Raw genomic sequence first — 484,235 nt, 5'->3', positions numbered from 1 at the left:
TTATATGTATCAATGTTTTTTTCTTCATATTTCTAAATTGAATGTTATTTCAGTATTAAAATAAATATTTTGTTTATTCTTAATGGTATTTCAACTGTCCCTGGTATGTGTTTAAACTGTCCCCGTCTGCGGGATAATTGAAACAATATACAAGGCTATATGTTTCCTTTAGTTAAGTAAAATAACCTGATTTAAAATATACAAGGAATTAATAAATGTCCTTGTTAAAAATTTTTTAGCTGTAAATATGATTTTCTCTAAGAGAAAAAAATAAATATTTGGAAATTGTTTCAATTGTCCCCGGTCTCCCCTAAAGATTTCCAATGGTTCTGTTAGATATTTTTAACAATAGCCTTTTTAGACTGTTATTTGGCATTTATTTACATTTTAATGTGAGTTTCAGAAGAAGAATGGTGCGCAGGACAGGTATACTTCGTATTTGAATTGGCATATGGTGATATTTCTATTTACCTTGCAGTAATGGTTTTCTTTAATTTTAAAGTGTAGTCAAGGAACTGATCTACACTTTTGATTTCCATCTTTTCACAACAGTTATAATAGTTATGAGTATTGTTAACCTTCTTGATTTTTTTAGAGTCATATATATTCTAAAAAATGGTCTTATGTCTAATGTAAAAATTGTCTACGCAGGAAGACTTTGAATATTAAGTCTTCCTGCGTGTAATATTTAGAGATAACCGTTTGATACCATATCTTGGAGGATGCCGATAATATGGTTCCCTGTGGGAATCCTCGCATTACCGAGGCTATTAGGCTTTTATATTCACTGACCATCATGTTGTAAACCTACCGTATATCTTCCAGTCCTTGTAAAAAAATCGAATAAATCCTCAATATTAGAATTTTTTAAATTTGACCAAAGAACCCGAAATATTGCACTATTTTCTGGATTTTTTACTTCCTTTTTTACGACGTCTTTAGATGCTCTTTTTTTAGAATGAATCTTATCTGTTAATCTCACTGCTCCCATATCTTCTTGAAATAAATGAGAGTTATTGAAACTACGAAAATTCGGATTCTTCATTTTCGTGGACTTGGAGGACTATAGCGTGTTTCATTTGTTGAATCAAGGTAAGGAAAATGTTAATAAATACTTATCTGTATTACCGTAATTTTCTGCAGGTATCGAATCTGCGTTTAATGCAAGTGCAACTTTCCTCCCTAAGTCCAGAGACCACAATTAGCCCCTCTTAACATTTATTCGCTTGAAAGCTCCAACTGTCTCAATTTGCCTAATTGGTAATAGAAAGTGATCATAATCGGTAATGCATAATTAGACTTATAGTTTATAGGTAGTGTATCGTACTTTTAAATATTTTCCAATGTGAGAAGGCCATGTGCCCTGAAAACTGATTGGTTCGATCAAACCAAGATCCAAGATTTTATTCACAGTCGCCTCTTTAATCAAAATATTAGTATCATCATAATACTTTACAAGTGCCACATTCTATTTACCTTAGTGGTGATCCTCTAACCCCATAATGTTCAAGTTTCAGGTAGACAAATATTTTGAGATTTCTCAAGGTAATTTACAATCCTGACAGATGTAAGTCCTGAAAAAAATCGAATTGTAAACGAGCACAGGTCGTATTCCCAAATATTTTTGAAACGAAAAAAGAAGGTAAAAGACCTGTAAGAGTCTAGAATAGTAGAATTTCCTTTTTTGACTAAAACCAACTAAAGGTTTGTTGGAAACATACTCTGCTTAAAAGAATTATTGAAGAACTGCAATTTGTCAGGCACATAAAAAATAATATTATTAAAAAAGGAAGGAAAAGTGGTCAGTTAAAAAAAGACCCTATACATAAAACTAGATAAGAGATCAAAAACTAGGTAAGAGATATTGTGCTAGATCTCAATGTGAATACTGTTAATTGTCTTTTATGTTAAGTTACTGAAAAATAAGCCTACATATTTTAAAATACTTCTATTATATTTCAAAAGAGAACATGTTCTGTAATTATTATCCAATATAATTTTTTAGACATGATAAGTAATAATTACAAGCACCACTTGAGAGTGAAAATGAATATATTATAATAATGTTTAAGAAAACACATTACAGATATCAAATTGCCGCTGCTGATAATGTGATATCTATGACGAAAACGCTAAAATGTTTATAAATAGAAGTACCACAAATTAACGATTCCCAGTTAAGTAGGATTTGTGCACGAGTTCTTATATCCATCATGTCAAGCACCGAGGAAAAGTTGAAGATTGTGTCCTTGGACGTTAAGGACATAAGGTTTCCTACGTCTTTGCAAGCTGATGGATCAGATGCTATGGTAAGATTGAAAGACTTATTGTTACCAAAAGTTAAAATTTACTTGATTAAGTTTTAAATAAATGACATTAAATTATAATGTTAATATATTAATTTTGAAACTATCTCAATTCTTTATCAAAATAAAAAATGAAATATAAGTAATTATAAAGCGCATATTTGTGTCAAGCAATTAACAATTCTAGTCCAGACAGGTATTTTTAGATAAAATCCGAGTAGAATAAAAATCTAGTTGTTTACTTATAAATTCAAATAATCAAGCCTATCTTTAAGACAAGTGATCGTGTTTTCTGTTATCTAATATGACGACCGAAAGTAACTTCTACTTGCTGCATCTTGTAAACAATGGCAAATTAAGATGACAATGTTAGAAATAAGTATTTTAAGATCATATCTAATTTGGCATTCTGTTTATAAAATCAATCAACCTTTACAAGGACTTTTTCCAAATAAAGGTGCTTGGTTTCTAAGAAAATTTCATTGGCTAGGCAGTTTATATTGAAGTTGCTTATCAATCACTTGAGAATTAGTAATTTAAAAAAAAATTAACACTCAGAAAATCAGAATCATGCCAAGCTTAATGGGATTTATTGTATAAACGTCTCTTAATTTTTAATAACTTAACTTTACCCTTCTTTTAAAAGTATAGCTTTCTTAGGTAAAAATGATGGATAAATCCATTTTCTTACTAAAAAATATTAGAAAATAGTAAAATAGCTATTTGTGCGTACCCTATAAGTAAAAGTCGTACTAAGATAAAAATTATAATGCTAATATAAAAAGTACGTTAATTTGGCAAAAAGAACATAGTCAGAAGATACACATTAATTAATATGGAAGATGCAAAATAAAAACATATTTTCCGTTAGTTAAAAGTTCCTCTAACTTTTATTTATTTGCTTTTATGTAACTTTTGGTAGTACTTTGTAGTGTACGTCTTGGAGGTGATTGATTTAATCAACCGAGAACTTTTTTGCTGACTTCCGTTATTTTATTATACATTATACATTGAGATCTAAAAAATATCAATAAGACTAAGTTAGAACTAAATCAAAGATAGAAGTTAAAAAATTATTTAAAATAAAATAAACTGTAAGGTATAAACACCTTAGAAATAGCAGCCTTTAAAAACACTTTAAGATTCAAATTCAAATTCAAATATATTACTTAAAATTGTACAGTATTGTTACAAAGTTAGTGTTTGTGCCCTAAGTCACAAGTGACTTGTCGGTACATAGTATTTCAGAATACAATAATAATTTAACAATAAATTTGAGAGCTTGTTATAAAAACCAAATTAAATTAACTTAAATTAAATTTGTAAAAGTAATATTTAAATTAATTCATTCTTTTATTCTATCATTAAATAATATTTGCAAATATACCTGTAATTATAACATTTGTTTACATTAGAAAAGGTAGCTTTAATAAAATATTTTCATAGTTACACCTGATCCATTCGGTTATGCGTATATTAAACAGTTTTTTTCTTATAGCCTTAAAAGCGTGTGGTATAAAATTAAAGATTCTTGGCCCCACATAAGATATATGACGTTGACAAATTGTAAAATCTACCTTAGTCAAAAAAACATGTTCTCTCGTGACAGATCTAGTAATATTAAGGCGTTGGGGTAGAATCTTATAAATATTTTTATTCTCCATAAAGTTAAGGGTGCTCTTCAGGTAAAGTTCTCTTACAGTGAGAGCACCACTTTCCAAAAACAAATTAACTGTTGGGTATCTTTTTGGTTTTTTATTTATTATTTTTAGTATATATTTTTGAGTGATAACCAGGTTTGTTAACAATGTGCTACACGCACTACCCCAAATTCTTATACCATAATTTAGAATGGATTCAACCAGAGCCTGATAGACCATCTCCAATAACTCACGAGGCATAAATTCGCGTTGTTAATAAAACTTATAAATTGTTTTCCTTATCTTTTTAGTTATGTAATCAATGTGCATATTGTATCTTAAATTTCTATCAATATAGACGCCGAGGTATTTTGTGTACGAAACTGAAGAAATCTTCGCAAGTACAATTTTCCATCTGATTTGCAAAACAAGGATAAGTATGTATAGTTAGTTCCACAGGTTCTTCTTGTTGATTAGTGTTATAAATCGAGAAATTTATAAAGTGGGTTTTATTACTATTTAGAGTTAGAAGATGCTGATCCGTCCAAAGTTTAATTAATGTGATATATTTTTCAGCTAGCTTTTGCACTTCTGAACATGATTTTGCTTTTACTAGAATTACTGTATCATCAGCGTAACAAATAATAGAACAATTTATTTCAGGTAAAATTCTTGTAAGGTTGTTTATATAGATCAAAAATAAGAGTGGCCCCAGGACTGTACCCTGTGGCACACCACATTTAACTGTACCCATCTCTCCAACAAGATTATTAATTTTTACTTGTTGTGTTCGATCACTAAGATATGATTCAAAGAGTGCTAACTCAGTACCTCTTAAACCTACGTCACCCAGTATTTGCAAGAGAATGTGATGTGCCACAGTATCAAAGGCGAGATCAATAAAAATGCCTAAGGTCTTATAACTGAATCTGACAATAATTTATTATTTTCTAAATGTTTTTCCAATTTAATTTTAATGCATATTTCAAGTAATTTATTCAGGGTACTCGTTATTGCAATAGGCCGATAGTTTTCAATGCACTGGCTGTCACCAGACTTAAATATGGGAGTTATTATGGAGTTTTTCAGAATATTTGGGTAAATGCCTGTTTTTAGTACTAGATTTATCATGTGTAGTAAGGGCTTCATTAACGCTATATGATTGTCTTTAATTATCAATGCAGAAATACCATCGTTTGTACATGAAACCTTGCTTTTAAGAGAATTTATTTCCATTATCAATTAGATAACACTATAAAAATTCTTTCAGTAGATAAAGGTAATCAGGGTCGTATTAAATAATAACACACATCAAAATTAATTAAACTTATTTATTGTAGTGTTTCGTGTGAATTAAAACACAAGAATAGTCAACTGGTTTATTAAATACTTATTTTTTACATACATACACATGATTATTTAAGATTACTAGAAGCATTTATTTATGCTGTATTTATTTTTTACTATTTATTTGGATTAAAAAGGCGCGCCATTACTTCCTAGGATTATTTTCTAGTGGCGGGAGCTCTTATTAAGTAGACCAATGTTCCCGAAACATTCGGCCAATTTTCTACGTGTGTCTCAAGATGTCGCGAGGGGTGCCAGTTGCTCGCTCCATCCTTGTAGTACCTTAGGGTCTAAGTGAAGAAGGAGATGATTGCGGAATACCGGAGAACAGCTGGTATATTCGTGGCTGTTAATATCACTACATTATAAATGGTTGTATTTATTCTATTCGACTATCAAGTTTGGTTAAAATTAGTGGTTTTGATAGAATGTTCTATTTTATTATACCCAGACCAATTCAATTTATCTAGAGTTAAACTTAAAAAGTTTTTTTAAGTATTTGTCCTTGTTAGGATAACCAAAAAAAATAGTCAATACTATTTTAAATGCGATATTTATCCTTCTGAATTCAACATCAAAAATATTCCATTTAATAAAATAACCTTGACTTTTAGGAGTTCTTGTAAATGAACCTCAAGGTTACATTTTCCCCAACATCGATTGTACTTTGCAGAGGTAATTGATTTCACTCGTTTTTACACAGTTATTCGCGTAGGGTGATATAAAATCAAATAAAACACTCTATTCATCTTTGGGATAAATAAAAAGCATTAAATCTAAGGCAGATTATATTATTAGATGTACAGACAACAAATCAATAAACTATAAGCACAAATAACTAAAGCACGCAGTCAGTATTAAAAAAGCTTGCTGGAAAGAGAGAAGAAAAGCTTCTATAAATACATCAACTAAACTTTATCAAGTCGCTTGTCTGATATTCATCTAAAAGACATAGACACTGGACATCTTGTCACAGATCCAAGGATGATAGCTGAACTCCTGACAAACAAGGTTCAAACAGTATACACTGATGAAACACGTTAAACTTTCCAATGAAATTAAAATCATTCCAGAATTAAACTCCATGCATATTATAGAAGAATTAGTAGAGAGGAGTAAATGATATGAAAGTTGATCACCGCTTAACAATTACAAACTTACTTATCTGCCTGAATGACTGGACACAAGCAATAGAAAATGGCAACCAATACATGTGCTTTATCTAGACTACGAAAAAGCAAGGTACCTCATGACCGCCTCTTTTACAACTTGAACCTTTTTACTGGAATAAGAGGGCAAATAGTGACATTCATGAAGAACACACCAGAACATAAATCTAGAACCTTCAGAGTGAGTGTCAATGTATAGCTTTCAGAGCCAAAGGCTCTTCTGACACGCCTTTCTCAGTGGCGTTGTTCAGGGTTCAGTCCTTGGACCCGTGCTATTCACATGTTATATTGCGGATATAGATAAAACTTGCAAACTAATAGCCAAGTCTTTGCAGATGACAGGAAGACTTACGGCAATTCATTGACTGATTTTGACAAATTCTTAGACATGACGAACCGTAGAATCCTAGGCGAGTGGCTTATAAAACTCGGCAAATGCACTATTATGCATATAGGAAAAAGCAACCCACAAATTATTTGTGATATTTACAATAGAGACATATCAGCTGTAAATGAGCAAAGAGACTGGTGAAAAAAGCTACTTCTAGAATCGACCTTAAAGAAAGAGCATTTTCCAATAAATCTCTAGCTTTCGTAAGAAAAATGTATGTTATATCAGTCCAAAACTTGAGTATTGTATCTGGAATCCTTACTTTATAAAAGGTCAATCTTCTTGGAAAGAATCCAAAGAAGAGCGACCAGTATTCCTATTAAGACTAGACATGCCATATGAGGAGGATAGATAAAAGCTATTCAATTTAATAACTCTGAAAGAAGACACAGAGAGGAAACCTCACAGAAACTTACAAAATGATCCGTGGCAACTATGATGAAGCTCTAAAAGTGACATTTAACTTACCAAGCACAAAGGACGAGAAAGTATACTCAAAGTCAATATCTCATAAATCAAGCGTCTATTAAAAGGTTACGCGTTTCGCCGCATTAAGGCATCATCAGACCTCTAAATAATATACAGTGCGAACGTAAAGGTTGGAATAAATTCATTTAAAATTCAGGGGTATGTTAAAAAAAAAAACGCTCGGACATGTCGATTTTTATTTTTAACTGCGGGTTTTCTTACTATAATTTTATGTATACAGGGTGGCCCAAAAATAAGTTACGGTCATCAACCTAATTTTTTTAAATGTAAACACCTATTTTTTATTTTAGATTTAGGTTCTACATCAAATTCTAAGTACATTTCATGTACCATGTCCTATACCTAAACTCGACCGTTGACGATTGAACACAATAAAAGGCTATTTTTGGAAGAGTTATTTATATCAAGCAAGAATACATAAAAATATTTTAATTAATTTATTAAGTGTTGAAAATGGCTGCCACGAACCTCTTGGCAATATCCCAGTCGATGCTGAAATTCTTGTAAAACGTTATCAATAACAGAAGGTTCTATCAATCTTATTTCTTCCGTTATTCTAATTTTTAAGTCTTCAATGTTGTTTGGCCGATTAACATAAACTTTGGACTTAAGATACCCCCACAAAAAAAAATCTAAAGGAGTCAGATCCGGCGATCTGGCCGGCCATTCAATTGCACCCTTCTTCTTCTGGATCGGGGTATAAAGTGGCAAGGCATGGAACCAAGTCATTTTCTAAAAACTCTAAATACCTCTCACCATTCAAGTATCCTTCAAAGAAAAAGGGCCCTATAACCCTGTTTTCAATCACCCCCGCCCAAACATTTACTTTTTGAGGGACTTGGCTGTGGCACTCCATCATCCAGTGCGGATTTTCAGTAACCCAATATCGGCAGTTTTGCCGGTTTACACTACCATGAAGACAAAACGTTGCCTCATCAGAAAATACAATTTTTTTTGAAAATTGTGGATTAGCATGGCACAAGTCCATAAGTCTCTCACAAAATTCTAAACGCCTATCTGGGTCATCTTCATTTAGTTCATGAACCAATTGAACTTTGTAAGGGTGCCATTTATTTATACCTAAATACTTAACGACGGATGTCTGAGATATCTGATTTTCTAACGCAATATTGCGAGTCGTTTTATGACAATCTTCTTCAACTGCCAGCAAAACATTTAGTTGCTTCTCTTCTGATATACTTGACCGACCTTTCGTATAATTATCCCTGACATGACCCAAATCCCGATATTTCTGTTCTATTTTACTGACAGTACTTTGAGATATACGTGGCCTATCAGGATACTTGGCATGATAAATTTCACAAACTTCCATCTGAGTGCGCATCCTGTTTCCATAACGAATCATCATCAAAATCTCTATTCGCTCTCGCTCACTAAGACGTACCATTTTTTGAAATGTTAATTTTATCTTTTGATAAACTTAACACAAGCAAAACTTTGCTTAGGCATCTAAATCAAACTAGATTCACTCAAAATTATTTGATGTCAACAAATTGTGACAAGTTAACAATCAAAAACACCAACCACAAATGTAAATAACCAAACAATAACTGATAGGTTGCTTGATATAAATAACTCTTCCAAAAATAGCCTTTTATTGTGTTCAATCGTCAACGGTCGAGTTTAGGTATAGGATATGGTACATGAAATGTACTTAGAATTTGATGTAGAATCTAAATCTAAAATAAAAAATAGGTGTTTACATTTAAAAAAATTACGTTGATGACCGTAACTTATTTTTGGGCCACCCTGTATACATAAAATTATAGTAAGAAAACCCGCAGTTAAAAATAAAAATCGACATGTCCGAGCGTTTTTTTTTTGAACATACCCCTGAATTTTAAATGAATTTATTCCAACCTTTACGTTCGCACTGTATAATCTAATACAAAAACTAAACATTGACTCTCACTTAAATAAATAAAAATATAAAATATAATATGTCTACAACATTGTTTACCGTTATTGACTCGATAGTTTTTGTATTTAGATGAGGTCTGATGATGCCCTAATGCGGCGAAACGCGTAACCTTTAAATAGACGCTTATTTTGTGAGACTTTGACTTTGAGTATGCTTTCTCTTCCTTTGGTCATATATCTTAGTCTCTTTGAGAATAATGGATGATTATTTTGAATTACCTAGCACAGACAGGACTAGAGGGCGGTCCAAAAAACTCCAAACAGAAAAATTTGCATTACTATAAAGAAGTTAGTTCCTTACTAACAGAGTGCAGGGAACTCTGTTCTAGAACTGGTCGTTAGTGCAGAAAATAAAAATATATTCAAAAACAAACTAGACAAATTCCTTAAAGAAAAATCCGACATAGTGACCTGCCTCTAACAAACACAAACACTAGTTCTACTGTGATGCAAAAGTAATAGGAAGAGGTATACAGGGTGCCTCCGATTAAGTCGGCATCATTGGTATCTTTGATAATATTTAAGAATCGGGGTCGATTAAATTAGCAAACTGGTAGTTTTTTTTTGATTAAAATGGTGAAAACAGAAAAAAAATTAACATTGCGTTTTCGAGAAAATGTAAAAAGTGTACTATTGTTAAATGGAATCCCCTGTATATTTTTACATTAGGACTTTCTTCGTTTTCTACAACAGTCTTATCAAAACTATTCATACTTCGTGTCTTTTGTTTTAATTTGTACTGATTTTTTACCGAAATAATATTTTCTTATCCAATTTTAGTATTTCGTTTGCTTTTTTAATTTAAAAAATCATTACGAATACAATATTTTTGGCGAAACGTTTGCCAATTTATTTACTTAATGATCAATTTCTAAATACGAAAAATCAACCACTTCGGCTGTTATCAATCAACTGCTTTCAAAATTATTGGATCGTTAATAGCAAACTAAAAAAAAACAGTATTACATTTTTTACCATTAAATCCAAAACTATTTTCAGCACAACGACTCTGACTGGTCTTCAGGTGACAATTAATCATGATTTGTCTTAATCCTATTTTCTATTCTTCATATGGATTTGTAAAGCCAAAGTGACCTACACTGTAACGATATATCCATTAATTAAAAAAGATCTTTACCGACATACCGAATTTAATAAATAATTCAACGTTCTTAAACAAAATTGCTTTCAGCACACCGATCCCGACTACTCATGTGCTTACGTAACAATAAAGCTACACTCAGGTCTAGAAGGTGATGGTCTCACCTTCACTTGCGGAAGAGGTACCGAAATTGTTGTTCAGGCAGCCAAGTCCATGGCTCCCCTGGTAGTAGGACAAATTGTCACTGACATTTACAAAGATTTTGCTACTTTTTGGAGATCTTTAACCAGTGAAAGTCAAATGAGATGGGTAAGACTAAATTTAAGTTTCAAGCGTTTGGGTTTCAATTATTTCTGGTGTATATAGATCGGTCCGGAGAAAGGAGCAGTACATCTTGCCACAGCAGCCATTATTAACGCCCTGTGGGATTTGTGGGGTAAACTAATCAAGAAACCAGTTTGGCGTCTACTGGCTGACTTAGATCCAGAAGTGTTGCTCTCTGTGATTGACTTTAGATATGTAACTAATTGCATTACTAAAGCGGAAGCCTTGGAACTGCTTAAGCAAGGACAAGTTGGAAAGGAGGAAAGGATTAAGCAGCTTATGGAAACAGGATATCCATGTTATACCACCCAAGCAGGTAATTAAAAGAACGTCAAGAAGAAAAATATATCATTTGGATGTATTTGTAGGTTGGTTGGGTTATTCTGATGAGAAAATCAGAGAACTAGCGCAGAAATACCTTGATATGGGTTATACTGTATTTAAAGTGAAAGTAGGAAAAAACCTGCAAGATGACATTAAGAGGTGCGAGTTGCTTAGAAGTATCATTGGCTATGATAGAACATTGGTAAGTTTTGTTATCAGACATTTTTCTTTTATTAATTTTTGTTTGTCTAATCTATATTATATAAATAATAATGCCTATGGAGTGTCAGCATCACGTGTATACTGCGCTACGAAATAATACAAAAATTAGCACACGTATGTTTTTTTTGGTTTCAATTACCGATTCGTCGTTGATTTTGCAACAACATTACGTGAATGTTGAACAATAAAGTCATATGATTATCGCGCAGCGTCCTTTGCTTTGCGGCGTCATTTGGTACCACTTAGACAAGGTCGATAATTCATTCTACATCCACGCGAGCGAAGCCGCGGATTTAGGCTAGCTAGTATTTTAGATAAATATATAAACACGTGAACCACCAATTTAAAAATAGAATAGTATATCTACCGCTAACTTTCCTGAAATTCGAACATTTTTATTAAAAAAACACATTTTATTTATTTCGGCAAAAACAAATACATTTTTTATTATTGTCGCTTTTATTTACGTGCTGTAATCAGTTATGAATATATGGTGGTTCAATAAAAATGCCAAGGATTTATGCTGTCAAGTAAATATGAAATTAAGCGGCCACTATGTTGAGTTGTTTTGTATGATCAGAGTACACTTTTATACATAACAAACAATGTGTAAAGAATGGGAATTTGATTCATGATAAAGATTAGGAAAAATTCATTGGTCCAAAAATTCGGTTTATATTCTTAACAGTGATATTTCTAAAAGTTGCCTTTCAATGTTCTAAGACTTAATCGTTCTTATTTGGAACAAACTTGAAATGCTGGGCAGAAATTTGGACCAATCCTGAAATAGCACACATAACCTTGAATATTGTAAGAAAAAATTACTTCCCTTATTTACGATATTATTACTTAAGAGTTAATTAAATCTCAATTCACGTGATCATAATTTTTCAAGGTCAGTTACGCCAACGTCAATTTATATTTATAATCAAGTTATAACATGGTCAAAAAACGATGAAACGTAATTTCAATCATTATACGTTTCATCAGGATGGTTCTATGCCCGATTATTCTAGAAATGTTAGAGAACATTTTGATAGAACTGAATTCAAATCAGGCGGATTGCGCACAAAAACGACGCACGAGAAAAGGCCAGTTCGTTCACCGGACCTGATACCCACCATAAATTTTTATGTTTAAAAAATTGTTCCGATTTTTCAAATGAAGTTCGACACCAAATTATCAATGTGTACATCAGAATTTCCCTTGCAATCCTCCATAAGATCATCCTCTTGGAGAAACAAGTTCGTTTTTCCAAAAGGTCCCAGTTCTTTTAAGTCGATAGTTTATCGTTTTTACTGACACATATATTTTTTACATAGTTTATTTTTTATTTTGTGTAATTAATTTTGCATTAGTCCAAGACATCGTGAAATTGAAAGCAAAATTTAAAATAAAAATGACTATTTTTTGCAGATGGTAGATGCAAACCAAGTGTGGGAAGTGCAAGAAGCCATCGATTGGATGAAAGAGTTGGCTCCTTTCAAGCCCCTCTGGATCGAAGAGCCTACCAGTCCGGACGATGTGCTTGGACACGCCGAAATTGCCAAAGCACTTAAACCCTATGGAATTGGTGTAGCTACTGGCGAGCAGTGCTGCAATAGAGTTCTGTTCAAACAGTTTTTGCAGGCACAAGCTTTGGAGTTCTGTCAAGTTGATTCCGCCCGTATTGGCGGTGTTAATGAGATTTTGAGTGTGTATTTGATGGCTAAGAAGATGGGAGGTAAGGACCAGCATATTTTATAAGCTATAACTTTTTTATTTCCGACAGAACATTTATTCATTTATGTCAATAACTTATCTGAACCACACAAACTAATATTTATATTTAATTTTTAGTTAAGGTCTGTCCACATGCCGGTGGAGTTGGTCTCTGTGAAATGGTCCAACATCTCCAAATGTGGGACTTTGTGGCTTTATCTGGTACCAGCGAAGGCAGAGTTGTAGAATTCGTTGATCAGCAACACGAGCATTTTGTGAACCCTTGTGTTATTAAGAATGCGCATTATATGGCTCCTACTGTAAGTACTCATGGTTGGTAAAAATTTACAGCCAAATTAATTTAAATTACTCATAAATCAAGAGTCTATATAATGAAATGATATGAGCTATAACATAAACTTCCTAAGATATAAACTATTTACTAGAGAATTATTTCACTTGAATTTCAAGTCTCATCTCATTAGGTTGAATATCTTTTAAAATTCTAAAAATTAATCATCTCAAAGAGCATCTGCTTCGTACAATGACTGGGAAATATGAATTTGGTTGAAGGTCAAGTTCTCCAGGCTTTAATATGGCAAAGTTTGTATATAATAGAATTTACTGCAATAAGTTTCTTAATTAAGATTAATAAAACAATATTTTTTTTTACTGACTGATGTGAAGACCTCAATCCCACTGTCAGTCTTATCTCACGCCTTACACGGCTTTTGAATTATCTATAATTAGTATGATGATAAAGCACAATAAAACCTCTTAAATTTTTATCGGAGTTTAAGAAGCACAGAAGTTCAGAAGACTCAGTATCTAAATGATAAAACCTGTCCGTTTGCAAATGTATGTAAAAATAATATCTGACTACAATATCTTCTAAACTTTAATACTTCCAAACTCAGTAACTTACATCTAATGACAAAATCTAATTCAGAAACACCCAATCCTACACTGCACGTGTAGGATAGATCTCATTTATTATAAAGTTCTCACTAAATAATAAATGAGAATCAAAACCCTTCAGATCCTTGACACTATTCGCTCTTAACATTCTAACGTTAATAATAATATGCAAATCTGAAAAAAACTCTTAGTTCTTTAAAAAGATCTGACATAGCATTTTGATACATTTCAGTTAAGAGCATTTGTTAAAGGCCTTTTTGATAATCGATGCAAATAAGGCTAAAGCTTATGAAAATAAATAAATGATGTAATGGTTCTAAAAAGTTCAGAAACTCCAGATTCCATTGATTGAATTAATAAATTTAAAGTTTCTAAAAGGTTATTAGATTTTGACTCACTTAAGCAAAAACCATGCTGCAGCTAATTGGTAACTGATAAAAATATCTTGGATGTAAACACTGCTTCTTCTTCTTCTTTTTCTTCTTCTTCGAGATCTGTCGATCTGTTAATACTAAAGCTGCCTCTGCATATTTTCCTAAGAGGTAGATTGCCAACTATCTCTCCATCTTTCAGATGGCCTCCCAGGAGTATTTTGGAAAGTTATTTTAATCCATATCTGTCTTACATGGTTATACCACTGCCTCTTACGTTGTTTTCCCCATCTCACAAAATCTTGCATTTCGCATATTTCTCTGATATCTCTGTTTTATCTTATTTTTCCCACTCTCAAAACTTACTGTTCTCGGTGTTTAAATTTCGGCCACCCTTAGTATGTGTTTCGTCTTATGGGTTTCCTCGCGGACTTCTATACCGTACGTCAAGATCGGTCTGATATAAGTCTTGTAGATTCTAAGTTTGTAATATTTGCGCACGTACACCTTTATCGTAACCATCCTAAAGCGGATGCTTTGTTAATCTGGTTTCTCAGGTTTTGGGTGTTTGATACGTCTATGTATATGTCTGAATTGCATAACCTCTTTTATGGGATTGTCCACCACTACCTTATATCTGAGGGAATCTCTCGCTTTGGTCTATATACTTTGGGTTTTCTTGATAGAGCTGTTCTTATTGAGTTGGCGGCTTACCTGGAAGAACTGGAAGAGTTGTCCCTGTAGGTCGTTTTCGGATTCGGCAATAATTGCTGGTCACCGTAACATACCATACCAATTCTTTTGTTACCTAGTGTGAGAATCGTATCCGAGGTTAAGATCTGTTACTTTATTTATAATTTTACCTACGAGAAGATTAAATAAAAAAAGACTTAGGCTGTCACCCTGTCTAATTCCTCTCGGTGTTCGGATCATTTTGTAAATTGATCTGCTGTTTTAACCTTTGTTTCTCTATTGTTATTTATAATTTGTCCTTGAGAATAGTCGTGAATAGTTTTATGGCTGTATTTAAGAGGGTTATTTCTCTATAGTTTTGTAGGCAAGTTTTTTGTCCTTTCCTAAATATGGTGATTCTATTATGCCACGCATCCGGTGTTTCCCTTTCGATTGAGTTTTTTTAAATAGTTGTTTCCTTGCAAGTTTCGAGCCCTCATATTTTAAAAGCTGGTTGGGGTGCCGTCTGGCCGGGGTGTTTTTCTGTTTTTCAATTGCTTGAGTTTTGCTTTTACCTCTTCGTCAGCGACTGTACAACTTATATCTGTTTCATATACGTTTATGAATTTATATTCAGCGTTTCTTCAGCATCGTAAAGCTCTTTAAAATGCTGTTACCATGTCTCCATTGCACTCCTTTGCTCTGCACAAACTCGCTAACTTTTTTTGTCCTCTTTCAAAGTTTTTTCCATATTGCCCTTTGAGCGCCATACAAGTCCATGTCCTAGGTCCATGTCGCTAGGAAATTTAGCCCAATGGTCTCTTTTGATTGATCTTATTCTTACGTTTTACTCTATTATTTATTTGGACATATTCTGCGTGAGTTTGTTCTGGCGGTACGCTTTTAATTTGTTAGTAATCCTGTTCTTAAAGAGAAATTTTAAACTAACGGAGAGCCTTGTTAGTGACTTCATATTGTAATTATTGATGATCTGTGGGGATCTCTTTTGTTGAGGACGTTTTAGTAGTTTCTTGCATAAAACAAGGCCTGACGCCTCAGGTTAGCGGATGTTACCGGTCTGACGTCGAGTACTTGTCAGGGTGTTATCGCTCGATTTGTGATTTTCTAAGTCCATTATCGATTGCGACACTTCTTAAATTTTCTATATTATCTCTTACTCCGGATTTATGTGTTAGCTGAATCTAACTCCTTTTTCAATATGTAGAAAATTCCCTTTGTTGTCAATGATATTATTATTATGACTTAGTCCACGAATAGGATAACCAGGAAGTGTTAAATTTATATTAGAAATTACAGTTTTAAAAATGATTTTAAAGAGATTGCTGATTTCTTGCCCATTTAAAGTTTAATGAAATTAACGTACAATGGCGTTTCACATTTCGTTGGCACATTTTGGGAAAACCCTTTTATTTATGAACGTTGTTTAAGTGCTACCAGAACATTCCGGGTGTTTAGAGGTGATTCTCTATTTAACTTATATGGATTTCATAACACATAAGAAGAAAATATTTTTTTTTAATATATTAAATATATAATTTCAAAACCTACGAAAAATTATATTCATATTAATTATACAAAAGGATCAGAGAGTAACTTACGGAAATTGAGAGTATGATATATTGTTGAAACGTTAATGAAATACGAAAATAAATTAAAACAATAATTTAATAAAGTTTATAAGAAAGAAAACTTCATGGTGATACCCAAAAGACGAAACGTCTAATTGGAAAAGCATCATCCGATAGTCAAGGAAAAGTGATGATAAAGATTTGAAATGATTTTAAAAACATATTAAACATAAAAACCAGGAAAAAATAAAATACATTTTTCGAATTTTCGAACGAAAACTTGCCAAACTTTTGATGTTTTTTTAATGCTATAGTAATATAGCTTATAAAACTGGACAACTTTTCCCCAACGTAAGCATACATATTTGCATCTGAACAGATCCCAATAGTGAGCTCTAATTTGTAATAGCCTGTATAATAGTAAAAATTATAAAACATAATTTGGTATAATATAATAATTAGCACTACTCTCTATAGCCTTTGACATAAAAATCTATTTAATGTATAAATCTCTTACAATTTTCTTCATAAATTGGTGAATAAAATGATTTTAAATCCACATAAATTTATTTTTAGGCTCCAGGATACAACACAACCATGAAACCTGAATCCATAGCTGCCTACGTATATCCCGATGGATCAGAATGGGAATCCATGTTTGCCAAGGGTCTGTTCCATGATCCTAGAAAAGATACAGGATTTTAGTTCTATATCAATTAATTATTATAAGTAATCCACCATAATGTTTTGTCGTAAAAGATCCATTAGTGCCTCGCCATATTATATTGTTGTAAATATTTATGGAAATCTTAAAACAGTTTAGTACATACATAAAAAAATAAATTTTTTAATGTATGTAATATATATGGGATTCGTGTGTCATATGAGTTAATATAAAATGTTCATAAGCTCAAAAGTTTTATTATTTCTATAAATTAACTAAATGGTGAATATCATGTTTTACAAATACAGTGCATCCGTAAACTAGTGGATAAATTTAATGAAAATAAAATGGACTGTTTCTGAAAAGAAATGCCCGAAGCCGACGATTTTAAAATTTAGAGGTTTTCTAGGTGGTATTTGGACTTTCCTCAAAATGATCTTATCCCCGCTCTGATAGCTTTGTATCCGGATTTGGAAGAACCCGACCAACGTGATCTTTTTTTTCAGCAAGATGGAGCCCTGCCACACTATGCTTTAAAAAATTTCTACCCGTTCGCAATTATCTAGATGAAGTTTTTCCCTTTCCGGTTAATTGGCCACCCAGATCGCCAGATTTAAATCCCCTCGATTACTTTTTATGGGGATACTTAAAAAGTAAAGTGTATGTCATTAAACCAGCGAGTTTAGAAGGTTTAAAAGAACAAATATGCCAAGAAATTATAAACATTACTCCAGATGTTATTGGCAACGTTCAAAAAGAATTTTTAAAACGCCTTGGCGTAATTCAAGTTTTGCTTTGCTCTTTAAGTTCGCACTCTGGATGCTTCTACAAGGGTCCTCCCATCTATAAATAATCTTGCAGTTAGAAATATATTATCATATTATATGAAACTATAATGACAACTTTAAAAAGATATACCTTACGCCAGAAATTGCAATAGAAACCCTCCTAGAAGTAGAAAACAGGATGTCCAGTCAAGTTAAAAGAACTTATTTTAAGGGGGATTCTTTTTGGAACTGTTACGAGAACTTTTTTACTCTTAGTTTGTTCATAATGCCAGTCAGCCCTCATTTAACAAAGAAATAACTGCACCGCGATCTGCCTACTGCTATTATTAAATTAATAATTTCTTATTTATGAGTGGCAACTATAACAAATATGTCAATGCTATGGAAATGAACAAAACTTTAGGAAATATAAAAAAGCAAAAAATAACAAGAACTTAAAACGACACCTTACAAACAATTTCAGTTGTTTTAGTTCTGTTATAAATTAACAGGATTATCTACGAAGGGATCAAGATTAAGTTCATTCATTAAATCTTTTCATCATTTTGGTGATTGGAGAAGAGAAACCGTAATTAGCATGATGAAAAACCAAATGAAACATCACAGGATTCTGATATCTATTGTGATATTGACTTAAAATGGTACTTTTTTCAAAATACCTATAAAGCGATCCATTTAAAATTTTATAAAATATCGAGTTCTCCTCACTCTAAGACTATCGGTATTTAATATATAATTTTTTATCTCATAATTAATATGAAAATTCTGGTAAATTTCAATGACACATTCTTTTTAAACGGATTTAAATCTTTTCACAAACAATTCAAAGCGTATTTTACAAAAAACACATATGTCCAAAATCCAAAATTTTCAGGAAATGAAAAAAAACATTTTGTTTTAAAACAAATTTATTTCTTCATATTTTTTTATTAATTACAGCGTATATTAAGCTAGTATATTTAATTCTTGTTAAAAAAAATTCTATTATATTTGTCAAAAATTTGAAAAAACTGTTGGACATAAGTTGTTTTTGCAAGAAAAAAAAGTTAAATAAGAAAAAACATACGTTTTATTTAACAAATTTAAACATACAATAAATTCTAAACAAGGATTAGTTTAATAGTTTGTAGTAAATTAATCTTCACATCCACTACTATTTTCATCTTCTTCATTAATGTCCATGTTATCAGGGTAAGTATTATCCAGAACATATTCATAGTAGTTTTTATTAGCTACAAGACGTAGTAAAGGTAACAGTGATCTTATCTTCTCAGCTTTATTTGAAGCAAACGGAAGAGGTTCCTTGTAAAGCCTTTCCAGTTGGATGTTGCATGATAAATTTGCTTTGGCCACAATACTGCTTCTGAATGGGCCACTGTATGAATCCTTTAAAAAAAGTAAAGATGTTTGGTTAGTTATTTTCATAATCCTATTTTTTTTAATGTTGATAGCTGGCTTTGGAGTTTTTAGGAAAAAGTTGCAGGTTGCAGTTTTTATATCAAAAAAATCGTATTGCTTCATTTTTATCAAATTAAATTGGTTAGGTTTCATTCTGGCATTTAAAATGATATTATCCCAATCCTCTGGTCTCTCGGCTCTCTCCAGGCGTCTTTTCTTTTTCTCTATCAGGGCAAAATCCGAATCGTTTGGCAAAAAGGAATGACCCCTCATTGGAAATATGTATTCTACTGAATCAACGATTTTTAGAATATTGACCAAGGTGTACAAAAAATGAACCATTGCGTAATTTTTATTTTGCCCTGGGCAACCGTCACTAAAAATAACCAAACTGCGGTTATGGATATGGTTTTTAAGGAAATGCAGTAATATCGAAGTGACTTCATTGGCATCCTTTTTGGCTTCATTTTCAAGATAAGTGTACATCCAAACATTATCAGTTCCAAGGTCATGTATACCAAAAACATTATACCAAAGTTGACGGCTATAAAAAACAGGGTTTGATGGTATGTAAGGAAGAGGCAAATTTTGCATAAAATCAAAACTAATACCACAGATATAACTAGCTAACGCAATAGCTTGCGTTAGCTAGTTATATCTGTGCTAATACACATTACTTCTCCAGCTTTTGCTTTGATTTTAAATTTTCGTTTTAGGTCAAAAAAAGCTTCAGCTTTACGAAGGTGTATCTCCTTTTCTAATTCTAATCTATTTCGTTCTCCTATGATAAGATCTGTACGGTTTAGTTGCTGAGCAAGTTTGTCACATTCTGAACAAGTGTCAGATCTTGGAAATCCAAATTTAATGTTAAAATATGTCTTAAATACTTTCCAGTAACTTTTATATGATATGTTTATATTATAACTTTGTAGGAGCATTCTATGCATATCCCTTAACGTAAGAGATTCTGGTAAATAGGAACAGTTTGGATTTTTACGACGTGAATAATGCGAGCGTCTAGCGGAAAATGATTTTATATGGATTTTCAGTTCTGTAATATGATCTGGAGTTTTTGTTGACCTATTTCCATGTATTCCTCTTTTGTCGTTGGGAGAAGCTCCAGTAGTCATAAGGGAATCTCGACTTCGCCTTAAACGAGCATCTTTAATGCCATATAGGCTGAGAAAAGCTTTCTTATACACTTTTATTTCAGATTCATCCACCCTTATTTTGTAAGTAAAACTAGCACCGTGAGTTTTTTATTTATTTCAGATCGGTGACGTCTTCTTATAATATGGTTTATTGATATGAGACCAGTTAAATGAGAATCTTGATATTTTTGTCTGTCATATTATTAAACTGGGTAAGAATGGCAATTCTTTTTTCTTCAGCAACTTTGGAAAAACAGGAATTTTTGCAACTATAAAAAAATATTTTTTTATTGGAAAACCCACACTTAAAAAATATACCCTCTAACATACCTGCATGCTTTGCCAGTTTTACGCGCTAAAACACGTTTGCCCTTGTGATTTATGTGCTCTTCACCACGAACTTTTAACTCTTTGATCACTGTCTCCTTCTTTATTTTCTTTGGCTTTTTTGTAGGCCAATTAGTTAACACTTCTTCACGATCTTGCATTTTTTTAAGTATAATTTTTGAGTAAGAAAACGCAAATTCTAACCTCCAGTCAAAAATCACAAGAACACGTCTGGTTTATAGACAAAACAATAACAAAGTGACTAATAATTCGAGCGCTTCAGCGAGATTTTACGACAAAAAGCACACATGTCCTATCCTGTCGCGCGGACTAATGCTGTATTTGGTGGAAAAACAATGGACATGTGTGTTTTTTGCAGAATTATCGAATTTTCAATTAGCTCTATCTTAGTACTTGGGCCCTTTTTGTAGAATCCTATTTTAGGATATTAAAAACATCATATTTTTAAACTAGATGGTGCCACTAGCTCAATTTCGTTGATTTTGGACATGTGCGGTTTTTGTAAAACACGCCTTAATTGAAAACTAGAGCATCTTGAAGCAAAAGACAGACAATTTACGAGAGTTACGTAAAACAAAGTCAAGATTATGCATACTTTTATTGACAACCTCATTATAATGAGGTACAAATATCAATTTACTGTCCAGTAACATACTCAAGTCTCTAACAGTAGTAACAGATTCGAGAACTTTATGATATAAGGCATTTATTGTGTAATGGTTTATAGGTAATCGCAGAAAACGACCAAATGAAATGTTAAAGCATTTTTTAATATTAAGCTCTAAACCATTATTTACTGAAACTCGAAAAAAACACTATCAACATCAGCTATAAAAGTTGAGAATCAATTGCCGATTTTATCACGTACAATTTTAGATCGTCCGCAAATAATAAAAATTCCGGGTGACGAATATTAACAAAGGTTATTATTAAATAGAATGAATATAATAGGCCCTTTGTGGGACTCCCGAAGTATATCGGAAAAGACATGAATTTCTTCAAAATTAATGTTATTTATACGCACCAATTGAATATAACTCCACAAATATCCTATAAATCTACTTAAATGATGGTCATCCAGACGTCTGTGGCGTATTCTGTCAAACGCGTTCGAAAAATGAGTGTAAATACTGTCCACCTGACTACGATTCTCAAAGATGCCCAACAAGTACTGCTGATATGTAAGCAAACTAGTTAAGTTAAATTTACGCTCAGAAAACGCCATGAGAGCTGGGCAAAAAGACTATTAATAATTTTAAAAATTTGAAATTGTATGCTTACACCTTTGTAGTTTATCACATTTATATATTGGTCTCAAGAAACTAGTTTTTTCCAGAAGTCTGGAGAATATCCGGAACCAAAAGAGAGGCTTAATAAATAATTGAAGATTTTGGTTAGGGAAACACAATTATTTAATAAAACTGATGGTGCGCCTCAGGTCCATAACAATATTTAGTTCTGAGACAATAAGTCGCTTTGAAAACACAGATATTTTAATAGATTCAAAATCAAGATAGTAATCAAAATAATAATTGGAAACTATATCTTCATGTTTTTTGTAAGTTGCTGAAAAATGACGGGAAAACAAATCCGTTAAGTTTCAAATGTTCAATGAATTCTCAACTCGTCAGTGTTACCAGTTTTTAGGATTAACAATTGATTGCAGACTCAAATTCCTAAAAATGCATAATTAAAGTGGCGCAATCAGGTTGCTATGCCCTTAAGACATTTACATGGAAAAAAATGCTTATCATGTGGAGTCACATCTTTACAATGGAATTTGTTTCTGGGGATCATTGGCCTATTACCTCTTTAATACAGCATTTGTTCGGCAAGAAAGAGCAATTAGAGTCCTTTGTAGAGTGACGTGTCGTTAATCTTGTCATGATCTTTTTGTGCAAAACAGAATCTTGACCTTTTGTTGCTTATATATGCTTAAAACAATAACTATAGTCTTCAAAAAGCACAAGCAGAAAATTGTAGAAAGCAGTTCGTTTGACATAAGAAAATCTGACTCTTATGATAGATTTAAAATGCATTTAAAAAGATTATTAGTTACTAAGGCATACTACAACACTCTAGACGAGTTTTTTAATGATCTGTCCTGATTACCAAATATTTATGTGTGATTTGAAAAAAAATTGTAACTTCTGATACCTACCAGTTCTGTTATGTTTTACTGACTTGGATTAAATAAGGCTTTGACAATAACTCTGTTTAGGACAATAAAGCTATTTTTCAATGTTAAATAACCACAACAGCAGATCGGAGATTAAATCGATGATTTAGCTGCATGCTATCAGTCAAATCAAATCATAATACTTCATAATCCTAAGATTTTGATGAAGTGTAACAATTTAATAAGCTGTGACGGTTTCAGAGATAGTATGCTCCTTTCTGAAATTGATAGTCTCTAACATGATTGTATGGAACAACTTTCAGTGACAACGACACACGTTCTTTTTTTTTGCGGAAAAAACTTTCTTCCTCCTTTCCATAGAAACCGCATTTAAGTCAGATTGTTGTTTTTCAATGGCCTCTACTGTTCTCAAACATAAGAACGCCCTGTTAGGAACTATGTAAGAATTTGTCGTTTTAGTCCTACGAACTGAGTGCATCGAGATATTGGCGTCATGGTTACTTTACTTTACTTTACTTTATTTCTCTAAATAGCTCCTGATGCACTCGAGGATTAATTGATTAATTTTAATTGTGTAGCTTTGCGACGAGACTGGTGTATTTACTTAGAGACTCCGAGTACTTGTGCTGTGGTTCAATTCTTGACTCGTGGTCGACTGATCCTTACTAACTTTTCGGATATGTTAATTCTTGCGAGGAAGTTTTTCACAAAGTGATACTTTTTGTTATGTCAATCTTTAGAAACGTTATCAGTATGACCTCTAGTACAACTATTTAATCTGTTTTCATTCCTCGCCTGTGATAATACACATTTATCATTAAGTCTTCGTCTTGTAGTGCTCAGCTTAGTAATAGCATGACAAACCACTGACCTATAAATAATTATGGATTTGACCATCATGGTATGCATTTATCGTAGTATTTTGAGTGACCATCTCCCTTTTATAACTGCTAGCTTCTTTTCTGCAAGCCATGAGGGCGTGTGTGTCTTTGTTGCCGTAGTTTCTAGAATGCCTTTGCATCATTATTAGCCTCGTAATAGGCTTAAATACTGTGAGGTTTTTTAGCATGAAGTTATATTATCCTTCGTTTACCCTTTATAAGACCACTTTATTGGAATAAATAGTCACCAGTTTTATTATACTAGTAGGTTACTAATATAACTACTACATTGTCAACATATTTTTGGAGACAAATTAGCATTTATAATGGTTAATTTAAGAGTATTAAGAATAATTACTATTACTAACGGACATGTCTTGTGTATCATCTTGTGCTTCAAAAGTCGGTGACTGTTGTCATTACAAAGTAAATTTTAAAGCTGACGATTTATCACCAAGTACTGACCAGATTTATTAGGAAAAATTTTTTTTCACAAATGTGTCAGAAATTTATTGGAAATAGCTTTCGTTCACCGGGGTAAGAGTAAAAGGTTTTATTTTTGTAATAGTTCTTTATGTAATAAGTGCGTAAAATGACGATGAACTTTTTTTAACAATGGGAAATTGTCGCGAATGCATTAATTTGTAACATACAAGATTTTTTCTACTACCAAACAAAACGTAAAAAAAATCAAAAATACCAAATCTTTTGACAAATTATAAATTATATGTTAAATAAACGTCAAATTACTTTTTACACACTAGTGCGTAAGAAGACTTTTTTAGGTACTAGTGCCTAAAAAAGTGAAACTTACACACCCCGGGAAGTGTGTAAAGTGATTACTTTACGCACGGTAGTAGAAAATAGTTATTTATGTAACAACAGTGTAAAATGATCCTTTTTTGATGAATGGGAAAATTCCAATATATAAAAAAGGGGATTTACACACGTGTAACATAAAAAAAATCTACTATCAAAGAAAATATCAAAAATATGAGATCTCGAGTAATTTCCATTAAAAAAAATTCAAGGTCAGATCTAGCTGAAACATCAATAATTCTTGGTTATATAACGAATTAGAAGCAATGGAGGAACAACTAATTTTTCCATAATCATAATCTTCACAATCCTCAGACTCGAAGTGTAAAAATTTAATATGCTATGGCCGTTTCAGAGAAAGTATGCCATCCAACATGTATGGTATACGCAGTAAGTATATATCCTATTCTTTCGTTTTTTTTTGAAAAGAAGTTTTTTCCTTAATATAAAATATTACCGGAAAAAAATTGACATAAAAAATTCCTCAACTAATACAAAAACGCTACACGATGGTAAAAATATCAGCTAACGTGATTATTGAGAGCTTTAAAACCCAGTAAAAAGTATATTACTTAGAAATACTCGCAAAGGTCTTTATTAAAGTCAATTAAAAGCTGACATTACTTAAGTCAGACAAAACTCAATTCTACTGGAAAGTTTTCGCAACAATATAATATGTCATCAGCTAATCATATAATCATCAGCTCACTTGAGATTTTATGATAGAATCTCTGGATGGTTTAAGAGATGATGGTTGATAGAAAGATGATAGATGACTGTATGATTGTAAGGATTTTAAAAAAGCAAGGTAACAAAAATATGGGCTTATTCGAGGCCGTTGCCATATATTGCGTTGCATATAACTTTCTTATATAATATAGGACAGGGACAGTAACCCTTTACGGGTGGTGTTAAAGGACAGCGATACTCCAGACGGTCGCTTATCCCGGAGATTGCGGTTCGAATTTAGCGTCGTGAGGCCGACTGGCGTCGGGACAGGCGCCCGTCTCGTGACCTGACGCAGGTGGTTGACCCGTCGCCTTACCGGAAGATTAGTTCGAACTTTAATGAAAGAAAAAAATTGTTTTTTAAATGGAGATAGTTGATCTTCAGATCAGTATAAAGTGCGGAGGTCAACATACATTTCTAGTCCAAGTTTGAACTTTTAATGAAATTATTCTTAAGATTTTAAATGGTGGTTAAAACAAATATGGTTTATATTAATGATTGATCACTTCTCTAGACCATTAAGGACCAGCAGACCACTATAAGCTGAAAACTAGACAACATTTGAAGCAAGATATATCCCATATACTTATCAGGAGTTTTGAAAATCAGACTATCCAATAGCTAATATAAGTATTATGCTTTTGAACATCTAGGAAGAATACGAAGAAATCGTGCTATATGACGCTATTCGGATCTGTTAGATTTAAATCAAGTGTGGATGTGGGTATGTAAAAATATAGTACTTGGCTTCAAGCAACTAACTCACTTCCAATAATCAAATGGAGCCAACCAAGCTTTGCTCAACGAAGCGTTCTTCAAACTCGCAGATCCTTGGCAATACCACCCACATATTATCGTTCGTGCAACAAACAAAATGGATGCGTTATCCAATAATCTGCTAATAGAAATTAGCTGGATCAAGGTAGGATTGGACTGCTAATCTCCTAGTGAAAAAGGCCAAGCTTCGTATCTTGCTGTATCTGCCAAAGTCGTTGCTGAGTCTGACCTATACGACAGCAAAAAATATGATCAACGAATGATTTCACAGATTTTGTAAAAGCTCAAGTACAATTCTATTGAAAGCTATTAAAATACCTCAAATGTTCTCATAACGGGCATCCTAACTGGGCACTATCAATTAAATCAATCGATTTTGACTAGCACTAGTAAGTCCATGATCCAAGTCTCCCTGGAAGGTCGAGTTTGTTGTAACTGCATTAAAAGCAAAGGGTCAACATGCAATCCCTGAGAAACACCAAAAGTGACGCACCATACCAGAGATCGCTTCCGCAATAGAAACAAACTGAGTATATTTACACAAGTATAATAAAATTGTATCCATTCAAAGAGGGAACGATCAACGCTAGAGAGATTATGGCTTATATAATCAAAGGCATTTGACAGGTGGACCTACTATCAACCTTGCTCCAGTAAATCAATTAAAGACTTTTGATATACAGCCAGATTTTTAGTAGTTGATCGTTCTCTGCAAAACTAAGTTAATTTAGCATAATGTAGTGTTTATAGGCACGTATTGAACAAAGCTTCGGTGAAGATTGGTTCAATTACCTTTGGTATAATAAAAACAAGAGAGATTTCTCTATAGTTTGCTGCCTCGGACATGATATCCGACTTAAAAACTAGGAAAACCGATGGTAGGAAGAAAGTTAATCTCCGTTTCTTCCTACCATCACAGGGAACCCATTCATAGGCACATTAAAAATATTGGAAATTCATCACGTCCAGCATTACTATTCATATTCAAATTTCCAAGGAGTTGTTTAATATATGGAATGTTGGAGATGTCATTCATCGTGGTTAAAGAATAGCCCGAGTAGCATGCTTCGAAATAGACTGTGAAAAGACGCGATAGTGCACTGAGGATCACATAGTTGAGTGTCTTATCAGAATACCTACCTTTCTAAGTAAGCTTATGTATATCTAAAATTTCTTCATGTTAGTTGGGATTGTACGTTTGAGATGAATTCGGCATATGAGAGGTTAATATGGTATTTAGGAACACTATGCAGATTTGAGAATATGAGGTAATCCTCAGTGGAACCAGATCTTTTTAGCTGCATTTTTCAGCGCGAGAAGCTTTCATGCTTAAGGATTGTACCATCTTGGAGGTCTGTTATGTTTTCTGACCTTTTTAGGCAAATATCTTATACTCACTGTCATAGAAAGTCTATATGTCCGCAAGACCGATAGCTCTTCGCTGCTTAATAATGACCAATCAGTGCTTAAGAGAATTGAGAAAAAAGATGATATTTTTAGATTGTCGTTTGGTTACCGTTCTTGGCTGTTATGATTGACCTTGTTTGTTTAATTAAAAGCTAGTAGAAGCCAAGGATTATGTAGATCAGATTTGATAAAAGATGCATCACACTATTTGCGGCAATAAGAGTCCAAGTAATCTATAAATATACAGGGTGTTTCTTAACCTGTACGCATAAACTTGGGAAATTATTGCTAATGATAAATAATGACTAATAGTGGAAAAAAATTTAAGTAAAATATTTTTAGTTTCTGAGATAATTCTTTTTTTTTCACAAAAATGTAATAACTTTATCAGGTGGAATTTTGTTTTCAAATTAAGAAGTAAACAAGTCCGGATGATGTTTATTATGTTTAGTAGTACCTACTTTGCTATCAGTTGATACAGTTGTGGTCGTATTTCGTTTTTTATTAAAATTAGGCCGCATAATTTTTCAAATGAGGAACTAATGGACATGTTACTGGCATACGGGGAATCAAGACAAAACAGTGTGGCTGCAGCTAATCTTTATGCACAAAGGTTCCCTCATAGGTATTATCCGTCGCGTGAAGCTTTTTTGCGTGTGGTTCAGCGGGGTAGAGAAACTGGTAATTTGCGGCCGAGGCCAGGGTAACATGGTGGAGCCATTAGACCTAGGCGCATTTTAAATTTGGAGAATTTGATTTTAGATGTCATCGAAGAGCATCCTGACATAAGCACTAGAACAATTGCAACGCAATTTGGATTATCACCAGTCACAGTTTGGCGAATTTTAAGGCATGAATTACTGTATCCATTTCACGTCCAAAGGGTACAAGCTTTACTTCCAAGGGATCATGCGCCTTGAGTAAACTTTTGCGAGTGGTTGTTATACCAGCAGCAGTTAAACCCAAACTTTACCAGGAACATTTTAGCTACGGATGAAGCAATTTTCACAGGCAATGGTATTCACAATTTCCGCAACACGCATTTTTGGGCAGTTGAAAATCCGCATGCCATTCGGCGAACAAACTTTCAACAACGATTTTCAGTAAATGTGTGGGCTGGAATTGTAAACGGAATACTTAATGGCCCTTTCATTTTGGATAATCGTCTAACTGGTGCTCTTTATTTACAATTCTTGCGACAAAATTTGCCGGTACTCCTTGAAGAAGTCCCTCTTCACATTAGGCAGAATTTGTGGTTTCTTCACGATGGTGCTCCACCACATTTTGCGACCAGTGCGACGGAATTTGGATCGAATGTGCCCCGAACGATGGATAGGCCGAGGTGGTCCAAGTGGATGGCCTCCTCGATCACCCGACCTTAATACGCTTGACTTTTATTTTTGGGGCCACCTAAAATCTCTGGTGTATGTAACCGAAGTTGACAATGAACAAGAATTAAGAAATTGGATATTTGCTGCCGCCGAGGAAATTCGACTACAACCTGGATTAGCTGCTGTCTGCAACTCTTGAATTAGGCGTGCTCTATAATATTCGCTCTATAAATTCGCTATAACTTCGAACAGTTACTATAATAGTTAAATAAACATTTATTTTGGAGAATTTACGTTTTTTTTAAATTTTAATTAATAAGTCGTTTATCTCCGTAACTAAAACTATTTTACTAAATTTTTTTTTCACTATTAGTCATTATTTGCCGTCAGCAATAATTTCCCAAGTTTATGCGTATAGCTTAAGAAACACCCTGTATTGTCTAAGATTCTATCAGAGGAATGAGTTAAAGTTAATTTGGTGAAATCCTAAAAAAATTAAGTATCACGAAGGTCTTACACTTCACCTGAGACTTCACCTGAGTTGGTATAAGTAGATCACACTCCTCACTTTAGTTTACATAAGTCAGTGAAATCACCTAGTAACACAAAGCATGCAGCTGGATTGTTCTTCTCTAGAAGTCCAATTTCGTTTGTATGTTTGAGACGAATTGGCATGTGAGAGTTCAATATGGTATTTGGAATCTCTATGAGAATATGAGGTAATTCTCAGCTCAACCAGATCTTTGGTCTCTATAATAAGCTGCATTTTTTAGCCTGAGAAGTGTGTCGAAGTACTGTACCATTTTGGAAGTCTGTCATATTTTATGATCTTTTTAGACACATATAATTCAATCCCTTTATGTCATCAGAAAACTGAATTCGCAAGAGAATTCTTCGTTGCTCAGCAACGATCAATCAGTACTTTAGAGAATTAAGAATAAACAATTCAGAATCTGATACAGTTTTCAGTCATTTGATTACTTTTCTTGGCTGTCATGGCTGGAATTATTGGTTTAATTAAAATTTAGTGAAAATAGATGATAATGTGAATTGGATTTGGTAAGAGGTGCATTACACTATTTGACGCAATAAGTGTCCACGTAGTCTTACAACTGGAGACTTCACCTGAGTCGGTATATGCAGATCACACTCTACACTCCATTTGACATGAGACAGATTGAAATAACTCAGTAAAACAAACATGCATTTGGATTGTTGTTCTTTAGAAGTTCAATTTCCTTCATAAATAATTGATATGATTGCATATTTGACTGGAAGGGTAATGCTTAAACTCTTCATATAAAAAAAATTGACATTCACATAACAACGATTCTCTCATGTACAGTAATCAATATAATAATAAATTATATTATATTGTCATATAATGGTTGTAGTAATTAAGTGAATAAGGGAAACAATAAAATTAAATGTTTATAATGACTTCTTGATGAAGGATGTCAATTCTTAGGCTGCGTTAAAGCTTTTAGCGTCCACCAAAAATACAAGTGAACTTAAATATTCAGTCACTTTTACACTTTCAGTTCATTCAATATTAAAATATTTAAAAAGCATATAAGGTCCACTTTAAATTCCAATATTTAGTATTTTTAAAGTAGAATTTTGTGGGTCGCAGCGTTGAACTCATAACTAACTAACGTTGCTATCGTTTCTAGGGTTACTAATTTAACAAATCGCTTGGTTCCCATCAGATGATATCATAATTATTGGCAATTGCCTGCTCAATAATAGAAAGAAAAATTACTATTTCAAATTTACATTTTTTATATACTTTTTTTAAGACTGTCCCACTTCTATTAATTTTGCAAGTTTTCTCGATAACCTCTAATAGATAAATAAAATACAAATAAAAAATTTCCTTTTATACGTAACATCTTCACGAAAATGAAAGTATAACACGACAAAAACATTAAATTATCTTGGACCAATCTGATCACATACAAAACATTCCTAGGGGCTCTGCTATTATAAGCTATTGCCAGGCCGATCTTCGGTCAAGGACAGTTTGAAAGGACGATACTCTCCCGTCTGATAGTCCAACGAACTATTAGAACTTAGAAACGGCTCTGCTAGGCTCATAGATCTGCTTTCGCACACTTTTTGCTCGTCTTTTTTGCATTCTAGAGCCTGTGTAGCGGGGCTATTTACGCCTGGCATCGGCATCTTTGGCATTAATCTTGCTGGCAGTGGTGTACGTATACGATGACAAACCGACGATTGTTATGTATTTAATGACGTATTTAATTTAAATTCGTTTAATTTGTTATAGATTAAATAGCTTATTATAAGATTCATAAAACTGCAAATCTCATTTAATAGTTGCAATAAAAATGAATGAAAGATAACACAGAATAATAATTACAGGATTCACGTTCATAGGTCACTGCAGTTCAACATTAAGGAACAACGTAAAATGATTGCTAATAATAGAGCATAAATTTATTATGGTACTGCTTTTCGATAGGACTATTACTTCCATTACTTCCCATTTTTGTTTCCCAATTGAACAAATTTGTTTCCAATTTTGTTTCATCGTCTTATTATTGTGACATAGGCTGGACGCACACAGAAAGAGCAAAACAGTTTTAGTCAAAAATGTTTTTGCTTCAGACGAAAATGTTTTAGTTTCTACATGAAACATTTTGTTTAAAACAGAAACAAAATGTTTCTACAACCAGTTTAAGTCAGGATGTCGACTGAGAACGACGAATCAGTTGAGATTGCACTTATTTTCTGGCACTGTTTGTTACTCCAAGATGACAGTGCCTTACAGACAATCGTGGGTGCATCCAATAAATGAGAAAAGAAATGCCGAAAAAACTCTTCAATCTTTCCTGAAAGAACTAAGGGCAGATGAAAAAAAAATTAAGAATTTCACTAGAATGCGCTCCGCTTCTTATGACTACCTATTGGAACTGATATCTAATAAAATTAGGAAAAAAAGTACAAATTGGAGGCCAAGCATAACACCAGAAGAAAGGCTATTGATTACACTCAGGTGAGCTTTTATTTACAACATAATATTAGTTCTTCTTCTTCTTCTTTCAGCAACCCTTCACAGTCCACTCTTGGACATAGGTCTCCCCTATATTCTTCCATGTTTCTTTGTTCTGTGCCAGTTGGTGCTATCTGTTGCCCACTTTGTTTTTGACATCATCGAGCCAGTGTAATTGTGGTCTGCCAATGCTGCGTTTATGTATGCGAGGTCTCCATTGAACGATGTGTCTTGACCATCTCAAGTCGTCCTGTCGGGCGACGTGTCCTACCTAGCTCCATTTCAGGTGGGCTATGCGTGTTATGACGTCTTCAACTTTAGTTCTTTGTCTAATACTCTCATTTGTGATATGGTCTCTCAGGCTTATTCCTAGCATCATCCGCTCTATGGATTTTTGGGTGGTCCTAAGCTTGTTGGCTGATTTAAGAGTGAGTATCATAGTTTCCATTCCGTAAGTCATCACGGGCAGTAAGCAGGCATTGAAGACCTTTCTTTTCAAATTAATTGGAATAGTTTCATTTTTCAAGACGTGTGACAGTTTACCCGTGGCTGCCCATGTCAAACGAACACGTCTGTTTATTTCGGTAGTTTGATTTTCTTTGCCCAATTTGATGCAATGTCCCAAATATACATATTCTTTGACGTTGTCAATAATTTGGTCTTCTATATGTACTTGAATATTGTCAGGTGACATGACTTTTGTTTTATTTAAATTCATGGTTAAACTTATTCTTTTCGATTCTCTTTGAAGTTCTGCCAACATCTCCTGTAATTCTATTATATTCTGGCTAAAGAGTACTATATCATCCACAAGCGTAAATGGCTCAGATGTTTGCCGTCGATTTTGATGCCTCTCTCTTTCCAGTCCAGAGTTTTAAAAACGTGTTCCAGTGCCAGTGTAAACAACTTTGGGGAGATGGTGTCCCCTTGTCTTACTCCTCTTTTTATTTGAATTTTGTTTGTTTCTTTCTCTTTCGAGATTTTAATGGTGATTGTCGCATTTTGTTATATGTGTTTTGAGAAGCTGCTTATATCGAGAGTCGATTCTTGCATTGTTCATGGCCTTAAAAATAGCTCACAACTCTACGGAGTCAAAAGCTTTGTTATAGTCAACAAATGCGAGGTGTAGTGGTTCGTTGTACTCGTTGCATTTTTCTATTATAGTGCGAACCGATTGTATGTGTTCTATTGTGCTATGACCTTTTCGGAAGCCAGCTTGTTCCGGGAGCTGATAGGCATCTAGTTTAGCTGTAAGCCTATTTGTTACTCTCTTTGTCAGAAGTTTGTATGGGTGGGGGAGTAAGCTAATAGGTCGATAGTTGTCGATTCTCAACCTATCTCCTTTTTTGTACTGTAAAATCACCTGGGCCTTTTGCCATGCTTGGGGTATCAAGCCTTCTGTCATACATTTATTAAGAAGAATTGTCATTGCTTCTACAGTAGTTCTTCCCCCAAGTTTTATCATTTCAGCTGAAATTCCATCTTCCCCTGGTGCTTTACCGTTTTTCATTTGAGACAATGCTAATTCTACTTCTTCTCTGGTGATGTCAGGAAGATCTTCGGAGCCTACATTGAGAATCGTTTCATCAACTCCGATTGCTTGTTCTGGGCTGTCTCCTGTGTACAGTGTGCTGTAGAAATTATCCACGATATCTATTAAATCTTTACTGTCCCTTAGTTGATGTATTTGGAGGCGTCCATCATTGTTACGTGTTTTAAGTACTTTCATGTTTTTGTTGTTTTCGATGGTCGTTGTTATCATTTCTGTGTTGTATTGCCTTAAATCTTCCCTTGTTTTCTTTTTTATTAATCTGTTAATTTCGTTGTATTCATGAGTCCCTTTCTCCAAGTTTCTTCTCTTCGCCATGAGTTCTCTAGTTTCCTTTTTTATTTTTGAATTATTTTTCTTGGTAGTGGCACATATCTTTTTGGCTGTCGTTCTAATGTCAGTACTTATTCTGTTTTCTAGGTTGTTTATATTCAAGCTGTTCAGTGCTTCTTTATTAGACAATTTCTTGTTGAGTTCAGCTTGGAATTTTTGGCGGTTTTCCTGGATTGTTTTTGATGTGGGAAATGGTTGTATTTTGATTAGCTTATTTCGTTCACTCTTTACATTTATTTCTATTTTAGCTCTTATCAACCTGTGATCGCTATCAGTATCAAAGCGATTTAGGGCCGAAACATCTTTTATAGTAAGCTTTTTATTGGTTAGTACGTAGTCGATCTCGTTTTTCGTATTTGAGTTCGGGCTTCTCCATGTCCAACGTCTCTTTTCTGATTTTTTGAAGAAGGATTTCATACAGTAGATACTTTCTTTTTGGAGATAATTGATCAGTCTTTCTCCTCGTTCGTTGGTACAACCCAGTCCGAATTTACCCACATATTGATTTCCGTTTCCCGCTGGTACTCCTAGTTTAGCATTGAAATCGCCAATAATGTATTTGTAGTGTGCTGTTTCTATTGTCAGCGCTTGTGAAATGTCATCGTAGAATCTCTCCATCTCATCATCGGGTGCAGAGTTTGTAGGGGCATATACTTGAATTATTTGGACGTTATATCTTTTCGATATCTTCAATACTAAGTAAATGACTCTACTCGATATGGATTTCATCTTAGTAACTAGCCGCTTTATACTCTTATGAATCATTATTGCTGTTCCGCCAATGTGTATATTTTCCTCTCTGTTGTTCCGATACAAAAGGTGGCCTGATTTCAGTGTGATGCATTTTTCGTCCGGTAATCTGGTTTCGCATAGAACCAAGATGTTCCATTTGATATGGGATAGTTCCACCTCTGATTCTTCCAGATGTTCGGTTGATCTCATTGTTCGAATATTATAGGTGGCTAGGTGAAGTTTAAATTTGTTCTGTATTAAGAGTGGAGGGGATGAATTTGCCTACCCCAGAATTCTTGAGGCTGATCTTGTTATTGGTGTGGGATTTGTCATGCGATGATCTAGCCACCTGGGGTACTATTTCATTTGTTTTAAAATCCATCATGGTTTACGGGGGTTTTTAGCCATAATCTTCCACGTTGGCTAAACGGGTAGGAAGATGTGAATATCAGCCGCTCCTGGCATGGAGAACAGACTCTGTTTGCAGCCGTCCACTCTGGATCAGACGCAACTTTCTTAGCTTCACCTTCAGCACTTCGAGACCTTACCGGCATGGGTGGCCCTACCGGTAGCTATGCTACCGCCGGCATTGCTCCCTGGCTGTAGGTTACTGAGTATACTGAATATTAGTTAGTTAGTTAGTTACTGAATATTAGTTACATTACATTAATTTAATTATGTTTATAAGTATTCATAATTATTAACTTCTCTAGGGAAAATAGAAAACTTTCTCTTTTAATCTGGCATTGGTTGTATATTTCTTTCAGTACTAAACATATAGCTTTCCGTGGAAGCAGGAGATATTAGTGGTGTTGGTATAACAGACGAACTTCTGCCACGTTCATCATCTTCTTCATCTATGAACCTATTTAGTGAGAGCATAACTTGTGCCTTGAATTGCCGACGTTTTTTGCTTGATAATTTTTGCATGTCGGGTATTAAACTTTTGAAAACATTTAAATCACTATTACTAATGTCTTTGTCTTTTTATCCCATTTTGTATTTCAAAAACGCATTAATTGGTTCAGCCACTAACTCTGCCGCACTTTCTTTTCTTAACTTCTTGGGTGGATTTTGATTAGGTGTGGTGGAAGGCGTGGGTCTCGGCGTGGATATGACAGAAAGCTGGGAGTTACTACTGTCTTCAAGATCATCAACACTTACAGTGAGATTGTCATTCGTATAATCTTCTGTAAGAATTGACGTTTTAGGATAATTACTCTTCGTTTTTTTGTGTTGACCCATGAGATCTTTTAAAAATGACATACCATCAAAAAGGTTTTTTCTTCTTTTTAAGACAAGCTGCACCACAAGGTGTATTTTTCATTTCCCGTATCTGTCGTGCATATGAATTTCGCAATGAATTTAGTAGAAATAATTTGACTATTGATAAACGTATATACAATTATCGTCATTCAAGAGCTCGTCGAATAGTCGAATGTGCCTTCGGATTGTTGATAAAAAAGTTTCGCGTTTTTGAAACTACTATGTTACTTTCTCCAGAAAAAGTAGAATTGGTTACATTAGCTGGCTGTGTACTTCATAACATGATTCGAGAAAGGAAAGGTAGTATTAATGATATTCATGAAGAATTGTTATCACTTGAACAAGACGAAAGAAACCAGCTGCCGGAACAACCTAACTGGAGAAGAGCTTCAAACGCCGCTCTGAGAACACTTAATGCATTTATGCAATACTTTAATTCGCCAAAAAGGTCTGTACCATGGCAAAACAAATTTGCTTTTATAAATGAATAAAATATTGAATTAAACGCATACGTTTTGCGTTATGAGTGTATATATTATAGTGTGCCCACTTAAGTTATCACCTTCATGGTAATAATAAACCGTTAAAATTTACTTTATTATAACATTTTTTAACCTGTTGCTTTCATATCCACTGAAGTGTCCTCCCATAATTTATCTATCAAGTCCCGATTATGGTGATATTTTAGTTGGTAGTTGTATAAAGGTGGTCTAGCCTCTACTAAGACAATTAGTTTTTCTGCGTCCACTTCCATAATTAAAAGTTAAATAACACGTACTAATTCACATTGCTCGTGCAGCCATCCAATAATAAACTGAAAGCAAACAATTCTGTGCACAATGTTTTAACCCAAAACGAGGATCCAGCGATCGACGTCGATCAGCCTAACTATGACGGAGCGAGCCTAAACATGCCTTAAGGCACGCGACTAACCAGTGTGCGTCGACTCATTTAATTTGCATGGGAACTGGGAACAACAGCATGGAACACTTTTAGTCAAAAATGGCGAAGGTGAGCTTTACCTAACCATTTACTAAGTCTAACAGAGAAACATATGATAAAAAAAGCGAAAAATTAAAAGTAACATGCAATAACACTTAAAAGACTGTTTTATCCATCTAGTGTATGGTTTGTCTCTCTTTAATCCTAGAGGTATTCTCTGATCGTTCAATCAATCTCAATGATTGTTTTCTTTTGTTGTTCTAAAAGTCTATCAAAATTTGTAATGATACTTATTGGGGATCGACGAAGCCCATAAATTATAACTTCTTGCTTTATTAAATGTGCAAAGACAATTTTGCAATCATTAAATTGCGGCTATGTGGTGTAATTTAATACGTAATTAAAATTGTCATTTACGTCCACGGTTGCTCCTGAACCTTCTTCCTTCATTTGGATAAATCCAGGTTTGAGTTAAGACAACTATATGTAGCAACTTTTTGTTCGATTTTATTATATTATTTAAATAATTTAATTTGTTCCATAAGCTTCTGATGCTTACATAAAAGACGTTCAGAGTTTCCCAATTGATTATTTTAGGCAAAATATATCTGATATTATTAACATAATTTTTTGCTTTTGCATAAACAAAAATGAATTTTGTCGTTTTGAATATAGGCCGATTTATATCCTTTGTCTTTTCGTATTTCTCTGGCCTTTTTGAAAAGGATTTGGTTTGATTTTGTCAAATCATCGTATATGTAAATATTTCGATTTAGCCCACAAAATCCACACCCTTTGATTTTTATTCCCTTCATCGGACTTAACTTATTTGAATACATTTACTTCAGCGGCTCGATTTTTTTATATTTTATACGCATCATCTATATCAGGATCATTTATATTCACTTTTAATGATTTAAATACTTTTTTTACAATTATTTTGTCTTTTTGATTTTGGTTTGGGATACCAACTAACACAATATCATTTTCTTTTTGCTCACTTTCATTGATTTTCTCCTCAAGCAAATATATAACCTTCTTCTCTTAGGAACTGATCTATTATTTGTTTTGGTTTAACGAAACCATCAGACAGGAAGTTGGTGGACTTCTTGATTTCAGAAGTATCAGAGTATATAGTTTCCTTAAACAGGGTCAAATCTTCTACAAATAGATCTTTCATCAAGCTTTTTATCCATAAAGTCATTGTTCACTTTGTCGTAGTTAGCAACATCCCTTTTATGTTCAAGCGGTTTACAACAAATTATTTTAATTTCACAATTGACAACTTTTACTTATTTTTTACAACTTGAACGATAACATTATATATCATAAATACCAAATATCAAATTTTAACCATCAATCAATTCATATCCTAAATTTACCCAAAATAATAAATTTCAACCAAATCGGACCATAGCAAAAAAGTTATGATTATCATATGACCTTAAAAGTCCATAGTTTTTAAAATTTATTAATTATACGATAAAAAAATCCCAAATATTAATTATACAAATTACAAACATTCATTATCAATATTTTCAAAAGCATAAAACTAGCCAAAATAGCCAAATCCATATTTTCCAGCGTAAATAAATTTTAAAATGAGTTTTGACCCACTGGCGTTTAAAAAAAGAGAATTTTTTTTACACGGCCAATTATAAATCATTGTTTCCACCTGTAATTTCTTCATGTAAGGGTTGACCCGAAAAAAATTGACTCTTTTTGATAAAAATCCATCTTCTGGGTACTTGTACTATATTTGGGATATTATATATGAGTTTTCATTTGCTCATAAAGTACAGGCACGCTAAAAATTAATAAAAAGTAGAAATTACTACCTTAAACTGCAATAATTTTTTAAATATTGTAGTATGTCTTCCGTTTGTTAAGGTGTAAATTAAATACTTGATTGCTACAAAATAGACGACTAATTTATTTACAAACTTACACTACTAAACACGATCGCTTTCGAAAACTAAAAATCTTTATTTTCACCGTATTTATGTCTAATATAAATCTCGCATCAATATTCTAAACCAAACTTCGACTGAACTGTCAAGTGCTTTCCAGAAGAGACGCGGCTTCCTATATACTCGGCTGACCATAATTCCTGAAGATTCGCTGACCTTCCACGCGTCTCCCGAGACATCGTGTGGGGTGCCACTTATGTCATTCTGGAATGACGAAGAATCAGCTGGTTATTCTCGGCGTTCAAAATATCATTACAGTTTTAATCGTCATACATGTGCGTTGGGCGGGCTTCAATGAATTAAAGAGATATGGTTACTGGAGATGAATTCGTTATTTTGTGGTTACGGAAACTTTGCTAAATGGCAATATTCCGACTGAAATCGTTTCTTTACCTAATTATAACTTTTATAGGCTGCATCGTAAGGGAAAATGGTGCTGTGGATGTAAATGTTCGCACAGGTTACATGTCATCTGGTTTTTCTAGGTGATCATCCCCAATCAAAGAGGTCGAATTAATCTTTCTGGAACTAAAGCTAAAACTTTTTTGTGGTTGTTTTTATAGGGTATCTTTAGGAATCTTGCACATATCTATAGAATACTGGGATAGTCTGTGGTCATATGTAACTACAACCCTATATGGGCTATTTCTTGGGGATAGCAGTAATATTGACTACAATTTAAAAAATATTTTTACTGATTGTTTTGTATCTAGAATTTTAAACAGAGCATCGACAAGAACAACTGCTAGTACAGAAAACATTATAGACATGATCTACACAAATAACTTCGATCATGTAACTTCTTCATAAAGTACAGCCCATAGCTGAAATAGCTTGACAGGGCCGTTTTTAATCAGTTACATGGGCATTCCCCCTATCCTAGACCGTTCCCATTTTTCAAATGGTTGGCATTCATTTATTCTGATGTTTACCAATATCTTAAAATTCTGCTCGATCTTCTTTCAGCCTCTTTTTTATTTTTTCTGGCGAAATAAAATTTAACCTACTACATTTTCTACCATTTTATTATCTTTAATAGTTTATCAAGCTTCTTTACTTAGCTAGCGTTATCCAAAATATTATTATATACTTTGCATTATGGCAGGCTTTATTCATTATCTTATTTCTTGCTTTATTTACTGTTTTTCCTATTTATTGTTGCAGCTATTGTACTGTTGCCAATCGTTAATGTCCTTTGTTGCTAGCCATTTATTGTACAAATCTTCCTTTTTTCCACAAGGGCTTCATTATTCCACCATTCATTCTATTCTTAATAACTTTCACTTCTCCAATAGCCTCCATTACTGCTTCGTCAAACAGCTTTAATGATTTCGTTGTATGTGTTAATTGGTGAGGAGTAACAGACGCTGTTCAAATTTAAGTTCTGCCTCATTGGGTATAGAAACTAGGTAGAATTTTTTTCAAAGCTTTGTAGATTATAACTCCTTAGTGAGATATCTTGCAGTGTCATACTGAACTTTCATCTTCATTTCTTCGTTGACTTTCTTTAATTATAAATAGTAGTGACGCTGTAAGTAAATGGTGATCTGATCCACACTTTGATTTTCGATATACTCTAACGTTATTAACATTTATTTTAGAGTTTTCCCTGCATATACAGTAATCGATTAATAATTTCAACTTTCTCGTTGGTTGGGTCCACCTAAATTTATGGTTGATATTTATGTTGATACTATCCATTCAGTATCTTTATATTCACATGATAGCAAAAACTAATTAATCTTGCACCGTTTTTATTTAGTCTTTCTACTCCAAATTAAACGACTACTATCATATTTACTTCCCTTTCGGTTATAGCATTTGGGTCACTTAGTAAAATTACTTCCTTTCTAGTTCTAATACTCTCTACCTTCTCTACCTCTCTAAGTTCATTAACTTCTACATCATCTTTATATCTTCAGAAGGTGCATATGCGCTCACTACCACTAAGCTATGTTCTTTTAGCTGCATCTCAACTTTGATTAACCTTTCATTGATCTGTTTCTAGTTCTTGCTGACTTGAATTTCTGCATTGGATGCAAATATCGACAATAAAATATGTTCAACGCAGCGTCATAGGGAAACATTTTGCCTTTTGAAGTTATCCTCAAATAACTTCTCGTTCTGTGATTTGTATTTGTATGTAAGATAGAGTTAAATAATCTTAAGCTCCTATAATTTCAATATCAGCGTTATCTTCCAAATGCCACACGAAACCCACAGTTTCAGCCCCCAGACACACAAATCTTGAACGGTCCACCGACAGTTCGTCCCTTTATTTTTCGCATTCAGGATCGGAAAGAGGTCAACCCTCCCACCGCCGACGCGCCGTTTCTCCCTCTATTTTCGTAGGGAGCAGTGACGGGATACGCGGTAATGCCGATGACCTTGATGGGGAATGCTGGAGAGAGACTCCGAGAGGAACTTTGCTACCCTTTCCCCAGTTTTCGATAAGTCCTACGTGCGATTTTCTTGCCGGTATTATGGCTTGAAGACAGAAAAATAATATGTTTTGTATTTAATTATTTGAAGCTGTGAATTTTACAAAATTTTATATATAGGGAGAAAAACGATTTTTTGTTTAAATGTTTAACCCCACAACTTCAACCCCCTAGCGGAGGCGACATTCACCCTTATTTTTTAAATGGGAAAGGGCGTTCAGTTTTCTTTGCAATAGCGCTTTGTTTTTTAAATTTGAGCTACGCATCGCCAAGCAATGGCATTCTAAACATTTTATTGAATATTTTAGGTGTATGAGTAAAAAATAGTTTTTAAACTATCAAAAATCGGACTTTATCTTCAGTAAACAAGTTGATGTGAATTAGTTATTTCTGTGCTTTTCTTTCGATTCGATAAAAATGGTATATTTTATTGCGGAAAGAGTGGAAATTATTAAATTATAATTTATAAACAATCAATGTGCAAGACTAACGACAACTTTATTAAATGAGAGACATGCAGATAAACACGTTCATCCTAGTTACATCCTAGAGGTAGTAGCAAAATTTCGGAAAACTGGTTCGGTGGCAAATAAAAATGGAATATTGAAAATCCAGTGAGAAATGAGGCAATAGAAGTCGATGTTCTCGGTAAAGCTAGTATGAACCCTACATTGAGTACCAGAAAACTTTCTCATGTAACGGGAGTCTCGCCGACCACTGTACAGTGAATTCTAAAACATAATAAATGGCACTCATATAAAATTCAACTTCTTCAAGAATTAAATGAAGATAATAACGACCACCGTTTACAGTTTTGTGAATTAGTGTCCGAACTAATTTCAAATAATCCCAACTATGTTTTAAATGTTTGCTTCTCAGACGAATGTTCATTTTTTCTTAATGGCACTGTCAATCGTCATAATTGTCAGTACTGGTCTGACACGAACTCAAGGATTTACTATGAGGTTCATACTTAACACCCTCAAAAATTAAACGTTTGGGTTGGTATTTTCGGTGATCACATAATTGAGCCATTTTTCTTACCGGGAAATTTAAATAGAGATACCTATTTAAACCTTTTGAAGGATGCTGTTTACCCAGCATTGACTGAAATTATGGAAAAAGATCAATGCTATCATGAAGAAAATGCGATATTTCAGCAACCCGGGGCTCGTCCCCATTATGCATTACCAGTACGGCAGTTTCTGGATAAAACGTTTCCTAGTAGATGGATTGGGAGAAGGGGTGCTATTGAATGGCCCGCGAGATCACCCGATTTATCTCTTCTTGATTTTTTTTTGTGGGGACAAATTTATGCAACCCAACCTGAATCGTCAGAAGATTTACGGAACCGCAATATTCATGAATGCCAACAAATAGCACCCGATATTCGTCACAACGTCCGGGAACACTTTGAACAGTTACTGTACTATTGTATGGAGGTAAACAGCGGATATTTTCAACATTCAATAAGATAATACGTAAGTACTAATCAATAAAATTAAATTATTAATTTCTCTGGAACCCGCAGCTCAAATTTAAAAAAGAAAGTGCTATTGTAAAGAAAATTGATTACCCTTTCAAAAGATGTATCACAACACGCCCCTTCCCATTTAAAAAATAAGGGTGAATGTCGACTCTGCTAAAGAGTTGAAGTTGTGGGGTTAAAAATTTAAACAAAAAATCGTTTTTCTAAAATCAAAAATCAACGGGTGCGAGCGTTTTTGCTTTTTAAATCAAGAACTTCTAAAAACTGGCGCTAAAAGTATTAAACAATGGTATATTGTTTCAAAATTTTTGACAAGCTGTCATACTGCAAAAACTGAAGTTAGCAATTTCAAACTTGGCAGTTGTAACTAGAATAAAAAGACCTTTAAAATAATCACTTGACCTTTGCTTGACCACTCCTATTTAAGATTTTGAAGGTGGTTGCAACCCCTGCCAAGGAGTTGATGTTAAGGGGTTGAAAGTATTAAAAAAAATTGTCCCCCTAAAATCAAAAATCGACGGATCCGAGCATTTTCTTAAATTTTTTAAAAGAGGGCTCCAAACCTTGCACGACTATTTTCGATGGGCTACCCTGTATATTTAATTTCATTGGTCCTCCAAAAAACACACCGATCATAAGAGTTTTCATGAAATCTGTGATGTATTTGAAAAAGTTTGAACATTACAATATGTATCGTTATTTTCAACAATAACAATGTATCTTTTTGTTTTCAGGAATTATTTGAGCCTCATGTGCTTTGACGATTCTAAAAGGAAAAATACTTTCCTCTTTCGTCGGAATGTATGCAAATGCGCAGTCGCGCCATGTCGGTGTTGGGAATTCATATGGAAATGTGGTTGGGAAGAATTCTCTTCCAGTTTCCACATTAAGCTGCTTCACTTTCCTAAAAAATATTATTGTTTACTCCAAATCAATTACAATATTAAAACGTACCTATAGAATGCTTCATATCGATCCGCAGCTTGCTTTCGAACAGTATTTGCATCTTTCCAAGTTACTTTTCTGGCTTGCTTAGGTGTGTAAGGCATAGTAGGAACATTCGGGTTCTTATAGCATATGGATGTATGCTTCCATAAGTACTTACTGGCACTTTGATAGCGTATTCTATCTTGATAGGTCCAATAAGTTCCTATACGACGTTCTATCCACAATTTAAATATTGGAAGTTTGTGAACTTCTGGTAGTTTTGCTAAAGAAAATCCGTCTTCTGCCATACCCTTCAAAATATGCGTTAAAAGTTTCATCATCTTTTTCTTACATTTTGGCAGATTTCGATATATGGCATATCTCTTAGAAAGGAAGAAAGGTGGTAAAACTTTATCACTAGGGATGGTGATCGGTGTTACTGATTCAGGCTTATCTACATGACAGCTAACACTAGTTGATGTGGTTTGTGATGACTCGTTTGAATCGACTGATTCTACGCTGGATTCAAATTCACATTCAGGTAAATGATCGGAAAGAGTTTGCATAGCTTGTTCACTCGTTTTTGATGATCTGTTTGTAGGTTCATCAAGTTCTTCAGGAATCGAGGGCTAAAAAACCGTTTATGAATTTTAAGAGCTAAAATCGTGCAATAGTGTCTTACATTATCAATATTAGAGGTCTGTTCTGCGGTTTTAGTATTTTCAATAGCTTCCTAGAATTCAAAGCTTATACTCATATATTAAAAAAATAAAAAATAAATGTCAACAACCTCATTAATGACAGGCATTATTTTCTGAATATCCTCCTCAAACAACAAAGTTTCCCTTTTTCCTTCAGTCTCTTGCAAGTCTAGGTCTGAAGGAAGTTTCAGTTTTTCTAAAAACCTATTATACTCATCCAGGCAACTTTGGTGTGCTGCTTCAAATTTCTCCAAAAATTTTTCACACTCGCAGGGGTTAACATTTAGTGCCCTTGCCATGATGTATACATTTTCCTTAGACATTGCCCTTACACCTGAGAAAGAATAAAGTGATATGAAGTTACGATATACCAGAAATTGAAATCCACAATTTTATTTGTAGCTTAATTTGCGCTTATTTATCAAAGAAATTTAAACAACGACATTAAAAAAAAGCAAAAAGATTAAAAGTTATAATTTTTGTATATCATACAATCCTTAGTTTAGACGATATAAGTTACGCAGACCCAATATTTGATTCTGCTTAAAGATTTTTTAGTCCTTTTACATACATGCTCCTTTTTATTATATTATATGATTGTGGTAGTCACTACTCCTATTTAAGGTTATCTCAGGTTTAATTTTTTTAAAGTAATTTACATCATTCTAACATAACTATTTTATTCAACTTTTAGAAACTTGAATTATTTTATGACTGTAAGAAAAGAATTATACAGGGTGTTACAGAATAGGTTAAGTGATTTTAAGAAGAAAAGCTCGAATAAGGCTATGTCTTAAACTAAAAATAAATTTAAGTTTTTTTTACTAATAAACTGACGATGCATAAGAATGTCCTTTTTTTTTCACGGTAATCGCATGTCGGACGAAAAAAACTCAAGAAATCAAATTTGTCCTAAAATGAATGAGGATTATACAAATAGTTTTTAATTTACGGAAAACTAGTGGTAAACGTAATATTGTTGAAAAATATTTAGTCTACGTTCCTGTACGGACGCCACTGGTTAAACTTTTAAAAAATCTACATAAAAAAAATGGCAAAACATGGGTTCTTGGTACTCAAAGTGTGTTTGATCATTTTCATAAACATATTTTTTCATAAAAAGTTATGACGAAGAAACGATTTGTTTCTTAAGATATTAGATGTGATTTCAATAAAGCATTTTACCATGCAAGTACTTTTTTACGCAAGTACTTTACCTTTTTTTTTGCCCAGACATATAATCGCACAATTTTTTATAGCACTACAAGCATTTGATAGTTTTTTTGTACAAAGTTTTTTTAAATATTTAAATATAGCCAAGCTTAGTTATTATACGGAGTGGAAAAAAACTTAAATATAAAAGTTGTAGAGATTACCTTAAATCGCCAGGAAATGTTCGTAAATATAATATAGGGGTATGACAAAGTTAATAAAAATTAAAAAGTTTGTATTTTTTAAATAGAACGCCTTGTATATTTGGATATAAAATGAACAATCTTTTTTTTCTGATTTAAAAAATATATATGTTAATATATATCCTTTTGTGAAATATTTACATTTAAAAAAAAACACAATTGCTGTGAAACGTTTTTTTCCTTTAAAAATTCACAAATGTTGTATGAGGTATTGTATGTTTCTATAGTCTTTGTATAATTTCAACAGATCATTGAAAATAATCCCAGAATGTTCTTTATTTAAGTAGTTTATACTTCCTTGGATTCTTTCCCTTAAATCCTTCAATTTTTCTTCAAAAAACGTCATTCTTTATAAACTTAATTTTTTAGATATTCTTAAAAAACTATCTAATGAAGTCAGATTAGGGCTATTTGGTGGCCAGTTAATGGAACCATCCACTTATTAAAACGATTATTTAAAAAAAAATTACTGGCATTAAGTTATAAGGCGGTGCGCCATCTTGATCCTATATAATAATAGTATATTTATTTTCTAAAAACTGGAGGTGTCTATTTCTAGTCAAGGATTTTTGAAACTCAATGGGTTCAATTATTCGGTTTCTAAGGATACCACACCACACATTTAATGACATCCTGCCGTGGTTTTTTATTTCGACATAAGTATTAGGATTTTCTGGTGACATCATTAAACATATCGTTATCTCAGTTTTTCTTATCTAACATATCACTGCAATAAGCTAGTCTTCTTATTTAATGGTTATCTATTAAATTTTGAACAGGCACCATTTTGTAAGGATGATGTCCATATTTATGTAGCACTCTTTGAATCCTTTTTCTAGAACTTTCAAAATATCTACTAGCATCTACGGTTGATAAATTAGGTTCTTAAAAAATCAAAGCATATATTATAAACGTGATAAGATTCTTAAATATAAATTTACCTTTTCTCTTTAAAATATAATAAAATTTGTAGTTTTTCATCCATGTTATGTAAAATTGTGCGTTTTTTTCTCTATAGATTTTTGCGGTTTCTCATACTCCTTTCAGTGTAATAAAAGTTGGACTTAGCAGGAATTCTTATTTCAGGATGAATGTGGTAACATCTTTTCTTTTTCCATATAACCCATATTCAAAATATAGAGAAAAAATATTAACAGTGACAGCCTGACAAATAACTTTCTTTACTTTATCATTAACTATTAACGTAATAGTTACGGGGATTTAGTAATAAAACCAATATTTTTAATTTCTTTTTCTTAAATGTAAATAATTGGAGAAGAGCTAAACCAAACGTTATTTATTTATTTATTTATTTATTCATTCAAAGCCTTAAGATATAGATAACACGCATATAGGTTACGTAACACAATTAAGAAATAAAGTCTTAACACTAAAGATAATACAATAAAATAGTAATAAAATACGCCTATCCTAAATTACAAGACACAATATGTTCAACAAAACTTAAAACCGTTGATTGAAAACGGAAGCCTCTCGCCTCTTCAATCAACGTTAAAACGTAACACGGGAAAACTTTAAGCAAACAGATTGGGTAAGACTGAGGGCCTGTATATTTGGCTTAAACAGAAGAATAGAGTAAGTCACAGTAAGAAGACTATGTGAATACAGAACATTCTTAAATAAGACTGACTTCCTTTTTGTATGAATTGAAATTGTTAAGATTTTTGATGTTAGGTGCATTATAGGTTTTAATTGCCCGCCTATACATTGCTGAGTTCGAATATGGCACTTACATGTTGAGGAACACTAAGGGATGAAGCATATATGGTCGGAACCCCCCTGTTGTAAAATGCATTATCACTGAGTAGTGTTCATGCTTTTTAGCGAATAGAAGTAGTTTAAAATACTATAGTGAGTACATTGACATGATATTGTACCTCAGATATATTGGAGCAGCATGAGCTCTCCACTCTGCATGATTTATTATGCGTAGCATTCGCTTCTGAAGCCAAAGTAGTCTGCCAATCTCAGAGGATTCATCACATGTGCATAAATATCGATGAGAATTGAACTGAGAGGGACTTCCTTTATCAGTTTAGTCAATACAAAACACGATGAAGCTATTTTTTCCTTTAAGTAACTGTTACACCAACTTAAGCCTGAATGTATATTGATTCCCAAGAATCTTGTAGACCGGATATTTATTATGCGATTCATTTGTTCTTATAAGGTGGGATTTAGGATTACGATCGGCCACACGAGGATTAGAGAAATTAATGAGTGCTGATTTTTGAGGGTTAAGAAATAGGCCATTGTCAATACACCATTCTAAAATATTATTAGAGTGGGCATTTATGTCTATAATAAGGTTTTCCTCTCTCACATTGGAAACTGTAAGGGAAGTGTCATCAGCAAATTGGTTAATTTTGGGTTGGCTTGACTAATTTCAGTATTCAGGTAAGTTATTGCAAAATAATCAAAAAAGTAGCGGTGACAGTATCCCACCTTACGGGACACCCTACCTTATAACTTGAGTGGTCGACCTGAATTTTTTATTGACAATCGTCCCCAGACTAGATACAACCTGAACAAATTGCCACCTATCTGTTACATAATAGATAATCCAATCCAAGGCCGTCCCGCGAATACCAAAATATTCAATTTTTAAACGTCCTTGTTAACAAGATCAAAGGCCTTAGTCAAGTCATAATAAACCTCAGCAACAAAACGATTCTTATCAAGTTTATCAAATATATATATGCTTTCAAACAGAGCAGTCTCTGTGGGGTTCTCTTTCAAAAAACCATGCTGACATGTTGAAAATAAATGATGTTTTAAAAGGTAATGTGTTAAGGGAAAAAACATAAGTTTTTCCAACATTTTTGAAAAGACCGACATATTTGAGACAGGACGAATTATTTGGATCTTTTTTATTTCCTTTTTTGTAAATTGGAATAACTTTGGCACATTTTAAGAGATATGGAAATCTTTCTTGCTCAAACGATTTATTTATTTTATTTTGCAATGGAGTAGAAATCATATCCGCCACATGCCTCAAAATAAAACAGAAAATCTCATCTGGCCCACATGAGGTTTTCTATGAAACCTGTAGAAGAATTTCATAGACTTCATATTCAGATACAGGACTCAGGAAAAAGTTATTAATAGAATTTAAAGTACAAGGATACCGAATCTTAGGTTGTAAATTATCTTCCTTTTCATTAACCTCATTTAAAAAAGGGAGTGTTAAAAATATTGGAAATGATCTGAGGACCTGGTATCTATCACCGTCAACACATAAGGGATGTAAATGGTCCTTGGTGGTCGATCCATGAATGTTAAGATTTTTTAATTTCCAAACGTCTCTTGTAATATTTTTTGAATTTTCAAGGCAATTGGTAAAATCGCGCTTTGATGTTTTTATTGAAATTTTATAATTTTTTTTAGATCGTTATACTTATTTTTTATGTTGTAGCGTTTTATTTTTCTACTCCTTATGTTCACTAACGCTCCATTGATATTTCATTAATTTCAATAATTACATTAATAATTTCAGTCAACTTCTTTTATTCATATTTCTTTAAATTCACACTGTCAATGACACCTTACTATTGTAACGCATCACTCTCCTGGTTTAATTATCCATGCTTTCTGTTGACGGTCCGTCACTTTTCTGATTGGTCTTAATTAATGTTTTCTCTGATTGGCTGACATTGACAGCTCAGGCGAGAGGTGGGGTCGTTACTGATTTAGTCGGTACTGCGTCCATTTTTCGAGGACTTGTTCCCGTGTTGCAGGTAGGAGCGCACGTAAAGGCCAATTTTTTATTTCCGAAGTTTGTGAAGCAGGAAGTGGCCAATATAGTTTGTAATTTATAGTCCTTAATCTTGTTCCTTTAGGGAACCGTTTAATTCATAATTCTGGTGCAGGATGCCCAAGATTTTGATGGCTAGAAAATGAAACTTAGCAAGGGTTTTACTTTTCCGTTTTCCTCTTTATTCTTCTTCAATTATTGATGGCTGCAGGCTTTTGATTTTCCCGGGAAATTGCTGAAAGCGGTGGAGCTGGAGCCAGAGTTAGAGCTAGTATCAGAGATTCGCAGTCCGGATAGCTGAGCTACAAATGGCATACATTCACAGCCTCGGTTTTGAAGGCTAGCCGTTCATTTCTTGGAGGAATATACAGGCCAGTTTATTGCATTTATTTAAATATTACTAACCATAGATTTGTCTCACTTATTTAAATTTTTATTAATATACCTTTTATTTCAATTTAACGTTACAAATATTTAATCAATGTCATAATTTAATACGTCAATTTCTTACCTATAATATTAGTTATTTTTTGTTCAGTCTTTTTCAGTACCCTTTTTGGTAGTTAAGTAGATATAACACGGTTAAGGCTAATATACCTTAAATAAAAAGGTTCATGAACTTTCCCCTGCGTAATACAAATATATACTAAAAACTTAATAATTGCCTCTTTAAATTTACCTTATCTAGGGTCATTTAATTGTTAATTGAAACCTATACACCAAATCTTTTTTCTTAGTTTTCTTTCTCTATAAAAAAAAACTAAGTGGCGCCCTCTTATTTAATAGTTATGATCAAGCTTAGATTCTTTAATAGCCAGTCATAAGTGAACCTTCGAACAATCCCAAGCCTCTAATAATTCTGAGCTCACGTCTGCAAACTCTTGGCAAAATAGTAATACTGTAAAGCCACAATGTTAGGGTCTTTACTAAGTTGATACAGCCAATAGAGGTTTTTTAATTTTTTAGACATGCTAATTATCTCAGGTGTAATCCAACTTTTTGTGCTTTTTCCTTCTAGCTTTATTTTTTCAGGAAAAGAATGATAAAGGACATTCTGGATAATGTTAAAAAATGTTGAAAATTATTCATCTACATCAGTGGCATAGTACACACTGTTAAAAGTTTCTGAAGATAGATAATTATGAAATGTTGCCTTGTTTTTATCTGAAAACGATGATTTATCAACCGATTTAAAAAATTATCATATCAAATTATTGGGAGAAAGAAACCGCATTTCAAAAGTGGATGTTCCCAATAATATGCTATTTAAAGAAATAATGTAAATGCGCAAATTATTGATTTGAACATTTTAAATAGAAGTGTAAATGATTTAAGTCATAAAATGCAATGAAACCTATTTTTCCGTGATTAGTTGATTAAAAATTAAAACTTTTAACGCATTCATAGTACCCTATTTAAAAATTAAAAAAAAAACGATTTTTTCTATGAGTATAAAACAAAACATAGCAAATAGAGTACCATTATTTTCAGAATATTATTTTCTATCCAAATACGTAATAATATACCAAGTCCACCATCCAATATCCTATTTAAAATAAGAAAGTTAGTGTCATTTCCTGGTAAACCAGAAGTAATGGAAAACAATAGAATATGTCAAAAGATGCTTTTATAACTATTCTATGGACATATCAAATTTCATTTGTTTCATATATATATTCTATATCTTGAAAAGTAAAAAAGTTTTTAAGTGTTCCCTCTTTTTGTGTCACCCGGTATTTTTGAAATCAGACGAAAAAGTTCTTTCATTTAATACACAAATATAGAAAATGTTTAATTTAAAAAATACAAGCTTTGTATTTTTTATTAACTTTATATTTTAGCACATTTCGTGGCCAATTAATGTAAATTCTACAACTTTTATATTTAAACTTTCTTATCCATTCTGTGTAATAACCGAGCTAGGCTCTGTCTTAATATAAAGAACATGCCCGACATAATTTTTGTAACTTAGCTTTATCAATATACAGTCCATGATATTTGTAGCAGTTAACCTTTTTTAACAGTTTGTTGTTAATTTTAATATTTGTTTCACAATTTTTCTTAATTTTTAAATTATTTTTCAGTAACCAATTCGACTAATGTCTTGAAACACTGTCTACAAACAGCAAAATAGTATCATTAGCAAAAGTTATGGATTTATATCTAAAAGCAACCTTGGACATTATACATATAAATAAGGTAGAGCAGAGCGGGACGGATTCCTGTGGTATACCCATGATAGTCAATATCGTTCATAGGGATAATTGTTCACACTCGTATATTGTTTACGTTCATGAGATAACATTTTATTAAATTATAAACTATACCTGAATCCCATTGCCAATAGTTTCTTCAGCAATATTTTTTATATTAACTGTCTCGAAAGCTTTTTGGAGATCAATGAACACAGCAAACATAATATACTCATCAAGAGCCTTTATTATATATTGCTGCAAATCAAATTTAAAAGTTAGTTCTATCCATTTTTTACCTATACTTTTCTTCATTAACTTTCCTGCAATTTTAGATAGTCATGAAAAAAAGGCTATGGGACTTTTATTTGTAGGTTCCTAATACACTCTGGATAACATCCATTACTTAACTTAATCTTATTTAAGACTTGAACCCGTAAGTATTGTAATTTTTGACTCATTTCTTCATATGTAAAAAATGTCACAAATATAGTTGATAGTATTGAGTCTTCTCTTTAAACAAAGTATCCAATTCTAATAGTTATTCTTTCTTATCAACTTCTTTTATTATTTCATTTCCACTGTTTATTGTCTGATTCTATTTTTCTGAATAATTAGTCGTAGAAACTATTCATTTATCCAAAATTTATTTCTATCTTTTGTTGTATTTTCTGACAGTCAATTAAAATTTACAGTTTTGTTACAGTTTGTTATAGTATGATCAATTACAGATACCGTGTTTACAGTTTCTCTTATACGATTGATAAACTCTGCCAATTACCATTGCCCCATGATACTTTGTACTGTCACTGAAAAGGTTTGTGTTCATATAGTAGGTAATTTTTTTTTAACATCATATAGCACAGAAGCAGTATTTTGATTTTCATCTGATTTATTTGAATGATTTTATATGGGTTTTTAAAACTGGAAAATAATTAGCTATAGTGTCTTAATATAATATATTGTGAACTTTGCTAAAGACCTGAGAATAAACCCCCTCTTTTTTTAAACCGTTCACTCTTGCGTTTATGATATTTTAATAATTATCCAGGCGTGGCTTACTGATAATATTACTGATGCTGAATTGGGATTTTAAGACTTTAACGTCTTAAAATCCCAAGTCAGCATCGTAATCCGAGATCGTAATCCGACCATAACAAGGAGGTGGTGGTACAATAGTGGTGTTGAGAAAGTGTATTAAGGCTAATGAAATTAAAGTAAATCATTTTTCAGTTGAACACCTATTTGTGCCAATAACCTATGGTGGTCAAATGATTGTTTTATTCTGTGAGGGTTTTGCACATAGTCTGAGTTCGAGGTAGCCTGTACTTATCAAAAATGTAAAATGTTAATTTGTGGTGATTTTAATTTAGCGGATGGTACGTGGTTCAGTGATGAGGGCAAGTTATGTGTAGACAGTTTGCAATGAACAACCGCAGCTAAGTGTCTGTGCTTATTCTGCAATCATGCTAACATGTCACAAATAAATAATATTCCTAATTCATACGGGAACTTTTTAGATGTTGTTTTTACAAACATTGTGAGGGGTAGAGTTTCAATTGAGTTCGAAGCACTTACGAATGTTACACAGCGTCACCTAGCTTATGAATAATCACTTCCTGTTAACAACATCAGTAATCACAAATATGATTATTGTTATTTACATTTTAAAAACTGTGATTACAATTTTATGAATAACTTTTTTGTTTCTATTCCTTGGGAACAGGACCTTGAGTAAGTGTTTCAACTATTTTTACAGTGTTCTTTACTATTCTCTCGAAAGGTTTGTTCTAGTTAAGCATCATAAATCATCTAAATTTTCTCCGTGGTTCAGTTGTGAATTACAAATAAAAAGACTTGACAAACTTGAAGATTACATAGTATTTTCCACTTTAAGAAGTAGTTGCAAGGTTATAAGCGATAATTGCTATAAATCCTACATTACTAAAGTGAATCATGATGTAGCCCAAAATTCAAATAACTTTTTAAACTCCCAACCCAATAGTATGTAGCTGAATCGTAGATTTGCTGATTATTTGCTCGTATTTTTTTAGCAACTTCCAAAAAACATGAAAGTCCCCAATTATAATTTTAGTTTTGTAGTTTTGTAATTTTAGTTTTGTAATCTTAATTTTGATTTTATTAACATCTCCGTTGCTGATGTTTTCAAAGCGATTGACGGTCTCAAAACTAAATATTCTCAGGCATGCCACCAGTCTTATTAAAAATTATATATGTTCCCTAACCAAACCTACATTATCTGTTTTGCTTTTCGTTTGATTCAGGATGTTTTCGAGATCACTGGAAAACATTGAGAATGAAAACGAAACATGAAAACATAGAAATGGCATTGCCAACTACAGGGGTGTAAGCATTGAATATGCCTTACTCAAAACTATTGATAGCATTTTTGCTAGAGAACTCTCATGGCGTAGTCGAAACATAATTATACATCAGTAATACGGTTTTTCTGAGGGTAAATGTACCGTAACTAATTTGCTTATATATCAGCAGTACTTGTTGGACTTTGAGAACTATAGTCAAGTGGACAGTATTTACACTGAGTTCTCGAAGGCCTTTGACAGAGTGAGCCATAAATATCTCATTTAGAAGTTGCATGCGATGTGTCTGGGCGATGGTTTTTTAAAGTGGATGGATTTTTGTTGAATCGTGTTCAATTGTTGTGTATAAATAACATCATTTGTAAAGAAATTTCGTTTTTTCCAGTGTATCTCAGAATTCCGACATAGAGCCTATTTCATTCTTTCTATTTATGAATGACCTTTCTTGTGTTATACGTCACTCGGATTTTTTTTATTTGCAGATGACGTTGATAGTGTTTTATAAGCTGATGTTGATAGTGTTTTCTTTTGGTCGGTAAACAATGGTTTGGAGCTTAATATTAAAAAAATGCTTAAGCATTTCTTTTTGTCGTTCTCTACGATTAGCTGTGCATCATTACACAATAAATAGCTTAGTTCTCAACTCTGTTACTACTCTTAGGGTGTGTTACTGGACAGTAAACTGATATTTGTGTCTTATTATGATGAGATGTCAATAAAACTCTAATAAATTGTCTATGTTTTGTTTCAAGATGCTCTGCTTTTCAATAATTATTTCTGGGATTGAATAGGCCTCACCTGTATGGGCGCCTTTCTATTCTAACCATGTAGAAGCAATTGAAGCTGTTCAAAAAGAATTTTTTTGTTCCCTAGCTTTTAAGACTGACATTAAAAATTTAACAGAATTTTCATGTTAATTATCAGATAATTGAGAATTAATTGAGAATATATATAAAATCGATAGTTAACGCAAGGAGGACTTGATCAGATTTACTCACATTTCATAAAATATAAATATAATGTTTTTTTGCCCTGATATTTTAAAAACTGTACCAATTTTATTATGAATAATAAATGTCAGAATCCTGCTATGTTTCGTTTGCCTTTCCATTATGCTAATTACGCGTTCTTTTCTCCAATCACCAGAATGATGAGAGCATTTAATGAGCTTAATCTTGACCCCTTGGCAGATAGGTCTGTTACTTCATTTAAATTAAGACTTAAAAAACCAAAGTGCTGAAATTGTCTATAGGGTTATGTCTTACGTTTCTATATTTTTTGCTTTTGCCATAATAATGTTAATTTTCATATTATTGATTATTGTTATATTCTTTGCCACTTATTGTTATTATTGTAAGTATTTTATTACATTCCTGTAAATTGGCTATGCCATTGAAATAAATAAAATAAATATTACCCACTCTTAGAATCTCTCTTTTATATCATTCATACCATTGCTTATTTCATCATTAATAAGTAGTATAACATCAGAGTTTTGAATTCCGCTATTCCTTTTTGATCAAATTTTGATAATAAAATCCGTGCTAATGCTTGGTAACAAATATGCAAAAAGGCAAAAAATAAAAGGTTATATAATATTTTCAAGAATTTAATGCAATGTATTTTAGCTTCTGCTGATATTAACATTTTTATCAGCTGGTCATAAGAATATAAATCTTTTCGATGCAATTTTAGATAGCAACTAAATATCTTATAATTACAAACATATCTCATATTACCTTCACAAAGTACTTAGTCAACTTGTGTGGTAAAGCAATTTAACAACAAATCACTGGATGACAAGTCTAGGAGATTACTTGGAAAGTCGAGATTATCGACATATATAATTTGATTTTATATTGACTAAAATTAGTGCAGCATCTAGACCGTACTAGATGTTCTTAATTCAGTAATATCCATTATTATGTTCCATATGCAATAGATTTTAATTCATAAACTAGGCAAAGTAGTATTCAGAATTAAAAAAAAATTGGATTCTCTTTTATGACAATAGTTGGAAAAAGTTAGTAAAAAACACATAAAGCGAAGGAAGATCCAATAAAAATTCTTGTTAATCTGTAAATTCTTTGTTGATGATTTTGGCATTAGCTAAATCTTAAACAAGCTTAGATGAAAGTAATTTCATAAGATGTGCTAAAAAGAGATATAAGACACATGTCTAAAAACTACCAAAGCCCGTGAATCAGCAACTTTCGGAAATGCACATGCATATGTCATAATCTGTCTACCATGATTTTCAATTTATTTCACAACGTTTCCAATAGTTTGCTCAGTAAGAAGACTAAATGGAACATAATCTTCTCTTAAATGTCTGTTCAGTTACAGTGTTACTAATATATGAACTTGGCTGACCCAAAAAGCATAACGTATGATCTGATGCAAATGCGAAATTCAGATCTAACAATTAGGATCTTAAATTATGATCAGCAGTTTATGATGAAATCAACAGCACCTGATCCCAGAACTTACTGAAGTTTACTGTAAGTAAGGTCGATACAGAAATAGGACCAACGATGTGACCTTTTCAAATATCACTTAACCTCGTAACAACAAGTTATTTTATTACCTGCAATTTCATATTTTACTCTTCCTGTGTTAGGCATTTTAGCTCTTTGCTGTTCATATGCCTCTAATTCTTCTTTTTCTCGTTGGGCCTTTGCGCATTCACAGTCTACGGGTGGCCGCATGCCGGATATAATGTAAACTGGGCCTAAAAGCGGAAATAATTTATTTAAAATTTATTTAATTTATAAATTGAATACTCGTCGAACCTTTTGTTGTATACTTGACCCCGCTAATACAAAATTTTTTTTGCTGTTTCTTTAAATGGTATCTAGCTTGTGCCCTACTTTTATATTCGTCAATTTTTTTTATGTTTTCAAGGTGTTCTTTAAGGCAGCCACATTGTGGCTGTCTTATACCCTGGACTAAATTTATCTGCAAAATCATTCGTGAGATTAAAGGCTATTTACAGCAAACATAAAATTCTACCTGGTTCCCACTGGCAGTGTCTTTAGTACCACCCATTATATAGGTAGCATATTCTTGTCTTAGTTTTTGATTACATTCCTCACACTCACATTTGGCCTTCATAAACCTATCTAACTCATCTTTACAACAACAAGATTTTGGTTTAAAATAATATCTTTCAGAGGAGAGGTTTCGATCTGTTGTGCTTTGGCTAGGAGTTGTGGAAGATTCAGAGCCTTCAGAGAATTCTTCGGTACTATTTTGAATTGGGCAACTTCTCAAGCAACCCTTAGCACGTGATGCGGTTTTATCGCAAGATCTTAAATTAAAAAATGTTTTTAACTCACCGAAAAGTAACCTCTAGGATATTACCTATTAACTTCATATTTTTGAGCCGATCTTTGCTTTATACTTTTATTTAAACAGGCTGGACATATAACTTTATTTCTATCACCAAGGTCTTCACAACTATCTTCCTCTACCTCAGAGGAACTCTCAGAAGAAGTACTGGTTTCTAGACTACTATATTCTTCTGCATCAGAGGAAACATGATCATGATTATCGATTTTATAGTTTAAAAAATCCATACACCTTTCGAAGCATTTAGCTTTTCTGATTTCACAGCTGCAACTCTCATGCAATTCTAAGTCTTTCCTTCGTTCTTGCTTACCGGGAACATTTGAAAGATGAAATAGAGGCCCCATTTGTGTTATAACAAGACCATTGTTAACAAACAGTACTGAGTTTGAGCGTAATTTGTTTTGAATGAGGAGCACTTTGAGCTTGTCGCGATATGAAATAACACATTTACAAGGTTTTCTACCCACCACACATGCCATATTATAAATAGCTCCAGATTTAGTTAAAGTAACTCCATTAATGACAAATTTTGTCTCATTGCGGTAAAGTTTTTGCTGCAAATTCTGTAAATGACTCTTGCGTTGCAATATATCATTACAAAGGCAGATCTTTGTACCTCTTGTACCATTTATAGTATATATCGGGCCATATTTTGTCATTGTAACTCCTGCAAATATAATAAATTAGCAAAAATTCTCGAATATAGAAATATTTTACCTCCTAAGAGAAACTTAAGCTTCATATCAGTCATGCGTTGCCTAGCAGCGCAAGCAACTATTGTATTCCGATATTGTCTATAGCAATCGCAGATAGGTGACGAAGCAGTGCCTTGTATAATTGGAATATTCTCGTCGCATGCACACATGGTTTTTTGAAATCCCCCATGGATTCGGATTAGGTTCTTGTATCGGACATTCTCGATACAGTCGTCGCACATGCAAAGAGATCCCAGAAGTTGTTGTGCCGATTTCTCACAAGAAGTTCGCTTTGCCTTAAATTGAGCCAAGATATAATTTTCAATTGAATTGACATTTTCAAATGAATTGGTGTTACCTGTGGAGAGCAATTTTCTCCTTTTTCTTGATTTTCCTTACAGAAGCAAATCAATGTTTCCGATGGTGATACCTTGCAAAGATGAGGAGGTATTAGTCTTGCTGGGATTGGCGGCTTTTGGACGATATTTCGCAAATTAGGACATATATCCATTGTATTTGGTGGTATCAATTGCAGCATGGCTTGACGAATACCTGGTAGACTTTCATAAAATTCTTGAGCGTCATGGTATTCTTTGAGGAGTTTTCTAAGCATTTCTTCGTCCTCTTGAAACATACCCATCTGTAGAGAGAACTTGTAGGATCTGAAATCACTACTTTTTTTAATACGTAAAAAATCTAAAAATGATGTTACCTTCTTTCAGCTTCTAATTTCTCCATATAACTAAAATAAGGGCTTTCAGGATATTGCTTATGCTTATTATAATACATCCCTGTAAACCTAGGAGGAGCGGGCTCAAAAGTCTGAGGCTCTAGGTAAGGAGATTTATATTTAATCTTCTTTGCTTTTTGCTTAGGTGGTTTGGCAGGCGTTGGCACTCTAGGAGGAGATGGTATCCTAATGTGTAGTTCTCTAAGAGTATCTGTGATTGCCAGATGTACTACTGATGACAGAATAAGCCGATCATTTAGAGAGTAACTAGTTCGATGAGGTTCAAGAATTTGATAAAGGACTAATAGGAACTCTACTGGAGAACCACACGAGTGCTTTAATGCTATTTTTATGTGCTTTTTATTAGGGCGCAATACAAGGCCTATGGTTGCAAGGACTTCTTGGCAGTTTATCGTCGTGTCTTGCCTAAAATTATAAAACGTCAGAGTCATAGACACAATGCTGTTTTATCACATTTGTGAACCAATCAGTTTTCACATGTATTATTTACAACTTAAACAAGAAGTTATATGTATAGGTGATTTAACTATAATGACGTATGGACGGTGTGTTGTAGGAGGTAATGTAAGAATTAACCTTGTTTCTGAACGGGAAACTTTTTCAAAGAATTGTTCACGACATATCTTTTAACATCTCTTTCACTCCTGCGCTTAATCATTAAATCCCAAATTCCCAAAATATTTCCATTGAAATTTGAAATCACTCTTCATATTTACAGCGCTCTTCAAGCAATTATTTAAAATTCCTAAGTCTTGGTTTGTTACGATTATATACTAATATCAAAACAACAATTGCAAATAAGCCTTGGCTATAGAATGGATCTCGAACTCTGGATTAAAAAGATCTCCTGGAGTATAAAGTCAATGATCTAACATAAATTGGTGCCCCTCTCCAATGTCATACTATCTAGGTAAAAACGTTGAATTCTTGGTTAGAATATCGTTGAAATCAATCAACTGTTCGACATCAGTCATAGACACAGACTTTCCTGAGGTTAGCTACATGTAGTAATACTGTTACACAAGTCTCTCACTTTTTTTACCTTGCTAAGTCAATAAACCGAACTTTATCTTCTTTCTATTTCCCCTATTCGGTGGTCAGCTAAACCTATTCACACGGCCAGACTGGATAACGGTGGATGCATCATCGGAGAAGTAAATATCGTATCCCGAAACTAAGAACTTATTTCATTACACAGTAAGATGTGTGTATAAATTTAGAAAATAAAGTCCTCACTTCAGTATACTAGACATGAGGGCACAGAAGAACAGAGCCCTGCCATCTTACATCATAGCCGTTTTTCTGAGGGAACTCCGAGAACACTTATTTCTTCTAACAAGGATATACAGGGTGTTCATTTGAAAACTTCCCACCACGGATTTATCGAAAACCACTGTTTAAAAAAAAACGCCGAAATACGTCAAAAGGTTTGTCAAGAGGGACAACTTCCGCTTATCACTGAATCCATTGAAAACTAAATTGATGATGATGGAAACCCTATACTTGATGAGGCTGAAATATATTTCCAACAAGACGGCGCTCCTCCTCACTATGTTCTTCCCCTTCGGCAATAGCTAGACGACGAGTTTGCAGATAAATGGATAGGGTGAAGGGGGCCTATAGAATGGCCTGCTAGATCTCCTGATATAACGCCGTTAGACTATGGAGTCATTTGAAATCTATTGTGTTTACTCCCCAACCTGAAAGTTTGGATGAGCATCATCGACAGCTGCCATGATATCCCACAACATGTTTTTGAAAATGTCCGTCAGGAATTTGAACATCGCCTATATCATTGTTTGGCCAAAAACGGGCAACATTTTGAATACTTATTGAAATAAAAACTGATATTTTCATGTTTTTGTTTTCTATCTGAACAATTTAAGATAAACAAAGATTTTTCTAATTTTCTCGAAAACGAATCGACCGATTTACAAAAATCAAACGTCAAAATAAAAGACTTCGAAAGACCGAAAGACCTTTTAAACAAGCTATTATTCAATACCCCTTACCTTTCAAAATTTTTAAGGGGCTGACCCTGGGGGCAGAGGGTGAAAGGCGGTGAAGTAATTTTAGGTTAGAAAGTTGTCCCCTTGACAAACCTTTTGACGTATTTCGGCGTTTTTTTTTAAAACAGTGGTTTTCGATAAATCCGTGGTGGGGAGTTTTCAAATGAACACACTGTATATTGAGTCTTATCATTTCTATTTTTCCATTCTTAAGAAACCTAAGAAACTAACCAACCTTTTCTAGAAAAAATTTGATTAGCTTCAGACGCTACTTCCACTCATGGCTCTTTTACAGGAGCAAATATGTCTGTTTACTATTTAGGCAATGGACAACAATAAATACTCCAACAAATGGCTATATATATAGCAACATTCTATAGGAGTAAAATCACTATCCGTAGGAACTTTTAGGCAATTGCTGGCAGATCAACTTCTTAAGATTAGATGTAAGACCTCGCTACCGCCATCTGTGACTATTTATCTCTGATTTTTTCCCTCTGACTTACCAGTACCTAGTACCAAAATAAGTTATAAGCTTAAACCAATCCTCATAAGGTTTCAGTTAAGTATTAATGTTGGGTCATATATACTCACGAATAATTGATGTTGTGTGTTTCAGAATTTAACTAATGCTATAAGATATCGTGCTGATCGAGATTGGTTAGAATAGGGGTCATTCGAACCTTAGATTGATGAACTACTTTAATAATCAATATTTCTTACCAGATATCTAAGTTCACAGCTCTCCCAAGCTTATCGGCCGCACACAACTGATTTGGATTGAGTTCCATGAACCAGTCGGGTCCAACCATGCTCTGAGCAATGACATGATCATTTCTTAGTTTCTTACTTCTTTCATCTGACACAGACTTTATAACTTCTTTGTGAATCTGAACCACTTTCGTTTGGTGTTCAATTACGATATCTCGCCATATTTCCTCAATAAATTTGTATTGAGGCGGCCCACCACTGAAGTGTTTTACCTATAGTGATAAAAGTTATTAATTTGGTATCCTCGCTTACTATTTTCAAATATGTACTTTTTTCTTCTTTTTTGGCTTGCAAAGTTCAGGAGGAATGTCTGCGTAAGTGCCTTCAGTTTGTCTTACGTTGACTTTCAAGTCTCCTTTTTGAAATTTAATCCAAGTTTGTGATATATTGTAGTCCACACACTGTCGTTCAGGTCGAAAGGAATTAAACACATCTACCGTTGGATTGATGTTTGTTGGTATAATTTTTCCTACAGAATACCACGGACTGAATTCGGATTTTTCCATCATATCTTTATCGGGAGCCTTGGTAATGCCTGTACAAGAACGTTTATGCATTTTGATCAAGGATTTAGAAAAAAACTTTAAATAATTTTTAGGAAGGAACAAATATTTTCAAAACTAACAGTAATTTTTTGACAAGTCGGATAATTATCAAATAATGGACATGTTCCAATGTAAAATAATTTGTTGTCATTAGGGCCAAATTACGGACCAGCTGGTAAAGTTCCTGTGTGTTATCAGGCAGATAAATTCTATACACTCGGTAAATCTACCAGTAGCTGTCGGAGGAATTAAGAACCAAATTTTAACCTGTTGTTGAGTAACAGAAGGCTTACAGTTTGGCAACAATGTAATTGTTGTGGCTGGTACAATAATCTTAAGAAAAAAAGAAAGATTAGGGTTATGAATCTGCGGTCCTGAGAAAATAAATAAAATAAACAAAAATAATGCTAGTGTTTGGTTTTTAATTTGTAATAATAGTTATGGATATTTGTATACTTGTTTTGTGCCAAATCCAAAATTCTTTCTGTTAGTACTAGTATTAATAGGTATTTGCATTTTAATTTATGACATTGTTTACTTGTAAAAATGTTTACTAAATTTGACTGCTTTTTGTGGAATATGTATATATGTTTTATTATTGTGCAATAGAAAACAAAACAACATAATTTATATATTGAAATTAATAGCAATATATTAAAATAATTATTAATAAAATATCTTCGGTGTTGATCATTTTGTTTTTCATGAGACTGATTAACATCATCAGGTATTTGTAAATCATTAATAAGGGCCTATATCTCTTTATTATTTTCTGGTGGCCACTTCTCATTTTCTAATATTGCCAGGTTGTGTAAAATAGTTGTTACAACAATAACATCTTGTGTTAGGTCAATTTTAGTTCGAAGTCCTATAGCTAAAGAAGGAAAATGCCTTTTCCTAACTCTTATAGTTCTCTCAATAATATTTCGAGTTCTTATTATCGACTCTTGAAATAAGCTTTCAGCTTTATTGGTTGGATTTTCTAAGGGAATAATTAAATATTTTTTAATTGCATAACCACTATCTCCTATTAATAAAAAATTTAGTTTATTATTTTCCAAGTTGGCCTTTAAAGCTGAATTATTAAAAATTGTTACAAATCTGGAACAGAACCAGGCCATCTGGAAACAACATTTCTTATTTTCATATTGTGATCACAAGCAACCATGGCATTTATTGAGAAGAACCCTTTTCGATTTCTGAACCAGGTAGTATAAAACCGCAAGCATATTAATAATTGCTGCAGTGGAGAGCATCATTCCTAAAATAAAATAATAATACATAATAAGTACTTACTAGCATTGATTAAATAAAAATTGCTTTGCAAAATTTAACAAGTGGGTATATAACAGAGATAAATATTATATAACAGAGAACTTTACTAAAAATTTGGGTGAGGATCATTTCAAAAACTTGGTAAAATAATAAATAAAATTAAAATCTTGTAATAAAAATTGGACTTATTGAACCACTTTGCAAACATAGTTTAATAAGAGCAATATTTTCAAAATAATTATTCAGGGTGTCCATTTGAAACTTATAAACCTATAGAGATTGTAAGAAGATTTTGGGAGTAAACTCAGGACTGTTAAATTTGTTAATAGGCAAATTATCATTATGGAGTATCAATACTTATATTTCAGTTTGATTTTTAATTATAAGTTCCTCAACTTCATGCGACAAGCGGTAAACCATTCTTTTGGATAATTTAAATCGGTTTCGAAAATCTACATCATCCCAGTAATTAAAATGGTCTATTTTCTCCTGTATAAAACTCGGTCGATAAATAATGTTTATAAAATCTTCTAATTCTCCTCATCCGACTCATCTGACAGCACATCGAAATGAAAAAATTAGTTATTAACAAGATTGTCATTCATTTTCACAAAATACTCATACAGATTAGAACAAAATTTAGAATATTATACACAAACTTCTTGCAAAACTATGCAAGCTCTAACTCTTTTGAGGTTATAAATTTTCTGGTAAACTTTTTATACGCTGCTTTTTCCTGTTGTTAATTTATTCTACTGGTAAGCAAGAATTATTCCGCTGCTAAGACAAACAAGAAGTTCATAATTCAATTTTTAATGTTACCAGCAGGATAACTTTTCCAGACACTTTACCAGCCGGTCCATAATTTGGCCCTTACTGAGCTTTTGCAATTAAACAAACGCATTTTAAACATTATGAAAATATTCTTGATACCTGCTCCACTAGCATCTTGAGGATGAGATGCTATTACACTTTTAATTTAATTCTCAGTTTCTTATCTCTTGTAATATAAAATATATTAGAAATGCTGGAAAAATAATAACTTCTATAAGACTAAAAAAATCACATTTATCATCAGACAAATAATATAGTATTTATCTTCGATGATTCTACCAGGAAAAGAATAACAGAGCTCCAACTTGGATTTCTATATCAAAGTGGTCTAGAAGTTTTGTTGATCCTGATTTTGTTGTACCTATTCCGGAAGTTTCCACTTACTTTACCAATGTGATCAATACCAATAACTAAAAAGGATCATTGCTTAATATCAACTGCTTTCGCTTCAAGAAATCTAAACTACATTGACTCAAATAAGACCAGCAATTTTTTATTAAAAGATTTTCTTTTAATAAAAGATTGATTTAATTTTCTTTAAACTTTAAAAATGTTAAGTTATTCATATTCTAGTTAGCTTCATACGTTTCTTATTACTTCTGTCAATACGGGATAAAAGGAAATGGTAATCTAAGTTCAGTTTCTGAGAAATACCTTGAGCTAAATTTTTGAAATATAAAATATCTAAAATTACGAGACAGTTTTACCACTAACCAAAACTCTTTATTTTACGATGCTAACATCGTTACCGAAACAGGTGGAGAGTAAAATAAAGAGTTTTGGTTAGTGGTAAAACTGTCTCGTAATTTGAGTGTCACACTAAAGGTTCCAACCATAGGACTAATATTATATCTAGTGTGATGTAATTTAATGGTTCAAATAAAAAGAAACAAAAGTAGTAAAGCTTCCAATAGCGTGAGAGTAAGAAAGGACCTGTTTCTGTGCAGTCGATGTTTTATTTCGCCGTTGTAATAACAATATCGATGTTGTATTAGTAATATCGTCGAACTGGAACATATAGTTCGTCCCATTCGTGGGAAGGTCGGACATATAGAAGTTAACCATCAGGAATGGGGAATGGGCAAAGAGGCAAACCTTGTAGAACTAATAGAATCTAGCGAAGTGTGATTTGTGAATAGGAGGTTCAGCGGAAACACAAAAGATTCTGCATTGAGAAGAAAAGAAGGTCTTATCTGGTACTCCTGCAAGTTTGCAAGTTTGAACTTGCATATTATTCCATAATACCATAACTTATCGAATGTCTTAGATACGTCGAGCAAAACTGTACCTGTGAGGTAACGAGGGTTTCTTACCTGTTAACAAATCTCGATGGTGATCTTATTCAGTATGGTTTCTACAATTGGTTTTTAGAGATTTGATTCTTCAGGAATCGGTCGTTTATTTCTCCTCAGATGATAGCGGTTTCCTCTGGCCTCTCTGATCTTGTCAGGAAACATACCTTTTGGATGTGTGAGCGGCTCTTTTCATAGCTTGGAAATCATCAAAAATGTCACCTGTTGGATTTTTCAGACTTGTGTCGAGGGAATAAAGATGTGTACTGATAGAAGCTGGAGAGAGAAGGCTTTTCCAAGAATTCCCTTTAGCTACACCATTCAGTGGATTTTTTGATCCTTCATGCTATTGTTAGTTGCCATGTCAAACTTTAACGTAGAACGACTAAATGAATGAAGTTATGCGTTCTCGACCAAAGATTGTATTTATAAAGGGTGTTTCAATAAAAGCACAACATTTCAGTGTTCAATAAAAGAAGGTTTTCTGTAGCAAAATTTTGAAATATTTATTGATTTAGAAAATACATATTTGGGAATTATGTATAAACATAATATTTTGTAAATAGCCGCCGCGGCTTTGCTGGCATATTCGTACTCTTTTGACTATATTTTTAATAATGTTACTGTCTATATGTGGTAGTATCTCATTGATATAGTGTCTATTTTTAGCTTTCAATAGTTGCGGAGACTTTAGATAACCCACAACCAGAAGTCTAAAGGCGTTAAACTGGAAGAGCGTGGAGGCCAATTCTAGTCACCAAATCGGAAAATGCCACGACCAGGAGCCAACTCGTGCAAGATCGTCAATATTTTACGGGCGGTATGACATGTAGCATCGGCCTGCTGAAACCACATGTCGTCAAGATTAATAGCTTCCAAATGAGGCACACGAAACTGTGTAATCATAGCACGAAAACACCTCTTCACTGAAAATGATTTTGCTTGCTATCAGTAGGTTCCAATTAAGAGTACAAGTATACAATATTTATTATTAGTTACTTAGAAAAGTGTCATTAAATTTTCCTTTGGAAGTTTTGGAAGTTATAGTCGTTTATATTTTTCTCCATCTACCAATTCAATAATTTTTTACCAAAAAACTTTCGTTTGTAGAGATTTGCAACTATCTGAAATCAGTTTAGATATTTATTAGTAATTACATAAAAAATTTTCTCATTTGAATACTTTGGGAGTTTTGGAAGTTATAGTCGTTTATATTTTTCTACATCTAACAATTCAATAATTTGTAAGGAAAAAACTTTCGTTTGTAGAGGTTTGCAACCATGTAAAATCGATTTAGATATTTATTATTAGTTGCATAGAAAAGTTTCATTCGAATCCTTTGGGAGTTTTGAAAGTTATAGCCATTAAGTTTTTTTATACATCTAACAATTCAATAATTTTTTTACCAAAAAAACTCAACGCTTGCATTCTTTGAAATGAAAAACAAACTCAAATGGTATGACAATGACAAATGATGTTCAATCAGTCAATGTCAACAACTGTCTGTTAGCTCCCTATCAATTTCGCCAAGCAAGATGGCCGACATACGATTCCGATTTTTACCATACAAGCTTCATACACGTGCTTACTAACTCCCATTTGGCAACTTCAATCGATCTGTCACGTCATAATCATGTGACATTATAACTGTCGAACATGGCGCGCAATTCAAATCTTGCGTTCTTATTGAAATACTCTTTATACAGGGTGATTCACGAGGAAACACCCAAAATAAACATAAAAGTCTATACAAATATAGGTTCGCAAGGCCTTCGTTTCCGAAATAAAGGGTGTTAACGATTTTATTAAATATTTTTTAAATAGAATCGTAAAAATGTAAATATTGGAGTAAAAATTCAGGGAGTTGTAAAATTACATAATTTAAAAAAATTTGAATTACGATGCATCTAATTTTTAAAAAAAAAATTTTTTTTAATCAAATACACATAAAGTGCCTATGCATGTATTGTAAAGAATAACTGCTGGTTGGCATTGACATCTTTTGTGTTGTTACATAGCAATAGCAACATGAGTTGTAAATAATAAAATTAAATGTTGTTACTGTCAAATTCTGTCCATAAGTTGTTTCATTTTTTCACTTAAGAAACATTAGATCTAAGTACGTTATTATGCCTGCAAAATTCTTACATTCTCACATCGAATATGCAGATGTGATATTCGTCTATGGCTTCTACAATGGAGTTTTAATTCAAGCAGTCGCGAAGTACCAGCGTCGTTTTCCAGATAGAAGAGTATCGGATAGAAGTGTTTTTGCCACTGCTGCAGAATCTGGGATATTTCCAAGTGTGAAATTGTATCTGAAAGAAAAATGAACCTGATATTGAATTAGAAGAGGCTATTCTCAGTGCCGTTGAAAATGATCCAAGCATAAGCACTAGATGGAGACACTTATCTCTAACGCTGTTTAAAGAAATCTTCACATCAATTGTTTATAACCATTTAATTTATAACGGATTCATCATTTGTAGGAGGGTGATTTTGAGTTGAGAATGCAATTATGTAATTGGATTAATGAAAATCGAATATTGTATATAAGTTTATTTTGTTCACTAATGAATCACACTTCACGTGTGATGGTTTAAATAAACTTTATAATGAATACCGGTGGTCTTAAGAAAATCCTCACGCTACGATACCACACAGCAGGAAAAATATTTATACTTTCTCGAAAATCTATTAGAAAATGTGCCACATAATGTAAGACGAAACATTTATTTGCAGCATAATGAGCATACTACAGTTTAGGTGTAAGATATTTTTTAAACCAAAACTTTGAATTATTGCCTTTCGGGTGGTTAAAATTACTGACATATTCCACTAATATAAATACACGAGACGCATTACTGGATCGGATAACAAACGCAGCACAAACTCTAAGAAATTCGCTATAATCTATCCACAGAGCAATTCGCTCTATTCACCACAGAGCTGATATGTGCTTGGAAGTAAATATTGAAATTCTTAATAATTAGAAAACCTAGCTTAGGTTCTCTTCAACATAATTTAAGAACAATAATTTAATTGAACATTAAAATATATATTGTTAAGTTAAACATTTTATTAAATTTTGCTATAATAAAATCAGATGCGTCGTATTTTTTTAAAATTCAAATCTCTCGAAAACGGATGGTCATATCAACTTTTAGGTCGTATACCCTTTAAAAATGACAAAAGTATTATTTCATTTTAGCCGTATAGGTGGCGCCACCTATAAGTATGAGCCATACTAAGATTATATTCGAATTTGTCTCGTATATAGGATCAGCTTTTTTTCTAATTGAAAATAGTCGACGTGTGTTGGATTTCTATCGTTTCATAGGTGCTTTCATTGTTTCAGATAGAAGCACCTTTGAGACAGGTAGCCCCTTGCTCTAAGTCGGATAAATAATTTTTTTCTGATATTTTCTGGATAGAAATTTTTTTTCAGAAAAAGAGACAATTAAAACATTGGACAGAATCAGTAAGTATTATTTTTGCTGTACTCTTACAACTAAATAAATCCGGGATTCATAAAACTACTTTACTTAACACAATAAAAATTTTAAGCATATTCTTCTGGTTCCAACATCTTCTTAATAAACTCTAGTGTAGATAAGCCTATAACGCTTCAAGATTATTTCAGTTTTGCCACATGCTTTCTGGCCAAAATTGGTTCACTCTATAAAATTATGGTAACTTAAGCACAAATGGTAATAACCGAAACGTTGACCGTAAAGCGTCTGACATTGAAAATGTTATCAAGATACCGTGATTATAATGTATAAATATTTACATTTTTATGTGAAACTCCTCCATTTCTTTATGTTACTGGGTAAAAATTGGGGGAACAGATAAGGAAATGAGCCGCTGTGCTGGTTTTATTCATTTATGACAGATTTAAAAAGGCAATATAAAGCAAGTTTAGACAGGATTCGAATTCCTATCAGATTTAAAGATGTTAGAAGATTTCTTGACATGATTTTGTCGTTTATAGCTTTAGCATCACCGAAACGGGTGCTAAAATAGAGTTTATTAGAAGAATAGATTTAACTGGCATTTGGGGGCAGTAGGTTCCAAATTAAATTCGAGTTTTTATCGAAAAGTGGATATATTATATCACCTTGTCAATAATGTGTGTTGCTACTGATGCTACGTTTCTTTTAATTTATGATATAGGTTTTAGAACTTAGAATCTTGAGTGCTCTACAAGACGGTAAAGTCAAGCCGATAAAGCTTAGCATAAGTACTAAACCTAATATTTACGAATGCAAAACTATTGAAAATCAAACAAACACTGATTTTATTGCATTTCAGAATTGAATTAATTTTTTGTGGAAGGTAGTACTGATATTTCCTGCTAGATATTAAAGTACAAATGAGCTAAATCTTTATAACAAAGAGGTAATAGGCATTCATAAAAATCCAATAAACATAATATTCACTGTCGAGGGAAGTACTTGAGGTTATTAGTCAGTACTACTGTTCTTGAAGTTAAGCTGGGAACCATATTTCAATTATGTGTTTTCGTATATTTCAAGTTCCTTTAATATTACTGCTATAAAGAATGTATAAGCAAATATGGGCGTTAACAATGGTATATTTCAATTTACTTAAATTGTATACGATACGATTGCAACTTTGTCGTCGTAATATAAGATCAAAGACCGGTAAAGGTAAAAGAGCGAAACAATTTGGATAAAATCAAGATTCCTACTTTTAATCTTACAACGATATTTGAAAAAGTGGTAAAGTTATTCTTCTTTTACCGAATATTTATAACTCTAATAATTATCTAGAAAGTATATATATCGACTATCTCACTATATATTTTGACAATATCTACCTTTAAGGGTTTTTCTACTCTCAAACTAACTTCCACAAACCTTTTTCTCTGTTTACTCGAATTCTTCAAAAATGGATAAGACAAGTTTTGCTTTAGGTCGCCTCAATTAAGAGTTAGCCCAGGGTAAAGTAAATCTGAAACCATTAATAAAACTACACCTAATGGCCAATTAAAAAAATACAAAAGATGTGGTTTATACATCCGGTGGTCACTTTTCGGTAGACAAAATGTATGTTACACTCTTAGTAAACTCGCTAATAAAATGGCAAAAATATGTTCCTAATTTTTTTCCTTATTAAATTTTATACTCTCTTTATTTAGACGGTAAAAAGTGCTATAATTTTCATCATATCCGGGTACAGTAAAGTGAAAATAGTCAAACGTTTTCAGTCGTCGTCCCGTAGGGCAGTGCACCGGGGTGTGGGGACACAGACAGAAGTAGGAGTTGGAGGCGTCGGACTCCCCCCATACTCCCCGCTTTTCTGCAGTATTAGCCAGCCTGCAGGTCGACGAACGGGGGAAACGGGGAGCATCGCCCTAGACGGCACCAAGTGCACGGTCAGACTAGAAGGGCGGCCCGTTTCGCTCAAACCTTTCCGGAAGCCGTAGTTGAAAGGCCACGATACTCGATTATATACATTTTATTTCTGTTTTGGGGTTTTCATTGACATTTAGTATTACTTTGCTGAAAAATACTTTGTTGTTCCTATGTTTTAATTGGGATCGATGTAACTCGACGATCTATGAGCTTTAAGCGTACTTCGAGATCAAATCGAACTAATACAGCAACAAATGCAGGCCCATAAAATAATAGAAAAAACAAAACATCTTTCTTAAGGTTTTTCTTTACTTTCTTTTTAAATCGCTTATACGATCCAGATGATCTAATAATCGAAAATTAAATGTTTCTTTCTTTAAGGCAAATAAAAGTCTTAGAATCAAAGTGCGTTTCAGAATTAGAAGAGGAATTTTGTCCTCTGACTTATTAGAAGAGGTATTTTCAGCAAACGCCTTGCCAGGCATTCATAAAGCTTAGTTAATTTTTTTTACAGAATACACTGGCGTAAAAAGTCAAACCTTACGATACTCGAGTATCACGAGTAGCACCAGTGTTACGAAGATGTCTGTGGTTATTTTTCTTAAAGTGCTGCAAGTTGTAATGTTTGGGAAAAACGTGCTTTGGGAGTCGATTCCACACATTTTCAAAAAAAACTGTCCCAATAAAGCAACGTTTACGAAGTCTGCAGGTGCACTTCAATATAGCATAATAATATTTTGAGTAATAATATTTTGAGTAGTCTAAAAAATATCTTACTAAAAATATTTGAGACGTCTCTAAGACGCCGAGTATTTCTGGAAAAATAACTTTAAAACATCTTAAAGACGTACGGATGTTACAAAACCGAACATCTTTAGGATACCTTTGTATAGTGCCTTTAAGATGTCTTTTTTATAGCTTTATTAAGGCTATTCATATGTATAAATTAAAAATCACATTAAAATTTAAATACCATGTAAATAAAACAAGAAAAAGGTTATAAATTTTTAATGGTTTTCAACAGTAAAATCTTAAATTCAATTTTTTTATTTTAGTCTAAAAAAGAAACAGGTATACAAAAGTTACGCAAAGTACATATTCTTATACATACAAGTTTTATATTAATATTTATACCAGCAAGTTTTTTCTTTTCTCTCTAACCAGCTATGTTTTAGATCTTACTCATTTGTATTTGGCGACTCCCAATATGGAGTTATAGGGCTTTGAGCCTCCTACTTTAACTAAGTTCAGTTACCTTAAATATAAATCATTTATATCAACTTTACTCGATCAAAATATGGAAACTTGCTACATCATTAAAATTTGTAGCATTTTCCAAATAGTGTTCATGTGTTTCCCCCGGGGAGGGCCTGGGTAGAATAGCCCTCCGGTACGTTCTGCCTATCGTAAAAGGCGACTAAAAGAGCAACCCCTTTGGTGGTAGATGTTGTCCACTTGCATCGCGCGGTTCAATACCACGAAGTGGTTCCATGGAACTCACGTTTCGCCGCCATGTCGATGTGTCCGGTTTCCAAAGGGGAAATGGAGAAGAAAAATAAATGCATGATGGCGTCCTCACAACCAAAACTTTCCGGAGGTAAACTCGCCTCCCATTCGGATCTCCAGGCGGAGGCTGGTCGGGGGGGGGGGGTCTATCAGGCGGATCTAAAAGCCTAAAAATCAATTTCTGCAACATCAGAGGCCTAAACCCCAATATTAATGCAGTACACCAACACCTGCAATCAAATAAGCCTCACATTCTGGCATTGGCAGAAACAAAGGTGAAACCTTCAACAACAAATGTTCACCTCATTTATCCTGAATACGATCTACACAACCGATTTCGACTAAACTTTGGATTGGCAGTATTTGTCAAGAACGATTTGAGTTGCCAGCGGGAGGAAACGTTTGAACCTGCAGACTTCGACGTCATGTGGTTCAAAATAATATCCAGTGGTGCCACGAAATGCATCTGCTGTATCTACAGACCACCAAGCGACACCCAATATAGACGGCTCTTTTTGAACCTGGTTGATTGCATTAATCATCTGCAAATTGACCACCCAAGCGCAGAAATCATCGTCATGGGTGATCTTAACGTTCACAATATCAACTGGCTGCGCTTCTGCAACAAGAACGACGATGAAGGACGAGAAGCTGAGCTATTTGCCACCATATGCGGGATTACGCAGCTTGTGGAGGAACCTACCAGAATCCCCAATCGAGACGGTGAGTTCGCGAGTCTCCTAGATCTGGTCTTGGCTTCAGATCCTGACTCGTACACTGTATCAGTACATGCCTCCCTAGGAACATCGGACCACAAATTGATAACAGTCTCTTGCCAGTTGGAGGTTAAAACGCAGGATCCTCCGATGCCGCGGAAGGTATGGCACTATAAATCAGCAGAGTGGAACCATCTTCGGAAATTTTATCGCTCATTCCCTTGGAAAGAAATCTGCTTCAGAACCAATAACATCTCAGAATGTGCAAACCAAATTACAGAGACGATCTTGGCAGGAATAGAAGCTTATATCCCTTTTTCTACTAAATGTGGATCAAACAACAAGCAATGGTTCAACCTGAATTGCAAAAAGGCAGTAAACACTAAAAACGCAGCAAATGGAGTCAACATCCTTCTATCGAAAATCGGAGGAACTTTTTAGCCTCCAGAAATAGCTGCAAGCGAATTATTGATGAATGCAAAGAGAGTCACAACACCAGGATAAAAACAAACTGCTAAACTACCCAAATGGAACAAGTTCTATCTGGTCGATATCGAAAGCCGTTAGTCAAGGATTTGCTAAGTCGGCCTTGCCACCCCTAACAGCAGATGATGGTTGTATCGCGGTAACAGCAAGGGAAAAAGCCAACTTACTGGGTAAACTCTTCGCGTCCAATTCTACTCTGCCTAGACACCAACAAAGCTTCTGGACCCGATGGAATTCCAGCTCTAATACTAAAACGTTGTGGAGACGAATTGACTCCTCCCTTATGTAGACTGTTCACGGCATCGTATAAGCAGGGCTAATTTCCAACAAGCTGGAAAACTGCTCGAGTGCAAGCTGTACCCAAAAAGGGTAAGAAGACGATGCCCTCCAATTACCGCCCGATTGCACTAGTTCCAGTAATATAGAAGATTATGGAGAAAGCAGTCAACCAACAACTGTTAAGATATCTGGAATCATCTGGACTAATCAGCGATCATCAATACGGCTTCCGAAAGCTTAGATCCACCGGCGATCTTCTGGCTTACGTCACACACTTGTGGACAGAGGCCATGGAGAAGCACGGCGAGTCCCGCTTAGTCGCTCTTGACATTTCCAAGGCATTTGACAGAGTGTGGCATGAGGGACTGCTAACCAAGCTTTCCTCAATCGGCATACAAAACTCATTATTGAATTGGATCAAAAGTTTTCTTGAACAACGAACAATCCAAGTAGCCATCGATGGATACCTTTCCGACAAATTTAACATTAACGCTGGAGTCCCTCAAGGATACATTCTATCCCCCACCCTTTTCTTGATATATATCAACGATTTGCTAGGAACCACTGTCAATCCAATCTACAGATTTGCGGACGATACCACACTTATTTCTTTTCATTTAAGTCCGCCAAACCAACGACAGCCGCAAGTTCTCAGAATCTTAGGCAGCAACAAGTAGCTTCAACCAACAACGATATTAGAGCAATATTGGAGTGGGGTGGTAACAATCTGGTCAATTTTAACGCTAAAAAAATGCAGGCTGCAGTATTTACGATAAAGACTAACCTTAGTGGCCCGAAGCTGGTTATGGCAGGGAAAACATTGCCAATGAAATCATCTTTACATATTCTAAAAGTCGAGGTCACCAACAGTGTGTCCTGGCATGACCACGTTGCCGAGGTCGCCAGGGCGGCTTCCAGAAAACTCGTAGTGCTTTTCAAAACGAAAAAACTGTATACACCAGAACAGCTGCTGACTCTTTATAAGGCTCAAATACGCCCTTCCCTCGAGTATTGCTCGCATGTCTGGAGCTCTGCATCCAAGCATAGTTTAAACCTGCTGGATTCTATACAAAAGAGAGCTAATTGTCTTATCGACAAACCAGAACTGACAAGGAGTCTGGATAGTCTGGAGCACAGGAGAAAGGTGGCTGATTTCTGTTTATTCTACCGTTATTATCACGGTAAGTGCTCCTCTGAGCTGGCAGGCCTGATTCCACCCAGGGCTGTTCCGGCAAGAAGGACGCGTCTAGCAGTTGCGGCTCATCAACATCGAGTCCACCTGCCTACCCCAAGAACGTCGCTGTATTGGGACTCATTCATCTGGAGAGCATCTTCTTTGTGGAACGGGCTTCCACCTCACATATTTCCCGACGCATACAACCTACAGCGATTCAAGATAAATGCCCACAATTATCTTCGCGCAAGCACCACTCCAAGAGTGACATAGGACTTTCCTCTTGTGCTTGTGTTTAGCATAACAAAAAAAAAAACTGTTCTCAATGTTTCAACCTCAAGATTGGACTGAACGACTGCGGACGAGAAGCGAATTAGCTCGAATTAGAATTTAGAGTTCAATCTGGCAAACCCTTGTGCAAAGTTTTAATAAATTTTAATAAGCGAATCTTGAATTATCCAATTAAATGTAATTGCAAAATTAGCAAATTTTCGGTTCAGACAAAACCAAACTGGCACCAGTAAAATGAATATTGTCACTGACGTAAGGAAAAGTGTCAATAAATCAGTAACAGTCGATATTTGAAAACAAGTATGAATTATTCAATCGACGAAAAAATAGCGATAAGTAAGTAAATAATTAACCATAATAAAAGTTTAGATAAAAAAGTAATGTTAACGTGTCTTACTCTGAATGTATGGTTGTGAGATGGATAAAACGAAAAAAAAAAAAATTTCTTGTATTCGGCTGTACGTCAGATTTGACAAAGCCTTATAACAAATTGTTTGCTGGTGGCTGGTGTCTGGTTTTACCTGAACCAAAAATTTGGTAATTTTGCAATTAAATTTAATTGAAAAACATTGAGATTCACTTATTAAAATTTTTTGAAACTTTGCACGAGGGCTTGCCAGATTGGTCTCTTCAAAAAGTTATCTTACATTTTTTCTGTAAAATGTACAGAGAAGCCAATAATTGACCCCCTTAAAATTTACATGGGATTTCCTATGTTTCGCTCGGCGACGCATCACCCGGTACATACGATTTAAAATAATTTACTATTACAATTTTACGTAGTCTTTCTATAGACGAAAGGGTTCAAATCAGGGAATGACGGGGTGAGCGGGCTTATCCTCAAATTTATCAAATCAAATTTCTTTATCAAATTACAACCGTCACGAAACATTGGCTTGGTGTATTATTTTCAACACTGCATCAATCATTAAGCAAATAAGTGCATTGTCAAGTTCTTTACTACCAATTAGACTAGTTAGCGCTACCTTTGACTTTAGTCAATGAAAAAATCATCGCATACAAAACGCAATCATGCATTGTAATTTTAGTTAAGAAAAATACCTAAAACAGTCAAATTCATTAGTTTGATTCAAGCTGCATGCATGACTGAGTAATAATTCTTTGCTCAGGTATATTGAAAATATATTCCATCTCTCGGTCAGCCATCAGTTACATTGGCTTTTTCTGCTATAAAATGCTATTCATTTCAGGACTAACGAGTCAACAAAACCGACTTTTCTCGTCCGTTTTGCTTATTTATTTTCCCTAAATCCCTACTAAACGATGCACATCAAATGTGTCTTAAAATGAGCAACGGTATTTCAGTTAATGCCTCTGTGCGAATTTTTTTGCTCATTTAACTGGGATTTGTTCCTTTTTTAGGATATCACCTCCAAGAATCAAAAGCATAAGTAAAAAGGTCGTGGTAATTGCATAAACGATTACCACGATCTTCACAAAACTAGATGGACTTTTCAATGCCTTGCTCGATGACTGACCTAGAAAATAAAACAACTGGTTCTTTTCAACACAATTTAAATGAAAGTAAATATGCATAAGATACCCCTCGATAAGCATTCCTCTCAGATCGAACAAAATACCAATTCTCTGCAGCAGACTTTAATCTGAATGCTTGCAATATTGCTTGTAAGGTTTCACTTTTAAGAAACAACTTTTAAAAAAATATTTTTTCTACATCAGATAAATTCACATTATTCTGGACATTAGCTTAAAAACCATCCTTAAACATGAGCCACTTTTCATATGAATCAATAAACCAAATGGCAACTTAAGATCAGGCAATCCAATAGATCATTTAAATGGAATATTCTTGATTGATGCTTTATAAACTAACTGGTTCTCTTTATCAAAATATTTAATAATCGACTTTCATTTTCAAAATGTGTCCTTTGTTCGATCAAGGAAGATGTCTGAATCTTTACCTGTAGCTTCTAATGTTGATATTCAATATCTGTCTGAACATATCCAAAATGACATTATCTCTAAACTTCAACATTATCTCATCTAGACAAGCATTAATTTGAATTAATTAACAAAGAATGGACAACTTAGGTACATTAATAGTGTCTAAAACTGACTAAATTTTGTTCTAGTCAAATAACGCTTAATATTACCTCTTTTTCTATAAATCTGTCATGTCGCTAATAATATTAAATAATAAACAAAAGTGATTCTAGTCCAAGCTGACCAGGAACCTAAATACAGTCCAACACAAACACTGAATAGACCAAAATCATGATTGCATGATAATTAAGGCAATTAACTTTTTCACAAATATTTCCGGCTGGAAACTCTCTGGTTTAAGCCTTCCAAATTCGAATAATAATGCATAATATAAAAAAATAGAAAACTCTGATTCAAAATTACATTATAGCAATAACATATAAATTGCAACTATACAAAAGCTGAATTAGCTCATTAATAAAATACAGGTGCATTGGACATAACTCCAATATGTTGGAAATTAAATGTTAATGTTTATTCTGGTATATAGTTCCCAGCTTGTTCATTAAAGGGGTAAAGCATTTAGATTCCAAACTCGAACTTCAATAATGGCTTTTGATAACCAAAAATAAGAGCAATATTTTTTATATCTTCTCTTACCTCTAAACCAGTATTCCAAGTCTTAATATTAATTTAATTTTTTTTAAAGACTAAATACTATTACACAATACTTACTTGGATGCAAATAAAGATGATGCATTAGAATGTAGTTTTAATACTCTCTAAATCATTGTTACTACTTTGTTTAATAAAAATAGTATACCTTTGTATCATCTGCAAAGTACTAAAGATTATTTTTTTTTAGTAAAGCACTTGTTAAGATTTGCCGTATTAATGGTATATAATGAAGGACTGATAATGCATCCTTGGGGAATACTACAAACAATTTGCAATGAAGTAGATAGTATAGTATTAATAATTACATACTGATTTCTTCCCTATATCCAAACTCAAAACCAACATAGTATACAATTGTTAGAAGTAGTTTTCTTTTTATGAATATAAATCTTTTTAGTAACGTATCACCTATTAAAATTATAAATATTTAATGTTACATATAAACGCATACTAATAAAATGTTAACTTTTTAAGTGTTTTTAATGAGTACGTGTGATTTATCGGTAAGAAGGGAATTAAAATAATTAAAATGACTTTATATCTCGCGCGCATAAGGAACAAAGAAGTTGATATTCGCTAAAAGCCGAAACGTCGTATTATAATTTTTTTTAATATTCGTTTTTTGGGATTTCCGAAAATAATTAGATTCTTTTTCATTTTCAAGCGGTATTTTAATATGCATAAAATTACACAACTTTGCTCAAAATATTCAGGACATTTATTTATGAGATATTAAATTGTTTTGAATTTGAGCCTGAGTTTTTTTCTTAAAACGAATAAAAAAATATTGTTCGGTTGTTTCATTGCTTTAAGAAATAGACTTTTGTTCTTACTTACTCTTTGCACCAGTTATTTTTTTTTGTTGGTATTTTTTTGTTCAATATACACCTTATTAGATTGCTTTGAGCATTTCTTTGGGCAATAACTTTTTAATTTAATTTAGGCAAGTAATGACCAATATTGATAGTCATAGATCGTTCTTAAAATTAAATTTGCTCTTTTTTTACTTTCTTCCTGTCATAAATCGTTTTTTAATTCATAATTGTTAGTTAGTTGAGCAAGTTTTTCCTTATCACAGAAAATAATATAATCATAATAAAACAATGAGATCGTTTATATACCATCGAAGAAAATAAAGCATATAGCTTAAAAGGTTAATGGTGTGCGATTAAAACCATTACGTTAAAATAGCTGGCCTTAACCAACAAGCAAGGTCAAGACCAGTCATTTGAAAGCAATGTTGCATGTATGTTTATTTTATATTTTTTTAAACTATATTGGTAAATACTTAACTTTGAATAATTTATTTATACTTTGAAAAATTATTAATTATTTTGTTTAACTAATAACACATGTTGATTATAAATGATGATTGGATTGCCATATTTAAACACAATAAAATTATTAGAGTTATTATACAGTATGGCTTTGATGATCTATGGGTTACTATTTATTACATATGCATTGTTGCTTGGTTATAGGAAAAAATTTAACAGATTTGACGAAATAGTTGGAATACCCATGTCTAACTATATTATTAAAATTAATTACCCATGACTAACTTATATATAATAAATAGCGAGAGAGTAACCCAAAGTAAGTCTTTCCCTCAATCTCTTATGCCAAAAGCCTCCAATTCCCACCTAGAATGGGACCATTAATTTGAAATAAAATGTGAAAAAAGCTTTTCTGGTAGGTTCTTAAAAGAGAATAATATAACTTGTATGGGCAATAAGCTAAAAAAATACAGTAAAAATTAAGTAATTCAGAAAATACAGTAAATATAGAAACAATAATAATCTCCATAAACCTACATATTCTGCATATAACATATAACTTAATTTTTGTCAATAATTGTAAAAACTATATATTTTAATTATATTGTTGCATATCGTTAGAAAAATCATAAAACATTTGTCTATTACTGGTTACATTTTTTTATTCATAAGTAGTACAATGTACAATGCAAATCAATGCTTCACTTAGCTTCATCACTCTCTAAATAGATATTAAGAAAAATGTAACAGACTTGGTAACAGGTATTTACATACGTCAAAGCATTTGTTTCCAAAGCTTGTTTAAAAAATATGCTAAAAAAATAGAAAATTTGCATTTTTCCTTTCAACTAACAAAAAAAATGTGACATGTGATACATCATTGAATTTGTAATAAAAAATGGAATCAGATACAGGGTGTACTTTTCGCGCCATTAAAAAAATAAAGTTGATGGTGGTTTCTCGGAAACGAAACGTCGGATATAAAATTTAAAAGCGCCATCACGTACTACTTCAAAAGTGTCAATAAGAAAGTGTCAATAGTTTTTTGATATCTTTTAAAATAAAGCCAGGAAAAAATAAAATCAATATTGGCAAATTTCCGTTTTTTCCAAATATCTCAGCACGCCATGGAAATTTTTGAAGTTTCTCAACGGCATGTAAATACGCTTCAAAGTGCACAACTTTTTCCTAATTTAACCGAAGCTGTATCTCCAACAGGTTCCGAGATCCCCATGCTTAGGATTCTTATCTTGGACACCCTATATAGCTAGATACCGTTTATACAATATTTTCATATAGAAAAGGTTTAATGTGTCGGTAATTTAGAACAAATTTTTCATCAGTTAACCTTTTTAACGATATTTCTAAGTCTAATACAGAACTACTATCACCCACATTAAGAAGATGGTTAAATTCTTTTTTTCTATTGCCTTAAGTTGGCATGTTGAGTAGTAAATTACATATCCACCCAATATTCTATCAAAAATCGTCTCTATAATCTGGCTCTGACTCCTAATATAAATAGAAATTCCCAAGATTTTCAACTTTCTACTTAGTTGGATCTGTCAAATAAGGACCAGGTAATCGCCAGAAACTCTAAGTTTTAGGGCCCTTTATTCAAATTTCCAATAAATCTGTCTAAATAGTATCAATGTCATTGATTAAAAGGAAAAACTATAAGGAAATCGCTCTGTAGTGCGGGTATCTACGTCATTGATAAATAAAAATATCGCCAACCGGGAAGTTTAAAACTTTAATGCGCTAGTTGACCTTATTAATTAAATTCGTTTTTAATTTGGTGGATCACGGACGCGATAAACCATTATGATTTTTATATTTTTGGTAAATATCATTATTGCGCCTTGCATGGTGAAAGTAAATGTGTGTTGAATATAAAACGTATTTCTAATAGTCAACACTGTGAATTAGGGATATAGGGTGAAGCTATTAAGTATAATCTTAATTAAGTTTTATAAACTTTTTACTTCTACTGTATACTCACATTTTAAGAACCACATATTATCACAATAGTTCAAATAATGGCCAAGAAAAGGATAATTCAACATAGGTAAGAAGCCTGTGAAGTTAATAAAATAATAAAAGGATGTTATCGAGATACTGGAGGAGATGGCGCTTAAAAAAAGGAAGTTAGCACGGAAAGTTTCTTTAAAAAAATCTTACCTTACCCGGAAGAAGCTAATAAGCAGAACATATCGGCAAATACCACCTATATTTCTTCTCCTTTTTGACTCACAGGGTGCCTATAATTTTATTATCCTTTAACATTATGTTAAATAAATAATAATAAGTATATAAGAGAAAAAGCGTATTTTTAGGAAAGAGATAAAAGGAGATGAGCCAATTTATGGAAAATAAGTACTATGGAAATATCAAAGGGTGTAAATCTAAGAGATGATGCTACTTTTAAGGGATTTATTTTAAACGAGAGCCGAGTAATGTTACTGTCAAAGATAATCTATTTTCTTTGATATTTTTTTTATGAAACAAAGCACAACGTATTTATAAAAGCAATTTTGTATAAAAAAAATTTCGTTTCTTAAAAAAAAAAATAAATATAATAATCCACTAATAAAACTTCCTACCGGGCTAATATTTGACTATTATGTGTAGGTGTTCAGCTGTACAGATATATATAATTCAGGTACATACTTCTATTGGGTATTGGCAATGTTAAAAACTCTAATCTAACTCGCGTTGACTGTCGTTTAATTGTTTCCAAAGTAAAAATTGACTAAACAATTAAAATTGGGAAAAATGTCATGAGGCTTCGAAAACGAAACGCGTCGTTTTTAAAGCCTCATGGAACAATTTAGAAATATTTAGAATTTTCTTCATCGTTTTTGCCGAAAGACACCAATAATTTCAAGAGAATATTGACAATCAAAGCAAGCAAGTGTAAAAATTCTAGAAAATGTAAATCACAGGGATTTACAACAATATAACCTAAATTGGGGCCAAAATGGGACCCTCAATCAATATGAACTACCTAAATACTAGACACTATAGAAACAAATATTAAGTTAAACGTAAGTAGAAGTCTAAATACATCCTAACCACTACCAACTTTTAACTACAAAATACGAATAAAATGGTACAAAAACTAGTAGAATAGTTTACGTATTTACATTTTCATAATAATATACATATACAATAAAAACTTAACATATACAACTGGGTACGTATCAGTTACTTAAAAAAACAAACATATACATTTTTCTTATTTTAAGTAGATATATTATTTATTATTGAGATTTTGTTATTATAATTTTTTATTGATAAAATCGACTATCAAATTTTCTAAATTATATAAAACAAATTTGTTAATATTTTTCTTTAATAATTATTTTTAAAATGGATTTTATTAATTCAAATGAAGCAAGCAAAATCAAAATTAAGAAAAGTGTTCAACACTAGACACCTATACACACACAGACACCTATACACACCTAGACACAATATACCTGCGAATGCTACTTAAGTCGAACCTAATTTATGAGAAAGATGTTGTAAAATCAAGTTTCTGAACTTCTTTTATCTTTATTTTAAATTTAGCATGACGTCTCAGGTGGGGAGTAGCTCTAACCGTTATCACGTTTAAACTAAGAACTATACCTATTCTACAGGCTTATGTACTAGAGGTGCGTGTAGAAGTGTATGACGTCCAGTCATGCATGAAGCGAATTAGATCTTGTAGTGTCCTGAGAGTAAGGATCTCCAGATGTTGGAATTATCAATACTGGCCTTGCTCAAGATTTCATGATTTTTCGTGATGTAAGCTTCCAGGAATCTTTTTTCTTTCAATGTTGTGCCTTGTACAAAATCTTTGCTTCTGTCCAATATCGGTAATACCAATATCCAATATCTGTGGTATGGGTCTGAGCCATTGGACTAAGCGTGTTCTGCTAGTCCTGATGGTCGCCTTGTCTTGTTTATATATTACTCTCTACATTCACAGGAGATTTGATATACGCACTTCTTGGTGTCTAATAGGCATTCTGGCTTGTTCTTCGATATTAAAATGGTTATTTTTGAAGTGATGGCAGTCTTGATAATGAATTTTATGGCAATTATTTTGATTTTCTCCACAGTTCTTTTGATATACAGAATCATTAAAAATCTGTAGAGTCCTCTAGTTGCTATAGTTCCTTCCTTGTTATCTCTACTGCTTCTTATTAATTGCCTTTACGTCTTTATGAAGGCAAATGCTAACTTGGTTTCCAACACTATCGTGAACTTGATTCTATGCCTAAGGTATTATTGTGCTTCAGAAAGTTTGCCAGCTCTGTGTTGCTTTTGACCCAAATAATAAGTGTGTCCTCGAGTTTGGATTGAGCTGTCCTTATATCGTGGTCCTACAATCACTCCATTTATATGTTGGTTACCATTAAAAATATCGATGGAGGACTTGCAATGAGCAGTCCTTCGTCGTGAGCGTAACACCTACCTTTGAATGGAAAATAGGAGTGATGAAAACTGGTGAAATTCCGCGAAATGTGGTGCCTAATTTAAAACTAAAATAATAGAAGTTTGAAAATTAAATTAAAATATATCACAACTGTCGACCACCTTCAAAAACAAAGAAAGATATAAAATGGTATCCATGCGAAAGAATACAGAACTTTATGTGTGTGATAAGAACTGTCTCACATATATTTTTTATTTTAGACTTATAAGTTCATTTATAGGTAACAGGATATAAACAAATTACGGAGCCTTTATGTGCATTTCTATGGATCTATTTTAATATATTTGCTGAATTTTTGTAAAAACTCTTGTTTTACATTGATAATAAACGAAATTATGCACTTAGAAAGTAAATATTAATTGGATCATATTTTTGTCAAATAAAACATTTTTTTAAGTATTTTAAACAACTAAACAAAAAATAACTGATCATTTTTCTATTATTCTAAATATTTCGTTAAGCGCCACCTTGAACCATAAAAAAATAAATCACAAAAAGTCGTATCGTTGACACTTAAACCTCTAATTTCGCCTTAAAAAACATATACTTCAATGCTCAAAGCATAAAAGCTTAAGGATTTTTCCTTGACATTATAAAAAGAAGCGATTAGAGGAATAACTTTAAGCATTTTTATCTGGTATGGTTAGTGGTAAAAATAAATCAGTGTTGCCCTTCCCTTCCCCCTAAAAATTTTTTAGGGCTATTTTTGTTTATTGCCTTCAATAATTATATTTCTGAGACAGTTTTGCCGAAACTAAATATTTTACAGATAATTTGATTTTAAAGATATTGTCTAATTTCGACGCATTATTGCCTTACTAGTGCCTTCCTGCTCAATCAATAAATATTATCTAATACACAAAATAAAATATTTGAGTATGATAGACGATTCCCAATGAGATAACTAACATATGGGACCAATATAAAAAATAAAAGTGGGCATAATAAACTTAAAATAGTGAGGGTTTATTTACATCATTTGTTTGCATGATCAGGCAATATGATATTTGGTATCTCTAATACTAAAATATTGAATTTTGGTAAGTTTTCAAATTTTCGTTGAAAGAAGATTAGTATAAGTTTCAAGAACTCAATCTATGTTAAAAGCTTATTTTTCTCTTATTATCTCGACTCCCAGAGGTCAAATATCTTCGGATCAGTTTTAGTAGGGATTTAGACGGATATACTCAGGTGTTATTGGATAAATTAGAATCTTGGCATGTATACATTTTATCATTAAAAAAATCATATTATGTATCATTATTTCAGTTTAAGGCATGAAAATTCCTGATATATAAAATGGAATTAACAATGAATTGTTTATTTAATTAATTTTGGTCCCAAAATAACTAAGAATTGTCTTGTAAAGATTTTGCCTACTTCTTTAAATATTTGGGAGCAAAAAAGGATTCGGAATCTTCAAATTGAGTTAATAATTAAGATTTTATGAATTCATTCAGCAAAAACCCGTGATAACAATGCGAGATCAAATATACGTCTTTTTTTATCATGGTCGTCGAAGCAATAAATATGATTTTCCAGAAAAAAACGAAGAGGTCATAAGGACAATAAAGCATATCGGAATTGGGTAAAAAACTGACAGATTTATTAACTAAAAAAAAAGTATTGTTCTTTTCACCCAAATATTGATATATTTCTCTTCAATATTTCATACTGATTTTTATTTATTGGTACAGAAATTTCGAAGATTTTTTTAGTTGCCATTTTTATACTGCCAAGTTCTTTTTCTTTTTTCTCATAAAACCACGAGTTTATTTGGAAGTGAAAAATTATTCAAATTGTTAGGCCAGACAAGAACTTTGTAATGTAAAACAAAAAATAAGGACTAAAAATTAAAGAGATTCCTTTATTGGAAGATGAAAAATCAAATCGAATTTAAATAAATTTCTATGGTATTTAACAGAACAGATATAAACTCTAAATAATATCGGAATACTGTTTTATTTTAGGAAGTACAATATTTCCTTCTTAACTCTAAAGTTATACAGGTGCAAGCTTTTCCATTAATATGTCATGATCACAATTAAATAGCTCGTGAAACATTGCATACAACATATTTCTCTGATTGACGCCAAAGTAAAGCCGCTTTCACACGGGTCGGTGTAGCAGCGGTCGGGTAGCGGCGCAGCAATTACCGTAACGATGCTCTGCCGCATTATCTATTTACATGAGGCAACATATTCCACAGCAGTGTAGTGAATATGTCGTCGTCTAGTGATGAAGATATTGTGTTATATATGTATTTTAAGAGATTACAACAGAGAAAAAAAAAGAAAATATTGGGTGCATCCATACATTGAAAGAAACATTAACTGTAGGTTATTTGTTGCCGCTCAAGAATTAACTTTAAATGATGGAAAATTTCAGCCAATGTACAGAATGAGAAAAGCTTCATTCCAAGAACTTGAACAACTTATTGGTCCAATTATTCGTAGACAAAATACGAACATGAGAGAATGTGTAAGTGCTGGAGAAAGGATTTTAATAACTTTGCGGTAAGTACTATGATTAAATGTAGGTTGAACATTTTGCGATTTAATTTCATCAACAAGGATCATCAGTTTGATTTTAAATTTCCTTTGTTGTTCTTCTGTCATACTTTCCAGGTCAGGTAGCATGCTTAGTAAGAAGTGATGCATGTGGCTGATTTTTTTCTTTATTTTCAGAGTTCTCCACATCTTGAAACTTTCTTGTTTTTGCTTTTTAGTAGTTGACAAATGTTTGCTCACCTTCTGTATTGTAACGTTTACGACATCGAACGGTACTCATTGAGGTAGATGCTGGCGTCGCTGATAAATGTTGTATTGTTTTCTGTTTTGCTAATGATGTAGATCGATTTGTTTCTTCTGTTAAATTAAAGTCGTCATTCCGAGAATTTTCATTAAAATTTTCATTTGAAGGTGAGTCTTCTGTTGCTAGATTTTCACAACTACAGTCTTCATCAGGAATAGGTTTTGCAACATTGCCATTATTTTCGGAAGTATTTACTGCTTTTACATAAGGCAGTATAAATTGCAAATAATCCTTGAGTTAATACGTTTTTTTTGGTTTAGAACCACTTGGAGGTGTCTTCATACTTCGAAGAAATGAAGATCTGATGTTGCACCATTTTTCCTTACACTCTTGAACTGAAATAAAATAAAAACAAATCAATTTGTAGAAATACAAAAGTTATATGTTTGATTATTTCTTATTAATTCTAGGTATCTTGCCACGGGATGCACTTATTCTGCTCTGGATTTATATTTTGCAAGAGGAGTTACGACAGTATCGTATATAGTAAATGAAACAAAATTAGCTATTTGGAACACTCTTCACAATGTTTATATGAAAATTCCCTCTAACAAAAAGTGGAAGGAAATAGCAAATCGATTTTACGAATATGTGGAGAATGGAACTTACCTAACTGCTTAGGAGCAATTGATGGCAAGCACGTTAGAATACAAAAAAATCCCAACTCTAGATCAACAAATTACAACTACAAACCCTACCATTCAATTGTTTCACTTGCGGTTTGTGATGCAGATGGCTTATTCACAATGATAAAAACCGGCTATGCAGGCAGAAATAATGATGGAGGAATTTTTCGTGCATCAAATTTAGGCCAGTGGTTGGATAGAAATGGTCTGAATCTACCCGCTAGTGCTTGTTTGCCACATGATGAGAGCCAGGAAAAAGTACCATATTTCTTCGTAGGAGATAACGCGTTTCCTTTAAAACGATATTTAATGAGACCATTCCCTATACAAACACTGGATAATAAGAAACGTATATTTAACTATAGGTTGAGCAGGGGACGAAAAACCATATAATGTAGTTTTGGCATGTTAACTCAAAAATTTCAATTGTTGCTAACCCCCATAAGGTGTACAAAAATCTCTTATATTATAAATATAATAAAATGTGTTTGTATTTTACATAATTTTATACGAATTAAAGACGGGACGTGGTATTCGACACCAACATCCGCACATCGACTCAATATCGCAGTTCAAAACTATAATTTGCTAGAAGAGATTATTCCCATAAACCCTGCATCTTATGGAGCTACTGTTCGTAATTATTTAGCAAATTATTTTATCAAGCCAAATGGTAGCATCCCATGGCAGTATAACTATGTTTATAAGACTAATATAAAAGATGTTTATTACCTGAGAGGCTTGTTTTTTTTTGCCACTCTTTCCCATGCTTTATCCGTAATATCTTTCCGCGAATATTCTGCGATTTTGTAGTTATAGAGACAGTCATATTTTTCTATTTCTTGTACTTTTTTAAGTATTTACTTTTTTAGTACTAATTTATCTCGTTTGACATTTTCAACTTCCAAACACAAACGTAAACAATCAAACATACATGCGGTATAAACCATTTACCGCCTAAAAACTTGCAGATAAGCAGCATGTAGAAAGCATGTCGTGCCGAAATCTTGTTGCATCGACTCGTGTGAAGTCAAACATTTGGTTATATAGAAGCGACATTTGCTCTGCATACCGAACGTCTACCGCGCGGCTGTTGTACCGCTGCCATACCGACCCGTCTGAAAGCGGCCTAAGACAAACACTCTCAAGAAAACTGTAAATAATGTCATAGGCGCACTTTCATATTTGAAATCTAAAATATCTAATAGTTATATTATTAAATGCCTTAAGATAATGTCAAAGTATTTAATAATAAGAATAACTTAGTTTTAGCACAGATTTAACTAGCTAACGCAACTTGATTTAACTAGCATTAACAACAAGATTTAACTAGCTAACTTGCCTTAGCTAGGTAAATCTGTGGTTTTAGACATTGGTACAGTAGTAATAACTAAATCTGCGAACTTGCAATGCTTTTGTTTTACAAATTCAACAAGACATTTCGGTTGGTGTGTATCTCCAACTGTTATTAAATGTAAACTAGTTTGCAAAATCACCAGGTTGCTCAAGGATCCACTTGGTGAATTCTCTTTCGCTGTTTATGGTCTGCTAGCAGAAGTTGTTGAGTTAGTTGAATTTGGTAGGCATGCATCTGTAAATCTTTAGTGAGAATTCGCTGAAGAATGTCTGTGAAATGTCCAATTCTTGTGCCCGATGACGAATTGACGTCTCACTTTACTCTGTAGTGAGCAAAGCTGAAAACGCTATAGAGAACATGGAAATGGAACTCTTTTCTTTGAGTTGGAATTCGCCATTTCATAAATACTTCGCAGCCCTAATATGGCAATTACGGCGAAAATTAAGTACATTGGGAATAAGAAGATTAGGTACATTACGATGGAGTCTTAAAACCCATGTTCTCTAGTGGCTATTTATACTGCAGTCATTTGGACGAGGGTCTCATACGGATCTGTAAAATGGTGGCCAGTGGCATTAAAGGTTAGTAACACCCAAAAACTGGCTAGACTGCAAAAAATGGTCTTGGAGAGGTAGGATTTATCTGAATCCCCAACATCTAAGGGAAGTGCAACACTTTATGTTACACCACGTAGAACCGTGTAACTGATTCTACTATTTACTTCGAAGGACCACAACCATAGGTTGAATTTTATCCCAGGAAAAGCAAAAGTTACATTAAAACGCACATGAGCGTTACTCCCTTTAATATTGTAAAAAAAATTCTTACACAGCACTACTTCAAATGCATAATACTTCATATTTATTTATCCAACACGTACATTTAAGAGTAGGGAAAAAGTGTACAAAACGACATAGTGGGGTAAAATGATATACTTATTATATGTAACTTGCTAACGTCGTAAGAATATACGCATGCGCTAAATTAGATCATAAATTATTTACCCAACAGGTTCCAACCACTTCAGTTTTTCTCTGCCCACTAACAGAGGTGTACGTTCGATATTTCTATATTTGTGGTGCAAAAATATTTTTCGCGCCTTTGTTTAATTTGGTTATAATACTAGACAACATTTCTCTAGGTAAGTTGTTTTATTTAAACTGATTATTTAAACTATTTTTTTTTTAACATTTAGTAATAAGAGATTTACAAGAGAAATAAGGCAAATATTAGACATTTTTTTTTTGTTTTCTCTAGTCGTGTAAAATGATATAGTGCATTGTCGGCTAAAATGACATAGTATGTCATTTTGCCCGACTTATAGAAATAATTTTTTTATTTGTTATTGCAGATTGTCATGCCCCGATTGTACGAAAGAAAGACAAATAGGCAGTCATGGAGTACAGATTCGATGTTAAAAGCCATAGAAGCGGTCAATAATGGTGAAATGGGCTGGTTAAAGGCATTTAAGACTTACGGGGTACCACAAGCAACCCTACGAAGACATGCTTTAAAAACAAATAAAACAATAAAGACGGGGGAAAAACGCCTCGGTAGATTTAAGCCTAATTTTCCACCAGAAGTAGAACGGCAGTTAGTTGAACATCTAAAACTTCTAGAGTCAAGATTTTTTGAACTCACAAGGAAGGATGTGTTAAGCTTGGCCTACCAGTTAGCTTTTAAAAATGGCTTTCAACACAACTTTAACCGTGAGAAGAAAACAGCAGGAAAAGATTGGGTGCGAGAATTCCGAAGAAGAAATCCCGATATAGCATTACGCAAGCCAGAGGCGACATCTGCTGCTAGAGCCCAGGCTTTCAACAAACCACAAGTTGCTCGTTTTTTTGAGATTCTAGAAAAAGTGATTAAAAAAGAAAATATCAACCCACTTAACATATATAACGTCGATGAATCAGTACTCTCCACTGTGAAAAGCCTCAAAAAATATTTGCAACAACAGGTCGTAAGCAAGTAGGAGCCATAACCAGTGCCGAAAGGGGATCCCATGTAACCGTTGTTTGCTGCATGAGTTCCAATAGTAATTTTATCCCACCAGCCTTAATATTTCCCAGAAAAAACATGAAGAACGAACTTACTGATAATGCTCCCCCAGGGACTCTTGGCATTGCTCAGGAGTCTAGTTGGATGACTGGACCAGTATTTTTGCAATGGTTAAAACATTTTCAAAAGTTTACGAAGGCCTCATCAGACGAAACGATGCTTTTAATTGTTGATGGCCATTACAGCTATAAGTACCTTGATGGTCTGATTTTCTCCAAAGAACATGGTATTGTTCTGCTCTGCTTGCCTCCTTACTGCACCCACCGACTGCAGCCCCTTGATGTTTCATTCTTCGGTCCCTTAAAAACCTATTTCGATCAAGCTATCACCAAGTGGCTTAAGGCACACCCAGGCAGAGTTGTAACGCAATTTCAAATAGGTGCCTTACTTACTGAAGCATATTGAAAAGTTGCCACTATTCAAAATGCAACCAACGGCTTTTCTAAAACCGGAATATGCTCACTAAATCCTGATGTATTTTCAGAATACATGTTTCAAGCAGCAGAGACAACAAATATTCCAGAATCTGAAGGTAATATAAATATAAAAAACACTCTAGCTGAAGAACCTTCCGCAGCACTATCTCTACAAACTTCAAGCGGGATGGGCAATTTAAAGGACGTAACCAATCTTTAAAAAGTAATCCTCAGTACATCAGATCAACAAAATAAAAGTTTACTTGCCGTTACTGTCTCCGATCTGAGTCCCATTCCAGTAGGACCATTTATCTCAGGCCAGGGAAAGAGGAAGCCGAGAAAGTGTCAGGGAACTACCGTGCTAAATTCTACATTAAATTTGGAGGAAGCAAAATCAAGAACTACACCCACAGTTGAAAATAAAAAAAGAGCTGCAACTAAAAAGGTATTTGTTGACACTGACTCTGAATCGGAAAACAACCCATTCTTAATAGAATACGACGAAGATTGTACTTGCATTTACTGTGTGGAAGAATTTAAAAGGTCAAAGGCAAAGGAAATTTGGCTGCAATGTTGTTCTTGCTCAAAATGGGCACACGCTGAGTGTGCTGGAGTCGACAAAAAAACTAAGATATTTATTTGTGAACTGTGTTGCGATAATTAATTTTCTACAGAAATTTTTGGCAATATTTAATAGGTATGTCATTTTACCCACTTAGGAAGGTAAAATGAACTTTTACCTTTTTAAATTAAATACTTTAAAATGAGAATTTCTTTTTGAGTTTTTTTAGTGATTTTTATTTTGGAAAATAGAGTAGAGATGCCTGTATTTTTTTGTTACTTTTGTAGAATTAAAATATTTTTTGTTCATAGACAATTTTGATTTTTGAAAACCCTATGTCATTTTGTACACCCTTCCCCTGCAGCAAACTTCTAAGACTAAAATTACTTCCACTTTTAACAACACTTGGAGTCCAGAGAAAAACTGCAGTAAAAAAGCCAATATTTAAGCTTTTTACTATTTTTATAAATTCCGGGAAATATTTCTTATACAGAGATCGAGCGCATCGACAGTGTGAGAGATGAGGAATGGAGAGAACACAAATATATAGAGAACTGGTGGTTGCATACAAACTGATTTACTGAAATTCTTCTGACAAATCTGCTAGTGTCCTCTCGCTTGGCAACGAAAACTATTGTAACTAACTTGACCGTTTGACGTAACTGATTTGACCAATCAAAGTGATAAAAAGGCGTGCCAAATTAAGGCGGAAAAATTCAAATTTCATTTAATAAGAAATCTCATGTTATTATTTAATCGCAATATATAAAGCAAACACCTAATCCTAAAGGTTACTTTTTGATTAGGTGTTAGCATCAAATACTGATCAGGATAAAATAAAATTCTTTAGCTTTATTTTACATATCTAAATGCATTAATGTATTCCATTAATCAGTTAAAAATAGTGTACAACGTATCACCAATTTCAAAATAGAAATAAAACAATGTTTTTCTTTAATACATTTATTATTTAATTTTCTTGAAAAATAATTACTTAAAATTATATACATATTATACAATAATTAATTATAACAGATATAATAAATATTAGAATTAATCTAAAAATATTTAAAAGTATTTTGTTAGCACCGAACTGTGAATATTGTGAAGATTTCGTGTTATCTTCTTATCATACATGTAAAGACATTACCATTAGGTTAATAATATCCCTATTTTACTAACACAACCAGATTCTATAGAGGATAATAATATATTAATAATAAATTTTTTTTATTTTCAAAAACACAATACACAAAATCTTTATAAGTGTAGTACAAAACTATACATCTAAATAAAAGGTCGACAAATTTTAATTTCTACAGTGCAGATTCTAGTCTTCAACATTGTGACCTGAAAATAAATTTATAAATTAAAAGAAAATACTTTTTTTAAGAAAAAAAAATTACAATAATAGCCTAAACCTAAAAATAACAAAGGTGTAGCGATATTAATAATTTTACCAAATTTAGGCAAGTGGGCTTTTAAATATAAAAATAACATCAAGTAAACCTACTTAATTTATAATAAATAAGCAAAAACATCGCTATCTTATTCAATACATTTCTGAGCACACTTAAGCATGCGTCTTATAGCTTTTAAGATTGATCTTCTATCTAATGATCCAATTATTCGCCTAATATGTGTTTGAATTTCATCAACGGTTCTGTATTTTTTTGATACACCTTATGTAACCCCAAAAATATAAGTCGAAAGGGGTTAGGTCTGGTGACCTAGATTATCAACAAATCAGGCCACGTATTGCAATCCATTTATCATTAAACAGTTTATTAAGTAATATTCTTACCAAAGTTTAGTTGATAGGGAGGTGCTTCATCCTATTAGAAATAGATTTGTTACCACCTCTCCAAGTTAACATTAACCAAATAATTTTCCAAAGCTCCAGATATTATTGACCTCATAATAGATATTTATAGCAATATCTTCTTTCGGGCAAATGTTCCTTCCTATTATGTTAAGGGTTTCTGGGATCAGTAAGGAAAAGATTTTCTTGGAACCAATAGTATACATTTTTACGGTTAAACATACCTTTGTTTGAAAAATGAGTTTCGCTCCTCCTAATTATACAATTTAAAACATTACCATTTGCTTCATATGCATGACGTAATCAGTTGCAAAAAGCAAGTCTTTTTTTGTTATCACCAGGCTACAATATTTTTACTGGTCGGTACTTATATGGTACAAATTTATGTTTCTCTTAGGGCCGCTATATCGTTACTAAGTTCACACTGTAAGCTCCTGCTAAATCTCTGGTTGAGTTTTCTATATGAGCTTTAAAATATGTCATAGAAATAGAAATTTCAACATTTTTGCTTACTATAAATTGGTTCCTTCTTCCAGTCCTTTACTTCTAAATTTTTTGTAGAGCATTAAAGAGTAATATCGGATTGGCAAGTTACGAGTCTGAAATCTCTGGCGATACTCTTCCAGCGCTCGGTCAATATTTCGTCGGAATACAAGGTAACATTTTAACATATCACATTTTTCATTATGCGTAGAAGGCATTTTACTAATTTAGATTTTACAAAAATCACACGCTTTGCTAACGTCTAACTATCAGTATTTATTTATTTTATTAAATCTCTATGGCATTACTGTCATTTTAATATTCAAACAATAATTTATTTGTTCTGGTCTCAACAAGTTTAAAGTCAACTTGTCTAAGTTTTGCAAAATTATACATATCGCTATAACTTTGGTATTTTTAGGTCTAAGCTATTAGTGTAAATAATTTTTTTTCTTAAAAAAAATATTTTAATTTGTATAAAAATATACAGGAGATTCTATTTAACAATAGTACAATTTCCACGTTTTCTCGAAAACGCAATGGTGATTTTTTTTGTTTTCACCATTTTAATCAGCAGATAAAATCCAACTAGTTCGGTAATTCACCTGATCCTGTATCTTAAATATTAACAAAGATACCAATAATGCCGACGAAATCGGAAGCACTTTTTATTTTTTAAAGCCACATAAAATGTCGATTTAATTAGAAGTAAGCATCAGCACTAACGTATTTGTTTATAACTTCATTTAAAAATAATTGAAAACAAGTCCTTTATACAAGGTGTTATAAAATTCGGTACAAATATTTTAAGAGCGTATTATTGAATTTAAAATAAGACTTTTTTTCCTATAAACATGTGTCCTAAAATGCACCCCCTTAGAGCTACAGCTCATGCAAATTGCTTGAAGAAAATTGAATATTTGAAACACTAACTACAGTTATAAGTCAAATCTTTTGGAAATTTGCAAGTCCTAATTATTTTGGATCCTCTTAAAATTTTCTGTCCCAAAAACGGTGTAAATCCAATTTTATTGGATTAAGATCCGGGCTGCTAGAGGGATGTGACAAAACTTTATATTTAAAAAAACAGATACTTATATATTCCTATATATAAGTATCTGTTTTTTTCTGAATCACACGCTTGCGGTTATCTCCCACACAGACATCAAATTTGCTTTTATTACTATAGATATCTTTGTCCATGTTTGATCCTTAAAAGTTTTGATTTGGCCCAAATGTAACGATCATTTTCTTTATTTGGGCCCACAATGCTTTTTCTTTCGTCTACAAGAATAAATAAAAAGAAAAAGGAAACTATATCGCAATCAAACTTACCTTATAAAAACTAAGAATGCTCTTGTGGATACATTTGGGATAGCATTCTCTAGAAACATTTGTCCCAGTTTCTCTATTCCACCTTGCAGCTACTTCTCGTAGTGTGTTTCTTCTTTTTGACTTGTATATTCGAATTAAATGATTTACACTTTTGAGAATCAACTTTTGGGCGGCTTGAGCTTTTGCCACGAACATCAATACTGACAGTTTTACCATATGTCTTAATTATATTAAGCACAGTAGCTGTTACTACAGTTCATTCAAAAGAAATTTCATGCATTATTTTTCCTTTACTGTACTGATGAATAATAATTTCTCGCACTTTTGGATCAGTAGGTTTTCCGCGTGCCATTATTGTATTGTACTTGTAATAAAACTAGCGGTTGTTAATTATTAATACCATATGTTCCAATATTTAGTTTATTTCAATTGTCAAACTATTAATAAAATAGTAATCAACATAAAATACATAATTATACCGTAAAAATAATTCCATACAAAATGGTGTTAATTTCATATTTACAAATTTCAAAAAAATAGAATAAAAGAATTTCGGTGAATTGGAATTTTATTTGCAAAATAACTGCTATGTTCTACATATAGTGTATCTCTAAAAGGTCTGTACAAAATCCTGGGATATATTCCTGAGGTCAAAATAAGCCAATTTAAAGCAACTTGTCCAAAGCTGCTTAGTTTCTTAGTTATAGGGTATTAAATTAAAAAAAATAAAATCGATTTGAATTAATTTTTTTATAATTTTGCAACATACTCTTTTGAGTCTGTTGGTATGAGAAACTCGAAAATGGGCATCTTTTCACTGTGGCTGATAGAGGGAGCTCCATACTGCACTGTTGATGGTGTAAACTGGCCATAACTTTTTTGCAAGTGTGGTTTTTATTAATTTTTTTGTAAAGGAAACAATTTACCTAACGCGTTTGAGTAAAAAAGGTACTCTTATTAGAACCCGCTAAAATTAACCGTTACCAAAGTATTTCGTGTTTTAATCTTTGACGTCGCACTGGAATAATAAAAAATTGGAATGTATTTTTTTGTGTTGCTATTTTTAATGTAGTTTGCAGAATTTTTTTTTTAATTTTATAGAGAAATTATAATTTATTTAAAGTAATTTTAATAAGGCGTAAAAAGTACTTTTTGCATCAACTCCTCATCGTTCTTCAGTATGTTGGCTACATTTTGAATCCTTGCCTATAACTCTTCTTCTGTATTAATTGCTCTAGAGCACACCATCGTTTTTAAAGACCTTCATAAACAATAATCTAATGGAGTTAAGTCCGATGAACGTGGTGACCAGTTTAGAGGAGCGACATTTCCTCTTTATCTATTTGGATGATGTTGATGCAAATAATTCCGATCATTTAAGGTGAAATGTAGTGGAGCACCATCATGCATAAACCACATGTCTTAGAAAGTTGTAATGGCAATTCTTCTAATAAATCTCTCAGCGTATTTTGTAAATGTTCTAAATAATCACTTCTCGTATTTATTTTTATTTAAATTTTGTTGTCTGTTTTCACTGACAAATTGACAAAAGCCCAAACGTTGTTCAAAATCCGTAGGCAAAAGGATCTTCACGGATTCTTTCCAACATTTGTTCCTCCATCTGAGAAGTCCTTTTCATACGGTGTCATCCATAATTGACAGTTACAGGAGTAACACTACCGGTTCCGCGAAGATGTCTCTCAATGTTTGATGATTTGGTATATGCCGATTTAAAAATGTTTGCCTATATACCCTAACGCTTTCACGACCATTTCCTTTACAATACCCAAAAACTTCGAAACATCATTTCTGCAAAACTGTATATTTCAGCCATTTTAACAAATTAGAAATTTAATTTTTACCAACAACCTTAAAACAATTTATTTATTTTCGCACTAGCAAGTTCTCACTGAAATCCTTATCGTACCAAATGAAACAATCTTTTCCTTTCGAACATATGGGTGATAAAAATATTTGTTTATTATTACTTTTCAACACATACATAGAAGACTTTAAAAAAAATCATTTAGCACTAATTAAAGACTGAATTTCATTACTACACCCAATTAGCAATTTTTCGACGCGACAACATTGCAAATTGCGACAACGTTGCATTGTTACGTTGTCTTAACCATAGAGACAACCCCGTTTTACACCAGTTTGAAAGAGATTTTTTTGGTTTTATCACTGTTACGCAGTGACTACCTTAACTTTCTAAACGCTTTTCAACATTTTAGAGTTGATTTTTGGACGGATGGATGCGAGAATGCCAGAAAAATTAATTACTTTTTTAACAATAACCTAATAGATACCTAACTCCAGTAGGCAGCCACTTCAAAAATAAAACCTTTTTGATCCGTCTTTTGAACAGTCCTTAATTAATATTTGTTTTGTATGTAGTTTAATATAATGAATTATACGGGTAAAACAGCCGTTTTGAAGGAACACTACTTAATTTATAAACGGAAGGTAGTTTACTGTGAAAAGATGGTATTTTAGCCCTAAATAACACAAAATAGATAAGAAACATACATAAATACAAAACCTTTTTATTGCTTTCTTCCGCCACTTCCATTAATTTTACATAATCCATATCAACTTCAGATAAGCTAGTTGCAGGCACTTTTGCTTCCATTGCAACTTTTTTTTTTGCGTCTGTAGTAAGTTGCAGAATATTTACATTAAATCTTTATATCTCTTCATATTTTGAAGCAAAACGAAATAATAAATCCCAATAATTCCAAACAAAAAATGTATTATAAAAATAAAAATCTAGATTAAGTAGGTTATATTGAATTATATATTTTTCTCTTATTCTCTCTACCTTTGATTTTCATCTTCTTCCTAAAATTCTTGATGTGTCAAAAAGCCTCTGCATTGAAAAATGCTCAACACAGACGATCAGGCAATGTAATACCCATTTGCTAACGATGAGGAACGTTGTCCTTACTGGGTTTTTGATTCGAAAAATTGTACACGTCTGCACGTCGTTGTTTTAAGTAGAAATTACTACTGCTACCATCTATAGTAAAAAAATACGTTGTAAAAACAGCAGAGTTCTACAACAGTTGCGACACAGGTGCAGTACATCGAAGCTTGGTAGAAAATAAACGTCGTTGCAAAACCAACTAAATTTTGCACTGAAAACAACGTTACAACTACTAGAAATAAGAGTAATGCGCAATTTTGGTGACTACAAATTTTACTTGGGTAGCAAACTTATTTTTTTTAAATTTTGGTGCGGCATTAAAGACTGAAACATGATATATCTTGGTATCAGTTAATTTAAGCGGGATTCTAACAAGAGTACCTTTTTTACTCAAAAACGTTAGGGAAATTGTTTCCTTTATAAAACAAATAATCATATCAAATTATTGGGAAAAAGAAACCGCATTTAAAAATGGTTCTTTCCAATAATGTGCTATATAAAAAATAAAGTAAATGCCAAAATTAATAGTTTGGACATTTTAAATAGGCGTGTAAACGATTTAAGTCATAAAATGAAATGAAAACTATTTTTCTGTGATTACTTGATTAAAAATTAAAATTTTCAACGCATTCTTGGCACCCTATTTTAAAATTTGAAAAAATGATTTTTTTCTATGAGTATAAAACAAAAAGTAGCGAATAAAATATCATTATTTTCAGAATATCATTTTCTATCGAAATACGTAATAATATACCAAGTCTCTCATTTAAAATAAGTTAGTGTGTCTTCTTGTTAAACCGTAAGTGATGGAAAATAATAGAATATGTGAAAAGATGCTTTTATAACTATTCTATCGATATATATACCAAATTTCATTTGTTTATTTTGAAAAGTTATTAAATGTTCCCTTTTTTCTGCGGCACCTGCGGATACATATAGGTCCCAATTTTCAAAATGGTCGCAAAATGTTAAAAAAATTATTGAATCGATTAACACCCTATAACTAAGAAACGAAGCAACTTTGGACTAAGATAAGTTGTTATAAATCGGCTTATTTTGACCTCAGGGATATGTCCTAGGGTTTTGTACAGACCTTTTAGAGACACCCTGTATAGTTGTTAGGACTCGAATCAAATAGCTCCCATCTCATCTCATCTGATTTCACCCTAGTAGAATATTGATAAAATCAAAATACTTAGTGAACAATATAGGCTATTTGTGTATCTAAGACATTATACCTTATCCTTTAGACATTAAACATAATACAATTTATCCTTTCATTGCAACCCGAAATAGAGACATAAACAAAAAAAACATAAATCCGCGCGACATTGCGTCTTGTTGCACCAGCGGGACAACAACAAACAGCACAACATATAATACAAATTACCTATACTGAACTAAAAACGAAACACACGCACCCCCTACGCATCTCGCTCACACTCTCTTCTCGTGCTTATTCCTATCCTATCCTACGCGACGACCCATCCAACTCAAAATCGATCCAAACGACGGCGTCGAGTTCAAGGTACCCGTTCAAGGACAAGGCCAAACGCTCCCTTTATCCGACACTACGCGCATTTTATTCCGCGCCCGCGACAAGTCCGCACCGCGTTCGCGATTGCTCCAGTTACCCACTGTATGATACCGGAAAAATCGACGGGAAATCCACGGGAACAACCCTCGACGCCGGCATTCGGGAACGTATCCCTGAAAAAGACGCGTGCGCCACCCCCTTTTTGGCCAAAAGGGCACGAGAGTTTCACTTTCCCTGTCATTGCTCGAAGTGCACTCTTTGACGCCGGTCGCGTGCTGGATTTTCCGGGTATTATTACGAAAACAGCATTTTAATTGAGTGTTTATTAGCATGGACATTCCGATTTACCGGCTCATTTGCTTGTGGTTCGTCAATGACTATCAAGTTTTATGGATTAACCGAGATGTCAACGGATCATCTTTGACTAGACAAATGCTTCTGACTCAGTGATATTATGTAAACTTCTTACTGCCAAAAACAGTTTTAACACTAAGCAATACTTGATCTCAAGACTCACAAAGTGCAATAAATAAACTTTTGTAAATATAATTTAGGACGTCACCAAAACACTGCCCATTTCAGCGGTGACTAATAAGCGCAACCATACATTCAAACAACCAGCTAATCACATTGTCAAAACAATCAACAATAAACATGCAGACATCAACAATCATTTTCAAAACCGAGCCGACAGATTTTTTAATTCCGTCGGGAGGATCCATCGTTTCCTCCTCCACCTCCGCGAGCTGTTCTATGCGTCCTCCGCCACCTCCGCCACCTCCAAGAGTTAAAACCCTGGATTGCAAATTGGAGGAGCCTACTAGCTCTATTCCCGATTTAGGTAAGTTATGAAAAGGATTTATTATGTAATCATCTATCATAAATGTCAAAAATGAACCTATTATGTTGTGATATATCACAGAAAGTATACATTTACCATATGATCAGGAATAAATTTAGTATACAGGGTATTAATTTGAAAACTTCCTACCCTTAATAATTTTCTTTCAGTTAATAAATGAAAAAATCAGAAAAATAGGTCAATTATATTTTTAAAGGGGACACTTTAAATAAATATTTTTAGCGGTGTTGTTTCAACCCTCTAGGAGGGGTGAGTGTCATCTTTAGAATTTTAAATAGGTATTGGAGTCAAGTGGAATATCGTCTCAAAGGGCTTAATTATCTTTTCAGTGGTATTTTTGTTGCTTTTTGTCCAGAGGTTTCCGAAAAAATCGCATTTCAAAGATGCAGAAAAAATTAAACTTGCCTGCATCGAGATTTTGGTTTTTAGTTTACACAAAAGCTATTGCATTAGGTCTCCTTTTAGTAAAAATGATTTAAAGAGTAGGTTACTCCGTTAAAATCGTTAAAAACAGGAAGAAAATCTAGTTTAAAGAATTGATTTTCTATTGATTGATTATGATACTTCAACAAAAGTAATTTTTTATTTAAATAAAAATGTCTACAATACAATACATTGATCTACTTACGCACTATCTTGAAAGTTGCGGAAAATCTTGTTCACTTTGTTATAAACAATGATTAATTCTATTTGCGAACTCCTTTTTTTGTAACATTTCGGAAAAATTTCACCAGAAATTGACTTGAATTCTGCTGCATTTCTTTCTTTTAAGATAAGCAATATCAACAGGGTGTGTTTTATAAAAAATGACTTTAGGATGCCCCCAAAGAAGGGAGTTTAAGAGTCTTAAGTCTGTTGGTCTTGGAGGCTATTCAATTGGTCCTCTTTTGCCAATCCATTTATCCCGGAACCTCTCATTTAACCACTATCAGACTGAGAAAAAAAACTTGAGGGGAATGTTAAAAAAATCCTCCTGTAAAACTGAATAACCCTTTGTATATAATTTGAGTTTTTAGCTCATCGATATAGCTCAAGGATCAATATTCTCTTCAGGCACATCAAGATGCAGATCACCTGTTAGGTTTCCTTCAATAAATAAAGGACCGGTAACAACATTTCCAAGAATACCAGCCCAGACATAAACTTGTTGGAGACACAATATGTCTTTCTCGAAAAATATGAGGGTTTTCGTCAGTCCAGTATCGACAATTTTGTTTATTAACATTTCCATTTAGCAAAAATTAAACAGATATTCCGCAGAACATAAGGGATTGCGATTTCTTGACGACTCATGAATTCACAAAATTCTATTCTTTTATCAAAATCATCGTCAAAGTATTCTTGAAGTATGGGCATTTTGTATGTAAGGAGTTTATGCATTTTCAGTACTTTTGTTACTGTCTCTTGTGATATTCCGATCTATTCGGCTACTGTCCGCGAGAAGCTAGTAAGCTGTGCAGCAAATAAACCCAAAATCACAATTTGAGCTCCTTCATTCATTACTCGTGAATTTTTTTTTCTATTTCTCAGCGAACCAGTTTCGAAGAACTTTCCCACCAAGTCCAGCATATATACAGATATGTGCTAGATTTGGTAGTAAAAATCGTGAAGTATGTCATAGGACTTAATTCACTATTTTGATTTCTTTCATTGAAAACCCATGCCGTCCTTCGTGCGACCAACCTCTCCATAAATAAAAATAATTTCAGTTCTTTCTTGAAGAGATTAAACCACTTTCACACTTTATGCACTTTAAAGAAGTTATCACTGAACAGCCCAACAAGCAAAAGTGAATTAATGATAATAATCCTGTTTTGGCTACATCTTTTAAATTTGCTTACCATGTTTGGTTAAAAAACAACGCCAGAGACCTAATTGAGAGTTTTGTGTAAACACTAGCCTGAAAACCAAAATCTCAATGCAGGCAAGTTTAATTGTTGTTGCAACTTTGAAACGCGGTTATTCTGAAATCTTTAGATAAAAAACCACAATCTAGGATACCACTGAAAAGAGAATTGAACGCCATTTAAAATGATGTGTGACTTGATAACCATTCTCATTAAAGATTCTAAGGGTGACATCTACCGGTATATATTGAATCAAGAAGTTTAAAAATGCTCATTTATAGTGTACCCCTTACAATTAAAATTGACATGTCTTCATTGACTGTCTCACATTTTTAACTCACACTGTTAAAGATATGAAAAAAAGGGTAGAATTAAGTCAATCTTTCGTAATTTAAAAAAATATTAAACACTTTACATTACTGTCACAGTACGTTGCAGATAATTCTTATTTTTAAAAGGCTATTTACGTGAATTAGGAAAAAAAGGGATCCAGTATTGTTCCTTGATGAATGTCACAAATAACTAACTATCATTATCGCTTTCTACTCTAAATTCCGTAAAAAAATCCAACTCTTTATTTATAGACCAGCCATTCTTAAATTAATAATAAATTAAATGAGACATTTGTACTATTATAAGAGAAGATCTAAATTTAGCAAAATTAGAATAAGATACAAAAGAACTTAAATGCGTTGTAGATATTTCTTTAAGAAATTTAAAGACAAATTAGATAAATATTCTTTCCTGGGCAATTGAGTTGCATCATCACAAATTCTTGATTTAGGACCAAAATAGCCGTAATTTGTTCTATGTTATAGAATATCAAAGAGTTCTATAGACATTGTTTTTCTTACAGGGACATGAAAGTCTGTTGCATTTTATAGAAGAACAATCAACCAAACTGTTAACAATATTATAGAGGAAACATATGCCAATACTTCTTTTTACGTATTTTCATATTAGAAAGATTCAATAAAATTTGGTCTTAATCTATCTTCTACTGAGATTTTTAGTTTATAAGAAACATGTCTAAAAAACGTTTCTGTAACATGTGCAGTAGAAAGAGCGAACGACAGTTTTAAAGAGCTTAAAGGCTCTGTTGCAAATATGTCAAACATGGAGTATGATCCTTTGTAATACAAAGGTTTGACTCAGCAATAAATACAGAAAAATGATTACATGACTTTGAAAAAATTATATAATGATATAATTAAAGTCTCTTTGTAGTTGTCTAGAGTCTTCTAGGATTACGATTGGTTTAAATAATCCTAAATCATCTGTGCATATTAATATTTCATAGTAATGAAAATTATCACCTATGTCGCAGTCAGTATTCGAGTAGGTGAAATATGTCTTCATTGCAGCACACTAAATAAAACTTTAATCGGGTCTAAAAGAAACTATACTTGTTAAAAAAAATCCCCATTGATGCTTTTATTTCCTTTCAGAATAAGTAGATATATTTTTATTCTGTCAAATCCCTTTCTAAAGTCTGTACTAAGTAAATTCACTTGACTTCTGAATTCCATAGTTTTTACAGCAATTTTGATTTTTCAAAAGATTTGTTACTACGGACCTTTTTTTGCATAATTCCATATTGGGCAACCGATCAATGATACATTTTTTTAAAGGAAATATTCTTTCATTGGTTACTAAGGAATCAAACATTATTTAAATTGATAGGTTTATATCAACTTGATCACTAAACTTAAAGACTGATGTAATATATCCGCTTTTCCTTTATTTCACAGAAAAAGGACCAACTGGCAATGATAAATAGTTTACAAATCACACTTGAAGGAATAAATTTGGTGTTTTTAAAAAACAAACTGATAGGCCGTATCAGATCCACCACGTCCTAAATCTCTATTTAATCTATCCGATTGACTAAATGTGTTCATTACTGTAAAGCTACAAAAAGAAAACTCAATAGTCTTGGAATAATTAAAATTAAGATTATTTTCATCCTGAATAATGCTCAGCAAATACATTAACAATATGAGCAGGATATTATTCACTTTCTCTATTTACCTTAACCATTTGATTTCTAGTAGATAAATAGATCTCAATTATTCCTTTGATTCCATGAAATTAGTACGGTTAGTTTTTGAGCAATATGTCATGATTTACTGTATCGAGAGCTTTTGATAAATCGACAAAAATGTATACAGCGCCAATATATTATTATTGAGAGAATGCATATATAAGACATACATAAAAGACTCCAATGTATAAAAACACAAATTTATTGGATTGGTTTTTTTGGAGGATACGATTTTTCGTGTAGATACTCTTCGTTTTCACTTATATTATCTAAAAGAGTTATTTGAACAGAAAGCCTTGCTCCTATCCTTCAAAAAATTCTTTTTTTATTTTATATTAATTATTTACATTTACAAAAGGTTAGTAATAATATTTGAAATTGTATTTTTAAAAGTGCTTTTTTATCACATATATTAAAAAATGATTTTAAAAAAATAAAAAATTTTAAAATAATAAAAAATAAAAATGTTTAAGGTAGAGTAGAAAAATTACTGGAGCGACTTGTCTACACGTATTTTTGCTTATTATTCTTTTAGGGCAGATCAATCAGGAAACTCAGATCAATCAAAAAAGGAAAAAGAAAAAATGAACTACAATAAGCAAACATAAAATGAACAAATTATATATCCTTAATTTTCTAATTGCTTTTCTCTGACAAGCAGAAATTAGCACCCTTATGCTATCTTACATAGTATTCCGTATTGCTAAGGATTTGATATTTTTTAAATTTATATTTTTCTGGACAACTTCTTCAATTCTTAATTTGACTTCAAAATGTAGTAGTTTAAGATCAATTTCTTTAAGAAATATATAAACTTTTTGAATGTCATGTTAAAAGTATACATGAAAAAAAAAAATTAAATATACTGTCATTTTAAAAGGTCATTTTAGATTGAAAAAAAATATTTTTTTTTAAGTACTGATACAAAAACAATTTTATTTTCCCAAAATTTGACAGCTGTAAATGGATAAACATTGTTAAATGTTAATTTAAAACATTTAGAACAACAATTCTCTATTAATCTATAGATTAAGTATATTATTTTGTTTCATACCTGATAGGATTATTTTTAGAAATGAAAAATAAGTAATTTTCTCGCGACACTTCAATTTAAATAAAAAAAATATAACGTTTTAATTATAAGCTAATATATGATAATAGACTAATATATGATAATTAACGTATTACCTATTACTCATTTCTATTTTATAATTCTTCTTAAAAATTGTGTAAATATTATATAAAATGACGATAATTTGTCTTATCGCAAGGATTAAAAATATTGCTGAAGGGGCCACTCGAAAACCTGAAAAGTATTGTCATTTTATTCATTCGCTGCAAGGGGGGCAATTTATACATTGAAACTAAATATGTATAAGCATTGTTCTAATAATATTTTTGCTTACTTGGTAAAAAATAAGCAAGACTGAGGATTTGTTATTTGGTCTCTTGGAAGAACAAAATGTTAAACATTTAAAAGAAAAATCAATAAAACTCAGTTTTTCTTCAGGTACTTGATTTATACATTTTGTGCAATACACACTTTGTCAAACAAACTTATATCACTTTGAAAATATATTTATTTCATTTGAAATTTTTCTCGAAATTCACATTATTTAATAAAAATTACTTATGTATTTTTATGTGGTCATATGAAGGCTTATATCTAGATTAGATATTAAATTTATGGAATTAATAAAATAGAATTTTATCTGTATTGTGCAAGAGCCACGACAATTATAGAAGATTAGTTTTTGCAATTGGGTCATTAGAAAAATGCTCGAACAGTATGAAATCAATAGGTCTACAGTTACACGACTAAATAGTTCGATGTTCTATGATAATGTATAAAGTACAATGCAAAATCATGGCCCAAAAAATGCAATATTTTCTCACTTGTTTCTTAAATTCGTCGCAAGTTATGGATTGGCCGGCGAGTCCTGATATAAATCTCATCGAACATATAAGTGGCTCCTCTTGATATATACATATAAATTCCAGATAATATGTACGCAAGGACCAATAGGAAAAAATCAAAATTAAAACATGAAAATCATACATAGTTCTAGATGTTTTGTAATCAATATTATTTTTTTAACTAATTGTTAACAAAAATGCGATAAGTAGATTTGTAAAACTGCAGAGGTGGCAATTATACATAACTTGATTTTGCAACGCAACACATTTTCAATGTCAAATTCAAAGCAATAAGATAAGATTATTAATATTTTTTTTTGTTTTTGGGAGGGATATAGTTTTTACACAACTTGATATTTGTTTTGCATTACAACAAAAAAGCTTTACAGTATTTTGAAATACGTCCACGGTATTGGCAGAATAAATAAATGTTGGCAAAACCTTACGTAATTTTTGTATTGCTATTTATATTTTAAATTATAATGATATCTTCGTAGCCAAATATTTTCAAAATAATAGAAAATATATTTTCCTGGAATTTGAATGACGTAATTCCTCACAAAATGAAAGTAAATTGTACAGCATTTTTATTTTCTGCAGTATTAGAGTGATCTTTTAGTATTTAGTTTGTGCCCAAATTCCAATCTTTCTTCATGTATTTATGGAAGGGAAATAGTCATTATATAGTATTAGCATAACAAAGAGCGAAAGAACTTAACTTGTGACAAGTATAACGTTTGTCACATAAATTTATAAAGGATACTTTTGGCTTATAAAAGTTAATAAAATAATACTAACAATTACTTTGAATAAAAGTGCAGAAAAGAGAGACGAAAAGAAAGTTTACGTCATCTGGCAGATGTCATCATTATAAGATATAATATATTGAAATATACAAAGTCTAATCTAATACTATGGCACCACAAAAAAAAAAGCTTATGGTTATATTACCAGTAAATATGTTACTGCTAGTGCTAAAACCAAGGTACAAGTCACTTTACATGTAGAATACAGATAATAAATAAAAAAAAACAACGTACTCAATGTTTATAGTAATGGTCAATCTCATCACTTATACCAGAAACTTAATGAGGAAGAAAAGGATCGAGTGGTTTCTAACAGCAAATAGAAAAATATAGTAGAATAGTTCTTAGGATACTGCCAGAACAGTCCTCAGGCTTCATGGAATGTCATATAAATTACATAACCGATACATACTCGGTCAAAGAACGAATTCATATATATTTTTTTCATTGTTAATTTTTTTTAGTCCTTTTTTTGTATTAATTTATATTAATAGTATCTAGTGTTTAAAATTATATAGTGCTAATTTCCGTAAAGTATTAAATATTCTATAGCCTTTTCTTATACCAATATTTGATCAGCAGTGCTGAATGCATATATCGTTATTTATAGAATCTTGTCAATTCAAGGCTTCAACAGCCCTTTCTTCGTGTAAAGAGTGGAAGCTGAAATTGCTTTTTATTCCATGGAATGTTGTTTTTTTTTTGTATACAATGTATTATTATTATTATTTTTACAGCCAGTTAAGGCTCGCACTCCCTCTAAGGGGGGGGGATCATTTACTTATCCCAGATACCTCCGATATTAAAAGGATTAAGCTCTGTGCTCTGTGGGGGCCTTTTCGATGCCCTTAAGTGACCTGAAATGTAGAGTTTTCTCGGAGGAATTTTCTGGTGCTGCGAGCAGTTGCCAGTAGTACTGCCTTTTGCATGTGCTTATATAGATGTTCGCCAGTTCCTAGTTGTTTAAGGTATTCCAGTAGGCTCTTTGGTATTACACCCGTTGTCGATATAACAATTGGGATGGTCTAAACATTATCTATTCTCCATTGCCTTCCGATTTGAATTTCTAGATCTCTTGTTCGGTATGGCTACGTCAATTAGAGTTGTTTTCCTGGAAATTTTATCTATTAAAATAAGATCTGGTCTATTATGCCTTATATGTTGATCGGTAAGTACACTGCGATCCCATTATAACTTATATCGGTCATTTTCCACTACGGGTTCTAAGGTATATTTATAATATGGAACCTTCACTGTTGTAATAAGTTCCAACTTCATTGCCAGCTCTTGATGTAAAATTTTCCCAGCTGAGTCTTGCCGTTCTTTGTATTCTGTCGCTGCAACGGCCTGACATCCTCCTGTTATGTGTTGGATTATCTCTGATGTTTGGCATCTCATTTGTTGGCATTTGTGGCTCTCATCAATTTTCATTTGTCGTTTTGTACAGACGGATCTCTGACGATGTGCTTGAGATAATTTCTTGTTGGTATAACCTGATCTTGGATGGCGAGTAGAAAGCCATCGGTTTCTGGAAACATCTTGCCTGATACCAACCAATAGTTCGACATGATTTTGGCTGATCTCATTAGGATGCCGCCCATGAAGGGGTTTCTCCATCCAGATGCGGAGTTTTTCCTGGTCCGTATGATGGTAGCTGCGCCCTTCCTCGCTCTTAAGTTGTAGAGGGGTGGAATCGTCTGTTTGATTTATTGCGCGATGCAGCGTGGAATTTTCTCCTTTCCTGTAAAAATAGGATCTTAAGTTAGTGATTTGTTTTTCAAGTTGTTTACCCAGATCTATTAATCCTCTTCCTCCAAGGTGGCGGGGAAGCATTGTTCTTTCAGTGGCACTTCGAGGGTGGTGGTTGTGCGTTTTAATAAGTAGGGTTCTCACTTTTCTTTGTAGCCTTTCTACGTCTATCCTACTCCAATTAATTACCCCAAAAAAATAACTAAGAGCTGAACATGCGTAGGAGTTAGGTGCCTTAAACATATTTTTGCTGTTGAGATTGGTTCTCAAAACTTGTCTTACCCTTTTCACAAACTCGTTAGTCAGTTCGCATTTAATTGTTTATTGTTCAATCGTTTGTAATTGTTTCATCCCCAAGTATTTGTAAATTTCGTGTTCGCCCATGGCCTCGATGGTCTGGAAATTCTGTCTGAAAATTTTTCCTCGGATTATATTGAGAGTACGGCATTTATCTAGTCCAAATTGCATGCCGATATCGTTGGAGAACTCTTCTACTATATGCAGCATTTGGTTTAGCTGGTTTCTAGTTGCAGCCATTATTTTTAAATCATCCATATACAGTAAGTGATTTAACTTTGCAATCTCGGTGTTATTATCTCGGATGCTAAACCCATAGTTGGCAGAGTTAAGACGGTTCGAAAGAGGGTTCATAATAGGCTTAGTGAGTCCCCTTGGAAGATTCCTGTTCGAATTGGAATGTTGTTTGTACTTACTTATTATTATTATTAATATTATTATATTCTTGCTAAAGTGAGGGTGACGTTGACTATTCTTGTTTTATCAAGAATAGAGGATTGACGACTAATGCGTCAAATGTCAGTCTGCTTTTCTCTAAGTTGTCTTTACGGCTGCATATAGATGAAAGCATCTCTGAAGGATCTACTGACTTGAAGGCTTTTTATAAAATTCTTCATTCTTAATTCTTCTTACAAACCACATAGTCTTGTATTTTACTACATATTATGATGTTGCCTATAAAGGAATGACTGTAGAATAATTTGATTTGTTGCTCCAGTTTGTTTAGTTTTTCCACAGAAAAAAATCGAACTCAGGTAACTTAAATAATAATCCCTAGTACAAGGCAACTTTAAAGGAGATAATGTATAACCATTTTCTCTCTCCCACTCTCTCTTTGTAGATCATAAACATCTTCGTATACCCTCATACATTATTATAAATTAAATACTGTCAGACACAGAATACCCGAGTCCAATTAACCGACATCCGCTAAAATGAAATAAAATTTAGCTCTCAATCGACAGAGATTTTTGGCAAGGTCATAACCTAGACCTTCATCTGTTGGTTATTTTTATACGCTGATACTATACCCACTGACTGACTTTTATATATGTATTTTTTAACCAGATGCATTTTATTGGATACGTGTTTATGTGAAACGTGCGCGTGATATGCAGTTTTTTCAAATCAGATTTTTTTTAAATCTTGGTTTCTTGGCACTTTCACAAGGTATTTTTTTATTTTTACAAATAGTGTTTGTGTAAGATGTCATTGAGTTAAATTGACGCAAGCGGAGGCCTTCAGACTGGCAGTTTGTAATTAAAAAAAGTCACAGTAGAGTAAATTTTCCAGTGTAGCTACAAAACAATGTGTTACGGCATTATAATCGTCAATGAACTATTGAATAAATAGCTTTCTGTTTTCTGATAAGATAAGGTTTATATTAAAAAAAGACGGTTAAAGATAGACAAATAGTACCATTATTACAAATGCAGTAATAAATGTAATAATAAATAGAGTGTTCCCTTTAAAAAAAAGCAACATTTATGACAAAGTCTTTTGTTTTTCATGCAATTCTTTTTTATTTCGGTTATCGAGTTCTTCGAGCTTATATATATCGATAGACAATCTTGATTTTTTTTTTAAACACGGGAAAGTAAATAATATACCGTTTTTTCTCCGAACTGGATCTGGTCTCTCTAATCTCGAACGAAATATTTGTTTTCCAAACTACAAGACTAAAATAGTAAAGCCGCATTATTCCAATTTTTCTTAGTTTCTTTTTTTTTCAAACTGTGTATTTTAAATATTTCGTAATGTTCTCAAAACTGTTTGGTGTATCTCCCGATTGCTGGAAATCTGGTGGTAATATATGTCCCTTTAAGTCAGACTTTAAGTAGATTTGATGTAAAGAATTATCGCTTAGTTGGTATTTAAGTAGTATTTTAAACATTTTTAAAAGTATTATAGCTTATTATTTGGTACAATTTTTCAATGGGATTATTATAAATCCATAATTTGGTTCTTTGCTCTTCAAGGCATTTGACAAGATTAACCAGGACATTCTCATTATCGAACTCAGAAGGGTTGAATTGAGTGTGCCTATTATATGAGGAATTATATGAGTGGTAGGTCCCAGATTATACATAAGTCTAATTCAATAAAACCTACACCTGGTTTGCATTTGGGACCCTTACTATTTAATATTTTCATTTATTAAATTCATGAGTGTTTTCAGAATGGCGAGTTCAATTTTTTTTCAAATGACCTAAAATTTTTTAGCTCTATAAAGTCTATTGAAGATTTCATGAGTCTGCAGACTGACTTCAATAGTTGGTTCCCTAGTGAATCAGAAATTGGATGGAGTTTAATTAATTAGTATTATTTAGATCAAAAATTAAAAAAAATTAAAAGTATTTTCATATATGTCAATTAATTGTATTTACCTTGGCAACGGCAGTTATCAGCAATTAGGTAACTAAATATAAGTTGATCAACACATTTTTTATACCTAAGATAGAATGTTTGATGCCCTTTTAGTGATAATTACTGATTTACTGATAATTACTACTACCAATAAATACTTCAATATGATGCAAGACTATCTGAGGTAAACTAAGAAACCCAAATATGTTACAATGGTAAAAAATTAAATTAGACTCTTCTATTCATAATCCTTTTGATAATTTTTTTTTCTGGATGCCTTAACCTAAAAAGGATCTAATAAAAAGAAATGTATGACGATAGGTTAATGCTATATATTACATATTAAACTTAATATATTACATTTTAAACTAAAGGTTGATGAAGTAGTGAGTTAAGTACCTAAAACTCAATTGCCTGGAATAATGAGCGGTTTTCATTTACTAGTACGGAACTGTAAGCAACACCCTATAGATATAATTCAAATAAATAAACTTAACATAAAAATGTGCAAATTATAAAGGAAATTCACACTTTATTGTATTTTGCGTAACCTTTCATTTTACAAAAAAAAATCCAAAACACGTGTACTGTGACATTGATTCTAATAAATTACGAAATTGCTCCTGACCTTTAATTTTCATTGCGAACATTGGCTTCCTACTTTTCTTATTTTTAAGTTTTCAAGTTATTTAGTATTTTCTTCTAGTGCCTATGAAGCATATCAGATACTTATCTCATTCAAAAATTAGTCCTTAGCTCATCTAAAAATATTATTAAATATCAATGGTCATCAGACCCACCAGACCTGGAACCTAGGGACATTTTTTTATTTTCTATATGTATATGGTATACAGATCATTTTACAGAACTCTTTTTTTATCAAAATCCAAATTAATAAGTTTCCCATTAATAAGATTCCCAAATTAATAAGTTTGACGTAAGTAAAGCTTGAATAATATGTCTAAAGATGGTAATTTGGCCAAAAAAATACGAACGTGACGCATAACAAGTAAACCTATTATTAGCCAGGTTGACAACAAAAATATTCATTCGATCGATATTTCAGATTTGTTTTTATTTTATATAAACGCAAGGTCAAGAGCTGATAGCCGAAGCGTGAGACTAATAATATATTGCAAACAGGATGGTTGATAATCTAATCGATTTTATTTAGTGCAACTCTAATAGTTTTTGACAATATAGAAGAATCTTAAGTGATTAATAAAAGTATATCAATTAAAGTCGCATTAATGTTATCTACCGTACATTCCAGCTAAAAAAAGAAAGAAAATAGATAAAATTCTTTTCATTGATTATTTCTCTTTCTATATTAAAGATTTATTCTCTGCGAAGGGATTTATTGTTGGCTCTGACATGCCAGAAGAATTTCGAAGAATAACTAAATTCCAAACGAGATTTAGAAATTGTAAATGTGAATGTTATTTAAGTGCAACTGAAGAGAGTTCAATGACTTGCAACCCTAAGAATCACAGGATCTATGGTAGCGACCCCAGTTGAAGCTTTTGTGACTCTGTTTAACCTTTTTATGGGAATGCGACAGTTGACTGTAAAAGCTTCGAGACTTATATGGCAGGCAAATTTCAGTAGCACCATTTAATACACAGAAGGCTTCAGAATGAACGATTGTTGCAGGCTTTCGTGGTTAGTTTCGCCAAGGGCAAAGCCGCCATTAAAGCAATTAAGGTCAATAAGTTGAGCTCCAAGCTTGTACTGGATTATATAAAAGTTCTAGGGGGACTGGTAAATAAGGTCTGGGTGTTTAGGTTGAAAGTAAAGCAGGCTGCGCATGCGAATCGCAGCCTAGTAAGGTACTAGGCTGCGATGCGCAATCGCTGTCGGTAAGCCACAGACCTATAATCAGCATAGCCAATGTGTAGCTGGCAGCAAGACACTTCTGGCATATGTCATGCTAAGGTATACATAGCTGGGAGTCCTCTGCCTATCTTACCAGTAATTCCAGCACCTTCCAAAGAGACATGAAATTTGGCCAGTAACGCGAGTGATATTTCGCCATCTTCGATGAGATATGACGGCGCACCTATATACAAACATATACGAATACTATATACCAAACAGGCTCTTAGGCTACCTACTGTCTACCCAATTTATTTATTAATATCATCCAACCACTAGAAGATATCGAGTTGATTAGATATAGATAAAAGTAAAGAAATACAATGAGACTAATAGCTTGAAGAAGAGATTTTTAGAAGAATTTAAGAATATCTAATAAATTATTATGTGCTTTAACAGGAGTGGTTTAATTATGTTTACATATGGTTATCAAGAATTGTTATTTGATATGAGCGACAAAGCAAAAAACATAAAATTTCTTCAAGAAATAACAAAACGCACAAAAACGTCTTTATGTCAAACAAAGAAGACACACGTTTTCCCCCGATTATATTTTTAGATTATCCAATTTAAGCATCCGTATTATCATAGTCAAGACAAAGTTTACAGAATAAAGTATATTCTGTATCACATATTTTGTAAACTTATATTCTGTAAATTTTGATCAAGAGCAAATTATGAGTACGTGATTTCGTTATATGCACTTCACTGGCTCTGTTAACGTATGACAATAATGCATGGCTTGGTTAGGTTGAAGCGCCTTTTCTGTTGTCGCGGGCAGTGGTGTCACATATTGGGAGAATTACAGTTGACTTTTTTAGCCAAAGATGAGCCAGATTTATATTTGTTTTTTAGTAGTTTTTCTTCGATGTAATTGACAAAGTAATAAAGATTTTACAGGCCACTATCAAACTATTTAGAAAAAACATAAAAGTACGTTCGTATAGACTGAAGAAAAAACAAATTTTTGCTAGATCGTTTGCTGATCGTGTTTGTAGATAATCTGACTCAAGTCTCTATGTAGTCATTATTAAGAGCAGTCATAAAAATCTTAGATTTTAATACTGCCGACGTTTCGGCCTATATAAGGCCATCCTCAGGGCGCTACAATGGGTGTAATTGGTGCTTATTTAAATTATAAATCAATAATAAACTTATAAATCAACAACAAAATTATAAATCAATCAGAAAATATATCCAACTCAATTAGCAAGAAGCATAAAAGATTTGTGGGTTACAAAAAAAAAACAGTTAGTATTTGACTTCATTGAAGTTGATTGTATAGATTTGCGGGCTGTTTTAACGATTAAAAACCTATCGATCTATTCTATTGAAACAGTTTTTTAAAACAGTTTTAGGATATATTTGTTCATAAACATGTAAATACATATGCTGCGTACCTAAACTACTATTATTTAATAAAATTATGAAGATTAAATCTTAGTAACTCTTGAGGTAGATATTGGATCCTATATCCTAAATCCTGGATCCTATATAGATATTTTACATCCTACAAGTAGAATTTACTGTGAATAATAACACAGGTCTAAAAAATAAAACTTTTTGAGAGATGTTTTTAATTTGGTAAGTGATTTTATATAAATTTGACAAGCTGATTTCAATTTTGTCATCCGTTTTTATGCATCACATAAGATGTTTTTGCAAATCACTAAAAATAAATAGTATAAGCCATAAATACAAATATATTTATTAATTTAAGAAAAATATGAGTTATGCGTAAAATATAACGTAATTTAAATGCTTAACTTAATGAAATCTTTGCCTTTTTGTTAGAAAACTGTGTTTTGTAGAATTTCTACTGTGATTTTTATGCGGATTATCACGTTGTAGCATCCAGCAGTTGTCTGCTATCATTGATACATTTTATCTATCCTGGTAATGCCTTTCCGTCTCTTTAATATCTTGGTGAAAACGTTCTCCTTGTTTCTCGCTAACTAACTAAGCCCCAAGATTTCCCGGAAAGTGGTTTAGATAAGCGAATAGAAAGTGTACCTTCAAACTCATGTTGCAGCCTAACACACGAAAATGTTCCATTATTTTCCTGACTACGTTCTTATAGTCTGGATCCTTGTTATTTCCCAAGAACTTGTCAATAACTTCTTTAAATGAGCACCAGGCTTCCTTTTCGATAGATATCATAGAATTTTGAAAGTCTTGGTATTTACATAAAGCCCTAATATCGGACCTACAAAAACTCCCTCCTTTAATTAGGCACCAGACAACTTGTGAAACTTTGCACAAATATGCTTGAAACAGTTTCCGTTTTTGTCGAGAGCTTTGACAAACAGAGGGGGCAATAAAAAAATTTTGTGGTCAACTAAGGTATTGTACTTTATATTTTTGCTTCCCGGCGTAAGACTTTTTCTTGTAGGCCACTCCTTTTGACTCCAATGTTTATCTCATGCCCGGCTGTTCCATTCACAAATGAAGCACGGATATTAAGTATATCCTGACTACTGTCCAAGAAGCATACAGAGGACTTTCAAGTCTCCACAAAGCATCTAGTTATGTTCTCGGTATTTTATTTTTTCCAAGAGAAGTTTCAAATGTTCATAATTTTCCTTCAGGTGAACAGAATGAGCAACAGGAACAGAGGCTAGCATATTACCATTGTGTAACGAAACACCTTTTAGACTTCTTTTACTGGAGTCAATAAAAAGTCGCCATTCTTCCTTTTCGTAAGTACCTCCTAGCTTTATAACTACTTCAGGTATATTGTTACAATATACTAAGAATCCTTCTTGAACAAAATATGGACTCAAATCTTTTTCTCGATTTCTGTAGAAACTGGTTGATGTTCCTGGAGCCAGCAAATTCTTGTCACGAAGTCTGGATACTAGAAGTTCTAAGGCATCTCTGGGAAGATTAAGGTCTCTTACTAAATCATTTAATTCCTTTTGATTAAATAGTTTTGGCCTGCTTTCGGTTTCAGAAGTAAATTCGACGTCAGTGTCAGTGAGTTGTCGGTGAGTCAACTACAGGCTGCTACAAATCAGGTAATAACACATTTTTAATTTCCCTAGGTGGAACAGATATGGGTACATCTGGACCATGAGGAATAGGCCTAAAAGCGGAATTTAAATTGGGGTATAAAATGTGTTTTTTATTCTTGTGATTAAAACCTTTTAAATCGAAGAAACAAAAGTAGCAACCATCAGTATGGTTTTTGGCTCACCCCACACTTATATTTTCTTATAAAATAAGGAATTTTATTAAGATATCAGTTTGTGAAAAATAAGGATGTGATAGGACAAAACTAAAGTCAGTTTCGGATTTAGGAGTTCAAAATTAGTTAAGAAGAGATGTTAATTCAAAAACATCAATTTTGCTGTAGACCTGTGTAATCAAACCACAATTTGTTCTCTCTCCAAATCTCAATTTTTCACAGAACTCAGACTTTTCAAAAAGATCTTAGGTAGTTTAAAGGGTTTCACGATATTGTAAAGAGGTATACAAAATTTACATAAAAAAGTAAGACGATAAATTCTAAATATTTTTATACCAAAGGGTACTGACGTACCAACTGAATGTAGAGGATACCAAGATATCATATTTTTATATATTTAATAATTTTATCCTTACTAAACATAAGACTTAATCATTTAAAAAGAGTCTTTTGTTGAATTTTTAACAAATGATCCTTAATTACAAAATATTAAATTTCAAGACAAATGTTAAGTTATCTTAAGGTGTTACTGTATTCTATTCGTCTAAAACTTAAAAATTTTAATGAATATCAATGACATTAAAGTAATATACCAGATTTATTTTTTAAGATATTTTTTTTCCGCAGTCGTGTAGTATATTTGTGATTACAAAGTATTCGTGAAAGTTTAAGAAATCCCGTCATAAATTGTAAAATATTATGCAAATATATAAAATATAAGCAAATTATTACTGAAAACCTAGATCTGATAAATGTAATAAAGCAAATAAAGTATTTAAAAGTACAATTACAAAAAAACTGTAGTCTTTAGACATAGTATACCATTTTCAAGCAAACTGAAAAAAAAATTAACTTTTGAGCAAACTATCAGATAATTGTATAATTTATCCCCAGAGCACCAAACAAGGTGTTTTTGTTCACGTTTACGTCCTGAAAGTGATCCATAGTTACTAATTTGATAAAGACGTGGCCCATAAGTTAACAACAACCATCATTCTATAAACGCTATACTTAAGAGGAAACCTTCTTAAGGAAGACACTTCAAAGTTTTTCTCATGACATCAGATTAAAGTAGAATAAACTATGTACTCAAGAAGTTAGGCTGCACAGTATACCAAAAGATATAACTCCACAAATATAATCCACATAGGAAAGCTCGGGAAAAACGCGAATTGATTTGTGCAATCTCAAAAAATAGGTCTGAGATAAAACCCATGGATATTGAGTATAATTTGTTTAAATTAGTACAAAAAGTATAGCCTACATTAATACAATTCGTGTAATCTTACAAGACTATTTAATTAACTATACACTTAAGGACATATAATCTATAAGGTAAATAAGAAATAATATCGTAAATGGTGCGCTGGCGATGTGTACGTACACAATTCCGTCTACGTTGATGATAACTCTCGTACTTTTATCTAATATAAGAGTAATGCAGCTAGCAGTCTAGAAAAGTCATAAATTTAGGGAATTTAGATTTACCCTAAAACAAACTAAAAAACTAACTCTGTCTAATCTCTAAGTACTGAAAACTTTTTGGCTTGTGTACATCTCAGGATTTATTTATTTTCAGATCTAATTGATGTCGTTCTAGACGTATTTTTTACTTCTTTTCCTTCTTGAGTGGAATGACCTAGTAAACGGTTCTTGTTTTAAACTCAGAATATGAAATCAAGTGACGACAAGCTATTGTTAATCTTCTGTAATCATAGTCAACAAAAAACTGAGCAAAAAGCATCACCATTGATAGGTCAGCAAATGTCTTTTTGTATTAATCGTTAACTTTTTTAGTCTTAATGGTTTTTTTTGATCTTTGTTCATCTTTTTTATCGTGCTTCCTTTATCATTTTCAGAGCTCTATTTCGGTAGGTCTAAAATTTTAAAAGTAATTTGGACTTTATTACTTGTTCATAAATTAATAATTTACAAGCGAGTTATAATTTACTTATTACGGCCGGATATACGGTTTATACCTTTTTTATGTGGCAATTAATGGCCCTTTTTATGGAGATCCTTTTTTTAAAATTAATTTTCAAAATTATTGGTATTAAATTAAGTCTTTAATTTTAGAAAGATCTTAGGCAAACTCAGAACAATATACAAAAACAAACTTTAACCTTATAATATCATGAATAAAATAAGTTTAAACTCAATCAGAAGAGATTACAAGATCACAAAAATAACAGAAATCTTTCATTTTTAATTAATTGAAATTCATTCGATAATCAGTTTAAGTCTTGAAAAACTAGTAGAATTATGTAGGATATATGTATCTAGTAGAATTATGTATCTTACATAATTCTACTAGTTTTTCAAGACTTAAACTGATTATCGAATGAATTTCAATTAATTAAAAATGAAAGATTTCTGTTATTTTTGTGATCTTGTAATCTCTTCTGATTGAGTTTAAACTTATTTTATTCATGATATTATAAGGTTAAAGTTTGTTTTTGTATATTGTTCTGAGTTTGCCTAAGATCTTTCTAAAATTAAAGACTTAATTTAATACCAATAATTTTGAAAATTAATTTTAAAAAAAGGTGAAAATAAAGGATCTCCATAAAAAGGGCCATTAATTGCCACATAAAAAAGGTATAAACCGTATATCCGGCCGTAATAAGTAAATTATAACTCGCTTGTAAATTATTAATTTATGAACGAGTAATAAAGTCCAAATTAGTTTTAAAATTTTAGACCTACCGAAATAGAGCTCTGAAAACGGAAGCACGATAAAAAAGATGAACAAAGATCAAAAAAAACCATTAAGACTAAAAAAGTTATGAATAGTATTGAAACATTAAACCTGAGAATGAAGAAAAAGCTTTAAATTTATCTACATACCAAATATTAAAGTAAGGTCCAATAAAAGAGAGATTTCTTCTAAAATTAATCTTTTCACCATCTTATTAGTGCAGGCAATTATTTTAAGCATTAGTCTTATCATGAGTCAGGTCCACTACCTTCCTTCTATACGCCAAATTATCCAAGCTTCTAGTTTTCTCTGGACTTTCTATAAGATGTATGGCCCTCTTCTGGGTGAAATCAAGCAGATTCAAGGTTTTTTTTGGGTGCATATAATCGCTCTATATATCTGGGAACAATGCTCAAGAGTTGGACGAATCTGAGCCTTGTAATATATTGAAAAGGCTATTGCTTTTTTGTAAATAGAGCCAGAGTCTTAGCTGCATTAATCAGATTGTACTCACCCCATTTCAAATGTTAATTCTTAAAAACTTTCCACTTCAAATTTAAATAATGTTGATAGTTGTTAACTGGCGATGCCTATGGTATTGGGTGTAAGCTAAATCCACCTGATTGGACGACTTGAAGGAAGACACCAATGTAGTATGTAGTGTATACAGCAAAGCTGTACATTCAATTAGATATTCTGTCGAAAAGTCATGCACCGTATATAGAGTTTTCAATAACTTTTGTGTTATATAAATACTACTGACAGCCTGTTTGTTGTTTCTCATCTACTTCTCGTAACTGTTCCCTATTTCTTACTTACATCCATTCAAAACGCAAAGACAAATTGCCCTGAAAACAGCCCTAAGCTAAGTTCACAAGTGATACGATCGTGTCCTTGAACGCTTCGTACAAAATAAATTCGGGGGCTACGTCCGGAGCTGGGGCGAAGCAAGAACGAGCAGCGGAGATCCGGGCAGGATCGCGGTGCTATTTCTGGCTGCTGATGCCTGCCAGTCGCGAATGCGAAGGGAAGAGAGGGCCAAGGTTGATGGCACGCGTTCACCCCTTGTTATTCATCGTCCTAACACGCGCCGTATTTTTTTATAGGGTATGCGAATGTGAAATAAGATAATGAAGATCGGTTATGTCACCACCTGATCCCGATTTGGTTTCGTTTGGTTTCCTATGTGTTGAAAATCGATTTAGGGTTAAAAATACTTTACTAAAATTTGATGGCTAAGTTGAGGAAGGTGCCTAATTTTCAATGACAAATTATGAAAGTTTTAAAAGCTTTTTCGAAAAAAAAATCAAGAGAATTAATTGTTTCTGATATTTGAATTTAGGTAATTTAATAGACATATCATGGGCTCCTTTTCAAAAACAATTTAGTATTTCTTTTCTGGTTCAGACAAGATTTATACCAGTAAAGCCATTAAAAAGAACTGTTTATCTGTATGCACTAGAGCACTATTCAACTAAATCCTTATTTAAGAATTGAGTCCATTTTGATCAATTATACTGAGTTTTCGTACGACAACGCCTCTTGGAGATTAAACTTGCGCGATGTAATCACTGCGCCAATGTACTTTTTATTTATACTAAAATGAATTTTTGTTTTGTAAATTAAACTTTCTATTGGAACATTAATTTGGATCTGAAAGAATTGTAACCATCTCTTATCTACACTAACATTATCTGATGCCAATTTGGGAATTGTAAATAAAATAATTCATTGTCAACATGTTACTATTCTGATTTATTTGGCTGTACTGATTACTGATTACTGATTTATTTCATATACATATACAATAGAATAAGACAAGTCAGGAGAAAGAAACTGATAATCCTAATTAACTTATTTAAAAAAGTAAAACTTTTATAAAAAGAAGCCTAATTACACACATCTAAAACTTAGAAACTTTAATAACCACAAAAGTACCAACAAACAAACTACAGGTACTGACTAGACAGGAGTAACTTTCTAGTTTATTTTTAAATATGTTGAACTTATCTGTTTGTTTTAACGAAGTAGGGAGTCGATTAAATAAGCTAATTCCTTCATAAAAGGGAGTCTTAAAAATAAACAAAGTTAAATTTTGGCAAATAAAGAGCATCCTTACATCTAACATTATATTTATTAAAAAATCACTTAATTTGGAGAAATGTTCTTTTTTTAAATATGTATAACAATAATTTAAATATATAAATTCTGGGCATTATTATTACCCCAAAGAGCAACATGTGAGGTCAAGAGAGGGTACACTATACCATAGTATACACTCAGTAGTCCTTTCATTCCTAGATGCCTTTTAAGGGTAAACAATGAAAAATATAGTCTAGATAGTTTGCTGCATTGAATTGAAGCTTACATAAATAAAATAACTTAAAACATATTAAGATGGAATTTATGTTAAAAATAATTGGCTGTGATTTTTCAGTCAGCCTCCACAAAATAGTGTATGTCATAAAAAGATAATATTGCGGTCATAATTGATGCCATCGCAGCTAATTTCACCAAATTTATAAGTAAGGCAGCAAAGATTTTGGATCTACAACCATTAAGTTATTTAAAGGAAAAATCTGGTTTTTGCTATAATAAGACTATTAGTTAATCAAATTTTTACAAGACTTGAAAACTAAAATGTTATAGTAAGTAGGAAGATGTCGTCGAAGATGGAAGTCTGTAAGTCTTCACTCTTCTCAAAATCATATAATCGAATATAATTTTGAGATAAAAAAGGTTTTACTGGAAACACTGTAATTTGTTTTTAGTATGTATAATGAAAATGCATTTTGGATATTTTGGTGTACTAAGAACCTATGTACCTATTCTAAATGTTATTTCTAAATTTAAAATTAAATAAAAAAAATACTTACGAATTTTTTATTACACCACGTTGAGAGGACCGATCGTCTATGTTTTTTTTTTGGTACTAAACACGCATTTTCATAAAAAACTATTGGGATTACAAGGATATAAGACATCTTAAGCATAAGGGTATGTATTTAAGTACATAGCGTACATGATTATGTGAAAATTAGTATCATTATTAAACTTGGAGCAATTCTTAACAAAGTTTTCATGAACAGCTAACTACTCGTTGTTCTCTTTCAAATCTAAAAGTGGTCCAGTGTAGTTTATTTCATCAGTGTTACAAGATCTGTAAAATAGTTTTAAAAGATTGAATGAATATAAAGCAGTGTTGAGGTTATCTTTAGAGTAAGTTACAATAGAAACGAAATCTGCATCATTTAGCAAGTACGAATGTTCGCTTACCATAAACTTTTGGTCAATTATTTCAGTGGAGTGGTTGTCACTCTGAACCAACTTTAAAAGGCCGAGGCAAAGTTCCAGTTCCTATTTTGTTCTCTGCAACTAGAAAACTGTATAAAACAATGTGTTTTGCCTTTCATACATGCAACCCTATCATGCCTTATTACATATGCACTGATTTCTTAAGGACTTCTTGAAGCTGTCGTTAAAAACAGTTCATGGCAGGCCAAGGTATAAATGTTATTACGTTTATTATTATAAAAACACGGTTTTTATATAGTTTATAATGATATACTATATTTTATTTAAAAGTTTTTATTTTATAATGTAGGGATACAAAAGTCAACTTAACTCTCTGAACGAGAACGGTCGAATTAATAATAATATCTAACACGTAAGCGATCTCACACATAAACCTAAATCTGCTTAAATAACACTTATTCTTTACTATGGATCAGCACAATATTGTTTATTATTATTTATACCGGCGGCAATGGAACAGCCGATGATGTCACGCACATCAAACTTAGGCTCCTATTCCTGCTTATAACAATCGGCCATCCTGTTTAGTTCACGTCCTCGGGAACATTACCCTGGAAACCAATAATTCTTTGAGGTATCACAACTAATATTCAGGATTTCTCAGACTTCATCAAACATGGAACAATGCAACACTTTGCATTTATCTTTAGGACTACGCATATTACCACCATAAATTTCAATAAACAGGTCAAAATTCCATCACACCCGCATACATGATTGCACACGCTGGCCGCCTCGTATTTGGCCAGAATACGCACCGCCAACGTAAACAAACATGCAAGCTTAAGTGACCATATCATCGTATTTTCTCAACATAATAAATATGATGACATAACTTTCGGCAGAATGCTGCTCATAATTTCTAAAACCTCTCTTTAAGTATTTTGACCGACCATCAGCAGAAACCTGCCTATTTATACTTTATACATATATACTCGTATATTCCTCCATGCTTGATACTGTCTAAGTCATCACATTTTCCAGTTTAAAATCCAATTTATTATTTTTTTTTACACATTACACAAATACATACTTAAACATAACTTTACTATTATTCTATTCGTCGTTTATACTTATTTCGTCATCAGAACTAGAGTCATTACTAGATGCATCCGGCATACTATAATATTGGCGTAAGCTATCACCTGCTACAACCGTTTCGAACTTTTTATAACCCTTAAGCCCTTTTATACTTCGAACTTTGTATCTATCATTTTCCAAAACTTTGACAATAACATACGGACCAGAATATCGTGAATCAAGTTTCTTGCTTATACCGGTTTGACTACAACAATTTGCATCTTTCCATAACACAAGGTTACCTTTCGCATATTTTCGAGGAGGCTTATGCTTTTTATCATAAACATCCTTCATCTGACGAGCGATCTTTTCCATTGCCACAGCAGCTGCCTGCCTTCTTATTCTAACATCAGTATTTTCTGACATGTCACTTTCTAAATTCTGCAATATTTTCCCCTTGTGATTAAACATTAACTCAAATGCAGTACAATTCGTGCTGGAATTTATCGTATTATTTATACCCCAAACAACTTCAACAATTTTCTCATCCCAGTATTTGTCATTATCAACAGAAGGTTTTAAGGCATTTAAAAATGTCCTATGATATCGCTCTATTTGTCCATTGGCACGAGGTGTACTAACTGCATTTAAAATATGTTCAATCTGCTTATCATTGACAAATTCAGCAAAATGATGACTCGTAAAGGTAACGCCTCTATCGGAAATTATACGTTTTGGGTACCCAAGAAACATCCCAAAAACTTGCTTTAAATGTCTTACAGTTTCCCTAGACCCCAACGTTTTACACGGCATAACTATAAAATATTTTGTAAATGAATCAATAATTGTAAGTATATACATAAAACCGGATGAACTTTTTGGAAAAGGACCAACATGATCTATGTGAACTGTCTCCATAGGAACATTTGACTTATTTATAGGATGTAATTCACCTTCAGGTTTTCCAAAATTTCCCTTATTATATGCACGTTTTATGCAAGCACAAACATATTTTTTAATAAACCTAGTCATTCCTGCATCCGTTTTTCGACTTCCCGGTGCTATCCCAGCAGAATTTATCGTATGGCCAAGATATTCTACCTGTGATTTTAAAAATGAACATTTTCTTATATTAAGTTTAAGTCCAGACTCATCCAAACGCTTTAATACTAATTCTAACAAAGCTAAACCCTCAGATGTTGTGGCAGAAGCAATTAAAATGTCGTCCATGTAAACAAGAATGTTATTAATTTCTAAACTGGTAATAATTTTATTTATGATACGTTGAAAGACAGAAGGCGAGTTTGTTAGACCGAAAGGAGTTCGTAAATACTCATAATGACCCTCGGTAGTTATAAATGCGGTTTTGGGTATCGACTCGGGTGCAATAGGAATTTGATGAAAACCTTGATTGCAGTCTAAGCTCGTAAAATATTTTTTATTAGATAAACAATTTAACTGTTCTTCAATATTCGGCATAGGATAAACATCTTTTAATGTTTGTTTATTTAATGCACGGTAATCAACACACAAGCGGTAATCGCCGTCTTTTTTACGAATTAAAACTACAGGGCTTGCAAATTCTGAACTTGATTCACGAATTATTCCGGCTTCTAATAAATCTTTAATTTTGTCTCGCAAAACTTCTCTTTCTTTAAAAGGCAATCTATATGGCTTATTACATACGGGCTTTGGGTCTTTTAAAATTATAGACATTTCAACATCTTTTACCACTCCCAATTGCTTGGTAGAGTTTGCAAAACAATGTTGTCTCCTCAATAAAATTTCTTGTAACTTATTTACTGTTTCTGACTCTAGCGACTGATTAATATCAATTTCATTCAAATTCAAAGAAAAATTAGTTTTTGAGTGACTCACCGAAAAAGAAATTTTTTCTTGGCCGTCCACTTCTAAACACTCCTCTGCACGTGCCAACAGCTGACCCTTTCTAAAGGCTACCGCCTGGCGACCCATGTTGGAAATAAGTAACTTTGATATTGGTGTTGAATGAATGCCAGCAGGAGTTTGAACAATCGATTCACCTAACACGCCCAAGGGATAACATTGTGCTTCCTGGTAAACACTTTTTCCATCCGGAATGCCCGACACCACAATAGACACCACTTTTGTGCAACCCGCGTTTATTGTTACATCTTCACTCAGTAACAATTTTGGCCGTTGTTTCGTTTCGTCCAAAGTAATGTTTTCCAAAAAGGTACACAAGTCGTTAACGAATTGAGGAGTACCGTTCTTAATCACTAACGATATTCCTTTTTTATTAATCACTGGTTGCCCGATAAGAAAGTCAATGCCATTAAGAAAGATTTCCGAAATTACGGCACATGTCTCAATTGTTAGTCCATCGATAACCACCGAAAAATTTGCAACGGTATCGCAATACACATATCTGCCTCCGAAACCCTTTAGAACATTATTTTCCTTGGTAATGGAAAGATTCAGTTTCGAGGCAATTTCAGCAGTTATGACATTAACTTCACTTCCCGTATCGATGAAACCAATTACGTTAATTGTGCCGATTTTACATTGTTTTTTGTAGACATCGGAAATTTTTGGACATTTTAATACAGTTTTCACATTTTTAGGGGGCTCTTTTTGGTTACCTTGATCTTTGCGAAATCGGCACTCTGAACTTAAATGTCCTTTGCGGTTACAAGTGAAACAACTCGGTCGTCGACAATCACGCGAATAATGCCCACTTTTCCCGCAATTATAGCAACAAATGCTGTTATATGGTGTGAACTGACTTTTTAGCTTGTGTGGATTCTGCAGCTCGAGAGAAAGTCGGGGCACTTTGGCATAGCTAGAGGCAGGAGTTTGATAGTTATCCATGGGTGCTATGAAGCCTGCATACAATTCATCTGGGGTTGTACATTGAAAAGCCCGTGCATTAGCTTGCAATTCTATAGGTAGCCCCCTAATAACACAAGAAATAATGCCATCATTTTCCAAACGACACTGTTGAGCTAAGGAAAATTTTGCGTAATAATAGTGCGTCATCGACTCATCGGACAGTTTTTGACGAGCTACAAGTTCTTCCAAAAGTATGGCATAATCTGTGTGCCGTGGAAAAGCTTGTGTAAGTGCTGTTTTCCATTCACTCCAAGTTTTGTCGTAATCTTCCAGGCGATTGTACCAATCTCTAGCAGAACCAGCTAATTTATTTTGTAAGTAGCAAGACTTTTCGTATTCGGTCCACTTATGCAAAGTTCCCAGCTGTTCAATTTTTTGTAACCAGGAGGCTACTGTAAGTGTTTTCTGGTCTGGGTCAAAACGAGGTAAAATGTCGCCTGTCACGAGCGTTGGAGCTGACCTAGATGTAGATGCGGCAGCCTCAAAACCTTGACCACCAACGGATGAAGTTTCCGTTGAGCGTCGAATTGCCTCATTAATTCGCCGTGAAATCTGCTCTTCCAAAAGACGCTGATACAGCATTTCCGGCGGCTCTTCATGTTCTTGTTCCAAAGACATAATTGTTAATACGTCACACTACCACGAACAAAGAATAACAAAATAACACAACAAAACTACTAAAACGCGGTCTTTAAGGCGCACGAAACGCGGTATCCCACTTCTGATATTATAAAAACACGGTTTTTATATAGTTTATAATGATATACTATATTTTATTTAAAAGTTTTTATTTTATAATGTAGGGATACAAAAGTCAACTTAACTCTCTGAACGAGAACGGTCGAATTAATAATAATATCTAACACGTAAGCGATCTCACACATAAACCTAAATCTGCTTAAATAACACTTATTCTTTACTATGGATCAGCACAATATTGTTTATTATTATTTATAATAATAAACGGCGGCAATGGAACAGCCGATGATGTCACGCACATCAAACTTAGGCTCCTATTCCTGCTTATAACATTATAATAAAGCAGAGGCGGATTCAAATGGCGGAAAGTTCCAGATATGAATGTGTATAATTTATCTACAATTTAGCTAAATAGTTTAAAACAAAAAAAATTGCTTGAAGCGTAAATACTTGAATTTAAAAAGTGGAAAAAAACTTTTCCGCCCAAATATGGCCTCTGGATCCGCCACTGTATAAAGAGAGCTTTTTCTAGGTCAAAAGTCAATGCATAATAAGAAATATTATTTTTGGCTATTTCCGAATTATTTTTCATAGAAGCTCGCGCAAGCTTAGCTTTCCTCAAATGTACATGAAAATCTAGGTTGTACTCATTGTTGAAAGTTTGATGATCCATAATAATAGAATAGAGATAACACATGCCTTTTGTATAAGTTGTACGTCGTAGTATTATTGGGGTTAGAAAAGAGGTACCTTCAGTTAGAAGTCTAAGTCGTTGTGTAATGAGATTATTATGACAAGAAATTTTGAATGTATCTTCAAGCCCTAGTTATTTGTTCTTTAGACATTTTGTTACCTGGTATACTACGTCCTCGAATATCAGAATCAGGCTGTTCTCCTCTTTTAATCTTGCTAATGGCCCTAGACATTCGGTCATGAGATATTTGAAACGTTTCCATAAATTATTTTTTACATACTCGAATACTTTCACCTTGATTTTGAATAAGACATTAACTACCCTTCTAGATGGTGACTGACTTTTTTATAAGACAATCTTAGACACATTTTGTTTTAATTTATAACTATCTGTGGATTGTTTAAAATTTTATTATTCTCTACATGTGGTTTTCTATAAAAAAAAGAATAACCTTAGAGTAACTCCTAAACTACAGATTATATAAGGTTTCTTCAAATACTTAATATTTGACGAACTTCTTTAAGTTAAAATAGCATCTTGTCGTCTTATGAGAGGCTTAGACGCCAAGTACCTATACGAAGAATCTACTTTATATTTCTGAATTACACTTCTTTCGTCTACTAACTTCCTGTACAGCTTAAGTCTTGAACCTCTTTCAAAGCTTTTTAAATGATCCATTTATTAAAATTCATTTAAAAAAAAAAATTTTTCTGGAAAAACTATTCAATGTTTCTTTCTCAATTTCACTTGAAATTGAGAAATTGCTGCAGTAAAACACTTAAAATGTAATGAATATTTTTGAGAACCAATGTGTATCCATAAATCTGATAAATAACTTCATGAATATCTATGTAATTCTAATAAATCATTTTCAGGAAACTAAATTTTTTTTTCCATTTTAATGGCAATTTCCACTAATTGAGGAGATACACAAAAGATAAAAAACCAAATTTTATATTTGTTTTTATAAGGTTTAGGAGTGTTAAAGAAGCAAGAGTTACATAGGAGCTTACTTATAGGTAATGTTTAAATGCTGGATGAATAAACTCACGCGTTAAAAAAATATAACATATCAGTAGGTAGAATAATTGAAAATATACATAATCATACAAATACGTTCTTTAATTTTAGAACTAGACAACCCAAAACTAACAGAACTGAACAAAAAACAAGAATATAAATTTCTGAAGGAATAAATACGACATATGAAGAGTAGTAGAAGAACTCTAGAAAATACTTGAGCAAGTTGCTGATTTTCTTTAACAATAAATGCAAAGCCTTCTGGTAAAATAATCTTAAATGGGAATAAAATTCTTTTAAAACTTGATAAAAGTACCTACGTATATACCTAGATACGTATTTAATATTAATAGAATATAGAATAATTAAGGAGAAAATAGTTGAAATATATTAAAAACTGTATAGTACGTTCTACCTTAAGAAATGCGAAAATACACGAAAAATCACCTTTCAAAATGGCACTCATAGAACATCACCCGAATTACCCTTTAGATGAATAACGAATCATAGATCGGACATCCATGAATCAGCACAACCATTGATTCACAACTTCTAGCATTTTCATAATCTTTTAATGACCATGCCGTACAAACCAAGATAGTAGTCCGTTAATTCAGATATTCCCCATCTTATAATTAAATTCACTTAAATATAATGGGAGTGGATAGTCAGCCTCTTGTGAATCACCTGTTTATTGTAGCTCATACTTATCCAAATTTCCCCCATTAAGTCTGATCTCCTGAGGAGTCTTATCAGTTGATCGAAAGAATGCGTTTTCTAGAATGAAGTGACCAGCATACACTCAAATACTGAATAAGTTATTTCAAATATTAGATGATTAACTAAACTACTAAATGTTATAGCAAACATACAGTGGTGGCCAAAAGTATGAAAACTTTTTTAATTTGTATTTTTTTTTGAAACCAGGAACTATAATAAGGTTACTCATATTGTGATAAAGTATATATAATATATTACCTAACTTAACATATTAATTTGAAATTAAACGTATTATAAACAGAAAATTAAATAAAATTAATATTTTCTTGGCCAAAAGTTTGGAAACTGAAGAAAGTTATTTATATAAATTACATCTAAATCAAAATCTGCTAATATTTTGTGGCATATCCCTCCGAATTTATTATTTCTCTACATCTTCGTGGCATAGAATCAATAAGTCTTGCACAGTCTTCACTGGAAATGGCAGCCCACTCAGTTTGCAGTATTTCCCACAGTTGAGCCTTGTTTGAAATCGAATAGTTTCGAATCTTCATGTCCAAATGATCCCATAAATTCTCTATGGGATTCAGATCTGGGGACTGTGAAGGCCAATCCATTAAAGCAATGCTCTGTTCATTTAACCAGTTTTTCACAAATTGGGACTTGTGTTTAGGGTCGTTGTCTTACTGAAACAACCATCTCAATGGCATTTCCTGCTCAGCATAAGGCAACATGTTGTTTTCCAATATGTCTTTGTATAGAAAACGGTCCATGATTCCATCAATTTTAACCAGGGGGCCAACACCTGATCGGGAGAAACAACCCCACATCATTATGCTTTCACCACCATATTTTACCGTAGGCATTTGGTATTTGTGGCTGTACCTTGTACCTTTTGGTCGCCGGACATAACGTCTCCCGTCACTCCCAAACAATACAGTATTTCAATTTTAGTGAGACCAGGTACGATGATCTCGTGCAAATTTCAAGCGATCCTTTCTATTTTTCTTTTATATTAGTGGTTTCTTTCCAGCAACTCTTCCAAAAAGCCCCACTTCATTTAGCCTTCTTCTCACCGTGCAAGCAGACACAGAAATCCCCATTTCACTCATTTCTCCAGAAATATCTATAGGAGTTTTCTTTGGGTCGTTCATCGATATTCTTTTCATTACCATCATAGCCCTTTTGGACAAATCTCTTGGTCTTCCTTGCTTGTGAACTACCGAAACATTTCCTCTCTCTTCAAATTTTTTAATTATTTTTGAAACAGTGCCTTTTAAAATGTTTAAATTTTTACTTATTTCAATTTGTTTATAACCCTTCTGGTATAGTTCAACTATTTTACTTTTTAAATCACTAGATAAGTATTTACACTTAGGCATGATGCCTGTCTTTACTTAAACAAAATCGTACCATTAAACAGCTTGTAGTAAACAATTATTATGATTTTATTAAAGGTTTCCATACATCCTCTTTCATCAAAATTAATAAACGACATTTTTTTTGCTTTACCTCCATTGGAATTTCTTTATTTGCTGATAAGCTGTTTATTTATATTTTTGAGAGATTTCGCATTGCGATATTTTCTGCATTTTTTGAAAAAGTTTAAAGTTTCCATACTTTTGGCCACCACTGTAGATGTTTATAATATTGCTTAACAAGAAGTGTGGGCAATTTAGATATATTAGATATTTGGGTCAATCCTGAACAAAAAAATGTCGTGTTTAGTGTATAGCGTATATTACTGATTATAAGTAAATCTTTAATAAATTTCATCTTGTAAAACTGGAATTTCTTATAAGATTGATTATTGCTTTTCATTTTTTATTAGATTTTTAAAAAAGCAAAGAGTATTTCTTTTCAACAAATATCTTAAATCAACTTAAACTTAAATTGTTTAAATTTTGTCAATTTAACTTCAACGCTCAATAATTAACCATAATTTTACATGGTAACTTTGATTAACAAAGGCATCTTTATATATAAAATTTAACCTTCTAAGGAATTATATAGCGGACATTACAATGATATTATCAATTATCAAACTTACATCATTTTGACATTGAAACTGTCTCAGCGGCAATATTATCATTTTATAGCGAACATAATTCAAAATTTGCCAAAAATACCCGGAGAAGGTTAATTTAACGTGCCGATATAATAAAATGCGATTAGCGGAAGCCTTGGGGGCAAGGTAATTTTAACGATAACTTTTTTCGCCAATGTCAAGTGGGCTGTATTTTTGTTATTCGACAATCTGAGATAATACCTAATTATTTTAGTTTTTGAGAAACAAATTTATTTTATCTCAAGGTTTTTAATTATCATATGATATTAGCAAAATTTGCTGATAAATGAAAAAGCCTCGATAACATTACTCTTAGAACTATACAGCCTGACCAGTTAAATAAATTAATAACGCACTGGCTAATATAAGCAAATGAGTTTCGAATGTCGAGATAACGATAAACGTGGCCTTGCCCGTGGAATAACAAGTTGTCAGGGTCGGGACAAAAACATTATTAATATTCGGCTATGATGTAAATGACCACAGCCTTAAATTTAGCACCTGATCTTTGTGCTAATGCTAATGATTGCTATGATTTATTCGTTAACAGTAGAGTGCCGTCAGAAGTCACAACTGTCTTATGTTGAGTGTTATAATTTTTAATTTTAATTTTTTATAATTTTTTAATTTTAAATAGAAGCTTCTTTTTTTCAGGAATGATATTTGACAGAATGGATTCCGGTGTTTTGTCTATCGTTCTATAGTTAGGTTGTAGTTTGGAGCCGAAGGTTCTGTGTAGTGTAGCCAGATAGAAATATCAGTTACCAGTGAAAAAAAATAGATTTGCTTCTTTGCACAGTAGATTTATTATTAAAAACATCTGAAACTAAACTCAAACAAAATCTTTTGTGTAATTTTATTTTTTAACTGACATTAGACATCTAAGGATTAAACTCACAGTAACTAAGTAACAAAATGTTTAAAGGAAGAGAATGACTCATAATTTTAATCAAACCTTAGTAGTGAAAAAATTAAGATATTAGCTTAAGTTTAATGTGAATAGATAGCCTTTCACTGCAATTATTGTGGCTGACACTACACACTAGATTTCCTCTATACAGAGTGGTCAACGTCCTCCACAATCAAAAAACAACCTCTAGAAGACTTTAATTAATTGAAGAAAACGTTATATTCAACTTGAGGTGAAGCAGTCCTACTAATGGCCAACTTTATTCTTTCCAGTCCAGGATAGTCACACAAAATATTAATATGTATTTATATCATTGGTTCTTTATTCTCTATGCTATATTCTTATCTCCACGATGATTGTTACTCTACATTCAGCAATATCTGCATTGTGTACATTTTGCATCATAAATTGTCTTCGCTTAGTCTAAGTGACCAGGATATATCCCTATTAGGACTGTAAAGTGTTTGTTATTTCACTTGTTTCTTGTTTCACAACATTAAGACCTGGTAATCTATCTTAGTATTATTTAGTTTTTTTAGCTTGGTATGAATCGTAAGTTTTGCAGTATTATATGCAATGTCTAGTATCGCTATTACTTTTTTTGTTAAAACATTATATGGAGCCTCTATTAATATAGAGAAGGTCTGCACATAAGCTGCTTCCATATAGCAGATAAGTACAGTTTAGTATTTTGAGTAAACAATCAAGATTTTTAACGATGTCAATAAAAGTCTTATATTTTCCTTCGCTAGGAGAATAAATTCCAGGATATAATTTTAGTTTCGTTAAAAAGTTGCTCCTTTAAACTAATTAACCGCAGATGTTCCGTCACTTTTATAGAAATTCTTCTATTAGTCTCTCCGATGTACTTTTTACTGCAGGGAATTTAAGATATGATTTTTATCGACTATGCTCTTTTGAGGTTCACTGGTCCGAGGTAGTCTGATAATTATTTGCATACAACAATCTGGTCCTAAACTTGTCATTTAAAACCTATTTTAATATTGGATTTTAATAGATGGTGATTAAAATATTAGGATCTTTGGTAATAATCAAAAGCAAGCAATTACAACACTTTCCTGTTATAATGTAAGAGGCCAATAACACCTCGAATTGGTATCATTATGGTTATTTGATTAATACACAATTATTAAGGAATATGTAGGGTTTTTAAGCAACTGGTAGTATTGTACTCTAGAACTATTTGTTATATTGTTGATTATTATATACTCTCGTTAAAGAATAAACATGTATATTGGGAATACTATTGTTGTTATTAAGACGCGTAGTGCAATGAACCGAACCCATAACCCGTGCTAAAACCAGACATTACTTAATTATATTAGCTTTATATGATTAAAAAACGTTTGCTCAATCTATACAGCTTTGATGGTGAAAGTGGCAAAATATCTGTGTTAAAGTCAATTGTGAATTTTAGTTCAAACTTTTAATTTGAAAGATTGCTTTTAGGATAAAAAAAAATGCTCTCTGGACCAGTATTGTAATAACGGTTTAAGTGAATATGGGTTTTAATGGTTTTCTGTTAACTGAGTTACTTTTAGAAACGTATCATCCATTTTTCTCTAAGAGACCAAACGAAAACAAAAACAAAGGTAAGGACACAAAGTCACGGTCTCATCCAATCTATATAATTTCTTAAAAAAGCTTAAAAGCTACACGTGTTTCGCTCCTGTCGGAGCATCATCAGGCCTAAAAAATACATTAAGATATTTTTCTAAAAGAACGCTTATAAAACTCATTACCTAGACCTACACAGAGCACATTACAACTAACAACAAAAGAAAAGCTAGGTTAAGTTAACAATTCCCACCATAGATAAAAATGTATATCCATCCATGTATATGTCGCTCCGACAGGAGCGAAACACGTGTAGCTTTTAAGCTTTTTTAAGAAATTATATAGATTGGATGAGACCGTGACTTTGTGTCCTTACCTTTGTTTTTGAGTTACTTTTGTTTATAGAGCAACAACGAAATGACTTATTTCTGCTCTACTCCAATTGTGAATTGTATGCTGACTAAGGTGAGCGTATATTATCGAACGATCTGTTGTCTTAATAAAAAGGTTTGACAAATGCTATTTGTATATGGAATCTAATGAACAAAATTATGAAGTTAATCTCAAATAGCGAAGAAGGTAATTTTTATCAAAAGTCAATGAATATGCTGCCTAGAATTCAAAATCTTGTTTATTGGTTTTGGTAAGATTGATTTGAACACTTGGTCTCTGAAAAAATATCCCCAGAGACACATACGCAATCTCGTAAAATTTTAAAATATATCGCACTACTAAAAAAATATCGATGGTTCTCTGAAATACTGATTCGTAATCCAGGTTAAAACAAAAACTCAAAATCTACAGTATCAGTTAATGACTTTAATGTAGTAGTTATGGTACACTAAAGACATTTATTGATACTGTAGATATAGTAGACATAGTTTTAAATAAAAAATCTCATAAAAAATTGTAAATGTGAACAAAGTGGAAAGTTCAGTAGAGAACAAAAGGCCAACGAATGTATGTTCCAGTAGACGTTAAATACTTTTAAGGATTGTTCACTTCATCAGTCACTTTCATCGATTCCTGTTAATTCGTTTAATCTAAATGTCACTTTAGGTCTGACAGTTAAACGCTTTTTAGTGGGGAGCAGAGAGTATTATCCTATGACAGTCCCTACTTGGTAAATCTTGCAAGTCTAAAATTAGAGCAATAGGTGGGTCTTCTAAAGTCGAAATTAAGACGGGGTTTAAAGTATACATTTTCTTGTGCGAATAAAAAGTAAATTTAAAGAAGTCATTTTCTTTTTAGGGTAGCACCACCATCTTGCCTATCCGAAACTAAGATAAGTGTGCATTTCTACAAATTATTATTTGTTCGTGTTCGAGGGAAATTTGATGTTTGTTTTAAATTCGGATTATATGACTTCACTCTTTAAGGCTATGAAGGCAAACCTGTTACCAACGATGAACATTACTTCGATCATCAGATGGGATTTGTACTGAAGTATTTCAATATCTTAAGATTCTTGTTAAAATAAAAAAGATCTTTATCCAATGTGCCACTTTAGTTTTTATTTCATAAAGGATATTAATATTTCAATAATTTTTTTGATATTGCTCGATCTAGTTTAGACTGTTTAGCTCGACTAGTTTACACTATTCGTTGAAAGATACTAATATGAATAACTGCAACGTTTAAATTATTAAAAAGAAATATTATATGGTATATTGAGTATAAAGCTCAATTTTAAATAAATATTTGTTAGGAGAGTATGAAGAAAAGTGATAATTCTAGAAATGAGTGGAAACCGACCTAGGTATATGACAACACTTTGAGACATTTATTGTAAATAATTTTCTACGATGTTAATGTGAATAGATGCAAACTCTTAAGACCGACATAGATATTTCCTAAAGTAATAAAATCGTAATTAGGAATTTTAATTGTCTTTTGTAGCAGGCTTGTAGTATATTTCTTAAAAGAACAGAAGAAGTTTCCTAGATACGAATATAATGATCAGCCTGTAAAAAATCCAAACGAATTGCAATAAGAGAAGAATGTGCCTAATGCACGTTATAGTAAGAAATAGATATTTTATAATTTTTTAGTCGTGTAATATTAATTCCCTCCCATTCGTATTGATTTCATTCCCCGACAAATTGAGTACACTTTTTGAAAGCTGTTTTAAATACCAACAAAATTACTGGTTTTCACTCATCTTTATTGAAAACCGGCTCTGGTTAAACAATGTTCTCAAAATATTTCATGGAGTAGACTATATCAAGACAAGAGCAGATCTCTTGCTTCTTTTTTGCTGAACTGTTTGGAGAAACATCTTAAATCGCGAGCCGTTGCCTTTTATCGCAAACATTTTTGCAGCCAGGAGCAAAGAAAGAGCAAAAGCGAAAAAGGTATAAAGCAAAAGGAGTTATACAAAGTACATCGCGGGGCAAGAAGAACGTCATTGAACTGGGAATGAACTCGAAAGTGCATCATCGTCTTTTCTGCCTTTTCGACAGCTGCCGAAGCGTGATATTTTTGCCAATTAGACGGTTGCATGTTTTTTTCTGTTCCTTTGTCTTATTGGTTTTTTTTTAATGAATATTTCTGTGACACGCCATTGTTTTGAAAAGTGGCGTTTCGAAATTTTATTGATGCTACTCCACTTGAATATTAACAGCATTTAAATTGTTTATTACTCAGATAACTTTTTGTTTTTGGGCAGTGAACTTCCATTTACCCAAATATGTTCTTAGTGTCAGTGAATATCAATAGGTCACTGCCAATAATATTACTTTCAAAAAAATTAAAGGACATAACATTATTTTAATTCGGATTGTAGTATGTCTACAGATTCTTAACCTGGATAATAATACAAAGACTATAAAGTGAACTACGGGAAAAGGTGCTAAAAACAAATCATTGACACTATTTATAAATCACCCCAAATAAATTCTATTTTGAGAACGAATTAAAAGACACTCTGTGAGTGAAGATGTACTATTTCCGAAATATCTGTGGCCTTCATCTTACATTCAGGAGGGTCTCTATTTCTGGCTTATTCTTTAAATAATCCGGAACCAAAAGGTTTCTTTATACTAAGTGTTTAATATTTTAAGTATTATTATCATATAGCCTAAACTTGAAATAATTATTAACAAGTTCAAGATAGTACTTCTAAGAAACTCAGAAACGATTGTAACAAAATATTTAAAAAGACTTCTTGAAAGAACTACAGTCCCAAGAACGCATGTAGAAAAAAACTAATAAAGAAGATTTTGCACCTTACATTAATACGTTATTTGCTTAATTAAAACTAATATTGTAAGGATGTTACGTGGATTTTGACTAGCTCTTTGCTTGGGAAATGTTATCATCAATGTTTTGTTTGTGTTGTCTTGGATTATTATCTATGATCTCTGGGGCCTATATAGGTGTGCCTTTAATACATTTGCCATTAAAATATCTCTGGTTTCTTTCCTGTATATTCTAATATCTTGCTATAAAAATTCCAGTGAACAATTTGTGGCCTTAAATTTAGACCTATTCATTTTGTTTCCTAAACAGCACAGATACATACTAAAGACGTACTTTGTACGTACTCCACAACAATACATAAATATGTATGTAGGTACTCAACATGTACGTACAGAGTACGTTCCCAAAAAGAGACCTATTCCCCAAAAGACGTCCACTGTGGAATCCTGCGGAAATTCTGGATCTGGAATTGGAAACTGGAATTGGAATCCTGCACCTTAAACTCATTTTAAAATAAGCAAATTATCAAATACGTAATTCATTACTACTAAAGTGTCTAAATTCACAGAAGTGTAAACTTTTATTACAAACGGACAACCCACTCCATGAAGCCAACATTGCCAAGCCGACTGAAAGAGGCGTTCGGTCTCGCATCTATCGCTTGTCTTACATACTGTCAACAGTGTCAACTTCCCCATGTTGCCAATTACTTATTTGACAGTCAGTGGGGGCAACAAAAACACTGGGTTACTTTTGTGACCGATCTTCATAATTTTGATATATTTTTATAACAGATACTCCATTATCTATAGTTTTTAGATGTTTTGAAAATTTTATATCTAACTACTTTTCGATTAAGATCAACATGTCAATTTATAGGGTATATTAGTCCTTTGGAAAGAGGGAATCTCGATTTAAGAGCTGTCTAATTTATACTGAATTCGTTGACTTTTTCTATCAAAGCAAAGAAGCACGCAAATGGGGTTTTCTCTGTTTACCTTACTGAAATTAGAAATATTGAAAATCAAACTATTTAAAAATACATTAAAAATTAATTAAATTAAATACTCAAAGTATTTAAAAATACGTATATTTGAAAAAAAATCTGTCCTGACATATAGTTTTGTGTATTAACAAAAACTTACATGTTTTTTTATTCTTGTATAATTCATAGGATCTAAAACATTTTTTAGTATTTCAAAGTATTTATATGTACATGTATGTACTTCCGCGATAAGTTACTAATGTACGTACGAATTACGTATCCAAAAGTACGTACTAAATACATAATTTTTATAACAATGGACGTATGTACATAAATATGACATAAAAATTACGTATCTAGGACGTATGATGCTGTTTGGGATTATGGTGGAGCAATGTTTCTCATTAACTTGTTAGAACCAAATTATGTAGCCTTTAAATACTAGTCCATATTTATAAAAAAAAGTTTTACCGTTTGCTTTCAAAAATAAAGCAATTCCTTCAAAGTATATGCTTAAAAAAAAGTGAAGGAAAAGGTCTCGCTTCTACAACGTAAAAGGTGTCAACTTTTTCTTATTTATAAAAAGAAGCATTTGCTTAAAAACTAAAGGATTTGCTTCTAAAAAAGGAATCTAGGTTACAGCAACTTTTCTCATTTTATCATTAGTTGTCCCGGCATCTTAGAGCCTGCATCTTAAAATTTGTGCATTTCATTTAATAAAATCTATTTGTAAGGGCTTGTTTAAGTGATCTTTGGTTGATTAGTCGCAGTATTGTGTTAGTTATGGCTAATGTGGTGCATTTACGTACAAGAAAATACCACAAACCAAGACGTACACCTCCTGAGTCAGATTTCAGGACGTTGTTTAGATTTGAGGAGGAAAATATGGTGTGGTTGGCAAATTACTTTCTTGGAATGGATTTCGAATCTCGTGGAGCAGCCCAGTCACCTGTGCAGAAAATGAAAATATTTCTGCGGTATTGTGCGAACCCTGGATTTCAGAGCGGAATAGCTGAAGAATTGGGATGTTCGCAACCCACAGTGTCTAGAATATTTCATGACGTGCTAGAGCAATTTGTACAACAAGCCGACAAATTTATTAGATTCCCAAATACAGAAAATCAAATTATGCAGGCCAAAGAGAAATGGTTGACCAGGTTCCGTTTTCCCACAGCTATTGGAGTTATCGACTGCACTCATATTCGTCTTGATGGAAAACCAGCCCATTTTGGAGACGAATATGTAAATCGAAAAGGTTTTGCCAGTATTAATGTACAGGTTACATGCGACCAGAATTCTATTATAACTAGTATAGATGCAACTTGGTCTGGATCAGTCCATCATGCTCGTATATGGAAAAATTCGGCAGTGAAGGAAAAAGACAAGAAACACTATTCTTCTAGAAGACAGTGGGTATGGTATAATGTCATGTCTTATGACTCCTTACACCGACCCCCACGAGGAATATCAGAGAGTCTTTAACTAGGCTGCTTACATCAGAGCGAGTTGTGATTGAGCATACATTTGGGCAAGTAAAGCAGCGATTTCCTATCCTGCTGTATGGATGCAGATTAAAACTGACCAGTATTCCAAAAGTTATAATTGCGTGTGCTGTGTTGCACAATATAGCTAAGCAATTAAGAGATAAAGATTTTCAAGAAAATGACGAGGAAGAAGAACAGGACTTGCCATTTATAGAGAATGAAAATGTAGATGCTATTCGCGCACAAGGAGAAAGGCGGCGAGAAGAATTAGCTCGTCTTATTACTAATAACAATATAGCTGTATAATTAGGATTAAAACTTTCATGTAATGTTATGTATATGTCGTTTAGTTCAAACGTACAAAGATGTATTTACTTAAACTAAAAATAAACTTACACGTTTGAACTGGAAAAAAACGTTTAATTATTTTTTTTTGTTATAAATGATACATATTACATATACGTCTATTTTTACAAGTTTTGGTAAATATTATCTCCAACAACAGCATACTCTTGCGGAGCTTTTTCGTTTGATGCCTCGTTTAAATTTTTTAGCTTGGCAGAGTAATATTGTTGTTGGAGACGAGCAACTTTCAGTTGTTCAACTTAAACTAATCGTTGAAGCGGGGTTGTCGTTAACTGCCTCGTCTCGTCAGACTCTTGTTTGCCCGAAGCAAAGGTAGGCTTTGGAGGAATTTTTTTGCAGCAATCTCTTCAACCGATGTGTAGGATCGCTTTTTGTTAGCTACTACTTGTGGCATAATCATCTGATAAGCATCGTTTTCCATGTCATCCTTTGAAGTAGGTAAAAAAGGTTGACTGGCCACGCCAATTGCAAGAGCCCCTAATAAAAATATACATGCATGATAAGTACCTACAAGGTAATAATAAAGACCTGAATCTATTTCTCACCTGGTACCCGACTTAGTACAGGATTTATGTCCGCATCTATAGCATTTAACATAACTTTCTCCCAGGACAAAAGACGAATGGGCTTGTTCCCTGTTTTATGTTTGTCAGTTTTATTTTTCAGTCGCGTTTTCATATTGTTCACTTTTTTCATAAAAGCTTTAATATCCATCTCCTTGCCAAATAAAGTAACGTATTCCTTAATGATATCAGTTAATGCAGCAGTTTTCTTTTTTTTTGATCGCTGGAACTTGAGATTTCTTGAGAATCTCCGGAAATGCTTGGACTTTTTCAGCGATAAACATCATCTCGTTAGGGGCATTTTCGGTAACTTCCTGCTCACTATCGGTATCAGAAATTTTAAATATTTTATTCACTTTAAAATAGCTGCACAAATAAGTTAGATGGATCTTCTTTATCAATTTGACGTGCGAACCGCTTTTGATTATGAAACAAATAAGATCAACCTCATCAGTTACAGACCACATATGCGTTGACTCCACGCTGCAAGTCATGTCTTGTCGAAATCGCTAATCTCTGTACCTTTTTCTTTATTTTCCCGAAGCATTTGCTTGCAAATAAGAGGTAGAGATTATGAATACGAATTAGAGCAAAACCTTTTACTTCTACCTTTTACTTCAAAGTAAATTCTTCAGTTTTATAAACACGGGCTACTGACTTGCCTACAGGGTGCTGCAACTCTGATGAATAGCGCCAGCCACCCAAAACGTGCTAAATAGTTTAATTGCCCTGTATCTCTACCTATAGGGTGAAAGCTTGACCACCACATATTGACTATATTGCATATCAAATAGCACTTGGCATCAAAATAGAATCAACAGAGTTGCTGGACAAGATCTCTGGAAAGGCTCTCTGATACTATGCCAAACATACCTGATCATGGTCATTGTTTCGAGCCTGGTCGGGTTATAACTGAATTAATTAATATAAATTAAAAAAAGTTACTGATGCCAGCAAATAGGGACGCTGCTCCAACACAGTGAAATCGAGGGACTATTTCTGATCCAAAGACGCACCCCTAGCGATTACGTAACGTAAAATTATGTATAATAACGTAAAATAATGCAATTAATTAAAAAATTTAAACTTCTAAAGAAGAAAGTACTCGACTTACCTTTAATAGTAGTAGTGACGGGTCACATGCTGTGAAAAGAAGGAAGCACTCCAATTTTGTTGTATCAGCGGATAAACGTGACGTGCCGTATTTATGGGCATTTATATTACAAAATTTACTTAGTGCTTGATTGATTCTGCACTACTGCTTCGATCGGTATTACCCACGGTTCCGTCGTCAAATTTCGGTCCAAATAGCTTACTCGTCTTGCTCCGGGGGTCCACAAGGTGAAGTAGGGCGCAATGTAAGATAGATCGAGTTAAATATCAATAATGTACCAAAGAAACATGTATGTTAATATCAGGCGAGCTATGTGCAAAATAAGTAGAAATAAGGTAACTGGTGTGTACATTATTATAAGAAAATTAAATAAAATTAAATTAATTATTATGTCGCTTATGACTAATTAAATTTAGAAAATTAAATTTAGAAAAGGAAATTTCAAACAAAATAAGAAATCAATAAGAAAGAACGGAAGAGTCATCATTCCTAATCAGAAAATATGAAAAGTCAGCAGGCTTTTGTTAGAAAAGCAACCAAAACACAAACCCTAAATATCTACTCAGATAGTCGGGCAGCGCTAAAAACGCTAGGTTTCCGCACACGCATATTGAGTGTGGTATGGAACTACAGAAAAAGTGTTTAGATATGATTGAGGGTAGTAAGAGTGTTATATGGATACTAAGATATACTGTACTTAAAGGTATGAGTGTATGCAAGATTAATGAGATAAAGTTGATTAGTGAAATAAGATTAGTCGATATAAGGATATGAAGCCATCAACGATCGAATAGTTACCCTTAAGGTGCAAGCAAAACCAGTTAACCTGAACCTCATACAAGCCTACATCGTCATATGTTCCTACATCGACATGCTCTTAAAATGAAATAGACCAATTTTATGCGTTACTTTCAAACACAATAACCAAAATGCCTACCAGGAAGATGTTAATTGTGTTGGGTGATTTTAATGTCATAATTGGGGAAATAAATAATTAAACGTTGACAAATTCTGCGCGGAGAACCAGCTATACATATCTAATCGCCACGTCCAACATCATATTTGAAGATTATACACCTAGAGATCCCCCGAGAGCCATACACGTAACCAAATTGACTACGTTCTCACCAAAAAACCGATGGAAGACCTCTATTAGAGACATAAAAATCTATCTCAGTTTGGACTGAGGAAGTGATCATAATGCTCTGATCGGAGCAATATGAGTAAGACATAACAACAAACGCCATCCTTCAAAAAAAAGGAAATAATAAGACTTTCCAAAATGCAGTCAAAGATAAGTTTGACAAAACATCGGAAGAACAAAGTAGTCAAATGGAGCCCGGAGAACTTTGGGCAGAAATGAAACAGTCCATTAAGCTCGCAGCAGATATCGTAAATCCCGACAAACACCTACCAAGGAAACCGTGGATAACTTAGAACGCGTGAAAAATAATTCTAGAACGAAATTATTTAAAAAGAAAAGGGATACAGGAGATTAAAGACTAAGAGTCATATAGAGAGCTAAGCAAAATCATTAATAGAAAACTTAGAATTGATAAAGATAGCGTAATTGCCTCAATATACGAGGATTTCGAAAAATCAAAGTCTAATTAAAAAAAGATCTATTTAAAAAAGTAAAGATGCTCTCAAAAACCTTTGAACCCCAATATCTTCCTATAAAAGTCTCCACTGGTGTCAGACTAACTACGACACCTGAAATCATAGGAAGATGGCATCAATATTGAGACAATCTTATGGCATCTGAGGAGATTAACCTACAGGAAAACCTTCCGCTTCAGTTTCAGATGCATGAACCATTAATTCAAGCACTCCAAAAACTTAAAAACAGGAAATCGTCCGGCTCAGATAATATCACCACGGAGAGGTTAAAATGTACTCGTCACAATATGTGGTATCATCTTGCTGCACCAGATCTGTCAAAAAGTATGGGAAACGGGAAAATAGCCAGAAGAATGGAAGAAATCCGTATATATTCCACTACACAAAAAACGCCCAAAAAATGAATACAGAACCATCGCCCTAATAAATCACGCAAGCAAAATATTAGTGTATATCATACAAGAAAGACTCGACAGCTATCTTCTTCCTAATATAACCTACGAATAAAAAGGTTTTGTGCCAGATTGAGGAACAAGAGGCCAAATCTTAAATGTGAGACAAATGGTTGAAAAGCTATTTGAATACGTGATTATAGCAAGGCATTCGACACAGTGCACTGAAATAAACTGTGGTACATTTTGAAGCAAATCAGAATAGGAAACGAACCCTCGAGAATTTTAAAGTAGGCAAAGACGTACGGAAGCATTTTCTTCTCTGTACTTTTTGTTATCTGAGAGTTGAGTATCTATTGAAGGAAAAAAAAATCTCTAACCGTCGGTACGCTGATGATGGTATCGTAGTGACAAATAGAACATAGAAATAGAAAAATAGAACAAGTAAGCATATAATTCAGACTGTGGCTTAATAGGTCCAAATGTCATCTGATGTTTATAGATCGGGTATGAACGATTCCTTTACCCTTACAGATAATCTAAGACATAGAAATAAAGAAAGAAGTTATTTATATAGACGCGAAAATAACAAATAAAGGTGACTCAGATCAGGAGATCTAAAAAAGAATTGGGATGAGATAGCAGGCTTTAGGTACACTGGTCAAAATCTGAAAAGACCAACATATCCATAAGGAAACTAAAATGAGACTTTAAATGAGAAATAAAATCCCTAATGTTTCCTATTGGAAAGTATGGGTCAGAATCCTGGACCATAAATGCGGCGTGTCGAAAAAGAACTGAAGCGTTTTAAATGACATGCTACCATAGAATGATGAAAATACCATAAAAAATGTACTGCATCGATATATGCATTTAAAAAAAACTGAAAGTTCGCGACAAGGAAAGATTATTACTAACAATGCAACGACGCAAGCGTAAATTTTTTGGTCATGTGACGGCATGGAAAACCTTATGATTCAGGGAAAAGTTGTCGGTAAGAGATCAAGAGAAAGGTCACCGATGCGATACATAATTCAAATCAAAGATCTCACAGAAATATCGGTTTCACAAGTAAAGCGAGAGGTCGAAGATAGAGAATCATGGCAAAGGATCACTGTGCGGCGTCTATGATTGAGTCAGGACATTCGAAAATGGACAGCGACTGAAGAGAGAGAAGATCAATAGTTAATAATATACCAATCCTTTGTATATTGTAAGCAGAGTGTTTTAGTTTCTTTCCCATCATGTAATTTTCACTGATCTTGTGATATTTAACTCGATTTCTCCATGGTGGAAAAAAGGTAAGAAGATAATGTTTGTCAAATTTGAATGCAAAGATAGTTTAATGAATTAGTAATACAAAAAAAACTTATTATCTTAGCAACTTTTAGCAATCTGTCAGCTTTCAATGAAGTTTCAACATAAGTATTAAAATGAAAACTCAAAAAAATATATAATTAATATAGTTGGGAGCAGAAATAATAATGGTAGTAATTTAAAAAAATGCAATGTTTGATAAACTGTTACGTATAGAAAAAGACCATCAAGCTTAATATCTAATCTAATATCGCAAAAAGAAAACCATAGTTGAGTGGTGCCAAATCTGATTTTTACTGGTAGATTCAATCTGATATATGTCAGAATTTCCTATAGCTATTCACTAAAACTAAAAAAGGGAACAAAGAAGGTTTAGAAGATCATAAAGGGAAAAGAAGGAGAAAGGGAATAACGATATACAAATAATACCTTAAAACATAAAAACTGAAGAGGTACAAGCACTAATTAAGAAAGTCAAGAAGAGAAAATTACTATGAAATTGTAAGATATTATACATCGGAACAAAATAAGAGGTAAGATACCTCTCCATATATTAAAAAAGATCAAAACACAACCCACAAAATTACATAGGAATAACACTACTCTAATTCACGTATTAGCTACTGACGAGAATTTTAACAAAAAAACAAAACTTTGAGTATATTCAGGAAGGAAAATAGGAATTCAGGACCAAGAGAACAACAAGCGATGTAAAGTTTTTCTTACGACGGTTATTTAATTCGACTTATTCAGGCCTTTCATTATCCTATATATTTTTATAATGAATAGATTAGGCTCTATCCCTGACTCGACCAAATGCTTTTCTTAAGTCCACTATTGTTCTCTATTGTCTTCTCCATATCTCTATAAAAAGTAAAATCCTTATCTACAAGTACGCAGCTGACATTTAAGCTGAAACGGCCATATATAAAGAGACAAGGACAAGAGAAATTATTGTGTTGAGAACTATTAGGAAATTTCGCTCAGAGATAGAATAGGAATCAAAAACACTAAGAGTAACAGAAGTTCAAGATGCGGTAAGATGGATGGGAGTATGACGGCAGAATGGATCCAGAGAGGAGATTAGTAATATGGACAAAGATCCAAAAAGACCCTCAAGAAAGTCACTAGCATGAATGTAAAACAATAGAACGAGAACAATAAGAGGAAAAAGAATTACCTATCTGGTGTTGATTGTTCTATAATCAAATAGGTTGCTTTAGTAAAAATTTCGAGTTCAACAATTTACGAGGGCCTATGGAACTAATGACAATAATTTCGGATATCTTAATAGATATTCTTAAAAAAACACTTCTTAAATAAAATACAATAGCCAAAAGACTCGTACCATTCAGCTTATAAGTAATAAAGTTAAGATCTTCCATATTAATATATGCAAGAACAAATGATAAAAAAATTATAGGTATTCTATTTAGTACTATTAGAAATTACAATTGGTATGCATATCAATATTTACTCCAGATAACTAAAAATACCTCAACATTAAGAGCTACAAAGATTTTTTATTTTTCAAAGTAGTACGGTAAAGATATTTATGGTAAACATTTAAAAAGGAAGCAATTGAAGATAATATTAAAATGATAATTAAAACTGTAGGGCTAATCTAGAATATATACATGCGATGTAGCATCCATATTTAAGTAAAATAAATAAAAAAGTTATAACTCTATTATGTCTTGAGATTTGCTGTTATATAAAAAAAGGCCTGATCCAAATATTGGTATTACATATATAAGTACGTAATATTCAACCCCACTTTTTCCAACAAGCCCCAAATCCGCACTTGGCGGTTTTATTGATCACTTCTTCGGCACATAAACTTTTGCTTATCAAAGTGCACCCCCGAATAGCATTTTCTATTTTGAATCCCCCAGTGAAAGAAAAACCGTATTCCCTATATTTACAGCGATTTTCCCCTGACGAGGGGGCATATTGGTTGAGTCACCCTTGGCAAGGCCAAACGATTTTACCAGGATTATCCAATAAGTTTCCTTTGACTCATATCAGTGCCGTATTCCTTGGGGAAATACGAGTTTCTTTAGTTGGGAATACAGAGACAGTTAAGTGCTTTTAAAGTTTAAAAGCGTTGATTTGTTTTCTAAAGTTTTGAAAAGGAATATAAAAGGAATTTCCGGGATCTTGGATTTAACTTTTGTTGTATACTGTCTTAATTTTTTATCATCCTCTCTTAATTTTTTAACCAGAAAAGGTAGTGGGTAGATATACGTTTTTAATTTCTGTGTATTTCTGAAATATATATGTTGAAAGTTAGACATTGCTTGATCCAAATTCGCAACACTTGTTATAAGGGAGTGCAGATTATGCTTGATTTGCAAAATTGTCAAGCTCGATGTTCGAGGTAACCATTTATATTCATATAGGAACCAATCATGCATCCCCATTCAACATCCAGGCTTCATGAAGTTCTTGATACGTTCATATATTATAACATATGCTGTTAATATCTCAGAGATTTAGAAGTAGGTTAGATCAAAGTAAAGTATTTTATAGAAAATGGTACAAATCTTCTTTTTCTTAACTTCATTAATTTTCATCTTAAAAAGTTAAGAAAACTAAAAACCGTTATTTATACTTTAATAAATGCTGTACTTGCTTTTTAATTTTTAATCCCTTGAATCATTGGATTTCTCAAATATTTGCCATGGTGCCGAATTCAATAGCGGAATGCCCTTTAGAGGGATTTCCTTTAGGCCGTTGAGATATTATCAATGATTCGTCGACTTTTTCCAAAAAGTTGAAGCCGCATATCGGGTATTGAGCTTAAAAAAATTATCTCTTAATACTTGGCTATATTGCCTACACTGGCGGCACATTAGAGAAAAGAAAGCTTTAAAATTTTTACAGCAGAGTCACATCTGAGTCCTATATAAAAAGCCCTAATAAATTCTTTTGACAAGTATAGAGCCATAAATAATAGTCAATAACCTAACAGCAGATGCCTTTTAAAAAAAATTTGTTTAAATTTAATTTTTCTAGTCCAGAAATCAAAGGGAGCCAAGATACAGAGCTGTAAAAGAATTTAGCATTTATTCTTGGTTTTTAACAAAATATGGACAATGGTTTTTTTATATGGCAAATTTTAACCTTTTTTTTTAAATTATGTCAAAGAGGGCGCACCATGAATATTTTGTTTTTTCTTTCAAACTCCGTAACTTTTTTAGGCTTTAAGCTTCCGTAACCCTTTAACTTAATAAACATTTCTTAACAGTAGTTTGCAATAATTTGAAAAAGGTTTTTTATTCTTAATATGCAACTTTTATATAGGTGATATTTGGTATAATAACTTCTTTTGACGAGTTCTACAAGATGTTAAAATAAATAACTCAACTTTAAATACACCCTGTATATACGTATATTTTTTTGAAAAAGGTTTTGTTTTTATCTATAATTATAAAACACGTTTTTAGGTTTTTTTTATAGTATTTGTTTATCTATAAATAATTTAGTTGTAGCTAAAGATTTATCTGATTACTTATTTTTACATAAATAAAATTTACAACATATCTCATATCAAAATCGTTTTGACTGATATTCATAAACTTATTGAGGAATTTTAATATTGTTTTATAGAAGTGTCGTGCAGTCCTAAGAGAACTAATTTTAAATGCAAGAAATTTTTATAATAATTTTCTTAGTTAGAGCCATATTATAGTATAGAATTGGAATTTAAGTTTGTTTTTAAATTTTTATTTCTTAGTCTATACAATCAATTATTCAATGCTTTATTGTCAAGAAATTGTTACAATTTGTAGATAAAGCTGTAAAACAAAAAAGACACAAAAATACAAACAAAACACAATTAAAGAAAAGAAAAACAAAACAAAATTTAAAAAAAATTAAATAAATAAATAGAATAGAATAGAATATCTACAATATATACAGATTATTACAATTTAAAAATTGTAAGTAGTCAAAAATATTATTATAAAATATACAATTTAATGTATACAATGTCAAAAAAAAATCATTAAAAAATCTCTCTATGTTAAAAAAAAATGTTTAAAAAAGTAACAAATCCTAAAATAGCTACACAAAGCAGTATACCTAAGCATGTACAGAGAGTAAAAATACATAATCAGCTAGTGCGAAATTTCAAATCAATGATTAAAAAAAAAAAATCGTTAACGATGTAAAAAGCTCGCTCCAGTAAGAATGCTTTTAATGCTTTACGAAATGCAAAAAAGATGTGATGGATTTAATTTCCAATGGCAGATGATTGTGCATTTTTTTGCATTATATAATATGGAACTTTTGACCAACTCTAAATGTGGGGTAGGCAGGTATAGATCATGTTCCGTGTTTCTAAGTGGATAACTATGGGAAGGCCTATCAGATGCTGAACCGTGTTTGCGTATTAGACAAACGGACTCAAATATGAATAAAGATGGAAGAGTTAATATTTGAAATTTTTTGAAGAAATGCTCGCAATGACTTCTGTATTTAAGTCTCAGTGTATAACGTAAAGCGCTCTTTTGTAGTCTAAAAATACGGTCAAATTGAGTTGCACTACATGCACTCCAGAATGGAAGGGCGTAACGAAGGTGCGATTCCAAAAGGGCAAAATAAACTGTTCTAGAAGTAGACAGGCTAAGCTCCTTAGAAATTGATCTTAACGCAAAACAAGCGGCTCTTAATTTTCTTGATAAAGAGTCAATATGTGTGTCCCATTTTAACGAGTTGTCAACAGTTAGCCCTAAAAACTTTACAGAATCAACTTCGTCAATTGTTGCGTTACCAAGTACAAAAAATTGCAAGGTTTTTTTATAGGACAACATTTTAGTTTTGGAAATGTTGAAACAAAGGAGATTAGAGTCGCACCATGGTTTGATAGTAGTTAAATCACTTGATACGGTTCTATGAAGTGTAGAAATATCCGGATTACTCCAGGTAAAACTAGTATCATCAGCAAATAGACAGACTTTACCATTAATATTTAGATTAGCAATGTCATTAATGAAAATAAGAAACAAAATAGGGCCAAGTACGGAACCTTAAGGCACTCCACTTTGTATTGGCTTGCAAGAAGACATAGTCGAATCAATTCTCACAGCTTGACTTCTGTTAGACTCTTTCTTCTTATCAAAGGCTTTAGAAAAATCACAGAAAATTGTTGCTGTAGGGTGTTGGTTGTTTAAGCTAGAGTATAAATTATTAAAAAGAGAAAACATAGTTTTGTGCATTTGTTATTTAAAAATCCAAATTGATGGGCAGCAAGTATTTTATATTTTAGCAAAAATTATCGAAGTCTTTTTTTAACCAATCTTTCAATAATTTTTGAAAGTGTGGGAAGAAGAGCGATAGGGCGATAGTTGGAAGACTGATCTTTGTCTCCTGCTTTATGTAGTGGAATTATTATCGCCATCTTAAGGCAGTTAGGAAAAACACCTTTTTGAAAAGACTGATTAATTAGAGTAATAAAATGACATAATGTACATTCGAGCAGATTTGAAAACATTTTGAGAGTAAGTTCATCAATTCCAGAAGAGCCTTTGTTTTTGATTTCCCTAATTGAACTGCAAAGCTCTGGTAACACTACGGGCGTAAAGAAAAAACTGTGGAAATTCTCATTTGCAATGGGAAGATACGAAAGTGGATCATGGAGGAGTTATGGTACTCATTAAATTATTTGCCACATTTACAACATAATCATTAAGGTTCTCAGATGAAGTGGAGATAGTATTCGACAAAGAAGGCTTATTTCTCAAAGCATTAACAATCGACCATGTTTCCTTAGCCACATTTTTAGATTTAGCCAGTCTCCTATTATAGTAAATATCCTTGGCGGCTTTTAAAGTTCTTTGATAAATCTTTTTGTAAAGTCTTACGTATTCATGAAAAAAAGCGATGTCTGAAAATTTCTTAAGATGAGATAATACGCGCATGTTCTTAGCAGATGTACGCAAGCCTTGGGTAGACCAGGGGTTATGTTGCTTCTTTTTAAGAGATCTCAAAGGAAAGGATTTGTGAGAAAGACTAGATAGCGTTTTTACAAATCTAGAGAATTCTGAATCAACGTCGTCAGAGAGAATATTCCAGTCAGTTGATTGACAAAGGTGCCTAAAATGTAAACAATTATTATCCGAGAAAATACGCCTAATTTGCGTGGAACATTTTTACTTTTAGATTTAGTTATGGAAAACTTTGTTAACACTGCTTCATGGTCTGAGAAACCTGAGCTTAAGACAGTGCAATCGACGAAATCTGGCTCAAAGGAAGATACGACATAATCTATTGTACTAGAGCTGGTTTTAGTTATTCTGGTAGGTGATTTAATGTGCATAATTAAGCCAAAAGAGTCGAAAATGGACTGGAGAGATTCTTGAGCAGCACACACACTGGAAAAATCAATGTTTAGGTCGCCACATAAAATGAGTTTGCTTTTTAACGGCAGAGACTCAAGCAAGCTTAGTAATTTTTGGAAAAAAACATTTACGTCAGCAGCAGGTGTTTTGTAAATACAAACAGCGTAAAGATCAAAATTATTATTGTAGACAATGGAAAATTCAAATATTTTTTCAGAAACTAAATTATCGAACTTGGTTACCATTGAAATGTCGTTGCTAGTAGATAATATCACAGTACCTCCATGAGTTAGATTTGTTCTATCAAATCTGGCAACTGTAGTGTAAATATCCACCACCACAGGCTCACCAACATGCAACCAATGTTCAGTTATGGCAACGACTTCTGGAAAATGAAGCTCTTTTAGTAAAAGAAATAAATCATTAGTTTTATGTCTTAAGGACTGAATATTTAGAGAGAAAATACTAAGCTTGCCATTGTCCAGTATTTCAGAGGGTGATCCTCTGTTCGCGTCAAGTCATTTAAAAATTTTTATTCCTGGCGGGAGATCCACCAGAATAATAATTGCTATGACTCTCTCTGATTTTTTGAAGGCGTAGCAGCTTTTCTGATCAGAAGAAGGACCTGAAGGCTGACAGATCTGCTTCAACTTCAGTTGGACCAACACCATAGGCATCATGGTACCGAAAGTAGAGCCTCCGCAAAGAGTCCACGTCACCAGGAAGTCCCTCTGATGCAAGTGCCAATCGGATGCTGGTGTTGGTATGTCCTTCAAAACACACACTGGAGGGTTGATCATGCAGATAGGCAAGGAATATCCTAAGAGGTTTTAAGATGGAAGGGTCTCTCAGTCTGGCCAATAAATAGCGACCATCAGTCGCATCTGAGTCTCTTGATAGTCGCACTATTGGTGGAGTCAACGGGTCCATATTTGCTGCTTTATTCGCCACTGAATTATTATCGATGACAAAATCAACCTCTAATAATTCTGTTGCAATTTAGAGGCAGCAATGGCCTCCATATCAGAACTAATTTTCAAAGATTGAACCTCTCTGGATATTGTAGCAGATGTTGATGGAACTGAGCGATGTGGCAGATTATGGCTGTCTGGAGAGTGAGGCTTAGACTTAGACTGGGAAGGCTTAGATTTGAGCGAGGGGGTACTATTTATTTGGACTGGCGCTTTGGAGGTTTCCAAATATGAATTTATGAAAATGCTCGGTGGCCACATACTAATATCCTTCAACCGCTTTAAGTGATTTAAGTTCTGCACACCAATTTTGAAGTCGGAATGTGCAATGTCCTTGGTTTTTAGCATTGGGAAACATCGGATAAAGTCCGTCGTTCCCAGTTTTTCTTTGATGAAGTGTGCAAGTTGATTTCCGGTAAACGGAGGTGGGATATTTGATACAACCACGTAATACCATTTATCTTTGTTCATTGTGTTGTCCTTTGGTGACTTCGGAACCTCCGTGTTTGGTTTTTCTGTATGATCAGTCTGGCAGGCTATCGTCCTTTTAGTTACAGGTTGGTAACTTTTAACATTAGATTTTTCTTTAGCTAATTGTTCTATGGTCCGAGTTATTTGTTTAACATCTTTCCTCAGATTCTCTACTTCACTTTTTGACTCTTCATTGGAAGAATCATGGACCTGTACCTTTACCGCCTCACCATGGTGGTCCATAAGAATTGATGACAGGTTGAAAATTTCCTGTTTCATATCTCTGATTGAATGGAAAAGAGATTCTTGTCCATTTTCAGAGATAGTATGGAGGCGATGAATGTCATCAATTTTCTCATAGAGATGCTTCCATTTGGAGTCGTGAGAATTTAAAATGTCGTACATCTCTAAAAACACTAGAAGAAGGTAACTGGTATATCTAAAAATTTGTTGATAAATTTTAATAATTAGTATAAGAATGATGAGGGAAAAGAAATTTTAGATATTTAGATTTTCCTGAATTAATTATGTACTTTTTTCTGATCATTTTCAAGATTCTACAGTTATTTTTTTTAAATTTTTTATACGAACATCGAGGGATTCTTAAGTATAATTTTTATATATGTAAAATTCATATAGATCAAGAACAAGAGTAACTTGAAAATACGATAAAACTAGATAGTTGATATCAAAATTAAAAAAAAACTTTAAAGCTGATATTCAAAATACCTATTACCATAGTTTTTTTTTATATATAATTTTATTTAATTTTCTTTAGCACATTTTTTTTTAGACACTACGACCACCCTGTATACACTCATATACACTAAATACTATAAACTTAATCTGATTTTAAAGCTCAAACCATTGACGTTGTAATGCAGCTAATTTTGAAAATAGTTATCAAGAATTTTGAGATTGATTTTTGAAAAAACTTCATTTAAAATCAACTTATTTAAATCATTGATAAAAGTATTGGTTACAAAAAAATCTCCTCTATTGAGTCTTCTCTACATTTTCATCCCTATATTATTTATATTTACTAAATAAAAAGTAATAAAAAACAGCGCTCCAGGCACACATGCTCAGACAAAACATCATTCCAAAAAAAGGGCTTGATCTTTAAACAGTCGTTAGATAATTTAAATATGTTGCCCTTGGCCTATATCTACAACCGCGCTCGGTTGAATACATTAAAATAAAAACTCGTTTTTTTATTTTGGGTCACACACCCAACCATCGAAGTTCTCAGCCGTAAAGTTTTTTTTTATGGTGACGAGCTTTTTTGTTGGCCGAAGAAAAAAAATCATTAAAAAGTTTGTGTGTATTTTTTTGGGGTTAAATACTTAGCAAGAGCAATTTCAGTACACAAACTCAACGAATGTAACTCCACACATCATTGACCTAGAAAATAGTTTAATACACAATTTAAAAAAAGGTTCTAATCTTAACGGCCCAGACGGACGGGTACACTTCTTTTATTAAAGGGTGTATAAAAGTCCTTGAGACGACAAAAAAACTTGTTTTGATTATGTCTATAAAAGCATTAAGGATAAAAGGTTTGGGTTAGGTCGTTGAATTGTTAAGACTTTTTAATGAAATCTTTTTTTGTGTATCTTAATTAGGTTTATTGAGTGATTAAGTTTTAGTATAATTGAATCACCAGTCCACGTTTTCATACAAGCTGAATTGAGGTCAATTTAGTATATGCTGAAATAAAGCCAAAGCTGTTAAGAAAGATAAAAAACGTTGGGCTCTAGAAAATAGAGGAGGATGAAAAGGTTAAGGCAATGATATGCCATCAGATAAAATAATACTACAAACAACTTTTTAAGACGTTAAGTGAATTGACTGAATTGACTTTATCAGCCAAAGAAAGATAAAGTCACAAAACTCATTTTGTTATATTACAGGAGGACTTTTTAAAGCAACAAAGTCTGGGATACAAATATCTTGTATACCACAGTGGATAACTGGAACAGAATAAAGGCAAATCTGAATTTACCGAAAACCTTCTGAGTCTCATGAAAAGAATTATCAGAAATCTTTAAACATATTTGGTGCAACTGTATTATGAAGGCTTATATTCTGGAGACTAGGTGATCCAAAGGTAGAACTAAGTAGATACTTTGAGGAGTACGTATCATATCTCTTTAATTTAGAGAGACATGTTTAGGCAGTCTTTTTCGAATAATGGCGACAATATATACGTCACTTCATCATCATTTTAATATAAAAAAATTATTCCCTAAATATTTGTTCAGCAGTACTTCATTACAGAAGTATATTTCTGTATAGTATATTTTTATATATATTTGAGTATGCTGTAGGGAAAGCTAAAAAGGGTCTCAATATTATTAAGGTATTTTGCAGAGTGTGGATGGGCTCAGATCCTGTTACACTTAAGATGGTTTTTAGTCTAAAAAAAATCAACCAAAAATAAATTCCTTTTTCTATTAAGGACTAAGAATCATTCTGGGCTGTATGAGGTTGACCCCTATACTAGCCCTGATGACTGACGCAGGAATGATTGATTTGGATTTTAGAAGAAAATGGCTGGCAACAAAGTTTTTGGCTTTTGAACATAAATAAGGGGTGATCATTATAATACCCATAATTAAAAAAATTAAGAATCATAAATTGTATAATGCAAACTATTGGAAAGGTGTAGACGTCCCATATTTAGTTTAAGCTTTTGATTATTTTGCTCCATATCATAACAAATTAAATATGAAAGATAAATTTGCACGTTTTCAAACTGAACAAGAGATTCAACTCAAAAAGATTCCATTAATCAACTTAAATATGAAAAAATGTGGGGTAAATCATCAAATGAAACATAGAGTCATTAGGATATGATAGATACAGTCAAATCTATACTGACGGATCAAAAAAAGGAAAACGAACAGGATTTGTTCACTGTTCACAAAAAGATCATAATTATACAGAAAGACTTTCTGATGATACAGACATGTGCACTTAGGGAGAATATTCCACTGGTTTTATTGTTAAGTAATTCAAAAAGTGCCCTAGTGAAACTTATCAGAGAAAGCATAATTGCAGATATTGATTACTTATTACTGAAAACCAAAGGACTATTAATTGAGGCGAATAAATCTATTGAGGTGAAATTGGGATGGATACCAGGACACTCCAGATTGACAGACACCTAGCTAATATAGATAGACAACTAAATAACCTCAAAAAACTATTATTTGAACTAGAACACCTGCTTAATAATAACTGAAAAAAAAACCTGAATGATAAAGGCAAATTGTACCGACAAATACATACAGTTTTCAAGAAAAGTATGGTTCAGGGATATGAAATTTATAGACAGGCAACATATAACTCCATAATTAGAATGAAAACAGGTCATTGTCTAATATCGGAACATTAAAATTTTCTGGGAATCAAACAAGATCCTTACTGTGAATATGAACAGGAAGAGAGTCTGGAGCACATTTCTCTTGGCTGTCCAATAAATCATATTCGACACATGAACATTTACAAATTCTTTACTAATAAAGGCATGCCAACTTCTATCAATATGGCAATGATCTTATCAAATCTCGATATGGAATCTGTTTTATTGCTCAACAAGTTCAATAAAAAAAAATAATAAAAAAATCAAACTATACCAAAGAATTCATTGAATCCAAGGGAAAATAAAGTAAACTAAATGATCATTTTAATCTTTTAACTTTTTACCAGGTGTATATAATGTTAACCTTTTTTTATTCTTTACTCCTGTATATCACAGGTCCATATTCCTAAAACCTGTGATGTTTATATGTTTATATTGTGTTTTCTAAAACACTAACCGTTGGCATAAAATAGCGCTACCAATTGTAATATTAGTATCTCATAGCACTATAAATTAAGAGAGAGTTACTTATTATACTTCTAGTATAATAGTAAGTCCCAACACGTTAGTCATCCAAAGAGTGTTCGAGATATGGTTTAGAACCAGACATAACCCGAGCACCACTTAATGAGCTGGCAAATTGCCCTTAGGGAGCAGAAGCCAAAACAAGAAGAAGAAGAGGTATATTTCAAAAGTCAAACCAGAAAAAACCGATAAAAACATAAAATCATCTTGATTTTGCTTCAATGACAACTCCCAAGTCATTATCTATCCAAAATAATGCCTGGATTGTCTTTGGTCTAAATTAAATTTATAAAGGATAGCCATTTTATCATGAACGTCAGTTATTTTGAATTTGATTTGTATCCCCCAAAATACCAATCTTTAATAACACAAAATGAGTCTATTAGACGCATATTAGCATTTGGAGGTTATATGAAACATTTGATTCTTTTTAGGCAACGCTGCGACTGTACGCTGTACTGTTATTTCACTTGCCAACAATAACATCTCTTTATCATTTCAATAGACGGCTATTAGGTATATCATAAAGTTTAGTAATTTCGAATTTGACGTTTATGCCCCAAACGCCAATATTCAATGCGACAATACACAGAATGAGTGACTATTGGCTGCTTATTGGCATTTTGGGATTTTATAGAATATATGCATTTTTTAGGAAAGGTTCTAAATTATTGAGAACCCTACTTACTTTCCATCTTACCCTTTGTCGATTAATCAATTTTTTTAGTACTTTTATTTAATTTTTAATTATGAAAATTCTTTATCATTTTCATATAGCAAAAGTAATATCCTTGTAATATTTTGATGCATGTGCTTTTAGATTGGAAAGAGCTCCAGCAAACATTAAAATTGCAACACTTAATGAAGATTAATACTCTCAAATATAATACAACTATCCGTTTTAATATTCTAGGTGCGTCCTTAATGGTTTTACAGGACGTAATTTCTACAGTTTCTATCGAGGTCGTATAAACCTCCAAAGAAAAAAATGCAATCAAATTAAATCTAGCAACTTAGTGAGCCAAGTTTGTGTTCCTTCCCGATCTATCTAAGAATACATTTTGAACTAGATTATTCAATTATTTACGAGTATTTTAACTAAAACATGGAGACCATTAACATGCCTGATATACATTTGCGATGTAGACAAATAAATTTCGGACAATTTATTTTTCAGAAAACAAGAATAAAATTCTTCGATAAATCTCAATAGCGGAAAGAATAAGCCTATTAATAATTTTCCTTTTGGCCTTTTTATGTTCTGAAAAATTTTCTACATCAGTGAATATTTTTATATTTCTCCTAAATCTCCAATTGATTTTCATCAATTCTTTGAAAAGTATGTGAAATGATACATGAAATGAAATCGCTCATAAAAATAAATCAAAGGTTCTGAAAAATATTTGACATATAGAATTGCTTTTAGTTCCTTTCTTGTTTCGAAAAAGTTTTTATGTTGACTTAATAAATTAATTATGTTGAGTTAATAAACCTCATCCCTTCCAGTTTTTAGAATCTGAATTCCACAATATAGAATCAAAGTCGTTTATAATTTATTAAGCCTTACGTAATATATGACCGTTTTTGACTTTCAGCTTTTACAACTTTACTTTCTTCTATTAATCTCTCCGCAGCAAGAAGCATTTTCTACAGCTCTTTATATTTGTACTATCCTTAAACTTTAGTTTTACGAGTTTCTTTTTGATAACAGTCTCTCACTTCATTTTATGATTATGTATAAGTAAAAATGATTTTTTATTGCAAATATTCATCATATTTTGAGTTTATTTAGTTAAATTTAATATCACGTTTAATTTGTTTATAATAATGTCCATATTCGTGTGACTGCATCTAGCCTCTTTTCAATTGCTTAAACTATTAAGTTGTTAATGCTTATATTTATATTCAGAATCTAGAAAAGTATTTAATGTAGAATTTTTTACAGGTAATTTCCAAGAAGATTTAGTTTCTGCTACAGAATTTCTAATATAAAAATACGACTTAATACTGCAATTATTTCTGGTACCGCATTCATATCTTAGTACTATTTTTATTAAAAGGTAAATACTGTAATAGGAAAGTCTTATTGCTTTATCTTAAATTAACTTAAAAGAAATAGAAGTGCAAAATAAGGATTAGCTTGCCGATGCAATTATTCAATTTTCTGAAGTTGCTTTTTTAAAATATGATCCGCCAATGTAATAATTATTTATGCTAATTTACAAATGCTGCACTTGTTTTAAAATTTAGGTTGACATCACTACGTTTATTTTAAGACATATTAAAGATTTGTTTTTCAATATCTGAAAGGTTTGTTCGCTTCCGTTTCAATTCATAAAATATCTAAAATATATACATTTAATATATAAATAAGACCTAATACTGCACTGAATTCCAGTACCGTACTCAATTCTTAGTACTATTTTTTATGCAAAGCTAGATGCAGTAATAGGATGATTTTATTACATTATCTGAAGTACTTTCATTAATTTCGACAAATCATTCATCAAAAATTTTAAATTTATTTTAAGTCTCAAGAAAATAATTTTAAATTACTTTGCTTTCTCTTAAATTAACTTAAAATAAATAAAAGTGCAAGATAAGAATAAGTTTGCAAAAGTCTTCTGCTTCTCCAAAATTTTATATTGTTGCATCTGTAATAAATATTTATGCTAATTTATCAATTATTTTTACATCTCATCCAGTTTAATCTTTGCTTTTGATAATAAAATCTGAAACCAATATTTTATCAGTATCAAACAGAATGAGAAGGAGAAAAAAACTCAAGTCAAGTCAAATTCCAATAAATGCAATGTCTATTTGTGGATTCTTCTTGCTACACACTTCTTGGTTGCATAGGGTTTTGAGAGAGATACAACAGGTAGAATGTCAAAAATATTTTTCCCAGTATACCACCTACTGACTGCAGTGAACTAATGGAATTATTACTTTTAAGTTCTAGTATACCCAGGTTGATCTCTTCAGACTTAATTTGTCTATTAAAAACAGTTTTATACCAAAACTGTTTTGTCTGGCAAAATTTAATGGCAATATGTATAAATAGAAATATGCATATAAGAGATTTGTGAAGGATATTCGGGTTGTTTGGGAAGGCAAACAAACTTTTTTTAAAATAATCATAATCTTACTATACCCGTTAAAACTCTAAATACTTCCGAGTGTTTGGCGGTATATGTTGGTCAGTCCGGGAGAATTTCCACTAGAGGGAAATAAGATGACGTCACTTCTCAATTTTGATTTAATTATTTTAGTTGTTAATTATTTTAATTCTGGATAAGTATTGGTACAACTAACTTCAATATTTCATTGGTTTATATTTCTTACAGTGTAGATCTTAGTTGACTGTAACTTAATTTACTTTGTATTCTATTTCATTTATCGCAGTGTTATATTCCGTCGGTTTAGCCACAGTTTCGAATCATTGTGAATGCGGCTTTACTTTGAATTTTCTGTGGGTAAGACATGACAGGCATCCTTAACATTTCTTCGACCGCGTGGCAGGACTCAGTTTTCTTCTGGTTGCCGTTGGTTGAGTGCCTCGACATTTTCGTCACCCGATTTTGGAAATTTTGGGGCTGACCGCTTACCACATTTCTACAGGACTTTTATTTTGTTGCTTCTTGTGTACCTTTATAGCCCTTTGCTTAACCACCTTGCGGGATTTATTAGGCAACTATATCAGAAATGCTGTTAGGAGTCCCTTCAGAAGGTTCCACTAGCTACCAAACACCGGTGCAAACTACTAGGAAAAACTCTGTTACCAATAGGGTTCTTCTTCTTCTTTCTCTTCTTCTTTTTTTTGTCAAGGTTTTGTGTTTCCCTCGTATTTTATCCAACGTCCAACCGCACCTACAAGCTGCGCTAAGACTCTGCAGCCAACTGTGGTAACTATAGTAACTATAGTATTAGTTTTTTTTTATAAATTGTAACATAACCTAATGTTAACTCTTTTTTTATTATTATTAAATTGTGTTATTGTTGATGAGTGCACAAACAGTGGGTATAAATTGGTCACCACTGGGGCAACTTACCTACCAACAAGCACCTGGTAATCTTTTTTTTTAATATTTTGTTTTTTTTATTAATTACTTTTTTTAAGTAACATGACAAATTCCATGGTGCTGTTAAAATTGGCGCGGTAACAAGACATTCTTTAAATATATTAAATGATTTCTGACATTCGGGGGTCCAAGCAAATTTGACGTTCTTTTTAGTCAAGTTAAGAATAGGTGATAACAAGAGGCAGTTCCAACAAATGTACGGACCTCGTTGATGTTCTTGAGTGGTGGAATGTTCACAATGGCTTCAACCTTTTCGAGATCATGTCAACCAGACAACCAAGATATATTAACCAAGATATTTTAAAGATGGTTTTCAGAAATTACATTTATTTAGAGAAATTATAACACCAGCGTGATGTAACCTATCAAAAACAGTCTCTAAAAGTTTCAAATGTTCAGAAAAAGAGTTTGAAATCAAAACTGTATCGTCCACGACACATCGATATTATCAATGACTCTTTGCCATGTTCCAGGAGCATTTAGTAAGCCAAAGGGCATACGACAGAACTGAAAAAGACCTCTATCTTGAACAGCAAAAGCAGTGTATTATTTAGATGATTCACACATAGTTACTTGCTAAAATGCTGACTTAATGTCAAGAGTATTTCTCAACCGATTAAGCATGGTAGATATGTAAGGAAGTGGATAAGCATGTTTTTTGGTGTGTTTATTAAGTTGCCTAAAATCAATACAGAAACGAAAAGATTCATCCTTCTTGTAAGCAAGCCATAAAGGACTAGAGCAAGGACTCTCTGACCTCTCAATGACACCCAACTTTAACATTTTATCAATTTCACTATCAATAAACTTTTGTTTAAAAGGCGAAATAGGGTAATAACGTTGTAACAGATTCTAAAATAATCTCATGCTTAGCGACCTTGCAGCAACCAAGACCAGTACCTATTTCAGCTACTTTCCTTTTAAGAAGAAGACAAACTATCCAAATCCTGGACACAAGAAATATCAAAAGATTCACCAACAGATTCAGAAAAATGCCAGACGTTCTATCTAGATCTAAGATCTATATTCATGGTTTTTCGACTTACCTAGAATGATTTTATGAGAAAGCTCAGGAAATACAATGATGTCAATAATGTGAGTTTTGTTCATTAAGGTTATTATTGTCTGAATATATCCTACACTAGTACAAGTTTGACCATTCGCCACAGTACAAGATTGATTTTGCTTTACCAATCTAAGAACCAAACTTAAAAATTGTTCATAACCAACAAGAGTGCGACTGGCTCCAGAATCAAGGAGACCTAACTTGGACTTGAGACTTAAGACTCTAAGCCTTTTAACGAGAACACCGATAATAAAGAAACAAAGTCAGGGTTTGCAAATAATCTTTTGTCAACTGGTCATAGTTTTCGCTGTGGGATGATCTAATTATTTGACAGACGTCTGCAAAAGGTAAAAAACTGAATCTTCTGAAAAAGCTAGAAATTACATAGGCTAAAAAAGTCTAATCTTAAAATGTGTCAACGATGTCTTTAATTTTCATCCTAATCTCGTATTTAATAACCTCTAATAAATTTAATTTTTTAAGAATCCTTTTTCATTATTACAATAATACTTGTCCTATACCACCCGGTTTGGCGATAAAGTTAGTGCTTTAGAGTTTGGATCCGAAGGTCCCGGGGTTCGATCACCATTCAGTTTTATATTTATTTTTATAAAGAAATATTAATATGCATAAATTATATCGGATCCTAGTAATATTCAGTGTGGATCATATTTTATTGTTTTAACTATACTTACCATAACTGTTTTTTTCTGTAAATTGGTGCTTAACCATAGCTACCTAGTTATTTATTTTAAGTCTGATGATGCCGTAAGGCGAAACGCGTACCCCAACAAATATAATAAACTTTGACTTTGAGTTCAATTTTCTCCTTCTCATATGTCTCTTGCAAATAATGGATCAATATTTAGAATCAACAACATAATATTTAACACATTTTTTGGTGTTACCCTAAATATCAAAAATACTGAACTGGCTCCTGAAATTCAAGGTCGCGGTCTCTCATCGTCTCCAGTTACAATCCCTACAGCTCTTATTTCATTTATATCCAAGCAGTCAGACAGGAACAAACTATATGTGCTCAGTTACCCTCCAAAGAACAGCGGCACCCTCTTTCCTATGGGGTGAGTGATCCAGACAGGGCGGCTCAGAGCCTCCCCGTCTGCGCCCCATCGTAGCAATCGGGGAAAACCCGGGTGCATCGGGGGAAAGAGAGGCCATGCAGAAGCAAGGTGGGGAAAGAGGGGAAGAACGCGGAAGGGAACGAGGTCAGGGACCTGGGATGTACCCTTGTATGACGGGAATTTTGTATTTTGATGCGGTGTTGTACGTTGTCGTGAAAATGATTGAATTTAGAGAATACTAAAAAAATTATAGATTTAAGTCTAATTGATGATTAAAATTGGTTAGTTCTTATTTTAATAATAATAATAATGTTTATTTATGAAAAATAAAGAAGTAGAAGGTTACAAACATAAAAACATTTTAAACTATTTCTAGTCTAACATATTTAAACATTCCATATACATGTATACATAAATCAATAAATAGTAAACAAAATACAGATCAAAGCAAACAAGCAAATCCAAGTGAAGAAAAAACAATTAACTAATTATTCAAAATGGATCCTAAGTATAATAACTAACATTAGTGATGCATATGTATGTTAAGTCAATTTCAAGGTTTCGTCTATTTTTGGAAACAATCTTATTCAGTCTAAAATCGGAAAGTTTATATCGTAATCGAGGAAAAAAGACACACAGCAGGCAAGCAAATTAATCTTCACAGAATACAAAGTTTCTATTTGTATTTTTTTTACTAGTGCATGAGCTTTTCCCTTACTTTTTTGAAGCTTTAATGTATCTGGTAAATCATAGTAACTGTGTATATTTGGACCTATGTAAAGAAAATATCATTGAGTTAGTGATGTTTCGAACTTTGGAAAAGAGAGCCTGTTGAATTTTTGTGTCTAGTATTATAGTTATGATTTATAATTTTAATTTTATTGTCTTAAAGCAATTTTTTCTCTATAAAGTTGTCCCATATCTAAAAGTTCGGTCTCTTTACAAAGTAAGGTTCTTAGGTACAGCATAAGCTGTTTATAAATTATTTTTCGTTTTAAAAATGCAATCATTTTTAGTATCCTTAAATTTTTTACAAATATCTTTTTTTTTCACTTTTCAGACTTTATACTTTTAATTAAATTTCATTTTCTTGCTTCTTTATGACCTTTGTTGATATCATAGTACGTAGATTTATACTTTTTTTCTAGCTTCAACGGGACCTAAAATATGATATCACGTAATGGTTCTACTATTAATAGTAAGCGAGATACCCTGCAATTACGACCAAAATACGATACAGGGTACCATATTAATTAATATGTATACAAAATTACCTAATGAAAGTATCGTTTTTTATTGTCACCCTATTAACTATTAATAACGCTTTGACCTGAACTACCCTATCGATTTAATATTAGTACACAAAAAAAATATAAAAAATCTTTTAAATATCCGAGTTATTTCGACAAAAATCGTAGACAAAAAGCAGGAGATCAAAGTTACGTCTCCAACAATGCGTAAAAACGACTAAAAACTCCTGTAAGTGCCGTAACGGCCTCGTCTGGACCTTGATGGTCAGGATGGCTCTTCTTTGTTTAACTCGGCCTTATTTTTAAATCACCCTGTTCTGTTTTGTCGTCGCAAGGGACAACCTTGGCTCTGGTGCCTGAATATATTTAGATATATTATACACTGCACATTTAAAAAAACTGATATGAAAGATAATAAGAGACTTCAAAAAATTTTATTAGGTTGTATACCTCGCGTTCATAAGCTATGATACTTAGTGTTCATTTAAACACGTTTCAACAAACGTAAATGGGGTCTGGTTAACATATATATTTTATTCTATTATCCACTTACCCTTGAAGATGTTGTTGTGACCTTCTGGCCTGGGCCTTGCCCTGCCGAGTCGGCGGAGCCCACCAGAGTGAACGCTTTCTTTATTGCTCTGTTTATTCCTCCTCTATCTTTTATTTTTATTTTTTGAAGGGAAGGCAGCGGAATACGTAATAAGATCCGACGAAAAAATTGTTTGTTAACTTAGATGGGAAATTAAAGTTACGTTTTTGTCGATTTGAAAACAATATTTATTTTTTGTATAAAGACTTTAGCAGGATTCACATATCGAATCGTCCCCGAATAAATTTTTATTTACCATCAAATATTTTAATGGGCTTCTAAATAAAGATTTTTTTACAAATTTTCAAGAGCTTTAGCTGTCAAACATGTTTGTTTTCTGTTTATATTTATATTTTTTTATTGAATTAAATAAGAGAGTTAAAGACATATTACAAGAGTCTGTAAATATTGAATATTTTCTAGCATAATGAAAGATTTTTTAATACTGCACAATTTTTTTTTCAAAAAGATCTTCATGCCTTTATCAAGTATACATATAAACAATCTTTTGTTGCAAAAAATCAGCCTCTTTCTTATCTCTTTTAATATCCACTTTGAATCAACCCTTTTTTAAAAGCTTACGAGTTATCCATAAGAACATGAACAGCAGCCTGGAGTATTAATAAATACCAATATTTACCGTAGTTTTCTTAGATTTACCAGTTATTCATATAAGCATAATTTTGTGGCAAGTTTAAGCATCAAAACTCATATTTACTTTAAAATTTAATTTTTTTAAATATTGTATTTTCATCGGTTATACAGGTTGGGGAATCGATCATTACGTATAGAGAGGTGCTCTAACGTTAAATATGGCAACGCGTTGTTTCTTAGTACGACCTTAGTAAGCGTCTGATTTTGATGGGGTAACTGTAATGCTAAACATTTTTCAAAATATTACGCGAACGTTCAAGCATTTCTTAAATAGTTTTTTGATACAGGCCTTACATACATCAGTTTAGAACTTCCAAATGTTCCAAATATTCCAAAAGTATTCTAATAAAAATGAAATATAAACTCTGATAAAAGTAGAAACATTTAAATATCATACAAAAATTGGCCTATTTTCAACAATATGGCAGAACAGCCATACAGCCAATCCCAGGTCTAAATCAGGGAGGATTTAAATTGCAGAAAGAACTTGGTTTTGCAGCAACTATAGGTATTTTTGGGCGTTTAAAATATCATCAATAAAAAATGGTCCTATAATATGGTCGCCCAAAATAACACCCGAAACATTCAATTTTTGAGAATACTTAGTACGAAATTGAAATTTTCTATGCTTATTTTCCCGAGACCAATAATGAGTATCGGAATGGTTGTATTTCCCATGTAATTGAATAAAACATTTATCTAAAAAGAGAGTATTTTGTAAAAAAAATAATTTTCATTTATTTTTTCCTTTATGGTTTCACAAAAATCCATTCTTCTTAATGAATTGAACTCTTTCGAAAAGAGCATAAATAGGTATAAGAAGTTGAGAAAAAAATAATAGCTCCTTAAAATTTAATAGTGCAGCATGTAGTCACACAGCTAAATAATATATGCCGATATTATTTTTATTATTGTGTAAAAAATTAAAACAGCAAATACCCATCAGACTACCGAAGGCGACCACTCATTGACGACAGGAAGCAGTGTTCCCATTATTTTCGACAATACGTATCTTCAATTCCCTAGCCTGTATAGCATAATTCCTTAAAAGCATTGATAAACATGTAATAATACCTACTGTTAAGTGAAATCTGATTCCCTATCGATTATTTTAAAAGACGTTAGACTAAGACTTTAACTAAAAGAAAACATTTCATTAACATTTTTGAATACTGTTTCACATTTTCTTCCAAAAAAAGTTCTTTATAAGAGACCCATTTTTTAGATTTTTCAACAATTTTAAAAAAAAAACAGTTTTGTCTCACATTTATCGATTTTACGTATATTCCATTTATATGATAAATCGAAAAAATTCTTATATATAAATGTAGGTGTAAATTTCTGATTTTGAACTAGTGATTCTTAGCCCTCTTGCCCTTTGAGATTTTTAACTCAATTTTCATCGAAATTTTAAATAATATTTTTTTTCGGAAAATCCATGAAGTTTATTGAAATTTTCATTCTATTATCAATTCTATTTAATCATATTAATTTGATATGTTCTGATTTAATCAAAATGCGAGTGAAATTAATAATATTTTCTAAAATAGTTTACTTTCTTTACTAAGAGGGTTGAGAATCAGTGGTTCAACAAGTATCCAAAAATTTTAATAAAAATTTTGTTATGCTAAAAAAATTTAAGTTTTGTAACAAATTTTGGAAAAATCTTTTTTGTGTATCCTATAGATTAATACTTGTCGATTTTTTTACCTCGACCAATTTGTCCGAAAGAAATTAAAAGCTATACGGGTAAAGGTGAGGATTTTAAATAATTTTTTAACAATAACTTTACGAATTTATACGAATTTTACGAATTACTTATATAAGCACATTTTTTTTTACAAATATTTGCTTTGAGCATTAAAATTCTCATAATGCTTACATTCTTTAAGTTTATAGTTACTCTATTTTCCTTTTCAGTTGTGTATAATTTACTTTTACCATATATGATTTGAATTATCCATTTTGAACCGTGACTAAAGTTCTCAACTGCGATTCACACAGTCCTCTCCATCCGATCAAGCCATATATTTTAAGTGAGTTTGAACAAATGCTTTACGGAGAATTTCTAATTGCTTCATAGTCAACAAATTTGTTAGGTATTTAAATTTAGTTATAAACCCTCTAATTTTAGTTATTTACAGCTTTAATGTGAACATCCCATTTTAAGTAACTATCTATGTGAACACCAAAATAGCTTACAGATTCGAATTTAGGAATTTTGCTTATCACCTAATTTTATAATACATAGTAATGGTACTTTTGACTTGCAGGATTAAAATACAATATATGTAGTTTAAACTAGATTTAAAGATAGCTTATTGTTACATATATTTTGATGAATTTGAGTTCCAGTTTAGTTCTTAAGTCCCGCCAGTTTTTTGTGCGGCAAAAGATTGTCGCTCATTTCGTGAGTGTTTTATTATTAACTTGTGAAACACTATATTGTACCTGTGCCTGCTCACTCAATAAATATTTACCTTGAAAATAGTTATTTTATAATTCGCTTTTGGCTAAATTACCAGTTTCAAATATCATACATTTTGTTTAGGTTTATCAATTATAAGCATGATTTTTTGACCAATAATGGTTTCGAGCATTATAATTCCTATTAATTTCAAACTCAAAATTATCAAAACGCAAAATAATTTTGTGGTAAATATCAGCTTCAAGCATCAAATTTGTTTGGTAAAAAATAAATATATTTAAAGCATTTATAAGTTACCCTTGGGTTGGATCTATAATCTGCCCTGATATAAAACGATACAATTTATATCTCTGTTTGACAATATGTTTACCTCTCTTACCCCAATATGTGATAATATCTGTTGTATGGAGGATTCTAATTTAGATTACAATGATATATGCGCTAAAGATGTTAATGATTTTAACTTGTTGTTAGGTAATGTGGGCCTTATGCAAATAATCTTAAATTCAACACGGTGATTCCACAAACCACATGTTCTCTTACAGACCTAATGTTAAATCTTAAAGAAATAAATGTTATAAATTTAATAGTGGTACGTTACCAGGTCTAAAGGTCTTATCGATTTATCAATACCTTATTATAAAATCAAATTAAGTTTGTTAGGTACAGAGATATTAAAAGCATCGATATTACCCAGTTCCAATATGATTTGACCCATGCTAAATTATCTACGATATTCAAACCATTAGCTATAAAGTAAGCTTTTTTACAGACAATATCCGAGCGCTAATTAACTTACATAGTTTCTAACTGAAAAATATTAACCATGGCTCGATAATGTGCAAGACCTAATATTATTACGCGAGAAAGTTCTTTAAAGATATCAAAAAATAAAACACGTAATAGAGAATACTACAGAAGGTTGAGTAATTTGACAACTATAGCTGTAAATCAAGAAATAAAATAATTTCTGAATAATGAACTTTAAAAATGGAGAAATTATTGGCAGAATTCATAAATAAACACAAAATATTGTTATGGAATAAACAAAAAAGACCGAAATACCTGATCTCTTAAAAGATCCTAATGAAATAAATTTTTTAATGTCCATTGCCCACAAAATCAAATTAATAATAAACGTATTTTTACAAAAATAAATTTAAGTTAGTTATTAATAAAAATGTAGAATCTTTTTTGGAATTTATCCTAGTATCAAAAATAGAAATTCTAAAATTAATCTTAGAGATTAAGTCCAAAGCGATAGGATCTACTGAGTTGGATATAAGGACTATATTATATGTATATGTTGTCCTTTTCTTTTACCTTATATAGCACACCTTACTAATTATTGCTTAATAAATTAATTTTTTCCAAATCAATGCAAATGTGCTATTATAATACCCTTGCCCAAGTGTAGTTACCCGAAAGAATATAAGGATCTGCGAACAATTAGTGTTCTACCTTCCATGGCTAAGTTATTAAAAAAAAATCACCAGCAAATGACTAAACATGTTTAACATAATAAAATAAAATCAGACGTGCAATCTGGATTACGAAAGGGCCATAGCCGTTTATATAACAGGGAACTGACATGGAAAAATTAAATTTTAACACTTTTAGATTACACCAAAGCATTTGGTAGTATAGATCATAATTTATTCATTCACAATTTTATCTTTATAAGTTTGATTTAAAAGAGATACTATTCAATTTTTCAATTTTTTAAACATTATTTGATAGTGTATTAGGATTGTTTATTAATAACTATAGAAAAATTATAATTAATTTTTCCATAATGGCGAGAGACGGATGATGGACTGTCCAGACAATTTTGGATAATGTTTACTTATATGTATTTTAAGTCAAAAAGCGAATGCGTGCATCTTTATCTTTCAAACGACAGAGAGAAGAAAAACCAAAGACACGAGTAAAACAAACATATATGTATATATTAAATCGGTTGTAAATTCATTAAATATTAACTAAGTCATAAAAACATGTAACATTCACTACTACGCGGATGATACGTAACTATATTACTCGTTAACTAAAAATGAAGCTCGTCAGTCGCTTCAAATCATTAATACACATTTAGAAAATTTAAAATCTATTTCCCTACAGCATTTTCTTTATTTAAAGTGTTGCTTGTTAATATTTGGCCCTAAAAATATTGTGGAAATTATAAAAAATCAAATTAATATTAGGGTGGGTAACATGTCTATAGAAATAAATGAAAATGTAAAAAATGTTGACAGTCAAATGCGATTTAACTAGCACATGTGAATGTATATATTCTATCTAGAATGCTTATCTTAGACCTATATTATTACACAGCAATCGACTATCGTTCTGTCTACAGGGTGGTTCAGTTTAAACGTCATTAATTTTAATACGTGATAGAGAATTTAAAAAGAAATAGACTTTCATTATAAAATATTTCTCAGAAATGTTTAATAACAAAGATACAGGGTATTAAAATTAGGAATAATTAGTTGTTTATTTATCATGACTTTTAAATTACCTGCTCAATTTTAATTAAATTTCGCATGCAGGTTATTGTAATAAATTGTCAATTACTGATGAAGCCAATTTTTAAAAACATTGCCCGTGGCGTAACATACGGAGGGACTTGGTCTTTTTTTGTCAAGACTTTTTTTAAGTTTAAGATATTTAAAAATAGTGCCTTAAATCATAATTTTGCAAGAATAACAGTTGACTTCTTGTAAAAAAATATTTTATCACCTCGCAGATTTAAGGTATGTCACGCCTCTGGCAATTTTTAAAAAAAATTGACTTCATCAGTAATTGACAATTCACTACAATAACCTGCATGTGAAATTTAATTAAAATTGAGTGGTAGTTTAAAGGTTATGATAAGTAAAAAAAAGTTATGATAATAATTATTCTTAACTTTAACACCCTGTATCTTTGTTATTAAACATTTCTGAGAAAAATTTTATAATTAAAATCTATTTCTTTTTAAATTCTCTATCATGTATTAAAATTAATGGATTTAAACTGAACCACCCTGTATATTTGACTATGGAAATGTCGTTTATAGAAACTGCTTGACACAAATTCAAAAAATTGTATACAAAGTGCAAAACTCCTCTTTGCGGAATATCTACAGAATTCGTAAATTTTCTGCAATAAATTGACTTAAAATAGAAACCAGGCATACTGTGTACTCTTCCTCTTTTTATAATAGCTTATTAGGTGATGATTTTATAAGACATCTATATACCTTTACAATAAAATTATGTAAAAATCGCATGTACTTAATATAAATATTAGGTTTAAAGGATTGATAACTTCTCCTCTACATCGAACATTTATGGACGGAGTTTTTATTGCTTTATTGAAATCTACATTTGGACTTCGCTTGTTGCCACAATAGTACAATTGTGTCGATTACATAACAATTTGTGAATCTAACTTCTTAAATTGTGAAAGTAAAGCCTTACTAGGTTCGTTTACAACTTCTTATTTTAGTTTCAAGTATATAAAATTTAGTATTATTGAGCGTGAATTTTTTTTAGTTGCTTATTAGCTCGTTTATTAGTCATCCTCATTCTAATCTCACTTTTTTATCGCACCGACTCTGTAAGTCCCCCCTTAATTCCCCCATCCGGCAACGCCGCAGCATCCCGCCTCAAACCCCACCCAGACTGTCTGGACTTCCCTGTACCCTCCTGCCCCGTCTCTGTGCCCTTATAATAACCCTGGTGCCACTGAACTCTACCGACTCACCTATTTACAACTGCACGGCTACACTTCACTTTCAATTAATGCTTGCTTCCTCTCTTTCCGGTCTATCCCTTTTGTGTGAATAAGTAGAAAAGGGACAGGTAGCGTCTGGAAAGGTGCTTAAAAATGAACGAGCTCGGAAAAATCGCGAAGTATCAATTAAACGCGAACTAATTGGTGACTAAGGGTTTTTTCCCTGCTTAAAAGCTCTCGAGTCTAAGTAATGAAATACTTTTTCTTTGCAGGAAGAAAGAATTTAAAAAAATACAGTCTCCCCCTTTTAATTAGCATAATCCGATTTTTTCTTTTTAAATATAATTATTATTTTCTGCTAGGCGTGCCAAATACAACATTACGCCCCCCCTTGATATCTTAATGTATCCCAAATTTACAACACCATGTAATAAAAAGAGCTGTGATGGGGAGGGGTCTTATCGTTTTTTATAAGAAATTTGATTTATTTGAGTGTCACTTTGGGATTTCTTTTATGCAAATGGGTTCAGGATTTTTCTTTAGAGGGTGTAGGCTTTTAGGGGTTTAAACGAGAGGAACGAAGGAAGGGCTCTAGTTAAAATACCTTTTGTGATAAGAAACCTTAAAATGGATCTGTTGGACTGTATGGGTGCAACTAAAGCGTAGGGTGAAAATTAAATTGTCTTTCAGGCCATTAATTAAAGATTAATGGTTTCGTATTTATTATAGACCTTGTCTTAAGATTATTTTAATTATGCAACATATTTATTGGTATATGAATCTTCTTTAGCATATGAGCTGCATACTTTATACACTGAAATTAGCCGAATTAAGTATAATTACCTAAGTACACAGTTCCTGAGGTATTAATAATAATAATTGTTATTATTCAAAAAGCGATAAAAAATAATTCAAAGAGTAGCTTGTTGAGGACAGGATCATCCTGAAACAAATAGAAAATCAAAAAGTAACGCCCACATGGCGTTTATTGACTATAAAAAGGCCTTTGACTCCGTGGCTTTTACATGCTCTGAAGTGTATCAAGTGAACTAATTAAAATCTTTGAATTAATATTACAAAAATAGTCTACGGCGCTTATCTTGAGCACTGGAGAAGAAACTAAACAAACCAAATATATTCCGATTAAAAGTGAAACCTTCCGAGGATACTTACTGAGTGTATTATGCTTTTGCGTAGCGTTAAATCCAATGGCAAACACAATCAACGAAATAAAGATCAAGACTTGTCAGGATAACAGAAAAGTCATTCATCTGTTTTTCGTGAATAAACAATCTACTACTAAAAATCTCAAGCACAAAAGAACAACGAGATACAACATCAAAACTAGTCCACAAGATGAGCACAGGTTTTCACATGAAGTTGGCCTAAGCAAATACAAAACACTGATGGTAGATAATGCAATATTACAAGATGCCGCACTGAAAATCACATCTGAAGTACAGTTGCAGTGCATACATAATAAACCATACAAGGCCATCAACGCGAAAAGACTTTTATTTAAAGGAGAAACTAACTCTCCATGGTATGATCAAACGCGCAGACGATATACAAATAACTATAGCGTCGCCTTAATCAGAAAAGACCGTAAGTTCTTTAAGTGAAATTTTACAGGAGCGTTAAAGTGCTTCACAAATGAAGGCAAATATATCTTTAAAAATTGGTTTTAGATACTCTTATTCCGCTTATACATTAAAAAACGTTTTTGCTTTATTTTTAAGGAACATACATGTTCTTCCCAAATTTTTCTGAAAACAAAATTGGAGATACGTGTTTTACTTTTACTTGGTAAGTCACAAAAGATTAAACTTTTAATCTGCCTATTTTAAGCTTTTTACAAACTTCGTTACATGGAAATACAAATGCATACAAATATAAAAATAAACATACAAATCCTTTTCATCTGTAAAGCAAATTGTTATAAAATGTATGATAATAACTTTCAAGACTCTTTTTAAGAGATTATAAGTGAAATAATTTTTTTTATTGGTATTTGTAAATTATATACATTAGGGAGACTGCTTACCGGGCAAGCTGTATCATTAACTTTCTTTTTAGACCAGCGACTGAAGTTGCTAAATGCAAAATTTCCTGAGTATCGAATTTATACACAACAGTGTCATCGGTGGTATATCGTAGTGCATGAATTTTTTTACCAAAGGATCACCTATCTTTTAACTCGGACGCAAAGAAGTCATAAACTGAATTTTACGAAAATCTTTAAAGAAACTATAGTCTAAGTATTAGACTTTCGGCATTTGTCGTGCCTTCATATAAATGCTAACATAATCTCCAGGCATATTTATTTTACTTTGTGTCTGTTTTTTTCTAGAAACTTTTGCTCAATATTTATATTTAAAGTTATAAGATATAAGCAGAGCATTTGCTAAAATTACATTTCTATTTTGAAATGTACAACCGTCGCTGTAAATTATAAGCTTTTGTTCATGTTTTAAATCAGGCTTAGAGTTGACAGATGATAGAAGCATAGTCATTTGCACTAACATCGCCCGCAGATTCGTGCCAGCTATATGAATAACCGCCGCTGCTTTTTAAATGAAAAAAGACATTTGACTTATTGGTAGATTCTCTCTCTGTAGATTTTTTAGTTTTAGCTTCAATCTTTTTTATCTGATCAAATTAAATTCATCATTGGTTAAATTTTCTGTTTTATGTGCCACACATTTATCACGCTTGTTCTTTTTGTTTCGAAAACATGAGAGATTCATTTCATCAAAAACTTATGTAAGTGAAGCTATTGCCAAAATAATTGATTATTCTGGTTACACCAATTCTTCTTGTAGAAGTCATCAATAAAGTGATAATTTTGAATGCCAATTTGGCTTCAGATATAAGTTGATTGACCGATCAACTTATATTGTTGGCTTTGATCGTTGATCAAGCCCGAAAAACATGGGATTCAATTTTTGATCATTTTTTAAACAAATTTCCTAGCTCCTTTTTTTATATTTTTGTAATGATTAATTTTTATTCTTTCTTTATTATTTTTACTTTTCAATTTCTTTAACTAGGTTAAAATAATATTTTTCTTAACGCGACGAGAGATCTCGTTTTTCTTTTTTTTTTGACCAAAGGGGGAGAAAGTAAACTCAAAGTCAAAGTCTCACAGATCAAGCGTCTATTAAAAGGTTACGCGTTTCGCCGCATTAGAGCATCATCAGACCTATCTAAATACAAAAACTACACACTGACTCACACTAACCGTGTGTGAGTACGATCGTGTATCGTTATTGATTTGTGGGACTTTGAGTTTACTTTCTCCTCCTTTGGTCATATTTTTAAGTATCTTTGAGAATAATGGATGATTATTTTAAATTTTTTTTTATTACCATTCCAATCTTTAGCAGAAACAAACTGTCTTTTCTCTCTTTTTTTAACAGCATTGTTTGAGTTGTCAACACTGCTACCTGTAATTGCAATATTTAACGTAGGATTAAAATCGGGATCATCTATGTTATTCCGATGTTGTTGTAGTGCTTGGAGATTATGATAAGCCGAAGGTTTTTCCTCTTTGTTAGTTTCGCTTCTTATTAGAATTAAACTGTTTTCTCCTTGATTACTTTTATTAATTTACATAATATTAGCTAATTCAAAGTCAGTCTCTGTCGCATCCATTTGATTGACCCTTGTATAACAACTTCGTGTTCCATAACTATAACAAAACTATCAATATCAGCGACCTCTAATATTGATAGTTTTGAGAATTAAGAATTAGCGTTATGGCTTAAGCTACTGATGCTTTATATAATATCCTTGGTAGTTTCAAGCTGATTTGCTTTTGGTTGAAATATTTTATTGGTAATTTCAGGTATATATGTAAGAGGAGTAACCCATCATTGCTGTGAGTGTATGTAGTCCAGCTCTGATCTTGAGCAGGAATTTTGGATAATTTTTGTTTTTTCTCCACCAAGGACATAATTTTTTATCTCTTACTATTAGAAAATAAACGCATTTTTAAATTTCTTTCTGCAAAAAATAGAAAACTAACTTTATTAGCGTGAAATTGCATTAATTTTAGCAGTTATCAAAAAAAAATAATAAAGACATCTCTGTCATATGTAAAAACCATTATTGAACAATCATGGACAAATTATTTAATTATTGCTTTAATTATTTAATTTTTTTTTTACAAATTATTTTTATTTAATAAATATTGTTAAACTACCATTTACCCAAAAAGTGGACTTAAGGGTTTTCCTGATTAAGGCGACCAACTAAATCATATAACATCAGGGGTCCAAAGAAATGAACCACTGCTACAAAAAATCCCGCAAAAATGGAAAACGGATAAGGTTGACACTGTTTAACTGCTATTTCAAACATTAGCGTTGTACCTAAAAACTTAAAACACGAACTTTCTCAAATAAGAAATGCAAAAGGTAATAATCTTCCAGATAACGAGAATTGTGAGGTTCTTTCTCAGTGGTAGCTCCAAAAGTGCTTGGTTCATCGTGACCCGTGACACACCTCAGAAAAAAAATCGTATTAAAAAGATATAAAAAATAAAATAAAAAAAATTATGCTTTGAGTCGCACATTTACAAGTTTTATTAAAATTGGTGAACCAAAGTGATTCTCGAAAATCTAAACTAAAAAATAATAACATTAAAAGAACAAGAACTGTAAAGTAGTATTTCTGGATATTGAAATTGCTTTTTTATTTACTATTTAAGCAGGTAGTAAATTATAGGCTTTGATCGCCATAAATCAAGGTACTCTCTTAAAATAAGTAGAGTTAGGAGGGGCATACTAAAATGTTCACTGTCCCTTGTAGTTAGTTGTTGATGTATTGGAATATAACTGTATATTTTAACTGCGTTTTTGTAAGACGAACATGTTTGATGTATGATGATTTGAATCCCAAAACATCACAATTTACTTTATATTCGACTTATAAGAAAGTTTTACTGTCAGAAACTCTCTGATGCGCGTAAGAGAAGCTTTGAATAAAAGGTTTGAAGTTGAATTCAACACAAAGTTAAATCGATAGTACCAAGAAAGTTGAAATCATCATGCATTCCTATAGATTTACTATTCATACATAAGAAAAGGAGTTGACATTATTTGGTTTTTTAAAGAACAAAATATTCGTTTGTTCCAATGTTAGTTTATTCATCTGGAACAAGATCTGTAAGATTTCCACTGCTGACTTCCTTCCACGCCCGATTCATGTTTACAGATTCTAAGAAGAGGTATTTTGAGCCTTTTGACAGACACGCGCGCCTATATATCTTGCACTTATACATGATTCCAAGAGAGAGGAACACATACCCGTAATCCCATAACCCATCAACTTTTCCAAGAGCATCTTCTAGTCCTTTAAGTCAAACGCCTTCGACAGATTAAAGAAATATTTGGAAGCCAATTTGTTGCTTAGTAAGAATACTTTGTTGGTTAATAAAGTCGTAAACCAGTATCTCCCTTCAATGGCTTCTAGGCAAGTGGATGGGCTAAGTATTTAAGTAAAACACTGGGTAGGTCATCTAAAGCAACTGAAAATTATTATCACAGTCTAACAGTTGAAATCTAGTTGTTGAAGATTGAAGTTGAAATCTATATACTTTGTAGTTTTATTATGACCTTGAATACATCCTGATGTGGAACTGGGTGCAGAAAAATTGTTGGAAAGTTAAGATTTTATACATTGTAATTTGCTTTTGCACTATTTAATTGCTTTGAGAGCGTATTGGCAATAAATGAAGAATTCTGCATTATCACATCCTAATTATAATAATTAAATTATTCGATTTAAATTTCCAGAGAAAAATTTAAAAAACCCAGAAAGGCCTAAAGATTATTTCCATTTTGAGAAATTTATTTTGCCCACTTTTATCGAGTAGTTTTTTTCTTCAAAGCTATTAGTTACGTATTTATTCTTTATACTATTTGAAAGTTATTCATTATATTTAGTTTAATATTATTTTTCTTGTTTCAGGTAAATGGTTTATATCTTACGTACCAAGGCAAATAAAGAATTTAAACTTTTCATGTTTAAATAGGTAAGCATTAATAAGTCTCTTTAATAAGTAAAACAAGAGAAAAAAATCTAAATTTTATTTGTTTGGCCTCTAGCCTCATATGTTGTGACAACAATGTCACCACGATTCATAACGAATCTACAAGATTACGGAGACTTTTTGAAAATACTTTGGAGTCGGCAAATAATCTTAATTTTTATTAACTGTCAATGAAATCATTAACATTTTATCTGATATTTAATAATAAAATTTTCTGGACTAGAGTACATTTAGAATAAGATAGTTTTGAATCTTCTCATGATATTTCTGTCATTATCCTCCCAAGGTATTAACAATTTAATTGAAGGGTGATAAGTTTGTTTTTTAAAGATTTTCTTGTTTAAGTAAGAAGACCACATGTCTTTAAACTATAGGCCAGTTTCATTATTACTTTTCATTTCACCTAAACCTTAGTGATTAACATGAATGTACAGCAGTGTTTTGTAATGTGACAAAGGCATTTGATTACATAAGATACTGCTACGGAAATTTAGAGTTTTATTACATACAACATTTAAAAAAGGGATGAAGCAAAATAAAAAATTAATTAAAAAACTCTTGATGGCCAAATATCTAAAGATTGCTACTATAAACATAAGTTTTGGGTAAATTATTCATGTTATTCAATTGAAAACAAATATTAGTCCAAGTTTTGTGATTGGTAATTTTTATAAATTTTACATTTTTTTTTCTATAATACGCTTATAGTTGACGCGCCGAATAGATGCACCAAGAAAAACGCGTGGTTGGCGCGTGATCAGCGAGTGTTCGTTAGGTCACTGAAAGGGCTTATTTTAAAAATTTCTTATAAAACACCGTGTGAGTTTTGATTTACGCTCACCCCTATACCTTGTAAATAATATGAATTTACTATAATTTGTTAACTATTTACAGTAAATACATAATATTTCAAATGGAATGATATAGGGTAATTCGTTATTGTTGCACAAACATTTAATGGTGGATTCTTTACAAAAATATATGTAAAAAATAAACTAATTATCAACATAGGTTTGAAAATGCTTTCTCTCTAAAATAAAGGGCGTTAATATTTTTAATAAATCAAAATTCCATCATTCAAAAAAAAAACACAGTCAGGTACACAGGCCTTTAAAAAACTAATCTTTCTCAGAATCTGAAGAAGTTGTACCACTTATTATAAATGTCATCTTCGCCAACATTTATAATAAGTGGTTCCACCTGAATTTTCATTAAATCATCCAGAGTCCACATGCGTTCTTCTTTGATAATGTGAGCAACAGCATTTTTCCAATTTTGTGGACTGACATTTTGCACTGCTTGATCAAAAAGTGGTTTAAGGGCAAATTTAAAAGTGACATTTTTCCGAGCTGCTTTACCCTTAATCTGCGCCCATATCAGTTCGATTGGGTTTAACTCGCAATGATATGGTGGCAATCTTAAGACCGTTCGGCCGGTATCTTTAGCCATTTCGTCCACTACAAATGTGTCTGCGTGTCGGTTTTCTTTTATTAATTTCAAAAGTTCTGCCTTTATCATATCTTGTTCATAGTGAATTTGTTTGGTCATTAACCAGTTTTGAATATTCCCTTTCTTTGTGGCATATGTCGGGGTTTTGTCAAGCTTTCGGGTATGGTAGGATGCATTATCCAACACAATAACACAGCCATTTTCTAAGCTAGGTAAAATTTTTTCGAACCACTCTTCAAAAACTTGAGCATTCATCTCCTCGTGATAATCTTTCGTCTGTTTTGATTCAAAAACTAGTTGACCGCCCTGAACAAAGCCATCTTCTGACCCAATATGTAGAACTATCAACCGTTTCCCCTTTCCTGCCGGAGCTTTTAGCCCTGTGGACAATCCATTGATAAAAGCGTTTCTAGCGGTGGTTACGGTTGTATCTGTCCATACTTTGGAAACCTTGGTGTGACCCGCGTTCACCCATGTTTCATCTAAATAATAAATGTTTATATTTTCTTGTCGAGCCTTTCTTATGAATCGTAAATAACGTCGCCTCCAGCATATTATTTCATCCCTTTCTTTAAGCATACTATTTCGACTTTTCGACTATTTCGACTCTTTACAAAGCTGTAACGAACGACTGTGTTTTTTTTACTCAAATTGTTTTAAATCTTTATTATATGGCACTCTGCCACTTACCGAAAACCAATTTCCCTGAGTAACTATCGAAAAGTTGTTTCCTTAAAATTCGGAATTTCTTCATTTTTCTCAAGTTCTGATAAAATCTTTTTGACAGTTGGTGGCTCATTTTTTAGGAAAAACGAATGGATTATTTTACGGATAGCATTTTTTGTTTGCTCATCAATGTTATCCAAAATAGCTCTCGCCCTATGATACTTTGTTGGTGGTTGAAAGGTATGAATATTTTCATAACTTTTGACTATATTATAGATACTCCTTTTGGAAACACCTGATGAAATTACATTACTTTTGTGAGTGTATTTACAATATAAAAAACATTGTAAAAAAACTGCTGGTCAACTGAAACGCATATAGTTTTTTTTTGGAGTATTTTTGACTTTTAATATTTTCTACACCGTGAGCCAAATTAGAATGCTGTTTTCAATGTCCGTTTGCCCAATGTGTGTAGAATATACCTTAGTTTATTTTAGCTTAGTTAAGCTAAAATCAACTTACAGGTTTTTTTTATCGACGCTCGCAAATAAGAACATCGTAACTCGATTCATGACGAAATTGAGTTAAGACTACTTTCTAGTATGAAATTTTATTAAAATAAAAATTTTTTTTTTTTTGAAAAGGTGCCTAAATAACATATTTACACCGTTGTAAAATTTTAATGCCTAATCCGTAGTGGTTGCTTTACAAATCATAAACAAAATCTGAAACTTTAAACCCATTTTGCTCAAAATGGGCTTTTTCGAGATACGATCTTCTTATTTGCGAGCGTCGATATGTAGGTAAGTAAATACTATTTTATTATATCATACCTGCTGCATCAGCTGTAAAAGATACTTTTTGTGTCTTGCTGTAATCTGGATGATTTACTTCACATACTTTATATATATTTATAATTGCCTCCTTTTCAGAAACCGTAAAATGTTTCTTATAGCAGGAGAGCTAGTGAACCCTCCGACTAACGGTCTTCCTATAAGGCTAGAAATTTGTGGAGTGATGAGTGACCTGGCAGGCATCAGCCCTGCATGCCATTAGCCCTTTTATTTTTTAAAATGTAAAATAAATAAGATAAAAAACTTACTTCTGTAAGCTTCAAAATTTAATACAAATGAGTTTGTTTTATGATAATTATGGAAAAAAATTGACAGGCGATTTTAGTAAGCAAAAGTATCTACCAAGTGAATTAAAAGGTGCATAGTTTAGGGGGTGAAATAAACTTTAAGTACCTATGTGTTTGAGTAAGTCTTTTCAAATAAATGTGTACAATGACAGGCGGTTCTGAACAGCATAAGACCTTGACAGGCGAGGGGAAAGATGCTGAGAGCGTGCGAGTAAGAGGCGTAACGTGAATGCATATAGTGTGAATGTCATTAAATAAAATTAAAAATTATAGATGCAATATTTTTTATTAATTGTTTTGTAATCTACATTATTTTTTACATTAATTATCATCATCATCTGACACTTCTTCACTACTACTTCTTCCATCATAATCCGACTCTTCGATATCGTTTTCCTCCTCTGAAAAGAAAAAAATATTTTAATTAATTAATAATGTTATTAAGAATTGAATATCGCGCTCAATTACGTAAGACTGTATATTGAATCTTATTAAATCAAATAACTGTGTGTTACCTGAAATGTAATCTTCAGTTTCAGTTGACTGTGCTTCGGCAGTATCAGCATTATTAGGATCTTGTAAAAGTATGTCGTATACAGACGCAGGAACCGTATCTCCCTCAAACCAATTAAAATCGTAGAGACCATCGATTAAGTTCCAACCATTATTTTCAAGGGTAAGAAACGTTGGTTCCTTTAAATGACTATTCCGCCAGATATTTGAAATATATGCAGCTCTTAATAATTGTTGTTGCAGTTCGCGTTCACGAAGGTAGATTTGATGAATCATAACTTATTATTTTTTGCATAAATATGTTGATATTTTTCGTGTCATATGTGGCAAGGAACTTCTTATAACGTGCGTTATCCAATCTTTGACATTTTGATATTCCGGGTAATTTGGTAATTTGACTTGAAATGTACCTTTGTACGATTAAAATAAAAATGTACCGAATTGCTTACCATTGGATAAACGGTCTTACGCACACTATGTGCATTCACGTTACGCCTCTTACTCGCACGCTCTCAGCATCTTTCCCCTCGCCTGTCAAGGTCTTATGCTGTTCAGAACCGCCTGTCATTGTACACATTTATTTGAAAAGACTTACTCAAACACATAGGTACTTAAAGTTTATTTCACCCCCTAAACTATGCACCTTTCAATTCACCTGGTAGATACTTTTGCTTACTAAAATCGCCTGTCAATTTTTTTCCATAATTATCAATAAACAAACTAAATTGTATTAAATTTTGAAGCTTACAGAAGTAAGTTTTTTTATCTTATTTATTTTACATTTTAAAAAATAAAAGGGCTAATGGCGTGCAGGGCTGATGCCTGCCAGGTCATTGTTGTTGGCCTTGGTGTACTATGACTCATCACTCCACAAATTTCTAGCCTTACAGGAAGACCGTTAGTTGGAGGGTTCACTAGCTCTTGGACTATTACAAGCTCGTTTTTTAGGGGGTGAATTCAAAAGATGGCCCACAGGTACGTCACCCATTTTTCAAAACAAATAAACAAACTAATACACACAAAAGATAAACAGATTATAAACTTACAAAAGAGACGCAAACAAATTAAAAAATAATCAGACCATATACGCGCGCCAAAACCGCTGCTCTAAAATTCTCCAGTATTCACTGGTATTCGAACACGCATTTCGTTTTAACTGTCGCGTGCTATTCACGTGATTACTGCATCTTTTCGGCGCGCCGACTATAGTCTAACTTAACCTACGAAATGACTTCAATACGACAACATTTTATCTGATATTAAAAATAAATATTATTTTTAATGGGGTGGTATTTTAATAAAGACGATTTTTAAATGTTTATAACTTAGTATTGTCACCATTGTCCAACTGTGCTAAGAATTAAACTATAAATGGATTTTACTATTACCTTCTGTAATATAAAAAAAACATAAAATGTCTACAAATGAGCCATTTTTATATTAACGGTCCTACCTAAAAATAAATATTAAAAAGTAATCACGATAGTCATTTGTGATCTGACAGAAGCTTTTAAATATATAATACACAAGATATTGCTTTGGAAGCTTGACTGAAGCATAGTTAGATATTTTTTTTTATAATTTTGTAATGAATAAGTTTCAGCAATTCTATAGGATTTTCTTCTTGTTTTTTTTTATATTAACGATCTGTCATAATCAATGAAGAATGCAAAATATACCTTACTTGCTGGTGATACTAGGTCGCTAAGTTATATTCAAAAGTAAATTTTTTCTTTTGACAATTCATTGCGAAAAGTTGGAATCATTAAAATTTTATACAACAGAACTATTTGTAATTCAATAACGAAGTGATAATAACCACCATTTGCAGTAACAACAAATATCTAAGGATGGAACTAAGAAAATTACAAAGAGAGTTTTGATAAATTGTTTATACAAAAGAACTCATAAGAAAGAGAATAAATCAAAACTTAAGGTAAAGGAAAATTAATATAATATGTATCAATAGAACCTTACTGAAAAATAAACGAATTGCCAGAAAGTATAACCTTAAAATGGAGGAAGATTTGATTGAGCGGTTTTAATAGTAGCGGTTATTCAATATCATACTAAGTTCAATATTAAGAGCAAAGCCAGATTGTAGGACTTAAAAACATTATCTACCAGACACCCTGTGCGGTGATTCTTATATAAGTGAGACCAGTATCCATGGTTCAAAATAAGATGTGCGTAAAGAGCACTGGAAATCGAATCGTTATTTAAAAGGTATAAAGAAAAGTCAAATCTGATGATTTCTTTATACTCCATCATTAACTACTAGATTCAAAAACCTATAAAATACTGCTAAGGAGGCTCTTATTTAAAATAAGTATGATGTTGAAGTAAATCAAGGTGCTTTTCTTAATCTGTTATTCTTTAAGAGGGTCTTTTAACCATCAATGTTAGAGAAAATAAGTAATCAGTGAAAGGAATAATCAAGTTAAGAATTATTCAAAGTTTTTAAAGATTTTGTTTCAGAGAAAGATTTTGTAACTTTTTGACAAATTGCATTTTTCACGTTCCAGCAAGTAGAGGATATTTTATTATACTTCAGACCAATTTTTTAGATTAAAGAAAATGAATTTTTTAAACAAACAATAACTTTCATACTGAAATTTACATTAAAAATATATTTCAATTCAGTCAGAGTTATCATCAATAGGGAATGAACAGTATAGTTTTTTCCTGGTGGTCCTAGTTTTTATCTTTTTTGTATATATCTTCTTAGAAGATTGGTTATCCTAATAACAATCGTGTATTTGGAAATTGCAGAACAAAATAAATCTGCAGGTAAGTGTCTAAATCTCCTTAAGAATCCGAGAACTGCTTCGAGCCTCTTAACGCATGATATATATCGCATTTTTTCTCTTTTTGATGGTATTGAGCATTTTTTTTTCTTTTTTTAGATTATCGAGGCACGTCTTTATTACTTAATCTTTTAATACATGAAATTCTCAATATCTCCTTGTACCGAATATACGTGATTTAAAAGCTCTTACTCTTTTTTTGTATTTAAGAGTCCATTGTCTAACTCTCTAAAGTATAAAGCAAAACAGAGAAAACGTATAATATTGAACTTGAAGTTCTATACTTAGATATGATCGTTTAAAGGAGAGGGTCTGAAAAAAAAATTATGAATAAAGTGTTATCGATGAGAATTTGTAAAACATTAAAAAAAATTTGTCCTGATCTTGAATGGTATATAACACCTACCAGAATATAATATTTTAAGATTAACAATATTGTCAATAGACTTTTAAGCCCATACCAATTTCTCTGATTGTTAAATAATAATTTAATAGACTTGTTAAGCAGTTATCCTATTAAGATTGAATTTTAGAGAAGCTGAAGATCAATTCCACTATTTATAATTAATTTTTGTTGGCTGTATTTACGGTTATGACTTATTGGAAAAGTCATTAAATTATTACATCCCAGGCAAACTCTCTTATCACCTTCATTTCCCGGTCTTATTTCGAACCCCTCTTTTTCCAAACCCAAAAGAGCCCTCATTTCAAAGTTGCCTGGTCCTGTTTTCGACATACATCTTCGGAGGGATTGCCATTTTTCTTTGGAAGCTTCCTCCCCCATAAACCTCGTTTTCGGGATCTCTATTTATATTTGGGAATGTGGACACGATATAATGAAGGGGAGATATTTCCATACAAAGAACGCTTAGCCCCAATCTAAATCACCCTTGGGGAGCATTGTAATGTTTTATAGTTAATACCCTTGATGTTGGTGATGCAACTGACATGAAGAAAATTCAAGCTTTCAAGCAATTTGATTAGGACAGACAAGAAAAGAGTTACCAGAACATGACATAAATCTTTTCTCAATTTTTTCTTTTTAAATGTGTTGTACGGTACTGCTAGATTCCTATCATATATTTAATTTATAATATCTTCTATTCTCTCTATATTTTTGAGCTCATTTATCATCATATTATCCTACTAGTATGCTTGCTTTACCCGTATAAAAATAACTAAAATAACCAAGAGCAAAAAAACACTCTCACTGGCACTGCATAGCGGGGCTAACTCAACCCCAGACTAAAGGGGGTGGTGATGTAGGAAGCGGAGCGAGAGGAGGGCCTACGCCCGTATCTGTCTGGGTCAATGTATCATAGGGTAAAAAGAAAAGCGTTTTTTTCTGTGTTAGTTTTTAACTAAGTGTGATGGATAAGTCTAGAGGCAAATAATGATTTATGGGTACTTATGCTGCATTATTTTTAATTAATAATTAAGGTCCAAATATACTGAAACGATCTTGATTTTTGACTGTTGAGGGCTGGTATTGAATTAGCTGGATTGCCAACAATGCCTTTACCACCTTAATAAAGTTAATTTACTTTTTACACATCTTTTTACGTATTACTTAACATTGTTATAAAAAAGGTCTTTTTAAAATTAGTTATAAATTAAATACGAGCAATTGAAACCTATGAATGATTTCAATATTTTTTTTAAGTACTATTTAAAAAAAATTAGATAATTAAAGCTGAGGTTGCTTGCTTGTTTTAACTGTTATCAACTTTGGGGATTCACTGTGCTAGCTATAGTCTCTTTTATGGAAGGCATCTCGCCGCTAAGGGAGAAAGCATTTTCTTTTCTTAGAAAAGGAATAAAAGAATGAAAGATGTAGGAGAAGTAAAAGAGTTGACTCTCACAAAATCAGTCAAGAGAGATGAGATCAGATTTCTCCAATAGACACTACACCGTTCAGTCCACCGCTGGATCTTTTTTATATAAAAATTTACAGTACTTCTTAGAAATTACGACGGATATTCAAAAAGTAAGTTTCTATGTGTAGGAAAGAGAAATACTAGTTTTAGGACATAAAAATAATAATTTTACTGTTAAACTATTTTTTTCACATAGTCGCCTCGGACTTCAATACAATACAAAAAACCACTAATTTTTTGTAATTTTCCAAGGGCTTTTCGTTTAATGGCGTTTTTAAATTTATCTAGCACTTCAAAATAGCTAGCTGCAATAATCATGGTACCTGGGTCAAAAACAATACATAACTGTCCCAGCAAAGTATCGAGTTTTTGCCTTTTTCAGAGCACTTTCTTCACGTTTCTTCCAAATCATGACTTGACGCATCATTTTGGAATTTATATAAAAACCCACGTTTTATCTTCTGTATCACAATGCGTGAGTAAAGATCATTGCCTTATTTTCTCAAGCATTTCAAATAAATTTTGAACTGTGTGAAGTCGTTGTGGTTATCGGAAAGCAGGCGTGGGATTCATCTTGCACAAACTTTACTATAACTGAGTTTCTCCGACAATATTGTATGGATTTAGTCAAAACATCATCAATAGTTTGTCGTTTGTTCTCTTGAATATTTTTTTAGCCGCTGCAATTGCATTGTCCGTAATAGCGCTTTTTGAGCATTCTGCATGTACTGCTAGAAAACTATTTTTGGCTACGAAAATTAATTCTGCTCTTATTGGTTTAAGCTGAACTGAAGCTAAGTTCAGGTTAATTCTGCTAGGTGGTGTCGGGCAGAAACACTACATTAGATACACTTACTTTTTAAATACCCTTCGTAATTCAGCTTTTTTCTCATACTTGTTAATAAATTCTTTTCAGTTTTTTACTGCATAATTTGATTGAGTCTGTGAACAAACTAATTACATTTATTATTATTAATACTATAACATAACAAAAAGCTTTGTAGCAATTAACAATATTATCAAAAATTGATTAATTTTTGTGCTAAGTAAAATAATGAAATAATATTTTAATACATGTGGTTAAAGAAAATTTGTCGACTGAATCATCTGAGACTACAATTACACTTTATTATTGCATAATTTTACTGAACACGATGAACGTTTTTATGTAGTATATAGGGTGTCCGAGACAAAACAGTCCACCATGAAAATTTTGAAAAATAGCCAAAAACGGTCGAACACGTCAAATTTAATATTGAGGGGGATTGATAGAAATTGCGTTTCCTACGTCATCTCCTTACTCTCCAGAGCCCACAACTCAATTTTTTTAAATGAGAATAGGAATCGAGTAATATCTTGAACTAAAGGTTAGTTTATTCTTTACATAGCCCTATTTTAATTTTTTTATTTTATCAATTCGTTCTTAAGAAATATCAATAAATATGGATGAAAAACAAACCTTATTTTAAATGAAAAAAATAATAAGTATCTCACACCTGTTTTATTAAATGTTGAAAATACAAAAATACAATTATTGTTCAAACCGTCTGCGCACATTTCGGGCGTTATTAACTGACATTCATTAACAATTGTATTCCGAAGATCTTCAAGGGAGTCAGGCTTTGTGGCAACGACTTTAGTTTTTAGATGACCCCGTAAAAAAATCCAATGGGGTAAGATCGGGATATCTACCAGGCTATTTTACGGTAACTCTCCGGCCAATCCATCGTTCAGGAAATATGTGGTTTAAGAAATGACGAACGGCATCAGCATAATGTGGTGCTGCTCCATCTTGTTCAAGTGCATTAAGTTTTTGAGGTCGCGTATGTGTTTCTCAAAATAAATGAGAATTAGTGTCGTTCTAGTATTAACAGTTGTATCTATTGACTTTACCAAAAGAGCATTCGTCCGAGAAATTGTACAGCAAATTTGTCTCACGATCGAACAGAGTACAGTTTACTCGAATACTCACAAAATTGTACACGACGATCAAAATCGTCTTTATTCAGCTCTTGTACTAATTCGATTTTGTAGGTATGGTACTTGTGTAATTTTAAAATTTTGTAAATGGCAATTTTAGACCGCCAAATGTGAATTTTTCAAACAGGTAAATTAGGTTCCATCTCAATATTACTCAACACTGCAATTTCTACCATTCCATTCCTCGCCGGATACTGAACTTCATATTTCTATTTTGCAGTAATCCTGGTTCTTGAAACATTAAATCCATTACATAGGGATGATTTACCCTTTTATCCGGATAGCTACCATTAAAAGCACGTGCTGCTGCTCTAGCAGACTTATTTTGTTGATAATAATAACCCACCAACTCAATTCTTTCTTGCAGCGTATAAACTATTGTTATCACTACTATCAATTTCACCAGGACTAGATGACAAATACTTCGTGCTACGATTAGTATTGCTCACTTTAACAAAACACCGATACTAAAATAAAAATAACTAAATTAACAAAAGCTTCGAGATATGCAGGTTTTGAAGTTTTTGTCAAAATAGCTTGAATTCTCGAAATGTTTTTTGATTGGAAATAATACCTGGATAATAAAAATAAAAATTTATGCAGTAAACAAAATTGCCATATTTGAACTTTTGAAGTATATCAGCCACGTTTATTCATATTTCTTGAATGCATGAATTACTTATTAGAAAATAACATTAGTGAGAAATGCATTGATTTAATCTACTACTTAAAAGATGGTTTCTGGTGGATGGAGTATTATCATCAGATACTTAAACAGTAGAATTCCATGAGGGTTGTAGGGGTCCCCTACATACCAGCAAACTCAAGTTTACAAAAAATATCACTATGTTCTGTTTACTGATGATACTACCATCTCAATCAATATCGGATGGACACTTTATGGGTGCCGTCGAGAGCTAAGAACTATTTTGAGAAAAGCAGTCTAATGGTAAATGACTCAAAGACCAACCATGTTCTCTCTCATTGAAAGATGCTCAAGGGATATTTTTTTTATAAAGCACCACTATTCTTGGGATTCTGAATGGATAGTGCTTTCAAATGTGATGTGCATGTAAAAGAGTTGAATGGAAGATTAAAGAGCGGCATTAAGAATTTTATCAGGTTTATCAGAAACACTAAAGGAAATCTGAGAGATGATAAGGATTTTATTCTTTTTACTTTTTCATTCCGTTATGACCTAAGATGTTTTGGCATGCGGTCATGCTTTACACTGGCATAGGGTTCTTTTACTGCAGCAGAAGGCATTGCGGATTATTGGTAGTTTAGACCATAGGGCTCAAAATAAAAATAAATTGATATATTGACATTTCTAAATGTCTTTATACTTGAAAATCTCCTTTTTGTTACTAAGGATAATCTGCTATGATGCCCGATTTGTTGTGCCTCTTTGTAGGCTTTAAATGCGCTATAGTAGATCGAAATGGTCGGGGATAAAGTTGTTTAACAAACTGCCTGATGCTCTAAGTATAAAGTGCTTTTATTAAATTTTAACTTTTTTAATGCAATTAAGGTATCATTTGCCTGCAAGCCTTCATTTTCGTAGTCGCATCAACAAATAATTTGAATTTAAATTATTCTTAGTCCTATGGTTGGAACCTTTGATATAAAACTCAAATCACGAGACAATTTTACCACTAATCAAAACTCTTTACTTTAGTGTCGAGACGTGTTTCGCGATGTTAGCATCTTCGGAAGAAGATTAAATCTAAAATAAAACTACTTACAAGTGACCTTATATACTACAGAGGTAACCAATAGAGAAAAAAATGTTATGAAGCATGACCGAATACATCGTAAATACTATCTAAACTATACAATATATAAATTGGATTGGAACTATATAAGGGATTGGACCTTTATCCCTGTTAAATATGGTTTAAGTAATTTTAATTTGTCTATCCCTAAGTGACCAGTATTTAAAACATGTTCAGCCAAACTTGACTTTTTAACTCTTCCATATTTCACATGAGCTACATGTTCTTTAAATCTGATATTAATTGATTTTCTTGTTTGCCTTCTGTACTTCTTATCACCATCGTTGCAATTAATCTCATACATCTCAAACTTTTCATTGGTCTTTATTTTATTTGTTGAATTTCCAAAATGTTTTCTAACTTGGCCGAACTTTGATAGACCATTCTTAGACCTAAGTCTTTAAAGACCCTATCAAGATAGGATTATATAGCATTGCAACGAAAGTTTGCTTATTTTCATCTTTTTGAAATGTGGTCGAGTTTTTAAGGCTAACTTTAAATCTATGTCTTCTAATAAGCTTATCAATAGTTCTATCGTCATAACCATTGACCCTCGCAATTGTTTTATATGTTGCTTTTTCTTTATTAAATCTGTTACTACTTAGAGAAAGTGAGACCAAACGATGTACCAAAAAATGCATGCCGGAAAACACATTATCAACGTATCTTAATCAAACTCGTGGAAAGTTGTTTGCATTGAGGTTTTGCATAGTGTTGCAAGAGCTCTGCTAGAAAGGAAGAAAAGCAACTACCCATGGCTGTACCTTCTAGTTGTTTATACTTTCCCAGTGTTCCCAGTTGTTCATTACTTTCCCAAAGTTCAATCAGATATATCAAAGTCTTCGTATAGGAATGCTTGGGAACAAAAGAAAGAATAATCTAATTTTCGCTTAGAATTAAATTATTGACTTTTTTTGTTAATTGTTTTTGACTGAAAAACATTTATTAGGCATTTTTAAGGTCTTGAATTGCTTTACTAAAAACTTTGAAATATTATAAGTTGAAACAAAATGAGACAAATGGTCTCATTTGGTGCAAGGTTTATGGATTTTTGGTAAACAATATAATTTTGGAATTGTTAGGTTCGAAAGTTGTAACTTGAATTTACATGAAGAGGAAACTCAGTTCTTGCAGTCATTTAAAGCTTTATTAGCTTTAAAAGCTAACAAGGCAAACAAGTTGATATTTTAGACAAGGTAGAATATCTTAAACGAGTTGATGTTCTTATTGAAAATGGCCCATATAAAAAGTTTTCTAAAGACCCTTCAAAAATGATCTTGCAGGTTAAGACAGCATTAAACTTTATTGCATTTTTCTCTCTATTGGTTACATCTTTAGTATGTCAAGAGTAAAATAAAGAGTTTTGGTTAGTGGTAAAAGTGTCTCGTGCTTAAAATTATTCTTCACAATATTTGCATTATTATATTCACATTTAATTTTTTTAAATTTAGAGTTATAGAAATACTGGCTTATTAGGGTAAATAATGAAACGTGCTCTAGATTCTACCAGTGACTCATAAGTATCAGCTCCACATTTAACGAGAATACTTAATAATTTCAACCCAATAAAGGATTAATAGAAATGACAAATCCGGGAGTTGGAAATCCTGGAACGAAGCTACTAGACAGCTAGACAGATCGATAGAATCCGTTCGAGAGACAGTAACCCCGTTAGTAGTGAGTCACTCTCCCTTCCGAGGAAAACAAGTGCATAGGACACACATCAATGCCGTGGTGCAACGTTGCCTAATATGCAGACGGGGAGCCGACGATGCAGTCGCTGTGGGCCAATGGGGAACGGGGAATTACCCGTGATAATGATCCCCCGTATAGCCAGAATGCCCCAGTGAGGCTTTTAAGTTTTAATGAAGCCCGTGTCTGCCGTCTGCAATGAATAGTCTGGAAGTTTGGAGTTAAAAGGAGAAATGCATGCATTTTAATGAAGCAATTTGAAACTCATAGTTAAGTGGCTTTAAACTGTAGTTTAAAAGAGAAACCTTAATGATATTGAATACTAAATGTTACGGTTCAAATACTTATCACTTAGTAATTGTGAGATATTAATTTGTCAATTAGAAGAATTTCTAATCTTCCTGTTATGTTATAAACTTCCCCCTAAAGGGACACTTTACATTATTCTAATATATAATTGGCTTCAAACGGCCTGAAGACAAAGAGATCTTATTTCACGTAACAAGAACAGTATGTTAATCGACAAACTGGGGGGTGACTGAACCCTTCCTATCATTTATCACAAACCTTAATTTCACCCTTTGCAAACAGTTAAAACTGCACAGTTAGGAGATTATACCCTCGAGTAATTAAAATGGGCAGTTTAAGATATAAATTCCTTGATATAGGGTCGGTAATTTGGTTAAGGTAGTTTGTTCTTATGTAAACGTGAGTAAAATGGTTATGGTGCGTATCAAAATAAGGGCTGAGGGCAATATTCATATTGTTAATTAAAATTTTAACGCTAATTTATGTTTTCGAATCTTGGCCCGTGTTCTCCTATTATTAATCCTTTCAGCGCTATGTGTTATATCACTTAAGAAAAACCAAAAATTAAATATAGTTCACATGTAGTCCTTGTGAACAATGTTATTTTAGTTTTTAGGTCAATGTCAAGATAATTACGACGTTTTACCCTGAAATCAAGATCTAATGAGTCTTAGATATTTTCCATTACTCCAAATAAACGATGGAATATCTAATAAAAAAAAAATTGAACTACATACGCTTGTATGGCTTCGTATAGATGGTAGAGGTCTTCATTTGATTTTGGATTCCAGAGTAAAATGTTTATAAAAACGAAACCTGGTGCTATTCATTCGTTCATTCAGATCAAGCTTCATTAAAATTTTTTATTCTTTACTATTTTATCGTTAATTTGCAATAATCAAAGCATAAGTGATCATGTGTTAGCCGATCTAAATTCAAATTAGTGATGTAGAGATTTACTACAACTCTTTTTTCGATCACATTTTCACATTTTCACATCACATCATTCGATCACGTCTTTCATTCAAAATAAATTACAATGGTAAGATATTTAAGCTAAAACTATCATAAAATTACTGTGTGTACAAATTAAGTCAAAATATAGAGCAAGTTAGTATATTATCATATCGGGAGTGAACTAATCTAGATAGCTAAAAATAAGTCACAAAATATAAAAACAGTAAAAATAAATGAAAATAATTCCTGGAAATATAGCGAGATTATAAAGATAAACTTCGGGCGATTTATTGTATGATGATAGTTTTGAAAAGTGAAAAAAAAGTAGATTATAAAATTAAGACATTAAATTTTTTTTTGTAAAGAATAGGATTTGCTAGTACAGGTAAAAAAAGCAATGGAAATAAATCTAGCAACAATTACATTGACTTTATAAATACAATTAAAAAAGTTATTAAAAAAACAAAAAGATATAACTTTAATCAAAATTTTTACAGGTTGTTGAGAATAGTGTCAATGAGTTAAACAGTAAAATTCAAGTTAAAAACACTACCTTAGATTTTTAGAAAATTTTTTGTAGCAACATTATAATATATAATATTGTCGGCGGAAATCTACAAACTTCAGTTTATAGAAAACCAACACACACGGGCCAGTATCTCCACTATGAGTCCAACCATCCTGCAACCACCAAAGTAGGCATCATAAGATCCCTCTACAATAGAGCTCGAACCATCTGTAGAAACGACGAGGATCTCAAGACTGAAGTGGATACCATCTACAAAGACCTACAACAGAATGGATATCCAAAGAAGCTAATAAGTAGGACCTTCCAAAGGACGCGTCCAAATCAAATCAGAGACGAGGCCACCACGACAACCAGACTTCTACCTATACCTTACATTAGGGGTACATCGGAACAAATCCGACGCATTGCCAGCAAGTACAATATTAGAACTGCCTTTAGATCTAGCACCACTATCAGAAGCAAGTGGTATCAAAGACCAAACCAGATGGCATGTTGGATACCAAAAATTGCGTCTACCGGATCCCATGTGAGTGCGGTGACTCATACATAGGTAAAACGAAGCGCCCCCTAGAAATCAGAGCGAAGGAACATCGCAGCTGGACCCAAAGAGGAGAGGTTTCCAAATCCGGAATAGCAGAGCACGCGTGGCATAATGGACACAATATCCATTGGTCAGAAGCCAAGATTCTGCACAAGGAACAGCACTGGCGGAAGAGGAAGTTCGTAGAGGCAGCTTTCATTTCACAGAATCAGAGAATCTTCAGCCAGCCAAGCGTCGATATACCCAACATCTGGAAGCCTCTACTCTCAGGACAGTGTAGGATCTAGAGAGAGGCGTGTCCTCCCCCCCAACTCTTTTCACGGATGACTTTCCCTTCTACATCGCTGCACACATCTAGTATATAAGCCTATAGAATAGTAGTTTGCTGTCAGTTTACACTTGATAACGGTTGGAGATACTTACCAACCGAAACGTCATGTAACATTAAATAAATAAGACAATGCAAGTTCGACAAGATGTTTTCAACATTATAATAAATATCCACAAACCAACAAACAAAATCTGTGAAATGTTATTAGAATTAACACGTAACACTTCTCCAGGGGAAGATGAAGTAACAGTATTAGATTTAATTAATTTAAAACATACACATTCAGAGATTGTTTTCATGAAAACAAACAAGTAATTTCTTTCACATGATAATAAGAATAAAAAATATTAGCAGTTTTGAAACTCTGCCACAGATCTGTAGTAGTAGTTCCTTGGTGTGCATTAAGCAAATGAAATACAAGTTAACCTAATATTCCAATTTTATAACTTGGATTTACTGCGGTGTCTTCGCAACCAATTGCTTAAACTTCCAAAATGTATTTTTGTTATAGAAATTCTAACAAGCTCCTAATATTTTATGACACTTGATTCTCACATTAATATTTTATGCTCTCCTCCTTTAGATTATCTCCTTTTTACAGTCAGATCAAAATTCTGTCCTTTCTTTTAATTTCATTTTTGAGTAACTTAAACCAAATCCCGCTAAGTTCCAGTGCAGTGCTAAAAAGAAACTTTAATTCGAAAATTTTGGAGACAGTTAGTTTGTCCTAAGAAGTAGTACTAAAGCTCTGTTAGTTCTTATCCATAACTGATTAGGCAAAAAAGATATGTTGTAATTTACTTAAGTAACAGGGTGTAACTAACGCCCTGTATAAATAATGCTAAATTCACCACAAAATTCGTAATTTTCATGTCAAAACACATAAAGTCGCCATTAAAATCACAAAATTATTAAGAAGTTTCAAATTAAAATTCCAACTTTAAATAGCCTGTATCTCGTTAACCTGCAAAATTTGTATAAGACATGTTAAGCTTAATCGCCATATTTTGGTGTGTAGTACCTCCAGTTCAGAGATTGCCCATTCTTAATGAATCACCCTGTATATAAAAACAGACTTCAAAATGTAATCAATAGTAAAATGTAATAGTCAGTGTTACTTTAAACTTTTACATAAAAAATTTACTTTAAGAAGCGGCCTCTAAATTTGAAAAAACTGAAAAATATTAAAGAAAAAGCAAAAAAAAATAGGTCCAAAAAACGTAAAAAAATCATTTTCAATGCCTGGAATACATTAAGAATTACTTTAAATGAAAGATAGAACGTAGCGTTTAATAGATAGATAGAAAGATACTTAAATGAAGATAAAAAAAAATGATGTCAAATGGTTGGATTGAAAAGAAGAATGGCTTGACCTCAAGTGTGTCAAATACATAAAACTTTTTTCCAATACCTAAAAAAAACGAAATACCTTCGTTAAAAAATTCGTAAAGAATAAAAACGAATTTGTTCCATGTTTGAAATAATACAAGAGTGAAATACCTCATGCACCTCACTCACAAACATGTCATAAAAAGGACATTTTGGCAAAAGAAACACTGAAAAATCTATGGCTATGCTAAAAAGCTATGGAAACAAATTTTAAGAACCCTAAAACAAGTTTCAGATTAAATTTGTCTTCAAATTTTTTTATGCCTTATACCTTTCCTAGTCCGTGTAATTACAGACGATTTTTATTTTTATCATTCCCATATCTTTTAAAGCCGCAATTGCACGAACTACAAATGATTCAAACATGTCTCCTGAAAAGTAATATTTTTTAAGATGTCATTACTTTTTGAAACTTGCAGATCGATGCTCTTGTTAGAAGAAACGGTGAAGGTTTGGAGAGAATCATTGGAACCAATAATGAAATTTTTATTTTTAAAATTTTCTCGAGCCCTCACCAAAGTCTATGTGAGATTCATTTGGTACAAGCTTGTGCTAAATTAGACATTTTTGTTATCATCTGAGAAGTGACATTATTTAAATATTATCATTTTCGGAAAATTACATCTCTAAACTCTCATTAAAAGAAACACTGGTACTCTGGAAAACATGCTCGGAAGATTATTTTAGGATTTCATGTTTTTTAATTTAATTCTTACGAGCATTCAGTATTGGTATACGAGTATATATATTTTTTAAAGCAACACTCATAAGAACTGCGAGGAATCTTGTATCAAATTTTTCTGGTTACAAGGTTTTGCTAAAGAAGATTTGAGAAGCGAAATATTTTAGAATTTTGTCACATTTAGCTCAATTCTCTCTTCAGAAGAATTTTTACTGGTGCTCTGGAAACAATCCTTTAACTGATGCAAGATTCATAGTATTTGAGATTCCCTGCTTATTACTTTGTTAAAGGATTAGTTAAGACTCTTTAGTCATAATATTTTTGCCATGAATAGAAATTTTCTGTGAAAAATCAGTTTGTTTAAAAAAAGTCACTTTTGGAAATCTGTAGCTCGATAGTTATACAAAAGAAAGCATGGACACTCTAGAAGCAATACTTGAAAAAATTCATACAAGATTCATGATCTTCTTTAAGATTTTTTTCCTCTATTCTTTTTAGTGATTTTATGTTTCACCTTGTTTTAAAGAACATTATTTGCCCTTACACAAATGTTCAAGGGAACTGTCATTTTCCTTGCAGTTCTCTGGTCTCCACAAGGTTTTTTCCTAATTTGACATTAAGCTACCATCTTTTTCATTACTAATTTGATAAAATATAAGAACAATAATAAATGGACGAAAAATAATCGCTTATTAAAAGAAAAATCCCACCTAAACCTATATTTTTTACAGACAAGAACGCAGCATCTGAAAAATCGATTATAAGGGTACATTATTCTAACCACCCTCACTGCACTTGTCCACTGTGACTGCGTATGCCAGCCATGTAATATTTATGCATGTGTGTATTTGTGTCTGGGGTGCGACCCTTATATGCATGAATAACCCTCGTACAATTGCGTAACAATAAGAGTTGAGATATTTTAAATTAAATGAGGGCTCGGAAAAGAGCAATGTAACGAACAAAGCAACGATTTAAAAATTACCGGCAGCGTCATTTTCTGGCTGGAAAATGCTGACAAAAGGAGTTCTGATTAAATGAGGGAAATTGGTGAGGGTGCATAAAGCTAAAGGAAACTCTATGAAAGGCTGGCGTGTTTTTTTGCTTTCATGACAGGAAACAGTTTCATAAAATAAGAGATGCGAAGTCTTGTTGACGAAATTCGAAAATTATTTTCAAGTTAGTTAATAACGTCTTACTTGTTTTTATAAAGGCCGAAATTGGGTGAAATAATTTTATCAAAGAGCATTATGAGTTTTCATATTTCAACAAAGTAATTTTTTTTTAGGTTCTTCTAGGTTTCATATTCAAGTGCATCCCAGTTTATGATGAATTTATTATATCCGCTGCCTTGCTCCAGCGTGTTCAAGTCTTTTGCTGTTCTTGTATTTAAATTTTCTGAGTCTAATGTTTTAATTGATTGTGATTCAAATAGCAAATGGGTGATCTCAATGGGTAAATCATTTGCACAGTAATGAGGAATGCAAAAGGAAACTACTTCATTATATTTCTCTAGTACAATCGCAAAGCTCATAGCTAGATAAAAAGAAGAAATGGTCTTCAGTCTCGGATTCCTCTTTAGTGGGAAGAGGGTACGAAAAATCCTCTGGTAAAAAACCGAAACCCATACTTGGAACGTAAGAAGTCTGTATAAAGCAGAAAAGACAACAAACTAATGAGGGATGTAGAAATAATGAAAATAAACTTCTTGGGAAGCAGCGAAGTCAGAAGGATAAATATATATATATGAACTGGCGATAGCACCACACAAAACAGAAACGGTGTGGCTATTATAGCAGCGAACAGCATGGTTATGTCAATAAAGGTTTCGTCCCCGTGTCAGACAGAATAGTTTTGTTACACATAAGTTGTGAGTCGATTGATCAAAGCAGTGAAGAAGAAATTAAATGATGTGGTGTAATGTCACAGGAGTAGTTGTAGTCTATTTTATTCCGTTGGCAAAAAAGCTTGGCTTCAAAAATACCAGGAATACAGAACCGTTAGCTTAATGAGCTACGCTTTAAAACTATTTCTTTGGATGAATTGGAGTAACTTACATGCTACACTAAATTCGGTTTTAAAAAAGTACTATATACAAATGAAACTCTGTTCGCTTTACAAGTACTTGTTGGTTGAAAGATGCAGATATATCAATACAAGTGGATATATATATTTCATAGACTTTAGCAGACCGTTTGACCTCGTAAATCATGACAAACTTATTGAGGTGTTGGGGTGTAGAGGATGCTGATCTTGGTATCATCTCAAACTTATATTGGAATCAAACTGCAAAAGTAAAAATTAAAAACAAAACAACTGACAATATCAGTATTAAAAAAGGAGCCAGAGAGAGGTGCATATTGTCACCTTTACTGTTTAATGTATTTTAGGAGGAAATATTTAAAAAACTACTGGACAACTTAACAGATGGCGGTACTATCAATGGCAAATGTCTGAGTGATTGTCTGAAACATCTGCGATACGCGGGTGATACGGTGATCACTAGTAACGGCGAAGAAGGAGTGCAGCGGCTTATGAATCGAGTAGTGACCGCCTACGAAAAATATGGCATACAACTTAATATAAATAAAATTCAAACAATGATAAAAACCTAAATGCTAGCGCTGAAATAATCATAAAGGGAAACATTCTAGACAGATGGAGAAATATGACATATTAGGGACACATCGAGAAGAAGAAGTCTAATGTATCTCAAATGTTTGTTGACTCCTGCGACACTCTGCCATACAAACACAGGTCATATGTCGCAGAGTTTCTGATTCTTTTTTGTAAATAAGACAGGTTGGGTCTCCATTAAACACAGCAATTCTTTTAACATATCTCTTAATTACCATGTGTCTCATTCCAAACCCTATTAGTTCTTAGTTTATTGTTCTGGAACGTCAAAAGGTCTTGGCAGCTCTTTTGTGTGAGAAGGATTTCATAAACACGTTGTTTTCGTTCACTGACGGTTTTGACCAGTGAATTTGGGGCTTTATCTTAACCTAACTTTTTTTAACTTTTTAACTAACCGTATTTTTTTGCGTTCTTTGGCATTAGCAGTGCTCTGGTCCAATAAAGGGTCTAGACAGATCCTCTTCGTCTTTTAGAAAATTTATATAAGATTTTTTATCTTATGGTTTCCCAGTTCCATTAGGTAGTTCCATATCAAATGGGGTTTGCAAGTGCATTTAGAGCTGCCTTGCTATTAGATACTATAAGGATCAGCTTATTATCGTAGGCTCTTCTATATATTTTTTAAGTGGCGGCCAGGTGCTGTTTTGCTGTCTTTGGCCACCACACCAGAGATGCGTACGTTATAATTAGTAGCACTACCCTTGTGTAGATCCAATATATTATTTTGGGTTGTAAATCCTATAAACGTCCATGTATTTATCTGAATATCATAACAAGGGTTTCCGAACGCTTGCTTGTTTTATTCAAATGTTAGTTCCAGCTAACACCAGTTGAATCTCTACATATTTTCCAACTTTGGACTGTGTATTTAAGAGAACTGATATTAAAATATTTATTTAAAGTCGGTCTCTTACTATTGTATTAAACTTGTTTTGGGCTATTAAAACAAATTCATATACACATATCCTATAGTTCTGTATTTGTCTTGGATTAGTTCTAAGAGCAGCCCGTGCAGTACTATGCTCCATAGAATGAATCACAAGACCTCCCTCTGTAGGGCGTCCACGTGTTACAAAGCCTTTCATTTTTTCATTAAATAACTCGCTAATTACTAATCTGCTTTTGAGCATGCATATTGTTGCAACTCCAAGTCTCTTTGCGGTTTATTGGTCTTGAAGAAGAGGACGAGGAAATAAATCTCCATTCCTAACATGTCTGTCTAACAGTTTATCGAGTGTTTTTAGAGCAAACGGTATTTTGTTTAAATTTATGATTGGTCTGAATGATTTTGCCTAAAAATTTTCTATTCTATCAAGTTCAACTTATTCTGAAATAAGTGTCAGGCAGCACAAATGTCCTTTGGACATTCAAAGGTTTCCTCTTTTTGGAAATATAAAGGTTCAACGGACATCCTTTATTAATTCATTCAGCAATTAATTTATTCAGAAAATTCAGTGGATGTCCATAGGATGATACAAATCTCACAAAAGTAGACGGCTATAATATGACCATTGAATAACATTGTCCACTGGATAAATAATTTGTTAATGCAAAAGGATATATAATTTCATAGCATGTCCAATGGCCTTCTAGATAAAGTCGTCCAATGGATGAGGCAAACTTAGTCTCAGTTCGAAAAGTGTATTTTCTATATCCAAATAATTATGAAACAAAAAATTGACGGAGGTCCCTTTATGAAGGCATAGCTTGCTTACAGAACTTTAAAAGACTATTTTTAAGTTAATATAGTACCAAGGTTTATAAAATAGACAGTAATCACTTCCGTATTAACTCTGAATTTAATATCAATAATTTTCAACCTCTATGATGGAACTGACATTATTAATCATAATATCAATTGTTTGTTGGTGTTCTAATTTCATTGATATTAAAAGTCATATCCTAGCCAATGAGATCCCAGCTTATCCTCCAATATTCACACTAAAACCAATACTGATGCAAAAATCTTTGACCTCGAACTCGAAGTCTTGAAGAACAAACCTCTGAAGAAGGGTGAATTCTTGATACTTTTGCTGATTTTCTACCAGTAAAAAGTTAAAAACTCAGCTTAATTGGATATTTTAGTACGCGAATAATAAAGTTCATTGGTCAGCCGCTAAGTGGACCTATTTTTTTTTAACAAATGTTGTTCAAAAATACGTTGTTGCTTTATTTTTGTCAATTTTTTCTCCTAAAATCTACTAGAGGGAGTTGACTTGTGATTTACTTTTTCTGACGGATTATTTCACAAACTCAAATGTAACTATATATATTTTTTACGTCATAAAAAAGCAAGGAAACAAATCAATGTAGCTGGTGAGAATGGCATTTCATGACAAAAATGGGCGTTAACTCCTATTTGCTTAGCCGCGCTGAATAATCTCGTTTTAAATAAATATATTTTTTTAGAAACAAACTGTGTATTCTAGAAAATGCGAGATATTAGATTGATCGTTATAGGTTTATTTATACAGGGTGTTAACTAACCCAAGTTGAATCAAATTAGCCTATTTTGGGAAAACTATTCACTGGAAACAGTGGAAAATTCTGAAAATTTGGTACCATGGAGAAGTCAATAAAGAACACAACAACGAAATAATTTGACAGTTTTGATACATTTGATAATACCGAATCTAAATGTCAACTTGCTTATTTTCAATAGAACACCTTATATAATTATTTGATATTTAAATTCTACATAAAATTTAAAGAGATTTAATGTATGTTATACACCTAATTTATTTGGTACCTCCCAAATGTTCAAAATGCCGTCCATCATTTTTTTTTTACTTCAGCAACTGACAGAGTCTGCATACAATCTCTAAGTGTCGTAAGTCTTTTTGCAAAAACCATATCAAATAAAAATCCAGTCATGTTAGGTCTGATGATCTAGCCCGCCATAAAAAGGTACGGATCCGTCCTATCCATCTATCAGGGTAGTTAACACCATTGCCGAATTTCAAGTGGCACTTCTTCTTATATTGGTAATTCCTTTGTTAAAAACTGCAAATAATTTGCACCATTTAGTAATGGTAGAAATTGTAAAAGACTAATAGAAAACTACCTCACCTCGATCTAATACCGGTTCCTCAGGGAACGGTATTAGGTCCGCTATAGACTTAGTCTTATAATCTTACATCTTATAATGATAAGCTTCTCAGAATGGGACCGTTAGTGGGTAATCTAAAAATCTCTATTCCCGAAACAGACAACATTAAATATTTAGAAATTATTGCAGATCAAAATCTTAAATAGAATATTCAAAATAAATACGTAATTCTAAAGCTCAGACGTCTTGTATTCAAATTTAAATACCTAAAGACTTATTTAAGTATAAAACTTTATATATGCTATTCCTTAATAAAATCTCAATTTACTTGCGGAATAACCAGGCCTGGAGGAGTTAGAGATTCTCATATTAAACCACTAAACATCATACAAAAATGGCTACTCAAAATAATATTTGAAAAAATACATTATTTCTATTTGATTTATTATTTAGAGATACCAAATTATTCGATATAAGACAATTATATATACAACATTTGCTAATAAGCATTTCTAAAAACAAAATATGTTTGAAGCCAGTAACTCATCTCTATGCTACAAGAAATCGCGGAAAAAAAGTTCTAAAAAGCAAAAAAATATTGGGCAAAGATATACTACATTTATTGGTCCTAAGGCGGTTAACATAATTTCATATGATCTTCATATGATGATAGTTTGACCTCCTAATATTCCTGTCCAAAAATTTACAGACCAACGACCTTGATGCTGGACTTCTCGCATTCAGTGCGGATTCGTTGATGATCAGTAATGAGTATTGTGTATGAGGATTTACGCCTCCATTGCTGTAAAATGTAGCCTCAGCTGTCCACAATTTGTTTGAAAGCACCTAAGGATCTTCTGCAATTATACCCAAAATCCAGTAACAATGGTCTGGCTTTCGGTCAAAATCGTTTTGAGATAATTCGTGATGCAGGACTAAATGATCAAAAAATGCATAATTATTTTACTTCCACATACAACACTCAATCAAACAAAAACCCAAATCTAAAACCCCGGATTAGCTGGGCAATATTGGGGGTGCCCCGACGACGCTGCCCCAGTTTCCATGACAACTCACCCCCGCAGGCCGGAGCAGCAGCAACAGCAGCAGCAACGATGGCATCCAGACGAAGGGGTGAGGAGCGGCAAGGGCAGGAATGTGCGGTACAATGACCCAGACAGGTACGGAACTGTGGTGAGAGGGTCGGCCTCCCTATCGCATCGGCTCTTGTTTTTGTTTGATTTTCGGGGGACACGGAAAGGGAACGGTGATGTTTTTTGGGGAAGGATTATCGGTATATGGGGACTGTATTACTGTAAGCGAGTGATATTAGAGGGAGCGCTTCCATGTTTTTTTAATGGTTTCTCTAGCAAAAGTCAGTAGTGTACGATCAAAATTATAGACTATTGAATAATAATATAATTATTTTATAGCTTCTAAAAGTGAAGTAAAACTATACTAGGAAATAAACGTATAGATCACGACACTGGAATCAATGCGCGATGCGTAAAGGTTAACAAGGAAGTCAATCTTCTCTCTGGTCTCCGTTCAGCACAAACCAAAGGAATTTGGAAACTTAAAGGCTATCGTACACGCGCAGATTTGTTGTTGTTAAGACTAAGAAAATATTAATTAAATTGGTTATAATAAAAGGAGAAAATTAAATTAAAATGAAATGGTAGTTTTAATTTGGAGAGGAAAACAAGAAAAAAATTAAACTATTTGGACGTTCACAAACTAAATGTAGACAAACCATTTGTGGATGTTATGTTTATGTTTGAAACTTAGTTTTCCGAAAGGGATATTTTTCAGAGCTTTCAAATTTGCGAATGTTAGTTTTTCAGAAAGGATATGTTACACTGTAGGGGAGATGGAGTAGGTTAATATGTCAAAAATTAATTATTGTTCATATAATTTCGTTTGATTTTGGTATTAGGGCTCAACTTAAGATAACATTTGAGAATAAAACATATAGGATGTCAATTTGAAAACTTTCAATGCAAATATCTTCGAAATTAAAAAAAGTTAGAAAAGCGCAATTTGGCACAAATGTTATACAGGTAGAGGTAACTACAGCCACCATATTTTTGGTTATAGTGCGAGTTACCCTTTTTGTAATACCTTAATTTAAAGGTCTTTTGGAGTAGTATTCACCTGTATAAGATTTTTTCAAAATTGTATACAGGGTCAAAGAAAGGTATAAGTTAAATAAACTTAACTCTGTTTTATAAAGCGTTATTTTATTTAAGTGGATGCTCAAAATGCTCTCCATTTTGGGCTAAACAAAATTAATAATATTTTTTAAACTTATTTCTAACATTCTGATAGTCTTCCCCTGGAATAATGCACATTTTGTAATAAATCCATTGCCAAAGATAATCAAGTACTCAACGCTGCACTGTTTTCTTCTACGATTGCTATGTAAAACGTTAAGAAACGCACGTAAAAATCAATCTAAAAGGGACGTTTTTCACATGCCATTCGCAAATTTTATAGTGTGCAATCTTTGCGCACGCTTACTTTAAAGGTGAAATTTATGGTAATAATTTCTAAATGTAAGGTTGTCGCCGCGTAAACTAGAAATAACAACATTGTCGTCCCCTCTGTGATCCAAATACTCAATGTTAAAAAGTATGCTGAAGATAAAACGCAACGTCGATTTGAGTAATTGTATGAAATTTCCAAAGAAGTCCACCATTCTCACTAAAAAGGATTTTTATCGGTTCATATCTACTGCTCCAGATGATAAATACTTACTTATTAAGGTACTTTACTCAGATAATAATATTACTAAATTAGAAACTAATATAGTATATCTTAACTTCTTAGGCTGTTGTGGCAATTAAATTAATAGGAGCATGTAGGGAGCTTTGCAGATTAAAAACCGAGGATATTAAAGACTGATTCAGCAATACTGGTAAAAATAAAATACACAAAAACAAAAGTATCCAGATGCTTTACCATTACAGGTACTTTTTAGTTAGTTTTCGCCCCTAAAATATAACAGAAAAAAGCTTATTTTCCTAATTATCGCAATGGGAAGTGCCCAAAACAGGTTGTTATTAGGTATTAACAGAATATGATATATTGCATGAAAAGTCGCCGAATTTCTGGATCTTCTGAATCAAACAATTCAATTTTATTGTTATTTTAAAAATCTACAAAATAGAAAACTTGACTTATGGCACTAGGACAATGCTTGTGGCAATAAACCGTCACACCCATGTGCAAAGAGCCTTTTTTAAAACTTATTACACAATATACTATTTCTTGTTTGCTACTGATCAATATAAAATTTAAGTCAAGCGTGTTAGATTGTACTTCATAGTCAAAAAAGTCAAAAGTAACAATAATTTATTTAATCCGATAAAAAAGTTTGTTTACTAAGTCGGAATGCAGGGTTTAGGTCGTACCAGGAAGTAGATGTTTGATCCTGGTTTTAAAAAACATTTTACATTGTGATTTTTCACCGACTCATCCAAATATTTCACACAGTGGTTTACAGTATGGCTCAAAGAATTGAAATTCTTCTCAAAATCGTTGTGCTCTAAGGACTGCTGCATTATTTAACCAAAGATAAATGTAAGTCATACTTACGTGAGGCAACTAATTCTCAAATTTGAAGAAACAGGAGGGGGCAAAGAAAAAAAAAGCTGAGAGTTTAGCGTAGAATACTTGATGAAGCAGCACAAGTAGAAGCATTAGGACATTTTGCTATGAATCTTACATTGGCCAAACTTTAGTTAAATAACAGGAATTTATCATGAATTTATACATCAGGTACTTAAATTAAGTAATTTCCATCCATGCAAAATGCAAATTCTTTAGGAGTTGCGTGAAGACGACCCTGAACGAAGAAGAAAATTTTACAATGGAATGACAGAAAACATAGACTTGCTAAAAATGTTTTTTTAGTGACAAATTCACGTTTTTTTATATGATTCTGTAAATAAACATAAACGTAGATACTGAAATGATGAAAATCCGCATGTTTTTAGGAAAGGACACACACAGTACCCAGAAAAAGTACCACATCAATGTGTGGTGGGTGATACTATTGTCGGGGATCTATTTATTAATGGTAACCTTAATGGCGAAACTTACTTGGAAATGTTGGAAATCACCATTCAATCTAAAATTGTTGAAGAAATAGAAAATCAGTTCGGTATTCATGGGGGTAGCAACCTAAACAAAGATTTATTACATTTTAAACAAGATGAAGCGCCCCCTCACTATGTCCTTTCTGTGAGGCAATTTTTACATCATGCTTTGAGATCAGTTGATAGGTAGAAGAGATCCAACCGAATGGCTGACGAGATCAGCAGATCTAACATCCCTCGACTTTTTCCTCTGAGATCACAAAACTGTTTTGTTTAAAATGCAACCAGCTTCACTCGATGATCTTCGGCAACAGATTATTACAGAATGTGCACTTATTCCAAGAGAAGTGTTTCAAAATGTGAGAAATTAGTTTATTTTAAAAATTATTAAAAACGGATTTTTTAAATTATTTAAAATTTTTAATGTGTTTTTAGAAGACTCACATTTAAGTTCATAAAATGAGCTTTTATATTTAAGTCTAAAAGAGTTAATTTTAGTTCTTCTTTAGTAAACATACACCATTTAAATAAGATCTTATAACTAAATCAAAAGCACCTTGGCTTACTCCAACATAAGTTTATTTATAAAGCAATCAGATAAGGCTCCTAGAAAATTAAAAAAAAACAAAAACAATCAGAGAACTGGCTAAATTATAAGTGACTGCGTAATCACAGGTTGTTAGCCATTAGAAAAACCGAAAAAGTTTCCTTAGATTCTATTTGTACACACCATAATCCTCAAAATATATGGACTAGTTTTAAAAAATTTAATATAGGCGAAAATAAACAATGGCATTCCAAGTCACATTTTTAATTTTTTTTCTTAAATTTTTTTTAAGAATAATCATGTTTTAACGATAGATGTGTTGCAGTTGTATTTAAAAAAAATTAAATTATTATTTTGTATGTATACATTTTTAATTGTTTACTTAAATATCTTTACACTTAAATATTTAGAATAAATTTAGAAACTCTATAACTTGGAACAGTAGAGAAGCTTTTTAAAAGCTGGACGGCGGCAAGTATAGGTCTCATATGATTGTTTTTTTTTAAATATATAAAAGTAGTAATTTATTATTAATATGATCAGATTTCATGCCAAACGGCAATCGCACTCTCCCCTGGGAAAGCAGGGATCGTTTACTTATCCCAGATATCTCAGATATCAGAAGGATGAGGCTCTGATGGGGTCTTTTCCATTCGGACTCTGTTTTTTACCTTTATTAACAAATAATAAAATTCGACTAAAAATACATTATATGTTTTTTAAACTGGTTGATATTATCTCTTATTATTATTATTTAATGTTAACACCATAGTTTCTAATTGGGGCATCCTGTAGTGGAAAGTCTCATAATATGGCGTATGACTGTTATAAAAAAACGAAGTTAATTTCAAACACTACTTCCATATTTTACGATTCATTTAACTTAACTTAAACAGTGTATTTAAGGATTTGATAAAAGGAAAGCTGTTAAAAATTAAATGCAGAAAAAAAAAGTTGCACCACCCCATATTAGCAGCCATGGTATCCTAATATGGGTACACCAAGTTCGTAATATGGGGTACCCAATTTAATATGTAGAAACTAAAAATAACCAAAATATGTTTGTTTTTTTTGTATAAAAGTATTATTTATTAAAAAAAAAAACTAAAAAAATAATACGTATTATTTATTAAAGTAAATACCTTAAAGTTACATGCACCACTTCTTGTACTCTTTTTTTTTTTAAATATCTTTAGAAGTAGTTGGAACAGGCATTAAATTTGCAGGAGTAACCTATTTCAAAGCAGTAATCTGTCTCTCTGGGGTAATCCGTCTCTCAGGGCTTTTTTCTTTTGTCTCGTTGTTACCTAATTCATCCTCTATTGTTTCTATTTCTATATTTTCTTCCTGAACTGTTGTTGCTTCTACTAGTTCTTCACCAGACATATCCTGCACTTCTGCCACATAGTCATGTTCTTTAAATATGTTTATGTTAGGAGGGAACATTCCAGTTTTTCTAAAGCCGTTGATGGCCGTGTCCATGGTGGCCGCTTTTATGTAGGCTTTCCCAAAAAATTCTCCTATCTAATAGCCTGTTACTACACGTCCGGGATTCAACCTTAGCCAGTTTATAATTTCCTGTGTGTAGTACGTTTTAAACGGAGACATAAAAGCAACGTCCAATGGTTGCATCCGATGAGTTGAATGTGGTGGAAGGCATATTATGTGAACATAATTTTCTCGCGCCACAGTTATGACCTTCAAATTTTTTGTGTGGGAATAATGGCCGTCAAGTATTAAAACCACTGGATCATCAGAGCTAGGCTTTGTCAGATTAATAAAATGGCGAAGCCATTCCACAAATATTTCTTGTTGGATCCAGCCAGATATATGGCACGCATATTTTAATCCTGGAGGAGTGCCATTCATAAGCTCCATTTTCATGTTTTTTCGTAGGAAAATTATAAAGGGCAGTATGTATACTCCTGTTGCACTAAAACACATAACTGTGGTTAACAAAGACCCACGCTCAGCGGAGGTAATAGCACCGATTTGTATTTTTCCTTTTTTTTCCCACGAATTTAACGTGCTTGTGTTGCACTGTGGTGAGGCCAGTTTCATCGCAGTTAAAAATTCTTGCTGGATTATGATTTATTTTTTCAAGTGAAGTGAAGTGGCTCATACAAATCAAAAAATGCTGCAAAATTTTCTCTAGTGAAGGATTTAATTCGTGCATATGATATTCCTTGAGGAGTTCGTAATGATAATTCTTTGTGCCTTGACAGAAAGCTGGTAAACCATTTCTTCCCAGCAGATTCTTTAACTACGCTAAATGGATTTTTTATATTATTAGCTTTGCATAAGCTATATGCTAATATGTACACATCTTTTTGTGTAATACTAAAAAAATTTCTTTCAATTTCTAAGCAGTGCTTTGCGAGCAGCGATTGCCTTCCACTTTTACGTACCTTTCCAAGGTTGTTTGGGGCACATCGTGGGTTCTCGCACTCTTTTTGTAACCCATCTGACCTTGTCTGACAGCTAAAATTGCTGAAATCATTTGCTGCTTGTCCTAAAATTTCCTTTTTTTAGGCATCTAAAATAAAATATTTGGTATTAATCAAAAAGTAAATAATTATCTCCTAATATAGTGTACCCTAAATTAGGAATTGATAGGTACCCCATATTAGGAGCCAATTAGATTTTTGGAAGGGACGACTTTTTACAAAAATTAAGATGTTTTTTTAAAAATCATATTAATTTTCATAAACTACGCAAAATGTAATAAAGAATAGTATTATTAAAATTTTTAAAACTTACCTTTAAGTCGCTTAAAATATCCAAATCTATAACCGGCAAAAAAACTTTATTTTTCAAACAAACTTATTTTAACCTTAAACGTCAAAACAAACTACGTCTTTGCTTCAAGAAGGGAATAAGCGCGCCTGGCGCATCTTCGTGGTTGGTACGTAATGCAGATAATATATGTCGCAACTAGTTCTAGCTCAAAATTGAACTATCCCATATTAGAGACTATCCCCAAATTAGGCGACTTTCCTCTAGAGACATTTTGTATTTCAAACAACGCGCAAGTGATAATACTGATCTAATGTGTGATGTGTCTAAAAAATAAAAGTAGAAAAGATACCTACATTTTAATAATTTTTTTTCTTTCATCGTGAATGCACTATATAATATTGACTATTATGATCTGGATGACTATAACTATATTATTATTGTCGCCACTTATCACAACATAAATACGTAGACACATATAATAGAGTATTTAAACTTTTCTAAAATACTTTAAGAAGATAAGAAGATCTTGAAATTTTATTAAAAAACTAAAGTCTTATCATTTTTTTACATAGCATTTTACATATTTTAGGATTTTAGTATTAATATTTTAGAAAAAAAAATATATATAACTCTAGATTTTCTAAACACTATTACTAGTTTTAAATATTAAGTTTTAATGTGGAAACCTAATGATTTAACAACTTTTTAAAAGGGTTCAATCTTGATACATTATTGTTCCTGCTTTATTTAAACGATTTTTCAACATTCAGTTCTCCTTAAGACAATATTCAATTTCTTGGTATCTGTCCTAATAAGGATTTCAATTTAAAAAAACACATAGAAAAACAATATTGCAAGTATTACTTTTTTAATCGGAAAATTATTTAACATATTCTAGTCAAGAAATTATTAGAACAGCATACATGGGGATGTTTCAGAAATAATAAATGTATAGGATTCTGTTTTGAGGAAAGTCTGCGGATGTTTTAAGTGTTTTTAAACAACAAAAGGCGGTAATTAGGGTAATAATGCCTGCACTTTCCAGACAGAATTAAGCTTATGCAGTTAAGAACGTTTAAAATAAGGATAAAAACCATCTTATTTTCTCTGTCTCCTTACGCCTAACAAGAGTTTTTAGATACATCACTGATTATCGAATGATTTTTAAAGAAATTGCTTTGTTTGGACTATTTTTTAATATTCATTAATTGTGTTTATTATACATTTCTTAAAGTTTAAATTTTTTCAATACTTTGGTTTGTTTAATTAGGTTCTTTTTTTTCTTTGTGACGTTGCTACTAACACTGTAAAATTGTAATTAAAGCAAATAAAACTTTTTTATTTCATTTTATATTACATGACGAGTGCATATAAAGATGATTTGGACAAAAATTATAGTTAAGTATTTTTCTCGTAAGACAGCTTAGACGATTCTTATAGGTCATGCGTCACCGAGCGGAACATAGGAAAACCCATGTAAATTTTAAGGGGGTCAATTATTGGCTTCCCTGTACATTTTATAGAAAAAATGTAAGATAACTTTTTGAAGCTAATTGCAAAATTAGCAAATTTTCGGTTCAGGTAAAACCAAACGGGCACCAGTAAAATGAATATTTTCACTTACTTTCTTCAAAATAAAAAAAATGTAATGGATAAGCCTTTTTTCCTGAGACAGCCTATACACCACTTTGTCTTAGACCGACAATGATCATCATCGAGAGGCATTTTATGTAGTTACATAGAATTTGTCCGCAACGCCTTCGCCATTAAATCAGGAAAATCAGTTGACACGGTGTTGTCAGCTTTAAAGCATTGAAGTCTTTAAATAGCTGCCAATAAATTAGAAAATATAATATTATTATATTATTTTTTTTATTGTTTGGATGTCTGTGGCTTGCTTTATTTCATTTATTTCTTTAATTAATGTAAATTGTCTTTATAATTAATTCTAGCTGGTAATTATATAGATCAATAAAATAACCTTTTCGAAATATTAGCAAAACATTTTCAACCTTATTTTAGTTTTAATGGAATAACAACAGCTTCTCTTAATTTTTAGTGAAAAAATTTACATTTTAAATATTAGCGCATTTAATAATATAGATCCAAAAAATTAATAAATTTTATTTAATATAAATACTGAGACTATAAGAATACAATTAATATTACAATTAAAAAATTAATATATGAGTATTGTTTCTCAGAATTCCTTCGTTACTTACTTAAAAAATATAGTAACCAGAAAATTTAATAATTTTTGCTATTATTATATTTATTGAGTTGAATAATATAACTTCAATATACTGATCACGTTTTTTTAAATATGCAGTAATTCTATTAATTAAATTGTTGTTTTGTGTCCCATTTGTTTATTAAAATTATTTTTGCGCAATTTTTCTTTACGGAAATTCCTAAAAACCGAAAATTATTAAAAAATATAAACACGTTTATAAACTAATCATAAACAAAATTAACCCCACTAAATTATCTACATCTTGGCAGCACCGCATTCAAAGGTAATTCCACTACCGCAGGATGGCGCCCAACACGAAACTCTCACTCGATATCTGCTGCCCCCTTACCTACCTACCGCGAACTAAAAAACTCCTGCTGGATCAATAGTTAACATGGTTGCCATATTTTATATAAATTTCGTTGGTTCGACGATATTTTCTAAAGTAATCAGTTAGGAAAAAAAACACGAATAGTTTTCACAAAATTTCATGAGCTGCATTTTTTTTAAATCTAATTTTAAATAAAGTGTCGGCTGTCATAGTTTTCCAGTTCCAGTCACTGGGCATGCAATCCAGGGCTGGCCAATTTCGACACGTTATAATAAAATCCAAATGACATGCTGACACTTTTAGTTAATTTTAATTTTATGTGAAAACACGTATGTTCACTTCGCGGTTTGAGAAATGGGGTATCTAATTTTAGTTTATAATTTAATTTGTACATTTTGAAATTAAGATGTGCGGTTTAAGCTAACGATTATAAATATAGAAATAGGTATAATTAGAAAATAATTTTAGTGACGGCAACATAATAAAATTATTTATTACCTACCTAATTAACAGGGGCGGTTTTGCAAGGGTTGAGAGGAATCTCCTTCTCTCTTTTTGGGTCTTTGGAACTTTCCAGGGACGGTTAGCACAGCTATGTAAGCAAAGAAATTCTCCCTTCTCCTTCTCCTCGTCCTCCTTTAAAAATCTTCTAGAGAGCTTTTTTTTAACTTTTCAGAAGAGGTTTTGACTGCCAAAGAACGATAAGAGATAAAAATACAGAAAATATTTTTGGTAGCACTCATTTTTGATAATTTATATGTAAGTTAACTAATTATAGTGCATAACTCAATAGACTATGATACTCTTTTATTATTTTTTTGTTTAAATGCTATAGTATTAAACCAAATTTACTGTAAAATATATTTTTATATATTATAGAAAACTAAATATACTCTTTTGTTTTTAAGATGTACTTAATATGAGACAATTATATAACCTAACAATTTAATTGCTTTTCTTTGTGACTTTTAGTAAGTCCTAATTTAAATATTCTTCATAAAAGTTTAATATTAAAAGATTTTAAAAAACGTATAAAATATTTCTTTGATATAGTAAAAATTTTCAATTACCTATTTTATTGGGTAATGTTCGAAAGAACAGTAGGATTTACTTTATCTGCTAAAAGAATCTTAATAGTGTTATCGGATTTAAGTGTCTTTAAAGCTTTAAACTCTAAAGGGTTTAAATTTTGTTTATTTTTTATTGGTTTTCCAATTTCTATCTTTGACCTAATTCTAAATTTGTCTTGTTGATACCTTGACAAGTCTTTCGTTGCACTTTCCATAGCTGAAATGGTATTTAATTTGCGCAAAATTTTTGTAGTAATTGAGTAATTAACGCCTTTATGACGAACCAGTTTTCCGTTTTAGATAAAACTCTATCTGATAAATTAATAACAGTTTTATTTATAAAATCATTATTATATATGTTTATTAGTTCTTCATTTATATTTTTATTATAAAGTAGAGTTATTTGTATGTTTTATTTTTGTTTTTAAAAGTTACTAATATAGAAGTATGTGTAATTGAAATCATTTTGATTAACTAAATTAAATAAATTATTTTTTAATTTTTGTAGTTCAATATTTAAAATAATTCTATTATATTTAAAATATTGAATTATTTTTCTTAATAATTATTTATTTGCTTTTTCCAAGATTCTATGTGTTTTATTATTTTTGTATGGTGTGTGTAGTGTTAAACATTTTATTATTCAAGTATTAATTTTGTATTTATATAAAAATGTACTATTTTAACTATAAGATTAATATACCTAAAAATATCCAAACAATTAATTATAATTTGTCGATATAATTAATATTCGGCACAACAAAATATAATTTACTATTACTTATAGTAAGAGTTTTGTTAGATCAGTGTATCAGTTATTTAAAATGCGTATTAACCTAATTTTTTAAATTATTTTGTCTTTAAAGGTTATTTTGAGAAAAAAACTGAAGAATATTCCTGTTACCTTTAAGAATTTGTCAGAAACATTTAAAATGTGGAATTTTTATTCTCCATCCAAAAACTAAAAAGGGCTTTATTGCACCTGAAAAAAATACTTATCCTCATTTAAATACAAAACAACTGAATATATACACATTAAATAAAAAGTTTCATACAATATAAATGGTAGAATGATAAGATTATTGTTTTCTTATTATATTATACTCTTTCTATCAAGTTTTATTAGAAACCATTTAACTTTATTAAGGCAGAAAATATAGCCTTACTTAGAAATATTTACGATAATTTGAAACTGATAAAATACGAAACCTATTATTAGGCATAACTTAACTGGCTATGGTATAATTTTATTTATTTTTTTTAATATAAGATTATGTTTATTTGGAAATGTGTGCTCGTTATATCTTCATGACTATGATGGTAGAGGAAGCTACCTAGAACAAATTAAAAATGTAATTGACTTCTTCTTTTAATCAGTTAGAAAAAAGAAAAAACATAAATTAGAAAGTACGAGAAAAAGTTGCGGCAAAAATAACAGTTTAACATTGATCCACAAAAATTTTATTTGGGTTTATTGTTGCAAAGCGATGGGTTCAATTTTGAATCAACTTTACATGCAGAAATAGAATTTGAGCTCAGAAATGGCTTATAACGTCAGAATGTTAAGATAATCGATGTTATATATTCAAAAAATAACAGTTTCTGGAAGGTGACATGAAAAAAGCTCATTTTGATTCCGAAAGGTGGTACTAACTAAAAATATACTTTAAAGGTAGCTAAAACTCCTATTTTCGGGTTTTATTCCTAAGATATATTAAAATCCTGATGTAATGGTCTGATTATTAGCTCAGATTAGCAGAGATTAGCTCAGATTTTACATAAAAAAATACTCGAAAAGACCTTGCAGACCTGTGACGTTTTTTTCTTATTTACTTCTTTTTAAATTCTTAAATTTTTGTTAACAGTGCCGATAATTTCCGCTTGCTGTTATAATTGCGGTTATAAAATTACTCACTTCTGAAAACAAACAAATTGACACAAAAAAACTTCCTAAGTTAGTGGAATAGAACGCATATAAATGAAAAATATATGGTCAAGTTTTTTGCAAAAGAATCGTAAATTTGGACTGGTAGTTTATGGATTAAATATTAAATTTTAAGGATAACAGTTTTTTCGATACCATTTCAATTATGGCTTAATAATTGCTTAGTTTTATTTTTTTATAATGAAATAATTATAACTAAATTTGTTGCAAATAAAGGAGGAATGAGAGGATCTTTCGAGGCTCCTTTGCTTTTAAAACGAAATATTTTCGTATTATTTCACGAAATTAGTTCAAAATAAGTAAACGACCTAAAAGTTTTGATATAGTTTGTTTGTTGTCTGATAAAATTAAATGATAATTTATACTTGTTCACATACTGAAAATACATTTTATATATAGGTTTAAGAGGGAAAAAGTTACTGACTGCTAGTTGTTTAATGGTACGGAATTCTTTTTTAAAAGCTTCACGAGAAAGTGGGATGTTAAAAAGTCTGTAAAATAAAGAATGGAAAGGAGCAAATTTATGTGCGGACGGTGATGTTGAATTATATTGTATAATATTATCTGTTGTTGCTTGTTTACGAAATATTTCAAAGGATATCTTATTTCTTTCCCTCTTAAGTAATAAATCTAAGAATGGTAAGGTGTTGTTCTGTTCCCGTTCGATTGTGAACTCAATTTTAAAGTGAAGAGAGTTGACATAATTATGGAAATTTGCAAGCTCTACCTCACTCCTATTACAAATCAAACATATATCATCCACATACCGTTTATAAAAGATGATATTATTTTTAAAATTACTGCTCATTATTTTTGTTTCTAAGTTGCTAAGAAATACTTCACTAAGAAATGGCGATAAACAAGAGCCCATTGCTAGTCCTTCTTTTTGTTTGAAAAAACGGTTGTTAAATTAGAAAAAATTTTGATTTAACATAGTAGAAAGGAGCAAAAGTAGATTTTCCACCAAGAGTCAATCAAGTTTCCCCCTGAGAAGATCTTTGACTAAGACCAGACAATCAGCGGGTGGAATGCTTGGAAATAAGTTTTTCACGTCTAGCGATATAAGCTGGCTGTATCTGGAACGTGAACATTCTGAATGCTTCTGGCAAAACTCACTGAATTTGTTACAGAATATGGCGCTTTGAAGTTTGAGACATTTCTAAGAACGTTGTTAAGCCAAGATGATAACTGGTAACAAGGAGAGTCAACAAAGGAAACCACAGGTCAAATTGGCATGCTAGTTTTATGGACTTTTGGCAAGCCATATAATAGAGGTGTTTTAGGGTTCATGGGATATAGTTTTTGTTTTGTGGAATTAAAATATTCTAAGGTTACCAGGGTCATGTCTAAGACTTTTTTTAATTTATTAAAGAATGGACCTGTCAGATCTCTGTCGACCTTTTCAAAGTCTTCTGTGTTTAGAAAATCCATTACTTTATTTATGTAATCGTCTCTTTTTAAGGCAAGTAAGCATAATCCCTTATCGGCTTTTGTGAAAACTATATCGTTGTCCCTCATTTTGTTTTTTATAGATCTTAATATTTTGTTGTTGTTTTGATTTATTCTCTGTTTATTGTTAAGGAAACAATTTTGATTTAAAAAGGAAATTATTCTTGCTCTTAAAATGTTCTTATTTGATATATCCGTTGACTGTAGAGCATTTTCAGCCTCTACAGCCAATGTTTCCCTAACACATCGGTCGGTTATAGTAGGAAGATTAAATTTTAAATTGTTGTTAAGAAATTTTAATTCGATTTCAGAAAAAAAAAACACCACTAAGGTTCATAAATCTATCGTGAAAAACATGACTAAAATTACTTTTGCGATATTCGTGGAAATCATTGAGTCTAAGTGAAGTTATATATTTGTTTTTAAGGTTACTAAGTTTTTTGTGTAATCTATTAAAAGTAGTAGAGCCGAAAGTTGTTACTTCATCTCTGAATTTACAATCCAAATAAATAAATTCCGCATAATGTAATACGCTGTTAAGTTTGAAAAATAAAAACTTTAATTTTACATTGACGTTGTTTAAGTTCCTGTAGTGGTCTTTAATTTCTTCTTTCAACCATGATTTTCTAGCCAGGTCTAAGGCTAGAAAAGGCTTTTTTCGAGTTACATAATTTTAATTATTGTTTAGGTCTGATGATGCTCTAGTCGAGCGAAACATGTAACCTTCGTAATTTTATTAAATGTATTTGTGATTGCTGTAGATTTCGTGTTTTTTACCTTTTATAAAAAAACTATATTATTATATAAAAACTTGTTCAAAATTTAAAGCTAATAATGTATGCATAACTAAAGTGGACATGATTCCACTTAATTTTTAACATTTAATAGAATTTGTACAAAATTAAATTTTATTTCAAATATTTTTCTATGCTCTGTTATGTTCTGAACTTGTAATAATGCAAGGGTCTAACTAGTAATTATTTCAACATTTTCATCATTTTACGTAAGTATATTCAATTATTTGGCAATTAAAAATAAATAACAAAATAAGTAAATAAAATAACATTAGTTCAAATATAATAACTAAAGTTTATTCTATTTACTTATTTTGTTATTTATTTTCAAAATAAATATTACAAAATTAGAATTCAATTTCTATGAAACCTACAGTTAGGACATTGACGCAACAATAATCCGCTTGCCAATATATTTATAAATCTCTAATTAGGGGTATAAAAAGTTATTTATAAGTTTTCACAACATAATCAAGAGATTTTTTTGTTTATTTTTTCTACATAATTATACTAAAAACAACTTTTCTATAATCTAAATCTGTATTTACTTTAATCCCCAAAACTATGTTCTCTAGAAAAGAACATGAATCTCTTGTCTGCTTATTCGGAATAACTACAGCTTTAATTTATATCTAAATTATATTTCCCAAACAAAATTCTTTAAGTTATCAGGCAAAACATTAAAGAATCTTGGCGCCAAATAGTTTTTGAATTTGTGCCGTATTTGTTTTTTTTGTTATAGGAAGCATCTTTTTTCCTAAACCTAGTATTTTTCTGATGTAATATTGGTTGTAAATATATTTTTCCTTTGTTTAAAAGCATTAGAATAAAAAAAAATATCCTAATTCCTACTTTTTTCTAACAATACGGTTAATTTACAGTTTTATCATCGTTTTTAAATAAAAAAACACGGCAGGCTCTCTACAAAAAAACTGACTCTGATAACGTGAGAAATAAATTATTTTATTTTGGTTGTTGCAAAGAAAATAATTAACATCGTTTGCCTTGTATAATCCTTTTTTCTGTATAGTCAATTTTATTTTTGGAAATTAATAACATACGATTTGCTAATATGAAAATGTTTTTTAATAGAAAAGAATTTTTTATATTAAAATAATGAAATAGAATAATAGAAAAGATATTTTTTAATAGAAGCGAGAAAGAAAAAGAATAGAAAGAAACTATATTTGATATATTAGGAAATAAAGCATTTTTTACCAAATATGAAAAACTTTATATATTTTTTTCTAAATAATAGATAATGTTACAATACCTACATAATATATAATCATTTATTTCAATTTCTGTAAATTGATAATGCATAACTTAAATCGGTGCGAACCATTTAATTTTTAATTTTAACAGCAATAGTAGAAAAGAATATAAATCAAAATATTTGGCATGGATTTTCTAAATTTTATAATTTATTAAAAAGCCAATATTATTTTATTTTGAATAGGCAGCAACAAACAACAAAAAATATTTTTTTATGATTTGTCTATTGATTTGCAAAACAACCTCAGTTTAAATTTGATTAATTAGGTAATGTCAATCACCTATCGTTTCTCAAAAATAAAAATTATATATAAAAATACATGAATCATAAGGAATTTTCTTCCATATAGGTTGTTTACATTAAAAGTTCCAAATCGAACACAATTTAATATACTAAACTCATAACACGATTCGGTGTCGACGACCTATCGCAAATGACAAAATATATCGTGGCTCTATTAATAATTTATTTTTCACTGTCACTTTTGTCCCCAGTATAAGCTACTAATGGCATCCGTCCGTCTATTTCTAACACGTTGGCAAATGATATTTTGGTCCTTGTCGGTTTCGTAAAAAACAACTCGACCCAGATTTGATGTCGGTTCAGTAAACTTTAACCGGGTCTCTCGCTTTGGTGAGGTAAAGCAGCAGCGGTGACGTTTAACTTTCTCATGGACACTTTCCGTTCGGTTCTTGATATGATCTTTTCTTTTTTGTTTTTCTTGTTCGGTGATTTAACGAAAGCGAAATTTGTTTAGTCATTGAACGTAAAACGGTGTTTTTTTTTAAATTGAATAAATTAATTAGGCAGTAATTGAATGTATTCTTTAGTAAATTAGGATTTAAGAGATAATTTAAAGTCAGCTGGTCTCCTAGCAGTTTTTTTTAATTGTAAATGTTTGGTTTTTTATTTTTGTTTTTTACCACGCGCTTTTCTCATTTACTTATAAAGTTTATGTAAAGTAAATCAGTAATTATTCTAAAATATTAATAATTAAAAATTTATTGTTGAATTTTATAAAGCCACTATTAAATAGCTTATAGGAAAAGAGCATTAAAAAACTACAATTTTAATACAAGTAACGAACGAGCATCTACTATTTATCTATACAGTGTTACTCGTAAAACTAAAAAACTATAATTAATAATAAAAAACTGTTTATTTAAAAATTTAATTTTACAAGGCAGTTATAAATGTAATTGGAAACATGATGAATTTGTAAGTTTGTGTTTTCATTAAAAAAATAATATGAATATATCTAGTTCGGACAAAATAAAATCAAGGTATTTAAACAGTAATATACTTACAAGCTAATATTAAAATTGAAATGTTTTGTACAAATACAATTTATTTTTCTTTAAAGTAAAATAAAAATCGTGCAGTCTCTCTTTACTTATTTGGTAAACATGATTCAGTTTTTTCCTTGTCGAAAAACCTACTATTTATTATTATTTAATTTTTTTTATTTTATTATTTTTAATTTTATTTGTTTACATTCTATTGTCGACAAGGACCAAACAGTGCTAAAAAACAGACTAAACTCAAACCTAGGTGACATCTTGAGTTTAGTACGTTTTTTAAGATACTATTCGGTCCCTATCAACAGCAGAATGTAAACAAATTAAACCCTTTACATTATAACTGATACCAATTTTAAACATTTTTATCCCCTAATGATGGACACCTGCTGTATACGAAACATGTCGGGAATTTTAACAAACTGAATCATGTTTAGTACATAAGTGGAGGGAAACTGCAGGATTTTCATTTTTCCTTAATCAACAACTCCACTACAAGTATGGATTATTTCTTCATAATTTATTTCCTTCTTAATATAAGAGTAAGAATTACATAGACTTCACTTCAGAATGATGGACTTTTTCCGTAATAATATACTTACGTACCTAATATAATTACATTAACCTTTAGAAGAAAAATGATAAACATGAAAGTGTAAGGAAGCAAAGAAAAAATAAAAAAAGCGAAGGGAGAATTACAATACATGTTAAATTTACAAACGCATTTGCTCAAGATTTGTTGAGAATATCCGAGAAATATTTTTAAGCTTAGTTTTAAAAGAGGGTTTTTTCTAAATTCAAAAGGTATAATATTGTAAGTTATTAACTTATAGTAGGTTAATAATTTATTGTAAGTAAGTTTAGTACTATTTAAACCAAAGATCTTTTAGTAAATGAAAAGTTTAATTTAGGCCAAGGAAAGGTATAATTATTTTGATATCTTGTTGCGGTATGTAAAGGATGTCCCATTTTCGTATATTTTTTAAGGTTTCTCGCTTATGAAAAGAGATAGAGAGATGCGATTTCCGCGACACCATGCTACTTTTTAATGAAACTAAAGTTGCACTAACCAAATTTGCGAAAGCTTTCTTAGTTTTTGTGCTACAGGGCGACTTAAAAAAAAATTTCGGTTAGCACGATTTTTTTTTAAATTTCTTTCCACTTGTCAAGAGCTTTTCAAAAATACAGCATGGTCCATATTTTTTTTAATAAATACCGTAACAAAATATTTTTTTTTCTATAATTTACATTGATAATAGCAGATAGTAGAGGATCGGTCACCATGGTACCGCAAAAAAAAAAGAAAATGGTTAAAGTTTTGCCATTATTTAGTTATTTAATTTTGGAAAATCTTTAATACAATACAAAAGTTAAATAGCCAACACTCATAAATTTATAAAAATTTCGAAGCAACTTTATTTTTTAAAAAATTGATCAAAATGCATACCGCTGCTACAAATTTCACAAAGTTTAAAAAATTTTTAATAGCATTTTGCAAAATAAATGATTGTCTGCAAAATCATTTCCCGTTGCAATTTATAATTTTTGAATGTTGCCATATTGCCTTGTATACATTTTATTTTTTAAATATCCCTACAAAAAAAATCAAAAATGGAGAGATCTGGTGATCGTGGTGGCCATCGAACAGTCCATTTTCTGAGAAATGGACTGGATGAGAAATAGATATGGGCTGGAGCCCCATAATGCCGAAAGAATATATTGTTTAGTTGAGCCAGTGGAATATCTTCTAAAATGTTCATAGTATTTTATTGTAGAATTTGTAAGTACGTACCCATTAGAGTTAAGATTTTCTTCATTAATTGTATAAACTATTTTTTGGTTAAAAATAAAGCAGGACACATTAAGTTCGAAGTTGTCAAATAATTTTTTTTTAAATTATTGTCTTTGAGTTTTCACATTTAAAAACCAATTGCAGAACTCCAATCTACGTTCAGTATCACCAGGATGCAGATAATTAACAAGTTCACACTTGTAAGGTTTGTCTCTATATTTTTGCACTTCTGTTTCAAAAACACCGGTCTTTAGATATATTTTCTTGCACGAAGTTTCGGGAGTGGCTTGGACAACTGCCGAAACGTTGATCTCTGATTCCTCAGTATCTTTGTTGTAAACTTACCACTTGAAATATTTTTCTCTCGGGCTGTCTTCTTTCCGGATATCTATATGACAAAATAGGTACTTTTTTCTAAAAAAATATATTAACCCTAAGGTGAAGATTAACTGACCTATTCAAATAGAGTTCTAAGGCCTGGTCTGAATTTTTATCAGATAATATGAAGCAGGTTCATATCATATTTTTACCAAAGTTTTGAAATTTTTAGTTTAGAGTCATATTAAAAAATTATTAAACAAGAACAATAATATTAAGCAAAAATAGCGAATAACAATAAATATCAGCACTAAATTTGTAGAAAATGTAACCAGGAATAATTTTCAAGAAGCAGAACTTCAAAAATCAAATACCTATATGTAAGTAATGACAGAACATTGAGTATTTTGTTTTTTGCGTTACCATGGTTACCCACGGCTATTCACTATTGTCAATGTAAATTGTGCAAAAAATCATTTTGTCACATTATTTATAAAAACAAATATGGACTATTGTATATTTTTGAAAAACTCTTGACAGACTAAACAGTTTTTAAAATGCCTGATAATAACATAGTTACAGAGGATCACTGAAAAATCGTTTTATTTAAAAATCACCCTGTAGCACAAAAACTAAGATAGCTGTGGGAAAATTGATTAGTGCATCTTTAATCTCATTAAAAAGTAGCACAGTGTCGCGAAAACCGCATCTCTTTTCACTATCGAGAAGCTACATAAAACATACGAAAATGAGACACCCTGTACTTCTAGTTTATTGAGTCTAAATAATATTTTTACTGCATAGAAGTCTTATCACTAAATTTATATAAATACATGTTGAATTTGAAAAACTCCTGCCTCTTTAAACAAGTCAGTTTATGGATAGTTTTTATCATTAAATAGACAAATCTTTAGGAATGCTTTTTGCATGTTTACAAGTGGATCAAGAACGGATTTAAAAGAGCCCTTCCCCCATATTATACATATACCATAACCATGTACAGATTCCGCCAATGTTTCATACAGTGACAATTTTTTTTTACTAAGACTGTCTTAACATGTAACAATTTACCGATTTTATTTATTACATAATCAATAAAAACATCCCAGTTAGGTAGACTGTCAAAAATACTCCTAACTATTTACATAGTCAATACTAGCCCTACACTGGCAATGACTGTAGACAATCAGAATTATGCAAACATAATGTAGTAAAACTGGTAGGCTAGATCTACTCTACTAACAAACCATTTATATACAGTGTAAATAAATAGGCCCAAGTACGGTATCTTGTGGCACACCATACTTCACTGCCCATCTACAGCTGAGTATATCATTTACTTTTACCTGCTGTATTTCTAGAAATAATTTTTATAACCAATTTGGTAGTCCACATATATTCATATCTTTAAGGTATTTTAGCAGAATATCGTGAGGTACAGTATCAAAGGTCATTGCTAAATCAATAAAGATGGTCATATATTTCACGCCTTGGTTCAAACCAGAGACAATGCACTTACTAGTAGTTATTTTTATAAGAGCATCCTCCGTGCTGCAATTTTGTCTAAAGCCGAATTATTGTTTAAAAATGATATTGTACTTATTTATAAATTGAGTAAGGCGAATTTCAATTAACTAACTAATAGTAAGTCAAAGCAATTAGACTGTAGTTAGATAGTTTTTCTTTATATTTCTTATGCGGCTTTCAAATGATTATAAATTTTACTTAATCGGCAGCTTTGTTGTTTATTTAGAACGCCTTAACTTAGGGTAATAGAATACGTTTTTTTCTCCTTTTTGTAAAGCATATACATGGTATATGCTAAACCAACCGAACCCAACAGCCATATATCAATTTCATTTAAAACATTGTCAAATGCCATGAAAAATTGTACTCATATTTTATACCAAAAGACAGAAATAAATTCAGGAAAAATAAAAAAAACATCAAAAATTATTTACAATGTTTGGTAGATATTTAAAATCTCTTCAAAATGAAGGAAAAAATCAAATGTTGACTTAATATTAAAGAAACTTAAAAAAAATAAATTAAAAAACTTCTCAGAAAGAAATAAACAAAAATTATTCGAAATACCTGGAAATAACTTAAAGTGAAATGAAATATATGAAATAAAATTTAGAATTAAAAATTTGCCCAAAAGCAAAATATAAGAAATAACTCGAAATAGCTAAAAAAAGGCTTGGTAGACTCCAAAAAACTGGAGAACATGGAAAATTATTTTCGATGCCCAAAAGATGATCCTAAATAGATGAAAAGAATTATTTTCTATTCGCTAACTAGATTTTAAGAATTTTATTTTTCTTTACATTTTCATACCCGATAAAAGTTTCTTAAGTTCCTCTATACTACATCAAATATTACAAGAATTTTCTAAAAGACATAAAAATGACGTTAAATTATTAATATAAACCATAAAAAATAATTTTAAAAGCCTTAACGATATTAAACATTATTTTTACTTGAAACGTAAATAAAAACGTAAACAAAAACTAAAGTTTTTCTTTTCAAAAATCTTGGCAGGTTATCAATTTTTTTTGCATTTATTCACGCCACATTAATAAGAAATATTATTTTATGCTTCTGGAACACAGAAAGGATTATGTCAAAGTACTGGAAGACATCAAATTTAGGACAGATATATAAAATGGATCCAGAAGCCTAAAAATCATTTTTCTCTTTAAGAAACTACTCTTAATACTTTTTGAGTTTCTTCATATCACGTCAATAAGCCTATGCAATTTTTTCCTATTTTAAAAAAATTGTAATACATATACGTTTACAAACTACTCAAATCTCACAAGGCTTAGAGAGCCATACTTCCTACTTTGCTTTTTTAATTAATTTTATAAAACTGTTGTTCACTGAGAAAACTATTTAGACGTTAGTTATCTATAAAGCCCCAAGACTTGAGGTGCAAGTATCAAAAAGTGAACTTTATTAACTTGTAGAAGTGAGGGTATTAAAATATTTAAAAGTTTTCAGAACGAACACAGCGATCCTAAACGTAATTAATGAATGGTGATAAATTCTTGTTAGTAAACCTGATTAAAACTAAAATAATGCCTTTCACAAAGAAAAGTGCTCTAAAAAGAACCAAAAATAAATGAAACGCAAATATTAATTTTAGAAGAAGTTAAAGATCTAGGAGTTATTTTTGACCAAAGAACTGCAGGAGATCAAAGGCTAACATATTTGTATATCACGTGAACCTTAAGCATAACCCATAGACCGGCAATGAAAGTACTGCTGAACCTACCGCCAAGCTACATCTCCAAAGAAGCAGAAATGCTGTGTTATATATCTGAGAAAGTAATGACTTTACATATTAATAAACATAAAAGTTTGTATTCATATGTAACTCTTACTAATTGTATTCGTACCGCTTATCGGCTTTAAAGACAGTCATCTCCCATAAAACCAAATCCAGGCTTGTAAGAGACTATTTTAATGGCCTAGAAAGTATAGCCATGTCCAATATACTAGCTCTTGCAAGCGATAAAGTTTATTATGGAAATAAAGAAATAAAAAACTAGCCAGTAGGCTTAATTAACACATTAATAACAATCGATTAGTTCTCTTGAATGCTAAAGTGCAAAAACTAGCCTTAGACTCTAAGGCTAAGGTCAAAATCCTACATTTGGTGACTTTAAACAACAAGAGAGAGGCAGGTTAAATGGTTCATAAAAACCTGCAGCCCTTTTTTTCTATAGACCTTTTAAGCCACAATAATGGGTAGTAAGGATAATAGTAGGTCTGCTTACAGGGCCTTGCAAATTACGCCTGTAAACCTTAAAAATTACAGGAAATAACCTTTGTAGACTCTGCTATATATATCTGCTATATATATATATATATATATATATATATATATATATAATAGTATATATATATATATATATATATATATATATATATAATAGTTTTGTGTATTTTTAATAATAATGTGTTTATATGTATTTATATATATATATATACATAATAATATACAAATACATATAAACACATCGGAAAAGTCTAGGGATATTTTCAATTCATATAAAATCTTTATAAAGCTGGTTTCCGCTGGTTTATGACGGCTCGACATCTATTGTTCATAGACAACATAACGTTGTCGATGTTTTGTTGGGGTAAGCTTGCCCATTCCGCTATCAGTCGCTCCCGGAAACGAAAGGCAGTGTAAATGTCACCCATCTGTGAAGTCATTCTTCGTTGTAGCATATCCCATACATGCTCAATTGGATTAAGGTCAGGAGATTGTGCTGGCCATGGCAATACATCAATCCCCTCGTTCTCCAACCAGTCTCTCACTATGCGTGCGACATGTGGACGCGCATTATCATGCATTAGGTGGAAGTTTCGGCAAACAGCGCCAGCAAACGGACAAACAACAGGTTGAAGAATGGTATCGATGTATTGCTGAGCTGTAAGGAAGCGATCTGGAAAAATGAGGTCGGTTCTACTGCCCATCATTATTCCAGCCCATACCATAATTGTACCCCCTCTGTATCTATACACTTCCTGGACATGTCTTAACCGTTCTGCATTTCCAGATCATCTCCATACCCTCACTTGACGTGAATCTGGATTCGTCGGTGAATAAAACTGTAGCCCAATCATGGTCATGTGGAGGTTGGCTTTATGGAGACGATTTCTTATAGTATCACGGCCTACGGTAATATTGTGTGCTCTCTGCAAGTTGATAACCAATTTAGGAGCTGTAATGTTAGGTTGCCTTCAAGCAGTTAAAACTAAAAATCTATCTTAAGCAGCTGTCGTAGCGCGGTCACTTCCTGGATGTTGTTCTGCTGGATTTCCAGTTTCACGAAAACGCCGCCACAATCGACTTACAACGCTCTGAGAGACTTCTAGATGCTCAGCTACATCAATTTGCCACATGCCTCCTTGAAGAAGTTCTACAGCTCTATTCATCTCGTCCAAAGTTAAATGACGTCGTTCCATGATAAAACACAAGCTTAAAAATTTGATTTAAATTGATCAGCAAAAAAAAATGTTTTTTATAATTTTATTACTTTATAAAAATATCCTTAGACTTTTCCGATGTGTATATATATATATATATATACATATATATAGATTTGAGAGTTTAGAAGACGCTAGAGCTATAACACAGTTGGAGGGGCTATAATAAGTCTTACTATATGTGGTTTATTTGCAAGGAAATAAATAACAGTATGGGAGACAATATTGTTAAATTGTAAAAAATAAAAATACCAGTGGAATAGATGAAATCCCTACAAGTATTATTCTATGTTCTGTGCTATGTCATAAATATGGAATAGTTCCGGAAAATTTATAAATTGCCCAAATAAATCCATGCTTTAAAAAAGGAGATTCTGATAATTTTATTATTTTATTAACATTACCGTTTTCAAAAACTTTCGAACCAGCTATGAGCACAAGATTGAATAATTTCTTTACTTCCAATAACCTGTTTAGTCCCAAACTCTTCTGGCACGATCATGCAGACACCAGAATGAAGAAGGCCACCTGCGCGCTATGGGCCTGCAGGCGGGCTTTCTGCAATACCTGGGTCTGTCTCCTCATCAAGATCATCCACTGGATCTACTCTCGCATTGTGAGACCTCTTCTCACATACGGGGCTATCGTTTGGTGGCCATGTATAGAGAAAGCGAAAATTCATGCTCAACTGGACAGAGTCCAACGTCTTGCATGTCTCAGCATAACGGGTTCCATGCGGACGGCGCCAACTAGAGCGCTTGAGACTCTGCTGAGCCTTCCGCCTCTGGACCTCGTTGTGCAATTCGAGGCAATGAGGACTGCGTACAGGCTTTACGTCCTCGGCGAACTACGTGCTGGCGAGACCGGTCACGCAAAAATTTGGTCACGGGCCATACAGAAATGTCCTCTCCTTCTGATGGGCAGTGTCTGCATGGCTCCAGTGACTGTGGACTGCGAGGGATTCGTGACGCACATTGCAGGCAGAGAGGAGTGGCAGCATTCCAACAGACCTGCATTGCTAAATAGGGGGACCATTTGGTACACAGATGGCTCCAGAATGAATAACAGAGCTGGATCAGGGCTTATTGGTGGGATCCCACATACCAGTAGGGCATACTCGCTGGGGGAGCACGCCATTGTCTTCCAGGCCGAAGTATTCGCTGTATTAAAATGCGGACTGAAAATCCTAAGCTGCGGACACCGCAATACAGTCGTATCAATATGCTCGGACAGCAGAGCTACCATTAAGGCTATCACGGCCGCAAAGGTAAGCTCCAAGCTTGTACTAGAGTGCATAAAAGTCAGGCGGCCACGCAGGCCATGCAACCCATAGTTGGTATCGCCAAATGCGTTGCCGTCGCGTCAATGAAGGGTCTGCTGGACAAGTGGACCCACCGAAGATGGACTGAGTCCCCTGGTATGAGACAGGCCAAAGCGCACATAGGTGGGCTCTCTGCCTGTCTCACCAAAAATCTACTACGCCTAAAAAGATGCAAAATTCGGCTAGTGACAGGTCTTTTAACCGGTCACTGGCACTTAAAAAGGCATCTCCATACTATCGGTATTGCGGACAACCCGGAATGCCGATGGTGCTGTGAGGAGGATAAAACCGTTGACCATGTAGTCGGGGAGTGCCCAGCACTCACGCGCGCCAGGTTCAAATACTTGGGTAACACTTTCAGTCTACCGAGCGACTTTAAGTCCTTTAGACCAGAGAGCCTTATCGGTTTCTCTAAGGCCGTTGAGCTCTGGTAACCCCCGGTGGGGCATGACGGGTCCATCAGGAGACCTATATGCACAACTGCCTTGGCTGCCCACTGTTTCTTCAATTCAATTCAATTCAAACCTGTTTAGTAAAAATCAATACGGTTTCTTAAAAGGCAAATCAACACAAACTGCTATATGTGCATTCATTAAAAACATTGTAGAACATTTAGAAAATGGCGAAGTTGCGCTGCCTTTCTATCTAAGCTGGTATCCCCATTCCCCATTGAGGGTATATAACTTCATGAGTGTGCATGTCTTTTTTTTATTAATATTTTTTTTGGTGGTTTTTCTTATGTTTTTACATTCCTATTTAAATATAGGTTCTTTTATTTTTGACTCATAAATATTTAAAATGTATTGCAACTGGAATGTACATAGTTGTTTAAGGTCTTTAAAAGGGTTGTCTCACTTGTACTACAGTTTACTGATTGTGCAGACAAACGGTTGTTTTAATCTCAATCTAATAAAGCCAACCCCAACCTTGTAATTTATTCTATTTAAATATTAAAATAAAATAGCAATAACTAATTTGTATATTAAACCTAAATTTAAACTAAAATTATACTACTATAAACCCTATAGACCTCTTTCAATGACGTTTATAATTCCGTTGTACTTTTCAAACCTTTAGGTATTTATATTTCCTAATTCTCAAAATTAAGGTCACATTTGCCTTTGTGTTGCAATACAATACGCCTTATTACACTTACTTCTATTCAAAATATTAACATTCTCTCACTCGCTTTTACTAACTTTTCCCATGATGGATAGGTCAAATCGAGTCATCGTGGTTTAATAACCCAAAGAGAAATTTCAGATTGATGGAGATATTGAAGTCAGTGCCCCTCGCGTTTTCACTTTCTTTGGGTGAAAAAAAATGAAAGTGATGTTTTCGGATTGTAGATTACTGGGTTTAGTTCGTTGACTTATTAGAAATGCCTTGGCCAATATAATTTCACTATAGTAATTGCAGTAATATTTTCCACAAAATACTAGTTAGGGAACTATAGTATTGAAATATATATGTTTATCTCAGTCGTAATAACGTGCGACGTTATTTATTAGCATAACATAAAGGGCTACGATTAACAATTACTTTTCAATGTATATAAACTCTTAGAATTTTGGTCACATTATTAATACATGATTATAACTATAGTCTCTTTGAAAGTATTCTGGATAAAAAATTTACTTCCAGTGAAAGTTGAACCTAGAGTAATTAACTTTGAAAAAAAGTTGAATAAAACATTATATTTTTATTTTAAAAGACCTTATTTAAACATGTTCTAAAAGAGAAAAAACTGGCATCTCATAAAATTTAGAATAGAGATACAGTATATTTTATTTATGGCGTCCCAGTTTCTCCCTTCCACAACAGAAGGGCAGAAAACTAGGGCGCCGTAAAATGATACAACCAATGCCATCACCCGTTTTAAAATATTAAATATTAAAATGTGCCCCCGATTCTTAGACTAGCAGTTCAAAGTGGTTGACACGACCTTATGACCCTATTTTTTTCACTTTAAAATATAGGTCTGTAAGATCTATGGGGGTCAGCCAAAGGGACAAATTGTTTAAAAGCCCAAACGGGTTTACTTTAAGTCATTGTGACATACGGTACGCACTGTATATAGAACAATACATATTAGGGTCACTATCTATTTGTTATTTATTGCGACAAAAAAATTAATGTCGTATTGAAATTATGCGTTTTCTAAAGCCATAAAAATAATTCGCGAGTTAGGCCTTCGCGCGGTTTCGACACACGTACTGGCGTATATTATTATGGGCGAATTGCGAATTTCCAAAACGGTTTTGTAATCTGCATATATACGTCTACGTACTAATAAATAAACGATAATGTCTTTGGTAGGTACAGACTTCTTTAGTTACACCTTTTCATACAAGGAATGAGGTCAGATCTAGATCCTAAAGTAGTTTCCAGAGATCCAGTAGCTACAAGAGGATCCCTACTAAGTGAAGATTTACTATTTTAATAAAATATAAAGAATGAGTTAGTTGATAAAAGAGCTTATCAATCGTTTAATAAGAAAGTGGTTTATTTAAAAATAATTTCCTTTAGATGTAATTTTGCAAGTTTTGTTATGAAGTTTTATATTAACTGAATATTATTATGGATATTTCTCTACAAGTTTCTTCGATCTAGCTTTGTTATAAATATCTTACGTTGTACGCCGTACTGACCGTCAAAAAAAAAAATTATTTATAGAAATGAAACCCATTCGTAAAATATTTATTTAAACTTACCATTTTTAACTATTTATTATTATTTTACTTTTTTTACGATTTATTTAAACTAACATCGTTATTTGAACTTACCAGCAATTTCGAAACGCAAATCAGCTTTGTGTAATTGCTTATTTATAATTTCATGCCATTGGAATTGTTTTGCTTAATTTCTACATTTAAAAGAAGAATCAGATTTCTGCTATACTAGAAAATTTATATTTTTTATAAACGATAAAGTATTTATATGTATTCATAGTTTTATTTTTAACGTATTTATTTTTTACGTGTGTTAATTACTCTTAAGAGAGCCATATTTCTTATGCCTATTTATTCAGAATATAAGACTAATGTTCACAGAATGTTTTACCTTTAATTGTCAAGAAACATCATTTAATAAAATTATGAATAACCCTAAAATATAATTTTTTCTAATGATTTGTAAATAATGTGAGTTTATTTTTAATTTTTGTTTATTATAGTGTTTTCTAAATTAAATAATTTTAAGGAAGACTACGAGTATATTGTTCCAATAATAATACAAGCATTCTATTAATATATTAGTAATCTTTAAAAAAAAAGTAACATTCCGTGATTACCAGGATAATTGATTTAAAATATTCTTTAAATATCCCCAAAAGATTATGTTTCTCGATGCTTTTACAGCATATTTTGAATATACATATTGTAAATTTTAAAAATAACAATATTATATAATTAAAAGTTTTTTTAGGATATGTCTGTCATAAATATCAAGCCTTTGGCACTTGCTGATCAAACATTTTTAATGAATAAAAACTTTCTAGTCTAGATGAAATAAAGTTTTAGGGAATATATGACTTCCAACTTAAAAATTTTCAGTAATAATGATATTGAAGAAGCTTCCAATATTATACTAAATATTCTGCTGATATAAGGGGCGTCCGTATATCACCAGAGCATTCTGTGTTTAGAACAGATCTTAATTTTCTTTATACAGGGTGTTTCAGAACTATGAGATCAAACTTCTGGAGGTTGTTCAGTGCAACAGAAGAATCCATTTAAGTATAGGAACCCATGTCCGGAAATGCGTCACTACGCCACTAAGGCCCTAAGATGGGTTAAAATTTTAAAAAAACATTAATTTCCTAAATAGGATCGGCTGCATTTATTTTTACCTTTTGTACATGATACCATAACAACAATTGTTTAAAATCAACGCTTATCAAAGTCAATTCTCAATGTCATGTTTAAAAATTTTATAGCTTACAATTCTTAAACATTTATTGATAATGGAAAACTTTACCAAACAAAAATTGGCGGATATGCATTTGGCATACGGAGCAACAAACTGCAATGCACGAGCAGCATCGCCGTTGTATCATGAACGTTATCCCAAACAACAGCATCCTGGATACAAAAAGTTTATTGCGGTTCATCGGCGGCTCGCTGAGACAGGCATGTTTAAGACCAAGATGCATGATACTGGTGTTGGTCGAACCGTAAGAACGGTCGAATTTAAAGAAGAGGTGCTTTAGCGAGTTGCCGATGAACCATCAAATAGCACACGTGACGTCGCTAAGAATATGAATACGAGTAACGCTTCTGTCTGGCGGATACTACACGAGCAACAACTCCATCCTTACCACTTCCAGAAAGTTCAAGGTATGACTGCAGCCGATTATCATCCTAGAGTTCAATTTTGTCGATGGCTTCTGGATCACATCATTGCACAACCAAATTTTTTACGATATATTTTGTGGAGCGATGAAGCCTCTTTCATAAGAGCCGGTATTTTTAATAGTACTTAGGAATAGCCATGTTTGGGACGAAGAAAATCCTTATGCAATTTTTCCAAGAAAACATCAGAATCGTTGGTCTGTAAACGTATGGGCAGGCATTGTTGATGATTATTTAATTGGGCCATACCTTCTACCGGAACGGTTAACAGGACCTATTTATCTGCGTTTCTTGGAGGAAGTTCTCCCAGAACTCCTTAAAAATGTTCCACTAAACGTTAGACAGCAAATGTGGTTTCAGCATGATGGAGCGCCGGCTCACTTTGCTGTACAAGTACGCGAGTATTTGGCTCAGCGGTTTGGGCACCGTTGGATTGCCAGAGGTGGAGCAGGTCACCCGATTTAACGTCGCTCGATTTTTTCTTGTGGGGACATGTAAAGTCTTTAGAGACTTTTATCTTCTAGATCCTCAAAACGAGGATCAAATTTTTAGTGTAGTCCGCCGAAATCATGTGCGGCGTTTAAATCGGTGTATTGAGGTTGGAGGAAGACATTTTGAACAATTGTTGTGATGGTATCATATACAAAAGGTAAAAATAAATGCATCAGATCCTATTTAGGTAATTAATATTTTTTCTAAATTTAAACGCGTCTTAGGGCCGTACTGGCGTAGTGACACATTTCCGGACATGGGTTCCTATACTCAAATGGATTCTACTGTTGCACTGAACAACCCCTAGAAGTTTCATCCCATAGTTCTGAAGCACCCTGTATATGTTTATATCGAAAAACCTAAAATTTTAAACATTTTTAGAAAAAGATGTAGATGTTGGATGGAAATTCATTATATTATTAAGAGACAGATCAAATAGGCACAAAACCTTTACACCTACCAGTCTACAGAGCTGAAACCAAAATTTTTCTAATATTTCCAAGTTGTTTTGCTTCTAATAAGCCTTAGTGAACCTCCAGCAATCCATCAATATTTTTAAGTGATTTTTTGGTCCTGTCTATAGTTCCAATTAAATTCATTCACTAATCAGTCGTTTTTCGAGAGCGAACCCTTAGTTTTAATCCATGCCCACGAATATCAGTTTCAGTTAGAATTTCCTTTTAAAAGCTTGAATATTCTGTAAGAAAATTCATCATTTAGTTAAAAGAAGGATAAGAGGAACAAGCCTTCTAATAACTAATAGGTGAGGCTCGAGAAACTTATCAGGATTCGTATATTAACTTCTTGTTCACGTCAGTACCTTAGGCTCTATTTGCTTTTGACAGTTTCCTCAAGGATATGAAATCCATCCTTTCCTTTGACATTTGAAAACTTTGGAAGTTCACTGAAATTCCACTAATCCATCATGAACCTCATGTAAAAAGTTTCATATTTTGATACTAAGACTACTTAATCTTTTAATTTCTTTTTCTTAGAAATGATTTAGGTCTTTGAATAGAGCTGAAGATTTCAACATCATTCTGATATTCAACCGCTTTTGCTTTGCTGCACTCCAATGGATGGAATTCCATAATGAGTTAATCGTTTTAGAGAGTGAATTATGACTTTCGATGTCGGGGTTATAAATACGATAATCAGGTCATAGATACGATCTCATCTCCAGTAATATTTTTATTAAGGTAGCAAAGATTCTACTTCAAGAAAACTCTGTATTTCCAATTAAATTGACATAGAACCTGAGAAAACCTTGTATCGTATTACTTTTCTTAACCTATATAAATTCTTTAACAGATATCTTACTTGAAAATGATATGATGGTTTCTTATGCTGACGATACTGTGGTCATTTTTGTGGGTGAAACTTGGGAAGAGGTGCGTGAAATCTTTAGGTTTAAGATTAATTAAAATTGACAAAACCAACTACATAGCTTTCTCTCTAACAAATGCCAATCGTCCTAATTCTAATAGCATCCACGTAAATGGATTTGAAAATGAAATAAGGGGTGTACAATTTACTAAATATTTAGGAGTAATCATCGATCAGAACCTCAAAAGGAAACAACATGTGTTAAGACTAACTAATAACATTAGAAAATTAAATCAGAAATTTTAGATGATTAGAGAAATTCTAAACAAACAACTTTTGATATGTGTTTACAAAACTCTTGTAGAGTCTTTACTGAGATATGCTATAAGAGTATGGGAAAGTTCTTCCGAAAATGCATTAAAACCTTTAAAGACAATCCAAAATTACATTGTGAAAATCATTTTTAAGAAGGATAAAGTGTTTCAAATATACCTACTTTATAGTGAAAGGATACTGGCATTCGATCTTTATATATTTTAAGTGTTTGTTCTTTTATATACCAAAACCCTGAAATAGATGTTCATTTTAGTAATTCTTACTCTACCAGGTTTATTGTTAAAGAAAACTTACAGATTCCCAATAGTACTACCAACCTAAACCTTAAATTATTTTACTACATTAGTGTAAAAATACACAACATTTTGCCGCTAACAGTAAGGATGACAGGGAACAAAAAAGCTTCTAATAAGAAATGTATCAGCTTCATAACTCATCATTTCGAAAAGTTTTCAACATAATTCTAAACCGTTTTTCTTGATTCAAAGTAATATATTTTTTTTACTTCAATTATCAATCTAATTAAGTTTTGTTATGAGTTTGAGTAAATGGTGCCCAACTATATCTTATTTTAATATTTATCCAGTTAGTTTTTATTGTTAAACTTTTAGTATTATGGTTATTATGGTACATACTGAAATTAGGTTTTCTAGGGGCCGAATATAATTACAATAGTAACAATTTTTTGTATAATATGAATATGTGTGTAACAATTTAACTTTGGTAATATATGAGTATGAAAGAAAGGCAGAAAATCAAATTTGCGAAATAATTTTTGTTTTTGGAAAAAGCAGTGGCATGCCGTTTTTTCTTCAAGAATGTTCAATTAGAAATCCCGTACGGACACAAAAATTTAAAAAATCTTTCGGACCAGAAAGATGCTTTTTGCTACTCAAACACTAACACAACACTGCGATTCGGGACATATTGTATTCTAAAAATAGCCCTAAAAGAATATTTTTCCAGTGACAAAAGGATGGTGACAATAACCAATCCTTATGGTATTTAACTTTTTGTTCTAACCTTCTTTTTGATTTTTTTCCCATGCTTCTCTATGAGGCTTTTGAGTTATTTTTGGTATAAATATAAAAATTGGCTTTCTATTTATAAGTAATTTTTAAACAACAGAAATTATTTTGGCCATTATTTAAATAGAAAGAGGTTTTACGAAATATGTGCATTTCGATTAAATTATAGTTTAGATTTAGGAAATATAATAATAATAAAACCTTTATTAATGTTCATTTCTACATTATAATTAATCTTAAGATTATAGATAAAAGAGTAAATATTTGACAGAAGTAGAACATTTAATTGCTTAATTTTCAGATTTCTATAACTATATAAGCAGTCTGAAAGGTCACACTAGACCCTGTTGAGGCCAAAAGAAAATCCTATTTACATCTTTACATAATAAAAAATTTTAAATTAAAACGTAAATAATATTTAGAAGACATTATTCTTTTAATATATTAGTAATATTTTGTAAAACAAGTTAATTACTGGATAAATGATATAAAATATGCCGCCAATATCCCTAGAAGAATATTCTTTGTATATTAAGACTGTATATTAAGATTTGCAGTATATTGTAGATATAGTTTTTTTCTACAAAGTTTTTTAGGTTATTTCTAGGGTAAACATCAAAATAATGTTTTTTTGTTGCTTGTTTGTAAAATAGAAAAAGATTTGCCTTCCAACAATTAAATTATAAGCAATATTCTGCCAATTTTTCTATATTCCAAATATTTTTTTTTAAATATTGGTTTAATTATTGATCAAAATGTGCAGGATATTATTAAATTAGAATGGTTTACCGGGAATGAGAATTTACTCTATGCAGGTAAATGGTCAATACTGTTATTTGTCAAAAATGTCAAATATGGAAAAATAAAATAAATTGAATAATTTTTATAATAAAGATTTAAGCAAATAATGTCGCTTTTCTTCCTTTGTGCCTGCACAAGTGTGTAGGAAGCTAAAGACTCAACAAAATGTCAGTCTATCACTTATTTTTATTAGGCAAATTGAATTTTTGACCCCAAGACAATAAAACCTCAAATCAATAATCTTCTCTTATCATATGCAAGAAATAAGCAATCAGTGTTGTCAATAGACAATTTAATTATGTTACGGAACATAGTAAAGCAAGTAATAAAACCACTATTGTAAATATAAAAAATATGCATCGGCCGGGAATCGAACCCGGGCCGCCCGCGTGGCAGGCGAGCATTCTACCACTGAACCACCGATGCTCATACTGAGACTTGTTCGTTATAGAAAGCTGAACGGGCTTAACAAAATGCCACTTGAGATATTATAGGCAAAATACGATTAATTTTACATAATGCATATTGAAATAAATAAAATAGTCGTAAACTAAAAAATTGGGCACAATAATAAAACAAATTAAAACGAAGAAAAGTAATAATTATTTAATAAAATAATTGTGCTCGTGGAATTAAAGGGTTCTCATAAGTTAATAGCTAAGATTTTTGAACTATCTCTATAAATATCATTAAGCATATCTAACTCATTAAGAAACAAGTCTATAAGATGTTTAAAATGAAAATTTAATAAATAAATAGTAGGACCATAAGAACTCCCCACCGATGAAGCATTTACGAAAACTTTGAATTTTCACTCTGACATTTTGACAGTTTTGACAACACCATAAATTTGCTCGAGACCGACTATAAAAATATTCTTTTGAATATAAAAACTTAAATATCTCTCTACAAGGGCATCGCCAGCCGGTAAGCTAGGGAGGGGCAGCATGAAAATACTAAAGACAAATAACAAAAATTTTAATAAAAAAAAATAAAAACCGAACAAAATATTTACATGAAAATCAATTGAAACATAATCTTCTAGGGTTCTTTGCTAATTCGTTAGTCACTTTGTTAACAAAATCGTCCAAGTTTTTAAAAATGTGTTGCCTGTGTACACTCATCATAGCGAGGCCATTGAGTCGAGTTTCAGACATAGTGCTCCTCAACCAGGTTTTGATTCTCCTAAGGCTACTAAATGACCTTTCAACTGTACAAGTAATGTACAAGGATCTATAAAGCCTTCTTAATTTCAGGAAAGAAATCATCAGTTTCCTTGAGGATGTCCACAACACTCATTTTGACCGATTCTGGTTTTTCTTCCCATATTTTTTCCAAAGCTCTATCTCATTTTGGATATTTGTAACACCGTAAAAATTTTTAAATTCCTCGCAAGCCTCTTCGAGTTCTTCCAAAGAAATGTTTTTCATTTGCGCAGGATGTACTTTTGACAAAGTAAATGATGGTCTCTTTTCTTCAGAAAACCTTATTTCTAGGGAATTTATAATTGAGTCCAAATAAGGAATTGTTATGGACTTGCGCCAAAATTCTGAGGGGCTTTTTGATGGGTGGTTGCTACGGTGTTGTTGTCTTTCAGCAGTACGCGGTATTTATTTCATATCCAATCCAATTTTTTCCGCAATAACAGAAGCATCTTTGAAAATTTCTTCTGTAATTTTTTCGGGATTCTCACGGTGGTTTTTGATTAGTTTTAAAATACGACCAATATGCTGTGATGCCTGAACTGCATCCAAGGAGACTGATTGGAGCACGTTTACTGTTGGTTCTAAAAGAGCGGAATATTTGGCTATCAATCCAAGGCTAAAAATAAACGAAACTTTGGAAGCTGCAGCATGGAGCTGATATGCATGTTTCCTTGTCACAATATTGCCATCTCGAGACAGGATTTCTAGTGCTTCCATTATATCACAAAAGTTCTTTTTAAAAACTCTGATGCTCTTGTATTTCTCGCTCCACCTTGTTTCGCACAGCTTGGGAATGTTGGGTATTAATTTTCTTCTTAGAACCGATTCACGAAAAAATGTAATTATATCTTTGATGGCCCCAACTGTATTTCGGATCTCCGGCAGAGCATTCAGATCATTGAATACCAGGTTGAGTTTATGTGACGAGCAATGAAAAAATAGTGCTTTCTTGTATTTTTTACGCAAAATAGCCTGAACGCCACCTTCTTTTCCAGACATCGTGGAACAACCACCGAATCCCAAACCAACACATTTATCTGGATCGAGATCCTCTTTCGTCAGGAATTCGTTTATTGCCATGGCAATCGATTTAGCGTCCAAGGCTGTAAGCTCAGCAATTCCGAGGAATACTTCTTCAATGTTGCTGGTTTCCTCATCAAAATATCTTATGCCAACTGAGAGCTGTTCCTTTCCAGAGATATCCGCTGTTTCGTCTGCTAAAATGCTATATGCTTGCGATATCTTCACATTTTTGATGCAATCGGCCTTAATAACATCTCCACAAATACTGATAATCTCATTCTGGATGTCAACCGATCGATAACTTGCATTTTTCTTTCCATGCTCAAGATGGTTTTTTAAAATAGTGTCTCCTGCATCAATTCGCATCTTATACAGCACTTCCAGAATTCCATCACCATAGCTTGCCCCCCTTAATGCTAGGTCGTGGAATCCGCAAAACGCAATGCAGGAAATAATCGATCTTATAATTTTCCTGTTTTTTTCAAGACTTTCCTGAGAGTATTTGTTAATTTGCACATCTACTGGGACATTATCAAGAAAAAATTTAGCTGCTTCCAATGCCGTCTTATGAAAGTGAGTATCTGCATGTTTTCTGCAGTATTCATGAACATCTTTGAACTTACAAAACGGCCTTATAATGAACGAATCTAAAACACCTCTAACGGAGCTCAGATTGGGTGGAAATAGTGTACAGAATTTACAGAAGGCTCCTTTTTGTTGGTGGGAGTATGCTAACCATGGTGAGTACATTTCCAACCGGGAATGATTGAATTTTCTTTTCAGATACTGGGCGTCTTTGGCAAAGTCGTATGTTTTCCGTAGTATCCGTAGGTTCTTGGCTCAAAGTGAGCGTAATCGTTTCAATTCCCTTTTCACTTGCGAGCGCTTCGAGCCCCCGAAATGTAAATGTGTATACGTATAGTAAAGCCTTATCTTAGATTGAAGTTACCTAATAGCCTAATTATTAAGTGAAATTAGAAATTAATAAGTGATAAGTTACGAGATATACGTTTTCAAAAGTAAAGTTTCAATTAGCCGGATGACTGGTTTAGCGTTAACCTCTAGGGTCTAGAGGTTAACGCCCTTGTCTATCTACTAAGAAAATCCGTAGTATATTATTAATATAGTTTTAACAAATTATCTATGAGCATCAATGAGCTGTCAGTGTTTATTCAGATGTATCCAAGTTGCGCATGCGACGTATAGGACCATGAAGTCAAAAGGTCCTTTGCAATAAATCAACGCAGTTCTATTTTTACAGCCGAGGCCTATGCTATTATTGATAACCTATATAACTCAGCATCCAGTATCCAGATAGTATTTTATATTTACAGACTCAATGTATAACAACAGAATCAAAAATATATGTAGAAATACAAATGTTTTTAAAGTAATACAAAAAATTTAAACTACTTACAATAAAAAAATTACATCCGAATATCATTCTGCTGGGTAGAAGGACATTCTGGAATTCAAGGAAATGAAATTGCTGACCATCTAGCTAAAGAAGTTATTAATAAAGACGTATCTATATGACATACTTGCTTGCCTTAAAGAAATCAGTTAACGAAAATGGAGACATTAATTTGTTAAATATAGAACCAATAACTATCATTTTTATACAAAAATCAATAAGCAACTTTCCTTGCAGCCATCAAATAGAATTAAAAACTTTAGGAGTAATTATACTACGTTTATTAGACTTATCTGTGATCAGGGCAATGTAAGATACCTCTTACAAAGATATAGGTAGTCGAAAATTCGTATTGTTTAATATACAATAATACAACTACTGCTGAGGATCTAAACCATTGGCTCTTTGGATTTCAGTCAAACTAATGGGCATCCACTTTTCTGAACTAAGAACTGGCTAAATTGAATCACTACTACCACCGAATGCTTAGTATATATCGAAGGAAGACAGTAGAATTATTCTTTTATTAGTTAATTTTGTATCAATGGCGGAACGAAAGCTTTAACTGAGTTCTCCTATATGTTTTACCTTATGGAACAATTACCTTCCCGATCGTTCCAGTATTAAATTGTGTATATATAAATGTTTTTGGCGAACAATCCCTTGGCTTGAAAAGTGTGTCCATGTCTAAATTCCCTCAAATAGTGTAATAAGCAGTAGATAACCTACAACATACATATTATATAGATTAGGTTAAGGTAGTGGCTGAATGAATTATGTGAATATAAAAAAAGAAATATACCGTATATTCATCCAAAGTTACCATCCACTATTTTTGTATCCTTTAAAATCCTCAAATTTCTAGTACTACACAAAATTTATTTAATTACCCATCCTTATTTAAATCCGCATAATGAATATCGAAATAAACAAAAAAATACTGGTAAAATAGAATATTGGGCATAATAAAAAAACAAATGTAGGTAGATCCAAACAGTAATAAATAAAAGTAAATTTATATATAACAAAAAAAAATAATAATATGTAAACATATTCGACGGTCTCTGTGCGTCTAATTTGTTATGTTCTTATGAAGTTTAGCATCTGTCCTAAATTTGGTATGTTATATTATAAGCCCTATTTTTTATTGTTTTGTTTTTAATGTACCATTCTTGTTAGATAGAAATGATAGTTATTGTCAATTTTAAAAGATCAAGGCGGATTAAATTTGCCCCAGAAGGTGATTAACTTGATCTTGATCAAGAAACTCTGAATACAAGATTCCTCCATGGACCTCCCTCAAGAAAGAAGATAATAAGAAATCGCTATGAACAGTTGTTATTTAAAAAAGTAAATGAAAAAACCAAATTCCAAAAAAATAAAAAAATGCATCGGCCGGGAATCGAACCCGGGCCGCCCGCGTGGCAGGCGAGCATTCTACCACTGAACCACCGATGCTTATACTGAGACTCCTGAGATGTAGAAAACCGAGTGGCTTAAAAAAATGCCACAATTTTAACTTTTATTTTATATTGGAATGTATATTCATTTAATCCACTATTTTTGAATCTTTTAATCTCTTAAGTTATTATAGAGAACATATATGTAATTTCTTAGAAAAAACTGAACTCAAAGTAAATCAAATAATAATTTAAAGTGTTGGGCATTGGTTATAAAAAAAAACAACTGATATTGTTTTGAACTACTTCTGTAATAATACCTTTTTGATCCAAACAGCACAAATACATACTAAAGACATATTTTGTACGTAATACACGACATAATGAATGGACACAGTACATATTCCACAAGACATATTACCTACTATGAAAATTCATTTTCCGCAGGATTCTACGTCATAATTATGTATGTACTTTTTAAGTACATTTTACGTCATGTACTGGACACAATATATGACGTATCTAGGATGTTTACACGACTCCTTTTCTTGTGTGGTAAATTGTATTTGGGAGAAAAAACAACTCGTTTATAAAAACTAAAAATATATTGATTATGAAAAGTGATCCAAAAAACAAAACAAAAAATAAACGTTTAAGAAAATACAAAACAAAACATTATTTGTTCTTCGGAATCATTGTGAAATACAACCATCAATTTTTCTTTCCTCTTCCAATCCCTGCTTGCAGTGTAAAATAAGCAAGTTATCAATTCTCACCATGAATTGGGCTAGATATGGAAGATCGTTCCTATCACTAAGTGCAACAGTAAAACTATTAATTAATTTAATTGTAATAAGAAAAGGTTATTATAAGCCGAAAAAGATTTGATAAATACAAAATTCACAGGATTATAAGCTTTTAATACAAAGCATAAAATATAAAACTATAATATAAGTTACAAAGGAACAATCAATGCCAATATTGCCAATAGCCAAGCTGACTAAAAGAAGGCGTTCGTTCTCACATCTATCTCTTGTCTTAAACACTGTCAACAGTGTCAACTTTGCTTCCTTATGTTGACAATTACTTATTTGACATTCAGTAAGGAAAGAACAACACTGAATTGCTTTTGCGACCGAGCTTGATAATTTTGATATATTCAAATTCAAATTCAAATTCAAAAGACTTTTATTACCACTTAAACATTGTACATAGAAAATTACATTTTTTTATATATATAATTATGACAAATACTCTAATTACTTTTCTACCAGATCAACATGTAAATTAACTAAATTTGTAGGGTAGGTTAGTCCTTTGGAAAGAAAGTACTTCGGTCTGACAGTTGTTGTAAAGCTTATACCAAATTTCTTGTCTTTCTCTATCAAAGCCAATGGTATTTTTCTGTTTATCCTACTGAAATATTGAAAGTAGAACTTAGAAGTATTGAAGAATACGTATACTTGATAAAAAAAACTTTCCTGACATATAGTTTTAAGTATTAACAAAAATTTGTATGTTTTTTTTTATTCTTCTATAATTCATAGAAGTTTTTAATCATTTTTTAACTAGTTATATATACATTTATGTACGTCCGCGGGACGTATGTAATGCAAGTACTATCTACATATCTAAAAGTATGTGTTAAATAGGTTAATTTTATAACAATGAACGTATGGACATAAAAATATTATGTACCTAGGACGTATGATGCTGTTTTGATAGCATATTCAACTTATTAAAATAATAAGTCTCTTATAAGGTATTGAGACGTAAAAGGAGTATTGGACAGTCTCTGACCATCTTAATTTGTCGTTTGTAAATTTCTAGATTAGGACACAAACATCTGCCCGCAATAACCTCTAATTTTTATTGTTTCTTGTGTAAGCATAATAAATTTATTATTAAGATAATGAAAAATGTGTACTTTCAAAGTAAGAAAAAAATTTCATATATGATCAGAATTATTATTAATTACTCTCGTTAACTTTTATTATATTTCCAGAAAAAACTTTATTTTTCGCAATACGCAGATCTAAAATTTGACTTTTGTTAAATTTTAAGATTAAATTTTTATTCACATGACAAACTTAATAAATAAGTTTTTTTCTTTTTTTTTCTGATCAAGTTTATAGAAAGCTATAGGTAAGCTAAAAAAATATCATTTTTATATCTCATTTTTGTTAATTGGAAATACGAAATGAATTTGGCTTTGAAGCAATATTAATTTGTAAGCAAAATTGGTCAACAGTTTCATTAATTAGTGGGTTTAATAAAATATCCGTAATTTTTCTTAGAAAGAATTAAAATTTGACTTTAATATTAGACTGTAAGACTGACAACATTCTTCAAGCCTTCATGAATTGTTGATTTCTGGCTAAATAAAACTCGAAAATGATAATCCAATTCTCCAAAATACTAAATTAGTATGGGTAGTCTCCGGACACATTCGACAACTCGCCAAGACAAATTTTCCAAACCTATATCCTATTTTCTCTAAATAAAAATGTCGACATTAAATTTAAATATAGTCTCGATAAATTGTGGCATATTGAGCAGCCTATTCATAAACCGAATAAATTATCTCAAGAGGCACTTGACTGCGAATTTCATTTTGCTGAAAATGTTGCTCGTACTAGTTCAGATCAATTTGAAGTTAGTCTTTCATTCCAGAAGAATATTTCACAAATGGGTTTCTTTGAAGATATAGCAGGAAGAAGATTTTTTGCTGTAAAAAGGAAACTTCAAAAAAATTAAAAACTTCATATTTGTTACTTTCAATTTATGTAAGAAGAACAGATTCTAGGTCATATATCAAGGGTTGATTGAAAGGCAAACTGTAAGATGGGGTGTGAAAATAAAGAATTTCTATCCAGAATATAAAGAGCAGCGCTGGAAGTTACTTTCTCCACTAAGAAAATAACTTCTCCTTCATTCAAGTCACTTTCGATCTTCTTTTCCTTTATGAGTTTTAAAAAAGCTGGGTGGGAGTTCATAAAGGCATTCCCAAATAACTTCATTGAGGATGAAAGAAAAAAATAATTGTATTTACCATCCCTTAAAATCGGCAAGCATAGACAAAATATATTTCATTTCGCTTTCTTATTTAAATCCGCATAATAAATATCGAATGAAATAAAATACTTATTAACTAAAATATTGGGCATGATAACAAAATAATAATAAGACATATTATGATAAATAAATAAAATAATTTTGCAGGTAGAATTTACATTGGAGGTTCCCATGGGTTACCACCTAAGATTATTTTGGAGCAAGAGTGTAATAATATTTAACCATATTCATCTCATTAAAAAACAATCTATAAGATATTAAAAAAATGTATATAAAAAACAACCTTTTGGTTAAGGGGGTGTTGGATGGTCTCTGACCCTCTTAATTTATCGTTTTTATGTTGGGAACTTTTTAGTTTAGCATCTGCTCTATTTTTGGTATATTATTTTATAAGCACTATTCTTTATTGTCTTGTATTTTATCTGTCATGTAATCCCTGTAGGTAGAATAGAAAATTAAGAGCTTCCATTCCAAAACTTGCCTTGTCTACATTGAGCAAAATTTCACAATTGGCAAAAAAACATTTTATGAGAGCTATGAATTGCTATAATAATTACGGTATTTTAGCACTTCTTACACAAATCCCCTTAATTCTATTTTCACAAAATTCATTAAAATAAAATAAACAAGACAAGTTTTGGCTTGACTGCATGGATAAAACAAATTTACTATGCCTGAGATAATCAATATGAAATGAAATAGTAAAACATTTACTATTTCATTTTTAACTCGGATTTAACTTAAATGCAGTTAGCCACTTTTATGATTTGTACGGCAGATATATTTCCATCGATTCCTCCTTCACAAAACTCATTGAGTTCACTCTCTTTATCCATTCTCCCAATACTTCCCAAGCCGATAAAAAAATCAATGATAAAATTCCAAGTAATTTCTCTTTTCCCAGGTGCTGCCGAGATGAGAGATTAATAATTTTCTTGATTTTTTTTCGTTAACAGCCACTCCTTTGTTAATTTAATTAACCTGTATTTGATTAAAGTGTTTTCCACATTTAAATTGACTCTGATGCTTCTAGATCACTGTTGTATTATTTGACCGCGATCGACTTTCTGGCGGAATCGCCTTGTTTTGCTTTTGCTCTTGATGGAATCTCAACAGACATGAATTTCAGAAGAAAATTGTCTTCTTCAGTCTTTGTTTTTAAGGCATAAAATAATTTCTTAATGTCTTGCATTGTAAGCGTTGAACAGATGTTAATTGACAGCATTTTAATGTAACATTTAGAACTCACTTTTTCAAACGGCGTAAAAATAATAATTCAGATAAAGGCGATGAATTAGGTAAGTTTTGAAATGATACTTGAATTTTCTTATGCTTTCATTATATTCAGCCTATAGGCTAAGGTGAGTTTTGGTATGTTTAAATTCGTCTAACATATAGAAAGCTATTAACAGTAGCTATAATCAATTTTATCTCATTTTCTCCAAACAAAGGATAATACGAGTTTTGGAATAAAATTCCTTAATTATTATCAAGGTCTTCAAACTTGATCAAGCAAATCTGAACACAAGAATCCTCCATTTGGACATCCCTTAAGATACAAGGAAATAAAACATGATCTTGAATTATTATACACTTGATCACAGAATAAACGATCGTTTATTCTGTGCACTTGATATTTAAGAAATTAGTGACAAAATATATTTATATAAAAAAAACAAAAATAATTTGCATCGGCCGGGAATCGAACCCGGGCCGCCCGCGTGGCAGGCGAGCATTCTACCACTGAACCACCGATGCTTATGTCGAGATTTCTAAAACACTTGATTTGTAAGAAAATGGATTGATAATATTTTATGTCGTTATAATATACATCTGAAAAAATAAACTTTCAAAAATATTCATTTTATTGTAACATTCTTTTATTGTTTCAGGTAAATGAATACTCATCGATGATTTTAAATCGTAAGGTGAAGCTAAAACAAGGACAGGTAACGGATGTACTTATGTGAAGATTCAAGACATACTTGAAAAACTGAAGAATCTCAAGGTAGTAGACATGAGCACCATATTTAAAATCGCAAAATGGTAACATATAAAAATAACATACCTATAACGAATTATTGTATAGGAACATAAAGAATAATTGTAGTGAGCAAAAATTTAAAATACTGAAATTTAAACTTTTTTAAAAATAAACTTCCTTTGCCTTACCTTTTTTTTCATTTCAATTTTTTGCTCACCAAGATTATAAAGCACATTATTAGGATACACAAGAAGATAAGTCAATTAAAAACCTCCACTCTTATTATTTGTAATGAGAAATACCGGTCATTATCAACAATTATTATATTAAACTAACTAACCAATAATTAAATCGTGACCAATTATCGTATTAAACTGTAGTCTTAATTAAATTAAGTTATTAACATTTTCTTTCTTTTTGCCATGTAAAGTCTGACCGATAAACGTATTATTATTGCATTTAAAATATATATGTAAATAATATATTTTCTATAAATATACACATATTTCTGGGGCATTTACATTTACGTTTTCAGTATCTTCATTAACTCTATACCCATGTTGGTCCTAGTTTAGATGCCATCGAAGGGAAGTTTAATTTATCACGGAGTAAAGTTAATCGTCTGCATAGCAGCTGTTAGTGACGTTCTGAAGGCAACATATCCGCAAATCAGTCAGCCTTTGAAGGTTGTTTGGTTTTATTTACTTAAGTTGCTGAGTTGTTTTTCTGTTTCGCACTATAGACATAGAGTCATCAGCTTATGACTTAAGTATACAGCCAGAACATGCATTTCAGATTGAGAACTGCAAGTTCTAGTTTATATGGTCTTAAGTTATTTCCTTTTCCCATGGATACGCCTATTATCTTTATTGTACTATATAATGCTAAATGGAATGAACATTTTATCCATTCTGAAGTAAGTAGCTCTACTTATTTTATCTGCTTGATGCATAATCATGTATAAGTATGTTATTTTTACATTTTTGAAATTCGCCTATATTCCCGAAGAAGCCTCAGCCTGGAAAGACTTATTGCGTTACAGTTACTCCCTTCATGTCAGTACTTCACTACCATATACTACTTTATAAAGTAATATGAACTTAGTTATTCTGAATCAAATTTGTTTGTTTCAAACAGTATCATTTGTAGCACAGTACTTTATAATGTATATTACCTATCGGGCACCCTTTATGCCAGTTCCTTATGCCATACTATCTGCGCCTTAGGTCTCTATTAAAGCCCCAAGTTTCCATTCTTACTAATATTATACTTTTCAATTTCTCTCTACTTGATATATAAATATAAATAGGTTTTTGACTATTTATCTATTTATATTCTGCTTATTTCTGATTTATTCTTCATTATTTCTGCCAGAGTATTAGATGTATTAGATAAACCTCCCTACATGGGAACAAATTACTCCGCGTGGGGTGCGTTTCACTAGCCACCACTTCTAAATATGCTGCATTAATATAGAGGGTAGTAGATGTTCTTCTTGCAGCAATATTAGTTTTCTAATTTTCTGAGGTTTACTTAAGCTTTGGTCACTTGCGGTCTTTTATTATTTTCAATTTCGTTAGACTTTTCTTTACCAGATAGTCCTAAGGTTGAAACCTTTAACCAAACTCTTTATTTTTACTCTCGACACGTGTTTCGCTAACGATGCTAGCATCTTCGGGAGAAGATTAAGACAAAGTTTCCCAAGATCTCTTAAAGAAGCTTTTCTCTCTCTCTCTCTCTCTCTCTCTAGAAGTACCATAATCCATGCTTCTGACTGTTGCTGTTCTAAACAAATCAATGAATGAGCATCCCACCACTCCCTCAGTTTCGAAGTCATAATATATGTCTCTTAACCACATTTCGTAACGTAAAACGTAAAATTCTGAAAAAAATTAAACAATGAGTACTACGATCTATCCAGGATGGCTTTACTATTCTTTTAAATATCCACATTCCTTTATTTTAAATATGTTTTCTAAGTGTTCTACAAATGAAGATTACGTGGCAATTCATCAATCGTAAACGTATATCTAAATTAAGTTTAACTCAGATTACATAAGATTCCACACCCTCCAAAGGCTCTAAGATTATTTATTCAGAGTGTGTGTTAAACAATAGTGGTGTTTAATAAATGTCGTTAAGAATATTTATAATGGTAATCAAATTTTTCTCCACAAAGATTTAAAAATTGCAGAGCCCTGATAACTTCAGCTATGTTGTCAATATTTATAATTTCCAAATCCAACCTGACATTATTAATGAGATGATCTACCGTTCTATCCAGGAATAAAATTCCCTTTTTTTTAGCAGTTTTGATATTACTTTAGCCCTTATCCAATTATTTTTACTTGTTGCGTAATGGACTATTGCATAGACTACTGTGGACTTAGATATATACCATGTCTGCTTTGAAAGTTGGCGTGAAAATCATCGAGAATTTTGACTATGGAAGTTGCTGTTCTGAACAAATCAATGAGTATCCCAAGAACAACAGACGAGTATCCCAGCACATATCTCAAGTTTCGAAACCGGGATATACGCCTCTTACCAATATTTCTCCTGCGTAAAGGGAAAATTCAATCTTGCATAATTAATTGCAACAATGAGTACGGTTTCGGTCTTCCTAATTGAAATAAGCTATAGATATTATATATTTCTGATTTTAATAATAGTTTCAAGCTTCAATACCGCACAAAAAGTGAAGATTTTGCAGCAAATAACCTATCGCAAACTTTTATCTAAATTAGGTTGTACTCAACATATTTTTCAACTCAAGAAAGTGGAACATAGCTCTTTTATTCTTAATTTTATTTACTTTGTGTAAGCACTACTGAATGTAACTAGTGTACCTAGGTACTTCTTAACTTGTTCACTTCTCGCCCACTAAAGCCTTTAAAATGATTACTTAAAAGTATCCGTTAATTCATCACTAGTGGTGACAATACGCAGATCTGTGTTATTCCAAGTTTGATTTTCATAGGCTTTCATTGGTGTTATTCTACTGAAAGTTTTGCTATTCTCGAAACTGTATACCATTAAGGGCCATATCTTTTGGTGTATTCGTTTGTTGTGTATGCAAAAGATTAGCCGTATAGTGTGATGATCACTGCACTCTTGCGCATTGGGTTCTTCTGGCAAACAAATAACGGTAATTAATGTTAACCAATTTATAGGTATGTTTTAAGATTTATAATGGTTTTGTAAGTAGAAGTACATTCCTGAAGGGGAGTGGCTATAATATAGCAGGTTGGGAAGGGCGGTAAGACTTTTCTCGACAAATGAAAATGCCAATCTTTTGTCAAGAGTTATGCATTTCGATAAATTCACTCATCATCATCAGACTCTAACACTACGTAGCTGTGATGTTTACATTGTCTTCATCCACAAAGATTTTAAAAATACATATTGAAATACTATGTCGCCTGGCTTAGGGATTTTCTATGTATAAATTTCCTATTTCCTTATGTTCTCAGAGCCCAAATAAATTCAGTAATGTGTTCTTTATTATGTCACTATGTAAATTTTCCGCATGCAACCTGATATTTTAAAAATGGTTGTTAACCATCTTTGTTCAATAGTGTGGTATGCGGACTTATTTTATTTGTATTTACCAATTCTTTTATCTAGAAATTAAGAAGGGCATATTTATTTTGCAGATCTTTTATTTCTTTGCATTTGTCTCTATTATGTACTTTAGCCACCCTTATGTCTGTATAAATTTGATTACTTGAAAAACTCCCAGTATTTGTTTATATCGTTAAGTTTGTGTGACGCTTGTTGACACAAGTGGCGCGTGCGATCTTGTTTGAAGTTTGTCGGTATTTAATTTATTTTCTAGTTTTTGTTGATGTATCTTTTTTATTTTAAAAAGAATTTTCGCAATTAAAAAATTATAGTCTGAGGTAATATTTGTCCCTGGAAAAGTTTTTGCCGATTTTATAGAATTAAGGTATCTGTGGTTTATCAATATATACTCTATCTAATTTCATACTATGACACCATTTATTCAATCGAAAAGTGCTCGCCAGGTATACAGTATCTTTTAGGAAGCTTATAAAATTTATTGGCGATCACTAAATGATTTTCCTAGCAGAAGTATATAAATCGACCACCTTTTTTATTTCGTAACCTAAGTCCAAAGTTTCCTACAATTGACCTTACTGCATCTTGATCAAATTTTGGCATTGAAACTTCCAAAAGCCATAGTATTGTTTCTCGGCTTTGTCAAATTTAAATCGTCATTAATACATTGGTAGAACATCTCAACTTGGAATAGATTTAAATGAAGGTAAAATTTCTATGAAATGCTATTGAATTTAGAATGAAAACTCGTTTCAAGATATAAAGCTGGATCCTTCTATTGCCTCACTTGAGCGCTCATCTAAAATAATAGCGTATGAAGCTAATTGAGCTATTATTGTCATAGTTGTTAATAACTTCTTCACTAACTTTGATTTGAGATTCTTAGTTGCTAATTTTTTTCGATAAGAAATAAATGGAGGCGTGTTCAGAAAAACGCTGGGACACGTCAATTGAGAATGTAAGTTGCACATTTTTTACAATAAAAAGTTTTTATACAGGGTGTGCCATGTAGGCGGGACTAATACCAACTTTCACAATTTCAACAATTTTAAATAGAACGCCCTATATGTTATTATATTTTTGGATTCTCTACAAAATTCCAAACATTTTGATGTATCATATGCCCTACCTTTATTCGATTGTTTTTAAGATACAGGGCGTTAAAGAAAACGTATTTCATAAACTTAAAGAGGGTTGTTTTAAATGTTTTTCTTTAATTTAAGTGTTCAAAATGTAAACCATTTACTATTTGGAAATGCCCTAAACGTACTAGAAATTCATTTTGAACGTTTCTTGCCCTATTCTAGTTTTCAACTCAATATTTGCCGGCTTGGTCACATAAACTTTGGATTTCAAATATCCCCGTAGAAAAAAATCCAGCGGAGTCAAATCGGGCGATCTTGGTGGCCAAAAAAATTCAAAAGGTTCTCTCCCGCCAATCCATCTGCCTGGAAAAATAGTATTTAGATAATTTCGAACAGGTCTTCGAGGCAAAATGAGGAGGCGCACCATCTTGCTGAAACCAGATGTTTCTATTCGGCATATCAGCTTCTATTGGATCAGGGAATAGAACAGCTAGATTTGGAATTAGTTCTTGTAAAAACTGTAAGTATCTTGCTCCATTTAAATTTTCTTCAAAGAAAATTGGGCCTATAACTTGCTGACCTAAAATTCCTGCCCAAACGTTTACTTTTTCTGGGTGTTGAGTGTTGCCTTGCCTCATCCAACATAGATTTTCTTGTGCCCAATAATGGCAATTTTGACGATTTACTTCTCCGTTCAGCATAAATGTCGACTCATCGGAAAAGAGAATGTTTTCTGTAATAAGATTACTATTCTGCATTAATTACATACATTGTTCACAAAATTCAATTCTTCTATCTGCATCCTCCTCATTGAGTTCCTGGAGAATTATTAGTTTATAGGGATGAAATTTTTCTGCTTCAAGAATCCTTTTTACTGAAGAATGGCTCACTTCCAATTCGCGCGCTACTTGCCTAGTGGGATTTTCTTCAACGGCTAATAACACATTAATTTTGGTGTCTTCATTAAGCGCAGATCTACGAGAACTAGTTATTGTTCTTACGTGACCATTTTCCCGAAACTGTTTTTCAATATTGCTTATCGTACTTTGAGATATGGGTGGTAAATCAGGATACCTCTGTCTGAATAAATACAAAACTCCGTTTTGGATTCTTGTTCTATCTTTGTACCCAATCATCATCAAGATTTCAATCTTGTGCTTTTCACTTAAATCGCCCATTTCGTAAAAAAATTAAAAGAAACTTAAGTCTGATTATCCGACAGTAAAGGCACATCTTGTAGCAATGTCAAAATTTATAAAATGTCAAATTTATAAAAATGCCACATTTTTATAGGACATTTATAATATACATTACGAAAAAAAAGTGGTTACCGAAACGCATATTTTTTGATTTTAAAACATTTTTAAAATTTTTAAAACTTAAAAACAGGTGTTAAAGGTATAACGTATGATACATCAAAATGTTTGGAATTTTGTGCAGAATCCAAAAATATAATATTATGCAGAGTGTCTCATTTAAAATAAGAAAGTTGGTATTAGCCCCATTTACATGGCAACACTATATAAGAAAAATTTATTAACCTACTATTTAACTTACAATCTCAATTGACGTGTCCGAGCGGTTTTTTTTGAACACGCCTCCATTTATTTATTATCGAATTTATTCCAAGTTACAGACTGGCACTGGATTATTGAGTATTGAGACTGATTACTGAATATTGAATAAAATGTAATTAAAAAGTTAGAAATGAGAGAGAAACTAAACACACACATAGAGGTTATTTTTTGCATAAATATAGATGATAAATGTGTTAAGAACATTAGTTTAAGGCTTGCATTTCTACAGTCGTAAGTTTTTAGGGTACAAGTGCTCTTAGAATTGCCTATCTATATACCATAATTAGAATCCGTTAATTTGCTCTAATTTTTTTGATTTGCCCAAGCGATTATTAAAATATCGTGGCAAGATGTCTTAAAGAGAGGAAGAACTTTATTTTATTTTTAAGCTTTTAAATTTTTATTTGAAAATTTCATTCAGCTTAATTTCTTTGTGTTCCAGGCTCTACTCGTAAATGTTTTTTTAAAAGGAATGTCGGGTTTTATTTTGACTTTTTCTTCACCCTTTTGATATGATCGTAAACTACTGTCTAATATAATTTTAATTTATCTGTAAAATATTTAAACTAATAGACAAAATAAAACCCATTTATTTACATCATAGCTAAACCAAGTGAAAGATTGCTTAATATTCATATACGTTTTCCTTTATATAATTATGATAAAATATTATTTTTGGCTAAATATACTAATAACTCATTATTTTAATTCAACCTTTCATCCGATTTAATCTAATGTTACACTGAAATCTTAAAGTATACGAGAACCCATTTATTCCAATCCAAAAAAGAGTTAATTTCTTAAGTAGTGTCGGAGGTCGGATCCGTAACCATAAATGCAGCAACGGCGTCAACAACAAAGACATCACAGCGTGCAATAAATACTGGCAGTACTTTCGCTAAAACGGCAGCGCGCCGCACCAATCATACTCGCCGTTCATTATTCGCTGTAGATTGAGACCTTGAACGAATAAAAATGTTGATGTATTTTTATATAAACCAGGGACTGATAACGCGCGCATTTAGCGCGAGTTCGACGAACCCTCGATGCCGAGCGCGGATTTAACCTCAAAAATTGAGGCCATCGCTCCACTCTGTACTTATTTTGTATTAGGGAGGCACAGCATTATTTATATAAATATATTGTAATAGAAATAAGAAAATATTAGTTTTTTGTCAGTATTAAATACCAATGTTGCACGAAAATACATCAAGAAAACTGGACATGTTCATTTTCACTATTAAGTTCAGATTACTATAAGAAATCGAGCCAACTACTAGATCCTTTTTAATACTTTTCAGACAATTAAAGCTCGAAACTCATTCCTTCTCTCACACTGATCACGAAGGACCTTTACTTACGCAATTGAGTAGTGGAAAGATGGTTCTCTGAAACACTGTAGCAAATGTGCACAAGGAGTATCAAATATTCCAGCTTTCCTGCAATAACTGATCTTCGATTTGTCTGTGTACCAGATCATATCCTCACACGAACTATAGTTGCTGACATTCCACGCTCTTCTGTAAAAATGTCAGTTGGAACATCGTTTTTCTCTCTTGATTTGAAATGGTATTTAAGATTCATACTTGTCGATGTGAATTCAGACCTACATGCATCTTTGATTATTACATATACGAAATAGTACTTATATTTAGTACAAATACTGCATAAAAATGCAATATATGCTAGACATATTTAAGATTTCTGTTTTTATAACTAATTTAAGATTACCATTAATGAGTTCTCTTATGGAATAGAAGTGACTAACTAATCGAAACAAGAAATTAGACCAATTAGTTGACTCTCTTAAATATTTATTGTTATACAATATAGCATCAAAATTATTCTTTCTTAATTCACTTGATCTGGAATAGCTTGTTTTTGTTGTACAATTGCAGACGAGTATTGCAAATATTTTTCTAAAACACTGTAGAAAAACATGTATAATTATTACAATAATTATGATATAATTATGTCAAACACTTCGGAAAAGTCTATATACATGACACTAACCCCTCTTTGTACAGTACTTTATACAGTGCATCCGTATTTCATATAAATTCAATAAAAATGAAATGGACCATTTCTGAAAAAAAAGTCTGAGTCCGTCGATTTTAATATCGGTTAATTTTTTTTATATTTCATACAATAGCAGTAAGTAATAAAGTGAAGTTACTAATCAAAAGCAGGATGACACTGCATTCGCCTTGCAAAAATAATAAACACCACTTGCAAATGTAAAAATATTCCAAATAGTTGCACCAAAATACATTCACTTTTTTACACTAAAAACAACAACGACAACAACTAAAAAACCAAATACTAACATTAAATTTAGATAGGTATTTCTTTAATTTTACATTTTATCGTATTTTTTCATTTAAAATTGCTTATGTAACCACTATTGGTTTGTCCATATCCTTGGTAAAAAAATACATTCTTTCTGATTTTGCGTACAAAATATGGTGGTTTCCATTTAAAAAACATGTTAATGACGGCATATCTTTTTTTTTGAGTCACCCTGTATATTTAATTTCTACGTAGAAAAAACCCTAAACCCAATATTAAAATCGACGGGTTTAAGCATTTTTTTAGAGACGATCCATTTCATTTTCAATGAATTTATCCGCAACTTTACGGATGGAGTGTATATTAAAGGAATAAGAACTGTCTCATTATAGAGTTTCATTTTGTAGTATATTTTCATACATGGATTATCTACATATACACAATACTATAGTCCCAGGTCATCAGCAAAGCTCGACCTTTCTATTGTAATTTTTTTAATGATATTATTTTTTATTTATTAGGAGTCTAATATCTGCTGTCTTAGTGTTTCTTAAAACATCTCAGCTTCCTTAATTTACTCTACCTTTGATCTGATCTCTATTTTACAACTGATTTCAATTGTAAAAATCATTTCTTCTTTATCAAATCAAAGGCACATGATGATTACTGTTGCTGGCATTCCATTCTGTCTGGACATTTCATTTCAAACTTTGATTTATAGGTTCTTTGGCCAAAATAGTATTCAATACAAATTTAATATGAAAATCAAAAATCAAACATTAGACAAACTTAAATTTCTATTTCCATAATTGAATTCAAATAACAATGAATGACTTCTATTATGGAATAGTAGCAATTCTGCGAAAGCGAATTATACCAGATTTAAAAGAAGACTCTATTGAATGCTTTAGACATTATTACTGCAATCCTTTTTTTCTTGTTGTTAACTGATTTTAAAAATATTTATTCGTTGAAGAATAATAGATTTGAGATAGATGATGTTTTTTTTTCAAGGATTTTTTTGAAATTCCAATAAATTACATTCTTGATTCTCGTAATTGGTAATGTGGTTTTTTATGGCTGTATTTAAAACCAGCAAAAAAACCTTTAATTTAAATAGGGACCTTACTTATAAGAAAGGTACTTCAAATAACTTCTCTAGCCTTATCACCAATTTATCAATAATAGAAAAAAATGTTTTAAATTCTTTCATTTAGGCAGTTAAATCAAATCTTAACCAGATATCAATTCGGATTTCAGGAGAAATTAAATACCAGTGATGAATTTAATGTCATAAATGTTTTATATCACCATATTGGTGATGGCAAGTGTCAGCAGTTACAACATTCTACTAAAAGAACTCTTCTGCTATAGTTTTCGAGAAATCGCTTCATCCTGGTTTTCTCCTTTTAATTTTTAAATTAGAGAACCTTTGAGGGATTGCTTCAGGGTCTAGTTTATTCTAATTAATCATTGACTTTGTTAAAGCAAATAAAGTAGATATTTTTTTTTGCTGATGATACCGCCGTTCGGTGGCATAATCGGTATGATCTTTCACTTTATCAGTCCATTCTAGATGATATTTATTACATAAAATGTTTGTGTTACATGTTAACATTAAATACTTGTATGATAAAGCTACTTTCTTTTAAATGTAATCTTTATTCCCAATATTCCAATCGTTCATTAAGTTTTAAATTCTCTCCACTGTTCGTCGAAAAAAAACACAAGAAAAGAAACAACAATTTATTCATAAATCCCCTAAAAATAATTTTACTCTAGATAATCAATTAGATAATAACTATTCAACAGATGTAAATAAACTTATTTTTTTGGGTATGGACTTCTTGCTTGACTTCTTCTTGAATTCAGAAAATACTATCTCATATTATATTATTTAGAAATTATGAAAAAGAAAAAAAAACATGACTTATTCACGTATTTAGAAAAAATATAATGTAAAACTTTAATAAAAGAAAAACTTTCATTATATTTAATTCAATCTTAGTCCCATAATTCTTAAATATAATAATTTACTTCAGGTACAATAGATTTTTTTTATACCCAGGTGTTAAGGCTTAATAGATTTAGCTACCATATGAAATTAAATTGCGAGGTCTAGCTTAAAGTTGTTCTTATATTTGTACTTACTCACTCATTGAAAAAAAAATAGGTACATAACCTAGAAATATAATTTAAATATAGATAAATAAGTTATGATAGATATGGTACAAAATAGGAGATTAAAGGTAAGTGAAGATACATTGCGAGTATTAGGGAACAAATATTAATGCATGCGAAATTATATCAAAAGACAGAAAATTATATTGTTTAAAAAAAATAAGAACAATATTTAAAGATTGATAAACGAAATAAACAAAATATCTACGATTCTATTGATTTAAGTATTATCATTGAACTTTTTTTTAAACCTGTTAACTGATAAGCATTCTAAAACTACTAACTAAATATTATAGCACTGCATTATAACTGAATTACCGTTCAAAAAGGGAAGTTCTGGGTTTTGGAATAACAAACCTAGCACAATGATAAGTGCTCCTGTCATGGATATCAGATCCCTTAATAGGTATTCAGGTTGATAATTATTATTGAATTTATAAATAAGAGCATTTAGGTGTACACTTCTTTTTAGAGTTTTGGCCACTCTGGATAAATGTAATGCTCAGATATATGGTCACATTTTTTAAAATCACAATTTTAAAGCCTTTATAAACTAACTCTGTCCTCTCATAAAGCAGACCAGTAAAAGACAAAGTCATACCTTACATAGGACAAGTCCTTATGAGCCCCTAATGAACAAACACTTTTTTGAATAATCATTAAAACATGTTTTTTGATAGATATTATTAAATGATTTACTGTAATCAAGAAACAGCAAGCATGTCTGATTACCCTAATCACAAGACGTCATAATATCATCAGTTACTTTAGCTAAATCGGTTGTAGTACTGTGAGGTAATCTAAAGCCAGATTGGGTAATCGGTATTATAGAGTTATCTATGCTATAGAAAATGATTTGCCTAGATTTAATTTTTTTAAAGTGTTTTCTAAAGAAATTAAGGAAGACTAATAGGCTTAGATTGGAAAAATTCCGCGGTCTTAAAGATTTTTATTAAGAGCTTGATTGGTTTGTAACAAAAGTTAGTTAAGGTAAAAGATGAGAAAAAAAAGGCTTAATAAATTATTCGCTGACAAAATATTTACCAAAAAATATATCTTGAAATGACTGAATTATCGTTTTAAAATAAAATATAAATAAATACTGGTTAATTTATTGCTAAAAGTCCCTAAGACGATTATTGCTAATAAAAGGCTAAACCAACGCGATCGAGAGTGAAACAACCGCACACTACACACAAACAACTGCTGCTGACATACATGCCGATTCGAGAGCACTGAACCATTGAGGGCCACACTCGCCATCATACAGGGTGTGTCAAAAACACAATACCCAATGTTACGTCATTGATTGAGATTGCGTGAGAACAAGGATTTCAAATGTGGATCTAAAAACGTTTAGATACATACTGATTACATAAGATTTCGAAAAAAAAATAAATATAAAAATAAAAAATAAGATGGAACAGAGGTTTTTCTGCTGACTTGAATTATTGCCTTAAAGTTTTTTTTCAGTATTATTCTGAAAAAAAAATTAATATTTCATAAGTAAAGCATCAAATTTTAATAAATGCTTTATCGATAACATTTACTAAGCCACTCATTGTAATTATAATTAAACATTTATAAAAAATTTATAGTATTTACAAAAAGTATGCATCTAAATCTTAAAAAGGAGGCTATATAGAGAACTGTAATGTCAATACGTTGCATTTTCTTTAACAACCTGAACTTTAGAATTAATAAGCCCAAACATTTGCTCTTTGTCCCTCCATTGAAATGTGCTCTAATCTTAATATCAAAATATTTCGGCAAAAGTTGCATATACTATAATAATAAAACTATCATGTCCACTTAAATTATGCTTAGTTCTGTTTCTAATTTATATCAAAGAGTTAAAAAGTTTTATTTGATAATTTTTTTTTTATTCTATCAATAGAATTTATAATTTATAAAAATGTTTACTTCAATACGTCGTGACTTTATTATTCTCTTCGGAATGCATTTTTTGAGAACGAGATTACGATAGTTAAACGTGCTCTGGGGGCTGTCTGTCGTCTGTTATTGCCTTAAGTAACGTTGCAAGGCTTGTGTTAAAACGTGTGTCGAAAAGCCGAGATTGTATTTTATTAAATTTATGATCTTCATCGACCTACGATAACCTTACTTCTCTTTTTTGTTGTGTTTTCTACGCATTTCATAGTTTTTCCAGTAAACTAATTTTAAGAAATTAATTAATAATACTTCGTAGTTTAACACAATGTTATATTCAATGGTTACGAAGTAAGTAGAAAGAGTAGAGATAATAAAGGATTTAATTCTTAACAGTGCCGATGTCTTATAAAATAGTACACCCATATGCTGGGCTGTAGACTATTCCACAAAATGGTAGTATCAGCAACAGAAAAAGAGTTATTTAATCTGATGTTTTGCAAAAATATTAAGGTATAATAAGAATAAGACTGCACTCAGAGCCTTGATGCCTCAGTACTCATACTGCTGTCTTGCTTCTATTAATGTGGTGTCGATATTCGTAACTGCAAAGTGTAATGCTAACACAACTGCACTCACGCCTTAATATGTCCATTTTGCGCCTCTGTTGATCGAAAAATTGCCTCTTTCTCTCTCCTCTTTGCAGGCCTATCCCTACACTTATGTTCATTCCAGTACAGGCATCATTGTGAGTGGAACGACCTTCAAGCTTTAGTTGGTGTAGATCTCATTGCTGCCGTTATGTTACGAAAAGCAATTCCTTGAATATGATCTAATTTTCGACGAATTGCGACCTGATCCACTTTATGGCCTTAGACAATAGAGATGTATGTTAACACAGATCTTATAAAAGCTGTGTAGATCCACATAACTACCTTAGGGAAGGAGTTCCAGGTCTTATCTATTATACCTAAGAGATATATGCTTTCTGTAATTTCGGCTTGAGAATTTCAACCCAAACTAATTCCTGCTTAAGATTTGGTATAGTTGGATAAATGAGAATAATTGTATTTTTACCATTAGATTTTTTTATATTTTTTTTGATAGAATCGATAAAACTGAGGTAGACTTAGATTTAAAGATCAACTTTGATACTTAATACTTGATGCACTTTTTGTTAAATTAGAAAAATATAAGAAAGGAGATCTTTTTTTAACTATTTGTGTTCCATCATATTTGTTTCCTTTAAAGTTCTTCTAACTCACTTGAATTTAAAAAAAATTTAATGGAAGTTATAATGTCAAATTATAGGAAATATTCAAGACCGAGAACTAACTGGTTTAATTCATTTTACAGATTGGGTAAACCTCTACAACAGAGGTCCTTCATAACGGTCCAAATTCAGTTTTACGAATGAAATTTCCAGATTACATAATTGAAAAAAAAATTGTGCAAAATTTGTACTCAATACTATTTTGAACAACTGATGTGAAGTAGAGAATAATGTGAAAAATCTAAGTTAAACTTAAATCTAATATCTATTCTAATACCTAATCTAATATACAGAGAGATCAAAGATGGTATAAGCCTTGGAAGGTGGAATATGTGGAGAAAACCCAAAACAAGTTCTTCCCACAGAAGTAAGTAGAACCCACAACAGTAGTGTTTGTGGGTTTTAAAAATTTTATACAGGTTTTTTACATAAACTGTTTTTTTTTTCAGTTTTTCTAAAGATAATAATTAGAAAAAGGGAATTCGTAGCCGCTTCTTATTCTTAAAAAAAATTACTATATCAATGTTTCAAATTATAAAATTATATTGTGATATAAATACAGTGTTCATTTGAAAACTTCCCACCCGGATTTATCGAAAGCCACTGTTAAAAAAAAAAACGCCGAAATACGTCAAAAGGTTTGTCAAGGGGGACAACTTTCTAACCTAAAATTATTTCATCCCCTTTCACCCTCTGCCCCCCAGGGTCATCTCCTTAAAAATTTTAAATAGCAAGGGTTATCGAGTAATAGTTTGTTTAAAAGGTCTTTCGAAGTCTTTTATTTTGACGTTTGATTTTTTTAAATCGGTCGATTCGTTTTCGAGAAAATTAGAAAAATCTTTGTTTATCTTAATTTGTTCAGATAGACAACAAAAACATGAAAATATCAGTTTTTATTTCAATAAGTGTTCAAAATGTTGTCCGTTTTTGGCCAAAGAATGATATAAGCGATGTTCAAATTCCTGACGGACATTTTCAAAAACATGTTGTGGGATATCATGGCAGCTGTCGATGATGCGTTGACGAAGTTCATCCAAACTTTCAGGTTGGGGAATAAACACAATAGATTTAAAATGACCCTATAGAAAAAAGTCTAACGGCGTTATATCAGGAGATCTAGCCGGCCATTCTATAGGCCCCCTTCGGCCAATCCATTTATCTGGAAACTCGCCGTCTAGCCATTGCCGAACGGGAAGAACATAGTGAGGAGGAGCGCCGTCTTGCTGGAAATATATTTCAGTCGACGAGTTTCCAGATAAATGGATAAACAAACTCCTTGACAAACCTTTTGACGCATTTTGGCGTTTTTTTTTAAATAGTGGTTTTCGATAAATCCGTGGTGGGAAGTTTTCAAATGAACACCCTGTATATGTAGCCTGGTTCCAGAGTCACTTTGAAGAATGTAATTACAACTTTCTTTTCAAGTGTCTAATAACTTTCCTAACTTTACTCGAAAAAATTATAAAATATAAAAATATAAAATTTGGAGAAAAATAACGGAAAAATCGGCAAAAATAGCAAATTTCGAAAGATCATATCTCGCTGAGATTTTTTCGTACCGACATCCTGTTAGTTTTATTTTAATTCGAAAAACGTCTGCTTCTTTTTATGTGAACCGATATTTATTTTAGCATTGAAAAAAGATATTGACTATATTTTGCTTTTGTTTTCAATTAATTATTATTAAAAAATTACCTTTTTTTATCTACCGAGATAAAATTTCGATGGGAAGTATGATAATGAACATAAACTTTTCTAAAAACATGGATACACGAAAAATTAATTATGTTCTAGTAAAACTAAAAAAAAATTAAAAACTCAATAGACGTAACCTCAAAAATATACTCTTGAATTTGTAGCATTTTGTAGTTTTAAAATTCTTAAAAGCGTTTTATATATATAACACAAAAACAGCACATCAAGCTTATCGTTTAGGTAAACTATTTTTTAATGTAAATTATCATATCATTTGCACCATAATTTGTGTAGTATTTATTGCTGTCTGTTTTAAGTTAATAGTTATTATAATTAAACATATAATTTAAATTTTTATGATAAAAAAAAACACTTGTATTAACGGTTAAGAAACAAAACATAAAAAGTTCAACATAGCTCTTATATATCTTTTTTAAGCAACCTATAGTTAAATTTATTATTATTAACTTGATTTTCCTTTTTTTGTTCTAATCATTGCTTCTTTAGTATATATATAATACTTGTGTTTTTTTGTACTACGACTATTTACTATACTTATATTTTGACAATTTTTGTACAATATTCTATTATACAAAAAATTAAAAACTATGTATTTACATTTTTATATTAAAATTGAAAAATAATAAAGAATTAATGAATATTGTTATTTTCTTATGTTATGTTATGCTGTGTTATCTATAAATTTCTTACATCCTCACTTAGCCACAATAGCCTATACACTTGAAAAAAGGAAATTACAAAAACAATAATAAAAAACATATGACCGTTTATCTAGATAAATTTAAAATTTTTAGTTTTCTAGGGATTTTGGGATATATATTACTAAAATATAATTCTTTTGAATTCTTGACTATTCGCATATTATTTCTCTTTCTAGTGTGCTAATTTTTGTGTCAAAACATTTAACTAGTACTTAAACCACAAAAGTTATTAAAAATAATCAGATTATTACATCTTACATATGTAATTTTAATCATGTACAATTAAATTATCTTAATTAAATTTTTCTTACTTTATAATGTTATCTATAACAATCTTTATAAATAAAAAGTAAATATTATTTTATCTATTTAAAAAAAAAATTATATCGACACTTTTTATGTCACCGTTATTTTAATGAAAATATTTAGAAAAAACATTGATTTTTTTTTTGTTTTTCTTTTTATTTTTCCAATTAGAAAAAATCAGCTTTTTGAACCTTTTTTGAAGCTTTTGAACAATTTAGAGATAAATTTATTATTCCCAAAATTGTCTGAAAACAAGACAAAAATATACAGTCTCTCTCCATTTTTTAAAATAATGTATATTCTTTTAATTAGTTATTTTACGTACCTAAAAATCATTTAGTTTTTATTTCAAGTAATATTCTTTGTATTTAAAATTATGAAAATATATAAAATACAGGGTGTTTCAAAAGTCATGGTCCAAACTGAAAGGGGGTGTAGGGGAGCCTATTTGGAATCAAAATATCATAAAAAAAATTGTATTATCGCTGCAGAAAATCATGTTTAATTTTTTTGTGGTTTCTTTAAGAACAAATTTTACCGTTTTAATAAGGCCACAGTACAGAAAGTACAGAAAGGCGCTGCTTTTTTTAACTATTTGTGTTCCATCATATTTGTTTCCTTTAAAGTTCTTCTAACTCACTTGAATTTAAAAAAAATTTAATGGAAGTTATAATGTCAAATTATAGGAAATATTCAAGACCGAGAACTAACTGGTTTAATTCATTTTACAGATTGGGTAAACCTCTACAACAGAGGTCCTTCATAACGGTCCAAATTCAGTTTTACGAATGAAATTTCCAGATTACATAATTGAAAAAAAAATTGTGCAAAATTTGTACTCAATACTATTTTGAACAACTGATGTGAAGTAGAGAATAATGTGAAAAATCTAAGTTAAACTTAAATCTAATATCTATTCTAATACCTAATCTAATATACAGAGAGATCAAAGATGGTATAAGCCTTGTAAGCTTTTTTTGTACTACGACTATTTACTATACTTATATTTTGACAATTTTTGTACAATATTCTATTATACAAAAAATTAAAAACTATGTATTTACATTTTTATATTAAAATTGAAAAATAATAAAGAATTAATGAATATTGTTATTTTCTTATGTTATGTTATGCTGTGTTATCTATAAATTTCTTACATCCTCACTTAGCCACAATAGCCTATACACTTGAAAAAAGGAAATTACAAAAACAATAATAAAAAACATATGACCGTTTATCTAGATAAATTTAAAATTTTTAGTTTTCTAGGGATTTTGGGATATATATTACTAAAATATAATTCTTTTGAATTCTTGACTATTCGCATATTATTTCTCTTTCTAGTGTGCTAATTTTTGTGTCAAAACATTTAACTAGTACTTAAACCACAAAAGTTATTAAAAATAATCAGATTATTACATCTTACATATGTAATTTTAATCATGTACAATTAAATTATCTTAATTAAATTTTTCTTACTTTATAATGTTATCTATAACAATCTTTATAAATAAAAAGTAAATATTATTTTATCTATTTAAAAAAAAATTATATCGACACTTTTTATGTCACCGTTATTTTAATGAAAATATTTAGAAAAAACATTGATTTTTTTTTTGTTTTTCTTTTTATTTTTCCAATTAGAAAAAATCAGCTTTTTGAACCTTTTTTGAAGCTTTTGAACAATTTAGAGATAAATTTATTATTCCCAAAATTGTCTGAAAACAAGACAAAAATATACAGTCTCTCTCCATTTTTTAAAATAATGTATATTCTTTTAATTAGTTATTTTACGTACCTAAAAATCATTTAGTTTTTATTTCAAGTAATATTCTTTGTATTTAAAATTATGAAAATATATAAAATACAGGGTGTTTCAAAAGTCATGGTCCAAACTGAAAGGGGGTGTAGGGGAGCCTATTTGGAATCAAAATATCATAAAAAAAATTGTATTATCGCTGCAGAAAATCATGTTTAATTTTTTTGTGGTTTCTTTAAGAACAAATTTTACCGTTTTAATAAGGCCACAGTACAGAAAGTACAGAAAGGCGCTGCAAGAATTTAAACCAATGTTTTAAAAATTTTTATAACTTATAGCCTTTCAATAGAAACGTTTAACTTAAAGGTCTTTATTTTAAAATAAAACTTCGAATATTTCATTGGAATTTATTTAAAAAAGATGTTTAAAATGGCCGCCGCCGGCTCTTGTACATAAACGACATCGTCTTATAAAATTTCTTTTTAAGTTTCTAAATGCTCGAGCATTGTTTCGTAAACTTGTTGCTGCATCTCGCAGTTTTTGACAAAGCTGATTTTTAGTATTATTTTCCATTTGTTATACAAGTTCTTTAAAGTATCCCCCATAAAAAATAGTCAAGAGGATTAAGGTCGATACCACTTCTCCTCTGCCTATCCAACGATCTGGGTAAGCACCATTTAGATAGTCTCTGACTATTTGTGCACTATGCGCTGGCGCTCCGTCGTGTTGCAGCCACATTCTTGCCCGTAATTCCAGAGGCACATCTTCCAAAAGGTCATAAAGTTGGTGTTCTAAAAAATCTAGGTAGCTCCCTCCATTTAATCTGACCGGTAACTCGAAAGGGCCAATCAGCCTACCACCGAGAATTTCTGCCCACAATTTTACACCAAACTGGTACTGGAAGCGATCTTGCCTTATTATTCTCGGATTTTCTACAGCCCAATAGTGAATATTGTGAATATTAAATATACCAAGTCTTTGAAATGAAGACTCATCGGACCACAAAATGCAGTCAAAAAAGTCCGGGTCTTGCAGACAGCGTCGAAGCATTTCTCTGCCAAATGCTACTTTAGGCGCGTAGTCACGGGGTAAGAGGGCCTGAACACGTTGCACGTGGTATGGATGCTGGTTGTTCCTCCGCAACGTGCGCTGTATCGTAGCTATAGCTAATCCAGTAGCTCTAGAAATTCTACGAATACTTGTAGAAGGGTCCGCTTCTATCAAAGCAAGCACCTCTTCATCATCCAACCACGGTCTGTCTATTTGTTGCACATCACCAGGTATTCCTCCCCGCAAATATGAGTTATGTACTCGTATGAACACTCTGTGATCGGGAAAGCGTTCACGATCCGGATAACGATCACGATACTCTCTTGCAGCAAGGCGAGCGTTCCCACCGCACAATCCATAAATGTAATGCATTTCAGCATATTCCTGTGGGGTATACCGATCCGGCATCTCGATGCAGATTAATTTTTACTTTAATGGTATAATAGGTCAGAAAACAGAAAAAAAATCGATTAACACGTTAGCTAAAGACAAACAGAAAACAATACAGAAAATACCAACAATAGTAGGTTTGGCTATTTAAAATGGTCCATGTGAGAATACCATTTTTGTTTGTGTTTCTTGATAGCATTCTGAATTCCAATTTGAAGGTCAAGCGCACTTAAATAGTACCAAATTTGTGGTATGCAAGCAAAAAATGTGATATGATTTTATTTCTTTTACGTTTCATTTTTCTAAAAATTTTCTTAACATACATTGGTTAAATAATAAACACTATAAGGTAAATGTTTTTATTGAAAGACTAGAAATAGTAGGAAGTTTTTAAACATTGGTTTAAATTCCTGTAGATCTTTGTGTACTCTGTAGTGCTTCATTAAATTGTTAAAATTCATTTTTGAAGAATCCAAAAACATATTAAATAAGATTTTTTGCAGCGAAACAAAAAAAAATTACACTACACTTTTATTAAAAAGACTCGACATTTGTTGGAATAAAAACAAAAAAATATATTTAAAAAATAAAGCCCCAGACATAGAAAAAAATAATTTTTAAGCCAGAAGTAAATTATAGAAAAAAACTGAAAAACAGCTATAACTTCTAAACCATCAAAAATCGGATAACAACATAGGGGGTTATTGTGATTCCAAATAGCCTCCCCTACCCCCCCTTTCAGTTTGGACCATGACTTTTGAAAGACTCTGTATATGCCCTCATACCTTTTTACTTAAAATTAAAAAATAATAAAGATTTAATGAATACCGTCATTGTTGTTATTGGCCAGAACAAAATTTTGATCTTTATTGCATATATCTGATATAATCGCTTAGTATTTTTTTAAATTTATTTATTATGCTCATATTTATGTATCAAAACATTTAATTAGTACTTTAATCACAGTGGTTATTAACAACAATCAGAAATTATTGCATATTTAAATTAAGCTTAAATTTATTAACTAGTTTTTGTAAAAATAAGTAACAATAAAATTGTAATTATTATAATTTATAAATGAAAACTTAGTATTAATTTATCCAATTTTCAAAAATACTATCATCAATAGGCTAAAAAATCCAGTAGCCCCTTAAGAAACAGTACGTGTAACTATCAATTTAAAATATTAAAATTACTAATAAATCATACTTCGTACAATTATTACTTTCGAATGCCTACAATAATTACAGTAATTTGAAATATTACGGTTGCATTGCATACGCTGACCTAAAGTGACCTATCAGTCCTGCCCCTCAGAAACAAAAGAAAGTTGTGCAAATCTCTTCAAATAGTTTATCTATTATGCTCACTTTTGTTTTCGTTCGTTTACGATTACTTTCACTTCTAATTTAAAACGTATACGAAATCTGGGCTTCCACGTTCTAGAATGCAGGCAACGGAATCAATGAACTTTTTATTTGTTTTGACGTAGTATCGTTTAGTAATGGTTATGCAATAACAGTTTGGTAATAGGATGTGGAGATACAATAATAAGAATCATAATTGTATTGTCCTAAATAGATAGAGAGTCTTAGAAACATATTTTGTAGTGATTTAAATAAATATCCTAACAATTTTTATGCATAATTTAAATGCATACGAACCAAACAATTTACATACGAAAAAAAGATTTGTAATGGTGTTATAGAAGTAGATTTTTTATTAGTATTTGCTAATTTCTTTAACAACTGGCTAAAAGAGTATTTTATTTTAAAATGATACTCAATCTGTTGTAGTTCTTTTTGCTACATCCGAAAAGACACCAGCATTCTTTAAACAATTTATTGCTACAATGCCTACAAAATGTTTGAACTAACTTGTGCGATCTAATTTGTGGGTTAGCACCTTGTAAGATAAAAACCGTAGAAGTTTCCGATTAGAAATCCATAAAGAGGTTCAATTTTTAAAGAAACAAATTGTGTACATACAATTGAAATTGACTGCAAATTAAATTCTTGCTCAGTTGAAAGTTCCAGGAATTTTATCCAAGAATTTTCAGTGAATGTTTCAATAACATGCGGGTCTTCCTGAAAAGAAATTAAATAGGAAACCATATCTTATAAAAAAAATCTTAACGGTAGAACAATATTTGCAACAAGCTAATTTGAAAAGTAAGCGACTGGAACAGGGTGCCTTTAAAGACGAATAGATTTTTTGGAAGTTGGCGTTTCTCTGAAAATATCAGCAATCGGCCTCAATTATCCATAAAGGTCGTACAATTGTATTTTTATGCATAATTTAAATGCATACGAATTCCACTTATTTTAAAAATATTATACCATATATTTGAATTCTTAAAATTTTTGGTATAATAAAATTTAACGGTATTTTATCAAGTCGGTCAAAAATTTAACATACAATCATTGTTTAAAAAAATAAACCGTTACATATAACTTTTAGTCACTTTCTAGGCATATACATAAAACTGGACCATCAGGAAGCAATTTTTCATCGGGTCTCAAATTTATTCGATACAGTTCAACGACACCTTTGTTAATTTTTATGCCCTAGTTCGTTTGTCTCTCGCTTTAGCCTAAAACACAAATAAATTTTTCATTTCACAATAGTCAATACGATTTTATCTTTGTGCTCTTTGCATTTGTTATAAACAATATTTTTTTAGTTTTAAAATAAAAAATAGCACATTTAGAAAAAAAAGATTTTCTTTCAAATTTAATTTCTCCAATACCTTGGATAAGATCCTTTGCAATATCCGTGAACATTTAAAGAATTATGTGTTTGCAATTTGAACATTCACTAAATTTCAATTGGCACATATTTTAAAATTATTGTCTGTTTATTTTTAAGATATGGCGTCGGTAAATAATGTTTCCATGGAATTTTTTAATACCCTCCTTCTGTGAATTCGTGATTGGTAAGATTACTAGTAAGCATCAAGGAAAAAAAAGAATAATTTGTAAAGGTATAACTAACTATATACTCTAAACATTCACTTTTTGAGCACACATTCATATAATTTAATTCTTTCTTAACTGTTTGATTAGTTTTATTTGATTTTTTTTTCTGGATTTAATTTCCTTTTCTCTATATTATAATTTGATTTAGTTTATGCACCTGGGAAAACCACAATTAAAACTTTTACTCTTTGCCCTGATTATTATTAAAATCTAATTATGTATTTCTCTATTCATTCAATACGTGGTTATAAGAAAATGGGCTTTATAGTTTTACTTTTTATTTGTTGTTTAAACCAATTTTTGCACTGTTTATGAGAGTATGATATGCTGTACTAATACGCCTTAAGATTTGGGTCTTTTAATTTTCGTATAAACATAGAATTTATTTTTTATTTTTGTATAGTTTATTTAATACGATTTCTTGTCGGTTCTTGGCTGTTGTAAAAACCCTGGGGATAAAGTGCGTGTATTTAGGTGTATTTGTAATTTGTAATTTGTTTTCCGTTAAGACCAATCTAAATTAATATTTCATCGAACCTTGAGCATTCCTTTAATATTTGTAACATTGGTAAAATTTTATGATTAAGTATTAATTTTGTAAGTATGTATTACCTTTACCACCTATGGCTATCAGAGATATTTAGACTTGCTGAACTAGTATAACATTTCGTTGGATTTAACTGAAATTAACTCTCAATTGTTCTTTAACAATAACAGAGTAAATAACTGCCAATTTCAAGATCATCTTTTTTTTCTTTCAAAGAGAGTTTTCAAATAAGCTTTCTAGGTCTAGGAAATTTTCCCAATGATCTTCTTTTTGATCTCGCAATTTCTTGAGATGCCAAAAATAACCCACTACATCATCGGTAATTTCGATATGTATACTATTATAAAGTTAAACTCGTTTACAAGAGTTCTTCTTTTTACTGTTGCTGCATTTTTTTGTGGGACATACGAATTCTTGGTGTATATGACTTCCAAATACAAAAAATTTTTTTTTTACTATAAAGAACTAGTCTCCAAACTATAAATTTACCAGGCGAGCAATATTCGTCTTAACCTATTGAACCCTTCATAAATTAACTTCTTCATATCATATCTCTTTATCAGATTGAGCATTCCATTGTCACCATTTTAAGACCCTCACATTTTTTTTTCAGAATTTTCTACTTAAATTTTTTTATTCCCACTACTTAAAGTATGTACCTATTAAACCTTATTTTCTATATAGTTCAAAGTTCGGAACAGAAGCATTAAATGCATATGTTTTATCCGTCCTACTTGTTATTTTGTGTATTCCTCTCGCTGTTTCTCATTTCAGTTTTATTTTCATTTTGCAGATCATCTTCAAGCTTATCCTAATTTTTTCTTCTTAAGATGATTTTTACCACTTCGGATCTGTCTCTTGTTTTTGAGTCTTTTTTTGTTTCTCTTACATTATCTCTCGCCTTAGTTTTTATTATCTCTTTTTAGTGTGGTTTATGACTCATTATTGCTAGAGTGAGAACAATTCTTTTTATGTTCACTTTCACCTTGTTCCATTTCTTCTCCCCTTTTGATTTTTTTCATCATTTTGCGTCTTTGTATTATTTTTTCCTTTCCAGTCTTTATACATTTTCTTGCGTTATTATCTTTCTCTTGCTTATTTTTCATTTTCCTTTTTTTTTCTCGTTTCGGTTTTCGGTTAATTTTTCTCTTTGGTCTTTAGTCGTCAGATTAGATATTGTTTTTAATTCTTCTTATGTTAATTTTCACCTTCTTTAATTTTTTTTTGCCTTGGCTGCTTTAAATATTTCTTCTTATTGTTTGTCTCAGTCGTCAGTTTCTCTCTTTAGAACGTGCTCTTTATTTGTAGTTAAAAAAAAAGTATATAGCGAATTAGTTTAAGCTTATAGAGAAATAGTATTAGAGAATAGATTATAGAGAAATAGATATTACAAGAATCATGGATCTTAAAAGCTTCTATATTTTCCAACCAAATCCCTTAAAACTTTCGTTTATTAATTGCATTAGGATCGCAGAAGTCCAATCACCTTGTGCTTAATACGGTACTGTACCCGGCAACCCTGAAATAAAGCAACGTTCATTCACCCGACCGCTGATTGTTCTACATTCGTCGCTTTTATCGGTAATACCAAGGGAAGCATATAAGAGAATAACGAAACAAAGGACTTTGCTTAATGACAGTAGTGACACAGAAAAATGATTATAAACTTTAAGTTGTTTTGGAAAATTACCAAGAACGAAATAATTTTCTAGAAATTAATCAATAGTGAATAAAGCGTATGTTACCTAATAATATTTACACAAACGTAAGACGGTTATATCGTCATACGAATCGTCGGCAAACGAAATCGAAAGGAGGCTTTCTCCATACATCCATCCATCCATCGGTAACCAGCGGTAGCAGCAGATCAGAAGAGACCCATGAAGAAGACATTGACCGGTTCGTTCACCTGGTCGCGAATGTAAGTTAGTGGGTCACGGCGCCGAGGGCACCGTGCGCTTACTATTTTATTTCACTGTTGTCAAGTTGTGTGAAAAATACTGCTTTTCAATTAGATATAACGTATTATCTCAGATCATCTATCCAGGCCATAAATATAGTTTTCTTGTAAATTCCGGCTCGAAGGGCCATTTAAAACATAAATTAATCGCTGCTCATCTGTACAAGGTGGTCTTCCAGGAAGTGCGTTAATAGAGAAATTGTGAACAGGAAACTATTGTAAATTTGAAATTACAACTAAAATTTAATAGTTTCCATATTTCCGGCTGTATTAGAACTAGATGTCAACTTTGTTTATAAACTATTCTACATATTGTGTCATTTTCTATTGTTACAGTTAGGTTGTATCTAAGTTTTAGAATAAAATATTTTTAATAATAAATTTAACTAATAGGTTTGTTGTAAATAACTTTTTTTAATTACATGATTTGTTAAAAATTGTGGGGGTAAATTATAAGTGCAGGGTAACATGGGTCTGAAAGGGTCAAAAGTCCGTTTTAGTATTTTAAAGAAGTAGCTGAAAAGAGGCAAAACTTAAAATGCTAGTCTAAGATTTGCAGAGTTGTATGACTTAAAATGGGCAAAAATCCATCCCCATCTTAAAAAAACTATTTAGAAAAAGATACTATTGGGAAAGGAAGTAGAAGTTTTGCAGCTTCTTCGAAATATATATTATGCAAGTTGGAAGGGAGGTCTGTTATAGTCAAATTAATAATAATGGTTATACCATTATATTCTTTATCTGTAAAGTGCTCCACTACGTAAATAAATAATTTTTCAAGGTGTTTCAGGATATAAGTGAATAAATATTAAAATGTCGCCGAAGCTCAAGAAATAGACTTCTTATCCATTTTAAGAAAAAGTACATTATTCATAAAGATACTCATGTTTTAATAGTTGCAACGAAAGAGAGTTTTCCGCAAGAAAAGTAAAGATTTCGTAAAATATTGACTTGGAGTTTTCTTTATTGTAATTATTCCTATCCATTTTTTGGCTTCATTCTTTTTCTCAGACAAACCATGGCCGATTGCTATAAAATTATATACCTTTCCTGTAACGAGCTTCGCTAGGGATTTACAACCATAAGAGTCATAACTTTTCAAGGCAACTGAGTAACTCTCCAAAAATTGACTTGTTACCCACTCTTGGTTTCATTCTTTATTTCTGTGATCTATGATTAAATCAGCATAGATATATTTATAAAACGTGTGTCCAAAAAGTCTGGAATATTACCTTTTACAGGTAAACGAATTACCTGGTTGAAAAACGCTCGAACAAGTCAAGTTTCTCTTATTTTTTTTGCATGTTTTCAGATTTCTGAAAAATATACAGGATGCCTCACGAAGAGTGGGCAGCTGTCACCTTTATTATTTTTAATAAAACAATTTAATTTAATAGTTTTGCTTTGTACCAAAGTTTCTTTTACAATACCTTCATTAAAAAAGAATATCATTTGCTTGACATTTTGAAACTAGAAATTTATTTTTTCTTATTTAAGTTATTGTTAAACGAAGAGACCTCTTAATAATAAAAAATCAGAGATTGGAGGAACACAAAGTCAATGTCTCAAACTATGTTTATTTTTTAAAAAAACGATTACACGGCAAAAAAACGGCTCCTCAAGTTTTGACACCGGATTTAATGTGAATGTCAGCATAATTTTTTTATTTTTATGTGTTTATTTTTGTTTTAACTTAAATGTTTGTAGTGTTAATCCAATAGCTTTACCGATCTGACGATGCCTTAGGGCGAATCACGTGTAATCATTTTTTAAAAAATAAACTTAATTTGAGAGCATTGACTTTGTCTCCCTCCAATCTCTGATAGCTTATAAAAAACTAAGATAGGAAAGTGTAGCCCGTATTTCTCCAAGTTAAATCATTTAAATTTAAAAACCTGATAAATGTTTTAAAAATTTTGATTTTCAGTGGTTGATATTTCAAAAAAAGATTGACATAGGGTGTTATACATAAAATATGTTTAAAATTTATTATAGAATCCAAAAATGCAATAATAAATGGGGTGTTATATTTAAAATAATAAAGTTGACAGCTGCCCAGCCTTAATGATGCACCTTGTATATTTTTCAGAGATCTGAAAACAGGCAAAAAAAAAGAAGATAATTGACGCGTCCAAGCGTTTTTCAACCAAGTAATAACTTTTTGAACATACTATATATGTATATTTACAGATTATATTAATTTGTGTTAGACAGACTTTTGCTCATAAAATCCTTAAATGGGCTTAGAAGGGAGCATATACTTAAGAAGTGCTTGCATTTTTGTAGTGGATAGTAGACTCAAGATTGATTGTGACTTTTTAACTTGAAACTTCAAAATCATAGCTCTTGGTCTGTAATACACTATTTTTTGTTGCTAGTGTTGCTTACTGTATGTAATAAGGAAGTGAACAATAAGTCTACTACAGGCTGAGGTGCACTTAAGAGTGAAAGCTCCAAGACGGAATACATATAATGAAGAACAATAGAATGATTCATTGTCCTCTTCATATACATATAGGATTATTTTTCTCGTCACCATGCAAATTACAATTATTTCAGTGTTGAAATTTGGAGTGCTGATTTTTTTTCAAAGATACAGGATTTTAATCATTTTGAATACTAGAGCAGCCTAAAGTACGTAAAGAGTAATTCTTTAAAACACAATTTGATTTTTGACGATTTATTTTGATAAAACTGAATAAACTACGTAATACTATTCACGTCCTAGAAATTTTTGAAATGAAAGAAAAAACTAAATATCAAGAAAATAACTGTGAAATTACTTTTTTGAAAATAGAAAACAAAAATTGAATTTTGCCTCTTAAAAAGCAAAAATAATTTATGGTAACCAGGACATCGCTTAAACCTACTTAAATGGCCATCTTGGAAATATTTAGTAAATCCTGGAATTATCAGTAACTTTAGTAGCCTAAAAATTATTTGTAGTTTAAATATCAGGGAGAAATATATTTTTTCATTATTTCAGGCAGCTGTATTACTTAGTTTTTTATATAAATTTAAAAAAAAAATTATATTACGCAAAATAAGAGGGTATAGGAAATAGCTTCGACTCCCTGAAATAAACAAAAAAGAAGGATTTAAGAATCAAAAAAATTATTTAGTGCTTCTATGACTTTAACTGCCTGGAAAATAATTATGATTTAATTTTTTTTTAAACATTTGAACTTGTAAAATCCCATCGGCATCTTGCAAACTATTTAGAAAAAGATGGAATCAGGAAAGTATGTGGGAAAGTATTGCAGCTTGTTAGAACGATATGCAAGTGGGAAGCATGGTTTGCTATAGTCAGATTAAGGACAATCACTATAAAATGATATTCTTCGTCTGTAGGGTGCTCCTCTACCTAAGAAAATCATTTTTTAAAGTGATTCAGGACATGAGTAAGTAGTAAAATGTCTTAGAAACTCAAGAGTAGACTTCTTATCCATTCTTAGAAAAGTTCATTATTTCCCTCGAGACCCAAACAATAGTTACAATAGAGAAAACTCTAAGTTACGGTCTTACATCTGACCTGTTCAAAATCTTAACTTGGAGTTTTGTTTAATGTAACTATGCCAAGCTAGATTCTTTATCTCAGTTGGAAAAATTATAGACAATCACTATACAAATATCTACTTCTCCTTTAACGAGCTTTGCTAGAGTACCACAACCTATATTAATATACTGCCAAATGCAATAAATATAAATGTGTATACATAAATAAACATAAATACACCCTAAAGCGGTAAAGTTTATTGGAATAAGAACAAAAAAAAACAAAATCCAAGAAAAGTCTATATAGAGTATAAAGTAACATTTGGTTTAGCGTTCATATTTTGCACAACTTCCATATGTCACAATCGATACGGTCCATTTCGGGGTTCTATGCATTCTTCTTGGGGCAATTTATCTAATTAACTAACTAGAGCTACTAACATTTTATCCTGACACGAACATAAGCACATTAATATCTAATGGTTGTTAAAATTATTTTAAGCATGTTTCTACTTACAAACCATATGCAATGTTTGTCTATCTTTTTTAAACATACAGTTTTTTACTTTCTTTTAAAGGATATCCCATTATCTATTAAGAGTTTTATAGTTTCTGGAAGACAATTGTAAAATTTTGCTGCTAAGTAAAAAGCACATTTATGGTCAATTTCTTTTTATAAATAAAGAACCATTAGACAGTTAGTGTTGTATCGTGTTGGTCGATTATGTTAATCAGGTCGAAGAATAGTTTTGTTTTTGGCAAACCACATAACAATATTAAAGCATTATATGTCGCAAATCCATATATTATTAATATTAATTTCGATATTATAGCGATATCAGAAACTCACTTAATTCATAATGAATAATAGTATAAGAGTACTTTTGTTAGGGCAATTGTACATAAAAATGGTTATGATGTGAGTATTACCGGAACATATAGGCTGCCTTCGTTAAATAAAAAGGATTTTTTAATAGAACTAAACGATTTACTTAAATATAGCCTTTAATCTTAATGGAAATACCACACAAAAAAAAAACGATATAATAAAAAAAGTAAATTATGCAAAACTAAACACATTTTTAAAAAACGAAAGTTGGCAGGAATTGCATCAAATACGCAAAACTTTTTGTTAATACCTTAAAAATATATACTGATGAAGCTACTGATACAATAAAAATAAAGAGAAAATTTGGTAAATTAAAACCATGAATAACCCTTGATTTGATAGCTTTAATAAGAAAACAAGATAATCTTAAAAAGCGAAGTGTTTTATCTAACTCAGTAGAAATACCAATACAATTATAGGTGAAAACGGAACAGAATTAAAATCAGATATTTCTGAAATGAGTAAAGAATTAAATAAATATTTTTGTTATATTGGTAAAGAACTAACCAGTAAAATATCCCTACACAGCCCTAATCAATGCACACCAATTACTAGAAGGACCTGCTTGAATTCAATATTTTTTAGACCTATATCCGAAAACGAAATTATAACTCAATTAACGAACCTAAAAAACAATTCTGCTTCCGGTTTTGATGGAATCATTGTCAACACTTTAAAAATCACCTTTACTTGCTTAAACCACTAAAATACTTAATAAATCTTATTTTTGAATCGGGTGAATTCCATGCTGCTTCAAACACGCTATAATGTCATCGATTTTTAAATCTGGGGATAGGAAACGACCTAATAATTATCGGCCAATTGCGTTGACTAGTAGCCTCTTAAAATTAATTGAAAAGTGCATAAAGCTAAGACTTAACGAGTTTCTCCAGCAAAACAAGGTAATTTCTAAGCATCAATATGGGCTTAAAGAAAACTTTAGCACCGAGGATACCGTAATATCCCTTACGGAATCTGTCAATAAAACTTTTCGAGAGAGGAAGTTGTGTATGGGCATATTCCTCGATTTAAGTAAAGCTTTCGACACTGTGACACATCGAATTCTACTCAATAAACTAGATAAAATAGGCATAAGAGGCGTTGCACTTAAGCTCTTCGAGTCTTATTTGAGAAACAGAATCTAAAGTGTAAAAGTTAATAACAGTTTAAGTGAACCTTCACCGGTTGAGTTCGGTGTGCCATAGGGTACAGTCTTGGGACCAATTTTGTTTGATCTATTTGTTAAACCAAAGTTTGATCTGAATTATTTAATAGTAAATGCAAACAAATGTAACTTTATTTGTTTTTCAGTAACTAAATATAAATCTGCATTTCTAGATAGCGTTACTATTTACGATCATAACTGTTCAGATCATTTTCAGTGTGAATGTCTTAAAAATAAAAAAACATGACAAAAATAAAATATCTCACAAATCTGAATTGGTTGGTGAATATAGAATATGTGTCAGTCAAAATCAGAAAGCTCATTTATAAATTCTACCAACTAAGGCAGTTTATGGAATAAAATTTATTCATCTCTCGTAGAAACTATATTAAATTATTGCATTGCTGTATGGGGAGCAACAAATAAAACAATTATAGAAACTTTAGTAGTTACTTAGAAATATATATTAAAAATTATTTTAAAAAAAAACCTAAACTGTACTTATCTACTGCTCTTTTCTGTGAAGCTAATTTATTAAAATTAAATCAATTATATGTTAAAGCTGTAATTAGATACATATCAAGAGACAAATCATTTATAAATTTTCGTACTTATACATTTAACACTAGGGCAAACTGTAAAAAAGAAACAGTAACACAAAATGTAAAACTTGGAAAATGTCAAAAAAGTATTTTTTATATAGTGCCATAAATATACAACATGTTTCCATTTCATATAAAAAATAAAAACTTTAATAAAATAAAATGCAAAATTATTAAATGGTTACTTGTAAATAATATAGATTGGTTTACTAAATGACTTTGTTCGTGCTTACTTGCTACTCTATTTTCTGGTATAACTTATTCCTTTCATCATTTACATATGCACTCAATAAGATTTTTATTATATGTATCACTTGTAATATTTGTAATATATTTGAATTTGAATTTGAGTTTGAACACTCTGGATTCAGCAAAGATCTGGTTGCTCGGTTAAGTTTTATTTTTATTGTAGAGGACGTTAATAATCCATTTCTGAATTACATCAAAGTTTTTTTAAGATAACAGTCTCTCGCACTTCCCCAACCAACTATTCCATATTTTCACACAGATTGAACTAGGGCATAATAAATTGTTTTAAGCTTGTCAACGTTAAATATAGTTTTTAAATTAGCAAATCTGGTTGCAAGGTACCTAGTTTTTGTAATTACATAGTTTATCTGTTGGGTCCATCTTAGGTGACTATCTATCATAATTCTGTGACGATGATGAATGATATTGTGACGTTTCCATTTATTTCTAGGGTGGAAAAATTTGGCAAAGTATGAAAATAGGATGTAAATGCCAAACATTTTATTTTGTGCTCATTTTGTGTTTATTTATTTATTTGAAACCACTTACATATTTCTTTAAAATCTAATTTAATTAATTCTTTTAAAGTCTTCCACGACTCTTTTTCATAAAAGATAATAGTATCATCAGCAAAACTATGTATGTCTCTGCGAATCTATTTTTAAAAGACCATTTATATAAGTAATGAATAAGACTGGTCCCAGCACTGTTCCCTGAGGTTCTTCGCCGTTAACAGTCCTTGTACTACCTTTAAGTCCTTCAATGTTAACAGACTAGGACCTGTTTCCTAAATAACTTATTAAGATATTCAAAGCACTTCCTCGTATGCCCAATTGTCCCTATTTTCCTATAAGTTTTTCATGAAAAACCGTATCGAAAACTTTTTTAAGATCTATATAAATACAGAGATGCATAGTTTCTTTTCATCATGAGCTTCATAAATTTTTGCGATCAGAGATAAAATTGCATCTTCTGTTGTTTTGCCAAATTGATTATCAGAGATAACATAATTTTTTCAAAAAAAAAAAAATACAATTTGGGATTTAATAATGGTTTCTAGTCTAATATACTTCAGGGCTGCTTAAATTTTAGTAGTAGAAGGTAGACTCAAGGTAGATTGTGACTTTTAAACTTGAATTCAATAAAACTATCGCTCTTGATATATAATATATCATTCTTTGTTGCTAGTGTGCTTATTGAAATGAGTTTGATCTATTCCATAAGGAAGTGAACAATAATAATAGTCTATTAGCGGCTGAGGTGCACTTCAGAGAGAAAGCTAGACAAGCTCCAAGAAGGGAAAAAATGTAATGAGAAAAATGAGATATAATAATTTTATATGTTTTGAGTTGAATGAATAACTCAAAACATATAAAATTATTTTCTTCCTTTAATGTCCAATTTTTTAAATGTTGAAATTTGGAGGTTCGTGGCTGAATACTGATTTTTGTTCATTTTTAATAGTAAAGCGGTCTGAAATCTATAAAAACATTTTTTTTAAATAGTTTAATTGCTTGAAACACTTTAATTTTTTTTTTATGATATATTGTATGATATAGTTTTTGATAAAATTGAATAAACCACAAACAGAAAATTTACTAAATATCAAGAGAATAATCTTAAATTGCTTTTTTAAAAGTAGAAAACAAAAGTGGCATTTTTCTTCCAAAAAGAAAAAAAAATATGATAACCAGGACATAAATTAAAAAATGTAGATCAATTATTTTTTACCTTCAGTCTTGTTTTTCTGGGTGCTTAATTACAAAAATTACTTTCTTCTTTTTATCTCCCTAGATTAGTGATCTACAAAACTTTCTTATATAGAAAACATTCCAAGAATATTTAGATTTAATAAGACAGGAAATCCTAGAAATCCTATGCGAATTTCCTAATAATATTTATCACTTATACCTACTTAAATATTAGTTTCTAGAAGCAATCTTCGAACTCTTAAGAATATATGGAGTTATAAATAACGTCAATAATCTAAAAATTATTTGAAGTTAAACTTTTCGGAAAAAATATGTTTTATGTATTACAGGCAGTTGTATTATCCAATTTATTATAAAAATGGCTTTTAATAATTAAAAAAATCACTTTTAATACTTGAGAAAAATGTTTAACTATGCAAAAGGAGAGTATGTGGCAGATAACATGTGCTAAATTCGTTCAAGTATTTCAACTTCCTATAACAATGCCTAGGCAGTTGACAAATAGAAATGAATTTGCAGACGAAGTGCAATAAAATGCTCCTTACGGTCTTCAGATTTAACTCCTCTAGAATTTTTCGTATTCAAACGCATAGAAAAATAATGCTCCAGGGAAACATATTTAGCTTTGATGAAGTAGTGATTGCTTAGGGCTTCAGCCTATTTTTAAACTAAAAGTAAATTATTCTGCAAAACAAAAATTAAAAACTTACATTACTTTTGAGAATTGAAATTAATGACGATTAATATCCAATTTTTCAAAAAACAAATGAGGCGGTGCCAAAAAACTGTTTTTGCTGTTTCAGAGTTTTTCAGAGTTGCTGAACCCATCCTAGCGTTGTTATAAAATTGTTTTCAATAAATGGAGATTTAAGATTTTTTGAAAACTTTTTCTAAAACAAAATCCCTAAACATTCAGACTTTTAACGCAACCCTCCACCTCGGCAACCCAGCAACAATTCACTCGATCGTAGCACGCCGCGAACACGCCAAGTCGCCACAACAACGTACGAGAACGAGCGATCCTCGCTTTTCGTACGAAATTAAAAACAAAACAAAAATTACAATCACATAAACAAACTAAATTAATTTTTCAAAAAAAAACAATATTTTCGTGCGTGTGCCATCTTGTGAACTGATTATAAAATTATGACTGTGAACGATTTTAAAGAGACGGCTTGTGCCTCCGGCCGACCCACGGTTGAGGAAGACATGGAGGTTGATGAGGAGGCTGTAATTGGACCAGATAGGGAGGACATTGAGGAGAATCTACTCGGGAGGGTCCTAGAAGGTACCTATGCTTTGTTGTTTTCACGTTTTAGGCATCTATACAGTTTTTCATTTGATATTTTTGGGAATGTTGTTGTGACACTCTTCAAAAGGGTTGTTGAAAATAGCTATATATGTTTTTTTTTCTTGAAAGCAGTTTGCTTATTTACTGACCCACCACCAATCTAATTTTTTTTAATCAAGAAACATAATTTTTTTATAGCTTAAGGGTGACTACTTATAAGTTTCCTTTGAAAATTCACACACCAAATGGGGTTAGCTCTAAAAATAGAGCCTCCCTAAAAAACTACCCTCTTATAGCAGCTTTTTTAACACATTAGAGCCATTAATCCTTAACGCATTATTCCCTCTTCCTTCATCTCTTTCTCCCACTAATAAATTTCCTACTAAAAAAAAGGCAAAGCCTCCTCCAAAGCCCTGAGGCAGGTTCATTTTCACTTTTAAGCGTCGGCACGAGGTATCTGGGCCAATCCATGCCTTGGTTCGAGGCTAGTTCGTTGACTCGGCCTTCAGCGCCGTCCTGGTTATCTCTCTCCGGCACATAAGTGCCTCTCACTCTCGCTCTTTGGGCAGGCTTTAAATAACTATTATAAAACAGTGTTAACAAAAGCAGGACGGCGACGTCGGACGGTCAGGCAGGCGTTCTATGTTCGGAAAATGGCCGGAATCATTTTTTCTGATACTGGATATTACATTAAAGCCAGGAATTTTATGTAAATTATTTGAAAATATGCAAAAGAGGCTCAGCTGATGAAAAAGGAAGGCATATGCTTCTTTTAACACCAGTATCACCAACTTAGATTGTTTGGGTTAGTTGACCAGAAACTTGAAAATATTTTTCTCTAATAACAGCAGTCATCTTTCTAGAGCTTGTTCCTGCCTAATCTTTTGCTTAACGATCTTTCGTAAAACTGCTTTAATCCAGTTATATCAAAACCTAATCTAAAACCTCATTGAAAAAAGAAGCCAAAAAGAATGAAGCAATCAAATACAGACTGGTGCATATTTTTTTAGTTAATTACAGTACGATAATTCAAAATTGAATGGCTTATAATGGATCTGTTAGAAGGAGACTTAGTAGATTACTAAGGGATCTACTTGACTGTCAAGGTGGGTTTTTAAAAGAAGAATCTTTTGGCATACAAAGGCCGGCTTTAAATTGGCTTTTATCGTAAGTATCTGGCAAGTGCCAATTTGTCCAAGTTACATCCAAATCAGGAATGATGATTCTTAATTTCAAATTTAGGTAAAAAATCCGAAATGTTAGATACAGAGTGCCCCAAGATGGAATTACTCTCACCTTTGCTTTTCTTATTATCTTGCAATGATTTAAGTAACTATCTAAAACAATTGCACTATCATAGAATTTATCAGTTTGCAGATGACTCGCCATAAACAATTTCCCACTTATCTGAGATTAAACTTACACAGATTGCAAATATTGCCTCATCCAGATTTTCAGATTGGTGTGCCATGAACTGTTTAAGACTGAACCTCTCAAAATTAGCCTTTATCAGTTTGGAAACGACTAATCATAAGTCTATTAAAAATGTAAAATCTGAAAAATTTTTAGTTTTCATTTATAATTCCTCGTATTTTGCGGTATCTAAATTAAAAAAGAGGTATACTCAAGCGCAATTCTTTTTTGTGTACACGCACATGTTATGAATTGATTTTTTATGGTTTTAATGTGTAATGATGATCCTCCAAAATTAATAAACTATTCCTATTACAAAAACGTAAATTACATATAATTCATAGTGCTGAGTGGAGAACTCGTGTCGCTCTTTTATTTGTTATGTTCAATATATCAATCTTCTCGCTATACTTTTATAAATTACTGATATTCATTTGACAGGAATTCAGACTTATTCTAATTTAAACTTTAGTATTCCATCACATACCAGTATCATGTTTGAGAGTTCACCAAGGTTTCGAGCAATTAAACCAGACACAGCATCCCCTTCCACCATTAAAAGCATACAAAATTATAATTTATACAAGAGAATAACCAAATCAGTTTTAACCAGTTGCTATAGTCGCACAATTACAGAATTTCCTAATAATTTTCGGACTTGTTACCCTTAGTTATGCCATTCCTTCGTTGTTCTAGTTTATTCTTAGATTAGTTATAATATATCTCATTGTGTCGTATTTTATTGTACTTTTTATTTCATTGTATCTGCTTTTAGTTTTGTTCAATGAATTTTTAGCAATGACTTTATACACAGTCTTTGATTCGTTAATTAATTTCTTTATATTTTTAACTTTACTTGTAATTATTAGATTTTAGAATTAGGTGTTATTGTTTTTTGATGCACCTCATATACAGTATATATTTCCAATGATTTTGAGAAATAAATAAATTGAAATTTATATGTGTGGAATGGAGAATTAAAACAACAAGCGGTCGTTAGTCCAAAAATAGTGTTGGTGTTGATGAAATCGTAGTTATCGAAATAAAACTATATAGTGCTTACACAGATTATGGTTTCCTTACGAATAAAAGTTGACTTCAATAGACAAAGATGATTGCAATAGCTAATGGCATCGCATTTGAAAGATCCTGGAAAATCCAATCCAAATAGCAAGTACAAATAGATTAATCGTAATAACTTCACTTTTCCCTTCATTTTCTTTTGTCAGTTGTTGGAAATGTAAATAAAACCGTCATTTTATTACATTTTACTTACTTTTTTAGTAAATATAATAGTTTCTTAGATTACCCCAAAGCTATCAGCCTTTTCTCACTTAAACATTCAATATCAATAATCTTCTAGGCGATCTGTGATAGAGGCATACCTTTAGCGCTCTAACCAGAATCATTTCAAATCAATATTATTACTAATGAATCTTCCAGGCAAATGTTCCTGGCCGAGGGTCTTTGACAAATAAAAGGTTTCCAAAAATACAGACTCAATTTGTCTTTACTTTTATTTATGTTGGCATGACGTCTCGGATTTAAGGCTTCTTTAAACGGCTAGACAAACAAAGACGCAAATAAAGCAATAGTTACATAATGACTGAAATTAACATATTTAACAACAAACAAAAGTTATTTTATTATTAATTATTCCTCTTTTAATCCTTGGGGATTTTTTAATTGATTTCCTGTAAATATTAATATATTATTCATAAATTAATATTCAAAGATACTAGAGAAAATTTTGCAGAAAACTTAAGAAGTCGTTACATTCGTGTACTCCGGAACCATCCTTAACTCGCAATGGGACCACTTTGAGGAAATTGGGTCTCTAAGCGAAATTGCACGATCCACATTTACCAGGATCAGACTTTTACTGTGCTGCAGTGACCTAAGTTTAGATATCACGCGTTTAAGTTTTTATCATTATAAGTTTAGATATGCGGATAGTGAGATGCGGAATCGAGGCCTGGACCTTGACACAGGCTACTGAAAAAAAGATTGAAGCCTTGAGATTTGGATTTTCAGGAAACTATTGAGATAAGATATCTTGGGTGGAACATGTTACTAACGTCGAAGTCCTGCTGCTTCTGAGAAAAAAACAGAAGTGCTTATCATCAGTATGTTAAGGACTCAAGCTTACATGCTTCACTAAGCGGCGTAAGCTTGAGTAGCTCGGTTATCTAATCCGCAATGAAGAAAAATATCGAACTCTTCAACTCGCCATGCAGGGTAAAATAATTGGCAGAAAAGAAATGATAAGTCCTCGTATCTCGTCGCTGAAGAACATCCGATATTGATTTGGTGTAACATTCGCAAAGATCCTTCGAAGAGCCGTCAAAAACACTTTAATAGCTTTGATAATCGCTAACATCCGAACCGGATAAGGTGCCATAGAAGAAGAAAAGAAGATCAAGCGACATCACATCATGATAATGAATCCGTTTTACTTAATATCTTAATTTATTAAAGAGAAGATTTTCATTAACAATAACTGCATTATTGCTTTCTAGGTTAAAAACAGATCTAATATATTTGACTTGGAGCATATTCTGTCAAAATGTATACTGGGTTTTGATAGGCTAAAGGCAACTACAGCCTCATGGATGTCAATTTGAGAAATCCACGTCATGATTTTCAGGCACGGATTCTTTTTTACATTTCGAAGCACAAGCTGAAGCTGGGGTAGCAGCAGCAGCAAATTTGATGGTATCTTTGGTGAACTCCTTAATGATAGTAGCTGTCTTTAATTCAGAGTTAAATTCAACGAAGGACCTTTATTTCAAATCTTCTATCTATAATTGCTGCATAAAGTTTGCCTTTTGAGGCAGGAATTCTGCCGCCTAACTTAAAAATATCGACTTCATTGACAACTTTAATTGCACCTTTTGCACTCTTGGCTTGGACGTCTTTTGACTTGTATTGAATTTTTACAACGAGAGGTTTTTGAGTATGTTTTCAGTTGGGTTTCTTTGCATTTTTCGGTCATATCTCGGTTATTTCTAATATCACTTTTTTTTTGAAAACCAAAATCTCTGGCCTAAGTCACCATAGCATTCTGATTCGTGCCAACTGGGCTACTCTCGTCGCAAGGTATCACATTTTCGCGTTTCCTCACACACAAAGCATACGATACTATCGAGGTTATTGACGCATCTATACGAGGCTAGTACATTACCCTCTGTGCGCCTTCCTAACGAATGTGGGGCAAGATGAAATTAAAACTGGAGGTTGAATGATGGCGCGAGGTTGTCACTCCTTTGTTTCTTTTTTCAAAGATGCCTGATGAAACTTACGAAATGGCAAAAAGCCTTACTACATTTTACTGATTTTAGTATACGTGACCTTTTGGTAAGCAAGCAAAGCCAATTTTTCCACTAAATGATATTGCTTTTATAACCTTAAACTGAAAATAAAGCGGGTTAAATGGCAACATCGCGTCGATTCGCATACATAAGCTTGCAGGCAGCCAATGAAAATTCGTCCCTCTATCCCTCCACGCGTTTCAAATGGCCTCCAAAACTTCGCGAGTTCATCGACATCCATATAGTTAAATAGGTTACCTGTTTGGCGTTGGTTTTGTTTTTTTTTGCAACACGGTAGAATATTAAAGATTTAAAATTATGGAAATGATAAATGTTTAGTTTTGGAGCATGCCAAATTAATGCTGGAGTTCCTTCTGATCCCTTTAGTTCTTATTTTTCTTGAAAAATCAATCACTGGACTAAAAAACGTGATAAATACAAAGTGAAAGTTCTCGATGGAACCGAGAATTCTTTATTACCAAGGAAGAAGAAAATCTTGCCAGTTAAGTTTCACTTTCTTCCGATCGACGATCTCTTATTTATAACTTGGCGTATAGTAAATTCGCTTTCGTTGATAGTAACCTCTTTTTTTTAGCTGGCCCGCGACTTTCACCTGTGATTTGGCTCCGGTATTACATGGTTTAATAATGTTTACTTGTTGGTTTGGTAACAGCTTCTTTTTGAACAATTTAGCATTTCTTTAGGAAGCAAGAAAAATGAGGAATTTTAAAAGAAGGCGTAATAAAGAATTTTGAATATTTTTTTTATTTTTAATTGCTACTCTCAATATCTGATTTGATAGATTATTTGATGAATTGAAATTATTTAAATATGAGTTTTAATTAAAGAAAGAGACGGATTTTTTTAAATTATTTAACAGACATCTTTGGATATTATAGTTTTTTTTTGGATTTAACATTTCTTTAAATTTTCTTTACATTTTCTTGATGTACTTCTAATAATAATTTATTAATTTTTATTGTAATTAATTTTTTAGTAGTTTGGTTTTTTGAAGAAAATTACCTAAAATATAGTACTAATATTTATAATTTCTTTTTTTTTTGTTATAATCACGATTTTTAGGATTATAACAAATCCTATTACTACACAAATTGGACACTCACCATTACGATTTTTTGAATCAGTTACAAAAAAATTAAATATACTGCATATTATTGCTTTTATATCTTATTAGTTTATTTTAAAATTATTACTTTTATTTGAAGTTAACCTCAGCTACGTAGATTTCGTATAAAGTGTGCATAACTTAAATAGATGTAAATCACCTAAATTGAAGTTCTGTCTTCTGGGTGCAAAATTTAATATTTTATTTATTTCATTTAATAGATCTATTACATAAATAAATCCTGGTACTAATAATTTCAAAAATATATCATTTTATTATAGGTTTTCTAAGGTGATACAACAGGCAACTTTTCCAAAAATAGGAAATTGTTTACATGTTAACTGAAACATGTACATGTATATTAATTACATTAAGCCTAACCGAAACAATATAAAATAAAAAAAAAGAAAAAGGATAAGATAAAACTCCAACATGATATATAAATATAATAAAATGACAAATCTAAAAATAATATATAATTTTAATATAATTATAAAATAACAATAATATATATCGATTAGAAAAACATTTATATCGCAAAAATGAAAAGCTTTATTTATCGTGTGCGATATATTATATATAAAGGCGATTTTAATGCCATATTGGAGTGAGGCCTTGGTAAGAAAGAAAATTTAATTAAGAAGGTTTGTATCTAGAATTAAGCCTAGGTACCAAGAAATAATATAAGAGAAAAGAACAGGATTATCCATTAAACGATTAGTTAACCTACATATATAAAAACTTAACAAAAATATGCTTTTTCTCAGACGCAATGGATGTAGACTAAAACAGCCTAATAGTTGCCGGTGGTTAAAAACCCTTACCACTAAATTTATAGGCTAAGTACTTAGTAAACCCGCCCTGAATAGACTCAATCTAATCATGGCACTGATAAATTGGATTCCACACAATGCAGCCATATTCCAATTTTGACCTGATAAAGCAGCTAAAAAGCAGTTTAAGTTTCTTTAAAGCCAGTAAAATGTGGTATAAAGGTAAATTCGTAATCAAAGGTAATATCAAGATCAGTAATCTGACTAACACTGTTTAAAATGGTATTGTTGATGGAGTAGTTGTAAGTAATGAGGATTTTTGACCTTAAATAACTAATCACTTGACACTTCGCCACAATAAGTCCCAGTCTGTTATCAGCACACCAAGTTTCCAAGAAATACTGAGAGCCTGAAGAAATAAGCAGGCATTAATACTGTCTATGTTAAAAAATAACTTTAAGTCATCGGCAAAACCCACTCTATGGCAGTTGAGTGAGAAGTCAATTTTGAAGCTTGAGGTACACCCGAGGTAGCATTAAAGAAATTGAATTTTTAGCCCTCATATTTTACAAACTGCAGTCTAACAAGTAGGTACAAAGGAAAGAAATTAAGTAGCTTAAACGAAAAGCCATAACTGTTCAATTTATTTATCAAAATATAGTGATCAATCCTGTAAAAATCTCTTTAAATAATGGTATACATAACGTCAACCTCAGACTGGGCGTCAACAGATTCACAAATAAGACTGAAAAGGCAAGACAAATTAGTAATACAAGATCAGCCACTAAAAACATGGTCGAACAAAGACAGATTCAATATAATTTCAAATATTTTTGACAAATTGCAGAGGATTGAAATTAGCCTGTAGTTGGCTACCTGGTCAGAAACCCCCTTTTTTAATATGGGTGATATTTTGGCAACTTTCCATATATCTGAAATGTGGTCTGGTAATATATCTGAAATTTGGTTGGATTCAGGTAAATTTAATTAGATATGTGGGTCAATGGCTCATACAGGACATAAATACAGTCCCTAGCTAAAAAGCTAGGTATTTTGTCTACCCCAGATGTTAACTTGTTCTTGATTATTCTACTAGCCAAAACCACCTGGGAAACTTTCACCCGGGATACGTCTAAAACATGCTCTGCGTTAACCTGCCTCTTTTAGACACAGGTTATCAGAAGTCGAGGACTGATTGATAAAAAAGTTTATATTTGGATTTTTATATGTTTATAAACTTATTATTTTGTCATCTCTGGTACCTTCTTTTTTAATGAATATCCTTTATATTTGAAATGTTATCACCTGCAAATCTTATTATCCTAATATTAACTTTAAGAAATCTTTACTAAATCCTTATAATAATGCCTCCCATATTTTGGTTCTTTACAATAATTCGTCTAGTCCAAAGAAGTAATGTAAATTGATTATAAATTTGGAAGCTCACCTTTAAGATACTAAAAGTAAGTAGTTTAGATTTTATTAAACTAAGTAAAATGTGTTCAATTGCTTATGATAGTACAGATCTTGATTTTTAAATATAACAAAAAAAGTAAAATTAAAACTAGATTAAAAGAAGAGATTAAACATTATTTCTATGAGATTAAACAATACATTTTAAGTTTATTATCTTATCTTACTATATTGTAAATATAGTACTTCTATTAAAGGTTGACCCAAGTTGTTTAGATTTTAAATAAAATGCATAACTTTAATGGACCTGAGACACGCATATTTAAGATTTGCCTGTAAATAGTTTAAAATGATATATAATTTATTAATTATAAAATGGGTAGTCAAAACAAATTTTAAAGGTTATTATCAATATATATATATATATATATATATATATATATATATATATATATATACACAGGAATAATCATCCTGGCTGTTCAAATCTATTTGATACAATAGTTTTCATATTGACATTTGTAAAAACATTTGAGAAGGAAAATCTATGATGTGCTATATATAACATGGTACGACTTATTTGACCATCATTTTTCTGCTCTAGTGGTACTTTTTCAAAGATATTCCTATGGTACATTTAAACAAGAACATCTCTAAATTTATATTTTACTTCCCTATTAATTTAGTAAGGATTAGTATTAAATCCTCATAGTAATGCCTGCCATTTTTTGGCTCATCACAATAATTCTGTTCGGAGCACCATTCACCTTGAGCCAAAATTCGCCTTATCTAGCCTCCTAGCCAGCCACCAATTTACTGATATCTAAGCGCCTTATCTGCATACATTCGAATGGAACAATATTCAGGTCAACTCTACCTCGAGCCGAGGCTAGTACGTTGACTCCTCGGCGGCCATTATTTTCGTCGTGGTCGCGGAATCTAGCCTCTCTGCCAGCCTCATTGGCGAATGCCTCGTAATCGAGGTCAATCGAGACCCGTGCACCGGGCTAGGGCAATGCCTCTTGCAATTTTGAGGTCGTTCAGCGCCTACTGCGAGAATCGAGCGCACTACTGTTCCATCTCTCTCGGTTTTACGCCGGTTTTGTATCGTTGGTTCACTCGGGTATGGCGTAAGTTGATCGGGTATTTTTTCAGATCCAATGTCAATTTATCTCCGCTTGCGATATTTCCTCGCTTTATATGATCATTGATCGTTTTACTGGGTAGTTTTCCAATGACGTTTTGTAATTAAAGAACGAGGATCGGCCAGATACGGACTTGACATGAAAGAGAAAAAAATCGAAATTAAAATGAAAGGATTGTGAAGCGCGAATCAAAATGGAGGCGACGAGGTCGGGGTTATTAGTAAATAATGCGATTCTTATTTACGCAAAAAGTTTTGCATATTTAGGTTGATCGCTATGCGAAATAATAATGAATAATGACGTCTGATAGTGAGACGTGGAAATGACGTAAGGTCATGATATATCTGTTTGTAAATTAATTTAAATATTAACGGTAGCTTTCTTGTATCGCTACCAATTTAGCTGCATGTATTTATTTTTATAAATTTTTAGTTCTACAATTTAAATATTATACACTAAAAGCATCTATATGAGTATGATATTTATATATAAAAAATGAAAGAGAAACAAAATCTTTCGTCGTAGTCAGAGATTGATCAGCAATTATACTTAATAATAGTAGTAATAATAATTCACAATTTTTAGCAGCTATATTTTTAATTATACTTCTTTGGTATAATAAAAAAAAATATAAAAAAAAAAAATTAACCCCAAATTGAAGCGGTTATAAAAAAAATATTAGCTATTTAAAAGTCTACGTCTGTAGGAACTTTGGAAAACAGAGCTTTAATTTTTCTAACCAATAAGATATTCCATTGTATAAGCTAAAGACATTGTAAGTAAATGATCTTTTAAACATTGAAGTACGGAAAGGAGCCGGAGAAATAAACCCTAAAAGTTCAGAGAGTAAACATCAGTTCTAAATTTTATTTTATTGTACAGTTATAGAGGAATTTTATCACTGATTACCATCTAGCGTCTTTTAATTTATAGCTTACAGAGTCAAATTTCCTGATACCCTAAAAAAATCTAAGATAAAATTTTTGCACTCTTTGTACGCGATTTTTTTTAAATTTGACTAAACAAGATTTTTAATTTATGATTTAATATATTGCTATGAGGGTACAGCATTTTTAAGTTTGTATAAGTTTCTTTTAGGTAATTAGTAACACGTTCGGAGAAACGAAGATCGTTATCTAATATTACACTTAAGTTGCCGGAATATTAAACAGTGGGCAACCAATCCCCGTTAATCGATAAGTTTTTTTCCTTAATTACAGACTTTCATTTTTTAAAATTTTTACCAAAAATTTAGCCAAAGAATTAAAATCATCAATAATTAAAGTCTTTATAATACAAATGTTTTTTAAATCAACATTAAATCCAAGCTGGGTGTTATCAATATAATGATATGACCGTACTTAGCATATTTTATTACATCCAAAATATACAAAGAGAACAGTCAGGATCCAAGCATTGACCGTTGTGATACCCCACATAATATATGGCCTCTTTCTGACCGACCCTTATTTGTAGTAACATGCTAAGTTCTGTTGTTTAAATAATCTCGACTAAAGTTGAATAGCTGAGTCTGAAAAGCCTAAGTAGCGTAATTTAGAAAAAAGGAATTTGTGGTTAATTTTATCACAGGCCTTTGAATAATCCAGCAAAATTAGGCATGATGCCTCATCCACGTCAATATCCCTTAGAATATCATTTATTATATCAAGTACTGCTGTATCCAGGACGAAATCCAGATTGCCGTCCTGGTAATATACCAAACCTATCCATATGATCCCTAATTTGTAATTAAATAATTGTTTTTATGGAAGCAAAATAGAAATAGGTCTTATGTCAAAATATAAAATACAGTTTATTTTCTTTGGTAAATGTTGTGTAAACACTTTAGCACATTTCCATTTTTTAGGAAAAATATATATATGACACTTTAAAAATTAATTTGCCTGTTACTAATTCACTAACTAAATTTGATACCTAAAGGTAACCGCGTCAGCTTGTTCAAATTTAAACAAAATATAACATATAGCCATTAGATTTATTTTAACCTTTATTAGCCCTATTTCTTTTTCCGTAGGAGCAAAGTACCTCATCATTTATTTAAAAGTACAAGAAATGTAACGCGAGTCTTTCTTTCTTTCTATGTAAAACAAAATGACAAAACAGATCATGATAAGACACGTCCCGTATCTCCACTATAACCTTCCATATTGCAATTTGTCGCCTATTTATGATACAATGGCCGCTTAGAATTTCAACCAAGTTCTTGTTCCCACGAACTATAAAGACCACCTCAGTGAATTCCATCAATGTGTTTTGCATGTGCCGATGTGCATCTCAATGCATTTTATCAGTAAGGTGCTCTGCTTTTTTTATTAGGTTCTACATAGATGAAGCAATGCAGTTTCTTTTCTTTGAATTTCGTAGGAATATTCTCACAGTTTTATTTGTTGTCAAAACAAGATATCTTGATGATCACCTAAAGATTTCCATTGGAGTTACCTTAATATTCAAACTAAGAAAGTTCTAAGACAAGACGTAGAGATAGTGGTTCATGGTTTATTCTTGCTTTATTAACCGTATATAAAAATAACTTTAAACTCTTCTACCTATGAGCTTCATCTTAATCTTTTTGGTGATTTTCATGATTTCTTATTTTATTTCCATCTAGTCATAAGAGTCACAGAGTCCTAAGACAAAGGGATTCAATGACTAAGGCCACATCACATAAGTAAGCTACTTCATCCGCTGGTCCATTACTCTCATTCTCTTTGTCACTTTAACTGGACTGGCATAGGAGTAATTCGACTACGGGAAAAGATATCGATTTCCAAATATTCGCTTCCAATTTTTTTTACCTAGTGTAGAAGACACTAAAGCTTTACTTTGTGAGTTTCTATAGCTAATGAACTCTTTAGTTCTGAACCAATACACCTTAGCTCTCGCTAAATTTTAAAAGTTACCGTCTAGACCATGCTTATCTGCCTTATACTTAAACAGAGCCCTCGTTTCTTAGGATTTCCATCCAAAGATATCTTTTAAATAATTTTAAAATGATTTAAAATTTAATACAAGAATCTATTTGTTGATAAAGTCAACAGGTGGCTTTTGCTACCAGAATGCCATGCATTAAAGAAAAATGTACACAGACCGGCTTCCATTTATGGAGAAATTCTTTTATTCTCGAAAAGTCCATGTCATCGATCTCAATGAGCCAACATTTCACTTTCTTTGGCGCGCGTACCACTTTAGTCCACTTTCCATTTCATGATGGCGCTTTCTTCGTAACAACGATTTTTTTGCCGGTAGTTCTTTTAATCGGATTTGTTTATTTTATTATGGATATTGTAATCTACCGAATTGATCCGTTATGGTATATTGGTTTTCTGGGACAATCGTTTTTTTGTTTAATACACTACTAATATTTTCAAATTAAACAGAACGCCTTAAAATGAATTTTTTAGGCACCTCTCTTATCTTTATGAGGGATTTTATTTTCTTATTTTGTACACTCGCTAATTTAGTTGCTATCGATCCCGTCGTATTTATACATGACTACGTCACTGAATAACGACGCCGTTGCATAAGCAGAGGCGTGCATACGACTTGGCGCTCCATGGCCCATATTTGTTCTTTGGCCTCGGCAGGTGAATGAACCAGTAACCTCCGAGTAGGATGCCCTTTCCAATTCGATGGCCTCTGAATTGCTTATTATATTTATTTAACAGGTCTACCTTAGAAGCTATTATAGTTATCATATAAGAGATGGTAACTATAAGAACTTGATAACTAGAACGTCATGATGATAACTGTATAACAATACTACTTTAATATATAAGATCAAGCCTTTTATCATTATGAAATTACTCTTGTTAATTACATTATATATGTAGATAAAATTTAAAATAGTTACTTATGCAAATATTTTTCTTTTTAGGTATGTAGTGTGTCTGCTTCCATCTGCAATTCTGACTTATGAAATACTGTCACTACGAATTCATAATAACTTATTACTAGAATTTATGTAAGTATTTAGTTTTATTATATGCATTTTGTTTGAGGGTACAAGTACTATAATTTTGAGTATCATTTTTTCCTAGTTTGCAACATATATATTTAAAATTGTAAAGGCAATTAAAAAATCAAAATGCCTAGGTATGCATAACTTAAATGGATACGACTTAATACGTAATATTTATTACTATGCTTTTTCAAATTAAATATTTGGTATTTGCTTGTAGCTTGATGATGAAAGGTATAGTAATAAATTTTTGATATTTAATGTAGCAAATGATCCTGTCATGACATGTAGATTTACTAAATTAACTGAAATAAAAATAATAGTTTTGGTTCTTTCAATAATTTATAATTAAATACTTACAATTTAAGTTTACAATTCCATTGTATTTACTACATTTATAAAAATAGTCTTTTACGTTCGATCCTTCCTTATAGTAAAATCTTTTTGGAGGAGGCTCTCATGATAACGAACACTTAAATATTTGATGATAATTAATATTATAAAAACTATAAAAAATTATTTGGCATTAAAACTTATTGGTCTTGAATTCTCCATACTTGGCTTTAACTTAAACTAGGACAATTAAAACAAAAAAAGAAGCAAACTACGCGTATTTGCATCAAATAAACGGATACGATTTACAAAATATTATAAGATGGTTTTTTTTAACAGATTAAAAGATTTGTACATACTGTATTTGTATTTGCTGAGGTAGATAAGGTACGTGAGTTTCTAAACTTTATATAGTAAAATTATTTTATAATGGCGGCTTTACTTAATTAATTTCAATTAAATTAACTTTCTAATGAAAAGGGTTAGGCAGTTAATTATGAAAATGTTAAGTCATACATTTCTTATAAAATAGGTAAAAAAAAAAAGATATTCTTTTATATGCTTTCAATGCAGCGGCTAAATTTAAATTTAAATAAATAACAAAAAAACAAGTAAATAATATAGCCATAATATAAATTAATACCACTGTTAAGGGCTCTGATTTAAGAAATATAAAAATTATTAATCTTAAATCTCCTACAATTATTCCATATATAACTTATAATCAGTCATAGTATTTTTCCAGAAGCCTGGAACGGTAGACATAATTTCCCTTCTTATATAGGTAACCCAATAGAATTGGTACATTACCGCCCTGTCAGTATCTTTCCTACTATATGTAAGATCTTTGAAAGAACTATTAACGACTAACCAAATGATCTTCTTTACTATCTACTCAATCGGGATTCAGTACAAGTAAAGTTCTACTTCATATCAATTATGACATATTTAAAGCTCTTGATTAGGGTAAATCAACAGCATTATTATTGCTACATTTTATTAGGGCATTTATTACCTTAGATCATATTAATTTTATAAACTAAACTCAAATAATTTTGATCAAACCTAAATATCTTTTAAATCGGTATTAACGGGTAAGAATAAATTTTTCCTTATCAGATTATACAAAACAACATCGAGGAGTTCCACAAGGAAGCATTCTTACATTTGTTTATTTCTTTATATTCAAGCGACTTCCATAAATACCTCAGAACTTGTCATTCACATTATTATTCGTTTATAATGGTAGCAATCTCCTAGAATCTCTACAAGCTATTAATGCAGACAATATCTTATTTATGTACAAACCATAAACTGCTTCTTAATGCTACGAAATTTAAACTCCTAGTACTTGGGCAACCTCTTCCTGATACTGAGGACATATATATAAATGGCTCCCTTGTAATAGTGAAAAAAAATTGGGAATTATTATGGATACCGATTTTGGTCCGAGAATGGTCAATCATGCATTGAATTTATTACAGACTTGTTTTTCTGAATTAAAAGTTTTATATATGAATAAGGAGTTTCTCATGACCGATGTAAGAACTTTACGATTACTTAATACTTTCAACTGTAAAGTATGCAAATACACTAATTTGGCCAGCATAGTATCAATGAGAAAAAAGTGATTTTCAGAAATTCAAAATGCCTGCTTAAAATTTTTTTTTGGTATGGGAAAGTTGGACCACGCTGTTAATAAAATTGAAGTGATTTCCTTAAATGAACGGTTTAAGGTGTAGTGGGCGGTATTTGTACACAAAGTGATGCTTTATAGGAAACCGACTTATTTACGAAATAAACTAATTTTAAGTGTGAGTATTCATAGTAAAAATACGTGAAATTGTAACAACTTTATAGCACCAACTACCAATACATAAATCTGCCAAATTTCATTGCTATTTTAGTGATAGTGAGTGCAAAACATATAATGCCATTGCTCCTTACATCTCTTCTATAGCAATCAGCAAAAGAAAAAATGAAGAAAATATATTAAAACAAAGGAATATTTAGGTTGTCATGTCTTTTTTTTATTTGTGCCCTTAAATCATTATTGTTGTAAGACCAACCTTAATTTAATAATTCTTAGATGCTGGTATTTAATTCTAGGTTTTATTCTTATTTATTGAAATTATTATTATTATTAATATATAGTGTCTCATATGTCATTATTCAAACTAAAGGAAAAGCACTTTTTTGATAAAAGTTTTAACGTGAGATCTGCATATACAAGTGATTTTATGATTTCTAATAAAAAAATACATTTAATAGGATTTTTATCAATTACTACTTAATACTTCATTTTTTTTTATTTAGTTTTTATATTTTTTTTTAGCTACAAGAATATTAGAAAAATCCTTAAAAAAGAAATACCTAAAAAAACCTAGACTTTTGTCAAGATCTAGACCAGAAATAAAACAGCACCTGATACACCCATCTATTAACTCTGCATTGTTTAATAGTTTACCCTTAAGCCATAATTTTTGCTTAAGTTATCACCAATCTGAATGAAATCCTGAAAGACCTCCCACACCTTCTTTAACAGTTATTATACAACTGGAAACCGTTTATCCTTAATAGATCAAACGTCACGTACTAAATCATTCCTGCATTGCTGGTGCTCTTTGTATACCAAAACATTTTAATCTCTGCTTCTGCCGTTTTGGTATGAGTGAACGACCTAAGGATGATGGTAACAAAAACGGCATAACAAATAAGCCGACGGAGGAAGTAGGTGCGATGCACCGTGCCTGACCTAACCCAACTCGGTGCAATACACCGGGGTAACCTGAAACCTCTATGGTCGCTCGTGTGACTAATCTCCTTCTAATGACGTCAGACGCCTCGCGCGCGAACAGCGTTGATGCAGTTTCCTCGAAAATAACCGTCGATCGCCCAATTTTTGTCGGATAGGTCGATGGACTACAATTTGGGCCTTTTGATTGCATAATCCTAAAGATTAGACATTGAGGTGGCCCAGTTTTATAGGCAAAACAGTTTTTTTTAAATAATGCTTGCATAACTTAAATGGATATGGATGCCATTTTTTTAAATACACTCATTTCTTTAATTTAGGTCTTTGCAAGATTCTTCTGTTAATTTTTGGTTTTGTTACTTTAATCTGAAATGAATATAGTGACACTATCAAATATTAGAAGTAGTTTTTATTATCGCAATCATTATTTAAAATCAATTTGTGATTCGTAATTAAATGCTTTTGAAAATAGTTGTCGTTTATATGAACAGATGATAATAGTAATGATAGCAAAAAAATAAGAAAAATTTTATAAATATTTAGAAAAGAACATAAATGTTTATATGAAAAAATTTGCAATTAGTTACCTATATTTTGTAAAAATTTAATAAATTTGTGCAAAATTGATAATAAAATAATGTACTATAAATATTTAAAAAATATCAAAAATAAAATACCCATCCCATACTAATACAGTGAAAGTAAGTAACAATTTTTTTGTAAATAAAAATAATTAAGTATATGTAACATTTGATATTGATTTATAAAGAAGAAAGGCAAAGTGCTAAACACCGGCAATCTTACCTTTATACCAGTACAAAATAAAACTACAAATAGAATAACCATTACAACCGAAATCAGACAAGGAGACAGCCTAAGCCCGGCGTTATTTAATATCATCATAGACGAAATTATTACAAAAGTTAAATAAAGAGGAATGAGACATGCAGAAATAAAAATACTGTGCTACGCTGATGATGTAGTTATAGTCACCGAAAATGAAGAAAACCTACAAAAACTCTTATACACATAAAAAAAAATAATAAAATAAAAATATCTACCCAGGAAACACTCACTATATCCAGAGATCCCCGAAAACGCGAACTCGTCGTTTACAATCAAAATGTGAAACTGATCATGAATGATCTTCAAATGTCATGGAGCAAACATAACGAGCAATAGGAATCTAAAGAAACGAGTACAAGTTTAAGCATTAAAAGTTGCTTTAATATCGGGGTACCTATGAGACACAAACACATGAGCACAGAAAGCAAAGTCACAATCTTTATCTAAGGCCACCTAAGGATGTAAGCAGTAGAAACAAGAGTAGAAAATACGATAACTAAATGCATTCTAAGAATGAAAGAAATGCAAGGTCTAATATCCATAACGAAAAAAAAAAACGAGACGACAACCGACTGGCAAGAATCAATCGCCAAAGGCCAAGAATCCAACATCCAATTCCTAGATTCTCCGGAAGATCACCAAAACCATGGCATATAAGCTGATCATCAGCATCCTAGGACTAAGCAGAGAAAGAAAAAAACACAAAACTGAGCCTTAACGTACAAAGAAGAACAAGAGGGAACACAAATAGTTTAAAGAATATTATCGAGACATATAAGTAAATTTATATAAAAACACAGTATTTAAAGCCATTTAACGTGTTAGTCATTTAAAGACATTTTCAGTTCATGACCACCATAAGAAGCAATTTTTTATTTTATTCATTTGACATAATGAAATGCCTGAAATAAAGTTGACATGATTTTAAATACCTTAAATTTAGAAGAAATTACCTTAAAAGATAAAGGACAAAGGAATTACTACCAAAAATCTATAAGACATTTAAATTGATTTCAAATGCCTGGAACACATTTCAAAATTACTTCAGTTATCTGGACTGAAGAGTCTTATAGAAAAAATTCTATTACTAAGACTCTTAAAAATCATTTTAAGAGTCTTATAGAAAAGACTCTTAAAATGACTTCTAATACCCAGAATAAAATTAAAAATAAATTCAAATGCCTTAAATAAATTTGAAAAGGACTTTAAATGCCTAAAGTAAAATTTAAAATATCTTTTAATACTTGAAATTTTGAAGAAATTCATTATAACTTTTTGAAAGGGGTTACTACAAAAATCTGTACATACAACCAACAGCCAAACATACCACTAATATAAAAATATATCTGGAAGTTTTTTTTTTAACGTTTTATGTATAATTTTTTTTGCGTAAGTTTTGTATCAAGATAATAGGTATTTTTTAAAGTGGCCGTGAAGTGATTTATTTTGAAGTAATTTTCGAACATCTATGGTCTTTGTTTTAAATTTAGCACGACGTTGGAAATACTTTCCAACCGTTATGTTAAGTTGTGCAAGCCAAAACATATTTAATCATTATCATTATCATTATCATTATCATTATCATTATCATTATCATTATCATTATCATTATCATTATCATTATCATTATCATTATCATTATCATTATTATTATCAATTGACAATGATTGTCAATTTTAACTCTACAGAAATGGAGAAAAATTATAATATTGAAAAATTCTCTTTACATTTTGACGCTTGAATCTTTTTCGTCTTCTTTTTCTTTCACGTTTTATTTTAAATGAAAATCGCTGTTTTTCAGAAAATATGCATTCTAAAGTGATAACACTTTTTGAACATTTTATTGGCACCTTACTCAAGTAGACTGTAGAATTGAAAAGTTTAATTTAAATTTTACTATATACAGGGTGTTTCAGAACTATGGGATCACACTTTTGGGGGTTGTTCAGTGCAACAGAAGAATCCATTTGAGTATAGGAACCCATATCGGGAAATGCGTTACTACGCCACTACGGCCCTAAGACGCGTTAAAATTTATAAAAAACATTAATTATCTAAATAGGATCTGCTGCATTTATTTTTACCTTTTGTACATGATACCATAACAACAATTGTTTAAAATCAACGCATATTAAAGTCAATTCTCAATGTCATGTTTAAAAATTTTATCGCTTATAATTTTTAAACATGTATTGCTAATGGAAAACTTTACTAATCAAGAATTGGCGGATATGCATTTGGCATACGGAGCAACAAACTGCAATGCACGAGCAGCATCGCGGTTGTATCATGAACGTTATCCTGAACGACAGCATCCTGGATACAAAAAGTTTATTGCGATTCATCGGCGGCTCGCTGAGACAGGCATGTTTAAGACCAAGATGCATGATACTGGTGTTGCTCGAACCGTAAGAACGGTCGAATTTGAAGAAGAGGTGCTTCAGCGAGTTGCCTATGAACCATCAAATAGCACTCGTGACGTCGCTAAGAATCTGAATACGAATAACGCTTCTGTCTGGCGGGTACTACACAAGCAACAAGTCCATCCTTACTACTTCCAGAAAGTTCAAGGTATGACTGCAGCCGATTATCATCCTAGAGTTCAATTTTGTCGATGGCTTCTGGATCACATCATTGCACAACCAAATTTTTTACGATATGTTTTGTGGACCGATGAGGCCTCTTTCACAAGAGACGGTATTTTCAATAGTATGAATAGCCATGTTTGGGACGAAGAAAATCCTTATGCAATTTTTCCAAGAAAACATCAGAATCGTTGGTATGTCAATGTATGGGCAGGCATTGTTGATGATTATTTAATTGGGCCATACCTTCTACCAGAACGGTTAACAGGACCTATTTATCTATGTTTCTTGGAGGAAGTTCTCCCAGAACTCCTTGAAAATGTTCCAATCAGCGTTAGACAGCAGATGTGGTTCAGCATGATGGAGCGCCGGCTCACTTTCCTGTACAAGTACGCGAGTATTTGGCTCAGCGATTTGGGCACCGTTGGATGGCCAGAGGTGGAGCAGTTTCTTGGCCTCCTAGGTCATCCGATTTAACGTCGCTCGATTTTCTCTTGTGGAGATATGTAGTCTCCACAAGAGAAAATGGGAGGATATAGTCAAAAGGACAATAGAAAAAATATGGGGACATAAGTCTTTAGTCTACGAAACTCCAGTAGAATCAGAGCTAGACTTAATTGGATTAATAACAGCAGCATTTGAAATCATTCAAAACGAGGATCAATTTTTTAGTGTAGTCCGCCGAAATCATGTGCGGCGTTTAAATCGGTGTATTGAGGTTGGAGGAAGACATTTTGCACAATTGTTGTGATCAAAAGGTAAAAATAAATGCATTAAATATTAATTATCTAAATAGGATCATTTAGGTAATTAATATTTTTTCTAAATTAAAACGCGTCTTAGGACTGTAGTGGCGTAGTAACACATTTCCGATTTGCGTTCCTATACTCAAATGGATTCTACTGTTGCACTGAACAACCCCTAGAAGTTTGATCCCATAGTTCTGAAACACCCTGTACATAACTTTTATCGATTCAATCGATCAATTTAAAAAAAAAAACTCGTGTTTTTGCTCACTTATAATTTGAAAATTATTAACTTTTTGATATATGCCTAATTGAGAGATTTGTTCAGAATTCATCCTTGTTGCTCCAGCATGTTTATTATTATGTTTTCTTAACTTAATTTTTCCATCTTCTATACAATTTACACATGTATGGCCTTTACGGCAAATTCGAATTGTCATTTATTTGCCTAATGATCGTATGAACTGACCTTTACTAAGCTCTGGTACTCACTACAGAAATTAAATCGAGCCTAAATATTAAATGGTGGTCAATAAACTAGTCTTTGCTCAAAAGCACGGGCATTTTTTTATAAATAATAGAAAAATTACTGCATGCATATGATATTGCAATACATTCGTAATATATGTCCCTTATCGGAATTTGTTCTACATTTACGACATTTCTATCTCTCGTAGCTACGCGTATTGCAAAACGTCGTATACTGCATACGATTAAATTATTTTCCATCTGCGGCTGTCACACTGTCATTTTTTCCTTGCACCCTCGGTGGACACTTTATTATTACACTATTATCTGTTTTGCAATAATCCTTTTAAGCGTTACCTTTAAGTCCGCGTAATTTATTAACGTTGCTAGTTAAAAAATGGCGCTGCCCACTAGTTACATTTGATTATAATAGGTTTGCGAGTAAATTTTTTATATTTCGCGTACTGTATTAGCGTTAATTATCTTCAAGGAAAAAGTTACCTGATCCGAATGCTATTGGTCGTGTATTATTAATAAAAACCGCCAAAGGGCGTTCATCTACGATGTACGTCACGTAAATAAACGGCAAATCACGTTTTGAAGTGCTGCAACAATTGCAAGAAACCGCGGAAGCGATTTATATGCCTCGTACGGAATACTATCACGTGATTGTAGTAAATTCACCATTTGAATAGGTAATTGGATTCTAAGCTAGTTGAGCCACAGGTGGTTTAAATGTAACAGTAATATCAATAAATGAAAGGAGATGCGGCAACAAGAACTTGGGGTTGAAAAAACCTTTTACAAAATGAGGTCATTTTAAGCTATCGCGAGTAGAGGGTTGAAACCAAGGGGTCAAAGAGTATTTTAACCTTTCAGTTCATGACGTGCTTTTAACATGGAGGAACATTCGCTTAATGATAGATCTGGGAAAAACGGTTTTTATATAGGTCATTCGCCACTTGTTGGGGTGCAACGTTTGCTTAACGAGTGCCCCCTGGTGTATAAAGTGTAAATGAGTTTTACAGAAAAAAACAAGTTAAATTTTCTATATTGATGATTATAAGAGGCATTCGTATTATCTTTATTGCAATAAAACAAAAGCGAGCTTAAAATAAGCCTAGAAAGAAATAAATTTCAAGGACTTTGTGGAATAATAAATAAGTGACCCACTTTTCACCGCGGCGGTCGTCGACCCTCGCTATTAACGTACTTGGATAATTTTATTTTTTTATTTGTTTGTTGATCTGGGTTTTTCATTTAGTCATATTGAAATTATGTTATCATATTTAATTAGTCGAAATAGATTTAATTATTTTTTACTTTAATAGTTAATATATCAGACACATTTATTTTTAAGATAAGTTCGAGATTAAAAATTAAGCTTTTTTGTTATAACATCATGTGAACAATAGAAAAATATTAGATAATTTTATTTTAAGCATAGTTTTTCAATAAAAAAATATTGTGTTATATTTGTGGAATTTTTGTCGATTTTTTTTAACCCTGACAATCATGGTGAACATAAGAATGGAAGGTGACACATTAGATTTTTCAGGAGAGCTGTTTAAATTTAAACTTAAGCAAATGTCAAATGACGCCAAAACAGTTCAAAATAAAATTTACAAATATTTATATTTAGATAAATGGTTATTCCTACTTTAAATGATATATTTAATTTTATGCTGGTTTAGATTATCTTTGAGAGAAAATAGCAATTTTTTTTCTTTTGATACACATCCTTATTCTTCCATTTTGAAGCAAATATAATAATAATATTGATAATCGTATGTAAATTGAATAAATAAATATCAATAAATAAATTGTTTTAATTTATTTAAATCTTAAAAGCCACAAAAAATACATAAAAAAAGTAAAATGTTGATAATGGCAACACTTAAGATCGAACCCACGACCAGTGAATTACTTGATTGTGCTTATGGTAAAGTCATAGTCCTTGAGGTTGTAGGTTCGATCGCTGTGATCGTCAAACGACTTTTTTTTAATTACATTTTTGTGATATAAATAAATTTGAATAGTTAATTTTTTTCCAATTGTGGTGTTAAAAGCTGCAAAGGATAAATTAGAAGAAATAAAAAATTTATAATGGCGATACTTGGGATCGAACCAACGACCAATAAAAATGAGTTTGATACTTATGGTAAAGTAGTTGACGTTTTAGGTTCGATTTTTGTGATCATCAGACAACGTTTTCTTTTTTTTTTATTAAATGTTTGTGATTCTTATATTGGTAGAATAAATACATTTCAATAAATATTTTTTTCCAAGTTATTTAAGTTTTAAAAATCACAAACGATGAATTAAATATAAATAATAATAATAAAATTTACATACAAAATTTACATCTGGAATTGACTATTAAGAAAAGAAACAGTATAACCAAAGACAGGCTTGAGACTTTTAGAGCTTAGAGAGACAGGCAAAAAACAACGAATTAGTAGTACCAAACACATTCTACAAATTTCCAAAGAGGAAACTATATACATGGAAGTTGCTAGCCGGAAATTGACAATATGTTATTTACCAAGATGTTGAGAAATTGCTTTAATTCAGTTAAAACTTATCCTGGGGAGGGTATTGAATCAGATCATATATCTCTAGTAGGAGTTCTAAGTGTAAAACTGAAATAAGTTAAGAAGAAAATGATTCCTCAATATGGCATAATGGCTTTGCAATAAACCCTAATAAAACAAAACGCAAATGAAGGTAAGAAATTTAAAAGAGGTGACTGATATACAGGCGGAGATTAACGAATTACCAAAGATAATAGATTGAATAAAGAAAAGAATTTTTAAAAGGGGAAGAAAACTAAAAAAAAATCTTGGCTAACCAGTGAAATTTTAAAACTCATGGAACAGAAAAGAACACATAAAAGTAATGAAAAAGAGTGAAAAAAGATTCAGACACAGATTAAGGAATGGATTCGAGAAGCCAAAGAAAAAGAAGTAGCAAGGAGATGCACGAAATAGAAATACTAGCTAGACATGGCAGATTTAACCTATACAAAAAATTTTGAAGAACATAGTCACAAATGGAAAAATTATTATTGACAAACATAATCTGAAAAACAGGTGGAAATCATATTGAGGATCAAAGACTATTCCACAAAGTAGAAATAGCAATGAAGAAGTAGGCTGGAGGCTGAATTTCTCAAGCTGTTGTAAACTAACCATGAAGAAATACAGAATCTATAAATTTAAAATATCCCCGAAAAATGGCTGCAATCAGAATTATAGCGTTGCCGAAAAAACTGCAGCAAAGTAGTGCGAGAAATATCGGATTATCAATCTGATAAGTCATATGCTAAAATTGCTTCTTAAAATCAAATCTAAAGTCTATGGGGGTAATTGGTTTTTAAAGCACAATACGACTTTTTAAGAGTATTTTAATATATGACTCCCGAAAAAGAATAATACACATTCCTTAAGATTTAGTTTTACCATATGTTTATTTGAGATCTAACAAGTGTATCAAGATCAGAGTTTATGTGGCTTATGGCAGATAGGTATTCAGAAGATAAAAAAGAATAATGCAACTGCGTATCATCTGCACAAGTGATACAGTATAATTTTAATCTATTATTATTTCTATATTAATCTAGTGAAAATATTGCAGTTTCTCCAATTTTGTTATTTTAATTCAATTATTTTTCTTCTCAGTAAGGTTAGGTATAGTTTGTATTACGTAGGATGGCTATTAAGATATACTTAGTTGAAATATTATTGTATTGCCAGGATTTTTGACACATAAGCTTTTAGTTTGGGGACACATGTGAACCTGTAAGGTTTGACAAAAAAAATGTGTAATATTAAGTCATATGTACTTGATCTCTCAAGTTAGAGGCTCACTGAACTTAAAGACTAGAAGTAGGATGAGGTTTTGCAATTTAATACAAATAAAAATTATTGAAAAAAAATCTCAATAGGTTTGAAGATATGCTCGTACAAATGAAAATTGCTGTTTTATTTTTCTTCTCCTGGTTTCAACTTGGATATTATTTACCTGATTTTAAAATTTCGTTAAAATTTATGACGGAAAAATTTCAACCAAACCAATCCATGTTTCTATTTTATATCAACATTTTCGTGAAACGTTTAATTTGGGAGTTTAAACATGTTACCTTAATATTTTATCGGAAACTTTAAAACCTTTAATATATAGGTAGGTTTAATATAGTGGCGTTCTAACCAAAATTATTTATCTGCAGGCAAAATTATCCCTTGTTTCTTATTACTGTACCGAGCCAATGCCAATCTTCAAATTTTAAAATTATAAGTTAAATAATTTACGTCATCAAAAATTTAAGTTGTATTATCTTGTATTTTTTCTATGAATCAAGTTTCGATTTAATCCCAATGATTTAGAATCTAAAATTACCAATTTTATTTGGCATGAAATTACGTAAGTAAGATGTCTGTAGAATAAAAATCGACAGAGGTATGATCACTCAAAATTATGTTATGAAATTTGAAAAATCGGAATTGTACAGGATCATTGTTAGTGTCATTTTACTGGCAAATCGATAAAACTTTTTATACCTCTCAAGGTATAAACTAATATATCGATAGTATATACATGTATGCATATAAAATGCCTATTTTTTATATGAAACTGACAAGTGGATACACTAAGCCCTAAAACGCACCTCCGAATTTTACAGCAATTTTATGTTTTTTGTTTAAGTTTATAAAAAATATATAACAAAAAAATACTTTAACGCTTTAGTTACTATTACCCGTATTTTTTTTACCTATATGCTTAAAACTAATAAAGATGTTCCCAAACTTTCTTATCTGGTTCACCTCAAATATAATTAAAGTACGCGATGCCGCAATTTCGCGAAAATATCCACAGGGTATTGTAAAACAATATATCATTTCTCGAATTTTATTTTTATATTGACCTAAATTTAGTTCGTTTACCTCCGTTTTATCTATACGAACTACTTAACCGCGGTACACAAATAACCGGCCGAAAATCGCGAGACCACAAAGATCGTTTTGCTTATTCAAATTTCTATGTCGAATACGAAATTTGTGGTGTATGAGATCAAAAATATACTTAGTGCATTAAAAAAAAAGAATTTCTTACAATAAGACTTAATTTGTCATGTTTTTGGACCACACTATTTCATCAGTCTCGAAATAATTAGCGAACTTTTTTTTGGGACAATAAAGATTAGACGAATATTTGACAAGCTCTTATTATTATCATGATGATAACGATTGTTTTTACTTTTTGCTAATAATCTTTAGTTGGGGTGAATGAACTTGTAATTTTTGCGAATGTTACATAAAACCACTAGTTAATAACTAAAAAATTCAAAGCAAATAAATTTTCATCTTTAAATACAGACATAGGCACCTATACCAAGCGATTGTATCTTTGGCACACTTAAAGCGCCTTACTTTCAATTGCAGTTTGGCTTGCATACCAAAAATGCAACATGCAATTACTTAACTGAGATTTTGAAACTATTTGAATGTTTATGAAAGGACGGCATAATAAACTTTTGTGTAATTAACATATCTTTTCTATTATAAGGGGGTTTATTACAGCTTTAGGAGTAGCTGGAGGAATTTTAATTGCCTTAGTTTGAGGTGAGAGTAATTCATTATGAGATCAGCCTTAATAATTTTCAAGGATTGCCACAGTACTTAGAAAAAAATTAATTCTCGAATGTGTTTTGCGACCCATATTTGATTGATGATAGTGTTCCATGGACCCTATCTAACAATCTTATCCCCTCTTTAAAAAATTAATTACTTCCTTGTGGAAGCTAAAGTTAAATAAGTGATAAATAAAATAAAGAAACATCGAGATAATATGTTAAAAATTGGAAACGTTTCCGTAAAAATTCGGTAATACGTTAGATTGGAAAACGCATTACTTAAAGTTTTTTTTCAAGTATAAATTATTGTAAATAGACAAACGAAATTTAAAAAAAAAACGAAAATAATAAACATCTCACAAACACAATTATCTACTTGTTTACTAGAGTATGTAGAACAAGCTATCTCAGGATATTTTTAACTTGGTGCTGTAAAACTAATGAAAGAAGAATAAATGCTATTAGAGCGACATATTCATAATACCCTATTTTTTTGTACGAAAAAATGTGTGGGAAATAAAAAATAATCTCTCCTTAAGCAGGAATATCATAAATCATTTACAAGAGTAACAAGTAGTATGCAACCACAAGGTATTTTATGTCCAAATAGGATTTTAACTATTTAATTTTATTTTTTTAATATTAAATTTAGTTTACAAATTCTATTTTAAATTTTGGACTGTCATATTATTCCTGGCCTCAGCCCTATATTGTTTTGGGATGAAACACATATATGTATTTTGTTTTTTCAATATTAATTAAAGGTCATTATTTATAAACAAATCAGAATAGCTTAAACAAATCTCTTTTGACGATAGTTTTTCAATACTCTTTTTAAATTTTCACAAGTAACTCTACGATCATGGCTGTATACTCCATTAACCTCCATTAATAGTTTAATTTCTATTGGACACTACCTTTTAATTAATCTTGATTTCTTTCTTCAAAATTCTCCTAATCCCGAAAACTTTTAGATTTTTGAGTATCCAAAACTTTCGATAATTCAAAAAAAGGAAAAGTGGAAATGTGTTTTCATCAAGTGTCATACAAGTAAGTTTAAAAATTACTTAATATATCTACATGACTTAGTATATCTACATCTATTCATCACCTTATGTCATGAACATATTTCATTTTTGTTTAACTTTCGTTTAACTGGACATGGCATAATTCATAAAGGACTTGTTGCTTACAAGCAGGCTAGATAAATAATAACTCTTGCCTTCTATGAATTCAAATCTCCAAAGGCAACAATGCCTCTCGATGCCGATAACAGCAGTCCCTAGGTTAAATTTTTACTTTGCAAGATAATCAAAGCCAAGATTTTTCCTTCAGATGTTTGGAATAAAGTATCTCTAGTCTGCATGTAAGCAATAAAAGCTTGTTTCCTTCATCAATTGGAACACGCCCAGTTAAACGACAAAATAAAATCTTTAAACTATTCTATTTTGTCTATAGGTGCATTGGTACTATATATATTTGCAACTATCAATACGTGCTTAAAGATGGATCAATATCCTTATAATAGTAATTAAACCACACATCTTTCTTTCGGTCTTTGTAACTACAGTAGGTTAAAAACGAAGTCTAGTATCATATAAGATAATCATCTAGACTTCTCGGTTTTGAAAAAGAAAGCCTAAAAACGTGCCATATACAGTCTTATAATGCATATTATAGCAGAAATGCATAGGTAGTCACTTGGCTACTCTATAAACTAATTAAAATTAACGTTCTTTCTTTGAGTATTTTGCATCCAACGCAGGCTAATAAAGTCTTTAGCTTATAATCCTTCAGAACAGATGTTTCCTTAATCAGTTGTAACAGAAAACAGACATTTCAAGTCTACGTGGGGGCTAGGTATTTACACTAGCATCTCGCTCTAGGTGAACAAGAAAAGAAAGTCTCCCAGTACCTGTAGCTATAAGGGAGGAGGATGGTAAGTAGTTAGGCTATTACTTAAGATATTACTTCCACCTCCATTGCTTACCTCCACAAAAGTGGAGTTTATCCGTAGTTTTTCATCTAGCCTAATAATTCAACAAAGAATATGAGGTCGCTAAAGTAGCGTTTTTGTCCTCTTCATGAGAGATCGGAAGGGTTGTTTTAGTATGGTTCTTTTGACGAGAGGTACCTAGCCCTCTATTCCAGACGATGTATGCTATCGCATTGTCTAAGTAATTGCAAGCCCTGCATATTAGAGTGTTGGTTAATTTTAGCTTAAATAGATGTTAATTAGAAGACCTATTGTTAGACTTGTGTGTTTTCCTAGTCAGTGACAAGTTGACAAGGAAGTAATCGTGAGAAAGTATTCTCTTTTGCTGCTATGTTATCTATAGGCCTTAGGTGACGTTAAATTTATTCTTACAAAATCAGGAATATCTATTCTATAACCAGATGCAATAAGTTTATATTTAAATTTGAATTAATTATATTTTAAATTTATTGATGTGATCTGGATGATTTATTAAAAGTACTAGATTTTTAACCGACTTTCGTCTTAAAAATATGTTTAGCAGAGTTAGAATTTCAAAGGTATAATTTTGAAAGGCACTTGGAGATCTCTGAACTTGCTTAAATATTATGGTATTGGTTATGCCTGGACCTTAATTTTTTATCGATTTTGGAAGAGACATTTTTAACACTACATGAGACAGTCAAAGTACAGAGCAAACACAAGTATCCGTTTTTTTTATTAGCTTCTCTTGAATCAACTTTTTTATGTGATCAATGATATCTTTAACATCTAATTTAAATAAATTTACAACGTTTCATGCCTGCTATCGCCAGAAAGTTTTGGGAATCAAATGGTTTAATTCCAATCAGAGAATTTATTATCTCGGTATTTTGTACGCTTCTCAACTGTAACTCTCCCTCAAGTCATGTAAATATTTCTTTTTGGCCGTTTAACTGGATTTGTACAATTGTTTAAGAAAAGAAACCCGTATTGCTTACAAGCAGGCTAAGGATACTATGGATTCAAACTTTCAAAGGCCCAAAGAAAAAAATGTTTCTTGACTCCTATAAAAACAGATACTCTAGATTAAGTTTTTAATCTGCAAAGTAATTAAAACCAAGGTTCTTTCTTTAGATATTGGGAATATTGTTTCTCTATTCTGCTTGTAAGCAATAAAAGTTTGTTCCATTCATCAGCTGTAACACGCCCAGTTAAATGATGAAATATGAAGGTAATATCTTTAAACTGTTCTATTTTGTCTATAGCTGTATCCGTACTCTGTATTTGCAAAAATTAATACCTGCTCATAGCAGGTTGAATAATATTCTATTGTATCGAAATTATAATTAACTAATAATTGAATCCAAGATCTTTCTTTTGATATTTGTAACTATAGTAGGTTAGAGGTGCAGACATTTTTAGTCTCCATAAGCTTGCTTCTTAGTCTAGGTGATTAAGAAAAGAGTTTCTCAGTATCTGCAGCTGTAAGGGAAGAGGATTATAAGTACTTAGGCTACTACTTAAGATAATACCTAGGCCACCTCCGTTGCTTACCTCCATGAATTCAGAGTTTATCCCGAGTTTTTTACCTACTCTAACAATTTAACAAAGAACATGAGGTCGCTAAGGCAGCGCTTCTGATCTCTTCAAAAAGTGATAAGAGGGCTTGCTAATCGCAGAAAATATATTCTAGCGGATTGCCTGATTGATTGCAAGTCTTGCATATTGAAGTGTTCTAATTTACGCAAAAATAGATGTTATTCAGGAGATCCTTTATCAGACTTGTGTGTTTTTCTGGTCAGTGACTGTTTTCTTCTGAACACAGTGCTGTCGAAGTTAACAAGAAAATAATCTGTAGGCTTCTGGTGATTCCTATATTCTTATAGGAATATTTATTCTATAAGAAGATGCAATGTGATCTAGATAACGTGCTTTAATATCACTTAGCCAAGTTTCTTACTGAAGATCTGTTAAGCAGAGTATTTGCGATAGGATCTCATAAGTATGATTTTGAAAGACACTTGGAGACCTCTGAACTTGTTTGAATATTGTGTTATTGGTTATGCCGTTAACCTAAGTTTTATTGTTTTTAGATTGAATAGTGTTGTCATCTTATCGAAAAATATTATCATTAAGGTTCAATTCTTATCACAAATATTATAATCTCTATATTTTATAACCTTATGCATTCTCTCCCAATACTTTATAGTCAACAGGTTAAAATTTTCCTATGCACACTTAGTCTAATTAAATCTTTTGCTCTGGAATATATTATTAATCTTAAAGTATTTCTATATTCATTGACAAAAGATATAAACAAAAATAACCTACTAAATACGTAAACAAAAATTTTCCACAAAGCACATGTCTTTACCGCATCTTCGTGATTTACGTATCAGCATGTTCTCTTTGTCATCACCAAACAGTCTCCTATCAAAATGAATGGATAATTTTATCCGCGCTCCCTCCTTTTAAAAGGTTAATGTTTTTCTGCAAGCGCTCGGGGCCAATGCTGTCACAATTTAATAGGTTAGATTTTCCAGAATTATCTTTAGCACAGGCTGGAAATTATCGTGAAATTCATCACATGTCGGCCCGCGTTTTTCTTCGGCTACATGGTAAGGCAACGCGACAAACTTACGTCAGATGATAATTTTAAAAGATTTGGTATAGGCTCGGTAATAAAGTGTTTTTTCTACTTAGCTACATGCTTTAATTTTAGTATAAAAATATATAAATATGTTATTCGTTTCCCTACTTCATTCGTTACATACTTCACGCAAAAGTATACCTAATCAATTTCTTGAAAATATCAGTATCTTTTAGACGTTCCCCGCTAAATAAATAAAAGTTTCACTTTCCATCAGCTCATTTAAATCACTACATAATTAATGATTATTCGACAGGCCCCCGTATGGGAAAATTAATTTCGTTTAGCAGCTAAAGATAAAGGCTTCGAGGTAAACGAACGTTATTGAGGTCAAAAACACGCATAATAATTATTGACGACCGATATTCAGCCAATATGTAATAATAATGTTAATTAATTTTCTTGGTAACTTGGTGGCCCATTCGGGTTATAACATTCAGAAAACATAAAATATTAAACTAACGCGTAGCTATTGTTTTTATTTTTAAGCAAAATACAAAAAGGCGATCGTAAATAAAAATATGTCGGGACAATTGCCTTGAACTTTTGAACATAAAAAGAATTAGCTTGCCTAAAATTAAATCTAAATCAGTAGATATTTATCTTGCAAGCTTCACTTTTTTTTGATAAAACAATCATTATGAAAAAAGAGCGATAGAAATAAAGCAATTTTTTTATTTAGTTAACATGTCTTGATATTTAGGATCTGACTTAAATTCATTGAAGATCCAATTTAGGTTAAATCCATCGATATTATCCTATTTTGTTGAACAACTACAAATTATAAAGAGTTGTTGGTAAGTGATATTTCAGCAGCTTGGATCTGAGTTCTTTCTTTTTTCTGTTCTGGAGATCATGAATAAATTTCGAGAAGATATTAAGAAATAGAGGAATTGCTGGACTGCATTATCCACTTAGGCCCATTTAACCACCAGTTTTATTGTACGACTCCAATTAACTGATTTTACACTTTTCCTTTTTTAGAAGTTTTCTTACTGCAATTTTAGATAAGCTTATCAATGATAAATAATACGCACTAGACTGAGTTTCGTTTCTTTTCTATTCAACAGGCAGCGGGTATCGTTTGGAGATTTGTTGCAAACAAATTTCTGGACTGCATTGCCATATTCTCCTAATTGAGTTTGCATCATCATAATTTTTATTGTACGTTGATACTAAATTAATTAGAAATTCTGGTAAAAGAAAATTCTAATACGTTGGACTTAATTCAATACAAAATTGCTAGTACAATAGTTGCTAATTTTGCTTAATTTGACTAAACTGTTAAAAATCATTTACTTTTGATAAATTTGTGCAAAAAAAATATTGTTTAGACGTACAATCGATATTTACCTTTAAAACGAAAATGGCGAAAAGTTAAAAAAATAAATTCAGCTAAAAGAGAAAATACGAAAAAAAATGAACAATATTCATCAGGTTCATTAAAATATAAAATCATGTCCTATACCGATTGATTGAAATAGCTAGTAACAACACAACTGACTGAAGATGTTTCGCTTCAACTCCATGAGGGCACCCCACTAGCGATGCTTCAATTGACTTAGTACAAGTTGCTTCAAATATCTACCCAGGCAAAAAGTTTCATTTGATAAGGACATATTTCATGGAGTCTCCTTTTGCTTTAACAATAAGCTAAGTAGGAAAGACACTTGTTACTGTTTACATAAAATCTGAGTGATCTACTACCTATTAAAGTTTATCAAGACACTGGACGTCATAATTTTTGCAAATTTTAAATCCGCTCATTCATTCTTCTGCCCAATAAAAATGACCACTAAGATTGTCAAAAATTTAAAATTTAAGGGTACCAACTCTATCATGTTATCTTTAACCCATTAGTGCATGCACTTATAAAAATTGTTATGTATTTTTTCTTTATGAATTAGTTAAATGACTTAAATAAGATATAAAAAAAAATACAAAAATCAAATATTAATTTTTATTAGTGTGTTATGATCCGTCCCTCAAAAGGGACTCCATGCATAAAATACATAAAAGTAATAATATTTAGTTTATATGGTAATTTTGAAAACAATTTTTTGGATGAAGTCCACAATCACATTTTACACATATAAAGTTACTTTTCTTCTTGCATACTTGGCACCTTCGATCAGATTCATTGTACCGAATTAAATATCCTATATTATCAAATCTAGACGCTTTATGAACTCGAAGCATAGTTTTTCCTTTACTTGGTTTTTTACCATACGACTGTAAAAAACTTAGGGCGATGTACCTCCGAAATTCTAGTAAGGAGGCACAATTTGCATCATTTGGTCTTAGCTTTTTCATAAGTACCCAGCCATTTTAGATGCTTGCATCTAATAAATATGAAACTATTGGCCGATACCATTTTCGCTGTCGCATTCTTGTCCTATACAAAGCAATCAGCCCATGCATTTTATCAACTTCTCCCATGTGTTTATTGTATCCATCTATAATTTTTGGTTGTGGAATTTGTTTTTTAGTTTTAGTTTCCTTACACCATCCAGATGTGGTAACAATGTCATTACTTTCAAAGGTACCTAATGTCACAACCTTGTCCTTCCATTGTACAAAAGTAACGTTATCACAAGAAACAAAACTGTCGCTTCCCCCTTGGTTTTGATTTCCATGAAGTACTTTCAGGAAATGGACACTTTTTCGTTCGAATCTCTCTTACTGTTGCCGTTGCACAAATTTTATTTTCCGAGAGATGGTTCAGTAAACTCAGGCTTGTAAAATAATTTTTAAAAAAAATTTTATATCCCTGGTTAGAAGGAACTTCCGATTTATGTAGTAAGGACATAACCACGTGTCCCCCAAGACCAAAAACTTTTTCTGCATCTGATTTGTTAGTGTAAATCTCAAAAGAAATTCATGCTTTCATCAGTTGAAAGATGTTCATCCAAACCTCCGTGTTTTTTGAAATTCTCGCGAATTTTGTAAAGACGGTCACTGCGATCAATATTAGCATTATCGTTGAAATGGATGTGGCGAAGTAACACTTCGAAAAACAGTTTTAAAAAATCTAACGGATTTTGGGCTTCTTTTGCTTCTTGAGATGGCTCTCGTGGCAGACAGTTTGTATTCATAGAAAAAATGGGGGGATCTGCTTTCCATTCGTATGGCTTTCTACGTTAAGGGGTTGAAAAATTGCCTTGACTTATACTTGACCCAGGTTTAGAAAGCAGATCTGCTAAAGGTATTAGATCTTCTTCATCAGTTCATCTTGTTCATTAGGTGGGGCTTCATAGGTTTGACGAGATAAACCCTTAGACTTTGGAAATAGTTAGGCTAGAGGAACTAGATCTTCTTCGTCAAAATCATTTTGTTTTCTGGCTCTTACTTCATAATTCTGCTGAAGTATTCCACGGCATAAGCGATCTACATCTCCGATATGCTCATCATCAGAGCTGTCGCTGTCTTCTTCTGTGTCTTCGCCTAGGTCATCAGGAATTCCAATGTAAACATCAAGATTTTGTTGAACTTCACCGTCATTTTCTTTAAATAATTTCTGCAATTCATGCAGAGATAACCTGCAAAATACGAATTACGAATTATACTGAGGATTGTCTATTTTGCATAGAGTCCAGAACAGAGGGACAGAACAAATAATTATGTCTAAGAAAACAATAACACATTTTTGTTTTGCAGACAAAATTGTATGATGATTCTAACCTCAAACACAACATATTTACTGAATTTCTTTACCCTGGTTTCAAAACCTATCCATATAAAAAATTAAAACTTACCCTCCATTTCGAGTAGAGTAAAGTTCCATGGTCACAATAAAAATACAAAATCAAAACGCTATCTCCGATTTCTGCACATGAACTGATTTTACAACAAATAGCGAACGTCTAGACAATACACGAGGTTATGAAAACATTAGAAGTGCGCATGTGCTTGAAACCAGTGGCGTCCCTTTTAAGGAACTCTACGCACTAATGGGTTAAACAAGAAGTTAAAGTGCTAGGAACACAGTTAAGCTTCCATATAAAATTTCCTCCATGCAAAGGTTTTTTGGCTTGGTAACCCATTACCAAGTACGAGTCTGAGCATGAGATCGACTATTTGGAAAACATCACTTATCAAAGTCTGCTATACTGAAAAGATCTATAAGTTAAAATCAAAATCCCACTGTTTCCCCCACTTATTTATTTTAAATGATTCTGGTTTAGAATTTCCAACATATTTCGGACATAGCGGTATCCATCATCAGAACGTACTTAAAGGAATTGGGCTTAAACAAAGAGAGAAGAAACAAAAATATACAGAAATGACTTTAAAATTATTATAAGTCACACTAAAAATTCAGCAAAAATTTACACACACCAAAGTTTGAGTTTATATCAAAAAAATATTCTATTCATTTTTGGCAAGGAAGAATATAAATTTAGAAAAAAAATAAATAAATAAAAGATTTTTATTGACATCAACTCAAACTTTGGTGCCAGTTTTAAACTTTTGTAAGTGTGACTTATATTAATTTTCACGTCTTTTCTGTGCCTTTTTGTCCTTTTGTTTTTTGTTTCTTTGTTCATGTGCAATTTCTTTTAGTATTCCCTGATGATGGACACCCCTGTGTCCGAAACATGTTAGAAATTCTAAACCAGAATTATTTAAAATAAACAAGTGGAGAGAGACTGGGATTTTTAGTTTACCTTAAGCTACGAGTCTACTGCAAGTATGGACTATTTCTTCACTATTATGATCTATAAGTAAAACACTGGATGCTGATCACTCCAGATTAAGAGTCACATGCATAAGATAGGCCTAGCAAAATGTGTTTGGAGTGACAAATGCAAAAAAACCATTCTTGAGATTTCGAAGCATCTGATGGAACTGAGTAGGAATAAGTAGAATAGACCAGTAAGTCGTAATAGAGAAATGACTTATCTTTCCAGTAACCCTAAACTTAACCTAACTTGCCCAAAAATACTAGATGCAGCCAAGTAGCATCAATCTACGAGCTCCTATAAAATGTAAGGACATTCATCAGACATTTTTTGCGCATATTGTATACTAACTACAGCTATTCTAATGGTAAAAATAATACGACCTTTAATACAGTTAGTCACGTAGAAGGGCAGAGGTGGAAAAAAGACTTTAGATAGAAAAATAATTTATGTACTTATTAAGGGTCTAGAAATAAGTAAAGAGAATATGCGGTTGCGTAAATTATCATCTTTATATTCCATTGTATTTTATAATTTGAACAAACCTATAAATTAGGAAAGGAATGCTGCATTGACAACTATGTCTATTTAGGGAAATAGCATTAAATATGACAGAGCTTCAAGAAATATTTTTAAAGATGCGTTGATGGAAATTATAGGCGTTAAATATTGAATAAAGGTTTTTTGAGGGAAAAATCAAGTCCATATAACTCTGATTTCCTGTTTCAGGCCCAGTATAAAATATAAATAATCCTCTTGGATTCTCTCAATTTTTCCTAGAAAACACACATAAAGTTGTAAAGTTTTTAGTAAACTTAAACTTATTTAGTTTCAATTATAGTATTTTCCAAAAATTCATTCCTATATTGCAAATAATCTAATGTAAAGAAACAATAGATAATAACTGGAAGATATGGTTAACAAATGCCAAACTAATAACTAATACTCTGACGTGTCGTCCTTGAAAGCAATTATACATCAATCTAACCTACTTTGTGGTCATTCACCTACACAAAGATAAGCCTCCTTATCAGTTTTAACGCAAAAAAAGTCAAACACCCCAATTTGTTTTTGCTACAGTCGCCAAAAGTTGTCCGGTAAATTTAAAGGCAGACCGACAAAAACGTTTTTTATTTACGTAAAACAAAGAACATCATCCCTTTAATCACGTGGTGAATGCAGAAGAAGACGGTGGTAGATACAATCGAAAGCGCGCGCCTTTTTCGCCCACGTTTTTTCCTTACTGAGGAAATCCAACGTTCACGGACAAGAGTTTTACCGAGGCTAGTTCACCAAAGTCTTTGAGGAGTTTTGGAGTTCGGTGTCCAACAAGTGGTTTTGAATTTTACTCTACTGTTTAATTCGAATATATTCGGCTTCAACGACAAGATGAAGACTATTTTAATAGCCTTATCAAGACATCAAGTTCTTATTCCAGGTAAATTATTTTAAATGTTGATTTTCTTGTTGTTACTTATTGTAAAAGTTTATTCTTTATTATAAAAAAGAATACTTATTTATGATAAACGAAATAAAGAAGTATAGTTCTAATATAGGATTGCAGAAAAAAAAATTACATTAAATTAATATAACTTTTTAAACATGCATAATTTAAAAGAACACGGCGTCCCTTTCCTTTGCAAGATTTAAAAGAAAATAATTTGGTGGAGTTAAAAAATTATAGGATATTATCGGAAATCTTATATTATGTCAACACTGAGTCTGATGTAAAATATAATTTTTAAAGGAACCATCAGTATAGTATGTTGCCGGTTAGTTATGCATAATATAAAGAAATATGATGTACCTTTTCCTTGCAAGATTTAAATCACTAATAAGTTAGTACCCTGGATATATATTAGTAATTTGCTAAAGCGACAAAATTGCATTAATTTTTGTAAATAAATTATTTCGATAGAACGATATAGGGATAACCATAATTACCATTTATTTAGTAAATAGTTGGGATAGGACAAATCCCCTTATTATCCTCTCAAACTACTGATATATATTTTATGTTTATGAGCTATAAATATGTTGTTTTTTAATTTTTTTTAGTCTTCCACCTACTTACATTAAATTTGATTTACGAAACCAGATATCTTTTAACAATCTTATTTTACTGTCCAACTAAAATACCCAAATTCTCAAGCATATCGCCATCTTACGTTAGCAAAGCTAACGGTCGGTCGATTAGTTCAGCGAATGGCAATGGGATGGCGCGAGAGCCGCCAGTTTACGGATTTTATATAAAAGCAATTTTATGAATGAAAACGTCGTGAGCTTCAATGAGTTTAGTATTTAAAGGAGCACGAGGAAGATTAGATTGCAAGTTATTTCCGCAAATTTTTAGTGCGTAAAACACATTTTTTTTTTACTTATAATATATCAATTTGATAATCCACCACGTGAGATTTTAAGAAAATATTAACATTTTAAATAAATATAACTTTACTAACCTCACATAATTTAAATATCTATAATCTTAAAGAGGACGAAGCACGTTTTCACGTTTTTGTTACTATGCGTATATTTTAATTGTCTAAACGTGCATATTAAACAATCTGTTACACATTTTTGCACTACGATAATCAAGGAATAACCCTTGTAAAAAATGCACTGATATATACATTTTAACGAAGATGAAATAACTGTACCACTTCGTATTATTAAGCTGTTTAATAAAGAAATGAATTCCTCAACTTAACTTTCAGGAATTATAATAATTTAATCTTTTAAGAAGCTTAAAAGTATGCATAACTTAAAAGGATATGACGCATTTTTTCTTATTGATAATAATTAAAGTAATATTTGTTTTGAGATTTTTTGAATTTAAATAATGCTGTTTAATATTTTGTTACAGCATATAATATATAGCAAGAATTATATGTATAGCTCATAATTTTATAATTTTTCTTGCTGTATATTATTAATAGGAGCTTGTTTGATTAATTAAATCAAGGTTGAGTAGGATGTTGTTTGTTAGAATGAGGTTTTGTGTTTTTTTTTGTAGGTGGTTTGCATTTATAATTTCTTGTAAGAAATTGATTTTATCAAAAAATTAAAATCTCATTTTTGTTAAAGTGGCTGAATACCTTTTAGTTTATTTCTATATTTTTTTAAATTCTATAAATTATTTGTGAATGTGGAATTTTTTCAGCTCAAAAATATTTGTTCTTTATTTGAATTTTGGATTTTGTGTTTTGATTATTGGAGCTGAATTTATAATATTTTTATTTCCATGTACTTATAATATATATTATATCATTTTATCTTGGGTTACTATTATTTACTTGATACATTTTACAAGAAAATTACAAGCATGTAATTTTCTACTTTTTTAGTTGTTTTATTACTATCGTTTATTAAAACTTCAATCTCATTTTTAGAACTCTGTTCACATAATATTATGCTGTTGCGATCTAAACCGTCGCCATCGTTATATCATTGTTTTTAATTAATTTGTAAGGGTATTCTTCTTATTTATTTTTAGTGACATTTTTGATTCGTCAAACATTCTGATTGTTCTTACTTTAACTTAATTCGATTAACTCGCTTAACGGATTTGCTCACTATCCTTATCTACATTCATTATTTTATTTGTGAGTTTAGCGTGTTAGTGAGTTATAGTTATTTAATCTTTAGCTTTTTAATTCATTTCTGTTATTAAGGATTAATTTTAACCCACATTAAGGAGTCAAAACTAACAAAATACCTTGATTTTTTGACTCGTTAATGGTACATTTATGGTTATATACCAATACTTCCCACATTTCGTCCATTAATATTTTATCATTGTTCTTTAATTTGCTTTATTCTTGGCTCCTCGGGTCGCTCCCCCATCTAATTTTTTAATTTTTTTTTTAGGGAATTACCTCACGTTGAGTTGAATTAAACAATAATTAAAAATAATAATAGAAACAAAATTATGATTTAAAATGTATGTTACATTCTCTCCTAAATAAATCAAAAGTTGCTCGTCATAGCTCTGATATTTTTTCAATCTCTTTAATTAACTCATCTTTTTAATTATTAGTTTTGTATAACCTTTTTTTTAAAGATGCTCCTCCACGTAACTCCTAAGTCAATCACGTATATTATTAAACGTCAATATTTATACCAGCTGAAATCTCAAGGTTTAGTAGTTCACTTGCATGCTTGCTAAATTTTGCTAAATTATCTGAAAACGAGACTCTTCTTTGATTTGATTTTAGTTATCACTCGTAATATATATATTTTTAAATAAGCCTGATATTAGAGATTCAACTGATTTTGATTAAAGTCCCTTAAGTTGGAAAAGCTAATTTTGATATATTGTATCAGTTATTACCAAATACCTCCTGCAGAATTCTTGAATTATATACGTTTTTTTTTTTAAACTAGAGCTCTGTGGAATCTTGAGACAAGTGGTACCCAGGCCACTACAGGACTACCGTCTACTCTAATTTACAAAATTGATTTTTTGATACTATTTTTTTATTACTTGTGTATCACTCTTTTTAAACAAACATCTTCAGGTAACTCCTAAGTCAAGCCACGTATTTCATAAAAAGGCAATATTTATACGGGCTCAAATCTTTTCATATTCATTATGTCATATTTTATATCGTTACACAAGCGGCAATCGGGGTCACTCACTTCTTGAAGCGTTCCTCGACCCCATTATTCTCGAGCAAGGCGATTGCGACCTCTTTCCAACTCAGTCGGAGCAGAGAGAGCATTGAGTGTCATTCGCACCAAGTCGTGTCGAGGAGTTCAGTAACTCCCCATGTACTTTCTAAAGAAGCCTTTGTTAATAAAATTACATAATAGACTTGATAAAAAAAACGTGAGTTATTGTATTTATTTAATACAAATATAAATTTTAATTTACATCCAATTATGTAGTAGGAACTAACACAATACATAAACTCATTAAAATAGTTAAAAAAATAAAAAAATCAGGACGAATTTCCTTATTATAAATAATATAAAAATATAAAAAAATAAAAATATTATGCAGTCTCCCTTTACTTATTTATTAAATATTCAGTTTTTTTATAATTCCCGACATGTTTCGTACACAGTGGTAATTTTATTTGCTTACATTCTGTTGCCTTTTTCAGTTGACAATTTCTCCCATTGCCACATAGCGTTTTGGTAAAAATCGCTAATAACTGCCGTTTTTGAAATATTGCGATTTAAAAAATCAACGCATTAGATTTTACGTTTTCGGATCCGGATCATCAACAGCTTTTTTAATTTAAATATAGATGAATTTTTTTTGTCAGTATTCAGTTTTATTTATAATTACAAAATAAACTTTTTTAATTACTTAAAACAAAATAAATTAAAAAATAAGTAATTTTTTAGCTGAAATATTTTTGTAACATTGTATTAAAATTAATTATTTTTTTTAGGCAATTTTTGTGCCACAATATAAAAAACAATTTTGTTATTTAAAATTTAATCTAATTTCTTATTTATTTTTAAATTTTATATCATTTTTATTTAAAACTAATGAAGAATCTTTTTTTTACTTAAAAATTTAATTCAAACCGGTATAAAAAGGTTTATAGGTAGCGCTCTCTACTAAACTACTAGTAGAATCCCCACTAACATTAAATTTAAATTTCGCATAATAAAAACTAATATATTTTTAATTTAAGTATTGGCATTATTTCATAAATTAGATAGAAGACATTAAAATTAAAAATAAAATGACAATTTAATTCAAATTAAAAAAGTACTGGTATAAGCTCGCCTATTTTACATATAAGTCTTCATATTCTAGAAATGACATCTAAAAAAAAATTGATTAGGGTAAACGCTTAATAATTGCACTTAACGGAACCATCGTCACTTAATTAAGAAATGCATGAAAATTTCTGTTTTTATCATTTATAAAAGGGAAATTTTTTTCTTATTTATCTTCTTTATTAATTTTTGTTTTTAGATTTGTCTTTAATATTGACTATTAACTTAAATCTTTAATATTATATAATTTTTATTTTATTCTTTCATTTTTCTCTTTTCTTCTTTATTTTATTTTTAAAATTTTCATAGGCAGTGTAAAATCAGATTTAAAATGTAGTTTATTACCTGTCAGTACGCTGTGAAAGTTGCTATAGGCCAATGGGTGTCTGCAATTGCAAATTCACTACTTTTATTAAAGTCATCTATATCTTATAAAGGGTGTTTTTTTTAGAGGTTTGAATTTTAAGTTGTCAAAACTGTTTCTGGTGATTGTCAATTTGTCAGTTGGTGGTGTATTCGTGATCAGTACAGTTTGCCATTTCACAATGAATAGACTTACTCCAGAACAACGCTTTCAAGTTGTGCAAATATATTTTGAAAATATATTTGCATAGTTCAATTCGCGAAACTTACCGTGCGCTGCGTCCATTTTATGGTCGACATAATCGGCCATCCGAGCAAGTTATTCGAAAAAATATGGATCGTTTTCGTACCACGCATACTCTAGTTGATAATACGCATCCACAAAGACGCCATACAGTGCGCACAGAAGAAGTTATTGCTGCTGTGGAGCATAGTGTTGAAGAGGACCCGAATGAGTCGATTCGCCATCGTGCACAACAATTGGGGCTGTGCCCATCCACTTTGTGGAAGATTTTGCGGCAAGATCTTGGCTTGCGAGCTTACAAGATCCAACTTGTGCAAGAACTGAAACCGCGTGACTATTATGTGCGCCGTACGTTCGGTGAATGGGCGGAAAACAGTATTCAGCTTGACCCATTTTTTCAATCCAAAATTTTGTTCAGCGATGAGGCTCATTTTTGGTTGAACGGCTTCGTCAATAAGCAAAATTGCCGAATTTAGAGTGGAGAAAATCTAGAAGCTTTTGTTAAGACGCCCTTAACAAAACCCTTAACTTAATTAAAGATGATAACGACCAGAATGTTACAGTCAATAGAGAACGTTATAGAGCCATGATTGCCGACTCTTTTGTTCCTCAGTTGAACCGACTTGATGTGGCAGAGCTTTAGTTTCAACAAGATGGTGCAACATGCCGCATAGCACGTGATACTATCAATTTATTGCGGGAAACATTCCATGATGGCATAATTTCACGCAGTGGACCTGTGAACTGGCCTCCATGATCGTGTGATCTCACATCCCTGGATTACTTTCTTTGGGGATATGTGAAGTCACATGTCTTCAAAGATAAACCACAGATGTAAGATCACTTGGAAGCAAACATTCGCCGCGTTATTGCCGAGATACGGCCCCAGATGCTTGAAAAAGTGGTCGAAAATTGGACTTCCCGATTACGCTACATTCGAACCAGCCGTGGCGCTCATATGCCCGAAATCATTTTTAAGCACTAATGGCATAACAATATCTTTTAAGTAAAACCAATACCATGTCAATAATTTTTATTTGATAGTTTTATTTCACTTCAAATTTGTATATATCTCGAAAAAACACCCTTTAGAAAAAAACTCGAACGTCATATCAAAATAACACAAACAATTACTGTTCTGTCAACTTTTGGAAAATTAAAATATACTCCCCGGAGAACCTCAGTTCCCTTACCGCATCTCAATTTACATCAATTAAGACAATGTTATCAATATTTAGATATACGCAATAGGATTTCTCTTTGTTTGACGACTAGCTAGTATTACCGAAAATAGTAAGAGCTCCTGTCGCTAAACAGTAAGCATCTCAACAACAAATTAGACAGAGGATATATTTCTATTATAACCTTATGTTTATTTGTGCCAATCGAGCCCCAGGTAAGGCCCATAGTCTTACCAGCCAGCACTCAAGGAATTGCGCATTCGTTCCTAATTGAACAGAGGCTTTTACACCTAAATGTGCGGCCACGAAAAGTGTGTAATATAAAACATATCTGTACAAACTTATCATAATGGCTATACGTCTAAAGATTAATTATTTCTCTCATATTGACCACTATTACATTCAGCACCCTCATGGTACCAGTAACACCTCTTTCACACAAACTTCTTTCAAACGTTACTTTCTGACTGATCAATTCATTAACCTTTTTTGTTTATCCTCTGGACGAATTATTAGGGAGCTTTAGCCATATTCACTTTATTCAATATATAATGTAATTTATTGATTATAGAATCTATTGACATAGAATAAATATAGATTAAAAGAGTTTGGTTTTAAAAAGCATAAATCTGGTATATTAACCTTAAATAGAGTAAAACGTTCACTTGTGCCCCAAAAAAGCATCCACATTTCTGTAATTTCCAATGATTGTATTACTACCCTTTTTTAAATACTGTATTCTTCTTTTTGTTTTCGGCTTTTTTTTTCTTACACCATTTCTCATGAAAGTATTTAGATTGTCTAAATGGCATATCTTTCTTGTACCAATGGTCTTCTGGCATTTTTTTTACGGAATACACTACCACAAAACGACAGACCTTTTGGTACTTAGGTACTACGAGTAGCGCCAGTGCTACGATAGCTTATATAAGTTGTTTAGGAAAGACGTGCTTTTGAAGTTGAATTCCACACGTGTGACGTGTATTTCTTCATAAAAAGAAGTATCGATATAGCGGCGTTTTAGGCTTCTGCAGATCCACTCGATTTTCATGAGTAGAATCTGCCTGTCGAGTTGATTTTGCTAGGTGGAATAAAATGGGCTAGTTAGGAAGAGCATTTACCGTGATAATATCGATAAAAAAGAGTCAGGTCTGCCGCTTTTCTTTTATGCCACACACTTTCCAAGCTTCTAGTTATCTCTGTCTCTCCTATAAGACATATGGTCCTCTTCTGAATGGACTTAAGCAGCTTCAAAGAGTGTTTGGGTGTAGAGCTCCATATGTGAGAACAATACTCAAGAAATTGACGAACCTGAGCCTTGTAAAGCGTTAAAAGCTGTTGCAGTGTATATAACCTTTTCGCTTTAAAGAGAATCCCAAGTTTTTGAAAAACCCCTTTAGCTATTCTTCTAAAGTAAGCCCAGACATATAAGGCTTGGGAACAGCCCGAGTCTTAGTTGCGTTAAATTTAAACAAATTGTACTCATCTTGCTCCAAAGTTATATTGAAGTTACATTAATAGTTGTTGACTGGCGACGCCTAGGGCACTGGGTGTCGGTTGAAGTTATCTGGTTGGGCGACTTGAAGAAAGACACCAATGTACTGTCATCAGCAAAGCTGTAAATTAGATCTAACAGAAATAGGGAGGGGACAAGATGCATCCCTAAGAGACACCGACGTTAATTTAAAACCCTCGCGAGATGTGTTCATTAACGACAATCTGAATGAATCGGTTCTTCAAAAAGCTTCCCAACCAAGCAACAGGGGTTGAAGGCAAACCTTAAGAATTCAGGAAAAGAATGTGGTTGAACTTTCAATTGTATCCCAAAAAGGCCATTTACAGATAATATCCACGCCACTTATCAGTTTTCTTCTCTAATTTCCGATTATATTATTACCTTTTTTAAATCGCAGGCAAATTTTTGCTTCTTTTTATGCTTATGAAAATCTGTTAGTTTTAGTAAGAAGCTAAATAAGATACTTGAAAGTTTTGCTTAAAAAACAAACATGCCTCTATTAAGACGTTGGACACGTCCTATTATCTCATCTCGGTCATTTTCAAGACGTCAAAACCTGATTGCGAATTCGCTTTCAAGGTTTCCTTATATACCACTTACGACTGTTAAAAACCAAGAGCTGCAGGGATTTGGTAATATTTCAAATGCCAGATTGACTAATAATTATACACTTATCCTTAAAATAGTTCTTGTTTCTTCAAGACTGATCGAAATCAAATTATAAAAATTGCTTTTGTTAAACATGAAATTCCTAACTTGATCATAAATTATCCCATCCTACCTTATGTAAAAATCTAGATTCCCACGATGAAACTTAAACTAATATAAAAACTTTAATTTAATCTTTCCGAAAAATTTCTATTTTTCCAGACGATTTCACTTTGCGCAAATGTTTTCTTAAAAAAAAAAGTGCCATTTGACATTAAATTAAAAAAATAATAAACATAAACTAGAATATTCTCCAAACAGCAAGAATGCTACGAGAAGCGTAATATGAACGGCTGATGTGGCAGTTGAAGTTACTGAATGAGGTCGAGGGCCTTGGAATAGTGTGACTGACCCCGATTGCGAGGCAGCCAGCAGTGCCGAATGAGCGACTAAAAGGGCGGCCGTCGTCCGCCCATCATCATCATCGTCGTGCAGTGTAACGAACGGGCGGACGGTCAGCCACGGGATCGAAGAACTTTTCTATCGGTATAATAGCCTTTTTGCTATCTTGCTACAGCTCCTAAAAGGTATCAGACCGGAGAGATTTCATTCGATTGTTGCCGATGAAATTGGTTTAGCAGTTCACTTGTATGCTGGTAAATTGGCTGGAAACAAGGGTTTTCTGTAGAATTGATTTTAATTATTATCAGTAATATATCTTTATATAAATAACTCTGGTATCAGGTATTTTATTACCTAAAGTTGGGAGAGCTAATTTCATTATACTGTATCAGTTACACTGGTATGTCCTAAAAAATCCGTGAATCTTTTTTTTTTAAACTAGAGCTTTGTGAAATTTTAAGACTGCTATGTAATATTTAACAATACCGAAAAACAGAAATTAAAATTTTTTTTGTATATTTTTAAGTATGTTGTTGACTCAGATAATGGTGGTAGGCATATTAGGTAATGAAATATTAGTAAAGAGGACTTTTATTCGAATTTGCTTTGAAATATTGCTTTCTTGATGTAAGTTTCTTTTTTTGTGTGTTTTTTAATTTGTCCAGGACATCATCCTAAAAAAAGGAAAATAGCAATGCGAGTGTATGCTATACAAGCCTATACATTTCATATTTGATCGTAACGTGGGGATGGATGGCAGATAAAACGGACTGCAAAGTAAAAAAAGTTTCTTTGTCAGAAAATACCAGTTATTATAAGTTTACTTCCAATGGTTAATACTATAAACTTGATATATTAACAATATCAGAGACATAGCTGACATGGCATGACCAGATCAACCTTCAAATACTTTTATAATAATAGGATATAAATCAATCAGGAAGGATAGGCAATTAAGGAATGCAATATTCAATAAAATATCTCTTGAGTTTAACTCAGAAAACTTGTTCAAATTTATGCTCATTGAGTTTGTGTTTTTCTCAAAAAAATATTTTTTATAGGGTGCGGAAAATATCATCAAAAATATCATCACTGGAGACCTAAACAAAATTTAGTACACACTTTAAATTTAAAAAAACATCGTAGATAACTTCGGTCTCAGTTACTGATTGATAGTCACTTTGCAACCCTAATACATATCGTAATTACATGATCAAATCTGGAAGTCATAGATAGTATCTTTGTCAAAATTTCTAAAGAAATAACAAATCATAACTTAACTTACGTAACTATTAACCTGTCCAAATATCAAATAAAAGCCAGAATAATATATTTTAAAAATAATAATGGTATTGAGCCCAATATATTTAATCAAGTTGCAACAAATATAACATGGCAACAAATATACAGAACATCTTATATTTTTCATAAGACTGAACTTCTTTTTCTTCCTCAGCCATTGCTTATCCACTCCTGAACATAGGCCTTTCCAACTTTCTTTCATGTCTTTCTGTCCTACGCTATCTGTAATCAGCTTTTGCCATCTTCCATTTCTTCTAAGGTACAGTTTCTTTTGTTTGTTCCGATATACATCTTGATATTCTTGATGTCCATAAATCTGTGTCACTTCTTGCTATATGCCCTGCTTATAATTAATTAAGTTTAGCTATTCTTTCCACTACATTTCTTACCTTTATTTTTCCTCTTATTTCTTTATTTGTTATTTTGTTTCTTAGATAAGTTTTTTAGCAGTTCTTTTCATGATAATCATGGTTTTCAGTCCGTAAGATGTCAGTGATAAGATACAGCATCATACACTTTTCTCTTTACGGTTTATTGGTATATTTTTATTTCTAAGTATATGTCCCATCTTCCTAAATGCAGCCCACATTAGTGCAATTCTGATCTTATGTCCTAGATATATTAGGTATTCGATAACTTTTTCTATTTCCAGTATGATTTCACATGATACATTTTTTAGTTGTTGCAGTATAGTTTGAAGCTGATCTTCATCACTAGTTATGAGTGCAGGGGTGCAAAGGTGGTAACTCTCGTCAGTTTTAGTTACAAAATGTTTTTATCAAAATTGGCCTATTGCGATGCTACGTATATTTGATCCTTAATTGTGAATTCGAATCGTGGACCCTTATGGAGGCCTCCTCTAAAAAACTTCAGGAATTTGAAATGTGGCTGTACCGAAGAATCCAATGAATATACCTTGGACAGAGATAATAACCAATACGGCAGTGACGAGAAGGATAGAAAAGAAAAAAGAAGTCCTGAATACAGTTAAGACTCGAAAGCTAGTATATCTTGGATATGTAAGCCGATGTGTCCTTTTGCAGAAAAATCAACAACATTCAACAAGATTCAACCAATCAATCACTCGCTGGTGATAGCGAAGTTCGAATAATCAACATGATAGCCACCTTCCGAAATGGATAGGCACTCAGAATATTCCTTTTTATATCAGAAGCAAAAAACTCGGGCATATTTATCGACGAAACGACAAAGTTCGAAACACACATGAACAATAAATTATAAACTGTTTAAAAATCGTATATTACCTAAAAAACTGCCTACCTTCAAAAACAAAATAATTTCCTTGATGGTAACCTAATTTTATCATCAAATTCCGGAGATGTGGTATATTCCGATTCTATAGGAAGATTATGTAGGAAAATTTTATATAAAAAAAAATACAGAAATTATAAAACACATGATCTAATGAAATTTTAACAATGGAGAATATGTACTGTTTTGTCTTTAGGATGATCAAAACTGGGAAACAGGAGTATCTGCATGACTGTTTAATCCTGCTACCACACACTGCTCATGAAACTAGAAACATTAATTTATATAGAGTCTTACCTCTTTACCCTACGAAGAACTTTCAAAAATCATTTACATACAGACCCTCTTAGATCTCGAATGATCTTCCAAGTAAAATATTTTACAATAAATAATATTAAAAGGCGTGTCAAATTAATACTTCTGTAGACTCAATTATAGGCTTTTAATTATTATATGCATTCATTTTTGTTTATCTTTGGTTTTTCTTTTCTTTGTCTTTTACACAGGCATTCGCATTTTGCTTTAAAATACATACAAATAAAAGTTCTTATAAATTCACTGGACCGACCACCATTCGCAATTTGTCATTTCCTCCGGCCCTCTCTAGCCTACAATCAATTACTATGGAAAATTATTAATAACTTATATCGACTTTTAGCGCACACTCGTGCAAATCTGTTGTTGGTCTTTTTGTATGTTTTTTCTTGTTTTCCTTATTAATTAATTTTAGGTTAACGGGTTTGTCTCACTCTTGGGTTCTTTTGTCAGCAGCTTAACATTATCAGTTGTTGAAAATTGCGAGGCAAACCTTTTTGCCAAGGGGCGATATAATTATAAAAATAGTTATAAAATTAGTAAAATAATGTATATCATTTATATTTTTTTTCTAGCAATGCATTGACTTCCAAATTCAAATTACTTTTGAATTTGAATTTAAATAGAGGTATCCAGCCCTCATCCAAATAGTCCAAAACAAAGCCCTCCAAGCAAAAATTTATAAACTCAAAGGGTTACCTCACGATTGCCCAAGACGTCGTTCTTTTTTATTGTTGTATTTGTTATCTGGTTTTTATTTCGAGTGAGATAACATTTGTCATTACAAAGCTATCTGTCATAGTTTTAAAAAAGTAAACAGTCAAAGTTTCTAAATTGTGCTATACTGGAACTCATTTTAAAATGATGCTTCTAAAGATGATGGTTATTTGTTTTGAAAGATATAGCTGATTTTAATTGATTGTTAATTATAAAGTAATTCTCATATCAACAAAAAAACACTTGACGCTCAATGTTTGTTTATTTTATTGTAATTTACTATCATCACAGGACAAAGTTAGTTGATGGTGACCGCCTGCGTGATGAACAATGAAAGCCGCTGTAAGTTCTGCATACCACACCGCATATCCTTGCCCTTAACCTCTAAAGTGAGGCAAACTTGAAAGTTTAAAAATCATGCCTGCATTCGAGTCCTCTTAAGAAGTTTATCAGAGCTATCAGCTCCAATAAACTCTACCTAAGTCCGTAAGTAGTACACACAAAAAGATTACTCTCTACTCAAAATTCAATTCAAATTATAGAATTCGAGAGAAACTATTTTAACTAGAATTCACCTACAGAAAACAAAATAATACCACAAAGGGCATTGGCATCGCACCTTGCACGCTACTTAAAGCAGACGTGTTAGGAAAGACCATAAATAAGTCGTTTAATGTCGGGCTATGCAGTAACAATATTAAGAGGCTCATAGAACTTCGCGTATGTAGTATGTGTGGTGTGTACGTAACGGAGCCTTTCGTTGACGAGACTTTGACTATTTTATGGCTGCCAGCAGCTCGCCCCGACTGTTGCCCGCTTCCGAGGTCAAAATCCTGCGGTTGCCGGGGTTCACGGACGTAGTAGCTTCAGATAGTTGACAATAACAAAGGTTTTTTCCTGTGTTTAAAAAAATTGGGTTTTTAATAGATTAGGTTGTTTACGTTCTATAAAGAAGTGCTTATCCTGCCGTGGTAAAATTAAATCTTGTGATTTGTTTATTTAGGTCGGTTTTGAAGTTGTTTACCACCAGAGAGAGAGAGAGTAAAAAGATTTGAAATTTTTGTTTTTATTTTCTTATAGGGGATCAACTTTTAAAACATATTCGAGTTAGTATTTTTATTTTTGTTCAACGTTTCTGATATTTCTTCGCTTTTGAGAAATATATTTAATCATGTCACGATAATAAATATATAAAGTAAAAATGTTTCCAGAATATATGGCATGCTTAAATAGCAACGTTTTTTTTTAGCTAGGATTTGATAGATTAAGGAACTGGGAAGAAGTGTTTTGGCGCCCAACATCTAAGGTTCAAAATTATAGAGGTTTACATTAACTATGAAAAGAAGGAACTGAGTTCAATTATTGTGAAAACAATAGTTTAAATATATAGGTCTGAGCAAAAAGCTTTAAAGTAGTGAATAATAAAGGGAATAGCCGTTAGGATAATTTGAAAATAGAATCTATGAACGTTTTATGTTTTTATATTTTACGTTCTTAAGTTTATTTTTAATATTTGAAATTAAATATGAAAAATGACTATTAAGTATAACAATTTGTAATTGTTGTATAATGCTTTATCAATTAAATCAAAACTATTCATTGCTCATAAGTCATTTTTTATGGAGAGCTGTACAAATTATAAATACGTTATTTATTTGAATACGGATTTAATAAAGCAAAAGGCTTTATTAAATCATAGAGGCCAAATTTGACCCCGGATTAAGGTTTAAAAGTGAAATAAAGAAATATGAAAAATTTAAAGTATAAAATAAATAAAGTTGGGAAACATTATTTAGTTAGAGACAAAGAAATAATTCGTTTTATTTACATTTAGTGAAACAAAAAAGTGTTATGCATTAAATAAGTTTTTAATTTATTTTGGGTCTCTTATTGGTCTTTTATTATCTTTTCCGTAATTTTACACGTATTTTGTTTTTTAAATCATTATTTTTATGTTTTTATGTTATTTAGGAATTTCCTTATTGTACATTTTACAACAAATAACCTTTATGCCACATATATATTTAATACATTCTTAAGCAGAATTGGAACGTCAGTTTTCTAACATTAATATACCAATAATAATTTAATTTCAATTTTTTTAGTACCATTAAATTTATCATTGAGAATATGGTAAAATAGTATTTCAACATCAACATTGGCAATTTTTGTTTTTTTTTTAAAATCAAACATTCCTTAACTTTTTTTATGATTTTAGAGTATTTCTTAGTGGGTTATAACTAAGTTTATTCACTGTGAGGACAAAACTTTTTTTTATATATAAATAATGGTTTCCTGCACTCAATATTAATCACTACCAATAAAGACAGATGTTTATCAAATAACCCCAAAATATATACCAAAAATTAAAATTCCATTCGATTCATTCAGAAGCTGATTTATAATAAACTTCCTTGTTATCCCGACTATCCACTTCTACGTTTTAAAGCAGCCTTTGATTATTTCCCCTATAGAAAAAATAATAAACCCAAAGCCCATCAACGATATGTCAGTTTTAAAGTGCTAGTAAACACTTATTCCAAAGTTGAATGACTTTCGTTTCTACGAAAACCCGCCGTGGTAATGGTAAACACACGGCGTGTTACGTTACAACGTTACCAAATTCTAATACGATGAATTGTTTACGTTCAACATTCTGTTAAGTAAATCGTTGCTCGTTATTTTGTTTACGACGCCGCGACGTCTTTTGTTTTTTCCTGGTTACAACCGAGAGGTGTCAGTAACTCCTAAGTAGGACAAGAAGTTCACCATAGTGGATTTGGACCGGTATTATTGTTATTAGGTTTTATTTCAAACGTTATATATTTAAATGTAAACGAGGTAAATAAAATAAAGGAAGTGCTGATCATTTCTTAACACGAATTTTGTTCAACTTAAAATGTATGTGATTAAATTACATTTTGACCCAAAGGTCAACTACGAGTTCAAAACTCTATACCGTGTTCTCTTTAAACAGTAATTAACTTACCTAGAGTCGAGTAAATAAGAGGGTTTCAGGTCCGATTTTTTTTTATTTCGTGAAGGTGTAAATTGGGCAGGAGGTTGCAAATAGGTGGTTCGAACCATATATAAATAGTATAGGGATAAGTCTTAGCCTATAATATAAAGTACTCGTAATTCGTGATTAATAAAATTAATTTTTTACTTACAAAGAAGTGGAAGAAAGTTAAGCTTATTAAAAAGGAAAAGATTGGTTTTTGCTTCATTAATTTAGATGCACTAGGCATGTAGTAGCACGCACTATGCTGAGATACAGCTGTTTAAACTAACCTCAAGTTTTTCACCAAAGCATTTAATGTGAATGATTTCAAAATTTCACATTTTTCAGAAAAATATTCTGTACACTTTCTAAACTACACCTAACATTTTTCATTAGTATAAAAATGAGTAATTGTTGAAAAATGGTTTATCAATTTATTGAAAATTATTCTCTTCTAAAAGTCAAATTTTCATGGAAAGCTGTAAAAATAAACTTTTTGCTCAGACTGAACAAGAACCTGTGCAGAAATTTCTTGGCGCCCAACATTCAGAAAAACAAGTAAAAATGCCTGACAATTATTTAAAAAATATAAAAACGAATATAGTAATTTGGTTTGAATAAAATTAAGTTATTTTAATATAATAAAAATAACCGATTATTCTAGATTTTATAGAGCAAAAATCTTTTAAATAAAAGTCAAATTTAATCCTGAATTAAGGTTTAAATATGAAATAAAATCTTAAATTTAATGTCATTTAAAAAACTTACAATACAATACAGTACAATATAAATTACTCTCAAAAAAACAGAGTTTTGTCTGATAGGATTCTGGCGCTATTGCGTTTTGTTCTCCTTATTTACTAGACTATAAGTTAACCGAACTTTTATCCCAGGTCTTTCTAGCATACTGATCTCATCGGTCTATATATTGACGACCAGACGTCAGTTCATCGTCCGCCCGTCAAAAGGTCGATGGATTTCTCTCGATGTCGGCCGTCGCGACGCCCGATATGCAAGTAGCTAACGGTGCCGAAGAAATGCAGCGGGTTCGATGACGCCTGCCGCATCGAGTGCGTTTACCCTGGTGCAACTTATGCAGCAGGAGAAACTTTTTAATTTTATCACGTTTAATATATCACGCCGTCACGAGTTAAGCGAATATATTATGGCGTATCAAACGGTTTTGCTAAGTCTTTAACCATATAAAGACTATATTTGGGAGCATCTTCAGAAAAGTTAGTTTAAATGATATTCACATTGAAATGTAAAGATGTTCCAAGACCCAAACGTCCTTTCTAATTTCAAAATAGAAAAATAAAGTTGAAGGTTAATTTAAGCGGACAATAACTAAATAGGTGAAGTCACTCGGTTCGTTTCGAGAAGGCGTTTCCGGGTTTCAAGGTCTCAGGGTCAACTAATTCCACCAAATGGTTGTTGACTTGTGAAGTCAGGTGAAGAGGATGACCAAATAAATAATTAGCTTCTTATGTAATGGTCTATTTTGTATGCTGAAGAAGCAACGTAAGAAAATATTTTGGTATTTTTTAAGATTTGGTATATTTTTAGTTTTAGGTGTGTTCGTTACATTTTTCTCTACTTTTTACTATAAAATACGCTTAATTAAAAAAATTTATATACACTTTTTTTCTGGAAAAATTAGTTTTTGGCTCAGATTTGATAGATTAAGAAACTGTGAAGTAGTTTTTGGCGCCCAACGCCTTAGGTTAAAAATTTTATAGAGGTTTACACTAACTATGAACAGAAGGAAATAAAAACTATAGAGAAAATGAATTAATTCATAAAAGTGATATAAACCTCTAGAGTGGTAAATAGCGGCGAAGGGAATAGTCCTTAGTGTGCAACGTTCAGAAATGTTATTTGAAAACTTAATCAATGAGCTTTTTATGTTTTATATTTTACGTTTCTAAGTTTGTTTTTAAAATTTCAAATTAAACATGAAAGATTTTAGTATAAAAATTAGTAATTGTTGAAAAATGATCTGTCAATTTAATCAAAACTAGTTTTGCTAAAAGTTATATTTTCATGGAAAGCTGTAAAAATAAACATTTTGCTCAGACTGAACAAGAACCTAAGCAGAAACTTCTTGGCGCCCAACATTTAGAAAAAACAAGTGAAAATGCCTGAAAATTATGTAAAAAATATAAAAGACGAATATAGTAATTTAGTTAGATTAAAATTAGTTAATTGTAGTATAATAAGAATAACCGATTAATGTAGATTTTATAGAGCACAAAGCGTTCAAATTTAACCCTGAATTAATATGAAATAAAATCATAAATTTAATATAATTTAAAAAACTTATGGTACAATATAAATTAAGCGAAAATAATTATTTAGAATTAAAGAAATAATTGGTTTTATTAACTTTAAGCAGGAAGGTGATAGAATAAATTCCTTGACGACATCAACTTTTGGGTAAAGAGTAAATTAAAAATTTAATTTAACAGAAGAAATAAAAAATAAAACATATATTTTTTTTATTATACATATTTTCATTTTAATTGGATCGCGTAAGCAGGTGTTATATTTATTAAAAAAATTCATGATTACAAAAATATATATTAAATTAAATTAAGTAATTATAACAATTATATTTAAATGCATTTTCATCCTATAGATATCGTATTTTGTTTTTGATTTTATATGTCGTTACATACGTTGATATCTTATTTGTATTATTATTATTATTATTATTATTATCTTTTAGTAAAAGATTGGATTAATTTTTACAATAATAAATTTATTGTAATTAAGAGGTGGCAAGGAATAATAAAATTTATTGGCATCCAACAGTTGGCACTCTTTTTTTATTAACAATAAAATAAAAGGGCAAAATTTATATTGGGGCAGTTTTATAGCAGCCTATAAAACACCCAATATAAAATTCAATAGAGCATCCGTGCAAAGTCTTGTTTTTAAAGTTGTTAAAATAACAACTTCTTTTCAAAATAAATTTTAAACCTTATACTTAAATAAATTAGAAAAAACACTACAATTGTAAAAACCTAATGAGGAGTGAAATCAAAATAGGCATTATGTACCTCCAGTATCTTTATATATTGACTGTTTTTATGTTTGTTTTTCAATATATCATTTATAAGAGCACTTAACCATCAAAACAACAAATACTATATTCTTAAACTAACAATTCTCTTTGTCTTCAGCATCTTTTGAGTTCACTGACACGGGTCAAAAAACCATAATTCCTCAATCCCTATATGAATAAGAGATGCAAGGAATCCGAAACCAGATTAAATAAATTCCTCGAACGGCCGAAGACACTCATGTGGTTCATCAAGAAAGAATCTTATTTCACTAAATTCTACCGCTGTGGGGCCGTGTCGAGGTACCGTTAACACTTTTACCCAGTTTTCATTTTCAGCGCTGCCCATGAAAATTCTAGAGAATTCGGGGATATCGAACTAAAAATCTAAAATTCGGACCACGATTAAGCGCGCGTGTCTGAATAATCAAAGAGCGATCATTATGCAAATTATATAAGATGCGCCGTACGCCAACACCAGGCTACATTGTTGCATAACGTAACTGATTAGGATTTTAGAAGATAAATGCGTGTGTGATTAAAATAGTCTCATATTTCTTTTGCCACATGCCAAACCTCCCTTTCAATAACACATGCACACTTCACACATCCGCCAAAAAAAAAGTTGAGGTTTCGTACCTTCCGAGTACCTTTGCATCACGTAGCACACATGCCAGGTATCCCTTTTTTTTGTATTACCACCTTTTACTTTCAATATTATGTACCTTTCTCGCATATCATATTCGTCAATTTTCGAGTTGGGGTCGATCTATTGGACTTCCGGGTAGATTTTTTGTGTAGCATTGGATGGTAGAATAATTAGGGTGTTTGCAAGGATTAATCCTTTTAAGTATGTTGCAACACAAAGAACTTTTTACTACAAATTATTAGATAAAATCTTAGCCAAAGCTCTCATATTTTTTAATTAAAATTCCCTTGTTAAAATAAAAAAAGGGTTAGTTAGGGCCGACTGAGGCTCCTGCTGTGTCAGCGGGGTCTAGCTTAAAAAACTTGTAATCAAAAATTTCCTTTAATACAGTTTTTTTAATAATATGCTAAACCTTACGGCGGACGGACCCGCCCTTCTTGTCATATTTTTTGCATTTAAAAAAAAATCCGGACGTTTAATCGGCACACGTCAAACCACGCCCCAGCATGTGCTGACAGCGGTTCGAAAAATGATGCAAGCTGTCATTTGGCTAATATAATGATTATAATCTATAGATTTCGTGGGTGCATCGCGCTGAAAAGAATACGACCTAAGACGGAAGTGAATTAACAAAGGGGCTAAAAAAAATTTGATGATTATGAGGTACCATCCTTGGAACACGTCGGCATAACGGTTTATTGGATTATATTTTTAGGGGGAGGGTGTCAGGAATTTTTTGCAGTGAAGTAGATTACGGAAATAAAAAAGAATTAGCATTTTTTTATTGAAACCATTTTTGTATTCTTGAATATACGTATCCTTTTCGCAAGTTTACTTCTCTCAGTTCTTTATGTCTTAGCAATTTCCATTCACTATTTCCAGTTTCAATCTATATATAATCCATCAACGCTCTGTGCATAACTCATTCTTTCAATAAATCAGACCCAGTATCCTTCGCCTAGTTTCTAGATTCCTACTTTATCGATGAACTATAGGCAAGGTATCGTCTTTTCTCAGCAAGAGAATTGTTCCGAGTATGTTTTTTTTTGCACAGATTTAAATGGTTTTAGACCCACTACAAATCTTTCGACCTTGGTTGGGTTCGGTTTAAAAATCTTAGAAGTAATTTGTTCAGTATTGTTCTTCTAGTTTCTAGATTCCTACCCTATCAGTGAAATGTCTTTAGTTCATTGATATCCAGGATTAAAAATTTTTCTCTTTTAATATCTTTAAGTAAATCTATCTATAGATATAACTCTTTTCTGCGCTACTCAGTATTACATGATTCTTGTCGATATAGGATATCGAGTAAAACGTTTTCGTGATATCTTCGAACATAGCATACGAAGGTGATATTGGACTTTTGGGACCATTTAATGCATAGTATTTTTGTATCCCACGGAGATTAATAATGAAGGGAATTTTGCTGATATATGTAATATGCCAGTAAAATACCATTGGCATTTCTGAATTTAAAATAAACTCACTAAAGCAATTTGCATATATTCTATTTAACTTCTATAGAGAATATATTATATTATATTTATATTTATAGTATTAAAACATAGTTTGCGTGTTTGTGTATCGTGTGGTTATTGGCAAGTAGCCTAGTTAATTCCCGTCCAATACAGTCTAGATCCCAGTCGAGTAGGCTAATGATATAATTTTATCCTCCAACCTTAATCCACCTACCCTCACTTTGCTACTGCTACCACTACTTATACTATACTCTTAATAGAAAAGTGGAGATCATCCAAGTCAAAATCGTAAAGATCGTCGCGAGCAAGTATTGCTGTTTCTACAATATTCCTCCTTAGATGACTCCATCAGATTCCAACTTCCTTGTTCTGCAGTTTGGGCAAAGTAGATTCTCACGCCCATCAGATAAAAGATATGTAGTCAGATTACAGAATGCTGTTAAAATTTTGACCAAACCCTTGATAGACTGACGAGTCTTTTAGGAACACTGGGTTACTTTGGAGGCATCAAAGTTCTGGAACCTATTAAAGACATCTCTACACTCCTGAACCAGCATAACTTTAAAAATAGACTCACTCCTTTTTCGTTACCTCTACACTGTATGCTTCTTATTTAATAAAGTATTATGAACAAGAAATAATTTTTATTAGAATGGATAATACTACAACTATCAAAAGTATTTCCATTAATATTTCTTATTTGCAATTGCTTAAAACTATATTAAAGGATAATCAATAATCGTTATCAGTAAATATCTTTAAGTTAGACAACTTGTTTCAATTGTTAATGCTTGATAACACTCCAAGTTAATAAAGAAATGAACGCAGAGTTCTAGAAGTAAACAAAGCTTCTCACTTATCTTTCTATTTTTCTAGTTATTCCATTCAATGTTATTTCTTTGAATAGCGAGTTAATTAAAGTAATTATTTTAAAAGCGTTTTCATTTATTAGGTTAAAAATATTTATGTGCTGACTGCTCCATCTGCGAACGCCACTGATTCTACGACTGACGTTAAAAAAATGCAAAGAAAGGGCCGAAAATAAATTTCTTGTTACGTATTACTTGGGGGTTGAGGTTTGGCCACGTGTCGATCGAATGCCGAAGGTTTAGATAACGGTCACATTGCCGTTCGCGTGTTGGCTTACCAGATGCATCACAAATATGATTTTCTTTTAATTTCAATGTAGATGACGGCTCATTATTGGCAAGCAGCTACGCAAATAAGAGGATACATGATTAACATCTGTCTACTGGCTGATGGCGTAAATTTAACGTTTTTTCTTTCTTACTCTTCTACTGTTTTACAGCGCACAAACAAATGATAAGCGATACGAATCCTTATGAAAAAAAAAAAAGTTCGAGAGAGTGAGCAAACATCGTTATGAAGCCATAGGCCCCATAAATGAACTGTCACGCACCAGATACGGACTGGCAACAACAAAAATCACGATGATGTTTATGATGACTCTGTAAAGTGACTTTTCTGTACCAGTGGGGTAAGTGACTTGCGGTGACCTGCTATTCGCAACCAGGCAGGCGAAGTGAAACGTCAACGTACGTAATAGCAAGGGCCACTGACCTACAGTCCTCACTTTAACTTTGATGATAAAGAAAAAGAGGCAAAAGTCCAAAGAGATTAGGGAGTAAAAACTTTTACTCCAATTAATTATTAAACAATTATTACGCTTTTAATTATTAAAGGATTTGCTTGCTTACAAATCAGATTGACAGTTTTTTATTCACTCAATTTTCTAGGATAGTTTTTTAAAAATTTTTACTGTGGTTTTTCAATTTCATTTACTCTTAAGATGATATATCATTTTATTATTATTTTTTAATTCGAAAACATATGAGTTTACTTTATTAAGCACTGATTCAAAAATATTTAATGGTATTTTAATTTTTTTAATAACTTAAAAATGGTTGAATTATCCGAAAATACTATTTTACAGATAATTTGACTTACTCTAAAGGTGAGAAATAGTGTAGGATCCGTATCCAGGAAAAGAGACGGATCAGATGCTCAACATTTTTGGTTTTGTGTTTCAGACTTTACAACTGCAACCAGAATCATTAAAATTTAAGTGTTTTTGGCACATTTCTTCCTATTTGGATTTTGTACACTTTCAAACTCTTATTAGATTCGTTTTTATATTTGACATTTAGCTCTTAAATTAAATGATTTATTTAATTTAAGTATTGTCTTCATTGAAATCATATTCCTATATTATGACCATCCAGGTGTAAGGAAGGCGGTTTTCTTTGATCGACCTAAAATATACTATAATTAAATGACTCTAACGTTACTCATACCACATTTAACTAACCAGTTATCTGTTTAATCTATTATTGTGGCACAAATGCATAATAAAATTGGCTATTATTGACTTATACCTATTCTATTGTCCTTAAAAGAAAATATGGTTTTTTAAATGTGCAGAATGGATTAAATAGAAAACTGAAGTAGTTCTTTACTACTTTAGGTAAAAAGTTTATTCTTTATTCTACTCTACTTTAGAAAAAAGGTTTGTGGCAATAGAAATTCGTAAATATATACATACTCTACTCCATAAAAAGATCGGAAGAATACCTTAAGCGAGTTTGATTTTTTATTTACGGCCATGTAAAATAAGTTACCGAAATATAAATGTAGTATAAGAGATCAAGAAGATTTGGATGAATTGCATGAGATATATTTCCAAAAAATTGAAACATAAATGATTTCGTACTAGCATTTATTACAATAGAAAAAAGTAAAAAACCTTATTGTTCATCCGAGAAGGTAAACTATTTGAGTCCGATAATAAATTAATTAATATAATAAACAGAAAAAATATAGACGAAATGTGTGACTCTCTAAAACATCTAATTATAATAAACCTCACTTATAAATTGTTTTATTTTAGGATGATGTAAATGAATAATTTTACAATCAACTGATTTGATTTCAGTTTTCGTTTATCAAATAAATCAATTTCTTAGCATAAGATAAACAGCAATAATTGTCGATGACTATAAAATTGCTTCTTTTTTCATGGTTTATATGCTTTGAAAAATTGATTGACCTTAAGAGAATAATTATTGATAAGCAAAGACAAATTTCATTTTTATTAATAAAATTTTCATATATGTGTTTACTGTTTAATTGGGGAGAGTTTTTGGGTCAATTTTTGTTTAATACCAACGTTTTTTATTGCTATGCTTAAAATTCAATAATAACTAAAATATTCGACAAATTTGTTCGGCTTCAGATTTATGTTTGCTGCAGTAATCGCTTTATTAATCTGTTTTAGCTTTATTTCACCTCCACCTCTTCTAAAAAAATTAAAAAGATTCAAAAAAGCTCAAAAGCAAAAGATTAAATTGGTCTTTTAGGAGTTGTTAAAGATTTATTAAATGTTGCTTCTTAATGTAATAAATAACTCCATTAATGTCAACCTAAAGAAAGGCTAATAATTTTAAGAGATCCATTCAATTATTTACGCTTTATAATTTAAAATACTTTACTTGTACTACTAATCATAGTTTTTAAGTTAATCATCAAATTTCAGTCAATTGCAAATACAATCAATCAAGCATGTGTTATTTTTAATGCGTGGCTTCTGTTTTAATTTCTTGAATTATGATTAAATATTTATTGATATACTTTTCAATAATTCTTTTAAGTTACTTTTAAATTCTCTGGTTCCAGACAAATTGATCTTCATTTAATTTATATATGACTCTTGCTAAGAAAAGTAATAATGAAAATTGGTAATCTAGTGATCTTGGACATATGGCCAACCAAACATCTTGCATCAATCAGAACTTCAAATTACAAATTAGTCACAACCCTAAGTAATCCCATTACCCTTTTCAAGGACTCATATCCCATTGTGAAAATTTTCTTCGAAAATTACTGGGTAATAATAACTTAATTATCTGCGTTGACCTTGCGTCTATTCTTAAAGAACGTCTTTATTGGCCTTTTGTCAAGAGAATTGTTCCAAATATGTTTTTTTTTGCACAGATTTTAATGGTCTTAGACCCACCACAAATCTTTCGACATTGGTTGGTCTTATCTTCAGAATCTTGGAAGTAATTTGTTCTGGGTGGCAGAGGGTAACCAATGATATTCCACCGTTAATTCTCAACAATGGTTGAAATGGACTTGTTTAGTTCAAACCATACAATTCACAAGACTCTAATCAGTGAGTCAACATCGGACTTCCTATTCTAATACATCGCCTAATCTATTCTACGCAGAGCGTTGTTTGTATAAACAATTTAAACGTAGTCGTTGCCCTTGAAATTACTAAACAGGAGTCAACAAACTTCTTATTGGAGTCACCAGAAGTCAATGTGAAAGATATTGTAATGCAGCTCATGAAGAGCAGCATTTATTGTGTTATGTACCAGGTGGAATAGAGAGTAGTGTGGGTTGCTTTATGTATATATGTATATACCATCAGAAACAGAATAAGGTGTAACTGTCTTTAGGGTATGATTAAAAATAAAAGATATTAAACAAAATTTACTGTGTTCTATTTTAGTTACAAATGCCAGGTATCTCATTTATCATTGAAAATTCAACCTATATTAAAATGAAATATTTTACTTCTAAAGACTATCTTATATTAGACCCGGTATAAGTTAAAAAAAATAATCTATTACCTTAAGATATTTTACGTTAATTTAGATAGAATTAAGCAGTGCAGTTAAAAAAAAAATTCTACATTTTCTCCGAGATATCACCTAAAATTGGAGTTTTTTTTAGTGATATACCATATATTAGTTGATCACAGAAAATGTGTTTATTATTTCTGACGAAAATAATATATAAAAAGTAAGGATTTTAAATATTAATGTTAATATAAAATCAGTTAAAAATTTTGAGAATTTTGGAAATAATGGCATTTTTTGAATGTTGGTATCAATGAGAATCTCTCATTCAAAAGATATGACCATTCGCTTTAAAGCTGCTAATTATTACCATTTTAATAAAGACAAATATTGTAAAATATTGATTGAAATTTGTGCTAGAAATGTCCTGTTTGTCATTGCTACAATTTCTATTTAAATTCAATGATTTTGGATATTTTTTAGTAATGCGAGGTCTCTAAGAAGAAAAAACCTGAAGAAACCCTTGAGGGTGAGATACAAAATACTAAAAAAAAACTTTGCATTATGTGATAAACTATACGAAAAAGACCTCGATCTACTACGCAATTTCAACAATTATTATAATTTTTTCATTTTAAATCAACATGCCTTCACTTTTTTGTGATGCTTCCATAAGGGGTTTTTCGTACGGTTTCAAGACGGAAATTTTGCACCAATCGATAAATAGTACTGAAAACCGCTTGTGCATGAGAAAAGGCCTTGGTGGATCACAAAATTCGTTCTCTTTAAAGATTTGTGCATATGAATTAATACAAATTAAGGTATTTTTAGTGTTGTGAGGTCTCTGGGCCTAAGTTCTTTTTAATACAACTATAATATAAAATGCCTGATAAACAGTACACAATATTAGACAACTTTGTATCATTTAAATTTCTCCAGTTATCACTTTTTTGCATTCTAATTATAAGACTTGTCAATTTTAAGAAGAACCCTTTACGTTAAAGTACAAAGTAGTAAAAGAAGCATTTGATAAATCGTACTAAAAACTTGCTGTGCATGGACAGAATTTTTCACAATTTGTACATTTGAAATTTTACACAGAGTGCAATTTTAATAATTCGATGTCTCTGGCCACGCCGAAAAATTTTAATACAAATTTTATATAAAACTGGGTGAAAAACAGTACAAAATATTAATAGAAGTTTGTGTGTTACTTAAAAATGTGTACTAAAAAATACTTCGTGCATGGTAAAATATTTGTATTATCACATAATTCCTCGTATTATTTCTCTTTTAACATTTTTAGTGATATCAAAATTTTCGAACCAATAATTTTTTTTCATTGTGAAAAACGGCATTAATAGAAAAAAAAAATTACAAATCGATAGTAGCAAAGCTAATTAAAAAAATCAATAATAATTAGTAATATAAATAATGAAAAATTTGAAAAAAAGTGTTCAAAAATGACAATATTTTTAAAGTTTTTGGTCAAATTGGTTTGGATTCAAAACAACATTTGTAGTAAAGCATATTTAACTTTTCTTTTTAAGTGGACACTTTTAAATAAGACATTTTTCACAAATGCTAATATTTACGATTTTGTTAGTGATTTGGAACAAAAACGCTTTGCAGAGAATATTCTTAATAAGATATTCTTAAGTCATTTAAAAAGTGAAACTTTTTATTTTCACTCTGAACTTGAGAAACTTATTTTTATTTACAGCATTAAAATTCTATTAAAAAATAGTATAGGTACGTAGAACCGCATTATTCCTTCTTGAAAAGTATAGGAGGCACCCTGCAATTACAATCAAAATTGTACAAAGTGTATATAAACAACATACACTTGTGTATATAAACAATATCCTTGTAACAATTGGATAGTTATTGATAATCAATTGATGTCGTCGAGAAACAGTAGTTGAAGTCAATTATTTTAAAAACAAGCCGCCATTTCCGGTGGAGGGTTATTGCACTCAAGAATAGTATACGACTCGAGCTATAACATCTAAGAAACTAATAAATATAACGGGTCCTCGAGTTCATAAGCATTATACATATACGTTTACCTTTATGCCCCGTGTTATGTTGTTTTCGTGTGAATAGAAGATTTACGTCATAACAATTTTTTTTGTTTATTTATTTTATTAGAACCACTATAAGATCCTATTAAAAAAACTATAGTTCAACCAATAATTTTTTCACTAAACAACCATACCCGACCGTTTCCCTAATAATAACCAAAACAAATTCGAAAATTGCCTTTAACAACACCATAATCTATACAATCATGGGCCCTCTAGGAAGTATAAGATTTAGGGCTCGAAGGTCATCTTATTTTGGCAATTTCTACCTGAGAAGTTTTTATACCATCATACCAGTTAAATGAAGCGTGTCCTAAGCACTTAAAATGTTTATACCATATTTAATGGAGCAGATGAGCGTAAAAAGGATATACTAGGATTCTTTTTAGATTTCATAAACATTTATGATATTAGTGTTTTTCTAATAATACTATAGTGACTTCATTTAAAATGTGTGGCGAATCGTGAATTAAGTTTAAGCTGCAAGGTCTTAATAAAAAAATAATTATTTTAATACCATATTGCCCTAATACGGGTGATCTCATGTGATTTTTTGCTTAAGGTTTTAATATTTGATGTTTATTGTTCGATAACCACAGATTACTGAACTAAAAAATTTCAAAATATAAGACTTTTAGGAATTTAAATTTTTTGTTAATTTTTTTAGGTAGAAATTCTAAGAATAAAACTAAATAGACAAAAATAAAAAACTTGAATAGAAAACGTATTCATCAGTTAACGACAAGATCATAAATAGTGTTTATTTGCCAATTTAGAATGTAATTAAAAATAAACTACTTTATATAAATTTGACAATGTATTGGGCAAATGATTTGTTTGATATCTAAAAATTAACGGCTTATATTTTTTCTGTAATGTTTACTTTTTTATTTATTTAAGAGCCGATAATAAATTTTACTACAATTTTATGGATCTATACTATCCTTTATCAATGCGTCATATTTCTCATTTGAAACTTTAAACTTCTGAGATTACAACGTTTACTAAATATAAGATTACGAAGAGTTACTAAATATGCTTTATTTATATAAATTTGTGTTTGCTTGATAATGGCAGAGATTTCAATTTTAATTTTTCCAATCAGTAATTACATATCGGTTAAAATAATAAAATTGGCCTAAATCCCATCTTTTAAAAAGAATATTGGTTGAGTGCAAAATTGGTCCATTTTGATATGGTATCCAAGGAGTTAAAATGACTTTTATGCCACACTAACCAATCAGTTCGTAAAACAATGATGATTGAATCAACGAAAAATTAATATTTTAAAGTCTTTGTGAATTTTCCTCTTTAAAGTTAGGTTTAAATATGAAGTATACAAAATAATCCTAGTACATTCGTCTCTCTGACGAATTCTATTTATTTATTCTATTCTATTCTAGAAATTATTATCTATAACCAAATATTTGCTACCACTAAGATAGTTTTTACTTAACTTGTAAAGGTTTGCTTTTAACTAGTTTGCTAGGTACTACATCATCACAATGCTTTTAAGAGGTCCACAAAAAGAGAATTAAAGATTTTGTTATATCAACAGAATCGCATAAATAAGATGTTTTAAAATTGCATTTTTATGTGTTTTAGGCATTTTACAATATTTTAAATTGTATTGCAGAAGTTTGACGACATCTTCTAAATCTTTCATAAATTTAAACAACATTTACAAGTTTTGAGTAATTTTTGTTATATTCCAGATATTTTAAGTTTTTTCTCACTTATTCTTGATTATTGGGACACTCCTAGTGTCAAAAAATCATTTTCTGCCTTGCTTATGTTTTACGTAATATTAAATGTTTTTATAAGGCATTAAGAGTATTTTTCATGCCTTTTCGTAATATAAAATAATTTTTCATTTTATGCTAGATTTTCGAGTTATATTTTCTTATTTCTTGGATTTTAATCGATATTTTACATTCTTTTTTGAGTATTTAACATCATTTGTTCAATCTTCCAGGGATTTTAACAAAATTTGCAGGTTTTAGATATCTGAAGCAAAATTAAATTTAGATTAATTCTAAGCTGCGTTTTATACCTTTTAGTTCTATAGGTACTTGATTCAGTTATAAGAAATTACACCATTTGTGTAAGTTTAAAATAATTTATACATAAGTAACTTTTGAATGCAGTTACTTTTCACTGCTATCAAATTGAAGAAAGGAAAACTTAAACTTTTGGGAAAAGAAACATTTATTTGATAGCAAGCAACATAGTTCTTAAAAATATTAATATAACAATTAATTCATTTAGTAAACACTGTAAGTAATTTGTAAATTGTTTTCGATATTTTAAAGTATTTGTTTATATAATTCGGCAATAATAATAATAATAATAATAATAATAATAATAAAAACTTCGACAATAATAATAATATACAGTTATCTTTTAGATGTTTTGACTTTAGGACAAATTTTTCTTTCATATTGCTCGAGCACCTACAATTATTAAATTGTCATGTTCTAACCATTCTTTGACATCCAATCTATATCAACTTAATTCTTAACACTAAATCAACACCCAGTGTTGTAAACCTAATTTATACTGTAAACAAGTATAAATTAGGTTTACTATTAAGAAGTTACCCGTTAGGTTACAGATAAAGCCATTAACTAAGGTATTCAGATATTTTTATTATTGTATTTTTATTTATTTATTAGTCTTAAACTTTTTTAGCACAAAATTTGATTCTTATGTTTTTTTTTATTTCTTTTATATTTACATTACAAAGATTTTTAATAAGTTATATCGTGTAAGTTTAAAATGTATAAACAAACTTAAGAGTTTCCGTAAAATAGTACTGACCTTAAGTAATTCCCATGTTCTTCCTCGGGGTACTTTAGTTAGCTCAGATAATTTTCTGTTTTATCTATGTATTATTCGTATATTGTAATATTGCAAAAATATTTCCTTAAAGAAATGCTTAAAGCTCTGCAAAAGATTTTAAAAAAATCACACCGTTAGTAGCCTCTGATTCACATAAAACTTTTACAACATTATAAGGAATTGATTTAAAAACAGTAGATTTTGCCTTTTCTGTTAGAAAAGGGTGGGTTAGGGTTGACAAAGATAAAAGAGCATTTAGGTTAAAGCAGGTATTGAGAATAGCATACAGTATAGTTCACTTAGTCTGTAATAAATGAGATTTATTCATTTATTGTTTTCTGGACCATGCATAACTTAATTGCATATAGTGCACACTGTTCGTTAAATCGCTAGAGATAAGTGCATCGTTTTTTTTGGATTTTGAGTGGCTCTCAAGTGGTCCCGAGTAAAGGATTGTATGTGGCAGAACATTGTATATTAAAAAGGGTTTTATTATTTATTAACTGTCACTTTTTTACATTACTACTATAGAAATATTAGGAACAAATGAATTGAAAATAGATTTTTGACAGCAATAATATTTTTTATACCAATTTATAAACAACGTTTTATAATCGAAACTAACCACAAAACAGAACAAATCAATAGTCACTCTCACCATTAATATATAAAAAAATACAAACAACAACAACAACAACTAAAAGCAAAATCAGACCGTATTAGAATCAACCAGAGCATGTCAGGTTTTGAGTTGATCATGATGGTAAAAAAAATGGTAAGCAAAAGAGGTACGACATTGTTTGGGAGTCGTCGTCACCACCATCATTACACGTTACCGACGACTATTATACGTTAAGGCCTCGTGGCATTCGCAGGAGGCCACGGCCAGTCATGGACCCAGGAAAAAAGAAGTCGCAGTTGGCATTGAACTCTGCGAAGAAGAGCGTTGCCACCGCAGCACAGCCAAGGCACCGACCTCCAGGTATATCAACGAATAACGTACATAAAGCGCGATACGTGCTCTTGTTACCGGAGTATTTTTAGGGAACGAAATCTTTTTGGAAGGTTATGATTATTAAGGTTATTAAGGTGGGGTCTACCACGTACCTTAAGTAGAAACACAACGAGTTATTGGAATTTATTTGCCCAAAGTATGCGACACAAGCTAGGGTGTTGTATATTCAAGATTTATTTTCCATGGGGAAGAAAGTTTTTAGAGAAGGGAAAACAAAAGTTAACACTAACAACTTAGTTGCTACACCAAACCAACTAACTGCTCATCCTAAACTTAATAAAGTTTCTATGAAAATACAAGCTCAAGCATACAAGCTACAAGTAAATTACAAATATGCAAGGCCTGTCCAGCAAAATTCTGGAATTAAATTTTCTCCTAAAGGAAGAACAGACCTATGTATCCTGTATATCAGAAACGTGGATGACTGATAGTTCCATTAACAATTTTCGTCTAGATAACTACATAGTTTTATCATACTTTTGTAGAAGTAACTTTAGAGGCGGAGACATAGCTATTTTTACCACAAAGAATTTAATTTTTTTACAAATATCACTAACTCTTCTGTGACTAAAACCGAATGCGTTGAGAAAACTTGTAAATTTTGTATTGGCAAACTCAAATTAAATAACAAAATAGAATTTATTTGTCTGTATTTCTAGATCACTATCTGGTAACTTGGATCAATTTTTAAATAGTTTGGATGAACTTTTTAAAACAATATTCACACCTCACAAATTTCTAATCATTTGGGCTGACTTCACTTGAAATTTCCTAACAAATAATGATACATCTTTTCCTATATTGAAGCTTTTCTCTAGCTATGGTTTAAAGGCACAGGCCACTCAACTTCACAAACAACTCGATAAAATTTTTAGTAACCTCATCTCAGAATCACTTGTGGATCGAGTAATTGTTAGTCATATATCTTGGAGCATTTTACATATCGAAATAAATAAAAGGAATAATAGTGCCAATTTTATCTTGAAAGGGAATAACGGTGAAAGAATAGAAGATTTACCGGTCATCTTTGAAATCTTTAGCATTCTGTTTTATCTTTCTAAGCTATATTATATTATTAACATTGCAGCTGGGACTCAGGGGTGATACTGAGTCTCAGCTGCAATGTTAATTACCCTACCATATTCTTGACAGCAATTGATCCTATGGAGGTATACAGAATTCTTATAAACCTGCCAAACAAATTTTAAGCTAGATTGAATGAAATTCCTGTGATAATTCTAAAACATATAGCTGTTTTTTTATTTAAAAACCATAAGCTTTTAGCGGTTTAGGTATATTTCTAAATCTGTCTGCTGAGCTTGCAATAACTAAAACAAATTCTTTTATAATAGATGACAACAGAGATAAGAGATGACTTCGATGACAACAATCTAGTTGCAGGCATTTTCTTTAATCTCTATAACGCATTCAATACTGTCGACCACAGCAATTTATATAGGAAGCTGGACAGGTATGCCCTAAGAGCCATCTGTTTATCTCTTATAGAGTACTACTTAAAAGATAGATCCCAAACAGTGTGTATATGTAGGACTGATGTTGAAAATTTTTTTGGTGTGGTGCAGCTAGAGCATGGTGCTCTAGCTGCAAGGTCTCCATATTCGCTGATTCTCTTTCTGCTGTATGTAAATGACCTTCACAAGCAGGTGACGTCAGGTATTTTTTTAGTGGTACTCTAATACTAAATGGAACCAAGACTACTCTAATAAAATTCAGCAAGGCGGTTTTGAGTCGGGAAAGCTATTATTATTTTTATATGCCAAAAAAGACTACACTTTATAATTTATCTTTGGTATGATTTGTAAAAAAGTACAGTATTACAAATTCTGACCATTATTCCAATGGCATAGCCATAGCAACTAGGAGTATAGACCAACTCGACATTCTACTACATCATTCTGCCTTCTATAAAAGATGGGCACATTTTAGAGTCGCTTATCGAATGCTATCAGAAAATACACTACATTATATTCGAAACTTCAATCCTTTTAAAAGAGGAGTGATTAATTTGTCCGGCAACAAGCGTTACTTCTTTATTTTTATTTAATATCATAATGTGTCCTTTTTAGTTGTTGTTTATTTTTCTTCACATTGTTTTATTTAAGAATGTTTGTTACTATACCAGTTAAAATTTCTTGTGCAAATGTATTATTTTTCTTTTCTCTTGGTAACGTTGCTCTGTCAATGTATATGATTTGGTTGGCAATAAAAGGATATTATTATTAAGTTTCTACACTTCAATTCTTAGAAGTCTTTAATATAATATACTTAAAAATTGACAATAAAATTACTTTATTTACAACTGCATAATATAATTGCTTATAGGGCATGGGGCACATTTCATGAGTTTATAGATTATGTAGTATAGTGTAGTATACAATAGATGATACTATCTGAATTTTGTGATTCTTTAAACATTCTTTTATCTCTATCATATAAACCTTGGTGTGTCGATTAACAAACAAAAAAATAGAGTTGTTTCCTATATAAAATTCAACTATTTAGAACATGTAAAATTAGAAAAGGTTCTCTTTATTAACAAATGCATAACTTAATTGCTGGTGGCGCAAATTTTATAAGTATGTAGTTAATTTATTCTTATAACAAAAAAATAGTGTCAATATCTGAATTTTGAAACTCTTTAAACGTTGTTTCTAGTTTTATTAAACGTATCTTTATTTCAATTATATTAACATTGATTTATCGATCAACAAATGAAAACTGTTCACAAACAAAAACGGCAGTTTCGTTTTCACATCGTAGCCTACTTGGCAACGCGGTGGCCCCAGTCAAAATACGTACGACGACGTAATAAAAATTCGGATTTGAACACCGTGGCCAAATTTACGAACCGTGTTAAGCAACCGGCACACAGTGCCTAATTTTTTTTTGGTGATCACGGACTCGCCTCGCTTAACCTTGACTCGTCGACGAAATTCACTTCTTGTTTATTGACTTCATTTTCCTTCTTCGTCGGTTCGTATTTGTTGTCTTTATTTTTGGGTTCAGGTGGAACCAGATTACGTATTGTATTCGTTATTGTTGATCGTAATTTTGTAACTATTAGGCAATACGATTTAGATGAGTGGGTTATTTTGGAAGTAGATATAAGAAGATAATTTAATTAAATGAATACTATTATTAGTTACTTGCACTGATCTATTTAAGAATATTTTTTAAAACTTTTTAGTAGTTTTTTTAGTAGCTAATTCTGTATAACTTCAATGAGGTCATCTTAAAACTGAAAAGCATGAATCATATTTGAGATTTTGAAATATTAAAAATATTCTGTTCACAAAATTTAGAAAAACTGATGGCAGCTATAGTAGTTTATGATTCATGGAAATGATTTCTAGCAAAATCAGAGAAACATTATGCAAGAGTATTATCTGTCTCGCTGACTTGTTTTAGATAAGTTATATAAATTTTAAAAATAATTTATGCTATTGTTCTCTATTATAGGCTTTTGTCCAAAAAGAAAAGATTTTAATTTAGTAAATTGTTTAGGGAATTTTTACTAAAATTAATAAAATAAAAATGGTAGACTGGATAAAAAAGTAATAATAAACCAGTTATTAAAAATATTTGTAAAGAAGTCTATCATCTTCATAGGAATCTTGGTATGAGTTTAAATGAAAAAGTTTTTAATTATTTAATAAATGATCTTTAACATAAATACAAAAAGTCAAATTTTTGAGGCTTTTTTAAATCAACCTATGCTTAAGCCATTTTTAAATTATTAATAAAAATTTTTGCACTCTCTTTACCTTTTTACAAATATTTTGGACCTATCCAAAATGACCTTTATAACATATTTTTCCTTCTTGCTTTGCCTCTAACAAAAAGCATCAATTGAAAATAACCAGAGCTCATCCTAATCTAACTTGCAGTTTTTCAAAGTATCTCTTTCTAAAACTAAGGTGCTTAGAGAAACAGACAAGTAATAAAACCTCGATTAAACTGCAAACTAAAGGTCTAATCCTTCAGAATCATTTTCAAAGTATGAATCTATTGTTTTAAAATTCTCCAGTTTAGTTCGGTAAGATCCTTTACAAAGTGCAATAGGTCAGGGTCATGTCCATATCATATGTATGCATGATGACGCATGTGCTTGCTTAATTACGCACGCGTTTTTACACACGCAATATTGTGATGTTGATTTTTCCAACGCACTTCCGGGTGATGCACTACTTTAACCGTACGAGTCTCAATTTTTATGTTATATTTTATGTTTTGTTTTAGTTTGTTCAGTGTTTTTTTATACAAATGGGATTTAATCGTTTTGACTAACTAAGTGTTTTAAGATTCTTGTAGAAAAATAAATTTATTTTTCGTATAATTCGGAACTTAACATATTTTCAATTTTAAAGAAAAGATGATTCTATAATATATAATTTGAATTGATTATTTAAAATTATAGAATAAATGACTTTAAACGCCGAAGAAGAAAAAATAAAAACATTTAAAATGTTGTAAAAGAATGACTGAAAGTTTGGACTATAAGAAAATACCTAAAATATTGTTACTACAATGACTAAAAGAAAAATAAAATGGTTTTAAATACCTGCATGATGTAAAAACTTATATAACGAAACTCTAAATATTTATAACATACTGTAATATAAATATACAGGAACTTACTGAAAATGTAATAGCACAAGAAATATCTTAACAAGTCAGAAGAAATTAAAAAATACCTTAAATACCATGTATAAATTAAATACATATTTACAAGAATTTTCAATTTTCATTATTTAGATATGCTCGAGACAAAATTTTAAATATTGCATCATAAAAACGTCTATTTTCTGGTATTTTACCTAGCTTCATAAAACTTTATTACACAAAACTCAACCCATGCAAATCTTTTATTTAATAAGAAAATCGAAGCATAACTGAAGGGTTGGCTTTTAGTCGCAATAAAAACCATTGTTCGTAACACGTCAGTCAGCAGTTTAACATTTCGCAACTTTGTTTAGATTCTCTGTAACCCGATAGGTTGCCATTTTATGCAAATGTCTATTCAATTATCCTATTTCAGCATAATAACCCGTTCTCAGAAAATTGGTTCAAAACTCAGTACGGTTAATTGAAAATAAAATATTGCGCTTATTTTTTTAAAATTTGCCACATTTGATTTCTGTTTTAACCTTTAATATTATAGTAAGTTGACCTTTCTGTTACTATAATACAAAGTATAATTTTAAACTTGGCATAACTTAAATGGGTACGATGTACGTGTCTCTAATTAAATATCTGCATATAATATTTGATTAGTCTCATGGTAAATAATACTAAATTTATGTATTTTTGCAAAGGTACTCTCCGCGACTAACTCAATTTTGCACAATTTTAACTGCGTCTGCGCCATAAAGCAAAACTACGAAGCCTTAAAATCAAGACAAAATATATAATTTATTTAAAACTTGTTCAACACTTTTTGCAAAAAAATTTCAATATATTTTTGTATTTTTTTATGATGGCCTTGTGCCTGACTGTCCTAAAATTATAAGATTTATTGAGCTCTAAATAAAATCAAATAACTGGAAAAAAAACAACAGATTTTGATAAGCATGAAAAATGCATCAGTATAAATATGCATGCAATATAGAATATTCTATTAAATTTAAAAAAAATATATTAAGATTTATTTTTGAAGAACCAGAGCAAGACAACCAAACAAAAGGTTAAAAAAGATAAGTATATTTTTTATATTTTTAATTTAATTTTGTTTTATTTCATTTACCTTCTAACGGTAGTAGATTTAGTTACCAAAACGTATTTTTATTTAATAAATAGGTTTTTCATTCTTTTCAATTTTTTTATACAAAATAAATTTATTAAAAATATTGATAAGAAAAACCGAGTTCAGAAATCGATAGGTAAAACCTCAGCTCCTAAATATAAAAAAATCTATTATACCTCAAGTAAATTAAATTAGTTAAATTAATAAAAGTCTTAAATACAAAGACTTATTATTAATCTTAGATTAATTAAATTATGACGAAAGGCATCGTTAAAGATTTAATATAATGGAACTTATTTATATTATTTCTATATACGTGAAAAAGTCTATTTTCTTTTTCTTCAATAATTGAGCGTGTGAGATTATCTCTTCTAAAATGTTTTTTATTATAAAAGTAACATAATACCCGACAAAATAAGTAACTTATTCCGAATTCGTCACAACAATACAATTTTTACTTAGGATTAATCGAGTTTAAGGTTTTTATTTCTAAATAACTAAAAAATTACTAATAAATTAATTAATATTATTTATGTATTTTAAAAAAATATTATGTAATATTATACTAAATATAAAAACAAATTGACTTCTTTCCCTACTATAAAACAAAAGCATATTTTTAAAACTGGCATAACTTAAATGGATATGATTTAACCGTACCTAATAAAACATTTGCATATTATGTTTAAGTAGCTGGCAGTATTTTTACGGTGACATTTTAATAGTAATTTTTAGGAAAAAATGGTAATAAAAAGTGATATTGAATACATTTGTCGAAGGTGCTATCCATGCCTAATTTCAGTACCATTTTTGCACAATTTTAAAAGCGTCATAAACCAAAATTGCGAAACCTAAAAATCCGAACAAAAACTAATTTATTCAAAAATCCTTTAACCCTTTTGCCGGCACAATGCCGATACATTTTTGAATTTTTTTATGATAGCCGGCCTTGTGCCTGCCTGCAGTAAAATTATAAAGTTTTATTGTACCTCTAAATAAAATCTTTTTAAATAAATTTAAAAATATGATTTTGAAGAATAAAAGGCAGACTTGCTCTCGCAAAAGGTACCGACACAAGACCCGTATTATGGCCTCTATTTAGGTACTAAAGTCAATATTTATATTGAGCTTTTGTAAGGGTATAATTTTTTCCTAGAAAGTTGTGATATTTAAGGATAATATTGCTTTATGAGTCCCTCGATTAGTTGGCATCGAGTCCTAAAAATTATATCGCTAGCATAGCCTTGAGTTCTAAATTAATATACATAGATTTAACTGAGACCAAAACGACTATTTTCAAGGCCCCAAAAAAAGGCAACAACCTTATAGCCGAAAGATTATTTTCCAATGCCAAACGGCGGCCATTTTTTAAATGGGTTTTTTCTGGCCTTGGATATTTTTGTTTTTTGATGGTCAAATAGAGAAGATCAGTGACCAAAAATCAAGGTTTTTGGTAGTCAAATAGTACCAAAATAGACATGCTTTTTAAAACTAGATATAATTTTTTTTAAAATAAACTTTATGCGAGGAAACTGGTTCTTTTGATGCGCTTACCAAATAAAACCAAAATTTGTGTAAAATAAAGTAAACATTTTTCTACTTAAAAAAATTATTTTTTGGTTTAAATTTAATTTTTATTATTACGACAGAAATAATAATTGAACGTTGGTTGGCATACATGACTGCAAAAAATAGTTCTTATTAAATTAATTTGTTGCTGATTTATCAAGACTTTCTTGCATTAGAGAACTAATTTTCCAGAGGAAAAAATTAATTAGGTTTAATAAATACTAAAAAATTTACAATCTTTAAAACTATTATAAATATTATAACAGGATGCATAAAATATATATTTTATCTTTTTAGTTTTGTTACGACCTAAAAAAAATTGTATGCATGCATTTTTCAATATTTTTTTCTTATTTGGTTAATTACTGAAGAAAAAATGTGCATGTAGTAATATAAAAATAGTAAAATATAAGTATCCCTTTTTAAAAATTTTATAGATAAACGAGTCCTGTTATTGTAAATAGCAAATATTTTAATATTTGTTTAGAAGAATAAGAAAACTTTTTAAAATTAGACATAAGTTAAGCAAAAGTAAAATGTTCAATTGATATAAAAAGTCATACAAATATATTTTATTACTAAATAACTGAAAAATAATAATAGTTTCTTTCAGTTTTTTCAATGCTGTTTTTCTTAATTATGGAAATTATTTTAACTAATATTTCTTAGAAAAACACTAAAAATTTCAGCCTATTTAAAATGTTGTTATAGTATACTCTAAATTATATAACTAGCTTCAAAATCACATTTAAATAACATTTTTACCTCTGTCAAGCCAACAAGCACTGGTCATAAAACCTGCCGAAACTTTCGCAAAAATAATCATCATTAAGCACCTTGAACTTGCTAACCTCTGTTCAATAAAGCAAAAATAACTTTGGATCATGGTAAACAAGCAGATAATGATTACAGTAAGTGAGAATTTCCACGGATTTTGATATTATTTGTTTTTAAAAAGTCACCTTCAAAATATATCAAAAATTAATAACGCCTAATTTTTTCCTTCTTATATAGTCAATTTGATTGACGTTTTTAGGATATATATATACTTGGCGACCCCTAATCACGCGATAGTGCGGTAACACTTGATTTATTATTTATTTTAATCTGATTATCGACCGTTAAAGAGCTGCCTGAAAATATTAGGGGTTAATCGAGGACAATCACATTAACGATGAAAGTTCACATAATACGTGAAAAAAAAACTTTCGCATCAACCTTATTTATTTAAATCAAAACGATCGGCCGTCACGCACGCGACCGTGAGGAAGCAGAAAGATCTAACATGGGAAGTAAGCAATTAATAGTCCTTTCTAATGATTCTGTAATTAAGATTATGTTTCTTCTTAACGCATAACCACTCATTCACTTTCCAATTCAGCGTGAAATGTTGTTACTCAACTCGGTAGCTTTTATCGTTCTTGAACTTGATATATAATTCTCTACGATTTACTGACATAAATGTTAAGGAATTGTCTTTCCAATGATTTTACGTACCCTTTTCACTTAATTTAGTCTACAAATGACTATTGAAAGGGTTAATCTAATTCATGCTGAATCCTGTAAGACATCCGTGTAAATTTGAAGCCAAAAATCGTCGAGCTAAAATGGGTAATTTAAATTGCAGTGTCAAACCAGTAGTAGATCTAAATTAAAGGCTGGATGGTAAAAGAGTTGGTATCCAAAAGTAACGAATATAGTATTGAATAAATTGTTCGAGTTGGGTTATTTAACAAATAGTTATACTTAGAAAATATATTATTACCATGAAGCACATAAAAGATGAAAACTCAAATTTTCTTAAATTTATCGAAAACCCAATTAAAGGTTTAGACAGTCGCCAAAAATCAATGTTCGTCAAACTTCTCAAATAATATTATTCTTAATAATAGTCATCTTTGACTTATTATTTTATATGCAATGTTAGCTAAATTATCTGAGAAAACGTTTAGTGATAATAGTGAAAATATTTTAAGGAATGTATAGAACTCTTTACTACAATGCTTGCTAAACTTGTAAAACTTAAGAGTAAAGTTTATCCTCTTGAAGTGGCTAGATGCTTTACAATTAATGTTTGTCAAATATATCATAATTGACGAAAACAATGAAAACACACAGTCATGATTTGACAACATAAAGGTGTTTTGCTCTAGCTAGAGCACCGTCAGGCCTAAATTCAAAAATATCAGTCTAAATTAAATTTAAAAAAACACTAAAGATCTTAAAAAGCCGTATCACAATATTCATACTACGTAAATAAACAAAGATTCCTAAGTTATAATTATAAAAATAAAAAAATTTAAAGCGATGAATCCAAATTGAATATCAGATAAATGTTTTATTTATTTGAATAATTCTGAAATATTACTTTCAGAGTTTTTTCAAATGTTTGTAGGTGGTTGTTAGACACAGCATAGATATTCGACGATAATTTCATAGTTCACTCTTTGGAGCATTTTTATAATTTTAAATTTTTACTGATGTTTTAAAATGTAAAAAAAAATTATATATATCTTAGTGATTCTTTTTTTAGGCAATCAACTGAGGATCGATTTTTAATTGTATCAAAAGAAATTTGGTTTTTTGGTTTAATAGATGTTTTTTATTAATTCCTGCTCGATCGACGTCAACAAGTTTTGGTTAGGTCAAATTATTCAGAATATAGCTCTATTACGCAGTACCTCAGGGCTTGGTTTCAGGGCCAGTCGTATTTTTATTTTATGTAAATGATCTGCTTGGTCTCTCAATCCATGAGGTCTTCACATTATTCGCAGACGTCACCACAATATTGTGGCAGGCTCTGGACCCAGATTATCTCTAAATAGTCATCTTGAGAGATCTTAAGATGGCAAAAGGTGGTGCGACTCTAATTTACTTAAATCAAACGAAAACCAAATTGGTTTGTTTTAAATGTGGTGTTGAAGATGTATCTATAGATGTTGATCGAATTCAGATATTTCCTGACAGCAAATTTGCTGGAATTTATTTCATAGATAAAAATTTTAAATTTAACACACATATGAATTTTTTCGCTAAAAAGCTAACATTCATTAAATTCATCAACATCTGTTACGTTGGATGGATCAGTGTCCAAGAACTTGGTCTAATAATTAGCAAATAAGTTATTATCCCAGTTTTGTTACAGTATCGCTTTTTGGGGAAGCACACAGTGAATCCAGCCAATGCATATTGGAATTTTTGCCTATAGTTTTGTAGCAGACAAACCATATCATCACAAAATAGTAGTAGTATACATCATATTTTCCAGATATGTGCAAGAATGCTTTTGTCACACCTGTGCCTAAAGTATCGCAACCTAAGGAATTTAAAGATCTGCGCTCAATTAGCATTCTTCCAACACTTTTTAGTGAGTATTAGAAAAAAATGTTAATTCGCAAGTTCGTGTTTTTTTAAATGAAAATAAAATATTGCTATTGAACTTTCAAGCATGGGATGAGGACAAATTGAGTGTTCTTATTTTGTTAGACTATACAAAGGCTTTTGACCTCATGCATCATACTTTATTTTGACGACCTAAAAGCCATATTCAGAATTAGCAAGGAACTCAATATAAAAATAAATGACACCTCTATTGTAATAACTAATACTTTGAAATCTTTAGGCCATATTATTGATTTTGATCTTTGATTTTATGAGTATATAATTGATAAATTATAGAAAGCGTATAGCGCTCTTAAAATTATCGATTACTAATGAAAATCTTAGGTCAAGACTTAAAAAACATGTGTATGGATCATGCTTAGATCAAGTCGACTCTCGTCGAATTCAAAAAGTGCAAAATGCATGCCTTCGTCTTATTTTTGGAACCCGTCGAGGAAACCATATATCTCATAATTTTAAGGATGTAGGATGGTTAAATATGTTCAATTGTTGAAAATTACAGTTTGCTTCTCTTAGTTACAAAATTTTTAAATTAAAAACACCTTCATATTTATACAGTAAAGTCCGTACTATTCCTACTATCTATTCCATGACATAGAAAAGAAGTTTTTCATATTTTCTCGCCAATACTGTTAACTCAATAAACATTTCATCATTTGTCTTATTCTGTGCTACCTTACTAGAAGAAAATTAAACAATTATTATTCTTTCGCCAGTAAAAAAAGTAGAAATAAATTTATTTATAAAAATTTTCTTTCTCATTCGTAATATATATGTATATTCATCCCATTAATCATTTTCCTCTCAAAAAAATCCGGACCCGTTGATTAGTATTTTGAATTGCGCTCTTTTTGATAAAAGCAAAGTTATACAGTGGGTCTCGAAAATAAGAAATGACGTTATCGACTTTTTTTTAAATGGTAACCCCAGTTTTTTATTATTATTGTTAAGAGCGTGCCAGAATATACACAGCTGCAAAATTTCAATATTATTTGATTAACCGTTTTCAAACTAATTAAACTAAAACATTTTTATATAATATAAATTATAAAATCTGTTTTACTCAAAAAGTTTTTTAACAAATATTTAAAATTTAGTCCATTTTCTATTTAATATTATCCTAAATGTACTTGAAAATCGTTTTGAACACTTTTAGCGATTTATGTAGCATTTACATATAATAATAATAATAATTATTATATATAATAATATCTATACCTATGGTTAGAACCTTTAAGGTGACACTCAAAAAGTGAAACACGTGTCGAGAGTAAAATAAAGAGATTTGGTTAGTGGTAAGACTGTCTAGTGATTTAAGATAATATGTTATCGATGATTTTTGAAAAACGGCTTTTATTGCTTATTTCTAAAGAGAATATCGACTTACTTAAAGCTGCAAAATTTAAGGTTTTTTTATTATTTTTTTATTTCTATGATAATTGAAACACCTTGTTTTCAAAAAAAAAATTACTCAAAATGTTTTCCTTTTATTAGTGTTCAAAAAGTACTTAAAATTCGTTTTCAAGATTTCTTATAACTTTTGAAGAAATTTTTGAAATAACCTCTACTTATTTTTTATTCTGGTTTGTAACTCCTCATAGTTTACGGGCTTGGACACATAAACTTTGGATTTCAAATACCCTTATATGGAAAAATCTAAAGGAGTTAGCTCGGGAGATCTTACTGGCCATTCAGAAGGTTCTTTTTGACCATTCCATCCGCCCGGAAATATAGTACCCAGAGAGTTTCGAACCGGACGTGCAAAATGGGGAGTCGCACCATCTTGTTGAAAACAGATATTTGATCAGGAAACAGAACAGCGAGATTTGGAATTAATTCTTTTTGTAGAAACTGTAAATATCTTGCTCCATTTAGATTTTTTTCACAGAATATTGGGCCTATAACTTGCTGGCCTACAATACCTGCCCAAAGATTTACTTTCTCTGGGTGTTGAGCAAGGTCTTGGCTCATCCAACATGGATTCTCTTGTGCCCAATAACGGCAATTTTTCGATTTACTTCTCCGTTCAGCATATCTGTTTTAACAGCATTATTCTGCAGTAGGTCTATAAATTACTCGGAAAATTCGATTCTTCTATCTGCATTCTTTTCATTGAGTTCCTGGAGAATTGCTAGTTTAAAGGGATGGCATTTCTGTGCATTCAGAACCTTTACTGACAGATTGATACTACAGACTGATTCACTTCCAATTCGCGTGCTACTTGTCTATAGTTGAAATGTTAGGATTTCTTGAACCGATAATAACACATTAATCTTGGAATTTTCTTTGAGCGCAGACTTACGAGAAATAGTTGTTCTTTTAACGTGGCACAAAAAATGAAACTTTGCAGTTTTGTATAAGTCAATAGGCTCTTTAAAAATATGAAGTAAAAAATTAGGGTTACTATTTAAAAAGATTGTCGATGCAGTCATATCTTATTTTTGAGATACACTGTATACCTTGGTGTCCAACAAGAAAGACCGCAATTAAAAATACTAATCGACGGATCTGAAAATTAAAAAAAAAAAGTAGTTGAACTATTTAGTTTATTCCAAGTTAGAGAGAGACGCACACTGTATCCTTGCTTCATGCTGCTTGTATTTATAATTTGCATTACCTAAAATTTTTGTGTAAAAGTTCTTTTTATCACTTTGAAACGTTATTCTTATAATTGTTAACAGATATTTATTTAGTCCTAAACAGTTTCTGATATCGCCTAACGGCTGCATTGACATGACCTTTTATTTTTGATGTGCTCTAAAATTGTATTATTATTTTTTGTGCATATTTTCGTAAATCGGTCATGAAAAATAATAAATATTGTTTTATTTATTTATTTATTTATTTACAGTCAAGGCTTTCTAACAGACAGGCACAGCTGTCCAATAATAAGAAAGCACGTTATATCACAAATACAAATTAGTAAACAAGTTCTATATAATAATAATTACAACTACAGAGAATTAATTCTTAAAATTACATCACAATCTAGAAAGAATTACTTATGTAGTTTAATTAGGAAGCCGTCTTAGGTGTCGTTTAAAGGCATCAAAGCTCAAAAAAAATAAGTCAATATTAGGATGGTTTAACTCCAAACTATTATACATACGGGTACATCTAATGATTGGAGAATTCGATAAGTAATTGGAAAAATACCTGGATACTACAAAAGTTTGTCTATTACGAAGGATGTAAGGATTGATGTTAAAATTGAGTTTTTCTAAAACAGATGAAGAATCAATAAAGTTGTTTACGGCCTTGTATATAAATATTAAATCAAAATTTCTTCTTCGGACCTCCAACGATTGCATATTATAAAATTTTAAATTATCATCATAACTAAAGAAATGCCGTCGTCTGTTAAACCTATAATTTAAAGTGTTAACAAATTTGCGCTGCACACTCTCTAGTCGGCCAATATAACTGGCGTACATTGGATTCCAAACTGTTGTTGCGTATTCCAGTACAGGTCTTACTATACTATTGAATAAAATTGTTAAGGAATTTATGTTGCTAAATCCTTTTGTTGCTCGAAAAACAAATCCAAGATTTTTAAGAGTTTTTTGTACAATATTTTCAAGATGCTTTTCAAACAAAAGCCTAGGATCCAATGTCACCCCAAGATCCTTAATATAATCCAAATATTTAAGCTTAACATTATTTAGGTAAAGATCACATTTAACTTGCAGAGGAACAGGCCTTTTAGAGAACAAAATACAATTACATTTATCCAAATTGACAAAAAGTCTATTCAAAGTACAGTAATTCATAAAATTAGATAAATCATACTGTAAAGTAAAGTAATCAGCAGCCGAATTAATAGTTTTTGAGATTTTAAGATCATCTGCATATAAAGCATAGCTACTATGTGAAAAACATTGCTCTATATCATATAGAAAAATGATAAACAGCAGAGGACCCAAGTGTGACCCCTGAGGCACACCTGAAGTCACAGCTGTACTCTTCGATTTTTGGCCATTTACAACAACATACTGAGATCTTTCACTTAAGTAACTTTTAAAAATTTCAAACAAAGCCCCATGTACTCCGAAATTCTCAAGCTTTATTAAAAGAGTTGGGTGGTGGACCTTATCGAAAGCTTTAGAGAAATCGGTGTACACTGTACAAGTCTCAGAACCTCGCTCCATATTCTCAGATATGAGTTGAACGTAAGGCACAAGGTTAGTCAGTGCCGATCTTTTTTTAAAAAACCGTGTTGGTTTAAGTCAATCGATCCCCTAACAATAAAAAATAATTGATCCAAAATAAGAGACTTAAACAGTTTCCCAAAATGGCTCAAGAGAGAAATCGGTCTATAGTTATTGATAGCGCTTTTATCTCCTGATTTAAAAATAGGCACAATTTGGGCCACTTTCCAAAGCTTAGGGTATTTACCAGTTGAAATGCATTGATTATACAATAAATATAGAGGCTCACAAAGATTAGGACATGATTTCAGAAATATTGAGAGAAATCCGTCTGGCCCAGGACCCTTTTTGGGATTCATAGAGCATAATGCTTCTCTAATATCGTCTTCTCGAACATGATCAACAGTAAAACATTATTTTGATTGGACAACATCAATTAATGATGGAGTATTAGATGGTTCAAAAACACTGCTAAAAAACTTTGAGAAAAGTTCACAAATGTCAGAGTTATTCGTAGCATATTGATCATTAAAGGTCATTTTTAACGGCAAATTTTTTGTATTCCTTTTATTATTAATAAACGACCAAAAGTAAGTAAAAAGTAAGTTTATTATTATTATTCGGGGGAGAACTGCTGCCTGGCTTCTTTTCCAAATAGAGGGGGTTATAATTGTTTAATTATGCCACTGGCAAGTACTAGTGGACTGTAGTTATTTATTTTGTATGTTTATCGAAGGACCACAGCTTATATGGCGCTGAACCAATTAACTTAATAAATGAAACAAGACTTTTATAATTCAAAATATGCTAATTTATTCCTAGGTCACTAAAGGTGTAAACTCGACTGTGTACTGAAAATCTTGGACCAGTATTTGGCCATCAAGAGTCTGGAACGAAAGAGGCCCATGTTAGGGTTTAAAGAGTAAAGGGAATAGGAGTAACTCATGAGCAACTTCTCACTTCGATCGCGACTACGACTTGCGACTCGACTTAGATCTCGGGGACAGTGACTCAACCTGACTTCTACAGCAACTGAGATCGACTGTTTTTAACCAAACTTTTGACCGTGTGACTTTTTACCACCTTGTCTCACTAAATGGGTGAAAAAATGCTCAATAAGTGCATCTTTCCTCAACAAGGAATGTGAAAAAGTGCTTAAGAACTAAGAGCCTCACAGTATTATTTTCTGACCTGTGGAACCTTCTAGGGATCAATGGTGTCATTAAAATTATGAACATAAACCAAATAAAAATAAATACACCTCGATGACAGAAAAGGGTGTTGCTGGGTTATTTCCCAATAATTATTATTATATTTGACATAATCGGAACAGTTTTTATTTTTTAATTCTTCAACGTATTTGTGTATCTCGTCCTGGAAAACGGTCGATTTTATCGGAAAATCCTATTTTTACCGACTGATTACCATCTAATCTTCGAGTTTTTGTCTAAGTAAGTTAATGTTTTTTCATAACAACGTGCAGCGCAACGAAGTGAGTCGATCTCGAGCGTGCGGCCGAGAGTGATCGCGCTGCTCCCTCGATTCACGATCGGCGGCCTTGGCCGATCATTGCACGCTCAGTCTGGGTAATTCAGTCAAGGTTCGTGTCGATGAACTTGCTCCCACCCCGGCCGCCAGGTGGGGCTGTGGAGCGCGAGCGACCAATCAGCGCCCAGCAGCCGCTTCGCTATTGGTCCGCTTGCCGGCATTGTTGTCAGTGACCTCCAACTTCAAAATACGTTGAACTCTGCTGTGGCGCGAGCGAGCGCGCCGTTTCCCTTCTTCCCTTCAGGTATATTTCGTTGCAATATTTACTATACTCCGGTTGTTCGGAAGAGCAGGCAGAGCCCCAGTATCAGTCGGACTTTCACTCTTTGAGTTTGGTTGCTGCTTTCTGTCGGACGACAACAACTAAATACATACTCAAGAGCAAGTGTTTGATCGTTCACATCGTCAGATACGCGTTGACCGTGATAATGAGACGATCGTGTCGCTCCTAGCTGATGATACCGCATTTTAGTTTTATATCATATCGGTACCAGTTTTGTTTATTATTTTAGTGATACTTGATTAGTGTTACAGTGACTTACCATGATTATTTCACCGGACAGTAGTGTGCATTCGATACCACAGATTCCCGAATCTACCAGTACCACAATGGATTTTAGGGAAGCCAAGGAACCTGTTTTGAACTTAGGTTTGTCATTCTCATAAATCATATACACCCTTAATGGAAAATATTCTTAATTAGAACTACTACTATCTTTAACTAAATTAATAAATACAATTATTATCAATTATTTAAATATTTAAAAAAATACAATATGTTATTTAACTTTTTTTATTATCTGGGTGACATTATTATCCAATAAATAATATATATTCCTTATTAAAGTTTCTTGAATGAAGCCTTCAATTTAAGACTATAAATTAAAATCGGAAAACATTCCAATAATTATTATCAAGATATATTTATAGGTCATCGTATCCTAGGAGGACCTTAATGGAAAATATTCTTAATTGGAGCTACTATCTTTAATTAATAATTATATTCAAATATTTAAAAAAATACATTATTTTATTTATTTATTTTTATTATATGTTTATAAAGTCATCTAGATACGTAATCCCTTAGTTTTATTTATTACCTAGATGACACTATTATCCAATAAATAATTTATCTCTCTTATTAAAATTTTTTGAATAGATCTCTAATGATTATTACATAGACTATAAACTAAAATTCTAAAACTTTCCAAAAATTCTCAACATTTATTTATAACTATCTGTAAAGCCGCACTCAAAAGATAGGCTAAACGTTATAAAATCATCTACATATAAAATCCCCCATTTTTTACTACCTGGATGACATTATTGTGCAATGATTAATTTATCTGTTATTATTAAAGCTTCCTAATCCATGTAATTTTAGATTATAAATTAATGTATAATGTTTAAAGTCAAGCTCATAAGGCATATTTACACATACCTACTTTAAGATTATTTTTAAGTCCTTGGTACTAAAAGAGACTTGGTTACTGTGTTACAAGTTCACTAGTACCACAATAAAAATATATTATCATCAAATATTATCACTGTATAAATACTTTTAAAATAATAAATATGATAACAGGTCGTTGCTCCGAATTACTTACGAACTTATTAATATTTTTGTTATTGTTTCGTAATCTCCAAAAAACATTAAAAATGGCTGATGAACTATGAAAGATTTTTAAAAACAGTTTCATCATCAGTGATAACCGTGAACAAAATTCAAATGATGAAATAGTTTGCTCCAATAACAATTTGCTATAATGAGTTTTCCTTTCGGAGCAATGCCCCTAGTGCATTAGGTTCAATGCCTTTTTAGATTTGCCGCGCGCTGTTCTATGCCAGTTCACACCTTGCGTAATTTCACCAACGTTCGATGCACTCGCCTTAAGTGATCTCCATCTTCGTCGGGCTACTTTCACCCATCTCTTTCTCTTGCGTAACATCACGCGATGGCATAGTCGCGGTGAAAGTAAAAGCATTTCTTTCGGATTTGTGAATCTTCTTTCTCTCGATGTAACTTTGTCTAACTGGCTGCGATTGTCGCTCGGTTGGTTGCATTTATAGAATTTTATTTATCTAGAATAAATTTTAATGTATTACTTTCTATTTCAGAATTTGATGGCACGACAGTACTTTGTCGCGTATGTGGAGATAAGGCCTCAGGTTTCCACTATGGGGTCCATTCCTGCGAAGGCTGCAAGGTAAGTTCTTACACCACCTAAAGGTCACTGAAAAACATTAAGCTTTGATTACATCAGGGACGCCTTTAAATATTTGCTTCCTACCTTAATAAAATTTACCAAAACCTATCAAAGCTTAATGGATTTCGCGGCCTTTAAATTTTTGGCAAGACCTTACTTTTTACCCGGAACTTGCGCTGCTAAGGACTGCCATTTCCTGTTCTATTCAAACACGCACTACTAACATTAAAATTGAAATCGATATAATTTTTGGTGAAAAGACCTTTCAATTGTCCCTGTAACCTCGAAATCTCCTCTTCCTACTTTATGAGTCGAGCATACATAAAGACCTTCAATTAGACCCGGAAATTTTGATTTTTATTTGTGGTAGTGCGTGCGAACTTGAAACCTGACCGAGAGATACGTAAAAAATTCCCATTTCTTATAAATATTTTTTCTACCTGTGTGTATCTTTTTGGGCCTACAAGCTTGCCAAGACGCAAAAGTAACATGTTGAAGGTCGGCTATAATGTCAATGAACGCATACTGCCAAGGCGGACAACGACGAGTCGCAAAAATCTATACAGTGGCGGAACTGAATAATCTATACTTTTTTTTGGCGCCCAACATGAAAATTTGCTATTCTAAACTTAAATTTTATCAACATAAAGAATTATTTACAAAAAATAGTTGCTAAAAACGTCGATACAAGATGTTCAATACCTCAAAATCGTAACCAGCTATGTATGTATGGATAATATACTTTTAGTTTTAATATCTTGAATCTCCGCCATTGACTAAAACCGCGCGTTTGTATAGTAAGTAGGTGTAGATCTGACCTTCGCGAAAGATGACCGCTCTCAAGGCTAATACCTAATTTGAGAGAGAGGTCAAGTACACCACGAACTTGGCAAGTAAAGAGGAAGCAGAACGTAATATCATGTCTCTCGCCATCTTAGTATCGAGATTCAGGGCTGCAAATGACGATTATGTGTAGGAAACATTTTTGATTTTTTTTTGTTAGCGAATCTTACCAGGAAACAAAAGGTGTTGACATTGCTTGGTACGTTGACTTCCTCGTTCATGGTACTTGCGACGTAGGGTTACGTTTAAGGAAAACGAGATGGAGAGGTTGTTTTATGACGTTCGTTTTATGTATTTGTTCAGTCAGTGTCGGAAGCATTAAAATTGTTGATAAATCTGGACTAACTTATGAGTTGTTGTGATTATAGTTGGAACAATAGAACTCCACTCCGTTCTAGGCATGGGGTTTATTGTTTGCAATATAAATGATCCTAGTCAGAGATCATTCAGAGCTCCTATTTCTAATAAAGGCCTCAATTAACATTCTCAGCACCAGTCCTGTCAAAACATTTGGAAATTCTTTAAAAAGCATATCTGAAACAATTCAAGTAAACCTTTTCTGATTTTTTTGAAAGCCATTATCTACAAAAAATGCATCAGTCATCCATTCAGCTGCTGTCAATACTTTCGCAGACGCTCTCTTGTGCTGATTGCACGATCTTCTTTTAACCGCTGTCTTGCCCCAATCATTATTCATATGATGAAACTTATGCACATAAAAATAAATAAAACAGACGCACGCACACACATCACATACGTACGCATAAAACAAAAGTAAAAGTGGTCCATCGAGTCGCCCGATCATCGATGGCGCTATCTTTCTCCTAACCGCATCGCTTTCTCCTTTCCTTTTCTTATCTGACGGAGCCGCGTTGTACCTGTTTAGGTGCGCTTTAAATCGCGTTGGCAGTTCAAGGTCATCAGACGTCGATTGTTTTGTAAGGTAAGCGGCGTTGCCGCATATTCTTTAGACACCTGCGGACGCTTTTTCGATGTAATAATAGGGTTGAGGGTGCGGAGACGTCTGCAAGGGTTGGCATGTTGCAACCCCCTTGTTTTTGTGCAACTTTGATGGGGTGACGGACGAGGGAACGGTGGTGTAGGGGGAAATTGCGTATGCGGGTAAAATAAAGGGGTTGTAACGATTTTTTCTTGACAGGGGTGGGTTTTTTGGGCCAAAGTCGGAGTCTACAAAAGACCTTTGAAATATATAACTTTTTCAGGGTATAGTTACATTCAAATATTTTTTAAATTGCTTTGGCAAACTACCTTTTGATGCAAAAGTGGCATCTTTTAGAGTATTGCAATTTTATCATGAATGTATAATATTCTTTAATTGTCTTATGAATATTTTTACAAAAATATATTTTTCAATTAAAGAATGGGCCTCGTCTAATGAGCTTTATAGTCTTTTGATGGAGAAAAACGAGAAAAAGGAAGATGACAAATAAAATGTAAGCATAAAATCCTTTTCTATATAAGCTACATAAGTTGCTTTGGAAAAACCTTTTAAACACACCAGAGGGTATTTTTGAAAATATCTTTTAAATATTTTAAAAACCATAAGAGGCAAAAATTTAGATTAAAGAGCATATATACAATTGCCTAAGACTTTTCCATGTAAGGGTCTTTCTTTGTCAGTTGTTCATTTTTCATCAATTTGAGATCCAATACGTACCGATGAGTCAAAATTCATTCTTATCATATCTTATATTCATATCTTATATTCATATCTTAATTCCCAAGATTTAGTTCCACAGATGTGGCATTTTGAGATAAATCCGCCGGAAATGTGATGTTTTTTTTCACCAAAGGAGGTAAAATATTACATTTCACGATGCACCCCTTTGAAAATCGATTAAATTTCAACAAAAGGGTTCGATCAAAACCAGAACGAATACGCACCATTTGCGGATAGACAAAAACTCGGCGGATGTTTGCGAAAAAAATAATAACCCCTTTCGAGACGGGGATCGAACAATAGAAAGGGAATGGGTTTTCAATTTTAGAGAAATCCTTTTTCGTATTTATAGTAGGTATAAAATATCTCTGAAAAGGGTATATCATTATTGATCGACAGGTAATAAAGGCAGAACCCGATAAAACCCGCGCCGATATCAGGTACCAGAAATTGGCCAAAATTGCATCTACCATCTGCCCGGTGAATGGGGTCGGTAATAACACTTAATCGGAAAAAGGGCGCAAAAAGGGGTCCGATGACGCTAGTTATGGTTTCGTGCATTTCGAGGTCAGTTTGACAGGATGTACTCAAAGCACGAAAACGTTTCAGAGGGTGCGCACAGGAAACTTGTTGAAAAAAAATGAAAGTGGGTTATGTGACATTTGGATGTGTGGGAAATTAAAGGCAAATGACCCAGTTACTTTACACTTTATTAAAAAAAAAATACGTTAAACTATTAGCGGTTGTACGACGAAAACTCTCTTAGTGGTTAGTTCAACACAGCGACCACCAGGCGGCGGCAGCGTGTTGAAACGAACGTCGAGTAAGTGCGCGGGTGAACGACCCGCGATATCCATTGAGCTCGGAATTTCGGTAACGGTATTATAAGTCGCCTGACGTATAGATCAATGCCCTTATGTAATTTATTTTTATATCCCTTTTTTGATTTATACAGGGTGATTTTTTTATATGTAGTGCAGATCTTCGACACAATAAAAGAATTAAAAAAAAAATCAAAAGGGAAAAAAATGCTGTTTCCAGAATACTATTTACATTTCTAAAATAGCACTAGATTCGTAAATGTTAGCCTTAAAAGAAAACGTGTCCATGTCTACTGACTGCTCTTAAATTTTGGAAAAGTAAAATTATCACCTTGTTTTTAAATAGTACTCCATATATTCTATATATGGAGTATGTATTCTTTTTTGTAACTTTTGATGTCTGTCTGAAAAATTTTCTTCCTGAGTGTTTTAATCTTAATAGGGTCATAGTTGATAGCATATGATAGTGACAACCCTCTTTGTCAAACAGTATCATTATCTATGAAAGGTAAATAAGGGCTACGTCGCCATTTAGTTTGACACTGTTTTGTTGCAGAATTCCTTCGACCAAATCATCAAAATCTCCGAAAATTGTATCTAAAACTAAGTTGGCATCATTAACTGAAGTATAGTTTCTTAAATTCTTAATTTCCCACAAACAAAATCAAGGAAAATTAATGTTGGTAACTCGATAACGACACATTTTGTTTTTGTGATTGCAGTATTTACCTGACAACCCAGTTTCGAGTCGTTCACCTCCCGCGGGTTATATTTAGTCCCCGCGGCTCAGTAAAATGGGGCATTCTAATTTTCGAATCAATGAAGCGTGGGATTTTTGGGAAAAACGTGCGCATTTATTCCGGAATTTGGGTTAATTGGGTCTGATTTGTGAATTATGACTGGATGAGAACAAACAGTCGAGTGTAAAAGTAAAACATCATCCGCTCGTTTTCTTTTTAATTATAAAGGCTTTGATTGGTTAAATGCTTGGAAATGCGATTTTACGTTAAGGACGACAAAATTAATTCAAGTCCAAAGTAAATGATCATGTCATCTAAATACGTCATATTAAGAATACTCTAATTTGCCTCTTTATTATATTACAAAAATAAAATTAATTAGACAAAATCCGTGTTAACTGTATTCTTTTTAAACTATCTGAAATATAAACAAAACCATCATATCATCCAAATATATTATAATAGTAAGTACAAAACAAAATTAATAACAAAACATAATATTTTTATCTTCTCTAGTCCAAACCGAATATCATCTAAATAAGTAAAAGTCAGGATATTCTAATTTGCACCTTTATGATATTGTAATAATATAATTAATTAAATAAAAACTCTATTAACCCGGGAAGTCAGGGTCTTCTTTATTCATTTCAATGAGCATCTGGGTCGAGAGTCGAGCTGCTCTACTCTATGGCGGCGGAGCCAGGCTTCAACCCAATTCCGGTCGATTATGCTTCGTTTCGCTCCAGTTTAGCTCCAATTTCATTATTGCTCCATTTCACTCCCATCATGTTGCGATGTCGAGTTCGTTAACCCGACCGGTCGCTTTTCATCGAAAATTTGGGTTAAGAGGTGCCCTCGCTAGCTCTCTACGAATATACGATCCTTTGTTTGGATCTTCTCTTTCTTTGTGCCATAGCGAGATTACGTCGCGTAGCTCAAAATCGTCAAGTTGATGCTTTTTGTTTTAGTTTGGAGGCATAGATTTTTAATAATTCCTGAGTGTTTTTACGTAACCCGAGTCGTGAAATCTAAACAACACATGTTATGTGCCTCGATACTTTATCTTAATTGTTTAGTAGTGAAATCCACTTAGTTAATTATAAATTCTCGAATAAAAAAATATAATAAAAGACTCTACTGCTAGGCGAGTCAAGGACCGGGTTAAAATCTACATAATATGTACAAAGTGGGTTTTTACGGCAAACAAACTTTAAAATATGAAAATTTCCGATAAGCTATCAAATCAAACCGCATTTTCTAGAACTTTAAACTGTGTCAATCGGGAAACAAAAGAGCGACAAATAACAATTAAATACTACTTATCAGCACCTCGCTTATCAGTTTGTTTTGTACGGAAAGGGTGGTAACCGCAAATAACGTTGAGCGTGGTCAGTGCACTCTGAATGCAATGAATGCATGTGGCACCCACGATCTAAGGTCACTCCAGTGCACTGACCCAGTGCAACGGCAGCGGGGCGCGAATTTATTTCTAGAAGCTTCACTTTTATGTTAATTCCGGCTGTACGTGCTATAAGCGGTTACTTTTTTTAATATGCATTGGTAGATATACTGATAAGTATTTTAATGTTGATCAAGATATATACAAATATGCACCAATCTGTTCGCGTTAAGGTCTAACCACCTCTGCAAAAAGTTTATTCTTTTGGTATATTTTAATAGATGTTGGTATGGGTGGAAAATCCAGTTTACGTAACAAATCGTTTTCATTCATTAATTAAGAAATATTCCGACCTAAAAACCTTATATTAATTAATTTCTAATGAGAACAACTAAAGCTCCAAGTCGTTAAGATTACGCCGAAGTCGATTTCGAATAATATCGAATTGAACTGTTAATGTCTTTCTATTAGCATGAAACAATAAACAGTGACCGGCCGAGGTTATTAAACTCGCGTAACAAATAACTGCTATTGAGTTTCCAAATATCTAAAATAGTGGTAACAGTTATTTTTTTTTCTAATATAACTGTTAATGGTAATGTATTAATAACTTGGACAAATAGCGGGTGGGCGATCCGTATGTTGACCTAAGCGACGAGATCCAGTCGTTTCTAGTATTTAAAAATAATTAAAGATCCTAATTGTTTGGTGATCCACTTTCTTCTTTTAGTAAATTAAGCTGCGGTGAAACATCAGCTGTCAATTTTTAAATGATTAATTTAATATTATTGGTAAGACCAGTAATAGAATCTGTCAAGAAATACACCACCGAAATATTTGATAGTAAATCATTCTGACGAATTTTCTAACTATTCAGTAGATACTTGTGCCTCCTAAAGTTTTGATGATTCATCACATATACCAAGTGCAAGTTGTATTAATCCTTTATTTATCAATAAACTTGCAATAGTGAAAATAGAACGAGGAAGATGTGGAATCCTCAGTGAAGAATAACTTGTTAAGGCACTAAAAAATAATAAATTTCCTGTCTCCTATGTACCTGCAATCCACTTGAACCCCTCAATCGGCCATTGAAGCAAATCAAATAATTGCAAACTGCATCTGCTCCGGTGCAATGACACTTGCAGCCGTTACAAAGAGCCTGGTAATAAGATTCAATCGGTGACGTAAGGCGAGACGAGGCGAGTGACGTGTGACGAGGTGTGCCACCGGATTTTTGAAGATGAATCATTATTCATTTATGCGCTTAAGCCGGAAGATCATGATGTCCCGTCATACGATGATTTAAATCTTGGGATGCCCTAGATTATTGACCCCGCAGGGGCATTATTGTAAACTAGCCTCTTTACCCCACGTTGTTTACTTCATCCTCAATCTTTAATGGCTTTACGCACGTGGATATGGTGACATCACTTGTTTACGCGAGCCGTTTCGTAGTATTTGGCATCCAGTAATGGGTAAACGAACTTTGGTGACCGATTTAAATTAACAAACACAAAGGATATTGTGTTTTTTTTTTAAATGGTAATCTTTTGTTAATTAGCTATCTATAAATGATATCACACAAAAGTTTGTCAAACTAGTAAGATCGAATACTCTAGTTGAGTCATTTTTAGGAGTAACCACCTACTCTGCCCTGTTTAGTTACACAGAACCATCGCAATCTAGTCAGATTAAATTGTTAGGGAGAGGCATTTTTTCTTTAATTTAAGGGGTACCCTTAGGGAGGCTTAGAGAGCCTAGTTCTCGAATCACTTTAATCTCACAGTTTAATTTGTTGAAAATTCCAAGCAAAGAAAGCCTCAAAGAAAAAGTACTTGGTACCTGAATACTGCTAGATTATTAACAATGATGCTTAATAGTTTCCGATATCGTCGTTTAATCTAATAATTTCACCTGATTAGCCTAAATAAATAAGTTGCTTCAACCAGGCGACTGAAAGAAAAAAAAATTCTTCTGGATTATTAACAAAAACACTGTCCATTATTTCAAAATTATTATTTTGAAGAAACGAATAACATTATCTCTTTAAGGGTTATTTCTTGGCAAACCATAAATCATTTTGATAATTCACAAATATATTCCTAAGCCAGAAAAGCGCCATCCCCCATTTGTCACCCCAATTTTTGACCCCAAAATTAACCCCTAAAACCCTCACGTACAGCCATCAACCCCACACAGAACAAAGACAAAATGTATGATATCCGCGCTTTTGCAACAGAGATAACATCATTTCAGGTCGGCCCAATTTTTGAACTTTGCGAGCGGCACACGGTTTATATGGGAATTACGTTAGCGACGGTCAACGAACTCGAAACCTGCGCCCTCGCACCGTTCAAATTATTGCAGTAATACCCGCGCGCAGTTGCCGAACCTTTAGCTCGAATTCCCCGGGTTTTAATAGTTACAATGTATTTGTAAGGTGGATTTTGGTTTTTTCATTAAATTTTTTTGTTATTCACAGAATTTCCGGAGGAGTTTTTTAGGTCAGAGTTTTATTGAAGGAGCGGTATCAGTTTCACTTGCCCATGTAGTCTATTTACTTTCAATTTCAATTTCAAGAAAAAATCAAATTTGGTCCAGTATCAATCACTTAAATTTCATTAAAGATCGTGTAATTTTGTTACTTGAATTACCTGGAGGAAGATACCTGATAAATTGCTTCAATTGCTTAGGAAAAAAAATTAAGCTTATATTTTTTACAAACTATAATGCCCACATAAATAGTGTTTTACGCCCTGACCCTAAATTTAAAAAAAAAATGGTTTAGCTGCCTGAAAGACTGAAGTAGAAAAAATTAAAATAAAGTTCTAGTCTTGACCAAGTACTACTTTCCTTTTCAGACTTTAATTCGCATGATCTAGTTAAAACTAAATTCTCTTCAAGATCATCTTCTTGATTTGGATCATCTTAGATTTAAACTACCAAAAAAAACGGTTCCATTGATCATGAAAGAATGAATATCCTGAGTTATCATAACGGCCATCATCAACAAGCGCCGAATCAATAACACATGAATATAAATATCAGTAAAATTATTGGCGAAAAGTCGTTGACTTTATTCTTGTAAGCCTCAGGTCATATAGCAGTAAAGGTGAATAAACCATAACAAACTTATTATTCATAGAAAACAAATGACCAATCCGTTGTCCATAAAAACAACGGTGCATATAACCATTTGGGCTTATAGAAAGGTCTTCGTTCTCTCGTACTAAAAATAGACCTAGTAGTACTTGGCGCGAAGAGACCAAGCATCAGGCGGGAGTACATTGACACCGGTTTTACTAGGCTGATCTAGAGTTCATTTCCGAAGAAATGGCGCTCACCGGTGTTGTGACGTAATATCGCGCGCGTTCTGACGTCATCGCAATCATCACCCGAGAAACCCATATTCGGTCTACGAAGTTCTTTGACCGGTCAATTTGATATTTCACTGGGCTCTCGGGTTCAGCGACCGCAACTCGTTCTAAACCATATTGTTATTGTATTAGTTAATGTTAATTCGCAAAAATAAGCTCGATCTAGGGCACTGCTTAATTTTAAGATAACGCCTATGGCCTAATTCGCGTTCAACGGCACGGTTTTCGGATAGTATTATTGTTCTGACCTCGTTATTTACCGAAAATCCGATAAACAAATTATTGTGGCGTTACTCGGATTGGGCAACCAACAGGCTATATGTACAAGATTGGTTGTAGGTATATATTTAGCAACCTTCGGACGAACCATTCTATTTAAAAATCGTTCTGTTGTGTCCAACGTTGCCCAACATCAATGCCAAATTTGGAAAGTATATAAGCGATGTATATGCAACATTATCCTTCATTATTTTATGTTAAATGTCGTCCTTTTTGTAAATCATTTATTGAGATTGTTGAACTCGTCGAATAACTGAGTCAAGGATTTCCATTATTCAGTACTCGCGCTGCTTAAGGGAATAATAGAATTCAGTTTACATTGATAAATATATTTCAATAACATTTACTGTACCCGATTAATATGTCATACTGACGCATTATACTAAATATTTGTTATATTTGTAGGATATATGTCTCATCCTCTGATCGCGCTGATTTCGCTTGACAGGCGGTCAAAAATATACAAATAAAACAAAACATACAAATTTGTACGTAGTCATAAATATTATCAAGATATTTCAGAAAAGTGAAAAGGCTTCTATCTATAAAGATCACAATTATGATTTGGTGTACGAGTGTTCAGTGTTGTTTATTTAACAAAAAAACATCATATGTCGCATAAGGGCAAGCAAATGAAGCAGAGTGTCAGTGTAAATAAACATATAACATAATGCGTATCAAACAATTAAATCACCAAATTAAAATAACTATATCAGTCTGTAATTAAAAAGTGAATAAAAATCGCACGAAACCGAGCAATTTCCACTCATATTTACAAACAGCGATTTTGTTTTCTGTTAACGTCTAAAAGAGTGCATTACCCGCAATCGACTAATTAACGCAATACTGTTTATAACTCAATGTAAATAGCTACACTTACGTTTTTATTTTGTTGCAATTATTATTTGAGCCAGATATGCCGTGCGCGGGTTCATTGACCGCTCGTTTATCTCGAATTTTCTAGACCGTATTCAATCGCTAGGAATCTACTTCGTTTTTCCACGTGTATCTGATTAAATTAGGGGTTCTTTAATGAGAAACGCTCCTCGAACCCTTATGGGGGGGTAAGATTCGCATAAAATTTGCAAAAAAAAATCGGGCGACTGAGGCAACAAACACAACCAAGGCAACGGACTGGGGTTTGCCGAGGTGACGAAACCAGCTCCATCCTTGTTTGTCGCGAACACGAGCCGTGGGAGCGAGCGAGACCGAAGACTCTCACTTTCACGCAGTGAACTGGCCTCGCGAGCTTTACTTTGGCGGGTGAACAACCGAGAACTGGGTCATCTGGTTAAACAGCCCGCTTAACTTCAAGCCTGGCGTCAGTGCTACGCTGAATTCGAAATCGAATAGACGTGCTCGATCAAATCCTTTCGTTCGTACAAGTATGATGTTTTAAGTCAATAACTTATCCGTTCAATTACCAAATAGTGTTTACAATTAAGAGATTATTATTTATTAAGTGAGATTATAACAATGATGGCAGTGTTACCGTGTAACGAGTCCTTAGTGGCGCACCAAGGGGCACCCCGTTCTAATAACGAACCCCAAAGTTCTTCTGCTGACGAAAGCAGCAGTTCGGGTTGTGAATCCTCGTCCGACGAATGCTCAAATAAAGATTGTCCACAGGGTTTCTTCAGACGCAGCATCCAGCAAAAGATCCAGTACAGACCCTGCACCAAGAATCAACAGTGCTCCATTCTCAGAATCAACAGAAATAGGTGCCAATATTGCAGACTGAAAAAATGTATCGCTGTTGGAATGAGCAGAGATGGTGAGTTCACTTTTCTTTGTTATTTTTATTTTAAATGTAAGGGTTTTGATTAAGTTAGGAAATAATGACCATAACATTATTAAGTCGTCTAGTTAGGGCAAGATACATATTATGATATTGAAGAAATATAAAGATAAAATTTATTAAGAGAATTTTTCGTAAGATTTAAAAAAAAAAATCTTTTCTGTTGAAATAAGCAAACGGTTACCCAGATAAATACGAGTAGATAGGTGAGGAAAATAGGTCGCCTGGGAGGTCGTTGACCGCGGTCGGCACTGCTCAGCGCGGACGAGATCGCACGCAGTTGTGCGCAGCCGCGTAACGAGAAAGTCAGAGCTCTGTGGCAGAGGTGAACGAACTCTCTTGCACAACGATCTGCATCGCAAGTCGGTTGAGGTCGACAACTTTTGTGTGTATGCGTGAATACTATAACCCCAGATCGTTGTGCCACTTATCGCACTTTCGTATGTCACCACCACACACCGCATACACGCGAAGATTGAACGTGTATTGTAATTTTTCGCTTTTGCGTGCACGTTGCGTAAAACCTTCCTTTTTTGGATATTCTTAACTTGCGACGATATTTTATGGATATCTTATTAAAGCATTTACTTTTGATCTAAAATTAATGTTACATTTCAATCATGTTTAATGGTATCATTTTAACGCTTTAATGTAACTTTTAAATGCTGATTAATTGTTTCTTAAAATTCTCATTTTGGGAAAACATTATATTAAAACGATGCCACTAATAAAATTTGTTCAACCTCTTTAATGATACATTAGAGAAATCATTCAGTCAATCAACCAGTAGGTCACAACGAAAATCATTTAGACCTGTAGTTTTTAAGCTCGTTAGTCGATTTTCGAAATTCTAGATTTTTTATTAAAAGGAATTTTTAATGACCGATTTTGATGCTCTTTTAATCTAATAGTAGTTTAAAATTAATTTAAATATGTTAGTTTTGCCTTTTTTACAACCTAATAAATATATTCGATTCGTTATTGTAAATGACTGTACTTGATACTAATCTTAACTCTTCTTATTCGACTGTTGGAACCTCAAGAATTGAACAACTGTAAATTACTGTACTGATCATGACAGTACCTAATTAAACTACTGTTTAACTACTATATTTCCCATAAAATCTATAAAACTAGACCAAGTCAATTATGTATCTAGCCATCTTTACATATAATCATATATAATAATAGACATTGGAGGGAACAATCCTTTAAACATAAATATACCAAAATGTAAAAACTTTCTCCATAAAAGTGTTATTCTCTTTCACCTAATCTAATTATCTACGATTACCCAATCCCGATGGCAATTACCATGCCATCAAATGCAATAAACAAAGAAAAGTATACCTAATTCGGTGAAAGTAAAATTTCATTGCGAGCCGCACGAGAACGAAAGTTCTTGCCCTCCTTACCATCAGAGTTCGTTACCTCTTCAGATGAAAGTTTTGCTTATTTCGTAACGCAATCCAATTTATTTTTATTGGAGAAATTTCGTGCGGATTCGCGAAAAGACGTTGAACCTTCGTCATTCACCCAATTTCACATTTCGGTTGCGAAATTTTTCGAAGTAGCCAACGGAAGGAATTGAGAATCATTGTGGCAACCATGTACGATCTAGTTTAAATGATGGCCCCGTGTAGGTGGCGGCGCCAAACGTTAAACACCTGAACTAACTCACTCGTCCGTTTGTTTCCCATCGGTTCGGATCGAAGCTAATCTGGGGTGAACGGCCTTGATGTTTATCGCTTTTATATAAGTTTAAATATTTTCGTGAGCATGAGCTTAAATATAAGTGCAACTAAATATAGTCGTTATCTCTTTCAATGTCAAAGACAAGTCATTATAACTTTGTTTTTGTCGCGCTTATCGTCAAGGTCCCCTCAGCCGTTTCCTTTGTTATGAACTGGCCTTATCTGAAACAACATTAAAAACATATTTTGCCGTCTACATATTTTAAATATTTATTAATAAAATGGTTATGGTTGTTTTTCATTCGGTTGAAAATATTCCGCGGAAAATAATTTTATTAGTTAGTTATCATTAGCGCAAAGTCAAATTTATGACGCACTTTGAGCAATTTACACACGGCAAGGTCGTGTTTATCTTTGATTGCATGGCCAATGGCAAACTTACCCAGCAGTAATTATTTTAGAAATTGATTAGAAAATTATTTTTTTTTGTTTTGGGGACTTTATTCGAAACATGTAATTGAAGAAAGTTAATTTTTAACTTAAGATGTTTATAAAAAGAGAAAATTGTGCTGTTTTTAGAATGCAGATGAGCGCCATTTTGCTATATTTTTATCTTAAAAATTTGATTGAAAGAAAATTGTTTTCTTGTCAAAATGACAAATAAGCGCTTTCAAATCTTTTGCGTAGTTCATGAATGCTTGATTATCACCTAATCTTATTCGTGTTCAGTGTCCATGAGAGAGACTGAGCGATAGTTCCGCATAATAAGTAAAATTTGACCTTTGAATAAAAGCATGAAATATGTCGTTCAATTCCAAGGCTTTTAATCTCTATAGAAACTGGAGGAAACCCAAATTTTCTATGATCATTCTTCCGTTGCGGACATTGGCTAATTTAAGTTTGTTTACGGTGTCTCTGAGTTCGTTCGATGATTCTTTTAAGTTTCTTTGGGGTGACGACTATTTCTTTGCCTTTGCCTATTCTCTGAATCACTTCCGCGTTGTGATGTAGTCTAGGATATCCGAAGAATGCGGCGATATGCCCACAGCTCAAAGAATTCTAATTTTTCTCAAGGTGACTACCGGGAAGACATAACACTTGACCAGTCTTAATTTTAGTTCCATTTAAAATTTCCTTGTGAATACTTATTCTTATTCTTATTTCTTGACTGATCCCATTTTGTATTGACTATGGTTTCAAGGTATGTGTATAGTTGTTCTATGTTTTCGCTGTTTCGTGCCAATTGCATCGGAGGTTGAAGTGTGCTGCTAAGCATGCATGTAGTTTTAAGCCATATTCTTGACGTGCTGTGTGTCTGCTTTACATACGTCTTTGAAGTTCGTTGCAGTTATTTATGATAATAACTGTAATATCAATATGACTAATGTTATTGATTTTCTCTACGTTTAATTTGATACTCTCTGAAACTTCTCCTAGTGCATCTTTGAAAATTTGTTAAGGGTATATATTGAACAGAAATGGCTAGCGAACGCATCCCATTTACATACTCTTTTTAATATTTATCTACTCACTATGTAAGTTTTCCATCTTTATCTCAGCACAGGTGGCTACTATGTGAACCTAGCACGAACTTAATAAATATAACGGGACTACTAATGCAAATGGCCACTATGACCAAAAACAATTTATTTTTTTGACTAACATTGTGTCCCTTTAATGTTAATGCTATATTAAATAAAGGTAATGAAGTTGACGTTTGATGTGTAATCTGTCATGAATTTAAAGCCATATTTTTGCGAGTAGGCGCCTATAAGAGTCTTTAAGACATGTCATTCGAGCGATCAAGTCATGACGTCACCGTATAAGGCCCCTTAAGCGTTTATTTGGAAGCTATTATAAACTCTAAATTGATGTCAAATTTTTGATATTTTTTTTTTGAGTTGTGAAACATTACATTCTTTAGTTTCAAAGTAAACACAAACAAAAATTTTAATGAAGACCATTATTTTTATGGTATTAGGATTCATAAAATTCAAGCTTATGGGAACAATAAAACACATAATTTAAAGTGCATGCATCTATCTGAAGTTAATTGGAACTTTATCCCGTTTTACGTGACGATTACTTTCTTTTGTAACAAGAGTAGTACAAGAAAAATCTGATATATAACACAAAAAGTATAGATCTAATTTAAACTATAGGTCTGATAGAAATCTAACACAACTATCTTAAATTCTTAACTTAATGTAACTTTCTATTTCATTTTTGTAAACATAACCGTTCGAAAATTTAGTATATTTATTAAAGCAGTCCAGATATATTTATTAAGTTCGTGGAACCCAGGTATCGTTTAATTTTGCTTATGAAAACAGGTCTTGATATGATTTGCTCTCTTTCATCTTTTCTGACCAAAGTTTTTATGCGATATTTATAAGAATAATTTATTTATAGTCGCTTTGCCTCATATATAAGAGCTTACAAAAGGTACACGAACGATGTTTTGGTTTTGTGGGTCAGTAGTGATGAGGTTCTTTCGATTTCTTAACATTACGAAACGAGTCTGCTTACCTTGATGTGACCGAAAAATCTAGAATTCTTCTAAAACCTACAATAAACAGTTATCTCCTGATATGAATAAAATAAACAAATATCCTGAAAGTCAAAGAGAAAGTGATAAATGTGGCATCGTGGTTTAGGAGGTAGAGCGCGGAAAACAAAGGAGTGGCGGGGATCGTAGGCGGCCGCGGTGACGGCCTTGACGCCCGCCGTTGTCCTACCTCGGCGCGTATCGGTCGTAGAGAGCGTCAGCGCAACGCTTCAAGTTCAAGGGTTAAAGGGGGGCAGAAGGGGGAAGGAGGGAGAGCCCCCCGGTGCGGAGCGGGGGAGGGGGGATCAGCGGTCGCGCGGGCATCGCAACGCTTCGCTTTCGCGCCACCACATTCGTTCTAAACCGTTCGTCGGGAATGCCAGGCCGCGCGGTATTACGCTACGCTAGCAGCCCGCTAACTGCAAGCACTCGCGATAAGTGCAAAATGACCGAAGAGTTACCAATCCTTAAAGGAATATTAAATGGAGTTGTCAACTATCATAACGCACGTAGGTGTCTCTTAATTTACGGTTGTCATCATTCGTTTTTAGTGTCAGTGCCATCACATATAGTGTTTCTCCAAATATTTTATCCAAGTGCCTCATACCCTCCTAGTGTCTTAATTATTTCAGATAAAAAAAAAATTATTGTTCCTAAACCATTTTTTTATTTTAATAATATTTTTCAAGTTTAAAAAAATTTAAAACTTATTAGAAAATAATTTAATAATTTTAATTATAAAATACCACCATATTAAATTCGTCAAAAAAATCTTCCAAACTAGCCTATTGGCCAAACCACCATCATCACTTTCATTGACCCAAACTTTCTTCTCCACCGTGAAAGTACACACGAAATTTCTCTGCCGGCGCTCTTAAGCACCACTTTCTCTCGTATATTTTTTTATTGTATCAGCTGCCCTACATCTGTTTCTTCACTTAGCATTTAATCACATCATCTAAATAAAAATTCTTATAAGTTTTCTCTATTGTTACAGCCGTCAGATTTGGACGGGTACCGAAAAGGGAAAAGGCCCGCATTTTAGCGGCAATGCAGCAAAGTTCCAACTCTCGCACCCTGGAAAAAGCTGTAGCAGCCGAGCTGGACGATGAGCAACGTCTGTTGGCTACAGTTGTGAGAGCGCACATTGATACGTGCGATTTTACCAGAGATAAAGTGGAACCTATGCTACAACGTGCTAGAGAGCAACCGTCCTACACTGCTTGCCCTCCAACTTTGGTGAGTACTTTTTGTTATATTTAATTTGACATAAATGCCCTTGCGATAAGTGTTAAAGACCTTTCGGCCGAACTTCCGGTCAACAAAACAAAAGTGTCGGATATAGGTCTAAAATAATTGAGTCCCAAACAAAGCAGAACTTCCAAGTACGTTATTCTCAGACCGGTCGACCTTGTTGTACAGGGGGACAGGCGGAAATATCCAAGGCTCGTGGCTATAATACGGTCGTCTCTGTCGCACTCATTGGGCTGGCTCTAGGGTACAAGGTTACCGCGCACTTGAACGTCTCCCGATGACACTGATGTTGACCTCCAATCATTCAAATCACTAATAATTAATTCATTTTCGAGCGACCTAATATGCAGTAGACAAAACGAAGGATTTATCTAATGGGGTTCGGTTTATATATTAATTTGTGTACGTGACCTGGCCGAAAATCGATCGGTCACCGTTGTTAACCTTCCGCAGTAAAGGTTGTTCTAATTTTAGCATTGGCATTTATGTTTAACGCGCACTAGCTATAAATTAAAAAAAAAAACTTTTAATAGTTAATAAATCTAATAATTTTTTGTTTGTTTCAGGCATGTCCATTAAATCCAAACCCACAACCATTGACAGGCCAACAAGAATTGCTTCAAGATTTTTCGAAGAGATTTTCTCCAGCTATCCGTGGTGTAGTGGAGTTCGCCAAGCGCATTCCAGGATTCACCCTGCTATCGCAAGATGACCAAGTCACCTTATTAAAAGCCGGAGTTTTTGAAGTGCTACTTGTGCGACTCGCGTGTATGTTTGACGCTCAAACCGCAAGCATGATCTGTTTAAACGGGCAAGTGTTAAAACGGGACGCTATCCATAACAGTTCTAATGCCCGTTTCCTCATGGACAGTATGTTTGACTTTGCTGAGCGCATGAACTCGTTAAGGCTCTCAGACGCTGAAATCGGTCTATTTTGCTCGATCGTGGTAATCGCCGCTGACCGTCCCGGCCTAAGAAATACAGAATTGATCGAGAAGATGCAAAATAAACTAAAGTACTGTCTTCAAGCAGTGGTGACGCAGAACCATCCAGGTCAGCATCACATCCTTGATGAGCTAATGAAGAAAATCCCAGATCTCAGAACGCTAAATACATTGCACTCTGAGAAGTTGTTGGCGTTTAAAATGACCGAGCAACAGCAGATGATGCAGCAACAGCATCACCTATGGAGTACATCTCCCTCAGAAGAAGAATGCCATGATAGCAAAAGTCCCGCAGCCTCCTCGTGGTCGTCATCATCAGACGTCACAATGGATGAGGCAAAATCACCGCTAGGTTCTGTATCCAGCACGGAATCTATGTGTTCTTCAGAAATGATCTCAAACGATTACCACCATGTACCCACGCATCATGTAAGTGCTAACGCAGCAAGTGCTCCTTTGTTGGCTGCCACCCTAGCCGGGGGTCTTTGCCCCCATAGGCATAGAGCGAACTCTGGCTCTACCTCTTCGGGTGATGACGAACTTGCAGCCACATCACATCTGATCCATAATGGACTAACAATTACACCAGTACCCAGGCCTCCAGTCACCCATAGGTTTAGAAAGTTGGACTCGCCCAGCGACTCTGGTATCGAATCTGGAACGGAGAAAGTCGACAAGCCAACGTCGGTTTGCTCTAGTCCCAGATCTTCAGTAGATGACCACCACATCGTTGAAGATATGCCCGTATTAAAAAGGGTGTTGCAAGCTCCACCATTGTACGATACTAACTCCTTAATGGATGAGGCCTACAAACCACACAAAAAATTTAGAGCACTGAGAAACAAGGATTCCGCAGAGGCAGAGCCCGCTGTAGTTATATCACCACAACCAGCTCCAGTATCTCAATTACAAATGCAGCTCTCGTCACCGCCACAGTCGTCGCTGTCAAGTTCGCACTCGATGTTGGCTAAAAGTCTAATGGAGGGCCCCAGAATGACCGCCGAACAAATGAAAAATACTGAAGTCATTCATAGTTATATTATGCGAGGAGAAGCTGTACCACAAGCTTCTCCCCATGTGACAGCCGCACCGACCGCATGTCCATACAAGTCGTCAAGTGGACTGTTGCAACCGGCGTGGGCCACCAGCGTAATCACCAGTGCACGCTCGGCGTCCGCAAGCCCTATGCACATTCAATCTCCTCACTCCACCTCACCGGCCCCATCTAGGTCACCGCACACGCCGAGGCTTCTCGAACTGCAGGTGGACGTAGCGGATTCGCAACAGCCTCTGAACCTTTCAAAAAAATCACCGTCGCCATCGCCTCGACCGAAGGTCGTGACTCTGGAGGTGTAGGCCGTCCTTTGAGTCCTGACTACATTACAGTACAAAGTGGAGTGCTCGTGATCGCGGTGAGAGACTGTCAGCCTCGCTTTCCGGTCCTTTTGGTGCCACTTTAATCTAATTGAAACCAAAAAATTCATTCGTATTTGCTGTATATTCATTCTCTCCTTCGCTGTCTATATCTTTGTATGTTGATGTGTGACCATATTTGTAGTTTAGCTGGCTCATTGTAAAGATTACCTATTATTACTTCCTCAGCCATGGCGGGCGGCCGTTGCCCTTTTCTTTTCTGTAAATAGCGGACCAAGACCGTCGCCCCGCCCTTTCCGTAGTTAAGGTTTTCCCCCAACCCATTCAAACAATCACTAATTTAAAAAGTAAATTTAGATAAATTATTATGTAAATTATGATTAATTTTGGCATCGGCACCCAATCAATCCTATATATTATAGAATTATAATATTATTTTGTTAATATATATGTGATAAAATTGATTTGTAGGATATATTTATGAGTAAGTTTGTGTTAAATATCGCGTATCTCAGTTTGTATAAAGTCATATTCGTTCTTTCACCAGCCCATCATCATCATCCCTTTCATCGATTCAATTATTGTATCGCCACCCTTTTTCATTTAGAATAGGCGCGAGTTAAATAGGAGACAAGAGACTGAGAGGGGATGCCCCAGTTTTACGTACTAGGCCTCCCGAAAAGAAGGGACGGGCAACTCACCGTTCGGGCCCCCCTCATCGTTATCCTCCTGCTCGCAAAAATTTAGGACGTGGAAAATAATGTTCTGCCCTCAACTTTATATTATACATAATATTTAATTATTATACATACAGAGTAGAAAACCGAAGTATCGAATAAAAATATGTATTATCATATGAATTTTAAAATCTATTTAATACTGTTACATAAGTGGATCTTTTCTATATTGTATTGCTCCCCGGTGTGAGACCGGCACTTGTGAAGTAGCCAGCCTCTCAACGGAAAACTCTGTCTTTATCATTGTAAAATTTTTGTAAATTTCAAGTTTGTTGAGGCGGAAAGAATAAAACATGTCTTGGTGATATAACTATTATGTTTTTATTAACCTTTTCCTGCTCCTAAAAACCCTTTTAGTTTTAAGCATATATGAAATATAAAAAAAAACTATAAAAGGCAAAAAAATGCAATTAATATAACTGATAAAAGTGCTAAGTGAAAAAAATTTGAAACGAAATAAGCAATGAAGATTGGAAGGTCGTAGCGGTAAGTAAATGGTAAGTAAAAATTGCAATTAGAGTCTGAGAAAGTTTTCAGACAGTTATATTTAAAAATATTACTGCATAAAATATTTTTCGTATAAATTTAAATAATATTAATGTGTCTCTTGCACTAAATAATATATTTCTCTTATTCCATGTGCTTAACACGTGTTACAATACCAATTAATTCAATCTATTATGTGAAGATTATACTTTGAATAGATTAGGTATAAAATCTGAGTCAATTTATTTTCATTTTAAGGATAATAATTCGAAATGCTTCTTAGTGTTATCATCTTAATTATTTTTTTCATTTAGAATTCAAGAAAATATACTCAAAAGTAGAGATGTTGTTTTATGCCCTTTCACTTAAAAAAAGTATTGTTTTACTCCTTCAGTTGGGGATAATGAAATTGAAAATGTCACGAATTTGCCAAACTAAAACATAAGATTGACTCATATACTCTGGGGAACTAGTTTTTGTTGTTTGTTGGCTTGATTTTCAAACACCATTTAATGTGGTTTCTGAAAGTTCCCTAATGAATCCGAGTTAAATATAAATAAAAGGGTCATTTTGTAAATTCAGCACAAAGGGTAATGGTGGATAGGTGGCTTTTTTGTGTGAGAAGGAGATATTCCTAGAAGTTAGCTTTATTAAGGTCCAATCCGACTTTTTTGCCTTGTCAGATTGGAAAAATATAATGCAGACGCAAGGTGATTCTTTACTGTATGTGGGGGTGAGTCTGTAGAACCAGATAGATAAGTCGGATTTTCAATATGATTTCCCTGGTCTTTAAACAATTAATAAGTGTTTAATATGACTATTGATATAGCTTTAGATATATTTTTAGTTAAATTATTTGTTGGGCATATTCTACTTTTAAAGTTATCCTCTCAAGGGCTACCGTTTGTAATTTTGATAAATAAATAAATACACATTTTGGAGTTTTTCTGCGAAAAATAAGTAATTTACAATTAACACGTTCATCAAAGTTTGATGCGAATTAGAATGCCGCTGAATATAAATCAGTTTGGGTGGGATCGAAAGTAACTTTTCATACTAGAGAAGTATTTTTTTCTAAATTCATAGTTCTTTCTCTGAATGGATATTATAGTAGAAGTGAATGAGTATTATATATAATTAACCTTTGCATTATGTTAAATTATACAGGGTATTTTATTTTAGTTCCGAGAGCACGGAAAAACTCAGTAAGACCGAGTGACACGTGGCAAAAAATTACTTTTACAAAAGTTGAAGGCTACGATAACGGAAAAATAATGAGGACCTTCAACTTGACCTCGACCTTGAATTTTGACCTTATTTTTAAGTCGTTTAAAAGTCAAGGTAACTCTATCTAAAATAGAACTGTTCATACAGAGCCAAAAGTTTTGTGTTCAAACTAGAATTTTTGGTGAAATGAACATTGAATGAAAATATCTTGGTAGGTTTGATCAACATTAGGTTGAACAATGGATGCATTGACCCTGAGGTAATTTTTCAAGGTTGATCGTAAAATTGCCGTTCCTTCGTTGCAACATTCTATTAACTAATTCTCCCATTTCCCAAGCCGGCATAAAAAGTTCTCAATTGCAATAACTACTTTGACTGACCAATAACCTTGGAAAAAGGTGCTGGTACGTAGGGTTGAAATCTTATGCTTATATAAAGTTTACTTCTCAAGGTTTATTCTTCCAAAATTCTTTAAACAAATCTTTGCTCTTGCGCAATTGTTTAAGCGCTTAATTTTAGCCTGAAATCCTCAAGGTTAGAAAAACAAACTTGAAATGTCGCTTAAGATGTAATATTTTCCGCGTAAGAATATGACCTTGACTTGGGTTTTCAAAAATAGTTTCATTAAAACTATCTTGATTAGGTCCAAATCAGAAAATTTGCGTTTTTTCGTTTTTTAGTTGATTTTTTTAAGAAGAAGAAATCAGCTACAGGGGCAATGGCAAATAAATATTATTAAAACGATACGAAATATAATGTCGACTACGGGAGTCATACCAAAGAACCTGGAAAGAAGCAGTGGAAAACAAGGTCTCAATCAACATATATACAGAGAGTTACAGAAAACGAAGATATTAACTATAGCCCAATTTGTAAGGAAATTTCTGGAACGTTTATTAGTCACCAAAGAATTATAGCATGCATTTTGTGCGAAAAACAATGAGCTACTGGACATAATACTACATTAACTATGGAGAGTTTTAACAAAAGCCGCAGCATGCAACTTGTAGCATCCGGCCGCACGTAAGTTTCTAAATTAAGTTGTTAGATTTAGTAACACATGGTATTTGAAAGAACCATGAGGAGGCCACGCTGAAAGAGCTACTTAACCTCAAGTGTTACAAATTAACAAAGATATTTTAGAAATGGTCGAAGACAATCCAATAATGAGTACTAAACCATAGCAGCTTAAGTTAAAGTTTCTCATAGTAAAGCAAGGAAGATAATACGACAAGAACAGTACTATCCTTATTATATTATCATTATTTTTCATTATCATCAGTACAAACATTACAATTTGAAGGCAAAAATGAATTTATCGAGATTAATTTTGTGTACAGACAAGGTCACATTCACACGAGATAGCGTGCAAAACATCACAACAATCATGTTTGCGCACTAGAAACTCCGCATACTCTAAAAGATCTAATTATTATTGGACCCTACTTTTTTCCACGTCGAGTGACCCGTGAAATTTCTTTGACAGAAGATTTTCTTTGACACAATCTGCTACTATTATTAGAAGATGTTCATCTTAATTAGAGATATAATGTGTGGTTCCTATATGATGAGGCTTCGCCATATTTTAGAGAAGCAGTTAATTTAAATAATGAGTTTCCGAATAGATGGACCCATTTTTGGCCTCCTCGCTCCCCAGATTTCACGCCTTGTGATTTTTTCCTATAGGAACATTTGAAAGAGTTGGTGTATCATGATGGAGCAGTAAAAACTCTAAAAGAACTCTCAAAAGCGCGTTGAAAACTCTTTTGATTTAATTCGTAGACGTAGATTTTATTTTCGAAGCTTGTGTAAGGATCGTGGATTCGCTGAGTAAAATTGTCTATTAATCGAACAAATGGGAAGAATTTTAAGCGATTTTGGTAGAAACAGAAATCATTTAACTTAATACACATATTTTTTAAATAATTTTCAATGATGTGAAGTTACTCTCTTAATATTGAACTTTTATAGAGACTCTTTTTGGTATATTAACTTTTTTAACGAGTTTTACATAGTGGACCCAACTTGAAAACACCCTGTATATTTCTGACAAAACAGTTTTAATATGATACTTTGTTACATGCAGATTTTGCCCTAAGCACATGTAACATGGAATTTCATATAAATTCGGGCAAAACTTTATGGGTTTTGGTATCGGCTTGAAAGGGTTGTGTGATTTACAGTTTTATAAATGGAATTTGGGGTTTGATAGTAATGCAATTAATTTTTTTAAGGCTTTTGGGGTTTGATTATTTTTAGGAATGTATACCCTATCCTGTCAGCACACCTTTGTGGAGTTAGCCGTATTATGTTTCCTTAGTCCCTATTCATGTACCTGGTGTTGGGAACTTGCTGACCTTTGATTTGTTTGTCAAGAGTTTCTATGAGGCCGGTATATGTCTGGGGTATTGAGGGACTTCTAGAGAGTGCTGTTGTGCCACAGATTGCGCTATGAGTGGAGTAAATAAGACCTTTTAGATGGTGATCCGTTAGTGTAGGAAAACTTACCAATACTTTCTTCTATAGCGGAATCATGTTGGGCAAGGTATCCTGATTGATTTGAAATTGGCGTCCCCAGTTTTGCTTGCTATATTTCCCTTCAATTCTTCAAGTTAAGTTTTAGTAAATAAACGTGCCTTGACATCCGGTTTCTAACCCTACTAGCCGATTCACAGTGACTGTGATTGACAATAATGACTATTGACACACTTGTTGTTGTGGAGGTTTGGCAGCGTTGCTGTTTCCCATTAAAGTTTGGTTTCCATTTGGCGGATGACGGAGCGTCATAAATCAGGCAGAGCGACGTAAGAGGAAAATTGGAATTTCGTAGCCCCGTTGGGAAAATTTTGTTAGTTTTCCATGTTTTAGTATCCGAGCAGTATTATTTTGCTGTGGTATCGCGGAATTTCTATTTTGATAGAGTGAGGCTCCGCGTAGTTTGCACCAAGAGGCAGGGTCAGATCGTGTCGAAGAGAGAGAGTGACAAGTTCACTGCTAGTGTCACCTGTCACTGTCTGGTCAGTTGTCAGTTCCTTGTCCAGCCTGTAGCCATCCCGTTATCAGAAAGAACAGTCGACATTTTGTGGTTTTAAGGAAAATTTAAGTTCATCTTGCCGGTAATTCGGTTGAATGGAAAAATATTCCTCCCAAGTTTTGGGGTTTAATTTAATGAACGTCTAGTGGGAAGTTGTAGTCGAGAGGATTTCGGGTTCACCTGATATTTTTGGATTTGGTCAGCTGCTCCCACACCATTTATGGGATTTTGAAATTTTCTAACCACAAAACGAGACTCTAGGCCTCGCTCACCACCTTAGGTATGTAACAACATGTTGGTAAATGCCATAGAATTGATTATGTGTTTATTTTACTGATTTTTTTTTGTCCTCTATTTTAGATGCCTCTCCTTTTTCTCATTCTCTCCTCTATTCTTTGGTCTCTTCCTATTCTCTGTTTTCTTCTGGTCATCCCAACACTGTTGGCAACCGGCTGAAGTGAGCCTCAACACAGCCTGGACTGAGCATTGTACTATGGCTCTGCGATTTTGGATTGGAACTTGCCTGAAATCGACTTGCCCATGTGGTCGTTACCCTGGTTGTAGCTGAGCTGGTTCCAGAGCTGTCGAGCTAAGCTACCTTAGCCAAAATACACAAGAGATTAGAGGACACGCAAGTTTTTGCACATTTTATTTTATTTTTCTCTTATTGAACGGTTTGATTTAGGGTTGGGGGTTGATTTATTAATTTGAATTTTATGGGTTTATTTTCTTTTATGTAAAACAAAAACGTTAAGGGGTTCTTGCTAAGTCTATTAACGTTACCCTGAGGGTTTTCATTTGAGTCGAGCATCGACATAATTGATTTTGACATTGAGCCTGGATCACCTTGTAAGGGATCGGCTATTTGCTACAAATAACATATTTAGTCATAGTGTTGGTTGTTGGTTAATAGGTTTTATTGCACCAACATACCATTAATAGGCTTTCAAATTCGAACCTTACTATTTAAAAGTTTTATTTAGATTAATGTGACTTGACTAGAGATTGTAAAAGGTATTTTAGGGCCAGTGAGGTATTGTGAATTAGGCTCCAAACATATACTTCTTGTAAACAACACGTGATCACATTTTGGATTTCCCCCTTGAACAGTAGTTCAGTGCGGATTTGCTTTTTTTTTCCTTACTAATTCCTCGCCTTAAGCATACCTCAAGTAACTCTTAATTCTTTTATCATTTTTTTTTATTTACTTAAAATTACTACAGTATTACATTTTGAATAATTATCTAAATTTAAATATTTCAGTGGAATTTAATTTTTTTTATATAAATGGAAGTGACTATGTAAATTCTTGGATGATTATATCAATCTGGACCTATGGATTGTTATTTGAGTTTTTCCCAAATTATTTTCAGCTTTTAGGATCTAGGTACAAGCATAAATATAGGTCATCACTTTCTTGATTAAGGGGGGCTTATATTACCATCATAATATATCAGGGTTTGGTGTAAAATATTTAAATCAACTGGCGCTCGTATTAAAATTTCTCCCACTACCTTCTCCACTGTCTAAAAGCTGGCGGCCACCAAATCTCTGAATCTTTTAAAACAAAATTTGCTTGTCTGGACTTAGTAATTTTTTTTGTGGTTGGATAGTAGGTATGACTCACACGGGTTGGAAGTAAATTGGTTTGAACTGAGTTACGCGTTACAACTTTTCTAAGGAATTTGTACTTTGTTTTCAACTAAAGCAGATTTAGTATTTATAAATTAATTTTAAAAAATCTGACGAAAGAATTATTTAGTTCTAAGATTTAATATTGCTTAACAATTCTGATTTTCTCATACTAAATAGAGCAAAACACCCCAATAATGTTTTTAATTTGCATTTTTAAAAGGGAGTTAAAAACCAATGTTAAATTATTCGTCGAAACTAACGGTTACTTCGGTTTTACCTTCACCTTGAACTTAGTGGCTTTTTTGTCAAAAGAATAATTAGTTTTTGTGTGTAAAAACTATGTTTATTGCCTTTTATTTTGCAGTATATTTTGCTCCTAAAGCAAACTTTAGAATATGTTAGGATTTTTTGCCAAAATCATTAAAACAAAAGGCTTCTTAGGATTACAAAGAAAAAATAACTTGGTTTTATCTGAGATGCCAAAATTTTTATAAAACTTTTTAAAAAAGGTATTCGTTAGATTAACCATATTTTATATAAACTATTATTAAAATGATCAATTACTTATTTATTTCCAAATGCTATTTAAATTTGAGTTTTTATGAACTAATAATTTTTAGTTTTTAGCTACTTAAAAGATATTTTTAAACAAATTAAGACTTAACGTTATGTTCTAGCAATGTTTTGTGCTCTATAAGACAGTGTTGTAAAATTTAAAATCAGACTAAATATAAAATAATTCATAGATAGGCTAAAAGAAAATATCTAGGACCTATCTTAAATACGGCGGCTTTTAAAAAACCAAATTGATGATGGCATTCCAACGAAGAAATGTCTGATTTTTAAGTTAAATATGATTTTGTTGCACCCCTTATATTACGTATACTGGGTTTTCGTTATGATTAGTTTTCACAGACCGCAACTTATTAAAAAAAGAAACATTTAAATTAGTATTCTGTGACGATGCATGTGACCAATAGACTTTTCAAATGTTAATGTGATGTATCAGGTAAAAAAACTACACAGTTATGCAAAACTTTGACTGGTCAGGACAGTAATAATAAAAGGTTCAGACTCATAAATAATGAGGAGACCTTCAAACGGAAAGAATCTGTTTGCATTGTTTCTATACAAGGTTAAAAACACAAGCAGTCGACGGGACATTATTATCTGCCTACATGTTGTTCTCGTATTCTATACTTATTCAAAGAAAAAAAAGCTAAATTAGCATAAGTATGACAGCAAAACTTAGACTGAAGGATCCCAATTAAATAAATGGGGTATCCCAAAAAGATCTGATATTGTTATTTAAAATGGAGAAGCAATATAGACATTTGATTGATTTGATTTGATGCCAAAAAGCTCAAGATTCACTAGATGCGAGACCTGATTTTTATCTATTAATATTAGCTAAACTATATTTGTACGAAAAAAAAATATTTAAAATTTTTATAATTAATACAACATTGCTTTTGTTGAGTGTTTCCAGAAAATAAAATTTGATTGCACATTTTTTTAAAAGAATTTATTACCATCATTACATCATACCAAAACAATTCTGCATCTCTCCAATAAGTTAAGTTTTCTTAATTTATCTGGCCAGTATTAATATTTTTAGGTTTACTTTTAGGTAATCTGATAAAGAATAAATTATTGTTTTTAGCGTGCTGACTAAGGTGTTTAACTTCCTTGCCACTTAAGCTCGACATTACTACTGGTTTCACACCATTAACTTTTGTTTTCAATAAAATTTACTGGTATATTTTGCTTCCTTTTTTTCCGCTTTAACGGCTATTTTTTAATCACATCTTTTTGTGTTAAAATTCAATTTGTTTTATATCTTCCTAATGCATCAGTGTTTTTGAGTAGTGCTATTAGAAAATAAATAACGCCCTTTCATGCCATCAAAATGTATTTATTCTTGTTACGCTTATGCCCACAATTTTAAGAATATGCTCGATCTAAAGATGATAAAGAAATTATTTTCAATTAGCAACTCTTTAAAAGCTGACACCATGAAACTACCAAGTTCTTAGTTATTTGGCTCTTTCTCACCCCCCTTTTTTGATGAAACATGCACGTTTAAACTAACTACAGAGACAAGATCAAAGACTAGTTGTTACAGTTGACTTTAGTTGCTGTCACAGTCAAGTTGAGTCACTGTCACAAATTGACTAGTTAGTCGTAGTCGCGGTCGAAGCAAGTAGTTGCCCAGGAGTTTATCTTATTCCCCATTATTAATTTAACCATATTATTATTATGGGTATCTCTCCAGATTCTTGGTGACCGATTATAGGTCCAAGAATTGCAGTACACAGTCGAGTTGAGTGGTTGCAGAAAAAGCCCGTAAATCAAGACGCAACTTGTCATCGCTGTTGCAGTAAGAAGTTGCTTATGGGGTTTGCCCTATTATCTCTAATGCCCAAAATTGTCTTACTCTCTCTTTCTCTTAATTGCTCTCTTAAAAATTTCTCTCTTTACATCTTTTGGTGACCTTGTAAAGGTCTGGAAATTTCTTTATACTCTGAACCTAGTTGAAAACCTACCTATGCTTTCATTAGTATATTAGAATAATTAATGACATCTCTAGTGAGCCATCAACGTCTCTAATACTGTTTAATTAAGAGGCCAAATCCCTATAATCCTAAATCCACTAAAATCATTGTGTCGCTTTATATTATCAATGACCTTTACTACCATATAATAAACTACAGCATAAAACACCATAAGTGTTCAAAAACAATTCTGTGTAATGGCTGTAGCTTATCTGATGCATGTTGCAGAATCTTCAGAAGAGCAATTCCGATAGTTTTTTGCATCTGTCAAGCTTTTAGTTCATGTTTCGTAATTCATAATTAACAATGTTATATAATTTTCAAAATTCTGAAAAATTTAGTGTTATCATATGTCCATTGCTGCTTTAAAAGCTCCTTTGACTTTTAGACAAGCTCCATTACTACTTAACTTACAATATGAACCTTTGAAAATATTATAAATGGCGGAATATGGTAGCCACCAACATAAAAACTATCATCTCTTTTACCAGATATCATACTTATAGCTTACAGTAAACAGTTTCCACATCAATATCATATACTATCAAACTTTTGATGGTTCAAACTAGTATCTTTCATAAACTTTTGTCAAGTTCTCCAATAACGAGTTAGTTAAATGACTTCTGCTGAGGCTCTCAGTTGAAGAAGCTCTCAGATGGTTTTAATGATAAGGTTTTCCTTCTTTTATTACCCACCTTTACGCCTGCTATTCCAATGCACGGTTTTCACTGGGTCAGCTCGTCCTCTTAATAAAATTTTGCACGTTATCTCAGTCCAGATCTTTAAGATATTCCCTTTGGACGGTCGTTGCACCAACATTTTTCCTTCTCAGGCGACTTTACCTATCGCAAATTCCTAATAGGTTAAGTTTCCTCCCCGGTGTCGCAATTCGGAGAGAGCGGACTTTCTCTTATATCAAGAAGGTGTAGAAGCCTGTTTAAGCATTTATGCCCAGTTAGGATTCCCACCTTTCATCAGGGGATCATGTCTTTGATCCCCTGTCGGGATTTTCTTAGCAGTCGGCGTACTTTAGAGCCGTCATAATCTGGTTTCATCTCCTTGGCCTGTTTACATCCTTCTATCTTTTTCCAATTCTTCCTGGTATTTTTCCTAGTACAATTTATTAAGTTCCTATGAAATTTGTTTTTTTACTGAGATGGAGACATGGCTCGGAGCCTACGAAGGGGCTAACGGAACCTTGTCTTGCTAGTTCATCAGCCTGTTCATTACCCTTGACACCCTGATATCCTGGGATCCACCCTTAGTCTTTCTTGCTTATGTGCTGCCAGTTTTTCCAATGCGTCTTTGCATTCCTGAACTAGCGCTAAGCTGGCGCTGGGTTTTTAGATCGCCTTAAATTCTTCCCGTTTGTTTGTTATTTAGATAGCAAATACCTCCAATTGGAAAACTGTGGTGTATTTCCCTAGCGGAAAGGATTTCGCTATTTTTGTTTTCATCCTGTACACTCCAACTCTGTCTGGCTTAGTGCTTTTCATTCATCACCCATTTGTGTACCAGACTTCGTTAAGCTCCTTGATTTGGTTCGTTGACCATTCTTCCCTTGTCGGGATTTCCACCGGAAAGCCTTTCTTTAACCTTGGTTCGCCTATGAATGCCTTTGAATACTACTCGCTGTAGTAGACCTGGATGTCAGCATTGATATGTTCTTACACATCCTGAAAACGATCGTCAATTGGCTATAAATCTAATATTATATACATGGGTTTCAATAAACCAGTTTTGGCCTCACTAAAATGATAATTTTAAAGCGGTTATTTTCAAGATCTTTCTTCTTATTAAAAAATACCTGCTACTTTTTATAGCCTAGTATTATCCACTAATCTGTTATCATTAATAGCAATTTTGTTCCTTAATAAAATACCTCCTTCTTAACAATTTTTACTGCGGATCTCAGGGTCTTATGGAACGTTTAAGTTTTAAAACGTATCATGCAATCTAGATTTTGATTTATTAGTCGACAATTTTGGGCATATTTTGAAGTCAATTAAAATATTTCCATAATTTTTTTAGATAAAAAAAGAAGAGTTCTTGAGAATTAATACGAAGACAATTCTAGGGTAATGATTTCTGTAGGGTAGTGTTGTTTGTTGAAGGATTTTTCTACTAATTTTTAGTAAATTTTAACTTTTTTGAATTGTTGCTAAATACTTAATTAGAATAATATTGAAAAAGTCTAAGAAAATTAACCAAAGAATTGAAATGTATATTGCAACAAATGCTCCTGGTACGATCACGCAAATATCAGGATGACGAAAGCACTTTGAGCGTGCAGTGGGGGCTTTTGGTAGCACCTGAGATCTATCCACTAAGATCCTTAATTGAAATGCAAACGTCCCTAACTAGAGCCCTAAAAGTCTATTGAACCTTTCGCCCCTATATCTTGTGGTGCAATTTGAAGACTGTGTACAGGTTACATGTCGTCGGTGAACATGGCAAAATTTGGTCAATTCAAACGTACAATTAATTTTTTCTTGTAATGGGTAGTGACTGAACGGTACCTCGGCACTAGATTAAAGGCGTTTCAAGACCCATATTTTAGGTAAAGAGGAATTGCAGGACTCAATAGGCCAGCACTAGGAAACAGAACAGGACCATACTCGGTGGGGAAGTACACCACTGTCTTCCAGGTTGTTCATCGTTGTAATCAAGTGCGAACAGAAAACTTTAAAAAGCGAAAACGACGATACGGTAGTATTAGGATTACTACTTCTATTAAGCATATTTGTAAAAGAGGGTCGAAGAGTTTAGCTTTTCCAGATATCCAGCTTATCCACCTGGGTGCATGGTCACCCAGCTAATGCTGGTAATAAAGAGGTGGACTCTTTTGCTAGAATTAAATCTGCAAAACTGGGATCATTAACACCGTCCGAAGATAAGCGGCAGCACCTGGCATGAGAATGGCAAAAGCACAAATAGATAAGGCCTCTGCGTGTCTTACTGGACAATTAATAAGCCTTTTGCCTATTTCAGCGACAATCACTGCACTTTTTAAAAAGATGTGAAATTTGTCTAGTGACAAGTTTTTAGACACTGGCCCTTAAGATGCCATCTCCATACCTTACCTAGGTATTGTGGACAACCCGAAGTGCCATATTGAGAAGAAAAAGAAACTGCAGAAAACATCTTTGAGTAGTGCTTAAATCTCACGCCTGCTAGATTTAAATATCTATACAACACTTACCACCAGAGTGGCTCAATGGCTTTTCCTAACGTTCGGTGGCGCATGGCGAGTCAGCTTTCTCGAGCGAGTTAGCTACCCACTGTCCCACAATTCAATTCATTATATATTGCAACATGAAAACTTTCATTATTGGAGTAACAGTTCTTTTTCTCAGTTCTCTGCTTCATTATTTTAACGACAAAATGCTAGTACCAGAAACCACGCGGTGGTACAGGTAAGATTCTGCAACTGCATATCTTTGAAACCTCAACCGATGACTAGTTCTTGTTCATCGAAAAATAAATTTAAATTATCTGATCTCCAAACAATCTACTTCATCAAACTTAGTGGTAACTAATTTAATTCTTGTCTTGATCATGGTTTTTTAAGAACTTTTAATTGTCAACTCTATTCCTAATTATAAATTTATTTTATGCTCGTTTACAAATGGTAAATATCCTTTTTATTTAATACCTTCCAGAAAAATTATATATTCAGATCCTGCACATAGTGACATTTACCAACCCACTAATATTTTATATAGGCATCATCCATATACTTCCAGTTTATTTCACTTTCTTTTTTAAGAATATTTTAAATATAATGGTCAGTGCTATAGTCGTTTGAATTTCGTTAACTACAAGCCAGAAAAATGGTTCATTTAACAGAAATGCACAAAATACCAATTCTACAGATGATTGGCTATGGAGATAATACACGGACGCAAATGGAAGTAGCTCGCTTATTTCACGAAAAATGTCCAAATTTGCCGCCTTTAACCAAGGGACAATTAGTAAAATAGAAAAGCAATTCCGCGAGCTGGGCCATGTTAGGCAGGTAAAAAAAGCAGCTGCCAATGCAATAAGTGAGGATACCAAATTGGCTGTTATGCTTGAGTTTGAGGAACACCCACATACATCTACTCGGAAAGCAGCCCCAATACTCGATATTAGCTACTCATCAGTTATTAGAATATTAAAAGGAAACAAAATGCATCCCTATAAAATTATACCCACCCAGGAGCTCACGGAAGACGATTTTGACAGGAGAATATATTTTTGTGAACAAATGATGCCAATGTTAGACAGCAATGTCATCCAATTAGAACATGTTATGTTATCTGATGAGTGCACCTTTACCGCTATTGGTCCAGGGAAAATCCTCGCTGGACGAGAGAAGACAGTACTCAATACCCTGAAAAGGTTAACGTGTGGGCAGGAATTATTGAAGATCAGATCATAGGTCCCTTTTTTATTGAGGGCAATTTGAATGCCGATAATTATTTAGAATTGCTTTAAAATAATGTAGTGCCAACATTAGCCAACTTGTATCCTGGTCCAGGAAACCCACAAGTTCCAGCGAATATGAGATGGGTTCAACAAGATGGAGCACCACCCCACTACCAAATAAATGTCCTGCAAAACCTCAACCAAATATTTCCACATCGGTGGATAGGGAGGCGAGGATCGATGGAATGGCCAGCACGGTCTCCCGATCTGACGCCATTAGACTTTTTCTTATGGGGATATTTGAAAACTATTGTATACAGACTAAACCCACTGACTTAGCTGACTTACGAAGACGAATAACCCTGGCAATTAGATTAATCACACCTGATATGTTGAGTAACGTTAGAAGAAATTTCTATTTACGGGTAGGGTGTTGCCAAGACGTGGCGAGCATTTTGAACATTTTCTACATTGACATTATTGTTTCGATTTGTATTATGTATAAGTTTTTGAATATGTTGTAACAATTTTCGGCAAATAAATAATTTTCTTTTCTAAATGTTATTTTCTAAATTTTACTTAATATTTCCGAAACAGTCAAAGATAGGTATAGGACATTGTAAACAAAATATGTCTAAATGGATCTGAGGAATCTAAAAATTAATTAACATACAGAGTGTGATGTTTAAACTACGCAAGTTGGTATTGGCCACCGTTATCTGATACTCCCTGTATAAAAAGTTTTTATAAAAAAAAATGCGCAACTATAAAAACCAATCGACGTGTTCGAGCGTTTTTTCCAACACGATCCCGTCTATTTATTAGCTGATTTATAGTATAGTATGTATTCATGAGAATTTATATTTTGTTTTATGTATTGTGATGTTTTGTTCTGTTTGTTTGCTGCATGTTTTTTATTGTATATATTTTTTAAATTATTTTCTTTGTACATTTTTTTGACAATAAAGCAGATGATTATTATTATTATAAAAAACCTGATACTGACTAAACAACTTTAATATGTAAAGACAGTTGCAGCCATTAAAATGAAATATCTAAATTTAAATACAAGCTACCACACCAGTCAACTTATATTAAAAATACATTATTAATGTATGCACAACCAAGCCGAGCGTCATTACGTAATTGCTGAGCAAATGAGGAAGTGGAATCATTTCGTGACTCACAACAGAGATGTCAAGTAGCGGTCAAGTATATTCTCGGCAACTTTTAATTGATTCAAGATTCGCCTTAATAGTAACGAAAGCCTGCTTGAGATGAAGATGGCCCGATGACGATATTTTTAATGACTGTTATTTGATAATCACCATTTTATTAATTGACAATCTGTGTGTAATGTAATACAGTCTAGCAATTTTGTAGCTGACCTTCTTTAAATTATGTCTTGTTTAAGATCGACGTACCATATAAAAGAAAATATCATCAATGACACTTTAGAACCTGACAGTCCAATTATGCCAAAGGCAGTAAATTATCTGCCTTGCGTAAAGTTTTATGTATACTCTGTAATTACCTAGAGATAATTTACTTTCATGTTTTGAGCGAGGGAGTTAGGAAGGTCAAAAGGCTAATAAAATAAATAATTAAAACTATTTTAGTTACAAATTATGAGATTACCATTAATAATAGAGAAAAGATTGATAATAATGGGTTTCCAAAAAAAAATGTCAACAATAAATAATATCAATTAATAACGCACGCTTTTCAAACTATGTGGCACAATAAGAATAATTTAAATATAGCACAGTGACCGTGACTTTGTAACCAGGCATCGGAGAAAGTAAAATCTTAATACGACGCCTACGTGGGGTTCATTTTTAAATAACCGAAATTCGTGATTGGAGTAAACAATTTGGTATAAAGAAGTGGTCATACAGTCATGAGCGGTCAGGTCGATAATTACGTCTAAGTAAACAAAAATGAAGTGGTTTTTAATGATATAAATGAATAGTAGTCACAACTCTGATAGTACAGATCATTATGGAAACTTTCTTTCTGTCTGTTCTTTGTTTTTTAGCAAACCTGACGTCATTTGGAAGATACTGGGTTGAACAAGCAGGAATATGTTAGCCCTGTGAGGTTGAGCACTGCTTTGTAATTGTATACAGTTAAAAAAATATATTTAATTACGCAAGATCAAAGAAAATCGAACACTTTAAGTTAAGAAAATCAAAAAAAGGAGAATTAAGAAAAATAAGAGAAAAAGAAGGAAAAAAGTAGATGTCGTCTGATCCCCTTATTTTAACTATTTAACTATGCCAATCCAATATACGCACTGCATTGCATTGTTATGACGTCTAATACTACCTACTAATCATACACAGTATTTTGAGCTGTATTCGGCTTGGCTTCCACTCGATTAAACCGCGACCATATACAACGTCACTATCTCATTGAGTTTATAATATTTGCGTTTAATTAAATATTGATTTAAAGTTATGAACGCCTGCTTAGTGCACTAATTGCTTGCGTACCTACTTACGTACGTCAAGCAGCAACTCATTGTATCTTACCGTATTAGAGCATTTGAGTGTATCAATTAATATTAATAATATTGATGATTATGATATTAATAATAATAATAATAATAATAAAACAATTTTCTATAAAAACTTGTTTAAAAGTTATAAAAAAACTTAGGTTAACATACAATGACACTATGTATATCATAGAGCTTCAAAAAGGGGGAGAGGTAAAAGAAAAACTTCCAAAAACACTTACCAAAGTCGTAGTTCTCTCTCGTCAAATTAAAAAAATGCATATCAATTAATTAATAAGTTTTTAACAAGTATTAATAGAAAATAGAGAGAAAAAAATGTTTAATACGGCTTTGTTATTAAGAAGAATAGTAGGAAAATCGCAAGAGTCAATCATTTGCTCTATATGGACGATCTAAAGCTAATGGGTGCCACTAGTAATCAACTGGATCAGATGCTGAACATCGTGGAGGAATTCTCTGCTGATATCGGAATGAGGTTTGGGCTGGATAAGTGTTGTATTAACAACATTGTACGACGAAAGATGTAGCCGGGATCCTTCGAGATGCAGGATGGCCAAACTATAGATGCCATGGAAGAGGGTGATACATACAAATACCTGGGAATGGTGCAGGCAGCGCGAATAGACCACCGAACAATGAAAGATAAACTCACTGCTGAGTTTACAACAAGACTAAAGCACATAGTGAAAACGAGCCTCAACAGTAAGAATCTATTTAAGGCGTTGAATAAGTATGCCTGTACAGCACTAACATATTCCTTTGGAATTGTGGGATGGAGCAAGGCGGACATCCAGAACTTGCAACGGAAGGCACGAACATTATTGACTAAGGCTCAAAAACACCACCCTCAAAGTGCCACAGAAAGAACTACGCTACCAAGACATCAGAGAGGTAGAGGATTGGCAGACATTGGCAAACCGACAAATTTCAGTTCTGAGAAATTTCTTTCATGAAAAGGCTAGATCGTCCGCTCTGCACCGTGCTATATGCGAGATCGATGCCTCTACACCTCTGAAACTGAAGAATCACAAAATTGAAAGTCACCACGTCACTGATGAAGAAAAACATCGATCATGGGCACAAAAGCCACTGCACGGGAGACACGTCAACGAGGTTAGCCAGGGACATGTCGACACCAACGCGTCGAACTACTGGTTAACTTCAGGACAACTGTTTCCCGAAACGGAAGGTTTCCTCTTGGCCATACAAGACCAAGTTATTCCAACTAGAAACTACTTGAAGTGCATTATTTCGGATCCTTCAGTACAGAGTGACAAATGTCGATATGGATGCCAAGTGACAGAATCCATCCAACGCATAACGGGAGGATGTCAAACGTTTGCCCAAACTGAGTATAAGGCATGTCATGACTGCGTGGGAAAAATACTGCACCAAGAACTTGCAGTTAAACTGAACCTCTTGAGGACGGACAAAGTTCCATATTACAATTACACTCCAGAGCCAGTTCTTGAAAATGGCGAGCATAAATTGTACTGGGAACGAACTGTTCTTACCGACCAAAGAACTGTCAACAATAGACCAGATCTTATCCTGGTGGATAAGCGACTAAGGAGAACCACGCTGATTGACGTTGCTATACCTAATAACAATAACCTCCAAGGAAAATACAACGAAAAGATCATCAAATATCGAGATCTTGAAGGGCAAATCAGACGGCAATGGGAGATGGAACATGTTCAAACAATTCCGATAATAATCTCGTCAACTGGACTTATACCAAAAACCCTTGTAGAGAACCTCAAACAACTGGGACTAAGTGAGCACCACTACAAAAACATGCAAAAAGCGGTGCTACTGGGGACAGCACGGGTCGTCAGAAACTTCATGGGTACAGAAGACCGAACACCATCCAGGGCCCGACAACCTGGAAAGGGTCCCCTCAGAGCTTAATCCTTTTGATATCTTAGATATCTGGGATAAGTGAATGTTTCCCGTAAAACGGGAGTGTGATTGCCGCAAGGCAAAAATGTCATAATAATAATAATAATAATAATAATAATAACAACCCTTATTGATGTAGCTATTTCCAATAATAACAACCTAAAAAGCAAAACATAATAAAAAGATTATTAAGCACAGGGATCTAGAGCGGCAAAACTCGAACACGAATTAAAAAGTGCATTTTTGAAGAGAATTCGAAATTTCATTCATATATGAACATGAAATAGAGCGGCAAACGGGATAAAGGCGATAAAGATTTTTTAACCTAACCAAATTCAAGTTTAAAAACAACAGGGAATTTCTTGGGTTTTTCGAATTGACTTTTTTTTAAGTTGGATTCAAAAAATAAAAAACATTGCGGTTTTATGTGGAGTGAGTAAAAGAAAGAATTAATTTTATTTATGGCACCCGGAATTAAAGTCGGGCAAATTCACCCAAGATTTTTTAGCTAAAACTGCACATACCATGTGGACAAAAGTAGTGGACAGATTACACAATCTCCCTGGAGTACATCAATTCCTTCGTAATAGGCTTGCTTAATCTATATAATTTAATAAATTGAGCATCTGAATACATTTCAAATGGGTCAAGAAATTAAGAGTACATCCTATTCTTTCGATCTGGCATAGTTTCAGTCTCTTCCAGTGCACCGACGACGTTTCTTTGCACAAGATTGATTAATCTTGCTATTTAATAATAGTTATTTTTATTCAATAAAAATAATAAAAAAACACGACGAAAATACTTAACGAACTCACAGAAATTAAAAAAAAAACAAAGCTAGCTTAAAATCAAAACAAGACAAGTGGCAGAATTAAATTGAAAATCGCACACGAACTTTGAAATTCGAATGGTATATACCACCCACTCGAGGCACCGCATGCGAAACAGTTCGCATACGATGCGGTGGAAAATACGAATATCGATTTTTCGTGCGAAATCCTCTAATTTCGTATGCGAATCAAATTTGAATGGTTTCAAAAATATGGCCCCAGATACGAAGACAATGGGAAATAAGAGAAGTGCGGACAGTTTCAATTATTGTGTCAACAACAAGAGTAATACCAAAGAGCCTGATCGAAAATATGAAACTGCTCAACCTTAAGAAAAGCATCTCGAATTGTCAGAAAGTTCATTGAAAACGCAGATAACATCAACTAGTTTAAAAAACACATCATGTACTTTTAGTCTAAGTTTATTTTTGTAAATAAAGTTAATAAGTAAAGTTAAACAAATAGTCCGATAACATGGAAAGGACTCCACCAGAGCTTCATCCTTCTGATATCTGAGATATCTGGGATAAGTGAACGATCCTCTTTTCCACAAGGGGGAGTGCAATTGCCGTTTGGCATGAAATTTGATAATAATAATAAGAATAATGACATAAGAATTAAAACTAATAATATACCAGTAAAGAAAGGAATATACCAAGGTGTTACCTTTAGTGTACATTTTTTCTATCTCTAAACTTAATCTCGAAGGATGTGAATCCAATTCGATCGAACAATAATTATTACAGAAGAGAGTTAAGTTAAGCTAGATCATCTCCTTTACATGGATGACATTAAAATTATATGCATCAAGCAAAAACCAACTTTAAAATGAACTGACTTTACTAAAACAAATGACAGTCTTATGAAATCTGGTGTGACACTCAAATCACAAAACAGTTTTACCACTAACCAAAACTCTTTATTTTATTCTCGTTATGTATTCAGATAATAAAATAGGCATCTTCCGCATAAGATTAAAACTCAATATCAGTGGTAAATTTTTTTAAAGATTTAAAGCAAATAAGTACTAATATTGAAATGACGTTTTGACTTAAAAATGTATGGGTAAAATAATTCAGAAGGGAAAACTGGTTAAAAATGTATCGTTTGTTATAAATAAGAGTCTTTATCAGCGATGGATACAAAGCCCTACAAATACCTAAGCATGATACAAACGAACAAAATCGACCAAAAGCACGTTGATCGTGAAAACAAAACTGAACATTAAAAACGACTATAAAGCGATCAACACATATGCACGTTCCGTCTTTAACCTTGTTCTTCGGAGAGGTGTCCTGGTCTACCACTTGTGCGACACCGACAGTGTGCGACAGAAAGACATACTCTACGAAGAGAACTTAGAAGAGGGACAGATGTTAAAGAACTCTGCAATTATCAAGTACCCTTTCTGATGCAAACAAGAAAGTGGATAAAAATCTAATACCAATAAATATATCTAACACAAATCATATCCCTATGGTGAAATACTTTATGTTAAAGTTTTGACTATACAATGGAAGTCTAAGGAAATTTACGGACAATATTTACACAATCTAACCAGAGACAACATCCCTACTGTAAGCCTATTATAAAGGAACAAATGATGACAAATGCAGCAAATGTAATCGAAGCCCAGAAAACTTAGATTAAATAATAATTTCCTTTAAACTCGCTGTCGATCTTGCCACGTGATTCTCCTAACTTTTAAACTAAAGGAGCCATTTTAAAGCTGCATGGTCAGTTTACAGCAAGAACTTTCTCTCATAGAGGTACTTGTAGAAGTGCTCCATCGTTTTGGCAAGAGCTAGCAACTCTCGGCATGTTATGCAAAGTTACGCTCTGGCTTGGACAGGGTCTTACCAAAATAGCCAAAGATTTTTTCTTTTTGGCCATCCTAGATTTGGGAAAACACGACTCCCAGGATATTTAGGTAAGAAATAGCTTAGGAAAGTTTGCTGACAGTCATGTGATTATTAAAATTTTCATTCTCCTTTTGTCAAAATATTTGTCAGGTCAATATTTTAATATTTTAGCAAATCCTTACACATAGCGCCGATAGTAAGTGCATAATTCCAAAAAGCTATGTAGCTTATGCTTGGCTTTGGGAACTGGCTAATGCTTGACAGTCTGGCCCTTTGTCTTCTCAACCACAACTCCTTAACTAGAAAAGATGTGATCCAGATAATGCAAAGCCCTCCAAAACAAACTCGGAGCATTAGGAAAACTTTTTTTGGGTTTATCATGCGGTCCTCAAATGATTTTCCTATTATAATTATGTCATCAAAGTAAACCAGACATGTCTTCTAGGGTAATTCTCTTAAATGATCAGTCATTCAAAACAGACAGGAATATGATAGAGACTGCTATTTGAGCTTACGTCAAATTGTTTTTTCTCAACTCAACCTGCCAGTATCCAGTTTTTAGATCTAGCGTGGAAAAGATGTTCGATCCGTCCAAAGTGTCATTATTACGAGAATAGCTGTTCTTTTTACCTACGTCATTAAGCTGCTGTAATCTACACAATCTGGTCGAGCCGTCAAGATAGTTCTATGACGCTATTCTTAACTATATACTCAACAATATTATCAGCCTTATGCCAGTCGAGCTATCTGCTGGATAGGAAGACGCATTTTCCATACTGATTTTGTGCTGGACTATGTTGATCCTCTCTTTCTTCCATTAAAAACATCTCGATAGATATAGACCAAAAACTTAGCCTTCTTCTCTGATCTGGCATTAGATCGGTACCTGACAATGATACCAGCTCTTCTAATTCTTTCGGAATAGCTTGCTCGTTTCCACAGTCACCAGTTGTCGAAGTATTCGTGAAACTGCAGAGCAACTTCTTAAATAACACAGGTTAATGTTCGACATTCATTACCCTCATAGGAATACTCGTCCCAGCACGTACAAGGGTGCTTTAAACTGCTATCCCTCAAATAACAGCCTCGTCATATATTGCAAGTTCGAACATCACTATTTCACAGTCTGTGGTTTTGCCATCAACGCAGCCATCCAAAACCATCTCGATAGCTTCGTTCTGATATCAAGTTTCCTTCGGAAGTAGAACTCAGAAACTATAATTCCTCTCACGATGTAAAACAACTTTCTCATATAGTATTTAGTGGGGCTTGCTAAATCGGTTGACGATCACGTTTTCGCATCGACCTTTTTTAGTTTTCGTCTTGTTTCACTATGGCAAATACATCCTACTTTACCAGATATACAACCAGGGAGCAGCCGTACTATATTTGAACCTCTTAGAACCATACGAATTTGATACTTGTAATCTATCAGGGTACTACAAGATACATGTAAGTCCTGTCGAAGAAAACACTAATTGCAAAATATATTGGGATAAAGGTACCATAATAAGTGCTCCAATCACCCATAACGGACTAGATATAACTGTAATAAACCAAAAGGAGAATAAAACTTACCTTATAGATATTTCTATCTAACACGATAAGAACTTTGTCATCAAATTAAAGGAAAACTTAAAAAGTATTTGGCACTATCAACTAAAGTCAAGGAGATGTGGAGAATGTAATCTAGTAAACTATGGTTCTTATCATAATTTCAGCCACTTGTGTAATACCAACAATTCTCAAGAATTCTAATAAAAATACCTGAAAAAATCAGCGTTCCTTAGTAGCCGGATTTCTCAAGTCCACAGAAGTTACTTCTTGGAGAGGGTCTCTCGGATGATTTCTATGTGTTCTAAGTACGACTGCGATCCGCATCTAAAATAAGGCGTAGGGGTCAAATTAAAGCTTTTTTTTCACATATTTTCAGGTAGGGTTAGCATGGCTAGACTAAGATCAGTTAATCAACAGCTCAGTCATGTATAAGTGCTTATCGGACAATACAACAAGCTTCCACCCTCTGCTATGCGGTAATTATAATTTTAATTGCATCTTCCGTTTTTATTTTTTTCTATCTCTGTTTTTAGGGAAATTTCAATCAGACTATAAGCGGCTGTATGATTACTTATATTATGATTATTATTTATTATTCTTTCAGTTGGTAAGATTGGAATTGGATTTCATGAGATAAATTTATGGATATTTTTGCTTCTGCTTCTTTTATATTGTGGTAATAGGGCATTTTTATGTCAATATCCCATGCCAACCTCCTGTCTTGGTTTGAAATATTGTCTGGTTTGTTAAATTATTTGTTTGTTGATTATTTTGTCCCAGTATATTGTTTTATTATCAGTCTTTATGTAGTCTTATAATATTCTTTTTGTAGTCGTATTTGTAATATGGCTAACTTTTAAAGATTACCTAGTAAAATATTTTGGCAGTTTATCAGTCTCTGATTGTGATCCTGCGGAGCTTCATATGATGATCGTGATGACCAATGCTGTCTTTACAATCATTCTTAAGATTTTTTAATAACCTTCCGAAATATTTTCTGGAAAAAAATGTATGCAGATATATGGCATTAGCCTATTATTGAACAGAACTGTGCTTAGCAGCTATTTGAAATGTGTATATAACAATTCTAAATCTGTATATAAAGAGCAGTAGCCATAAAATAAATTTCTAAGAAATCATGCCCTTATAATATACCTAATAGATAACGGAAAATAAGCCGGCATGCAGTGTTTGTAATATTATGGCATCCTTAAGAAATATTTTAAACCTAAGGACTTATTTAAAAGCAAATACTTACTTGTCTAAGTTTAATTAATTTTTGACTTAAGCCTTTCCTGGCTAGAGTTTGTTTATTGGACATGGCTATTGTCTCGAGAACACTTAAACTAGTCTGGAGTTGGCCTCTTCGGAGTTTTTCTTTATGGCTGTCTGTCCAGGGTGTCTAACTATATTTTTATGTCAATTGTTTCTTTTTTCAATAAATATGACAGAGCGTTCAATTGCAGTATTTATTAGATGCAGTCTTTCCTGTCTATAATTTTTTACGGAAACGTGTACGTCCAAGTGGTATTGAGGAATAACAGCCTTGTCTGACATGTTAAAGATTGATTTGACGTCTTGATCTTTCTCTGTTTTTCAGTTCACATAATTTATTTGGCCTTAATGTGGAATGGCAGTATATCCAGCAGCATCTCTATGGCCGGTGTAAGATTTGTTCTCATGGCATGATAGCCTTTGGACCCCTTGCAGTTGCTTTATTGATGTGGTTTGTTGTGTAAAGACAGAGAACCTGTGTCTTACTACCATTTTACATCGCTATGAGTTAAATTTTGGAACTATTGCATCCATAATTCTAGAGCAAGATTTGCAAAGATAGGTGTGTTGATGTGTGGCCTTGGAATCATTCTTTAGCTTAAAATAACTCTTATAGTTTGTTTCACTTAGTTTCAATAATTGTCTAAAAACCTCAGATAAATAGTACGTCTGGTATTTTTATTTAAATATTCTCAACTTCGAATTGGGTAATCTGCATGAAAGCTAGAGCTAGGTCATGTTTAAAAAAGCGTTGGTTTCTATTTTAATTTGTAAACAAAAATATTATATACATTTAACGGTAGGCTCTAGAAGGCGCTGTCTAATCGAATGATTATTTTAGTTTGATGCAGACAATATATCAGAATTTTATAATGCCAAATGAATTAATAAGCAATAATTAAGATATCAGGATAGTGATCGAGAAGCGACGCTTTCAGTTTTGATGGTTTCAATTATAATAAGCCTTGTAAAGAAAAGTGTTTAATCTAAAACCACTCTAGATCTCATAGATAATAAAGCCTCTTAGACACAATTTCATTTACAGTCTACTTAAATTGTATTATTTTACTTATTATATAGTACGATATTTAGTAATGGCAATCTTCATTGTAGTAAAGTTGCAACTATAGTTTAAATATTAAGCCATCTGCTAATTTTATTTATAAGAAAAGATAAAGTAAAAGAGGTTCCAAAATTGAACCTCGAAACTGGATACCGGAAGTTGCAGATATTTATTTAGACCTTTAACTTTAAGAAATTACATTTCATACATAATGAGGGATTCTAAAAGATCAAATCATTTAAGACTAGGATGTATTAATATTTAGCAATATCATATTGTAAAATATAATTCACAGCCACAGCATCAGCAATATCTCGCGTAGTTTCAATGGCATTCGTCGCGGTTAAATTTTCTCTCATATGGCTAAATAGATTATTTTATTTATAATTACTTTTATATTTATTATACTATTTATACTAGTATTTCGAGCTTTAATATTAAAGTAAATATAAAATTAAATGCTGGCCTCAAAAAAAAATAACTAGACTAAAAGTAGCTTATAAACTTATGAAGACCTTTATTAATACATATTATCTTATATTTCATTTAAATAAAACTTGAAATATAATTAAAAAAATATATATTCTGTGTATGTCATTCATATATAAATGTAAGAAAATGAATTTTTAAATAGCTGATATTTTATACGTGTTTTGGAATTGCCAATGTATTTTTTGGCATATTTAAATTATGGATATATGTCCGATAGCTAATTTATTAAATAAGTAAGGAGAAGAGCAGCCTTTTGAATCTTATTAAATAACAAAATAAACTGTAATTTCGTTCTATTAAACTTGATTAGCCATAAGATTTTATTAAGTCTATGTGAAACTCTGATACGTCTTCTCATAGATTCGAAACTAAAATGAATGCACTAGTTCTGGATTCTTGAATTTCTCTGAGTATTACGACCATCAAGGCTTGGTCCATATATAATATCACAACGGCTAAAATGTAATAAAATGAAAGAGTCACAAAACTGTTGGTCAATATTTGCATCAAGGTAATGTCTGTGAGGATAGATGGTCTTTAAGGCTTAGGAAGGTCAATAAAATCTGTACAAAATGTAAATATAAAATTAAAGTCGCATATAAAGAACAAGACTTAAGCACTACTTATAGATAAGTCCTGACATGCGTTAGCAATATTTTTTGTAATACCTGATTGTTCTGAGGATTCAGTTGTAACATGTTTATTGGCGATATTTAAAGGTGCCTATAGATCTGCATTTATATAATTAATAGCTCAGTGATATTGTAATAGAAAAAATGAATAATATATTTGAATATCATCCCCATATAAATGATATCTACTTGCGAAAATATGATTTATATACATGAAATTTAAATATACTTCCTTGTGGCATTTTTAGAGTAACGAATTTTATTAATAGTTATTACTGTCAGTTTGAGCTTAAAATGTTCTTTAAGTGACAATTATCTTAACCTAATTTCTAAATCCTATTTGGCAATAATTACTGATTCAATTTTTTTAAAGATATTCAGTCTTCTGGTATTAAAACGCATATTTTTACAAGAACCTATGATTTGTCTTAGGTACCAGTTGAAACTTATACCTTTCCTTATTTGTTAACTGTAACTAATAGATAATAATAATATGTACTCGTTTAGTGCTACTTTACTGAACATTTTTAATAACAATTATTTTCGTCAGTTCATACTAAACAGGGTGTCCTATAAAATATGGTAAACCTTTCGGAGGTAGAAAATGAAAAAAATAATATGTTTTAAACTTTCCTATAAAAAATATCCTATAAGCCGTCCCTGCGAAGATACGGCCTCTTGAAGACGCCGCTGCAAATCGGTTTTTCTTGATTAACTTTTGAAGTACTAGTATAATTTATTAAAAATTTAACGTGATCAACACTACTAAGGACCTCTTAAAACGGAGTCCTTAAAACACATTTACCTTGTTTATTTTACCAGGGACGGACCAGGTTTTACATTATAATGCTTACATTTTTAGCACGCTGTATGATAAAGACCATAAAATAATAAATACGGAATAAGAAAAGGCACTTTTATTATCGATAAAATGAACCGCTTTGGTGAACAAAATTAAGGAATTAGTGATTTATTTTAATTAAATAAATATGTTCTTTTTTTCAGCTATGCGACAATTAATCAAACAACAGAGAACTTCCATTTTAAGTTGCTTAATCTGAAAAATTACATGTTTTTAAAAATACAGTTTATGTTTTTTTTACGTTTTCTATCTATCCTAGAAGTTTGTACCATGATCAACGGAACACCCGGTATATGTAGCAAAATATAATATTCATAGCCTAATTTACGTCCGTACTGAAAATAATTTAAATTTCAGATGTTTTTTAAAGATGACGCTTTCTGGTAGTAAAACTGCTATTTTTATAATAACTCTTGATTTCCTTTAATTACCACTTGAAATTTATAACTTTCCCTATTTTTTAGGTGAAACTAATAGACAATAATTTGTAATCATTTAGTGCTCCGTTAGTGATAATATTTAATAATAGGTATTTTTTGAGTTGGAACTTAATAATTTCATTTAATCGGGGATTACACTAATTATTAGTATCAAGTGAAATCGTAAGTTTATATATATATTAATTATATTGATATAAGCGATCATATTTTTAGATAATAATTAATGAACAATTATTATTTTCAATCTCAGGCTTTACTTAAATTTTAAGTGATAATTGCAAAGGGAACATATGATATATCACATAAATAATCTCTTTTATAATGAAAGGCTAAATATATAATTTTGTCAGAATTCATTTTTTTACTGGCATTTCAAAATTATAACTACATCTATATGTCAAGTATAGACACCTATTAAGTGGAAATGAATAATTAAAATTGTGTGTTGAAATTCGTAAAAATAAATAAAATCATTCATCTGGTTTGAACCAATAGCTTCCATTTTCCATAAGCATATATTAGGAGCTTACGCGGTTGCGCAATGCGGCCTTTTACTTAATTTAGGAGTAATAATATGAAAGGAGATTAATAAAATATAAAAGAAAAAAATAAATTTTATAAAATATAAACAAGGGTAAGGTTCAGACTAAGTAAAATTATTAAAAATGAGTCCTGGCTCGAAAGTAAAAAGGTCATTTACAAATGATTTAATGAGGCTTTTTGGTTTTAGTGATTTCTATCTTTTCAAGAAGGTCTGTCTTTCTACTCTTGTGATACTGGTGAAACATTTTCAACTGACAAATTTTCAGAAACCGAAAAACTATGGTCTGTAGATAAAAGATGGGCAGCAAAAGCAGACTTGGTTTCTGTAATAATCATGTATTTAAATTTCTTAATAAGGCTATTTTTTGAAGGATAAATAACGTGGTTTAAAGGTTTGTAACAGCTATAAAATTTAAAGTAATGTTTGTATAAACCACCTCAAGAAAGACTATTATTTAAAGTTATTATTTTAATTATATTGTATTCTTTTAAAACTGCAGGTTTCGATAACGGTAATTTGAAAAGACAATAAAATAAAGAATTAAAAGCAGCAAATTTGTATTGATGGGATACATTTAAGTTCAATTTAATGACGTTGTCAATGAATGATGGTTTTCTGTAAACTTCAAAAGAGTTATTGTCGGAGTTACTTTGGAAAAGCAAACTTGACTAGGCTAGCTTCTTATCCGATTCTCTTTCTAAAGTAAATGTTGTATTATGATGAAAAGAATTTATAAAAGTTAAAAAGTCGGTAAATACCTTTTTACTATCCACCTATAAAATAAAGACATCGTCCACGTACCTTTTGTAAATGTCTATATGTGAGACAAATATAAGTTGTTCCTCCAAGTCATTCATAATAACCTCGGTTAAAAATAGTGAAAGATAAGAACCTATATATAGGAGAACTGTATTTTGTTTAAATATTCGGTCATTAAACTTAAATAAATTCTGCTGCAGGACGAAAGAAAGGAGAGAAATCAAAATACCTATGACACTCATCATTACACCCACTTAGTTATTTGAGAAATTCTTTCCATAATAACCCATTCTTTTTTATGCCAACTGATATAACGGAAGTAAGAGAAACCCTATGCTCAATTAGAAACAAGAATTCTTTTGACGAAGATAAGCTATCAGCAAACATTATTCAACTTGCAGGATTGTCAACACTAATCAACTCAATAGATGCATCTTGAACATCAGGAGTATTTCCAGCCTGCCTGAATTGTGTAAAAGTAATCCTCATCTACAAAAACGGAAATCCTGATGAGCCTGTAAATTTTTGATCTATTTGTTTGTTGTCCACTATATCTAAATTGATAGAAAACCTGGTCAAAAGCCGGATAATAAAATTTCTAAAGAGAAAATAATATTCTTATTATGTATTAGTTCGGATACCAAGAAAAGGTAAGCACCGGTGTTGCCACCGATAATTCCCTTTTCAAATGGTATTGCCAAATGAACGGTGGTGAAGTTTCCGCAGCAGTCTTGCATTTGATTCTGTTAGTCATGAGGTTCTTTTTTTTATGGTAAACACAAGCATAAGAGGAAAGTCCTATGTCACTCTTGGAGTGGTGCTTGCGCGAAGATATTTGTGGGCATTTATCTTGAATCGCTGTAGGTTGTATGCGTCGGGAAATATGTGAGGTGGAAGCCCGTTCCACAAAGAAGATGTTCCTCCAGATGAATGAGTCCCGATACAGCGACGTCCTTGGGATAGGCAGGTGGACTCGATGTTAATGAGCCGCAACTGCTAGACGCGTCCTTCTTGCCGGAACAGCCCTGGGTGAAATCAGGCCTGCCAGCTCAGAGGAGCACTTACCGTGATAATAACGGTAGAATAAACAGATTTGCGTATTTGAGCCCTATAAAGAGTCAGCAGCTGTTCTGGTGTATACAGTTTTTTCGTTTTGAAAAGTACTCAGAGTTTTTTGGAAGCCGCCCTGGCGACCTCGGCAACGTGGTCATGCCAGGACACACTGTTGGTGACCTCGACTCCTAGAAGATGTAAAGATGATTTCATTGGCAATGTTTTCCCTGCCATAACCAGCTACGGGCCACCAAGGATAGTCTTCATCGTAAATACTGCAGCCTGCGTTTTTTTGGCGTTAAAATTGACCAAATTGTTATCGCCCCACTCCAAGATTGCTCTAATATCGTTGTTGGTTGAAGCTACTTGTTGCTGCCTAAGATTCTGAGAACTTGCGGCTGTCGTTGGTTTGGCGGACTTAAATGTGGAAATAAGTGTGCTATCGTCCGCAAAGCTGTAGATTGGATTGACAGTGGTTCCTAGCAAATCGTTGATATATACCAAGAAAAGGGTGGGGGATAGAATGCATCCTTGAGGGACTCCAGCGTTAATGTTAAATTTGTCGGAGAGGTATCCATCGACGGCTACTTGGATTGTTCGTTGTTCAAGAAAACTTTTGATCCAATTCAATAATGAGTTTTGTATGCTGATTGAGGACAGCTTGGTTAGTAGTCCCTCATGCCACACTCTGTCAAATGCCTTGGAAATGTCAAGAGCGACTGAGCGGGACTCGCCGTGCTTCTCCATGGCCTCCGTCCACAAGTGTGTGCCAGTGGATCTAAGCTTTCGGAAGCCGTATTGATGATCGCTGATTAGTCCAGATGATTCCGGATATCTTAACAGTTGTTGGTTGACTGCTTTCTCCATAATCTTCGATATTACTGGAAATTGTGCAATCGGGCGGTAATTGGAGGGCATCGTCTTCTTACCCTTTTTGGGTACAGCTTGCACTCGAGCAGTTTTCCAGCTTGTTGGAAATTGGCCCTGCTTATACGATGCCGTGAAGAGTCTACATAAGGGAGGAGTCAATTCGTCTGCACAACGTTTTAGTATTAGGGCTGGAATTCCATCGGGTCCAGAAGCTTTGTTGGTGTCTACGCTTTTAAGAATTTTATTTATAATTCGTTGGGGAAACGAAATTTCTCCCATCGATGAATTCCCCTTGGCAAATATGGCGGTGTTTTGCCTTGCGAGTGCAGAGTAGAATTGGACGCGAAGAGTTTATCCAGTAAGTTGGCTTTTTCTCTTGCTGTTAAGATCTTGTTCCATTTGGGCAGTTTAGCAGTTTGTTTTTGATCCTGTTGTTGTGACTCTCTTTGCAATCATCAATAATTCACTTGCAGCTATTTCTGGATGCTAAAAAGTTCCTCCGATTTTCGACGGAAGGATGTTGAAGCCATTTGCGATATTATATGCGATATTGTTGCAGAAGCTTTAAATTTATGTCTTCAAGGCCATAGCGCAAGCTTGGTTTGCCTCCTACCTAAAAGATCGACGTCAGCGTGTGTTTATTGGTTCTGTTTGTTCAGGGTATAACTTAGTAAATTGGAAAGTCCCACAGGGATCTGTCTTAGATCCAGTGCCGTTTCTTCGGTATGTGATCTAGCAAACTTGACAATCACAGGGTAAATTTACTGTATTTGTTGACGAAATTACGATTTTATGGCACAGCTTAGACAGCAAGTGTTTAAAATCTTCTCTGTAAACAGATTTATAGCAATAAAAGATCTGGTTTGGTTAGAGTCTCGTGTCATTAAATGCAGACAAAACTAAAGTTATAAGTTTTAAAGGCTCGCTGGAGAGAGTATCTTTTGGACTTACCATCAAGTAACACAGCAGTAGGTTCCTTGGGTTGACCATAGATGAAAATATTACTTTTGGAGAGCATATTGTTGGTGTTGGTAAGGCGATATCTTTAGGCTGTTTTGCGGTAACGCTAACAACTGAACAACTGAACTTGGTGCATCGGTTGGTAGATATGTTTATTTTTTTGGTTTGATTGAGGCGCGTATTAAATATAGTATTTGTTTCTAGAAAAATGCTAGTAACTATCTTATCCAGTCAGTTCGAAATCTGCAAAAAAACGGGCTCTCCAGTACATTTCCAAGGTAAAATCCAGAGAATCTTGTATACCTCTGCTCATCAAAGAGAATGTTCTTGCCATCAGGAGTATCTGTATACTGAACGTGCGAGACACGTCAAGTCAAACAACTTGCGTCTGCCTATTCCTAAATCTACCTTGACACAGAGATCTATCATCTATGAAGGGATAAAGGTATTTAATTACCTACGAGTGCTTTATAGGTAAAGTAGGTATCTTTAATAGCTTTATGAATAACATTTTATTGTTTTGAACAAATAAAGCACATTTATAACGATAAGTATAATTACACGATAAGTATCCTTACAAGTATGTCCAAAGTTCTTAAAAAAATAATGTTTACACAAATATCGGAACATTTAAATCTTTATAAACTTCTCCCTTCGTACCAATCTGGTTTTCGTTCTGGTTTTGGTTGTGCAACCGCATTATTAAACATAACTGATGATATAATTAGGGCTGCAGATGAGGGCAAATGCACAGCTTTCATTTTATTAGATTTCTCTAAGGCATTTGACACTATAAACCATGAACTCTTTTCTTCAATCTTAAATTTTGTTGGGTTTTTAGAGCACACAATTGTACTTTTAATGGATTATCTTTCAAATAGATTTCAGTTTGTTAACATTAGATGGCAGATCAGAATATGGCAGGGTGAGTTGTGGTGTTCCACAATGTTTAATTTTGGGTCCTACTCTTTAATATTTGTACTAATAACCTCACTAATTGCCTGAAATTCTGCAAGGTACACCAATATGCTGATGATACACAACTTTACTTTTCTTTTCTTTCATTTGAATATATTAATGCAGAGAAAGTCATTAACGAGGATCTAAATACATTGTGATCATTTTTAAATAGTCATTATCTTCTTATTAACCCATGTAAGTCAAAACTTATGATTTTTGGTAGAAACAAGGAGAGTGTTAAATCTTTTATTATAACCATAAGTATAGGTGATGATTATCTTGTGAGAAAGTTTCAAAAAGTTTAGAATTGTATCTGGATGTCAAGTTGCGCTTTAAATTCCATATTAAAACCTGTATACAAAAGGCATATACCGCGCTGAAGTTACTTTATCCTCAGGCATTCACTATCGCAATCTTCAAAAATTAAACTGACTGACACTTTAGTTTTGAGCCATTTTAACTTTTGTGTTGTGGTTTACCTTACCTTGTCTAGACTTCACTGAAATACAAAATATTCAACGGGTACAAAAATCTTCTTTAAGGTACATCTATAGAATTAGAAAGTATGAACCGGTCTCTCTAAACTAAAAGACTGTAACTAGTTAAATATGGCGAAGAGACGCAAATTTTTTGGTTTTATTTCATAAAATTATAATTAATTAGTGTCCTTACTTGCTAGAGAAGATTAAATACCGAACAGACGTTCATAATTTAAATTTAAGATTTAAGGGGTTAATTACCCCACCACCTCACAAGTCCAGTTTTTTTCAGCGATCTTTCTCATATAACTTTTATTGGCTTTATAATAACATTCTTGCAGATATAAAGCTTTATCGGAGGGCTCTTGAGGTAAAATTACTGCTATAGTAGCATGGTGTTTGATTACGTCTTATGTGATGCTTTGATCAAGATTTATAATAAGTATATATATATATATATATACTTATTATAAATCATATATATATGTATTTTTTTTGTACGTTTTGCTTAGTTTTTTTCGTTAACAGTGGTAGTATATAATATTTTTCAATTGTACAATACAATTGAATTCTTTTTTTTTTTGTTTTCGGACTCAGACTTGATCTTTGTTTTAAATGTTTTTGACTCCCTTTTGTAAATCAATGCCAAAATTAATATTATATATTGTCAGAAATATAGAAAAATAAAACCCAACTTTTAAAAAAATTTACTATTTTAATTACAATTTAAGATTTAAAAAAAATAAAATGAACAAAAGCAAAACAAAATATAAAAGTAACCGGGATCGACTTAAATTATCAATAGTCAAAGCCAATGTGTCCTTCCCTTCAATGCCCGCGGGTATTTCCTTTTCCCAAATTATGCTGAGATCGATATTCCCTTTCATAATCTACCGTTGACCTGGACCACGATGACGACGGTACCAAGCCTGGCTATATGCACGTGATCCGAGACGTGATCCTTATTCGCATATTTCTTACACGGCCTTTCCTGACTATGGCGTGCCCTCACGCCTAAAATTCATTTAGATCCAAGTCGACTTTGCTAAGGAAAAGAAATACGTATAAGCATTCAAATAAAACAGGCATTAAAGAAACAAAAACAAAATTTTATAAAAAAACAAACTGAGAAAATCAACAGCTTAGCAGTCATGGAGTCGAACATCCCGTGAAACCTAATACCTAAGAAAACATTAAATTTGGGTAACACGGTGTATGCATACACAGGGTTAAGTATTTAAAAAAAAAATAAATAAATGGGGTAAAACAAAGGCCATTACCAAATATTACAACGTTAGGTACTTAAATCTAATAATAACAAAAGAATACTAGCGCTAGTATGTGAAAGGCGCACCAGGGAAGACCAAAAGTAACCAGGAATAATAACCACATGCCTTTGGCCCACCTGAACCGGGGAGCCAAAAGTACCAGGAATTACAATAATTACACCTGAAGATGGCTCGCCCCACAGAGCCCTGCAACCGCGCCAATACCTACTCTAAGATTCAATACCGAATCTTATCCAGGGTTTCATATTTTCCAACCCTGCCACGCCTTTATACGGAATGCGTGATCGTACAGCTCCAGGTATGTCGGTCACTTTATACCGATCGTGCTCCAGGACTTTGCTGATCCTGTAAGGTCCTCGCCACTTGGGCAAGAGTTTCCTGCTGGTCCCAGTATTTGGAGACGCTGTAAGTGGCAACAGCACTAAATCACCCTCCACATACTGATGTCCAGGAATCCTCTTGGAATCGGCGTTTTTGCTCAGCCTGATGATTCTCGGCGAGTCTTAACATTTCCGCTCGGATAGCTGTCACATCCAGCGGTTCCTCTTCAACTGATAAAATCTTGGTACCCCACCTCTTCGGCTTACCAACAACCTGTCAATTCCAGCCACTACGGTCTCACCCATTTTCGAGATGCTTTCAGCCAAAGCACTCGAAGATGTTCCAGATGAGGAGTACCTTCTAGGGCTGCTCCTAGAGCGGTGATGTTTATCATGCTGCTGAGGCTGACCGTCTCTTCGAGAACGCCTTCCGCGAGCCACCCTATCGTCTTCCACCCTCGACCCAACGCCTTCTCTACTAAAAGAGCGGCTTGAGCCTCGACGACGATGACGTACCAGGGCTCTTTCGTCACGCCGAGATTCCCGTTCTCGATATTCGCGGCGCTCATAGTATTCCTCGTAACGCGGCCTTTTTCACACACAAAGTTTTTTTTTTTTAAATTATTATTATTATTATTATTATTATTATTATTATTATTATTATTATTATTATTATTATTATTATTATTATTATTATTATTATTATTATTATTATTATTATTATTATTATTATTATTATTATTATTATTATTATTATTATTATTATTATTATTATTATTATTATTATTATTATTATTTTGACTTTGACTTTGACCAATTTGGGAAACTGAATTAGAGTTTTTTGATAATGGTAATAAGCTCCTGTGATGGTATACTGAGGAAAAGATTCTAAACATCCGAGGAAAGTAAAATGGCGTCCTCTGAGATTACAATTTCTTTAGGTAATCTGCAAATTCTTAAGTTCTTGATAAAATAGGTTTTGAGACCGAGACTTGGTCAGTACTTTTATAATAAACAGATCCGAAAGCATTTTTGGAGTATTTAAAAATGTTGGAAAGCTCTAATTGTCGTTTGAAATAAGAATAATTATCGCTGGTACCTATAATTGCCACTTAGAACTTTTAAGCGGTAATCTATGTCACAAATCCCAACCGTTTAAGTGGCAATTATATAAATAAGTACTTAAAATGATAATTATAGGTATAAAAATACTATTGTAAAAATGTATTTTGTGCCCCTTTAAACTCTTATTTTTAAACAGTAAGTTAAATTTAACGTTTGACTTATTGTTCCAGCATATTTTACTAAGTTCTATATATTTTGTTTATTATAACCTTTAAAATGAATAAACGAAATCTCAGCTGCATTTTCGTGAACGATTTTATGAAGGTCAGATTAATAACAATTGAATAGATTAAAACCCAGAAAGGTCCGCTACTGATGCCGCATCACATTAAAAAAAAATCGTCGCACACGAAGGTCATCAAAGGCGACAAATCGCTTATTTTTCAAGTTAAAATGGAAATTATATTAATAAATCAATAACATACCATCTTTAGTCCCAAGGTCGCTGATTCGATCAGCAAATGTCAACGAACAAGGTCGCTTCGCCATGCCGGATTATAACAATATCTAATAATTATTATTACTTTCATTGTTTCGGTTCGGCAACAAATTGGTTGCATGAAAATTTAATAAAATTAATAAAAACGTGCATGAAAAGTTTCGTTTTCATTACCTTAAGGTGATACAATATGTAGAACCCGACCTAATCGAATATAAATTAGCCTACGGGGCCGAAAGCTGGCTCTCCAGGGCAAAAAATTGTCAAAAATCATGCTTTTTTCTTTGCGAGGTCCTATAGGTTGGCTAAGCACAATATTACTTTTTCATATTATTTTGTCAGACATTTAAGAGACATTTATTTTTAAAAGAAATTAATAAAATTCTATTTCTGTTGATTTTACAAAAATTTTAATAAACAAATAAATTTGTTTTTTCAATAATTTGAACTATGAGCAGGTTATCATCATCTTAAATCCTTTACTGCTGGACATAGGCCTCCTCTAAGTTTTAGACCGCCATTATCCAATTCTTACATTATCGCTCCAGCGTGCTGGCGATCTGCCTCTGTTACATTTGTCTTCTCGTGCTTGCCATTACGATATTGTGTATCTACCTATCGTTAATTGTTTTCGCTATATGACCCCAAGTAGCATCATACGTCCTGGGTACGTAATTTTTATGTCATATTAATGTCCATACGTCCATTGTTATAAAAATAACGTATCTGGTACGTACTTTTGGATACGTAGTTCATACGTACAGTTCGTTCGTACGTAACTTACGTCTCGCGGACGTACATACATGTACAGGGTGTCCCAAATTCGAGGGTGACCATTGGAATCTCGAAAACCGTAAGAGTTACAGGGTCGGTTAAATGCAGGCAAAGTTGCGCATATTGAAGCTTAATAAAATGACGTTTGTAAAATTTTAAAATTCTGAATGCTTCCGGAGTTATCCAAAAAAAATCGAAAATTGTCAAAATCGTTTTTACCTTCTATCGACTTAATTTAAAGAGACATCGGAAAACTAAAAACAGTTTTTCATTGCCACTTCTTATGTCCTACAACATGACGCAAAAAACAGATTAATCCGACGTTTCGTTTTTTTTTTGATCATCTTTAACTTAATTTTTTTTTATTGGCGCCATATTGTATTTGCTCATTTTTAAAAAGAATTTTTAATTGCCTTTAAAATGAGGTTTCGCACTTGTATGTTTAATTACTCCTTCTAGTATTTCCCATAAGACCTCTATGAGTGCAAAAGAGAAAGATATTTAAGTTGGATGTCCAAATAAATTGATTTTATATATACTGAAGCTATATACTCTGTATTTGATGTAGTTTTTTTAAACCAATTCAATGAAAATGTAATTTTTCCTAACCTAATATTTTGATTTTTTAAAATTTATATAGTAGGTCATGACAAAATGACATTGGCCGGTTAAACTTAATAAAGCTGGCTATGGAATAAAATAAGAATAATGTAATTTTTAATAATTAAAGCTTTATTACTACTAAGATTTTATATTTTCAAGACAAAAAGAACGCGAAATTTCTCTGACATAGGAATTTAATAATCGTTTACAAAAATAATAACAAAATAAAAACTAAATATCTTACAAAGAAAACTTAACAATAATCAGAAAAATGTAATAACTAATTAATAATAAAAAATATTCATAAAATATATTCAAATTGATAGCCTTCTGCTTCCATGCATTTAGCAGAACGTCGACCTAATTTTAACATTGCACATTGAATGATCCTTGCGGGAAGGAGCTAATTTCTCTTATTAAATTACGCCTTAATTGAATTATGTCGTCAGGTATGTCGCAAAATAATTAATTTTGAGGGTAACCCCATAAAAAATAATCCAGAGGATTCAAATCTGAACTTCTAGCAGGCCATTGCACAGCTCCGTGCTTTCCTATCCATTTATTTGAAAATATTTCATTTAGGTGATTTGTGACTAATCGTTCATTATGGTAGGCGCGATCCTGCTGCCACCATAACTCTCTTACAATATTAAGAGGCTCATTTTCAAATTATTCTAATATGTTGTTTAAAACCGATTCTATATACCTTTCAGAAGTTAAACTTCCCTCGTAAATAACAGGGCCAATAATTTTGTTGCGCCACAATCCTACCCACACGTTAAAACAAGTTCGACCCTGTGGCCTGACTTCTGCGTGTTGCCTTGGGTTTTCTACCGCCCAATTGTGTTCGTTCGATTAAAAATTCCGTCAGTAGAAAAACTACACTCATCCGTCCATATAACTTTTAGTAAGAACTCATTGTCTTCATAAATTTTGTTGGAGAGCCAGCGGCAAAATTCTACCCGTCTAATATTGTCACCTGGTCTAAGTTTTTGAATTTTATATGGATGGTAATTTAAAGAATTTAAAGTTCGCCATATTTTCATTTTGGGCATTTGCATTTCGTTCTCAAATTGTCTTATTGACCCTCGAGGTCACCTTAAATAAAAAGAACAATTATTGTCAATAGCTGTATTAACTTTTGTTAATAATGTTTTAAAACTTACAACATTTAAAATATTTTGTTCTTCCGCAGCGGTTATTCGCCGGCCATTCTTTTTTCTTAGTTTTTCCAAACTTCCAAATTTTACCAAATTTTTATCAAGTTTGGCAAAGTAATTCTCATGCGGCTGCAACCGGTTGGGATATTCCTGTAATAATACCTGTAATACATTATTAAATTGGTTTTGAAAATATCAGTTGAATACAGGGTATTTCATAACTTTGGTTCATATATAAAATACAGTAGATGATAATTTCCCAGATAAACTTGTTAACAAATATTATTGAATGTGAGTTGTCATGGGATTTGTTGACAAGTCCCCGATTACTCCTTCCAGTAAGTACGAGAAGGAGTAATTGGACATGCAAGGGCGGTACCTCATTTTAAGACTTTTTAAAAATGAGAAAATCCAATATGGTGCCGATCGAAAAAAAAAACGAAACGTCGGATTCATTTTTTCTTGCGTCATGTTGTAGAGCATAAAAAGTGGCAATTAAAAATTGTTTTTATTTTTCCGATATCTCTTTAAATAAAGTCTGTAGAAGGTAAAAACGATTTTGACAAATTTCAGTTTTATTTGGATATCTCCAGAAATAACCGGAATTTTACAATTTTTTAAACGTCATTTTATTAAGTTCCAAATTGCGCAACTTTGCCTCCAAGCCCGTAACTCTTACGGTTTCCGAGATCCCATTGGTCACCCTGGAATTTGGAACACCCTGTACATATAAACAGTTAGAAAATATTTTAGCTCCTATGGATTATACAATAATAAAAAAAAAACATATAAATTTCGGGTAATACACAAAAATATATGCCAGGAACGATTTTTTTTTTCAAATTACGTATTTTTAAATCTTTTTAAGTTTTGTTTTTAGTAGGGTAAACAAAAAAAAATTATTTGCATGTTTCTTTACTTTGATAGAAAGAGTCAACAATTTCGGTATAAATGAGACAACAACAGTCAAATCGAGATTCGCTCTTTCTCTCCAAAGGACTATAAATTTAGTTAGTTTACGTTTGATTTAGTCCAAAAGTAATTAAGTAGAGGATTTTCAAAACATCTAAAAACTACAGATAATGGACTATTTGTCACAATAATATATCAAAAGTGTTTTTGTTGCCCCCACTGACTCTCAAATAAGTTATTGGCAATATGAGGGAGTTGACACTGTTGACAGTGTTTAAGACAAGCGACAGATGCGAGAACGGACGCCCTTCTTTCAGTCGGCTTGGCAGTATTAGCGTCACGGCGTGGATCACCGGTATGAAAGTTGAATGTGGCGGGGTGGAATAGTCTGCCACCCAAGATGGCCGATTGATTCTGATTGTCTAATTTTTGACGTACATCAAATATAACAATAGTGACGGTAATGACATTTTAACTGTCGTATTTGACAATTGTCTTTTTTAAGTTCTCTTTGGGTGGAAAACAAGCCAAGCCTCATGATTTTCTTCCAATTTAAAGTTTTTAAGTTTTTATAGCTTTTTGTAGTTTTTTTTAAATCCTGAGTTGATAAATTGTTTTACAAACGTGCCAACATCAAATCATTGTGCAACTACATAGAGCAGGAGATAGGTAAATTTCAATTATGACATACCTAAGTGTTTTCTAGTAATGTTTAGGTGTATCTTGGATGTATTATCATTTTCCAGGATATAATTTAATAATAAAATTTTTTTTACAATTCAGTTTTAATTCTTGAACCTTCACTGGGAAAATATTAAGTATTTCCTTTTCCTTGTCTTCATCTAGATTAAGATATTCATGCAAATATCCTTTATTCACTAGTTTGTATATTAGGAATTGCCCAGACAGTCACAGAAATCATAGATTTTTTAAATTTCGATTAAATCCATCCTTACAAAAATCTTGTCTGTTATGTAAGTCCGACTAAAAATGTCACCAATTATCGAGTTTGCTTCAAACACTTTTCTGGCTCTTGAGTAGAAATGATATTCACATGGAGTAGAAACACAACACCTATTTGTTCAATTTAACAAAAATGATGACACATCCAGATTGACATATCATTCTCAGAAACTGATTTCCCTAATCGACTTAATCCACCTTAAGTTATGCACATTTATGGATAGCCGTGGTCATTTAGTCAATTTAGAGAAAAAGTTTTGGTTGGTTTATAAATATTTAAAGGATAAAATCAAAAGCAAACTTCAAAACCACAACAACAATCTGTAAGTGTTGATCACTCTAGAAAACAGAAAAAGTTTTGACAATCTAAAATGCCTTCAAAAAAACAAAAATCTTGAATATCCTCATTTAATACTCATGATACACAATCAGAATAATTTTGTTTTTTAACTTTTTAACTAATGATACTAAGATTTTAGTATGTAATATCTTATTTTTTTAAATACCTAAATTACCTGAGTCATTTTGATAGTAAATGCTATGCTTTTTACAGTCCTATTTTATTTACTGACCCATAATTAAAATCATTTTATTAGCCTAAAGTAAAATTAAAGACTAATATAAAATTCTTTAAAGTATTATTTAGAACCTTAATTGTAATCATAACTAATGTGATAAGCAATACTTACTAATAATAAAAACTTATGTATTTTGGATCATTAGGATGAAATACTTATTAGGAGATTTAATTTAAACCCGATTAAAATATAATACTGTATACACAATACACTATCTTAATCTATTTTCTGATATTTCATGTTCCATACTTACTGGAGACCAGCTCACTGACTTGTGACGTTTTGGTCTTTATAAGAGCTTATTGTATTTTGTTTTCCATAATATGTGGATATATATTATTTTGTTACAATTGTATAGATAGATGGTTAATATATATGTTTAATTTTTTATTTAGGTATGTTTGTTACAAATTTCTTATAATGTTTTATACACTTATGGAAACAAAAAAAAAACAGGTAATTTTTTAACCAGCAACAATTGTAAGTCATGTAAAATCAGTTGTTACATTTATTTTAATTTATCTTAAAATAAAATATTTAAAAGACAATTTAGTTTGGTTTTTTTTTCATTTAAAATTTAGTCCCATATCTATGGTGCCAATTTATAATTTTTGGTAAGTATTTTATAGCCAAATATTTGAAATAAACAATGTCTTGAGAACCAAATTTAATTTAATTAATATTTTAGTTGATGTGTTAATTCTTGATTAAAGTGATGAGGGATGCCATAGATGCAATATTTTTATTTTTTCTCAACATTTAAAATTAACGAATTTAATTAAATGTGGGTATTTCTAAACTGATAAGCATTTGGTTTTTTTAAAATAAAATTCTATTTAAATATATCTCATCACTCGTCAGTTAACGCATCAACTTTTGTAATTCTGCAAGTTACTTGAAATATCGCGCAATAGGTCAGGCTTAAATTTCCCGCGACACGCCACCCAAGATGGTTGCCCCCGTCTTTGTCAACAACGTCAATAAAGCTGTCAAGAGAATATCTGTCTGTTCATTAGGCAACACGCATTTCTCTATATTTGTGTTCAGTTGCGTGGATTGTCCCTTTGTAATAAAAGGTAACATCTGGGAATTTAGGATTTATCAAAATTCGGCTTATAATAACATTTTCTTATTGCATTTAAATTTAGTTTTACTGCTCATTCAGTGATAGGTAGGATCTACTACCATCTAGCCCAGTTCATGGTAAGAGCATAGTTATTCATTTTAGTAATAATGACTTATTTAATTGATAACTTGTATTTTAAAATATAATTTTAAGGTGCAGTACCAATCCCTGCTTGTAGATTGGAAGAACAAAGAAAATTGAAGATTGTATTTCACAATAGTTGCGAAGAACAAATGATGTTTTTTTTGTATTTTCTAAAACGTTTATTTTTTGTTTCATATATATATATTCGGTTTTTATAAATGAGTTATTTTTTCCTAAATACATTTTACCACACAAAAAAAGAATTCGTCTAAACATCCTAGATACGGCATATTTTGTCCAATACATGACGTAAAATATCCTAAAAGTGCGTACATATGACGTAAAATCCTGTCGAAAGTAGACGTCCTATATATGTCCATAGTACGTAATACGGACTTTGGGGTACGTCCATTATGTCGTGGAGTACGTACAAAATACGTCTTTAGTACGTACATGTGCTGTTTGGGAGCTGCCCACCTCTATTTCATTCTAGTTATGTGGTTAACTACATCTTTGACTTTAGTTCTTTATCTGGTGGTATTATTGGGTATTCTCTCTCTTATAGTCATTCCAAGCATGGCTCTCTCGGCAACTCTTTGACCTACCCTCAGCTTCTCCGCCGACTTTTTTGTTAATGTCAGAACTTTTGCTCTCTATGTTATTACCGGTAATACGTATTGTTCATAAACTTTTTTCTTCAGGGGGGATAGCAATGGGTATTTCACTCTTTAATACCTTTCACAATTTTTGAAACAATGCGAGTCAATCTTCAAATGCGAACAAAGTCGAGCGGCAAAATTCGCACACGAATTAAAAACTACATTTTTGACCAGCATTCGAAATTTCAGTCACATACGAACATGAAATGTAGTGGCAACGTAGCAAAGTCGAGTGCTATTGAAGGCCATGTCAAACGGGATAAAGATGATAAAATTTTTTTAACCTAAACTGAAATTTAAGTTTAAAAACATCAGGGAATTTTGAGGTTTCTTTCGTGACGTTTCTTGGGTTTATCGAATTGACTTTTTTTTAAGTTGGATTCAAAAAATAAAAAATATTGCGGTTTTGTGTCGAGTGAGTAAAAGAAAGAATTATTTTTATTTAAGGCAGAGCATCCGGAATTAAAGTCGGGCAAATTCACCCAAGATTTTTTAGCTAAAACTGCATAAGCCTTGTGGACAGAAGCAGCAGACAGATTACACAGTCTCCCTGGAGCACATCAATCCCATCGTAATAGGCTTGCTTAATCTATATAATTTAATGAATTGAGCATCTGAATAAATTTCAAATGGGTCAAGAAATGAGAAGTGCATCCTATTCTTTCGTTCTGCCAGAGTTTCAGTCTCTTCCAGAGCATCGACGACGTTTCTTTGCACAGGATTGATTAATCTTGCCATTTGATTGTCGTTTTTTTTTTCAATAAACAGCAAAAAAAAACACTACGAAAATAAAATAATATATAATTAACGAACTCAGAAAATAAAAAAAAAACAAAGCTAGTTTAAAATCAAAATAAGACAAGTGACAGAATCAAATTGAAAATCGCACACGAACTTTAAAATTCGAATGGTATATACCCACTCGAGACACCGCATGCGAAAATGTTCGCATACGATGCGGTGGAAGATATGAATATCGATTTTTCGTGCGAAATCCTCTAATTTCGTATGCGAATCAAATTCGAATGGTTTCAAAAATACGGCCCCTGATCTTATTTGCATTTATTCGAAGACCAATTTTTGATGAGACCTGTACTATTTCTTCAAGGTCTATTTTGCATCTCCGATGTTATCTATGATAATAACGAAATCTAAGAATCTAAAGTATGTTAGCCATTCAACATCGACATCTTGTAAACAAAACATCCCTCTTGCTCCTGTCCACTTGTTGAACTCAAACAAAGTGGTTGCTTACTAATTCTAGCCTTTCAATGTTCTAAGGCCGACACCTACCTCGGGTCTGTCCGAGTTGTCCGCATCGACTTTAGTATACTGTCAAATTTTTAGATTTTACCTAGCTATAGTTTTCTATTCCTGTATATAAGAAAAACACATTGTCTTAACTGCTAAGTTACTTGGAGTTTTAGCTATTTTTCTAAAAAAACTTAAAAATGCCCTTGGGGCTTTAACATTTTTTTTTGTCATAAATCTAACGTTTTCTGTCAAAAACACAAATATATAAATGTGACATAAGGTTTTTGTAACAAGAAATGATCTCCTCTATCACTTCCTTTAGTGTGGATCATTACTTGTATAAACTTAATCATTTTAACTAACGCGCTAAATGTTACGTAATTATTTTTAGGCTTTTGTTAGCAATCTGCTATAAATGCGACCTTCAGATTTAACGCTTTCAAAATAACCATATTTTTTCCATCATTTGTTTATGATGTATTTCCAATTGTACGTCAACATAAGACGTAAATTGCTTGAATATTGCAATCAACAAATTCATATTTCTACAGTGGACCGGATCACCGACTTGGTAATAATTGATATTGAACAATTACACTATTGAACTATTTCCTGTTTTTGAACGATTAAATTACATAGGATGAATCTAAATAATTATAATATTAACTAAATATATAAATTAACTAAATTAAGTTTAATTTTTGTAAAAATATTAGAATTTTTTTAAATTTTTATTTAAATGCTAAAAAAACATATTAAGTTAATAACTCAAAACAAAGGAGATAAAAAGGATACAAAGCTCTAACAGGTTTACAATAGTATAACTAAACGTGTAAGATAACTAAATTACTTACATTATTTACATAGTTAGTTATTAACATAGCTTGCAAAATTTTAGTTTAGTCAATAAGTTAAAATAGATGTAAGCTCATTCGATCCAGAATAATATCTAGAAAATGGTGCCAAAATGGATATACAGGGTGTCCCGAATTTATACAATATTTTCACCAAGTATTCTATGACCCAAAATAAGGTTAACATTTCATATAATGTAGGGTCCCAAACGTCTTAGTTTTAAAGATACAGGGTGTTAAAAATGAATAGGTGATGGTGGTGTTTTGTAAATATTTTCGAAAGACTTAGATTTTTAAATAAAGCTTAGTACAGTTCATAAGCTTGTTATGCTCTATTTAACGAACTAAAACTTAATATTGGTTTGTCTTCGGAGGTGGGTAGCACAGGAGGGGCGTGGAAAAAATTTACCTTAAATTTATTGTTGGTCGATTGTTTGCAATTTGGGCTACAGAATTTGAAAATCTGAAATTTTCTTAGTAAATAAGGTACTCTAGTCACCTCTCGCTAAAACTTACCGTTTTTAAAAAAAATGCTTTCGAAAATTACCCATTATGTTTCTTAGCCCTACAATAATTAATTTTTTAGGTTGGTAGAATGTTTAGAGTACAAGGCCTTCATCCCTATCAGTACCAACGTGTCCAAGACCTTAGACCCCCGGATTTTTTGCCGAGAATGGCGATAAGCGAGTGGATTAGGAACCACAAGCAACTCGTTACTTTTATTATGTACTAGTAGGTACAGTACTAGTAGGTATAGTACTGTACTAGTAGAGCGAAGAAGCCACATTTACAAAAGAATGGTGTTTTTAATATTCAAAATCGGCATTTTTATTTACAGAAAAATCCTTGGGTTATGCGATGTAGAAACTTAGATATAAACATATATTTTTTGTTAAAATATCGGGAGGCATACTAAATGACACACTTTTTGGTTTGATTGAAATTCCAGCAAGGCTTAATGCAAATGAGTTAACTTTTTCGAAACTCACCTTGAAAATATTTTAGACCATCCTCTCTTGAATGTTCGAAATTTGCTTTATTTTCAGCATGATGGAGCAGCAAGATGGTGTTAATCAAATCAAATCAAGATCGAAAATCAAAAAGAATTTTTTTATCATTAAGAAATACAAACAATTACACAAATAATATGCTTTTAAAGATTGAGGTATAATTTAATTAACCACTATTTATCATAAAAAAATATACTTTTCTGGTAGTCGGAGTGTACAGCGATTTTCCAAAATCGATACCCATGCGACTCAGCGCATGTGTCGTACAACCTGTGTAATATTACAAAGACAAAATATTACAAATAACAGCACATGTGCGTTATAGCCTAAAATAACTTAACAGATAAAAGGTAAAATGTAGGAATCAGCGCAAGGGCAAGCTAGAACCATAGGAGAGGAAAGAGGCCAGACTAAAGCTGACATATTTTACATATTTAAATATTAATAATATAACGATAATAGATTACAAAGTAAATTAAGTTACAGTCAATCAACCTACCTACACTGTAACAAAATATAAACCAATAAAATAATAAAGTTAAATGACCCTTAAAAACTTAATATCTATTGTCAAGATTTATAATAATCAACAGCCAAATTAATAAAATCAAAATTGACACCTGACAAACTTAGGAATAGCGGTCTCATACACAGATGATACTGTTAAATGTGTGGGTGAGAACACATGGAATAAAATGGAAATACTAGCAGAAATACAAATTAATGCAATTTATTAATGGCTAAGCTACAATTTGCTCATATACTTTAACACCTCTAAAATAAAATACATCGCCTTTCATCGAATTCAGAGTCAATTGTAGTATGTTTGTCGGTAGTTAAAGGGGATAGTCCAAAGATGGAAAAATAAAACGACCATTTTCTACCATGTCATAAATTAGACTATATTTTATTATATATTAAACGGTTACACCAATTGTTATTACTTATGTAAGACCCTGTTTATTTTCTAAAGAGTTGAAATATTCTTCTTAGTCATTAATATGAAATTTATCGGTCTGACCGAAAGAGGGTCAGGATATTTACAAAACTAAAGCTAGCTCAGCGGTACCGTAAGTAACCAAATACGGTTTACATTTAGGGTTTCCCCTCGGGAATCATTTTTATGGTATGAGATTAAATAAGCTCAGAACAGGAATCAGCTAAGCAGGTCTATCACAAGTGAATCCATCCAACTATCATATAACTGCAGCAAGTTGTGCCTTTAAAACATGATTTTTTATATTTATTAAAAAACTTCTAGGTGAACATTCCACATGCAAATACTTGTATAATCAAACGCTTTTTTAAAAGCTGAAGTTCTATGCATAGGGATTATTAGTAGGTGAAAAATAAATATCTTAGAATTACGGGTTGTCGGATACAGGTTTGATAATCTTATATATTAAATAATAATAATAATAATCATAACGCATTGGGTCTTTCCTCCTGGACGATTGTCACTATACAGAAATCTATTATACTGAAAACATGCAACATTGTTCGAAAGTTCCTAAATCTACCATAGCAAAATTCATCTTGCCTTCAGGCCGATGAAATTGACAACACCGCTATCAGCGAGCTAAAACAAAAAAAAAATAATAATAACTAATAACGTTTATTAATCCGCATATACATATGTTTACAAAGCTGTAAAAAAAAATATCATTGTAACAGGAAATGGCGGACAAAATGCGGATTAAAAGGCATAATTTCAGCGTCTCAATGCAGTTGAGGGCTGTTCTAGCCTATAAAGTAGAATACTTTATCCAAAAAAAGTATATAATAATAAGTACCTAAAGAAAAATAAATGAATAATGCACAAAAATCGAGGAACACATTTAAAACATTTTTACATAAATAAAACGACAAAGAGAATATACAAAAATAAAAACATATAACAAAATTGATATTTTTAAATGCATTGCTCTGTTTTAAATAATATTTTGGAGCTTAGATTTCATGCATTTTCGGAAGCTGTCTGTCGTTAGAGAAAGATCAGTATATATTTATTTACTACAGATGCAATATTATAAGAAAATGATCATTTAAAAATTTCTTTTCGATGTCGTCTAATATCTAAACGCCGCCTATTTCTAGTATTAGCCTGATGATGAATATCAGCTCTAAATACCACCCTATCCAAAAGATATTGTGAGCACCTCATATTAAGAATATTGTAGCAAAATACCACATAATGTAACTCTCTCCTCGATGACATATTAAGCCACTCAAGATCTTTTAATTGCGCGACACTCCATATGGTCTGCGAATGCCAAAAATAAACCTGATACATGCATTTTCCAACTTTTGTATACGCTTTTTATATCTGTTGTCTTAACAAGGGCCATACACAGTATCACAAAAGTCAAAATGAGAAAGAATGAGAGAGTCGCACAGCATTTGCTTAGTATCTACGTTCAACTCATGGCGTTGCGGATGTAAAGTTTTCAACATTGAATAGGCTTTCTGCAATTTTGATGTCACATGATATGAAAATCTTAATCCTACATCAATGTACAAACCGAGATTTTTGCAAATATCTTGAAATACGATAGGCTCGTTATTAATTTGTGTCTTTAAATTTTCCAATAGGTGCTGCCTTAAATTTTGTTTGGTAAACAACATCGCAACAGATTTCTTAGGGTTTAACTATAAGCCATGTTTTACAAATAAATTATATAGACTTGACAAGACTTGATTTAAACAGTCACCAGCATTGCCCGAATTTGACGAATCAAAAGACAACATCAACTGAGTATCATCAGCATAACGTTTTTAGTATACTTTAAACATTTAAACAAAACGCATGTATAAATCAAAAAAAGAAGAGGAGCAAAAACCAAGTATCAACAATAAAAGCTCGTGGTTAAGCATATCGAAAGCTTTGCTATAATCTATAATTTATAATAACGGATTCGTTTATTCGATTTCATCTAAGGATCGAATAATATTGTTCGTCACATCGCATAGAGCGGTCGCACAGTTATGATTGGAACGGAATCTAGACTGCTTCAAAGGAAGGATATAATTGCTCTTTAAAAACAAGGTAATTTGTTTCTCAAGACATTTCTCTAGAACCTTCGATAATATAGGCAGAATCGAAATTGAACGTAAGCCGCTAAATTCTTTTGGATTTTTTACTTTGGGCAATGGAAGTATATTAGCTAGTTTCCAACTGGTTTAATACATATGACCTTTTCTTCTATTGCTTGTATTTAAATTTGAATTTAAATAAGGAGTGATGTGATTTCTAAATGGTATGTTAAATGGTATGAATTTTTTAGATAAATAAAGTGTTAATGAATCACCATACATAATGTCTCCGTAATCGAGCAACGATAAAACAATCACATCACACAGCAAAAGCATGCTTTTATAAGCGGTCATAAGCGGCCCTAATCTTGTTATTAACATGGGTTGTTAAAGTTTAATTTAAATCAATTACTACTCCTAAACTAATTTTTCCAACAACAATGGATATAGCTTCACCCCTTATAGTTATTTTAAAGGTATCCAAAACTTCAGTTAATTGATTTTTATTGTTTGTTACAAACATCACAAAACAGTTCAAAGCAATCAGTCTTGAATTCTGATTCACAGTAAAAGAAGCTAATTTTTCTAAATTACTGATAATTTTATTTTGAGCTATGAGCAAGCCTGGCATGTCAAAAGAACGATACACCTGAGAGTCGTCTGCGTATCCACATAAATAGAAAAAAGTAGTAGTCCCAATATTTATTTATTTATTTATTACACTCTCACAAACACATTGGAAATGTAATTACATGTTAAGAGTGCTTACTTAGCCAGTAAAAGCGAGAAAAAGAAAGAGTACAACTAAAATATACTAACTAAACAAATTAACAATATAAAAAAAATATAAAAAACATACAAATACATATAGCAGGTTCTAAAACAAATATGTGTACTACTTATACTTTGAACTACCTAAAATCACAGATCTAATTTGTCTTACAGAACTATTAAAGAAATCTATATCACACTTTTCTATATATTCATTACTTTGGTACATCATTTGATTTATAGGTGAACTTCTTGGAGTTAAACATTGGAACAGCTTTTTATTTCTTATTCTTAAGTTTACTTTAGGAACCACAAAAGTTATGTTGTTAATTAAGGAACATTTCTTATACTTTAAATTGTTAACAATATTATATATAAATAGTACATCATTTAAACTTCGTCTAATACTTAATCTAACCATACTAAATTCAGTCAGCATACTTTCATAAGAAATCATATAGGGACAGGTATTATGAGTTTTTAAGTATAGATACCTTAAAAACCTCTTTTGCACTTTTTCAATCATATCAATAGGCACCAATGACTGTGGTGACCAAATAACAGAGGCATATTCTAAATGGGGTCTAACTAATGTATTGTATAACATTATGATTGATTTTATTTGTTTAAAGTTTTTAGTATTTCTAATTACAAATCCAAGAACTTTATATGCTTTATTGACATTTGAGCTTCATAGTGCTGGTTAAATTTAAAGTTTGACTGCATGTATACACCAAGGTCCCTACATTCACTTTTTCTGCTTAGTGACAAATTATCAATCATGTAATTAAACTTGGTACATTCCACTCTTCATGTAAAAGTTAAAACATGACATTTACCAACATTTAATGACATTCTATTGACCTTAAACCACTCAGACACTGAGTCTAAATCACTCTGCAACTCATCACAATTTAATAGATGATATATATTTAAATAACTTAAAGTGATCTGCAAACATGACACACTCAGAACATTCTACAGAATCTGGCAAGTCATTAATAAAAATCACAAACAGTAATGGACCAAGGTTACTGCCCTGTGGCACTCCAGACACTGCCATGTACTGCACAGATAATTCTCTACCCATCTTAACCCGTTGAATTATTTTCTTTAGATAGGAAGCTATAAATTTACATGCGGACAGAGAAACACCGAATTTACCCAGTTTAGTGATCAGCAGACCATGATCAACCTTATCAAAAGCTTTTTCACAGTTCGTCATGATCACATCTAACTGCTCCTTATTGTCAATAGCCTTAGCTGTTGCCTCTATCAGAAGGTCAAGATTGGTGAAAGTTGAGACTCCCGGCAAGAAACCGTGCTGCTGTAGAGCAAATTTATTTATAAAGGTGTTCAAGATATCTCGGTATAGAATGTTTTCAAACATTTTTGCAAGAGAATTGAGAACACTAATTGGTCGATAGTTGTTAACCAAATATGCATCTCCCGATTTAAATATTGGAGTTACTGTTGCATACTTCAGCATTTCAGGAAATGTATTCGTTATTAGACAAAGTTTAAAAATTGTTTTTAGTGGAGCACATAAAATATCAGAACATCCCTTATAAATATAGGAAGGTATGTGATCGTTACCAGTGGCCTTTTTTGGCTTTAATTTTTTAATACTTGCTTTAATGTCGTCGTCAGATATAAAGGAAAGCATAAAACTGCCGGAACATTCTTCAAATTTAGGCTCCTCAGACTGCCGGAAAACTGACTCAAAATATGCAACAAATGTGTTAGCAATGTCTAGAGCACCACTAACAGAACTAATTAATAGAACCCTGTGGGACGCCTGTAGTTAATGGCAAAAAATTTGAATATTTCAGATCTAAATTTTTTCTTACTCGAACACAGATATAGCGATTTACAAGATAAGACTTAAAAAATTTATTAGTATTACTTGAAAACCCAGATTACTGTAATTTGGTTAGTAGTAGTTAATGATCTATGGTATTAAAGGCTTCACTACAGTCCAGCAAGGTTAAACACGTTATTTCTTTAATATCATTTTTGGCTTTGATGTCAGTAATCATGCTCAAAAGACTTGTTATAGTGTTAGATGATTTTCGGAAACCTAATTGACAGTCTGGAATTATTTTAAACTTATAGACAAACTCTAAAATTTCATTATAAATATGACATTTTAAAATTTTTGAAACCACTGGTAAAATGCTGATAGCTCTAATATCTTTAAAATCTTAAGAAGATGGCACTTTTAGGCAGTAATAGCTTTCTTCCATTCACTTGGAAAACTGTTTTGCAAAATACAACAATTAATAATATTTACCAAAGGTTTCAGGTAGTAAAGAAGTCATATTTTAAGATCTTTAGTAGAAATTTCATCAATTCCTATCGCATTAGCTCCAATATAATACTCCAATATAATATGTATATCTTTCTGTTCATTTATTAATTTTATGTTAAGTTCTTCTTGATTTCTATTTTTTTGTTAGTAAGGTAAAAATTTATTTTTTCATTAGACATTAATTTTTTAAATGCCATGGCGTTTGGAAATAAAAGAATTTAAATCTTCTGCATTATTTAAATAATTGGGCAAATAGCTGGTTTTATTTTTGGTCAAATTTAGTTTTTTAGCATTATTCCAAAATTATTTTCCTTTTTTTAATGACATTTGTTAAACGTAGGCTAATTTTCCTCGCTTTACATGTTTAGTGTAATTTTTTAACTCTCTGTCCTAATTTAGACTGCTTTCGGTTTTCTGCTTCATATATTTTTGGCGCGCCTTATCTCTGAGTTTCATTTAAACTTTTATATTTGTAGTAATCCAAGGGGTAAATGGGTTTTCTTTTATAAGTTTTGTTTTAACAAAGGCATATTTATTAATTGAATAAGTAATGTTATTAATAATTATTATCACTTTTTTATTAATATTATCAATATAATATACATCATGCCATGGCAGTTGCTGAGCCTCATTTTTAAATGCCAAGGTATCAGTATTGTCATAACCGCGATATTTTATAGTTTTATTATATGGCTTGTATTTAGGGATATTTAAATATACATATTATGTTAAATTATGATCTAGAGTAGTATTTTCAGGCATAAGAATAGATTCTGAGATTTTACACTCAACTTTTTGATTAATAATTATTACCTCCAAGATAGTAGCTGTATTTAAAGCAGCGTCGATTCTAGTCAGAAATCTCTTATTTTTTGATGAAGTTCGAAAGTTTCCAATAAGCTAATGAGTTTTTGACTTGAGCCTGTCAAAAAATATGATATTGTCATAAAATGGTACCTACTAATGGTACTGGTAATTTTATAAAATGGTACTGGTACTGCTAATTTTAAAAACTGACTGAACGACGCGATGGGTTACCGAGTAGATAAATTGAAAGAGGTGGCCCTATTCCATGACCTCCTTGTTCCCTGGATTTGAATCCATTAAATTACTATTTTTGAAGTCTTATAAAAGATATAGTATATGCAATATTAATCGACAGCGAAGAGGTGTTGTGCCAAAAGGATACATTTCGCAGGAAGTTAAATTCGGCAAACCCATTTTGAAGTTTCACGTGCATTACATGCGATTACTCGCAGAGCCCGAATTTGATTTTTGTGAGCAAGGAAATCTTTTTAAACATATTTATAATAAGAATAAATATGTTATTGAAATAGGTTTATGAACATTATTAATATTATATGTATTTTTATTTTTATTAATTTTTTGGGAAATGTTTTGTTTTTGTATGTAGCTATTTATCCTAAATACAGATTATTATTATTATCTTATTTAGAGTGTTAAGCGTATACTTTTTAATAGAAATATTATTTACTATAGTTTGATTTGTACGGAGTGTGCACAAAATTTGGTGCAAATATTTTAATAGCATACTTTTGGAATTAAAATAAGACGCTTTTTTCTTATGAACATATGTCCTAAAATGCACCTCCTAGAAAGAGCTACACCCCTTGAAAATTTCTTAAGAAAAATTAATTATTTGGAACCGTGACTACAGTTATGCGTCAAATCTTCTGAAAACTTGGAAGTTTCCATTAAACTGGTAAGTTGCCATCAGAAAGGTAAATTCCCCTGAATCATCCCCTAGAATTGGACTTACACCAGTTTTAGGATAAAAAAATATAAAAAGCATCCAAAAAAACAAAGATTTGCAAATTATTAGGAGATTTAACGCATAACTGTAGTCACAGCTCCAAATAATCACCTGTCTTTAAGCAATTTGCACGGGCTGTAGCTCTGAGAGAGGGCATTTTAAAATACATGTTTACAGAAAAAAAGTCTGATTTAGATTCTAAAAATACGCTCTCAAAATTTTGGCACTGGATTTTGTAACTCTGTATAATTATTGTTATCTTTTGTTAATACAATGATTTATGTTATCAAAACAATCTACGTAAAAACTATGTTCCATCAACAATAACCAAAATTAAAATTTGTCGATATATTAACATTTAATTGTTGTTTACTTAGTAATAAAAATAAACAAGATGCGTTTTTGCCTTTAACTAATTATTCGCGCCTCGATTGTACATATCAGTAAAAATAAAAAAAAATAAAAAATTGTAATGAAAATTTCAGACGCATTTTTCTCGGTGAGTTCTAGCGTTGATTGAATAATAGTATTATTCAATCAACGGTTCTAGCGAGGTATGACTAAAGTATGTATTCTATTTACTTAAAAAACTTTTTCAAATAGATTTTTAAATTCTGTAACTCTAATTAGAAAAAATTGACAAACAACAATTTTGGTGTAAAATTTTCCTACGTGCTACCCACCCCTGAGGATAATCCAATATAAAGTTTTAGTTTGTTAAATAGAGCATAAAAAGTTTGAGAAGTTTACCAAGCTTTACTTGATAATCTTTACGTATTTCGAAAATATTTACAAAAAACCGCCATCATCTCTTCATCTTTAACACTCTGTATCCTAAAAACTAAAATGTTTTAGATCCTACTTTATTTGAAATTTTAACCTTATGTTGGGTCATAATAATATATGCAGTTAACTTATCGACGTCTAATTTCGAAACACCCTGTATGAAAAATTGTAAAAGTTATAAATATTAAAAGAAAAAGCAAACAAGGTATTTTGTTCTTAACCGATATCTCGTAGACTATCAATAATTAAAAAATTTTTAGAAAAGAGAACGGGAAATTTGAAAGAAGAAATTCTTGAAAATTTCGGTAATTAACAATCAAGTCTTATTTGTAGGAAAATGTTCTTTAAGTAAAATGTCCAATGCGCACAAATTGTTTAAAGTATTCGACATACGCCATAATTTTATTGAATTTTTTAATTTATAATTAATACCTTAAAAAAATGATTTAGTATAACGTACTTAAGCTTTAAGTCGATGTTCGCAACCCATTTTTCTAGAGTTGTATTGAATTCAATTGTATAGGTAGATACCTATCGTAGCAGAGGTAGAATATCTCCGTAAGCAAATGCCACAACGTATGCGTAATTTAAAAATAAGAGAATAATATATTAATTGGGAAGCTCACGAGAAAACACATATAGCACAACAACTTTATGCAAGTTTTTTATTTATAGAGATTATGTAATTATAAAATATTATAAATATATAGACTCACAAAAATGCATTATGCATTATGCACCGAAAATTATAGCTGGAATACCATTCAGTGAAATAGTGAAGGCGCATGTAGTTTTATCAGTCTAAAGAATAGTAGTGTAGTCGGCATTAAAAGCAAAGAATCTGGAGATGTAAAAAAGGCAAATCATGAATGTAAATCTAGAGTAACAAAGACGCAAAAACAGATCCCTGAGGAATATTAGCTGAATTAAAAAGAGCATTTCTTTGCAAAATAATTAACTAAGGAAGTAAGAAACAAAGCATATGATAGACTTACGCCAAAAACTCTTTCAACTGAATGACTTACATAATCAAACGCCTTCGTATGATCGCAGGAAACTGCTCCACCAACATCAAAATCATTTAGGGAATAAAAGGAAATGTAAAGGTTGAAAATGTTATAATTTTTACTACTTTTTCAGAATTTTTTTTTTTCAATAAACACCATGATGCGGTTTTTTACAAGGCTTACCGCTACTTAATCAGTAGAAAATTAATAAAAAATTAGAGCAGTAGTTGGAATCGGTTTATTTAAAAGTTGGTGGACAGTTGCTTTTTTTAGAAAAGGTGGAAGAGTTCATGTTGAAAATGATCAATTCCTAACCTTACAAAGTATATGGAGTGTAGTACAAGATAGCTTGTTAGGAATCTTTAACAAAATATGATCCAAAAAATAAAAGTATTTAGAATTAATTATTAACAACAACATCACAAAACATTACAAAGACTTTATGGCGATGTTTATAAATCAACAAAAGATCAGAATGTCGTTGGGTGCCAGAAGGTCCCCAAATTTAAGACAGAAAACTATAGAGACATAAAATGACAAACATAAATGCTTAAAAAAATCATAAAATTAAAAAAAAAATTAAAAAAAATTAATTCCATCAAAGTTTAAATATGGCAGTATCAATTTTGCACATGGTACTTCATAACGACTACAAGTGTACTTTCAACAGTCTTGCAGTATTATGAATCATGATTATAATTGCATTTACCGTCAAAAATATTAAAGATGTTCCTATTAAACATTTTATAGACATCTTAAAGAGATTAATCTTTAACATGTGTATCTTTTAGATTTGGACAAATGTTTATATTAGAAATAGGACTAGTGTATTTTAGAAACTGTATGCTATGATGAAATTGGGTTGATATAATTTTTTGTTAAAAAGCTAGATTTAAGGGAAAAGTCTTCTAAATGAATGATTTAATCATCATTATATTTATAGTTAAACAAAGAATAAAATCCTTAAAATCTATTTTATAATTGATTTTGTTAAATCAATGATAATTCAGATCAATCACTCATTAAGTTCGTTTGTGTAGAATAATTTAAAGGTATTTCCTTTTTTTGTAACAAATTGTAATAGTAGAACGGCATCATTACTACCAAACATTTGAACATCGAAAAAAATTTATGTAGCATATTTTGCACTCCTGTTATTCCATTTCCAAATGTATAAAGAAAAATATGAAATATATAGGATTAATTTAATTGTTCGATCGAGACTTCGATTTCTAGTCGAAAAAAGAAGGAAATAGGAAGAAGACCTAGAAAAACCTACGTGCCAATAATGAAAATATTGAATAAGCAAATACCAATAATAGTTTCGCGATGATAACGGGTAACTTCAAGTCAACGAACAATTATACATAGATAATTTATGTAGGCAAATCTCTAAGTTTGATTGCAAATATAAGATTAATGATCATAGGAAATTGATTGATGAATTATTAGTATGACGAATGGTCAACCTTAGTTTATGGTCTTGGTAGGTTTCCAACTAAGTAGTGAATATTTTAACCGGGGCTGGTTGCGGAATCGAAAAGATGGCCGTTTGTGGAGGAGTGAAAAGAAAGGAGAAAGATCAAAAGGAAAAAAGAATTTTGTAGAACAAAAATAAAATATATGGTTTAGCACCTCATTGGTTAATTTGTATTTCATTATTTAAGCGAAATATAAAAGATCAAAAGTAAAATCTATTTATGTTCTAGCATGGATTTATATTTAAAAAATAAGTTTTAAGATAAATTTACTAATGTCAAAAATATGATTTATTTTCGAAAGCACTATGAGCTCCATCTCTTCCGGACTTTACAAATAACAACTTTTAAAATATTTCAAAATATCACATACATCGTCGGTGTCAAGATATTCATTGCGTCAAAATTTCACCTTTAAATTTTTTTCCGAAATAAATGTCCCATTCCCATTTTTTTTCATTTTATTTTTTTTTAAGGATGTATCAAAAAGCGAACAAACTCATTTTATTGAAAAAGTCGGAACTTTTTTTTTTCAAGTATTGGAAAAATTTGGTTAAGCAGTATGCCAATATCTCCAATATTTTCCCACTTTAAAAAAAATAAACGAAAACATATATTCTTATTTGATCTATTTAAATCTACGCAGTCATAAAATGATTACTCATTCAAGTTTATCACGCCCAACTGGTAGTTTACAATTTTTCGAGTATGATTCAGGTCCAAGGTCTGATCTAAATATTTATTTTTTAAACTTATATGGTTTTAATCTAGAATCAAGAACAATTAAGATATCTCAATTACGTGGGAAAAACAATGAAATTTCGGGAAATGCTTGAACTAATTTAGAAAAATAATAAAATTTTATTTTTAATTTTGGAAAATAGCTTATATTCTTTGGTGTTTATTTAAGAAAAAAATGTTGATTGGTTTGCCCAACATAGAATAAAATACCTTATATGCATCTTACCTCACAACAAATATGTAACACCATTTCAGAAATGGGCTGCTTATCTCATTTGTGGTAAAAAACTCTTTATTTATTTTATGTAGCTTAACAACATAGATATACAGGTTGGAGAATAAAAGATACACATTATCCAAAATAATGGCAACATCGCTTCCTCTCATTAAAATGCGCCCGCTTCTACTCGTCTGATAGGTATTTATCGTTATTATTTTCTGCAGAATAATAATAATATTACTGTCTTGTCTTATTTTGCTGTGTGTAACTTATTATGGCTGTTTATACTCTTTTGAAAAGAGTTTAAGTTATTAAATGGTTTTATGAAAGAAATTAATACAATATAGGGATCTTATTTCAAATATATTTCAAAATAGACCAAGTTTTTGCAAAAAGAAACCAATTTTAATTATGGTTTAGAATTTTTGAGATGTCCCTTTTGTCTTCAAAATTGTCATAAACACCACACTAAAGTTTAAAAACCTTTTATCGGAAGGGTCCGGGAGTAAGAAGTAAGTGTCCTAGAAATGGATTTAACATGATCAAATAGAAGTGTTCGAGAGGAACTAGGTACAAATGTAGACATTTCCCGAAGACTAGTGGCGCAAAATATTGAATTTTGTGAAACCATGATGGCAAAAGCAATTCAGCATCAACAAGGCCCTATTTGGGATGTTATTTTTGGCGACCATTTATAACGTCATTTTTTATTGATGTTACCTTAAACGCCAAAAATTCTTGGACCATTCAGATCCTTCCTAATTAAGACTGGGGATCGGTCAATTCTCAAAAAGGCGGCTGTCCTACTTATAATGCGGTTATAAGTTATTATTTAGCTACAGTAAGAGGTACTTCCTTATTTAAAAGCATCTTTGGGTCTATGTTTTCCTTTAATTTAAATAGTTAATTTTTGTTTATTTTTAATAGTTTAAATTATATTATAAGTGTTTAAGATTTTTTACTCTTATCAGATACGTAGTAAAAAGCAACGACGCAGCAGGCAAATAGCAGAGCTTACGAAATGCATGCGTGCGCGTTACCATGTCATCTTTAAGTACCTCTATATGCATAATAATCGATTACCCAACCTGTATAACATATCACGTTTATCACATAGAGTCGACGTTATAGGACCGATCCCTGGTTAACTACTATTGTTTTAAGGCCTTACAATACCTTTGAAGCGTATCTTTTTAAGCTTTGAAAAGAGCACATCAAAATCTATTGTGTCGAAGGCTTTTTGTAGATCACTGAATATGTTTATTCTTGTTTATTTAAGATGAAATATATTTCATAAGTTATTGCATCCGATGCATGCTACTGATATTTAATAAATCGATATGTTTTGTTTATAAACTTGTAAATTCTTTTATTTCTGCTTATAATATACTAATAGTCTTTTTGGTTCTTAAACAAAAGGGGGACCAACTAATAACTAAAATTATTTTTTGTGGTTCACTACGTTTTTATGATTGTACATTATAATATTTATGGAAAATAGGTTTTTACTTTTTATCGCCCTTAGGATAACCTAATATAGGCCGAAACGTCGGCAACGTTAAAATTTAAAACCTGAGTTTTATTTGACCCCACATCCAACTCACTTAGCAAGAAGTTCTATTTAACGATTAACTTTTTCACACATGCTTTACCAGCTCAATCATTTTTATACTGCAGTGACCTGTACTTGCACTAAAACCTATTTTGTAATTTGAAGTCCACGCGAAGAGCATTTATTTTTAATATTATTCCATTCCTGTCAATTTACAAGTTTAAAAGGAGAATTGCTCCTTATTTTTTTCCAGAATAGAGGCGCAAAGAATTGCTTAAATGTGCTAATGGAAAGTTCTAGAGGAGTGTAATTGTTTTTTCTAATTTGACCAAAACATAGCTTATATGTCCCTGAAACAATTAGCATATTAAGTAAAACAACCTTCTCAAATACAAAATATAACGATTTATTGGCTCCAAAGAAAAAAAAATTGAACCATTTAAAGTTTAAAATAGTTGGGCTGTCTTAGCTTCCTTTACTTATGCTTTTTCTAAAGGTAATAACACTGAGATTTTGATTAGTTTGCTGTAACTTTAGTGGGTTTCTACCATTAGTAACAATGATAATAGCCTAAGCGAAAAAGGGTGTTGTTGGGTTGTTTTCTAGCATTTGTTTCTTCTTTATGAAATTTGCTTATCAGTATGTTTAACGTGTTTTTTCAGGTCTGTAAAATGTAAGTGGCAAGAAGTAACACAAGATGCTGGTAAAATATTGTCAAGATTACAATGCAATGGCCAGTAGGCTAGACTAACACTGGGCACAAATAGTTTTTTATTGGGCAAAGTTAATTCATTTCACCATTTAATGGTATTACTTTCGGCCTATTAATAAAGTCCCATAATTTTCCTCTTATATTTGTCATTTGGCTTTCAAAACTATTAAAATCAAAAATAAATATCCAGACATTTGTACTTTTTATTAGTAAAACGAGGATACAAATAAAATCGCTAACATTTTAAAATAGGAGCTATAGAATAAATCTATTGAGCAGAAAAAAAGGCAACAATAAAGGAAAAGTCTGCTTATTTTTTTTTTTAGTCTGATCACTATCCATTTTGTCCAACTACTTTTTGTAATAATGTCGGAGGTCTAAAACAGAAAAATAAATTTAATCCATGATTTATTTCACGATTAGTTTTTAATCTGGGCGCATTGGCGAATTATGGTGTTTAATTGATTTATTTTGTTGTTGTTGTTGTTGTTAGTGAGACATAACTGAATATATAAATCGAAATAAGAGTTTCGAAAATGTTTCAAACATTTTTACTATTATTAATTTATAGCTAGCATTATAAAATTATATATATTCTTATTATTGTTATCGTATTTTATAATGAGAAACCATAACCTTTTATATTAAACAGAAAAATATTGCACCACTCCTTTATGTCGTATGTCAATAATAATGCCAGTATTTTATTAATTATTCGTTGGACGTTGGAAATTTGCATTTAAGACTATTAAGAACATTTCCAGCTTTGTTTAACTAACTATTACTTCTAAATGTATTATTTATCTAGGGAAATTTATTTCTTGATGTTTAAGTTAACTCCTAAAAGTGATTTGTAGTGTATTTACTTCTAGGTGTGCTTATATAGTGATTAAACTGCCATTGCATCTGCATTATCTACAAAAGCTAAAATAAGATAATACTCAGTTATGAATGAAAAATTACGCAAAAACATTATCGAAAAGCTATTGATTTAAAATGTTCTGAACATTAAGACGCTTCTGTAAATAATTTTGTTTATTTAGAAAAGCCTTTTAGCAATGGTGGTAGTATCAATGTCTCTACCAAAATATCACATACCCCTAGTAGTACCAGTATCAGTGAGTCTGATAGGATATTCTTGGAGATAATAGTGATGAAAGTGAAACTAGTGACACTGATAATAGTAAGTTGAATCTTGATTTGGCTATCATTTTGGATACTGAACAGCAGGATGCTTTACAACTAAGCTTGATAACAGCCTTATATTATCTGAATCTTTAGCAAGTTGGGCTGTTATTTATAAAATTTCTTAGGTTGCATTAAATCACCTTTTAAAAATTCTAAGACCAACAGAGAGTTACCATTGGATGCCCGTAAATTGTTGTGAAACTCCTAGAAATTATGATTTAAGTTTATTGAGCCTGGGCATTATTATTATGGTGGTCTTAATTTTGAGATATGTCAGTATGATTTAAAATTAAGAGAGCTTTGAGATTTTAGTAAATATAGATGGCTTACCCATTGCAGGAAGTTCCTCAGATTAATGTTATCCAATTTTATGTAGTTCAGCTAATGAAGCTGTTGTTGATATGACAGTATATTGCCTGTTGATAAGCATATGATAATTTGGCAGTGCCAAATTATATCATATGCAAATTTGTACAAAATAACACTAAGGCTATTAATCTTGAACTAAGTACGAGAGAGTAGATTTTCCTAAATCAAGCTTTAACTTAAGGGTAGATAGTAATTTTCGCTAAAGGGAACAACCTGAAGTACAACAGTTTTGGAACAATTACCAAATTTTGACAATATTGAGGGTTCTTAGATCCAATGCATCTAACTTACTTAAATGTAGTAAAAAAATTAATTCACCTATGGTGTACCGGAAAACCTCATTAAACGCTAAGACCTTTATCTATTAAAATTATTTGAAAGCATTTGATTGATTTAAAAGTTCTATTAGAGCTTAATAGCCAAGATCACTAACAGAATATAAGAGATGGAAGGTCGAGGAGTTTAGACACTTACTCTTATATATTGTATCTTCTTTCCTCCTCCTCAATATTTGTTTAAACCATTTTTATTTTTATTTGTTATCTTTTTCATGTAGTTTAAAATGTCATGATTTTCCATGGTATTGTTATCCGTAACAGATACTTGATCGTTTAAATGGGAAAGGAGTTGTGCATTGTAAGGTCCAAAGTAAAGAAGATGTGATAGTACTGTTTTATGTTTCTAAAATTATTTTTAGTTTTTTATGGAGACCAAATGAGAAATAATTAATGATCAACTAAGCAATTTTTTTTATATTTAAACAACCTTTTATGCTACACGATAAATATTTTTACCTAATAGGCTTTTATATTCGAAGTTTTTTTTCAGCTGATTTCAGACACCAAAGTGAAGCAGACAGAAAGTTAACAGAGACCGCCATTAGAAAATATCTTTAATTGGCTAATAAAAGAAAGCATTCAAAAATGAAGAAAAATAGAGAATAAATTTGTTTTGGCTATATATGTTTTTTAATACGAAACCTTATTAAAAACATTTTTCCCGGTGTTTGGATACATTGAGAAAATGTGTTCAAAAGTGGTCCAAATAAGTAGTGTTCATTGGGCATATGAGGCAAATAATGAAGGTCCAAGAGTATGTAGTTTGACTGTCCATTGGATATCCATTGGATATCATTTGAATAATTTTTGTCCATATGGTAGATGGTATATCCCTGGTCGTATACCTCCTTGGCGATCAGAGCTGTTTCATAACCAGGTTTTCATAATATATGCTACCCTCGGTGTATCGATCATATTACAAAATATTTTTCCCTGGTACTAAAATCAATAAGTTGCTATAGTAAATTAAACAATTCGTTATTCTTAAATCGTTAACAACTGAAGCCAATAAAATGTGAAAGCAATATTTGAGGAAGATCAGGAGAATTGCATCTTTTTATGTTTCTCACATATTTAAAAGCCTTGATTACTTCCTCTAAATTATGACTTAATAACAACTCGTAAAATGAATGAACCTGAGAACTATTTTGGAAATGAGTATTATTTTACGCTTCGACTACTTTAGCTATTTGACATAACTCCTGGTCAATATCTAAAATTCATAAATTAAGTACCAGGATATACCATGAATTTTTAAATAATTGCCTTTATCATATTGCATAAGAAATCTATACTAACTACTCCTTGTAAATATATTATCACTATACTAACATAAAGATAAAACAGTTTCTACTTGGTACAAGAATAACAACATTTTTAAATTGATTAATGAACTAAACTGATTTTTTAATTTCCTTCATTTCTTCTGGTATTTTTACTCGGCAAGTCATCTAGCAGCAATTCTCTCACAAATCATTCAAAAGACTTTTTTTTTTATCTAATTTACTAATCTCATTATTACGAAAACTACTTCCTAGGTTGCAAAATAACGTCAAATGACGTTAAGCGATGTCATTTTTAGGTCGCGTTTAGGTCACAGTCTTTTTGTGACTTAAAATGACGTCCGGGTGGCGTCATTTTAACATCAGTGAAACACGTCTTTATATCGTCCTGATTGGTAATTTCAGGTTAATAAAGCATCTAGTTTGTAGTCTTTAAAATAAGTTTCTTTTACCATGGGTAATTGTTAGATTTCTTTCGCTACATAATTCAATAACAAAACCAAAATTTTAAAGTAAAAAAAAATAAATCTGAATAGACAATGTCGAGAATTTAATCCGAGATCACTTGCACCATATTTGCTGTACAACAAACACATACTAAAGCGGCTGAGTTTTTTAATACCCAAAGGGGGTTAACTTTCAGTAATCTATCACGTGACTAAAATAAGATATGCAATTGGTGGTACAGGTTGCGCTGGCGCTGGCTCCACCATCGCTAACGACCGAAAGCCGGTTTTGTAATAGTTTAATAATAATAATAATAATAATAATAATAATAATAATAATATAAATAATAATAATAATAAATTCCTTTATTGCCATCCAAATCCTTAATAAAAAGACAAAGCAACGTCAACAAATTTTGACTCGAATTAAAATCTTATGACCTAAGTTAAAAAGATCTAAAACAATTTTTTTCAAAATAAATAAAATTATAAAGTAATACACTAAAATCAACAAATACGCCGTATAAACACAAAAACTTAAAAATCTGTAATTCATAAAGATACATTTTTATTTATTGAATTTAAAAGAGTAGAACCTTTTTTCAATAAGAAATCGCTTAACACTCTATTTAAATAAGTTACGGCTCTGAATCTGTCGCAGACCCGCCGGTAACATATGGTATGCCTTTACTGCTCAGTAAGTTGGGCTTCTTTCAAAGAAAGCTGACCCGTGTGCAGGCATTCCAAGAGCTTCTCTGTTTCTTGTTATGGTCATCATTTCTTGTGAGTACTCATCCTGATTTGTTGGAAATAACTGAGGATGCTTCCTAATGAACATCACAAGTGATAAGAAGTATAGTGATGGGGCAGTAAGAACACCGAAACCATCAAAATACTCCTCACATGATGTTTTGGGAGCGAGTCCAAATATGCACCGAATTATTCGTTTTTGCGCCTTAAAAATATTTTGAGCATCCCTTCCACTACCCCAAAACATGATGCCATAATTCAGCACTGACTGAATGTCTTAAAAGTAAAAAATCTTAATGGTTTCTATTGATAGTTGATCCCTGAGTCTACGAATAAGACCACAGAGGCTGCTCAGTTTTGATGTTAAGTAATTTATGTGTTTTTCGTAACTAAGACATCCATCCAAGTGTATACCCAAGAATTTAATACTGCTCAAACACTCTATAGACCTTCCATTAAGTTTTACATAGAGTGATGTGTCTTTTTTGAATATAGAAAATGTAAGCAGGCCAGTTTTTTCAGTATTTAATTTAAGTTTTTTTTCTTCACACCATTTTGTCATTTGTTTAGCTGCTTGAGAGCATTTTATTGAGATCACGTTCTGGGTGGAACCGCTTTCCAGCACCGATGAGTCATCAGCGAACTGACTAACTAGATCAGCTAATATATTTGCATTTAAGTTATTAACGTACAAAAGGAATATTACAGGGCCCAAAATAGAACCCTGGGGTACTCCCTGTGTTAGCTTTGCTGGAAGAGAGTATGTCGTTTTCCCCCCATCTGTGACACCAACAATTTGCTCTCTGTTATTTAAATAAGATTTTAAAAGTTGTAAGCCCTGACCTCTAATGCCATATTTTTCTAATGTAAAGAAAAGAATTTCATGATCAATAGTGTCAAAGGCCCTTGAAAGATCGAAATACGGGCCAGCTACCTGTTCGTTTTTATCAATTTGATTTGCAATAAATTCTATTGTTTTAAAGATTGATAATTCTGTAGATTTTGATTTCCTAAAACCATGCAGACTCGCAGAAAAAACTCCTTTTTGTTCTAAGAACTCAACAAGCCTACCGTAGATCGATCTCCCAAAGATCTTCGACACCGACGGAAGTAGTGATACCGGTCTGTAAATTTTTATTTCTTGAGGGCTACCCTTTTTAAGTACTGGTACAATTTTTGCCTTTTTAAATTGATCAGGGAATATGCCTGTTTCAAAACAACAGTTTATTATTACATTTAATGGCCTTTTGATAAGGCTAGCAACTTTTTTTAGTAAGAAAACACGTCCAGTCCTGATGAATATTTATTGGGTAAATGCATAATATTATTGAAGATTTTTTGTTCACTTGTAGGAAACAGGTATAAAGTGTCCGGACATGGCACATCATCCACTATCTGCCCACGAAACTTGTTGCCGGGATCAGGGTTTAATTTAAAATGCTGAGAGAAAGCCTCCGCAATCCTTTCCGGATCAACTACTAATTCACCCGATTCTGATTTTAGTTTGATTGGTTGCGATTTTTTACTTTTATTTGATTGAGAATTTATGATTGACCAAGCTGTTTTATTCTTATTTTTTGAGTTTGTAATCCTGCTGTTGTTTATTGACTTCTTATAATTAGATAAAAACCTGCGGTAATTTTGTCTTTCACTTTTATAATGCTGATAAACAACTTCTGATTTAGTTCGTTTTGCCCAAATATACAAATCGGTAATATAATTTTTGAACCCTTTTATGTCCAGCAATTGACCCATTGCTGTGAATGATTTTTAACTCTTGAAGAACACAGAGGAAATGCTTGATAAAAATAATATTGGAAAGTACTTAAAAAAGCATCATATTTTGAATCAACTGTCTTGGCATTCTGAACTCCCTCCCATAATTCATTCTGTAGTAAGTTGATAAAATTTGATATGTTTTCAGAAATAAAAAAACGTCGCTTCGTGTAGGTCACGTTTCGATGGGTACTTAGTTTGGTATTGTTTTTCCTTTTTTGGGTGTTGAACATGCTTACTATCTTAGCAAATAGCCAAATTGGATCAAATCAGGTACATTATTTTATATTTTAATAGTTTAAATATCGACAAATATATATATTTTTTTTTTAAATTAGCTGTTTTACTTGCTTCTGCCATGCGTTCATGGACATGCTGGGCGGCCATATTGTGCAATAAAACTAATTTACTTCTTATGGCTTTTTGCAGCAGCAGACTTCATAAGCTCCATTTGTTAAAGGGAATCATCCTTTTCACGTTTTGTTATTTGCTTCAATTTAATTAGATTTTTACAGTTTGTATTTTATGTTAAGAAATAAAAGCATTAGTTTTTATTAGTATGCCTTGTTATGCAGGGTGTTTCAGAACTATGGGATCAAACTTCTAGGGGTTGTTCAGTGCAACAGTAGAATCCATTTGAGTATAAGAACCCATGTCCGGAAATGTGTCACTACGCCACTACGGCCCTAAGACGCGTTTAAATTTAGAAAAAATATTAATAACCTAAACAGGATCTGATGCATTTATTTTCACCTTTTGTATATGAAACCATCACAACAATTGTTCAAAATGTCTTCCTCCAACCTCAATAGACCGATTTAAACGCCGCACATGATTTCGGCGGACTAATAATTTGATCCTCGTTTTGAATGATTTCAAATACTGCCGTTATTCGTCCAATTAAGTCTAGCTCTGATTCTACTGGACTTTCGTAGACTAAACACTTTACATGTATTTCGCGCATTACATTTAATTCGCGCATTCGATGAGGATCCCACCACTAGTACAAGGAAAGTAGCTACAGATCTGAACACTTCTAGATGAAAAGCATGGTCAGTTGTCAAGGCAGAAGGAAGACATCCTTTCCATTACACCCCAATGCAAGGTAATTTCATACTACATCAACAACTTAATTCCGCAATTTTTACTGGCATCGTGATACTCTATTCTAGGTCTTCTACAAGCCGACTATGAGCGACGGGTACAATTTTGCCGCTTTTTGCTTTACGCAGACGTTGGAAATGGACACTTTTTAAAAAGCATCTTATGGACAGATGAATCAACATTTACACGTGCGGGGATATTTAACCAACATAATTTACATTATTAGGAAAACAAAAACGTAAATCCGCATTTGACCAGAGCCAAGTCTTTCCAAACAAGATTCAGTGTTAATATTTGGGCAGGTGTGATTGGGAGACACCTCATCGGTCCACACTACTTGCCGAGAAACTTCAACGGGGACAATTACTTACATTTTTTACAAAACGATCTCCCACAATTATTGGCTGATATACCCATATTTAATGAAGACCAACCCATGAGAGCCAATCGTTATCCAGAATGACGGGTATCCTGCACACTATCGGGTCGCCGTTAGAGAATTTCTGGACAATACTTTTCCCAATTCGTGGATCGGAAGAGCAGGTCCCATCGCATGGCCGCCACAGTCCCCTGATTTAACCCCTCTCGATTTCTAAGTATGGGGACGTGCGAAAGAACTCGTGTACGAGGTGGAAATTGACAATCTAGACAACTTAATTCAAAAAATCAATGCCGCTTTTCTAACCGCCAGAGAAGAGATGCGACTTCGCCTTACGACAGTAGAAATGCGACGGCGATGTAGGGCATGTATAAGAGCCAGGAGAGCGCAGTTTCAACAAAATTTCTAATTTTGAAATAAATACATAAAATTTAAAAAATATTTTTTTTTTACTTTAGTTTCCTTTAAAGTCATGAATTGTGACAAGTTAGTCGGCTTTGTGTTACACATCGTATATAATTAAAAAGAGTATTAACTGGAGATGTTTTTAAAACTACCTGAACATCTTGATAGATTTTAGTTTTTTTTTGCGTCAAGTTAAAGTTACCTTTCATAACTTTTTTTGCTACTTGTATTAACTTTTTGAGCTCAAAACGAATTATTTCGGTATTATTTGTACTTGATATTGATTTTTTTAGATTGAGGATACATTACAGACTAAATACAAATGTAAAAAAAACGTGAAAAATATGCTGAAAAAATTTAAAGATGTCAAAAGGCATAATGTTTGAAAATCCTGAAAATAACACAAAATCATAGATATAAAAAAACCCGAGACTTTTAGAATACAAGTTTATTAAGAAAACATCTTCTATCTGAGCCTATCTATATGCCCACCAAGTTTGGCTAACCCTCCGCCAAACACCATGTATATTTGGAATTTAAGTAAGAATGTTTCATTTTTATATTCAAGAAGTCCTCAAAGTCTTTAGCATCCTATATAAATGTTTGACATCTTCCAGGCGTCTTTTTTCATTTCATTTAAGAGGTCTTTGCGAAATCTTCTAAAACGTCCTTTTGGATGTGACATTTGTACCTCACTTTAAGGTCGTAAGGACGTCAAAATGACTCGTCATATTTAAGACCAAATAGTACGAAAAACGACGTCTTTAAGACGTCATTTCGCTACCTGGGATATTGTACTATAGTGCAGTTTACCACTATAAACCAAAATATGTTTATTTATTAATAAACTATTATTGATATTACATAAATATATCTTCAAATTTATATGACCAACTATAATATATAGTAGTTCTAGTTTTTTACCCTTGTAACCTCATATTAATGATCCAGCTAATACATACGACCTTTAAAATATTACTTTGAAAATCTATATATAACCTCGTTCATACTTCCTAGCATCTCGAACGTAATTTTTCTCGTAGGCCGTTGTAAAATTATGAAACCAAAAATAATAATAATTTCGTACGAGTGTACTTCATTAATTGTTTAATTCTCGTTTAAGGTTACAGAATCATTGACTCGAATTTAAGTAGGATATTACTTTGGCCTTTACATTAGGGATTTTAATATTTGATAATTGGATGATCGTAAGACCCCCATTATAAATTTGGTGACATTGATGTAAGCCTGCGATGTTAATAAAAAAAATCATTTTTGGCTCGCTAAGCCACCCCGAGGTCAAGAACCGCGACGACGATGTGTAACTTAAAAAATATTTTTTGCGCAATTGTTGCCACTTGCCGTCAATAATTAACGATAATTTGGTCGTTGTGGTTATCGGGTTTTTTATACTTTATCACATGCCCGATTATGGGAATTAAAAAAAGTTGAGGTCTTGATAACACCGAATTAACTGGATAATTGGCGACCTTGGCCTTGGATTTCCAGCGGACGAGCTCGTGATTCTCGTGAATATTAAATTATATTCGTATTGTTTTATTGCGGTTTTAATGCTCGAGTTCGTTGATAAAACTAGAACTTTATTGATCCGGGAAATGGTACAATATATGTTTGTTTATTTGGACATGTAATGAAATAGCACAGTAGATCTGGCAAATTTCCTGGAAACAATTTTGGTAACTTTTATTTTAAATTTGTAAATGCCCTTCAAATTTTCGATTTAAATCATATTAATGCTGATCCTATTGCCATATCTTATAAATTTTCATTAAAACAAACTACTTTCTGCAACGAAAAATTTGTTTTAGCATCTCGTTCTTGCAGCACTAGTATAAGTTATTCTGAACAATTAACTCAACAAACAGTGCCCAAGAAGCAAATCAATAAATTAAACTTAACAAATACAGAGCATCAGCAGAACTGTTAAGCAAAAAAAATTGATGCATCTAAGTTTATTTGGTTTGAGCTAAATATTACATCATTAGTGGTGCTTATTCAAAAAAAAATTAGAATAGAGCTTATGTGGAGGTAAGTGCCGAAAATCTTCATGCAATATTTCTTATCTTAGGCATCCTTACAATGTCTATCTGCAAATGTCTTGGGTTATCAATTTTGCCCTTGCACACTCAATTTTAACATTCTGCAATGGATGGTTAGATTAGTGGCAGGACTGTTATATAGAGAATATTGCAGATAAGTCATGCTGAACTTAAAATCCTGTATTTAGAATAATAACTAGTCTTTTAATTGCAAAAAAAAATAGAAAAAATTTAATGTATAAAAGTCCTTTAGAATTTGGCCTCAAAAAAGAATTAAAATTATATACCCACGCAAATTTTGGTAAATATGACGCTACTGGTCGTTTTACAGCCAGATCTATATGTATCTCAGCTGGAGTTGCAATATCGCGTTTAAGTTCTAACATGTTTTAATCGTTTTTAATTAGGATACAATTAGTGTATAGCACTAAATCTAGAGTTCTATCCATGCATTAGAATTTAATTCTGCTAAATTAAAGCTCATCTTTCTTAGTCGTCACAAGAATAAAAATTTATTTTTAAATGTTAATAATTTAAACATACAAGGCTAAAAGCTGGAAATTTGTCAGTCTGCACGTAATTTAAGACTTTTAATTGATTGTGAGCTAAATTTTGAGGGGCATGTTAAAAAATCTGATACAAAAAGCTTATGTATTTCTAAAACAACTATACAATATCCGAGATATTTTAAATAATACCTACAAAATAAATTATTCGAGTCTCTTGTTCTCTCCGACTTTAACTATGCGGACTCTCTTTATTGTCCCTGCCTTACACGAAACCCAAGTTACAGAATTTAGACAATTTTTCAAAAAAGTCAAAGTCAAAGTCAAAATATACTTTATTTGCTAAGTTTACAAACTTGTGCTAAAAGCTTCCTAATCCTAGAATTTATAATACAAGTATTTATTTGGTTATACAGGATACAGGACATAAACAGAATACAGAATCGATTTTGATTGTAAATAGAAACATATTTTATATAATTAAAAAAAAAAAAAGAAGAAAAGAAAAGGCGATAACCAACATAAAACAAGAATAATAAAAAAATAAAATAAATCTGATCAACAGATATATAATTAATTTTAAATATTAAAATGAGTCGTTAAAATACTCTTCAATGAGAAAACTGTAAAATTCTTTCAGCTACAAAAAGAGGTTTACAAGAGACTCTCAGACCAACACCACACAGATACCTTAATGCTTTTTTCTGAATAGTAAAAATTATGCTAAGGAGTCTAAACTGAATGAACCTAACACTGACCCTTGAAGTACACCACATTTAAGATGTGCTATCCCTGACGAAAATCCAGATGCAACCACCCTCTGGGTGCGGCCAGACAGGTATGACTTCAACCACCCCAAAGCCACTCCCCTAAATCCGTAAAAATCAAGCTTTGACAGCAGTATTCCATGATCACACAATCGAAGGCCTTGGACAGATCACAGAACACCGCTGCTGCAGCCTTCTAGGAGTTCATAGATAGATACACACTCTCCAAGAATCTGAAAATGGCATCCTGCGTGCCCTTAGATGACTGAAATCCATACTGTTTAGGGGACAGCAGTAACTTCTCAGCAATATTAGAAAAATAGTCATTGAAATTATCGGGCCCTAAGTCCGATTCAACCAACCGCCGACGAGAAGACATTCGTTAATGATTAACCAACTTTCCTTCTGTCTGTTACCGGACGAATCTAAGCGCTCATTGTAATACAGTTCCTTTCTGACTTTTATCAGATGCCTATAAATTTTCCGATAATCCTGAAAATAAGACCTGATGAATGGATTGTCAATAGATTTGCGAAGCCTTGCTAAGCATCGCAACTTTTGGGCAGATGTTTTTAGTCCCGCGGTGATCCATGGTTTTCGTCTCTTGGATTTAAGTCTAACCAAGGGAAAGCAGATATTTATTTTATCACGTAATGTATAATAAAAGGAAGAAAATGGTTGTGGAGCAGCCCGATTCCAGTTAACAGGCGAAATGGATTGAGAAAATAAATTCAAATTGTTCCCACTAAACACTCTCCCAATGCGGCGGCCAGATTTGTTTTTAAATTTACCAGGGAATTGGCCATACACCCCCTCGTGATCCGATATACCCACTGAGTGCACTGAACAGGTAACACCGTCCAAATTACTGCAGAAATAATCAATAGTGGTCGATGAAGAGGACGAAATACGAGTGGGTGCATTAACATGCATGGTGAGTGCAAATGATTTGAAGATTCCATTAAGAGAAATTCTTTGCGGTAAGGAAACCTCTGAATAATTAATATTAAAATCTCCAGCCAAGATAACACGTGAGTGAATAGGGAGCTGGGACAGAAGACAATCTAACCTGTCAAGAAACACACTGATATCCCCAGAGGGCGGGCGATATATACAAATAACGTACATATTAAACAATTTACAAAAACACACCGAACACTCAAAAACCCGTTCAACTGAGGTATCACCAAACTTATCAACAGTACAGAAAAAGTTTTGAAAATGTCTCCTAATTAGAACAGCAGTCCCTCCATGCAGAGAATTCTGTCTATAATAAACTGATAGTAGTACATACTCATCAATACAAAAACATTCATTAGGTCTAAGCCAATGTTCTGTTAATATAACAATCTCAGGAAAATTAAAATTAGCAAGCAGAAGTTGAAGCTCATCCACCTTATTCCGAAGTGATTGAATATTTAACAAAAAAAGCTCTAAATATAATACTATATAAAACTATAAAAATTATCTGTCCTCTAATATCTTACAATTTGAAACAAGCTACTAAGGTCTCAAATTTTTAAAAAACAAGTAAAGAATTATGATTTATTTTTTTGCTTCCCAGAGATTGAAATTTACAGATGATTAAGGACTTTATTATTATTATTATTTTTATTTTAATGTAGTTTGTATACTTAAACTACTAATAGTGTTAAGTTTTTTTTTCTATATGGGTCTCTTAGTGTAACAACGATTTTGTGTAATTCAGATAAAAATAATCCATTGTAGGTTAACTTTAAGTAGCCATAGGCTAGACTTCGCCTTCTTGAAATGTAATTGTAACCAGTTTATATAATTATATAATTTTTGATTTAATTTAATAAGAGACGATTATTATTATTGTTATTACTAAATCGACTAATGGTTAAAAACCAATGTCAATATTTTCAATTCCGTCTAAATAGGTTTCTATGTTTTGTACTTAGAATAGTTGCTAGTATTTCCAAAACTCTAATTACATAAAAATATATCATATTTTCCATAGATGCAGTTGCCCACTTGAACTGTTTGCAAAAAGAATAAAAGTTTTTCGGTTGCTCTTTTAACTACTGCATTTAAAAAGATAGCTGATTCAGAGAATCAATTGTTTTTGATAAAATGAGGCTCTTCGTCAATTTGCTGACACAATATATGGTAATGTGACAAATTAAAGTGACGCATTGATAAGAAGAATGCTGCAATCAAGATTTTCGTTATTATCCTTACAAAATTTATGTATAATCTTTTTATCCTGGTGAATATCAACAGCGTATTCGTTTTTACGGAGTTATGCTCAAAAGACAGGAGGAATAAAATGACTGTCAAGTTACCACCATAACAAGAAGACAAGTGAAGAGGCACATTTTCACCTCTCCGGTTTTCTTATTAAATAAAATTTCAGGTACTATGTGGAGTAAAACCCCCGTTTGCCTAATAAATCAGCTTTACATCCTCAGAAAGTTACAGTATGGTGTGCAATTTCGGCAAATATGATCATTAGTCGATATTTATTTCCGGGTAAGGCTGAATATGCCATCTTACCCTTTTTCCATGAGAATAATCTATTCCAGCAGGGGAGTGCAACACGCTATACTGCAAGAATTTCAGTTGCTGTGAATGCTTTGTTCTTAGGACGTATCATTTCGCAAAACGGTGAAGATGCCTCTCTACCTAACTGCCGCCTGCGTTTTCTTCTTGTGGGGAGATCTAAAAACAAAAGTGTTTGCAACTGATCCACCTACGTCAATTGCAGCCCTCAAACAACTGCTTCGTAACAAGATTACAGACATGCTACGAAGAGTTATAACGGTATGTATACATACTACGAAGACATACAAGGGTGACAATATGGCAAACGATAAGACCGCTGAAAATTAACCAAAATCACTGCAACAAAAAGGTGATTACGAGTGTTAAGTGTAAAAACTGTGAGCGCTTCTTCCATCCAGCATGCTTGCAGCTAGCTGGCACCGATAAAAAGGCCGCTTGCAGACATCTACCTATTGAAGAGTCTTAAGCCTAACCTCACATATGATAAAGAATCCATTGATTGATCCATTGATGGAAATACGGAGAATGTACTAGGAACTAAGCCGTAAATATATATCTCTAGAGCGTAGTTATCAAGATTTGAGGAAAAAAGCAGATGAAATGGTGTAAAACATTTCTGAAAATCAAAAGGTACAATGTCAAATAACCTCCAATACACAAAACACAAATATATAGAGAAGTGGTGGTTGCATACAAACTGATTCTGAATCGAAATTCTTCTAACAAATCAGCTAGCGTCCTCTCGCTTGGCAACGGAAACTGTTGTAACTAACTTGACAGTTTGACGTGCCTAATTGGACCAATCAAAATGGTAGAAAGGCATAGCCAAATTAAGGCGGGAAATTACATTTCATTTAATCTGACAATCTTATCATTTAATCGTTATATCTAAAGCAAACCCCTAATCAAAAAGTTTACTCATAGAGAAAAGGGCCCTTTTGATTAGGTGTTAATTAAAAATTCTATAGCAGAGTATTATCGAAAGAAACAATATATCCATTGACAAAACAAAATAAACTCTTTAAAAATTGAAACAACTCTTTAATATAAACACATATCACTTAGATAGTATATATTTGTTGGTCTCTTATAATACTAACAACATATGTTGGAACTATAATATTAATAAAAACTTAATTCAAGGACAGATGTTTACATAAAATAAAAAGAAACTCTTAAAAAAACATAAGTTGTGTTTTTTTAAGAGTCTGATCTGAAATTCTGATCCATTCCGGGTGCTCAGGTCTCTTAGTCTCTATACCTGTCTCATCTCAGTGAACACAGGAAGTGGTATGATACGAGCATGAAATAAAATAAAAAAAATAGACAGTGCAAACCTTATAAATGAATGATTCATGTGAAAAAACCACAAAATAAATGTTTAAATGAATATGTATTGTAGTGTAAAGCCAGCAGTATCAGCATTAAAATTTGTATAGCATTAAAATTTGTGGAGAGAACTGATCAGAAGAAATTCTATAGCTTAAAGTCTTAATAAAATTTACATTGCTTATCACTGTTTCTTCTATCAAGGAAATTGTCAGTAAAATTTTAAATCAATTTTTAATATCAACCAATAATTAAAAAATTAATATATCAACAATTAATACCAATTTTTATCATTTTGTAATATGTATTTATAATAATCAAGTTAAAAACTAAATACTTGAAAAGTGAAACTTCTTTATTGAAATCAACTGAATTTGATTTTGTTAAAAACTAAAGATTGACAATAAAAAAACAATAGTCATAAATCAAATTGAAAAATTGCTTACTGCGTATCAATTAAAACATTACTCCCAATATTAAAAGAGAACTTTTTAGAAAAGTCATGAATTTAAAATAATATCCTTTTAACAAACAGCAAACTCAACCTTGCATTCATTAAAATGAAAAACAAACTCAAATGGTATGACAATGACAAATGATGTTCTATCAGTCAATGTCAAAAACTGTCCGTCAGCTCCCTCTCAATTTTGCCAAGCAAGATGGCTGACATACGATTCCGATTTTCACTATACAAGCTTCATACATGTGCTCCAAGATCCCAGGATTTGTCTTAAGCAACCGGTAACATCATTATCTCAAACTCGATAGAAATCAGCTGTTTCCGCTTCCTTCAACGCTGCCAGATCTGCCGAACTGCAGCTAGGTCCACCCCAAGAAAACCAGCGGAAAACGCCATCAAATCGCCAATGCTTCAGCAAATTTAACTCTTCTCTTTTGGCCTCTTTTAAAGTGTCTCTTAGCATATTTGAATCTATAGAATAGCAGGTTTACCTAAATCTTAAATTGATATATTTTTTTTTAAATTGCAATTTTTAATTCAGTTGCAAGAGCCCGGAAAAAAGCCTCAGTATTCTCCTGCAGTATTAGAAGTCAAACGGGAACTGGATGTCCTCTTGGTACTGAGCAGTGCTGATGAGAGATAAGAGTGCATACAATAAATATAAGTGTAGATATAACATTGTTCTACAAAAATCTAAGAAGCAATATTCTGGACTAGCAGGTTGTTAATGAACTAAAGGGTAAAAACCAGAACCAACAGCAGGACTTTGGTATTTCGCATCTTGCCAGTAACAATATAAATCAGTTTGTGGTGAAGCCAACTGCAAATCACATAATATATCAAGTAATTAAAATCTGTTAGGTCCTGTAAAAATTCAAAAACTAAAAAAAAAGTTCAGGACTTACTAGGTTTCTGTCAATCCTATTAAGTGCCATGCTGAACAAATAGTTATTCCTTTTTGTTTATTTTTCCAAGAAATCTCAAATTAGCTGTTGTCAAGCCCTTATAAAAAAAGAGATCCAAGTATAGTTGAATCTTAGGCCTATATTAACCTTCTTTCATCTTTTTCAAGATTATTTGAGAAGGCCATATATCTCCTTTAATAAGGTTTTTTTCATAACTTTAAATTAATTAGTGAGAGGCAACACGGCTTTTTAACAGGCAGGTTTATAAACAGAGCAGTATTTGAATTTGGTCTGCATGTGTAACATTTTTACATACTAATGCATCTTTCCTAAAACTACAATATACTCTCTCATAAGCCTTCTACCCCCTTCAAACCTGGTCCCCATTATTCACGTATAAACTATTATGATTGCCTTCCATTAGCAATGAGACAAATTGAAACTGCTTGAGCTTTTAAAAAAATTTTAAAAAGTTCATTATTGAATTAAAATCTGACACTGTTAATAACTTTTTATCTTTGTAAATGTTTTGCGTTTGTCATGGCGTTAATTTTGCTTTATGTATACTAGTTTGATTTTAATTTTAGTTTGACGCCATTTGTTAAATGCTTTGTATTTTGCAGTGTAATATTTTCTGAAATATAGATATTTTGACTGTGACTTTAAGTTATGCAAAACTTTTAGGCTCGACTCCAAGAATGCATAAGTGTACACGGAGGATATTTGGCGGATGTAGTTTTCAAAGAATGTATTTTTTGGACATTAAAAATTAAATGGGTATTCTCCCATTTCCCACTAATGCATTAAAATTTAATAAAAATATTCTTTAACAATAAAATGTTCTACGAAAGTTTCCCGTTTTACTGGCAAACGCTGCATAACCTCTTGAAGTACGCAAAATATAAATAAAATCGTGTTTCAAATCTTGACCGATATGAAACACTTTTCCGACCTTGACCAAACAAAAAAGATCAGATTGGCTCTCGTCTATTCGATAAATCTATCTAAAGCGATCTCGTTCAAGGAGATAGAAGGCCGTAAAAACTTCAATTTTATTTCCCTCTCGGGTTTTTTTATAGCCTTTATTTACCTATTCGAATCGTGAAGGCGAGGAAAAGCCGAAGGAATGATAATGGAAAAATAAAAAAGAGGTAATTTGACACAGACAAAGAAGAAGGCCCCCAAGGTTCGTGCTCAGATTACTTAAACGAATTTTCTTATAATGGATATATAAATGGAAAATCTTTTATTATTCTGTTCTAAAGTATGTATACCTAAATTACAAATATAACGAAACACAGTTACATACTCAATAAAAATGTTTTGCAAAAAGAAAGAACAAACTCTGAAAAGTTGGCTGGTTGACTGGATTTTGGAATCGATAATTCGTGACTTAGTTGCCGAAACGAAAGTTGCATGGCAAATGTTTTGTTTTGATGTATTTGTAGCATGTTCGAAGTAGACCATGCCTATATTAATCCAAATAGTTTCTTTACGCGTATGTGAAACTGCTTCATATTTCCTTATACAATGATTAAATTATAGGGAGCTATTTTGTAGCCTCTGAATTCGGGTTGAATTTACCTGGCTTAAGAAAGATCATTATATTGCATCACGATCATTTACTTGGGGTAGAATGTAAGCCTTATTTGCATTATTTAATTTTTTTTTAACAGAAATTGGCGTTGCCGATATAGTTGTTATAAAAATTAAATTTATATATCCTCTCTGCACACATACATTAACATGCGCAATAAATTTTAAATTTTAATATATTACTAATCCCAAATTTTTTAATATTTTAAAATTCGACATAGATGTAGACTCTAATATAACTTTATACTTACACTTATTTTCAAAATGTAACTTTTGTCTCTCCTGCCCAAACATCATCATATCAGACTTTCTTGAGTTTGAACTGAGGCAATGTTTAGTTGATAATGTCAGCACATGACTTGGAATAAAATGTATTGCTTTTGACACTGTAGTTCATAATATTATGCTTCAGAGTCTGGATGATTATGGAATGAAAGGGATTTCAAAGAACAAGTTATTTGGATTATAGGGTTTAGAGTGCAATACAGCTATAGAAAGAACTTCCAGTATTAAGTACCTAGGGGTACAAGTAGATTAGTATTTAAAGTGGAATATTCATATCGATGTTTTAGTAAACAAAATTCGTAAATTGCTTTATAACTTGTATTAACTAAGAACTTTTTTAAGTAAGAACACTTCTTAGCGATAATGCTTATATTACTATATTTGAAGTTTGCCGATATGGGGTTCTGCTTATGATTGTTATACAAAAAAATTAATCACAATACAAAGATGCATATTAAAAATTATTTATGAAAAATCAAAAACATATTCAAGTCAACTATTATTTGAGGAGACTTGCTTGATTTTAAGGCATTATATATTCTAGTTACCTGGGAATTTATGCATAAACACTCAAACCTTTACTCAACAAAAGATCATAAGTATAAAACCAGGACAACACGTAATTCGCAATACTATATACCATAATTCAATAATGCTACGTTCTTTAAATCACTAGATTATGTTGGCTTAAGGTTGTACAATTATTTGCCAGAACAAAAAGATAAAAAACAAAAAAAAACAATTCGGAAAAAAACAAAAAAAAATCAGTTGGCAAATTCGTCAAAGACAATTTAGATAGTTTTAAAGAATTGCTGATTATAGTCGGAAAAAAAAATAAAACTGCAGGTACAATATCTATTTCTACGTTATTATTATATTCTATGTTATAACTAGACAAATTTAACATTTCAAAATTTTTAAACAATACTTTGCTATAATCAAGCAATAATAAAACCGTTAATTTACACCTATCGCTAGCCTCAAAAATATCATCTATATTTCTTGTACGGAGCGTAATGCAACTGTGAGCCTGTTTTAAATTTGACTGATGTAGGCAATAATTATACTAGACTTATTTTTGCCGCAAAAAAACTATTAAAAGCTACTAATATATTAACTTCTTAAAAGGAGTAAGATTTAATGATTTTATTCTTGGGATTAGTTTATTAATTTTATAGGAGACCATAAAGAACCATAGGTTTAATTGGAATAAAATAATGGTAATTTTCGACCGAATCATACAAAAATAATTTACTTCATTTAGCATATAACATATATCAGTGGCTATCGAATTAAAGGAACCTCCAGTAATAGCTAGATCAGAGAATTCTATCCACAACCACGTTTACACTTCAAATTTAAAGGAAAAATCAACTAAGCACTGTACACACAGTAGTAAAATGGAGAAATTGATTGAGGTTGAGGGGTATACTACGAAGGGTAACTATCAACCTCGCTCCTCCTTCCAGAACTGGGCTGAGGGTAAGCGCAACATGTACATACATGTACCATATACCTGAGTGGCGTTTAATTTGAAAAGTAGCGCGCGAATAATTAATGTCGATGCAAAAGAAGAGGACCAAATTTTTAGGAAGCCAAGTTTAAGTTCATCGCCGTTCGAGCAAAATAAATCAAATTTGGTAAGTTACGCAAATATTATTATTTCTAACAAAAAATGTGTGTAAAATGTGAAGTGTATTTTGGCGTTTTAGTTTTACACCTGATGATACTCTTATAGAGCGAAACACGTGTCGTCGATAATAAATGTTTGTGAGACCGTGACTTGGTTGTTTTTCTTGATTTGTTTATATTATTTTTTTGATGTATTTACTTTTTTGTTCAATTCCCATTTAACGAATTGTTTTAATCTTCTAATTTTAAACGGGATATGCATATTTTTGTCCCACTTGTCCAATGTTCACTTTGTCATTTTTGACATATAATGCCAAAATGAAAACAACAAAAAATTAAATATTGAATTTTAAAAGAGTCAAAATTTTAAAAGAGGAAAATAATTTTATGTAAATTATTTTTCTTATAGTATGCTTTTTTATGCATTATTTTTAGCATCCTAATCATTTTTCCAATGGCACTGTAATGAAAAAGATCACATTTTAGCGGTCGATCTTTTTTATATGTATTTTTTTAATATGCCCAAATAGTTATTTTCTTTCTATAAATTTATTTACCGGAGGACACTAATAAACGTTAGACCAAACTTTTGAGAAACAACTTCATCTGAAAAGTAATTGTTCCTATTATGGAGGCACTTGAAAAAAAAATTAAATTAAAAAAAAAACTTGTCGTCAAGGCGTATTTGGTAAATTGAAAACTGTGTTCAATACAGTGTCAGTGTAGTGAGAACTGTGAGTGCAATGTGGTGAGGATTTAAATATGCGTGCAGTATAGTCAATATGCAAAGGCAACATCTTGATTGTGAAACACAGCTACGAGATCTTGGTTTGATACAGGGTATTATGAACATCCGCCACATTGCAGAAGCGGTAAATTTTATGAAGTGCGCTATAGGAAGGTTGTAGTAAAAATTTAAACAGAACGACGATGTGAGAGAATGACATACTGGTCAAATAGGAAAAAGAAATAGGACCTATACATGAAACTCCAATATTCCTTCTAACCAGCTAAGAAGTGACTGCGTGAAATCACAAAACAGTTTTACCACTAACCAAACTTTTTATTTTACTTTCGACACGTGTTTCGCTAATGATGTTACCATCTTTGGCAGAAGATTAAGTCAGCGTACTAAAAATATATTGAGAAATAAAGTAAGCCATTTATAATTTATAATTTAAATTTGAGTTGAGAAAAGGAATTAAAAGGTGTATTTGTCTCTCAGATTTATTGTCCTTATAGATTCCATTTAAGAAAACGGCATTTTTTTAACTTTCCTCCTATTTTTAAGAAACCCAAGATACCCAATCAACGTACTTTAGGTAAGATAATTTGAACCGTAACAAAAAAAAACAATTGTATGAAAAACAAAAAAAAATTTCATAAATGATTTTTAAATGAAACACTTCATTTATTTTTAAATTTTTAGATTCTATGGTCAGTTATAAGTATTCTTTAATAAAGACACTATATGTCTATTTTCAACTGAAAAGACATTCATGAAAAAGATATCCGAAAGAGAAATTTCAGCGCTATTGGCTGGCCAAACAATGGTTCCATTCCTTTCTATCGATTTATTATGACATTCGTTCAAATATCACATGACTGGTGGCATATGGAGATGCTTCGCCGTCTTGTCAAATTAAATTTCGATATATCTTCAGGAGCAATCCTTTAAAGGTTTTCTTTCTAACCTAACTTTCTTCTAAAGAAAAGAACCTTTCTTTCTTTCTAAAGAAAATAAAAGTACAAAATCTTTTAGTTCCAGCTCAGTGCGCTAATATAAATTATACACATTTAGTTAATCTCAATATGTCCATACAGGATTACCACAAGGTACTGTACTGGAACCTATTCTGTTCCTAATTTATATAAACAATGTCGAAAAAGTTTTTAAAGAGTGCAGGGTTATATCGTATACTGATGATTTTATTATTTTGTTTTCTGGTCATTCTTGTAATGAAGTGTTTCAGTAGACAGAAAAGTGTCTTAGGGTTGTTTGCATGCAGTGGCTTTATATTCTTTCAGCTCTTAACTTTAATAAAACCGTGTTTATGACTTTTAGTGCTTCATCTGCAGATCAACCAGTAAACTAACTTACAGATTAGAGATTTACCATTCCGCCGTAATTTTAATTCTCACCATTTAAACAATATGCAACGTAATTGCTCAGTAATATTAAAGGTTATAAAAATAAAGTATCCAGGAATCTTATCTCGATGTCCTTTAAAGCATCTGTATACAAATTGTAATGTTTTAAATGTGAAAAATCTATATACATATACTCATATATACATTGTGCAATAAACTATTTTATTAAAATAAATATTTATCAAATTATCAAGTAGGTTCATACAGTGAAATAATTTTAATAATTTAGTGAAATAAATTGATAGTAAATTATTTTTTACCAACAAGCTTCTTATATGTGTAGTTCCATTATATTTAAATATTGACTGCATTCTACTAAAATAAAATACAGCTCTATTTTTTTTTTAACTCAATTAATAAGTAAAAACATATATAACGCAAATAATAATAAACTAGTTCAGAAATGCCAGAGACGAGATAAAAGAAAAACTTAAGTAGCAAAATACAGATAAAAGGTAATTCAACATTTCTATTTATATCATAAATCTGTAAAATTGCATTTTTTTGTAATGTTAAAATACCATTTTTAATAAAATTTAATTTATTTAAAAGAAATATTTATATATATTAAAATTATAACAAAAAAAATTGCGAACTGATCAACTTATCAACAACATCTGTTTATTCAGCTTATCACAGGCCGACCTGCTTAAAAGAATTGAATTATTTGAAAGGAATTTAAAAAAACTTGAACTTAAAATTAAGGTAAAACGTCACATTAAGCAATAAATTTAAGAAATTCTCTTTTGTGTATCAGATAAATACAAAGATTGTGACAATAAATTGCAAATGACATGAGTACAACCAAATTTTAAACGAGTTTGATTTGCATATTTATTTAACGAAAGCTGGTCTAATTTCTTTAATTGAAGAAAATTCCTTAACTAATCTCCAGGATAATCTAATTTGAAAGCGTAAAAAAACCTAAATATAAAAGGAAAGTTAAGGTTTTCATTATACTTTCATTATACTACGAGCTTTCGCATCCATCCAAATCCGAGGGCTCCTATGGGAATTTTCGGTAATTTTTTATCCGGGCTTAATCCCTTCAAGGACTCGATTTAGGCTCGGGTAAATTTCAATTTTTTGTTAGGCTACATTAAAAATTTAAATCAGCTTGGATCTTTTTAAAAATTAGCCCAATTTACATTTTAACAAGTAAAATGCTTAAAAGATACAGTGAACATTCTACAAGCAAATGCAAACACAAAAAAATTATATTAAAAAAAAAATCTCTAATAAATTACTTGAAGTAATAATACATTGAAGCTAATGGTCAACATGTTTAATTCATAAATTAACATAAAAAATTAAAGCAAATCGAAAGCAATGGAATTGACAAGACTAAAAGTTATTTTTGACGAAAATTGGACAAGAATACTGATTAAAAAATTGATAAATTAAAAGAATGAATGAATTCACTGCTTTATTTAGTATGCTCAGATGATTTTTAATTTTTAAATACACGCAGAAACTTCATTATTAAACTATTTAATTAGGTCTTAAAAATGATTGTTAATTTATCTGCAGCGGTAATTTTCCTCATAAATTTTTAATATAACTGAGAAAAGGTTTTCAAATCTTGATGTTCGATATTTGGCTACACCAGCATTGAAATACCTAGTACTTTTGTTTAGTTAGTAATTTGATATTAGAGTCCCCAGATCAGTTGATCCACTAAGAAATATAGAACTGATGTAAAAATTCAGGGCTGTTCCTAGGGTATCTGCCGCCCGGGTGCGAAAAAACTTTTGCCGCCCCTCCTTTATCCCACCGAATCCGGCCTTTGATAAACATTTGTAAATAAATAACTTGAAATAATTTAACATTAAAAAAAACAACATTTCAGAAACATAAACACTTTATTTCATATTAAATCATAATTTTATTTACAATTTATTTGTAATGTAATGTATTTACAAATAAGTTGTAATTAAATACATACATACATGTTATATCATACATATAACATATGGATATAACATACATATTATTTACATACGCAACATGCACTTTGTAATATGTATATGTTTACATAAAGGGGCAGGTAGCTAACATATCCAATGATTATACAAAGTTTGCTTTTCTCGCTTTTTTAATGCAAATGTTTTAACAATGTTAGACACATCTATATTTTCTGTAATTTCTTTTTTAATACTAATTATTGATAAGTCAGAAAGCCTCTCTTGACCCATTGTGGATCGTAAATAATTTTTTATTATTTTGAGTAAAGAAAAGCTTCTTTCTCCACTAGCTACTGTAACAGGTAATGTTAAGAAAATTCTAATGGAAATTACTAAATTGGGAAAAACATAGATGAGGTTATTTACAAATAGGTAGGCAAGAGCATTTAAGGCATTCATTTCAGGGGAAATATAGGGTGCAACATTATCAATTTCATCAGATAAATCTTGAGCTAAAATATCTTTTTCATTTTTTGATGGATCATATAAAATTTTCTCAAGAGCTTCACATTTTGCAAACCTAATTGATTTTTCTATTTGGAGAAAGCTATGTAGGTTGTTAAGAAAATTGAACAACGTATCATGTTGCTTCATTTGCTCGAATCTTTCTTCCAATTTTAATAATGTAGTATCTAATATAACAAAATAAAAATTAATTTTAAACTGATCAACTGGATTTTTAGGGGCCTCGTCTACACACTCATAGTCAAATAAACGCTTTTTTGTTTGGGGTCTAACAATATTAATCGGAGGAAACGAAGGGTCGCAATCCATATCTTCGGCTACTTTTTTGGCCTCCTCTAAAATATCAGTGAAACCTTCATCTGATCTAATACTAGATATATATGTTTTAGACTTTAAGATTAAAATAATATTAGGTAGGGCAACATCGGATTCCTGCATCACTTTACTTGCAATATTAATTTTTGTTAACACATTATACCATATAATAATGGAACAAATAAATTTAAACGACTTAATTTTTAAGAGTAATAAATTAGCCATAGTTTTGGTATCGGAGTCCCTGTTATTATCAGAGTAAAGTGCAAATAAAGCGTCATATATTTTTCCTAAATTATGTGTAAGAACTTTCAGAGCATCTATTCTGCTTTCCCATCCAGTACTAGAAAGAGGTTTTAGTGTTAACGTTGGGATTTCATCTTTTAAAACTTGCCAACGTTTAGTTGATGCGGAGAAAAAAACGTAAAGTTCCTGCACAATAGCAAAGAAACTTGTAATTTCTAAAGATGCTTTTGCAGCGTCATTAACAACTAAATTTAAGCTATGGGCTGCACAAAAGGCACGTAAAAAGCTCTAGGGTTCAATTCAATAATTTTTTTTTGTAAACCATTATTGCGACCCTTCATATACGCTCCATTATCATATCCCTGACCCCTTAAATCGCCTAAATAAATGTTATGAGTCTCCAAAAAATCCAATAAAACATTAGTTAAGCCTTGTCCTGTCGAATCTGATATTGAAATGAATCCCAAAAAATGCTCTCTAATTTCGATTTGCTTTGATGTATTATTTAATAAAACAAACCTTATTACAATAGTTAGTTGGTCTTGATGACTCACGTCAGGAGTCGTATCCAAAATAATTCGAACCATGAACCAACATTTTTTTCTAGTCACCATATTTGATCAGACTATGCCATCCTCGTTCTATTTGCAATAATCTAAAAATAAGAATTTTCAATAGTACCTTAGTCTATACTATAGTCTTCTTAATAAAAAAATTTTCATGTTAACGAAGTGGTACACAAGATTTTAATATATGTTATACGATTTTTTAACAGATACGTCAAAATAGATATATAAAGTATGCTTAGAATGTCAGAGGTCCTATAAAAAAATTAAGAGTTATAATCATTTCGGATCGCACGGGCAAAAAATATTGCCAAAACATAATTGACCTATAAACCAATTTAGCCAAATTTCTTTTTTTATCCTAAAAGAACAAAATATATATATAGGCATCATTTTTTAAAATGTTGTTTGATGTCTCTCTATTTTACACCTAGTTTTCGGATTTACATTCCAGACAGCATACACCCTCCAACGGATGCTCAGTATTGGTCCAAACTAAGCCGAAATATTTATGGATTAATAATGGACGTCCTATGGATAATAATTTTGGGCAATCCTTTGGACTGTTAAAATAAGTCCTGGTATAGAAAACCATAAATAATTTACTTGATTTTCATGTAGTTATAAATATTTATTAAAGTTATAAAAATCATGTTTGTCATTTCCTTCTTTGTAAAAATTGCAATATTAAAATAAATAGGTTTTTTGATATCTCAATAATGTACTTTATTTTAAAAAAAAGTATTTAAGATATTCATCTCGTAAATACGATGTCTTTAAGTTGAGACTTTTTAAAGGTGTCTTTGTGCAATCTGAGGGACCTTCAACCATTTTTTGTTTCATAATTATTTAGATATACAAAATACATGTTTCGAACATCCTGTATTATAGATGTACAATTTTATTTAATGACCGTATGGCGGTCTACTTTTGTGACATTTGTATTATCACATTAGATTTTCTGAAGGAACTATGGACCGTTGGACGAAACCTTAGAACATTGAAAGGCTTTCAATGTTCTAAGGATGAAACCTTTGGATCTCCATAGGACACGGTTGTGCTGTCTGGGATGCTCGGTGATATAACATGCAAGGTACTTAAACTAGGTCTGCCTATATTTTCCGTATTAATCTGTAGTGCAGCTGATGAAGGATGCGGTTGTCGGTGTGATTTTTTTATGATATCCATAATTATTAACTTGTCGGGTATTAAAACATGACACGCCTTTTTTACGTTTTTTAAACCTTAAATAATTATTATTTTATAAAATTTCGCATAAGAAATTTCGAGTTTATATAACACATACAAAATTTTATATTGCTTTTCAAAAAAAAAGTGATTCCGGTACCGGGAATCGAACCCGAGCCTCCTGGGTGAGAGCCAGGTATCCTAGCCACTAGACCATACCGGATACATATGTTAAATTTGAAATATGCTTTATACGCGGTCTTTTGATCAAATTAAAAGAATTTACAATGATATTTAAATAAAGTAAATTAAAATGGCAATTAATTTATTAATTAAATAATTCTGTTGGCAGATTCTGAAAAATGCCAGGCATAGAAGCTTTTTTGGATTGGGAATTGTCAGAGTGTATCTAATTGATTGTAAATTGAAATAAAAAAGATTCTATATTTACGATAATATTAAATTAAAGTAACCAAATAGTTACAGAAAGTATATTGAATAATAAAAATACATTTATTTGTTATTTGAGACAAAATATTAGGATCTGTCAGGAAAAGGAATACTCGGTCCTTCTATCTTATAACGTAAAAGACATATAATATCCGATATGGTCTAGTGGCTAGGATACCTGGCTTTCACCCAGGAGGCTCGGGTTCGATTCCCGGTATCGGAATAACTTTTTAGTTTTTTTCTGAATATTACCTTTTTTAGCTTTGGGATCATTTTGGTTTTCTGAAGTTAATGATTAAATGTTTTGAAGAAAACTAATATTAATCGCTCTAATATTCGACAAATTCATCGGGAACAATATTCCACTTCATTCTTCTAATCTTAATCCTTTGAATTCAGCCTTTGTACCCCTATGTAGTATAAAATTTAAGGGTTAAAATTCACTGGTAAAGTGACAGAGTTAAAAAATATGCATAAAAGACTTCTGTGAGAATAAAATTAAGGAGACTTAAGAATAATTTTGCAATATGCTAGATTGAATTGGCCTATAATTTTTTGATAAATATTTTTTTTGTTTTAAAAAAGAATTTGTACAACCGCTATTTAAACCACCTAAACTTTTGTGCTTAAAAAATTAAATTGTTTAAACAAAATTAATTTGTTTACTTATACTTCGAATATATTCTTTTATATTCAAATTATTTTGATTTATGTACTTAACCATATTTAGTCTTTATAATTATTATTCTTAATAAAATAGTATATTTAAGTTAGTTAAGATAAGTTTGTGGATACTTAGACTCTAGATATTTAGGCTTGTAGCCTGTTGTATGCCCCCTATATGGTCACCAAATAAATAAATAAATAAATAGGTTTTTTGATATCATATTTTAATTGAAAATATTTTTTCTACATTAAAATTTATTTTGTAATTGTGCAATACTTGATTAATTCGTTATGCGTTCTTCATATTTCCTTGAACTGTCGAAAATATACCCCGGATCTAGATTAATCTATATATATTCATAAGCCAATACGTATCTGATACTTTCCAAGGAAAAGTCCAGATAACAGGGATCATCTGTTATCTGCTGGCTAATTTGGCAAATGTATTTAAAGAATTCCAACAACAAAGAAATATTTAATTGCTTTCGTCATATTCGTTTCTGATTTAATACATTTCAATGTCAAATGATAAGGAAAATTTTGCGTATTGCGATTTTCGAATTTAATGATAAGCTTTGGGGAAATTTGTATTCAAAAGCTAATTGAAAAATTAATCAAATCTCGTGATTTTTTCTCCCAATTAGGATTCTTTTAGTGAAGGTTATTAAGTAAATATTATAAATTTTGATAAAATTTGAAAACCAGTAAATAAAATAATAATTTTTTAGCTTTATAAATTTTATTATTACTAGGCTAACATTGTCTGGTAAAAAAAATAAATGTAAATTATAAATAATCAGCTTTAGACGAGTCAATCAAATATTGGTTAAATAGACGAATAAATCATCGACATCCTCAATCTGCCACTGGAGTGAGGACTTATATTCTAACCAGTCGTTAATTTTTTTAATACGTTTTAAAACTAAAAACGGAAGTTAGAATGAGGATAGCAGGACTCCATATGGTTCTTAGTGGGAGTATTATCATAGACTTACCTTTATGTGGATAGTAATTAACTCATATTTGCTTGTACCATCATTTAAGAAAAAAAAAATCCCCTATTCCCAAAGTTTAACCTCAAACATGTTAAGATTTCTGTCCGAAAAATATTCTCTTTTATAATACCTTAAAAACGTTTGAAAATATAATTAATGAGCAACTTACTTGCAAATAGGTGTCTCGTTCTGCTGGACTTCAGCAAAGCGTTTGATACCTTTAATCAAAATTTAATATAGAATTCGGTGAGGATAGAAAGTATGATCTCTGAGGATCTTGAGGTAAGGAGAGGAGGTAGGAGTTAAGCTTTGAGGTTCTTACTCTGTTACCTTTCTACCAACATCTCTTACTTTTCTTTCTCCTTACAACTAATTGAAATACAGCTCTCGATGATATCTATATAAATATCTATTTTACGATTATAGATTTGAATGTTACCTTGGCAGATTAAATAAGGATTTGGAATGATTATTTGTTTTATCACGTAAATTACTATTTGTGTCTTGTAATTTTAACAACTACAAGACACAAATGGTTCTTAGTGGGAGTATTATCATAGTCCTCATTATATGCGGATAATAATTACTTCTGATCTTACAGACAAGGGCGTACCCAGGATTTCATCTAGGGGGAGGCAGCTCATACCTGTTTCGAGAAGATGGTCGGTCGGGTATATTAAAACAAAAAATCATGAAAATTAACTTTTATTAATTAGTTTGATTGACACAGAACAAAAATAATCATAATATATATGTATATTAATTTAACAGTAATTTCTCGGATTTGTCGAAAATTTGTCTATGACAGTCTTTTCAATAAACTCACTGCTTTCTTTTAAATAATTGCGATGTATGTTCATCAGACATGAACCTGTAATTCTTTCTTCACCCAGGGTACTTCTAAGCCACGTTTTAACTCTTCGCAGCGTACTGAAGGACCGTTTTACGGTCGCCGTGGTGCATGGGATAGTGCTTAAAAAAATCAATGCCTTTCTGACAGCAGGGTAAAAAATGTTGGCTTCGTTGAACAGATCAACTAATTCTGTAATGTCCCTTAATTGATCATCTGATAAAGCTTTTTGAAAATTATGCCAAAGGTTCAGTTCTCCGGTGATATCCAGGTTATAAAATTCTTGGAATGATTCTGCGTTCTTGTGTAAGTCGGTAATGCGGTTTTTGGTCTTGGTCATATACAAGGGATGTAGCCTACTTAAAGCAAACGGTTTGGAGCGTAGTTTCGACGTGTAGTCGATTCTCTGAAAACCGTTATAACATCCTTTACAGTGGCGAGAGTATTTCTAATTTCAGGCACTGCGTTCACATCATTCACAACAAGGTTGAGTTTGTGACTTGAACAATGAAAATATTAAGCACGAGGATCCAAACCCTACGCAATCTTCGGTTAGGAGGTTAGAACTAATCAAGAAATTGTCAATTGCTTCGGCAATTGCTGAATCATTTTCTGCTTTTAGTTCATCGAACCCTACAAATTTTTCTCTGATTTTCCTTTTGCTTTCGTCGCAGAATTGCCTATTGACAGCTGTTCTTTCCCAGCTACATCTGCTGTCTCATCAGCTAAGACTGCGTAAGCCATATTCTTCTGAACCTAACGTATTATATTCTCCTTAGTAACTTCGCCACATAAATTTATCGATTCGTTTTGTATTTTTGGTAATGTGTAAACTGCATTGCGATGGCACTTTTTCAGGTGAATCTTTAATTTGTCGTCCCCTGAATCGATTTTCAACTTCATTAAATCTAATAAAACACCCTCATTGTTTGTTTTCCCCTAAGAGGCATATAAAGGTTGGTCATTTCATGCTTTCGGCAGTCTTCATGCCTATTTTTGAACTTTATATATGGTCTGACCATAAATGATCCCAACATTCCTCTCACAGTGCTGATCGGCAGAGGGAACAAAACACAATGCTTACAAAGAGCACCTTTTAGTCGCCTGGAATATACTAGCCATGGCGCATATTGATCCAACCAAGCATAAATAAATTTTCTTTTTAAATGGCTTGCATCACTTTCAAAATCGTAATTTCTGGGCGGGATCCAAGGATTTTGTTCAACAACTTCCTCTACTTTTCCGTCGATAGCTGGGTAGCCAACCAACATAACGACCCAGATCATTTTCATGATAGCCATCGTCCACTATAATTTCAGGATCGATGTTGATGTCATAAGTTTCTTGGGACGTCGATCGAGAAGAATAGTCACCAAACAGATATATTTACAGGTTCTGCTGGAGAATGAGACGCTTTTCCAATGTTAGCATGCAATGATCTTGGCATTACATGAGTAGTTTTATCATAGTTGTCATTTTCAACGCTTCCACTGCTACTTTCTCGACCTTTTTTTTCTTTTTTCGCGTATTGTTCCTAAGAACAGGATACAAATAAATTACTCTTACGGTGTTTAGGTATAGGACGAAAATACGGAAAATAAAGATATATTACGTAAAAAGCTTTTGAAAATATTATTAATGAACAATTTTTTTAGAAATAAGTCTTTTTTTTATCGGAGTTCAGCTAAAAGGTGATGATTGAAAGTATAATCTCTGAAGATATTGAGGAAAGGGAAGGAGATCGGAGGATTTAGTCTTTCGGGTCCTCACTCTTTTAGCTTTCTACCGACATCTCTTACTCTTCTGTTTCTTTCCATCTAAAAGTCACAATGCTTGTAAAGGGTGTTTTTTTTTAGAGGCGGAGAACTTTAAATTGAAATTAAACACAAAATATTTTATTGATATGAACGAATTTGCTTTTATATTAAATAATTTTTTTTTGGCATTAATATTTAAAAATGATTTGGGGCATGTGACCCCCACGGCTGGCGCGTACGTGGCGTAATCTAGAGGTCCAATTTTCACACACTCATTCCAGTACTACAGGCTGTATTTCGTCAATCACGCGTCGTATGTTGGCTTCTAAGTGCTTAAGTGTTTTGGGCTTATCAGCGTAGACATGCGATCCAAACGGTTAGTTTTTCTGGATGTAACGGTTTTTCGCCAATAGCTCGTGGATTCTCATCCCCCCAAATTCGGCAATTCTGCTTGTTTACATAGCCATTTAAGTAAAAGTGTGCTTCATTACTGATCAAAATTTTCATATGAAATCGTGGATCAACAGCAATCTTTCCTTCCACCCATTCAGCTAATGTACGGCGCAAAAGATGATCCTGGGGTTTCAACTCCTGGACAAGTTGAATTTTATATGCTCGCAATCCGAGATCTTTGCGCAAAATTTTCCATAAAGTGGATGGACATCAGTTCACTTGTTGAAAACGACGACGAATTGACACATTTGGATCATTATCAACACTATGCTGCACAGCAGCTATCGCTTGTTGCGTGCGCACTGTACGACGTCTTACGGGATGCGTATTGTCGACTAGAGTAAAAGTATTGCGAAAACGATCAACAGTTTCTCGAATTAATCTCTCTGAAGGACGATTATGAGCACCATAAAACTCACGTAATGCCCGATGTGTTTCTCGAATAGAACCATGTCTTTCAAAATAAATTTGAACAATTTGGAATCGTTGCTGCGGCGTGAGTCTATTCATGATGAATTGCCAAACCAAACTAATCTAAAAATAACCCAGAACTGTCAGGTCGGCTCTCATAAAAAACAGTGTTGCCAAATGAAAGTTCTTCGCCTCTAAAAAAAAACACCCTATACTACTGCTAATGACAAATTAATTTTTGGTAATAAAATTCTAAATAGATCTTTCAGTGGGGTTTAAAATTTTGTTGTCATAGGAGGCTAATAAAGAATTATATGTTTTCAAGGAAGTTCAAGTGTTCGAGAGAGAAAAAAGTATTTAATCTCTACATAATTTTGTTTGTCAAAAATTATATTTCCTATAAATAGGTCAAAAATTACTGAAAATATAGTTAACGTGCAACTTACTTATAAATTCGTATCATTTTACTGGATTTCAATAAAGCCTTTGATACCTTAAACCACCACACACCACACAGAAGGTGAGGATCAAAAGTTTGATTTGTGAAGATCTTGAGGGAAGGAAAGGAGATTGGAGGATTTGGTGTTTCGGGTCCTTAATCTTTTGCCTCTCTACCAACATCTCTTAGTCTTCTTTCACATCTCCCGCCATGAATATGCTGATGATATATAAATTTATTATGCAACTATTTTTTTAGCAAGATTCAAATTTGTGAATCTATTAACAAATAATTAATGAATATCTTCACTATGAACCAAGTGGAAAGAATAGCAATCTATCATCTAAGTTTATATAGTTAATGTCTTATATCAGCCTGTACTACTGCTAATGAGTTAAATTAAATAAATTTTTGGTAAGAACTTTCTAGATAAGTCAGTTAATATAGTTTAAAATGTTTAACAATTTCTACATAATTTTCATTGTCAAAAATAATATTTCCTACGAGTAGGTCAAAAATTCCTAAAAATATTGTACGTGCAACTTACAAATATGTATCTCGTTTTACTGGATTTCACTAAAGCGTTTGATACTTTAAACCTCAATATACTTTATATAAAGTTAAGCTATTAAGCTGAGTTGAAAGTACTTTATTTAATTTAAAATATTTGTTTCGCATTATATAAACCAAGGAAAACAGAGAGAAGAAATGATAAAAATAGATAAGAGGAAATCAAGACAATTAATTAGAATAATGAAAATCAAGAAATTGTTTTAAGTAATCTATTGGAGTAGATAACACTAATGAAGAATAACCTAAGTAGAAATAATAATAAAATAAGTTATACTTTTTAAACAGATATGCAATGCAGATTATGAACAAAAAGTAAAAAGTTCAAATGACATTAAAAAAAAATTAAGCGTCAAATATTATGGTTTGAACTTGGAAATCTATTTTTCATCTATTCTAATTTTATTTTAAACTTCAATAGTCTGTCAATAAATTAACTAATATGGTCCATTTATTACATCTTATACATATTACAGCTTCTGTAGTAGCATCTCATTTTATCAAACTTTGGGGTTAACATTTCACCCAGTCAAGTTGTGATTATATTCGTCCATTTACATTTAAAGTCCGGTTTTAAACTTCTTAATACTCCAAATTAGTGGTCAGCTAAACTTTCTTTAATTAAATTTATCTCAGACCTGCTTGGTCGACAAAATTTAGAAAATATACTCTTCTAGAACATCTGATAGTATATAAAGAGCAATAAATGCTTAGACCATAACCGTCTTCCAATCCAAGATGCCATGAGGATCGACGACAGAGAAAACATAACACACAGAGAAAAAAAAAGACACAGAAAGAATAATGTATCATAATGCTATGGTTAAGATTAAGAATATATAATTATCTTAACGTAAATGAACAAATGGAATTCTTATAGTAAACATGTATTATGTAAAAAAAATCCACAGATTTAGGCTGACACCACATTATAGCAAACCTCCACACCTATACGGACTACCCAAGATTCATAAGGAGCAAATGCCTCTGCGGCCCATCACGAGCTCTTAAAATTCGCCGACATCAGAACTCTCGAAATTCCTTTTTGGAGATGATTAGACCGATCCAGGGAAATGCAGCGTCTTTCGTGCGAAACTCTGCCCACTTTGTAGACCTTCTTGGAGGGATCGAAGTCGAGACCAATGACAGATTGGTGAGCTTTGATGTCGAAAGTCTCTACACCAATGTACCCATAGGAGAGTCTCTTAACATCATCCGAGACAAACTAAGCAAGGATGCAGATTTCTCAAGTCGGACCACACTGCCTCTGGACGGAGTGATAAAACTTTTGGAGATCTGTCTTCGTAATTCTTACTTTCAGGTCAAGGATAGATTCTACGCCCAAGACGAAGGACTTCCGATGGGTTCATCTCTTTCCCCAGTAATAGCGAACATCTTCATGGAATGGTTCGAGGAACATGCAATAGATACCTCCCATTGCAAACCCAAGCTCTGGCTTCGATATGTGGACGACACCTTCATTATCTGGGACAAAGAGGATATAAGCACTTCAGGAGTTTCTGCTTCACCTCAACAACATCAGACCAACAATCAAGTTCACGATGGAGACAGAGAAGGACTCAGCTCTACCTTTCCTAGATGTCCTCGTTAAAAAGGTTGGTGGAAATCTACGAACTTCAGTTTATAGAAAACCAACACGCACGGGCCAGTATCTTCACTATGAGTTTAACCATCCTGCAACCACCAAAGTAGGCATCATAAGATCCGTCTACAATAGAGCTCGAACCATCTGTAGAAGCGACGAGGATCTCAAGACTGAAGTGGATACCATCTACAAAGACCTACAACAGAATGGATATCCAAAGAAGCTAATAAGTAGGACCATCCAAAGGACGTGACCAAATCAAATCAGAGACGAGGCCACCACGACAACCAGACTTCTACCCATATCCGACGCATTGCCAGCAAGTACAATATTAGAACTACCTTTAGATCTAGCACCACTATCAGAAGCGTGGTATCAAAGACCAAACCAGATGGCCTGTTGGATACCAAAAATTGCGTCTACCAGATCCCATGTGAGTGCGGTGACTCATACATAGGTGAAACGAAGCGCCCTCTAGAAGTCAGAGCGAAGGAACATCGCAGCTGGACCCAAAGAGGAGAGGTTTCCAAATCCGGAATAGCAGAGCACGCGTGGCATAATGGACACAATATCCATTGGTCAGAAGCCAAGATTCTGCACAAGGAACAGTACTGGCGGAAGAGGAAGTTCATAGAGGCATTTTTTATTTCACAAAATCAGGGGATCTTTAGCCAGCCAAGCGTCGATGTACCCAACATCTGGAAGCCTCTACTCTCAGGACAGTGTAAGATCTAGAGAGAGGCGTGTCCTCTCTTCAACCCTTTTCACGGATGACTTGTAGTATATAAGCCTATAGAATAGTAGTTTGCTGTCAGTTTACACTTGATAACGGTTGGAGATACTTAGCAACCGAAACGTCGTGTTACATTAAATAAATAAGACAATGCAAGATGTTTTCACTGTATCATTGTCTACCACCTTCAAAAACATGTATTATGTAAATATAAGAATTGTCAAAAAATGTGTATAAACAGATCCTCAAACGCTAACTGTCGGCCATTCAACGGGCCAAGAACGTATTAAAAAATTATTACTTTTAATGATTTCTAAAAATATTTCGGCTCATTATTCATAAGTAGGATAATGATGGACAGTCGTGACAAAAACGTAACAGGTCATTGACTTAAACC

General features: G+C 32.0%; 4 protein-coding genes and 5 non-coding genes across 13 annotated transcripts; 3 read left to right on the top strand and 6 right to left on the bottom strand.

Moving 5' to 3' along the window:
• Window positions 1-2,123: 2,123 nt before the first annotated feature.
• LOC126742212 (mitochondrial enolase superfamily member 1-like) lies at window positions 2,124-17,422 on the top strand. The gene is made up of 7 exons (XM_050448813.1): window positions 2,124-2,309; window positions 10,476-10,694; window positions 10,752-11,025; window positions 11,078-11,235; window positions 12,672-12,978; window positions 13,095-13,276; window positions 17,083-17,422. The coding sequence occupies exons 1-7, from the start codon at window positions 2,214-2,216 to the stop codon at window positions 17,209-17,211; spliced, it is 1,365 nt and encodes a 454-aa protein (XP_050304770.1). The 5' UTR covers window positions 2,124-2,213; the 3' UTR covers window positions 17,212-17,422.
• Window positions 17,423-43,309: 25,887 nt separating this feature from the next.
• LOC126742387 (uncharacterized) lies at window positions 43,310-62,252 on the bottom strand. The gene is made up of 13 exons (XM_050449036.1): window positions 61,873-62,252; window positions 61,556-61,815; window positions 58,785-59,228; window positions 58,431-58,734; window positions 58,095-58,368; window positions 57,390-58,044; window positions 57,039-57,336; window positions 56,819-56,984; window positions 56,614-56,757; window positions 44,392-44,636; window positions 44,284-44,334; window positions 43,629-44,230; window positions 43,310-43,578 (listed from the first exon to the last, which is right to left on the bottom strand). Exons 1-13 carry the CDS (start codon window positions 62,158-62,160, stop codon window positions 43,377-43,379), a joined length of 3,933 nt encoding a protein of 1,310 aa, XP_050304993.1. The 5' UTR covers window positions 62,161-62,252; the 3' UTR covers window positions 43,310-43,376.
• Window positions 62,253-99,876: 37,624 nt separating this feature from the next.
• On the top strand, window positions 99,877-388,270 carry LOC126741917 (ecdysone-inducible protein E75). 4 transcript variants are annotated; one of them, XM_050448391.1, is made up of 5 exons: window positions 99,877-100,571; window positions 368,380-368,468; window positions 379,241-379,385; window positions 384,649-384,890; window positions 385,472-388,270. In XM_050448391.1, exons 1-5 carry the CDS (start codon window positions 100,385-100,387, stop codon window positions 387,203-387,205), a joined length of 2,397 nt encoding a protein of 798 aa, XP_050304348.1. In that variant the 5' UTR covers window positions 99,877-100,384; the 3' UTR covers window positions 387,206-388,270. The 4 variants fall into 4 exon arrangements, with proteins under 4 accessions (XP_050304348.1, XP_050304349.1, XP_050304350.1 ...); XM_050448392.1 differs by lacking the exon at window positions 99,877-100,571 and adding an exon at window positions 281,302-281,581; XM_050448393.1 differs by lacking the exon at window positions 99,877-100,571 and adding an exon at window positions 366,598-366,910.
• On the bottom strand, window positions 237,152-237,222 carry Trnag-gcc (transfer RNA glycine (anticodon GCC)). The gene has a single exon. It is a non-coding gene; the product is annotated as a tRNA-Gly (tRNA).
• On the bottom strand, window positions 241,826-241,896 carry Trnag-gcc (transfer RNA glycine (anticodon GCC)). The gene has a single exon. It is a non-coding gene; the product is annotated as a tRNA-Gly (tRNA).
• Window positions 246,601-246,671, bottom strand: Trnag-gcc (transfer RNA glycine (anticodon GCC)). The gene has a single exon. It is a non-coding gene; the product is annotated as a tRNA-Gly (tRNA).
• Window positions 388,271-472,214: 83,944 nt separating the features above from the next.
• Window positions 472,215-481,155, bottom strand: LOC126742148 (zinc finger MYM-type protein 1-like). Of its 2 annotated transcripts, none has more exons than XM_050448719.1 (2): window positions 480,937-481,155; window positions 472,215-473,809 (listed from the first exon to the last, which is right to left on the bottom strand). In XM_050448719.1, the coding sequence occupies exon 2, from the start codon at window positions 473,131-473,133 to the stop codon at window positions 472,216-472,218; it is 918 nt and encodes a 305-aa protein (XP_050304676.1). In that variant the 5' UTR covers window positions 473,134-473,809; window positions 480,937-481,155; the 3' UTR covers window position 472,215. The 2 variants fall into 2 exon arrangements, 1 of the variants encoding a protein (XP_050304676.1); XR_007662497.1 differs by lacking the exon at window positions 472,215-473,809 and adding an exon at window positions 479,191-479,403.
• Trnae-cuc (transfer RNA glutamic acid (anticodon CUC)) lies at window positions 475,060-475,131 on the bottom strand. Its single transcript has one exon. It is a non-coding gene; the product is annotated as a tRNA-Glu (tRNA).
• Window positions 475,510-475,581, top strand: Trnae-uuc (transfer RNA glutamic acid (anticodon UUC)). Its single transcript has one exon. It is a non-coding gene; the product is annotated as a tRNA-Glu (tRNA).
• Window positions 481,156-484,235: the final 3,080 nt, after the last annotated feature.

This window comes from Anthonomus grandis, chromosome 11 (assembly GCF_022605725.1).
Source record: "Anthonomus grandis grandis chromosome 11, icAntGran1.3, whole genome shotgun sequence".
Taxonomy (NCBI): Eukaryota; Metazoa; Arthropoda; class Insecta; order Coleoptera; family Curculionidae; genus Anthonomus; species Anthonomus grandis.
This window is presented reverse-complemented; position numbering and strand designations above follow the sequence as displayed.

Bases quoted from the DNA above. Each gene is read 5' to 3' on its own strand.
- LOC126742212 (XM_050448813.1), top strand. From the start codon at position 2,214: ATGTCAAGCACCGAGGAAAAGTTGAAGATTGTGTCCTTGGACGTTAAG. The intron at 10,695-10,751 runs GTAAGACTAAAT...TGGTGTATATAG, and splicing joins GTGAAAGTCAAATGAGATGG to ATCGGTCCGGAGAAAGGAGC. The intron at 13,277-17,082 runs GTAAGTACTCAT...ATTTATTTTTAG, and splicing joins CGCATTATATGGCTCCTACT to GCTCCAGGATACAACACAAC.
- LOC126742387 (XM_050449036.1), bottom strand. From the start codon at position 62,160: ATGCATAAACGTTCTTGTACAGGCATTACCAAGGCTCCCGATAAAGAT. The intron at 58,369-58,430 runs GTAACACCAATT...GCTCAATTTAAG, and splicing joins GAGAAAATTGCTCTCCACAG to GCAAAGCGAACTTCTTGTGA. The intron at 44,335-44,391 runs GTTGTTGACATT...TTTGAATTCTAG, and splicing joins TAATGCCTGTCATTAATGAG to GAAGCTATTGAAAATACTAA.
- LOC126741917 (XM_050448391.1), top strand. From the start codon at position 100,385: ATGCAGACATCAACAATCATTTTCAAAACCGAGCCGACAGATTTTTTA. The intron at 379,386-384,648 runs GTGAGTTCACTT...CTATTGTTACAG, and splicing joins TGTTGGAATGAGCAGAGATG to CCGTCAGATTTGGACGGGTA. The intron at 384,891-385,471 runs GTGAGTACTTTT...TGTTTGTTTCAG, and splicing joins CTGCTTGCCCTCCAACTTTG to GCATGTCCATTAAATCCAAA.
- LOC126742148 (XM_050448719.1), bottom strand. From the start codon at position 473,133: ATGGCTAATTTATTACTCTTAAAAATTAAGTCGTTTAAATTTATTTGT.